Genomic DNA, 495,193 nt, shown 5'->3' on the forward strand with positions numbered 1-495,193 from the left:
TTGCCTCAGTAAAAAAGTTCAGAGCAATCTAGGAAGACATGGGACATCAATTTCTGGCCTCACATGCACATGTCCCAGCACATACATGTGCCTTCATGTGTCTCTCACACACACAAAGAATAGTTACCGATCAGTGGAATAGAATGCTTTAACTAACTGGGCAGTGTTGGTGCACGCCTTTAATCCCAGCACTCAGGAGCCAGAGGAGGGTGGATCTCTGAGTTTGAGGCCAGTCTGGTCTACAGAGTGAGTTCCAGGACAACCAGGGCTACACAGGGAAAGCCTGTCTCAAAAAACAAAACAAAAAACAAAAACAAAATAAGAAAAGAAAAAAGCCACATTTGTTGGTTTTTATGCTATGGTGCAATGTTATTCATTAAACGGCACTGTGAGAAAAGCCATGAGGCACAACAAAACCCACTATCAGAGTTTGTTAGGGAAGGACAGAAGAGAATGTGCTTAGGCCTATGGAAGTGGGAGGAGAAGAAAAAGAAGAAGAGGAGGAGTCTGTGACCCGCTTTTTATGGATTCCTCTGCACATGCACATATGGTCTTACGGAGCTACACCACGCATGTGCTTAGATTGTGTAATCATGCTGCACGCAAATTACACGACCATGAAGTTCACAGATTATGTAGGACGTAAAGCCCTGGAATGGCTAATCATTTTGCCAGTGCATGCATGGTCATGTAGCTGGGGGAGTGGCCAGGAATTCCAACAACACTGAAACTTGCAGTACTCAGAGATGGTAGACAACAAGGAGAGTGGCTTCGCTTGTTTCTAATCTCTGTGCTTCTCTACAGATTCTTGGTTTGTAGATTTTTCTAAGTAAAACCTTTGACATCTTTTATACCATGTTTTCAATACCTCTTTTTAAAAATCCCTCTTCTCAGTGTCTTAAAACTTTGAAAAAATGTTATAAAATTTCCTCTATGGTGGAACAAAATTTTTACTCACTCTGGAAACTGGGTCGTCTTTGTTTGAAGCCTCTTCCTCCTAAATCTGAGAACACATCCAAGGAATGAGGTAGAAAGTCTTCTGTGGTTCAGTGGGGAATTCTGCATTTAGGACAAAAGAACAAGTCTGCTGACAGGCTGGCCACATGGGTTTTATCAAGACCTAAACAGATATTTTCAATATTTAACAGTGTGGGTTAACACTTGGATCAACGGAGCAGAGACTCCTCTCAGTTCTGCTGGAGAACCATGCATGGTCCACTGACTTCCTCAGCTCTGGTTGTTTGTCAGTTCCTTCCATCTATGCTCCTTCCTCTGTGGCATTTGGGTTTCTCTCACTCAGTCTGAGAAGGAAGGCCCATCTCCACGGTGGCAAATAGCAGAGGCGAAATGGTAGTGCCTGGCATTTCCCAAAGATTTCATGTAAACCACAGATAAGATTAGAAGAATCCAACAGCTGAGCCTAAAGAGAAGCAAAGGCATGCAGGAGAGAGGAAGCCAGAGCACCAGGACAGCAAAGCCTCCCTAGTGACAGAAATGGAGAGATGTCAGTCACACAGCCTGCTTTCTAGCCACACCCCTTTTACTGAAAATAGATTCTTTTCTCATACAATCTATCTTGATTATAGTTTCCTGTTCCTCTGCTCCTCCAGTTCCTCCCACCTCCCCTCTTCTGCGGATCCATCCCTTTCTGTCTCTCATTAGAAAAGAACAGGCTTCTAAGAGATAACAAACAAGCATGACAAATTAATATTCTAATTCTAGCCCATGACAATTCATCTCACTTAAGTAGCCATCTATCTTGCCTCATGAATAATTCCCTACAAGTTTTTGGTTTTGCTATTTGCTAAATAGAAAAAACATAATTAAATTTATTTCATCCACCTAATGTCCACTTCCATGCTCAGATTTAGTGTATCAAGCTGTTTTTAAAGCGTGCTGGGTGTGGAGGACCCACTGTAGTTCGGACCTTGGGAGGCTGAAGTTGGAGAGAGTTGAAGACTGACCTGGTGGGGGGGGTGGCATCCAGATGGTTGTGTGGGTAAAGGAGAAAATGCCAAGCCTGATGCCCTCTTCAGTTCCTGGGAGCCATTGGGGGAAGGTGAGCACTGACTCCCCCAAACTGTCATCTGACTTTCATACATAGGCATACCCTACCTCCATCAATCACATAAAACTGAGAACAAAGGGCTGGAGAGATGGATCAGCGGTGAAGAGCACTTCCTGCTCTTCCAGAGGACCCAGGTTTGGTTGCCAGGCCACATGGCAGCTCCCAACCATCAGTGACTCCAGTTCCTGCTATCTGATGCCCCCTCTGGCCACCAAGGGCACTGCACACACATGGTGCACAAACAGATACACAGCCAAATACTCATCCACATAAAAACAAATCTTTGAGAAAAAAAATTTCCTTAGATATTACTATGGAGAGAAAAATAAATTATAGCTATTTAAGCATGGTTTTATTAATAATATTAAAATTTACTTATAGTAAATTTTCTTAGAGATAATGTAAAAAACAATCTAGATTTTTAAAAATAAGAAGACAGCAGAAAACGTCTATTATTTCACCATCCCAAAATAGGTATTGAAAACATTTTGGTGTCTGTTTACAGTCCTTTTACCTTCTTATATAATACATATCATCTCAGCAAAATGTAGCTCATAATACATATGTTTTGCATGACCTGATCTTTTCATTTAAATACCTGTTGAAAACAAATGTATATTTTGTCCCTAAAATTAAATGTGATCTTGATAATTTAGCAGCCATTTTATTTGTTGCACACTTGGCTTGTCTTTAATGTCAGATATGTCACTACATATGTTACTGATCTCAATGGCGGGAAAAAGACTGGTGATGTCTTCTGGGGGACTGATGGGAATCTCTGATCATGGGTGTGTGAATCAGGATTAGACTTAGATGAAATGTCGTTTTAGGGAGTCCACAGTACTCACTACCTGACCTCTATTATCTAATCACGTTAGAAGCAGGAAGTCATTTAGCCCTCTTGGTAACAATGGCGTTACAAGCCGTCTGCTGGTGTTGCTTGTACAGTGCTTCTCAGGTGAAGCGACAGAAACAGTCTGGCATCTGGGCTCCCATTCTTGGCCATTTCTGGGTCATCTGAGAAGTAATGCTTGTGTTCTTGGCTGGGCACATGAGACGTCTCAGGCAGATAATTTGACAGGCACTGGGGAAGCAGCCTAGACCGTCTCCACAGATAGGAACTAAACACCGGGCTTTTTTTTTTTTTTGGACTCAAAATAGAAAACTCCATGTGAGGAAATTGGGAACATCCTCTACTCAGATCTATGTGAGTTTAAAATGTAGTTTTCCAAAATATAATTATTCTACAGAGCATGACATTTTCCTTTCATCATTTTCCTGTGAAATAAACACAGTTAATTATTCATTTAGTGAGAAAAGACTTCAAACTGACAGTGGTACAGACTCTGAGATGTTTGCCCGAAGTCTGCTGTGTAATTAATCCTAAGAATTCAAGACAATGCCGCTGTTCTCTATCAAAGTTAATGAATCCAGAGATGAATTCAATAGCAACCTGTCCTCAGGACAACAGTTTCATCTCGGAGACCTGCCCACTGTCGCTGTGAGAGGCCCGCCCGCAGGAAGACAGGTGCCCCAGTCCACTGGGGTCACGTGATATACATCTGTAACCAGAGGGATTAGTTGTTCTGAAGAAGAACAAAGGCCCTTTCTCACTCTCTGAGGAGGTCCTGTAGGGACTTCACCGTGGCTCCTTATTAACTGTTCAGGTTTGGGGACCTAGTTCTCAATGCTGCTGAAGACTGTCCGCACAGTGTGTGCACTCTAATTCTGCCAAGCAGCGTGACAAGCCCAGTTCCACATTACCTTGCACTAGTGAGCTGGAGACTGACAACACTCCAACCACACACACAAGGTTGTGAATGTACCCAGCTTTACTCCAAGGAGCATGAGACCCAGGGAGACAGAGACAAGTGCAGGCTGGCAGACACACAAGAAGCAGCTGCTCCTGCTTATGGGACACCTCAGCAGAGACAAGGTTTTATTAATTTTTGTTTTTAAAACATTTATTTTTATTTTATTTGTATGAATGTTTTGCCTGCATGTATATGACATTTGGTTCCCAGCACCCAAGCCAGGTGACTCACAAGGCCCCTGCACCTGCACACATGTGACTTACACACACACACACACACACACACAAACACACACACACACACAGGGGTGCACACACACAGGCGCACACACATATCACACATATATACACACACGAGAAATAAAACTGAATCTTAAAAAATGAACTTTCTCTTTTCCTTTTTTTCTTTTGTATTTGTTATTTTGGATTTGATTGGGGCTTTTTTGTATTTGATTTTTAAAATATTATGTATTTATCTCATTTTGTGTGTGTGTGTGTGTGTGAGAGAGAGAGAGAGAGAGGGAGAGAGAGAGAGAGAGAGAGTTCAAATGTGCACATGCCAGGCATGCATGTAGAGGTCAGAGGAAAACGCTGTAGAATAATCCTTCTGTACACTGTGAATATGTATTACTCTCATTGGTTAATAAAGAACTAACTGGCCAATAGCTGGGCAGGAAGAGTTGGGGTGGGAGAGCCAGATGAGGAGAATGCTGGAAAGGAGGCCAGAGTCTGGAGTAGCAAGCAGACACAGAGAGAAGCAAGATGAGCATGTTATACTGAGAAAAGGTACTTAGCCATATGGCAAAGCATAGATGAGAAATATGGGTTAATTTAAAATGTAAGGGTTAGCTAGTAACAAGCCTGAGTTATTGGCTGAGCATTTGAAATTAATACAAGCCTCAGTGTGTTTATTTGAGAGCTGCTGGCAGGACAGAAACTTCTGTCTACAGAGAGTCTCCTGTCTGCTTCCCATCTCACTGTAGGGGTGCCAGGACTACAGTGCACATGGCTGTATTCTGCTTTATGTGGGCTCTGGGGGATCTCAACTCAAGTCCTTATGTTTGCATGCTAAGAGCTTTATTCTGAGCCTTGTCCCTGGCTCCCTGATGAGCTAATCTTGCTGTGGGATGTTCTGTATGGCAAATGTGTTGCTGATTAATCAATAAAACACTGATTGGCCGTTGGCTAGGCAGGAAGTATAGGCGGGACAAGGAGGAGAATAAAGCTGGGAAGTGGAAGGCTGAGTCAGAGAGACACTGCCAGCCGCCACGATGACAAACAGCATGTGAAGATGCCGGTAAGCCACGAGCCATGTGGCAAGGTATAGATTAATGGAAATTGATTAATTTAAGCTGTAAGAACAGTTAGCAAGAAGCCTGCCACAGCCATACAGTTTGTAAGCAATATAAGTCTCTGTGTTTACTTGGTTGGGTCTGAGGCTGTGGGACTGGCAGGTGAGAGAGATTTGTCCTGACTGTGGGCCAGGCAGGGAAACTCTAGCTACATAATCTCAATGTCACTTAAACCCCCTTCTCTGCCTCAGCAACATACAGCTGCAATCCTAGCACTTTGGAGGCTGAGGCAGAAGAGTTGCCATGATCTTAAGGCTAGCCTTGGATACAGGGGTTCCATGCCAGCCTTCCTACAATGTGAGATCCTGTCTCAAAAGAATAAGCAAACAAACAAAAAACAAAACAAAAGGGTGTGGCTTAACGGTGTGTGAGGCCCGGGTTTAGTCCCCAGGACTAAAAAGATGGCTTCAGGAATGCAGCAGAACATTATCCAGAAAAACTAGAAGCTTGTCTTTCTGATGTCTTGAGTGGGAGCTTTCCACTGGACAGTCCTGATAGAGGCCACTATTGAAGGCGACCTTCCTGGCAGGTGACAGACCAAGAGTTGTACTCATCCAGCTGCCATAGCCAGACCTGCTCCATCAGGTTTGAGCTGAACCAGGCATATTTTCAAGTAACCATTTATTTTACTGAACAAAATTAAAACCTATAGGCATCCATTATAACATATTTCCAGGCTCTGTTTAATCTAGGAGAAGAAATTTACTAAATGACACCCTTGTGTTTTAGAAAAACTGACTTGACTTAACCAAGTGAGCTGTTTGTCCAAAGAGCATCTTGATGATTGTGTATGGAAGTTGCCTGCCCTGGGAGGCAACTGGGGATAAGACATCACGGACCACCTCCTGCATCCAGTTTAGTGATGTATACAGATGGAAGAGAGCTTTGACACAAAAGCATAAATATGGCCCAAGATACAGTGATCTATGATAAGCACCCCCCCCATACACACACACACACACACACACACACACACACACACACACACACACTTTAGGTAGCAAAACAACTGATTGTATGTCTGCTTTTTGAAAAATAAGCTTGTCTCAATGTGAAAAATGCTTACTGAGGACACAGCGACATGCAATGCCATGGGTTGGGTGGCCAGGATGGAAACAGACAGTGAAGTGGCTGTTCTCCAGAACTCACTATGTAAGGGAACAACAGGTGCAAAGCTGGGAGTGATAAAACATGGGAATGATTACACTAGTCAAATAGAAGATAAAAATGTGGAAACAGTGAGGAAGCTACAGATCCTACCAGGGAGCCCAGGCAGCCAGCAGCAAGGTGCTAGGGAAAGCACAGCAGGGGAAATGCTTGAGTTGGATCATACAGGATCTATAAGACGTTTGTAGACGGCAGAGAGCTAAGAGATAAAGAGGCACATGAAAGGGGGCAGCAATGCTTCTTGGTGAGAGATGAGTACAAAGGACTTGCTAAGACCAAGTAACAAAGCATCATTGAGCAGTCTTCCAGGATGCTGGAATGACATGGAAAGCTCTTGGCTGGGGCAGAGACCTGGTCTGAGGGCTGGTGTGTTGTTCTTGTTGCTGTACTGGAGAAAAATCCCTGACAAAAGCGAGCTGAGGAAGGAAGGGTTTGTTGTGGCTCACAGTTTGTGAGTGCAGCCATCAGGAGAGGAGGGCATGAGGGCAAGAGGTCCTTGGTGGCAGGCCTGTGCAGCTGAGACTCGTTGGTGCCTCATGTCCTGGAGGAATGGGAAGCACAGAATGCACATGAGGCCAGATGATGGGCTTACCCTCCAGGCTTGTCCACCATGACCCACTTTCTCCAGCTAAGCTCCACCCCCTAAAGGTTCCACAACCTAAACAATGCCACCAGCTCGGGACCAAGTGTTCACACACTAAACAGGCAGTGTGCAATGAGCAAAATGTGGAGACACTGGGAGATGTGCTGCCCAGCTGGGCTTATAGGTGGAACAGAAGGTTGAAATGTAACTACACAGAACACGGAAGGGTACTTCTGGAAGAAAATCAAGAAAAAGCCTCCTAAGAAGTGATCTTCAGAACCCGAGGACGCGGGAGACAAGCACAGGCTGATGGGAGGGGAGCTGGTCAGCAGCCCTAACAGCTGCACATAGTTCCAGAAGAACAAACCAGAAGCCTACTGATTGAGTGGCTGAACCACTTTTAGTGGCTCCTTTGAGATCAGTTCCAGAAGAACAAACCAGAAGCCTACTGATTGAGTGGCTGAACCACTTTCAGTGGCTCCTTTGAGATCAGTTCCAGAAGAACAAACCAGAAGCCTACTGATTGAGTGGCTGAACCACTTTTAGTGGCTCCTTTGAGATCAGTTCCAGGAGAACAAACAGGGTGGGAACCAGTTTCCATGTCAGACATGGAAAAATGTTTGTAACATGCAGGAAATTTGAAGAGAAGCAGGAGCTGATGTAGCCTCTCTCAAGGAGAGCAGTGTTCAGGGAAACTCATGGAAAACCTGAGAAATAGGAACTGAAAATGTCTAGTCTCCCAAACCAGACAGACAAGAAACATTTGCAGAGTGATGTCATTCTGCCTCCTTCGATGATATCATTTTGCCCCTCAGAGGGTAATCCAGACTGCATGAGTCGACATCTATATTTGGACATAAAGAGAACTACCTTCTGTGCTGTGTGCCAGTTCAGAAGTCTGTCTATGCTAGTCTGGTTTAGCCCTGCCTAATTATTTTAGGCTATGATTTCACCAACAACCCCTGGTAGTTAGTCTGTTTAATATCACACGGTTTGAATCCCAGCACATTCAAGCTCACATGCATCATTGTGATTGGTCTGTTCCCTTATGTGTTTGGAAGAGCCTAGCATTATATTCACAAGGACGTTCATAGCATATTTTTAAAAGGCAAAGTGGAAATATCAGAAGTGATCACATGTCCGGGAGCTTATGCACATGCTAGGTATGACCACACAAGTGTCATGCAGTAGACTCTAGGAACTAAGAGCTCAGGGTTGGCCAGACAGTTTTCATAGAAAATTGCTATTTTTGAATATAGCTCCCAAATCTAGTCAAGGTTACTAGCTGAAAGGGTAAAGCAATTTGCCCCGTGTTCCTTCTGGCAGGAAGTGGTAGTATTTCAGCCTTGTGTTCATCTCTTCAAAGTCTTACGGTGCTCATTACTACAAAAGAGAAGTGAACCAAGGGACTAAGGAGATGGCTCAGTTGGTAAAATTCTCCCTGCAAAAGCATGAGGGCCCGAGTTCAAGTCTTAGCACTCACAAAACTACAAAGTAAGACCTCGTCTCAGAAAAAAAAAAAAAAGAAAAGAAAAGCTGGGCATGGTTATGCACACTTGTATCCTGGGCTCACTGGCTAGTCAGATTAACTAAATTTGTGACTCCCAATGAGAGACCTTGTCTCAAAAAACAAAGTGGATAGCCTGGGTGGTGGCACATGCCTTTAACCCCAGCACTTGGGAGGCAGAGGCAGACCAATCTCTGAGTTCAAGGCCAGCCTGGCCTACAGAGTGAAGATGCACACACACCTGCTTGCACCCACACCACCACGTACTCACCCCCGTGACAAACTCACACACACACACACACACACCCCACATACTGTGGGGTCTCCTTTTTCCTCATGGTCCACTGGCCACCAGTCCATGAAGACAAAGGGGCAGAAGGATGACAGAGAGCTTTGGACGGCCTGTGAACACGGCAAATAGCCTTCCAGGATACAGCTTCAGTGAGACAGCTCAACTTCACCCAGAGTGAGGGGAATATAAAGGATGGGGACAGTGCTGGGGCATCACCTAATTCGCATTAAACAGCACGCTCCTATCAGGAAGCTCCTATCATATGTGGAAGCATGGTCCTATCGTAAAGCACAATGTTCAATTACCACGTGGGCAGCAGGGAAAAGCTTCTGCAGGGAACTGCGTCAAGGGTCACTAGAGGTCAGTCAGGCATCTGGGCCTAGAGACAGTCTCCAAATAAGGTCAGATAGAGAGAGGGAAGCCCCACTCCGGGGTGGGGGGGTCCTCCATGTTTCCGAGCTCAGAGAGAGCTGCCAGGCCATAGCAGACTGCAACCTCTGACCAGCAAAGCCTCCCAACAACACACATGTACCTCCATGCACCTGTGTATACACAAGCACACATATGTACACATATAGAAAAGGGAGCCAAGTCATGTCACTATGTTCACACTCATCTGTAGCGCTCTTAGTGGGTGTATCTTAGCCATCTAATTTTTATTTGGAGGTAAATGTTACCAAATGCACGTTGTTGGTGAAACTGATCAGTGAATGACTTCAACTTCTACTAGAGAGCAGAAAAACACAAGAGGAAAGGAAGCCCACCCTAAACAGTTAGTCCTGGGGGGAAAGCCCAGGTTTCAGAAAACATCAATTCTTGTAAGGTCTTAACTCTTTTGAACTTTGATGGTCCTTTCTTTGTTTAAACTCTAATAAGGACACTTGGAGTTTTACTGCTAGACTCCCCACAATGGCCACCTACAGTGGCAAGCACCTGTCCCTACACTGTAGGTGACAGATGGTGAGTAAAGATGAAGGAATTGGTGCTGCTCTCTCAAGCCGTTGTGCTGGCACTGTATGTGTGGTTTTACAAGGACAATCAGAAGGCTTAGAAAAGAAATGAAGCCACAGACGTAACCATGGACAGAGCCAAGTGTTCGACATGATTAGAGTAGTGATAGCTTCCATGAGTTAAGTACTGGTGTCTGCCAGCCGGTCTTCATAGAAAGCATGTTATATAGTGGCATGGGGTCTTAAGTTGAAGCTGAAGAGGGATGATGAAGTAAAATTGGGGCATCTGGGGGTGGAACACTGAGCAGTGAAGGGTATGGTGCTTGAGACTGTCATGGGGCCATTTCCCCAAGAACCCCCCCAGCATAAGGAATTATTTTGGAAAGGTCACAAACATCAGATTGCTAATGTTCTGAAGTGTGTAAATAGTTCTTGAAGCACTAATTTAGAAGGTAGAGGAGGATGGGGGTACTGCTTCTGGAGTCGTGTGTGGGGCATAAAGGAGGTTAGCAACACTTACTCATCATTAACTCTTGAGGTCCCATTTTCCTCTATTACTATCAGCAGCTGCACCACAGAGTCTCACCTTGCTTGGCTGACAGTGACATGCTCAAGAACAAGTGGCATTTGATTCCCAGCACTAATACGCCAGCAGGCCCATGGAAGGTGCTAGATAAAGGTTTGTTGGATCAGCGAATGAAGCACAGAGCACTCTATGTTCTGTGTCTGAGCACTTCTGAGCACATGGGGCAGTCCTGCTTTCTACCTCAGGTCGCATTGCAGACAACCTTTCTGTGCAGCCAATGTTATTGTCCTGGGCTGCTGTGATCTCATCCAGCTTCACCAGACCCTGCGCCAACGATTCCCTCCATCTCTGGCAGGAGGCTTCAGTGACTTACAAGATTTGGCTTGGCTCTTGAAGGCAACAAAATGATATCCGTGTAAGCAAATGTCATGACTCTTTGAATCTAGAGCCTGTGACCAAGGAGATCTCCAGTTTGCCTTTCTCTTTGACCCCAAGATGACACCAAGTTGCTAAGGTGCATTTTTTCCCCACTAATAAGAGTTCTAGTTGAGCATCTTTATTGTGGGTTGAACAGTGCCCTAAAATCTCATGTCTACATAGAACATATGATTATGGCATTGTTTAAGGTAGGGTCTTTGTGGATATAAGCAAGCTAAGATAGGCCATATTGTGAAAAGGTGGCAATAAATCCAGTGACTGGTATCCATATTAAAAGAGGGAAAGTTTGGAGATAAAACTCACTGGAATAGCATTTGGTTAGCATGGTGAGGCTCTAGGTTTGATCCCAGCACATCTAAGAAGGAAAGAAAGAAGGAAGGAAGGAAGGAAGGAAGGAAGGAAGGAAGGAAGGAAGGAAGGAAGGAAGAGAATGAAAGAAGGAAGGGAGGAAGGAACGAAGGAAGGAAGGAAGGAAGGAAGGAACGAACGAACGAACGAACAAACGAACGCAGGAAAAATAGAGAAGAGAATTTGGATGAAGAGAAGGCCGTGAAGACACATACCATAACTGAGGAAGAAATTAAGAAGAGATTATGTGTCCACAAACCAAGGAACACTAGGATTTTTGATAATCACTAGAAGATTTGGAGACATAAAAAGGAATCCTTTGTGTAGCTCTGAAGAGAGTATGGCCCTGCCAACACCTTGATTTTACACTCCTGACCTTCAGAGTGTGAGAGAATGTGTTTCTGTTGTCATAAGCCACACGTTATGGTTATTGTTATCACAGCCCTTAAACACACCTTCCTGCTTCTTGGGCAACTCTGTGGCATCCTTTCAGGAAAAATAGGAGAGAGGGAGAGATCTGTTCACACTGAAGCAACTTCCTAGGATTGCTTCACATGCAGCCAGCACTCAAGAAAGCTCTAGCGGATTTCATTATGAGGCTCTGCTTTTCTTCTTAATCTAGCCTGTCAAGTTGGAGTGAGAGAAGCAGCCCCTCTGCAGACCCACTGCTTCTAGAACTTTCCTTCATACCAAAGCTGAAACAGTCTCCCAGCCACTCGCTAGCTTGTAATGGGCTGTAGTTCTTTATTGGCACTTCCTGAACCATTTTGTTTACTCTTCTTTTTTAAAGATTTATTTTTATTATTTATTTACGTGTGTGTGTGTGTGTGTGTGTGTGTGTGTGTGTGTGTGTGTGTGCACGTGCCTGCAGAGGTCAGAAAAGGGCATCCACTCCCTTGGACCTGTAAGTTACTGATGGTTTAAACTGATTGATTAATTTGGGTTATGGGAACTGAACTCAGTCTTCTGGAAGAGCAGTAAGTGCTCTTAACCACTGGGCCATCTCTCCAGTCCCTTTATACATTTCTTTACCTGCTGGGTCAACCTACACAATCTCAGATCCATGATGATGGACTTTGTCTCTGGGTAGACCTCTGAAACACCAACAGTGGTGTCTGAGACACAGGAAGTGCTAGAAGGAAAGAAAGAAAGAAAGAAAGAAAGAAAGAAAGAAAGAAAGAAAGAAAGAGTAAGAGACAGAAGGAGGGAGGAAGGAAGAAAGAAAGGATAGAAGAGAAAGAAAGGAAGGAAGGAAGGCTGACTGAGCCATTGTCAAAGGCATGCTAATGTGAATTTCATCTTAAAGTGGGAATCTTTACACACAAAAAAATAAATTTTGCATCTTTCCAAAAGTGAAGAAGAGTGTGGGAGTGATGGGTGTTTATGTTAACAGACTACAGAAAGAAGGCTCAGAACACTGATATGTAAGAAGAAATCCCTACTCCTTCCTGATTCTGAGCTGCTAAAGCCCCCGGAAGTTCCCTAGTAATAGGGAGATGGGAATACTGTTATTATTCATGCAAGTCCCTTCCAGCCATAGCTGAGTTGGTTGACTCTTGGTGGGCCCCAAGAGAGTGTGCCGGAGGAAACAGCCATGTGAATGAATATGTGGTTGGAACTTAGAGCCACACAACCTCCAGGGAGTTAAGAACTAAAGGTGAATTTAGTCGCCAACAATCAATGATATAATCTATCAAGTCTATGTGACACAGCCTCCATCAAAACCTGAAACAAGGTTATCTGGAGAACTTGCAGGTTGGAGATCATAGGGGCTGGCAGATTGGTGTGCTCCGAGAGGGAGCAGGAAGGCTTCCCAGGACCTTACCCTGTATAGCCCTTCCTTTTGACAAAAAGCGTTTCCTGAGTTCTGTGAGCAAATTACCACTCCTGAGGAGGAGCCTCCACCCATTCACCTCACACATACATTCCATAGTTGGTTGGTCACAGGACTAGGTGTTAGTGTGTAAAGGGACTGAGTCCTCAGCCTGTGGAGTCTACTAACTCTGAGCAGCTGACAGAACTGAGCTGAACGCAGGGCATGCAGGTGGAATCCCAAGTTAAAGAATTAATGCCACCGGGTGATGGTGGCGTAGGCCTTTAATCCAGACACTCGGGAGGCAGAGGCAGGAGGATCTCTGAGTTTGAGGCCAGCCTGGCCTATAGAGTGAGTTCCAGGACAGCTAGAGCTATTACACAGGCAAACTCTGTCTCAAAAACACAACAACAAAAAACAAAACAAACAAACAAACAAAAGGAATTAATGCCTATGAGGGAGAAGATTTGTGTTCAGAAGTGTCAGAAGTGTTGGGAATAAAATCAGTTTGCAGACAGCTGAGTGCAAACCTGAACAGAGATGATGCTGAAGATTCTCTTTTCTCATTGTGAAGAGCATATGGGCTCTGATGGGCCATTGGTGTCCCTGCTCATTGCTCCTGAGGACAGCCTGCTTTGTTTCTGGACAAGTCTTTGAAAGACAGGCTCTGTTCGGTTTGGTTTCAGAGCTGAGATGGAACCCAGGTCTTTGTGCATGCTAAGTTCTCTACCACTGACCCATGTTCCCGGGCCTGGTTTCATGTTTGTTTGCTTGTTTTTCTCACTGTGTAACCAAGTTGACCTTGAACTCACAGAGATATGCCTGCTTCTGCCTCCCAAGTACTGTGATCAAAGATGTGTGCCACCCTACCTGTTTTCCCCCCACCCCCAAGACAGTGTCTCACTCCATAGCCCAGCCTGGCTTGGAACTTACTATGAGTCCATTGTGGCAATCCTCCTGCCTTGGCTGCCACAGTGCTCAGATTACAGCCACTAGGCCTGTCGGAAAGGAACGCACATCTCCTAGACAGGCATGGAAGTGCACATCTGTAATTTCAACAAGACAAGAGGAGAATTTCAAGTTTAAGTCTGCCACACAGTGAGTTCCAGGCCAGACTGCAAAACAGGGTGATGTAGTTGGTTTTTTTTCTTCACTCTTTGCTCTGTGGGCCGCCACCCAGCTTCCAAACAAATACATGGAGACTTAATTCTTATTTATGAATGCCTGGCCTTATCTTGGCTTATTTATAGCCAGCTTTTCTTAACTTAAATTATCCCATCTACTTTTTGCCTCTGGGCTTTTCCATCTTTCTTCCCTTCGTATTCCGTGTCTGGCTGTGTTGCTGGGTGGTTGGCCCCTGGTCTCCTCCTCTTTTCTCGCTCATCCTTCTTGCTCTTCTCCTCCTATTTATTCTCTCTATCCACCAGGCCTGCCTATTTCTCTCTCCTGCCTAGCTATTGGCTGTTCAACTCTTTATTAGACCAACCAGGTGTTTTAGACAGGCAAAGTAGCACACCTTTGCAGGGTTAAACAAATGCAACATAAAAGAATGCAACACATTTTTTAATCATTAAGCTAATATTCCACAGCATAAACAAATGTAACGCATCTTAAAATAATATTCCACAAAAGGGTGAGCTCTGTCATAAAATAATCAACAAAAAGGTCCATCTTTTTAAGAAAAATAGTTATTATATTTCTGGAAGTTGTGAAACTATAAAAAATAAAACATGTACTTTTCCTAGGGTATTTTGTAACATTAGAAGGGCCTCCTCACAAGTCACTAGGGATGTTGTTGGCAACTGAGCAAGGAAATGAGATGGAAGGACCCAGGGTAAGAGAGGAAGAAAGTGGCCGTGACCAGAAAACCCTTCAATTCAGCCAGCAGGACTATCCCACTGTTTTCTCTAATGCTACAAACAAGCCATTTTTAAGCCTTAAACCATGACACCTTTATTTGCAGTATGGCCAGGGCTTGCTAGGCACAGTCCAGCTCCATTCTGTTTGTGTCATGGGGCAGCTCAATTGCTCCTGAGGATGGAGGAGCCACCTTCAGAATAACCAAGTCACATGCTATGGAGTTGGTACTGACGTGGGCTGATGTTGGCAACAGGGGCTGACCAAGCTGATGGTTCTCCCAGGAGGATGTTCCATGGCTGTGTGGGATTTGCAGAGCATAGCTACTCAGTTCCAAGAGGAAGAAGTTAGTGTTGCCAGGAGTCTCAAAGACTTGGCCCAAAATTAGCACTCAGTCATTTGTTCTGTCCTCTAATGGTCATAACAGTGTCATGCCAATCCAGATTTAATGGACAGTGAAGTAACAGAATTGGTGCCCATCTTTAATCCAGGCATTCATTTATCTAATCACTCCCTTTTTAGTGCATTTTAAATTGTGTCAAACTTTATGTGAGGATCCATTCAATTCCCATTCCATCCATTCCCATTCATGGGAATCCATTCAAAGTTGAGTAAAAACTTTTTTTTTCTCTTCTGGGAGTTGATAACTTAGTGGGGGAAGCAATTGCAGAAAGACAATGGGATGGTGCCACATGAGGGACCTTGGGGTTTAGAGGGAGCACAGAGAACAAATGCCTTAACCACCTTAGCCAGGAATCCGGGTCAGCAGAGTTCCTATCGCTGTGTATCAAATGATAGAGTTACCCAGAAGAGAGAACAGGTGGCAGATGGGGGCACTCCATGGAAGACAGTCCTTAGCAAAAGCACAGATTCCAGAAATAGCACAGTACAGGAGGGGGCAAGGCTGCTTGGGGAGAGACTGACAGGAGAAAACAAAGGTGGAGGGAAGAAAAAAAAGAAAGGAAGAGAAGAGAGCTGGAGTCTGATTTGTGTTTTCTTTAATTATAAAAAAGCATGGAATAAAAGGTGGACGCTTCCTTCTTTCATCTATGATAGATGTTGATCCTTCTCAGCACAGATGACATTTCACCTCACAAGTGCTGCATACACTGCAGAAAAGGGGAAATTCTCAGAGCTTGTGTAGATGTGGAGGGCACTGGGCAAGCAGGAAGGAAGGTTTTGAACAGCACATGTTCCAGAGCTTCTGTACTAACCTAGGGGAGAGAATGAGAGACTGAACCCAAACACAGGAGTGCCAGAGAGGAATGGACAGATGCTAGGGTGATCTAGAATGCTTTTTAAGCTGTTTCACTTATAAATCTTTTCTGCCTGAGAATTTTTTACACCATCCTAAGTAAATAGGTATATAAATTAGGTATGTAAACCCAACATTTAGTAATAATAAACAATAAAGAAGTTAATTTAAAAACAATTCTTTGTTATAAGTATACTTTTACCATTTACTAAAGACAAAAGAAATTTACATTTAATTAGAAAGATTTTTTTTAAATAAAGAATTAAATACTGGCTAAATATTTGATCTGAAGGACATAGGGTATCTTCAGTGTTCTTCAAAGTTGATCAATATTTGATTTCATAATCAAGAATGGTACTTCACATAAATACATAGTAGAAAATGGCAGGAATATGTTTAGGGAAACTCCAGAAGTTGTTGGACATCCTGTTCTAATTCTAAGCCAAAAAATTAATGCAATAATTTTTTTGAGATAGTTTCTCAAGTACCCCAGGCTGACCTGGAACTCTATATGTAGCTGAGGACGGCCTTGAGCTCCTGAGTACAGGGACTGTAGGCATGCACCACCATACTTGGCTCACTAGAAGGTCTTAAGGGGGACCAAGTGCATGGATCCCTCATTCCTGCTGCTCTGAGCCCTAGCCTCTCTCTGAAACCCTATTTCCTGCGGAATGTACCCTGGTGAATGCTCCATTTGTATCTTAGTGGACTCTGCTGGGGGCCCACCTGGTGAATGCTCCATTTGTATCTTAGATGACTCTGCTGGGGGCCCACCTGGTGAATGCTCCACCTGTATTTTAGTGGACTCTGCTAGGGGCCACCTGGTGAATGCTCCACCTGTATCTTAGTGGACTCTGCTGGGGGCCACTTGGTGAATACTCCACCTGTATCTTAGTGGACTCTGCTGGGGCCCACCTGGTGAATGCTCTATTTGTATCTTAGTGGACTCTGCTGGGGCCCACCTGGTGAAAGCTTCATCTGTATCTTGGTGGACTCTGCTGGGGGCCCCACCTGTTTGCTTTCCATCTGGATTCTAAGGTGCAGCTGACCTCACCAGACCAAGGTGTTTAAAGAAAAAGTGAAAAATTTCCCTTCTGAGAGACAAACACATCAGGGGACATGACCATTCAACTCTTTCCATGTCACCACAGACCATCTTTCCAGAAGTCACTCTGCTAGTTCTAAGTATTTGCTTGGTCTGTTGCTTGGGTTTTCCCTCCCCATTTTTAGGTTACACTTAAAATCCCTTATTTTTATCTGTTGTGAGAAATGAGGCAAAGAATTTGACATTCTAGATAGGTTCCCACCACTTCTCACAACTATTTTATGAATTTGTTTTTGCTTTTTCCCAAAACATCAAGTTCCTTTAGAGGTGATGATGTCACTCATTGGCCTATCTACAAACAATTTGTGTTCTTTGCTATTTCTTAGAACCATTTACAGGTTCCCATTGAGTAAGGTTTGGTCCTGTTTAACATTCTATTTGTGGAGTTCTTGCTATTCATTTACACACACACACACACACACACACACACACACACACACACACACTGTTCTTGTTTGGTGCTTGAATGTAAGTGAGGACAGGACTGCTCCTAGGTATAGTCGAGGAGAAAGATTTTATTGTAGGTATGAGTGAGAGCATAGCCAGAGTCATCTGGAAAAGTTCAGACTGAACCCAGCTTTGAGAGGAGAGAAGGGGGAGGAGAGCAAGAAAGAGGAAGAGAAGAGAGATGCGAGAGGAGCCAAGAGGACTGAGAGAGCTCATGGGACCCAAGAGGGTGGGTAGCCAAAATGGCTGAGTTATATAGGAATCAGAATCTGGGGGAGGGGAAGTGAACTCCAGTCCCTGCGCAGAAGAGCTTTAGGGTTGGGGGCAGGGTGAGAAGTGCTGGAAGTAGCCACAGGTACTGAGTGAGACTTAGGGGGGCGGTTGTCTTTGGGACCTGGCAGTGCTCATGATGGTGGGGTTGGGTGCAGGGAGTCTGAGGGGATTAGCTTCTGCAGCAGGCACACTGAAGAAGTCAGGTCAGAACAAAGATGGCATGAGGTGGGTGGTCTCTCTGTCCTGGAATGTTCTCTGAGGCAGTGCTTGAAAGAGCAGAGGTAAGTCAGGAGTGGTCAGAGTATGGCAGTAACTGAGAGTAACCAACCCAAACCCAGTCCTGGCCCAATTGGTAAGAAGTCTTAAGCATTTCTTCCTCCCCTTTCTTCTCCCTTCTGTTTGTTCTTCTGTAGAGACCCACAGAGGTTTCCTAGTGAGAACTTACTCAGGCTGGAAGAATCTGAGCTTGCTTTACCCAGTAGGGCTGCATAAGGGGATAATTTGACCATACATGTGGTTACCAGGTGTTTGGAAGGGTCTACACTTGGCTGTGCAGCGTGCTTTGATCTAACAAGGGAGAGGTCTTTTGCTTCTCCCCTTGGAATGTTATAAAAAAGCCTTTTGAATAAATCTTCGAGGTCATTGGATTTTGATACAGGTCCTCCTGAAGTTATCCTGTGTTTCTGTCTTTCTCCTCTTCACTATCTTTCTACCTAATATTTTCTTATCCCTTTCTTCTCCTCATAGGAACCCTGGAAAAAGTGGGAGCTGGCCTTTCACAGATGGCACCTGAACAGGGACTTGGATACAGAGGAAATAGTAAGAATGAGAAGTGGGCACTGTGGAGGCAGTTGGACATGTCCAGTTATGATTAAGGATTAGACGGTGGCTTTCTATTCTTTGGGAGTAAAACTGTATATAGATAAAGCAGAATAGCTAAAAGTTAAGCCGAAGCAAGTAGTAAAAGTTAGGCTGCAGTAAGTATCTGTCTCTGTCTCTGTCTCTCTGTTTTCTCTCTCTCTCTCAATTTCTCTTCACTAAATTAGGTAAAAATATAAGGTTTAGGTATAGGGATATTATGTAGGCTTAATAGGAAGAAATTTAGGGTAGGAGTAGAATTTCCCTAGTGCCAGACCTGGTGCACAGAAAGAAGTGTCTAGGACTGAGCAGTCACTGCATGCAGACTTAGCAGTCTGAGAAATAGAAGCCGATATGGGGCAGGGAAATAGTAGGTAGATGTTTGAATATTCACTTGTAGAGAGTTTAAAAAATAGGGAGTTAAGGTAGAGCAGCAACAAGTACAGAGGTTCTTAGCATTTGTAGAGGAGCTGTGTCCTTGGTTTTCTGACTATGGAACCCTGAATGCAGACTCATGGGGGAGAATTGGAGTTGAAATTCAACATTATGAGGAGCAAGGGCCAGAAAAGATCCCAGTGGAAGCTTTTGGCTTGTGGGCACTTATTTGGGGCAGTTTGGATCCAAGTCCTAAGTGGCAGGGGGGAATTTTCCCTGAGGTAGACATGAGCACAATAAAACCCTCCAATCCACTGGAGCTGCCACTAGATGGGGACACTTTTACAAAATCATTCAATCAAGGTCAATTCCCTCTTGGCCATGAAGCCAACTTTAAGGAACAGAAGGCTTGGGATGAGACAAGGGAAGAACTGAAGGGCTTGAGAGACTTAGAAATTTCTCTTTCTCAAAAATTGGAGACTCTTCAGGTCTCTTCTCAGAAGGGTACTCACCTTCCTTCTGTAGTGGCAGGATTAGAGTCATCTGGGAGGTCATCTATCAGAATGGAAAACTTGCCCATAATTGCCCTGGCACAAAAGCCTCTTGGAGTATGGCAAACCCTTGCTGCTAGTCCTGTGTCTCCCCTTCAAGCCAGTATTAGAGAAGCAGCTAGCAGAGGGAAGGAGGTGCAAGGATTTCAAATGCTCCCAGTAATTGAACAGCTAGACACCCAGGGTAATATAGTGTGATTGCATGTAAATGGAGCCTGGAGCTACACTGCTTCTGGTTGCAGTGGCAAACCAATGTGTGGTTCCTTTAAGAGATGGTTTCCTGATTCTTACTAGCTGAGCAGAAAGCTTTTCAAAGAGTTTTCCAGCAGCTCAGTACAGTAATTCCACCTTTAACCTAGGGCAGCTTTCCTAGAGAAGGCTACCAGAAAATGCAGAGACTTGTTTGGACTGGGTTGCTGCACTGCAACAAGTTTTGGTAATGGGACCACTATACAAAGACTCCAGAGCTGCTGATGAGTTAGGCTCTGATTTCAAACTTTCAGGGGAACTTTAAAACTGGTCTCAGAACTGACTTTGAACTTCAAACTTCAGAAATGAAACAGTTTTGATTTCACCTACAATTTTAACTATGGTGACTCACAATTTATGTACCCTCTGTCTTGTTAGAAGAAAATGTAAATAGTTCTGTTAAGAGATCACTTTTGGATGTTTGCTGAAGTTTGTAAAGTGTAAATAGTCCTATTGAGAGCTTACTTTTGGATGTAAGTTTGTAAGAATTGTAAATATGTATAGTAATATTCATGCTAGAATTATGTTGACCTATTGATATTAATGAACCATGGTTTGGTGAAGCCAAGGGAGTCTACAGATTTGATGCAGTTGCATCAGGAGTTTAATGATTTATTTAATGCTGTTACATCAAGAGTTTATTGATTTAAAAAAAGGGCTTGGTGCAGCTAAGACTGCTATAGACATCTTAGACCCATTCAAAAAGGACATTCCATCTTGGTCATCCTCTATTCCTTTACTGGGACTTGTGGCAGCCCTAGGAAGCAGGAATATTGCTGTGGTTGTTCCAGCTACTTGCAAGTTCTTAGGGACCAGAGTCAGAGCTGCATACGGTTAAGCTCTGTACTTTCCCCTGCCAGAGGCTGGTAGTCAGAGACAGGTAAGTCCTTCTTGCTAGCTGCCAACCTAAAACAGAGTACACTTGATGGAAAGTGTATCTCCGTGACAGGTAAGGCTGACTAGAGACGAAGAAGATGACCTAAGACAGACACAGTCTATCTGAGGGGTCTGAGGGACTCTTTAAAATATTAAGAAGTGGGAGTTACAGAGACCTACAGAGGTTTCCTAGTGAGAACTTACTCAGGGTTCAAGAACCTGAGCTTGCTTTACCCAGAAGGGCTGCATAATGGGATGATTTGACCACAAGCATGGTTACCATGTGTTTGGAAGGGTCTACACTTGGCTGTGCCGTGTGATTTGACCTAACAAGGGGGAGGTCTTTTGCCCTGCCCCTTGGCATTGTTATAAAAAGCCCTTTTGAATAAACAGAAAAAGCCATTGGGTATTGACCCAGGTCCTCCCAGAGCTAGCCTGTGTTTCTGTCATTCTCCTCTTCACTATTTTTCTACCTAATATTTTCTTACCCCTCTCTCCTTCTCATAAGAACCCCTGAAAAGGTGGGAGCTGGCCTCCCACACTCTTCCGTTTCTGAACCTCATACTGTCCTATCAGTGCTCTTCTTTGACAGAAAATACTGATGGGAAAACACCATGTGTGGGAGCACATGGAGGAAGAGGCAGAAAGATCAGCTGTTCAAGCAAAGATCAATCTGGGCTACATGAGACCCTACCCTACATGCTCTTCCACAGGGAGGCCCTAGTTCTTTTCTGAATTCAGACTATATCTCTATGATGTGCCAAGTCTTGGTGCTAGAGACATACTGTTAGTCAATGTAGTTAATTAAAATAAAAAAAAAATAGTCCTGCCATCACACATCAGCAAGAAAACGAAAGCCACTGTGTAGCTAGAGTTTTCCTGCCTGGCCCACAGTCAGGACAAATCTCTCTCACCTGCCAGTCCCACAGCCACTCAGACCCAACCAAGTAAACACAGAGACTTATATTGGTTACAAACTGTATGGCCGTGGCAGGCTTCTTTCTAACTGTTCCTACAGCTCAAATTAATCCATCTCTATAAATCTATACCTTGCCACGTGGCTCGTGGCTTACTGGCATCTTCACATGCTGTTTGTCATCGTGGCGGCTGGCAGTGTCTCTCTGACTCAGCCTTCCACTTCCCAGCTTTATTCTCCTCCTTGTCCTGCCTACACTTCCTGCCTAGCCAATGGCCAATCAGTGTTTTATTTATTGACTAATCAGCAACACATTTGCCATACAGAACATCCCACAGCACCACTGGAATAATTGGATGAACTATAAGTCTACCCAGAGGCATGAAAGTTACCATGTGTGAAAGTTAATCTCTACTGCCAACTTGAAGGCATTTAGAATCACCATAGAAACACACTTTTCCATGTGTTTGTGGGGGTGTTTTCTGAGACATCCACCCTGAATGTAGACAGCACCGTCCCATAGACTGGGGTCTTGGACTGGATAAAAAGCATAAGTCAGCAGTGAACCAGTGCTCAGTCTCCCCTTCCTGCCTCTGGACACAAGTGACCAGCTGCCTCACACCCTGCTACCAACTGCAGCTGCTCTCATTCTTTCCACCATGGCCACTCTGAGGGACTGGACCTTCGTGAGCTGGAACAGACTGGTTCTCCTGAAGTTGCTTTGGTCAGGGGTTTCATCACAGCTATGAGAAAGTGCCATATGTGGAGGGGAAACCCTTCACACACTATCAGCCCTTCCCCAGTTGGTGACCCTTGGAATCAGACGCACCAACCGTGACCTGGAAAGCCTGGGGCATCCACACAGACCCATCAAACACAGCTTCCCCAAGCTACTGTTCATGCATTCTCGGCAAGTCTGGGCTTTGGTCTGAGTTCTATGGGACCACACTCTAGCTCTTGGCTGGCATTGGAACCCACCCACCCTGCTTAGTTCTTGTCAAGTTGCTTTTGTCAGGAGGAGATCAAATCCTCCTTGTTCTCCTTCCAGCTGATGGCGTTCTTCTAGGCTGGGCTGCTCTCCCTCAGCCTAGCTCTGATTCTAGCCAACCACAGGACTCTGGTGTTGCACATTGCCTTCCAGAGCAGACCAACGGCCCAAGCCAAGCCCAAGTTAGCCCAAGACCATGAAAGGTTTCAGAATTCCTTGGGTTGGCCCACAGTCCCTGCTTTTCTTACTCCTGTTTTCCCCCTCCCTCCATTTCATTTTGCAGTGGGATCCCACCGTCTGTGACTAAGTCTGAGTTGTGCCGTTGTTACCCAGAGTGCCCTCGGCTTATTGGCAATTGAACACATATTTATCTGTTCTTTTTTTTTTGCTCATGGTCTGAGTATTGTCTGTTCATGCAACAAAAGTTTCCCAAGAGCCCAATATGTGCCAGACACTATTATGAGTGTCAAGGAAACACTAGTTGACTAAACAAGGAGCTTGAGCTAAGCCCTTCCCCTCTGTATGGGCTCTCTGAAGCACTGAACCTCACCATCAAGCCCACTGTGATGCAGACCAGTGGGCCTCTGCCAAGTGGACATAAAACTGCTTCCAATCTCCACGTTTTCAGGGCAAAGGCACCCAGGTATCACCTCCCATCCATGCCGCTCACCTCCTCCAGTGAAAAGGAATCCCCTTGTGGACTGTTTCCAAGCTATCCTGCTGACAGCATGACATCACCCCACAATGACTGTACACAGTTTCCAAACCGCAGCTGATAAGTGAGTTTCAGCTTGGAGATGGAATCATTGCTCCTCCATGTCAGAGATTCAACACTGCCACAGAGAGTCTGAGCTGGTGTTCCTCTTTTCAGAGACTTTAACCAGGTTATTTAAGGAAACACAAAAATGGCTTCTGCTCTGATTAGAACTTATAACAACACGGATCCCTGCTGGTCAAACACTCCTTTATTTTTTCTTCCAACAGTTTATTGTATTTTGCTTATGACACACACACACACACACACACACACACACACACACACACACACACGTGGGGTCTATACCCCTGAACATATGTGTAATGATCTATGCAGTTTCTTCGGCTGTTTTTCATTTTTCTATTACTCATCCTTTCCTTTTTTTCCTTTCATTTCCTTCTCTCTCCCTGCTCTCCTCTTTTGAGAAAGGGTCTCACTAGATAGCCCTCAAACTTGCAGGGATCCTCCTGCCTCTGCTTCTTGGGTACTAAGATTACAGGCATGCACCACCACCCCTGCAGTGACAGCTGTTGTCCTCCATCTCACTCCGTCTCAAGAGTTCCCCCTCTTGACTCTGACAGTAACTAAGCAAACCAGTGTTGACTGTCAAAAGCAATTACTAGCCAGGTGTGGCAGTGCGTGGCCGTGAGCTACATACAGGCTGTGAGGTGCATGGCTGTGATCCCAACACTGGATCACAGTATGAAGGAGGGAATCACAAGTTTGATGCCAGCCAGGGCTATGCAGCAAGATCCTGTCTCAAAACAAAACAAAGAATAACAGCAAGCAAGGAAATTAATGTTAAGCAGCAACTAGCCAGGAGCCGGGGCTGAGCAGTTTCCTCTGGCCTTCAGATAGATAGATACTGTCCCACAGGTCAGCTGAGAACCTGAAAGGCTGAGGTCAGGAAAATGCCCTGGTGCACACAGGAATGTGCCAGTGATGTAAGACAGACTAAGCTCTGTGTCAGACAGGCGGGGAGGTAACTGGCCATGTGGCATGATCGGACATATTCCCAAAAAAGGAACTGGATGGAAAAGGTTCCTCCTGCTACAGACAGGGCTGTGGTTATTGTGACTGTGTGAGGTCAGCGTCACACTCCTACTGCTGGCCTGCATCTGGTATCACAGACAGGACACAAATCAAGGGAGGAGCCCAGGGATGAGAGAGAAGCTATCCTGGATTCCAGGTTAAATCCAAGTTCTTTTTTTCCATCCTTGTTTTCCCCAAACATTAGGGGTGCCTTCTAAGAGCGGGGCACTGTGTTCAACACGGACATGCCAGAGCTAAGTAACACACACTTTCCTCCTCTCAGGATCTGATAGAAATAAAAATTCAAAACATATGCAAATGAAGGAACCAGCAAGATTGCTCAGTGGGTAAAGGGGGTTGCTGCCAAGCCTGATAAAAGTTCAATTCCTGGAACCCACAGGGTGGAAAGAGAGAACCTACTTCTACAAGTTGTCCTCTGATTTCTACATGCACACCACAGAACACACAAATGTGTAAGTGTGCGCATATACACAAAATAACAAATGTAATTTTTAGATATGGAAATGAGGGGATTGTGGTCATAGCAGAATAGTCTTTCTCTCTCTCTTGCACAGGTTGGCCTAGAACTTGAGGCAATTCTCCTGCCTCAGCTCCTGAGTGCTGGGAATATAGGCAGAAGCAACCATGCAGGCTTCAGTTCTGTGTCTTCAGAGCAGAGGCAGTCTTGTGGATCTGTGTGAACAGGCAGCAGAACAGGTGTGTCAATGTCAACTTCCTGGTTTTGAGGTTACTGCAGCTCTGTAAAATGTGACCATCAGGAGAAACGGGATGAGAAGTACAGGGACCATTGTGTATAACTTTGTAAGTTTCTGGACTCAGTGATTATTTACAGTAAAACTGTATTTTAAGCAGATGGAATCAGTAGTTGCTCTCATTTCCCAAGAACATAGGTGAAGTGAAGTTTCATGACTTGATCAAAGTGTCAGAATTGAGTTGTAAGTTAAACAAAAGCATTTGAGTCTGGAGTTCTGGGGCAAAATCGGGAATGTTTCTGCAGGCCTTGACTGTTGTTGGGGATTTTTGCTCTTTTTTGGGAGGCCCTCCAGCCAGCTCCCAAATAAATCACACACAGAGGCTTAGTTTTAATTATGAGTGCCCGGCCTTAGCGTGGCTTAGTTTCTAGCCAGCTTTCCTTAAATCATTCCCTCTATCTTTTGCCTCTGGGTTTTTCCTTTTCTATTCCTGTATACCTTTCTTTGTTTCTTACTCTGTGGCTTGCTGTGTAGCTGGGTGGCTGGCCCCTGGAGTCCTCCTTCCTTCTCCATCTCTTTTCTTCTTCTTTCTCCCACATTTCTCATTCTATATATTCTCCCCGCCTGCCAGCCCCACCTATGTAGCTGGAGTTTTCCTGCCTGGCCCACAGTCAGGGCAAATCTCTTTCACCTGCCAGTCCCACAGCCTCTCAGACCCGACCAAGTAAACACAGAGACTTATGTTGCTTACAAACTGTATGGCCGTGGCAGGCTTCTTGCTAACTGTTCTTATAGCTTAAATTAATCCATTTCCTTTAATCTGTACCTTGCCACATGGCTCGTGGCTTACCGGCATCTTCACAAGCTGTTTCTCATCGTGGCGGCTGGCAGTGTCTCTCTGACTCAGCCTTCCACTTCCCAGCTTTATTCTCCTCCTTGCCCCGCCTATACTTCCTGCCTAGCCAACGGCCAATCAGTGTTTTATTGATTAATTAGCAACACATTTGCCATACATCCCACAGCACTTCCCCCCCCCCTTTTTTTTTTTCAAAAAGGAAGGTTTTAACCTTAACAAAGTAAAATTACATATAATTTGGGAATTTGGGCGTAGCTTCTCTTACTACTTCCTGCTGGAAGGGGGCGCTGTATCTTATGGGGAAACAAAGAAAATTTTAGAATTATGGAATAGTCCATGAGGCTGTATCGTCTGAGCCAGATGCCTTCAAACCATTCTGGATGTTGGATCATCTGGGCCATGGTGTCATTGGAGACCTTCAGGGGGTCTTGGCTGGTCAAACCTGATGTATCTTAATCTGGAACAAATCCATAGCCTTTGGCTTTCTGTAGGAACAAAAGAAACTCTTTTCCAAAGCAACATATCCTTATATCCAAATTTTGAAGTTAAGGTATCTTTAAAGTATACATATTGGTTTAACTCAGCTTCCTTTGCAATCAAATATCTCTCTGCAGTTAAGAATCCCAAAGACAACACAATCCAGATTCTCTGTGTAATATTCATCTTTACGTGGCTTATTTTCTATATTAATTTTACTGTCTCTTTAAAGACTTTATTTTTTAAAACTATGTATTTGTTTCTATAACTCTATATATCACCTTTTTTGTCTTTTTCAAGCCTACGTATCTTTTACACACATTGTAAACTATTACATCTGAATCTGTCTTATTGTGAATCTACTGCTTTAAACTGCAGCAGCTGTGGCTGCTGGCTCCGCCCACCTCAGCTTCCCAACATGGCTACGTTTACCACCAGCTCTGGGAGCTATCGTGGGTCTATGCTTTTATCCAAGCAGCGTGTAGTCCAAAAACCTCTTTTTTTGTTTTGTACTGTCAAAGTCTAAATCCACCATGCAGCTTAATGTGCCACTTGCAGAGGCCTCATTTCCGCCCTACTGCAGATCAAGCACACGCGCTAGGAACCCGCCAATAGCTCAAACCAGCAGCTGCCACTCATTTGAGAGAGACAATTAGGAAGCTGTTTTTAGCTCCGTTTTAGAATCTTTTTTCAGGTTTTAGGTGGAAACTCTTGCCACCACGTTGGACACCATTTGTAGCTTAAGTTTTCCTGCCTGGCCCACAGTCAGGGCAAATCTCTTTCACCTGCCAGTCCCACAGCCTCTCAGACCCGACCAAGTAAACACAGAGACTTATGTTGCTTACAAACTGTATGGCCGTGGCAGGCTTCTTGCTAACTGTTCTTATAGCTTAAATTAATCCATTTCCTTTAATCTGTACCTTGCCACATGGCTCGTGGCTTACCGGCATCTTCACAAGCTGTTTCTCATCGTGGCGGCTGGCAGTGTCTCTCTGACTCAGCCTTCCACTTCCCAGCTTTATTCTCCTCCTTGCCCCGCCTATACTTCCTGCCTAGCCAACGGCCAATCAGTGTTTTATTGATTAATTAGCAACACATTTGCCATACATCCCACAGCACACCTATCCTTTCTCCTGCCTTGCCATTGGCTGTTTAGATCTTTATTAGACCATCTGGTGTTTTAGACAGGCACAGTAACACAGCTTCACAGAGTTAAACAAATGCAACATGAACAAAAGTAACACACTTAAAATAGTATTCTCCAACACTTGACTCTTGGTGGGGAATGGCGGGGAACTACAAACAGCGTCAGTGACAGCATGAGGAGAGATGGATGAGGTGTGGCCAGGGAGAAAGGAGGAAAGCCAAAGGAGCTGGCGTGTGAGCACAGGGGAGAGACGAACTTAGGGAACACATGGCTGCTGCCCCTTGACCCCTGCTCCCCTGTCACCCGTGTCCACACCTGCCCCGGGAACTCCTTAGTGACCTCGAGGACAGACGTTGACCCTCATACAAGAGGAGAGAGTGTGGGATAAGAGTCACACAGATACGAGTCGTCCGGTAAATCCGGTGTGTTCAGGAGAGGGACCAGTGTCGGTCAGCAGGATGGGAGACAGGCAATAGGAAGGGGTCTGGATGCTCTAAGATAGGAGCAAGGAGGCCAGAGAGACAGTTTCTAGACATAAAATGTGAAGCCATCAACCAAGCAGAGTCATCAAGCAGATGGAAGGACAAGATGCTGGACAGGCAGTTTAGCCTGAGGGAGGGAGGGTCAGACACTGACACTACAGTGAGGAGAAAGTGTGATGATGGATGTGGAGTTTCTTTCTGAGACTTTTAGTGTTTCCACGTGAATGGGGAGACCAGGCCATTGGCGAATGTGAGAGAACAGCAAAGAGCAGCAGAGGCTGGGGGGTCACCGGAGAGACAGCAGGAGACAAAGAAGCTGCCGGGACAGAGCATGCTGGGGCTTATGCACCAGGCATCCTGGAATGAACCCCTTATCACTGCTGAGAGCAGTCCTAGGCCAAGGGCTGAGGTCTACAGGGGTGGGGTATTCACAGCTGGGCTCCATGCAGCCTCTCAGGTCCCCTCTGCAGTGGAACCAAGTTCCAGCTGCTCAAATGATCAGTAAGCAACTCGCCCCTTGAGAACAGTGTCTCAGGCCCATCCTGCTCCCTCTCCCTCTCCCTTTTCATCATTTCCTCATCTCTCTCATCTGTTTACTCCTATACTTGAGGAGATTCAAACCCTTGCCTCCTGCTCTGCTTTTGTGGGAATTGAACCCAAGACAAGATCTGAGTTGAAATTGGTGACTATCAAGTGCTAGTGTACCTGTCTGCCGAAGTATGATCCTCTAATGCTGTGTGTTAACTTGGAGGTGAAAGGGGAGCAGGGGGCCGGCACAGGAGACTCTGTAGCCCCTGCCACGAGAACAGCAGGGCCAAGCGTTCACAATATCGGCAAGAGGATATATTCAGCTGGTGACCATGAAGTCTAAGATGAGCAGAGGTGGATTGCAGAAAGGAGGTGCTGAGTGCATGAGAGAATGTGGAGTGAACTCGCTGACCGCACCATTGTGGAGATGGGGCTTTGCACACAGTGTGGCTGTGTGTGGAGATAGGGCCTTGCACACAGTGTGTCACTCTACTGTGTTTCACTGAAAATAAGGAATTTTTAAAGATCTGTGGTGCCAGGTGCTGGGAATGCAGCTTAGTTGGCACAGTGATTACCAAGTGTGTAGAAAGCCCTGGGTTCAGTCCCCAGCGACATAAACCAGTTGTGGCAGCACAAACCTACAGTCCCAGAATGTGGGAGATAGAGGCAGGAGAATCAAGAGTTCTAGGCCAGCTTCAGCTCCAAAATGAGTTCAAGACCAGCTTGGGATACTGGGATAGGTGAGATACTATATCAGAAAAGAAAGATAGAAGACATGTGCTGGCTTAGTTTTACATGTCAACTTGACACAAGGTAGAGTCATTGGAGAAGAGGGGAGACTCACTTGAGAAAATGCCTTAAAAAGAGCAAGCTGTAGGCAAACCTGTAAGGTGTTTTCTTAATTAGTGATTGATGTGGGAGGGCCCAGCCCACGGAGCTGGCTGAGCAAGCTATGTGGAGCAAGCCAGTAAGTAGCACTCCTCCAAGGCCTCTGCATTAGCTCCTGCCTCCAGGTTCCTGCCCTGCTTGAGTTCCTGTCCTGATTTCCTTCAGTGATGGACTAGGAAGTGTACGTCAAACACACCCTGTTCTCCACCAGTTGTTTTTGGTTATGGTGTTTATCAAAGAAATAGTAACCCTGACTAAGATAAGAAGAAAGAAAGGAGAGAGGAAAGAAGGAAGGAAAGAAGGAAGGAAGAAAAGAAAGAAGGAAGGAAGGAAGGCGAGGGAGGAAAGGAAGGAAGAAAAAAATAAAAGGGAAAGTCCTGAGGCTGGAATAGACTGGTGTGTCATAATCTGCCACCTTGGATGGTGATAATGTGGATGACAACGAGCCAGGTGTCAAAGTCTATCATTAAGAGGGGTAGAGTTACATCGACTCTGCTGACAAACCGTGATACAGCCAATGGAACTCCACGACTCAGTCACTGAAGCCATGTGTGCTGACATAGTCTGAAGCTGCTGACTTTTAGGTTGCATAGTATTTTATAAATGCCGGTTCCACCCTTAACCTGGCCAGCTCTACTGAGGGGCATTTGGGTGTTACAAAGTGTAAGTGCCTTTTCTCCAAAGTGTTTTATCTCCTTGGAATCAAGTCCTACCAGTAGAGGGCCGTTGCACTGAAGAGCGTAGATGCCATATTTTGATATTTCTTCTCAAGTGGCTTTTGGGAGAGAAGGGCAACATTTCACACTTACACAGAGAAAACACTGGCTTCAGACTTCTCCAGCCTCGTCAATTCAGTCAGCGAAAACCTTTATTGTTTTAAACCACCTTCCTGAGTATTAGTGGATTAATCCACTAATTAGTCTTTCCCAGATGTTTACAGATGATTTGTATTTTTCATTACTAATTTGTGACTTTTGACCATTTTTTCTATTATTTATATAAGCTCTTTGGCTTGTTGTTCTACGTTTTTGCCATGCTGGAGACTAAACCCAGCACCTTGCACTTGCATGATAGACAAGTGCACTGTAAGCAAACCACATCTTTTATTGTGGTGGCCTTTAATTCTTAGCCTTGCATAGTATTGTTAATTTTCTTTTCCCCTCAGGGGACTGGAGAGATGGTTCAGCAGTTAAGAGTGAGTATTGATCTTGCAAAGAGCCTAAATTCAGTTCCTAGCATTCATGTCCACAGCTCACAACTGCCTCTAGTTCCAGGGGATGTGATGCCCCCTCTGGCCATCTAGGGCACCTGCACTCACACTCACATACCCACACACAGACACATCTCTCCAGTTTGCTCAGCTGCCTTGCTGTGGCTGGCAGCAGCCCTGGGACTTGGGGAAACTCCCGAGTCCACCAAGGTTTTAGCCTTCTGCAGTAGGAAGGGGTCAAGCCTTGTGGTCTTTACCCAAAGGGTTTGTTTCCAGTGTGACATGTTCAGGCCCCTCTGTTGCATTTCTCCCGATGTCCGTAGTGAAGCCTGTTGTCACTGAGCTTCAAGAGAATGTGAATGTCTTGTCCTTGTCTGGAGCTAAGAAGCTGTTAGGAAAACCACTCTCTAAGACTCAGTCACTCTCTTTTGCTTTCTCAGGAGCTTAGGAATTTCTAGGTAAGACAGCCCATATCCCCAACAGAGGCAGGGCACATCTGTGCAGCCATCTACCCCATGCTCTTCCAGCCACCCTCCCCCAGGATTCGATCTCCTTTACCCTTGGTCTCTCCCTCTTACCCCAATGACTGGGTCAGGAGCCATTGAGTTCATGCATGACTATATCTCCTCTGCAGTTTGATCTTATTGGACCTCCAGTTTTTTGCCTAAGATTTTCTAAACAATGGAGGTGTAAGATTTTAGAAAAGAAAACTGTTGTGTGTCATCAGGATTCCTTCCTGGAACAGAAGGTAGATTTACAGTGAATGTGAGGTAACAGCTGGAGAGAAGCAGAGATCCCAAGCGCCGAGAGGGCCTGGCAGACTTCCAGGCCCTGGTTTCCACTGTTTTCTGTGGCCCAACAGTTAAGGGGAAGAAGGGCTAATTTTGACTGATGGACTGAAAGTCCATTATGGTGAGGAAGGCGTGGTGGAGGTCATGGTGGCAGGAGGGCGGCTGTGCTTGTTACGCCTTGGACGTAGCTGGCACTAGGAGCATAGGCAGCTTTGAGCCCTCAACTTCCTTTCCTCTGGCCCTAATCTGCCAACCAGCCCCATCTCTTAAAGGTCCCATAGCCCCCTTAGCAGCACCTGCAGATGGAGGCCAAGTGTTCAAACACTTGAGCCTGTGGGGGACATTTCACTTTTAACCAGTGACAACTTCCTCCTTGGATTTTGTAAGTGGGCAACCTCCACCCCGGCTCTGCTTTTCAGGCTAATTCTGTTTTTGTTACTTTACCATCAACAGCTCTGCTAGAATGGGTGAAGACCTCCAGGGTGCTTTCTATTTCTGGCTGGACTCCATGGAAGCTCACTGTGAATATCATTCCACATAGGTGAAAAATCAGAGGTGTGTGGTCGCCTGTTGTTTAGAGTGTTGAAGAGGATTTCTGACCTGTTAGTGGTTTACAGGAAGTGAACGCTAGGAAACAAGTCCACTCACAGCACTGTTGACCTCCTGAGAGAACCGCTTGACTCCTGAGAAGTTTTCTTTTTTTAAGGGAATTGTTTTGTTTTTTTGAGCAGCAGAGTTCTATTGTATAGTGTAGAATTCTTGAGACAACTTCCTTTCTGTACACATATATGAGCAACTTAAACAGTGATATAAGCCAGATGAGCAGTTAAGAAAGAGGTGTATGCATAGAGCCGGAGTCTCTGCTGCGGCTTGGTCCCCCATTTCACATGACCAATGTCATTAGAAATCTTTTCATTCAGTCACCAAGGAGCAATGCTTACTGAGAAACACTTTGTGGAAGCAGCAGGTTAGACAAAAGGGTTCCTTACAAAGTGTACATAACCCTGAAAAAGATTAATATGGGACAATTAAAACACATGTGTCCATCAAGGGAATGAGGTATCCTGGGAGTGTGAAGGGACCAGAGACTAGCACTAGAAGGGGTGGAACCCATGACTGTCCATATAGATAACCAAGCTCAGGTCACCATTTTTAATGACAGCCTCTGTACATGAGTATATCATAGGACCATTAACCCATATCTGACCCTTCCAAATTGAGGTTCTGTTTGTGATAATAGTCTCATGTATCCCAGGCTGGCCTTGATCTTGCTATGTAGCTGAGGATGACTATGATAGATGGGTGTTTTGAGAGTGGCCCCATAGGTTCATATATTTGAATGCTTAGTCACTTGTTAGTGGAGCTGTTTGGGAAGTGTTTAGGAGGCATGACCTTGTTGGAGGAAATGTGACATTGGGAGTATTCTTTGAGATTTCAAAAACCCACACCAGGCCTGTGGTTTGAATTTAATTAGCCCCCATAATCTCATTGGGAATGGCACTATTAGGAGGTATGGCTTTGTTGGAGTGGGTATGGCCTTGTTGGAGGAAGTGTGTCACTGTGGGGGTGAGCTTTGAGGTTTACTATGCTCAAGATACCACTGAGTGAGTCAGTTGACTTCCTATTGCCTACAAGCCAAGATGTAGCCAGCACCACATCTGCTTGCATGCCGCCATGCTCCCTACCATGACAATAATGGACTAAACTGTTGTTGTTTGTTTTTGCTCTTTTGGGGGGGCCCACCATCCAGCTCCCAAATAAATCACACATGGAAGCTTATTCTTAATTAGAAATGCCCGGTCTTAGCTTGGCTTGTTTCTTGCCAGCTTTTTCTTAACTTTAAATTAACCCATCTGTCTTTGGCCTCTGGGCTTTTACCTTTCTCTATTTCTATGTATCTTTCTTTCTTACTCCATTGCTGGTTGTGTAGCTGAGTGGCTGGCCCCTGATGTCTTTCTCTTTCTCTTGCTCCTAGATCTCTCTCTCTCCTTTTATATATTCTCTCTGCCTGCCAGCCCTGCCTATCCTTTCTCCTGCCTTGCTATTGGCTGTTCAGTTCTTTATTAGACCATCAGGTGTTTTAGACAGGCACAGTAACACAGCTTCACAGAGTTTAACAAATGCGGCATAAACAAAAGTAACACACCTTAAAATAATATTCCATAACACTAAGTCTCTGAAACTATAAACCAGCCCAATTAAATGTCTTCTTTATAAGAGTTGTTGTGGTCATGGTGTCTCTTCACAGCAAAGAAACCCTGACTACGGCAAGACCCTATCCCCCCCCCCCCTCATCTGCCTCTGGATCAGGATGCAAAGCTGGCAGCTTGTTGTGATGATAATGGACCAACACTCTAAAACTGCAAGGAAGACCCCAATTAAATGCTTTCTTGTATTAGTTGCCTTGGTCATAGTGTATCTTCACAGAAATAAAACAGTGACTAGGACAATTAGGAAATGGATTTATGATATTTCACAAAATACAGTTATAATGCCTATACATTCCATAACAGGAAAGGTGATAGAGCAGGCTTGGTGGCGCATGTCTATAACCTCAGCACCTGGCAGAGGCAAGAACTTCAGTGGTTCAGAGCCAACCTCAGTTACATAGAGAGTTTCAGACCAACCTGGGCTGTATAAGAACAAGTTTAAAACAAGAAGGAGAGAAAGTAAAAAAGAAAGGAAGAAAGGAAAGAAAGAAGGAAGGAAAGAAAGAAAGAGAGAGGGAGAGAAAGAAAGGGGAGAGAGAGAGAGAGAGAGAGAGAGAGAGAGAGAGAGAGAGAGAGAGAGAGAGAAAGAGGAAGAAAGTAAGTAGAGAAAAGAAGCAAAGACGACCATGAGATGGCTCAGCTGGTAATGGTGCTTGCTGACGAGCTAATGACCTGAGCTCTATCCCAGGTCCCACGTGGTAGAAAAGAGAGAACTGACTTTTGCAAATTGTCCTCTGACCTCCACACATGTGCTGTAGTGTCAGTACACATGCACACAAATGAACAAATAATTTTTTTTAATTTAAAAAGAAAGACAGTAAATATTTTGATTGGTAAGTTCATATGACAAACTTCTATGCCCACTAAAAGTGATAAGGGTAGACAAGCCTTTGGAAAGTCCTGATCATATCTTCAGCTTTGCAGATCTCACCGAGCAAAGGCGGCCAGGGGCAGTACATAAAAAAAACAGTGCAATCGCTCCAATAAAAACAGAAAGAAAGCTGGAGGGATGCTCAGTGGCTAAGAGTGTGTGCAGGGGACCCATGTCAGGTGGCTCACAGCTACCTGTAACTCCAGCTCCCGGGGATCTGATGCCTGCTTCTGACTTCTGTAGGCACACATGTACACAGAAAAACTACAAATAAACATTTTAAATTTTTATTTGAATTTTTAAAAAGTGCCGAGGGGGAAAAGTGCACAAAATTGCATAATGAATTCAATATGGATTTCTGAGAGCAGTGGATCCTCTCTCAGCTTAGGTGGAGCTCAACCCGGTGGGGGTGGAGCAGTCAATGGTCGTGAGTCAGCCTGAGTCAGTGGCTCTGAAGTTTATTGTCTTGTGTTGATTGTGAATAAAGACTCAGACAAAGGAGTGAAAAGTTGGTTTATTGAGAAGTGAGAAAGGTGCTCAAGAATGCTAGGGGTACCAAGAAAGAAAAGCCATCGGTCTCCTAGGGAATTTTTATAGGAATTATAGCAGAAAGTGGACAAGAACTAAGGTCATTTCTATTGACATTGGTTAATTTCAGGGCATATAACAGACCAAGCTAATGGGGGCTCACACGCCCTGTGCATGTCCCCCAGACCTAGCTGGGGAGATGGTCATGCACTACCCACCCAACCAGGACAGTGATCAGGAATCGGTTACCCCTGTTCATTCTTTTTTGACCTTGGCTGATACTATTTTGTATTAATTACACATGCTGTCTTTTGTTTCATGTTTGTGTACCCATAGCTCACATGACCCTGTCTTTCTGAATACAGGAAGCTAACTCCTACTACAACTACCAAGACGCAGCTGTAGCTTTCCTCAGTTACCTCATAGCTGGCTTCTTGCCCATGGTGTGGTATGGGGTGGTCTCCTTCCTAGAAGAGGAGGAGGCTGTTTATAATCTGTTCTTACCCACAAGTCAGTCTGCCATGATTAGATATAAGGGCCTATGAAGGGCACCTGTGCTTGGCATAAGTTCCTGGGTTGGGGGGCTTTATGAGAGCCAGCTGGAACCTGTGGAGACTGGCCTCATGTTTCCTCTTGCTTGATGAGTGCAAGCTCTCATGTTTACTGTTTGCACTGTTCCTGATCTCATTGTTTTAAGCCTAATGTTCCCTTGAACACTAACTTTTTTTACTGTAACAAATTGATTTTAGTAATTTTTATAGTATGTCTATTGTGAGATTTTTTTGGGGGGGGGAGTTGTTTGTTTTTTTGGACAGGATCTCATACAGCCCAGGCTGGTTTGAACTCATGTCCCTCTACCTCTTACTTTGGAGAATTGGGGTTATATATATAAAGCACTACACACAGCTATACATCTTTTTATAAGATACTTCATTTATTTTTAAAAGACTAGACAGAGACTCTCTTCCACTAAAGATGAGAAAACAAAGTATAGTTGGTTCAGGCTGAGGCATGAAATGTGACGAAAGAGTGGCACATGCTTTAATTTCAGCACTCAGGAGGCAGAGGCAGGTGGATCTCTGTGAGTTCAAGGCCAGCCTGGTCTACATAGTGAGTAAATATACCAAAATAAATAAATAATCAAAATACAATAAAGTATATGCTGATATGCAAAGCTATTCATGACATATCTATTAAATGAAAAGGCTACACAGTAAGATACAGAGTAGGTATTCATTCACATTCTTAAAGATTTATATTTATGTGTACAAATGTTTTGCCTGCATGCATGTTTATATATCACGTGTGTGCCTGGGGCCCATGGAGGTCAGAAAAGGGATCAGATCCCCTGGACCTGGAGCTACAGGTAGTTATAAACTGTGAAGTGGGTGCTAAGAGCTGCACTCAGATCCTCTGGAAGAGCAGCAAGTGTTCTTAACTGTTAGCTATCTCTCCAGCCTTGCATTCACACTCTTAGAAGTTTATATGTGCCTTAAAACATCTTTCCAAGTAACTCTTACCTGACAATGGTAGCCACATCTTAAAGACTGGGAGTGCTATTAGTTATCTGATGTCACATAAGGACACCCTTAAAATGTGTCCTTAGAGCAATAATGATCATTTACAAATTTCCTTGTTTAGTTCTTTCAGGAATTTTGGGGTAGCTCAGTTGGGCTGTACTGACTCAAGCAATGGTGGGCTCACCTGTGGCTGGGCCTGAAGGAGTCTCAGCACATGTTAATTTACATATCTGGCCCTGGCCTGTGGTGGTCTGAGCAGCTGGGGTCCTATGTGACTCTCCTTGTTGCTGTGAAGAAATAATTTTGGCTCACAGTTTCAGAGGATGCAGTCCACCCACAGTGTGAGGGCATGGTTGTGGGGGGGGGGGTCTGCTGTGTCAGCAGGAGTGTGAGACTGCTCAACATGGAAACCAGACAGGAAGTGGGGTCAGATTACAGAATCTCAAAGTTCAACCCCAGTGACCTACTTCCTCCAGGGAGGCTCCACCTTGTAAAGGTCTCACAGCCTCCAACTTGCGGCTGGAGACCAAGCATTCAAACACACAAGCCTGTGAGGAATTTTTCACATCCCAACCATGACAGTCCTCCATTTGTTTCCCCAGTGTGGAGGCTGCATAGTCACTGGACTTCTTAAATGGCATCTGGGGTTCCAGAGAGTTGGAGTAACAGGTCCAGAGAGACAACCAGGCTGCAGCCTGCTTGCCTTTAATGATCTAGCTGTGGAAGTAACAACTGGCACAGTAGTTAGAAAGGTCTGCTCTGGTGGAAGTTGGGAACACAGGTTTCCTGAACCTTCCCTGGTGCAGCATCAGAATTCCCATTATTGGATAGTGTGTGTAAGAGGGAATACAATAACAGAAACTTTCTGGCAAAATATTATCTACTACAGCATATATTATATAATTTTGTATTGTTTCAACTTTAACGATGAACATCTTATTTCATCACCAGTGTAAAATTACTTCAATTTAAAATTCTACAAAATAAAAAGAAACGAAGTATTTCTTCTATCCTGCTAACACAAAGAAACAAAACATATATTACCTCCTGTCCACATTGTATTACAGTGTTTTCAGTAGGAAGCAATTCTACCGAAAGGAGAGGCGATTACACACCCTATAATTATCACAGAGTGATCTATTTTAACAGAGTCCCGCAAAGCAGCATCACATGGCTTGTTTTAAAATAAAACAGGCTTTGCATTAGTGGCGTGTCCATTTTGCCCAGAACCATTTGGAGCTATTTAAATTTTTTTAAAAACATTTTAAAAATTTGAAGTCAAGTAACATTGGAGAAATGATCTCCGGTCTTAGAATTAAGAGTTAGAGTTCTAATACATGATTCCTAATTTGTATATGAACCTACTGCTTCCTACCAAAAAGTCTGCCATCCCAGAGACTCTAAATAACCAAGACCCCAAACCAACGGGGTAGGAAAAGGGAAAACTGAAGGGGATGTGGGAAGGAGAAGGAAAGTCCCATTCCAGAGTCTGTTTGAAGCCTGTTGGTAAGAATCAAGAATTCCAGGACAGCTAGCATGTACTTTGGAAGCTGTCTATGTAGAGATGCTATGCCTTTTATAGAGAGATGTTTCTAAATAAGCATCTAAAAACCAGAGTGAACCATGCTTAAGGCCCAAGTGACATGACCCTGGAGTGTATGTGGCCTTACTCCTTTCCCAAATGTGAAACTGCAATTCTGTGGGACTCTCACAAACAGTAGATAAACTTTGGTCCAGTGAAAACACCTCATCTTTCTGTGTACCACACCAGGCTAGGGTTCCACCTTGTCAGCTTTTGCTCTATCCAAGGCCCCTCAGGAACCATCTATGATCTCATTCAAGTCCCATTGAGATGTCAGAAACTACCAAAATACACACAAAATTGTAAAGATACTTAAACACAACTCTCATATTTATTTGTGTGTGTGTGTGTGCCATAGCACATGTGTGGAGCTTAGAGAACAGCTTGTGGGAGTAAGCTCTCCCTTTTCATGTGGGTCCCAGGGATCATACTTAGACCATCAATCTTGGAAGCAAGCACACTTACCTTCTGAGCCATCTCTCTAGCCCATAATTCTCTCAATTTCATGCTTAAAAAAGTTATTTATGTATTTATCTGTCGGTTTGTTTGTTTGTGGAGGGATGCACGCTTGTGCAGGTGTGGGGTTCAGAGGACAACTTGTAGTGACTGGCTTTCTCCTTCCACCATGTAGGCTCCAGGACTGAACTCGGGTCTCTAGACTCTAAGACAAGCACTTTTCCCCACTGAGTCATCACTCTGCCCCCCACCCCCAGGACTCCCTTGAGAAGCCAGACCCATGCCCATGCTCACACCCACACTTGGTTGTGCCTTATCCTCTCCCTGTACTTTGCCGTTAGCTGGTACTTCTTCCTAACTGGGGCTGGGGATGGCTCAGCAGATAAGACTATGTACTGCTCTTGCAGAGGGCCTGAGTGTGGTTGTTGGGACCCATGCCAGGTGGTTCACAACCACCTGTAACTCCAGCTCCAGGGGATCATCTGAAACACTTTCCCAGCCTCTGTGGGCACCTTCACTCACACGTGTGCACACACGCACACACACACACACACACACACACACACACACACACACACACACACCCTCTTCCTAACTGCCTGTAGCCTTGCTTCCCACTGGCTCATTGGAAATTCTCTGTGGTCAAGTAAGAACCCTGGTGTCACCAAGTGAGATCTCTGGAATTCCTCAATTTCCTCAGGCGACTGTGGTGCTGAGTCTTCATCCCATTCCCACTGCTGCCGACGCTGTGACCTTAAATTTTCCACTTAACTTCAAAAGGATTTTTTTTTTCATGACAAAAGCATCACTTTCAGCTTCACTCGGGGCTTTACGTCTAATCCTGAGTATGAAGATTCCGAGCCACAGGGATACCCCTTACCTACTTTATTGATGATTAAGGTCCACTCTGTTGGTCATAATGACTAATCATTTTGCTTTCTTGCTAAATCACCCTGCTTATTATTCCAAGAAGGAAATTCCCACGCCTTGTCAACAGTCTCCTCCTTTCCATTTTCAGAGGAAGAAATGAATCACAGGATTTAAAAAACTTTAAATAGCTCAAATGTTCAACTATTGGTGATTTGTTGGTGTTAGATGTGGTATATTGACTCCCTTACAATGGATGATAAAGTATCTGACTTTCCCACATCTTCTCTCATTTCCTCCCTTTCTTACAGTGACATCACCATTTGAGGCCCATGTTTGTTTCCTTAAAATTAACTACAAAACCACAGCGCTCAGTGCTGCAAGGGAGTAGGATCGAAACCAGAGGACGAGGATCAGAGATTTAGACAATGTTATGATTCCATTGGCATTGTTATCTGCTTTGAGTTAAATGCTTCTCTCTGAAATTGTCCCTCAAGGGAAACTTCAAATACACAATGCTTTCTACTGTGCTCCCAACTTGAAAGTGTGTAATATTATAATGAGGCCATGTGGAAGGAAAGGTTGCTCTAATGAAAAGAAAAACTTGCTAATTAGGGATAGGGGGAAAGAATTAGACAAGGGGCTGAAGAGACGGCCCAGCATTTAGAGCTCTCACTGCATTCTGCCGGGTGCTCTTGCAAAGGACCCAGGTTTGGGTCCCAGCACCCACTGGTGGCTCATGACTAACTGTAACTCCAATTTAGGGGATCTGAAGCCCTCTTCTGGCCCTTTCAGTGGACATACAGACAAACAGACACACACATACACATGCACATACTTTTTTAAAAAGCACTAAAAGGAATAAAAATAAATATATTTTTTAAGTGGTAGACAAAGAAATACACATGGAAGCCAGCCTGAGTGAGTTAGCAAAACCCTGTCTCAAAAACAAAACAACAACAGAAAACCCAACAACAAAAGGGCCTGGAGAGATGATTCAGTTAAAAATCTCCCCACTCTACCAGGGACCAGATTTGGTTCCTAGCTTCTACTTAAAGCAGCTCACAATCATCTGTAACTCCAGCTCCAGGACATCCTATGCCCTCTTCTGGCCTTTAACGGGATATTCACCCACATGCCATATACCCACCAGACATACACATATACATAAATAAAACTAATAAAAAAACAAAAGAATTAAATAATGATAAATAAAAAGCAAAACCCAATAAAAAGCAATAGCAAAACAAAATAAAAACAAAAACAAAAACAAACAAACAAAAAAAGCCCAAAGCCCTAAAGGCAGTGACTGCTAACCCTCTGCTCAGCTGTGAATGAGATCTTCCATATTGTTGGTTGTAGAAGTATATCTAGTCAGAAGAAAGTGTTATAGCTGTGTGCTTAACAAACAAAAATGCTAGGCTCTCCACTAAATAGGCATGCCAAATAAACAACGAATGCTTCCAGTATCAGCATACCCTATGTAGTATGCTATCTGGCATCCCTGAAAAATATATTTACCATTCTCCCTTGTAGCTAGGGATAATCAAGGATGTGGTGGTTTGAATGAAAATATTCCCTAGCCACCAGCTGAAAAACTTTGAAAGGATTAGGAGGTGTGGCCTTGTTAGAGGAGATGTGCCACCTGGAGGTGGGCTTTGAGGTTTCAAAAGCCCACACCAGTCCCAGGATCACTTTTTCTGTCTCCCACCTATGGATCAGGATGTAAATCTCTCAGCTACTGTTCAACTACCATGCTTGTCTGGTTCCTGCCATGATGATCATGGACTAACCCTCTGAAACTGTAAATAAGCTCCCAATTAAATGCTTCCTTTTATATGAGTTGCCTTGGTCATAGTGTCTCTTCACCACAATGGAACAGTGACTGTTGTGTAACAAACTCTACATATATGTCTACTCATCCCAGATATGGAGTCCACAACAATCTCAAGTACATATATTACCAAAGTCCAACTTGGTGAATTATTAGGGTTCTCGAGAAGTCCCACAAAAGACCACCATCCACATATGCAATCAACAAGAGCATTTATTGTCTCGAGAGTTCCAGCATGCTGGGGCCACACATCTGACACAAAGGCAAAATGGCAACCACGAGAGAAGCTTGCCGGCTCCTTTATACACAGCTAAAGGAGCACAGGCAGTGAGGTCATCCTATCTGGGATTGGCTTACACCAGTGGCAATCATATAAGTATGTTTCTGATTAGTTAGGGATAGTAGGGGTTGGCTAAGGCTACAGTTTTTCCATTTGGGGGCAAGTCTGAACAAGTCCCAGACTCTGTCCCTGATTGGTTATTACCTTGAGATACTGTGGGGACTATCTCAGGCCTTGCACGTGCAGTTCCCCTCATCCTTGCTGTTGGGCTTGGCGGGGAGCTGTTGGTGATGGATTGACCTTTGTTTATGGCTTCCTCAGAAACTGCCCAGTTTCAAGAGGTAGGAACTGAAGCCTAGTTCTTAACTGAGTTATTAGGAGCCTGTCATGGTATTTGACTGGCCTTCTTAGAACCAATGAATTTTATTTACAATGGAGTTACTTACAGAATATGGGTGAGGGGTTGCCTACAGGACCAGAAATGACTCAGGACAGCCGCATCACCAAAGCCTCCCACAGCACAGGTGACAGCTCACAAAAGCTGGGAACCGGGACACACTGCCCAGCCCGAAGGCAGGTCAGCAGGTTGGAGAGTGTCCTTTCCAGGTGACTCAGTTGGTCTAAACCTCATCCAGGTAGCCTGGCTGGTTTCTGCTTCTTCCAGGTAGCTCGTCTGTCTTCCGAGTCTTCTTTGCAGCTTGGCTTGTCTGAGTTTTCTTTATAGCTTTCCTGTCTGAAAGTGACACTTAGCAGCTTTATTGCTGACTTTGGGAAGGTGGGGCCTAATGAATCTGATCAGTTTCAGGGACTTTCTGAAGCTATTTTGAGTTGTTTACTTTCTGCTTAAGGAGCTTCCCTGTAGGATGGAATGTTTCAACCTCAAAGGAAACTCTTTCATGACAGTGACTAAGACAGTAGAGCCTTCTAGAATTGTCTTAGGAAATTGTCTCCCCAGATACATCCGCTGCCATCTTCATTCAAATGGTGTAGGACAAGTGTGATGACTATTCCTGTCAACTTGACTGTGTCTGGAATTAACTAAAACCCAAGTGGCTAGGCACACTTGTAAGGGATTTTTCTCTTAATTAAGTCCTTTGAAGTAGGAAGACCCACATTTAATCCGGATCTTCTAAGATGGAACAATACACCTATAATCCATATCTTTTGAGGTGGAAACATCCACCTTTAATCTGGGCCACACCTTCTGCTGGCCACCTGTATAAAGCAGATGAAAGATGGAAGCTCTCCCCCTGACTGCTTGCTCTTGCCAGCAAGTCCCTTTCCTCAACTGGCATCAGAAACCTACTTTTTAGGGATTCCAGCATATACTGAAGAGCAGCTCAGACATTCAGGCTTGTGGACTGAACAACTACTGCATTCTTGGACCTTCTGTTGATAGAGAGCCTTTTTTGGGCTAACTGGGCCCAAGGTACACACACACACACACACACACACACACACACACATTTTTTTTTCTACAGGAAGTAAGATGGGTACTGATCAAGCTTGAGTAACCTGCTTGAATCTGCTGTCCATACATGGGACCACCCTGACTTAAGAAACAGGCGTATATGTTCCTACCCCTGAACTGTGTTGCCTAGTTGCTAACAGCTGGTCACAAACTTGGATTGCACTGGGACAAAATTTTCATATCTACAGTGAAATGAGACAAGAGACTAGTCTAGACGACTCCAGGATTTAGTCAAGGTGTTCGCTACTTTTCTTTTCATCAGCATCAGGATTTGGCAGGGAACAGCTTGAGGGTGGTCGTATTTATTTTGGCTTGTGTTTGGAGGGGATACAGTCCATCACAGGGAGGGTGTGGTGGTCTGTGGTTCTGCAGCAGCAAGAGTATGGGGCACCTGGTCACTGCACTGGCAGCCAGGAACAGGACAAGCTGGAACGCCCAGGGTCTGTTTCCCAGTGGCCACTTGCGCTAGCAAAGCTTCCTTGCCTAAAGGTCTCGTACTCAACCGAAACAGCATCAGCAGCTGGGAATACTGTCTCACACATGAGCCTGCAGGGGACATTTCACAGATAAATCAGAGCCACTGTGGGTACCGAACTTGAAGTGAGACATTTGCCACTGAGCCAAAAGTGAGGTTAAATGAGCTAGTGCCCAGTGGGGCTAAATGTTTTCTGGCAGGTCTTAAGGCTGTTTTCTTTCTTTTTCCTCTTCTTTCTTCTTCTTCCTCCACATCTGTTCCATTTCAATTCCCAAAGACACATCTTTTTTTGTTTGTTTTGTTTTGAGACAGCATTTCTCTGTGTAGCCCTTGGCTGTCCTAGAACTCACTCTGTAGACCAGACTGGCCTTGAACCCTGAGATCTGCCTGCCTCTACCCCCCAAGTGCTGAGATTAAAGGCGTGTGCCACCATCACCTGGTCCAAGACACATCTTAACGTCCCACAGGATCCATCCATTGCTTTATTGGTGGCAACTCTTCAGTCCCCTCCACCCCAGACTTTCCATAATCTATTCTCTCCCCACAGTTCTTAGTTCAGAAAAACCAACACTGGATGTTATCCTGCTCCCCACCTCCCCCAAACTGCTCTCTTTTCACACTCACTTTTCTCTAGAAGACTCCACAGCGGTTCTTGGCTTTTGTTACTCTGCTTTCCACTAACCTACTCAGTGGAATTGTCAGTCAGCAACTCCAGCATAAACCAGACATGAAACATGCCTGGAAACCCCACCAGGAACATGGTGTGGATAAGCCTAGACTTGCCACAGGAGGTTCATTGTCTATGTGGGGAGATTGAAATTAGCCCGTCTCATTTTAGCATCTGTAACTATTTTGAATCCTAGTTAGAGGATCAGCTTGGGGACACTGGGCATAAGTAGTTGCTGTGCAAGTTTGGAAGCAGAGGCTGAGGCTGAGTTGGTGTTTGGTATCAAGAGAGGAGGTGTCGCCTGACCTTTCCAAGGGAGCCAGGGCAATGGCTGAACAAACCAGTATATTTAATTGGAGTTATTTACAGGAACATGGGCAACTGATAGGCAGCTATCCCATCCAGGAAACCCCTTCCTCCCCAACAGCTATTGACTGGTTGGGGATCAAAGTGGTCTCATGCATCTGTCTGCCTTCTAGGAGAGACTGTCAATAGACAGTGCCAGGATCTCTTTTCAAATTATTTATTATTTATGATGTGTGCTTATGCCCAGAGGACAACTTTCAGGAGTCAGTTGTCACCTTCCACCTTGTTGAGGTGCAGTTTCTTGGGTCTACCCTGTGCTGGCTGAGTACTCCAGGCTACTCCTATTCCTTGAGTACCCCATGCTTCCCCTACCTCTTGAGCTTCTGGATGACTCTCCTGTCTCCATCTCCCAGCTCAGGGTAGGCGTGCCCCTACATCTGGCTTTTACCTGATTCTGGGGATCGAATTCAAGAGTCAGGCCCAAGAAGCTATCACCCCAACCTGCTGAGTCATATCCTTAGCCCTTGTGAGGATCTCTTGTAGGCGATCACATCGGCTCTGTTTTTGAGATGACAATGGCTAGAAGATAACAGCATGATTAGTCTTGAGAAGGCTTTATGCTGACCGGGAAGATGGTTTTAAGGTGACTATGGCGTTGACGTGATTCAGTGCCAGCCAACTGAAAAAGAAATGGGACTGGAGGATGGGGTAACAGTAGAAATAAACAAATGATGAGTTGAAGTTTTGGTTTTTTTCCCTGAAGATTGCATTTCTCTAGAAGTCCCTGGCATCATTAAGGTTTCCTCTGTCTTACATGCTGAAGGCTCCTGTAGTGCAGTATCACCAGTGTGCTAGAGAAAAGCTCCCTCCTCTTAACAGGGAAATCCACTCAGTCTCTGTAGACTAGTCAGAAGCAGTGAAGACCACAGCTGATAGGCTGGTTGTCCCTGTTAGCGCAGGGAGAGGTGCCTGGCTGCTGGCTGCATCTCTGGCCTGTGCTCAGAACATGGTGCTGACTAGTTAATTCTAAGTCAGTTGAGAACATAAAAATGGAGTCTAAAAATGGGAAATGTCACCTAATGGAGAATACATTTGGGTATTAACTAATTGAAGAAAACCAATGAATAAGACGTTATCCTAATTGGTTTATTTAAGTCTAACCAATGTTTATTACTTTTATTTAAAGTCAATGTTTGTGCTTTACTTGTAATTAAGACTTCCCACCTCAGCTTCACTCTCACAAAGAGAAGAAACTTGATTTAGAACTGACAATGAGGAATTTTATTAACCTTTTCCAATGATGTTTTTAACTTTTAAATTTTCATTTGTTATGTGCATGAGTGGTTTGTGCACCGTGTCCTTGGAGGCCAAAGATTTCCTGGAACTTGATCACGAGCCACCCTGTGGGTGCTGGGAATTGAACCTAGGTCCTCTGGAAGAGCAGCCTGTGTTCTAATCACTGAGCCATCTCTGTAGAAAGTAAAGAAAAGGATAAGAATGAATTAAGTAAGCATTAGAAGGGTATCCCTTTAAATGTTTTGTAGCCAGACTGGCCTCTTGGACTCACACCAATCCCCCTGCCTCAGCGTCTTGAACACAGTGATTTCAGTTTTGAGACATTATGTCTGGTTCTTAATATTTTATAATAGTCACATGTTGCGTTTTATGTACATAAAACACAGATAATGAATAAAACATGTACAAAAAGGTTATGTGTATATACATAAATAATGGGGCCATGTTCCACACACTGTTATTATGCCCAAGATACCCTGAATCGGTGGGGCATGGTGGTGTACATCTTTAACCACAGTACCCAGGAGGCAGAGGCAGGGGGATTTCTTTGAGCTCAAGGCCTGTCTGGTCTATATAGCCAATTCCAACCAGCCAGGACCATACAGTCTTAATTCGATAATGACACTGAGATAAAAACAGCTCTTTCTTTCTAACATTCTGACATTTGAGGTCTCATGTAGCCCAGGCTGGTCTCAAACTTGTCATATAGTAGAGCAGTGGTTCCCAACCTTCCTGACGCTTCGACCCTTTAATACAGCTCCTCATGTGTGGTGACCCTCAACCATAAAATTATTCTCATTGCTGCTTCATAATTGTAATTTTGCTATTGTTATGAACTGTAATGCAAATATGCAGGATATCTGATATACAACCCCTGTGAAAGGGTCAGTTAGCTCCCAAAGGTGGAGAACCATGGTAGCAGAGGATGACCTTGAACCTCTGACCTTCCTGCCTCCACCTCCTGACTACTGCACTCTCACCTGCTAAGACATCTCACTCACATCAGCCACAAGCTGATATTTTTAGATATGCTAATGATATTTTAGCTAAATATCTTCTATATAAATGGTTTTTTCAAGTAATAAATGTCTTACGATACATTCCATAGTCTATCTTCAATTACCATTATTCTACTTTTCAAAAGCATTATCTGGCTCTCATCCTTTAGGCTTCTCTTTGCATAGATTTTATTTGTACATTCAGTGACACTGTTCCTGGGGAGGCAAGAACATATATAATGTCTCCTGTCTCCAGATGGGGAATTAATAAGAGGCCAAAGTAAGCATATCACTAAAGTCTAACGGGTGAATGAATGCATTTACTGGGTTTACTTGCTTTCAGAAGTGACTCAAGGAAAGCTGCATCACCAAAGTCCTCTCCAGCACGGGAGGTGGCTCACAAAAACCAGAATCCTGGAGCTCACTGTATGACTTGAAGGTAGCTCTACAAGTTGGAGATTGTCTTCTAGGAAGCTTCGTTTGTCTGCACTTCTCTCAGGCACCTTGGTGGGTCTCTGTCTCCTCAGCAGTCCTTTTGCTTACATAATCTTGGAAATGGAGATGGTCCTTGTACATCTGTTCAGTTTCAGGAACTTCCTAAGACTCTTGAGTTGTTAACTTCCTATGCTGGTTAGTTTTATGTCAACTTGATACAAGCTAGAGTAATTGGAGAGGAAGGAGCCTCAGTTGAGAAAATGCCTCCAAAAGATCTAGCTACAGATAAACCTGTAGTGCATTTTTTAAAATTAGTGATTGATGGAGGAGGGCTCAGCCCATTGTGGGTGGTACTGCCCCTGGACTGGTGGTCCTGGGTTCTGTAAGAAAGCAGGCTGAATACGCAGCACCCTTCCATGGCCTCTGCATCAGCTCTGGCCTCCAGATTCCTGTCCTGTTTGAGTTTCTTTCCTGACTTCCTTCTGTGATGAACAGTGATGTAGAGTGGTAAACCAAACCCTTTCCTCCATAAGTTGCTTTTGTATATGGTGTTTCATCACAGCAATATTAATCTGGTCTAGGCTACTTCTCAAGTCTTAAAGAGTGAGCCTGCCTTTTAATTTCCTAAATATTAATGAGTTTTGGAGAAACTGCTATATAACACTAACACACAAAGTGAAAGCAGCCACTAGGAAAGGCCACACCTGTATGATTCTGACTATAGGAGAAAGCAGGGAAGGAAAAGTGGTGGTAACAGCAAAGAGGTCAGTGAGTGCCCGGGAAGGGACAATCAGGCAACGCACAGAGGACTTTTGGGGGGGTGGGACTGCTTTGTATGCTGCTACAGTGGTGCAAACACAAGTCATTAGGCCCTTTCCAAACCCACTGGAGGCACCCCACCAACACTGAATCCCAGTGGAGGCTGGGCTTTGACTCCTCAGTTGGAGTAGTCCAGGTTGTCATTTGTAACACATGTCACTGCAGGACTAGATGTGGATAACGGGGTGGGGGTCCAAGGGTAGGTGGGACTCCTCTGTACTTTCCACTCAGCTTTGCTGAGAACCTAAACCTGCTCTAAAAAAATCAAGTCTATTTAAAAAAAAAAAAAACTTGCACGCCTTTAATCCTGGCACCCGGGAGGCAGAGGCAGGTAGATCTCTGAGTTTGAGTCCAGCTTAGTCTACAGAGGGAGTTCCAGGACAGTCAGAACTACACAGAGAAACCCTGTCTCAAAAAAACAAAACAACAACAAAAAAGTATTAACTTAAAAACAGATCTCAGAGTCAGCGAGCTGGGGCTAAGTACTGAACGGCAGAGCTAGACTTCAGCTGTGTTGCCCTATTAAGTAAAGTTAGCTTTCTCCCCTGACATTGTCCTTTCCCACCCCACCCTCTTCACGCTCCTGTAAGCATTTAGTTGCTTGTTTCTCTCTAGACTTAACTTCTGATCTCATCTTAGTACTTCCATGTTTGGGGAAGACACACTTACAGCCTAGACCGTGGCAGCCACTGCCAGGGTGGGGTCATCAGAGCATCACTGATGGGCCACCCATGTGTGCTTCCTGTCTCTCTGTTGTCATCCTTCCTGTCCCTTCCCCTCTCTCCTTGTTGTCCCCAGCCCTCGGGGGCTCTGGCTCTAGAACTCTTGGGCCCACAGACAGACAGACATCCAGGCTAAATAGAAATTACCACCACTCCCAGCCTCTGAGTTTCCTCTGCCTTCTTCCAGTCCCAAAAACTCAAGCCTGGCCTTTGGGTATGACTGGAGGTACAGAGGAGACCCCCAGACCTCCTCTTCCCTCTCCAGTTAGGGTCCACTTCAGAGGGTATATTCATATTTTTCCTATTGCTATGATAAAATACCCCAACAGAAGCACCAAAGGGAAGGTTTATTTTGGCACACGGCTTTAGGGTACAGCCCATCATGGCTGGGAAGTCATGGTACATTAGGAGCAGTTGGCCACATTGCTTCCACAGGAAGGAGAGAGGGATAAACTGTGTTCACCTCACCTCCTTTCTTTCTCTTCAGTCCAGGATCCCAGCTCACAAGAGTATTGCTGTCTATACTTAGGTTGAATTTGTCCTTATTTAACCTAACCAAGATAATCCCACGTGATTCCAGACCCCGATGTTGACACCCCAATGGTAGCCACCACAGAGGGCTTTTATCTGGGAGGGGTGCAGGGCTGATGCATCCAGTGCCTGGCAGTGGCAGGAAGACACTTACCACTGAGTCACACCCTCTCCTTTACAGTTGGTAAAAAGGGCTTTACCAACTGTCGACTGGTTTCCGCAGCTTTCTCATGCTGGCCCCGTCTTAAATACAAACACACATGATAAGTGCAACCTGAATGCCCCAAGAGGCTTCCTCTTAAAGACCACACTTCCCATTCACCCCACCCAAGACAGACTGTCCATGGATCAGAAACCCTCTTGCAGTGGGGCGAGTCCCAACTGGAACACACATTCTTTCCGCTCCAATGCCAAGGCTGCCCTATGAGACCAGGGGAAGAAGCCAGGCAGCCATGGGCCCATGGGGTGATGGGAGGTCTCCTAGGGCAACCACTCCCCCCAAAAGCCATCGACCCTGCCCCCTCCATGAGCCATTTCCTGCCTATGCAAGCAGCCCCTCCCAATCCCTGAATCTATCTTAGTTCAGAAGCATCCTTTGGGATTCGAGGTCGCTGTGTGGCCAGAAGGTCTTGAACAAAAATATATGGTCCCTGGGGTGTGACTCCATGGCAGCTCCAGAAAGAGCATGGGTTATTTTAATCTTGTAATAAATAGTCCAGGCCTGTGCCAAACGTGAAACAGTCTCTTATCTATCTTGTTTAAATGTGTGAGCAAACGCACAGAAATCCTACGGTGGTGGGGACCTTAACGGCTGGGTTCTCGGCCAGGTTGGCAGTGTGCCTGTTTGAGTTCCCTATTTGAACTGCCCTCTCACCTCCCTGGAAGCTTTCTCCTCCCCTGGCAAGCCAGCCCCACCCATCTCAGCTCCCCAAATTTCATCTGCAGACCACAATCAAGTCTGGAAAAGATTTGATTAATTCGAACAGGTTTGGAACAAATGAGAATTGAAGTCATGCTGGGAAAGATGACGAGAAAAAGTGTGGAATAGAAATGTTTATAAAACTAGAACAGAAATAAAAAATTTGGAAAAGAAACCATGCTGCTAAGGAAGAGAGTCACACTAGGTGAGCTCTCAGAGGCAATAGACCCCTGAAATCCGCAGGCGGTTGATGGTGGGTAGGTACGGAGTAGAGGGAGATTCCTCAGCTTGGTAGCTGCGCTAGATGAACAGAATCTGTCTTTGGTCTGTTGTTGGTGTCCTGTCTGTTTGCCTCCCCAGGAGACATTTACACAATGCATGCATATCTGAAAATAAGGCTTTTCCTAATTGATAGCAAACCTGGACGTAGAATTCTAAGCTGAAATCCACTTTCCCTTGAATGTTGACACTGATGAGGACTCTGGAGCACCTTTGATGGTGACACACATGCTCATGCAGCATGTTTGTTTGTACACAACTGTATGTGTGCATGTGTAGGTGTGTATCTACATGTGTGTGTATGTGTGTGTACACTTTGTGTGTGCGTAGTGTACACTTTGTATCCAGAAGCTTTTTATATGCCTATTTGTGTCTCCAGATTATATTACTGCTCATGGCGACTCTGAGCATGGTGTTGATCTGTTGATGTGGGCTTCTGTTCTAAATAAATTTAAATAAAATAAAAAAGAACACGAAAACAAAAAAAAGTTTTGTTTTTTTGGTGCTAGGAATTGAAGTCAGAGCTTTATGTCCAGCGAGGCTACTGATATGGGTTTATTTATTTTGGTGTATGTGTGCATAGTATAGGTGTGTGTGCATGCACATACTGTTGTATGGAGGCCAGAGGTCAATGCTAAATGTCTTCTTGTTGTGGGATATTATTTTAACTGGGCAAAGATGTGTTACATTTGTTTATGCTTTGGAATAATACTTCAACTGTGTAAAGGTGTGTTACTTTTGTTTGTAATGCATTTGTTTAATTATGTAAAGATATGTTGCATTTGTTTCACCTTGCCTGCCTAAGGAACATGAGTGGTCTAATAAAGAGCTGAACGGCCAATAGCTTGCCAGTAGAGGGATAGGCGGGGCTGGTGGGCAGAGAGAATAAATAGGAGGAAAAATCTGGGTTCAAAAAGAATGAGAGGAGGAGAGAATGAGGGACATGCCTGGACAAGAAGCCAGGCAGACAGACACGAGAAGCAGTGAAAGTAAGATATACAAAAGGAAAGAAAAGTAAAAAGCCCCGAGGCAAAAGGTAGATAAAGAGAAACAGATTAATTTAAGTTAAAAGAGCTATCCAGAAATGAGCCTAAGCTAGTCTGAGCATTCATAACTAATAATAAGTCTCCATGTCATGATTTGGGAGCTGCTTAGTGGCTCAAAAGAAAAAGACTTCTTCTATTGTTCTCCACTTTTTTTGAGACAGGATCTCTTAAACCCAAAGCTCACTGATGTTTGGGCTAGCTAGCCAGCAAGCTCCAGGGATGTAGATGCCTTTGATCCCAACACTGGGGAGGAAGAGACAGGCAGATATTTGTGAGTTTCAGGCCATCCTCATCTACATATAGTCCCAGAACACATGGGGCTACATAGTGAGAATCTGTCTTAAAAACAAAACAAAACAAAAGCTAGAGAGTTGGCTCTTCAGTTAAGAGCACCGGCTGTTCTAGAGAGCCCAGGTTAGAGTCCCAGCTCCCAGTTGCCAGCACACAGCGTGTAGAGTTAATGTTCCAAGGAACTCGATCTCTTTGGTCCCCATAGGAACCAGGCATGCATGTGGTGCACAGACATACATGCATGTGAAACACCCATACGCATATTTTTTTTAAGGTGCTTTGTGTCTGAGGAATGACAATGAGGGCTGTCCTCTGTCACACACATGTGTAAACACAATTGCTTTGGGATCTTCGGATGAAAGTACTGTTTGTAAAGGTTCTTAATAGCATTCTTCGGTCAGCTGCAACAAGATTCAAAACACTTTTCTGATTGAGCACAGGGAGCTCTCCTTATGATTATGTAGGTAATGATAAAGTTTACCAACAGTGCTTATGGAATATGGAAGCAGTTTGTAACAAATTATTCATTTTTATCTTATTTATTACTGTTGCTGTGTATGGGCTTGTACGTGCCATGGCATGTATACACAAATCAGAAGACAATCTTGTGAAATTGGTTCTCTCCTTCAATCATTAGCGGGTTCTGGGGGTCAAAGTCAGATCATCAATTTGCAGGGCAAGAGCCTTTCCTGCTAAGCCACCTTATTGTTCCAACAAATTTTTCTTCTCAGAGGCTAAAGATGGCTCAGTGGCTAAGAGAGTTGGGCTCTCTCATACCTATATTCTCTTTTTCTTTTTGCTTTCTAGGGGTGAAGATATCTTTAAGGAATCTTGAAAAGAAAATTTTTGAGTTACTTGTCAAGTCCTGTATCATTTGTCCAGTCACTGATAGTAGGAAAGTTCAGGGCTTGTTACAAGTCCTTGCTCGAGTAGTCTGTCAGGCTAGATCTCAGCTAGTCATCTCAAAATTGTCCTTAACAGTTTGTAGTCCAAAGCCGATCTTTCCGTGGTGTTAATCAGCCTAACGGCTTTACCATAGTCCATGTAGAATCATCATTGTGGAGTCCTGTCGTCTTTTTGAAGATTTCAAAGTCACTGTTAGGTGTGGTCATGGTTCCCTGCAGACTTTTTTTTTTTTTTTTTTTTTTTTTTTTTGTGCCTCCTCTGTGGTTTGGAGCAAACACAGTCTGATAAATGACTGTCTCTCGGAACCATGAACATTCTTCTCTAGAACAGAAAATCTTCACAGCAATTTCTCCCCACCATTTGTCTTGCCAAACTTTTCCAAACTGACCTTTGCCAATGCTTTCTTGTAACACAATGGTCCTGGCAATTCTTCTATGAACAAGCAGCAATAAACCCTTTGTCCCAAGTAGCAGCATCACTGCAGTCACCAACACAATGAGAAGTAGTCAGCAACGTGAGCAGCAGCTGCTTGCCTCCATGGTCCCACTGCCACTATTTGTGGCCAGGTCCCGGCGAGAAACTTCTCCTTAGCAAGCCTCCTAGGCCAGCCTCAAACTCGAAATTCTCCTGCCTCTTCAGTAAATCCTACCGGCGTGCGCCACCACAACCGGCCGAGTGTAGCTCAGGTCTTTTCAAGAATTTGTACCACTAACGTTGGGCGCCAGATGTAGCAGGAATCTTAAAAGTTCTTATTAATAAAATCAAACCCGAGGCCAGTTATCGGGGTCAATGCTGGTAGATCAGAGAAACAGAACAAGCCACAGCTATCTCACCTTGCCAATTCCTCAGCTGGTCTTGTTTCCTCAGACTGAAAGCTTCTGTGTCCTCATCCCAATGGCTCTCAGCTGAACTGCTGCTAGAAGCCTGAATGCTTAACCAGCCAAATGCTTAACCAGGCAAATGCTCAACCAGCCAAATGCTGCTAGTTTCTGGTCCTCAACGCCTTATAAACCTTTCTGCCTTCTACCATCACTCCCTGGGATTAAAGGCTGCTTTCTGGGATTAAAGGCGTGAGTCACCATGCCTGGCTGTTTCCAATGTGGCCTTGAACTCACAGAGATCCAGAGGGATTTCTACCTCTGAAATGCTAGGATTAAAGGTGTGTGCTACCACTGCCTAACCTCTATGTTTAATATTGTGGCTTTTCTGTTCTCTGACCCCAGATAAGTTTATTAGGATACACAATATTTTGGGGAACACAATACCACTACAATTTAGCATAAATTTAGAGAAGAGGAAAAAAGTAGAAGAACATAAAATCTATATTAAACCACCAGAAAATAAGGTTAGCAATGGCTACAGCATATATCTCTCACCTGGCGTTATTAACTGAGATAGATAGATAGATAGATAGATAGATAGATAGATAGATAGATAGGCAGATAGAAAGAAAGAATTTTAGGAGTCCCACAAATTAACTATTATTTAAAAGAAGGATTTTAAAAAAGATTTATTTTTAATTATGTGTGTGTGGGGGGGAATATGAACATGTGAGTGCAGGTGCCTATGGAGGCCAGAAGAGGGCGCTGGATCACTTGGAGCTGGTGTCAGATAGTTGTAAGCCTCCCAATATGGGATGCTGGTGCTTGAGTGTGGATCTTCTGCGAGTCATACATGCTCCTAACTGCTCTGAACAGTCCCTTCAGCTCCAAGAATTTTCTTGAGAATAAATTTTTATGGAATAAAATATGTGTATAGTTCTAATCAACATGTGCACACTTATATTTCTTTCACTAAATACTAACCGAAAATGATCATTTATTTTCATCCTAATGGGATACAGGAAATCACAGTAATATTAGTGATATCTGTGACTTTATTCCCAGTAGAAGTGCTACTGCACATTGTCTACCACATTAAAGTCACTTCAAGTGTCTCAAAATATTGCTGATATGTATCACTACTACAAAATTCCTGTCAGTCTTGATATTGTTTAACACATTTGTAGTGGGTAGCCATTCCAGCTTTGTTCTGGAAGTTCCAACCCCCATTGAGACTTCGGCAACTGTCACGCCTACAAGGCGGGGCCAAGGGAGGCGCCTGGGGACCCGAGATCCGGATCGGCGAACGCTCTCTTGGTTCCAGGACGCTGGATGGTGGAGGTAGACAGAGGAGAGCTCCAGAGAACACCGCTGGACTGCAATACACCTTCCCCAGACCCCGCGACCTACCTATCCCTTAATTTGTAAGTTACGCCATTAAATAAATCTCCTTTTAACTACGTGGAGTGGCCTAAATAATTTCACCAACATCTGGCGCCCAACGTGGGGCAAATCCCAAAAGCCTGGGTGGCTCCTGCCCTCAGCCTCCTCCCCGGCTAGCGGGTACCTAAACCCGCCTGCAAAGTTCCATATAACCAGGGAACACCTACACGGTTCCATTCCCGAAAAAGGGAGCAGCTAGTCCGGTCTCAGCTCCCTAGCTTAGCTCTGAGACCAGCGAAAGAGGCACTCCTCCGCTTCCTGAGTGCACGCACGCCAGCTGCGGCTCGGCTCCGCCATCTTGACTCCAGCGAGCTGCAGTCAGCCAAGATCACCAGCAGGCCCTGCTTTGGAGCTGTACCATCGCCACCTGCTGGCTGAAAAATGCTACTACACCCCCCAAAACCACGAAAGGTAAGTAAAAGTACCTGATAATTTTACACCTTAAAATTGACTGACAAATTTTGAGTAATTCTGGTAATATGGCTGACAACATTACCTCACAAGAATTTAAAAACCTTTTTGCCTGTATGATGAATAACATCTTCCTGGAAATATACGACCTTCCTAAGGCATATCTGGCCTGTACCATTTTGGCATTCATCGTAATAATTCACACAGTGTTCAAACACTGGTTTAAAAACAAGAACAAAGATGAGTTATTATTGGGACTGATACAGGCTTTAAGTGAGAGCAATGACGGCTTACAGAAAAAGATTCTATCTCTGGAATCTGCTTTAATGGATAGCAATGAGACCTTAGAGAAAAAGATTCTCTCTCTGGAATCTGCTAACCAGGATTTACAGGCTTTCAAAACTAACAATGATGGCTTGCAGAAAAAGATTCTATCTCTGGAATCTGCTTTAATGGATAGCAATGAGACCTTAGAGAAAAAGATTCTTTCTCTGGAATCTGCTAATCAGGATTTACAAAACAGGCTTGTACCAAAAATTGATCTTATTGATAATAAATGTGAATATTTAATGGACAGAACACTAACTCTCCAGACACTATATAAGTTACCAAATGTTTTAAATGTGGTACACCAGGTCATATAAGTAAAAACTGTACATGGGGTACTCCTAGGAGTAATACTCCTTTTAGGAATAGCCTAAACAGGAGACCCCAACCACCTCCCGGATTATGTAGAAGGTGTGGCAAAGGCCGACATTGGACCAGTGAGTGCAGATCAAAAATAGATATACGAGGTAACCCTTTACTGGCGGGAAACGCCTCAGGGGGCCTCTTGCAGGCCCCCAAATCAAATGTAGTACGAACATTCCCAGCCACTGTGAAAGAAATTCCTCTCCAGGACAACTGAATAAACCACTGCCTAATGTAAAAACCGATACTGCAATGGATGATAAAACAGCTCTGATGGATGGATCACAGTTTACAAAGAACACTATAAAACAAATATTTTGGCAGACTTCCATAAATGGTCAAAGACCAAAGCTTAGAATTCGAATTAATGGCCTGGTTATGGAGGGACTGGTAGACACAGGTGCAGATGTGACTATAATTACACCAAAATCATGGCATCCGAATTGGCCTCTTCAAGAGGTAGATGTCCAACTTTTAGGGATTGGCACCCTATCTCAGATAAAACAGAGTTCGAGATGGGTTGAATGCATAGGGCCAGAAGGACAGAGAGGAAGACTGAAGCCATATGTAGCAAATGTAGCAGTAAATCTTTGGGGCCGAGATCTGTTACAACAGTGGAATACCCAGATTAAAATTCCTACACTTTCAGAAAAAAAATACAGACCAATGCATGTTTCTAGGAATAATATCATCGCATGCTATAAAAATCAGGCACCAACCATTCAGGCTGTTCACAAACAGAGCACAACTGCTGTTGAACTCTCAGAAGTACCAACTGCCTTACCTTTAAAATGGCTAACTAATAAACCTGTCTGGGTTGGACAATGGCCTTTGACAAAAGAGAAGCTACAAGCTTTAGAACAGCTGGTTCAAGAGCAGTTAAATGCTCAACACATTGAAGAATCTACCAGCCCTTGGAATTCTCCTGTATTTGTTATTAAAAAAAAGTCTGGTAATTGGAGAATGCTGACAGATCTGAGAGCTATTAATAAAGTAATTCAGCCAATGGGCTCCCTACAGACTGGGATGCCCTTGCCCTCTCTGCTACCTAAAGAATGGCCTATAATAGTTATTGACTTAAAAGACTGTTTCTTTACCATACCCTTACAAGAAAATGATAGAGAAAAATTTGCCTTCACAGTACCTAATTATAACAATTCTCAGCCAGTCAAGAGATATCAATGGAAGGTCCTCCCACAGGGAATGTTAAACAGCCCTACTTTGTGCCAATACTTTGTGCAGAAACCATTGGAGATAATTCGTGTAAAGTTTCCACAATCCATAATTTATCACTATATGGATGATATCCTATTAGCTGATCCAAAGTTAGATACATTAGAAAGCATGTTTGAAGAAGTAAAAAAAGTTTTGCCTCACTGGGGACTGCAACTTGCTCCTGAAAAAATACAAAGAGGAGATTCTATTAACTACTTAGGATATAAGATAGAGCTACAAAAAATTAGACCCCAAAAGGTACAGCTAAGGAGAGATCGATTGAAGACTCTTAATGATTTTCAAAAGTTATTAGGAAGCATTTCCAACTTACTGGGTATCATGGGAATACCCAAAGATGGACTACAAAATTTGGCTAATACTCTAGAAGGGGACAAAGAATTAAATAGTCCAAGAGAATTATCAGCCGAAGCTGAGAAGGAATTGGCTCTAGTAAAAAAGACAATTCGAAAAGCACATGTGGATCGTGTGGATCCAGAACTTAAATGCATTCTTGTCATATTCCCCTCCAGACATTCCCCAACAGGTATTTTGATACAGAGGGAAGATATTATATTGGAATGGATATTCCTACCACGTAAACCAAATAAGAAATTAAAGACTTATATAGAAAAGATCTCTGATTTGATTCAAAAAGGTAAACTAAGACTTCGCCAGTTGACAGGAATGGACCCAACAGAAATTGTAGTACCTTTAACTAATGAAGAAATTTCATCACTATGGAAAGATAATAAATACTGGCAGAGAGCCTGCAGTAACTTTTTGGGAGAGATTAACAACCACTATCCCAAAAGCAAGAGAATAGAATTTATAAAGAAAACCGAATGGGTCCTTCCTCACATTGTACGACAAAAGCCAATTTCTGGAGTCCTCACATTCTATACTGATGCAAATAAATCAGGGAAAGCAGGATATAAATCAGGAGACTTAAGTAAAGTGGTACAAAGTCCATACAGCTCTGTACAAAAGGCAGAACTGTATGCCATTCTTATGGTACTGATGGACTTCACAGAACCCCTCAATATAGTCACTGACTCTCAATATGCAGAGAGAGTTGTTTTACATATTGAAACTGCTAAATTTATTCCTGATAATACAGAATTAACTTCATTATTCATACAATTGCAGGAAATCATCAGAAAAAGGGAACATCCTATATATATAACACATATCAGATCCCATACAGGTCTGCCAGGACCTCTAGCACAAGGTAATGATGAGATTGATCAGTTACTAATAGGTAATGTGCTAGAAGCTTCAGAATTTCATAAGAAATACCACACAAATAGCAAAGGTTTGAAGAAGGATTTCTCCATCACTTGGCAACAGGCTAAGGATATTGTGAAAAAATGTCCTACTTGTTCCATCTATAACCAACTTCCATTACCTGCAGGGAGCAATCCAAAAGGTATAAAAAGAAATGAAATTTGGCAGATGGATGTGTTTCATTTTGCAGAATTTGGAAGATTAAAGTATGTACATCATACCATTGACACCTATTCAGGATTTCAATGGGCAACTCCTATGAGTTCTGAAAAGGCTGATTCTGTGATTACACACCTATTAGAAGTTATGGCCATCATGGGGATACCTGTACAAATTAAGACAGACAATGCTCCAGCATATGTCTCCAATAAAATGAGACAATTCTTTGCTTATTACAATATAAAGCATGTTACAGGTATACCACACAATCCCACAGGCCAAGCAGTCATAGAAAGATCCAATCGAACTTTAAAGGATATGCTAAATAAACAGCAACAGGTAACAATGACTCCTAGAAATAGATTGCATAGTGCTTTATTAACCTTGAATTTTCTCAATGCTGATGAGAAAGGAACAACAGCTACAGAGAGACATTGGACGACAGACAAAACTCCCGAGCTAAACCAACCGGTTTATTTCAAGGATGTGCTGACCTCAGAATGGAAACCTGGATATGTTCTACGTTGGGTAAGGGGTTTTGCCTTTGTTTCTGCAGGAGAAGAAAAGCTATGGATACCAACAAAATTAATAAAAATTCGATTTGAACAGGAAAAACCCCTTGATGAGGTGAAGTAAAAGATCATCCACCAATGTGACATCTCTACAAGTTGTAAGAAAAATTTAACAATCAAGGTTGGGGTAGGGTTCTGTTTTTGTCTTTCCAGGATAATGGAAATACCCATCTTCCAAAAATCATAAGGCCTTGGATATCCGGATGTTTACAGCAGAAAGAAAGAATCTATTGGTACCAATCTACACACGGTAAAATCTCACTGTCTAACATCTATCTCTCTATTAATATAGAAAAGTTGTGGTCCCAATTCAATTATAAGCCAAGCTGGCTTTGGAGATGGAATTGGCTCACTCCTTCTCTAAACCCAAGCACATTGCTAAAAGAGAAGTTTGAGAGATTCTTCAGTACCATATCAGAAGAGCCCTCTGGTGTGGGACAGAAGGAAACCAATAAAAAGGGACCATTGTCTTCTAGATTCTAATTCTCTCCATGCTTACTCTTAATTTCTCAGAATCCTTTCTTACATGCTATGTCCTCTTTAAATCCAAATCTTCCATTTTGATAACAAATAAGTTTTTCTAATAGCAATCTCAGAAGTCTCCAGAAGGAAGATGGGGCCCCAACAACAACTCTACCCAATCCAGAATGATGCCATGGTAATCATCATCATACTACACTTCTTACCAGAATTTCAGACAATCTTACCCATTACTCTAAGACTTGCTGCAGAACCTACAGTTAGTCTAACTGAAATTTAACTATCTGCGCTTTCTCACAGTACCCAACAGAGATAACATCACCCCCTAAACAGCAGGAAGCAATTCTAAGAAAACGACGCCCCTTCTCCCTTAGGTTTCATAATTCTCAGGGTTATGGATGATGGTTACAGGGTTGGGGGTGGAAGGAAATATTAAACTCAGTACTCCCAAAAAAAAAAAAAAAAAAAAAAAAAAAAAAAAAAAAGGAAAAGAAGAAATGGAATGGATACGTATAAGACATTATGGTAGATTATTGTGTATACTAGTAAACAAATTTAGTAAAATAGCAGCCTTAAATAATTTGCACTGTAATTTGCACTGTTATGGATTCTTATATGCTGATACAAATGTAAACTATTTTTATATTCCTGTTTAAGATAATTTGTATATTGATACAAATACAGAACTATACTTGGTATAATGTACATATATTTCTACTCTTATTTGAAATGTTTGTATATTGATACAAATGTAAATTTATATCTGTCATACTTTATGTATGTTCTACTTCTGTTTAGGATATTCGGTATATTGATATATATTTAAGATTATTGTCATATTGCATATCCCACTACATACTCCTACCTCTGTTATAAATATTGATATATATTTAAGATTATTGTCATATTGTATATCACACTATACACTCCTACCTCTGTTATAACATCTTGTGTATTGTCACAACTTTGAAGTCATCGTTCTTTACCATACACTTGCTTATAGACTGTCTACCTTGTTTACGTGAAGCCTTAGTCCTTAGGTTATTTCAGTAGATAAGACTTGTAGATTTATAGTCACCTATGCTTGTCATCTCTATAGTTACGTTAGTCAGGTTATACAGATTTACAGATACATAGGTCAGATGGACAGGTAATCTTCAAACACTTCATAGACCTAGAGAATATGGCATTTAAATAACTTAGAATTCTGTTGATGCGAGACACAATTGCTCCTGGCTGCACCAATTTGATCCCGAGAGAATGTTGGGCTTCTAGACAGTTCCATTTGGAAGTTTGTCTTCTTGGCACAAAATGGCCTACTGGGCAAAGAACTGCCCTTGCCTCGACAGCGGACAGTACAAATGCAATGCTATCCTTTCTGGACAAGCGGGACACAAGGAAAGCGACCACTGTACTCTGCCAAGACAGGGTAAGATGGTCTTTCAGAATTCCTGCTTCTGAAAATGGTCTGTCAGATACTTTAGGCCTGTAGCCAATTTAAATGCACCAACAATGCTGAGAAACATTAGGTGATTGTCCAGGCTGCCAGCTGTCTCGGTCTACTCTCGCAAGATTCCCGAAAGTTGCTTGCATCCATCTACCATTTCTCAGGTACCATTATATTCCTTCTCAGGTCTTTGATGGGATTGAAGACTAGCAGTTATAGTTACAACTTAGTAGATAGAACATATTAAGTATTAGATTCAGGTTCTTTAGGGTAGGACACCTTTTGGAATGATCTTTGTAACATGCCATTTATCTATGCTCTATACTTCTCTGGATTTTAATATGTGTTTCTTGCTTGATATTGTTTGCATTGGTTGTAGTTCCATCTTATCTAGGTCATTATCCCTCATTATTCCTGGACAATATTTGATAACCATTCCTTTGTATATAGTCTTGTATTAGGTTAGAACCTTCTTATTTAGACAAAAAGGGGGAGATGTAGTGGGTAGCCATTCCAGCTTTGTTCTGGAAGTTCCAACCCCCATTGAGACTTCGGCAACTGTCACGCCTACAAGGCGGGGCCAAGGGAGGCGCCTGGGGACCCGAGATCCGGATCGGCGAACGCTCTCTTGGTTCCAGGACGCTGGATGGTGGAGGTAGACAGAGGAGAGCTCCAGAGAACACCGCTGGACTGCAATACACCTTCCCCAGACCCCGCGACCTACCTATCCCTTAATTTGTAAGTTACGCCATTAAATAAATCTCCTTTTAACTACGTGGAGTGGCCTAAATAATTTCACCAACACACATTAATAAAGAACACTGTAGAAAACTGTTTAGTTTTATCTATAGCTGTGTGACAAATTACCCCCAAACTTTTTAATTTAAAACAATTTATTGTCTTGTGGAGTAGCTCACAATTTTAATCCCAGCACTTGGGAGGCAGAGGCAGGCGGATCTCTGTATTTAAGGCCTGGTCTGCAGAGTGAGTTCCAGCACTGCCCAGGCTTCACAGAGAGACTCTGTCTTGAAAAAACAAAAACAAAAGGATTTATTACTTTCAGTTGTATAGGCTAGGACCTGTCATGCTCAGCTGGGTCTGATGCTGCAGTAATAGACACCAGGTGTTTAAAGGAGCTGCAATACAAAGTTCTGCCTCTAAACTTACCTGTAAGATTATAGGCAGGACTCCATTCCTCAGGAACTATTAGGTTGAGAGTTTCAACTTTTCGGTGGCTTTTTTGTTTTGTTTTGAGACAGGGTCTCTGTGTACCCCTAACTTACCTGGAACTATGTAGACGAGGATGACCTCCAACTCACAGAGATCTGTCTGCCTCAGCCTCCCAAGTGCTGGGACTAAAGGTGTGGCCACTGACTGGGTCATCTCTCTCAGTTCTTGGGGCTGTGACCCTCACTATAATGTAGGTCACAGTAGAGCATCGAGTGTCTACCAAAGTGAGTGACAAGAGAGGATGAGTGGAATGAGGCCAGAGTCCTTTGTTACCCAGTCTTGGAAATAACACACCATCACTTTCACTACACTGTTTTACAACCATATGACAAGGTCCAGCCCACACTCAAGAGAGAAAATTATACAAGGCAACAAAAATCATAAGGATATTTGGGCATCATCTTAAGAGCTACCTACCATATAGCAATATCACAAATTTGCTTTTTTAGCATTTTGATAAGTGTATATTGGTATATTAATTTCCCTTGTACATACTTTCCTTTTTTGTTTTTGTTTTTTGTTTGTTTGTTTGCTTGTTTTTCAAGACAGGTTCCTAGCTGTCCTGGAACTCACTCTGTAGACGAGGCTGGCTTTGAACTCACAGAGATCCACCTGCCACTGCCTCCCAAGTGCTGAGATTAAAGGCATGCACCACCACTCCCTGGCTTAGACACTTTTCTGAATATTACTTTGAATATTATTATATTATATTATATTATATTATATTATATTATATTATATTATATTATATTATATTATTATCTAAAGTAATATTATTCAGAATATTACTTTGAAAGGTAATCCATAGAATTCACCAAACTTTCAAAAGGTACATAGCTCTAAAATGTTTCAGTTTGGATAACATCAATGACTTCCTAAGGGAAGTTGTTTAGAATGATCTCAAGCTACCTAGAGGCCAAACTTATGCTCAAGTCAAACATTCTAGATTAGTTCACATTATCGCAGTGTTGAGAAAAAGCATACATATTTGGAAACTAACATTTGCTATCAAACAAACCATAAAATATTCTTGATCCTACACAGTTGAGTTGGTATGCATATGTATATACTATAAGTAGTGGAGTGTAAAGGCCTCTGCCAAGCTTGTTTGATCACAGTTAAACCCACTGTTTGCATATGACAGCTGTCATTTGCAACTATATGACTATGCAAGTGGAACCAAGTTCCTCACAAATACACTGAACACCAAACTGTTTCTTTTCTTAAGCTGTGTATGGAAAAGCACAGAACATGAGAGAGAGAGAGAGAGAGAGAGAAAGAGAGAGAGAGAGAGAGAGAGAGAGAGAAATAATGCTATAATTCTTTCCTTAAGGCTTTGCATATGTCACCAGCTCTTGGCAAACTTAGAAATATTAGTGTTTGTGTGTATCTATCTGTGTGGTTTTTCTATGTGTGCACATGTAGTTGCAGGTATACATTCGTGTGCAGAGGCAACTTCCTCATTAACTCTCCACCTTCTTATAAAAACAGATTTATTATATGTGTGGTGTGTGGCTATGTTCATGTGAATGCAGTTGCCTGTGGGAACAGGAAGGGAGCATTAGATACCCTGGAGCCTGAGTTACAGGTGGTTGTGAGATACACAGAGTACTGGGAATGAACTTCCCTCTGATCACCCTTAACCACTAACCTACAGGGAAGTCTGTTTTGTTTTGTTCCTGATACAGAGGACTGAACTCAAGGCCTTACTCATGCTAGGCTATACCCTTTACAGACGGAACCATCTCTTCAGTCCTCAATTCTATATATTTTAAAGTTTAGGTATTTTTATTTGCTTATGTATACGCGTGTCTCTGTGTGTGTGCACATGCGCATGTGTGTAGGTGCCCACAGTGGCTGAAAAGGCTTACAATTACAGTGTGAGCCATCTGCTGCGGATGCTGGGAACCTAACTCTGCTCTTCTGCAAGAGCAGCAAAAGTTCTTAATTTCTGAGCCATCTCTCTAGCTCTTGTGTGAAAATTTTTCTGCTGCATGTACTGTTTTGTTTTCTCAAGACAATTTCTCTGGGAAGCATGTTCCTAATTAGTCTTATCAATAAAAACCAGGAGTCAAATATCAGGGTAAAAAAGCTGGAAGATCAGAGAAGCAGAACTGCAGCCACCAGAGACTTCTTATCTCTCTGAATCCTCAGACCAAAACGGCAGAGATCCTGTCTCTGCCTAGCTTTATCACTTCCCGTCTCCTGTCTGTACAGACCTCCAGACCTCTATGGTTAACTGGTGGCTAGCTCCACCCTCTGATATCTGAGCAAGCTTTATTTGTGAGAACACAAACAAAACATCACACAACACTGCCCTGGCTGTCCTGGATCTCACTCTGTAGACCAGGCTGGCCTTGAACTTACAGAGATCTGCCTGCCTCTGCCTCCTGAGTGCTGGGACTAAAGGTGTGAGCCACCACCGCCTGGCCATATGCTGTTTTAATAGTGTAAAAACTTAGAGTATTTCATAAAACTCCAGTGTTTACATTAGAGGACACATTTGTCAACAGTGATTGTGAATGATTCTATTTGTCCTATTCAAAGGGCAGTTTTATCCTAAAAAACACACTTTCACAAAACACTCCCCTGTGTCATCCTGTAGGAAAGTGGTTTTTCCAAATACAACAGCCTCTTCTCTGGTAATCTACAGACTCACTTTCCCACAGTCAACCATATTCTAAAAATATGAAGTAGAAAACCCCAGAAATAAATGATTCATAAGTTTTAAACTGAGTGCCATTCTGAGTAGTCCAATGAAGTTTTTCAGCACCCCCACTGTGTTACACCCAGGAGGGAGTAGTTCTCCTGGCTGGAGTGTCACTGCAGTGGATGTTAAGCTCCTGGCCAGCTATCAGAGCAGGGTGCTTGTGTTCTAGTTACCCTTATTTCATCATAGACCCAAGTGCGAGAGCAGCAGGCAGTCTGGATATGCCAAAGACAAGCTGTAGCCTGCTTTTTTTGTTGTTAAGACTCGGTCTCATTCTGTAGCCCCAGCTGGGCTCGAACTCACTATATAGCCCAGGCTGGTCTCAAACTTGCTGCAGCTCCTGCCCAGCCTCCGGAGTTGTGGAATTACATGCATGAGCCACTGTACCTGGCTTTAGAGTATGTCTTTCCAACGTTGTTGGTTTAAATGTGAGGCGGACCAGATGAGGTTGCTGAAATCAGTGTTTATTGTTACTCTCTTACTATGCAGGATGTATACGTTAACCACGGGTGTATGTAGGACACACAGTGTATAGTGTTTGTCTCTGTGCTCACTTTCAGGCACTCCCTGGGTCCTGAAGCTGTCTGTCTTTGATAAGGAGGGAAGGGAAGACAATGATGGCAATTTTCCGACCTAATGTTGTATGTTATATTGCCAGCTGTCCTAGCATCTTAGAGGTAAGTCAGCAAATTTTTCATGTATGCTGGCAGGTCTCTTGTGTTTTCCTAAATCCTAACTCCTTCTAGGCCTTCGGGTCCAGTCCTGGAGACATGGAGGTCACAGAACTGCAAAACGTGTGACCTCTTAACGCTAGCCACCTTCGCATTACCCTGAGGAGTGCCGAGGGCGGGTGAGTACCTCTGCATCACACCAGGCCCCTCTCAGGGTAAGGCAGATCCAGTTCTAACCAGAAAGGGCCAAGAAGCAAGGATCCCAGACAGCCCAGTAGTGACAGGACCAAACTGAGGCGCCTGGACCAGCCAGGACTTCCGCCAGAGAAGGTGGGAGGGGCGGGATTGGCGTTGACGCCAGAAGACTACTTCCGCCCGGGTGCGTATGACGTCAGGGCCGACCCTTTAAAACCCTGGAGTCAAGCCTCGCGAGATTCCGGAGCGGTCGCTTTGGCCCCGCCTCACGGGGCGGGGCGGGGCGGGGCTTGGCGCGGTGGACGCGCGCCGCGGGCTGCGGTGGCTGAGGAGGCTGAGCGGCCGCTGGCGACCCGGGCAGGTGAGAGCGGGCGCGGGGCGGGCGCGGGGCAGGGCCGCGGGGCTGCGGCTGCGCTCGCGGCGGGGAGGCACGGCGGGCTCGGGGCGGCACGGCTCGCGGCGCCCGGCCCTGGCGTCCCCGGCGGAGCGGAGAACCGCGGCGGTGCGCGGCGTCCCCGGGCTGCAGGCGGGGCCGCGCCCCCAACGCCTGTCAGTCACCGGGGCCTCGGCTGAGGCGGGTGCGGCATCCTGCGCACCGGAGCGGAGCCGCCAGCCCCGCGCCCGCCCCTGCTCCTGGCGCACCTTCCCGTCCGCTCCCGACGCAGAGGGCGCGGGCGGCCGGCACAAAGTTGCCGGTGCACGGTGACAGCAAACTGTTCGCAAGCCGCTGGCCTGCGGGTCACCGATGCTACTTTTTACGGTACGGGGTCGCTGTTCGGATCCCGAAGTTTGGAGAAACGCTGTGAAGAGATGCGAGGTGTGGCTGAGCAGCGGCTGCTGCAGAAGCGCGCTGCTGCCGCCCCTCGGGACTCGGGGCAGCGCCGACGCGCTCTCCGCCTCCTAAGTGCAACTTGGGATGCGTTTTGCTAGAAGCCACTTATGGAAATGGCCCTGGTATTAGCCCCACGACTGCCAGGAAGCCAGGCGAACAAAGTTAAGTGGTTTTGAGGTGGTGATTGACGAGGGAGATCTTGCCCTTGTTTGGCAGTGGTGGCTTAAATCGGTCAGTTCTCCCTTCAAGTCAAGATCTGCTGTTCTTAAGCCTTGCTATTTGGATACCAAGTTGTCTGTCTGCTCTCTCACTCTCTGACAGACACACACACACACACACACACACACACACACACACAGTGTTTCTTTTATGCCTCAGGATATATAAAACAATTAAGTTTATTATACTCTCTCCCCAGTGACCAGGAGGCATTGTATCTGAGTTAGCTGCTCCGCTCCTGTGTCTTATTTGGGGAGAGAAATTAGTTCAAGATATGGTGAATTATGATATGGTAAATTGTATAAGTTCATAAAAGTACTTTTATTTGGAAAATCCTGACCCCAAAAGAAGTACAATGGATAAAAGTTTGGGATATGACCTCACTCTGCTCAGTGTTTTTCTCTGAGTTAGAGGACTGATTAGGTTTCTCGTTCGCTGGGATGTGCTTAGAATGAGAAGCACACTGGGTGTAGTTTGTGTGCTCTTTTGAAAGGCCTTGCTGTTAAGGAATGAAACAAATCAGACTCAGAAAAGCCACATTAAGTTTATACAACACTGCAAGTCCCAGCATTTATTTTTGGAGTTTGCTTAAAAATAAGTCAAAGAATAGAAATACGATTGTGCAAATAAAGTGTTCTCTGTGGGGTTTTTATTATTTAAAACATTTTTTTTCTTTTTTTAAATATATTTTATTTTTATGTGCATTTGTGTTTTTGCCATGGGTGTCAGGGTCCCCTGAAACTGGAGTTACAGACAGGTGTGAGCTGCCATGGGGGTGCTGGGAATTGAACTCCGGCCCTCTGGAAGAAGAGTCAGCGCTCTTAACCCCTGAGCCATCTCTCCAGCCCCAAAACAATTTTTAAGTTTAAATATATTTTGATCATATTCTTCCCCTCTCCCAAGCCCTTCAAGATCCTCTCCTTCCTACTCACTGGACTTTTAAGTTTTCTCAAAAAACAAACAAACAAACAAAAACCCCTGCAGTTTTTTTAATACTAGATTTTAATTTCGGAAGGTGGAACATTAAGAACAGAGGAAAAATGTATTTTACAGAAAATGAGAAAGCGTTACTCTCAGTTTGTCCGTTTTTCTTTAGAAAAGTTCTGCTCCCTCAAATAACAGAGGCATCATGTTGGTAGGATTGGTAGGTAACATGCCTTAGCCTTCTCAAGGCTGGGAAAAGTTGGAGGCACCAAAGCCAGGAGGATTTGCATCTCACTGCAATGTTAAAAGACTTTATTTTACATAAGTAAATGCAGGGCCAGTTAAGCAGCATATTGCTGCTTGAGAATCCTAGCATTACAGTCAAATCAACAGATGGGCAAGTTATGACTGGGTTAGATTTGACATATGCAGAAAACTTGCCCCTGAATTTTTGTGAAATGCACCATAGGCTGTTTCAGTGAGATGATGAAAACAAGCTTAAGGTAAAAGGATTTTGTTTAAACCAAAACAGCAACAACAACAAACCACAAACAAACAGAATAAGCATACATCTCCTTTCTTTCTTCCTTGTTCCTCCAACAGTTTTTGTTTGAGTCTCAAGAGAATACTTAGTGAGGCATGAGCGGTGCTTCATGTACTGGCTACATGGGACTCTGTCTCCAGGTCAAAGTTTTGCTGATTGGGAGGAGGATATTATTGTTTACAAGCATTGGAAGGGGATGAAGGAAGAGTTGGTTGCCTGCTATACACAGATGTTGTGGTCTGTCCTGAGGCAGGTGGAGCCTTGGAGAGAAATATGACCCTGCCTCCAGTAACTAGAATATAAAATTCATGCTGAAGCTAAGGAAGGAGAGATTCAATCTTACCAAACAACAGAAGGGTTTCAGGAGGAAAAGGCATTTGTGAAGATGATTTGGGTGACCTGATTGGATGGGAAGAAAGAAAGAGAACACTTTATACAGGGCCACTTGCTGCCAAACCCTTGTTTACCTTCAAGAGTGTTTCTATTACTCCCACCTTGCTGATGGAATAAATGAGGTGCCAAGGTCAGGTAGACAGGAAGTAACAGAGTCACCTTGGCCTGGATACCTGAGTTTACCCAATGTCCCTGTTTCCTGCCATTCAGGAAGGTCTGTAGTTGCAAAGAGTGGATTTTGGAAAATGCATCTAAATTTTGAAATTGGCTTTCTGAAAAACTCCCAAGGTAACGAAAACCTAGGGAAATGAATTGTGGTTTTTGTTTTTGAGACAGGGTCTCACTGTGTAGCTGTGTAGTTCCAGGCTACCCTGTATCTCACTGTTTAGACCAGGCTGGTTCTAACTCACAGAGATACACCTTCCTCTGTCTCCCAGTGCTAGGATTAAAGGTGTGTGCCACCACACTCAGCAAGTGAGTTATTTTTGGCATGTAAAATATTTTAGTCCACTTTTGGAAGTTGCTTTTAGTGTTAGTTGGTTGTAACCATTGAGTAAGACTTTTGATAATTTTGAATTACTGCCTGTCAGCACCCATGTGGATTCAGAATGAGAAATTAGAAGCACACTCACCCTTACCCCACTGCAACATTTCAACTGTTGTGTATTTTATCTTGTATTTTTAAAGGTTACTTGGCATTAAATATTGTTTGGATTGACTTATGAAGCTGGAATTGAGTTGATGATGTCAGTCTCATCCCTTTCAGTTTTTATTTCCATAAATAGCTGTTTTGAGTACAGTTTTGTACATGTGTAAAATGAGAGGCGTTCAGTCATGGATACTAAATATTTGGGTATTGTCTAAGGTCTCTGGGACTGTGAAGTCACAGGTGTGCTTCATACAGGTATGCTAGGTAAATGGGTACTGAAAAAATAGTGTCTGATTTTATTTATGAATTTTCAGGCTTAATGTTTGTTGCTGGTTAACTGGAAATGGAGTCACAGTAAATTCAGCTAAACTTAAATGGTGTATATGAGTGATCTGTGGTGGGTCCTGCCTGCATTACTCAAACGTCCAGTGAGACCCGGGCTCTTCACCTTCACCCTTGCTCAGATTGTCTGTGCTTATTGCAGAAGGTTCAGGGACCAGTCCATGAGCCAGCGTAGAAAGTGTTGTTCTCTTGGCTGAATGGGATAGATTCTAAGATTGAGATTCTCCAAACCAGTAATTTACAGTTTATGAACTTAAGTGGGAGAACAGAGCAGAGCTGTCAGGTAGATCACGTGTGTGCAGGTAGATGGTGTGTGCAGGTAGATGACGTGTGTGCAGGTAGCATTCATTGTCTTGCCCTTTTCAGTTATTTGTACCTTTGACAGCATCTTCCAAATCTTCAGCCCAAAATTTCATAGAGATGCTTTTAAGTCCACTTCAATAGTTTAAAAGGTTTACAGGGATTTTTGGGCACAGGTTTGGTTTTGAAAGGTTCTTGGGATAAAGGGGCATCAGTTCTTCTATCAAAGGGAAAGCAAGCACCTTCTAGGGGGACATCTTTTCCCACTTGAAAAGCACTGAGGCATGATGCCTCCCTCCTAGACGATCTCTGCCAGATCTTAGGGAAGACCTTGACAATGACAGGCCGTGTGGTGTTCTGACCATACACATTCCTGTTGTGTGAATCCCAACAGAACTCAAGCCTTGCTGGTTGCCTGGGGGAACTTGAACTTGTTTGAAGCTTAGTTTAAATTTTTTATGTATATTGTGACATTTCATAATACGTATAATGTATTTTGACCACATTGACCCTCCTATTGCCCTGCCGTCCCTCCTCTCACTTTTAAATTCTTGAACTAGCACCTTGCCTTCCCTGGAGTAATTCATTCTTCCTCCCTTCCTCAGTTATTTGGTACCTTAGACTCAGGAAGGGAATTTATTTCCTCCTTTCCTGGTTTCTGGAGCACCTTCATCGTGGTTCCTGAGCAGGGTGAAGTTAGTAATGCTAGCCCTCCAGATCCACTGCAAATACAACACTTCCAGTGAGAAACAAGAAGGCAGCACCCAGGTGATTGCATGATTGCTGATGCCATCTATCTTTGGCATGCCAAATCACAGCCTTTGCTGTGGGTCCAGCTTTTGTTGTATCTATGAAAGTTTAGAAAGTTGAGTCTGGGCCAGAGAAGCACCTATAGACATTAACATGCCCCTTTTGGTATAGTTTCATGCCTGTGGTACATGTGCAGGAGCCGATGTGGCTAGTGCTTTTGTGACTTGGGATTTTGACTGTGTTTCTCTCTGCAGCCCTCAGCCTGTGGTACATGTGCAGGAGCCGATGTGGCTAGTGCTTTTGTGACTTGGGATTTTGACTGTGTTTCTCTCTGCAGCCCTCAGCGGTCTGGTCAAAACTGTCTCCCAGTGTGATTTATAGATTTGATCCAGAGCTGTATTCTCTTCCTCTTACACAGGTGTCATCTGTTTTCACCAGGTATATGTCTAATTTCTCAATAGCTGTTTAACTTATTACTTGGTATGTATTGGCACCGTACTCAGTAACATGAATACAGTGTGTATAGACAGTCTAACTGGATACATACAGGACCCTAACAGATCATTATCTGAGGAAGTTGGAGCTTAGAAAGATGAGGTGACTTGGCCAGGAATATGGGGGAGATAGAGGTAGAGTTTGATAGTCACCACTAAGGCTTGTTCTCTCTCCTGTTACTTTATTACCAAAGCTTTTCCTTGGCTGTTTGCTTATCCCCTCTCCCAGTCTTGCCCGACTTTTCTTTTTTCCCTTAGGAGCTATTTACAGTTTGCATGCCAAACATAAACTTTCCTGGGAAATACCTACAACTGTGCTCAGATATATAGTGAGAGGCTTGCTCCTGAAGAAAGCTTATCTCGAGATTTGCACCTTGTATTGTGTTTCATGGTTCTGTGAAGCACTTTTATATATGTTCTTGCTCATTTGTGGATGTGTAGGGAGGATAGGACTGTTACATCCATTTACAGGGGAGAGAGAACTCAGATTTGAGTAACTTATCTGAGATCTTAACAGAGAGAGCCAACACCTAAACTTGAATCTAACATGAAAACGTGCATGCTAGTTGTCTTAATAGATGAGAAGCCATTGTAAGCAGTGTGCTTGCTGAGAACTCTACAAAATTAGTTGATGAGACATGGTTCTTGGCCTCAACAATTAAGCCAAAATAAGCAATACTATCAGCCATCTGACTTAATTAAAACCAATTAGGGTTGACTAAATATTACAGCACAGCATTTTCTTTAACAGTGGCATAGTTTTGAGCCTTGAACATTGTTTTTGATTTTTATCAAATTGTGAGGCTGGATTCTATTTTTCCATTTGTAATCATGAAATGCTCAGTCTTCGGTTCTTAGTTAAGTTGCTCTCTGCTCGTCCTGAGCTCAAAGGCTTGCCTCCTAACTAGAATAATCATGCTGAAGGAGTGGATGAGGCAGAACAGATAGAAACCGAAATAAAAACCGAGGGTTGGAGCTAGGCTTGGTGAGGAAGGGCAGTCTCACCTTTTTAGTATGTGTGCGTGTATGTATGTATGTGTATGCAAGCAAGTAATTTTAGGTAGGGTTTCACTATGTAGCCCTGGCTGGCCTGGAACTTGAAATGTGGACCAGCTGGCCTCAAACTTTAAGAGGTCTGCTTGTGTCTGCCTCCTGAGTGCAGTGATTAAATATATGCACGACTAGGCTTGGCAATGAGCTATCTTACAGTGGCCCTGTTGTAGGAAATTCAGTATGCATTTTATAGCATGGGAAGATGGGCTTTTTGAGAGATCAGAGAACCTCATTAGTGATCCATTTATGGAAATACTATCTTGTACCAGTATCTTGTTCCATACAATTTAATTTTTAGAAGTCATGAGCATTTTTTACTTAAACATTGACGTACTGCCAGACCCCCATTATGGAAACACCATGCAGTATTTGCCCTGCAGGCTCTTTTGTATTTGTCTGCAGGGGCTGGTTGCCTGGTTTATAGCACTACGGAGTTGCCCTTGGCTGCATTTTTTGCAGTTGAGATCCATTTCATTGCTTGTTCATACCTTTCACATCTGGTGAGGAGATTCTCCCCATATGCCCGCCATTATCAAACCAAACAGAAAATTTTTTTCCTATTTCTGTGCCTGGTGTGGAAAAATTTCAGTACTGAATTGCATGCATTGCCCTATTGGTATTCTTAATATGGGTTAGCACTCAAGGAGACTCCTGATGCTTCTAATCAGGTTAATTGTAATTCGGCTTCTTGTCCAGCACTGTGAGGTACCTGGCAAAACAGACAGTGTGATGTATTACCCTTCCTCGTAGATGGATTCTGTCTTGTAAGTGGTGTGGTGAATAGGTACAAATAACTACAGTTCAAACACAATGGGACATCTAGAATACAGAGGAAGCAAAGATTGCTACAGAGTGGGCAGATTAGGAAAGTGTCTTTTGTGGACTCAACTGTGAATTGACCATTTAAGAGTAAAGGACATGCCAGGCAGAGGGATTAGCATAATTTAGGTGTGTCCTGATAACACCTGATAAGTTATGTGCTAATTATGTAATTTTTTTGTTCAGTTGGATTTGAGGCCATTGAGCTTGGAGAAAGGTGATTTTCAGCATCTCAGCCTTTTCTTCAACAGCCACACAGCTTGGTACATTTAATTAAAGTTGTGCGTCAGTAATATTACAGTGATAGGAGTACATAGGGAGTGAGCCAAGAGAAGGGAGACCAGAAATGGGAAGACCACTGAAGGGACTAAACACCTTAGGCTGTCATGATGGAAGAGACTGGAGTGGTGGGCATTGTCCTTGTATTCAGGCCTAGGGTGTTCCTTCGTGCTGAGGTACCTGCCTGTGCTGCAGGTGGGTTACAGAGTTTTGGTGCTCTCTCACTGGACAAGCAGCCAGCCAGCCAGAGTAATGGTGTCATAGGTGTGACGCTTTAGCAGGGCACAGTGAGACGATACAGAAAAGAAGCCCCTGTTTAGGAACCGTGATTTAGGCTTTCCCAGGAAGGGGTAGTGTTTGAGCTGCCATTTGATGGATAAGTAGGCGTTTTTAAGGTCAACTAGTCACAGGAAGACATAATAATACGATGTAAGACACTGAAACATACTGGAACATTCGGGGCGCCATGGGCCCTGGGTTTTTTAGTGTTGGGACATGAGCCTGGGCAAGACAAATGAGCCTTTTATTTGCAGTGCTTTTTGGTGTTATTTTGTCTGGCTTGAACACCCTGACCTTTTGTAAGTGTTTTGTTGCCTCATATAGGCCTGATGGAAGCACCCTTGCTGAGTGTCCTCCCTCCTGCATTTGGAGTTTCAGCAAGAAACTGCCTTTTGCTTCTGTTTTGGGAAATTAGAGAAAGTGACAGCACCATCAGCTAGAGAGAGGAAAAAAAAACAACAATTTACTAAATGCCTTTAATGAATGCACAGACCTACTCTGGTTCTTGTACAAAGAGACTGTTGCAGCAAAGCACAGCTTCAAGACCAGTTGTCCTGGGCGTTGTAGGAGGGAAGCATTGTTTGTCTTATGGAACACTGAATTTCTGTGGGATACCTTCAAGTGATGGCAGGCATTCTCTCCCCCACCCTGCTGCTGGTCATAATGAGTTCTGATGCCCATTCCACTGTTGCAGCTAGAAGCTCATCAGTGTACTTTCTGCAGTGCCATTCTGTTCTGTGGACTAAGCCCAGGAAACAATACATTTAAACAGTTCTCTGCAGACAACCGAAAAGTTAATAGCAGCCTGCAAGTAGGAAATGCCCATTGTGTTTCCAGGCCATGGGTCCGCAGCTGTGTTAGCTTTATTACCATAACTGGCTATAATAAATATTTACGAGCAATAGGCATGGCTGGGGGAAGTGAAAGACAGAAAAGCAGAAGGAGAAGTCCTACAGAGCAGTGGGGGAGGCCCTGGGTGGAGAAGTGAAGTTCATGTGTTAGAAAAGACCAGGTGCTTCTAACACCTTCCCAGGTGAGAGTTGAGGTCAGGTTAACTCACAGTTGCCTCACAGTGCCCTGTGGGGATCGTTAGGGCAAATAGTGGCAACGTGTTTTAACCCAGTATTTATAGATTCAATTTAAAATGTGTTCAATAGAGACTCTCTAGACTTGGGCAGAATGGGAAACAAAAACCAACACTTTAAATAGTCGTGAACATTATAGCCACAGTTCTGAAATGTAGAAAATAAATTAGGATATGAATCCATAGGTGTTTGACATTAGGCCATAAGCAGGTTTTCTGATATGCCTTTGCCCACACTTTGTGGGTAATTCCCATGTTTTCTTCTTTCCTTCTGCATGTAGCCCCAGTCAGGTGGAGGTGGAGGCAAGAGGTAGGAATGTTTGTATGAGATAGCATTTTTTAAAGATTTATTTGTATTTTATGTGTATGAGTATTTGCCTGTATGTCTGTGCACCATGTGTGTGCAGTGCCCTTGGATGCCAGAAGAAGGCATTGGATACCCAGAAACTAGAGTTACAGATGGTTGTTAGTCTCCACATGGGTGCTGGGACCTGATCCCAGGTCCTCTGACAGAGAAGCTAGTGCTCTTTTGTTTTGTTTTATTTGTTTTGTTTTGTTTTTGAGACAGGGTTTCTCTGTGTAGTTTTGGTGCCTGTCCTGGGTCTTGCTCTGTAGACCAGGCTGGCCTCGAACTCACAGAGATCCACCTGGCCTTGGCCTCCCGAGTGCTGGGATTAAAGGCGTGTGCCACCAGTGCCCAGCCGAAGCCAGTGCTCTTAACTGCTGTGCCATCTACAGCCCTGTGTTAGAGTTTTTACTAGTAGAAAATTGCATTTTCTAGCTGATGTATAGTATAACTGGTTCTAGGAGGGAAATGGATGAGAGTCATCTGGAGCTTGTGTTGTCCTGTCCACAGAAGCCCTGCCACATACCTGCCCCTGAAAAACAGCCCCAGGGCTGGCAGAGCACTCATCACCAGACTGACAAAGAAGTCAGATCCCAGGCTTTAGTTTTTCCATGATGACAGTAAGTTATTTCACTTCCCTGTGGAAAGGCACTCTGCAGTTCATATCTAGTCAGTTCCAATAGGAAGTCTCTCTTTGTCACTGCCACCAACTGGCTTCTGATTTCTGTCTAAATATTTAAGCTCCTTCAGCTCTTACGGCAACTGGTTTTCATACTTTTAAATGGTTGCTATTCTCCAGCCTTCTACCTCCACTTGTCCTACTCCATATGCTCTGGGGTTGGTGATCTCATGTGGTCTGATATCTTTAATGGGCACTGTGCAATGATGACTTTCAAACTTACATATCTTTTTAAAAACCTTTTTAATGATATGCCTGGGAGTGGGGAGTATGTGCATATGAGTATGGTTGCCCAAAGGAACCCAAAGCATCAGATTTCCTGGAGCTGGAGATACAGGCAGTTGTGAGCGACCTGGTGTGGGAGCTGGGACCCAAACTCAGATCCTGTGCAAAAGCAGTACCTGTTCTTAACCCCTACATCTCACTAGCCTGGTGTGTTCTGTGGATAACTTGGATTCCATTTGCCTCACTTTATCTTCTGTCCTAGCTCTTGCTCATTTCAGTATGTGATGTTATTCTATTAATGTACCACATTGTCCTTGTATTTTGAGATGAGATTCCATATCTGTCTGCCTCAGCCTTCCAAGGTAATCTGACCCATAACCCTGGGAATTATCCTTGGCCGCTCCTTATTGGTCACTGTGGCCTGTAATTTATGAAGCACACCTTGCTACCTGCCCCTTTATTCTTGTCTTTGCTTCATTCTTAGTGCCGCTCTCTTGACGTCAGGCATTTCCCATTGCTCTGTCTTTCCCTCTTCCAATCCTTTGGCTGTCATAGAATTCTAATTATGTAACTCTCACACTTAAGAGTCATAGGCAGGAGAGAACTCACTTCCACAAATTGTCCTGATTTCTACATGAGGTCAGTACCCTCTCAATAAAAAACATAAATTAAAAAATTTAATATTTCCAGTGATTCCCTATAGCCCCCCTGCAGACATTCTTCTCAGTTTTGGTTCAGTTTGGGAACCTCTAGGTCATCACATCCATGGATTACTAAAGTTAGTGGCTAATTTCTCTCCATTTAATTCATTCTAGTGTCATTTCTACAGTATGACTGAATCTCAGATTTTGAGGGCTTTCTTTGAAAATAACTACAGGGCATGACCAATGTTGAAACTTCTCCAAGTTTTATCACGTTTTGTCTCTACTCTAGCCACACTAAACCTGGAGCTTTTCTTACATTGGGCCACATACACAGTTTCCTATAGCCTTTCCAGCCTTTGTGGTTAACCCTGTGTTCTCTGCTTAGGTGTCCCCTCTGTAAAGGACATCTTCCTTTCTCCTCTTTCTGGCAGTTGGCTGTGTGCCTCACCTCCCCAAACCTTGGCTTTTCTAAGTGTTTTATACATGTGTCTACAATGGTGTTTTACATCTTAAAGCAATGGTAAATAACATGCTGGTCCTTTATTTAGTATTCATCAGGCTTGGAACAGTGTTAACTGGAATTTTCTCCTGTGTAATTTGGCCTGTTCTTACCACTGAATTAGGTAATTTCTGGGGAGAACAAAGTAGTATTTGAAGATGACCATCTTACACTTCTGTTTATAGCTAAGCATCTTTATTTCCCGTATTCAAATATGGGTTCTGCACATTTCACCATCCTGGCCACTCCTCTCTGTCTTTGTTTTGTCAGTGTTTGATTGGCATTGTCATAAGGAAGGCAGGATGCCCCAGATGTTTAGAACCTGGATTTGGATTCCACGTGTAAGGCCTGATGCTCACCTTTCTAGATCTGTTCCTGTGAAGGTTTTGTTTTGGGTCTAGAAGTCATCAGGATTTGGGGAATTTGTTTAACTTACCAAGTGATTGAGAGCCTGATGTATAAACAGGATTGCTAATTAGCAGCTTTGTTCATATGAGTAGAATGAAACTGGGGTCAGCATACTGCCCCCTACAGGGGAGCCACAATCTAATCAAGTGGTTAATCCCGGTAGGAGTCACTGAGCCAGGATAACCTGATGTTGCCTCTTTGTAAAGACACTTGGCTTGTCTCACTCTGAGTGTGTGCAGTGCACGTGTTCTTCAGACAAACTGTAGGGTACAAAGCAAAACCTTCCTTGTTAACTCTTGCTTCCTTATCCCAGACTGACAAGTTTCCTCTGTTGTCTTAATCTCTGTTCTATGGCTGTGATAAAATACCATGACCAAGGCAACTTACAAAAGAGTGTACTTGGACTTAGGGTTTCCAGAGGGTTAGTTTGTGATGGCAGAGCAAAGGTATGGTGGCAGGCAGCTGAGAGTGCACATCCCAGTCTGCAAGTGGGAGGCAGAGAAAACACACTGGGGATGATGGAGGCTTTTGAAACCTTGCCCACACCCAGTGACACACCTCCTTCAACAGGGCCACACCTCCTAATCCTTCTCATACAGTTCCACCAGCTAGGGACTAAGCATTCAAGTGCCCAAGACTTACAGGAGCTTCTCATTCAAACCACTGCATTTATTAACACAATCTTTTCTTCAGCAAGGTTCTTGTTTTCACATTCCAGAGTCTGCATCCTTCTCACTGCTCTTGGACTTGGGATGCTCCAGGTTTTGCAACTGCATCTTGGAATTACTTGATGTTGGTGACTGGTTTCAGTCACTCCTTGTGGTTCATGCTGGTGTTAACTAAATTTTCAAGTCATGGGGACACTTACTCTGCCTATGTGTGCCTGACTATGGAGCCTGGCCTAGTGTTGGAATACTTCCTCTGGTGTAAATTGACCTACTACTACATGGTTCTCCGGTGTGAACTTTGTAGATGTAGTGTGGAAAGGTTGGACACACCTAATAGGTATGACACTCACTTTCCTTGTTTCTGAACCATCTCAGCCTGAAGTTTAAGAATATGAAAATTTGTGTGGCAGGGTGGCCATCTCATTCTTCTTAGTAAAAATAGTGCATGTAACAGTTTATCTCTTAGTGTTTGCTTTCTTGTGTGTGTGTGTGTGTTTACAAGTGTCTGTGCAGGTGAGTGTATGTGTGAGAACAGGTAGGTGTTTGCACAGGTTTGTGCAGGTGAGTATGTGTGTGTGAGAGAACAGGTGTTTGCACAGGTTTGTGCAGGTGAGTGTGTGTGTGTGTGTGTGTGTGTGTGTGTGTGAGAACAGGTGTTTGCACAGGTTTGTGCAGGTGAGTGTGTGTGAGAACAGGTGTTTGCACAGGTTTGTGCAGGTGAGTATGTGTGTGTGAGAGAACAGGTGTTTGCACAGGTTTGTGCAGGTGAGTGTGTGTGTGTGTGTGTGTGTGTGAACAGGTGTTTGCACAGGTTTGTGCAGGTGAGTGTGTGTGAGAACAGGTGTTTGCACAGGTTTGTGCAGGTGAGTGTGTGTGTGTGAGAGAGAGAAAACAGGTGTTTGCACAGGTTTGTGCAGGTGAGTGTGTGTGTGAGAGAGAACAGGTATTTGCACAGGTTTGTGCAGGTGAGTGTGTGTGTGTGAGAGAGAAAACAGGTGTTTGCACAGGTTTGTGCAGGTGAGTGTGTGAGAGAACAGGTGTTTGCACAGGTTTGTGCAGGTGAGTGTGTGTGAGAACAGGTGTTTGCACAGGTTTGTGCAGGTGCGTGTGTGAGAGAGAGAAAACAGGTGTTTGCACAGGTTTGTACAGGTGAGTGTGTGTGTGTGTGTGTGTGTGTGAGAACAGGTGTTTGCACAGGTTTGTGCAGGTGAGTGTGTGTGAGAGAGAAAACAGGTGTTTGCACAGGTTTGTGCACGTGAATGTGTGTGTGGAACCCCAAGGATGATGTTGGGTGTCTTTCTATGTTCTCTCATTAAACCTGTAGCTTACCAGTTCAGTTGTCCTGGATTGTCAGTGAGCTCTAGGAATCTGTCTGTCTCCTGAGCAGTAGGACTACATATGTGCGCTACTGTGCTCAGCTTAGGTGGAAAGTCGGGATCCAAACTCAGGTCCTTATACTTATTCAGCAGCCACTTTATAGACTGAACCATCTTCCCAGTCCCACATTTGATTTAAAAAATTTAAGTCAAATATAATTTACATTTTATGTATTTAATTTATTCTTCTGTTAAAGTGCTTCAAATTTGGACTCTAGTATGCTATTTTGGATTATTCTTCCCAGATTTAGGTAGGTAACTCTACAGTCAGTATTGACTAAGTCATATGAGTCTTGTAGAACTTATGGACATTCGTAGGTTTGTTTGCATTGTTTTTTGTGACAGGGTCTCAGTATGCAGCCTAAGTTGGCTTTGAACTGGCCTTCCTCTTGTCTTGGCTTCTTGAGTACCAGGATGATGACAGGTTTTTGCTCGCATCCACCTTGCATTCTGAGTCATGTTTAATCATTCGCCAAATACTTCTAATTCTTATACACACACACACACACACACACACACACACACACACACACACTCTGCCCACCCAATAGAGTGTAGTTTGTGAAGTCCATTCAGACAACTCACAGAGGTTTGTCCCAAAGCTTTGCTGACAAGAGAAATAGCAGCATGGGTAGTACCCTCCTCTCCCAGAATTCTAATTCACCCTTTTCCACCTCTTGTAAACTTCCATAATGAAATCTTCCTTGATGCCCATTTTTAAAATTTTAATGTGTCTCTGAGCCCCTATGCTTTGCATACCCCTGCCCTACTAGACCATAAGGGTATTTTGCATCAGTCACCTGTATTCCAAGAGCAGTGCCTGGCACACAGTGATGCCTGGTGTTTGTTGAGCTAATTAATCAAAGCCATTTCACTAGAATTCTATTCTTGAGAGCTTCCTAAAACATGACTCACACTTTCCTTTAGCATCTGAAGCAGGATTTGCTTTTCTTTGTTCTGAACATTTTGTAATTTGTGTTCCCTGATTGTGTCCCACATTCCCATTTCCAGCTAGCATAGCAAGCTTCAGAATTCTGTGCTTAATTGCCCTCCATTCAGTCAGCTCACTTCCTCCCAGTGGTCACGTTGATGCCTAGAATATTTCTTTCACTATATGAGACATAATGGCCTATTTTAGCAAGGCACTCCTATGTGTCTTCATTTTAGCTGTGGGAGAATTCTAGCAGATATCCTCAAAGTTGAGGTCCTCGTCACCACAGCTCATTTCTGCATCAGCTTCTGTCTCTAGAATATCAGTGCCTCTGACACCTCTGCTCTCCTGCCATTGCTGCATCCAGTCCAGAGCCCTGCCCCATCCTCTTCTCTGTGATGCTCAGTGGTGCCATGTTGACTTGCTGGTGAAGGGTCAAGTGCTTTCTTTGTTGAATACCCAGCTTCTAGTCATGGTCTCCTGGGCTTGCTTGGTTTTTGAGGGAGGGGGATCCAAGTCACATTGTTGGTAATACCCTTCCCATTTGTTTCATTCAACACGTAAAAATAACAGATGCCTTCTTTGAAGTCATGTTCTTCCTTAGGAATTAAGTGACAGGCAGGTGTTATACAGGGTATACTGCTTGCCATCATTTGTTAAGTAATGGATGTATTCAGTCTGAATGGTATACGGTGCTCATGGTCCTTAGTATCAGTAGCAGAAGCCATTCTCTGGGTAAGCACGTTCTTCTTCCTCTCAGTAAGATAGTCTCACCAGCAAGGTCCCTCCCTCCCTGTATGCTGAAGTACAGACAGGTCAGGCTCCATTTCTCTCTTCTCTATGTCACCCAGTTGGTAGAAGACTCACAGTAGTGAGTTTCTTAAAAAATGTGTCTGCTAGGGTTGGAGTCCAGATGATAGTGAAGACTTTATTGAGAACTCAGTCATTGCACATTGAAATTAAATTCAAATACATCTTTAAATTTAAAGTATCAATTTTATAAAATAGAAATGTCAACTAAGGCCATCTCTCAGTTGTGCAGTTTTTGCTTAATGTGTTTAAAGGTCTTGATTTGAGCCCCAAACTGCAAAATAAGTCAATTTTTTTGTAGTTTACATTTGGTAAGTTCCATGTATTTTAATTGATTCAATATAAAATAGACAAATTAAAATATTTCCTTAGGAACAGAGAAAGCACTGCAAAAACTCTTGCTAGGTATTGGTAAGTTAAATATTCTAAAACATTACATTTTGAAAATTTTGTTATTAATTTGTTTATTGAGACAGGCTGGTCCGGAACAGTTCTCCTGTCTCAGCCTCCCAAGTGGGATGACAGACATGTACCACCAGTCAGCATTTTTTCTTGTGAAAATGAGTATAACTGTTGAGTATTTACTTTCTGAAGGGGCTCTTGGTTGTAGAATAATATGAAGAGTTCTGTGTTTAGTATACTCAGAATGAAACAAGTATTTGCTCTATGGGAGGTTTTAATAGGGTACTTCATGTCCTTCTCATCCTATGTTTAGGAAAGGTCAGTCAGTGAAAGGTAACACACACAGGAAGCCCCAGGAGTAAAAAGCATAGGACGAGTGCAGGTTAGTGTTACTGTGTGTGTGAAAACTGCTTCTTCCCAAGCAGCCTGCAGCATGGCTGGCCCAAAAGAGTCTTGGTTTAGGTGTAGCAGCATCTCTCAAGCAGTATCTTTTAGGGCAGTTCTGACTTTGTCTCCAGTCTAAGCACCCTTTAAAAACCTCATGCCTTTTCTCTGGAGATGGGAAGTATTTGAGATTTTCAATTACTATCTCTTTGGAAGATGCCTAGAGAAACCCAGTTGTCATTCCCAAGAACTCTCGTGTGTAGGACTTAGCGTCCCTGCTGTTACTGTTGTGACACTTGAAAGGCCTCCTACAGAACAGTGCATCTCAGCAATCTTCTGTTACACCCTTAGGACAGCACTTGACCTGCCCAAGTTGCGTGCATGTGTTACAGAGAGGCTGGGCTGAAGCTGATTTTTTTTTTTTTTTTTTGGCTACACATTTGAGTACTTCTGTACATTTAGTGTTATCCTGATTATCATGAGGAGTGGGTTTGGGATGGCTCTTGATATCAAGGAATTTGGACCTTCATGGTTATAGCATATATGACTATAAGTCTGTCTGCTTGAGCTTATGATTTGACACCTCATTGTGAGATTGGTAATAAGTGCCACACAAGTTCTGAAACAAAAAATCAAGTTGGAGAAATGAAAATCTAGCAAAAGAGGGAAAACTCATTATTTTCTGTAAATATAATAGAAGGAAAAAGAAGGAACATTTTTGTTTTTGTATTTGTATGTATGTATGTGCTTGTAGAGGCCAGGGGTCAACCTTGGTTATTATTCCTCAGAGTTGCTGTCTACTGTGTGCTAGGGTAGAGTTTTAAAAATATTTTTATATCTATATGTATGGGTCTGTGTGTAGGAGTGTGCTTATGTAAGTGTCGAGGCCTTTGGAGTCCAGAAGAGGGTGTTGGGTCCTCTGGAGCTGGAATTATAGACAGTTGCTAGCCACCTGATATGGATGCTAGGAACTAGACTCCAGTCCTCTGGAAGAGCAGCAAGCACTCTTAACTAATGAGCCATCTCTTCAGGCCCTGTGTCTGGATTTTTACATGAGTTCTCAGGATGGAACTCAGGTCCTCATGATTGTATGCACATACTTTATGGGCTGAGCTAATTCCCTGCCACAGTTTTTATTTATTTGCTGATGGTACAAGAGATTGGCTCTGTACTTACTAAGCGCATACTCCTCCCCCGAGCTATTCCTTCAAGTCCTGAGGAAGGACCATTTAAAATTTATAACTTATGCACGCAACTTGGGCAGGTCAAGGCTTCATGGTAAGATTCATTGTAGCATGCCAGTAGGTTGTTGAGGGAGGGGACTAATGAATGGTAGAAAATAAAGTTACATATTTAGGGTGGGTCACATTACAGGATTTAATAAAAACCAAGCTTAGAAGTTTAAGTTGGAATGACTTCTGTGGCATCATCCCAGTTTTAAATTAAGACAGCGGCTTAGAGATGAGAGGCTGGCATCTGTAAGCCTGCCTCATGCTGCTTCAGCAGACGGGTCCTGCAGCATGGTCGGGGATGGAGGTGAGAATGAAGAGGATGGTGGATGGTGGGATGTAGTGAGTAAAGGAGAGACTAAGACAGACTGCTTCCCAGGCTCCTTGCCTGAGTGGGAGTGGAAACACCACCATGGGCAGGTAAGGCACAGCTTGACTCCCTGGAGAAGTCAGGCATTTACCTTGGGTGTAATTAAATAGATGTGAGTTAACTCTTAGATGTTTTAGCTAAAATGTAGTAGAGAGTAGAGGCATGAGATTGGGTGAAAAGATGGATCCAGAAAATTTAGGGGAGTTCCTCAGCTTTGTTGAGGGTTGCTTAGCCTAGGGAAGGGATCCTCTCGCAAGAGTCAGAGACATAGACCAAGGGCACTGTCACAGTCACGTCTAGTAAAAGTCTGAAGAGCTCTTCCTACACATGCTGACTGAAGTTACTTTGTAATTTCTCCCAGGAATGTGGCATACAATGCTCTTTAGGAAATTAGAAAATGTCAAAGGTATGAAGGAGAAAAGATGATTGGGGCACCTAATGCAGCTTCTCTCGTGACCTTTTTCTTAGAAGAGGATAGCAAATCCATGTGTGCATGTGTGTGTATGTGCAAGGTCATGCAGTATATACCTCTTCATTTTTGTTGAGACAAGGTTTCCCTATGTAGGCTGGCTTGAAACCTCATGAGCTTCCTACCTCAGCTTTCCAAGGCCTGGGACTCACTATGAACACCAGGCTGGCCTTGAACTCAAACTCATAGAGATCCACCTGCCTCTGCTTCCCAAGTGCTGGGATTAAAGGTGTGCACTGTCACACCCAGCCTAATAAATTGTGTTTTTAAACACAGTGCTTTTAGTCACCTCACATATTGAAGAATTATTGTGTCTTTCCATAAAATACCACACATGCCTACATTCCTTTTAATTTTTAAAATTTGACTGAATGAGGGGTAAGAGAGATGGCTCACTGGTTAAGAGCACTTACTGTTCCTGCAGAGGACCCAACACGTACATTGGATACCTCACAACCACTTGTAACTCCAGTTCCAGAGGATCCAACACCCTATTCTGGCCTCCATATGCACTACATACATGTGGTGCATATACAGATAAGTAGGCATATACCCCCTGACACACAAAAATATTTTTAATTATTGAATAAAAGAATGTTAAATGTCCCTTTCTGGTAATTTCCTTCATTCCGACCCCTGCATGTCCAACCCATTTCTGGCTGTAATGTGGCAGGCTGTATAGCTGTAAGGGAAGCCATGCCATGTCTGGTCATGGAGAGGCACTTCTGTTATGCTTATGATATTAATAAACTTGTATGCTGCTTTCTACTGAAGCTAAGTTAATTTTATTTCCTCCTAAAAGATGGAACTGCCCTATTGATGTTGTTAAAATCATCTTTCTGAGTCAGTAAGGCTGAAGATGGAGCCTGGGTGTGATAAATGGCCAAGCTAACAAATGCATTGTTAAGAACCTCTGAAAAAGTTAGTCACTGGCCTCCACCATGTGAGAACACAGAAGACAGTTAACTCTTAAGAGTCCATACATTTTAACTTTTGAGGCAACAAAAGCAATGTCTTTAAAAACATACTTTATTAGGCTGAGTGGTGATGCACACCTTTAATTCCAGTGCTTGGGAGGCAGAGACAGGGGGCTCTCTGGAAGTTGGAGTTTGAAGCCAGCTTGTTCTACATAGGGAATTCCAGGCCAGCTAAAGATATGGAGTTGGATCCTGTCTTTAAATAAAATTGTTGCCTCTAAGGGTCTCCTAGAGGAGTGGGTCTCTTGCAGAAGTGACGAAGACGATCTAGAGAATGTGCTGCTTTCCTGAGTGTACTGTGAAGTTTTCAGGTGAAACTCACTTCACCAAAGAAAATTTTTGGTTTAAAAAGCAAACAAACAAACCACTGAAAATTCTTCTCTTAGTTTTATTAGTGAAAAAGTACTAGTTTTTGAAAAAAAACTTTTAATTCAGATGTTTGATTTGAAATAGAAATTTTGTACTGAAAGCTTCTATGAAGCTCTGCCTATATCAAATGTGACCCTTTGTCTCAGTCTGCCATAATCTTGAAATTTTCTTATGTTACACGTAGAATTTTTCTCACTTTCTACATACTTTTTCTTTCTTTTTTCAGCCCCCAGTAGAATCACAAAGGGAAAAGAAAAGAAAAAATAGAAGTGTCCATGTTGGCCGGGCAGTGGTGGCGCACGCCTTTAATCCCAGCACTCGGGAGGCAGAGCCAGGCGGATCTCTGTGAGTTCGAGGCCAGCCTGGGCTACCAAGTGAGTTCCAGGAGAGGCGCAAAGCTACACAGAGAAACCCTGTCTCGAAAAACCAAAAAAAAAAAAAAAAAAAAGAAGTGTCCATGTTTATACAATACAAAGTAGCCATTTAGTTCCTAAGAATTGTGGGTGGTTCTGAGGTTTCATGCCACTGGGCCAGTGATGAGGCTGCACAGTCATCCCTAGGACCAGTGTCTGGGCCTCTGTAGCAAGCTTTCTTGTCACACAATCTTTGGGTCACCAGCCCCCAAATAACAACATGGAGACTTACTATTAATTATGAAAGTTTGGCCTTAGCTTAGGTTTTTTTTTTTCCAACTAGCTCTTATAACTTATATTAACCTGTTCCTGTTAATCTACATTCTGCCACGTGGCTCAGTTACCTCTGTTCTGTCCATTGTCCAACTTCTGCAGAGTCTCTGGCTAAATCCATGTACTTAGATTGCTCTTCCTCTTCCTCCCCATCTCTCCCCAGAAGTCCTGCCCATCCTCTCCTGCCCAGCTATTGGCCATTCAGCTCTTTATTAAACTAATCAGGAGGTGCCTTAGGTAGAGACACATCTCTACAATGTACGCAAATATTCTGCAACATTTCCCCCTTTCTGTCTAAATAAAAAGGAAAGGGTTTAACTCTAACACATTAAAACTATATTAAATAAGAACAGTTATCAGGTTAGAATTGCATTCACAGTGTCCAGTCCATTTGTATTTGGTAATTTTGGAGAAAATACTCTGTTATCTATCCTATCTTGATGAGTCTAAAGTTTTATACCTAAATCATTTTCTATCATAACTTGTATTACCATCCTAAAAATATCTTTTTAGACCTCAAAACATTTTCTTAGATAAACAGTTTAAGCTTTTATGTCTTTCAACCTTTATAAACTTAGCATCTCTTTTTTAAGTTTTTTTTTTTAATTTGGTAGCAGAGAAAATGGTGTAACTATCTAGTTTTCAACCTCCATCAGAGACCCAAGAAGGATAAACTATTACCTGAGTAAATAGGAAGTGCAGAGCAAATAACTTCTAAAACTATAGGAATGACAAAGACAGCTGGCTGCCTGGACAGTCACACAAGGTTCCTCTGTAATGTAGGGGCATCCATCTTTGGCCAACAAGCCTAGATTATCTGACAGACTTTTCTGAGAAGCAGGAATTTTGAAGGACTGTCCTACTTTGTCTTGGTAAAGTTTGGCATTTGCCTTCTTTTGTATTTTCCCTGTCTAATTTGGGCAGCATATTGTCAGCAGTTGAGGCAAGGGCAGTTTCTTGTCCAAATGGCCAGTTTTGCCACATAGAAAGCAAGCTCCATATGGAGGTTCTTCCATGCCCATCATCCTTTTTTGAAGTAAATTGGTGCTGCCAATCACAGATGTGTCTCACTGTCATGAAAAGCCTTGTGTTATTAAAACATCTTAAATGATATTTTCTGTAGATTTCTGAAGTGTTTGAAGATCATCTACCTATCTAAACTGTATCTCTGTTTGACCTTGAAAACATACCTAACATGGCCACAAATTTGATTGTTACAGCTGGCTTAACTACTAACCTGTATTTCTTATTTTCCTAAATAGCTTTCAAGGACTAGAAAGTTACATTTTTAAATGAGCTGCATAGGTACAATACCTTAAACAAGAGTAGAAACATATATACAATATACTATAACAAAAATAACCTTAAATTTGTATCAATATACAAAAACCTATATCAGTGTAAAAACATTTGAGACTAGTGTAGCTAGAGATCTCTCCAGTCCCGCCGGGGCCCGCAGCCACTCAGACCCAAGTAAACACACAGAGACTTATATTACTTATAAGCTGTATGGCTGTAGCAGGCTTCTTGCTATCTACTTCTTATATCTTAAATTAACCCATTTCTATTAATCTATAAGTTGCCACGTGGCTTGTGGCTTACCGATACTTTACATCGTACTTCTCATGGCGGCGGTGGCTGGCAGCGTCTCCTGACTCAGCCTTCCACCTCCCAGAATTCTCCTCTCTGCTTATCCCGCCTATACTATACTTCCTGCCTGGCTACTGGCCAATCAGCATTTTATTTATCAGTCAATCAGAGCAACACATTTACAGCATACATTCCCAACAGACTAGTTGTTTTTTAGTCTAAAAGTAGATTCAATAATCTACCCTTCTTTCCTATAATTCCCATAACCCTCCCTGTTTTGTTTTGTTTTTTTCAGAAAGAGATCCTTGAATCCAACCTCCCTTGCTTAATTTCCTCCCTTACCATAACCAGTAACAATTCGCAACCAAGCCTCCTAAATGATGACAAACATCTATAATCTACCAAGTGATTATAAACTACCCATCCTAACCTCTTGGGAATGTGGGCCTTGTGTACTTAAAATTACTTCCTATTGTCTGGGGGGTGACAGTGTCTTTAGGGAACCCTGAGAAAATTGAGGTAATGGTCAGGTCCTGGGAAAACTAGTGTAATATTTGTTGTCCAGTCTCTGTTGTGATAGGAAAGTGCAGGTCTTATCTGAAGTTCTGGCTGGAGTCATCTGTGAGGCTGGACCATCTCAGCTAGCAGCTTTAAAGTTGTTTTGAGGAAACTGCAACAGAGGCATTCTGAGAGGCTGGATCACCTGGGCTGCTTGTCTTCATTGGTGTCTGGTCTTTTTTTTTTTTTTCTTCTGAAAACACACAAACTTTTAAAGGTAACATATCTGTATTCACACAAGTATGGAATGTGCAATGTGCACAAGTCAGCTAAAGATGATTTTTTTTGTTTTATGTTTGAGCAGGTAAAAGGCATTTGTTAACTTTATAAGTCTGTTTGGATTGAATAACCAAACCAAACATGAAAGGATAGCATGTAATAATAAGTCATGAGGACTCTATAGCCAGCAAGTTTTATCATGTCTCATCTAGTCTCAGAGCTGTTCCCATAGTAAAGGAATCAGCTTACATATCACCTGTCTTGTAGTTTTATATTTTTTTCCCTGTATCTATAGCTAAGATTTTAGGAGGTCTCCCCTAATCAAATATGGTCTTTATTAATTTTGAAGAAATCTATAGCTTTTTCTTTCCTATGGGAACAAAAGCACAACCTCTCCCCTCAACACAACACATTTTCTGACTTCCATTCAGAAGTTAAAACATTTTAAAATATATATGTTGGTTTAATTGAACAGTTTCCATAATCCAGTGTCTCTCAGCAGCTATTGTTTTTTGTTCATTAGTATTTTAAAAATTCAAAGTCAACAAAGCACCATACAGGATCCTGACACCTTGTGTATTTCCCATCCTTACATGGCTTATTTTTTTTTTTATATTTAATCCCTCTTTAAAGACTTCACTTTGTTATTTTTAAACTATTTGTTTTCCTTTGACTGTCTACATGCATTTTCTTTTCTTTCTTTAGCACCTAAGCACGTTTTCTGGGTCTGGACCTGACCTTTTTTTTTGTTTGTTTGTTTTTGTTTTTTTTTTTTGTTGTTGTTGTTTTTGGGTTTTTGGTTTTTTTTTTGGTTTTTTGAGACAGGGTTTCTCTGTGTAGCTTTGCGCCTTTTCCTGGAACTCACTTGGTAGCCCAAGCTGGCCTCGAACTCACAGAGATCCACCTGGCTCTGCCTCCCGAGTGCTGGGATTAAAGGCATGTGCCACCACCGCCCGGCCTGGACCTGACTTTATAAGTGCCTGCAACAGTACATTTTTTAGCGTTCTCTGACTGTGTGAACCAAACCTGAAACTGCTAAGCACTGGCCAGGCCCTCCACCACGAGGCTCCACTTAGCACATGGTCTGGCGGCTGGTTTTGCCCTGTTTGGGTCAATGAGTGCAGAGTTTTATGCCTGCAGGCCCTGGCCTAGAACAGGTCTATCTGCCCTAGCTCTGGGAAGTTTCTGGGTCCACACTGCAATAGGTATTTCTATCTAGTCTCCTGAAACCAAATTGTGAGCCTGCTGCTCATAAACCTATTCAAGTGCTCAGTAGCAAGGCCTCATAAAAGAGCTGCGCCTCTGAACACCACAAGCACTGAACCTACTCGGAACTTTTTCTTTCAGCTTTTTCAGGCCTTATGTGGATGTACATGCCAGACATTGGGCACCAATTGTAGCAAGCTTTCTTGTTAGACTGTCTTTGGATTACCAGGCCCCAAATAATGACATGGAGACTTATTAATTATGAAAGCTTGGCCTTAGCTTAGGCTTTTTTCCAACTCATAACTTAAATTAGCCTGTCTCTATTAATCTACATTCTGCCATGTGGCTCGTTATGTCCTTTACCATATGTCCGACTTTGTCAGAGTCTCATTGGCTTCTCCCTGGCTTTAGATGACTAAGGTGATTCCCTGTTTCTGATCTGCTGAACAGAAAACATGCTGCTACTTTCCACTGGGTCCATTTGGGTGGCTCTAGTTTAAAATGCTTCCCAAATTATATTTGATGAAGCACAAGCCCTAGAAGAATCTCTGTGTAAATCCTCATGTTAATGTTTCCCAGGGACTGGAAAGGTGGCTCAGTACTTAGACCAGTGCCTGAAGTAGAGAGCTACCAAAGAATAGTCTTAATATTACTGCCATGCTTGGTCCTTCCTTCTGTGGGACACAGAGCTTCTGCTCATTTATGTGATCTTTATTGTATGACATTTTAAAGACTTCTATTACATGGAAATTAAACCTTTTACACATCTGTGGCAATGAGCTATTCTTGGTGCATATATTTTATTACCCATAATTGTCAGCTTTTGGTATCATTGTTTGCTATGACTTCCTTCCTCCCCTAGAGAAAAAAATCCATATAATTGACTGTTTAGATCACCTTGTTCTAGTTAGGGTCACCATTGCTGTGATGAAACACCATGATCAAAGCAACATGGGGAGGAAAGGGCTTACTTCCCTGTAGCTGGAGTTATCTCCAGTCCCACCAGGGCTGCAGCTGCTCAGACCCAAATAAACACAAAGACTTATATTACTTATAAACTGTATGGCTGTGGCAAGCTTCTTGTTATCTAGTTCTTATATCTTAAATTAACCCATTTCTATTAACCTATAAGTTGCCACGTGGCTCGTGGCTTACCCGTACCTTACATCCTGCTTCTCATGGCGGTGGCAGCTGGCAGCATCTCCCAACTCAGCCTTCCACCTCCCAGAATTCTCCTCTCTGCTTCTCCCGCCTACTCTATACTTCCTGCCTGGCTACTGGCCAATCAGCGTTTTATTTATCAACCATTCAGAACAATACATTCACAGCATCCCCAGCACTTCCCGTGTAACAATCCGTCACTGAGGGAAGTCAGGACAAGGCAGAAACCTAGAGGCAGGAGCTGATGTGGAGGCCATGGAGGAGTGATGCTTATTGGCTTGCTCTTCATGGCTTGCTCAGCCTGCTTTCTTATAGAAACCAGAACTACCAGCCCAGGGATGGCACCACCCACAGTGGGCTGGACCCTTCCACATTAATCACTAATTAATAAAATGTCCTATAGGCTTGCCTACAGCCAGATCTTATGGAGGCATTTTTTGTTGTCTGTCTGTCTATCAATCATCTGTTTGTCTGTCTGTCTGTCTATCTATCATTTTGACATTCTAAGGTTTCCCCTCCCTCTTCTTCCAGTCTCTCTGTCCATCCATTCTTCCTCCTCTTTTTTTCTCTCCAGAAAAGGGCAGGCCTCCCCAGCATATATGCATATCAACCAGGCGTGGTATATCAAGTTGCACTGAGACTAGGCACCTCCTTTTTTATTGCCTGGATGATGCAATCTAGTAGGAGGAATGGGTCCCAAAAGCAGGCAACAGAATCAGACAGCCCCTGTTCCCACTGTTAGGAGTTCCACAAGAAGACCAAGCTATACAACTGTCACATATATGCAGAGGGCCTAGGTTAGTCTCATGCAGGCTCCCTGATTGTCAGTTCAGTCTCTGTAAGCCCTTAAGCCCAAGTTAGTTGCTTCTGTGGGTTTTCTTGTGGTGCCCTTGACCCTACAGTCTCCTACAATCCTTCCTCTCTCTCTTCCACTGGATTCTCTGAGCTCTAACTAATGTTTGGCTGTGGGTCTGCATCTGTTTCCATCAGTTGTTGGGTGAAGCCTCTCTGATGACAGTTGGACTAGGCACCAATCTATGAGTGTAGCAGAGTATCATTAGGAATCATTTCATTGCCTTTTTTTTAATGGAGGCATTTTCTTAACTGAGGCTCCTTCTGCTCCAACAACTCTAGCTTGTGTCAAGTTGACATAAAACTAGCACATTGTTGTTTTATTCCCGTGTGTAACTGAGTTGAAGACCTCCTTGTCTTACCAGATGTGACTTGGGGATCGGTAGTAGTAGCCCAGGGAGATCAAATGTATCTTGTTTGTTGTTTTTTTTTTTTTTTGAAATAGGGTCTCCAGTTAACTCAGACTGTCCATAAACTCCTATGTATGAGGATGAGCATGAACTTCTTTTCTTCCTGCTTCAGCTGAAAGTGCTGGGAAGATGACCAACTAAGATGAGACTTAAACTGATATTCTGCTTGGGTCTTATGGTGTAAAGCCATAGACTGAAATTCCTTGGTGTCTTCAGGGTTTACTATTGCTGTGAAGAGACACCATGACCATGGCAACTCTTAAAAAGAAAGCATTTAATTGAGGTGTCTCACTTACGGTTTCTGAGGTTAATCATCATGAAGGGGAGCATGGCAGCATGCAGGCAATGTGGAGCTAGAGCTGAGAGTGCTACATCTTGCAGGCAACAGGAAGTCGACTGCTTGTCACACTGAGGGAAGCTTGAGAAAAAGAGACCTCAAAGCCCACCCCCACAGTGACACACTTCTCCAACAAGGCCACACCTCCAAATAGTGCCTCCCTTTGGGGGCCATTTTCTTTCAAACTACCTAACTTGGTGTATGTGACTTGTTGGCCTGTCCATATGTTACTTCCTTTAGCTTATAGCTCAGAGATCCTGATTATCTTCTGCAGGACTTTCTTCTTATTAGAAGATGTTGATGGGGTCTTAACAGTGTAACCACACAGCAGGGATGATGCCCTGGCAGTGACAGTGGCCGTGTCTTCAGATTGACCATTACCTGTGTCCAGTGTCCCACAGGCATCCTTTCTGTCCTTGAGAACGCCAAGACCTAGACAGGTGTAGTCACTTGTCTAAGATCATACAGCAATAAGAACGGGGTGGGACTCGAACTCAGCAGTGGCCTTGCGGCATCTTAGAAACAAGACACCTTTTCAACTTGAGCTCTGAAGAAATATTCATTTATGGTTTTAAGAGACTTTAACTAAAGATGTCATAGCCAGATAGTGGGAAAACACACTACAGTGTGGTGCTTAGGGCCACACACTGTCAGGACAAGAGCAAAGCTTGGAGCTAGTTGCTGGAGGGTTCCACGTGAGTAGTTGTTGGTTTTAGTGAGTTGACAGTAATCTGAAAGATTTCAGATGCCCACACCTTTAACTCAATCCTCCATAGGCTATGTGCCCTGGAGAGTCAGTGAGGGATGGTAGACAACACTGCAGAGGGCTTCCTGAGAGACAGAGACAAACACAGACTCTCCCCCTGCCACCTCTCCCCTGCTCTGTGTGTGTGTGTGTGTGTGTGTGTGTGTGTGTATTTCTCTGAAACACCATCCTGAACAAGAGATAAAAGCTTTCACTGTCCTTGAGCACCTTAAGTAGCCCAGGCTGACCCCATGCATCTACCTGTCTCCATCCACCAAATGTGGTGGGACTACAAGCCCAGGCCATGCTGTGGGCCCTCTGGGGATGGACTAATGTCCTCATGCTTTCCTGACTGAGCTGTCTTCCCAGCCCCTGCAACATAGGGACTCTAACATAACTGTGTGGAAGTCACTAAACACATCTGAAAGTGTCTGCTTTCCTTGGCTTTGGGTTACAAATATTTTCCTCTTCACCTTAGTTTTGGATTTAAAGCATCTCATTGGCTTATGAGTTTTCTTTAAGCTGATGCTACTGTGACAATTGGCTGTTTCCAGGTACAATTTTTACCGGCTGTGGTTTATTTAATAGTTCATCTGTAGATAGACTCCATGAGTAAAAGTCAGTACTTAGTAAAGATTATGGGATGTTAGCAGAGGCATGCTCTGGTTTCTCATCCCTTCATTTTAAAAATGGGCAGAGCTGGAAGGACCATGGCTAATGTGGGAGCCCATTTTCAGGTTTCTTAGTGGCTTTACCCAGCAGTTCTGCATAGAGAGGATGATTGGACCACGGGCCTGAGTGCAGATGTCTGAGATGGTTTGCACTTGGCTGTGCTGGGGGTGGGGGATGTCTTTTACTCCACCCCTTGGCATTTCTATAAATACCCTAGGGCAGAGACAGTTGGGGCCCGATGGAATAGGTTCCAGGTCCCCTCAAGGCTATCCTGTATTTTGTATCTGTTTTTCCCCCCCCTCTAAATCCTTCTATCTAATATTTCCCGCTGCTCCTACTCAAGAGCACTCTGGGGGAAATTTGAGGGTGGTGGGTAGCCCCCCCCCCCAGGCTAGGAAGGCCAGAACTGAGGTGGCTTACTGAGGGCTTAGGCACATGACTCAGCTGGGTGTTCACATTAATGGAAAAGTTTTTAAATTGTACCATCAACTTTAAATATTACATTTTTCCTCTCTTGCCTCCTCAAGGAAGGAGAGGAAAAGTCTCCCCTTTCCCGCCTTTGTGTAGTCAAATAAGGACTAAAAATGAACTCGCTGTGTGGAAGGCATCACACTGATTGAATTCCATATTTGTCTTGGAAGGAAATCCAGACTTCTGTATATGATGACTGGACTGTGCTTCTGTGTATTCTAGGGTAGGTTCTCTTAACACTCTCCTTGAGATACAAAGTCACCCCTAATTGTTTTGTTTTTGTTTTCTCTTAGCCCACAGTCACTGTGTGTACAGTGTATCAGAGCTGTTGAATCTGTTTGCTCTGGAAGGACTTAATTGTAGACATTCTCAGAGCCCAATATGATAAAAACTTGGACAGTTAATGTGGGTGATGAAATGAATACTAGGAAAACAGAAACCTGACTGCAGATGAGAAGGCTGGGAGTCATGACTGGGAAGCTGAGTCTGGAGCTGGGCATGGTGGTGCACACTGTGAGCCCACTTGCCTGTCAGTCAGGTGTTTAGAATCGCAAGCTGACCTCAAACTCACTCTGGAGCTGAGGCCTTGAAAGCTTGATCTTCCCGTCTCTACCTCTCAAGTGCCAGGATTACAGGTGCACACCACAAAGTCTGGCCACAAATAATATTTTTGAGGAAAAAAGTGCTGTTTTATTGTAAAAGTCGAAGCAAAAATCCATGTAGTTTGTCATCTATACCGATTGCTTCTTTCTGATGTGCCTTTTTATGAGGCCGCGATATAAGACAGCTGTAAGGAAAAAGCCTATTGTGTCAACACACGGAGAGTGTTCTGCATAGTTATGTGGTAAATACAGAAGCGTATTGAGTCATCAGAAATGATGTATATACGCTGTCACATCATTAAGATCTGCTAGTCAGCAAGGAGTTGCCACCTGTACCATGTGGCAGGGACCAGACAGAACAAGCTATTCTTTTTGTGTGCTTAACATCTGTCACTTTCAAAACACAGTCCCTGTTAATTAGGTACCTACTGTGTGCAAGATGTTGTCCTAGAAACTGTATCCCATTTGATGAGCTGTGAACTCTAAGGCTATGTCCTTTTCCTGAAAGTTTCTATGTATCTTGAAAGATTCAGAGTAGTATAGCTACACATTTCTAAAGTCTTTTCTACTGTGGAGAAAGAGCAATTACCTTTATTGCACATAAATTATTCCTTACACTTTTAACTCACTGTGTTCTCTTTTCTTCCCTCTAAAACCAAAGAAGCACTTTAATGAGGTCTCAGAACTCTCTGCTGATGCTGCTGTGGCCCCCAGCCTGCTGGACTGTCCTCACTGTCTCCTAACTACCACGAAAGCCTCCCTTCCTTCCATTCTTCCTTTCTCTGTCCTTCCCAAATCCTTTTTAACCACCAAATGCACTTGCTTGCACTGTGAACTGGAGCACCCCTCTCCTCCTGAAGTCTCTAGCATGGCTTCCTTGTTAATTTCCATAGTGGTACCAGGGCTCCTTGGCTTCACATTCACAGTCCTTCCCTGTCTGGTCCCTGCTGTCCTATTCAGTCCTGTCTGGCCACTGTCTGCTGTCTTTCCAGTCTCCCAGGTTTAGCCTCAGATTTATACTGTATTGGTGGTGTCTGCATCGTGCTGACTGCATTCTGTCCATATCATACAGCACATGGGATGCATTCTCTAAATGTCTGTGAAATAAATGAGGGTACTCCATGTGGTCATGGTATAAATTAGTGACACTTGAGAGTTTAACTGTTTTATAAATCTTATTATTATTTTGTAGCAGAAAGTGAACTGAAATATCTTACTAACCCTTTCACTTTCTCAGCAGGTAAACTGAAAGCCAGAAACCAAGTTACTACTGACTAGTGGCCACATGAGGATTAATCTGCCTGCCCCTTGCTGTGACTGACCAAAAATTTGAAATATGGCAAAACATTTACTGTGATAAAAGTTACATCATTTTTTTAGGCCTTTGGGATTTTTCTGTTTGTTTTCATTTTGAGACAGGATCTTGCTATGTGGTCCAGGCCACCTTGATGTCACCATCTTCCCGACTCAGCCTTGCTGGGATTATAGGCATGTGCCACCACCCGTGTTGTATTACTGTCATTGTGACAAAATACCCAATTAAGATAATTTAAGGAAGGGAGGTTTTATTTTGACCCACTGATTGAGGGTACAGTCCACTGTGGCGGGGACAGCATGGAGCAGGAGCCTGAGGCAGCTGGCCATATTGCACCTGCAGTCAAGAAGGAGGGAGGGGTGAAGGCTGGCGTTCAGTTTGCTTTCTCCTTTTTATTCAGGCTGGGACTTGAGTATGTGGGATGGTGCTGCCCACATCCAGGGTGTCTCCCACCTCAACCTAATCCAGAAACCTTCTCATAAACATTTGTCTCCTAGGTGATTGTAAATTCTCTCAAGTTGACATCAATATTAAATCTAGGATTTCCCTCCTAATTTTTTTACAGGGAAAAAAAATTAAAAACACGAAAATCAGGAACATGGTGTTTTTGCATGTACCCATTACTAGCTTAAACAGTGTGAAGCTGTGGTAGGTCTTGATTCATCTACACTGTGTCGACTTCTGTTTTCTCTTTTCTCCCTCCTGGTTTTTAGGACAGGGTCTCACTATCACCTAGGGTGGCCTGGAGCAACCTGCCTTTCTTCTACTGCTGTGGTTTGGATATGGATTGTTTCCGTATAAAAAGCCCCATGTGTTGAAAGTTTGTTCACCAGCTACTGAATCCAACTCTCACTGAGAGGTGATTGCATCATGAAGATGTTAACTTGATCAGTAGATCGATCCAGTCCACTAATGGAATCATGATTTGATGGCATTATTTTAGGGACATGGAACTTTGGGAGATAAGGGTCATTGGGACAGTGTTCTTGATGGCTGACTTGACCTGGGCCCTTCTCTGTCTTGCTACTTCTTAGCCTCCATGTACCAGAGAGCTCTGCCTCACCGCAGGCCCACACTGTCACAGCAGTGTAACGTTCACTAACATACTTAACCTCTGAGAGAGACAGAGACATACTCCATTCACCCTACTTTGCAATAAAATACAACTGCCTTCTCCAAGCATTTCAGAACGTAGTCATTCCTCTTTGACCTCAACCACTCTTGAAGTATGTAGGGAACTATATGCTGTTGTTGTTTTTACTTTTTAAAATGTATGCTGCAAAGCTCTTGGGTGTGCAGTGTAGTGTTGTGTAACCTCCCTGTGTGTCTCAGTGGAAAGCATCTGAGACCTTGTATGAGCCCTGCACATCCTGCTGTGCGTGCTGTGTTTACACACATTTAAAGCACCAGCAATGTTTAAAATTGTAAATGAAGTAACAACAGGAAGGAAGCTCAAAGGGTTAAGTAGGCATACTTATTTTAGTGAAGTTGACTTAGAAAACTCACCGTTAAGTTGATTTTTATTTGCAAAGAAAGTACCTAAAGAAGGCCATATTGTGTTCCCTGCCTGAGTGATGTTCCTGAGAACAAATGGGTAGAGAAGCATGATTGCTTAGGCTTTAAAAGTCAGACAGCCATCTTGATCAGAGCACCACATGGTGTGTATCCAGTATTGCATGGCACCCTATAAATAGGCATACTTTTTATGTCTATTAAATGAATAAACTTTAAAAAGGTAAAATAACTGTAGAGTTTGCATGTAATTGAATAATTTTTTGTAATTTTTTTTAAAGCAAGTTCTGCCCCAGTCCCTCTGGAATAATTTCCCAGCTGTGTATAGCTTTAGATTTTGCTTCTTGGAAGGAGACAGAATGTCCGTTCTGTTTACATAACTAAAAATTACCCCCTCCTTTTTTTTTTTTTTTTTAAACCAAACCTAGTGCTGGTAAAAATTTCTGACTCAGTAATTTTGGAAAGAACTACTTCTTTCCAGAAATAGACAAGCTCACACACTGGGTCTTCTGTACTAGTAACTTTCCATCATGTCAGGAAACTAGGTGGATGCAGGACTCATGAAGAGGGACTTGTCAGGATCAGGCTGTGGTAAGAACTTCCCTACCTAGTCTAAAGGGGCCGGTTCTGGCCAGTGGGAGACCATTCCTTTTGGGTCACTGCCCGGTGACTACGAGTGTCCTTCTAGTAACCCCAGCATGTCCACCTGGCATTTAGTTAGACTAAAGCAGAGCTACCTGCTCTATTTGTATCTGGTGTTGTAGCTTACATGCACCTGTCCCTATTCTGAAGCCCTGCTTTATCACAGAGTCCCACCCAGGCATTTGTTTTTGCACCCAGTGTTTATATGGGTTAGTCTTACTATACTTCTGTGGTATTGCACATTCAACAACACTGCTAGTGCCTAGTACACTGTCTTTATGGTGTGATCTTTGTGTCCCTCTTACCTGCTTTATTTTACTACTGTTGCCCTGGAAACCCACATGGCATGCACACACTAATAGGATTGTTTGTTTGTTATCTAGCTGTGTGGCCCAGGCTGGCTTCAGACACGTTGCCCTCCTGGAGTACTGGCATTGCAGGAGTCACCATCTCTCCTGTTAACTAGTGGATTTTTAAATACCTTATTGTGCCACCTATAATGTTAACAGATACTGTCAGTTTGTATGTAACTTAGAAAGGGGCTTTAGAAAACCATCATCTTTTATTTGGATCCTTGTGTCTGGTAGCAGAAATACCTTGGCAAAGGAATCAGAATCAGCTTGAGGCTAAGGCTGGATGGTGAGCCATACTTTCTCCAAGTAAAGGCCCCAGAAGGCAGGCTCACATTTTGAGGGAAGGTGCAGCTGAGGGCAGGGAGATGAGAGGGTTCCTAACCAGGTACATCATATAGCTGTGAAAATGAAAGTTTAGTTTCATGTGGTAACAGTGAAGAAGGGTATGTATCTAGGTCAGTCAGCCGTGTTCTGCGGGTGCTCTAGTCTTATGTTATGCATTTTTCCCTTCCTTCCTTCCTTCCTTCCTTCCTTCCTTCCTTCCTTCCTTCCTTCCTTCCTTCCTTCCTTCCTTCCTTTCTTTCTTTCTTTCTTTCTTTCTTTCTTTCTGTCTCACTTATGTAGCCCTGGCAGACCTTGAACTTACCAGCTTCCCAAGTGCGGAGATTAAAGGCATGTGCCACCATACTGGGCTCCTCGCCTAGTTTTTAAGATTACATTATTTTTTTAAAAAAATTTTTAGATTTGTTCATTTTATTTTATGTGTATGAATAGTTTTCCTGTGTGTATGTATGTATACATGTCTGCCTGGTGCTCTTGGAGGTTGGGGGAGGGTATCAGATACCTTGGATTGGGAGTTGTGGATGGTTGTGAGCCACCCCATAGGTACTGAGAGCTGAACTCAGGTCCCCTGCAAGAGCAGCCAGTGCTCTTAACTACTAAGCCATTTCTCCAACCCCTTGGGTTAACATTCTTAAGCGGTTTTAGTTTGAAAGCTTGGATTTGTTGCTTTTCCATAAGTTTTAAAATGGAAGTCAGATAAATAAATTGGTTATAAAGAACTTGGTGTTAAGAGCAGATTCTCTGTTCTGTGAGAGAGGCGTGCTGGGGCTGGGTAGAGCACAGTGCAAGATTGCCTGTTTTGCATGCCCAAGGCCCCGGTTAGTTCCCAGCACCACAAGGCTCGCTAAAGTGCAAGTGCAAGTGCTGCTAACACTTGCATTCAGAGCAGGGCTCTGGTGCACTTCCTGGTTCTGTGACTGCTGAAGTAACTCAGCCTGTCTCTTCACCCCTGAATGCCCTGAAAGGCACCTACTTCACACACAGCAAAGATAAAAGGACACTGAACACTGCACATTAAGCTCTGTGCCTGAGAAGGCCAACTAACAGTTGTTGTCACTCGTTTATCATAAGACCTGCCAGTGCTGGGGAGTGCTCCTTTTAAATTCTCAAGTAGCAGTTTTAGATAGATGCACATTTCGAAGGTTGGTATTATTTACACATTGGTTTCTTGAGTAACGTATCAGTTCTTTCCTTAGCAAAAATGGATGAAAGTTTAAGAACTTATTGGTTGTGCAGTGAAAGAGAATCAAAACCAGTACAGACTCCAGTTATCCCCCCCTCCCCCCAGCATTTGAGTGAAGGTTTTCATTTTATGGAAAACAAGAGAAAAGCGAGTTTGAGTTTGAGTGGAAGAGAATTAGGTTAGCTGTAAGAAGAACTTTCTGACCACAGGCTGCCAAACAGATAAGAGGAGCTACTTTCTCAGTTCTGGGAGACAGCATCTCCCAGAATGTTCCTTTTGGGCCCCTGAGACTACTAGGCTCACAGGAATCCGTCTAAAGGTAGCTCAGTCCTGAACTTCCCCTAGTTCCCTGGCAGGGCATCTTTGCCAGGGTTCTATCTCCCTTCCAGTGGTGAGTAAGCTTCCTGCCCAGACAGCGAAGCATTTGGAAACCCGAGCATAGGCAGTATCTATTTTAAAACTCTGAAATAGTTCCAGGGATTATGACATGAGAGTCCATTAAAAAGATGGGCTGTGAGCATGCTGAGCACAACCTGCAGCCCCCAGGAGGATAACAGTGACAAGGAGGCTGCTGGGGTGATGGCCAGCAAAGCATTTTCCAAATTGGGATGTTGTCATTATTTTAATAACGGAAGGGGCTGTCGAGATGACTCTGGGTGAAGCTCCTGCCATGCAGGTATGAGGACCTGAATGAGACCCACAGTACCCATGGAAAGCCAGACATCTGTGATCCTAGGTCTCCTACAGTGAGGTGGGACATAGAGACAGGAGAATTCGCTAGCTAGCTTGGCATATGCAGAGGTGAACAACAAGGAGAGCTTGCCTCAAAGTGGAAGGGGAGGACTGACCTCACACCTACCCACACTCACACACATGATAACTTATGTATGTTGGCTCAAATAAGTGAATAATAAACTTTTAATATCTGGGTGCCCAAATCTTAATTTATAATGATTTTTACTTAATCTCTTAAGTCTTTGAATTATGTTTAGTAGTTTTGATGTGAGCCTGTGGATTTATAAGAATATAAATCTCCTGAAATATAAATCTCCATTCTTCTGAAATAACCAAGTTCTTTTGTGAGCTAAAACATTGTCCCTTTTCATTCTGGGAACATTGAAGTTACTTAACAACTGTTAGCATTATGGTGTGGTTTCAGCTACTTAAAGTGGGATGTGATAGTTAGAGAGTCCAGATGAGCTTTTCCACAGAAAACTGGAATAAAAGACTTAAGTCAGGGAGGTAGGCTTTGTGGTACAAACCTTTAATCTCAACACTCTGGAAACAAAGCAGACAGATTTCTGTGAGTTAGAAGTCAGCCTGGTCTACAAGAAGAGTTCTAGGCCAGACAGATCATAGTGAGACCCTATCTTGAAGAGGAGGAGAAAGAATTATTTACAAATCATAGAAAGATACTTAATTCACTGTAATCAAAGAAACACATAAACAAAACCAAAATTCTCTGTAGTGGGGATCAGTGTGGCTTTCAATAAACCCCATGGTTAATTTTGCTTCTTTGACCATCTGGACAAAGTAGGCAGAAGTTAGTTTTTTGATCCACAGATTATAAGGTAAGAGGGGAAGCAATAACTCGGATTAGATTGGGATCTTGTGTTAGAGCAGATAAGGACCACAGAGTCCATGGGCTGGTCCCCACGTCAGTACTGACATTGAGCTGCTCTGCAGGATAGTGTAGTGTCCTGGGATTGCCACTGCCCTGTGCCCTTACCAGCCTCAGTAGAAGCTTCACTATAGGCTACCACATAGCCTATTGTACCACCCTTGTCTGTGGGCCACATGGCCTGTTCTCCCATACCACATGTGTGTGGGGGCCACATAGCTTGTTTTCCCACATGTCTGTGGGCTTCACTTCTGGAAAGTGAGGGGGATGGAGGGGTGGCTCTGTCTCTTAACAGATAAGATAGTCTTTACATCAGTTAAAATGACAGTTTTCTATAAGCAAAATTGGCTTTTTAAGGTACGCAGCTGTATTTTTCATAGTAGAACCTGCACTAGAGTCTAGAAAACTCTGGAGAGACTTGAACTCAGACACTGCTTCATGGAGGGTTTCATGAGTCCTTAAGTTGAATTAAAGGGTGTCCTTGATGACAGCTTGCTGCAGTTTATTTTTATTCCATTCTAGGTGGTTTTTCTACACACACACACACGCACACGCACACGCACACGCACACGCACACGCACACAGAATTCCCCCCACATAATCCAGTTTGTGCTTCAGTGTTGTTCAGGGCTCAGTGGTTAATTGATTGGATGGTCATTAGCACTTACTTTGTTTAAGTCTTAGAGACTTTTGTACTCTGATGTGTTAACAGGACAGAGCCTTCTGGATCTTGTCGGGTTGGCTGAAGTTGAGTGGTCTGTGTGCTTAGCACAGTGTCAGTCACAAGTCACATGTGTCTGTTTTTAGCTAGGAGCAGTTTCTTTGGTCACTTGTGATAGCCAAACAAGTCTCTTGGGAGAGTTTAAATGACTCAAAATTAATAAAACTCACTGGTGGCTACTTAGGTTTTAAGCTATACACTTGAATTTTAGTCCTAATTTCTTGCTCCCATAAAGGACCACTTGTAGTTCAGAATTATTCATTTAGTCTGATCTCCTTTGATTTCAGTTGAAAGGACTAACACACACACACAAATTCACACCCTCTTTCTTAGTGTGAATGACTGTGTGCTTGTATGTGAGTGTGTATGTGTGTGTATGTATATGAGTGTGTATGTTCGTGTGTGTTCATGTGTATGTATGTGATTGTGTGTGTGTGTGTGTGTGTGTGTGTGTGTGTGTGTGTGTGCGTGTGTGGTGTGCATTCCTATTAGAAGTTCACTTTTAGGAAAGTGAACAGTGTCCCCAGATGCCCAAGCTTTACATACAGCCTGGTTGAGTCACTGGTTCAGGCTGCTTCCCCAGCTGGCCCCTCCCCTAACCAGGATGTCACACCACCTCTCCCCACTCATCCCCTTTCCTTGCCTGTCCATTCATTGGTTGTTCTCTCTTCACACCAGGCCCTCACCTTCTGGCACAGCGCCTGCATCTGATGTCAGGCAGAGCTTCCTTGGAGTACAGGACACAAAGAGGGCAGGCTTCTCCTCAGATCCAGAGCTTTTCTGTTTCTCTTTTCTCCATGTTTGAACTCCCCTTGCCTTATACTGCTGGAAGGTAGTTGAGCTCAGGTTTGTGCTGCCCTGGTTTGTGGCTTTAATGTAAGCCTTAGAGTCATTGGCAGGGAAGACTTGTGAAAAGACTGGTAATTTGAGCCCCGTAAATAAGGCAGTTTTGAGAGTTCCTGTAAAAAACTGCTTGCCTAAAAGGAGTCTGAGATGTAACTGAAAAACTCACTTCAAGATTTTCCTCACTAGTCATCCTCTTTGTTTTTAGTGCTCCCGTGACATCAACTCCTGTCATAATCCTTTGGTTCCTAGGACAAAACCCAGGTCCGCTGTGGTACAGGTGCTGGCTCTGTGCCATGATGCAGGTTGATTCCTACTCTTGGCCCCACTGCCGACACCTTTAGGAGCACGCTTCTTCACCTCAAAGAGCACCTTGTAGCCTGTTAGGTTCTCTGTGCTTTCATTGGTTTGTAATGTTGAACACTTCCATTTTATGCTCTTTTTATTTATTGTCTTTATTAAGGTCTTTGTTTACAGACTTAGTGTTAAAAAGCAGTATATGACATCTACATACATGATATATTTTGGACTTTTTAATATATACTTAATGTTGATTTTGAACCGACTGAATTTCTGCCTTTCTCATCTACTCCTGGGCAAAAGACTGTGGCTGGCTGCTCCTTCCTCGGGGACCTAGCATCGGACGGCTGCAGCTTCAGGTATCAGTACCACAAGTCAGGGTGGATTAGGAGACCTCACACTGCTGGGCATTCCAGTAGCGTTAAAGATACTGAGGTGGAATTCAGGGTCAGGTGAAGTCACTGCTTTCTGCCTTTGCAGTTTGCTGGTAATGGAGACACACTTCTGTTTATAGATGTGTGTGCGTGTCTCCCGCCTACTAAACTAAGGAGTGGTGGACTTCACTGTTGGTAGTATTTCCCTGATGAATTGGGGTCACTTGTTTAAGTGAACAGGAAGTTGAAGGGCTCTAGTGTATGTTTCTCAATCTGGGAATTCTAGGCTTACAAGTTGTAGCTTGTCTTTTTTTTCTGGCTAAGGGTTTTAATAAAAGACTGTTAAGTCTGTTAAAGGTGTGGGTTTACAGCGTAACAACTGCTGGTCTAAATTATTCTTTGAAAAGTTTGAGTATTTCTTAGTTTTTTTGTATAATTAAAAAATTTAAAGACTGCTTGTGTCTGGTTAGAACAAAAGAATTCTTCCTTGTAAAAGCTAATCTCACCAAGGACTGCACACCCATCTCAAAAGGAAAACTTCCTTCTGAAGGTAAACACAGCACCAGGTGGTTTTGTAGCTTTGAACCCTAATGAAATTAATGTAGATGGGACATATGTGTGGGCTGAACTTCATTAAATTCAAATAGATTGTTCCTGTGGCACTCAGCACACCTACCCAGTGCTGCTGGCATTGATAACAGAGGTGATGGACAGCGTTTTCAATCAAGTCATGTGGACTTCCACATGTGTCTAACAAGAATGGAAAGAATGTGCTAATAACAATTATAAAGTACCTAAAAATAATATTTCATTGACATCTGTTTTGGGTTTTGGAGTAAAGTTCATTACATCATCTTCTGGGGAGGAAAGAGGCCTCATCCACTTATTCTTTATAAAGATCCAGATTGACAGATATGTGTCTGAGGGCCTCATTTGTTCTCTCTATATTTTTAATGCAGGCACTCTCTGGGACTTGGGAATTGTTTTATTTTCTGTCACACGTTTATGTGTTACATAAAACTGTTTTCCAAGATTTTACTCAGCTATCTTTCTTTCTCCTGTGGCCCACAGACCTGCTCCTAAAGGGAAGTTTGGTCAGCTGTGGCAGTTAGTGTTATTGTCTCCTCCAGCACTTGGCCATGACTGGAGGCTCCAGGGAGACAGGGATTGGTTCTTTAGCCATGCTCCCCACAGCATCCTGAAGTCGCTGAATGTTTACATTGAGTGACTGTTCCTCTGGACACTAACCTGGTTTCCTGGCAACAGCACCATCCTAATTCAGACTTCTTTTTTTTCTGGTCTGCAACAATGGAGTGCTTTGTAACAACATGCAGATCCTGCTCCTCCTAGTCCACCTCTTACTGTGTAAATCAGTCCACTGCTTTTCTGTTTGTGTGCCAATCTTTTGTAAGTTTGGCTATGATATAATGGCTTCCAGATTTTGATTGACCACTAGATCTTGGCCAGCTGAGTAGGGAGTATATTCTGCACCTCCCTGCTGCAGCCAGTCTGCTTGCTCCAAGGGTGTCTCGCCTCCACCCTCGTTTCCTGACTTAAGCAAGCATTACTTACAAGTCATGTAACTCCATGATCAGTGTCACTTTGCATTTTTAAAAGAGGTTTTAAGAAAAGCTTGATTCTTCCTTAGCTTTGTGAAAGGATTTTGTTGTCCTGGAGTAGTACAGTTGGCTCTTGCCTGGTTTTTGCTTCTGGGAACTGGTACCATACCTTTTGGGTGTTGTCTTCTCAGCTGGACATTGCCCTATTCATGACCACTTGTTGCCAAAGGAAAGGCACATAAAGCATCCTGAAGTCCTTGGGAACTGCACTTGGTTGGAGCTCTTGAGGACCCTTGCCCCCAAAAGGTGTTTGTTGAGAAAAGTAGCTGACACTTGCTTCCTTAAGCTCTGAAGATCTGTGAGCTTGGGCTTCATGTGCCTTGAGGACGCTCTCCAGGGCACTGCCTGCACCCTTGGGTGCACCCATGCTGACATAAGACAGCTGGAAAGTTTTGCCTGAGCATCCTAACTGTGATCTAGGTTTCTTAAGTTTACTGGAAAGCTTTGATTCTTTGGTCCATTCCCCCCCCACACACACACACAATCCTGACAGCAGACATGATTTGGGAGATGTTAGCTGTGTGACAGCTGTTTCTCTTTCCCTACTTTCGCCTTTTCCACATCTGATCTCGAAACAGAACTTGAGCCCTGGGATTCTGAGGTTTTTAAAAAAAAAAATGCTTTGCTTAGGGTTCAGTTAAAGCAGTGGAGTCCTTAGCAGATCTTGTGACTGGGACAATTCTTGGGGTACTTTCTATTACTATTAATTTTAAAGAAATACTGTTATTATATCATGCAGCAGTATTTTTAAATGAAGCTGCATGCAGTGCTTACAGAGACACCCTGACTTTTCTGTGGGTTTCCTGGGCATTACCCTCACATGGCCTCAGGCCTGTGAAGTCAGCAGAGCACAGGTTGCAGTCCCCTCTTGGGAAAGGTGACTGGGGTCAGACCTTACGATCTGGATGGATTAGAACTGTTTTTCTGACCCTAATGTCAGAGAACCTTGCTTTTTTTCCAGCTCTTTCATCCCTTCCTACCGTTCTTATTTATGAGGTGGTCTCTGTCATTCATTACTTTCTGCTCTGTGTCAGATAGGATGTGGTGGTGAATGTTCAAAGAGGAACTGGGGAGATAGTGCCTGGAGAAGTTCTAGTTAGAGCAGTGGGTAAGTGATTGGCAGTGACGTACACTGGTGCCTGAGGTGCGGATTCAGAGACCACCCACCAAAGAATGAACAGTGTCTTCTCATAGAGAAGGTTAGAGACACAGTAGAGGCACAGACCATCAGCAGGTGCCCACACATCTGAGTGGTTTAAGAGAGGTCATGTGCAGGACTGTAGGCATGAGGGAAGGATCAGGTAACACTCCAAAGCAAGTTGGAATTGACTACTGACTCCACAGCCCATTGCTGTGTGAGCTTCCCAAGCCCCAGGTCCCTGTCCTAAGGATGCCGTGAGGGCTGCTGTCCTAAGGCCTCAGTCAATGAATAAAATACAGTTGTCCTAAGACACCCATCCCTGGTGTCTGCCAGCTATGCGTTGTAAGCTAATTTGACGTGGTGTGTGCAGAAGAAATGGTGTGTGCAGAAGAAGCCGTGAAAGTTTTAACCAAGGGCTGGGTCAGCTTCTCATAACCAGAGAGTTAACCGGTCTGCAGAACAGCTTTGTAGTGAGTTTGAGGCGCTCACATAGTAGTACACTGTCTGCTAAAGTCCATGAGACAGCAATGAAATGAGAGTTCTCCATGGTTAAACTACATACTTCCAATCTGTGCCCGATGAACAGGAGTTCTTTGTTTCTTCTCTACCCCTAGCTTCCAGCTCTGCTCAGGTCTGCAGAGCCCCATGTCTTCATGTCTTTGTGGGGAATGCTGGTCAGCTGAGTGGAACTTGGGATGCTCACCTGGCAAGCCATCTCTTGTCCAGAATGGTCTGTTAGGACCTTCTTCTAGGTACCAAGAATCTTTTATGTATGAGCTGCTCTTGTCTTTGTGGCTTATCAAAGCCTGTGGTAAGCAAATGTTGCAGAAGTGCTACCACCGTGGCCTGTAGAGTTGTCTTTCTGTGAAAGGGCTGTTTTACCAAATTCCTTGCCTTCCTAAGGGTTGAGATGACCTTCATACAGTGGTTCGTCAAAGTTGGCACTTGGATGCCTCTGAGTAGACGTATACCATTCAGAGCTGATTAATTTATATTTACTGTCTGGTTTTCAAAGGCATTTGAGCTTTATTTGAAAATGAAACGTACCTCATAGTCTGGGGGAAAAAAAAGCTACATCTTGTGCCATCTCAGAAACAGAATTTGGAATGGAAAGAGCATTTGTGACCCCATCCCTAAAACATATATCTGCATAGAGTGCTGGTGCCTGCATGCATGTTTGATAGGACATGCCAAATTTCAGAGGATTTATGAAGCTGTGCTTGCCATTGAAACCATATTCTATCTTAAGAGATTATATTTATTGGGAATGTAACTATTGGCAAAATTTTACAAAGTTTGACAAGTGGTCAATAAATCAGCAAAATGGACTGGTGCTTCCTTGTTTTGAACACTGCCACGTACGGCCTTTTGTGAGCTAGTGCACCTGTGAATGTGTGGACTGCCACCAGTGCCTCTTTCTAATTAACTTCTGGTTTTTCCAGGACAGAATTAATTTTTCTGGCTCTGAGACCCGTGGTTGGTCTTTGGGGGTGGTTGGTGCTGTGATTACAGGTATGAGCCACCATACCTGGCTTGCATCTGTTTTTTATTATTAGCTTTGTGTGGGAGGCCAGTGCCCACCTTTTAAAGGGTTCCTATGAGGAGGAGAGAGGAATAAGGAATTTGTAGAAAGATAGTGGAGATGAGACAGACAGAAACACAGGATAGCTTCAGAAAGACCTGGATCAATACACAACAGCCCCTTTTCTCTCTTCAAAAGGGCTTTTTATAATGCCAAGGGGCAGGGCAAAAGACCTTTCCCTTGCTAGATCAAAGCACACCGCATAGCCTAGTGCAGACTCTTCTAAACACCTGGTAACCACATACATGGTCAAGCCATCCCCTTATGTAGCCCTGCTTGGGTAAAGCAAGCTCACTAGGAAACTTCTGTGGGCTCCCACAGTTTTGTAGTATTTTAATTAAGAAACCTGGGTTGTTAACTAATAGTAGTAGAATTATTCTTAGTAGAAATCAAACATTTTTAGAGTTTGATAAAAGAAATGGGAAAGTTTTTTTTTGTTTTGTGTTGTTTATGTTTTTAAATTGCTGAAGAATTTGCTTTCATATGTCATTTCAGTTCCAGTTACTATGGCAATGACAGCAGGGGCAACAACCACCTTTCCTATGAGCAACCATACCCGGGAAAGAGTGACTGTGGCCAAGCTCACACTGGAGAATTTTTACAGCAACCTAATTTTGCAGCATGAAGAGAGAGAAACCAGGTACAGTAGAGGCTAAAGTTTCTTAGTGCTCTATGGCTGGATGGACCCGCCTGCTGTTAAGTTTCCTGCACCGACAGAACACCTGGTTGCTTGTTTCATTTCCTGGATTCCCAGAGTCTTGTGCACATATGCTTGTATCGCATATTAGTTGTGTTTAGCACAGATCTTTCCAGCATTGTGTTACGCCTTTGTGCTTTCCTTTAGAGAGATGGCTTTAGAAATTACTCACTAATGTAGGACATTAGTGGTGCTGTGTTTTATTAGTGGGAATAGAGAAAAAAGAATGGCATGTCCTTTTGCTTCAGTGAAACTTGGAGTGTAGTAAAAGAGCTGGTGTGCACAGATGCCCTGTGAGAGAGTGGGGAGTGGCAGTAGGGGGACCAGAAAGGACACGTGCTTTGACAGTGACATTTGACCAGGAAGAGCATTCTTCACACATAATAAGAGGAAGTGGAGGAGGTAGAGCAGGATGTACCAGGTCTCAGCATCCTAGGCTGTGGCTGCTCTGATACATGGCAGTGTTGCAGGCCAGGCTGGCCTCTGGAGTGCTGGGATAGGTCGCCAGGCTGGCCTTTATCATTCTGGCAGTCCTTCTGCCTCAGTCCACTGAGTGCTGGGATTGCAGTTGAATACCAACATGCCCAGCAGGAAAGTCTTACTTTTAAAAGTCGTTCCAGGGATCTTCGTGTTCAGACATGATAGAAATGGATGGATATAAGTTTTGCAGATTCAGGCATGATTTCCTGAAGTATTGCTCTTGTGGAGACTGAGGAAGGGGTGCAGTAGATTTGACAGGCAGGAAGTCTTTCTCTATTGATAGTCCCTCCTGGAGGGTCCTCCTGCTCCTGCTCATTCTGCATAAAAAAACTGGAACTCACCCACCATGCAGCCCTGAAGACCCTTTGGTGGTAGCAGGCACAGAGGCTGGTACTGAGTGTAAGTCTCACTCTGAGGGCTGGGCCTGGGGAATAGTACATCAGTGAAATCCAGCAGCAGGCACTCAGCCTGAGATCAGCACTGAGAGCTAGTCCCTGGTTTCATCACCATCACTGGGCTGCCGAGTCTCTAACAGGGTTCAGATACAGTGGTAATGGATTTTCCCTGGGGAGAAAGGGAGTGATCTTAGTACTGATTTAAAAAGGAGCTTATCTTTGGTGTGTTCTCATGAGTAGCAGATATAAAGAGTGTGGTAGTTGATCCTCAGTCCTCGACCCATTTCGGTAAATTCAGGAGTGTTGGTCCAACTCTGTTGTTTAATCCAAAGCTAACTTAGGATGAGTTGTCCAGATACACGATTAAGAAAAAAACCAACATTGTAGACGTGAAATACTATTCACTTAAGAATGAGTGGCAAAACGTGTTCCACAGCCCTTGTTACCATCTGCAACCCCATCTGAAATACTTGGCTTAACTAACCACGTTTTAAAAAAGAAAAGGCTGGGTAGCCACACTTGCTTGTACCTAGGAAAGCAAAAGTTCTGCTCAGTGGTTATTATCCTATACATATATGACTTTTCAATCTCCAAAGAATTTTAATAAAATATGTGCATTTGCCATCAGAGTCCTGAGTTGGAAAAGTCATTTTTTTATTGGGAGATAAAACAATAAAGCTTTGGTCAGTATGAAAATGCTAAATCTAAGTATCTCAAGAAAGAATCCTGATCGTAGTGAATAGTTGAATCTTGGTTCAGTTTGAAAGATTTTCTTAGCATAACATACTCAATGATTGGCTTGATTAAATAACTGTAGTTCTTAAATGGAAATAGGAACATATTTAGAAAGTCTAATTGTTTTTTCTTTGGAAAAGGCAGAAGAAATTAGAAGTGGCCATGGAAGAGGAAGGATTGGCAGATGAGGAGGTAAAGTAACCATTTATACTAAACCATGTCAGCTGACTGTGTGGCTTGGCTATGGTAGGTTTGTTTTTCCATCTGAATATGGCTTCTTACTGTGTTGTGTTGCCATTGTGGGTACCTTAGGAGGAGATGGCCTTTGCCTCCAGGAACATCACATTTTCTGAACACCATCCACAATATTCTGTGTTTGAGACAAGGGTAGGCTCTGGACATCATCTATCCATGGTGCTCTGTATGTGGGGGACAGGGTTAGATGCTGGACACCATCCATCCACCATGTTCTGGGTGTGGGGGACATGGTTAGGTGCTGGACACCATCCATCCACCCTCTCCTGTGTATGTGGGACAGGATTAGGTGCTGGACACTGTCCATCCATTATGTTCTCTGTGTGTGAGACAGGGTTAGGTGCTGGACACTGTCCATCCACCCTCTCCTGTGTATGTGGGACAGGATTAGGTGCTGGACACTGTCATCCACTATGCTCTCTGTGTGTGAGACAGGGTTAGGTGCTGGACACCATCTGTCCACCCTCTCCTGTGTGTGGGGGACAGGGTTAGGTGCTGGACACCATCCATCCACCTTCTCCTGTGTGTGGGGCACAGGGTTAGGTGCTGGACACCATCCATCCACCCTCTCCTGTGTGTGGGGGACAGGGTTAGGTGCTGGACACTGTCCATCCACCCTCTCCTGTGTGTGGGGGACAGGGGCAGGCTCTGGACCTGTCCGTTCATTCCTTCTTCTCACATTTTTTTTCTGAATATTTTTTAAATAGTTTACTCCCTGATTTAGGCTCCCTTGCATCTCGCTGATTAATGTCTTAAAATGGTCTCTTCCTCCTGTCCCCAGTTTTTCTGCACTCTGAAAACAAGTCTGGCTAACTGTCCTTCTTGCCTGTGATGGCTTCAGTGAGACGTCATGCCCTCCTGCGCCCTCCCCCCTGCGCCCCACCCCCCTATACGCTCCCCCCAGCCTCTGTTTGTGTGCTTGGTTCCCAGTTGGTGGTGCCTTTTGGGGAGGTTCAGGAGATGTGGCCTTGCTGGAGGAATGTGTCCCTGGAGGCTGGCTTTGAGAGTTCCAAGACTTAGTGTTTCAAGTTTGCTCTCTCTGCTCCTTGCTTGTGGTTGAAGATGTCCTTCTGCTTCCTGCTTCTGCTGCCATGCCTTTGCTCCACATCATGGACTTTAACCCTCTAGAACTGTGAGCACAAAGTCTCTCGTGAGACTTGGTTGTGGTGTTTTATCACAATAGAAGGGTAGTCAGTATGATGCAATGCAGCTTCTTTACTAGTAACCTGTTTCTCTGCAGCCTTAGCTCTTAGCACCCCATCCAGCCTTGACCAATACCGGATTGCTCTGATTTTCCCTGCTTGTCTGTGGCCCCTTTCATGCGCTATTTCTGCCTCTTGAAGCACTTTCTCCTCCCCAACATCTCGCTTCACTGGGAAATCCTCCCTAATCACTCAGCTACTTGTCCTACATTCTACACTGACACTGTTTCTGTCCTTGTGATAGCCTGAAAACACTGTCTTCCCAGAGAGTAGAGAGTGCATCCTATCTTGCTTAGCATCACATCCAGAGCAGGAAGAGGGCCAGAGTGAATACTTTGGTAGTGAATGAACAGTGGGCCTCCTTGCCTTCAAGGACTCTGAGAGTTGGAAGGAGAGATTATTATGTGCTTTGGAAGGAAGTGGGGATCACACATGCATGAAAACCTGTATACATTATAGGGGCTGCTAGTATAGTTCAGGGCATAGTGCTTGCAAAGCCCCCTTCCAACAAGTAAAAAATAGGTATGCATTATGGAGTATAGCAAACTTTAAAGGTACACAGACTGTGGACAGAAGTTTCTCTGTCTCACCTACCCCTGCAGTCCAGACAAATCTCTCCCACCCGAGCTCTCCCATATGCTTATAAAATAATCATTCAGAGGCTTATATTAATTACAAACTGTTTGGTCCATGGCTCAGGCTCATTACTAACTAGCTCTTAGAACTTAACTCAACCCACTCCTATTAATCTATGTTTAGCCATGCGGCTTCATGGCATTGCCTGTTCTCTCCCATCTTGCTTCTCTGGCGGCAGCTTGCAGCTTCTGCCATGACTCCACCCTTCTTCATCTCCATCTTCAGTTTGAGTGTACCACCTAGCCTTATTCTGCCTCGCCATTGGCCAGACAGCTTTATTTATCAACCAATGAGAGCAAAACATATTCCAGCACACAGAAAGACATCCCACAGCAACAGACACCCCCCCCCCCCAATACAAGGGGTCAGAAAAGGTTTTATGGAGAATGTAGCAATTTGAATCTTAACTGATGGATAGAATTTACTTCGCAAGTTAGCACTATATACAGAAATAGTGACTGTGCATGCAGAATAACAAGTCTGTTTTAAAGTGGGCAATAGGAAAGGCAAGGGAAATTGAAGGCGTGGAAAGCTAGTTTTAGGGCAGCTTAAAAAAAAAAAAAAAAAAAAAAAAAGCTTTATTTTCCGGATGAGAATGAGTTATAGCCTAGGCTGACAGACCGTTTAGTAGTCAGAAAGGAGCTTGAAATGAAACCGCTGACCACCAAGTGAGACCTGAAACCAAGTGAGCTACTGCATTCCACAGCTTCCTTCGCTATGTGCCTGTCCTTTTAGCTGACATCTTATGGAGGCTAGGAAAGGTTGAAGTTATTTACATAAAATTAATAAGCATCTTAAAACCCTATTTTATCTTGTTAAATTTTAGTGAGAGGAGTAATTTAAGGCCTGCATCCTAGTCCATAGAGAAAGGTGAGCACATCTTCCCTTAGTTTTTCACATTAATATTATAACTTTCTTATACTTAGTAATGATTGTGCTGACAAATCTTTTTTGTTTTGCTTTGTTTTTATTTTTTATTTTATTTATTTATTTTTTTGAGACATGGTTTCTCTGTGTAGTCCTGGCTGTCCTGGCTGTCCGTGAACTCAGAGATCTGCTTGCCTCTGCCTCCCAAGTGCTGGGATAAAAGGTGAGAGCCACCACTGCCTGGCCAATACAGAAATCTTAAACACAGGATCTTAAAGTCAAGGGAGAGGTTACCAGACTAGAAGCCCCCAGCTGAGCACAGTGGAGACAATACATTGAAGGACAGCCTGCACTATACAGCAGGACCCCGTCTCAGGGAAAAAGGGAAAAAAGAAAGGAAAGGAAAAGGAGGAGAAAGATAGTTGTTTTTGTAATACGTTTGTTCCTCACACTTAATGTTAATGAAGACCTGCCACTTGTCAGATACTAAGAGCTCAGGATCTACCATGTCAGATGACAAATTACAAAACAGTTGCCCCTCTGTTAGCCCAGTGTGGACAGGTTCCTGTTGTACAAGATCTGGAAGTCTGGACTTTTGCATAATTTTTTTTAAGCTGCTTAAAAAAATATTGCCAAGTGATGAGAGAATTTAAAAACCAACTTGGAGTCCAGAACTGCCTGGGAATGCCTGTTTGTAGCGGCCCTTGGCGCCCCCTGGTGGGCACTAGTGATTTTTTTCTTAATTCTTGTAAATAGCTTGTAGAAAATGTCAAATCATTTTGCTTCTAAAAGTCAGTGGCTTATAATATGTTTTTAAACATCCCACTTATTTTCTGAAAAGTATTTTAAAATTCCTGTGTTTATTTCTAGGCTCTGTGCTTGGTTTTGATTATGTTGTATATAAAACAAAACAAATTCTCTCAATCTTAATGTTGGAACTGTCATTATAAGGAGTTAGAATTTCTTGTTTCTTCAAATAAATAAATAAATTAACAAACAAACAAATTTTCTTGTGGCTGTGGGGTGCATGTGAGGCCGGAGGACAACTTGAGGTGTTCTCTGCAGTGCTGCCTACTTCCTTGTTGACCCGGAGCTCACAAGTAGGCTAGGCTGCTTGGCCAACTGGCCTCAGAAGTCCACCTGTTCCTGCCTCCCCAGTGCTGTGATTATAGGTGTACGCCACCACACCTGGCATTTTGCATAAATTATGGGGATTAAACTCAAGTCCTTATGTCTGCAAGATAAGCCTTTTATCAACTGAGCTACCTTCAAGTGCAGTTTTTCGATGAAAATTAATACCCTTAATTCATTCTGTAATAGAAAGTGGTCTGGAAATGGTTCATGAGTGAGCTGTGAGATGGTTAAACTGTGCACAACAGTGGCTGACGTGAAGTTGTTAGCTGAACCCTTAGAAATATCCTGACTGCTTTATAGATGCCTGGGCATCCTGTAGATTGAACAGGAATGGAGTCTCTAATCCCAGCACTGGGGAGGGAGAGGCAAGAGAATTGCCAGCTACAAAATGAGATTGTCTCAAAACACAGGGGGAAGATATATGTTAATCAACACGAGTCATAAACGATGGATGTTTACTAATGGGAAAACCAAAATAAGTGATTACAGCTGCAGAAGAAAACCATGAAGCAGTCGTCTGCCCACATCCTTTTCTTAGGAGAGGAAAGGATGTGTTAGCACAGGGATCTTGTTTCAGTACACACTCTGAGCAGGTACAGTAAATGCTTTTCATGGCCTTTAAAAATGTGATGTTGCTCCAGCTACCACTGGACTGCAGTACTGACTGAAGGGCTGAAGTCACTGACTAGGCTTTCCTGGGGCCAGTGCTCTGTTGGGAATGATGTGATGCACACTGTGGGTCCCCTTTTGCTGTTGAAGGGTTGTGTTCTGGCAGACATGAGCACCTATCAGATACTCAGTGACTGTAATTTTTTTGGTGTTACTGTTATTGTTTTGGGGTGTTTGTTGCTGTTGGTTTTTGTTTTTTTTTGTTTTTGTTTTTTTTTTTTTGCAAACTCTTGTCTGTAGATCATAAGCGCATTTTATGAAGCTGCACAGTCAGGTTTCTTCCTTCAGATGAGACATGTTTCTGTAGCCGAATGCTACTGTGCTATTTTATAACCATGAAAAGGAAAAATTCAGAATCATCTTCCGCATTCTTGTGTCCATTTATTATGTGTAATTAGAAATTAAAACAAGCCCTTTTGTTGCCATGGGGGACACAATGCTATAGTGTCACCAAGTGGCTTTTAAAAGAGAACTCTATTCTGGAACTTAAAACAAGCAAAGTCTCAGAGCTGTAGGTGGTAGGTTCTTGTAAGAGAAGAAAGCATGGGGCACTGTGCTGTGAAGTCTATCTTTGCTTTGTAATGATACAGATGAAGTTGGTTGTTTTTTGTTCTTTGCTCTGTGGGGGCCCACCACTCAGCTCCCAAATAAATACACAGAGACTTATTCTTACTTATGAATGCCTGACCTTAGCTTGGCTTGTTTCTATCCAGCTTTTCTTAATTATCCCGTCTACCTTTTGCCTCTGGGCTTTTACCTTTCTTTATTCTATGCACCTCTTCTTCCTTCTTACTCTGTGGCTGGCTGTTGCTGGGTGGCTGGTCCCTGGTGTCCTCCTCTCCTTTTTCACTCCTCCCTCTTCTCTTTTTTTTCCCTCTTGTATTTATTCTCTCTGCATGCCAGCCCTGCCTATCCTTTCTCTCTTGCCTAACTATTGGCTGGTCAGCTCTTTATTAGACCAGTCAGATGTTTTAAACAGGCATAGTAACATAGCTTCAGAGTTAAACAAATGCAATGTAAAAGAATGCAACACATCTTTGTATCATTAAACAAATATTCCACAGCATAAACAAATGTAACACATCTTCAACTAATATTCCACAACGTTTCCCCCTTTTGTCTAAATAAAAATGAAAGGTTTTAACTTTGACATAGTAAAACTATATACAACAAAAACAGTTATCAAGTAAGAATCACATTTACAATATTCAGTCCATTTGTATTTAGCAAATTCAGAGAAAATATTCCATTATCTATCTTTTCTTAGTGAGTCCAAAGTTTTACACCTAACTTGCTTTCTATCATAACTAAGGAAAATTATAACTCTAACTATTTAGTCTTTAACTCCATCAAAGACCCCAGAAGGATGTAATATTACCTAACAACAGAGACACCTAGCTGCCTGGACAGTCACCCAAAGTTCTTCTGCAATGTTGGGATATCCATCTTCAGCCTACAGGCCTAGAATATCTTGCAGATTCTTCTGTGAAGCAGGAATCTTGAAGGACTGTCCTGCTTTGTCTTGGCAAAGTTCAACAGTCTTTTTCCTGTGTCCTTGCCACATTGAAAGCAAACTCCATATGGAGTTTCTTCTATGCCCATCATCCTTTTATGAAGAAATTGGTGCTGCCAGGAGCAGATGTGTCTCATTGTCATGAAAAACAATAGATTATTAAACATTTTATATGCCATATTCTGTAGGTCTTTGAAGTGTTTGAAAATCATCTGTCTAAAATATACCTGTTTAACCTTGAAAACATAGCTAATGTGACTACAAGTTTGATTATTATAGATCAACTACTAACCTCATTTCTTAATTATACATTGCAATTTTTTTTTATTTTTTTATTTATTTATTTTTTTTTTTTTGGTTTTTCGAGACAGGGTTTCTCTGTGTAGCTTTTGCGCCTTTCCTGGAACTCACTTGGTAGCCCAGGCTGGCCTCGAACTCACAGAGATCCGCCTGCCTCTGCCTCCCGAGTGCTGGGATTAAAGGCGTGCGCCACCACCGCCCGGCTATACATTGCATTTTTAAATGAGCTTCATAAGCACAATACCCCAAACAAGAGTAGAAACATATATACAGTGTAACGAAAATAACTTTAGATTTGTATAAATATACCAAAATCCATGCCAATGCAAAATATCTGAGATTAATAGTTGTCTCTTTATCCTGTATTCCCCTAAATGATAACAAACATCCATAATCCACCAAATAACCAGCAAACACTCATTAACCCAACTCTTGGGAATGTGAGCAGCATTTTCTTTAGATTAGACTGCTTCCTGTTGTCTGTGGGCAAAGGCATCTTTAGGGGTCCCTGAGAAAATTCATATAATAGCCAAGTCCTAGGAAGACCAGCTGTAACCTTTGTTGATATATATCACCTGTCAAGATTCAGGAGGTCTTCCCCATCAAACCTGAATCATATCAACCCTGAAGGAATCCAGAGCCTCTCATTTCCTATGGAAACAAAAGCAAAACCTGGGGGCTGGAGAGATGGCTCAGAGGTTAAGAGCAGTAACTGTTCTTCCAGAGGTCCTGAGTTCAATTCCTAGCAACCACATGGTGGCTCACAACCATCTATAATGACATCTGGTGCCCTCTTCTGGTGTGAAGGCATACATGCAGGCAGGACACTGTATAGATAATAAATAAATCTTCAAAAAAAAAAAAAAAAAAGCAAAACCTCTTCTCTAAAGCAATGCATTTTTTGAGTTCCATTTTGAAGTTAAGGCATTCTTAAAATATCTAGACTGGATTATTTCAGCAGTCCTTTCAACCCCATGCCTCTCAGCAGCTGATGTTTGCTTATCAGTAATCAAAATATTCAAAATCAATACAGTAACATACAGGATCCAGACTTCCAGTGTATTTTCCATCTCTATGTGGCTTATTATTTTTTATATTACTTTACTTCTCTCTTTAAAAACTTTATTATTTTTAAACTATTTACTTCTTTTTATGACTGTCTATATCCTTTTTCTTTTCTTAAGCCTATGTACATTGTTAAACACACTGGAACCTGTTTAGAGGTTTTTTCCATCTGGACCTCTTTTACTGTGTATCTCTAGTCTTTTTTAAACTACATGAACCTTTAAACTGCTAAGGGGTGACCTTTGCCAGCTTTAGCAGCTGGCTCTGCTGGCTTCTTGGGTGTGTGACTGCCAAGCCTAAAGCTTGAGGCCTGGTCAGAGGTGCAGGACTGGGAACTGCATTCAACCCCCCAGAACTCTAGAATGCTGATGCGTGAGCTGTGGCATTTTTTGCTTAACTCCCTCCTCCCACCCACCCCCCCACACACACACACATTAATGGACTGGCTGCTCGAGGGCTTGCTGTAAGGATCCCTGTCCATTTTTTTTTTTTAAAGCTTTCTCGGGCCCTATGGAAATTCAAACTTCATGTTGGTACATCAAAATGTAGTTGGTTATTTTTTACTTAGCCTGGCTTGTTTCTAGCCAACTTTTCTTAACTTAAACTGTCCCATCTACCTTTCACCTCTGGGCTTTTACCTTTCTCTGTCCTATGTTCCTTTCTTTCCTTCCTTCTCTGTGGCTGGTTGTGCAGCTAAGTGGCTGGCCCCTGGTGTCCTCCTCTCCTCCTTTTCTCATTCCTCCTCTTCACTCTTCTATTTATTCTCTCTGCCTGGCAGCCCAGTCTATCCTTTATCTCCTGTCTTGATATTAACCATTCTGCTCTTTATTTGACCAATCAAGTGTTTTAGACAGACAAAGTAACACAGCTTCACAGAGTTAAACAAATGCAACATAAAAGAATACAACACATCTTTGCAGCATTAAACAAATATTCCACAGCATAAACAAATGTAACACATCTTAAACTAATATTCCACAACATATAGATGTGATTTTTAGCTGCATTAGACTATTTAAAGGATTAAAGTTTTCCAAACTCCAAGATAAGTGCAGTCTATTTTTTTAAAGTAAACATATAAAACAGAATTTACTATATTTTCATTTCCTTATTGCTGGTTCCTACCCAAAGATGCGCGTGCGTGCGTGCGTGCGTGCGTGCGTGCACACATAACACACACACACACACACACACACACACACACACACACACACACAAATCAAATTGGGGACTGGAGAGAAGGCTCAGCAATTAAAAGCACTGGCTGCTCTTGCAGAGGGCCCAGATTCAATTAATAGCACTTACATGTCAGCTCACAACTATTTGTAACTCGAGTTCCAGGGGATCTGATACCCTCTTCTGACCTGTGTACACGAGGCATGCACATAGTGCACAGACATACATTCAAGCAAAGTATCCTTATGTACAAAATAAAACAAATTTAAAGTAAAAAATTAATGCAGCTTCAATGAACTGTGTGAACTGAAGACATTTCTTGCTTCCCTCCTACTTCTGCTACAAGTATTAGAATTCTGTTTTGATGATACACAGACTTCTAATTAGACACCTAACTATCTACAGCAGACAAATGGGCGCAGGACAGGTGAGTGGCTCTGCTTAGAGCTGCATTTGGGGGCAGTATGTCTGAGCTGATGGGTTGTTAGGACTTGCGTACCTGAACTCAACCTATGAAAGGTTGATGGGAGTCATTCAAACATGAGTAGGAGTTGAATACCTTCAGTGGTTTTATATCCCACTGTGTGCTGCCTCTGCTGGGAACTATCCCTGTCATGAACCTGAGTTTTATTAGATTAGGAGTCAATGAGGTTAGAAGAAGAAAATGAATGATTTCCAAGGCAGCTTTTGGGTATTTTAAAATGTTGCTTATTAATAGTTCCTATTTTGTTATCTTTTCGGAATCAGATTATTCCTGTGATATTATTGACTTAGATGGTTTTTGGTTGGTTGGTTGGTTGATTGGTTGGTTTTGTTTTGTTTGTGAGACAGGGTCTCTATATAGTCTTGGCTGACCTAGAACTCACAGATACCCACCTGCCTCTGCTTCCTGAGTGCTGGAATTGAAGGTGTATGCCACCATCCCTAGCTAACTTGGATATTTTAATGATACTTTGTGATTTTTATTTTGCAATTTCATGTCATTAAAAAGTTGTGTGAAGTTTCACACAGTTTGCTGAAATTTATGCAAGAATCAGTTTTACTCTAAGAAATCCCCATGGAAACACTGATGTTGTGTGACTTTTGCTGGTCACAGGTTTCACTAGTTATAACAGCACTTAGGAACGTAAAGAACTGCAGCAGATTTCCTGACAAAGTGAAAATAAATGTCAGGAAGCAGAGCCCAGTGACAGATGCCTTTAACCTCAGCACACAGGAGGACTCACATGAGTTCCAGTCAAGCCTGGGCTACTCAGTGAGATCTGGTCTCAAAAATAAGTAAATAAACTCATATCAGAATACTCTGGGCATTTGCATTATCTAAGTTTTATTTTTGTGAGTTAAGTTACCACTCAGAAGGCAGCGACTTACACATATAATAAACTGGTTAAGATGACGTAGTCCATAAAGTCTCCTTTCAAGGGTACAGACTTAACAATTGTTTTAGATATGTTTTCTTAATACTGTTTAATTCTCCCCTTACTTAATAAATAATTGATGTTGGCAACTAGGTTATAGACAAGCATATAATAATTAAGATACCATACCTCTATCCATTCATTTATTTAAAATTTTATGTGTGTGAGTGAGTGTGGATTTGTGCATGAGAGTGCAATTCCTGAGGAGGCCAGAGTCACCCGATGCCCCTGGAGCTGAGTGTGGATGCTGGAAGCTGAGCTTCTGTCTGTGCAAGAACGTCTCAGGTCTTAACTGCTGAGCCATCTCTCCAGTCACTATGCCTTTGTTTCTTGTTGTTTGTTATGCTTTGTTTTGTTTTTGTAAGACAAGCTTTCTCTGTGTAACAGCCCTGGCTGTCCTGGAACTCACTCTGTAGACCAGGCTGGCCCTGAACTCCACAGAGAGCCACCTGCCTCTGCCTCCTGAGTGCTAGGATTAAAGAAATGTGCCGCCACCACCTGTCCTTGTTTTTATATATATCATCTTTTAACATTATGCATGCCTTTGAAACAGCCTTACTTTAAAATCATCTTTTTAAATTCTATTTTTAATAGAAAAAGTTACGCCGATCACAACATGCTCGTAAAGAAACAGAGTTCTTACGGCTCAAGAGGACCAGACTTGGCCTGGATGACTTTGAGTCTCTGAAGGTTATAGGGAGAGGAGCTTTCGGAGAGGTGAGCTGCTTTGTTCACGTCACCACTGTTGAAAGTAGATGCAGTAAATGTTTAAATATAGTTCCTAAGCTCTGAGGTCATATGTCAGTTGGTAAGAGTGCTTGCCTAGTATCCACAAAGAGCCCTGCATTTGACTCAGTATCATAGATACCAGGTATGCCTTGGAGGAGGTGGGGATGGGGGGTGCATTGTGGGAGGAGGGAGGACGGGGGAATCCGTGGCTGATATGTGAAATTAAGTTAATTATAAAATAAAAATATTAAATAAATAAAATTTAAAAAAAAGAAACCAAGTGTAATGGCACACCTCTGTATCTTAGCACTTGGGAGATAGAGGCAGGAGGATCAGAAGTTCAAGATCATCCACAGCTACATAATAAAAAGTTCAAGGCCAGCCTGGGCTACACTAGACCCCTGCTCCCATCAGTGTGGGGAGGGTGTAATTTTTTTGATATCGTTGGTAGTAAATTCTAAGGTTCAGTGAAGGAAGCATTTACGTTTGTGCTCTAGGTGCGGCTGGTCCAGAAGAAGGACACGGGGCACATCTATGCCATGAAGATCCTGAGGAAAGCTGACATGCTAGAAAAGGAGCAGGTGAGTCTCACACACGTACAGTGCCAAAGGCCTCTCCTGAGAGGACTCAGAGGAGTGTTGATGTTGAAAATTATAAGAAGAAATCTAGCGCACTAGATATTACTAAATTTATAGTCTATTGTTTTCAGTTTACAGGTTCAAATTTCTGCTTCTCCAACTTTATAATGTCTGTGTTAGTTTGCTCAGTTGCTATTAGAAAGAGACACAGGCTGGACCATAAACAACAGAAGCCATTGCTTTTTCGTGGTTCTGTTCAAGGTCAAAAAGTTCAGTAGCTTTTAGTGTCTGATGGAGCAGACACAGGATCCCATGAGCACTGCTGCTGTCTCCTCCTGTAAGAGCACTGGTCCCATCACAGCACACCAGAGTCTGCTGACTGCAGAGAGGCTTAAGGAGACAAGCTGAAGTACACTGCTTCCTTGGGTCTGCATATTTAATGAGAGGATCAACGTCTGTGTTTCAGTACTTTGTAAAACTGCAGACTTCCTGCATGACTTAGGGATGGATGATTGGAACAGGTCAGTTATCTTTTCAAAACATGCTCATCCAGGTGGCTCATATCCGAGCAGAAAGAGACATTTTGGTGGAAGCGGACGGTGCCTGGGTAGTGAAGATGTTCTACAGTTTTCAGGACAAGCGGAATCTCTACCTGATCATGGAGTTTCTTCCTGGAGGTAAATAGCAGAGGCAGACAGACCAGAGCTCATCTGCTTATGGAATAATTTTATCTGCCTATGCAGTAAGAATGTCAGCTAGTTTTACTACTGAATTTTATTGCATTTATACATAGCCATCGTTTTTCAGTATTTCCTTCCAGAACAGTGGAAGATGATTTGGCCACAGACCATGTAGTTTTGAAGGACTATTAGGATGACATCTTATATAATGCCGTTCTGTGTTCACTGCAGCCCAGGGTAGAGCTAAGGGACGTAAGTCTGTATCCAGAAAGACAGAATTCTGGTTTCCAGGTGTGCTTGTTCAGGCTTGGTGCTTCTTAACTCTGCTCTGCCCCTGGTAACTTCACATGCACCCCACTGACACCATTGCGTGCACTTTGCAAGGTGGTTTGAGGTACTGGGCAAATCATGAAACTGCAGAACTGACATAGTCTGCACGTATGAAGGGAGTCTGAAGAGAGTCCCTTTAACTAGGTATGTTCTACCACACACCCGTAATACCAGCACTAGGGTTCCAGACAGTTACTAACATTCATGAAAAGTGGACCTGTGTCTGAGGCTTTGGGTCTGTCATCTCACACCAGCAAAGACTAAAGCTGTTGACCCCTGTGGGGGAGCAAAGCAGGAGGAGGATATCAGAAAAGTGAGAAATTGGGGTGGATACAGGAAGCTGAGGTGAATCACCTCAGTTTGCAGTACCTTGGTACTTGGCTTTCCTTACGCAGGTGACATGATGACGTTGCTGATGAAGAAGGACACCTTGACGGAAGAGGAGACACAGTTCTACATCTCAGAGACGGTCTTGGCGATCGACGCAATCCACCAGCTGGGCTTCATCCACCGGGACATCAAGCCAGACAACCTTTTACTGGATGCCAAGGCATGTGAGGGGCGAGAGAATCCTTAGGCTTCTTGTCATGAAGAACTACCGTTTTCCTGGCTACAGATAGCAACCATGGTTTAGGTTGTTTTGGATTAACTAAGTTTTTTCATAGAAGGCATATATAAGTGACTGTTCTGAAATAACATCACGGGAAATGGCTTTTTTTAAAAAACTCACTCTGTTTTCCATTAAAATGGAAAATCATCAAATATGCATAATCTTAACATTTTCAGCTATATATGTTGTAGGTTAAGAATTTTTTATAATAATTGCATTAAAGGAGTTTATAATAAGGCTTTTTTGTTTTCAGAGTTAACATAATTTGACCTGACTATAATTTGTTGCTCTAGGGGCATGTAAAATTGTCTGATTTTGGTTTGTGCACGGGGTTAAAGAAAGCGCACAGGACTGAGTTCTACAGAAACCTCTCGCACAACCCACCAAGTGACTTCTGTAAGTTTGCACTTTCCCGTTGGCTGAAATCGTATGGTTTAGAAACTTTAGTTCTGTGAGGCAGGGAGGCTCTGTCCTCCTGAGTTGCCCACGTTTCAGATGTAGGTGTGAGATTCCTGTTTTGTCAGTTGGCCCCTCTGATTGCAGTTGTGTCTTGTTGAAATTAGCGTTTCAGAACATGAACTCGAAGCGGAAAGCGGAGACCTGGAAGAAGAACAGGAGACAGCTGGTGAGTTCTGAGGAATGCTGTGCCCTGGACCTAGAGTCACCAGAGGGCGCCTGGGACAGTGGTTCTAGAGCTCACTGTCTCCTGCCAGTGAAGATTAAAGACTCAGACACTTGTGGGAGTGAACAGAGCAGCAGCCTGTTTTGTTAAGGAGATTTCAGAACAGAGAACTGAGGAAAAGTGAGAGAAGCCCAGTAGAGTAGGGGAGTTCCTGAGAGGGGAGCGGCTGTTGAGATTCCTCTGGTAGGGCTGTGGTCATGGGCTGAGTCTGTGGAGTTCTCCACATGCTGCCCACCACTTAGTTGTGGTTGAAGCCCGCTCTCCGTCTCGGACTGCAGCTTTACTAGGTCCTGCCCGTGACTGCCGGTCACGGTTGAGCACTCAACCAGCCTGCTGCCCTCCACTTGCAGTGATTACACTAAGATGTCTGTTCCCACAGCCACGAAAAGAAGCCACAGTTGTGCTTGGTTAGCTGTCAGTGGGTTGGTCTGGGGTGTCCCACCTTCCTGAGGTAGGTGGGGTTTGCTGGAAGCTATCTCTACCTCAGCTGTGAGTTAGAAGCAAGCAGATGTAAAGAGCTGTAGAACCCAGCATACACTCCTGAAGGAGAGGGTCTCCCGGAGCCGCAGCGGCCACCAACACTGGCCTTTCTTTCAGATCCTAAGTCTCTTTTAACACAGGTGTCCTTGGCTGTGTCCAAACCAGCTGCAAGCTCTGTGTTTCTCATCCTGGTGTTTGACTCGGCTGTTTTAACCCACACCTTCCTTTGAACTCCTGTTTTCACCATGGCCTTGTTCCCTTACTGCCTACAGCACTGCAGAGGAGACCTCTCTTCTGTAGCCAGTGTTCTCATTGCCCCAGGGTGGTGTAGCTTGGGGTGTCCACAGTGGTGCAGCCCCTGATATGGGGTGTCTGTCACTCACGCTGTTGTTTCCCTGTGGTTTTAGTGGATATAAGAATTGCTTCCTTCCTCTCCTCTTCGCATTTATGGAATTAACTATGTAATTATATGTAATTAACTGAGGTGTGAACATTTGCAGTTAGGAATGCGGCTTTGACTTTGTTTTCCTGGTTTCTTGTACAGTGCCCAGCTCGTGCAGACACCTTGTCAGTTTAATAAGCAATGACAAAGCTGCTGACTCCCCGTTCCCTGAGGACGTGCTAGAGTCAGGTGACAACAGCCTGGCGCCTCCAACACAGTCAAATGACCTTGGCATATTTCAGTTCATTTGTTCATTGGCCTAGGTAGCAGCAAACTTCATAGTCTAGTAAACTTCTCAGAGTTTTTTTGTTTGTTTGTTTAAGATTTATTTATTATGTATACAATTTTCTGTCTGCATGTATACCTGCAGGCCAGAAGAGGGCACCAGATCCCATTACAGATGGTTGTGAGCCACCATGTGGTTGCTGGGAATTGAACTCAGGACCTTTGGATGAGCAGTCAGTGCTCCTAACCACTGAGCCATCTCTCCAGCCCACTTTTCAGAGTTTTAAAAGTGTGCTTAGCTGTGCATTAATGAAGAAAACTTCATTCTGTTTTTGATTCTGCCATTTTAAATCAGATGTTATATTTGAGAAACAATTACAGTCTTCCTGTTCTTAAAGGGGAAGAAGTGAATACTGCTTAAAAGTTTGTCTGAGGGGCGAGCGTGCATGCTCACCCGTGACCCACTGCTTAACAGGCTGCAACAGGGGCATTCTGAGTTCTGAGTCCAGCCTGGCTTCACAGTGAGACCCTGTCTTAAAAAATACATAAAAACATGGCAGAGGATTTCTGTATTTCCTACTGAGAGTCATCGTAGGTCAGTGGCTTCCCAGAGATCGATGTCTGGGCCAGGAGATCCCTTCAGCCCACCAACTGCTATTCTCGTCTCCTGGTCCTTGAAGTGACGTCTGCGGTCACATTTTCAGTGATTTCTACAGTAATGTCCCTGTTGAGAGCTGCTGACTTTCAGAATCATTTTGTAGGGTTTGATGTGGACTAAAGAGGAACATGCACACAGCTCATGGTATGACACACTGGAATTACGTTCTAAGGAAGGTAGCTTGCAGAGCATGTTCCTTTTCTTGTTTTACCTCCGATCAAGCTGTTGGATCTTTGGGGAGCAGAAGCCAAGGTTCAGAGAGTGGCTCACATGAGCAGTAAGCAGGGAAGTCGCTCACTTTTCCTTCCTTTTGAAGTGGACAAAGGGCCTCTCCTCGGCCCAGAACCCTGTGTTCTGTACACAGTGCCTGACTCAGCATCTGTCAGCCAGCTTTACATGTAACACACAAAGTCACCAATAAGTGAGAACTTGTCCTGTGTCTAGTGTTTCCTCCTATAGTAATCCACACTCATGATCTTTAGGAGGTTCAGATGCCAGTTTGACAAGCTGTTCCTTTGTAGGCATACTCCACAGTCGGAACGCCAGACTACATTGCTCCAGAGGTCTTCATGCAAACTGGCTACAGCACACTGTGTGACTGGTGGTCCTTGGGGGTGATCATGTATGAAATGCTAATAGGTAGGTTCTGTGTATGTGCGTGATATGGATCTCTTCCGGTGCCATTGTTTGAACACACCATGTTACAGCTATTAAAGACAGAAATAGCAGAGCCGTTTTGAATCTATTTCTCACATTCTTCAATGTTAAATGCATATTGTTAAGTCCCCAATAAACTGCCCAGGGACCCTACAGCAGGAAGATAGTTATTTAGCTTGGCTTCCTTTATCAAATTCTGTATGTAGGGTTCAGATAAGATGAGGTGGGGCTTTAAATCCTTACAGACTTCGTTAGTAATTCTATAGTAAATTGATGCATGCTAGTGTTACTTCAGAGCACTCTGTGTGGTTTTGTTTCCCATGGCACAATACTTGTAGGTCTGGTTGAACTGATGACAAAAGCTGATGAATTTTTGTTGTTTCCCTGACACCCAGGCTTCCCACCTTTCTGCTCTGAGACCCCTCAGGAGACATACAGAAAAGTTATGAGCTGGAAGGAGACACTGGCATTTCCTCCAGAAGTGCCTGTCTCTGAGAAAGCCAAGGACTTGATTCTCAGGTTAGTGACTCTTAAAACTTCCCAGTGCAAAAATGATCTATTTCTCTGAGGCAGGGCAGGTGTTTGCAGGGAGAATGCCACTGATCTGGTCAGTTTAAAAAAAAGGATTTACAAAATTCAAACTTTAAAAAAAAATTGTTTATTTTTATGTGTAAGTGTTTGGGTACCACTTGCTGACAGAGGCTACAAGATCTATCCCTTGGAACTGGACTTGTAGGCAGTTGTGAGCCACCTAGTGTGGGTGCTAGGAATTGAACCCAGGTCCTCTGCAAGAGCAGCAAATGCTCTTAACTACCTATTTCTCCTTCCCTACAAAATGCAAATACTTGAAGTTTGTGGAACATTGAGGTTCAGAAGAGAGATCTTGTTGGACATACTGGTAATATTATCAGAGTGTTACTTCTCTTAGACTTCAAGGAGTGAGTGTGTCAGAAACGAATGGAGATGAAATGTATTAGAAGCAGAAGCTCCTGCCATGACAGCACACAGGAACCTAAGCAGAAGACTGCTCGGAGGAGGTGTCTCTGCACTGCTGTGAGGGGAAGAAGGGATGTTGTAATACGTCTTTCTCTGTCCCTCCAACCAGCTCCCAAATAATGACATGGAGACTTCTTATTAATGAAAGCTTGACCCATAGCTTAGGCTTGTTCCTAACTAGTTCTTACAACTTAGATTAGTCCGTTTATATTAATCTGTGCCGTGGTGTTACCTCTCTTCTTGTACCTCCTGTTTCTTTTCCATATCTCCTGGCTTCTCCTGCGTTCCTAGATTTCTCCCCCTCTTCTTTTTGTTTTTCCTGGAAGTCCTGCCTATATCTCCTGCCTAGCTATTGGCCGTTCAGCTTTTTATTATGCCAATCACAGCAATATATCTTCACACAGTGTACAAATATCCCACAACAGGATATGAACTGTGACAACCCTTGTGAGTGGCCAGCTGGCAGCATATTGTATAAAATTGTTAAACTGTATGTGACCTTTGACCAGCAGTTTTATTTCTAGGAATTTAATAGAGCATATAACCATGTAGGGGCAAAGAGTTAGGCATGTTTCTTGTGTTATTTTAGTTGTGAAAAATTGGAACTCATGTAAGTCTTCAGCAGCAGCGATGGATGTAACACTCTGATGTCTCCATACACAGGTCTCAAAAAATTACCTCACAGGAAAATACTGAACAGCATTGGGAAATTTTCTTGGTGTATTAAGTGAAAAAAAAAGTCTTTAATCATTATTGTGTCAGCAGTGTTTTTAATATTATTACAAGAGGTGAAAAGAAATGGCTTCAGAATGTTTCCTGGGTGTCTGATTGGTAGGCTTGTAGGGGATTTATATTCCCCGTGTTCCCACAGTAAACTCAGCAACTAAATTAAAATACTTCCTGAAAATATCTGAAGTAATACGTTAGAGTGTTTTAAGTGAAAAATGTGACTAACACTTGGTTTCGCTTTCTAGATTTTGTACTGATTCTGAGAACAGAATTGGGAATGGTGGTGTAGAAGAGATCAAAGGTCACCCCTTCTTTGAGGGTGTAGACTGGGGGCATATCAGGTATGTTCTGAAGCCTGGGCTGAGCAGTGAGCTTCTGAATCAGTGGTGAGTGTGCCTCTGATTCTTCCAGACCAGTGGTTCTCAACCTGTGGGTCAGGACTCTTTCACAGGGTTGCCTAAGACCATCAGAAAACACATATTTATATAATGAATCATAACAGCAGCAAATTTACAGTTATGAAGTAGCAACGGAAAGTTTTATGGTTGAAGTCTCTCCAGCACTAGGAACTGTATTACAGGGATGCAATGTCAGAAAGGTTGAGAACCACTGTAACACTGAACAAGAGGCAGCTGCCTCAGCTGAGACGTACATCACCTGTTGTCACAGAGCTGAGGCAGCTGCCTAAACTCACAGCATCGTAGGGACAGGGAAGGTTGGGTCACACAGGCCCCTCTTTCAACTCAGTTGAGTCTTAATGAGGCTTCCGTAGTCATCAGGCCTGGGTCTAGAAGGTCTAGGTAGGACACCATGGACAAGATTAGCAGTTCTTCAGGGTAAGATGGAAAAATGTATAGTCTGTACTCGTGTAAGTACTGGGCACACACAGTAGGACTTCCAGGGAAGGCACATAAGTTAATTATTCTTTAAGTTAAGAATAATTCTTATACAGACATGGACAGTACCTGCTCTCATAATTTGGTAGGCTTAACACCTAGTAGATCCTTTAAACATTTTGTTGGAAAAAATAAATAAAAGCTGATAAGGGGCTGTTGAAGTGACTCAGCAGGAGAAGCCTGAAGATCTGAGTTCAGTCCCCGGTCCTGCGTGGTAGGAGGAGAGAGCCAACCCCTGAATGCTGTCCTCTGACTCTACACTTGCAGGTGTGTGTGTGTGTGTGTGTGTGTGTGTGTGTGTGTGTGTGTTGTCCCCTGACCTCTACACTTGCGGTGTGCATGTGTGTGTGCATTGAACGCTGTCCTCTTGACTATACTCTTGCAGTGTGTGTGTACACGCACATGTGTGTTGTATACATGAACGTTGTCCTCTGACCTCTACACTTGTGATGTATGCAAGTGCAAGTGTGCATAGTAAGTAAATAGATAAATAGAACTTAAAGTTTTTTTTAACTAACCTCTCTGGTTCTCTTAAAATTTATACGACTGACAAGTTACTGCATTCAGATTTTATCACAAATATATGTGTATCCCCTCTTTTGCAGATAGATGTCTGTGTTCAGTAATCTTCACTAGATTGTAGCCCTGACTCACTTAGATAGATCTCACTGCTTCCCACATACTCAATACCACTATTAAAATCTCAGTAAAATGCCTTCTCTTAGTGGGGGTAGTGGCATACACCAGCTCTTAGGAGGCAGAGGCAGCCAGATCTCTTTGAGTTCAAGGATAGCCTGGCCAAAGAGTGAATTCCAGGATAGCCAAGGTTACACAGAGAAAAACCTGTCTCAAAAAAACAAACAAAAACCCCAAGTTCCTTCTCTTCTACTTTTCATTTCACTGGGTCTTGTTTTTTCACCTGAACAAAAAATAGCATAAAGGGTTGAGACTGTTTTAGTGGTAGAGTATTTATTTGCCTAGCTGTTGTTCAGTCTCCAGTACTACAGGGGGAAAAAGCATGAGAAAGTCTTCATGCAAAAGTGTAAAACTTGCAAGTAATACAGTCAGCTATCTTGACATCCACTTAACTGTTCATATCCATAGCAGACACCCTTGGGTTTCCTGTCCCATGCAGTGGTGGCAGGAGTTCAAGAAAATTTACCATGGATGATGAATTGCCTTTTTCAGGGAAAGGCCGGCAGCCATCCCTATAGAAATCAAGAGCATTGACGACACCTCAAACTTTGATGACTTCCCCGAGTCTGATATCTTACAGCCGGGTAAGACAGGCTCCCAGCATGTCCTACGCTGCAGTCACCTGTGAGGTGACAGGTGACAGGTATCACTAATGAAATCTCTTTGCCCTTAGTTAACTTTTCTCTCCTTCTAGTGCCGAACACCACAGAGCCCGACTACAAATCCAAAGACTGGGTTTTTCTCAATTACACCTATAAAAGGTTTGAAGGGCTGACTCAGCGCGGCTCCATCCCCACGTACATGAAAGCTGGGAAATCATGAAGGATGGTCACAGTCACCCACAGCCAGAACTCAGGTAGCTGCATCTCCAGGCTGGCTTGGCATCAACACCAGACACTCCCAGGATGCTGGTGCTCACCAGCCTGAGGAACTTCAACAGGCTTGGATTCTGAGGCGACTACAGGAATCGCTAGGCTTTTTTTTTTTTTTTTAAATATTATTTGTATTAACTTTATTATACAAAGGTACTGGAACAAAAGGAACGGATATTCCCTCCTAACTGCACTGCCTATGTGCATGTTGAGGTCCATTCTGCTCGTTGTTCTGCGCTTCCAACTGCAACACTAATCCAGCCAGAACTGCGTAGCACTGAGCGCCATGGCAGCCTGCGGTTGGTCACTCTTGGTGTCCCTGCTTCTCTGCAAAGCTCGTGGGTCTTGAATCAGTAAAAGCATCTGTAGCTGCTGTAGAACATTCGCCGTGTTGGTTTGGATGCTGTGGGCTCTACGTGAAGACAGTTTCTGTAACGGTCCTAAGGAGAAGGACACTGACGTCAACATGAGAATTTCCCGTCAGGCTCTCACACAGACCCTGGGGTAGGAAAGGTGATCTTCTGTCAGGGTGAGGACATGTCTCACCTTCACTCCAGCATCCTCCCAGGCTGACTGCTCTGAGTAGTGACGACTGTTTTGCACACGTAAGGAGATGTACTACTGTACTTGAGCAAATGTCAGTTACTTTTCTTGTGATACAAGGACTTCTTTTTTAACAAGAGGACAGGCATTATTTTAACTGGGTGATGGTGAGTTGAGTTTCATAAATGACCATGAAAGCTGCTTGTAGACATAGTGTATTTTTATTAAACTATTTTTTTAAATGTCAAACTTCTGATCCTGTCAATGGACACATGGAGAACAAGAGTGTGACTCACTTTGGCTTTCTGCAAAGTCAGTGTGTGTCATTGCTGGTAACCTTTGTTTCCTTTGGTAGCTTTAGTGCCATTGTTTTCCAATGAACCAAAGATCCTGAACAGTGGCAGTCAGTGGTGAGTAGAATTCCACTTTCCAGGGGGTGCTACACTCCATGTGACAGACTTTTAACAGGCCAGCCCTGTTCATGGTTAGTTCATCACTGTGGTTGGTTGAAGTCCACAATGGAGTAAAGGGAGCGGGTACAGGCCGGGGAGGGGCGGGGGTGACTGGAGATTGGGCAGAAAACGTCAGCATCAGATTCCTCGGGTATTTATCTGATGATTGCATCACCTTTTCTTGCTCAGCATTTTGACTCTAAAACAACGTGCTAAGTTGTAGTTGAGAAATAACTTCTCAGCAAATGGCTAATGTTTATCATCTGTGATGGAGATGGAATGAGGATTTATTAGGAGGAATGTCTCATGGGGGGACTGAGCAATGCCTTGTGCGAATTTCCAAAAGCTTTTATAACACTGCTGCTGGATGACCCCTTTTTCATCAAGGCTATCAGCTCTTGAAGTATTTTGGTGAATTGCTGGGTCTGGTGAGTACTCTCCACCTGTTAGTCTACTGGCTTAACTATAGCCTGATCCTGTGACTGAGTGTTTGGAGAAAGCAGACTGGACATAGTGGATATCTCATCTCACTGATGACTTTAATTAACTGCCTTAATTTATATCGGATGTATGAGCTTCTCCAACTCACCTGTTTCAGAGGTATTTAGCAGCAGAGACTCCAGCTATAGAATGGGTTTTTACTAGTGTGGGGGTGACTAGGTTGGATACAGAGCACTGCGTTCTCTAGCTCAGGTGTGATTAACTACCTGGCTTCCACAGGGTGACAGTGTTGTCAAGTCCTGGTAACAGGGTAGGTTGAGACTAGTGTAAGGAAGAACTACCCAGCTTACGTTTCTGTGATGTAGGGACAGCACTTTGACCTCCCTGTTGTGACCAGGAGGAACAGGTTTCCTGGTGGTGGAGGGCGTTTGAGAAGTTTGCTTTGCTAGAGTTAACACGAGTCAGTCTTCAGGGATTAGTCATGAAAGCCTTTCTTAAGCTACTATCTAAAGGCAATGAAAGACTGTGCCTGCCCCTTGGAAGCTAAAAATATGAGTCAGGGTTCAGATGAAGCAAATAATTTGCAAAGATCCCCTGTGACTGACTTTTCCATTGTATAACCCCCGTATCTCAGGTGAATCATGTAATTTAAGTGACAAAAGTCTGTCTAATCACTGGGCATAGTGACATTTTCTCTAGTCTCTATTTTGAATCAAAGAAGTTTTACTATGTGGTTTGGGCTTTTCTAAGGATATAGAAAGTGTGTATAATCCAGATTTATTGGTTTCCTGTTTTAATACAGACATTTACTTTTTCATTAAAACCTTTGTGTTAAAGCAGTTGTTAACAGCTAAGTCTGCAGGTGTGTAAAACCCTAGGCTGTCCAGAAGAAGCAGTGACCACTTAGCCATAGGTGACTGATCAGCTGTTAGTTTAGTGCAAATGCCAGCTGTGGGCTATTAAAAAAGATTCTTCGGTTGCTAAGGCTTAAGATGGGGCTCATTTATTCCCATAACAGCACAGCTTTCTAACACATGCATAACTTTGCACAAGGTGTACATTTTTAAATATTTTGAAGCATATTTATGTTTGATGTTTTGCTGTAGAACACCTTTAGACAGTCTATACTGTCAAGAGTAATGGCTACCTGTCTTTTGGCGATCTACAAGTAAGTTACTTGACGATCAGAAAAGAGTCCCTGGCTACCTGACACACTCTGTCTTTGAGTTGTTAAAATTCAGAAAATTCAAAAGCAACTGTTTTGCTGTGATCACAATTATTTCTCATTTTATTTCAAATTAATTTTCTCTGTAGAAGTGCACTTATTTCTGAAAATCTTATGAAGCCAACACTTAATAAATATAAGACACTTGGGACTACTAGAAATATTTTAGATTTTTATTACAAAATGTTAGCAAATAATGCTGCTTTAAAAGGAATAAAGAAATAAAAGTGTATTGTAGTTATTTTTTAAAAACAATATAATTCAGCAGTTGTCCAGAACCATCGAGCTTCAGAGTCCAGTGTTTCGAAGACTTGGGCAGCAAGAAAGCACAGCGAGAATAAAAACCATGTTTCTGAAAGTTCTGCTGTTGGATTTCTTTTTTTGTTTTGTTGTTTGCAGATTTGTGTTATCCAAAACTTAAGAAATACTATTTTCTGAATGAAATTACCAAATAGCTATTGTACCTGAAGAGCATCATGAAAAGGTTTAAGTATTTGGAGTTTGAATCGTATTATATTTAAACAATCAAAACAGTTGAACAAGTCTGTGTGGGAGTCTGCCAGAGTCCAGCTCCGACCTGTCGAAGGGGTCTTAGGAAGGAGAGAGAGGAATGAGGAAATGATAGATAGAAAGAGACAATAAGAAAGACAGAGACTCAGGATAGCTTTGGGAGGGCCCTGGGTCAATACCCAGTCTTCTCGAGGTTTATTACAAAGGGCTTTTTATGCAATGCCATGAGACAAAAGACCTCCCCACTTTCAAGATCAAAGCACAACGTACCACCAAGTGTAGACCCTTCAGAACACCTGGTAACCACGCCCCTGGCAAAATCATTCCATTATGCAGCCCTTCTGGGTAAAGCAAGCTCAGGCTCAGACTCAAGAAGGTCTTACTAGGAAGCCTCTGTGGGCCTCCACAAGTCTGGGTTTAAAATTGTTCAGATTCATAGCTGGAAACATAGACCTTTGTAAGTTGTCATTTTAAGGACTTACGGGGCATAGATCTTATATGCAGCTTCTCCAGTAAGTCAGAACCTGAGTACATCAGTAAACTGAAAATACTCAGAATTCAGAGATAAAATCTACTCAGCCACTATCCACTGTGTCCCTTCCTATGGAAGTCACAACTCCAGAATTGCCACTGAGCCCAGAAAGAACCAGGCAGAATCCCCCGGGCCTAGGCAACACCACTCCAGCCTCCTGTGCTCCACAGTACCGAGCGTGCACCATTTCAATGATGTAAGACTGTGAGAACACTGGAGGTCAGAGTTTGAGAACAAACTTGTAAACTCTTAAGTCCAACTCTCAAAAGTGTCTAGTGAGACAACTTACCATTTATAATCGCACTTTGGTTTACATGATGCACTGTTTAAAACTATTCTGTAAAGAAATGGAATCACCAGGACACGAGACACCCAGAGCTCTGCGCCAGTACTTTTTGCTTCCAAAGCACACACACAGCATGCTCTGTTGGTAGATCAGCACCCTATGCTTTTAAAACCTCAGAGGAAACAGGGGTGAGATGACAGTACTTGGGAACAGGAATGACCACAGGTGGCACAAGGCAGGTAAGTGGTTTCACTGGTAAGGAAATGTTCTCATATCACACAAGGTCACAAGTTCTCTTCCAGGATAGTTCATTGAAAAAAACGCAAACTATATGAACCCCTTCCATTTTATTACTTTTGTCATGTTGCTTTGTCCTTGGTCAGAGAGAGCTAGATGGCTCAAAGAATTAAGTGTCAGTCCTTATACAGCTTGAAGGCTCAAGTTTTTAAGAGAGCCTGGAGGTGCTGAGAGATGGCTGAGCATTCAAGAGTGAGTACTGCCCTCGCAGAGAACCTGAATTTGGGTCCCAGTACGCATGCCAGGTGGCTCACAGTCACTTATAAACTCCAGGGGATCAGATGACTGGCATCTGCAGGCACACATGCACATAATTAGGCATAATAAGAATGCTTTGCTGAGCCGGGCGGTGGTGGCACACACCTTTAATCCCAGCACTCAGGAGGCAGGCGGATCTTTGTGAGTTCAAGGCCAGCCTGGTCTACAGAGCGAGATCCAGGAAAGGCGCAAAGCTACACAGAGAAACCCTGTCTCGAAAAACAAAACAACAACAACAAAAACTTTGCTGGACATGCCCCCATGTGTTACTAGCTGTGATTGTATCAACTGTCTGTTAATTAACTGGTGCCTGGACTGGTGGTTGACTTACAATTCATGTTCTGGTACCAGGGTGGGCTTCACTACACATCCATGGGTTCCTGAAACCAAATTAGGGTTCTTCTAAGAATCTTAAAACATGTGCTCTGCAAGCCTGAACTGGGTTACACAGACCCTGTCCTGAAGGAGAAGGAAGATGGGAGGAGAAAACAACCATGGTCTTTAGTCTACAGCACTGCACTTCTGTCTGTCATGGTCAGTGAGTTGCAGGCCGGCTCCTTGTCCCTCCTGACCCACCTGTGAGACTAGGCGCTCAGATCCCAGGTTCCTGTGCTCTGGGGAGTCCCCGGAGTCTCATATTTCCTCTTGTGCTCCTGTCTTCCTAGCTGCTGTTCTCCAAGGCTCATTCCCTCTAAAGTGGTTATAAACAAATACAGAGTTCCTCAACCCAGTCAGGGGTGGGTGGTCTAACTGTTGACTCAGGTGCTGTGTCTAAATTAGGAAGGAAGGTGTTCACTAATCTTTTCATTGAAATATCTGGTCAAAGATGGCTGTTAAGTCCTTTCCCTAGGGCGAAACTAACAGAAAGGGAGACTGCTGTTAGGCCTAGCTTTGCCTGTACTTGGTCTTGCTGGTAAAATATTGTCTTAAGCAAAACTGACCTTTTGTACAGTTCTACCTTAGGGGGAACCTGGACACCATGGCTGCTTTCAGAGTTTTCAAACCCTGGAAAAGTATTACTGTATTCAGGTGCACATGTGCGCGCGCTCTCTCTCTCTCTCTCTCTCTCTCTCTCTCTCTCTCTCTCTCTCTCTCTCTCTCTCTCTCTCTCTCTCTGTTGCACACACACACACCCCTTCTTGATGATTTCCTCATTCTATTAAAAGAAAAACTTAAAACTGGATATGTAGGTTTGTACGTAAGAGTGCAGTGCCCTCAGAGACCAGAAGAAGGCGTCAGGCCTCCTGGTGTTCGCAGGTGGTTATGAACTGCCTAGGGTGGCTGCTGAGAACCTAACTTCTGTCCTCAGGAAGAGCCAGAGTTGCTCTTAACCACTAAGCCATGTCACCAGCCAGACTGTATCATTTTTGTCCCATCTGTACCTGACTACAGTTTTCTCAGGATTTTATTGTTCTCTTGCTTGGAGAAATCTCTCCTTCCTCTACCCACAACCTAGCTGTAGGGAATTTCAATTTTTAACGAAGTACTGCATCCTGGAGTAGAGTACTCTGCAGCTGGGGCTTATTTGAAAGAACTTGGAGTGTGTCTCACCCTCAGACCAGAACCTGTAGGGCAGAGCTGAGACCAGACTCTCATCATTGGATTTGGGGCTACTGAGTTGTAGAAAGGCCACTGGTAAACTGCAGAGTTTGTGATACGTTCCTAGTTGGTTATTGTGTGAACAACCATATAAAGGAACAGGTGGGGTGCAGTAGGTGAAGGCCAAAGCACCACAGAGCCCAGCACATGGTGAGCGCTGGGCGGCCCTCCTTTGTAATGACCAGTTCCAAAATGTTTTGACTTTTAATAAAAACAACTCCAAAAACATTGAAGCTTCGCTGAAGTTGTTTAGGTTAGCAAGCAATACAGGGTTCGAACTAACTAGCTCTTACATAGTAAGTTACCGCATATTATTTGCGCTCTGCCACGGGGTGGTACCTTCATTGCATGGCACTTCATCTCCTGCTCCCTCAGCATCTGGCTGGTGATTCCTGACTGCCCTTCTTCATCCCATCATTCTTAGTTTGGTCACCCCGCCTATACTTCCTGCCTGGCTACTGACCAGTCAGCTGTCTATTATACCAATTTGAGTGACAAATCTTTACAGTGTACCAGAGGATTACCCCACATCAGTCTTCCATACCTCCCTGTCATAGGCCAAACCCAAGCCCATCTTTTTACCCCAGAAGCCCACAATGTGTCTGTCAGTGTAGACAGACTGAAGACCAGTGCTTCCAGCTCTCCACACTGTCCTCTCAACTCTGCACAAGCCCAGGAGTCTCAGAGACTCCTTCCTGGACCACCGCTGGAAGCAGAAGGAAAAGGCCATCTAAGATTATTAGTATGGTTGTTTCTCTTCAACCTCTTAAGAGCTCAAAAATGGATATTTGTTGTTTTTATGAACCTTGGAAAATACCTTAGGTTTAGTTTACTATGCTGCTGTTTGACCCCAGTTGTTGGAAAGGCCCCATTCATGGTTGTAAAGCCGGCTCTTCCCAGGTGGGCAAAAGAATACTGGCTGTGCCTTGCAAGCTGATCTTACAGGATCTTTAGCAGTGAAACAAAATGATTGCCCACTTGGGGTGAGCAAGGGTTCCGGCTCTAGGGGGAACCAGAACACCATGGCTGCTTTCAGAGCTCCAAACCTGAAAAAGTATTATTTCAGGTGCACACATGCTCTCTCTCCCTCCCCCCACTCCCCCCCCTCTCTCTCTCTCACACACACACACACCACTGTGCACACGCACACACACACAGCCTTTTTTGGGCTCTGAGCTGGGGACCAACTGATGTTGATGAGAAAGAACTAGCCAGGATTCTATAAATTTGGTTTCAAATCTACTCAGAAATTTCCCAAGGAGAAAGTAAGGGCTACTACTGGCTAGAAGTGAGAAAGTACCTTCTATCTTTAAGACAGGATCTCATGCAGCCCTGGCCAGCCTTGAACTCACTGTATGGCCGAGGGTGACCTTGAGCTCCCCATCATCCAGCTTTCAACTCTCAGGCACTGGGATTGCATATGTGCACTGCCATGATGGTTTCACGGGGTTCTGAAGATTAAACAACATCCCCAGCCCTCCCCACACCCCACACCCCACACCCCACACCTTCTGGGGCTTATTTGAGACAATTCCAACCCAAGCTGGCCTCCAAATGGACTTGACCCAAAGATAACCTTGACCACCACTCAATCTTCGACCCCTACCTCCCAAGTGCTAGGATTCCAAGGTGGCCTTTGCTATGCCTCTCTCTCCTCCTCTTCCTCTAGGAAAATAAGGGAGGTTAGTAGACAGAAACAAATAACATTTACACAGACAATCCAAGAACCGGAACATCAGCACTGAGACGACGGCCTCATTCACAGCCAGCAAGCCCCTCTTGCAGTATGCAAGCCCCATCTGGCAGGAGCTACCTGTTTATCTCAGTTCAGTCGGGGAGTGGGGGTGGGGGACCCAGTTCCCTCTATTGTGGCTCACATATCCTTCCAGTGGGCTAGGCAAAGGTATAGTGGAGAAGAAGGGAACTGTCCCATAGCGTCCGTCACAGTCAAGTCAACAATGAGAACAATTAACACATTACACACAAGACCAAGGGCACACGAAAAAACTTTGCCCCAACGAGACAACCAACAAAGCTCCAAGAACAATGACAGCCTGATGTGCTCTGGGGGGAGGGGGGAAGGTAACCCTCCAGGCTCAATAACACCAAAAACAATCCAGACTCAAGGATCTCTGTCCTTGATCATACAGACATTAGGGGGCTTCCACATCCCTGTCAGTCAGACATGCACCCTTTTTTTTTTCTTGGAAGAGAAGGAGAGAGTAAAGTAACAATGATCACAACAAAACATACAAAAAAAAAAAGAAAAAAGAAAAAAACAACCCCACAAAATGGCTCTGACAAATCCCCGGGACAAAATACAAAGTGGCACTTCCTCCCACCGTGGGGGAAGATACCCAAAGATGCTCCTAAACCAAATGGTCACCTCTGAGGTGGCCTTAGGGCTCTGGGACGTCTCCCTTCACCACCAGGTTCACTGTCCGGACACGTCTGCCCCAGTGAGAGCCTGCAAAGTACAAATTGATTGACCGGTACAAAACAAAAGTAATGACAGAGAGACACAGACAAGACAGAGAGCGCTCTTACCAGTAGATGTCAATAAACCTCTGGACCCTTGGGTGTCAGGCAGGGGGAGTTTGAGAGAAAATCCTCTGTAAGGGCTAGTAAATGTGAAACACGCCCATCTCCCTCTGCTTCCTTTAGAACATCTCTAATCACACCATAAAAACTAAAAAAGGCATCGGGGACGTTTTCCCCATCTCGGAGCATCTTATTAATATCTTTTCCTACTTTATTCCAAGTCAGAGGGTGAATGCCCAGGCCGTTAATAACCAGCCAGGGACATTTCTCCTCCACAAAACAAAAACATTTTATTAAATCTTTCTTTTTTACTCTTATTCCCCTCTCCCTGAGACTATCCTGCATCTATTTTATGAAGAGAGCTTCTTCAGTCAAAATTTTGCCCATGGCTTATAGGACAACAAGTCTTACCTCAAGGTAGCCCGCGTCGCACGAGTGATGCTGTCCGGGCGCCTCTACCAAAATATGTATGTCCGGCCGGACCTTCTTTCATCTGTTGTCTGATGGGGTCGCCGTGCCTCGGGCCCCGCGTTCGGGCGCCACTTGACCCGTCCAGCAGGTCAGGTTATTCGAGGGTCTCGAGGAGGGAACCACCTGAAAGCCAATGGGGCCGAGAGAAGGAGACCAGGCGCATAAAGAAAGACAGAGTCAGTCTGAGTCGCGTCAAGGTCTCGTTTATTGGCAGGGTGTTGCAGCTTATAAGCAGGATTTCAGGCAGGGAGGGGGAGCAGGGAGAGTGGAAAAATTTTCTTGAGAAGAAGTCAGGGTGGTCAGGGTAGAGTGTTTCTTTGGTCCCAGGCTTCTGCAGCTGGCTGATTACAGTTTATGCCAAGTGGTTTATCTATATGTACATTTGGTGGTTAGGCCAAGGACGCCCTGTTTTTGCAAGACTCTACTAAGCAGAAAAACTTAAGACATAACAGTCCTGGGTCAAACAGTCCTGGGTCAGACTCCAACAGTACCCCAGCTATCATTTTTAAGAAGTAAAAAACAAACCCCTTGTCTAGAAAGAAAGCAAAGCTTCCAGACATAAAGAAACAGGAATAAGATGTAAACCCGATAGTGGGGTGGAAGACACTAGACACAGGGCAGTCGCCCCAGGAACCTGGCCTGGCCTGGGCCCACAGCTTCCTGCTGTCTTGGGGGAGTGGCTGCAGTCTTCCCTTTGTTTTCAGGCTCTGGGAGAAATGAATCATCATTTCAGGGAAGTGAGGCCTGTGGTGATTCATGGGCAAGCTCACTGGCTGCCATGTAGGAGATAAACTCTTGGGGAGACCTGACTTACAATCTCCTCTCTGTTATCTATGAAGGACCTTGCCAAAATACTCTCTCTCTCTTTTTTTTTTTAATAGAGTATATTCATTGCACATAGCGCTGGGTTCCTAGGACGCTGTCATCCAAGTACACAGATTACTCCGATTACCTTCTCCTGACTGCTCTAGCCTCTGCCTCAGTCCCCTTTGTCCTGTAGACAGTCTTACTGTCTACGTACACGTCATGAAATCTAGATTCACGATATTTTTCTAAGCCTGGTTTCATTCATTCAGTACCATTATCTCCACTTGTGTCTGTTTTCCTGAAAACAATGTAATTTGTTTGCTGTGGTTGAATAGAGTTCCACTGTGTGTGTGTACCACATTTACCCATTCACCTGATGACAGACACAGGTTGGTTGCAGAGCTTAGCTATAGGAGGGCTACAGTAAACGTGGATGCTCCAGTGGCTCCGTGATGTGTTCACTTGGCGGTAGCCGGGTCATCTAGATGCCCTACTTTAGTTTTAAGGCATCTCTATGATGAGTTCCATAGTGGCTGGATTAGTTAGGTTCCCACCAGAAGCATATTGGGGGTCCCTTTGTCCACACCCTTCTGAGGGTCAGTCCTCACTTGTTTTCTTAATGTTTGTTGTTCTAATGGTGCTGGAATCTCAGCATAGTTTGAATTTGCATTTCTGAACACTTTTTCATGTTTCTTGGACATTTGCACCTCATCTTTTGAAAACTGACTGTTCATGAGCCCACTTATTGATTGGGCTTTTAAAAAAAGATTCTTTATGTGTTTGTTTTGTCTGCATGATATTTATGTGTACTACAGGATGCTGTGGCGGTCAGAAGAGGGTGACAGCTCTCCCTGAAACTGGCGCTCTGGTTGTAAACCTCCGTGTGGGTGCTGGGAACCGAACCTGAGTCCTCTGCAAGAGCCCAAGTGCCCTTAACCACTGAGCCGTTTCTCTAACCCCTTAATTAGGTTTTTTGATTTCTTGGCATTTTATCTTTTGGATTCCTTATGTGATATACATACTAATCTTGTCAGGTGTTTGGTTAGTACAGATTTCCTCCCATTGGACGGTGCTCATGCATGAGCCTCTCCCACTGAGAAGACAGTAATGAATGGATGCTCACTCAGCTACAGCAGCACCGAGGGAGTGGCTGGGTGGCAGAGGTAAAAACGGCTGTTGGCATTTGGAACTTTGAGAGAAGTTTTGATGAGGCGGTGTCTGTGTGTGGCAGGAGCGGCAGTTTGGGCACCGACTTGCACGCTATGGTAACTAGGAAGGGCCACACCCTCTACCTTCTGGACGCAACAAGAAGAGTCTGCCACTGAGTCCTTGGAGATCCAGGTGACTCCTGCCAAACCTTGGCGTTTTCACTGCTGTTGTTTACCTAGGCAAACTGTAACCCAGGAACCCACCTCGCGACCAGTGGAGCCAGTGTGTTCTGGAGGTACCGCAGTAGGAGGAAGGGAGGTCCAGAGCTCCGAGGAGCCTTGGTGACATACTGCCTAACTGTTAGAGGGGTCCCTGAGACGGCTGTTGACACCCACACCCGAACGTCCGCAGCTAGGCGCTTCTTGCTCCACGCAGGGGTCTCCCCAGTCTTCCCAGGCGCCCCACCGCCTCCCAGGGCGTGCCGGCTGCGGCTCGTTGGCTCGGGGCTGTCGGCTGAGGCTCCGCCTGTGCGGGAGCCTGGTCCCGCCCCGGGCCGACAAGGGCTGCCGGGGCCGCGGTGAGCCCGCGCCCCGCTGCGGGTGCGCCCGGGTCCTATGGGGAGTCGCGGGGCTGCGGGGCGCGCGATGGCGGCAGCCAGGGCTGAGGTGCCGGGTGAGTGGCTTGCGGAGACCTCGTCATCGCCGGGGGTCCCCGATGGCGAGTCAGGACCCCCACTCCATGCTAGGAGTCCCCGGATGGCAAAGCCAGGACCCCCCTCCCATGCTGGGGGTTCCTGCACGGCTACGCCAGGGTCTTTCTCATCTGATGGCAATGGGTCAAGGCGGTGGGTCCCCGCAGCCCCAGCGCAGGTGCACCGCCTTGGGGACTGAGTCTCGGGTGTGGGGTCGGGTCCCGGCGGCGCCCTACAGAGGGTGAGCTGTGTGCACAGTCTCACGGCGTGCTCTGCCACTAGCGGCTCCTCTCTGGAAGAAGCAGCGGGTTCCAGGGTGCTGCCGGAGGCCAAGTCCCTCCTGGGAAGTGTGGGGACAGGGGGTACCCTCGCAATCTCATCACAGCCTCGGTAGCAAAGCGAGCAGTGGGGTGGGGATGGGGGAACAGTCCCCTTATCTTCCCCGCCAGGGATCGAACCCCAGGACTCCAGGCCAGCGCTGTAACCTCAGCTTGCTCCTTTTCGTTTTTGCGGGTCTTGTTGGGAGTTTTGTCTCATTTGTCCTCTCTTGCTCTCAGTGACAAGACTTGGAGGAGTCTTCCCTGGGAGACTGTGGCCATTACTTCACAGAGGATAATCGTAAAAAGCTGTTATTTAAGGCAGGTGGTAGGCAGGAGGGGGGGGGGAAGAAAAAAAAAAAACAGTAAGTAAAAACAGGCACAAAAGTCAGGCCGCAGTTATTTTGGTCGACTGGCTGACTAACGGATTGATTTCTTGCGGTGTAGCCCTTGGCTGGCCTGGAAGTTACTGTAAGACCATCTCGACCCGGACTTGCGTCCCAAGTGCTGGCTTTAAGCTTGTCCCAACTCAATGGGTGTAATTTTAACAAACGGTGGGGATTTCTGTCTGTGGCCTCTCAAAGGCTTGTGTGCCCTTTCTACACGGTGCTCAAAGCCGTTTGGTTGATAAGAGGATCCCTCCTCACTCTGAGCTCTGCTTCCCTCTCTTCTGGGCACCTCAGCTTCCTCCCTGTAAAATGGAGTAGTAACTACCTCAGCCTCTACAGTTCGCTGCTGTGAAGATTAACAAGCTACAAAGGCATTTGGCATGCTTTGTCTAGGTCTCAGGAGTCTCCATGAACATCAACTAAACACACCCTTTAGTTTAAGGACACTTGTCCACCCTACTACGCAAGAATCATCTAAGTGTTGTGACAGTTTGGCTACACTGAGGTGATGTATTGTGTACCCTAATAAAGCTTGCCTGAGGATCAGAGGACACAGCCAGCCACTAGATAGACATAGAGGCCAGACAGTGATGGCACACACCCTTAATCCTTTCACTCTGGAGGCAGAGATCTGTGTGGAGCTCTGTGAGTTCAAGGCCACACTGAAAACAGAGCCAGGCAGTGCTGGCACACGCCTTTAATCCCAGTACTGGGAAGCACACAAGCCATTAATCCCAGGAAGTGACATGACTGGGCAGAGAAAGGTATATAAGGTGTGAGGAAACAGGAAAAAGGCAGTTCAGCTGAGACCCTCAGGGGTGAGGACTCAGAGGCTTTCAGTCTGAGGATTCGTGGAAATAGGATCAGCTGAGGAGTTGGCCAGGTGAGGGTGGCTGTGGCTTGTTCTGCTTCTCTGATCTTTCAGCTTTCACCCCAATATCTGGCTCAGTTTTTTGGTTTTTTTTATTATAAGACCATTTAAGATTTGAACAACACTACACTGTGGATAGTTGGGCTTGTCTGGTTACAAGAAAGTGAAAATTGATAACGAAAACCCAAAACAAAACAGGTCTTTATATCAGACTCCAGGGTCATGCTATTTTTACCTGCACGTCCTTCCATTTGGAGCTGGGTGCTCATGGGAAAACAAAAATCTAAAAAATACTGCTGCTGGTGACAGTGGGACAGCCCACAGTTGGGCTTACATTGTGTGAAAAACAAAAAACTTAACTACAGGGCTGTTTTGAAGGTGTCCACAAAAAGTAAGGTGGAGTCAAACATAATTGCTTGCTCACTTACCTTTTTATGAGACAGCTTGTGGGGTAAATGCTGAGATTAAGCCTGCTGCCCAGTGGCTGTTCATCATCCTGGAAGATGGTTCCAGAACCTTTGGAGCTAGGGAAAGGGCCCGCAACTGTACTGGCTTAAATTCATGTTCATGACTCAGAAACCCAACTGGTGTCCCATTCTGCTTTGCATAAGCTGTTGTTCCTGGCCTGTGTTCTTGGTAGTTTCTTCCAGGAATGCCTCACACAAGCTAATCCAGGATGGGCTTGGTGCTCTCAGCATGGCGAAAGCTTGAGTTTCTCCTGTGCGTGGGATCTAGGTCATTAGTCAGCCCCTGAACCCGCTCAGCATTACCAGGGACTCAGTGTTAGCCTGCATGGCTGGGGGAGCTGAGTACCTGCCTGCCTGCCCTGTAAGGTTCTTCCTGCCCTAGTGTCTGCCGATCTGTCCCCTGCTCCTCCCCGGTTTCAGCATCTAGCACCTCCTCTGTAAGATGGGGACAATGGGAACTTCTGCTTGATTAGGATTAGGTGAGATTGAGGTGCATGGTAAGGGGCTAGAGAGAAGGCTCCGTGGTTAGAGCACTAGCTGTTCCTGCAGAGGGCCTGAGTTCGGTTCTCAGCACCCACATGGTAGCTCACAACCATCTGTAACTCCAGATCCAGGCAGTTGGATGCCCTCTGCTGGCCTCTGTGGTCACAGAGGGCACACATGTGGTACATATACATCCATACAGGCAAAACATTCATACACAAAACACACACAGTTTTGGAGAACCTGTTGGGTATTTTTTTCAGAGTAGGTGGTGTGTGTGTGTTTGGTGGTGCTGCGGATCAAACCCAGGACCTTGTGCCTGTCAAGCTCATGTCCCACCAGGAGATCCATTCCCAAGGCCTATGGAATCTTATCAGACTTGAATCCTGGGCCACAAGCATCATTTCTTTCCTCTTTGTTTATGGTGGAGATCTGTTTAGGAGAATCATTGTTTACCACCTGTGTGATCTGGGCCAAATTATTTAGTTTCTCTGAGCTCCAGCTTCCTTATTTATAAAATTGGCCTAAAAAATCCCTGACAGCAGGTGGTGGCAGTTAATGGAGGTGATGATGACAAAGTGTGGAGCAGTCTGACTTCCACACATACTTATTTCCCTTTTTCCTCGTGACCTTTTCCCAGGACATTGTCTCTATCACAAAAGCCCTCCCTAATTCCCATTTTCACACTGCAGTGTTTTGTCTCTGGGAGCATTCCTGTCTGTTTGTCCGGTTGTTTGTGTTGGTCTCAAGGCTCTGCCCTCAGCCTGCTGGTCCTGGGAAAGCAGAGCTGGTCCTTACCTGCCCTTTCCATCTCTGATTCCTTCTCCTATTAAGTGCCTAGTAGAGACTGTAGCTCTTAAATGAGACTTTGCTTAAGGTGTGCGCAGGGCTGACTCATTCATACAGGACCCACCGAGTGCTCACTGTTGACTAGACCAACAGATGGTGGAAACAGGAGTTCTGGTGAGGTCAGCAGTGGCTTAGTGGGTGAGAGGTTTCGTGCCTGACTTTTCTCCTTATGAATGTGTCATAGAAGTGACTCAGAAGCAGGTTTCTGCTGGCTCTCAGTTCAAGGGGATACAGCCCTCCACAGTGGAGAAGACATGGCAACAGCAGAGTGAGGCTACTGGTCACCTGTGTCCACAGAAGCAGAGAGCAGACAGGAAGGCCCTCCCACAGTGAACCGCTTCCCAGGGAGGCTCCACCTCCCAAGGTTCCGCAATCTTCTAAACAGCGCCACCCCCTGGGGACTAAGTGTTCAAGCACATGAGCCAGTGGGAGACGGTTCACACTCAAATCCCAACAGAAACAGGCTGCAAAATTGCATTGTGTTAACAAACAAAAAAAAAACCAGGCTGACCACTGAGAATGAGGCCCCCCTCAAAACTGGGGGACGTTGTCTCGTCTATGAAGAGGGAGCACTTTAGTATTCGTGGGTGAGTGTCTCAGAAGCAGTGGTACGTCTTTCAGGGGACAGAATAGAAACAAAAGGAGAATGGCAGGTGACCGGAGGATGTGACACTTGGATTCTTTGATTGGCAGGTGACTGGAGGATGTGACACTTGGATTCTTTGATTGGCAGGTGACTGGAGGATGTGACACTTGGATTCTTTGATTGGCAGGTGACCGGAGGATGTGACACTTGGATTCTTTGATTGGCAGGTGACCGGAGGATGTGACACTTGGATTCTTTGATTTGAGCAGAATCTGGAAAAGGAAGGCCAGCTTTGCTGAGGTTGCCTCAATGTGTGGTGTTAGCTCCCCTGGCCATGTGGACAGTTCACCAGAAAGTCCATTTGAGGGGCAGAGGTTTTTCCAGAATGAAGACACATGCATCTTTTATTTTGTGGTTCCTGGTTGGCAGCAGCATATATTCATCACCATGGAAGAAGAGTGAGCCGAACCTGGGGCTGAGGGAGAAGGCGGGAAAGCAGAGGTGTGCCTCTCGCCGAGGGAGGGCCGGGTGTCCTTCTCCCGTTCTCTTTGGTTTTCTGAGGAAGCAGCTCCTTGCGACTTTCAAGCTACCTCACACTCGGTCTTTCAAAAGCATTCTCAGAATTACTTAGTTTGCCCCTCCCTGTCTATCCACATCACACTGGCTCACTGTGGCCATTACTTCTGCCTTCCTTGTGTGGTTCTAGGGTCTGAGCACACGCCAGGAAAAACGGAAAAAAACAAACACATGGTGCTCAAAGACCCTTCCCGTGGCACTCTGTAGACAGAGCTGAGGCCCTCAGCCTTGACGTCTAATATAATGAAGGCTTATAACAAGGAGCCCGGACCTTCAGGGTGTGCTCCTGATGTGGCAGAAGCACACGGGGAAACCCCCATCTGTGATATCAGATGTTCCTGCATCAGTTTCGGGCCAGAGGCTGTTTGGCTGACAGGTTACTTCAGAGCAGGGGAGCTCAATTACATCTGCAATCTTAGCATTCAAGAAGCAGGGGCATTACTACAAGTTTGAGCCTAAGCTAGGTTACATGGTGAGTTCAGATGCTGCTCTGGGCTATTGAGAGATATCTTTTCTCAAACAGGAAACAAACCAGAAAGCCCTAAGTATTTATGAACAAAATCACCATAAGCATCACAACTCATCTTCATCTAGATTTTGTAGTAGAAGGCTGTTAGGGACCCTGTACTGCTGTGCTCAGAGAGATGTCCGAGCTATGGGTGTCTTTCATAGGAATACAGATCTGGGGACAGGGGAGTGGCTCAGTCAATGCTTGCAAGTGTGAAGACTTTGATCGCAGAACTCATGGGGGAAAGCCAGGCCTGATGGAAGGTGCTGAGGATGCAGAACCAGGACACTCCCAAGGGCTCAGTCAACCAGCCTAGCGAACTTGGCGAGTTCCAGACTAGAGACACTGTCTCAAGAAGAGGTGATGTCGCCTGAGGACACCTGAGGTTGTCCTCTGGCCTCCAAACACAAATGCACCTGAACACATATATACACAATAGGCACCAGTTCCCTACCCCATCCCCTCATTTCTTCTTACTCAAAAGGATCTCACTAGATTTCTTGGACTGTCCTGGAACTCATAATGTAACCCAGCTTGGCCTTGAACTCCAGATCCTCCTGACCCCGCCCCCCAAATATTGTGATTACAGGCGTTCACCACCACATCTGGCGGGTCAGGTGTTTGAAGCTAGTATGCAGTAAATGCAGTTGACGTTGAGTACTTTGTAGACATCTAAAGGTACAGAAGATGGTTGGGGCCCTAGGGGTGGTCTGATGAAATATTCCACCTAAGACCCCTGCCCCCGGGTCAGCTTTCACTCTCTGGATGTGTACCAGCTCCTTGGTTGGAGAATTAGACTTCCTGTTTGAGTTACATTTGTATTGCCATGGAGACAAAGAGGACTGGGCTACCACTGCTTTACAGGTCTCCCAGGCAACCACACTGACTTAGAGAAGAGACCAGACCCAGCTTCTTTGTGTCATGGTGCTTCAGGGTTCCCTAAATGTTAGCACTTAACATTCCCTTAAAGCATTAGCACTTCTTTTTCAAAATTTTAATTAGTGTATTTATTTATTTTGTGTGTGCATGTGCGCACACACACACACACACACACATATGCCATGGCACACTTGTAGGGGTCAGAGGATAACTTTCAAGAGTTGATTCTTCACTGATGGTTCCAGGGATCAAAGTCACGTCTCAGGCTGCTGCAGCAGGTGCTTTTACCCACTGCGCCCTCTGTCTGGTCCTTATTACTTCGTTTACCCAGTTACCACAGTTACCTCTAGGCCATGTGACAGGAAGAAAAGGGGCTGGTGGAAAGGGGGCAACAAATCTACACCTCAGAATTTAAAATGCTTTGAGGGCAAGCTATTTAGAGAAAGATTTAGAAATGATTTGTTATTGATTTCTCTAGGAGCTGACAATAATTTTAGATTCGGGGCATTACTGTTACTATGGTAACAGCGGTATTAAGAATGTAAACGATAAGGTTATTTCATTGCTTTTAAAGTGTTTATTATGCTGGGTTTGGTGACTCAGACCCGCAAGCACACACCGGCGGGCGCAGAACTCAGCAGGCTGAGGCAAGAGGATTTCAAGTTCATGGTCAAGGTCAAGTTTTGCTGTACACAAGATCCTATCTGAAAACAAAACAAACACAAAAAGATTCCCACTGTTCAGATGGTGGGGGTTTCATTTTCTTCTCTTCAGGCTCCTTCATATTTTGATAGTAACTGATTATTTTTGAAAAGTCATGCAATTGTTTTTATGAGCACTGAGCAGTCCCTCTCCTGCCTCTGAAGTTTAATGGCATGGTAGAGCAATCCTTCATGGGTTCTGAACCCGGCGTGGCCACTGGGGCCCGATTCACTAACATTAATTATCCCAGTGGCCTGCAGTGGCCTCTGTTCACTCAGAACCTGAGGGAACTTGATTTGTGGGTTTCTCCTGTGAAGCAGCCGCTCGGGGAAACCCTGCTGAGGTGCCCTGCCATGCCTCCGTTCTTCAGTGTGGGGCTCACCAGGTCTGGGACAGGTTGGAGTGCTTCTCTGAGGTTCTGAGGACCTGCTTTGTCCTGCTCTCATCTGTCCTGGGGTTAGGTGGAATGCTTTCTCTAAAATTCATCATCGGAGAGATAGTCTTTGGGCTTGTGTTACTCTGACTATATTCTGAGTCACAGTTGAGTGGTTTCTTGTGACTCAGTTCCCTCAGTCATCACCGGTGTTGGCACCTGCATTTCCCCTTTGCGAACACTCAGGCTGTGCTTTCGTGGGAAGTTCTAAACACCTCCCATGCTCTACTCACGGGCTCCACAGTAGCTGTGTAGACAGTGCAGTTTTATTCTGTGCTCCAGATGCACGGGCTGAGAATTTAGGCTTATTGCCTGAGGGGAAGGCTGCTGAACCAGAGCTTGAACCCAGGCCATCTGGCCTCCAGACCATGTAACCTTTTTGCCTGGCCTTGGATTGCATTTCTTCAGTACCTGCAGTCCTTCCAATGGTGCCATTTCTGTGACATGCTGATGTTTAAAATGGAACCTGTCTGTTGGCAGGGGGAATGGAGTGCCAGCCTCCATGACTTTGAGGGATTCTGAACAATTCACCTGACAATTAAGTGATGTTGGGCAGGTGTGAGTATCAGGGCACAGCCGGAGGAGCAGAGGTGTGCGAGCCTTCTTAAACTGGTCAGCAGGGAATTGGCATGCAAAGTGGTGCAGCTACGGAGGCCAGTCTGTTACCTGCAGGGCGGACTGTCCACAGGCTGGCCGAGCGGCTCTGCTGTCCACTGGTGGTTTGTTCTCCAGGGAAGCCTCAGGTGTGTCTCAGGCCCTTGGACAGATTAAATCAGGCCCTTCCAGTCTACCTGGGAGCATTTCTTTGCTGATAAACGCACCCGTGATGAGAATTAGTGACTTCTACAAAGGCTGTTTGCTTGTGTTGCTGAGAACTATGGTCAACAAGCAAACCCAGCAAAACAAACAAGAGAAACGCAGTCACTGTGAGCTTCTCCACTTCTCTGCCTGTTTCCCATGTGTCAGAGGCAGTGAGTGCCCGGGGCTTGATTGGGGAGAGACCGAGAGTAATAAAGTGATGTTACCCAGGATCTACGAAGCCTGCTTCGGGAAGATTGAGTAACAAAAGCAGAATTAGCTAAAGGTGTGCTTGAGGCAGAGGGGTACACTGAGCAAGTTTAAGATTGCTGAGGAAGGAATTCTGTGAAGACTGTTCGTCAACATGCCACCAATTAGCCCCCTTCCCATAACAAACAATTAGGCATGGCTACAGGCCACTGGACAGGACAGTAGGCTTGGCCTCTTTTGAAGTACTTGACCAAATCCAGTGTGTATGACGCGCCCTGGTGTGTTTCTGACCGGACTGGCTCCTAAGCGGCTTGCACACCACACTGTTGGTGTGGCATGGGAGGGAAGGCCCAAGTCAGTGAGAAATGAGATCAGTGAAGCAGACTCCGGTGCAGTCCTGGACACATCTTTTGCCCCCATGACGCTCAGCATAAAGACATCGAGTGAGGGTCTGTCCTCACTTCCTCCCACTGCCCAGGATGTGACAGCCCCACTTGGCTCACACACGTTGCCTAATTTTGACTTTTCCTTTGGTCCTGTGGCTTCTCCAAGGATGTAGAGGATCTGGTCCCAAAGTTGATTGTCAGATGGGATTTCCTGTAGCCCAGGCTGGCCTCAAACTTGTGACCTCCCTGGTGCTGTCTTCTGAGAGCTGGGGTTAGAGGTGTTTGAGTCACACTCAACCATGGTTGAAAGATTTTGATGAATTTGTAGGAGGAAAGTCTTTGTGTATCTCTGATGTTTCAGGGTCAGTCAAAGGGATGGATGCTGGCTCGGGGATGTGCCATGGCCCTCCATACGGTGTTCCAGATTGCCTTCTAAACATTTACAACAATTTTTACTTCTACCAGAGTCATGGGAAATGATAGGACTACCTCCTTTTCTCCCCCTTGCCCTCTTTAAGGCACCTTGGTCTGTATTTTTCAGTATTAATTGATTGGTGGATATTACCACAATATAAAACCTGTCTATTTTCATGGTTGGGTTTTGTGGTACTGAGGGTGGAACCCGTGGCCCCATGCATTGCTAGGCAGGTGCTGTCAGTCAGCCCTCAGTTGGCACAGCCAATCACAGCCATGTATTTCAGAGCTAGGAAGCAAGGCTGCCATTTCTCTGACCTTGTTGCCGTTTCCCGGTGTCCCCTAGCTCCCTCCGTTCTGGCTGCCTCTGGGCTTCATGCCCTCCATACACTTGTTTTACCATCTTTTACAGTCAGACGAGGACAATAAACTCTCAAAGATGGATGAACACACATATTTCAAACTAATATTTGAATTCTCTAAATAATCTCTCCTCCTGTCATGTTTTTCTAAGCTGAGTTTTTAGATACCAAGACAGAACTACTTTTTAATTGTGATGTGATAATGCATTAGATGAAAGTGTCTTTCTGTGCTTTCTCATTCACAGGTAGAGGGCTGATAGAGAGCCAGAGCCTTGCCCTTACGGTTTCTAGTCACATGAGCCCAGGGACAAAACTCACAGCTCCTGGACCTGTCAACTCACTTATAATGGAGTTTCCAAGGAAACGCAAAGGAAGTGATTCAGAGCCGGCCCAGTAAGTGTGTGTTCTTCTAACTCCATGAAATCTGTCAGTCAGCAAAAGGAGACCATGCTTATATCTTTATTTCTATGTCTGTGGCAGCAAAGCAGCTGGTCACTGCCTACCTCTACCTGTCACTGACCTTGCCTTCCAGGGCTGGTGATGATGGATGTTCAGGAGGCTCAGCTAGAATCTGAAGGAGATGTTGGTGCACAATCAGTATCAGTACGTAATGCTCATGGTCACAGCTCCCCTCCTTCCTCACCAACATACTCCATCAAGAGCAAAACATTCATGCATGTTTGGCCTCTGGTCACTTCACTGAACACCCAACTTACCAGTTAAAGAATAACCAGGCCTTGGTGATCTGTGGTCAGTTTAATCACATGAAGCTCTTGTTTCCATAGTTACTAAGCCAGGTAGATAACGAGATGATACCCTTATTACTTGCTTGTTTGTTTTTGTGTTGCTGGGAATAAACCCAGGACCCTAAGTGTGCTAGGCAAGATTTGCATTTCTGAGCCACACCCCAGATCCTCACTGGAGGATTCTAGGCAGGAGCTCCACCACTGAGCCACACTTCAGCCTGTCTCCCGCCCCCCCCCCATGCATCCTGTAGCCTGAGATTCTTTTATTACTCCCCCAAAGCTAGGATTATACATTAAATTGTTTGGGACAGATCTTAGGATGGCACTGTATGTGAGTGGGACAGCTGGGGACAGTTCCCACCATACCTGAAAGTTCTGAGTGTGGTGGGACTGTGTTCCCCAAAATATTGTGCACCCTAATAAACTCATCTGGGGTCAGAGACAGAACAGCCACAATATTAAACATAGAAGTTAGGCAGTGGTAGCACATGCCTTTAATCCTAGCATTCCAGAGGCAGAAATCCATGTGTTCAAGGATACAGACAGGCATGGTGACTCACGCCTTCAATCCCATAAAGTGAGCCTTTAATCCAAGGGAGTGATGGTAGAAAGGAAAGATATATAAGGTGTGAAGACCAGAAACTAGAAGCATTTGGCTAGTTAAGCTTCAGGCTTTCGAGCAGCAGTTCAGCTGAGAACCACTGGGATGAGGACACAGAAGCTTCCAGTCTGAGGAAACAAGACCAGCTGAGAAGTTGGCCAGGTAAAGTTAGCCGTGGCTTGTTCTGTCTCTCTGATCTTCCAGTGTTCACCCCAACACTTGGCTCCGGGTTTGATTTTATTAATAAGAACTTTTAAGATTCCTGCTACATTCTGAGTTAGAGAGGAGAATACAAATAAGCCTTCTAGATCTTTTTAAGTCAGTTCTCACAAAGATCCTTCATCTTTTAGCTTTGATCCCCAGGACAATGGTGCTGGTGTGATTTGTGATTCAACCATAAGCCTCAAAGTACTTCCCAGGCCAATTGCACATGCCTGGGAGGTTTCCTCCTGATCTGGCTGCCTGTACCCCCGTTTCTCTCCTCATTAACAAGATGTACGGTAGGAGAGCAGCTGCCAAGGACGGTCACCTCCATCTTGAGTTATTAGTTGGTAACAAATGATAGTTCCTACTATGTTTATTTTTTTTGTGGAGGGTGGTGGTCTTTTTTTGCTTTTTAAGACATAATTTCTGTATGTAACACTACCTAGGCTGGAACTCATTCTGTAGGACTTGTAGCTCAGGCTGGCTTTAAACTCCATAATTCAGGGAGGGTTTTTGTTCCCCTGTTAAGCCCCTAGGAGTAGTCTCATAGACATACCTGAAGGTGTGTCTCCTAGGTAATTCCAAATCCTATCGGGTGACGATGAGCTTTACTATTGCAGGGATGACCCAAGGCCTCCTTCCTTCCAGGTCAGAGTTCATGACAGAAACAATGGGGAAACCTTCCCCAGAGCCCCTTTACCCATCTATTTCAACAAGAATAGAAGTAGCAGCGCCCAGTGGCAGCAGGCAAGGTAATCCGCCTGGTCTCCCTGCTCCATGAAGAGGGTGCAGTATGTGAAGGAAGTAGGCTTTGCTCATTGTGCTCCTCAGAGGTTTGCCCTAGCCTGGTTCTCCTTTGCTCCTACCATTTTCCATGATTTTTCAAAGTGTAGTTCTTGCTAAGTGCTGGGTATGTGCAATAGCTCACTTAGGGTGACATGTGAGCAGTTTTGTTCCCACAGCCCCAGATTGTTTAACACTTGTAAAGACCCCGTGAGAACTGTCACTTCCTTATGGCACTGTTGGCTTTGGGTGGATAGTTGATTCTCTCAAAGGAACTGTGGCCAAGATCCTGTGCTATGTAATCATTCAACATTTATTAAGAACCTACTGTATGGGGCTAAAGAGATGTCTCAGCATTTAAGAACACTTGTTGCTCTTTCAGAGGACCTGAGTTTGAATCCCAGCACCCACAAGTGTCTCATAACTGCTTGTAATTCCAGCTCCAAGGAATCTGATACACTTTTCTGGCCTCCATGGGCACCCCCTCTAACACACACACACACACACACACACACACACACACACACACACACGGGGGGGGGGGGGGAGAAACAAATAATAAAATCTTTTAAAAAAGATGTACGTATACACACACACACACACACACACACACACACGTATGTATGTGCACCACATGTGTGCAGTTCCCTCAGAGGCCAGAAGAGGGTGTCAGATCCCCTGGAACTGGAGTTGCAGGCAGTTATGAGTCACCTGTGGATGCTAGAAACTAAACTCAAATCCTCTACAAGAACAGCAATGCTCTTAACCACTGAGTCATTTCTCTAGCCCTCAAAAACAAAACAAAAACCAAAAACCCTACTATGTGACATCTGGAGAGTAAGAGGCTGAGAAAGTGATGAGACACACTGTGTTTTGAATGGAGAGCAATATCAGTGGGTGAGGATTGCTGAATGGTAATTGTGGAAGTGTGTAGCATAGACCAGCTGAGGAAACATTAGAAGGAAGCTTGGTTTAAAAGGCTTTGGGAGCAGTGGAGGGCCCCAGAGTGAGGCTGATGGTGGCTGAAGAGGAGGAGGCATGATTGTGGAATATTATAAAAACTAGACTCTACTGAGCCTCATGGCTGTTTGACCCTTTGAGGAAAAGAACAGGTTGAGAATGAATCTCCGTGTGTGCCGCCAGCCAAGGCCCACCACATGGAGGGAAGAGCACGCAGGAGTGGGGGAAGGAGACTGAAGGAGGCAGATGTGGGGATGCATTGGCTTGGAATTTCTTTAGTTGCATTGGGGAGCATTCAGGGACAAGTCTGCTTCCAAAGGCTGGAGTGGGGAGGGATGAGAAACATTTTTACAGTTCATAGTCAGGGAGCCGTGCAGAGCCTCGGGAAGGGGGGCGTTCTCCTAGGGTGCTCTGCACTGGGGAGACAGGCACTGAGCCGGGGATCTGATGACACCAATCTTTAAGGAGAAGGGAAGCTGAGTAAATTGTCTATGTGCTGAGCTGGGCATGGAGAACCAAGGAGGACGAGGAGCAGGAGGGAATACAGAAGCCACGGGTGAAGGAAGACCTCCAAGCTAGTGGGATGCTCAGGGGGTGGAGACCTCACGAGCCTGGCAACCTACCTGAGATCCACCTCAGAACCCATGAAAAGTGGGAAGTGACCCGACTCCATAGAGGTGTCGCCTGAACTCCGTCTGTGTGCTGTGGCATGCACCATGATAGTGGTGACAATGATGATAGTGGTGGTGATGATGATAGTGGTGATAGTGGTGATGATGGTGGTGGTGATGGTGATAATGGTGATGATGATGATGATAGTGGTGATAGTGGTGATGATGGTGGTGGTGATGGTGATAATGGTGATAGTGGTGATAGTGGTGATGATGGTGTAGTGGTTATGGTGGTGATGGTGATGATGGTGATGGTGATGATGATAGTGGTGATGGTGGTGGTGGTGGTGATGGTGATGATGATGGTGGTGATGGTGATGATGATAGTGATGATGGTGATAGTGGTAATGGCGATGATGGTGATGATGGTGGTGATGGTGATGATGGTGGTGATGGTGACAGTGGTGATGGTGATAATGGTGATGATGATGATAATGATGGCGATGGTGATGATGATAGTGGTGATGATGATGGTGGTGATACTGGTGATAGTGGTGATGATGATGATAGTGGTGATGGTGGTGGTGGTGATGGTGATGATGATGGTGATGATGGTGATGATGATGGTGATGATGGTGATGATGATGGTGGTGATGGTGACGGTGGTGATGGTGATAATGGTGGTGATGGTGATGATGGTGGTGATGGTGACGGTGGTGATGGTGATGATAAATAGTAGTAATTGAAATAGAAATTATAAAACCCTTCCTAGGATAGTGGGTAGAAGCATGGGCTTGTCCTTGGTTTGTGCTTTGAAGACAGGGTCTGGATGCATAGACCTTGAACTTGCAGTTGTTTTCCTGCACCAGTCTCCAAAATGTGGGGATTACAGGCTTGGGCCACCATGATTTTAAACATGGAGAAACTTCAGTGGAAACCGTGGGCTTTCGGAGGACCAGGTGGAAACGGAAGACTGAGTCAGCGACAGTACTAGAATTCACAGCGGTGTCTTCCGAGCAGGGCTCTAGCACTTTCTAGACGTAGTCAGGAGCTGGGTGGGAATGAGGATGACAGCTATGCAAATGTCAGGTCTGTTCCACAGGAGGGAGGGAGAAAGGAGACCACAGCCCTCAGACCACAGATGTCCTAGCGTAGGAAGTGCATGGTCAAAGCCGTTGGGCGTGGTGGAGGTAAGATGCTTTTACAAGCACTTTTCCCAGAAGCTCTGGTGTCTCGCGTAATGCAGCCTTGAGGAAGAGCATCCTGAGTGTGGAGGGCTCCACACCCTCAAGTGCCTCTGGGCGACAGGGTGAGCATTAGCCAAGGAGGTTCTTCCTCCCTCCCAGGGAAGCGCACAGTCAGATGGAAAAGCGTCGGAGGGACAAGATGAACCATCTGATCCAGGAGCTGTCATCTGTGATCCCTCCACTCAGCCCTGCAACCCCCAAACTGGACAAGCTCAGTGTTCTGAGGAGGGCGGTGCAGTACTTGAGGTCCCTGAGAGGTAAGACCCACGCAGAATTATACCCCTTGTCTTCATGTGAGCAGATAGGCTGACAGACACCAAAAACCTCAGATGGAAGTGGAGACAGGCAGATTAGGAGCTCAAGGCCATCCTTGGTAACATAGGGAATTCAAGGCCAGCCTGTGCTACCTGAGACCTTGTCTCAAAGCAAACAAAGTATAAAATGGATGCACACTGCCGCCTTGTGGTTCCTGTTTATATCTCCACCTGTAAAGCCAAGCACAGAGCAAGGATTTCAGAGATCAGGGACCACAGAGCAACTTTACCAGGCAGTGGTTGCTGGAGAGAGCAGAGCTGGGACTTCTTTTCTGTGCTTGGAGATCTGGGTTCTATCAGTCTGTTGAGAAATGAAAGTCTCTTTTACCCACTCCTGAGGCTTGCGTAAGTTACCTGGAATTCTCTTGAGTCTTTAGCAACAAAAACTTTTAGATTCCACCGAGGTCATTTGATTCCATCCCAGAGATTACCCAAGCACCTTCACATTAGCGAAGCCATGAGAAACCATGAGTCAGTCAGCTAATTCAACACACATGAATTGAACACTAGTTATAAACTTATTCTGTACTGGGGAAAGGAGAGAGAGAGAGAGGAGAGAGAGAGAGAGAGAGAGAGAAGTGAGGTCATTGTCACCTGGGTGTGGGGACAGTGAGATGGCTCAGCAGGTAAAGATGCTTGTCAACAAGCATGACAACCTGAGTTTGGTCCCCGGGACCCACATGGTAGGAGGAGGGAACCGACCCGTCCATACACACACAAATAAATAAATGTTTTAATATGTAACAAAAAAGCTTCTAGTGTGGGATGTGTCCCGGCAGAGGTGTGTATGTGCTGAAATGAACTATGGGAACTCAGCAGGGGAGACATTCTCTAAATCCATAGCCATTCCTGGAGCAGAAGTATATGATGTCATGGCCGTTCTCAGCCACCATGTGGCTGGCTACTTGTCCACACAGCCTGACCAAGCCTGAGTCAATCAACACATTAGTGACATCGCTTAAGACACTTGGGTCTGTGCTCCAGGGTGCTTCTCCCAGCACAGCCAAACTTATTCTGCAAAACCTTAGATATTGACCCTCAGAGGGTGGCCTGTGAATTGTGTTATAGACACACAGTCAGAGGGCAGCCTGTGGATTGTGTTATAGACACACAGTCAGAGGGCAGCCTGTGGATTGTGTTATAGACACACAGTCAGAGGGCAGCCTGTGGATTGTGTTATAGACACACAGTCAGAGGGTGGCCTGTGAATTGTGTTATAGACACACAGTCAGAGGGAGGCCTGTGGATTGTGTTATAGACACAGTCAGAGGGAGGCCTGTGGATTGTGTTATAGACACACAGTCAGAGGGAGGCCTGTGAATTGTGTTATAGACACACAGTCAGAGGGCAGCCTGTGGATTGTGTTATAGACACACAGTCAGAGGGAGGCCTGTGGATTGTGTTATAGACACAGTCAGAGGGAGGCCTGTGGATTGTGTTATAGACACACAGTCAGAGGGAGGCCTGTGAATTGTGTTATAGACACACAGTCAGAGGGAGGCCTGTGAATTGTGTTATAGACACACAGTAGGAGGGAGGTTTGTGGACTGTGTTATTTGGGTCCCAGGTGAATTACTGTAAGGGCTGATGAGATGTTTTTGCCCCTACTGCTCAGCAGTTATTTTCAAACTAAGGAAGCCAAGAACAAATGTCCCCCTGTCCCGTACCTCCACTCAGTGCCTGGTAAAATACACCCGATTACTGAAAAATTAATCAAGGGCTTGGATGGCATGAAAATGGTTGCATTGCCACAAATGTTTCAAACACTTCTTAGTTCATTTGTTTTTTGTTTTTTGTTTTAATTTATTGATATATTATGTATACAGAGTTCTGCCTGTATATATCCCTGCACGCCAGAAGAGGGCACCAGATCTCATTATAAATGACTGTGTGCCACCATGTGGTTGCTGGGAATTGAACTCAGGACCTCTGGAAGAGCACTCAGTGCTTTTAACCTCTGAGCCATCTCTCCAGCCCTAATTTGTTTTTGTGTTATTGCAACAGGCTTTCATTTGGACCTTGAATTCAATATGTAGCAAGGCTGGTTTTGAACTTCCACCTCTCCTATCTCTGTGTCCTGGGTGCTAAGATTATATGCATGCACCTGATAGACAGCTCTAATAGCTTATTGTTATCAGTATTACTATTACTGTTATTTGGCTTTTCAGTACACTGTTTCCTGGAACTTGCTCTGTAGACCAGGCTGGCCTTGAACTCAGGGATCCACCTGCCTCTGCCTCACAAGTACTGGGATTAAAGGCATGCACCACCACACCTGCTTAAAAAAAACAAACAAACAAAAAAATTTTAATTAAAAAAAATGTGTGTGTGTGTGTGTGTGTGTGTGTGTAAAATGCGAGCAGAGACCAAAAGAGAGGGTTGGACCCCTTGGTGCTAGAGCTCTAGGCAGCTGTGAGCCTCCCAATGTAGTTGCTAGGGACCAAACTTGGGTCCTTTGCGAGAGCAGTCCATACTCTTAACCACTGAGCCATCTCTCCAGCCTCTAAGAGCATGTTCTTAAGTCCCTAGTGTCCCCATATGTGGCCGGTTTCCCCACAGCCTCAGGCCTGCCTGCCTAGACAGCCCTGTTCTGTCTCTACGATACCCTCGCTTACTTTCCTGGTTCGGAGCTCCCCTGTCTGGGTTTTGTAACTCACTTTTGAGGTGTGTTCCATTGACGTGTGTCACTGGCCAAGGCCTGTCGTCCCCAGACTGCATCCTTATCCCTCCCCAGGTCCTGGCTTCAGCCCCAGGGCTGGATGTTTTGAGGATATGGCTTCTGTCCTTTTCTGGTCACAGGCCAAACATGACCCAAGCTTTGCCCTAATGAACTCCTTAGCTTTTTGCCAATTTTCTAGTTGTTTCTTTTTAATGTAATGAGCTCTGAACTAAGGTCTCAAATGATACTTCAGACACATTTTGTATAGTTTCACATATTATCAGAAGTTCCTATATAGTCTTTAGAGGGATTTCTTTTTTCTGAGACAGGATTTCTCTGTGTAGCCCTAGCTGTCCTGGAACTCGATTTGTAGACCAGGCTGGCCTTGAACTCACAGAGATCTGCCTGCCTCTGCCTCCCAAGTGCTGGGATTAAAGGCATGCACCACCACCGCCCGGCTTGGGTTTTTTTTTTTTTCTATTAATCCATAATGTTTGTTAAGAGTTCCAAAATTTTCCCCTCAGAGTAATTCACTTGAGCTTTAATAAACTAAGAAATCATCAAATATAGGTGTGGTTGCATTTTTTCTCTCAAGCTCTTACTCTCCATGTGTTTGAATATTAAAAATACCTAGGTTTAGTGGTTCACACCTCAGCATTCTGTAGTCTGAAGCAGGAGGATTGTTATGAGTTCAAGGCCAGCCTGGGCTGTAGAGACAGACTCTGGGGATATAGCTCTGTTGGTAGAGTTGGTAGAGTATTGGTAGAGCTTGCTAAGAATGTATGAAGCTCTGGTTGGATTCTCAGCACCACATAAACTGGGCATGATGGCACACACCTGTAATCCTAGCTCTCGGGAAATGGAGGCAGGAAGATCAAGAGTTCAAGGTCATCCTGGCCTATTTAGTGAATTCAAGGCCAGCCTAGAATATATGAGACCCTGTTTAACAAAAAGAGGAAGAGGAAGAGGAAGAAGGAAGGGGAAGAGAGAAGGGTCACCACTGCACCGTCATTGTAATGGCAGCAGCTCCTGGACAGTGTTCGCTGAGCAATCACTAAATTCCTTCCTCTATATTTTCAATCACTTTGGCCTATTTGTTTTTAGGCATGACAGAGTCTTTCTTGGAAGAAAATTCTAGACCCTCATTTATTCATGATAAGGAGCTCAGTCACTTAATCCTCAAGGTAAGTAGCTGGACATGGATTTGGATGGGGTTGGGAGGGGATTGAGTTTACCTCTGTTGTAGACATCAGAGAGCCTGTGTCTACATGTCCTTACCTTAGACACTGAAGGTAAGGACATAGCCTGATGAACTAATACCTCATTAGTTAGGAGGATGGACACTTCCCAAAGGAAGAGCAGTGGACGTGTCCACTGTGGATCCCTCACACCCGAGACACCCCCTCATACCCGAGACACCCCCTCACACCCGAGACACCCCCCACACCCGAGACACCCCCCCACACCCGAGACACCCCCTCACACCCGAGACACCCCCTCACACCCGAGACACCCCCTCACACCCGAGACACCCCACACACCTGAGACCACCCCTTCATACCCGAGACACCCCCTCACACCCGAGACACCCCACACACCCGAGACACCCCCTCACACCCGAGACACCCCCTCACACCCAAGACACCCCCCACATCCGAGACACCCCCTCACACCCGAGACACCCCCCACACCTGAGACACCCCCTCACATCCGAGACACCCCCTCACACCTGAGACCACTCCCCCTTATACCCGAGACACCCCCTCACACCTGAGACAGCCCCTCACACCCGAGACACCCCCCACACCTGAGACATCCCCTCACTCCTGAGACAGCTCCCTCATAACTGAGACACCCCCTCACACCTGAGACACCCCCTCATACCTGAGACACCCCCCACACCTGAGACACCCCCCACACCTGAGACACCCCCACACCTGAGACACCCCCTCACTCCTGAGACAGCCCCCTCATACCTGAGACACCCCCTCACACCTGAGACAGCCCCTCACACCTGAGACACCCCCTCATACCTGAGACACCCCCCACACCTGAGACACCCCCCACACCTGAGACACCCCCTCACTCCTGAGACACCCCCCACACCTGAGACACCCCCCACACCTGAGACACCCCCCACACCTGAGACACCCCCTCACTCCTGAGACACCCCCTCACTCCTGAGACAGCCCCCTCATACCTGAGACACCCCCTCACACCTGAGACATCCCCTCACACCTGAGACACCCCCTCACACCTGAGACACCCCCTCATACCTGAGACACCCCCCACACCTGAGACACCCCCCACACCTGAGACAGCCCCCTCACTCCTGAGATAGCCCCTCACTCCTGAGATACCCCCTCACACCTGAGACACCCCACACACCTGAGACAGCCCCCTCACTCCTGAGACACCCCCTCACACCTGAGACACCCCCTCACACCTGAGACACCCCCCCACACCTGAGACATCCCCTCACACCAAGGACCAGCCATGGTCACCACCTCCTCAGAGCCACCCCCCTGGAGTCCAGCTCCTGCGGATCTGTCATCTGAAGCTTAGGGAAAGAGTCATTCAGAACTCTGTTGTCATGACCTCATTTTCTCACAGGCGGGGCTTTCAGACTCCACAGCAGAAAATTTGGTGTCTTGCCATGTGCTATGACATAGGTTCATGTATAATTTTGTTCATTTTTCTTTAACTTTGAAAAAAAGTTACTATTTTATTTTAACTTAATCTTTAAGGTTTACTTTTTATTTATGCATATGTGTTTGTGTCTGCGTGTGTACATGTGGGAGGGGGTGCCCCCAGAGGACAGAAGATCTCTTGGAGCACAGGTTATAGGCAGTTTGAATCACCTGATGTGGGTGCTGGAAACTAAACTCTGGTCCTCTGAAAGAACAGCAAGTGCTTTTAACTGTTGAATTGTATCTCCAGTTCCTGGACTGTAGGCAGACTTTTCTGTCCCACCAACCAGTTCCCAAATAACCACACAGAGACTTAACATTAATTATAAATGCTCGGCCAATAGCTTAGACTTGCTTTTAACTAGCTGCTATAACTTAAATTAACCCATTTCTATTCATCTATGTGCTGCTCTGAGGCTCATTTACCTCACCTCTGAACTTCCCATGTTCCTTCTTGTAACCCTGGATCAAGACTCCTCAGACTTTTTCCAGTATTCTCTCTGCTCCAAAAATCTTGCCTAGCTATCCTTCAATCAGCTTTTTATTAAGAATGAGAGCAACACATTTTCACACTGTACAGAAGGATTATTCCATAGCATGGGACAGTTAATTTAAAACATTTTATTATACTGATTTGTGGAGGGAGGGAGAATTCATGTCATGGCATGTGCACGTGTGTGTAGATCAGAGAACAGCTGGAGGGAGCTGGTTCTCTCTTTCCATCCTGTGGGTCTCAGGATTCAAATCCAGGTCATCAGCCTTGGCAGCCACTGTCTTTTCCCACTGAGCCGTCTTGCTGGCCATGAACAATGAATTTTGTGGATACAGAACAGTCTTTAAGTTGTATAATCATACAGAGTGCTTTGGAAGCACCAGTCATGGAGGGTTTTTCTCACTCATTACTTCCTATTCCGGCAGCTCTCCCCCAGCACGTGTCTACCTAACTCTTCTATTTGTTGCTGTCAGAGCACAGGGAAGGTAACTCAGTTGGCAGAGTTCCTCCCTAGCATGCACAAAATCCTTGATTCGCGCCCCCAGCTCTGCGCAAACCAGGTGTGGTGGTGAATGCTTGGAATCCTAGCACTTGGGCGGTGAAAGCAGGAGACTGGGAATTCAAAGTTGTCCTAGACTACATAGCAAGTTTGAATCCAGCCTGAACCACACGAGACTGTTTCCAAAGAGAACGTGCTACCCTGTGGAATACCACACTTGTGCCCCTGTCCATCTCTCCCCTTTTCTGGGCAGGTGGCTTACCCGAGGGATTTGCTGGCTGAGCAGAACAGAATTAGAGGATATATTAGAATATTTAAAATTTATTTTTAACATGTGGCACCATAATTAAAAAAGAATAACAAGGGTTCCTATCAAGAAGGTCCAGCCTAGAGAAATGGCTTAGAGGTTAAAAGCACTGGCTGCTCTTCCAGAGGATCCAGGTTCAATTCCCAGCACTAACTTGGTGGCTTACAACCATCTGTGACTCCAGTTCCAGGGGATCTGATGCCCTCTTCTCCCTTCATGGATACCAGGCACACATGGTGCACAGACTTACATGTAGACAACTCCACACACGCGTGCGCACGCACACACACATACACACACACACACACGCACACACAGACACGTGCACACACACGCACACACAGACACACACACAGACACACTCAGACACACGCACACACAGACACACGCACACACATGCACACACAGACACACACACAGACACACACACGCACACACGCACACACACACTCAGACACACACAGACACACGCACACACACACACAGACACACACACACACTCAGACACACACAGACACACGCACACACAGACACACGCACACACACATGCACACACACACACAGACACACACACACGCACACACACACACTCAGACACACACAGACACACGCACACACAGACACACGTGCACACACACATACATACACACTCAGACACACACACAGACACACGCACACACAGACACGCACACACAGACACGTGCACACACACACATACACACACATACACACACAGACACACACACGCACACACACACACACAGAGACACATACACACACACAGACACACACAGACACACACACACACAGACACACACACAGACATACACACGCACACACACACACAGACACACACACAGACACACACACATACACACACATACACACACACTCAGACACACACACAGACACACGCACACACAGACACGTGCACACACACATACACACACATACACACACACTCAGACACACACACACACGCACACACAGACACACACAGACACACACATGCACACACACACACAGACACACACACAGACACACACACAGAGACACACACACACACATACACACACACACAGACACACACACTCAGACACACACACAGACACACGCGTGCGCGTGCGCACACACACACACACACATACACACACACATACACACACACTCAGACACACACACAGACACACGCACACACAGACACGTGCACACACACACGCACACACAGACACACACACAGACACACACACGCACACAGACACACACACAGACACACACACAGACACACGCACACACACACACAGACACACACAGACACACACACAGAGACACACACACACAGACACACACACACACACAGACACACACACACACGGCCCCTCCTCTCCCAATTTGCACAGTAGCGCTGCTGCAAATGATATATTTTGAGATCTTTACAGGGTTTCTCTGCGTACCTGAGTGGAATTTGGCAAGGGCAATTTTATTTTAAAATGTTATCATATGAAGTAATGGATTTTACTGTAACGTTTTCACATATATATGTTTATACTTTGTTCATTTAGCCTTTCCCACCCCAAATGGTCCCCACTTCTGTCTTCATGTCACGTGTATTCCATTACCTTCTCTTTCTCTCCCTTTACCCTGTAATGTCTCCGCTTCCCTCTCATGGTCCGTGTGCCGTGACCCTGCACACACATAGTTTGATAATGAGATACCAATCAAATATTCTATAGCTAAACTTTTCATGTCAAAAATTTTAGAACTGAATTTGACATTCTCTATACATCATATAAAAAATTTAGGCTGAGACTTGCCAGCTCTCTTAATAGCTCTGTGAGTTTTAGTGATAGTGATTTCCTCAAAAGCTGAGGGAGTATAAGAGAAATGACTCGATTTTGGTTTTGTTTTAATCCTAGACAGCAGAAGGCTTCCTGTTTGTGGTTGGATGTGAACGAGGGAGAATTCTCTTCGTATCTAAGTCCATCTCCAAAACGCTGCAGTATGACCAGGTATCAAACCACCGTGTTTTCCACATGGTCCGGATTCTTTTTAACAAATCCTAATTTGAAGCTGTGTGTGACTCCTCCCTTCCCTTGGCGCTAAGTTAGAGCTTAGAGCGAGTTGGAAGACAGTGGGAAGGGTGAATTCTGATGACCATCATTGGTGTCTTCTTCAGACACCGAGAGGTGATGTCACTTTCTGAACCTTAGCTTTGTCCGTGTCAGAGCGGTACCTGCGGTCAGGATGAAGTGACTGAACAAGATGTCATATTGGAGTCTCTGCAGAGTGTTGGTCACCCTTCCTGGTCCCCTCCAACAGTCACATTATTGCTCATTACTAGTTCTAGGCATTGAATACGAGCTTTGATTCGGCTGCTGACAACACACTCAAGTCATGTTCATCTAACAGCCTGCTACTCATCTCCTCCAAGTTACACTCCGCTTGCTTTAGGTAGCTACTCGGGAGCTGTCCCCAAAGCAGGCCTGCAGAGCACGTGTGTGGCTGTAGAACCCGGGCGAGCACGGCTTTGACGGGAAATGCCTCCTTCTGGCTTCTGCTGCTTTCAATTTTAGCTTAGCAGGTAATGAGACAAATGGCAGAAGGCGAAGTCTGAGCCTCTGTGTGGGAGGCTTGAGACTAAAGAACCCCAAGCTGGAGACAGCTGGGAACATAATGATGTAAGAACAGATAATCCATCTTCTAACTGGAGCTAATTGGAAAATAACATACATACACACATATACATGTGTATGTATACACACATATACATACATGCACATTTGTACACATAAATGCTTACACACACATGTGCACACAAATGCACAGATCCATAGGTAACTAACAGTTCAAGACAACCTTAAATTCCAGATTAGTGACATGGGTTGATGTCCACTGGGACTGACTGTGTGTCTGCAGCCATTGAAGACTCTCCCTGTCTGCTCAGGAGAATGTCGGGTCTAGTTCTTGGCTTTTCAGAATCAGAAACCTGGCACTACTGAGTGAGTTCTCAACATGGACTCGTATTAACCAAGCATACGATAGACTGATTCAAAAGCGGATCACTGGGTCTTTAGTATGAGCTCTCTAACCGGCTGGTCCACTGGTTTTGTCTCCCGCAGAACATCCACTGGGGAACTTGTGAGAGGATGGGCTTCTCATCAAAGTGGGGTGTAGGGGGTCTTTAGGGTGAAAACAGGACAGGAATCTCAGGCTGTGAGTCAAGCGTCTAGAGTCCAAGAAGCAGTTGGCTGAGCATCCATAGCCATGGAATTTAGCTTAGAGAGGATGGGTGAGAGGCACATGCCCAAGAGCCCCGTCAGTGCTCAGAGGCTGAGGCAGGAGGAGCCTGAGTTTGAGGTCAACCTGGGTTAATAGTTAGAGGCAAAGAAAAATACCACTAAAAAGAAAAGAAATGGAGGGAGGGAGGAGGGAGGGAGGGAAAGAGAAGGGAGGGAGGAGGGGAGGGAGCAAGGGAGGGAAGGAAGGAAGGAAGGAAGGAAGGAAGGAAGGAAGGAAGGAAGGAAGGAAGGAAGGAAAAACACACCTTGGACTGAGTTTAGAAAGGACAATGAATTTTACAGGAGACATGCCTTTATGTTGGGAGTTGTCGAGTGGGAAGTGGGCTGAATGTTGAGTTTGCATTTTCTTCACGTGTTGAGTCATGATATGGCAGATGTTCTGGGCTTCATTTTCTATACATACACACACACACACACACACACACACACACACAGAGGAATGGATAGACACACACACAGACACATACATATGCAGAAAATGAACTTTAAATCCCAATGCCTTAGAAACAACCCTGAATTGAGAGATATTAAGTAGGGTTTACACAATAACAGGATTTAAGGGAAAATCAGAAGTCAGTATTTGTATGTGGTTTATATGTATCTTTCCTGATACAGTTTCAAATGCATTTTTAAAAAATTTTATTTTACGTATGAGTGTTTTGCCTGCTTGCCTGTCTGTGCACCACATGCATGCATGTGTACCACAGAAGCCAGAGGAGGGTGTCAGATCCTCTGGGACTAGAATACAGATAGCTGTGAGCTGCCCTGTGAGTCTCGAGTCTTCTGGAAGAGCAGCACGTGCTTCCTAACAACTGAGCCATTTCCCCAGCCCCTCAGATGCATGTATATTTAAGCTTAAGGAAAACCTACCTTTGGGGGCTGGAGATGTAGCTCACTGGTAGAGGACTCTCCTGGCACGCACAAGGCCCTGGGTTTGATCCCCAGCACTGGGGGGAAAATCAACCTCTAACAAGGAAAGGGTATTTATCTTATGTGTGTGTGAAGAAATGTCTAAAAATGTCATAACTGATGTTAAGTGTGTGTCCACTTTTTTTAACAGGGCAGCTTGATGGGACAGAACTTGTTTGACTTTTTACACCCAAAAGATGTTGCCAAAGTAAAGGAACAACTTTCTTGTGATGTTTTCCCAAGAGAGAAACCTCTAGACACCAAAAGTGAGTTCTCCCTTCAGGGTGCTCACGTCTGTCATACTGATAAATTTTCTGTCACTGTGGTAAATTACCATGACCAAAAGCAACCTAAGAATAAAGGGCTATTTTTTTTTAAAGTTGACTCTTTCAAAAGAATAGAATCTGTCATGTTGGGAAAGACATGTCGTGGAGGCAGGGACAGGAAACAGGTCGATTACAGGGGATGGGGAGAGAGAGAGAGAGAGAGAGAGAGAGAGAGAGAGAGAGAGAGAGAGAGAGAGGAGAGAGACAGAGAGACAGAGAGACAGAGAGACAGAGAGACAGAGAGACAGAGAGACAGAGAGAGAGAGAGAATTCCTTTACAGACATATACAATAAATGTATTCATATGAACGTGATGTGTGGAAATATATGATCACTTATAGTTTTCAATCTAAATGAAACTTTCATAAGACAATATTTGAGGTTAAAAAGTTGCTGGAGTTTTCTTCTCTTTTGTATATGGCCCAGATTTTTCTGGTATAAAAGATCTTGTACAACTGGGCTTGGGAAGTATATTTATTCATTATCCAAAGATACTTGACTTGTGAAAATGCTTAGTGCCAAACAATTATTTATGATGTAGAAACAGTGATTTAGGGGCAGAGAGGTGACTCAGCGGTTAAAAGCACTTACAACTCTTGAAGAGGACCCAGGTTCTGTTCCCAGCATGAACAGTGCCACTCACACCTGCCTGCAACTCCAGCTCCAGAGGGTCTGATACCCTCTCTTGGCCTCCATGGCGTGCACATGGTACACATATATCCACTCAGGTAAACACACATACATAAAATAAAAATGAATTTTTTTAAAAAATTAAGGGAAGAAAATTATCTAGTCAGCTATTAATTTTTTTAAATTTTTGGTTATTTATTTGTTTGCTTGCTTGTTTGTTTGAGACAGAGTTTCACTATGTAGCTTTTGATGGTCTGGAGCTCCCTAGGTAGACCAGGCTAGCCTTGAACTCTCAGAGATCCTCCTGCCTCTGCCCCCCAAATGCCGGGTTTAAAGATTATTTTCTTTTTTAAGAGAAGGAAAGAAGAGAGGATGGGAGGAGGTGGGTTTTAAGCATGTCTGTGACTCTTCTGTTCTTGTTCCTGCTGCTATGGAAGCCCCTCTGCAGGTTTACGGTCACGGCCACACTGGGCGACCACACATGCATTCTGGCTCCAGACGATCTTTCTTCTTTAGAATGAAGAGCTGTAAAATCCCTGTCAAAGAACAGCTTCGATGCTCACCCTGCTCAAAGAAGAAAGGTGGGACTCCTGGGAGAGCCGGTGATTCAGAGCCTGGTGTGAAACACAAGGTCCTAATTAGTTTCTATACAAGAAAAAGTACATTTCACAGTCAAGGCAAGAGATAGGGTGCAAACATCTGGGTGAGATCGTTTTAAACCAAGATTGGCTCACCACAAGGCACACATTCTCCTGCCCAGGATTTCCGTGGTGCCATTGAACTTGTAGTAGGAAGAGCCTAAGTTCGATTTGGGCCCAGATCTGGTGGCCTTGAACTTCAGCACTCAGGAAAAAGGGGCAAGTGGATCTCTATGAGTTCAAGGCCAGTCAGGGCTACATAGCAAGACCCTGTCTTAAAAATAAAATAAAATAAAAACTCATGTGGTGATATATTGTGCACCCTAATAAACTTGCCTGAGGATCAGAGGACAGAGTCAGTCACTAGATTAGACATAGAGGTCAGGCAGTGGTGCCACACACTTTTAATCCCAGCACTTGAGATCTCATGCCTTTGCTTGGGAAGTACACACGCCTTTAATCCCAGGAAGCAATGTAGCAGGGCAGAGAAAGGTATATAAGGAGTGAGGAAACAGGCTGAGGATTTCGTAGAGGTAAGAACTAGTGGCTGGCTGTTCTGCTTCTCTGATCTTTCAGCTTTCACCCTGATATCTGGCTCTGGGTTTTTGTTTTTGTTTTTTATTAATAAGACCATCTAAGATTCAAACAACAAACTCAAATGACAATGAAGTTTGATCTCTTTTTTAACATTTTTTGTGGTTTTTGTTTGTTTGTGTTTTGTTTTTTGTTTTTTTGAGACAAGGTCTCACTTTGTAGCCCTGGCCAGGAACTCACTCACTATGTTGACCAGGCAGGCCTCAAACTCACAGAGATCCACCTACCTCTGCCTTCTGAAGCACTGAGATTAAAGGTGCATGCTACTGTGCCCAGCTCTCAAGTAGTTTTTAATCTTGTGTGTGTGTGTGTGTGTGTGTGTGTGTGTGTGTGTGTGTGTACAGTGCCCACAGAGTCCACTTTGTTTCCTGCAGCTGGAATTTTACTCAGCTGTGAGCTACCTGATGTGGATGCTGGGAACTGAACTTGGGTCCTTTGAAAGAGCAGCAAGCACTGTTGACTACTGAACTCTCTCTCCAGGCCCTGGCTTGTTGCTTTTTGAGAGAGAGTCTAACTATGTAGTTCAGGCTGGTCTAGAGCTTCCGGCCTTCATCCTCCTGCCTCAGCCTCCCTAGCACTGAGATTTCAGGTGTGGACCACCTCACTGGCTAAAAAGTGGTCTTTATATAGGACTACATGATTCTATGTATTTATAAATTTTGGTCCAAATCTTTTTTATAGCCACACATGAAGGAAATCACACATGTTAACATATTAAGCATTTACTCTGTTCATGATACTGTGCTGAGCATTTTTAATTCTCATGAAAGTATTCTGATGTCTATCTTAGAATCAAGGAGGAGACACTTGAGAGGCTTAATAAACACCCAGTCACCTCCTTCTTACCAGGGCTCTGTGGGTACAGCGCCTAAGGCAGGGGCTGTCCCTAGTAATTGTTTTTTTTAACTACAGGGAGAGCAGTTATTTCTTGTTTTCATGCTGAGAGTGAATACATGTTGCTTGTCTTTTTGAATTCACAGAACATAGTGTTTTCTGCTTTCTTTCATTTTGCTGCAAATAATGGGATTCCATTTTCCTCTGTGTGCGCACATCACTCCATTGTTTATATACTGTGTCCCCTCTGGACCTGTTTGTCGATGGGTTCCTAGGCTGGTTCCTATCTTAACTAGTGTGACCATGTGCTTTAAACATGAGCATTTTGGGGCTTTCTTTGTACCCTGACTTTGTTTCTCTAGATATACACCCAGAAGTGGGGTAGCTGGATCTCATGATGCTGTAGCTTCCTGAAGAATTTCCATACTGTTTTCCACAGAAGCTACTAGCGATGATTCCCAATGACTGTGTGGCTCTCTCTTTCTCCACAGCCTCCCTAGAATTTTGTTATTTGTCCTTTTGATTACAGCTGTTCTAACCGGGGTGACCTTTGAGTTTGCATTTCCCTGGTGGCTAAGGATACTGATCACTGTGTTATATATTTCTTGGCCATTTGTATTTCTTCTTTTGGATGGTGTCTTAGTTAGGGTTACTATTGCCATGACGAAACACCACGACCAAAAAGTAACTTGGGGAGGAAAGGGCACATTTGGCTTACACTTCCTCATTGCAGTCCATCATTGAAGGAAGTCAAGCAGGGCAGGATGCTGGAGGCAGGAGCTGACGCAGAGGCCATGCGTGGGGGTGTGGGGGGTGCTGGAGGGGTGCTGCTTACTGGCTTGCTCCCCATGGCTTGCTCAACCTGCTTTCTTATAGAACCCAGGATCACCAGCCCAGGGAGGACACCATCCACAAGGAGCTGGGCTCTCCCCAATCAATCACCAGTTTTTTAAAAAATGCCTTACAGACCTGCCTACAGCCCAATCTTATGGAAGCATTGTCTTAATTGAGGTTCCTGCCTCTCAGATGACTTTAGCTTGTGTCAAGCTGACACAAGACTATCCAGCACATGTGGAGACTCTTGGACTGATTTGTATTTTGTTAAATTTGTACTCTCTTCACATATGCCAGGTATGAACCCTTTGTCAGACGAGTCACCAACAACAGTCTCTTAGCTTCTGTGTTGTTTTCTTTTGTTGACTGTTCCCTGTGCTGTGGACTAGACTTTGAGCCCAGAGATCCCATCTGGGAAAAGATTGCCTGTTCCCATCTGAGGCACCTGCTCTGTCTCCTGTTAGTAGCTGTGGAAGTCCTACACTGAGGTCTTCACACATGTGTCCGTTGACTTCTGTGCCGGGTGAGAGACAGGGCTTGAGTTTCAGTGCTGCATGTCGATGTCCGGTTTCCCCAGCACTGTTGATGATGCTGTTGTTTCCACACCAGCGTTGAGAATCAGCTGGCTGCAGACATGTGGGTTTTCTTCTGGCTCCTCGTTCTGTTCTGTGGGCCCGTGTGTGCATTCTTGTGCCATTACCATGCTGTTTGGGCTCAGTGCTAGCTATATTTTGAAGTTAGACTCTCCAGCTTTGCTCTTCGGCCCCTTTGTGCTTCCATGAGAATTTTAGTTATTTTTTTCAGCTCTGTTGAAGGTGTCATTTGTATTCTGATGGGGGGACTGCCTCAGATCTGTAGACTGCATTGAGTTGAGCCAAAGGAACAAAGCTGGAGCTATTCTGATTTGGGGTTTGTTTTGTTCTTGCTTTTCTAAGATGAATCATTAGGTTTTGTATTTGAATTCTGTCTTCTTGACCTTTTATTTTTATGTAAGCACTCATTGCTATAAACTTTATTCTTAGTACTTTTTGCTCTATGCCAAAGAGTTTGGCCCATTGTAATTTTTTTAATTTTTAAAGAATTCTTAACGTAGAGGTACCGGGTGTCATTGTGGCATTTTTTTCTGTGTATGCATTATACGTTGGTTGTTCCCATTTGCTCCTCTCCTCCTCATGCTCCTCCCCATCCTAGGTACCTTCCTTCTCCTGTCAGTCCTCTTCTGCTCCCTTACCACAGGTATTGCCATTTCTGTCTGTTTCAAGAACGTCTTAAATCCCCCTTGGAATGAAAGCGCACTATCCTGCCTCGATGCTGATACAGTTTTTAGTTCTTATTGGCTCATCCCATTGTGATCAGCAAAGATACGGGATATGATTTAATTCTGCACGAATTTGTTAAGACTCATTTTGTGGCCCAACACACAGTCTGTTTGAGAGACAATTCCACGTGTACTGAAGAGATGAAAAGAATGTGAACAGCACAGAGGCTCAGAGGATGAGCTCTGGAGCCAGCCTGTCGACACTTGGTCCTCAGCTCCACCCTGAACATGCTGTGACTGTAGCCCTTGCCTGTTTCCAAAGACAAATGGAGACGATTGGAGCACCTCACAAAACTATTAAGGATGTTAGACGGCTTATACATTCACAGCCGTAAGATCGTCTGGCATGTGGCTCGCCCTCTTCATCTCTACCCTGCTGTAACTGTACCCCTTCAGACAACCCACAGCATTTTCTGTTAAAAGAAAAACAAACTTTTTTTTTAAGGTTTATTGTTGGGGACGAACAAGATGTTGTGATGGGTGAAGGCATTTGTGGCACAAGCCCAGTGACCTGAGTTTCATCCCACATAAAGGTGGAGAGAGAATCAGCTTCTCAAAGCTGTCCTCTGAGCTCCACAGGCAGGCTACTGCACATGTGCCCACACACATGTCACACACACGGTAATAGGAATGATGAAATCTATTGTCCTGTCAGTCTTCCTGAATACTGCAATTGAAAACAATGGCTGTCTGGCCTTCTGCAACACAACAGAATGTTTTACAGAATTCGTATTATGTTTTCTCTGCTTTTTAACATTTAAGTCACTTTTTCTAGGCATGTGCGATGTGTGTGTACCACCCATCTCTGAGCCCGTGTGATAATTCATTGTTTTCCTAAACTTTTCCCATATTTGAGCATATGATTTCTGTCTCATTTTTCATTTTGATGGGCTGGTTTGACAAGCTGTTTCATGGGAATTAATGGCTCACAATTTTCTGAAAAGTCAAAGTTTTGAGTCTTTTTTTTTAAACTTTTATTGTGTTTCCAAATGCTCATCAAGTATTTCAGTGGTCCTACTATGACAATATATGTCTATTAGTCATCACCACAACCAACAATAAGAAATTTTCTTCATAATAGACAGACATGGTCGTGCAGGTCTGTAACTACTTAGGAGGCTGGGGCAATAGTATTCAGGAGTTAAGGGATAGCCTGATAGACATAGGGAGCTAGGGGCTAGCCTGGGCTACAGGATGAATTTGTCTCAAAAAAAAAAAAGAGGAAGAGGGAAAGAGGAAATGGTGATGGTAACATTGGCGTTCATGTTCTAAGTGTATTTCTATGGTTTTTCATTAGACCACAGAAAATTCTACACTGTCCATTGCACTGGATACTTGAGTAGCTGGCCTCCAAATGTTGTTGGCATGCAGAAAGAGAGGGATGATGAGAAAGATAGTGGCCCTCTTACCTGCCTTGTAGCCATGGGACGGTTACATCCGTATGCTGTCCCTCAGAAGAGCAGCAAGATCAGATTGAGGCCAACTGAGTTCGTAACCCGCTTTGCAATGAACGGAAAATTTGTCTACGTTGATCAAAGGTAAGCTGACATGCGGTGGTTGTTAGAAGCCACTGAGGCAGTTGAGGTTGTTCAAGGTGTGGCTCGGTAGCTCTACTGGATTTTTCTTCTAATTAGGGCTTGGGAATAGGAAGTATGATTTAAGTGACCTAAGGATATGGTTGTGTTGGTGATTTTGGTCAAGCCGGACAAACTTGGAAAAGTGTTGCTTAGCAGTGGTGCTGAGTCCAGACATGCTTCGTGGCCAGTGCTGGTGGCCTTTGCAAGGGCATCAGCTGGACTTCATGGGCCTCACCTGGGTGGCCTGTTTGCAGCTCTGGCCTGTGGCTGGGGAGCCCATAGGAGCCCAGTGGCCCACGTGACCAGTGGTCCACGTGCCCAGTGGCCCACATGACCAGTGGCCCACGTGACCAGTGGCCCACGTGACCAGCTGTTGCCCTGAAGTCCCACCTGCACTGGATTTGGAACCGTCACCTTCAGCAAGTGACGTGTTCATTTTCTGTTTCAAAACCAGGGCAACAGCAATTTTAGGGTACCTGCCTCAGGAACTTTTGGGAACTTCGTGTTATGAATATTTTCATCAAGATGACCACAGTAATTTGATGGACAAGCACAAAGCAGGTGGGTAATTCATTGAGTGAGGTGCTCTGAGGGTAACTTAAAATGACAACTTCAGCCAGGTGTGATGGGTCATTGCTGTGGGATGGCCTGTATGTCAAATGCATTGCTCTGATTTGTCAATAAATAAAACACTGATTGGCCAGTGGCCAGGCAGGAAGTATAGGCGGGACTAACAGAGAGGAGAATTGAGAGAACAAGAAGGCAGAGGGAGACACTGCCAGCCGCTGCCATGACAAGAAGCATGTGAAGATGCTGGTAAGCCACGAGCCACGTGACAAGGTATAGATTTATAGAAATGGATTAATTTAAGATGTAAGAACTAGATAGCTAGAAGCCTGAGCCATTAGGCCAAACAGTTTAAATAATATAAGCGTCTGTGTGTTTATTTTGTAAGTGGGCTGTCAGACTGCCGAGGCTTGATGGGACCCGGAGAGAAAACTCCAGCTACAGGTCATTTTTCAAAATCTCAGTACTTGGGAGATAGAAATAGAAGGAGCAGGAGTTCCAGGATAGCCTGGGCAACATAGCAAAACCCTGACTAAATAAATAATTAAATTATTGTAGCATCAACTCTCAATTTCTTGTTCCTTATTAAATCCCAAACTCAAATTGATTCTCAAGGTGCTGGTTTTGGGTTTGGTGTTTGCTTCTGGTCTGGGATTCAATATGGGCCCCTGGCTGGCCTGAAACCAGCAGCTACCCTCTCCTCAGCCTCCTGAGTGCTGGGATTCCAGGCAGGGGCCACCACACCCAGCTTGAAGGCTTTTGATTTTAAAGGCCACTCTGTTGATCTCGTCTTTTCTTGTAAAGTTCTGCAGAGTAAAGAGAAAATACTTACAGACTCGTACAAATTCAGAGTGAAGGATGGCTCCTTTGTAACCCTGAGAAGCCAGTGGTTCAGTTTCACTAACCCTTGGACCAAAGAGCTGGAGTACATCGTGTCTGTCAACACACTGGTCTTGTGAGTAGTGCTCTGTCTTCTTAAAACCTTTGGACTAATTTCAGATGAGTATCTCTGCTTTTCCTAAGAAGTCATTAAAACTGCATGGTCCTCTGGCCATATGGATGCTCAGTCTGGGGATGGATGCCAGGATCCAGCACAGGTGCCAGAATCCTTGCGGGCTTCTCCCATGTCCGTCCCCAGAGCATCATTAGTTACAACCCATGGGACAATGGAAAGTCATGTAAACGGTAGTTGTACCAGACCATTTAGGAATAATGATAAGAAAAAAGCCTCTGTGTGTTTGGGAAAGATACAAGTTTTTCCCCTCAAATGTTTTTAGTCCACAGTTGGTGACTCCACAAAACAAAACCCAAGTCTGTGGTGGCCAGTGGTGTCTGAGAATTTCCTTTACTCTTTATTGATGTTAGCTGCTCAAGTTAAGCTGAAAATTTGTGCCACGGACTGGCCCATCGGGGGTACCATGACCGTAGGGGGACCAGAGCTTGGGTAGTCAGGAAGGCAAGGATTTGGCGAATGACAGACAGACAACACACTCAGAAGTGGTTTGAATCTGCTGCAATTTTACTTCTGTAAATCAGTAGCTTATATACAGAAAAGAAAACTATCAAGTCATACAAGGAACAACAAGAGCTTGGCAATAATTCAATTACATCATCTTTAAAAAAAACAGCAAGCACACAATTATTAGTCGGCGCTAGACATATCCCTTCACCCACAAGAACTTTATGACCCAAAGAGCAGTCTGTGTGTTTTAAACTTAGTACAGTCCCTAGACTTGTGAAGGCTTCTTTGCGGTTGTGGCTGTGTCCTTCATCTTTATCTCAGCCGCTCGATAGTTTATCATTCATTTTTACTTTTCTGGTTCTCATGACCCACTTAGTCAATTTGGATGCTGCAGATCCTCCCTAACAACCCAGAGCCCAAGGAGCTCATGATCCGTGAAGCACGTCTCCTTCGAGAAGGAGGCATAACACGGGCACTCTGCCAGGGACCTCCAGGGAGCTTAGTCCCGTGGGACACGTATCTCCCGTCCGCTATTATTGACATAATTGTTCATGTCACACGGATGACACTGGAGTTGGTGTGGCGAATTTGCCCTTTGTAGTGTAATGTGATGTAACCCTTTGTGCTTGGTATAATGTCTGGTGATGAAGGTAGGTGTGGTTTGCACACCTATGATCCTGGCTCTGGAGGTGGAGTCAGGAGGATGAGAAACTCCAAGTCATTCTCGGCTATGTAGGGAGTTTGAGGCCAGTCTAGACTAGTTGAGACCTTGTCTCAAAACGACAACAAAGAAGAGGAGAAGAAGCAGCAGCACTACTAATTTTAGGTTGGGGTACAGCTCAATGGTAGAGTACTTGACTAACATGTACACAACCCTCGGTTCAGTCTCCCCAACATTGGTGGGGAGTGCGGGGGAGTGGGGGAAGCTGGGCATACACGTTTAATTCCAGTACTAAGGAAGCAGTGGCAGGCAGATCTCTGAGTTTGAGGTCAACCTGGTCTACATAGCTTGAACAGGAAAGCCAGGACCTCATAGACCCTGTCTTGAAACAAAAACAAAACAAAAAAGAGGGATGTATCTTCTATACCTGTGTGCCATATAGAACTGTGGCCTGTACAACCACAGAGTGAGCAGAAATCTGGCCTGTGTCTTTGAGGGAAGCGCCTACCTCTAGTCAGCTCAGCCTGGCCTGAGCTTTGTTGCTTTGTTAGTATATAAGTGGGTGTAAGGTTCCGTCACTGTGCTGGGATATTTTGTCACACTCTGACTCTCCCAAGACTGCCAATAAAGTTTACTTTGAATCGGAGGGTGGAGCTAGCTACTAGCTGACCAGAATCAGCCATAGAGGTTTTGGAGGACCAAGGACAGACAGATACAGGAAGTAGCAGGGAGGGGCTGGGAGAAAGGCTTGGCCCTTTTGGATGAGGAGAGGAGAGAGAAGAGGTCGCTTCTCCGCTGTTTCTCTGATCAGTCAGGTTCTCACCTCGACATTTGACTCCCAAGTTTTTATTGATGAGGAATAATTATATAAATGCTTCACATCACACCAGTTCCGTTTGCTGGTCTGTAACGTTAGTTTAAGCAGCACCAGGAGGCGCGTGTGCCTGTGTTCCCTGTCAGCATCCCGACACAGCTGTGGACCTTAGCACTGGACGGGAACCGAGCACGTCACTGTGAGAACGAGACCCGCCAGGGCAGCATCTGGCACAGGTCCTAGTCTTATCTGATGATGTGAACAATAAGATACAAATGAGTGGGAACGGTCAGGTCATATGTGTGGAGCCAGGGCAGATGCAGTCACAGGTGTGATCACATGCATGGAGCCAGGGCAGATGCAGTCACAGGTGTGATCACACACCTGGAGCCAGGGCAGATGCAGTCACAGGTGTGATCACACACATGGAGCCTGGGCAGATGCAGTCACAGGTATGATCACACACATGGAGCCTGGGCAGATGCAGTCACAGGTGTGATCACACACATGGAGCCAGGGCAGATGCAGTCACAGGTATGATCACACACATGGAGCCTGGGCAGATGCAGTCACAGGTGTGATCACACATGGAGCCTGGGCAGATGCAGTCACAGGTGTGATCACACACCTGGAGCCAGGGCAGATGCAGTCACTGGTGTGATCACACACATGGAGCTGGTGCAGATGCAGTCACAGGTGTGATCACATGCATGGAGCCAGGGCAGATGCACAGGTTCCCCTCACCTCAGGGATGTCATATGTGCTGTCTCTGACTTCCAGGGGGCGCAGCGAGACCGGGGCCCCATCCATACTTCACTGCAGCAGCCAGTCCTCGGAAGGTAAGCTGGAGTTTCATCACCCGGTATGAATCCTGTGAAGATACATACATGGTCTTCCGTCTAAGAGAGAAGACTTCCGGGGAGGTTAGACGACATTTCGACTGGACAGACATCACGTGTTTGGTTACAGAAGAAGGAGGCCAAGGCAGGAGAGGTGACTCACGAGTCCAGGCACTTGTCACGCACAGACAGTGACCTGAGTTCAACCCTGAAAACACACATAAAGGTGGAGAAGAGGACAGATACCACGGTGCTGTCCTCTGAACTCCACCACCACATGCATGCATCATACATGTACGTATCATATACACATACATACGCACATATACACCATCATACACGTCAAATGCACATACATTATACGCATGTACACACATCATACACATTATACATATATACACACACATCATATACACATTATACATTTGTACACACATATACACATCATACATACATATAAACATACATACACATACACACATACATATATACACATGTACATACACACACATATATATATACACATTATAAACACATATACACATGTCATACACGTACATGCATACACACATACACACACAAAAAAAACAAGGGTCTGTGAGATGGCAGATAAAGGTTCTTGCCTCCAAATGTGACAACCTGAGTTCAATTTCCAGGACCAACAAGGTAGACAAGAACAGACTTCCATACGTGGTCCTCTGACCTCCAAGTGTATGCTGTAGCATGTGTGCAGCAACATATATCATTTTTACACACAATAATAAGAGACTGTGTTCAGAGGGCACATAGGTCCCATAAGAACTCTCAGGAACCTCCATCATTCCCTTGAGGTGTCCCACACCGGCTCATATCTCCGCTGTAGTGTAACATGGCACCACACGTAAGTAGTCGCTCCGGGGTTTTCACGTGGTCCCCTGAAGCCAGTATTCCTCCTTGTCCACTGTGTTCATTACAACCACCAGGCAAACGAGAGACAACATGAAGGGTGTGTTATGCATCTCTCTCTCTCTCTCTCTCTCTCTCTCTCTCTCTCTCTCTCTCTCTCTCTCAACCACAGATATTCAAGTATCTGAATATGGTGCTGACACATGCATGTAATGGCAGCCCTTGGGAGGCAGGGTCAGGAAGATCAGGAGCTACTTGAGACCCTATTTTTAAAAAATCAAAAAAACAAACAAACAAACAAACAAAAAAAAAACCCCACCAGGAACCAGAGGTAGGTGGATCTGAGTTCAAGAACAGTCTGGTCCACAGAATGAGTTCCAGGACAGCCAGGGCTACACAGAGAAATCATTTTTCAAAACGAAAAGTAAAAACAAACAAACCAAGCATCTGGGCTAGGGCAATGGCTCGATGGCTAAGAGCATGGCTGCGGCTGTAGAGGACCTGAGTTTGGTTCTCAGCTCCTACACGGTGGCTCACAACTGCCTAACTCCTGCCCCATAGGCACTGGAGGCATTTGATGTACCTACATTCATGCAAGCAAACACTCATACACATAAAATAAAATAAAACAACAACACAAAAGGAACTATAAGCTATAAAGTGGCCTGGCCTGGCTCTGCTATAAAGGTCAAAGGGAAAAGACCATGCTGGGGGTCATGGGTGGTGGCTGTGCCTTTGGTGCTATTCACAGTGTCTCTAGCGTTGGGAATTATGTGATGAAAGGTTAGATATTTTTTGGTGTTTTAAGATATCGCTCATCCATTTCTTTTCAGGAGAAACTAGGAAGTTATTTAAATAGAAAGAAAGCCCCAGCTGGGCTGTGTGCTCTTTAACACCCCGACTGAGTTTTCTCCTGTGCTGTTGCCTAGACTCATTCAGACAGCCCTGCGTCAGTGTGCCTGGCATGACCACGGGGACCTTACTTGGTGCTGGGAGTATTGGAACAGAGATTGCAAATGAGGTTCTGAACTTACAGAGGTAAAGTTTTATCACTGCAAATATTCTCAGATAAACGCCTGTCTTAGTTACAAACCAGTACATAGATCAGTTGTTCTCCTGTGTGTGTGTGTGTGTGTGTGTGTGTGTGTGTGTATGTGTGTGTGTGTGTATGTGTGTGTGTGTGTGTGTGTGTGTGTATGTAAGCATTCAGGGTGGGGCAGGGGGAGGGTGGGTATGTGCATATGAGTGCCATACCTACAGGGACAGAGGCATCAGATCCTCTGCAACCGGAGTTACAAGCAGTTGGGAGCCACCCAGATAAGGACTTTTATAATCTTAATTTGCCAAATTATTTTTAAACATTACACCAAATACAGAATTCAGGAAGAAAGAATTGATAAATTTAATTGCATGAAAGTTCAAAATTAAAGTATAAACTATACCATTACAATAAAGTTAAAAACCATAAACTGGAAAATGAGTGTATTTTATATAATAAAACAGATTATCTTTAACTTATAAAGAATTTTATACCATAAATATATTAAAATATATAAATTTTATATAGTTATATGTTAAACTTCATGTATAGCATCAAGAAGAATTATTTAATAATTTTGTAAGTGGCTTGAGAGATGACTCAGCAGTTAAGGGTACTTATTGCTCTTGTAGGAAAACTCATGTTCAGTTCCCAGCACCCACATAATGGCTCACAATGGTCTGTAACTCCAATTCTAGGAGATCCAGCTCCCTCTTCTGGCTGCTGAGGGCACTGCACACATGTGGTACACATAAATGCATGCAGGCCAACACTTATAACCATAAAATTAAAATAAATAAAATAAAACAATTTCTAGAATAGCCATATTGTATTGAGACTAAATAGTGGAAATGAAGAGAAAAATGTAAGGGAAATAGCCAAGAAACTTTAAAATTGTTCGTTTCCACTCATATTTAAATATATGCACATATAATTAAGCAATGGGTTATGTACTTTTTCACTTAGCTTATCAAATATTTGAAAGTTTGATGATCTTCTATATTGTGGAGAGTGTGAAAAAGAAACAGATCCCCAATTTTTTATAAAATATAAATTAAGCTGGGTGGTAGTGGTGCACGCCTTTAATCCCAGTGCTTGGGAGGCAGAGCCAGGCGAATCTCTATGAGTTCAAGGTCAGCCTGGTCTACAGAGCGAGATCCAGGACAGGCACCAAAACTACACAGAGAAACCCTGTCTCCAAAAACCGAACAAAAGAAAAGAAAAAGAAAATATAAATTAGTGAAATAACTTTGGATGGATATTAGACAAGATGCGTCAGAAATATAAGGGTAAATTAGGCCTGGTTGTGCTCTCAGGCCAGATGATCCTTCCAGGTTCCAGGCCAGCCTGTGCTGCATTCAGAGACCTTATCTTTAAAACAAAATGTATTTAGGTGGGGCATAGTGGTGCAAGCCTTTAATCCTAGCACTTGAGAAATAGAGGCAAGAGGAGCTCTGTGAGTTTAAAGACAGCCTGGTCTACATAGTGAGTTCTAGGCTAGCCAGTGCTACAGAGTGAGACCTCGTCTCAAAAAGAAAAGTCTATTTAATATGAGGCTCATTCTAAGCTGTCTTGGCCAACTGTGGAAGACTGAGACTGTTGACGGCTGCGCTGCTGAAGCAGGGCCTCACACAGCTAGGTCGTTCCCTCTGATGCGTCCATACAGTAGGGTGCTCTCAGTGTATGGTAGGGGCAGGGGTGATGGCTCAGCAGTTGACAGGGCCCAAGTTCAGTTCCCAGCACTCACATGGCAGCTTACAGCCATTTATACCTCCAGTTCTGGGGTATCTGATGCTCTCTTCTGGGCTTCAAAAGCACCAGGCATGCACATGGTGCACAGATGTACATACAGGGAATCACTCATACATATTAATGTATATGGTATACCGGAAAAGGGACAGAAATGGAGAAATAGGAAGAAAAGATAGCATGTGTGAGTCCACACCTTGCCTGTTTGGCATCTTAGCCTCAATTACGAGTTCTTTTTTTCCTTCCATTGAAGGTTTGCAACCAGGGGTCTAGGTAATAGTGGATCTGCTTATGTGTTTTACTTTTAAAAGAATTACATCTTGTTTACTTGTTTTGTGCATGTGCATGTGTGTGGGTGAGTGCATGCCACAGCATGTGTCAGGGTCAGATGATTACTTGTGGAAGTCAGTTCTCCTGTGGGTGCCAGGGATCAAACTCAGGTCATCAGGCTTGATGACAGGAGCCCTTATCCCCTTAGCCATCTCACTTGCCTGCATTTCACTTTTTAAGCATAATAAAATGTGCATAACAGCATTGGCTATCTAAAATATGCAGGGGCTGGAAACGTGGCTGGGTGGTTAAGAATACTTGGTGGTTATCTGGAGGACCAGAATTTAGTTCTCACCACCCACCCCAGGCAGGTCACAGTCATCTGTAACTCCAGCTCCAGGAAATCTGATGCCCTCTTCTGGCCTCTGCAGGCACTTGCACACACATGTGCACACACACACACACATGTGCACACACACACACACATATATATACATAGAAACAAAATCTTAAAATGCACAGCTCAGCAGCACTCAGTGCATTGTGGTGCAACCATCACCACGTACTCCCGAGGCTTCTTCATTTAACCTTTCCACTCCCCTGCCTGCTCCCCCACAGCCACGGCCACCGCCACGGCCACAGTCACAGCCACCTCCTATTTCCTATTTGCTTGCCTGTCTTCAGCACTCCAGAGTCAAAAACAAGCCTGGCACCTAACAAGTCAGCCTGGTTGTAAAGACTTAGGTGTCTGGTCTGGAGTTCCTTGCTGTAGTTTGTCAGTCACTTGTGATGCATTCAGAGGAGAAAAATTCCTTCTAAAATCCTGCCAGAGGGATAAACATCTCTTGTCTCCCTTCTTAGGTTAAACTCTTCATCCCCAGAGGATTCAAATCCTTCAGAAATCTTGAGAGACAGCCATGGTATAAACTGCAGGAATGCTAGCGTGCCTGTGAGTGAAGTAAATGTCCATTGTTCATGACTTCCTTTGAGAAAGAGGCTGTTCTATAAAAATAAACGAACCTTTCTGCTGACTTGGTGGCCTGGAGGGGCAGTGCAGGTCAGTGGTTACAGGAGCCGTGGAGAGAAGAACACGGAAGGGCTCCAGATTGTGACTTCGATGCCCGGTCTTTGTAATGTTGGGTTCAAAATCTGAACTCTGCCTCAGGTCCCTGACTTGTGAGGCAGGTATGATAATAACATCCCCTGGATGAATATGAGAATTAAGTGATGGAATATAAACCAAAAACATGCTTTGAGACAGGGTCCCATATAGCCTGGACTGACTCACGGTATAGCTGAGGTTGACCTTGAACTCCTGATTTTCCTGCCTCCACCTCCCAAGTACTGGGATTTCAGGCATATACCACCATACCAGATAAAACCAAAAACTCTTCAAATGGTGGTTGTCACACCGACTACGGGCTCAGTGGGTGTTAGCTGTTATGATTGTCACAGATTCTAACTTGGTGACTTAAGAACACTCAAGTAGATTGAAAGAGCTTTAAGTAAGATAACCCATGAAATAAGTCCTGGAGGCTCCATGGTCACACCGACATACTCCAGCCAACGGGAATGCATGTTGCACCTGTAACAATCACAGCATGGGCTGGCGGTGCACACCTGTCAGCCAGCAACTTGAGAGTGACCCCAACACTAGCTTAGGCAACTTAGTGAGACCCTGTCTCAAAATAAAAAGTTTTAAAAATTAAATAAAATAAAGGAATGGAAATACAGCTTAGTGGTGGAGCTCTTGCCTAGCACATGGAAAGACCTGGGTGTAGATGTAACCAACCTTCTTATTAAATAAGAAACACAGAACCAATGCAAAGAAGAAAGCCAAGAGGTCAGAGCTAAGAGCTAAAACCTTACCCTTCCTCCTGCGATGGTCCTAACTCTCCAAACCAGAGCTACTTTCTGTGTTAAAGTCCTTATATAGATTTTCTGTTCTGCCTTCTCATTGGTTGTAAACCCAACCACATGACCACCTCGTCACGGCCTGTCTGTATAGGCCTCCAGGTTTTCTATGATTGGTATTGAGATTAAAGGCATGTGTATCCAATACTGGCTGTATCCCTGAACACATAGAGACTTACCCAGCTCTGCCTACCAAGTGCTGGGATTACAAGCGTATGCCACCACTGCCCTGCTTTCCTATGGCTTGCTAATAGCTCTGACCTCCGGGCAACTTTATTTATTAACATACAAATAACATTTTAATACAAATAAAATATCACCATACCTGGGTTTGATTCCTGTAACTGGGGACACTAAACCTCATGCTATCTGGGAGTCTGAAATGCTTTATAATCCTAGTGTGGTGTAGACCAAACACCATGAGGTGGGGGTCAGCTCTGTGCTCTGATAATATAGCAGGAGGAGGACGATGTGTAACCAGGGGGAGCAGGGGTCCAAAAGTACAAACATCACATGATACTCGAATGAAAATATAACTGGTCTTCCTATTTATTTATTTAGTCATTTATTCACACATTTAGCAAATGAAGCAATCTCATAGAAATGGTCATATAAGCCATTGTAATGAAATCTTCCAGCCTCTGCATGTGCATAGCTGTGCATACCTGCACACACAGACATGCACACACACACACACACACACACACACACACACACATCACATAAAAGGATCTCAGCTTTGCAGTAGATGCCTTGGTTTGGAATCTGGTGGTGATAGAGAACAGCTCTTCGCTCTTTAAGCTTCAGATGTGGAAGATGCACGTGGTGCAGGATGTGCAGCATGGGGTGGGTTCTCATGAACTGCTGATGGAGGTTCTGGTGCTGGCCCACACTGAAATTACCCAGTGGTTCCCCTGTGCTCAAGGCTTGCTTACCGCTCCTGTCCTGCCATTCTAGGTGTCCACAAAGGAGTGCTTTTCACCGAGTCCTGAAACGGGGAGCCTGGAGGCTGCCAGGCAACACGGGAGCATTGGAGCTGCTCACAGTCACGGGCCCCTCCTCAGTAAGTTATCCTTGTCACTGGCCACCACGTGAACTTTCTGAAATTCCCCTTTTCATCACTGTATTCTTATGCACAGGAGATGTTTGAAGAAGGAAATGGTTTTTAAAAAGGTATTTTTTTTTCCACCAGGCATGGTGGCACTTACCTATAATCCCAAAAAACAGGAGGTTGAGGCAGAGAATTACTAAGAATTCAAGGCCATCTTGGGTTACATAGTGAATAGTAGGCCAGCCAGGGCTTCAGAGAAAGAAAGCCACCAACCCCTTGAGATAGCCCCAAGATTCCCCCACTCAGAATCCTGATACAATAATCAGCAGGTATTATTTTTTAAGATTTATTTATTTTTATTTTATGTGTATGTGTTTTGCCTTGCGTGCATGTCTGTGCCCCACAGGCATTCAGTCCCCTCAGAAAGTGTGTCGTCTCCCCTAGACTGGAGTTACAGATGGTTGTGAGCTGCCATGTGGGTGCTGGGAATCAAACCTGGGTCCTCTGGGAGAGCAGCTGGTGCTCTTAACCACTGAGCCATCACTACAGCTCCAATCGGCTATTCTTGATATTAAGATGTATGTCGTTCACTGAGCCTATCATGAAGGATTCAGTCATCAGTTGAGCCAATTTTGGCCTTTGCTGAATACATATAATTCAAATAAAAACTTAAAAGTATTTCCATCTAGGAAAAAAAAGACCATTTTCAAGAATTATCAAGAAATTTAAAGACTTGTGCTAAAAAATGCAGTAGCTCAGGTTCACACCTCCTGATGTTACTGCTGTCCCAAATGTAGTAGCTCCGGTTCACACCTCCTGAGGACACTGCTGTCCCAAATGTAGTAGCTCCGGTTCACACCTCCTGAGGACACTGCTGTCCCAAATGCAGTAGCTCAGGTTCATACCTCCTGATGTTACTGCTGTCCCAAATTCAGTAGCTCAGGTTCACACCTCCTGAGGGCACTGCTGTCCCAAATGCAGTAGCTCAGGTTCACACCTCCTGAGGACACTGCTGTCCCAAATTCAGTAGCTCAGGTTCATACCTCCTGAAGGCACTGCTGTCCCAAATGCAGTAGCTCAGGTTCACACCTCCTGAGGACACTGCTGTCCCAAATGCAGTAGCTCGGGTTCACACCTCCTGAGGGCACTGCTGTCCCAAATGCAGTAGCTCGGGTTCATACCTCCTGAGGGCACTGCTGTCCCAAATGTAGTAGCTCGGGTTCACACCTCCTGAGGGCACTGCTGTCCCAAATGTAGTAGCTCGGGTTCACACCTCCTGAGGGCACTGCTGTCCCAAACGCAGTAGCTCAGGTTCACACCTCCTGAGGGCACTGCTGTCCCAAATGCAGTAGCTCAGGTTCATACCTCCTGAGGGCACTGCTGTCCCAAATGCAGTAGCTCAGGTTCACACCTCCTGAAGGCACTGCTGTCCCAAATGCAGTAGCTCAGGTTCACACCTCCTGAAGGCACTGCTGTCCCAAATGCAGTAGCTCAGGTTCACACCTCCTGAGGGCACTGCTGTCCCAAATGCAGTAGCTCAGGTTCGCACCTCCTGAGGGCACTGCTGTCCCAAATGCAGTAGCTCAGGTTCGCACCTCCTGAGGGCACTGCTGTCCCAAATGCAGTAGCTCAGGTTCATACCTCCTGAGGACACTGCTGTCCCAAATGCAGTAGCTCAGGTTCATACCTCCTGAGGACACTGCTGTCCCAAATGCAGTAGCTCAGGTTCACACCTCCTGAGGGCACTGCTGTCCCAAATGCAGTAGCTCAGGTTCGCACCTCCTGAGGGCACTGCTGTCCCAAATGCAGTAGCTCAGGTTCATACCTCCTGAGGACACTGCTGTCCCAAATGCAGTAGCTCAGGTTCACACCTTCTGATGTCACTGCTGTCCCAAATGCAGTAGCTCAGGTTCACACCTTCTGATGTCACTGCTGTCCCAAATGCAGTAGCTCAGGTTCACACCTTCTGATGTCACTGCTGTCCCAAATGCAGTAGCTCAGGTTCACACCTTCTGATGTCACTGCTGTCCCAAATGCAGTAGCTCAGGTTCACACCTCCTGAAGGCACGCTTCACACTCATCTCAGGTTCTGCTGACTTTGAAAACACTCAGAAAACTTGTATTACTTCTTACTGTATTTTAATCTTTGTTGTCCAGAACCTGTTGTATCTCAAATTTAAATCTCACCTCCAGCTGCATCCTCATCCTTTTTCAATCCCTGGTTTCTCACATGAAAATTTCAGCATTTTGGAATCTGATGCTTTCTCCAGCTTCACATTTTAGCATTAAACAAGTAGAACCTTGCTCATGGTATAGATGAATCAAATAACTATTGGGCTCCCAGCAGCCTGGGAGTCTGTGCCCTTCGTCCATCAGTGCCATTTCCTACTATGAAATGCACAATGCTCATTTAGAAATATGTCAGGGCACTGGAGAGGCGGCTCAGTGGTCAAGAGCACTGGCTGCTCTTGCAGAGGACCCAAGTTCAATTCCCAGCAACCACATGGCCGCTCCTCTGGTACTACATGTACATGATGCATGGACATACGTGTGGGCAAAACACTTATATATGTAAAATAAAATAATATAAAAATACATCCAGTTTTGCAATTTAAGACGTGTATTTCACCTTCCTGAATTGCACCATGTGGCCTCTGCCTGGCTTTATCTTTTTTTTTTTTTTTTTAAGATAGATGTTTTAATTTCCTTCCTGTCACAGTGATATGATACCCTGACAAGAATTGGCTTAGGGCAAAAGGGTTTATTTTGGCTCACAGTTCCAGGTCACAGTCCATCACTGAGGGGACATCCAGGCAAGAACGTGAAGCTTAGTCCAATCCACTGTCAAGAGCAGAGAGAAATAGTTGCATGCTTACTTGCTCAGCTTGCTTTTTTATGCTGACACAATTTAGGGCTCTGTCCATGGAAGGGTCTCACCCGCAGTCAGGGTGGCTCCTTAAAAACATTCCTCACAGGCCTTCCCACAGGTCCAGACACTCCCTCATCGAGACTCTTCCCAGGTCATGGATTGTAGCAAGTTGACAAATGAAGCTAAGTGTCTCCAGGACCTCTTGTATCACAGGTTGGGCTCAAATATGTATGTAACTAAGGTTCACCTTGAACTTCTGGTCCTCCTGCCTCGTGTTGGGATTACAGGTGTGCACCTCCACACCTGACTTATACAGTGCCAGGCATCATACTCAGGGCTTCGCGAATGCTAGACGCACTTCCGAACCAGACCCAGCCCTGCCATTGGTTTGCTGTTCTTTTTTTTTTTTTAATTTTTTTTTTAAAGATTTATTTATTTATTATGTATACAGTATTCTGCGTGCATGTGTCCCTGCAGGCCAGAAGAGGGCACCAGATATCATTACAAATGGTTGTGAGCCACCATGTGGTTGCTGGGAATTGAACTCAGGACCTTTGGAAGAGCAGTCAATGCTCTTAACCACTGAGCCATCTCTCCAGCCCCAAATATTTATTTTTATGCGCATTGGTGTTTTACCTGCACGTATGTCTGTGTGAGGGTACCATATACTCTGGAACCAAAGTTACAAGACAGTTGTGAGCTGCCATGTGGGGGCTGGGAATCGAACCCAGGTCCTCTGGAAGAGCAGGCGGTGCTCTTAACCACTGAGCCATCTCTCCAGCACTGGTTTGCTGTTCTTAACTACAGCTATGTTTTATATTTATGTGTACGAGAGACTTGCCTGCATGTATGTCAGTGCACGTGCGTGTTTTGTGCCCACTGAAACCAGAAGAGTTTACCGGATCCCCCGAGTTACAATTGTTTGTAAGCCGCCATGTGGAGGCTCTGGAAGGGCGGCCCATGCTCTTAACCTCTGAGTCTGCTCTCTAGACTCTGCCCACAGTTATTTTAACACTTCCGTCAAGGCCTCCCTGTACGTACTCATATAGGCCTGTGTTCTCACTTACAGGTGGTGGTGCCCAGCTGGATTTCGATGCCCTGTGTGACAATGATGACGCAGCCATGGCTGCGTTCATGAATTACCTCGAAGCAGAGGCGGGCCTGGGCGACCCTGGGGACTTCAGCGACATCCAGTGGACACTCTAGCATTTGAACTAAACGAGAATCAGTTCAGAGTGTCCCATTTGCGAAACACTATTCTTCTACACTGTATCGATACTTTCTATCTTTTGTTAATAGTCTACCGATTTTTATACATCTGCACCTTGCTCTCACAGGGCTGTGGGAGTGAGATGTTTTCCTCCACAGTGAAACAGTCAAGTTCATCAAATGCTCTTTACTCAGTGAGCTAGCCTGGGGTCAGGCTGCCATATTTTTGCTAAAATGTTCTGACCAAAAAATGCTGCCAACCATATTGTTTGGGTTTTGGTTCTGTTTTTTGTATAATTTTGTTTTTTGAGTTTGGGAATTTTAATATACTGACATTTTCCTTGTCTGTGACCTATGAGACTGATAATGTGGGCTTGTATGCTGAGACATATTCCCACATCTCGAGCCTATCCTTAATTGATGAATGAGCTTGGTGCTTCTGGGATGTGGTGAGCACTTGAACATTTAAAGGGGTAGCACAGCTTATGGTCATCCTGACGACGGGCACTGTACATTCAGCCTTTGTAGAACTTGGCAAGGATTGCTGGGATGTTGAGGCTCCCTTGAGCACTTCACAATGGACTCCAAGGGAGAGGACTTCTTAAAACACAGAAAAGGCCAAAGTTCTAGCTTTGTTTACAGAAGAGGGTGGACCCTGAGCCCTTGATCTTGGCAGTGAACCTTTGCAAGAAGATACTTAACAACTAAGGACTTTCACTGTAACTAGAACTGCCTTGCGGGTTTCTACCGTTGAAGCTGCTTAGTGATAGATTTGGCCTGGAGGATAAAACAGGCCCAGGCAGATGAAATGCCCTGTGGAAGGTCCCATCTTAAATTCATTATATACATTAAACATTAAGTTGTTGATGTTTATGTATATAAGCCAGTTGCATTTGTGAAGGCAGTGGACTCTAGTTACCTAGTGACCGAGCTGACCTGGGAGAAGCCGTAGCCTGCTAGATAATTGGCGGCTAGTCATTGCCTGCAGCCGGGCCATGAAACAGATGGTAAATGTAGCTAGTTGCTGTTCTGTTGTATGGGCTTCGTTTTTGTTCGTTTGTTTGTTTGTTTTTTGAGACAGGATCTATGTAACCCAGGCTGGTCTGGAACTTACTATGTAGACTAGGCTGGCCCTATATAGATATCATAGAGATCTACCTGTTGCTGCCTTCCAGATGTTGGGATTAAAGCCAAATATCACAATTCCTGGCCTAATACAGTTCTTTAAATCACGAGGCAATGAAAAATTGCTTAAAAGCTAATTTTCTAGTAATAATTAAAATTTTAGAAGACATTTTAAAACAGTAATTAGCCCAGAGATGGTTCAAAAGGATGTAAGAATTAAGATGGTTTAAAATTCTGGCCTAGGAATGCAGGTCAGTTGGTAGAATGCTTGCCTAGCATGTAGAAGCCTGGGTTCAGCTCCTACCATTGTAAACCAGGTGTGGTGGTGCCCACCTGTATTCCTAGCATTCAAGAGGTAAAGACAGGAGCATCAGAAGGTCAAGGCCAGCCTGCGATCCATGAAACCTTGTCTTTAAAAATAAATAAAATAAAAAGATTATTTAAAATTCTATTTGCCTTCCTGAAGAACCATACTTTATTTTATTCTATGTGTATGAGTGTATGACCCTGTACCACTTGCATGCCTGTGCCTGTGAAGGCCAGAAGAGGGCATCAGATCCCCTGGAACTGGAATTGCAGACAGTTGTGGGCTGCCCTGTGGATCCCCGGGAAGAGAAGCCGATGCTCTTAACCACTGAGCCATCTCAGACTGGGAAGGATCAGGGAAGTCCTCGAACTCTAATGCAGGTTCAGATCCACATCTTTCTTTTCTGCGGTGCTACATCTTCCCAGCGAACAGCACTCTGAGCCCCTCACCCTAGTGTCCTTTTGGAACTCTGTGTGCCAGTCATTCAGGCTATTGATGATCAAGCAGAACTTCGTCAGGTCTGTGAGTGACAAGTGTCACCAGCTTGCCAGGTGCCTGGTGTTCGGTTTTGCAGTGACTGGGTACATGAGGATGTGTTAGCACACTGTCCACTGGAGCTGACACTGTGTCCTTGATGTTGAGGGCCAGCACCCTACAGGCTCCACTTGAGAGACATCCAGGTTCAGCATAAGCTATAGAAACCCTGTCCAATGTGTGTGTGGTTGTTGTTGGTGGGGAGTGGTGGCCAGAGCCTCGGCCTTGAAGAAGCATGAAGGATGCCACTTGAGGAGTCCGTCAGGGAGAAGGTCTGCCAGCACTTCCTTAGGGGACAGCACCGTGGTCCGGCAGTTTTCCAGTGTTAGAGGATAAGTTGTCATGGTGATGTGTCCTCAAGAGCAGGTGGACCTGGTGTTGCACATCTGTAATCCCCGCACCAGGAGGCTGAGGGAGGAGGAAGGCTGAGGTAAGGAGGAAGGTTTGAGGTCTGCCTGGGCTAAGTAGAGAGTTCTAGATCATCTTGGGCTACAGTTACAAGTCCCTGTCTCAAAACAAAGGCAGGTGGAACAAGCCCTCATGGTCTGAGAGGCAAGCTTTAGGGGCCATGACCTCCTCTCACAATGGCGGTTTTCCCTCTCAGCCAGAGGACAGGCCATTCCCGAGACTTCGTGGGCAGATGGCTGTGTTCATGCTCTGTGGATATCTTGACCCTTTTTCAGCCTAGTGAAATCTTTTTCTACAAATTCCACTGTCCTGAGCCCAGAGTCCACCCTCCCCAGCTCCAGCCCGTGCTTTGTGATACTCCGTCATCATCATCCTGTGTTTAGTGTTTCTTCTCCAATGCATCCCATTTGTGTTTGGTTGATTCCATTGTATTTGAGCAGCAGATTTTTTTTTGTTTGGTTGGTTTGGATTTTTTGTTTGTTTGTTTTTGTTTTTTGAGACAGGATTTCTCTGTGTAGCCCTGGCTGTCCTGGAACTCACTCTGTAGACCAAGCTGGCTTCAAACTCAGAGATTCTCCTGCCTCTGGTTCCCAAGTGCTGGGATTAAAGGTATGTGCCACCACTTCATGGAAGAGTAGCAAAACTTTCATGGCTTACACAATATCACTTTTTTTCTCCCATGATTTGTTAAAATTTTAGTAAGAAATAATTGTCTAAAAATTACATCAAAGTATCATTAAGACAGCACTGTAGTTTTGGTGTGCACATATGGTTTCTGGGACAGCTTCTTACTATGTACCCCAGTCTAACCTTGGACTCATCCTGTATTCCAGGCTGCCCTTAAACTTTGTGCAATCCTCCTGCCTTGGCTATCAGTTCAATGATTACACCACTGTGCATTGGCTCAGGTCAGGGCTTTTCAACCCTAAGAATTACAACTATAATAATGTAGCAGTGTTGGGGAAGAGCTTGGGAGCAGAAAACCCTATCAGCCTGAATTAGACCTATGACCTGGAGCTAATTTGAGAGTCCCTGTGCCTGTTTCCTCAGGGTAAGAGGTTAGGTGGCTGGTCCTGGCTCTGAGCCTGTGCCTCTGACACACAGCACAGGGCCCACAGTGGACAGGGCTGTGCATCTATTCCTGCCACCATCTGCCACGTGGTCCTGGGTCCCTGTGCCTATGGCTGACACTGGTGCTCAAACACGGTATCACAAAGGGACGTGGACTGTTGCACTAACAAGTCTGCATTCACTGTTCCAATGCTATTGGAACATACAGGGTTAAGGCAAAAATTAAAATGAATTATAGTTGTATCTTTTAACTTTTATGTTATTTTTGGCTGAAACTTTGGTGATATTTGTAATCTAAGAAATAAAGCTTCCCTGAAGATCAGAGGACAGAACCAGTCACAGAGTTAAACATAGAGGCCAGGCAGTAGTGGCACACACTTTTAATCCTAGCACTCGGGAGGCAGAGATCCGTCTGGATCTCTGTGAGTTCAAGGCCACACTGGGCTACGTGAGATTGACTCAGTCTAGGAGAGAAACAGCCAGGCAGTGGTGGCACATGCCTTTAATCCCAGTATTTGGGAAGCATACACGCCAACACTAGGAGGGTTGAGATAGGAAGTGAAATGGCTGGGCAGAGAAAGGCATGTAAGGCATGAGGAGACAGGAACTAGAGAGCCTTTCAGCTGAGGACTCAGAGACATTCCATCAGAGGATTCGTGGAGTTGGTGAGGTGAGATGTGGCTGTGGCTTGTTCCTTTGTCTCTCTGATCTTTCAGCATTCACCCCAATATCTGGCCCTGAGTTTTTATTATAAGACCATTTAGGATTCATGCAATATGAAACTCACAGTGCCAGCTTGGTCTCTCAAGTATTGGGATTGCACCCAGTTACCCTGCTGTTTTTATCTTTTTAATGTTGCTAGCATATCTTTCTACTAGACAGCACCACACTAGGACATTTTGTTAGATGGATATTATGAAAATGGACCACAGGTTGAGGGATGAGGTCACTCTTGTAACCCCAGTCCTTAGAGGTCAAGTCAAGAAAAATCTCTGAGAATTCTGGGCCAGCCTGGGCTAGAGTGAGATTTCGAAGTTGCCATGTATTTTATTATGTGATGATAGCCTGAAGTTAAATAAAACTTGAGTTCAATATTGACACCATATAGTCAATAAATACATAAATTTATTAAGAAACAAAGACACCAGGAAATGTAGAAGAAACAGGAACTGGCAGAATGAGGAGGAAGGGCTTGTTTGTAGTGTCCCTCTAAAAAAAGCCATACCTGCACTCCCAGTATTCATGAAGTTGAGGCAGGAGGATCACTGTTAGTTTGAGGCTAGTCTGAGCCACATAATGAGTCTGTGCCTCATTGAAATCAGAATAAATAATAAACTGGCATCCTAGTCAGTGTGCAGGATCTCTGCAGTAAGGTGTGAAGCCTCCTGTGTCCCTGGGGCCATGTCAGGCCCCACGGAGAGCTGACTGCCTCTTGGTTTGCCCAGCTGTAGAACAGGCTTGACAGCTAGAACTCTCCAGAGGCCGAGAAAGAGCAGAGCAGCTGCTAGGCGCCTCTCTCCCTTCTCAGAGGGGCATTCTTTGAATTAATCCCCTCCCCCCACCCCGGGGGCCTGGGAGAGGCATTCCAAGCTCCCTGCCTGGAATGCAGTGACCCTTTAGCTGTTGAGTGAGAGATGTTTGCCAGAGGAGTCTTGAAGGTTCTTCTCAAGCCGTAGAGAGAACTTCCCAGATGTGCCTGTCGGTGCAAACCTCAGAGAGCCTGGCTGGCTGGGGTGCCCTCTGACCTCTGGGGAGCTGTCATCACCCAACTTCTTGAAGGATGATTTGTATCTCATGTCCAGCTGTTTCTAACTCTCATGTTCTTGTCTGTATATAATACTATTTTTTAAAGTCTGAGGTAGATAATGAAAAGTGTGAAATTAAATTATATTTTATATGAATAACTAGTTTGTGGGCTTTTTAATTTAATAAACTTTCTCCCCTTGATGTTGTAAACTAGTTTCTAATGGAGAAACGCAGATTAAGGAAAGTGTTGGCAATAGAATCTCTGGGTGGAACAGTGCACAGTTGCTGTCCACATTCACGTGCCTGAACATTTAGTTTAGAATTTAATGCTGGAATTCCCACTGGGCCACAGTAATTCCTTTTTTCCTATCTCTTCTTTCATGACAGTTTTTTAAAATTTATAATGTTTTGTATTTATTTATAAAACATAAAAACAAGAAGTAGTGGTAAGTGGTTTGAAAGAAAATGGCCCCCAAAGGGAGTGGCACTGTTAGAAGGTGTGGTCTTGTTGGAGGAAGTGTGTCATCGTGGAGGCGGGCTCTGAGGTCTTACATATACTCAAGCCACTCCCAGTGTTTCAGACCACTTCCTGTTGCCTGCATATCAAGATGTAGGACTCTCAGCTCCAGCACCACGTCTGCCTACATGCCATCATGTTGCACCAGGATGATAATGGACTAAACCTCTGAAAATATAAGCCACCCCAATTAAATGTTTTCCTTTGTAAGAGTTGCCATGGTCATGGTGTCTCTTCATAGCAATAGAAACCCTAAGACAGTGGCCTTTCCTCATTTCATTTCCTTTTAAAGTTACATACATATGTGTATACACATATGGCAAATTAACCACACTGGGTTGCACTTAGGGTTCAGTGTTTTTAGCATCCTGCCTGTATTAATTAGGCTTCTCTAGAGTAACAGAACTTACAGAATGAATCTCTCTATATACAGAGAAAGGGGATTTATTAGAATGATTTACAGGCTGTGGTCCAGCTAGTCCAACAATGGCTGGCTATGAATGGAAAGTTCAAGAATCTAGTAGTTGCTCAGCCCACGAGACATCAGCTGGATGTCTCAGCTGGTCTTCAGCCTATACTGGACTCCCAAAGAAGGAGGCTCTAATGCCCTGAAGGAATGGACTTGCTAGTGAGGGGAGAACAAGCCGGAAAAGAGCAAAGGCTTCCTCCTTTACAGCAGAGGGCACGGCCCAGATCTGTATTAAAGGTGTGTCTTCCTACCTCAAAGTGGGGAGAAGTGGATCTTCCCACTTCAAATTAAGCAGAAACCCCTCAAAGGTGTGCCCTTCATTTTTAAGTTTTAGTTAATTCCAGATGTAGTCAAGTTGAAAACCAAGAATAGCCATTGCACTGCCCAAATATCTAGAATTTGTACAAACCCACTTCCAGCATGATTGTGCTTGGAATATCCTACCCAATGCTACAGTCATGTTCTCTTGTGTTGAGCTGGCAGTGGTGGCAAAGCATCATGCGGAAGGGGTGTGTGTGCTGGGGGAGAGGGGAGAAAGACCTGACCCATTGAGTCTGACCGTCACACTGAGTTAGTCTCTGCCATGAGAAGGTTCCTGGCCTCCCTCCCTATGACTTATCTCCTTACTGGATCACTTTCTTCCCTAGAGTAGGAGACTCATAACCTCAGACGCCAGCCCAGTAGAAAAAGAAGTAAAGACGTTGATCCTGAGGAGCCAGTGGACAGGGCTGAGAGTGACCAGGGTAGCAGAGGTCTCAAGGGTGGTGGGGGTAGGGGTGGGGGGCATGGGGTGGGGGAGGTACTGTGCCCCCCTTTCCCACACCTTCCTTGTTCCACAAAGAAAGTAAAACCTTCACAGCAGTGGTCCTCAGTTTGTGGGTGGGTAGTACTTTTGCACCTGTCCCCCCAGGGTTGTGGCAATGTATTGAGACATTTTTGGTCACCACACTGAGTTGCTAGTGGCATCTAGTGGCCAACATCTCTAGCGTGTTGTATTTGGAAAGATGTCTATATTCTGATTCTAAAATTGTTGGGAATCTTATTGTTTTTAAAATTATTTGTCTATTTATGCCAGGTGGTGGTAACATATACCTTTAATCTCAGCACTTGGGAGGCAGAGCCAGGTGGATCTCTATGAGTTCAAGGCCAGCCTGGGCTACAGAGTGAGTTCCAGGACAGCCAAGGCTACACAGAGAAACCTTCTCTCGAAAAAAAACAAACAAACAAAAAATTGTCTATTTATTTATTTACTGAGACCAGGCCATATTACTTGCTATGTAGCTCAGGCTGACCTTAAACTCACGAGCCTCCTGTCACTACACCCCAGGCATGAGAGGATTACAGGTATGCGTCCCCTCCCACGTCCCTCTAGAGTCATTCCCAAGTCATGCAGAAGGAGGGTCCTGGAAGGTGAGCTGGAGGAGCTATACCAATCTCATCACAGATGTTTCTATGGCCTGGGGAGGGAGTGTTGCTGGGCCCTCGACTCTTCTTGTCAACGGGTGGAAGAGTCCTATGTGCTCCTGCAGCAATCCCATCAGACATGGATGGCACAGTCCCGAGAACACTGTAGATGTTACATCTCCCCCTCCTGGCAGGTTGGCTTCAAATTCATGATCCTCCTGCCTCAGTTTCTGAAGTATAGACATACCTACACTTGGCTTTACATTTTTTTTTTTGATGAATTCTGTTTCACTGTTAAATTGTTTATGATGGCTCTTGTGTTTCAGCAGCACACAGCACATGCTATAAGGAACAGCCAGCCAGGCATGATGAGTCAGGCCTGTATACCAACACCCGGAGATAAAGGCAGGAAGATCAGCAGCTCAAGGTCATTCTCAGTAACAGACTGAGCTAAAGGCCATCCTGAGCTACATGGTGAAAGGCCATCCTGGGCTACACGGGGAAAAAACAAATCAGTCAAAAAAGGCACAGTTAGCCGGGCGGTGGTGGCGCACGCCTTTAATCCCAGCACTTGGGAGGCAGAGGCAGGTGGATCTTTGTGAGTTCAAGGCCAGCCTGGTCTACAGAGCGAGATCCAGGAAAGGCGCAAAGCTACAGAGAAACCCTGTCTCGAAAAACCAAAAAAAAAAAAAAAAAAAAGGCACAGTAACTTTTTAATTGGCATTTCTGTGAATGTCAGTGAATGAAAACCCTAAGTCTGAAGATGTTTCCCTGCCTTGCTTGGTCACAGTAACTACTGTTGTCATTTTTAATGTTTTGTTGTCCCCGATTGCTTAAAAAGAACCACAGCTGTGTGGACACAGAGACATCAAGAACTAAAAGGATCAGCAGGCTTTGATGGCAGATGCCTGTGCTCCCAGAGCTCAAAAATTTTAAAATAAAAAGAGGGGCTGGAGAAATGACTCAGCAATTAAGAGTACTGGCTGCTTTTCCAGAGAACTCAGGTTTGATCCCAGCACCTACATGGCAGCTCACAATGGTCTATAACCCTAGTTCCAGATGAAGTGATGCTCCCTTGTGGCTTCCTTGGGCACCAGGTATGCATGTAGTACACAGACACACGCAGGCAAAATACTCATATACATAAAATATAAATAAAAATTTAGAAACACAATGAACTCAAAATGTGGTCAGAGGACCTGAATACACGTTTCCCCAAAGACTAAATACAAATAACAACAAGCATACAAAAGATGCTCGTTAGATTTGCACAGATCGAAAGCACAATGAAGAATTACCAAAGGCCCATCGGGACGAACACTGGTCAGAAAAGAAGCCAACTACTCGAGTTGGCAAGACTGCGAAGAACTAGCAACCTTATGTGCTATTGGTCAGAATACACAATAGTGAAACTATGGAAAGTAGAGTGGAAGTGTTTCAAAACGTTTATAATAGAATCCCGCTTCACCCCTCTCTTTCTCTGTCTCTATACATAGATAGATGGTTAGAAAATACAGATAGGTAGGTAGGTAAGTAGGTAGGTAGGTAGATGGATAGATACATACATACGTACATACATACATAGAAGACAGATGTTAGATAGAAGATAGATAGAGATATGGATAGAGGTAGATGATAGGTAGATAGAGATATGCACATACTAAAAGCAGTATCTTGAAGAGATATCTACACATCCACTTTGATCACATTCACTATAGCTAAGATAGAAAAGCCCCAAATATCCAACTCTCCATCAATGGATGACTAGGTAGTGGAGTATGTGCATACAGCAGAATTACACAGTCTCAAAAAAGAAGAAAGCCTAGTCATCTGGTACAAGAAGAATAAACCTTGAGGATAGTATAGTAAGTGAAATGAGCCACTCTAAAGAGACAACTACTTCACAATGTCTAAACATAGCCTGACTCATAGAAACAAAGTAGGGGCTGCCAGTCCCTGGTGATAGGGACTCATTCAGAGCATGCAGATGAGATCCCTAGAGATCACGGGACAGTGTGGCTATTGCTCAAAATGGAAGTGTACCTGTAATGGCAGGATAGTACCTTTTTATGTCTTTTACAATTAGAAAACATATTTTAAAATACTGTAAGTGGTCAGATATAGCAACATAGGCTCACAGTGCCACAGGAGTGTGAAGTCAGCTTGGGACAGACAGTGAGACCTCATCCTACACAAACAAAACAACTGTGTATTGAATTAAGTGTAGGGAAAGGGTAGGAAGGGTGTCTTACCAAGTCAGCCAGCATAGCACACACTTAAGAGCACCCGTCTGGCAGCTGGAGAGCTGACTCATCGGTTACGAGTGTGTACTACTCTTGCAGAGGACCCAGGTTCTGCTCTCAGCACAAAAGTGGGGGGTAACATTCACAACTGCCTAAACTCCAGTTCCAGGGGGATCTGACACTCTCTTCTGACCTCCTCAGGAATCTTCAATCAATTGTGCATGCATGTCTAGACTGCTTGGGTCTGCGTCTCCAATCCAGCATCTGAATTGGGTAACTCTGTCAAGTTATCTGAGCTCCAGTTTCCTCTTGTGTAAAGCAGGGTGATGCCAGTATGCATCTTCAGTGGGGTTAGGTTCTGAGCCTGAAGCAAGAAAAATCAAGTACAGGTTAGATTTAGGTCTCATTCCACAGAATATCAGCAACTCAAGAGAATTTATCTATCTATCTATCTATCTATCTATCTATCTATCTATCTATCTATCTATCTATCTACTTATTTTTCGAGAGAGGGTTTCTCTGTGTAGCCTTGGCTGTCCTGGAACTCACTCTGTAGCCCAGGCTGGCCTTGAACTCACAGAGATCCACCTGGCTCTGCCTCCCAAGTGCTGAGATTAAAGGTATATGTTACCACCACCTGGCATAAATAGACAAATAATTTTAAAAACAATAAGATTCCCAACAATTTTAGAATCAGAATATAGACATCTTTCCAAATACAACACGCTAGAGATGTTGGCCACTAGATGCCACTAGCAACTCAGTGTGGTGACCAAAAATGTCTCTATACGTTGCCACAACCCTGGGGGGACAGGTGCAAAAGTACTACCCACCCACAAACTGAGGACCACTGCTGTGAAGGTTTTACTTTCTTTGTGGAACAAGGAAGGTGTGGGAAAGGGGGGCACAGTACCTCCCCCACCCCATGCCCCCCACCCCTACCCCCACCACCCTTGAGACCTCTGCTACCCTGGTCACTCTCAGCCCTGTCCACTGGCTCCTCAGGATCAACGTCTTTACTTCTTTTTCTACTGGGCTGGCGTCTGAGGTTATGAGTCTCCTACTCTAGGGAAGAAAGTGATCCGGTAAGGAGATAAGTCATAGGGAGGGAGGCCAGGAACCTTCTCATGGCAGAGACTAACTCAGTGTGACGGTCAGACTCAATGGGTCAGGTCTTTCTCCCCTCTCCCCCAGCACACACACCCCTTCCGCATGATGGTCAGCTTTGCCAATTTGACACAGCCTACTACTGCCTGGGAAGAAAGGCTCAATGAAGAATTATCTTGGTTGGCCTATGGGTGTGCCTCTGAGGTATTTTCTTAGTTAACTGAGGAGGAGGGCCCATCCTGCATGTGGGAGCATCATCCCCTAAGCAGGGAGTTGTGAACTGTATGAGTAGAGGAATCCATCCTGAGCACGAGCAACCATGCACACATTCCTCTCTCTCTGCTCTTGACTGTGGATGTGATGTGACGTGTGAAGTTGCTGCTCTACTTCCTCACTATGATGGATTGTCACCTGTTCAACATAGTGAGTTCTGAGCCACCCAGGGCTACATAGCAAGACACTGTCTCAGAAAAAACAGTCCATTGACAAACACAGCCAGCTGTCACCACTGTGACACTTCACCTGAACTGTTTCACTTGAACACTGTGACACCTGAACACTGTGTCACCTGAACACTGTGTCACCTGAACACTGTGTCACCTGATCACTGTGACACTTGAACACTGTGACACCAGAACACTGTGACACCTGAACACTGTGACACCTGAACACTGTGACACTGAACACTGTGTCACCTGAACACTGTGTCACCTGAACACTGTGACACTGAACACTGTGTCACCTGAACACTGTGACACTGAACACTGTGACACCTGAACACTGTGACACTGAACACTGTGACACCTGAACACTGTGACACTGAACACTGTGACACTGAACACTGTGACACCTGAACAATGTGTTACTTCTCCTGCAGGAGCTGAGGGAAGCAAGGCTGTAGCTGTCAACTTACCCCTGAGAAGTCATAACCAGGGGCAATTCTGTGAGATTTTCCCAGCTCCTATTCTATCTCTCTCCCTGAGGACACTACAGCTAAGAGCTGGGGTGAGAAAGTCCTGGCCACGGTGCCGAAGTCCCTGAGGTCCTGTTCCTAGGTAGTCACCGCCCCAACCTCTTTGAAGTTCCTATCAGCGTTACCTCTCCTGACCAGTGTCAGCATGGCCTCCTGGGAGCCCCACAGTGAGTGCCATGGTCCCACCCACCCTGTCTCTGGGAAGCACCTGAGCCTGTACACCGGTCACAGAACAAAGAACTTAAGGCCCCCCATCACTGCTGCTGCAACCAGGGCCAGACCCCACAACAAGAGGGCCAACATCGGTCACTCCACACCCCACAACAAGAGGGCCACCATCAGCCACGCCACACCCCACAACAAGAGGGCCACCATCAGCCACACCTGACCCAACTCTCATCACCGAGCAGGGAGCAACAGACTCACTAATAAACAGGGTGCACCCCACACTCTGCTGTCTGCATGAGTGTCTCCACTTGAGAGTCCTACAGGGACAGTGAGTCTCTTGAACCCCAACATGTGGCTTGCATGGTGCTCAAACTCACTGTGTGAGGATTACTGAGGTAATGGTAGGAACCAAGAACACGCTCAAGCAGGTGTACAGTACCTGTGAGGGTCCTCCCCCACGGGTCTCCCAAGCAGGGAGACTTCATGGACTTCCGCCAATGCTGCTTGTGAGTTATGGCCGTGATGAGTCCATTGCCATCGCCACCCTGCTTTCCTCTTGTTGCAGGAAAGTAAAAACAAAGAAAAATGAAGAGTGGAACTTAATGTTTTTCTTTGTGTCAGAATAACAAGACGCTTGAGCTCCAGACGTGCTCTTTTAAGGGCGTGTTTGCCAGCTGTTAGGCCCTGGGCCTCTGGAATTAATATTTTTTAAAATAATTTTTAAATTTATTTATTTTTATTTTATGAACATTGGTGTTTTATCTGAGTATATGTCTGTGTAAGGGTGTTGAACCCTCTGGAACTGGAGTTACAGACAGGTGTGAGCTGCCACATGGGTGCTGGGAATTGAATCTTCTCCCCAGCCTTTGTATGATGTGGATTGGCAAACAAACGAATTATTTATTCATTTATCTGTTTTCATTTATGTAGCCTGGGATGGCCTTGAACTGGCTACATAGCCAAGGATGACCGTAGACTTCTGATCTCTCTTCTTTCCTCCACCTCCCAGGTGCTCACCGCCACGTCCGGGTTATGAGGTGATGGAGTTGGAGCCCAGGGCTTCATGCTTGCTAGGCAAACACCGCACAGACATAGCTACAGCCCCAGGCCGACAGGTGAGCTTTGGACAGAAGCGTCTGCTTAGCATAGCCAGCTGCGGCTAAAGTTTGCATCCAGGAAGGCTTTCTTCGCCTTGAAGCCCTAAGATTGTCCCAGGTCGCAGCTGCCCTGCAAGCTATGGGCAGTCAGCTGCATCACTCCATCTGAAGTCACGTTCTCCTCAAGCATCATGTTAATCTGCAGGCTTTTGTTATAATCCGTGTCCCTCCACTCAGAAGCGGAGGTTGCTGCTACTGGATGAGCCCTGACGGTCGTAAAGATATTTCTTGTAATTTCAGTCAAAGCAGACGCTTTGCTTGGGTCTCTGAATAAACATTTGGATAAGCAGGCGTTCTGTGCTCTGGGCTTCCAGAAGCAAAGCAAGGAACGTCTTAGCCAGTTCTCAATTACAAGGAACGTCCCAGCCAGCGGTAAGTCATGGAATCAATTGTACTCAAGACAGTGGATGCTGGCGGGGCGGTGGTGACGCACGTCTTTAATCCCAGCACTTGGGAGGCAGAGGCAGGCAGATCTCTGTGAGTTCAAGGCCAACCTGGTCTACATAGAGAGTTCCAGAACAGGCTCCAAAGCTACAGAGAAACCCTGTCTCAAAAAAGACAGCGGATGCTGGCGGAAGGTTCTAGTCAACACAGTGACACAATGTGCAAAGGCCTTTTCTGTCCTCCTCTCTCTCTGCTTCCTTATGGGAATTTTTCCTGCTCAGAGAAAACTTACCTTAAAAGCGCTTTTGTCTTAGATGGAATTACATCTTGTGTCTGAGGAGTTACTTAAAGAATGGAGGGAGTTAAAATATCTGATAGTAAAGCCACTGAGCAGTCAGGCATGGTGGTGCACACCTGTGAGCCCAGCACTTAGGAGGCTGAGGCAGGAGGATTGCTATGACTGTCAGGCCACCTGGCCTACATAGTGAGACCCTGTCTTAATTAATAAATAAAATGCAAGTTCTGTGCATGGTGAAGCTCTCCTATATTCCCAGCATTCTGGAAGTGGAAGCAGGAAGGTCAGGAGTTCAAAGTCATCCTTGACTACATAGTGAGTTTGAGGCCAGCTTGAGCTACATAAGACCCTGTGTCAAATAAATAAACTATAATATAAATCAATCGAGTAATCCATTGGTAACACAAAACCTGTCACTCCTGACTTTATTCATTGTCACTCTGGTTCTCTGGCCTGGATCCTCACTGCTCCCATAATGGAACCATGAGAGCTTATGAAGCCAGCATGTCCCCCTGGAGAACCAAGAGAAGGAGGTTCTCCATGATGAACCAATTTCTTGGGCTTCAGTGACTGGCTACCTGTGTCTAAAATTTCTAGCCAAAGCTGGGCGTGGTGATGCATGCCTTAGGAGGCCAAGGCAGGAGATCTCAAATTAAAGGCCAGTCTGGGATATTCAACGAGACCCCATTAAAACCAAAACCTCTCTAGCCACACCACGCCTGAGAGATTTCAGAGCTCAGGGCAGGGCCCTCGCCAGCCTTTCCCTCTCACTTGTCTTTCAGTTCGTTGGCCAGTTTTAGGTCACAGTCATGACCTCCTCCAGGACAGCTTCCTCTCAGTTGATTTTACCGAATGTGCTGCTGTTACCTCTAGGAGCCAGGAGGAGGAACATGGGGTTAAGCCGGGTCTCACAGGTCCGTGGAGGTCATTGTCCTGGAAGTCAGCCTGTTTGTCCTGCGCTGAGGCCATTACTGGTGTCCTGCTCTGCTTCCAGAATTCCTACACTGCCCTTTGGTTTGAGGCAAGCACTACATTTTCTCAGTAACCCACGCTTCTTAAGCCTGGGCTGGCTGAGGGGCAGCACGTGACCTGGCCTTCTGATGTGTGATGGGCACCCCACTTGTGAACTTGTCCCCTGGGACTTTATAAACTAACAGAGGCAATGATGCTGTGTGAACAAACTTTCATCCCTCATCCCAAGTCTTCTTGGGAATCACTGTTCAGAAGCAGTAAATTACCATGAGCCAAAGTTCTCAGAGAAAGCTCTGCAAGGCACAGCCCAGTCACAGGCAGGGATCCCCTAGTTAGCTGGGTGCTGTTAGAGATAATCTCACCAGGCTGATGAGATGACTCAGTGGATAAGCCAGACAACCTGAGTTTGATTCCCTGGGACCCACATGGTGGGAGGGGAACACACCCCCTGCGGCTGTCTTCCATATGTGTGAGGTGTTCAGTTAGAACCTCCAGCTCGCTCCTGCAGCTCCTGTAGGATCAGGAAAGCTCCATTCCTGTTTTTCCAAACCCTGCCCACTCAGAAGCTCCAAACAAAGGGAAGGCACCAAGATGCCCAGTTTGGCATTCTTGGATGCTACGGCAGCTCCTCTCCTGAAGCTGCCAGCAGCCCAAGTCCCAGCCTAAAGAATTCAACTTTGACCATTCTTGGGCACAAACCCAGCTTGTGGCAGACACATCATCACCCCTCACCTACAAGCTGTATAATCTCCCTACTTTAGTTCGAGCATGTGGCTTCTCTAGCCTCTATCTCTGGGACTGGGGGACCCACCCAGGAGTTGCTTTGCTCAAATGAACCTGTTGTTATACTTTTTCAGTTTGGCTTGATCTGGCTTACTGTGTCGGTGGAGAAACCTTTTATCAGGGGACAGAAAACCCATTATAATGTTGTATGACAATGTTTCCCTCCATATTGATAAATGCAATACAAATATCTGTGAGAGAAGCATGGCTATAGAGAAGCTGAATTTCAAGCACATGAACGTGTCATATAAAAGTGAGGAAATGGGAGAAAGTTAAGGAACTGTGAGTCTTTGTAGGTGGAACAGCTTTCCTGGCTTTGTGTGTTCAATGCCACAAAAGTGTGTCCTTAAATGGCATTACCCCCATGGAGACATTTTCTAGGAGAAGAGGATGAGGAGTTTCAGGATTTTCCTGAGACATTGCTCTGTCTGAGGGGTCCTTGATTTTGGTAAACTCCAAATTGCCAAGCCAGTCCTCAGTCATCTTTTCTCCTAAGGATAACAGAGGCACAAACATGTCTGCCTTTTGCTTCATTACCCCTGTGGATTCTCCTCCCAGACATTCAGATAGCAGTTGGTTTTCACTGTCTGTTCTTTCCACCTCCAAAAAGGTTGGTCCCTGGGGAGCTGCAGGGTCAGGGCCCTGTGTGTCTCTGCTCACATTGTTATCCACCAATCAACCCATAGCCTTGGTTTATGTGTACTCCTATGTAAAAACATATTTAGTATATATGCATCCAGGGCTGGCCTTGAACTCATTACATAGCCTAGAACGACTTTGAATTTCTGACCATCCTGTTTCTATTTCCCAAATGCTGGGATCACAGGCCAGCAACACCACACCCAGCTTAACACATTGTTGATTCATTGGCCTTGAACTCAGCTGCCAGCAATGCTGAGTGAAGTTTTTCTCTGCCTTTTCACCCCGAGGGACGTTAGCCAGCAGCCCAGTGCTGAGCTTCCGGACACAAAGCTACAAAAAACAAGGAATGCACAGCACTGACCAGACCTGGAAGAGAAACGTGTTCGCAGCAGGAGAGCTGAAGGAAGAAAACCGAGCATGTCACCGGGCTCCAAGCAGCCAGGGGTCCAGTATTTGCTTCTTAAAGCACCCAGGGTCTTTCTTTTGAGAGTCAGTTTGTAGATACAGAATCTGAACAGTGGGGATTGATGAGGAACAGAGAGCTACCCTTGTCCTTCCACCCAGCCATGCTCTGCCAAATGCTCCCATTCTTGGCCTTCTCTTCTAGAACCTTCCTGGGCCTGTCTTCCTGAGCTGGTGTGTTCTTAATGGGAGCCTCTCCCTCCCCACTGTTAGCTAGTCCTCTCCACGGCGAGTATTTGTGAGCCAAGAGAAGTCCTCGCCAGTGTGTTTATAAGAAACGCTTCGGTTTAACAGAAGGACTATAGCAGGGCGGGGAGGCCCTCAGGAATAAACTTATTCCTCACATCCTGTTGTAGAAGGAACTGGCTAGTTTGAGAATTTGAAATTTTCTTCCTAGGTCTGTGGTTGTAAACTGGGTCCTGGAGTTTGATGTCAGTGGCCTCAGAGTCCACTCTCCCTGGGCATTTCAAGGTGATACCGCAATGTCCCAGGAGAGGCACCTCGAGTCTGGCCTGTGTACTAGAGCAGGTGAGATTCTGGAGCTGAACCTCTAGCGTGTTATAGACCATCCCTGGCCTCAGAGCATGGTTTCTAGGGACTGACTGCATGGGAGGTATGTCCCATGATATTTTTCTACGTGGCCAGGATTCTGTAGCATGGTTATTCATTATTGTAGGTTGTTGTTTGGCTCTTTTGGGGTGGCCCGCCACCCAGCTTCCAAATAAATCACACACGGAGGCTTATTCTTAATTATGAATGCCCAGCCTTAGCTTGGCTTAGTTTCTAGACTTCTTTCCTTAACTTACCCTGTCTACCTTTTACCTCTGGGCTTTTCCTTTTCTCTTACTTCTGTAAATCTTACTCTTACTCTGTGGTTTGTTGTGTAGCTAGGTGGCTGGTCCCTGGAGTCCCCCTCTTTCTCTGGCTCCTAGATCTAAGCTACCTTTTCCCAGATTTCTCCCTCTATGTATTCTCTCTGCCTGTCAGCCCTGCCTATCCTTTCTCCTGCCTTGGCATTGGCCATTCAGTTCTTTATTAGACCATCAGGTGTTTTAGACAGGCACAGTAACATGGCTTTACAGAGTTAAACAAATGCTACATAAACAAAATAACACACCTTAAAATAATATTCTACTATAATCCACTGTTCATAGGCTTATCATTCTGAAAATCGAGTTCTACGCAGACTCTGCCCAGATAAAAGCTGTTTTTCCTCTGGACTTCTGTGGCTGTGTGCAAGCTCTGAAAAATCTTCACATTAGATTAAAGCCCAGCTAGAGAATGGAACTCGCTCACACATATCCCCTAAAGAAGTCACAGATATTCAAACATCAAATAACAGAAACCTGACTCCAGTAGTGTCCCCCCCCCCCCCCGAATTTAAAAACTGCCTGCGGCTTCATGGAAATGAACTGTCTGTGGAGCAGAAAGAGTGAGAGGAAACGGTGCAGACTGGCTGCACATCCTCCCTTCCGCAGAAGCCCTGTGCGTCTGCCATGCCTCTGGGCTCCCTCTGCCTCCCTCCCCAGGGAGACACAGCCGAGCAAGGATGGAACTGTCGTAAGAAACCATAAAAAGCTGGCCTCTTCTCATTTAATGTTCATTTTAGTTTGTTTTCAGCATCTGTTTCCCCCCATTACAGCACTTGTTAAGCTCATCAAGAAGACCCCCAACCTTCTGAGAGGCGCATTGGCTGGCTCAAAAGACACAGTGCCTGTGCGAGGCCTTTAGTAAAACAGACAACATAATTTATGCTTTTATCAAGATTATAATAATCATTTTACCATTAACTTTTGAGTGTTATGTGAGTGGGTTAAAAAGGTTTTATTTTTATGTGTGTGTGTGTCTACATAATATGTGCCAGTGTCCTTGGAGGCCGTGAGGGAACACCAGAGCTCCTTGAGCAGGATGCCTGTGAGCTGCCCAACACAGATACGGGAGACAGAACTTGGGTCCTTTGGAGGAGCTTATCGATAAGCACTCTTAATTGCTGATCCACCTCCGCGGCACTCCCGCATCTTTTTGTTTTCAAGTTTTAATTTACATGTATTTACTTTGTATGGGTGAGTGTGTGTGAGCATACATGTCACAGCATTCGTGTGGAGGTCAGAGGACAATTTGTGGGCGTGGTTCTCGTCTTCCATCATGTGGATACAGGAAACTGGATTTGAGTCATCAAGCTTGGCAGCAAGTGCCTTAACTAGCTGAGCCATCTGGCTGGCCAGGGGTACGGTTTTTCTTTTCTTTTTAAGGCATGGTTTTGCCATGTGATCCAGGGTGACCTCAAGCTCACTGTATAGCCCAGGCTGGACTCCCTTTTAGTCTCCCTGCTCCCTGAGTGCTGGGAGGTCAGGCCCGTGCTCCCACGCTCAGCCAGGGTAAGTGCGTGTGGCCAGTTCCTCTTAAACAATCTACTGTGGGTTATTTTGTTCCAGTGGTCAGAACCAAGGCTGGAGTTGCCCCAAAAGAAGACACAGGGTCGGGCGTTCCTGCAGGAAAACGTTTGGAAGCTTCTGGAGACAGGCAGGGCTGGATGGAGAAATATCAGGTGAGAGCTCAGGGCCTTCATGAAGGGAATAAGAAGAGCCCTGAAACATGTCTTAGCCTCAGACACACACGAGGGCACCCTTCTTGGAGGACTGTGGGGCAGCAGTGGCCTCTGAGCAAGTCAGGGACACCTGGTCCTGGGTGGTTCAGCCCAACATGAGATTCCTCCACCCAGGAGTCTTTGTTCTGTCTGTCAGCATCACGGTCCAGTGGCTCCTGGTACCCTAGCCAGGCTCTTCTCCTTTGGCAGGTGGCACTTCCCAGCAGACCTCCCCCTGTCGTAATTCTGTCTCCAGTCTGCTCCCTGAGGATGTGCTGAGAAATTTATGTTGTGTTCTGTTTTGAGAAAGAGCCAAGCTGTATAGTTCAGACTCCCAAGTGCTGGGATTCTAGACATGAGCCACCACACCTAGATAAGACATTTCTTGGGGCTGGAGAGATGTCTCAGTGGTTAAGAGCACTGGCTGCTCTTCCAGAGGACTCAGGTTCAATTCCCAGCACCCACATGGCAGCTCATAACTGTCTGTAACTCCAGTTCCAGGGGATACTGCCACAGCTATGTCTGATGGAAATGGCAGAAGTCATAAGGCCAGCACAGCTGCTTGACAAAGACCCAGCAAAGCTGACCCACATGATGGCTGCCATGCCACCTTTGGTTTTCATCTCCACCTGCTGCATACTTGGGAGACTTTTAATATTTGTACAATTTGGGGACGTTGGGTTGATGGAAAATTTCTTATGAATCATTTATGCCTTCTCTCAGGGATATTACTGTAAGCTTCCCCAGGAAAGTCCTGAACATACTACCCCTCCTACTCTTAGGGAGATATCCTTATCTACTTAAAGGTCTTCCTTATGCCTTGGAGGTTGTGACACATAAAGAAGCCACAGGTTATCATATGCCTCTAGATTCTTAAAAATTGAGTTATGGTGTAATGAGTAAAAATGATAACTCTGTTTATCAACAATGTCAAAACTTGAGGGGAAATGATTGGAAAAGATAACTCTGTTCTGTCATAGTTTATTAATGATGACTAAAAGAGGAACAAGAGGAAGTGAAACACATGTCCAAAAACAAAAATGATATGATCTATATTTTGGAACATCATGAATGTATCCCTGCTCACTGAATTCTGTATAAATAAAGAAGCACTCTGGCTGCTAGTCACTCAGGCTGCAAGATTCTCCCAACCACCATGGCCTGGCTCATCCTTCCCCCACTGACTCTTTACATCCTCTGCTGGGACCTGTCCTACTGAGGATGGCTCCCGTCAGAGTAGGACAAGTCATACCGAGAAGCGTTTCCTCTCTGTTCATCTCTCTTGAAACTAAGAAGTGTCCCGTGTCTGATTCCTCCCATTGCTGCTCTTGCATCCACCCACCTTCAGACCCTTCCCTCATCCGGAGCTGGACTCTGGCAAGATCTGACACCCTCACACAGATATACATGCAGGTAAAACACCAATGCACATAAAATAAAAATAAATTTAAAAAGACATTTCTTATCCATCTGTCATATATCTGTGTGTCTGTCTACTGTCTGTCTGCCATCTGCCTACTGTCTGTCTGCCATCTGCTTACACTTATTGAATTTGCTGATTACTGCTGTGATCAAATTCCTGAGAAGAGACAACTTACTGGGGCCAGCACTTATGATGAAGTCGTGGCAGGATTGTGAGGCCGCTGGTCACATTGCATCTTTATTTAGGAATCAGTAAGAGATGAGTGGTACTCAGCTTGCTTCTTTTTATTCGGTCCTTACCCCATAGGACAGTGCCACCAACACACAGGATGGGCTTTCTTCAGCTAAGCCTTTCTGGAAGTACCCTCAGAGACACACACAGACATTTGTTTCCATGGTGATTCTAAGCCTCATCAAGTGGCAATGAAGAGAAATAGCCATCATACTATCTATCCATCTATCTGTGGATCCAGACAGTAGATGTGTGGACAGGTCTGGGTCTTAGAAACAGGAGCCTTCACAGTATGAGGCAAATGAGAAAGAAAGAGACAGGAGACCACATGGTATTTGCTGTGTGACTTTTCCCAGGGAAATCTAGATACCCATGTCTACTCATGCCAGATAAAGAGGGCACCAGCAGACCAAGAGAATTCCATCCAAGTATGTCTTGGTGAACCAGTGAACGCATGCATGTTACTTTAGGAGCATGGACAGCTGTACCACCAAGAAGTCTTGTACCCCACACATGCAGCTCACCTAAAGCTGTACCTTTACAAAGAGCCAAACCAAAACCAGCTGCCCGTCTTTTATATAACCTCAGGGAGAATCTCACAAGGGCCTGTGATCCTCCTCTCCCTCTGCAAAGGAAAGTTTAAAGGCTCCATCTCCTGAAGGTCCCATTTGCTTACAGCTGCTTTGATACAAGAGGACAATAGTTGTGTCCAGCCTTGATGAAACAGCTATACTACAGTATTTCAGGGACAACACTGTAATAGTATGAACTTTTAAAAGTTGAGTCACAGCAGGCCACACCAGTCAGAAGAATAGGTGTGTGGCCTGCCTGACAGGTGAACTGCTCCACCCCCAGATCAGGTCTCAAAGACCCAGCCCACTGCCCCTCCCCATGTCCTACCATCTCCCCCTCCTGCTGCTCTGCCCCCGGCCCCAACTCTGGTGGACTTCTGCTGTCCAGGAGCAGGCCACGCCAGTCAGAAATACAGACAGGTAAACTTAGGGACAAGAGATGGACAAGAGATCATGCCTGCCACCAGAACCACAGAGGCAATCCACCAGCAGACTGCCTCCAGTCACTCAGTGCCCACAATATCCTTCCTCATTTGTAAGTCAGTTATCACTTTAACTTAAATAGCAATGGAAGTCATGGGGGAACTTCAGGTGAGGTTTCATTCCTAAATATGTGATGCTGTAGGCACTATTTGCCCTGATTTTTCTCCTATGTGCTAGAAATTTCTATAGACCCTGGAGTGGCTCTTCTCAGAGTTGAATGTATAAGGAAACTTCCACATCTTGGCTCTCTCCTAACATTCAGGATGGGACAGTCTCCCCGTTCTCCATTATACCTTTCTCTGAACGCAGTTTTCTTAAAAACAGTGACCTTGTTTACTAAAGGGATGAAAGCAGGGGCTCCCCATATGTGGAGGGAGAACCCATTCTTTCCGGTGGTCAGGCTCTCACTTCTAAGGGCCCCTCTGGCACTTCTCAGAGCCATGGTGGTCCACAGTCCACCCACATCCATTCAGTAGGATGCCAGAGCAGAATTTCTAATGTTGAGATATAATTATTAAAGCACCAGAATCCCCCAAATTTAGGGTTTGTCTAAAGGCGTCCTTGTGTGAGAGTGTGGACTGTTCCTCCTCTGAGGTGGAAAGGACGTGGGAAAGGAAGAGGGGAAACACTCGTGTTTTGAGTGGAGGAAAGCCTCAAAGGTGTTGTTTGGTAGTAGAGAGTCATCAGCTGGCCTTGATCAGTGTCATAGCCTACCAGTGGATCACAGAGGGAGCCAGCAGCATCTTGGAGCCAGGCCCAGCAGGACAGAAACCAGCTGCTGGGGGTCACATGCTTGGCAGTCAACAAGAGATGCCAAAAAAGTTTGTAAAGCTTTCAAAAGCTGAATAACAGTGAGAAACTGAGTGCGGTGGCTCATGCCTGCAATTCAATGCTTAAGAGGTTGAGGCAGGAGGATTGCCATGAGTTCAAGGTCATTCTGAGCTATAAAGCAGGACTCTTACTCAGAAAAACAGAACAAAAATAAGGAAATTATATTTGCTGGTTGTGGTGCTGCATATCTGTAATAATAGCCTTGAAAGACAGAGGCAGGAGGCTCAGGGATTCAGAGCCAGCCTTGGCTAAATATTGAATTTGAGGCCAGCCTGGGCTGTGTGAGAACCTGTTTCCAAAAAGTCTAAGTCACCATCACCACCACCACCATCATCATGAGATCTCAGTATGAAGAGTGGCCACAGTACAGCGGTGCTTAAGGGCATGGTCCTTGAGGCCACACTGTCTGGGTGTGGATATGAGTCACAGATCCTTCCCTGTTAGTTGTTTTAAAAATTAGCTTATATATGTAAAATGCATACAAGAATATCTGGCATACTGTGAACATTCAAAAAGTATTCACTATTATGGTGATGATTGAATTTCTTTTCCTGGGACCACAAGGGCATAGTTGTGAAACGAGTAGGAACCTAAAGACTGGAGTGTTGTAAAATACTATTTTAAAGTGTGTTATTTTGCTTACGTTGCATTTGTTTAACTCTGTGAAGCCGTGCTATTGTGCCTGTCTAAAACACCTGATGGTCTAATAAAGATCTGAATGGCCAACAGCCGTTCCAGCAACTGCCCAGCTCCCAGTGCCTTCCCAACATCACTTTACCTCTCTTAATGTGTCAGTTAGGTAGCCATTACCAAACCCTGCTTCCAGACAATTAACTCTGGCCCCAAACAAAACAGCAGACGTGTGGCAAAACCAGGCTTCAAACATGGGTGTGAACCCAAAGGTAAGGCGTACAAACCATTCCACCTTCATCTCCGTCCGCTAGACGATTCGGGTAGGTGAGGAGAAAAGGCTTAGGCGTTGAGAGGTGTAAAGGCAGGGGTCAGTACTCGGCGTCCCGTAAATGATGGCCGGAAGTGACAGGGAAGTGTAAACTTGGCACTGAAGTCCTGGGGAAGGGAAGTGTGTTTTCCAAGTGTGTAGCAAGAGGAAGTGTGGGCTTGCAGCCATGGCTTGCGTGGTCCACCATTCTGCTGAGCTGTAGCTTGGTTGTCCAGGCGGAAGGTTTGGGCTCCTGTGAGGAAGTCAGAGGCTCCACAGGAAAAGGACAGTGGGAGATGAGACTAGAGTTGAAGGGTGCGGTGGAAGAAGCTGAGGTCAGAGAGCATCCCAGGTCACTGTGTGTCGGAGGCCAGTTGATGGCAGGATGGGAGACGGCTCTAGCCCTAGAAGAGAAACCGGGAGGCTGAGGCAAGCTGGCGGTGCGGGTCAGGGACAGGCTGGACACTGCTGTCTTTGCTCTCAGGAGAGGGAGTTAGGAGTTTTTCATGCTGGGTTCCAAGTGGAATGTCGAGGGAGCAGGCCCAACTGCAAGCTTTCCCGCCCAGGTGTGGACCACACTGCAAGGCCTCTGCCTTGGGTGTTGGGGAACTCAGGCTCTACCAAACAGCCCGGGAAGCAAAGTGCTGCCTCCCAGGACTCTGAGGTACACATGATGGCAAGATTGGGAGGGACAAGAGTATGGCCACTCTGTGCACTGTTTCATAGCTGGGCTGTTTCATCGGATCCCTGATTATTCAAGTCATGCTTGGTGAATTTCTGAGATGCCAAATTATCCAGCAAGTGGGCTCTGAAGAGGGTAATTTGGGTTGGGGGGTGGGCCAGTGAAGCAATTCCCCACGAGTCAACTGTCTTCTAAAGTTGTTGATTAGTTCCTTTTGACTAAAACCCATTTTTTTTCCAAAGTCATAATTCTAAAATTTTTTGTGGGATGTGGAGAAGGGAAGAAGGGTTCACACTCATTGATTAATTCCAAACAGCCCTGGAAGTCAACGGTAAAAACAAAGAATGGGGTACAGGGAGAAGAGGGAGTGCTTTCAATAAGAATGAGTGCTTCCAAACTTTCCTGTGTCTGGGAACCACCAGGGTCTTGCTGAAATGAAGAGCCTGGTCCAGTGAGGCTGGGGAGGGCGGAGGTTTGGTGTGTTCAGCAAGCACGGAGCTCATGAGCTGCTGTTGTGGACCATGCTCAGGGTGCTGAGTTTCTTCCCACCGTATGGAGACTTAGAAGTTAGCTTCAGAAGATGGGCTGCCTCGGGGGTCAGCAGGCTGATGTCAAACCTATGAAAGCAGAATGGACATCAGGCTTATGTTCACAGACATTTGTGAAGCGGTGAAATTGAAAGTTTAAATCTTGCTTCTACTACATCTTAGCAATGAAACTTTGGGCAAATCATGGGTCATTGCTGATTCTCAGTTTCCTGATTTAAAAAGTAGAGATAGTTAAGACCTGCCTTGCTGACTGCCCACAGGATGGTTGTAAGGATTGAATAAAATAATGTAATGAACATGCCTAACTAACCAAAAGCACTTCAGGTGTGTAATCAGTATTACTATCACTACTACTGTGTTATGTGAAGTTAAAGAAACCTCCCCTTTTCTCTGTGTGTACAATGTGGGTGTGCAGATGTGTATTTGTTACCCACTTTGTTTTTAGTTCTTTAAAAATCAATCAATTAATATTTATGCATATGTACATTTTCTCTGGTGTGCATGTGGAGGGCAAAGGATCACTTGTAGGAATCAGTTCTCTCCTTCAACCATGTGGGTTCTGGGGATTGACTCAGGTCATCAGGCTGGGCGGCAAGTCCCTTTATCTGTGGAGCCCTCTTGATGGCTGTGGTGGTTTGAAAGAAAATGGCCCACAAAGGGAGTGGCACTATTAGGAGGTGTGGCCTTGTAGGAGTAGGTCTAGTCTTGTTGGAGGAAGTGTGCCACTGTGGAGATGGGCTTTGAGATCTCATATATGCCCAAGCCATGCCCAGTAAGACAGACCACTTCCTGTTGCTTGCAAGCCAAGATGTAGGACACTCAGCTACTTCTCCAGCACCATGTCTGCCTGCACACCACCATGCTACACCATGATGATAATGGACTAAACCTCTGAAAATGTAAGCCACCCCAATTAAACGTTTTCCTTTATAAGTGTTGCTGTGGTCATGGTGTCTTTTCACAGCAATTGAAACCCTAACTAAGACAATGGTCCCCACATTTTTTTTTTTTTTGAGACAGAGTTTCTCACTGATCTGGAGCTCTGGATTCAGTAGGCTAGGTTGTGTGGCCAGCAAGACCCAGAGATCTCCCTGTCTCTGTACCAACAGAGCCATCTCCACATCACCTCCTTGTAGCTTTTCACATGTATTTCTGTCTCACCCTTCTCTACCTGTTTGTTTTGTGGATCATTGGTTGTTTATTTTGAGACAAGATCTCATGTTGTAGCCCTGGCTGGCCTGGAACTCACTATGTAGCCTGAGCTGGCCTCTAACTGATGGTAATCCCCCTGTCATAGTCTCCCAAGTGTTGGGACTCTAGGTATGAACCACCTGCACCTTTTTTGCATTTCTTTTCCCCTTTGTTATTGTCACTGCTAAAGTACTTGAACCCTCCCCCTCCCATGATTCTCTGATCTCCAGTGAGCTCACCTGGCTGGAGTGAAGGGCTGGGCTCACACACAGCTGCCGGTGGTATATGTTGGTCCAGCCTTTAGAAGTTCAGTCTGGGGATTGGAGAGATGGCTCAGAGGATAAGAACACTGACTGCTCTTCCAGAGGTCCTGAGTTTAATTCCCAGCAACCACATGGTGGTTCACAACCATCGATAATGAGATCTGGTGCCCTCTTCTGGTGTGCAGGCATACATGCAGACAGAACACTGTATACATAATAAATAAATAAATTTTTTTAAAAAAGAAGAAGAAGTTCAGTCTGGGAGTAGGAACTGGAGAAATGGCTGGGCTGTTAGCACCTGCTGCTCTTATGAAGGTGTAGTGGAAGTTATCCTGTTCCTGCCCGGCTCCTGTGGCCCTCAGACCCAAGTAAACACACAGATGCTTATATTATTTATAAACTGTATGGCCGTGTGGCTCAGGCTTCTTGCTATCTAGTTTTTATATCTTAAATTAACCCATTTCTATAAATCTATACCTTGCCATGTGGCTTACCAGTACTTTATATCCTGCTCCTCATGGCAGCGGCTGGCAGCATCTCCTGACTCAGCTTCCCACTTCCCAGACTTCTTCTCTCTCTTTGTCCCACCTATACTTCCTGCCTGGCTACTGGCCAATCTGCACTTTATTTATTAACCAATCAGAGTAACACATTCAGAGTATACAGAACATCCCACAGCATGAAGGATTCGGGTTCTGCTCACAGCCTTCCATACAAACATTTTCTGTTTTAAAGTTCAATTTAGAAATATTTCTCTAAATCCTGAAGACTCTGTATGATACTAACTTTGATCTAATGATCCCAGTTCTAGGAAAGTGGCCTGAGTAGCTAGGGGTGCACTGGCCATGCTTGATGAGGATGCTCATTACTACATCATGCTAGTGAGGAACTGGAAACGACACAGTCGTCAACGTTGGGAAACACCAAACAAATACCAGGTCTAGCGACAGAAAGTGATAGGCCGAAATTGCCTTAGTGGTCAAGTCTCTGGAGGAGACCGTCTCTGGTTATTTGGACCTGAAATACTAGTGATTTTATATTCTCTTTTCTAGTTTTTGCAATGTGTGTATTACATAATCGGAAATAACTTACAAGCATAGAGTTCTGCCCCGATAACGGTGGTTATGCGTGTCTCTGTGATGCCCCTATTCTAGGGTGATCTGCAGACTTTGACATGAGTGGCACCCTTGGGAACAGTCCTTCCTCTGTACACTTGAAAAGGGACTCTCGGGAGCTTGCTTTGGGGTCTCATAGAATGGACAGCCAGCGTGGCAGGGTGGGAAACAGAATTAGCCACATGTGAGAGGACACTGCTGCTCTTGTTGACAGCACTCCTGTCACTGTCCTTGTAGCGCTGAAGTAATGGCTGTCACACCCGCAGCCCTCAGTAATGAGATGTCCCTGCAGATGAGGACAGTTGCCAAGGAACAACTGACTGAGAAGAACAGTGACTTTCTCCAAAACGTCAGTGTGACTAAAGGTGTGAAGTAAGTCAGGGCTGAGCTCACAGGAGCCACTTCTGGGGACCTGCCTAGAGACTTCCTGAGGCCAGCAGGAGGCAGATAATGAGAGATTTCAAGTTCAGAGTCAGGGTGGATGTTTTCTTCTCCAATTCATCTAATTTTAACTCATAAATATCTACCAAAGTAATCAGGCAGAACTGGCAAGACTTGATTTCCATTTGGGAAGTTGGTTGTTTCATGTTGATTACTTCATGGCTGCCTTATCGATAGTTGCAGCCATTTAGAATGCATATTAACAGTACATTAGTTACATAATCATGCGTTTACCAGTGAGGATGGAATTGGGCCCTTAACTAGGCCAATGGGTAGCTCTTGTTGCTGTTGATTATATTTGAGATAGTGTCTCACTGTGCAGCCCTGGCTGGTCTGGAACTTAAGTAGGCCAAGCTGGCTTTGGATTCAGAGAGATCTGCTTGCCTTTGCCTCCCAATTGCTAGGATTAAGGATAATTTCCATAAGTGTATGGATGCCAGGGTCCTTTCCTAAGTCTGAGTATTCGTTACTCTTCTCTCTGTGACAAAGCACCATGACCAAGGCCGTTTATAGAAGAAGGAGTTTATTGGGCTCACAGTTCCAGAGGGTGAGTCCCCGGTGTGGAGCAGGGGCAGCAGGCGGCAGACGCATCTTGGACTGCCAGCACACAGTGGGGACAACAACCTGGAAAGCCCACTCCAGCTACACACTTCCTCCAATGAGGCCACACTCCCAAATCCCCCAAGCAGCACCATCAGTTAGGGACCAAGTTGTCAAATGTCTGAGACTATGGGGACATCTCCTTCAATCCACCAGCACAGAGTAGGTGTGAAGTGTCCCCAGCCCATTTCTGGGCTCAGGGTCCACAGACATGGAATTACCTACTAAAGACGTGCATTGTAAGGTTGTTGTGATTCGTTTTTTTTAAATGTGTATATGTGTCATATATATGCAGTTTAGTAAAATATTAACAGCTTAATAGGAGATGGGCAAAGGGCTCTAAGACTGTCGCTACACAGGAGAGAAGGACTGGGCTGTGAACACACAGGGAGGAACTGCCTGTCCCTGGGGAAACACACAGAAACTGCCTGTCCCTGTGCTCACACACACACACACACAGACACAGGAATTGCCTGTCCTTGTGCACACACACACACACACACACACACACAGACACAGGAACTGCCTGTCCCTGTGCAAACACACACACACAGAGACACAGGAATTGCCTGTCCTTGTGCGCACACACACACAGAGGAACTGCCTGTCCCTGTGCACACACACACATACACACACACACATACACACACACACACACACACAGGAACTACCTGTCCCTGTGCACACACACACACATACACACAGGAATTGCCTGTCCCTGTGCACACACACACACACACAGACAGGAAGACGTCCATTATAGCACTGCTTGTAACATTATTTCCCTGGGGTGCTATTGGGACTGTTCAGTTGGTAAAGTGCTTGTCACACAAGCACGAAGAGCCATATAGAGTGTGACAGCGCTTACCTCTAACCCAGTGCTGGGAGACAGAGACTGGGGGAACCCAGGAGTTTGCCTCGCCTGCCAGCGAAGTCAAAACAGTGAGTTCCAGGTTCAGCGAGAGACCCTGACTCAAACAATAAGATGAGTAATAGAGGAAGACATCCATGTTGATCTTTTTGGCCTTTGCACACACACATGTACACAACATGGACACACACACACACACACACACCAGATAAAAAATGATCATACTACCCCAACACAGAGTCCTGCATATAAAGCAGTCCTTATGTACTAATATGAAGTGGACTTCACATAGGTTATTACAAAGGAACTTCAGAAGGAAGTATATACATGTACTTTTGTATAGACCTGTAGAAAGTTGCATGCTTGTCATACCCTCTATGGAAGAATAAAGAGTAAAGAATTAAGAACATTGTAGGTGTACTAAATATTTAAAACTGTTTAAAGGTGGCTTCGTGTGTTTGAACACTTGGTCCCAACATTTGGTGCTGTTTTGGAAGGCTGTGGGATCTCTGTGAGACCCAGCTGGAGGAAGTGGGTTGCTGGGGAGTGAGCTTTAGAGGCTGGAGCTGGGTCCTTTTCCTGCTGATCTCTGCTTCCTTATTGCCAACTGGATGTGAGCAGGCATAAGCTACCTCCCCCGTATCCTCTTCACCATGGTGGACTGTTCCCTTTACTGTTCCTTCTCAGGAATTGGTCACAGTGATGAGAAAGGCAACCAGTATGTCTTAGTTTCTTTTCCCGTTGCTGTAGTTAAATAACAACAACAACAAAAGCAATCCATGGCAGAGAGGGTTTATCTTGGCTCACAATTCAAGGCACAGTCTGTATCGATGGATAAATCAAGGCAATGGTCTCTCTGCCTACCCACCCTCTGGAACCTGTGTTTTTGAGGCTTCACTCCTTGCTGTTTCTTTACTGTTTATCTTTCCCACACATGTAAATGCAAATAGCAGCAATTTGGAATTTGGAATCTCATTGATAAAAATATATGGATTCAGCCAACAAATACTAATGCAGCTCTATTTCTCTTCTGCAAAATGCACTATATATGACATTATTCACCAGGACAAAGTCAGTACGAGGGTAGCAGATGTTCCCTGGGGCTGGGGAGTGTCTCGTGGGTCTCCATTAAAAGTGTGTAGAACAGAGGACCAGGCCAGACTCCCATGGTGCAGTAACAACCTCTATCTGCTTTGTGTCGTCTGCAATTGCTAAGGGAAATAGTCAAAATGGAGCACACCTCGGACAGACCAGAGGAAAAAGACAATTTTTCGAAAAACCTACAGACTGATTTCCTTCACATGATGGACACTAAAATATGGGTAAGCTAAGCTGGGCCTGATGGTATATGCTTGTAATCCCAGTCTTTGGGCGGTGAACATAGGAGAATGATGAGTTCAAGGTCAGCCTTGGGTACAATAGACCCAAATACAAGCAGACCAAAAAGAAAAAGGAGTCAGAGAGACATAAATGTCATAGCAGGTAAAGAAATGACCTCACCTGTGTCTCAAAGCAGGAAGAACATGCCAAGGCTTTCCTCTTCATAGGTCTAACACTGCAACCGAGAGAGGCAGGCATGACACTGTTTCCCGGACACTGCTGTCTACACACAGGGTCTTCTTAACTTTCCCACGGACCCCTGTGCCTTAAGTCATTTGTGTCTGTGAAGATCCGTTATCACTGGCATAGGCCACCTTAGAGCAGATGTTATGTGTAAAATCATCCCCTGCCTGAATGTCTTCCAACAGAATTCATTCATTCGGCCTTGATTCCATCTCCAGGGGGAATCCCTCCTCTTCCTGCTTTCTGGTGTGTCTAGGCTTTCACTGGCTGCGCCTGCTCGCTGCTGTCTCTGTCTCCATCTCCCTGCACCTGTCCCACAGCTATGCCTTCTCCTCTGTCTCACATGAGGGCCTTCTCGCTGGATTTGAGAGCTGCCCAGATAATCTATGATGACCTGATTGCAAGCTCTTTTAACTCAGTGACAAAGTTTACAAAGACTTTTGTCCAAATAAGGTGGCATGTACTGTGTTGAGACACGGGCGTGTGTTCCTGGTGCCAGCAGTTAATCCGCTGTGTTACATGAATGTTGGTGAGCCATCTGCATGAAGGCTGAGAGCATTTCCAACCTGCCTGTGCCCCCTCAGGTCTACTTGAGGGTACAGACTGCTTTCTGAAGAGCGCTGAGGTGTGTGCAGTGGCCTTGGCTGGGGTTTACGCGGGTATCTTGGTGAGGAACACCTCTGTTCTGCCTACCCCAAGCTTTTCTCTTTCCAGTTTAAAACTTGTTTTTATTAAAGCACAGTTTTGCTTAAAACTTCCTCAAAGAACTATTTTATGGTAAAGTTAAAAAAAAAAAAGAGGTGCTCTAAGGTAAGTTGCTGTCATTTTTCAGTCATTTTTGCATGTGTAGTGTTGAAATGCCAAAGAATGACTTTAGAATAATGTGGTGATATTGTGTCCCCCAATGTATTGTGCACCCTAATAAACTTATCTGGAGTCAGAGAACAGAACAGCCACTAGATAGACATAGAAGCCAGAAAATGGTGGCACACACGCCTTTAATCCTAGCATTCTGCATGCAGAGATACCTCTGGATCCCTGTGAGTTCAAGGCCACACTGGAAACAGCCAGGCATGGTGGCACACACCTTTAATCCCAGCACTTAAGATCTCAGGTCTTGCTTGGGAAAGACACATGCCTTTAATCCCAGGAATTGATAGCAGGAAACAGAAAGTTATATAAGGCTGAGGACCAGGAACCAGAGGCTTTTTAAGCTTTTAGCTTTTAGCAGCAGTTCAGCTGAGATCCATTTGGATGAGGACTCAGAGGCCTCCAGTTTAAGGAAACAGAATCAGCTGAGAAATTATTGAGGCGAGGTGAGGTTAGCTGTGACTTGTTCTGTCTCTCTGGTCTTCCAGCGTTCACCCCAATACCTGGCTCTGGGTTTGTTTTTATTAATAAGACCTTTTAAGATTTGTGTTACAGAATTAAAAAAAAAAACAAAGGAAGAGAGCGGGGGAGAGATAGATAGAGAGAGAGAGAGAGAGGGAGAAGGGACAGAGAGAGGGAGAGAGAGAGAGAGAGAGGGAGAGAGAGAGAGAGAGAGAGAGAGAGGGAGAGAGAGAAGGGACAGAGAGAGAGAGAGAGAGAGAGAGAGAGAGAGAGAGAGAGAGAGAGACAGGAAGAGAGGAATTCTATGGACTAAATACAACAGAGCAGTCTATTTCTCTCAAACCCTTTGCCATAAGATAAATAACAAGAGATCACAGAAGCACAGAACAACGGTCAGTCATGTTCTTACAGCTGCACCTTAAAATTGTTAGCATTCACAGCATTCACTTTATCTTTGTGTGTATAAATAGATGCACTTTACTGAGCCACTTAAAAGTAGGACAAACATAACAACTTGTCCCTGTTGCCTTCAGAAAGCAGCTCTAAAAATAAAGATTTTCTTCTATGTATCCAAAATACTGTCAGCACATCTAAAGAAATCAACAGTTTGACACATAGAGGAGTCTAATCTTCTCATTCTCTCAATATTCCAGTGTCCTCAATTATGCCTCAAATGTTTTTAGAGCTATGTCATTTTTAAAGATTCATTTGTGTATTTTATGTGTATAAATGTTTTCTCTACATGTATGTCTGTGCATCATGTGCATTCCTGGTGCCCTCAGAGGCCAATAGAGGGCGTCAGATTCCCTGGAACTGGAGTCACAGGTGATTGTGAGCTGAGAACTGAACCTAGGTCCTAGAGCTGTACTTTTCTTTTTTAACTAACATTGGAACAAGATCTATGCTGTGCACTTAGTATTCATAGCTCAGTAGATTGGCTGAGTACGAAACACTTGTATTTGGCCTTTTGTGATATTGAGGGCTCCCACCCTTGTTTTGTTGTGGCCTTGTTATGCAGCCCAGGCTGGCCTATAACTCACTATGTGGCCTAGGCTGGCCCAGACTCACTGTGTCAGCCAAACAGGCCTCATACTCATGGCAGTCTCCTACACCAGCCTCCTGAGGGCCAGGGGTACAGATGTGCACTCCTGACTGTCTGGTGTTGAGTTTTTGAAGAGACTAGAAGAGCTGTGTCATTTGAGTCAAGTTTTGGAGTCCATGATTGGGTGCATTTCTACTGTTCACCCTAAAAACAACTCTTCCTAGGAGGCTGGTGCTGGGAAGCCTACCCCAGCCTGCTGCACGGCAGAGGCCTTGTCTCCCTATCTCATCCATGCACTAGAAGGCAGGGGGCCTCGACAGGCTGTGTCAGGTAGGGCTGAAGGAGCCAGGATCTCTCAGGATTACCCATTTGTTCTACTTTTCTTCCATCATCGGCTCATGCAGGATACGTTGGAGCAGGAATCTAAGCACAGCCAGGACCCACCGAGCAATCCGGATGAGCAAGAAGTAACTCTTGTTTGTGAAGACCCTCAAGTATCACTGTCACAGTTTTCAGAGAAGAGCACCCCTGAACCGTAAGCTTTGACATGACCGGTGGGGAGCACTGAGTGATGTGGGGGAGAAGCTTATTAAGAAATTCAGAGAAAGCCTGTTGAGCCATGCAGCATCCATGTGCACAGGGACGGGCCCACCCTGCCCAGCGAGACTGAAGAGTCAGCCAGTCCTGAGCCGAAGACACTGGCAGAGCCGCCAGGCCTTTTGAGTGTCCTTGGATTTGGAGCTGAGAACTGATGCACATCTTAGAAGTCTCAGATAACTGCCTCCATGTGAAAATCATCCCAAGAACCATTAAAAGCCTGCCGCGAAGCCCTGTGTGTCACCTCCCATTGTACACCTCTCCTCCCCTGTCACTATCCTGACCTAACATTCATTACACAGAGGGGGGTTTCAAAAGTGTCTATTTTAGGGCTGGGGCAATAGCTCAGGAGTAGAGTACTTGCTTAGTGTGTGTGAGGCCCTGGGTTCGATCCTTAGCATTGAGAAAAATACGTATTTTTTAAAAAGTATGTGTATGAATGTTTTGCCTGCATCATGTATATATGTACACTGCGTGTGTCCCTGAAAAAGTCAGAAGAGGTTATCAGCTCCTCTGTCCCTGGAATTATGGATGGTTATGAACTATCCCATGGGTGCTGGGAATCAAACCCAGGTTCTGTGCAAGAGCAACAAGTGCTTGAAACCAATTGAGCCAATTCTCTAGCCCCATGTAAAACTTTTAAGAGCTGGACATGTAGCTCTGTGGTAGGGTGCTTACTTGGTGTGAGGTCCTGGGTTTGAATCTCAGTAACACACATACATATTTTGCAGGATTATTTGCTTTATCTAGGCTTTTAAAGACCTGTTTATACAGATAAATAAATGGCCACCTGGCCCATTTTGATGCTGGGAAACACATACATAGATCAGCTTGTCAGTCAAAGGAAGAGCGTTTAGAGCTGTGTGAAGTGTTTTCCACTTCCTACCTTCCAATGATCAGATTCTGTTTCTGCAGGACCCCAGAGAGCGCAATCCTCAAGCTGAGCTCCTGGAATGCAAAGATGGGTCTACAAATGAAAGAACTTGGAGCTGACCACGTTGACTGGTTGGAGAAGATCAACGGCATTATACAAAAGATAAACAATACAGAAAGCACAGTGAAGAGGTAAATACTCGATACTGGGGTTGGCAGGAAAACAGTGGGATGCCTCATAGCTTTAAAGCTCAGAACATTGTGGGCGCATCAGTGAAGTCTCAGGGCAAGAAGCAGAGACCCAGGGCTGGAAGTCAACATCCCAGGCTTACATCAGAGCTCTATGAGTCTCTCCCTCTCAATGATTTCTCCCATACACTCTTTATTTAAAACTGAGTTATTTATCAAAGAGATGCACACAGGTACCCAGTGGGTGTGCATACTTTCTCTCTCTCTCTCTCTCTCTCTCTCTCTTTCTCTCTCTCTCTCTCTCTCTCTCTCAACTTATTTTTATCATTTTTACCTATGTGTGTATTATGCATGTGGGTACATGCATGTAAGCACAGGTGCCCAGGAGGCCAGAAGCATCAGATCCTCTGGAGCTTGAGTCACAGGTGTTTGTGAGCCTCCATATGGATCCTGAGAAAGCAGCATGGCCTTTAACTGCTAGCCATCTCTCCTGGGCCCTGCAGGGTCTCATGTAGCCCAGGCTAACCCCAAGCTCTGTGTATCTGAGCAGAATTTTGAGCTACTACTCCTGCCTCCACTTCCCAATTATGGAATGTCCTACCACAGCCTGTATTACGCTGGGATTTGAACTCAGGTCTTGATGAATGCTAGGCAAGCACTCCACTGAACTACACCTGCATTAGAGAGACTGAGTTTGAATCCTGATGCCCGTTTATTGGGTGAATCAATCAACCTTTCTAAGGACTTGCCTTTCCTCATATATAAAAAGTTACGGGCTGGAGATGGCTCAGAGGTTAAGAGCACCGACTGCTCTTCCAGAGGTCCTGAGTTCAATTCCCAGCAACCACATGGTGGCTCACAACCATCTGTAATGAGATCTGACACCCTCTTCTGTATACATAATAAATAAATAAAATAATCTTTAAAAAAAAAAGTTACTAATGGTACCCTCGTCACTGGCTTATTTTGAGGCTGGTACACAGTCAGTAATGAACAAACAGAAGCTCTTACTGAAGATCAGTGTCTGAAGACTTGAATTTCCGTACCACGTTCCACCCTCTTTGCTAGCACAAAGGCACTGCATTCCTAGCTGTTTACCTGTCACAAAGTGTCTGTTCATACACACCCCATCCAGGTGGACCTTCCTGTCCTCCAAAGCATTAAAAAGGATCCAAATCCCACACAAATGTATTTTCTCTTTTTAAATTAAAGTATAATTATATTACATGACAATTGTGTTTTTTAATGTAAGGTCCTGTGAGTTTCACAAATGCATATAGTTATGAAAGCAGCACCGTGAGGACACACCTTGATCCATCACAAAATCCATTATTTCCTTCTTTCCTTGTGTTTGTTTTAAGACTGTGTCTCATGTAGCCCAAGCTAGCTTGGCACTCCTGATCCTCCTGCCTCCATCTCCTCAGTGGGATTAGGTGTGCACCACCATACCCAACATGTTGCTGAGTTGAAGGTTCGTGATACAGTCTGGATGAAAGTCCAGATACTCAAAATTTGGATTTTCAAACGTCACTGTCCAGGCTGTGGCTACAGCTCAGTGCCTCTCTGCACAAGTCCCTAGGTCCAATCCCAGGACTGGAGAAACAGCTCTTTCCCAGCTTGTACTTTTTCTTTCCACACCTTCAACAGCCTCTCTCGAGAAGCTGACACTCACATCCCCTTTGTGCCCTTCTATGTAGAACAGCACTTCATTTCTGAAAGATCGGAAATCTCTCCCATGTTGGATAATTGTTTTCTCAGCTCACAGGACTTAGTTCATTTCTTATCTGTTTGTAGCCTGTTAACTGAGGTGATATCCCTGGAAAACCAGTCTGAATATTTGGAGGACCCTGATCAGGAAACAAACATTGAGGTAAGCTGGGTTCAGACTTCAGCCTCCACCTCCCTCCAAACAGATCAAAGCTAGAGGGAAAACATGCTTCCATCACAGACTGCCAGGCCCCTTCCTCCAGGGGACACCGATTCCCCTGTTTGATGATCAGAATCCTGAATTCCACTCGGCTTCCCTCCTCATAGTCTTGATGCGCTCTTCATGAGGACACAGGCCTTAAGGAGACCTGTCTGCCCAAATCTCAGAATCTCAGCCCTGCTAGTTCAGAGAAAACATCTAGGAAATGGGAATTTGTTAACTGTGTCCTTAGAAATCAAGAGCTGACTATGTGGCCTTGGATGACTTCTTGATATGTTCTTGTGTTGTTTCCAAATTTCCAAAGCATCTTATTTCTTTATCTCTTTATGTTCTTAGAGATACTTCTCAGAGAAAGTTTTTTTCCTTTAATGTTTATTTTTAATTTTTTATTGTAGTTATGTATTTATTGTGTTCTCTGTGTGTGCATGCATTGAGCATATATGTATTTGTGCATGTGTGTATGCGTGCATGTGTGGATGTGTGCATGTGTGGATGCATGCAAGTATGTGTGTGTGTGTGTGTGTATGTGTGTGTGTGTGTGTGTGTGTGTCTGTGCATAAATGGAGGTCAGAGACAACTTGCCAGGTTTTCTCTTTCTACCTTGTGGGGCCCAGGGATGTAAGTCAGGTTGGTACTTTTACCTGCTGAGCCATCTCCCTGATCTAGCTGTAAGTTGTTTTTGTTTTGTTTTGAGACAAGACTCTTCTCTTAAACATAGGTTGATCTGGGACTCATTATGTAGACTAACCTGTAGGCAGAGTTTTCCTGTCTCAACTACTAGCTCCAAAATAAACACACAGAGACTTAATATTAATGATAAATGCTTGGTCTGTAGCTTAGGCTTGTTACTAGCTAACTCTTACATTTTAAATTAACCGGTTTCTATTAATCTACATTCTGCTACCTGGCTTTACCTCTCTTTCATCTTGTAGCTCCTGTTTCTTCTCCATATCTGGATGGTGACTCCTCTGACTCCCTCTTCTTCTTCCCAGTGTCCTTAGTCTGATTTTCCTGCCTAATCTTATTCTGTGCAGCTATTGGCCAGTCAGCTTCTTTACTAAACCAATCACAATGACATATATTCACACAGTATAAAGGAATATTCCACACTAACCTTGTTAGTTTGTGCTGACCTTGAACTCTCAGCAAGGCAGCTGCATCAGTCTCCCCGGTGCTGTGAGCCACCACACTCAGGGAGACTTGTGTCTGAAGTGGGGACTTGAGATCACTGGAAAGGAGAAGGTGTCACACATTTGTATGAAACTGTGCTGGAGCTATGCAATTTTGTGTACATGCTAAAAGCAAAGCATAACAAATGCCACACATGAGCTTAAGAACCAGAAGCAGTCCTCCAATCGATAGACTGATAAGCCATATCTTGTGTGCACAAGGGAATACCATCCTGAAATAAAAAGGACTGAATATCTGATTCTCCCAGCCGCATGAGTGATCTCAGACACAGCTATTTGAAAGATGCCAGCTCAGATGGCTTCAGACTTCATGATCCAGTCATGTAACAAAAAGGCAAAACCATGGGAACAGAGGAATGGCGGGCAGTTGCTGGAGCTGAAGAGGGAAGGAAGGAGGCAGTTAAAAAATGACCCTGGAAGTCTGTCCTCCCAGCACCTGGGAGGTGGAGGCAGAGGATTGGGAGTCCATGCTCACCCTCCTGATAGTACAACTCCTTATTAAACCGAGTGATTTGGTGACTGGTGATGAGTTAATGTGGTACTAAATGAGGGTGAATATATAACCCCATATGTGACCACATGCCACTGATGGTTGCTGGCTGCTCAGGATGACCAGTGCTCCTGTTACTTGTATTGGACAAGCCCAATGCCTAGCTTGGGGTTCACTTGCATAGGGTGTGGCCAATCATACCTTTAAAAAAAGTTTTGTGTGTATGTGTCTGCTTGTCTGTATGTGTCCCATTCATGTAGTGTTCACAGAGGCCCAAAGAGGGCATCAGATCCCCTGGAACAGCAGTTACAGATGTTGTGAGCCACCATGTAGGTGCTGGGGATCACATCTGGATCCTCTACAAGAGCAGCCAGTGTTTGAACCACTGGGCCATTTCTCCTGCGCCACCAACTGTATCTTACTGACATAATTTGATGTTGGCTGTTATAAATCAACATATTATAAGGGGGGAAAATAACTATGAAATCTGACATTGGTGGACCATGCATGTGTTTCTCCTAAAAATTGTTTCTATCCTTATGTTATAGGAGAAGATCATAGGAATTAGAAAGCAATTAAAAGAAATGAACATCAAATTGGCCCAGGTAATGAGGCATCTTTATAAACCAGGAGGAAAAACAGCCCTTGAAAGCATAGACCTTAAAAGTCAAAGGAAGGGTACTCAGAAGTTAGCATTTGGAGGGAACTCATTGTTACTATGCTCGTTTTCAGAAGAACAATCCTGTGATTTCAAGAAGTGGCTCAGTAGTAGAGCTTTTGTGAGACATGTTTGAGGGATCTAGGTGCAATCTATAGCTACATACAGACACACAGACACACAGACACACACAGACACACAGACACACACACACACACACACAGACACACACACACACACACACACACACCCCAAAGTGACTCACTCTTAATTCCAGATAAAAAGAGCCGCTCTCAGGCCAGCGAGAGGACTCGGGGTGAAGCAGCTTGCCACCAAACCTGACGACTTGAGATTGAACTCTGGAATCCACACCATGAAAGGAGAGAACAGACTCCTGCGTATTGTCCTCTGACCCCAGCACATGTTCCATGGCATGAGTGCTGCCAGCTACAAATAAACAAATGGGATAAAAAGTGAAGAAAACATAAAAATCCACTTCTGCTCTTCCCTTCTCATTTATATTAATATCACATGGAGTATCACAGATGTACCATTTTTTTTCTTCTAACAAGTAACACATACTTATTTTGGAAATTAAAACAATATGAAAGTAAGTCACATAAAAATGGAAAACAGCTGGTTATGGTGCCACACACTTTTAATTCTGGCACTTGGCGGGGCAGAGGCAGGCAGATCTTTGTGAGGCCAGCCTGGTCTACAGAGCTAGTTTCAGGACAGCCAGGGCTATGTGAAGAGACCTTGTCTCCAACAAACAAACAAAATCAAAAAGAAGGACCTAGACCCTTCAAAGATAAGCACAGTGAACACTTTTGTGTGTTTATGTTCTTCTAAACACCACATTGATTTCCACACTGAATAATGTTGTCGTCAGATGCACCTGTCTTGAGCTTGCCTTTTCCCAGGCCACTTTTCCTCAGAATTTCCAGTGCCAGGGAGATGTCATCTTTGGTCACTGCTGTACAACTTGAGACTGATGTTGAAGTTTATTAGCCTTGTTTTCTTGGGCAGTTGGGATTTTGTATATGAGTATTTACCCCATGAGAAACTGAGCCTCCAGAAGTCCAGTCCTGGGGTGACGGCCGTGGCTCAGTGACTGTCACACACAGGGCCCAGGGTTTGACCACCAGCTCCTGATAAACCAGGCTTGGTGGCACACAAGTGTAATCCCAGCTCTTGGGAGGCAAAGGCAGGAGGATCTGAATTCAAGTTCATGCTTGGCTGCACAGAAAATTGGAGGCCAGCCTGGAAGACGTGAGAGCCTTTCTCAAAAAAAAAAAAAGAAAAAAAAAAAGAAAAAAAAAAAAGAACAAAAAGCCTCCGCCTGCTGCTGTCAGTGCGCCTTTAATAATCAAAACAAGACTATGCATTCTCTCCTAGACAGTCTGCTGGAGATTCGGGAAGCAAATGGGAGAGGGCTTATCCCACAAGTCACTCCTGCCTGCTGAGCCAGAGCCCGGATATTCAAGCTGATGTGATGAGATCTTACATTGATACCTTAGAATTTTTTTTTTTACCTATTTAAAAAAATACTTTATTTTCTCATAAACCTACTCTTTCATCAGCTTCTATCTTGATGGAAGACTTTTGTTTTTAATAGTATGTGAATGGATGGTTTTACCAGCATGTATGTCTGTGTACCACATACATGCAATGCTCATGGAAGCCAGAAGAGTGTGCTAGATTTCCTGGAATTGGAGTTACAGGTGGTTGTGAGCCACCATGAGGGTGCTGAGAACTGAGCCCACATCCTCTGCAAGAGCAGCCAGTGTCCTTAACTGCTGAGCCATCTCTCTAGCCCTAGATTTTTTTTTTTAGATTTATTTATTTATTATGTATACAGAAGAGGGCACCAGATCTCATTACAAATGGTTGTGAGCCACCATGTGGGTGCTGGGAATTGAACTCAGGACCTCTGGAAGAGCAGTCAGTGCTCTTAACCTCTGAGCCATCTCTCCAGCCCTAGCCCTAGATTTTTAAGGAGCATAAAAGGTGTAACAAACAGAAAGAATGGCTTACTAGAGGCTGTTGTATAAACTTATACTTTTATCTTATTTATACGTATATGTGTGTACTATGCATGAGTGTGTGCATACATATTTGCATGGGCACAGGTGTGTGTGCTGGTGCCTGTGCGTGTGTGTGCAAGTGCATGAGGCCTGAAGTTAATGTCAGGCATTTTTCTCAATTGCTCTCCACTTTATTTTGAGGCAGGGTCTCTCACTCATCCAGAGGGCTCTAGTCTGGCTAGTCTAACCAGTTGGCTCTGAGATGCTCCTGTCTGCCTCTCAGGCAGCTCCCATGCCTGTCCTGCTCCTATGTGGGGTCCGGGCATCTGAAATTTTACCCTCATACTTGCAAGGAAAATGCTTCATCGACTGAGCCAACTTCTCAGCCCCTAAATTTATTGATTCATTTATGTATTTATTCATTTTTGAAACAGAATCTCACTCACAGCCCTGGCTGGCCTTGAACTTGCAGAGATTCGCTTGCCTCTCCCTCTGTGTGCTGGGATTAAAGGCAAGCACCCCTCTACTGGGGGATTTATACTTACAAAGGACTGAAAATAACCCGTGTTGATCTTGGCTCTTCCTCTTGTAATATGCAGTTCATGACCTGATCCGTAAACAGTTTGCCTCACGTTTGCTCCATCACTGTTTTCATTCATTTGCTTTTGTGGTGCGGAGCACGGAGCGCAGAGTCCTGTATGTGGCAGGCTAGCGTTGCACCACTGTGCTGCAGCCTCAGACGCAGAAATCCACTGTCACGGAAGCTGCCACTGAGTAAACGTGCCACTGAGTAAACAGCCACTTTGTATGTGGTGCAAAAATGAGAGATTTTATTATATATAAACCAGAAAGACGTGCTTGTCAGTGTACCCAGACCTGTGGATGTCTTTTCAGGTCGACGCTTGCAATGAAGCCCGTGAATTAAAGGAGAAGCTCATTGAACAGATAGAGGTGAGATGCCCCAAGTTCACCTCTCCAAACAGGTCAGTTGGGTTCCAGCTAAACCTGGCAGTTCTTTCACAAAACTAAATTACACCTCATTCTGGTCTCTGGCTGGTCACATGTCTTCTTTTCCATCCCTCAGGCCTTGGGCCAAAAGAACCCTGATGGTTTCTGGTGTGTCTCACTTTACTCCTCTGCCTCTCACCTCTTAGTCATCTGTCCTCTGTGTCTACATGTTCTGAATTCTGCAAGGTTCAGTGCAAATGACATCTCTTTCCCAGACCTCTCTTGTCTCTCTTACCCAGAGAAATAAGTTCATCTCTGAGTTTCTTCCCTGACACCTTAGATGTGGGGGGAAATGTGAATGTGTGGCTGAAACAATTAACAGATGGGTTACTACCCTGCTATTCAGAGGTGCTGGCTCATCAGTGTCCCTGGGTAGGTGGTCCTCACCCCACCAAGCCTCAGCCACACTCCTTAGCATGCCTCTCGCTCTAATGTACATGGATGTTTAGTTGTGTGTTGTTAAATTTTCTCCCCAGAGCTTTTATAAGGAAATGAATGTACTGAACACTAAGCTGGAGATGTACCACACGCAAGGAAGGGAGACAGACTCCCACAGCTCTGAAGACTCAGATGCAGAGCAAACAGAGCCCCTGCTTCCCGAGGCTTCGCCAACCCCTTCAGGGTCACACACTCCTCCCTACTTACTCCCTGTGTGGTAAGTAAGGAAAAGGGGCTGGCATGGGCTGGACAGACTTATCCAGTGTGATCAGGAGTGGCGGCACGCACCTTTAATCACAGCACTCCAGATCAGGAGTGGTGACATGCACCTTTAATCACAGCACTCCAGGGGCAGAGGCAGTGGATCTCTGAGTTCTAGGCCAAATTGGTCTACATAGTGAGATCATGTGCATGCATATGTGCATGTGTACCTGTACATGTATGTGTGTGTGTGTGTGTGTGTCTAGCTTCACAACACAGAAACTATTTTAAGACTCATTGGATATCTTTAGGTATAGACTAAAATGTTTTTTGTAAATTTTGTCTGTTAATTGAAGTCACAGGATTTTTCTTATTTTAACTATACATCTATTGTATCAGGAAGTCTATAGGCATAAATAGCTTTCTAATTACTTTAGATAAATCTGCCTATATGTAATACTTCTATTTTACCTGTATACAATATCTTTCTAAATCATTTTGAGATGTGTGCAATGTAGGGGACTGAACACAGGACCTCACATATGCTAGGCAGGTGTTCTATCACCAAGAAACATCCACAGTACCTATATAACTACATCCTTTTTAAAAATTTAAAGTTTTTAGATTTATTTACTTTATTTTGTGTGTATGGGTGTTTGCTTGCATGTATGTATGTACACCCTATGCATGCCCGGTACCTAGGGAGGTCAGAATGGGTGCTGGGTCCCTAGAACTGGCGTTATAGATGTTGTGAACTGTCACATGGATGCTGGGGACTGAACTTTGCTTCGCTGAACCATCTCTCCCGCTCCTCCATCTACCAGTTAAAGAATGGAATTTACAGACTCTGGTTACCACCTCCACAACAGGAAACCACTGATCAAGCAGATCTGACAACTTTTGTTTGTTTAACAAGATTACTCCCTCACTCTCCTTTAAAAGAAAAAATCACTTTGCTGTTAAGAACTCGCAAATAAAACACAGCCAGATTAAGGCAGCCATTCAAACAAACACCTGCCTAGTCCCAGACCCTGTGCATGTCAGCGAGCCCCTGTCCAGCTGGAAGACACTCAGAAGCTGTGGGGCTTAGGGGTTTACCCCTCACTATTATATTTTTATTGACTTACTAATCACAAAAAAAGGAAAAAACTATGACAGAATCAAAGCTAGAGAGACAATTAACTTTATATCCTCTTTCATGACTCATGGCTTTTTTTTTTCTTGCTTTTCAGGACAGGGTTTCTCTGTGTAGCTTTTGGAGCCTGTCCTGGAACTCATTCTGTAGACCAGGCTGGCCTCGAACTCACAGAGATCTGCCTGGCTCTGCCTCCTGAGTACTGGGATTAAAGGTGTGCGCCCAGCATGTCCAGTGACTCATGTCTTTTACTTGCCATTAATCCTTCCTTGTCACCCAACATTACCCTTTTTTAGGGTCCTTTCTAAATTCCATACAGTACCACATTTACAGACGTTTACATATAAACATGGATACATTACAGATGAGAGAACATTTTTTTCTTTGTGAGATTGCTTGACTCTGCTTAATAGTGTACCTCCTCAGTTCATCCACTTTCCTGCCAAGTTCATAATTTCAGTTTTCTTTACAGCTGAACAGTATTCCATAGTGTAGATGTACTGTTTTCCTTACCCATTTATCTGTTGGTGGACATCTAGGTTGTTTCTATTTTTTTGCTACTGTAAATAGTGCAGCAATAAACATGAATATGCAAATGCCCTGTGGTAGGATATGGAGTTTTCTGGGTGTTCATTGGGGAACCTCTACCTTATACAATATTGGAGACATACTGATGAAAATTTCGAATCTTCTCTTTTGAGACATGGTCTCCTTATGAAGCTCAGGATGGCCTTGGCAGGATCCTCCTGTGTGAGGCTAGGGCTCAGTGCTGGGATTTCGGTGTGTATCACCATCCCTGGCTTAGTTTCTTAGTCCTTGGATCCCCTTATAGAGCTGACACACCATCTTGAAGAAATAGTCCCTTCTCCGAGAAAAGACCTCCCACTCTTCCTTTCCAGCCACCAACTCAGATAGAATCCTCAGCAACCTGTTTTCTGGAGCATTTCCAGTTGTTGTTTTTGAAGGAGACCGCTGCACAGTGGGAGCTCCCTCCCAGACCCCAGATTAGGCACAAACCACACCCAAACACCTCTCTTCACAGAGATCCTTTATTAAACCGGGAAGAAAAATTAAAGTGGCTGCAGAAAACAGCAGCAGATGACCTGCAGGTGTCATTTTTAAGAGGAGAAAAGGGGAGGTCTGTGTTAGAATGGACTAGGACACAGTGGTAAAGGAGACAGGGGATGAGGGAGAAGGGGGAGGGGACAAGGGAAGGGTGATTTGTTCCAGAGGGACAAAGGGCTGCCTGTGGATAGAGGGGAGACAGATGTGACTCACAGGCAAAAGGCGGTTTATAAAGGCCTAAGGGGAAACCCGTATTAGGACGAGGTGTTTAATTTTAATTGGGCATGTTAATTAGGTGAACCAAAGGGGGCTTTTGTTGGCTGTACTTTGGTAGTCAGCCCCAGGAGGAGAAAGTGGCCAAATAAGGGGATAGACTTTGGTGGGTGGCTTTGGGAATATGATCTAGTGGTTTTTGGCAAGGCGGAGGGAATGGGGGAGACGGGCAAGGCTGCCAGAGCCACACACTCTAGCGGGCTGGTGTCCCTTCAGTCTTTAACTGTCTTTTTGTTACCTGCACCTTGTGTCCCTGCACCTTGCACATTATCCTGCCATGGAGCCCACATCATATTGCAGTTCAATTGTTTCAATTCTTAAGACTATGAACTATGACACTGGGATCTTGTCTTTATCATCTTGGGACATACACCACCATGCACAGGAAATGTCAGATAAGCAGTGACACTAGTGAAAATGGTAATGACCTCAGAATATTCTTCTCCATAGCATCAATAGGTAGAGAAATTGTCAAGAATCAGGGCCAGAGAGAAGGATGTGTAAAAGTGCTTGCCACTGAGCATGAGGACCTGAACTTGATTCTCAGAACCCACATAACAAGCCAGTTCAGTGGCATGCACCTGCAACCAGCATCCCCACCACAAGATGGGAGTTGAGGATAGGAGAATGTCCCTGAAGCTCATGATCACCTCCCCTGGAGTAATCAGCTCTGAAGAATGTCTTGTAACAGTTTCCTCCAAGATTGAAGCATTCTGTCCTGCAGGGAAGCTCCTTAAGCAAGAAGGTCAACAACTCAACTAGCCTTAGGAAGTCCCTGAAACTGACCAGATTCAGCAGGCCCCTCCTTGCCAGAGTAAACAATAAAAACTGAGAGTCGCACCCCTCATCTCAGATGGAAGGAAATTGGGCTAAAAAGACTCAGACAAGAACAGCGGCCTGGAGGAAGCAGAAGGCCCCCAGGCTGCCAGGAAGGGGTTTAGACTGTCTGCGCACCTACACACCACCCGAGGCTGCCAGGAAGGGGTTTAGACTGTCTGCGCACCTACACACCACCCGAGGCTGCCAGGAAGGGGTTTAGACTGTCTGAGCACCTACACACCACCCGAGGCTGCCAGGAAGGGGTTTAGACTGTCTGAGCACCTACACACCACCCGAGGCTGCCAGGAAGGGGTTTAGACTGTCTGAGCACCTACACACCACCCGAGGCTGCCAGGAAGGGGTTTAGACTGTCTGCGCACCTACACACCACCCGAGGCTGCCAGGAAGGGGTTTAGACTGTCTGAGCACCTACACACCACCCCAGGCTGCCAGGAAGGGGTTTAGACTGTCTGAGCACCTACACACCACCCGAGGCTGCCAGGAAGGGGTTTAGACTGTCTGCGCACCTACACACCACCCGAGGCTGCCAGGAAGGGGTTTAGACTGTCTGAGCACCTACACACCACCCGAGGCTGCCAGGAAGGGGTTTAGACTGTCTGCGCACCTACACACCACCCGAGGCTGCCAGGAAGGGGTTTAGACTGTCTGCGCACCTACACACCACCCCAGGCTGCCAGGAAGGGGTTTAGACTGTCTGAGCACCTACACACCACCCGAGGCTGCCAGGAAGGGGTTTAGACTGTCTGCGCACCTACACACCACCCGAGGCTGCCAGGAAGGGGTTTAGACTGTCTGCGCACCTACACACCACCCGAGGCTGCCAGGAAGGGGTTTAGACTGTCTGCGCACCTACACACCACCCGAGGCTGCCAGGAAGGGGTTTAGACTGTCTGCGGCACCTACACACCACCCGAGGCTGCCAGGAAGGGGTTTAGACTGTCTGCGCACCTACACACCACCCGAGGCTGCCAGGAAGGGGTTTAGACTGTCTGCGCACCTACACACCACCCGAGGCTGCCAGGAAGGGGTTTAGACTGTCTGCGCACCTACACACCACCCGAGGCTGCCAGGAAGGGGTTTAGACTGTCTGCGGCACCTACACACCACCCGAGGCTGCCAGGAAGGGGTTTAGACTGTCTGCGCACCTACACACCACCCGAGGCTGCCAGGAAGGGGTTTAGACTGTCTGCGCACCTACACACCACCCGAGGCTGCCAGGAAGGGGTTTAGACTGTCTGCGCACCTACACACCACCCCAGGCTGCCAGGAAGGGGTTTAGACTGTCTGCGCACCTACACACCACCCCAGGCTGCCAGGAAGGGGTTTAGACTGTCTGCGCACCTACACACCACCCCAGGCTGCCAGGAAGGGGTTTAGACTGTCTGCGCACCTGCACACCACCCCAGGCTGCCAGGAAGGGGGTTAGACTGTCTGCGCACCTACACACCACCCCAGGCTGCCAGGAAGGGGTTTAGACTGTCTGCGCACCTACACACCACCCCAGGCTGCCAGGAAGGGGGTTAGACTGTCTGCGCACCTACACACCACCCCAGGCTGCCAGGAAGGGGTTTAGACTGTCTGCGGCACCTACACACCACCCGAGGCTGCCAGGAAGGGGTTTAGACTGTCTGCGCACCTACACACCACCCGAGGCTGCCAGGAAGGGGTTTAGACTGTCTGAGCACCTACACACCACCCGAGGCTGCCAGGAAGGGGTTTAGACTGTCTGCGCACCTACACACCACCCGAGGCGCCTGTGGAGCTGCCTGTGCAGTGCGCTTCAAGTTCCCAGTTTTGTAAGCTGTCACCTGTGCTGTCTTGAGTCACTTCTGTTCCTGTAGGTAACCCCAATAAAACACACTAGTTCACCAAGTTGGACTTCGGTGGTATCCACATTTTCGGCTGTTGTGGTTTCCCTATCTGGAGGTTATAGACGTGTGTGATACCTCTCCCCAGGAAATGTTTTGTCTCTCGACACAGAAACAAGGGAGGTCTTATCTCAGCAAGGTGGAAGGAGAGACCTGGCCCCCCAAAGTTGTCCTCTGACCAGCCCCACCCGCCATGTGCAGCACGGTACATGTGCATCAGTTCTCACATACTCATGCACATTCACACACAATAATGTTTTAATTGTTGTAATATATATATATATATATATATATATGTATATATAACTTTTCCAGAATTTTGAAAATTAAGGACTTAGTATCCATAATGTATAAAGAACTTTTAAAATGCCAGGAAGAAGTACAGCCCAGATTTTAAAACGGGTAAAGGACTTGGACATTTCATCAGAGAATGTACACAGGTGGTCAGCCGCCATATGAAGAACTATCGATGGAACTGTCCGCTAGTGGAATACAAATCGGGACACAATGTGCGCAATAAGAAGCTGCTTTATACCCACTCTAGCTGCAGTATAGAATAATTTTATATGCCACTGCGTATGTCATCATGTGTTTGGTGACTGTGTACCATTTAAAATAAATATTACAGCAATACTTTGATTCACTTGATAGAAAATTAATGCATCTTTAAAAGTCGGTCAAAATCAGTGATTCTATAGTATCAAACAAAGGGGGCCCCAACTATACCTTAGAAAGCATGCAAGAACAAAGAGACGAACGCGGCCAAACGAGCGGGTGCGGGCGCATGCGCTGCTTCCCCCTTTTACGGACGGGACCGCGGTCATATGTCAGAGATCCCCCCACCCCACACACCTCAGGGTGGAGCTGTGGGGATGGAGGGGCCGCACCGTCCATGAGGCTCTGTTCCAGGACTAAACACACGTGTCTTCTTTGCTGTAGGAAGCACGCACTGAAGCTCTTCCTCATGGTCTATGTGATCACCATCACTGGCCTGTCGTGTTACACACTCTTTGTGGACGCCACGTTTCTCTTCGAAAGAGTGCTGCCCAGCGTGCTGGGGCGCCGCACCATGTGGGAGCTTCGGGAGATGATGGCGCCTTTCCTGAATTTGGAAGCAGAAGATTTGCTACCATCCTAAAGATCCAAATGCTACTGATACCCGACTCTCTTCTTCGCCAATAAATTTTACATGTTCCTATATTATAGCTGTTGGCTTGTTTTTCAAAAGATACCACTCAGTATTTTATAAAGGATACTGTTCTTATGTAAAGTTTAGGTGATCACAGAAAAAGTGAAAAGGATTTCATTAGTTAAACGCAGGACCTTGCTCTGTAGAGGAGGCTAGTCTCGAACTCATGATGGGAGGCCACAGCCCTCCAAGTGCTGGGACCATACGTGTGTGCTGGGAGGCCGAGTTCTCACAGTGGCCGCCTTTACCACTTCCAGGCCCGGCTCTTCTCCCATCCTGAGTACTTCGGGACAATCATGTGTTAGCCCTCCATTGCTCCTACTCTCCCTGTTTGGACTTCTGAGGCTTAGAGAAGGAAGAACTCCTTTCTTCTGTGGACTAAGGCTGGAGAGCAGTAGTGGGCATTTCTTGATTTTTCTCAATGTTCGTTTTTCCTATTGACAACCTTTGAAAGAAACATCTTTCCTTAGCAAAGACAGCTACAAGGGGCCCTTCCGATGATGTTCCTGTCTTTCTGTGACTAAGAGGCAGCATGCACAGGCCTGTACACTCATGAACATAATCACGAACATGTACATACATGCTTGCATGCAGGCATGCTCAGGTACACACACACTCACACACACACACTCACACACACACACACACACTCATACACACACTCACACACACACTCACACACACACACTCACACACACACTCACTCACACACACACTCACACACTCACACACACTCACACACACACACTCACACACACACACTCACACACTCACACACACTCACACACACTCACACACACACTCACACACTCACACACACTCACACACACTCACACTCACACACACTCACACACACTCACACTCACACACACTCACACACACACTCACACACACACACACACGAGGTGCAGTGTGTTGTGTCAGATGTTCTCTGAGAATTTTAAGAATACGTATGCAAAGAATTGAGGTGTTTGGATTTTGTGTGTGTGTGTGTGAGTGGGTCCATTCTGTTTTTCTGCTTAAACCAGTCAGATCTAGTTCTGTAGCTTACAATCTAAAGAATTCTGAGTAATGTAGGGAAGTTTGATGTTTCATCCCTAATCACAGGTGATGAGGAACTATGTTTTTAAAATGAGAAGTAGTTCTAACTGAGCTGTGCAAGACTGGTAGAATTATAACCAGAGTGGGTAGGCAGATGGCGTGTAAGACATTGGTTAGGGGGTAGGGATCGGCTCAGCTGGTGAAGTGTTACTCAGCGTGCATGAAGCCCTGGCTTTAGTCCTTAGCACCGTGTGAAACCAGGTGTGCTGGTGCATGTCTATAATCCCAGCACTTAGGAGGAGGCACAGGAGGACCCGAAGTTCATAATCATTCTCAACTTCATACAAAGTCAGAGGAACCTGGGACCCTGTCTCCAAAAGCAAACAGCCCATTGGGGGTCTGGTGGGCTAAAGAGGCAGTGTGGGGAACGAAAAGGAAGTGATGGAGAGATAAACACGGTGGGGCAGACTCTACAGTGTGTGGTTGTGTAACAGATGAAGAGGAATGGGCAGAGAGGGTTGTGAATGTGGTCCCAGCCCTTACAGCTGAGTTGAACCATGGATATTTTTATGACAGAGAAGAGGAAATCCTCCCAGAAGAAAGAAACGTAGTTAAAGTTGGAAGTTGTTTTTCTGGTTTGTTTGTTTGAGGTTATTTGTTTGTTGTTGTATTTTGAAACAGGATCTCACTATGCAGCCCTGGATAGCCTTGATGTGCAGACCAGGCTGGTGTCAAACTTGTGGCAATCCTCCTGCCTCTGTGCTTCCTGCATGGGGATTACAGATATGTACTACCATGATTGGTTTATATCTTTCAGATAACTTGCAATTCCATCATTAAATTTCTGATTTCACATTCCATCAATTGCTGGGTCATACAACTTTTCCAAACTGAGCTACTGTCCTTTGCATTCATGTTGCCACCATTCAAATACACTGAATACACATGGATCCCTGCTGCAAAACCCAGTCCGTTTCTACTTGCACAGACTGACAATATGCACACAGCCTTGGAAAACTGCAAATGTTACCATAAACAATTTGTGTGTGTGTGTGTGTGTGTGTGTGTGTGTGTGTGTGAGAGAGAGAGAGAGGGTGTGAATGTATATATGCAAGTGTGTTTTTTATGTATATATGAGTGTATGTGTGTGTTTGTGTGTGAGTTTGTGCATGTGTATATGTGTATGAGTGTATGTATGAGTGTATGAGAGTGTGTTTGTGTGTGTGCATGTGCGAGTATGTTTATGTGTATATGTGAGTGTGTGTGCATGCATGTTAATGTGAGCGTGTGCACCTGTGAGCATGCATGTGAAGGTCAGAGGACGGCTTTGGGAGTTGTTTCTCCTCCACCTTGTTGATGCAGTATCTCTCATTGTCTCTGCTGCTGTGTGTACTGAAAACTAGCTGGTAGCCGGCCAGAAGCCTCGGGCCATTCCCGTCTCTGTTGCCCACCTTGATGAAGGAGTGCTGGCATTACAGGTGTGCTCCTCTCATCCAGGGTTTTGTGGTTCTGGGGATCACATCCATGTTCTCGGGCATATAGTGTGGCAGGTGCTTTACCCCTTGAAGCGTCTCAAAGCCCCAAATATCTTTTATGCTGGTATTCTATAGCCACAAAACCTTATTGGTTGTTGGAAATGTAGTTGGTTTGTGAGCAGCTGGACTACCTATCCACAGAATTCCAGATAGAAGCATTTGGTTACACGTTTATTTAGCTCTACCTCCAGAAGTCCTGATCCTTCAAAGTCCCTATTTTAACAGATCCCCCAGACAATTCTTATGATCCAGGGCTCAAATTGCTACCATGCTGTTCCAGACAAAAAGCTAACTGGATTACAGATTAGTCATGAGGCACACAACACTAATCGGGAGCTGACTGACTTCTTAGTGGGGCGGCAGGGTCTGGTGGGAATGAGAGGGAATTCCCAGGACACACACAAAAAGTCCAGGCTCAGGAACAGGGAACACTCACAGGGTTTCGCAGTGTATTTTTTTTAAAGTCATGGATACAGACTTGTTTACTGATAAAGGGCCTGTGCAGACCAGATTGCGGACAGGACTTGGTGTATGTATTTCGTAATTCTCAGGTTAATTCTCACTACTCGATAGGATACCAGAGGATTCATTTGTGAACCCTAAAAGGAAGTTTTGAGGTTAAGTAGCTCACATAAAGCTCAAACTCTTGTGATAATCATATAGCACAAATAACAAAGCATTGTTTTAAGAAGATTATCTTAAAGGATAAGTTAGTATTTCAGTGACTTCTATGATTAGTTTTCCTTGGGATTTTGACAAAGCTGAGAATTTTGTTCCTAGGGGAAGATTATCCTTGAGATGCAAGTGGTATTTTTTTTTTCCTTCAGTTTGTCAGCCTCTCACCCTGGACAGCTGGAGGTAGAAAATTCAGTTCTATGGAGGGAGAGAAACTGTGGAGTCTTGTAACATGGAGACTGACTGGGGGTGTGGGGCAGTGCAGCTGGCTGGTCTTGGTTGATTGGCTCTGGTCTTGCTTCAGAACTTTTAATGCCACGGTCTGCTGAGCCCAGCATTGTTCTACACTGTTAGCTAAAAATGTCTGAGTCACTGTATGAATACGTGCTCAGTTTGGGACTGTGAGGAGAGTGTTCACCGCCTCTGCATGTCGTGCTTTCTGAGCGACGCAAGTGTGCTGTAGTGATAAGAGCTTTGAACTTGGATTCAAAGTTAGGTTAGAGTCACGCTTTGCCTCCAGTTGTGTGTGTGCCGGGGTCCTCTAATCTCCCTGTGGAAGGAGGTCTCTGGTTGCCAAGAGTGTTGGATGCAGAGAGGTCGGGTCCTCTCTCACCCGCTCTTGGTCAAGGAGCTGCCTCACCCTGGGTCCCTCTGAGATTGATCTTCAGTGTCGACATGACTTAGGAGCGCACCTCCGGGTGTGTACGTGGGAGTGTTTGAGAGAGGAAAAGACCCACCACAAATGTAGGCGGCACCATCCAATGGGCTGGGAACGTAACTAGAAGTGGGCGGGGAAGTGAGCTGAGGACTAGCATTCATCTCCTTCTGTTTCCTGGCTGCAGAGGCCATGTGACCAACTGCTTCCTGTTCCAGCTGCCACGCCTTCCCAACCTTGATGGACTGTATCCCCCCCAAACTGTCAGCTAAAACAAATCTTTCCTCCCTATCGTCTTAGGTATTTGGTTACAGTCCCCTTCTGTGGGACTTGTCTGCAGGACCAATACAGGGCACATTTCTCTGGAGGGTCACCCAGGCGCCAGCACTAACTGTGGGATCACCTGACGCCTGTACTGTGATTGCCATCATACTGTGAGTTCTCCGTCTTCTCAACCCCATTCCCAACATGCTCTTTATGGTTCCACTTTGAGCACCGCCCAAAACACTCATATGGAAGTCCCATTTCCCAGGTACTCTAAGACCCCTGGAAAAATACATGAAGGCCAGTTATGTCAAGAGAGTCAGTCATTAGCATTTTTTTTTTCAGAGACACAAAGAGGGGCAGAGAATTGGGAAGTTTTACAGTAGTCCCACACAGCGCGACGACAACTGATTTCTTTTTCTTCATCAGAAAATTGTATACAATGAGACGTGTTATTTCTTAAAGCCTTTCATCTTAAGGGGTTAGGAGACAGCTTAGCGATTAGGAGCAAGAGCACTTGCTTGATTCTCATTACCCACATCAGGCAGCTCACGTCCATCTGGAACTCCAGCTCCAGGGAAGTCTGATGCTCTCTTCTGGTCTCTGAAGGCACTGCACTCACATGCACATACCTCTCCCCTCCCCCCATTTTAAATCAATATCAAACAGAAAATTTGCAAAAAATAAAATGAAGAATTCACATATTTATTCAGATCCACAAAATAACCTTCTGCCACATTTTATCTCTTAATTTGTGTTTCTCAATAGATTTTTTTGTATTCATTTGAAACTGCATATGCCACACCTTTCTTCCCATTATATTTAGCAGGTGTATAGCCTAAGAACAAAGATGTTTTATACAGATCAACAGTATAATTATGAAACAGGGGAAGCTTGATATCAACACATTTCTCTACCATCCATGTTATTTTATCAATTGTCTTAAAACTGTCCTGTATAGATTTTTCTTCCATATAGGATCTAGTTCAGTATCACATTTACATGCGCTGTAGTCTTGTCCTGTCTTTTAAGTTTTTTCAGTCCACACAGACTGATCATAGCTGCTATGCCCTTTTCATCTGTGCATGTGAGTATAACGTCCTCAGTCCTTGCTGAGCATGCCCCTGACATTTTAAGAGTGATCTGGTTATTTACAGAATGCCTCTCCATTGAACTTCCATGATGGTTCCAAATGATTGGACTCAGATTGTGTATTTTTAGCTATTCTATTAGCTAAATAATATAGAAATCTTTTCAGGGTATTATCTCTTGAGTTGGGCAAAACACACCTGCTCCTCATTGGTGATGTTTATCGATCAGTCATAGAAGATGCAGTCTGGTTTCCCCTACTAAAGCATGAGATATATATATATATATATATATATATATATATATATATATATATGAATCTTTAAAAATTATGTGTGTGTGTGTGTGTGTGTGTGTGTGTGTGTGTGTGTGCCTCATGCACACAGTACCCATAGAGGCCAGAAGAGGACACCAGATTCACAGAACCAGAGTAACAGGTGTTGTGTGAGCCTCCATGTGGGTCCTGGGAACTTAACCCAGGTCTCCTGAAAGAGCAGTATGTACTTTGAAATGCTGAGCAAACCTTCTAGCCACCAGGAAAAAATTTTACAATAGAAAATTATAATCACATTACAATAATTAAGATCACATTACAGTAATTAAGAATGAAGCATAAATGAAAATTCTATGCCATGTCTTTGTGTATAAAGAACATTTATTCTCATCACTGATCCTGAACTGAGTGGTTGAGTAGAACCAGGAAGCATCGGGGTGCTAAAAAGACACGGAGGTCTGCAGAGCTGAAGGAATTTGCCCCAAATGGCAAAACCAGGTAGGCCAGTGTGTTCTGTATCTCCCTGTCACCTGCTTGCTCCCCTGTGGTGTGAGGAAAGCAGAGAAAATGCCTTCTCTGCTCACTTGTCACTCAAGAACACTTCCAAAGAAGAACCCATGTCCTCCCCTCCTTGCCTCTCGGCACAGGATCATCCCAGAGCATCAGTCCAGACTTCAGCTCTCTCCACATTGAAACACTGTCCACGTCCAGACTGAGCATTCATTTCCTGTCGTATCGTTTCAAAGAGCTGCCGTAATCCCTGGCTGTCTCGGCCGACTCCCTGCTCCCTGCTTGCAGCTTGGAGCCAGCTGAGCCTGAGATAGACTGGACCACAGCTTGTGGTTCAGTCCACAGAGGTGTCCTTGTGTAGCTTGTGAGTAAAAATGTAATAGTGTCACCCCCGACCCCGACCCCAACTCAAATCAGAATCACCTGCACTGTTTTGATATCTTCCAAAAGCAGACAACCCAAGAACCTGTAATTGTAGAGGGACATCTCTCTGGCAGTCATGTCTGTAGGATGCTGCAGATGCCCAGAGCAGGTTCAGCCCTGAGGTTCCCATCACTGCATGGGTAGACTCAAGCTTTGCTCATATCTTGTATCAAGACAGCAAGAGCAGATCTCTCTGTGCCTTCATTTCTACTCTGGTGATAAAAGCTCCGTCCTCACACTGGGTTTATTGCGAACAAACACAGGGACATTTCTCGAGGCTCCCTGCTTACTGGCTGCTATGGGCTGCCCTAGAAACCCTGACCATAGTATCTGGAATGTGACTGTATTTGGAGATGGGGGACTTTGAAGGGGTAATTAAAGAGGACATTATTGTGGATCCAATCCCTAAGAATATGTAAAGACACAAGAAAGGGCGGCCAGGTCAATCAGGGAGGTGTCAGGAGACATCAGATCTCCTTGGCCTTGGGCTTCAAGTCTCCAGAAAGGTGAGAAACGGATTCTGTTGTGTAACATCCACTCAGTGAAGTTTCCTGGGGTCTGGCAAAATAAGTGATTGAGTGACCTGGGGAAAGTTACCTAACCCTTGTAGGCAGGACAAGTGACATGGCTTGCAGGCTCAGAACCAAGTGTGAAGCTTCTTGTTAAAAGACAATTAGGAATTTCAAGACAAGCAGGTAGGGTGGCCTATAACCATAATCCCAGGATTGCAGAGCTCTAAGCAGAAGAACTGCTTAGAATTTGAGGCCAACTTGGGCTATACAGTAAGTTCCAGGCCAGCACGTGAGTGTTAGACGGTATTGCAGAGTATTACCCCATATGGGATGCTCTCTAAGCTGTTGGGTGGGGGTGTCCCTGGATGGCTGCACACACCGCCTGCCCACAAAGCTGGTTCTACTCAGTTTCATCATCCTGAAAGTGGTGGTAATGATGCCACTTACTTTAGAGTTGATTAAATAAAGTGGTAGATAAGCTATCAGAGAACATGAAAGGGTGACCACAAAGATTGTTCAAAGTTTCTCATGAATTGTCTTGCCCAGGTCCCAGGATTCCAAGAAAGAATGGTCAGGGAGCTGTTAGAAGGATGCAGGAGGGTGCATGAGATAGGGTCTGAGAGCAGGGAATGGTGGAGCGGAGTGATTCTGCTGGAGTGACTAGAGCCCATGCTTACTGCCTTGTTTACTTCTAGTCTGGGGGTCTCTGCGCAGGGAAAGCAGCGATTTTTCCTTCTCTTCTCTGGCTTTTGCCTACTACACAGGAAGTATGCTCCACTTCAAGTGGGCTTTGGATCCCGGCACTTTCTGACAAAGGTGTTATTATTTCCACACATATGACTCCTTTATTCTATAAATAAATAAAGCTTTAGAAGAGAAGCAAACACAGCCCTGGGCCTTAAAATAGAGCAGGACAAATAAAGCTGAGCTCAGAAAATGAATACTCCTAAGGACGTGAAGACAGTCAGGGGATTTTGAGTGGCATTTTGGACAAGGAAAATTAATTTCATATTTATTGTTTTCTAAAATTACTTAGAAGCCAGTGGGTTGGATATTAGAATGAAATGGCCAACAAAAATTCTTTTAGAGGATACTATTCCATGGAAATAGTTTTTAGTATAAGACATAAAGGTTTAACTAACCTCCCCAGGCATTTTAACAGCTTTCATGGTGGTTCTTGGCAACTTACTTGCAATTCAGACTCTCTCAGGAAGGGCTAAGCTACGTCCAAGTCTTTTCCTACCTCACAGGAGAATGAACGTACCTCCTTTGATTGACAGGCGAGCTCAGAAAATTACAAATAACTTTATAAGAAAGCAGTGTTTTCTTTGTCTCCATGGTGCTTTCTCACAAATTTACTTCATAAAAGCAAAGCAAGGTTGTTGGAGAGATTTTTTTCTTTTTAGTGAAATAAGATAGTAGTAAGATATGCCCTGACTTTGTTCTCACTCCAATTAGAACACTGTAATCTTAACTCCTTCAAGACCCTCAGTGACCTGGCTGCTGATGTGGGAGATTATGGGAAGACAAAATGACATCCAGGCTCCTTTTCTCTTGGTCTTTGTTCACTGGGCTGTAATTACAGCTGCTTCACTCCAGTTGCTGATGGAAAGAATGAGGTGGAGCAGGGCCATGTAATTAATATAATGACATTTAATTAATATGCAATGATAATTACTCGTTGTAGTCATATTCTGAACTACTGTAGTGTCCAACAAAATAGACCCCAAGACAGAATAAGGCTGACCCAAAACAAAGTCACCAGGAAGTAAGATTAGAAACAAAAGGTCTTGGTCACCAGGTTGTGTCTTAAGAATTTTCTCATCGCTTCAGGATAGAAATATTTGGCTCTGTCCAGTCTGTGGCTCTTGGGAAATGTGAAACACTCCCACATATACACCTCGTTAGAGCCATAGGTTAAAGCTCTTTCAAGGGTTTCAGATCATGCCAGCTGATAGACAAGGGTGTGAGACCATCTGAATGGTGAGAGAACGGGAGGAAGCCACTGAGCCCCCGAGCCTCAGGGGACTGGACCATGGCACACGCTTCCCAGCCCCTCTGCTATGTCACAGCCTACCTTTTTGCAGGCTCTAGTGCCAAACTAGATGAAATAAGGTTATTTCATAGTTTTGTGACCTCAGAAAAGTACTTAAGCTCGGTTTACCCATTTAGGAAATAAGACAGGCATTAAAGAATTCATGTTAATACATGAAAAAGACTTAAAATTGGCGTGCATTGACTTTGACTACTATCGTTTTGGTTATTGTTGTTATACTTGCAGCTGCACCTGCAGCAGCTATTATCAGTCCCATGGCATCTGCTGCTTCGTGACTTCTGACCACCCTGTAGTCTATGTGGGATCGTAGACCCTCCTCCAGTCACTAACCACTTTATTTTGATCTCTTTTTCTGTAACCATACACTCTTGCCTACTTGTGGGTCAGTACATTGCTTGTCTTTGTGTCTTTGCCTCAGCTACTCTACTTCTCTCGTGTCTGGTGTGTGGATCTCACACCCATTGTCTCTCGAGAAAACTTGATTGGGCCAATTCGTGACGATTCAGTGTGCACTCCTGAGATCCCATGTTTGTTCTCCTGATTTCACTCACACTTAACTGAGTCAAGTGAGAATCACACGTAGTCTGGCAGGATGGCTCAGTGGGTAAAGGCACTTGCTGCCAAGTTGGATGGCCCAGGTTTCATCTCCAGGACCTATGTGGTGGAAGGAGAGAACTGACTCCCACAGCTTGTTCTCTGATCTCCACACACAAATAAATAAATGTAAAAATATTTTTTTTAAAAGGTGGTAAGTTAAGGAAAACAGGGTGGAGGGCAGGTGTGGTAGTGCACAACTCCTATTCCAGAGGCAGGTAGAGCTCTTTGAGTTCAAGGTCAGCCTAGTCTACACACATCAGCTAGGGCTGCATAGTGAGACCCTATCTCTCTCTCAAAAAGAAAAAGTACTATCATCATTTTTACTGTTACTTTATTTTCCATTACATCTGTAGATATTGTCTGCATGCTACCTGAGGGATCCTATATAATGAACCATTTTAGACTGCTAGAAGGAAGCTGTGCGGTCACAGCTTCCAATATTTCACATGCTTTTGGCATACTCTGCCTTTCTCTCTCCTGACATCTCATTTACAGTTGGAGAAACTGAAACCCAAGGTTCTGAGTTATGTAGGCCTTACAGCTCAGGCTGCAGACTTGAATTTTACCAAAGGACAGGTGGTGACTCTTACACTTTTTTAAGATTTAGGAATGGGTGATAATTTTTTCCTGTCTCTCCAGAAATGGCAGCTTGTAATAGAAAAGGCATGTCTGTGGTAATTACATTATATCTTATTGTGAATTCAAGCAGCCAAGGGGGACATGGAAATGCTCTAAGGTGAAATAGAAGCATGGTGGTTTAAAGCCTTTAAAAGAGAGACACACTTAAGTAATAGCTGTGACACTCTCTCTTGGCTCCTTTAACCCGCTGGCTAGTTTAACAGACCACAACACTAATTACTCGGCAGTGGAGATGCTGTGGAGTCAGCGTCCTTCTGAGGAAAGGCTTTTCTGAAAGCAGTGTCTAGAGGAGACAGCGAAAGTGGCAGGAACCCTGAGTTACAGAACCTGAGAGATGAGCTCTCCAGCCTGAGATTCATTCATCAGGAACAGTCTCAACTTGTCAGGAAGATTTCATCCATGAAGGCAGTTTTTCAAACCAAAGGGTGCACCACTCATCTTACATCTGCTATTTGCAAAAACTCTTTCCCCTCAGTCTTCTTAGAAGTTTCTGGGTTGAAGGTCATTCAAAAAGGCAAATTCTGGCTTTGTAGATAAATTCTAGTAAAGACTTGGAGAGACTAAATAAGGGACAGTAAATCAATGATTGTCCAGAAGCAAAGGGGAGCATGGTGGGAATTAGAAATGGCACTGGGCCAGGAAATGAGGTGTCCCAGAGTGTCAGATGGGAGACATTTGAATTAGCAGTGAACCATGAAATACGGAGGCGAGCTTTACCTAACTCCGTGGTGAGTAAAAAGTCAAAGGACGGTCACCAGCCGTGAGCATGCTCTGTCACCGTTGGAGCATGCTTGTTGTCCCTGAGTGGAGGTCTCTGCATAGTGTGTGTTAACCAGACAGATGAGCGTGACCTCTGACTTCTACAAAGACCCAATTGGGAAAGGCTTGGCCTACTGGGGATGGATGCTATGCAGATCATTCGCACAGACTGGGGAACAGGAATGCACCCATGTATTGAAAAGCTGGACTCTATCCTGGGGGGGTCTCCTCAGAATAGCCCAGGTTAACCCATCTCATTCCCGTTGACCCTACCCCCAGACAGGGTCTTCTTGTGTTGCCCAAGTTGGCCTCGGGTTCCAGGATTTAAGCAATCCTCCTGCCTCAGTCTCTGGATTGTTTGAGATTATAGATGCACACTACTATCTAATATTTAAAAATAATTTAATTAACTAAGTTTGTAATAAGATTATTTAAGGGAATTTGCTGAATCTCATCATTAATCAAAGGCTGTGAAAGGAGCTGATTCTTATTTTTAATTAAGAATGTTTCCTTCAACTTATAAATGAATGAATAAAATGCTTAAATTGAATGTACCTGGGTTTTTAGATTTATCTGGTGGATGGATGACTAGAGAATAACCATAGGGTGCTAGGAAAAATAAAATAAGACTCACCTTGGGACAAAGTATTTGAGTATTACTGACCTGATTCTATGGGAAAGAGGGGCTGGATTGACAAGTGATGTTCCTAGTGAGAGCTGGCGTCTCAGTTGTCACCAAGCGCCATGCCGATGGTCAGGCAGAGCTGCAGCACTTCCCCTTTGAAGGAATTCTAAAACCACACTTGGTTTTGACTCATGTTTTCACTGTCTGTTTAGCGTACTGTGGGCTGGCCATGTGACTGAAAACAGCTGGGGACTCCAAAATCCTCTGGGGACAGTCTGGCCAGGTTGTTACTGAACCTCTAAAGACCTTGTCCACAGCAGGGTACAAAGGGGGGCATTTGCTCAGTGACTGTCTACAGTTCTAGGTGGCTGGAGAGATGGCTCAGTGGGGTTCTAGATTGGTCTGGGTGTTGTAGTAACCTACACTTTAGAATCCTGCTAAGCCTTTTCATTCTGTACGTTAGAACGACACTGAGGATCTAGGGCTCTGGGTAAGAGCACTTGCTACTCCTGCAGATGCCTGGCTTGGTTCCTAGCACCTACATGGTGACTCAATGATTGTCTGTCACTCCAGTCCAGGAGATCCGATGACCTCTTCCAGCATCTCAGGGGACTTTAATTTCAGCAGGTGCGTGTATACATAAAATAAATCTTTAAAAGACAACGCACTCATCTCATGGACAGTTCAGGATTACTGAAGGATACACGGGAGGGGCTTTTGGAGAGGGAAGTGTGAAAACCAGGCTGTGTCGCAGTGGGATGAAGATCCTCGTGGTGGTCACTTTCCTGGCTTCTGTGCGCCTCTTCCTGTGGGAAATGCTGTAGAAGGGCTTCTTTCAACAGGAAGTTGCATCATATGACATTTAGGGGTCCTGTAGGGTTCTACTTTACCCTTTCTTCTGCTTTCTAGTCCCTAATAGTCTCTTCTAGTCCCCACCCCTAACATAATGATAATACCTGGCAAAATTCCTGAGGCTCAACATCGGAGTAACTAGGCAGATAATAGTCATGTGACCTATGAGCTAGTGTGGATCCACAGGCGTCACTTCGGGACATCCCCGTAAGCCAGAGGTGATCTGGGATAGAGGTTGGTGCTGGGTCTTTGACCCTCACCATCCTGTTTTCTTCTGTGACAGTGTCCTGATTGGAGTTCCCCCAACATACACAGAGGCCTATGGCTTCAATGCTAACTAGCAGGCTGACTTTTTATTTTATGTGTATGGGGGTTTTGCCTGTATGTATGTCTGTGCACCATGTGTGTGCAGTGGCTGCAGAGGCTAGAAGATGGTGTTGGACCCTCTGACTGCAGTTACAGAAGGTTGTGGGTCCCCATGTGGTTCTGGGGATTGAACTCTGGTTCTCTGGAAGAGCATCCAATGCTCTTAACCACTGAGTTAAGCCGCTTCTCCAGCCCCTGAGGCTATCTTATAAAAATTCAGTGTTACAATAAAATCCAAGCGTAGAACAGATGAGAGCTGGGACTCCGGTAGAAAAGAGGGAGACAGAGGCTGAACGCTCCCCCACTGGCCCCTCCCCTACTCTCCGTGTAACCCCTGGTTTGAGCATGACTGCTCCAGATTTGGTCTGTTTTCAGCTTTCCTTTTGAGTCTTTTGTTTTCTGGACTTTGGTGGCAGCTGTTATCATTCCAGCTGTAGAGGGAATGGGAGGCAACTTCCTGTTATTCTATCCTGCCATCTCTACGGGGGTGGACATTCCCTCCCCCTCCTGTGGCTGGCTGTGGTTTTGGAAGAGCTGGAGTCTGGAGGCCGCCATCCCATTACTAGGGCTGGAGGAGTGGCTGGAAGCACTGATCAAGCAAAGAGGAGGCTGGGATGGCAGAGGGAGGTCAAGCGGTGAGTTTAGAAGATTCAGGAGGGCGTTAGGGGTTGGATGAGTGACTAGCAGGTGGAGGAGGGGGAGGGGAAGGGAAGGTTGCCACTAAAAGGGACAGGAAGGGATGGAGGGAGGGAGAGAGAGGCAGAAACCCACTAGGAGATGGTTGATGTTTTTGGCTAGAAATAATTTGTGAGTCGCCTGCATGTGAAGGGGGAAGAAGTGACATGATCCACTCTCCAGCCCTGTATAGTTGTTATATTTGCTGAACTCTTTCATTGAATTTGGCATAAGGAACACACAGAGGGATTGAGCATGAAGCTTGCTCTTCAGAAGTTTTAAATGCTGAGTATGTGATACAGGCCTACAATCCTGTCACTCTGGAGGCTGAGGCCAGCCTGGGCTGCATAGTGGGTTCCAGGCTAGCCTGGACTACATAATGAGATTGTTTCAAATATTCATTTTCTGGGTGTGGTGACATACGCCTTTAATTCCAGCATTCTGGAGGCAGAGGCATGTGGATCTCTGTAGATTCCTGGCCAGCCTGTTCCAAAGTACCCAGGTTACATAGTGAGACCCTGTCTCAAAACACATAACCCCACCCCCATCACGAAGTACAAATGTTAACAGAAGGCTAGGACTATCTCTAACTGGGTAAGCACAACCACATCCTACACACATGTAAAATACCCCGTATGATAACCTTGGATAGGTCTTGTCAGCCCCACTTAGGGTGGAAGTAACTTGTCCAGTGTGACACCAAGCAAGTGGCAGAGCCCTGCAAAGGGCCCCAGCCCTCCCCAGCCCTGCCCTGTTTCTTCACTGTAGCACCCAGTTGAGTCTTGACAAAGGACAAAAGCCTTAACTGGACTTGGCCAGAAGAATGGGCAATCCAGTTACACCAAAAGCTGACACCCAAGCATCGGTCTGTGAGTTTTTATCGTCGATGATGGATTTTCCCAGGACAGATGAGGGAGGTAAGGTTGGAGTCGGGGGTAAAACAGAAGCCAGATTAGGGATAGTTGAGGAGGCGGGCTGAGAACTTCAGGGGAGGGTGTTGATGACAAGAGCAAACATTATTTCGGAAGCTCATTTGGTTTGGTGTAGAGAATCATAGCTGGAGAAAGAAGAGCCAGGAATGCAGGTGAATGAAGACTTTGGAATAGAGTCAGTCAGACAAATACCATGTGACAACATAAAGTAGGCGTGAGCACAGTGGTTCAATCTAGATTACTTCTGTAGTGTTAGAACGTCTAAAGTTGTGTGGAGTATGAACAATCAATGCTCTTTTTTTTCTAAACGTATCAGACGCTCCCAGTTACCTGTGTGCATTGTGTGTGTAGTACCCCTGTAGGACTGAAGAGGGCGTCAGATCCCCTGTATCAGTTACAGGCTGCTGGGAACCTTGCTGAGGCTGGCTTCTTGTGTTAAAATCAATGTACCTCCCATGGACTGGGGGGCTGGGAAGATTACATGGGACGCAACGATGGACATTGTGAATCCATCCCACATTTTGGCAGAAGGGTGAATGTGTGACATCAATCAAAGAACAAACAATAAAGCCAACTGGAAAGTCACATGTTACACACCTTAACCCTAGCATTGGTGAAGAGGAGGCAGAAGGCTTCTGAGTTCGAGGCTAGTATTTGCTACATAGTAGCTCCAGATAGCCTCAGCTACCTAAGAATCTGCCTCAAAGAAAACTGAAATCAAATTAAATCACCAATCAACACACACACAAACCTGACATCTTCCATCCTCCAGAAAACCAAAGCCAACAAAAAGCTAACAGAAATTGTTCTTCTAGATGACGATGGCTATAGTTTGACACCTATATACATATTCTGTATACATAAAGCCACTTTTCATCATTCCATTCTGTCCTGGGTCTGATGGGGAAATTGAAAGAAGGGTGCCTGAGAGCCTTCCTGACTTAGCAGCCAAGAGGATTATGCCGCTGATATCCACCAGAGAGTAAATAGTAGTTAATTCTTAATTGTTAGCTCAGTCACTGCAATTGGTTCAACAGTAATTATTATCGTGTGGTTTGAACTCAGTCGTGAGGGTTCTCCCTCTTCAGTTGTGCATCAAAACAGCAGCCTATGGTGCTTAAAGTTTAGGGCAGGGGCTGAAGAGATGGCCAAACAGTTAAGCCCTTCTGCTCCTTTTGCAGAAACACCGAGTTCAGTTCCCAGCTCCTACCTCACAGCTGCCAGTAATTCCAAAGTCAGTAACTGCCAGTGAACCTAGTGCTTCTAGCCTCCATGGGCGCACACATACACAGAATGAAAAAATAATGAAATAGCCAGGCTTGGTGGCGCACATCTTTAACCCCGGCACTCAGGAGGCAGAGGCAGGCCGATCTCTGCTCCTGGTCTACAGAGTTTCAGGACAGCCAGGACTACACAGAGAAACCCTTCTCGAAAAAACAAACAAAAACCCAACAAAAGTAATAAAAACAAATCTTTAAAGAACAGGTTAGTGCTGGGTTTGGTAGTGTGGGCCTGCAATCTCAGCCACTAGGAAGGCCAGCCCAGAAGGATAACAATTTTAAAATCAGCCTTGGGATACAGTGAGATCCTGTCTCAAAACAAAAACAAAATGTAAATAGTAAAATTTCCGCTCCCTCAGCAGAGTCCATTTTATTTGCCTGAAAGCTTGCATGGTGTGTGGTTTTATTTATTTTTTTGTCACTGCATGCAAAAGCAACCACGTGGTTGAGCGCCAACAGTTGACCACGCAGCGCTAGGGTGACCGCGTCTGGGATGCCCTAGTCCTCCCAATCGCTGCAAGTCCTCAGTTTCCCCCGGGCCGGATCCCCGCGGCCCGCGCTGGCCTTCGGGGCCTTCGCTTTATCCGCAGGGCTCCCCGCCGGCCGTGTCCGCCCCGTCCGCGACACGGAGGCGGTTTTCCGGGTGAGCGCCGCTTCTGCTCCGGGAAGAGCGGCGACCCGAGCCCACGGCTCTCCGCCGCCCATTCTCTGTGCTCGGACCGCAGACGAGCCGGCCGCGCTTCCCACCGACGCCCACTTCCAGCTCCGCCGGGCTCCGCCAGGAATGTGGGAGCCCCGGCGGCGCCTCGGAGTGACCGCGCGCCGGGCCAATCAGCGGGCCGCAGGCGCGAGGCCCCGCCCCCTCCGCCCGGGGCTGGTTCCCGCCGGGGCGGGGCGGGCCGCGGAGCACCGAGGGGAGGCGGCACCTGGGCGGCGGTGATGTCAGCCCGGCCCCGTGCTCCGGCCCGGGCTCCTGTCGCCGTGTAGGGCGCGGGGCGACCGCCGCGGGAGCAGCGATCTGGCAGCCGCGCCGGCGCCGGGAGGCGGGACCGCAACTTGTGGAGCTCGGCGGCCCTCCGCCCCAGGTAAGCCCGCGGGCGGTTCCTCTTGCGAGCCGCGCTCGCGTCCCCCAGGACCCCCACTTCAGGAGTCGGGGGCAGCCTCGGGCTGACAGGAAGGGCTCGTCCCGGTCCGCGGCCCCTGCATCCCGACTCCCCCACAGCACAGAACTCCAGTCAGGGCAGGGTGCTCCGAGCTCACACCCCGGGACTCCTCACCACAGACTCCAGTCGGGAAAATGTGCTCACACCCGGTCTCCCCTCCACACCAGTCTCCAGTCAGGGCGCTGTGCTCCCAGCTCACACCCGGGACTCCCCTCCACACCACAGACTTCAGTCAGGGCAGTGTGCTCCCAGCTCACACCCAGACTCCCATCCACAGACTCCAGTCAGCGAACTGTGCTCCCAGCTCACACCCGGGACTCACATCCACAGTCTCCAGTCAGGGCAGTGTGCTCCCAGCTCACACCCGGGACTCCCCTTCACACCACAGACTGATTCAGTCTGGGCAGTGTGCTCCGAGCTCACATCCTGGGACTCCCCACCACAGACTCCAGTCACGGAAGTGTGCTCCCAGCTCTCACCCGGTCTACCCTCCACACCACAGACTCCAGTCAGAGACGTGTGCACAGTCTTACACCATGGGCTCCCTACCATGCCAGACTCAGCCAGGGAAGTGTGCGCCCATCTCACACTTGCCAGACTCTTCCCCACCACACCACAGACTCTGATGCCACACAACTCCAATCAGGGAAGTGTGCTGGGATCCCACACCCCACAATCTCCACCACAGCAGACTCCAGTCAGGGAACTGGAGTGGGACCCCGCACCCTGCACTCCCTCTAATGTACCACAGATTCCAGTCAGAACTGTAGCGGAACCCCGGATTCCCTGACCCCTATGTAGTATCACAGAACTCCAGTCTTGGAAAGTGTGCTCAGACCCTGAATCTCAGTTTCCCCGTATTATTAGAGAATGCCCACCAGGGATGTATGCTTGAACCCAGTCTTCTACACTATTACAGAACCAACAGGGAAGTGCATGTGCGTTTGGGGATAGGAGTGAAGAATATTTAAAAATGCCACAGATTTTTGTGAATCATCATCCCCAGAAAGTAAAGAGAAATCGTTATATTTTTTTCAGTTTCTTACACCCTACTATATATTGCTTAAGTGAAAGAATATCGACGTTATTCTTACATGTCAATGTAAGATATTCTTTTACATAGTCTAGTCAGGATCTGAGAAATTCACTTGAGATGTAGTCACCGTTTGTGGGAAAACTGGTTTCTTGGGATCACAATTCTAAAACTGTTGCCGTGTGTACACCAGAATGGTTAGGAAGGCTGCTGACAATGTGGATCTTGCCTGGGGCTTCTTGAGAAAAGGTTGAATGAAGGCAGTTAGGTGTGTTTTCAGAGTTCATTTTTAGAGAAAGGAGTTTAAATTTTATTTTATTACTTTTAAAACAGAGTTTCACTATAGCTCTGGCTGGCCTGAAACTCAACAGAAATCTGCCTGTCTCTGCTTCCTGAGTGCTGGGATTAAAAGCCTGTGCCACCACACCGGTTGGGAAAGGAGTTCTGACAGGGAAATGTAGTGGAAGGCTTAGTATACAAACTCTTAATAATGAGAATATGACTTTTTCCAACATGTGGGACAAAAACAAATCCTTGCTTCCAGTAAGAATTGAGAGCAGTGCAAAGGGAACTCAGAAAGTCTGTTAAATAGAGAAAGCAATTGTCTTTGGTAGGATTCTGATTTTTATTTCTTGTTTCAAACCTCTTTTCTTGCTGGGAGATTTTTCTGTGCACGGGTCACTGAGTGTGACTGGCTTTCTGGGGGAAAATTAACTCTGAACACACTGATTCTAACGCTGGCTCTATCAGTGTTTCAAGCTCTTAGAGCAAGAAAAAGAAAGCATGTAGCTGGGACTTGTGAGTGGAGCAAGTTTCCCCTCTCAGGGCAGCAGTTCCTCAGCGGAGAGGATTCTCGGTTGCCAAGTCTGGAGGAAGTAGGAGTGGACCTCATTGTTAGTCAAAAGCTGCATCCCCAACTCTGACCTAAAGGGCATTTCCAGGAGTTGGGCAAGAATCTAGTAAACCCAAGTCAGGAAGTGTGGGGATAGAGGACTTTAAAGATGGAGTTTAAAAGATATCTCTGTAGTCAAACCTGGAAAGGGCATTTGTGTTTTGTTTGCTTTGTTTTCAGAACACCTTGGTCAGTATTGTTCTCAGTTCCTGGAATAATGAAATAGCACAGGGTATTTGGAGAGCAAACTTTTTGACCAGGATCTCCCCACTCTCCTCTTTCTTCATTGAGACAGGCTCTCACCATGTAGCCGAGGCTGGCCCTGAACTTTTGATCTTCTTGCTCCCTCTGGCATTACGTGTGTGTACCAGCAAGAACAGACTTTTTGAAAAGGGAGTATGTGCTTTACAGGATCAGAACATTTTAATTTTGGCTGCGTTTTTGGACTAAACATAGAAATAACTAATGGCCCAGCAATAATATTGGACAAAATTTTGTGGTTTTTTTGTTCAATGAAACTATATAAAACATATTATATTTTCTAGTGTTTTTTTCTTTTATTAGGAAAGAGATATGGAGTTCCTATGAGTGTTAAGGTGAGCATTGTGTAGCCATGGTTGATAACAGTATTTAGACAACAGTATGCAGCTAAAAGAGGGAACCTCAAAAACCACACAAATTGAGCAAAAAATATCTTTAGGATGTATATATATTATATGTATATAATATATATTATTTCTTGACAAGTTTTAAAACAACTTTTTTTGAGTAATAACAGTTACTGTACACACTTAATTTGAAATAGTATTTCTTTTTTTCAGTCATGTTTATGAGAGCAGATAGGGTATAATAAAGCATGGTACTTCATTTCTTATTTCATGTGTATGAGCTTATTGCCTGCATGTATGTATGTGCACCCCATGCTGTGCAGTGCCCAAGGAGCCCCAAAGAGGGTGTCAGAACCCCTGGAACTTGAATTACAGACTATTGTTAAACCCCATGTGGGTGCTGGGGACAGGAACCAGGTTCTGGGCAAGAGGCAAGAGTGCTCTTAACCACTGAGCCATCTCTCCAGCCCCAACATGGTATTTTTTTTTTTTTTTTTTTTCGACCAACATGGTATTTTTAAAGGAGAGTTCTGGGGCCAATGAGAGAGCTCAGGGGGTAAAGGCACTTGCTGCCAGATCTAGTCTCTGGAACCTAGAATGGCAGAAGGAGAGAAATGAGTCTCCCAAATTGTCTTCCAGCCTTAGCTCCTTGTAACATATGTGGGACACACATGCTAAATAAATAAATATACAAGGAAAATTAAATGAGAGTTGTTAAAAAATATATAAGTTAATTGAGAAAGGTGAGATAAGGTTTTGTTTCAATTCCTTTTGACAAACAACTGTTACTGTTCTAATAGCTACATTAAAAATAAGAGGCAGTTGGCATCACTGGACAAGAAACTTGAAGTCTGGGCCGCAATCTAATTCCAACTGAATAATGCCCAACCTGTAAGCTCTCTTGGACTGTTCTTGAGAACAAGTTCATTGAGGCAGCACCAGTAATAGTTTATGCAGTCTTTCTGTCACTCATTGTACCAGCACAGGACAAATCAGAACAAGGCCATTTTCTCCTGTTGCTGACCAGCTGACTGACTTCTTTAAAAATCTCTTTTTTTAATGATTTATTTATTTTTATTTTATGTGCATTGGTGTTTTGCCTGCATATATGTCTGTGTGAGGGTGTCTAATCACTTGGAGCTGAATACAGATAGTTGTGAGCTGCCATGTTGTTGCTGGGAACCTCTGGAAGAGCAGCCAGTGCTCTTAACCACTGAGCCATCTCTCCAGCTCCTAAAAATCTTTTATATCCATGGATTGTTTTATAGTTAATTATGCTGACAAATTGTTATATTAAAGTTGAGTTTTTGAGGTTTTCATCTCCAATTTTTAAGGTACATATATTTTAAATAGCTTAATTTTCAAGCTTAAACTGAAGGAAAACCTTATTTAACACTCTCTTTTCAATGATGTTACATGTCTCTGTCCTGCTTTGAATTACCTTTGCAAAACAGTGAGTGAATGAGTTAATGACTGCATATCCATTCGTACTGGGTTTGTGTCTTGATTTCTTTTTCTTTTGTGTGTATGCGTGTGTTCACATTTTTATTTAATGTGAACAGATGTTTTGCCTGCACGTATGTCTATACACCACATGCACAATATCCTTGAAGGCCCAAAGAAGGCATTGGAGCACCTCGAACTGGAGTTACAGACATTTATGAGCTGTCATTTGGCTGCTAGAGATCAAGCTGAGCTATCTCTCATGCCCCATGATTCAAATTTTTAAAAACCACTGTCAAACAGTTGGGTTTAAATGAGAGATACAAAGTTATTAAGGTTAAAGCTCAGTTTTGGTGCTGGGTGGTGTTTAGAAATAAAGCAAAGTGTCCTCTGGCCAGCATTTTGGTGCAACCAAAAGTTCATAAAATTATAATTAAATCAGTTATCAAACTGTCCGAAAACTTCTGTGGGCTTGCATAATTCCCTCATCTGTTATATTACTTATTCCTCAGATTTATTGCAGTGCGTGTCAGAACCCATTGCCTACAAAACCCCCGCAGCTTTTGTCACATATATCACAGAGATTAATGCTTCATTAAATAAGGCTCATGGCTAAAAAAAAAAACCCAAAAAAACCAAAAAAAAAAAAAAACCCAAAAAAACCCTAAACTGAATTAATCCACCCTACAGAATTCAAAGACTTCTAATTTTTTTGCATTCTTTGATATGCAGTAATTATATTGTTGTTAGAAAGCAAAGTGGTGAGGGTTCCTTTTCTGTTTCATTTTCTACTTTGAAGGAACTGAAATACCAAACAGTTGGATTTTAGATTAAAAATTGGCCTCTCTGAAAAGATTTATGTTTACATGCTTGTTAAGTAGTTTCAGAATAAGAAGGGAGGATCTGAGTTAAATGCGGAGTAGTCTGTGCATTGGACAGTTTCTATTTCTGAAATGTGGGTTTGGACTCTTGAATGGGCCAGGTGGGTTTGTTGTCGCAGTTTGTGACTGCACTTGGCTTGTGTGTCTCACTGGAACGTGGTATGACTCACATTTTGATCAGCCCACACACATGTCTTTGTTTTTGTTGGCAAGTTTAAGGAGTTGAGAATAGACAGACCATTTAGTGCTTTCTGTACAGCGTGACACCTGAAAACGGCCATGAATGCAGGGATTGTATGAATTTAAGGTGCATAGAGGACCAGTCATTATGGCAAAGACTCATAGCTCAGGAATGGAGCATGTAGGGGGAAGATCAGACACTGTAATGTTTGGGGTTTGCTGTAAATTTCATGGGCACCCTATTAGCTTGAGTGTGAGTGGGGTAGTTTTACCTGATCTCTAATTAATCAAGCTTTTGATGTAAAGCACACATCTTCAGGAAAGCAGGTATGCTATTCATAGTGCATGTGTTTTTGATAACGGGGCAAACTTGATGACATGAAATGAGATTAAAGATGGTGCTTTCAGGGGGAAGGGCTCATGAGGCCTCACTCTTAGCTGAGGAACTATAGCCTGCAAGGGAAGCCAGAGTCCATTTCCTTTGGGGGTGTGGCCTCTGGTAGGTTGCTCCAATGGATGGCCCTATAGATGGGCTGCACACACACACACACACACAAGTGAGAGAGGGAGAGAGGGATGTGTATATATGGAGGGTATCCCAGAGAAGAAGGAAAGGGGAGTGGAGTAGTGGTGGATTTGACCAAGGTATATTGTATACATGTATGAAATTGTCAAGGTATAAAATAAAAATATTAAAAAAGATACTGTTCTCAGTGACCAGATTTTATGCATAGAGAAGCGATCAAATCCTTCAGGCAAACAGGATGCAATATAATAAGTTTTCTTATTATATTGTTTTTGCTGTCAGTCATATCTCTAGCTTTACAACTTTGTATAAATGTTATCTCATTACTACAGAGTTGCATGGGTTTTTTTAGTAGGGAAATTTTATTGAATTTACTTCATTTAGAACATGAAAACAGGAAGAACTTTAATGGCCTGTTTTTGTTTTTTGTTTTAATTTTATAATTTAATTTAATTTTACATATCAGCCACGGATTCCCTTGTTCTCCCCCGTTCCACCCAGCTCACCCCCCATTCCCATCTCCTCCAGGGCAAGGACTCCCCTGAGGACTGAGTTTTGTTGTTGTTTTTAATCATGTAATAACTTCGAAGCATAGGTGGAGTTGAACAAAGAACACCCCTGCAACCATTATCTTTTTCTAAGATGCTGACTCATTGAATTTTGTTTGAAGTAAAATTTGAACACACTCTACTTTCTCTTATGAACGATGGGAGAATCTGTGAGCCTGTGGGTTGTCCTGTAAGTTAGCTGTGGGCCAAGGTGGAGAGGGGGAAGGAAAGGGAAGTAGTGATGAATCAGAAAACTATCTGGTTGAACCTGTGAGTCTGCTGGGACACATGGGTGAAGTTACTTTGGTCTCACTGTTTCCTTCGGATCAGCTGCTTGGATGTTTTTGTCAAACTTTCACATTCTCCCATCCCCTACCTTCATCAGAGTGTAACTGCACAATGGAGAAAGTGTCGAAACACAGAATTAAGGTTCTTGATCGTTTTCTCTGCTTAGGGACTTTGGTTCTCTAGAATGACATACCCTTCACATTACCATGTAAGAGTTGGTGACTTGAAGCCGCTTGTGGTTTAACTGAGTTTGGATTAAAAACCAGCTTATTCTTTTAATAATTAAAAGAGATTGTTCTGTTTGAGGTCCACAGGCACTCAATTAGAAGTCTTGCCTTGTTGTTTATAGCAGATTAATATTGGCAAGTCACTAAGCTCTCCCAACTTTAGTTTTCCTATCTGTAAAGTGGTAGTATTGATGTTTGTGTTGCTATTTTTTTTTTGCAAGGATTAGAAATCATTAGAAATAAGGAATCAAAATAAAAATGGCACTGAAATAGAAAGCTTAAGAGTTTAGAAAGGCAGGTTGGGAAGTTAATTGGAGGCTGAGAAGTAAATGGTATTCTGGATCTGCTGTATTAGATTTCATCTGCCCATCTCTTGACTGCCACTGGCATATTTGGCATATAGATTTCTAAGAAAAGATGTTAGCTATAATGGAAGATGTTAGCTGTTTTGAAAGGAACATGTTGTAGGGACTCTAAAGAATGGGAGCTGAATAACTCAGTAGTTTTACTCCAAGTAGGTTCTCAGTTAACGTAGGTGGAGTGGTTGGGTGGTGTGTCAGCATCATAACTGCAGTTTCTTGTCTCTGTCTACTTATTGTTCCTGTAGCTCTCATCTCAGTTCCACTTCCTAAACCAGAACACCCAGAAGTCTGCTCGCCAACTCTGAGAAAGTAAAGGATATGCTTATGAAAATTTCATTAGCCACACCCTACAGGAATGAAGGGTGTGGGCTCTGGAGCCAGATGATTGTAGATTCAAATCCCTTGTCTTGACTAGCTATGTGATTTTGGTTAATTAAATTGCTTGTGAACTGGGAGTACTTGGGTGGTTATGAGGATTAAGTATGGTAATGTCTGTGAAACACTAATAGCTTTATTCTTGGCAAACAACCTGCCCTGGATTGATGACAGATATTGTTATTATTCCATTGAATATCTGACAAGCTACTCCCACTTGGGATTTTTTTTTTAAGGTGTGGAAGAGGGTGAATATAAAGAAGGGTTTGGAAATAGTATGCTGGGTATCACTAGGTGTATAAGTGAAAATGGGACCACAGAGAATAGATGACCCTTAACCAAGAAGAGCCATAAGGAAAAGTAGAATTTTAATGGGAAATATGATGAGTTAAGTTTCATCTTTTAGAATTCGAGATTGCACTATGATTCATACATTATCATCAACCTTTGTTTCTCACTGTATAAATTAATAACATAACCATCTCACTAGGTTTTTAGGTGAATAATATTATCAGTGAGAGTTGCTAATGCTTACCTAGCTCTTGCTATGCAGTAAACACTTGTAAACATCTTACATGCTTTAACTTAATCCCTGCATTTGCTCTAGGAGAAAGTATTGCTATTATGTGTACCTTACATACAAGGGCTCAGAGGCACTGAGAGAGAGTTTCGGCAACTTTGTCAAGGTCATGCAGATTGTATGAGCTGGGCTTGGGTGAGGATGGGGGACCACACTATAAATCAGACTGATGGTTAGTCACTAATGTCAGGTAGGTAGAGTTCGAGGCCATATTCCTGCCTCTGATTTGGCTCTGTAAATAGTATACTAAAGGCTTTTAAGCATTGTTAGGTGGGGGCTGGAGAAATGGCTCTGTGGTTAAGAGTGCTTGTTCTCAAACCACAAAGACTGGAATTTGCATACTAGCATCCACGTAACAGGCCAGGCATCTCTGCAGATGCCTGTAACCCCAGCTCTGAGAGAGGCTGAGACAGGATTGCTGTGGCTTTGTGGCTTCCAGTCCAGCCAAGAAATATGAGCCCCAGGTTCAGGGGAGACCCCTACCTCAAAGGGGTGTGGGTGGAGAGGTGGCAAGTGATAGAAGGTGTATTTGATGCCCCTTTCTGGTCTCTGCATGTGTACACACCTGCATAAACACATGTCCATATACTCACATAGACAGACATACGAACAAATAAATACATCTTTTAAAAAAGAATTGTGAGTTGATATTATCCACATGATTTTAAACAAAAATTAGAAATTTAAGTTTGCAGTGTGAGAAAATTCCTAGGTTGATAGCCATCTCCATAGAACTGTCATATAAAAGCTAAGAGTAGATGAACTTCCAAAGAAAAGTATTTAAAATAAAGAGAAGCAAGTACACAACATTCAGGGAACATGTGACATTTAGGAGTGGTCAGGCAAAAGAAAAGCTACCCAGGGAGGTAGAGCAGGAACCATAAAAAAAAAGGTGGCCAAAGAAAGAGGTGAACCCCGCGTTGGAATTCTTCATACCGTCTCAGGCAGCAGACTCACTGCAAGGGTAGACAGGGGAGCCTGCCAGGGCTTTTAACTCACAGAGAGCAGTTTGAGTAGCACAAGAGAGAAGGAATCCAGAGGGTAGAACATTGAGGATCATGGGAAGTGATGAGCTGCAGGTGATCATTTTGTCTGTTGCCTCAAGGAGTTGATGGGAGAGGCATGACATAGTAGCTGGGGTTGGAGAAAGTATGATCAAGGAGTGAGTGTGTACAAGGCATGGGGAGAAGGACAGGGAGAGAAACAAAATTGGGTGGAGGGTGGTGGGTTCATTTTGAATTCTAGAAAACTCTTGTTTAGGTGGGGTGGAAGAAAGCACTCAGAAATGGAAAAAAATATTATGGGAAGGGTTAAGTGTTGACTAAATTCTCTGCAGGCCGTCTTCAATAGAGTAGGAAGCAGTGAAAGGAAATTCATAGACAAGTTGCTCTGGCTCCAGAGGAACTGGCTCTAGGGATTATTGGTCAAGAGGAAAAAACTTGAAATAATGACAGCAGTCTCTCATCTAAACAATACAAAGTGACATATTTACCAGGATGTGTCTTGAGGCAGTCAGTTAATTTGTTGAAGTGGAAAGTAGTGGGGAGAAAAAAAAAAAGAACAAAAAAACCAGACAAAGGAAAACTTGGCTTGTTTGAAGAAGGACTTTTTAGACAACCAGACTTAATGGCTTAATGGTTCCCAGGCTAGCTTCTTGGAAACTTGAGCATCCTAAGGGGTGAGAAATAGCTGGTTTTAGTGCCACACTCAGTTCCTGGTTAAAGCTACCAATGCACCCGGAAATGCTCTACAGGGAGAGGCTGTGACGCAGAGGCCATTACATTAGATACTAGTTTTGATAAGGTTGCTGCTGATCTTCATTTTAACTAGTTACTTCCAGTCAGAGCTTTTGCTGGAAAGACAACGGGTTGTGGCATTTCAGATTTGTTGTGGTGATGATGTCAGGATGATGGAGCTGAAGACTAAAGCAGTCCAGTAATGAAGAGTGTGATGTCCTTTCATGATTGGAGCAGAAGACTAAAGAATCCAGTAATGAGGAGTGTGGCACAGTGATGTCCCTTCATGATTCGTTTTGTATTTTGCTGTATGGGTTATCAGCAGCCAGACATGGACCAGCTGTATTAAATCAAAGATTCCAGAAATAAACAGTTTTTAAGTTTCAAATCATGTGCCATTCTTAGTAGCATGATGAAATCTCACACTGTCTTCTGTTTGCCTGGGGTGGGAATCGTCCCTTGCCCAGAGTGTTCATGCTGCATCTGTTTCCTGTCTTTCTTGGCTCTGGCTTACATCAGGATTCTCATACAGGTAAACCTGAGGTAGAGATTGCATGGAGATAGGTATGATGTGGCCTGCACAGTCTTTAAGAAATTTTAGCCAGAATTTTTTTCCTAGGAACTTTTACTTACTGAAGTTAAGATTTAGAAAAAATCTGGCTCCTGTGGACTTTCGCTTTGGTGAAAGATGAGCAGAAGAGCAAGGTGAATTGGACTCTGAGATAAAGAAGTTGGAGTATATCATTATGGCAGATTGACTTTACCTTTAGTTACACAGCTTTAAGCATTTGTGTTTCCGGTGAATTCTTGCCTAAAAGTCAGAATGCACATCTTTTATTCTGAGACATTCATTATGGAAGTTGAGGATGTGCTTTGTAGCAACCCTTGTTTTTTTTTTTAGGAAAAAATAATTCTTAGATTTTTGCCTGGCTGTTGTCTCACTGTGACACCGTGTCCCGTCACCTGATCTTGATCTCTTTCCGAGCTTGTCTTTCCTGCCCCTGTGCAGAAGGACTCACCTCTGGCGTGCTTGACAGGTACGAGCCCTCTTCCTTATTGCTTTTCTTGCTTAAATCCGTCTTCCCTTCAGAGCCCAGCCAAAGAACTCTACAAGGAATCAGGTAACCTAAGTTGTAGATTTTAAATGCGCAGCTGCTATGTAAGGGAGGAGTTTAGATTGTCCAGTGTAACTCATTTGATACTTTGAGTCTTCTAATGCTAGACTTGTTTATTGCTGTTCATTTGGTATGTAGTTGTTTCTTAAATTGTACTTTACAATAAAAACTTCAGTTGTGCTATCTCAGCTAATTGTGAGAGCCACATGTAAGCATTGCTTCTGTTTTATAGATGAGAGAAGAGTTTTCTTCAAGATAGACTCTCAAAACAGTTTATATCTGGGTGTGTCTTACTTTTTCAAGTAGATTATATGCTAGTTGAAGACCATGGGCATTTTTGCTAAGATTCTAGTAGGAAGTAAATAAATATGTGATGAGGATAAGGTTTCTTGGACCAGCATGTGCTAAAGTCCACTATTGGCTCCATGGGGGGTAGAAAGATGATTCAATAGGCAGGATATGTAAGAGAGGCATCCTACCTGGAGACACATGGAGTACAGAATTGGGGATCATCGCTTCACTTGCCCATTTGTCAAGTGAGGGCAGTAATGGTGTATGCTTCTGTAGCAATGGCTTGCAGTGGAGCTGATTCTGACTCAAAGGAGACATTTGATGATGCCAGGAGACATTTTCTATGTCACAACCTGGGGATGGGAGGGAGTGCCACTGAATCTTGTGGTAGGGTCCAGAGATGTGTGTGCCTAGGAATCCCACAGAGGAAAGCCCTCCTGACAAAGCCTTTTCTGGCCCCAGATGTCTGTTGTAGGGTCATGAAGATGAAACAAGATATGGAGCACAAAGGGCTTGCTGTAGTTATCAGTTGCTATGAGAAAACCATCTCAGAGACCTCAAGACCAACCTTTGAGAGGGTGAACCTCTTAAGAGTTAATTTTATAACTGTTGCCAAGGCAAAGCCATGTGCTCTGAGCTTCACACTGTCCTGTTCAGAAGCAGACAGACTCACTGGAGATGGTTTGTTTATGTTACATTGTGTACCAACATGAGCTGGCTGTGTTATTCAGAGCTGTAAAAACAATTATTAGTTTTTAGGGTGTTCCTAGTAAACTTCCTGCCCAACTAGTTTGTTTTGTAGAGATAATTTTGGTGTGTTGGCATAAGTCCCCTGGTAGAAAAAGGTTTCAGTTTATGAATTTCCAAAGTATGTTTTGATATGTGGGACATGCAGCTTTTGTTCCGACACCAAGAAGCCTAATGTTGTGCTAGGCCCAGTTTAGTACAGAGTGGCTGTCTTCCTGATGTGGCCTTAACTGTAACTTACTTGCTACCTGCAGAAATGTGAGAGCCTTCGGCTTTCCATCTATTGTTCATTATGTAGTTATACTTGAAATTGTTATTTACTTACTTTTTTTGTAATCGCAGAAGTAATGAATGTACCTTATAGATTTGAGTAGTATAGAAAAAAATATAATGAAGACCCATTTTTCAAAATGTCATCAGGAGCTGGAGAGATGGGTTAAGAGCACTTGCTGTTCTTTCAGAGGATCTCAGTTTGGTTTCTAGTGCCCACATTGGGTAGTTCATAAATGCCTATAATTCCAGTTCCAGGGGATCTGGTACCCTCTTCTGGCCTCTGGGCCCTGTGCTGCACATATGTGGCACATATACTTACATTAAATGCACCCCCCATGTGTATCCAAAATTAAAATATAATCCTGAACAAATCCAAGAAAGAAAATTAAGAACAAGACTAAAAGCCAGAGTCACCTGTAGACCTGCCGCATAGAGTGTGCTTCTTTGGTGTGCTTGTATGTTTCTTTTCATTTTTTCTATTATATTCTGAGTACATAATTTTACTTCTCTTTTAAAAATTTAACATTGTTGGGTGGTGGTGGTACATGACTTTAATCTCAGCACTTGGGAGGCAAAGGCAGGTGGATCTCTGTGAGTTCGAGGCCAGCAAAGCAAGTTCCAGTACAGCCAGGGCGACACAGAGAAACCCTATCTTAAACAGCAACAACAACAACAACAGAAACAAACAGCCAAAAAAAGAAAAATTAACATTGTTTTACTTGCATTTCTGAAGTATCTGTAAACACAGTTCTCAGGACTGTATGATGTTCTAGTTATTGTGGACATGTTGCTTGTTTTCAGCTTTGATGAACATTTGTGCTGTCAGCATTTTCTGAGTTTCATATCTGTTCCATCTTCATGGGATGGAAGCTGCATTGAAGGGTTTGGATGTGTGCAAGTCCTGAGTAACGTTGCTGTAATTAGCCCGAATTAGCTATTTTTGTTCCCATTAGCAGAGCGATTGTCTCACTTTGATAATATTTGGGGCATTTTAAAAGAGAAAAGATACTTTTTCTTTTCTATGTGTTTGCTATTACTGAGATCAAATGTGCATATATGACTAAAGGCATCATGCTCTTCACCCATTTTGTCTATTGGGAATTAGCATTTTTCTTATTTTTCATAAACTCCAACTCTTTATTTTTATTTATTTGCCCTCTATCAATTGTTGCAATATTTTACTTAGTTTTCTTGTCTAATTTTTAATTTTAATTTTTAAATGATTTTATTTATATTTTATTTATGTATGTATGTGTGTGGTTTTCAGGCACATGCAAGCATGCAGTTGCCAGAGGAGGCTAAAAATGGAATGTTGGGGCCCCCGGAGCTGGAGTTACAGGTGCCTGTGAGGTGCTGGAAACTGAACTCTGGTCCTCTACAAGAGCAGTATGTGCTCTTAACTGCTAAGTCATCTCTCCAGTCCTTAATTTATTGATTATTTGCTACCTCAGATCTTCAGTTTGCCTCTGTCAATGTTAAAATGAACTCTTTTTGCTCTGCAAGTTACCATTCGATATAACCAGTGTTTAAAATTATATCTTAAAGTAGATGACTACTGTTTTCTAAGGAGAATTGACCTCAGGTGTCTGTGTGACAACTGTGTCCTGGGGTAAAAGCCTTCATGTACATATGGGAAATACAAAAGGGAACGTTGGCAAGAGAAGGTGAGGCTCTTACTGTTTCAAGGTTTGCTTGATTGCTTTTGATGCTGATTTCCCTTGCCTCTGGGTGGAAGTGAGTTTACTGAAGGCAGGAAGACTTTACTCAAGGCTGATTAACTATGATCAGCAGCAGCCTTTGGCCTCCTCTGGTTTAGAGTTGGCCCACAATCAATTTTTATGTTTTTTTTGTTTATGGGAAGATAGACAGAATGGGGGCTGTGACAGGTCTCATCCATGCCTGAGCCCTTATCCCTTCAGGCTCTGTTGTCTAGTCTTAACCAGGCCTTGGACCTGCATTCATTTGCTTGTTAGCTGTACCAACCCAAACTTGTAGAGGAAGGTAACGCTTATGGAACACTCGGCTGTTTTGGCAAGGCCTTTCACTGCGGCTTTTATAGTTGCTTCTCACCTCAACGTTATGAGGTTAAATATCATTTTCATCTCCATTAATTTGGGAGGAAACCACCACTCAATGGAGGCATCATAACAGAGAGCTTCTGACTCCAGGGCTGATCTGTTCCATTTAGGAACAATCCCATCATTGTAATTTGGGCTTGGAAGTTCTTGGTGGAGCTAGTAGGAAGAGTGTAGCATCAAATATTTTAGGTTTTGGAATCAGATGTACTTTGGATAGAATCCCAGCATACTCTTGTCTTAGGATTATGGCTCTGTTTCTTATTCACCCTGAGCTCTGGCTTCTCATCAGTAGGATGAAATATCTTTACCTCATAGGACTGTTGGGTTAAATTGAAATGCCTAGCATAATATCCAGCGCATTTACTGTAGGAGTTGAGTAATGATTATGTCCTAGTTTGAAACCAGATATACAACTTTTATTTTTTTTGTTCAAAAGTTTTAGAATAACTGGTAAACCTACTTTGAATTTTTTGAAGTTGAAAAAATATAAATATTACTTGTATTTCGATGTGAGAAAATTTCCTCATTCAGTATGTTTTCTTTTCTGTTTTGAGTAAGTCACCTGCTTCTCTCAGGTCTTTCTGCTTAAAGAATTTCATGATGAATCACCAGCTGAGGACTGTGCTCACAGCCAAAGCAAAGCATGTTTTGTCTGTTCATGTGAAGAACACAACTCTTGTGAAGGGCAATAGCTCAATCATTCCTTTGCACATAACACAGATTTTTGGCATTCTTTAAAGAGTTGTTACTTGTCCATGTTTTACAAACAGAATAATGAGAAAAGACAAAGTTGGTAAATATTTCACAAGAGAACAGTAAACTTAAGTTTTTATGCCATTTAAAAGTCAAATTGGTTTGGTACTTTGCCCTTGTGACATGATGAGACCATCACTATAGGAAGTCATTTCTGCCTGACAAATTCAGCGTGAGGTTATCTTGCCATTTAACTTCTACTGTCAGTTCAGGCTTTGACATTTTAATAAATTAAGCCAAATAGTTAAATGCTTTCAGACTTCTAATCCAATATAGTCTTTATTCTCCAGAGTTAAAGAAAGACATTCATTGGGAATCTTCTTAAAAAAATGTTTTCTAACTTCATGTTTTATTTTATTTATTTTTGGTCCCTGAAGCCATGGTTGTATTTAATTTTTTAAAAGATTTATTGTTGGGGGCTGGAGAGATGGCTTAGAGGTTAAGAGCGCTGTCTGCTCTTCCAGAGGTCCTGAGTTCAATTCCCAGCAACCACATGGTGGCTCACAACCATCTATAATGAGATCTGATGCCCTCTTCTGGCGTACGGCAAACTTGCACAAAGAACACTGTTTACATAATAAAGAAAATAAATCTTTAAAAAAAAAAGATTTATTGTTTTATGTGTATGGATGTTTTGCCTGCATGCATGTCTGTGCACTACATGCATCTTGGTGTTCAAAGAGTCCAGACAGAAGAGGGCATTGGATCCCCTGAAACTGGAGTTACAGACAGTTGTGAGCTGCCATGTGTATGCTGGGAATCAAACCTGGGTCCTCTGAAAGAACAACCTCTCCAGCCTTGTGGCTGCACTTGAACAGTAAATCAGCTTAGTATTGTAATAGTAGATGGGTTGTATTTATGAGGAAAGTGCTTCCTGGGTTGATGACTGGCATCTGAGATTTTTGTTCTGGGAACTTGGATCTGTTCCTACAGTGTTCCACCTCCTTTCTTGCATCTTTGTAAGAATGGAGAGAAGATGGGAAATTTTCCTTTATATTACTTATATAAATTCATAAATTAGAATTTTAACATAATTTAGGATGTGCATATTCCTTATGTAAGACATGGGTACAGTAAGCATCAGTGATTATGTAAATTGATGTGATTTCTATGTTCCCTTACATGTCTAGTGTTCTGCAGACTGAGTCTAGGACATTGTAAAGCTGTGTTCAACTTTAATGATCAATAGGAATTGTTTCTCTAAAATTCCAGGCTTGCTGTCTGATTTCTTGATTGGAAGTCAATGGGGACGGAGGTGGAGGTAACGGAATGGCCGAGTGAAACTGATGCTGATTTGACTGTCAATTGATGGGCTCAAAGGACTGGAGAGAGCGTTTCATGATCCTGAGATAGAAACCCAGCAGGCGCTCTGTGCTGGTCACTTGAAGTCATTTTGGCTCCAGCCCTTTGAAACAAGGCAGAGGTGGTACCTGCAGGAACACAGGGAGTTTTACCAGGTGTCTTGTGTCTTGTTGGCTGGTTGGCTGATGGAGTAAATGGAGTGATTAGCTTTCATTAGTGTTTGCCTGAGCTGTGTGATATACCTACTCGAGGCTGAAAGATCCTCTGACTCTCTGTTGATAGCATGAAGATTCCTGTCTGACTTCTTCTGCCCCAGCATCTTTCATTGCAGAAACAGAATGCCAACTTGGCATGAATAAAATCCTGCAAGTGCCTCAAATAACAGCAGGCAGCATCTAATGACCAGGGACAGTCTTTTCTAAGAACAATTACTATGGCTAAGAAGTCTGTGAGCTATGTAAAGCTCTTTTTCTACTTCCTTCTACATATATGCATTTGACAAGAAGTGAATTAGTGAGTGAAGTTCAATGCTGGTGAATTTGACCCTTTCAACCTCTGTCAGCTGTACTTTTGAAGTTGTGGTTTGTATCAACAACAGAAAGTCTAGATTATTTAGAGTCAGACAGAGACAGAGACAGAGAGAGGGACACACACACACACACAGAGAGAGAGAGAGAGAGAGAGAGAGAGAGAGAGAGAGAGAGAGAGAGAGAGAGAGAGAGAGAGAGAGAGAGAAAGGATTGGGATTCCTTTGGTGATGTGGGCGCTGCCCCAGGATTTTGTGCCATTAATAGTCTTTTTTCTTATGAACTATTGGTCTGTATCATGAAGGTGGGAGGTAGGGAAGTAGGAAGGAACCAAGCTTTCAGGGACTTTTATACAAGTTTGAAGAAATACATAGACAAATTGGAAATGGGCAGAGTTTTATAATAATAACCCTGAATCTTCAGAGGGAGGAAAGGAAAGGGGAAGTGATGTAGTTATATTATAATATCAACAACAACAATAATAAGATAATTATCTGATAGTTTGACCCCAATGTTGGTAAGTTGTGTGGTCTTGGACAGTCACACTGCCAGTTGTAGAGTAAGTATAATAATACCAGGACAGGTGGAAGGCTGTCAGGCTCAAAAATGAGATCAGATGTGAGATACAGAAAACCATTAGGCAGAAATGTAAGGTAAGGCCAAGTTTTCATAGGAAGTCTACTTCTCCTTGAAACCTCCTGACTCCAATCCTCTGGTAGTTAGAATAGACACTGCTTTCCCTTCAACTGGTTCTGACAAGTCTCCTTTCGTCCCATATCCTTAACTGGACTGGAGCCTGTATGGATTCCAGGCAGTCTTTTGGGGTTTTCTGAAAGAAGATGCAGCTTCCTGTATAAGGCAGTACAGTCCCTCCTCTGTCTGCTCTTTTGGGGTTACAAAAATTATTAGCATGTCGTCAATATCAGCCCCAAGCATTGTGCTTGTTAGTAAAGGTTGTAATGATGTTCAAAGCTCAGTGTATACTTAAGATAGAGCTGTTCTTGTTAGGTAGCTTAGCAGGGGGAGTCTACTGGGGTTTGAGGGTGAACTACGTGGTGCCAGCTTTGGCACCCCTTGGAGTAGTAGCAGTTCATGGTGCACATTGTTAGTTGTGTTAGGTCTTGCTGTACTGACGTGTGACTGTGCTGTACTCCTGTGCATCACTTACCTCTTGTGGTTGTTGACCAGCTTGGATTGGTGTTCAGAAAGGGATCTGAGCTGACTGTCAAACATTTGTAGTTTTCAATTGAATGGCCACCTGACAAGTAATTTTCAAATTTCAGCCTTCATAAGACTTTTGAGGGAGCCTGTGGTGTCCTCAGCACAACTCTTTAAACCTAGATTGCCAGCATATATCCTAGATTGGGTTCACTAGAAGCCCTAAAGTGGGTGTTGAATGGAGCAATGCTGTGTCCATTAGATTGTCCCAAGGAGTCTATCCAATTGGAAAGGAAACAAACATAAATGTAGTATGTGGCAAGACACTTTATTTGCAAGGTCAGAAAGTTTGGACCCTGTAGCTGAATGGAGGGAGAGATCATAACCCTTTTGTTAATTATTAAACAGCAAGTCTATAGCTTCTTGGAAGTTCACATGTTACTTTGTGATATTTTTGGCTGATTGTGGTGTAGTAAGGCCTAGCTTCTGTATGTATGAAGTGGCTGACCCCAAATTGAGTAATTTTCCCAAGCTTGAATTACTGCATGATCAGAATATTAATCCTGTATGTATGTAAATACAATATTTTCTGAAACACTTAATTTATGTTACACTTACAGACTGGTAGGTCATCATCACAAAAGGCAGACAAGCAGGAAAATCTCAACTCAGAACCTTCTAAGAAACGAGAGTGGAGGGTAAATGGAGGAGATTTTGTCTCCTACTGACATTCAACCCCTGCTACGATACTTTAGTCATGGCTGAGGCTGGGATTTATGAGTCTGTTCTGGTTACTTTTCTTGTCACTGTGACAAACACCCAGCAGAAGCCATTTAAGGGAAGAGATTTGTTGTGGTCCATGGTTTCTGAGCATTCAGTCCTTCATGGCAGGGAGGCTCCGTGGCTGTGGGAGTGTGGTCAAGCTCCTCACATGGCGGCCAGGAAGTAGAGAGCTAGACTAGACTCAGGCAGATAGAACCTTCCAAGGCTTACTCCGAGTTGCCCACATCCCTAGAGTTCTACAGTGTCCCCCAAAACAGTCAAACCAGCAGAGGACCAAGTCTTTAAAGCATGAGCCTGTTGGGGACATTCCAGATTCAAACCATAACAGAGCTCCCTTGCCAAAAGATAAAGTCAGCTCTACTTCCTGGCATTTCCAGAAGCTAGTTGTATTCAGCAAATTTCTGAAACGTTCTGTCATGGTTTGTGGTATGAGTGAGCAAGGCCAAAGTCACACACACATAGATCATTGTGTACAAGCTCCTTCCTGAGCCCAGAGTGAGTCGTATCTGCAGAAGTGAGCACAGATCTGCTTTTCTGTCTTTTGGTAAGTTAAAGAGTTGTAGGTTCTGTTCACCTAATGTATCAATAGATTGGGTGTCCTGTAGAGATAGGAAAGCCTGATGATTTGACCTTGGCACACAGTCAAAGTGGTGATATGCTGGTATGTGCTGGGGTGTGTGTGTGTGTGTGTGTGTGTGTGTGTGTGTGTGTGTGTGTATGCGTGTGCATATGCTGGCTTCCCAGGAAGCCTCCCTCAACTCCTGGGCAGGTTTTGTAATCTTTGCTTTGATCTATATTATCAGGCTGGAGCACTCTATTGCCAGGTGGAGGAAGATGCTACCAACCTGTTTCCATGATGTTTGTAGTGGAAAGATAACTAGTTCACTGTTCTCTGTTCAGAAACTGAGCAGACTCAAATTGCCATGGTGACAGGTTTTGTATAAAAACACTCATCTTTGAACCTCTGTTGGCAGTTTGATGGTTGAGATGTGATGTGACTGACCTGCCAGTTGGCTTACTGTATTGACTAGAAACAAGAGACAGTATATAATTAGAAGCTCAAGTGTCCTCAAATGAGAAGGAAATTTGCAGCACTCTGATTGTACTGTGGCAGAAAGTCTGAAGATGCCTCTCTGGTGTGTGTGTGCTGCCCAAGAAAACTTGCATGATCTTCTCCTGTGTGAACCCTAGAGCCTTTGGAGTTCTCACTTGGTCTTTTGAACATGCCTGCACACATGCACCCACTCGCCTGCTTGAGTTATACAGTTCAAGTGAGGAATCTCCAGCTGTGCCTTTTCATTGTGACTCATGTCTGCAGAGGATGAAAGAAGAGTTTCCTGGCAGGGAGGGTGGTGCTGTGCAGAGAGAAATGACTATTGTTAGGAGAGAAACTTTGGGAGAACTAGAATTTTAAAAAGTTTATTAAGAAGAGCTGGACCAGAAGTGATCTGCAGAGTGTTTCATAGACATCTGGGAAATAAATCAGGACAAGAAATGGAAAAAGGTCAAATGAAAAACCTTGTCACTTAGGACTGGCTGCAGACTTAGGAAAGAGGCAGAGCCAGCTGGGCTTAGAAACCATTGGAAACTCTCACTCATGCCGTACCATACCACACCACCCTCTTACCCCACCTTGGCCTCATTCTCTTGCAGTAGGAAGGTCTGACACATTCCCCAGGGAAGATGCTCTTGGCTGTTTGGAGGGTAGGACCTTGAAGTGTGGGAGAGATTTGCTTCCTTTAAGCTGATATATTGCATAATGTCCCCAGGAGGTAGGACATGGTACTTAAGGGCAAGCTTAAAACCAGGCTGACTTAGACATTTCGGCCTTAGGAAAATAGGTTATTATGAAAGAGTTAGCTGATCATAATGAATAAACACTCAAGATTTTTATTGTTAACACACTAAGCATTGTAGCTGAATTTGTAAAAAGCACTTTCATATCTTCCCAGGTCCCAGTGTATAGACTTTGAGCCAGAGTTCAGCCATTGCCAAGAACTGGGATCTTAAGGGCCCCACATGTGGGCTGGTTAGTAACCTTAGGCTTTGGGTGGTGTTTAAATCAGGTGCAGGTCCTCACAAAGGTTGTGGGGTATGAGCATATTGTTCTATTAGAGGGTTTCTGTATTTAGCTATTTAGCACCTGATATTTGAAAAAAATGAGTCCAGCCAGGATTTTGTATACTCAAACATGTTAGCCAAACATTTCCACGGCTAATGGGTTATTCTGTAAAATATATGAAAATACTTATCCAGCTCAGGAGATGCTGGATGTGTAATGCTGTTAGTCATTTGTATGGTTATTTGTGCTTTGTTACACCAAGTGTTTGCTAGGGGTTATGGTTATTTTTTCCCATAACTCTAAGAAATGTGGGCAATATTAATTTTATAATTAGTTCTATAATTTTATAGAGATTAAGTAGCTTGGCTAAGATGAACAGTGAATAGAAGGCACCACTGATAAGATACTTTCCAATTTGTCAGAGAGTAAAATGTGGAAGGATATCTTTTAAATTAATGAAATTGTAAGTAGCAGAGCTTTGATTCTATTCTACCGCAACTATACCTGCCTGATTTCAAATCTTGTGGGTTCCCCCACCCCCATAACACACAAGTACTTTACTACCTCTAATTTGTAAAGGCAAATTAAAATAAGCACAGGTAATAGACAACTGCCATGTGTAAGTCTTAAAAGACTGGCAATAATAATAACAGTTGGCATTTATTGGCTATTGTGGCAAAGCTTTCCTTCACTTAGATTCTTAGGAACATTTGTGATCTTTATAACTGAGATGGACCTTATTTTCCCTCTCAGCAAGTGGAGCTAGGTACTCTCTCCCTTTTTTGAAAGATTTATTTTATTTTAAATTATGTATATGCATGTATATCTCTCTGTGTCTGGGTTTATGTGCACAAGAGTGCAGATGCCTGTGGAGGCCAGAAAAATCCCTTGGATCTGGAATTAATATGGTGTTATGTGATGTGGGTGCTGGGAAACAAACTTGGGTCCTCAGGAAAAGCGGCAAGCATTCTTAACTGCTGAGTCATGCCCCTAGATGGGTACTTATTCCCATTTTCACATGAGAAACAGACACACAGACTACCAAGGTAATCTTGGGACAAGGTCACATAGCTAGTACTAAATGTAAATCCTGTACCATGATAGTCAGGATTATTTTTCATCATGACAGAACCTGGTTTGGGTTCCAGAAGTGTATGTTATGGTGAGGGATCATCAGAGTTCCCTCTGGACTCTGATGTAGACTTATGTAGGGTTCAGGCGGGATGCCCTAAGGGTGGTGGTGGTGCTTTAACTGAGATGGGAATGTTTGTTCATCCTAGTAACTGTGCAGCCAAAAATAGTTGCACTCGTCCTACATTACAGACTTCCTCTAGTCTTAGGTCTCTTACAATGGCTTAACATGAAGGAACTGGCTTTATTTATAATTTAGATCTTTCCACTTCCTAGAGCAATTAAGGAATTGCACAGATGTATCTAGGAGAAGGTTCAGGAGCCTCGCTAAAAGTTGATCAAGCAGAGAGTCTTCGCCACTCAATTGATTTGAATACAACTGACCTTAACTGCACTGCTGTTCTAATCCTTGCCTGTGGTGGAGAAAGTGGTGGATTGAAAATGCAGATAAACACAGTTTGGGCATGGTAAGGAGGACAGTGGAAAGACTAGGCTGGTCCTTCCTGCTGGCCCTCAACGGTGCTGCTTCTATTATTGCTCACCCAGGCTGGCACAGTGCACTTGCATCCTGGTGATGCTACTTTGGGGCAGGCTCTGTTGGTTCTGCCACAACCTTTTCTGGTTTACTGGCTGCTGCTGTCTAGCAGCCTGGAGCCTGAAGGCCATTAGCTACTGGGCTGGATAACCTGTGTATGCCATATACAGTGACTTCATGAATGTCCTGTGCAGAGTTCTCTGTGGGTGGGATTACTGTGCTCCTTGACATGTGTCAGAAAAGTCACTAGAACTTGAGTTCTTCAGCAACCCCCATATTTTGAGGCGACCCTCCAGGAATGATGGCTTTCCTATGAATTGGTGACCTAGGAGTTACAGAGAAAGTAATTCTGGTCTGCAAATTTTACCTCCAGTTACAGGAAAAGGCCACTAAGAAAGGGCACTGATTACGATTACATAAAACCTTATTCTTAGGGACTCAGGACACATAATGACAGGGAGGCACCACTCATATCATCTAATCTGATCGTCTCAGTAGTTCTTCATACATTTGAGTACATTTTCAGTGAACCTCTTTGTGAATAGGTAGATGTGATTTCTTGGACTTTTTTTCTGCCCCTCTAGGCCTTCCAGATTGAATGACTAAATGCTTTAAGAACGAATTACACATTATTTAAAACCTGTTTAAAGAAGCAATGGATCAGTAATTCTTGCTGAGTATTTTGGGTTCCACTGTCTCATAGAACTAAGCGGGGCAGAAAAAGCATCTTGCAGGAGTGCCAGTGTTTCCACACAATTTCATTTGGGACCGAGCACTGCTTAATGGCATCCATCTGGTTTGCCCAGGGTGCATGGATGGGGCAGTAGCTTTGAACTGGGAGCTCATCAACATGGACTGGCAGTCCTGCTAAGATCCCCGAGTCCTGCAGATAATGCACAGCATAATCCAGAAAAGTGGAGTGGAGACAGAGAGGGTGGCAAGAGTAGCCATGTTTTAACCAGTAATGTCTTCTTCCTTACAACTGCTTTCCCCAGATTTCTTGTCCTAGTGAAATAGTTCACTCCATTTCAAGCAAGTTGCTTTCTGAAGTTTTGTAAATTTTTTTTGTAGAAAGATGTACATTTAAAGATAATTTGGAACTCAGTAGCACTCAGCACAAGGTTCTTAGCATTTTTATCAGTAACTGGTTGGAAGCTGGTTGAAACATATCTGGGAGAGACAACTGGTGGTAGTCAAAATCAGAAAACAGCCTGGAAGCTGATAAAACTTTAACAGCTACATCGTATAAATCTACACTTTAAAAACCATCTAAAATGGGGATGCTTAAAACTTGACGAGGTTTATGGTTCAGCACAAGCCAAATGTGCAGTGTCGCTGCTAATTGGAAGTTAACCCAATGCAAGTTAGTGTCTGGGTTTGTAGTTATTGCCCTTTGGGCTCCTGGTTGGAGATTCCACATCTGGAGTCTTTGCCCTCTTTTCTGTTTAAAGAGGAATGTTGCCCAGTTGGTGTGTTTCCAGTGCTGGAGTGTTGACATGACACTCACCAGAAGCCTGCAAGTTGTGCTCTTATAGGTGTGGTTTGAAGAGCTGGAGCTCTGGAGTCCCTGGAGTAACGTTAAGGGGAATCAGAGCTGTTGGTATCAAACACCTGTCTGTGTGCCAAGCAGAAGGAATAGGCTTATCATCTCTGATCCTGAGAACAGTCCTTACAAGAGCATGGAGCTGGAGTGAGGCCTGAGTCCAGGAAATACCTTGGTCAAGGCTGGTGAGTGGAGCAGGCCTTTGGCATGTGTTCCTATCAGCACTCAGGAGGTGGAGATGGGAGGGTCATGAGTTCAGGGCCAGTCTGTAGAAGTAAGACCCTATCTGAAGTACAAATCCAACCATCCTGGGAAATATTTGGATCTTGATGCTAGCCACTGGCTCTGGTCTCCTTCGGCGACCAGGTTCTGTGGTTTTGTAACTATCCCTGCTCCACTGTCCTTGTCGAACATCATTTAAATTTGGAGGAGTGGCCCAAAGGCTCTTATTTGTGTTTCATATGCCATAGGAAAAAAGTACAGCTGCTTGTGTCTGAGGACTGCTGAGGAGGCTCTGGAAACTTTTCCGAAGGTGGTTTGTCTTACTCCTGCCAGGACGTGGAGTCTTTATGCCTGTGTTTGCTTTGGTTTTACTTGAGTGGATTAAATAGCAGTGATTATTATATGCAAAAAGTATTGCTACAGTTTTTTTCCTGATGTGAAAGCTGAGCCTTGCTTGGCAGATATTGTGCTTTTTTGTGGAGGAAAGTGTAAATCAGGAGTGAAGGTAAAAGATGCTTAGACCCAACTCTTTCTTCTTTCTCTGCAGAGGAGCAATTGCTTGCCTCTGAAACAGTGTAGGGATTGATAATCCAAAATTAAACTTTCTGTTAGTGAGCTTGAATTTCCATGGACTCAAAGTCTTTTAAGAAGTATTTTGGGGGAGTAAGAGCTCCCACTTTATGCTCATTTGGCTGATCAAAAAAGATGGCAAGTGTATTTTTGTTTTAAGGCTACCCTTTACATAAAACTGTAGCTCACTTTTTATATTAGGTGTTGTATTTTATGTTTATGTAAATGTATGTATGTAGGTATATTCTTATGTAGTTTAACATAAAATTACAGGCATGGTTGAAACTACTGTAGAAAAAGCAATTACTTGTCAGGGTTAAACTTAGACAGTGTTTGGAGCTTAATTGTGAAGCTTAAGTTGAATTATGAATAATGAATACAGAATATTTTGGAATTAGCAACTTGCTTAGTGACTCAAGCTGCTTCCTGAAGACATCTGTTGCTATTGGGATAAAGCATTTTCTTGGCATAATATGCTGGTTTTGAGTAATCTTTTTGTGGTTGATAGGCTAATTTTAAGATCTTCTGGAGAAACAAACTTTCAGTGTAGGCTTTTAATTTCTCACAACCTAACTTTAAATTAATTTCTGACACACATGTAAATGGCTAATAATATTTTCTCCAGCCTCCCAGAGTAACAAAGATCCATTTCTGTATGTTAATGAAACATGTAAATATTTTACAAAACAAATATTGTCTAGCTTGGTGCTTTGAGCATTGTCTCTGTTCTCTGCCAGTGGTAATATTTGCTGTTATAGGATGGAAAACTGGTTTTTCAGTGTCACCAGACAGCCACTGTAAGAGCCAGAGAGGGGTGAAGACCAGGTTACCACTGCGTAGATTTTGTTGTAGAGCCTTGATGGGTTTGGTTATGGGAACTGGAAATTCTAAACGAAGTTTTAGTCTCGATTTTATTGTTTCTTGTTCTGTAGGGCATTGCCCTTTCTTACTGAGGGCAGGAAATCCAATGTAGCACTGACTTCTAATCCTTGACCAGGAGAGTACGTTGGAAGGACTGACAGAAGGACCTAACGAACCACCTCACCTTTATGCTTTAGTTTTCAGACAACACTTCTTAGTATGGTTTGGAGCTAATACATTTGCTAGGGCATCGATATTTGAAGGGAGAGGGAAGGACTGGGAATCTTAAGAACTCAGTGAAGACTGCTTTACCCAACCCAACCCATGTCCTCTAATGGTGCTTACAATATGCCTCAATGGCTTAGATTTTATTTCTTCAGTTTCAGAATCTGAAATTGTATTGAGTCCTCCTGTGTGAAAATCCCTCATGACATACTGGCTTCATATGTGCTTTAGGAAAAATGAATCTCTTCATTGTTTGATTATTTATTTTGGTTTTTTGAACAAGGCTCTTCTGTGTAGCCCTGGCTGTCCTGGAACTTGCTCTGTAGACCAGGCTGACCTCAAACGCAGAGATCCACCTGCCTTTTTCTCCCAAGTGCTGGGATTAAAGGCATGCACCACTACACCCAGTATTTGATTTATTTTTAAATTAATGAGTGATAAACTTCTTTTCTCCCATAGACCTTCTTTTTCTGTATCAAACTGAAAGTTTTGGGAGTAACATTATATTAACAGTATTTTACTTTTACACAAAGAAAGGAAGTAATCAGAAAAGTTAAAAGTAGGTTTAACAGAGACCCAGGACTGTAAAGGTTTACCGGATACATCTACTGGTTTTTTTTTTTTTTTTTTTTTTTTTTTGGTTTTTCGAGACAGGGTTTCTCTGTGTAGCTTTGCGCCTCTCCTGGAACTCACTTGGTAGCCCAGGCTGGCCTCGAACTCACAGAGATCCGCCTGGCTCTGCCTCCCGAGTGCTGGGATTAAAGGCGTGCGCCACCACCGCCCGGCGTACATCTACTGTTTTAAAACTCTGCCTTTGTATACGAGTGTCTATATCAGTGCTATTTTTACTTTTCAGACAGATTGGAAAGTGTCCAGCCTTGTAGGCATGATACATTTTGTCTATTTAAGTGCTAAACGATTCCCTGGAGATTTTGTGCTAGAAATGAGTGATTCAGATTTATTAGGGGCAAACATACAATTATTGGAACATGAACTACCTTCTGTGATTCCATTTCCTCAGGAGAATTCTCACTGTTTGAGAGTTCTAAATGAAGTCTCTGATTGGGTTTGAGTGTAAACTGGCCGAATTGCTTTGGCACTGTATCATTTGTAAACTCTTTGTTAACATGTCCGTGTATGCTGTTGCTCCCACCTTGAACTTTTCCTACGATCTGGACTTTTTCTGAAAGTATTTGATTCTTGGAATATGTAACTCACTTTTAAACAAACAAGGCTACTTGGAGTCAGAGCATATAATAAAAAGTGGAAAGAGCTACTCTTCATCTTCCCTCTTCCCAGGGGAGCAGCAATCCAGGAAACTAGAGCTATATGTGATTGTGTCTTAATGTGCTTGTGTGGGTAATGTCAGACAATATTCTATACAGGTTAAGAAATACCTTACTCATATGGAGGTATAGGTTAGGAAAAATAATTTTAATAAGCATTTCCCTCCCCCTCACTGCCCCAACACAAAAATGCTGTTTATATTGAGTAAGTTATAAATTGTATCATTTTTCTTCTGCAAGGCAGAAGCATAAATGAGCAAGTGCAAAGTATACTGTGCAGTTCATTAGGAGTGTGCCTACAGCCTCATTAGCATCCCCAAGGTGATAAGTTCAAATTTATTTAACCTGAATTTGGTATATAGCCTAAAAATGATCTTATTGTGATTATTTATTAATTTGCCTACTTGCCAACATAGGGATGTAACCCAGAACTTCCAGTGTTCTACCACTGAGACACACCTCCAGTTTATTATGACTCGTGTGTGTGTGTGTGTGTGTGTGTATGTGTGTGTGTGTATGTGTGTGTGAGTATGTGTGTGTGTGTGCACGTGTGTTTATATATGTGTGTGTGTGAGTGAGTGTGTGTGTGCACGTGTGTTTGTGTGTGTGTGAGTGTGTGTGTGCACGTGTGTTTATATATGTGTGTGTGAGTGTGTGTGAGTGAGTGTGTGTGCACGTGTGTTTGTGTGTGTGTGAGTGTATGTGTGTGCACGTGTGTTTATATGTGTGTGTGAGTGTGTGAGTGTGTGTGTGTGTGTGTGTGAACACTTATGTATGTGAGGCTGGAGGTTGATATTGGGTGTCTTCCTCAGTCACGATCCTCCTTATTTTTTTGTTACGGGGTTTCTCACTGAACCTGAGACTCATCAATTGGCTAGACTGGCTGGCCAGCAAGTGCCAGGGCTCCTCCTTTCTGCTCTTTCTGGGGCTGAGATGCAGGTGCTCACTGCTGTCCTGGGTTTTTATGTAGGTGCAGGGGTCTGAACTCAGGTCCTTACGCCGACACAGTGAGCACTTTCAGCCATCTCTTCAGCTCTGCTCATAATGGTTTAAAGTGTTACCAAATATATACCAAAATCTCATCAATGGCAAATTCTGATGACAATTATAATAGCTTAACTTCCTTATTAAACAAGCACCTTTTAGCCAAGATTTCCACGTTTCCTGAGGCCTGAGGGGTGTGATAGCCGAGGAGAGAGAAAAGTTCACTGAGTAACACAGTACCAGATCCCTCTGCTATTTCACAATTGGATCATAGGGATACCTATGGTATTAGAAGACCTAATTATAGTTATGCTCATGGCATAATTATAAGTTTTTCTTTCCAGACATGAAAATTAAATAGTGAAGTTTCTATGCACATACGTAGCACCAATGCGAACAAACCCTGCTATTTCCGAACATGAAAAATAAGTGTAAGTGGGCTAAGTTGACATTCTCCAGCAAGGACACACAGACTGGGAGATGGTGAAGTTGTTTATTCTTCCTCCTTAAAACCTAGAACACTGTACATCATTTAAACCAGAACCCCACATGCCAGTGGACAAGGCTTCCCTTAAGGACAGAGCAAAGTCTGTGCTGTGTTCTTACTTTGTGCAGAGATGTGCTGATAGGAAACTTCACACACTTGAATGCTTTATAATTGGCTTTTGGAACTTTGTCCTCCTGTGAAATATATTACGTTTCTATCAAAACCAAGATTTTTTTTCTTTATTTTCAAATAGCAGTCAATAATCTTTTATTTTAGAGTCAAATGATTGCCAGATATGGTAGCTTTGATCTGTGCTCAGGAGGTAGAGGCCAGAGGACCAGGAGTTCTAGGGTCATTCTCACTTATATTGTGAATTTAAAGCTAGCCTCAGCTACCTGAGTCAAGGCCCTGCCTCAAAGAACCAAATTAAAAATAAATAAATAAGTAAATAAAACGAAAGAGGAAAAAGTGATTGGCTAGCTTGTGAGGACCTACCTGCCTGGAGCCTTGAAGGAGGATTTGCCTGAGGAAAGATGAGTCTACCCTGAAATGGAGAATAAAATAGGCCTGTTGGTTTTATTTTGATGCTTTCGGGACTTCTGTCAATTTCGTTTTTGTTTCTTTTGAGTCAAGGTCTTTTGATGATTCATCCATAGCTGGGCTGGAGCTCCTGGCAGTCCTCCTGCTTCAGCCTCCCCAGTCCTGGGAGGACAGATGTTAACTACCATGTCCTGAAGGGACTTGTCTTTTCTTTGAGGCAGACTTGCAGAGCACAGATAGAGGGACAAGGGGTGTGGTTTGAGTCTCATACATGCTGCCAGTGTCCAACACATATAGTCAGTCCTTAAAGAAGGACTGGCTGTGGGGGCCTTTGTGATGGATGCCTTGGTGTGGTCGGCCTGGGAGCTCTCTGTCACAAAATGGCCAGTTAAGGTGGCTCTTAGCCTTCTATTTTAAGATGAGTAAATTAAGGTGGTGAGGCACTGGTGACTTGAAAGGGTGGAGCTGGGATCTAAATCTGGCCTGGACGATCCTCCAGATTCTGCCCACTGTACTTCTCTGTGCCTGAGACCTACTGCTGTCCTGTGCATTGTACCTTTTAAACAATCCATGAGTAAACCTGGACGGGGTGGAGGTGTTTCCGAATCACTCTGCCGCCAGGAAGAGAGAATTGTTGGAACATTCAGGGAAGATTTCCTTTTCGGTTAACTTTCAGTTTCAAGGCCTGTGAACTAAAAAAAAAAAAAAAAACCTAAAAAACTAAAGATAGATTAACAAACAGAGGGAGTGTATGTTTGTGCAAGTAGCTGGTGACATGGTTAGTTTATGTACTAATCTAGTAGGGAATAGGGGAGGGAAGGAGAGGAGTCTGGGAAGAGAACCCACATTTCTCTAGGAATGGCAAAAGGGGTTTCTAGAGAAAACAAAGCTGGAGATATTTTTCTAGCCGCGGAGTTTGGCCTTCTACTTGCCTTGAAGTCTTTTTTATTTTTTAAGTAGGATTTTTATTCTTTGCCTATTCCCACTTCCTCCACCCCACCCCCTCTCCGCTTCATTCATTATCTGTTTTTTAACCTGTGGGATTGGGTCAACGCTGTCTGTTGGAGCTGACGGCTCTTGTTGTCTTGACCCTGTGCAGTAACCACAGTTGCTGTGCGTCCATGAGTGTGACAGCCATGCCGTGTGAGCACCCCGCACTCCCTCCATCTTCCCTCTCCTCTGCTGTGTGTCCCATTAAGCTCGACACTCCTGCCTCATGGTCTTCAAACTCCATGGAGTCTCCCTAACGTTTTATGTTATGCTTATCTTTGGTCTGCTTTCTGGAAGTAAAAGTCACTGAAGGAATTTAAAAAATACATGTGTTTATTAATTCTTGGAGAATTTCATACATGTATGTAATGTAGTTTGATCATATTAACCCCTTACTCTTCCTCCTAAGTACTGCTGGATCACTCCCCAGCTTTGCCTCCCAACTTTTTTTTTTTTTTTTAAGTATTATGTTACTTTAAGTCATGTGTATGTGTCTGTATCTTTGTGAGTCCATGCTATATGTGTGTTGGTACCTCTGAAGGCTAAAGGCATTGGATCCCCAGAAGCCAGAGTTACAGGTGGTTGTGAGCCTCCTTATGGGAGTGCTGGGAATCAAATCCAGGTCCTCTGGAAGAGCAATATACTCCCTGAATTGCTAAGCCACCTCTCTGGTCTCCCCCTCTCCCCCACTTCCTCCTTCTTTTATAACCATTGAATTCAGTATGTGATGCCCACATACTCAGGTGTGGGGCCGTGCACTGGAGTGTGAGTAATATACTGGGGGCCCTCACTCTTAGAGAAAACTGACTCCGCTTCCAGAAACCACAGACTGTCAATAGCTCCTCAGCTAGGGGTCAGGATTCAGAAGTCCTTCCCATTTCCATGATGGGATGTGGACTGCCTTGATCTTGTGTGGCAGCCACAGTTCTGTGGGTTCCTGAGAAGCAGTTGTCTTGTCATGCCCAGAAGACACTGTCTCTCTCATCTTCCCGGATCTCTGCCTCTTAAAATCCTTCTTCTCGCCGATGGGCAAGTGGTCTCACACACCTTTAATCCTAGCACTCTGAAGGCAGAGGCAGGCAGATCTCCAGGTTTGAGGCCAGCCTGGTCTACAGAGTGAGTTCCAATACAGCCAGGACTAATAGAGAAACTCGGCCTCAAAACAAAACAAAATAAATCTTTCTTCCCTCTCTTTCAAAATGGTTCCTGAGTCTTAGGGTAGGAGGTATGATATAGATGTCTCATTTGTGGCTGGTTGTTCCATAATGTGTTCTCTGTACTTTGATCTGTTGTGAATTTCTGTGTTAAGCATCATTCATTGTACAAAGAAACTTCCCTGATGAGGTCTGAGAGCAGTACTAATGTATGTATATAGAGACACAGCTTTGCAGGTAGTTTTGTATTATATCTACTTAGCAAACTAATAATAGTATATTTACCTCTAGGGCCTAGGACATCCCTAACCATGGATTTTTGGCCAGCTTTACAGTACTAGGGATGCATTTCCTTCTTAAATCCAACCAGAAAGCAAGCAGTTGGTTACCCTCATAATATTCATCCTACTATTGCACCCATGGGCGTATCTTGCCATGCTGGTCATTATTGTAGTTCACAAGGTTCATAGCTGGGCAAGACTGTTTTACACACACACACACACACACACACACACACACACACACACACACACACACACTGCAGCTTGCATAGCACCTTCTGGTTAATCAAGAAGCAATGGCAGTATCCCCATATTGTTTGATGAGTCTTTGGGATGTCTGTGACCAACTGGAGGGGAGGTATCCCACACCTGGGGCTTTTATTTGGCAACCTATGGGTTATGGTAGGAACATTACCTGCCATGTAGGGTAGCTCCAATTAAACTCTTTTATGTGAAGTGTGTGTGTGTGTGTGTGTGTGTGTGTGTGTGTGTGTGTGTTATAAAATAGGTTTCCATGTGGCTTTTCCAAACATTTTTAATGTTTGTTTTCCCTCCCATCTACCTCCTCCTCTGCCTGTCCTCACATCCCTCTCCCCACTTAAACCCTCACCACTGTTCCCCCTTTCCTTTTCATATTGTCTGTGTTCTATCTCCCCCCACCCCACACACTTTGTGATCTATCTTCCCTCTTCACATCAGTGGTCCCTTTATAGTTTCCTAGATTCAACAGGTACTTCAAATTAAGCACACAAATCTGAAGAGTCAACACTAAGTAAGAGCCACACATGAGAAGAACATGTAACATCTTTCTGGGTCTGGGTTATTTCACTTTCCAGTTCTATCCATTTACCTGCAAATTTCATTTTTCCTCACAGCTGAATAGAATTCCATTGTGTGTAGGCACCACATTTTCATTGTTCATTCATCAATAGATGGACATCTAGGCTGCTGTGGGATGTTCTGTATGGCAAATGTGTTGCTAATTAGTCAATAAATAAAACACTGATTGGCCATTGGCTAGGCAGGAAGTGTAGGCAGGACAAGGAGGAGAATAAAGCTGGGAAGTAGAAGGCTGAGTCAGAGAGACACTGCCAGCTGCCACGATGAGAAACAGCATGTGAAGATGCCGGTAAGCCACGAGCCATGTGGCAAGGTATAGATTAATAGAAATGGATTAATTTAAGCTGTAAGAACAGTTAGCAAGAAGCCTGCCATGGCCATACAGTTTGTAAGCAATATAAGTCTCTGTGTTTACTTGGTCGGGTCTGAGTGGCTGTGGGACTGGCGGGTGACAGAGATTTGCCCTGACTGTGGGCCAGGCAGGAAAACTCTAGCTACACTAGGCTGCTTCTATGTTGTGGCTATTGTGAATAGAGCAGCAAATAACATAGATGACCACATATCTCTATATTAGGATATAGAGTATTTTGGGTATATGCCCAGGAGTGGTATAGTTGGGTCATATGGTAGATCTATTTCTAGTTTTTTGAGGAACCAACCACATTTATTTCCATGGTGACCTCACCAGTTTGCACTCCTCGCAGTTCATGAGGGTTCCTGTTCCCCACATCCTCACCAGCCTTTGTTGTCTTTTGTTTTCTTAACCTTAACTATTCTATGGGTAAGATGAAATCTGTAAGTAGTTTTAATGTGTATTTTCCTGATGGCTAAGTTTGGCGAACACTTTTAGAGAGTATTTCCTAGCCAATGTATTTCTTCTTTTGAGAACTCTTGTTAAGTGCCATAGCTGTTTCATTGGGTTGTTGTTTTCTTGGTGTTTAGTTCTTTTGAATTCTGCCCCTCCTCTTAACCCGTTCCCTTTTCTAGTAGAATGAACACAAGTTGCACATTAGTTCTGTGCTTTCACAGGCATACAGTGTTCATATCTATGCATATCTGGATGTTTTTGTTGTTTTATAAAAGTACTGTCATATAGTTACTTTAACAGATTTCTTTCTGCAACTCCCAATGTGTGAAGAATGCCTTTCTGTAATTTATATGCAGCTCAGTTTTTAAAAAGATTTATTTGTTTTTATATTATGTGCACTAGTGTTTTGCCTGCGTGTATGTCTGTGTACAGGTGCCGGATTCCCTGGAACTGTAATTACAGACAGTTGTGAGCTGCCATGTGGGTGCTGGGAATTGAAGGCAGGTCCTCTGGAGGAGCAGCCTTAACCACTGAGCCATCTCTCCAGCCCCTCAGCTCAGTTTTTAAATGACTCTACCATGCTCTACTGGGCTAGACTCTGTTCTTTGTTGTTAGATCGTCCCTAGTTACTCACCGAGTCACTTGGTACACAGCTCATTTTTATGGATTCCTGTAATCGGTGTTTGGAGGTCACAGCTTTCATCCATTTTAAATGTTGCCACATGCTTCTGTATTGCCCTTCAGTGAAGTCCGTTGATTTATGTTGTACCAATGGTTTGATATACTCTGGAAGGACACCCAGGAAATTCTTAACAGGTAATTGATCTAAGAATAGGATCAGGTTTGTGAGAATCAAACAAAATGAGGAGATTTAAGTATCATAACCCCCTTTGCACCTTCTCCTTGGCCATGAAGTAAGATTGCTGATAACTTCTTTTTTTCCTGAACATTTCCAAATGGGTGTTCCAGGAGGAGAATCTCTTGTTAAAATGCTGGGTCAGATGTCTTTAAGATTTTTGGAATATTTGTGTAGAATTTTGTACTGAGCCTCAAAAATGCTCAAACTTCTTCAGAGTATTTAGATTTGGGCTAGGCTGTTCAGTTCATACCACAGTTTTTAGTAGTGAAAAAAGTCTCATGTTAACTTATATTTCTTAGATTGTTAAAATTATTGCTTTAGTCTCATTAAAAAAACACACACACAATTTGGGAGTTTTCTTTTTTTTTTTTTAAAGTACATTAAAAATTTAGTGTGTATATGCACATGTATGTGTGTGTACATGCGCACACATTTGTATCATAGTACATGTGTGGAGGTCAGAGTATAGCTTGAAGAAGTTGATTTTCTTCTTCCTCCATGTAGGTTCTTGGGACTGAACTCAGATCATGAGCTTGGTGACAAGCACCTTTACCCACAGAGCCATCTCTAAAGGCCCCCATTTTTAAAAAGCTTAATTTGAAGATAAAAAAACAGATTCTGGGTGCATTCTCATTATTACAGCAAATAGCAGATCCTCTCAGGGCCTGCCATTGTAGCACTCAGTAGTGTCACATTCATTCTTGTCTCTGCTCATAGCTGCCAGACGCCTGCTGGTATAACTTTGGAGAAGTCTCTATGTTTAATTGATCATTTTTGGGTCATTAGTGGACTTATGGGATATGTAGACCTCAAGGGTTCAGACCCTGGGTGAGCCAGTTGTAAATACCGGTCCCTTCTAATTCTACATGCATATGATATGTCTGAGATGCTGAGAGCTTGGCAAGCTTGGAACTTGGGCATCTTTTCTCAGCTGGAAGTGGTATGTATTCTGCATATAAGAAGAATTAATATACGGTTTATGAATATTTGAGAGTAAATCAATAGTGTGGGTTAAAAACAGTCTTCTTGTGGCTGGAGAGATGGCGTAGGAATTAAGAGCACTGGCTGTTCTTCCAGAGGACCCATGTTCAATTCTTAGCACCCACATGGTGGTTCACATTGTGATTCACCTCCATGTGATTTGACATCCTCACACAGACATACGTGCAGGTAAAACACCGATGCACATACAATTTTTAAAAAGTAAAAATAAAAACAAAACAGTCTTCTTAAGCATTGGCCTTGGGGCCGGTAGGTGTGGCACAGTGGTGTGGTACATTTGTAATGTGCAAGACCAGGGGCTTAATCCCTGGCATCAAAGCAGACAGAACAGAACACACCCATTTGGTTCATTTCACAAGTACAGTTCTGTGAATTTACTTCAGAACAATTTACCAAGCTCATCTTGTTTTTACTTTTTTAAAATAAGAAAAAAAATCAAATGTAGTTGATTTCTAGAAGTTGAATATTAGAAAAATGAAAGGTGAATTTGCATGATCAACTTTTCCTTTTGTGATATCCTTCAAAGACCTCCACCTCATCTTCTCCATAGCCTTTAATGTGTCTGTCATCCAGTAGGTTTGCACAGATACTGTTTCCAAGCTGTTGCCAGAATACCTCCTGAGGGAGTCTTCCTGCTTGCGAGGTCCCTCTTTCTTCCTTCTTATCTTTGCTTTCGTGGAGTTCCTTCTTCCTTCTCTCAGGCCACCAGCCCTGTCAACGTCTTCTCTAGGTGTCAGCAATGGCTTTTGTCCTCACCAAGGTCCTGAATAGGTCCTAGACCCTTTTGTCTTTTTTAATATCATGACTACCCTTTGACCTCTGCTTCCAGGCCAAGTGACGATTCATTGTTATCTCTTTGGCAGAGGAACAGACAGCCGTCTTGATTTTTCATCTGTTGACTTACTGCCCACTTTCTTGAAGCTGCTATGATTTCTTCCCCATAATTTTCAAGTCTTTTTCTACAGTCCCCACTTACTCTCTGGGGATGATGTCATTTCCTTTATTTATCGAAAAGATCCAGGCCAGGGGTCACCAATTCAAATGTCAGCAGGAGGTGTTGAGATGGTTATAATGCAGCATGTAAGTGGGGCCTGTCTAAGCCAGGGAGGGTATGGTGACCTTTGCTCCATGGGAGCTTGGGCCTAGTGTTGCTCCTTCTTCTGTTTTTTTTCTAGAAAATTCAAGGGTCTGTTTTTCTGTGTGAAATCTGATCATGTTGAAATCATACAGATAGTCACCTAATGCCAGAGCTTTCCTTTCTTTTGTCACTTTAGCACGTTTCTCTCATTTGTCACCCAGTCTTTGTCTTCAGAGTGTTCTGTGTTTTCTTTCCTCTCCAGGGGTCTAATTTTTTGCCCATGACTTTTTTTTTCTGCATAAAAACCCTTAAGCTGTCTCCTTTACTCCTTAACTTTCTTGACGTACTTTGTACTTTTTCTATTGGTCCTGGTGGCCCAACTCAGCTTGTTGGAATGGGAGTCATTCCATCACCCCTTTCCCAGGCCCCCAGCTGCTTACCTGTGTCCTCAGGACCCCATTTTTTCTTTATCATGGCCAACTGAATTTAGAGGGTTTGCATTGGATGGCTGATTGATTGATTGAGACAGGGTCTCATGTAGCCAGACAGGTTTTGAATGCCTATATAGCTGAGGCTACCCTTGAACTCCTGATCCTCTGTCTCTGGCCTTTGAAGCACTGTGACTACAGGCATTTTCCACCATACCCAGCCATTGCCTTTACTTCTTTACATTTTTTACATATATTAATTGTGCAAACCAGTATGTTTCATTGTGAATTTCCATCAACACCTATAACATTCTTGGATTGTATTTATCCTGTTTACCTCTCTTAATCCCACACCCTACCTTTTCCTTATTCCCTTTACAGCCCAGGATCTACTTACTTCTTTAACCCTTACTCTAAGTCAAGCTGTTATCTTCAGACTCATTCTTGAGGTTCTGAGATTGTACTAACTTGAATATTTGTCTTTGAACATAACTTTACTGCCCGTTTTTACTTGTTCACATTGCCATCTCCCAAATACTTTATCTCAAAGATTTTTATCACTTTTCATTATACTTCTGCTGTTGCCCCTGGCCCAATTCCACCTCTTGGAATGGGGCTCACTCCATCTCCCTCTCACCCATCCAGCTCCTCAATGATTCGTCCACTATTTCAGAGTGACATTTTTCCTTCTGAAACTTCCTTTGAAGGCTTTCACTTAGGAATTAGCATATAGGTGGTTCTACTTGTTTTCCTCTACTTTCTCATATGTCCATATCACCTTATGGAAAGCCCAGCTCTGGCCAGGCTACCCCAAGAGCCGTGAATTAGCAACGGTGCCTTGCTTGCCACCATTGTCACGTATTCCTCTAGACACTTCTCACTGCCCTTCCAGATGCTCTAAGCTCCAGACCACTGGAACCATGGCTATTGCTGGACACTCTGCTTTAGCCCTGTGCTTCTTGGCTGATTTTCTTTTTGCTTCTTCCAACCCCTCTTAGCTACATGAAATTCTATATTATTTACATTCCATCTACCCATCATCCCTTCTTTAGTAGCCCTTTAACTACCTTTTGTTGTGAGCTGCTGTTCCATTTTGGCTTTCTCAGCTTTTCATCTGTGCATCTTCTATGACATGTATCATTATAATGCATTAGTTTATTTTGCAGAACATTTATAAACCTCCTTTCTAAGTCTCTTCCTTAGAAAGATTCTGTGCTTTTAAAATTTTATACCCAGTACAGAGTATAATGAAGTGGTAGGTACTGAATATAAGTTTTAATTGAAAATTCATGTTACTAATAATTAAAACATTAGACCATTGAATTTTTTTTGTCTCCTTTTAACTCAGTAGACTAGAATTCATGAAGTTTTTTTCTTCTTCTGAATGCCATACTTGGCACATGACAAGCACTTGGTCAAAGAAAAAAACTTTCTTGTTCCCAACTTGAATTTATCAAAGATCAGCTCCATAACTGTATCCAGGGACAGCTGTTTGCAAACCATGGAAGATACGTTGCTGTGGAGTATCTCTCTATATGCTGTGAATATGTGTTGCTCTGATTGGCTGATAAATAAAGCTTCATTGGCCTATGGCAGGGCAGGATGGAGCCAGGCAGGAAAATCCAAGGGAGATAGTGAAAAAAGAAAGGAGAGGCAGGGGAGACGCCATCCCGCTGTCCAAGGAGCTGTATGTAATGGCACACAGGTAAAGCCATGGAACATGTGGCAACATATAGATTAATAGAAATGGGCTAAGTTTAGTTGTAAGAGCTAACTAGCAAGAAGCTTGAGCCGTAGGCCATGGCCATGCAATTCTTAATTAATATAAGCCTCTGTGTGTTTATTTGGGTCTGAGTGGCTGCAGGACCGGGTGGGACACAGGAAAACTTCTGACTACAGTAAGTTATCCTACAGCAGGGCTGGTTTTGTTCAAAAGTGTCATGTAGGACAGAAACTGGATTCTGTAATAGTAAAAAAAAATAATGTCTTCAGCTTTTAATATTTTTCACTTTGCTTTTTCTGTCAGTTGATAACAGTTTTAGTGAGAATAATACAACTGTGTGTGCTTTCTTGTTTTTAGAATTCTATTTCCACCTTTTTATCTTTTTCTATTTTCATGTATACTTGTATATGTGTGCATGTTTGCATGTGTGGTGTGCATGCTTGCATGTATGTATGGGTACACATATATATGTGTGCATACTTGCATGTGTGCATGGTACACATTATATCTGTGTGTGTGTGTGTGTGTGTGTGTGTGTGTGTGTGTGTGTGTACATGGGCCTGAAGTTGATATCAGAAATCGTTCTCCATTACTCTTCCACCTTATTCACTGAGGCAGGACCTCTCAATCAAACCCAGAGGTCACCAATTGGCTAGTCATCCTAAATAGCTTACTCTGTGGATCCCGTCTCTTGCCTTTCAAGGCTAGGATTACAAGCAGCCACCACTTTTGCCTGACATTTTCTATGGGTTCTGGAGGTCTGGACTCTGATCCTCATGGCCTTCTCCCCAGTCCTATTTTCACATTATAATAGAGTAATCTTTAAAAAAGTTCAGTTTATTTATGTACTTGTTTTTGGAGTTGCTCATCACTGAGGAAGTTAATTTATATTGTTTTATTATTATTCTCATGTATGTGTGCATGAGGTGTGGCAGTCACAATTTTGTGATGTCAGTTTCTTATGATCAAATGTGCTTCTGATCCTGGTTCCTTTAAGTCATGTTTCTGCTTTGTGGAGTCAGTCTGGTGGAATTACAGCAATAACAGCTTGTGTACTCCTACACCTGGACACATAACTGGCTCAAGGCCAGCTGGGAGGGTGACTGCTCTGTGGAAAGTAGAAGAGAAGGCCTGTTGGAGGAAATAGATTCCAGGAAGTGTGTCCTTTGGACTACTTATCCTGCCCTGAGGGCTCCTTCCTGGCCACCATGAAATGAGCTGTATTCCTTCCCTGACATGATGGACTGGCACCCGAAACTGTGAGACAAAGCACATGATTCCTCCCTTGTTTATATGACAAGAAGAGGTGCGTAACTCATTTACCTTCCGTATCCTGAACTGTTGATAACTCACCTGGACCTGTCTTACCTAATCTCCTAAGAGGTGGCCCACAAGTGAGGCCTAGGATTTATATCCATAATCCCAGCACTTGGGAGGCTGAAGAGGAAAGATCAAGAGTTCAAGGCCAACTACCAATACATAGTGAGTTTGAGGCTAGCCTGGCCTATGTGAGACCTTTTGTAAAAAAAAAAACAAACCAAAATTAATGGATAGATTTGACATATAAATTCTTTCCATCTTTTCATATAAATAACATCATTGTGAAAAATATATACACCCATCTTCATCATTTGTCCAACTTTAAGCTTTATGTGGAAACTGAGTCAAGGTTATTACATATTTAAGACTTTTGGTAACCTTTGCCAGTTTTCAATTTACCGTACTGTACAAGCATTTAATAATTTGTCTTGTGCTAAAATGAAGAGATAGAGTGATGGAGAAGGTGAGAAAAGCTTTGGTGTTGGCCTTGATTGGTATGGTTTCAAAAAGTGGGCTAGCCATTTTTGGTGGTAAAGGCTTTCATGTTAGAGGTGGCTTGCAACTTGTCCCCTGTATTTTGTTATTTCCTTAATTAGTAATTGGGGCACTTGGGTAGGAAATGTTTTAGCTTATATCCTCCTTAGAATTGTGATGGAGTCTCTTGAGGTTTGCAAAATTACATGCTTTCATGGAAGCAGGATTTAAGGGAGGAGTCTGGACTGTTTGTTGGGTCAGCAGCAATGACATTCAGAACAGGCTGCCCCTTTCCAGATCTGTGGAACCTCATTGGGATTGGTCTGCTGGTTTGTGGAGTTCTCCTGACAAGGTGAGTGTTATATAGTAGTGAGCTGAGGTCACTGACTTTACTAATGCATTAGCTATGTGAACGTCATAGTGCCTAAGGACCTGAGTGTTTTAACTTCATGTTTTGTGAGTCATGTTTGCAGAAGCAAGTTAACTAATGATTTGGTGAAAGAGTGTAGCTGGAAGTGTGGTCTAGATGAATCTCTCTCACCCGAGGTCCTGCAGCTGCTTATAAAATAATCACTCAGAGGCTTATATCAATTACAAACTGTATGATCTATGGCTTCAGCTTCTTGCTAGCTAGTTCTTTCATCTTAAATTAATCCATTCCTATTAATCTATGTGTTGTCATGTGGCCGTGGCATTACTGGTCTGCTGACATCTTGTTGGTCCTTTGGCTGCGGCGGCTTGCATCTCTCTTGATTCTGCCCTTCTCTCAGGACCTCTGCTTGGATTTCCTGCCTGGCTGTAAGCTTTCTTGCCATAGGCCAAAGCATCTTTATTTATTATCCAATGGGGGCCACACATATTCACAGCATACAGAAAGATATCCCACAGCATAAGAGCTTACTCTACAGAATGTCTTGGGTGTAGGTGGCAGTGTCTTGGAAAGTCTTCTCCCCACAAACATAAATGATTACAAAGCAGCATGATGATTTGAAAACATGTCGGCTCTTTTTTATGTACTCAGGGCAAATGCAAACACTCTGGAATCTTTGGGAAACTATAGGGACCATAGGGGCTGTTATTTTAGCAGGAGAAGTGGGTTGACTGAGGACCTCAGATATTATTTATTCTCCTGTATGTATGTATGTATATATGTATGTATGTATGTATGTATGTATGTATGTATCTGTCTGTCTGTCTGTCTGTCTATATGAGACAGGGTTTCTCTATGTAGCTCTGGCTGTCCTGGAACTCTCTAGGTAGACCTCACAGAGATCTGCTTGCCTTCGCCTTCTAGTGCTAGGATTAAAGGTTTGAGCCACCATGCCCAGCACTATTCCCCTGGTTTTAAAGCTCAGTGGTTGTACTATAGTGACATACAAGAACCTGTACACTGAGCCCCATAAAAGCCAGAGGGAAGAATCCAAGCTCTTTATCTAGCTTCAGACTTAAACATGTACTATAACATCTGAACATCTGATTTCCTCCTCTCTTCAGTGTTGCGGTTTTTAAATTTATTTATTTTATGTGTATGGCTGTTTGCTTTTATGTGTCTGTGCACTACTTGTGTGCAGTATTCACTGAGGCCAGAAGAGGGCATTACAGAGAGTTGCAAGCTGCCATATAGGTGCTGAGAATTGAACCCAGGTCCTCTGGAAGATCAGCCAAAGTTCTTAACTGCTGAGCTCTCTCTAGTTCAACTGTTTTTGTTTTTTGTTTGTTTTTGAAGCTAGGGACCATGATTTTCTTGTACTACTCCACTTGATCTTCAGTTTCATTGCTGGCTTTGGCTATTGGTTTTCTGATGTTCTATGAAGAAATAGTTTTTAAGTCTGCTCTTAAAAGTTACTAGATAGGCAGGAAACAAAGCTATGTTGGAATACAGAGATGTTATATTGTTACTTGGGAGAGATGTGCATGTAACTAGCCACATAGCCCCATTGCTTGGGAGGGGTCCCCATGTAGCTAGTCACACAGCCCCATTGCTTGGGAGGGGTCCCCATGTAACTAGCCAAACAGCTTCATTGGTTGGGAGGGGTCCCCATGTAACTAGTCACACAGCCCTATTGCTTGGGAGGGGTCCCCATGTAACTAGCCAAACAGCTCCATTGCTTGGGAGGGGTCCCCATGTAACTAGTCACACAGCCCTATTGCTTGGGAGGGGTCCCCATGTAACTAGCCAAACAGCTCCATTGCTTGGGAGGGGTCCCCATGTAACTAGTCACACAGCCCCATTGCTTGGGAGGGGTCCCCATGTAACTAGCCACACAGTGCCAGTTTGTGACTGAAATTTGCTTTGCAGCTCAGCTTAGCACTGCTTGCCGAGGACCCTGAACCAAAAGTTTGAAAATGCCAAGTGGTCTTTATGAGAAAATCTATAGCCTGCTAAGAAAATCTTACTGAGAATCATATAGACTATGGGAATATTTAGAGCGCGAAGTCAGTGTGTGATTAAATCTCCTAGAGAGTGGATGGGAGAAAGAATTAATGCCATTTGCACTGAGAGCAGATGCAAGGTGTTGTGATTTACACAAGACTTAAGAACCCACTCCCAGTGTGGTTTGAATTGGGTTAGACACCAACCTAGTATATTTGATCTGAATTCCTATACACACTGTTAGAGCCGCAGGTTTCTAGGATTTTGGACTCAGGGCTGTCTTGCTCTAGAATCTGTGACATAAACCTTTATCCTGTGTGTTACTCTTCCACCTTTAGAAACAATCATTCAGCCTCCACCCCCTTTCTTTAAGCTTCAGTCTAGGTAACTCTCTCTCAGTTTGCTAGTCAGTAGCCTGTGAAATCTTGAACCTCTCATGTATAGCTTTGATTTAGTCTGTTATCCACTTCCTCCTCTGTTGTAAGGATCTTCAGGGAAAGAAACACTCGTTAACACTACATAGGCTTGAGTGCAGACATTGTGCTTAGTGTGAGGTGAGAAAATGGTATCCAGTGAAGGCTGCAGAATGAGCCTCGCCTCAGAGGAAGGAACAGATGTGACAGGCTAAAGGAAAAGCAGGGCATTGTAGGTGTGTGAGAGACCAGGTGTGTGAGAGACCAGAAACAAAGAGGTGAGGTCCAAAAGCAGGGACTGGGTTCAAACTCTACACCTTGGGCTTCATTCTATGGCACTTAAAACCATCTGGAAGGAGACACGGAACAACTCTGCCTGCATAGGGACCAGGGGTGTGTGGGTGGAGGGAGGGGAGGAGCTTCTCAAATTCCCTCCAGTTATTTGGAGTCTCCCCAACCTCTTTTTAGGACAAAAGGTCACTAGGTCACATGGAGGTGACACATTTCCTCCAGAAATCCCAGAGAAGGAAGGAAGTGTGGGGATGATTCAGTAAGAGGGCTTCTTCCTGTGCACGGATGGGTGACTGGCTGCATAGAGCCCTTCTTGCTAGGTCATGAGGAACAGTTTTTGATGATTTCTGTCAGTGTTTGCTCCACCTCTCCCAGGTGGAAGCTTCATGGGAATGATATGGCCAGATGGGTACAAATCGGGAAAATGTCTAGGTTTCCTGGAGAGTGCTCGCATGCTAAGATCCATGTTGGTCAATTAGCTTGATTCTTTGACTACTTGTGACAGTAAAGAATATGGTAGCTTTTATGTTCCTAATACCTAAAGATTAGGTCTAACCATAGCATCATAAAGGACTTAAACCTGCAGGGAAGTCCCATTTATATTATTTTAAATATCCAATTAAGAGAGACACTTTATTGTATTGATGTAACACTTAGAACTAATAAGCCTTTTGAGATTTGGTTGTATTTTATATGGCTTGTCGAATATTAGATTAATGTCATATAGCATAGAGATTAAGAATATGAGCTGTGCAGCTGGGTTACCTGGGTTCTGATCCTGACTTGTTTACCACTCAATCTTGGGCAGGTTACTTAATCCTTCTGCCCCAGTTCTTGATCTAATTTACCTCCCACATGAAGTTTTTATCTAATTGACTATTTTTTTTGTTTATTTACTAAAGATAAAGCTCTCAGTATCTGGCATCTACTTTCCCAGTAAATATTAGTAATTAGTGTATCATAAATGATGTCGATAAAGCAGCCAAAGGTTAAACGGGTTAGGAAGATATCAGGCAGTGCCACTGAGCTAGGATTGGTGTTTCTTATTCAAGGAGGGGCAAAGCTTTTCTTAAAGGGCCAGATATTAAACAGCTTATACTCTGGGGATCTTACAGTCTCTGTTGGTATCATTCAGTTCTGGCATTTCATCTTGCAGGCAGCAGCTATGGACAGTATGTAGACTCATGGACGTAATTGTATTCCAAGCAAAATTTTATTTACCAAAATAGGTGTCAAGCCATGTTTGGTTATGAATACACCCTTGCCCTGGACACTTTAGTCATGTCTGATCCATCCACCCTGGAGCTTGAAATACGGTTACAATAGTAGCTTCACTTAGCATGTGGCTCTCATGATGGCCAGACTTTGGAGCAGTCATGAATGTGTCCTTTTGAGGGTGACACGGAAGTCATTTATTTAAGGGCTGGGAGCATTTTATTCGAATTTGAACCTGAGATTGTAGAAAGGATCAGGGTTTGTTTTATTCGATGGACACAAATACAGACTGTTTTCTTTTATAATCTCTATATAGAAAGCGTTTGTGAGGCAAATAAAAAGCTGTTTGTATTTGTGCTTGTTGGCACACTGAGGGTTTTTCTTCTAGGCATGCTGTTTATATGGGTTTGGATCTTTTATTTCTTATTTTTCAGTTTAATAGTGAGCTCTTGTTTTTAAATTAAAGTTGCCAGTGGGCCTTTCTGTGAGTGGCTGACTGTGTTGCTGAGTTTGTATTTATAGTCTGGGTCTGTTTCTGAGGAAGTGACTAAAGTCCACTGCATTCCATTAAGACTACATAACAAAGACCATCTTTGACTCAGGGAAACAGGGCCTATGATGAAGACTCAAAAACCTAATGATTAGTGTTTATCAGTGTTTTTATGTATTCAGTCCTACTTGGGCGAGATAATCAGAGCTTTGTGCTGAGGGCCAGATTGGATATTCACTGTTTCTAGTAATCCAGAGAGTTCTCTGGAGCAGGTTCAGGCTTGTGGCCCCGTTTACATTTTAGATGGTTTAAAGTGGGTGTTATAGAACATGAGTATCTATTTCTTGTCTTCAAAGAACTCTATCAGAACCCTTGCCTTATGTCTAGCAGAGAGGTCACTGGTGTGGTGGTGGGACCCAGGAAGTGACTGACTTAGGGAACTCATTATGTCTTATTCTTTGTCACAGCCCCCTGGTTTTCCCATCATGCATTTTTGTGGTATTGTAATAAAATACTTGAGACTGAGTAAGTTATAAAGGAAAAAGTTTTTCCCCCCCTCAGTTTTGGAGGCCTTCTGCTTGTTCTTGTAGCCAGCAATGATAGGCTGAGTAGGAAGAGTGAGCCGGTCTAGCCCTGGGCTGTCTGGGGTCCAGGCTGGAACTCATACTTTCCCGGAAAGGATCCCTTAGAGATGGTGGTTGGGGCTGAGGCTGTAGCTCAGTGTAGAGTGTTTGCCTGGTATGAGCTGGGGCCCTGCATTCATTCCCCAGTACCATTCTTTTAAAAAGGAGAGAGTGGACTGGAGGAGATTAGATTTTGTGTTTCAGTCCTCTGTGTGTGTTGGCTCATTGGGTTTTCCATACTGGTTGAAATGGTCATTATTGTTTGCTTTTATTGCTTCTTCCCTTTAAAGGGGTTTCTGCACTTAGCAGTTATTGTAATTATAAGTCATGAAACCTTCCATGTCCAAGAAAGTGCACGACCCTCCTCCTCAATTCTTCTCTGGTCATGTACCCAGAGAAGACCACGCCCATAAGGGCTAGTCACCCCAAAACCATTGGCTAAACAGATCAATTTTCTACAACAGTTTACATTGATTTTTTTCAGTCTTCTCATAAGCCACTCAATAAGTCACTTTTAACTAAGTTGTGGAAGGAGTTTAAGTATAACTATAACTAACTCTATATATATGAAGGTAAAATTGTTCTGCGCACTGTTACACAGCTGCTGGCGCCTGCCTCTTCTCAGAAGCACCTATCAGCTGGGCACCCTAGAAGGTCACTCTGAAAGTGATTTATTGGGGCTGAGACGTTTCAGTGGGTAAGAGTTCAAACCACTGTTGCAGAGGACTCCTTAGGTTCCTACAACCTACCTCAAGCAGTTCACAACCTCCTAGAACTCTAGCTCCAGGGGATCTGACATCATCTTCTGGCCTACACACACACACACACACACACACACACACACACACACACACACACACACACTAAAATAAAATATAAACATTTTAAAAAGAGAAAAATGGTTATCAGTTAAACTTCAGTTTTGGAGTGCAGCTTAATCTGAAAGTGAGGCTTATCTTTATGAACACCACTAATTGTCTATTTGTGTCTGTAAAGTGTGTCTATGAAGCTAACTTTTGGAAAAGCAAAACAGACAGATGCTTTCCTGATGTGACTTCATGGGGTGTGAGAAATTCCCTAAAGACCATCTACACCTCCATTCATGCCTAACATGTCCGTGCCAGCGAAGCATTCTGTTTCAGTGTTAAATACCTATTCCTTTGGAGCTCTTATGAAGAAGAGGAGTGGAGGAAAAGAGTACGTAGATAAATACCTCCAGCTGGAGCTGATTTTGGCTTCCCTACTGAATTTGGACCCTGAGGCTACTGTGTCAGCGTGTGTCTTGTGGGGGTGTGTTGTTCCCATACACACTAATGGGAGTGATTTGTTTTCCTTATGTGTGCAGTATTTAAAAGAGTATTCGAAGTACAAGTCTTAAGACTTGCATGTTGTCATGTGTTGTCCACGCTGTTCTTCTTGGAAAGGAAGCCTTCACTTGCAGGCATCTCTTGGTTCTTTTTACCTTGACACCTACGTACATCTGACTCCATATCTGTAGGACTCAACCAAGTGGATTCAGCAGGATTGGATAGAACATATTTGAGGCGATTACATCTGTCGCCAACCTGTATGAATTTCCCTCCTTGCCATTACTCCCTAAATCATGGCTTCTTAAACTTCCCACGTATCACCTATTTCCACCTGAGAAAGTTTTACATGACCTGGGATATAGGTGCATAAAGTAGGTATACAAGTCAAGTATCTACTGTTGAGGAATCAAAAAACGAATCAAAAAATTCGTTTCAAGGAGATTCTTTGTATATATTAATGATTAAAAATGGATGGCTCAATATTTGACATTGTAGGACATTGAGCATCTTAACATTTTCAGTTAATTAGTATTTTATTTTCAGAGATGATCTCACTCATCCCAGGATGCCTGAACCTTGTGAAGTAGCACAGGCTGGCATTGAACTTGTGACCCTTCTGCTTCTGCTTCTCGAGAACATTATGACTTTATAATCTTCAGAGCTGAGAATGCTACTTTGCATAAATGTATGAAATAAAACAGTGGAAGTATGTTTAGGGCTAGTTAAGAAAAACTTGAAAATTGTGTTCTAATTCTATCAAAATTTATTTTAACAGTTAAAAAAATGAAAAGCAAGCAATTCAAACAGAAATTAAAAAAAAAAACCAAACATTCTAGCACAATACAATCTAAAGATAATAATTTGCTACTTCTGTGTGAGGAATGGTGGTAAAAAAATATTAAGGTCTTTGTTTTCATAACTAAGCCATTATGCTCTACAAGAACAGAAAGCAATATGGCAAAATCTCATTGGTTCATAATATACAATAGTCTTTTTAAACTTTAATCTTTTTTTTTCTAGACAGGGTTTCTCTGTGTAGCTTTGGAGCCTGTCCTGGAACTCACTCTGTAGACCAGGCTGGCCTAAAACTCACAGAGATCTGCCTGGCTTCTATCTCCCAAGTGCTGGGATTAAAGGCGTGCGCTACCACTGACCGGCAACTTTAATCTTTTAAAGGAAACTTTTTATTGTGAAAGACTGTTGAACTACATCAACAAAACATACACAGAGGAAGACAGAAAAGTGAATTACACCAAGGTGCTTGTGTTTCCAAACTGCTTTCTTGACCTAAAATTTATTCTTAATTGTATTAAGTAAATAAGCGTGTAATTAACAGTGAAAGTATGAAACCCTAAACTCCATGGCTTTGGACTGGCCGTTCTAACTCTGTAGAAGTTCACTGAGATGCATAGAGTTTGAAGGTGGGCATGTGCTTGAGTGGCTTCCTTAAACCAGCCATGGGTTTGTGTGTATGTTAATTAGAATAAATTGATTTTATTAAAAAAATCCTGAATCTGAGCTGAGGTGTCTCAATCCATGCTTACAGCTATGCCATAGTGTGAGGGCATGTTTGGCTCAAAGAGTGAGCTGTGCATTCATTGTTGAGGTCACACAGCATGCATGAACTGCCAGAAACACTTAAATTTGTTACGTTTGAATTTGAATTGGCTTTTGATCATTGTGCATTATGAAACCTTGCTGCCACATTTTTCATGACTCTACATTCAGTTATGTGATCCTATATGGTTTCAGAGGCTGCGTTCTAAACAGTACAACAGCTTACATAATGTTTACACAGTAAACATTATAGATAACCTAGATTATAGATAACCTAGACATGATTTGACATATACAGAACGGTGAGCTTAGACCATACACAAATTCTGGACCCATTTATATAAGGGACTTGAGCATCCTGAGATTCTGGTATCTAGCAGGGGGTCCTGGAACCAATAGCTGGGCAGATAAAGACTAACAAATGTATTATAACTAACATAGTGCTGAATACTTTGGTTATAAAAATGAATTGGTGATGGTTTCTGCAGAAAATCTGTCTTTAGGGAATATTTGAGGCTGTCTATAGCAGCAGCAAGGAGCCACAGGGACAGAGAAGGAGATGCTGGATGTACAAAAGGAGTAAAGTGGAAGGCAGTCTTCATACAGATTTTCTTGTTGTTTTTTTGATAGCTCCTGTGATATTAGCTTGATGTGCTTTGTTTATATAACGGTTTACCATCTAAGCCCTTTTTTCCTGCTGTGCTATGATTTGAAATTTGTTTTAACATGGTTTTTATTTCTTTTCAGTACAGAACCTCTATGGATCAGTTTGCTAAGGACATGCGAGATTAGAAGAGCTTAGAAAAATCAGCGTTGAATCTGTTTTTTAAAGTGAGTAGGCTTACCCCATAGATGTTCATTTCTGACATCCTTATAACTGTAGTTAGCAGTCTACACATCACATCCGAGAACTCACAGCACACCCCCTCCTTATAGGCTTCTAAACTCTAAGAGCAGCATGACAAAAATGGGCTGTGCAGGCCTAGGCATGTCTCCCTGCTGTCAGCGAGCCAGTCTTCATCTGGTATCCAGCAGGAAAACACAGGCCTGGTAGCATATCAAAGGCACCACCTTCTTTCTTCTCTGGTGCTTTGTTGCCCTTTGCCTTCATGCCCTGTGTTGACTTGTCCATAGGAGTGAGGCTTGTTGACCCTTCGGTGACCCCGCAGGCTGAGGAAGCATTTTCATGTGGCTTACTGGCCTCCTTTCTCCCCATTCCTCTTGCCAAGTGGTAATACTGTTGCTGAACTTCCGCTAGGTGGTAAGCATTGGATTGACTTGTTCAGACTTACTTTGTAAGTTCTTCTCCTATATTTTTACCTTATGCCAAACACTTCTCTGTCTCTGTTACCTCATCACCAGGTAGTTAGTGACTAGTAAGTAGTAGATATTTCAGTGCCTAAGAGAAGGGAGGGTGCTGAGGGTCAGAATGTACTGTCAGTTATCTGGATGGTGAATGTGGACATAGCACTATCATCTGTCTTTGACTTCCATATGCTCAGTAGTGATAGAGTGCCATTCCTGTCATGGTGGTGGCAGGACACTGGCATCTTCTGGGTTGTGATCTTAATAGAAATGTGATTCTGCTCCTTCTAAACCCTGACAGGAAGGAAGAGAGGGAGGGAGGGAGGAAGGAAAGAGAAACATTATTCCGTGTTAGAGTTAAGAGGTGACTGTCCCTGGATCTCTGTGGCCTTGAGAAGCTGACCTCCCGAGGGCTCGAAGTTTCACACATACACAGAGACCAAGCACATGTCCTCACGATGTCATAGGTGAACCCATTTGAGTAAGCAGCATCTCCATTAACAATCACTGGTGCTGCAGGTCTCTTGCCTTTGCATTCCCAAGAGTAACTGTGTCCTGACTTCTGGTGTCTTTGGGTAGTTTTACTTGCCTTTAAAATCTGTGACTAGAATCCTGTAGTGTATGTTCCTATGTGTGTGGCTCACTTGGCTCAGTATGTATGTGAAATTCTCCTGTTATTAAATGTGGTTTACCTTCTTGATTTCTTGCTCTGGTGGTATCTAATTGTGTAGTTGCAGGGCACTTAGGTTGTATTCAGTTTGTTTTTAATGCTGTATATACATATGACTTTTTAAAAAGATTTTATTTTTTGTGTATGTGTGTTTTGCCTGCATGTATGTCTGTCCACAATTTGAGATCCTGGTGTCTGGGGAGGCCAGAAGAGAGTATTGGATCCCTGGACCTGGGCTTATAGATAGTTGTAAACCAACATGTGGGTTCTGGGAATCAAACCTGGTCCTCTGGAAAAGCACTCAGTGCTCTTAACTGCTGAGCCATCTCTCCAGCTCCTTATTTTTCATTTTCATTTTGTGTATATCTATGGGCAAGGAGAAGTATGTGCATGTGTGTACAGTGCCTATGGTGGTTGGAAGAGGGTGTTGGATTCCCTAGAGTTAGAGATATGAGCTGTTGTGAGCCTTCTAATATGGGTACTGGGTACCCAACTCAGGTCCTCTGCAAGAGCAGTATGTACTCTTAACTGCTAAGCTATTTGTGAGGATGTGTGCTCTTCTTTCCTCTGTGTGTGAAACTTCAAACGCCATGAGGTTAGCTATCTCAAGGCTACAGAGATCCATGGACACAGTCTTCCCTTAATTCTCTGTAACATGGTCTTTCAAGGCCCAATATTCAGTTTTGACCTTTTAATTATTTCTGTGCCTATCTTTTGACATAGGTTGTCATTCAGGGATCACTCAGCAATGTAGGTTCTGTGGAGTGGTGTGAAACTAGACATCTTTGGAAGCAGAGGTGTTGACTTTTGGTGGCCAAGTGATATACCTACTTCTCTGTTATGCTCTGACATCATATTCAGCAGGAACAGATGTTTTCATTGGTCTTCTGGGGCATAGCCAGGTAGAAGTCTTCTCTGGTGTGTATGTGCTGGTCCCTTGGCACAGACACATTTTGTTTGTATGGCATAGAAAGGGATTGCAGAGGAAAAAGAGATTCTAGAGAGAGATGTATCAGGACTGCCCTAGAAACTGTCACAATACTCTGCGCACCAGATCAAGAGTCTGGGAAAGTGACATCCCAGAGGGGGACTTGGTTTGTAAGACCCGATGAGGGAGGTGAGTAAATGAAAATGGATCTGACACAGCTGGCTAGAGCTCAGAAAGAGCTTTGAAAGTACATTCTGAACCAGCTCACAAGGTCTGTTTTTTGTCTTTAGAAAGCTTTGAAACACAGTCTCTAAAGTATGAATCTTCAGCCAGGAAGTAACTGAATAAAATTACTGAACTAGGGAATGTAGTTTTCATAACCAATGTGAGCTATAGAGCTTTGTTTTGAGGGGGTTCTGCTTTCAGATCTCAGCTCCACTTTTTCTCGTCCCATGACCCCTTGGTTGGCCTCCTCAACAGTGAAGTGGGGATATTATCATGCTCCATAAATTTACTGTTCCAGTTTAGTGCAGAAGTGTTACCAGTGTGCACACTGCCACCATAGTCATTATCCTTGGTGCACTCTCACTCTTGCTACTAATGTCAACTATCTGACTATCTAATACAACATAGTCATTTTCATCTTTTAAAAAAATTTTGAGACTAAGCATGTGGAAAGCTAGCCAAAACCTTAAGCTGCAGAGGAAAGATGTTGGGAAACACTTTCCCTGTGTCCTTAGTGTATCACTCAACAGGGTCCACCATTGAAGACTTTACTTGTTTGTAGTGGTATTTGCTCTGCCCATGACCTTGAGCTCTATGGCCCAAAGGAGGCGGTGCTTCCTGCCATTGTATGTGACCTCTTATAAGGAGTTGGAGAGGGGTCACATGCCACTTCTCTCTGCTCCTGCTTGCGAGGTGGATTTACTCCTGGTCAGATCAGAGGACAACTTCAATGTCTACTCCATTCTGTATTCGTGAGTGTATTTTCTCAATTCATATCTTAATAAATTCTGTTCCCCATTTAATAGACTCACGTGGTTTGATCGTAATAAGTGGCCCCCAATGTGGGGCTCAGATCCATGTGGTTGGGACTGAGTGGCTCTAATAGTGAAGTTAATTCTGTATTATCAGGAATACATTCACTTGTTTACTTGTATTAGCTCAAGAGACCATTGGAGCTGAATTCAGAGGGGGAAGCAGGATCATTTTGCACATTGTCATTTAAGGCATCACACTCTTAACTCTTGCTGGACATTTTGTAGTGTCTTGATGGGTCAGGGTTTTGGTGAGGGTCTCAGAGAGTGACTGACTCTGCAGACCATAGCCAGTCTGAGGTGTCTTTTCAGCCAGCCATAGTCAGGGGTGTCCACCTCTGTTAGAGCTGTGGCACATGTGAAGTATGATTGTTCCCCCATGAGTTCATGATCTAACAAACTATTCTAGTATGAGAAGGGAACTTGTCGAGGTGCTTGAGTCAGAAGGAGCAATGACTGTGAGCCTCCAACTCCAGCTCTCACTTCTCTACTGTGTGGCCTCCATTTCTTCCCATGTAGAAACCAGGGATTTGGTTTAGATTGAGAGGTGGAGTATGTGACCCCACTAGATGTAACACTGAGTGGTGTGTACACTTGCTTTTCTTGATGTTAGCTTCTCTCTCATGCCTGTCCAGGATCAGAAGTTCTTGTGACTGTAAGGGAGAGGGGGTCTTATGTTGCAACTTGTATTCGCCAACAGACTGTAAGTGATGCATGGCTCTATGAGTGTGTATAAGTCCGTTTCACACTGATATTACTTTAGCCAGCTCCAACACATGTGCTTTGTTCATTAAAGGGTGTGTATATTTTTGTCTGAATTAAATAATGGATATAAAAGTCATTGCATATTCATGTATGGTGTGGTTGGATTATGGAAGCTACACTTAGGTTTATGTACTTTGTACTTATTTATTTAATGTCCAGAATGTGTTTATTGGGGTGGTTGCTTTTAGTATGTGTTCTCCTGAAGGAACATCTTTCTGTAGGCTGACAGAAGACAGTAGAACAGTTAGCATATAGGTCTACCATTTGTGCAGGGCTAATGATCATGGTGATTTTATTGCATCTTAGGATTTCACATCCATGAAGTAGGAATCAGGGTTCTGCAGAGGCTCTTCTTGTGTTTCCTTTCCTCCTGTGCTGAGGGATGAAGGAGGTCCTTTGTGAGAGGCATGTTTTTTGGGGGATTGTCATGGCTGTAAGGCTTATGTCTGTCTTTAAATGTTCAGTTCCCACATTGTAGTCACACAGAATGTTCCCTATAAGTGTTGGGTTTGTTTTGTTGTTTAAATATTGAAGACGTAAGTGGTTTTGTTGTTGTTTTTTGTTTTTCGAGACAGGGTTTCTCTGTGAAGTAGTTCTGGCTATCCTAGAACTTACTCTGTAGACCAGGCTGGCCTTGAACTCACAGAGATCCACCTGTCTCTGCCTCTCAAGGAATTAAAGGCAGGTGCGACCACTGCCCAGCTAGAAGCAAGTGTTTAAGAGCATTATTTAAAATACCAGCATTGCCTGGTGTAGTGATGCATGTCCCAATCCTAGCACTTGGGAGGCAGAGGCAGGTGAATCTCTGTGAGTTACTTAGCCTAGTCTACATGGCAAGTTCCAGAATAGCCAGAGCTTCATAGAGCCACCCTGTCTCAGACAACAATAACAACAACAAATCCCCAAAATAAAATTAAGTATTAGCATTAAGGGGAAGGTGTAGCATGTTCGGCATCCTAGCACTTGGGAGGTTGAGACAGGAGGATTCTGTTTTTGAGGCTATATATATTGGACTACATAACTTGTCCCCATCTCCAGAAAAAAATTAAATTGAAATATTAGATTACATGGAATTAAAAAATATACAAATAAGTATTAGATTGTGTTTTCACGTAACCACACGGCTGTCTGAGCCTGAGAGCAGGAGCAGCACAGGGAAGCACTGAAACCCTGTAGCATTTGTCCATTTGGCCTGGGAGGCATTCTTGCAGCTTGGATATTGATGCAGTATTGTTTATTTGCCTAAGAGCATAATTAATGCCTTAGTCTCTCCTCCATGACACTGGTTCTTGCTTTCTCGAGGACAATTGTGGCCTGTTGTACCTGGGTATACTTTTGGGAATGGCTGGAACCATGTGTAAGAATGAGGTAGGCCCTGTCTACCTATACCATCTCTTCATTGGTTTAAGGAAGGTTCTAGGATTGGATGGTCTCCACCCACACAGACCTGCCTGTGTCTCTATGTAGAACTTTGCTGTAAACAGGCAGTGTGTAGCCTCTGAAATGTGTCACTCCCCCAAGGAAAGCACACCCATGACTCTGTTCTTTGTGTCCTTTTCTTCATAGTCCTTGCAGAAGTTCCTATCTCCTAACTGCTTTGTGTAGACCAAGCATAGCTAATTTAAGTGCATTTTACCAAACCACCAACAACAAAAACTAAAATAAACAAACAAGCAACAACAACAGCAAAAAACAGAAGTAAAGATTGAACATCCTTAATCTGAAATCTCAAGTGTTCCAATACCTAAAACTTCTTGAGAGTGGCTAAATTTTGGATTTTGGAGCATTTGTGATTATAGATTTTTGGATTGGGGATAATCCATTGGTAAAGTCCTCACAGGTATTCTAGAATCTGAAAAGAAAATCCTAAAACCAGAGCCAGTTGAGGGCCCATACAAGGAGATGTCACCTGTGCTGTTGGGATGGCAGCGCCACCTGAACATTGGTCACAGTGTTCTGCCTGGTGTTTTCCTGGTCAGAATGAGAAACTTCTCATGGTGTAACTCAGAAGATTTTCCGTACCTAAGATCTTGCCTACCAGACACCTAGGCTCCTCTTTATAATCAAATGGAAATTTAGTTGGTCTTTTTACCTCTTCAAGTATACACTTGTGGGTGTGGCTAGAGTTTGAGAAATTCAAGTGCTATATGCTTATCTTGCCAAAGCTGTAGGAGTCTTTTCTAGATCTTCAGTTTCTTAGGACATTTCAACAGTGATTAGGAATTCCTTTTTTGTCTGTATGAGACAAGTGTGCTAGAGTATTACTGTAGACAGAGAAAAAAACAGCTTGCATGTTTAACAAACTGAGAGTTGGGGAGAGAGAGAAAGAGAGAAGGAGGGAGAGAGAACTTTCCTCTCAGGTCTTCATGCATTTATTTATTTAATTAGAAGACCATACTTTCTATGTAATGGCTGCTAGTTGTGAATTTCCTTTTCACTCTCCCCCTCTCTTCTTCCTTCCTTCCTTTCTTCCTTCCTTTAAGGGCAAGTGTTTCCCACACCAGGGTTTCAGTGAGCCAGGGTGTTCCATTGCTTCAGGAGTAGAAAACTGGGAGGTAGATGTAAGGGGTTTAGCAGCAGTTCAAGGGTCTGTGCATCGTGATCAAAGGATGGAGACTCTCTCCCCTGGGTCTTCACTGTTCTTTTCGTGCCCATGAGCCTTTCCTGATAAAACCCCAGAGCTTCAGTGTTGAGTAGTTGTGGTAGTTCAGAACCACTATCACAGCAGCACCAGGAGGCTCTAAGCAGCAAGTCGTAGGCGGTATCTCTGTAGAAATTATGGCAGCTTTGAGGTGGTGGTGTATAATTCCTGGCTAACTATAGAACAATAATGTCCTCCTCGTTTACACTTGTACCAAAATGCAAATTGTCAGATTTGCTTGTTTATGTGGTTTTTACTTTACTCCTCCCTGTGGTAGTAATTCTGGCTCAGCCTTAGATAGTCAGGGCTTTTGACACTGTGATATTTAGATTTTAGAGAAAAGGTCATCAGCTGTCTTTCTGGGCTATTCTGGGCATTTTGTACTATATTTACTTTGGACCTAACTTTTTTTACTCTTGTTCTTTGATTAGCTGTTCCTTCTCTTTGCCTTGGCCTGTCAGCTTGCTTGGAAGCTTTTCAACAGTTCTGCATGTGGATGCCGGTTTTGTTCAACAAATAAGCATTAGATTTTGAGAAGAGCTAGGACATGGGGCAGAACCCTCCACTCATGCCTCTGTTTCTGATCATGGGATTCCTGAAGCAAGGAAGCCAGCTTCCTGTGCCTTGGCATTTAAGTTGTTTCCTACTAGAGGAGGTTAGCTCTGACCTAGGGTCATGTGGCTTCTGAGGCATTCTTGAAGGTCTTTGATAACTTGGTGGAACTTGAATTGCCTTATTATTCATAAGTTTTGGAAAATTGTATAATGTATTGTTTGCTCAGACAGGTGAGACTTTGAATTGTCCTAGGAAAATCCCTTGTGTCAGAACTGGCTACCAAAGACAGAAGGTGCCAAGGGATTTAACAAAGACTCAGATCCAGGACTGTGTAAAAATGCAGTTATCAGTGACTCAGGGATGGAAGGATGCCTTGAGCTACAAGACAGGTAGATCCTCATACTCTGAGACAGAAGGAAGTTTATAGGATGAGCCAGGTAAACGTAGCCATGGGCAACTGGAATGCATCTGGACTTTCTCAACAAGCAAAAAATAGTAGTAGAGGATCCAGGCATGGTAGTACACACCTGTAATCAATACTTGGAAGGCTGAGGCAGGAGGATAGTGAGTATGGGGCCAGACTGGCTTATATAATAAGACACTGTCTCAAAATGACAACATCACCCTGTTACTGGGCTGTGTGTGCAGCCCAGATGTAGAAAGTTTACCTCTTATGCACAAGGCCATCAGTTTGGTCCCCAGCAGCAAAGGAAAAAATTATATATTAAAAATTATATCCATAAGTAATGAAACTATTAGTATAATAATATCATCTAAGAAGTAGCATATGTGTCAATGACTGGCACAAAAACCTCAGCTGAGGTCTTTTATTTTTTGGGTTTTGAGACAGAGACTCACTGTGTCACGCAGGCTGGCCTCAAACTCACAAATTTCCACCCTCAGCTTCCTTCTTTGCTGGGATTACAAGCTTGTACCATGTTGCCTGCTTGGCCAATTATCTTTTTAAATTTTTTTTTTAAAGATTTATTTTTATTTCATGTGTATGTGTGTTTTGCCTGTGTGTATATAAGTATGCATACCACATATGTGCCTGGTACCCATGTAGGTCAGATGAAGGTTTTGGATACCCTGGAACTGGAGTTACAGATGGTTGTGGGCTACCCTGTAGATGCTAGGAACTGAACCTGAGTCCTCTTTAGCTCCTTGGTCAATTATATTAATGACTATGTTTATTCTGTGGAGTGTGGGATACATGCCAGCATCTCCTGGCAAGCAGAATGGCAGATACTGCTAGGATGGTGCATTTGTGACAAGCTGGGTCCTTACCATGTTCTGTATTGGTTTTATCAGTGGCCTTTCGCTCACATTGGGCCTCCCTGAGGTTGGGAAAAGTTGACACCAGAGCACCAAGCAGGAAATGATAAGAGTGGCAGGCCTCCAATCATGAGCCTTCTCACAAGAGAAAACAGCACACCCCCAGCCCACAGCACCCTTGGCCATATGGCCTGGAAAACAGCAAGCTCTCTTTTGAAGGCTGTGAGTGAGGGCTGGGTGTTGTTTCTCAGTCTGTGGCCTGGCCTAATCTCAGGAGGTGAGGTTCTGCTCTCCAGACCTGATGTAATTAGTGGTTCTTGTCTTTTGTCACCTAAGGAAGTTATTCTCTGTAAGGCTGGCATGAACGAGAACTAACTTGGTATTTTTCTTAGAGGAACTACAGAGTTAATTTCCTGCCAGCCTCTGGTCACAGCATTTTTGTCAACCAGTTAGTACTTAACCTTTTTTTATGTGTTTCTGTTTAGACACTATTTAATAGTTGAATCATTAACATTGAGTACATGGCCAAGTGCATTCTGACACAAGCCTGCACAAAGCCTGGCTAAAACGCATATTGTTTGTCCCCTTGGTTTCTCAACTTTCTTGACTTAGGGATATCAGGCAGCCTTTCAGCACCAAACTTGGTGCCTTGAAATAGTAAAATCTTCATTGAAAAGCACACCAGTGTGAACAACTTCAGGATACACCCTGGGAAGGGAATTTCACAGCATGAGGGCAAAGCTGAACCAAAAGGCAGAGCCTCCATAGCCTGGATATACATGTGGGCAATCAGTGATGCCCATATGCCCCACCTCCCCCAACCTAGAGTAGTAGATTTGGGTTGCAAAATGTTAGTAAGACGTGTGAGTAAAGTGACCCCAGTTGTTGGGCATGAATCACCCTCCCCTAATAGTCCAGCTATACAGGTCATGTGGCTGAGGCACAGATGCAATGCCCCCTAGAAGCTAGCTAAAGGTTGTGAAAGGAAATGACATTCCATCCCAGATCTTATCTTACTTAAATTGTTTCCTGCAGATTAACCATTCATTTCACCAAAGGTTTATCATGGAGCCTCTGTATGAGAAACTGGGTCAGGGGCTTTGGAGCATGCAGAGATAAGCAGAACACAGAGCCTTTGTCTGCTGGAGAGAAAGACATGGACATGTGTTTCTGTTCTGATTTCTACAAGAAAGGGTAAAATGTGCATTGACAAAAACAAATGCTTTAAAGATATAAGGGAGGTGGGATTGTGCCCCAAACCTGCTCTGTTCTGTAGCATAACTTGAGTTTAGCCTGAGCCTTGAAGGATACGTTTGGAGAACAGAGAAGCAAAGTGGACTGAAGATGAGGCAAAGTTCAGGGCAGTTCCTGACAGAGGAAGTAGCATGAGCCAAGGCTCTGAGGCAGGAGCTCGTAGAAACACATGCTGCAAGGCTCTGGCCACAGGTCTGAGACCATAATAACAAGGTGTACTGGGAGAGACTGGAGAAACAAGGTGCCATTTTACTTGAATTTTCTTCTCTGGCCACCAGCAGATGTGACAGATTTCTTAGAATAAGGGTGTTATGTGACAGCAGTTAGCAGCTTCTAAACTCTGTAAATATATGTGCCATTAGTACTTAGACTAAGTACTCATTACAGCTTCTTTTTTTAAGGTCGGTGTTTTTAGTGTTACAGCTTATAGATGAAGAAACAAAGCACAGAGATGTCAAGTAACTTCCTCAGAATTCACAGCAAGTGAAGAGGAAGTCTTAATAACTCTATTCACTCTATTCTCTAACTTGGGGTTAGTTTCTGGGTGTTCTAAGCTGCTTGCAGAGTATTCTATATATGCTGGTGTGTACATTTGTTTAAGATAGGCCCTAAGCTTTAGCTGTGCAGTCCCCAGTGTGCACGGTTCCCCATCTAAGGACTTGGCCTCTGCTTTTGATGTTGTACTTCCCAGAAAAAAAGGAAACATCCAAACAATCTATGGGAACTCTTAGACCTGAACACCAGTCTGTTCCTGGTGAGGGACAGATATACATACAGTGAATACTTTCCAAGGTAGACCAGATGGCAAGTCCTTGAAATTTGAAGTTATTGAAAAGGCAGGGAACTTGCCTCTAATTAGCAAAAATTATTCTTCTAATCTCAACAAAGCTAAGTAAGCTAAGATCTTGTTTTAGGAGAATGCTTTGATGATCTTCTGCTCTCAACTAGACCAGCTTGTATGTTACAATTACAAATTCCCTAACTTGCATGAGACTGGAAATTCCTTGGAGCCAAGGAATCTAAGACAGGTCCCAGGATGAATGAGGGAGTCTAAAAAGCTGCCCCATTTATATAGCCTCAGCAAGTTAATATCTTGTTCCAGCACTTTAAATATTAATTTTAAATGTCTATGTGGCTAAGATATTGTGTCATGAAAATGTTATGTTAGAAGGAAAAAGCTGGATTCCCTACTTCTTAGAGTTTATTTTTCTTTATGTTTTCCTGGTCCTTGCTTTCTTATTTTCTTATTTTTAAAGAATCAAAGGTATTCTCTTATGTAGCCTTAATGTTACTATACAATGAAAATTCAATCATGTCATCTGTTGATAACTACTATGATGACCTATTTTGGTTGTCAACTTGACTACACCTGGAATTGACTAAAACTCATGCAGTTCAGTACACCTGTGAGGGATTATTTTCTTAATTAAATCATCTGAAGTGGGAAGACTCACTTTTAATCTGAATCTTTTGAGGTAGGAAGATCCACCTTTAATCCAGATCTTTGTGAGGTGGGGCATGGAAGAAGGAAGCTTGCTCTTTGCTGCTTCTCTCGCTCTTGCTGGCAAGTCCATTCCTTCACCAGCATTAGAGCCTACTTCTTTAGGATTGCAGTATATACTGAAGACCAGCTGAGATATCCAGCCTTGTGGGCTGACCAACTACCGGATTCTTGGACCTTCCATTGGTAGAAAGCCTTTGTTGGATTAGGTGGACCACAGCCTGTAAGCCATTCATTATATATATCAGAAAATAAATACAATTCACCCTATAAGTTCTGTTCCTCTAGAGAACCCTGATTAATACAACTACTCAATCATATTATATACTGTCCACATTTAGGTTTTTGCTAGATGTTATGAAAACACCCTCTACCTAAGTTTTGTTTAGCTTTGTGGATTTGATCAAGGATTCAGTCAGAGATCACGAATAGCAGTTGGCCTTCATGTCTCTGTAGTCTCCATTATGACCTGTCATGTCTCTCTGCCTTTTTAAATTAAAAATTAAACACACACACACACACACACACACACACACATATATTATGTTTTGTGATGCTAACATGTTTACTTCCCAAAGTTGTCTAGTAGAACTTTCTATAACCTAAGATTCATTTGACTGTTGCCATTCTTGTGGTGAGATTCAGGTTTAACATTGCTGGCCAGTCTACACTGCTTCTCTTGAAGGTGTATGATGTTGGCTAGGTGGTTTTCCACTTGAGGGTGACTCTTGGACCACTCGTGTATACTCTTCCCTGACAGCCCTTTGCCCAGTGACTTTAGTGTCTCTTTCTGATTCTTATGTGAATGAAATTGGTATGTTGCAATATGATACAAATGGAAGTTCTGATGCCTCTTTACTGATAAAAAGTGTTTCTCATCCCATACCCTATTTGGGGAAACTAAGACCCCAAAGACTAAGCAGATGGAACTAAGCACTGGGACACCTGCATGCTATCTCTTCTTCTGTGAGAGTAGGCTTATGGGAAAGTTTTATAGGGGTGTGTGTGTGTGTGTGTGTGTCTGCTGTTTTTATTTTAGAAGAGTTTTTTTTAAAGCTTAAAATGTGGATATTGAGGTAGACAAGAATGCAAGTTGATTACCATTCTAATTCCCTGAACAGAGAATGTTAATGAGATTAGTTTTCTTTCCAAAGCCCCAAAACTGGAGAAATGTCCTAAGTGTCTCGGAAGTAGTTTCTTTATCAAATGTATTATACTGAAATAAAATGACATTAAATTCACAAGGTTGGTTTGAAAGATAGGATAAGACGGAAATTGTTTAGCAAGGGGACTTCTTGATTTAGGCTAATCATCTTCTAGGGAATTTATCCAAGGGCTTTTGCACCCATTGGCTGAAGATGGGCTCGTTCATTCAGCAGTGTTATCTGATGGGGATTTTGTTTCTTCTGAAAGCTGACCATTGTTCTGTTTGCTGGGGACTTAGTGGGGTAGCAGGAAAAGACTCATGGCAAGCAGTGCAACATAAAACCCACCTGTCATCCTGGAATTAGATACATGTGCTGTGTAAATTCTTCACTTGCAGTTCACAATGAAACAGTGTGCTTTTGAACAAATTGATTATCCTTCCTAACAATATCCATTTTTAATATTGAAGCTAGAGCTTTAGCATTCTCTAGGTATTCAGTTAGCATTGGCTTCATTTTTATTCTTATATCTTTTGGGGGAGTTTGAAACATAGTTTCTCTATGTAACTGGCTATCCTGGAACTGGATGTGTAGACCAGGTTGGCCTCAAATTCACAGAGATCTGCCTGCCTCTGCCTCCCAAGTGCTGGAACTAAAGGTGTCTGCCAGCATGCCTGGAAGATGTTCTTGTGTCTAAATAGCTTTGAACTCATGCCTGCTTTTGAACCATGAATTTGCATTCTATTCTTAAAGTCTTGAAAAAAAGATTTTACCCTTGTTTATTGACAGATCACCCCACACATCTTACTGGGTTCTTTTCATAGGTGATTACTGTAATATAGTCACATTAACATGGCATGCTTGTGTTTGCAGAGAGTTGAATAACTTTTAAGTTTGATCAATTTTCATGCTATATTCAAGATTATTACAGTATTGTGAATTCTAGAATATGATTGCATAAGTTATACCCCTCTAATTTGAGCAGCTGAGCCTTCATTTCAAGGTTGAGACACACTCAAAGGAATGGTTTTAGTTTTCAGTTATAAGGTAATAGATCTTAAAATCTATTGATTAATGAGATTAGCATGTTCCTGAAAATTATAGTGACTCTACAGGAGACTTGAGGGTTCAGCCAAACTCTTTTTTTCCCAGTGACCACTTGCAGTTCATGCTTACTCTTTTTGTTACTTGCAGTGGCCAGACCCACCCCTTCCCCACATATTTGGCACTGAGGACCTGCTTTAGTTGGACTTACAGCATACTGGACTAAAATGGATGAGGAATGCTAAAATATTTCCTATTGCTGAATTCATTGTCTTATTTCTGGTATATGACATGCCACATAATTCCAGAGGTTAGAAGGAGTACAAGGAAACCAGAAATCTTACTAAAGAAGTGGTCTTGTTCTTCTGTATAGGTGAGGCGTACACCTAGTGAAAATAGTAGCTCCTGCCCAGTAATCCCCAGTTGTTTGTTTTGTTTTGTTTTTTCCCCTCAATAATCATGGAGCTCTGTTATCTGTGTCTTATCCCAGCAAATTACTTTGACTTGAGCTGAAAATATACTTGTTGAATTCAGAAGGCTGAATTCATTCTTAGAAAACTTAGGTAGTATTTGCTTCCTAACTAGCATCCATTCCCGCTTCTTTTTGCTGTATTTTGCTCCATTTTGTCTATTTTATATGTGTTTTACTCATTCTTCATTAACTCATCCCCTCATTTCCAGAAGGCAGTATATATCCCACTAGCCTCCCACCATGGCAGGATGGTTTGGGCTGTGCTTCCAGCAGGTATTGAGCAGGTTTGGAGCTACCACTCGTGATCATGGTTCCAACATGGAGACAGCAGTTCTGATGATCCGTGGTACCAGACTGCTTCAGGCACACTTGTTCTCAGGTGCCCCAGCATGCTGCTTGTAAGTGGCTGGTTCAGAAGGAATGTGAAGATTGGAAACTCCACCTATGTGCTCCTAGTCTTGATGTCCTCATTTGTGAGGCAGAGGAGAGAACAACACACACCACCTCTTAGGGATTGTCAAACAAGGGGCTTCAAAAAGTTTAAAAATCTGGGGATGTCAGGTGAACTCATTCTTGAGTCATTCTTGAGGTTGGATTCTGTTGCCTCTAAGAGAATGTATCTTCCTTGCTGCCTTCTGGTGCCAGCTTGTGGTGGCCTGGCTAGGGTGTTCTCTCCTTAATCGGGAGAAGACTTGTGTCCTCAGCCAGTTGAAGATCCACCGAAAGTTCAGACAGAATACACTATATGAGTGAGAAGCATCCTCCTGCTGAGTGGATGGCACCGGGGAGGTCTCCAAGGAGCTTTGAGCTATCTGGCTTATCTCCTGTTGAGAAAACAAAAATGAGTTAGATGCATGTAGTGTCAACAGTAGTGGGCTTGCTGTCTACTCTCTTGTAGGACCCAAGCCCATTTGCCCAAAAATAGCCCAACTACAGCAGAGCTTCTAGACCCATTGTCTTGGACACATATACAACCATATTTACATGGTTGTTGGTTCTATTTGCTATTCCTACCCTCATCCCTCCCTCCATGGTCCTTGGTGTCTTGTCCTATAGCTCCACCCTCTCTCCTTTCCTAGCTATCATCTTCCTCCCTTGTCCTAGTCTCCTGGAGCTCACGTTGCCTCAGAGCAGATAGTGAGGCTCCACTGTCCAACCCTCTCTTCCCCAGTCCTTCCCCTTGCTCTCCTGGGAGGCTTCTCTGTGCTCACCACAACTTCATCTTTCTGTAGCCTTGGAGGATTCTCTAGGATCTGACAGATATCTTCATTTTCTGGTGTTTTGTGCTTGGGCAAGTCTTGACAAATGTCAAGGAGTGGAGGGGGAGTACTGGTCAGGTGGACGTCTTTGTTCTGAGTAGATTCAGGGAGTGCATGACCATCATGTTGGCTACCTTTTTCTTTTTCTAGAAATGTCTCGAGTTTCTGTACTAGGTTATCCAGTTTGCAGAGAGTCAGTTTTGTCCTGTCTTCTGGCCACTTATCCATCCACTGGTGGTGGCCATTTAAATCCAGATTAGCTAGAGAGTCTGCATGGTCAGACCCCACATCAGTATCCCAGGCCAGCGTGATGCTTAGCTTGCAGAACTGCTCTGGGTCACCCTTCATCTGATCTCGTTTCCGGAAGAGTCTCCTTACACTCTCTGTCCCCCAGGTACCTTGGATAGGAGGGAGGAAGTGGATGGAAGAATCCATGGAGGCTGCCTCCTCACAGGAGAACATCTCCTCATAGGAAAACGTGTTCTCAGGGGGGTAGTGGCCAATCGAGAGGCTCTGGTAAGATTGGCATTCGGAAGCAGAGTCCTCTGTGCTACTGTAGTCACTGCTAGAGGGTGAAGCTGTCATGGTGCTGAGTCTCCAATCTCATGTCTTCCTTGACTCAGGGAACTTCAGAAGGAAAAAATTAATACATGATATTGGAGAGGGAAGAGAGTCATGTGAGCCATCCCTTTTCTATGGAACTATCCCACTCCATATAGTACATCTGTTTGTACTTTCTGCCTCTGTAAAAACATTTCACAGTGTGACAACAACCCTCTGGGCATCTCTTCTTGGTACCTCTCATTCACTTGACAGTATTTGAGAGAACGTGTATCATAAAAGAAAAGGGAAAATTGAAAATGACAGGAAAGTGTGCATGGAGTTCAGTATGCTTTTGGTCCACAACCCTGAGGTCAAGGAGACCAATTTCTTGATAAATACATGTATCTGTGCACATATGTACATACATACACATATCCAAATACATGTGGTTCTCACATCAACAGAAATTTACTATTAAATTTATAATAATATATGGCTACTCTGTATTCTTAACTATTTTCTTATTAAATAGCCTATTAGTATTAATATTTAATTTTAATTACGTAGCCAATTTCTTACTAAATAGCTTATTAATAATCCTTGGCTTAGATGACTAATGACTGTTAGATTACTTAAGTCCATTAAGTGGTACACGGGGTGAGTGGACCAGAGATCACAAATATATAGTCTTATAATAGTTGATACCAGACTGCTTTCTGGAAAGGTGACTGCCATTCAAGCACCCATCCTCCCACTGTATGTTTATTCTGCATTTTCCATGATCCCCCTGTAAATAGAGCTGGAGAACCACACACACACACTCACACATGCCCATGCCTCTGTCATTCCCTGATGAGGGCTGCCCACATGAGACAGGCGCTTCCAGCTCCCGAGACATAAGTGGGGGTGTCAGAAACCCTTCAGGGCCCACATCTTAGTGATATAAAGCCCAACTGCTTCTGGGAAGTTTGTGTTCCAAGACCGTTGGTTACCATGGCAACAAAGGAACCGAGTTTATGGTCAGAAATGTGTAAAGGGACAGGACCTTTCCCTTCAATTCCAGAGTATTCTGTGCACATATCATAGCAGGCTGAACTCTACTCATTAGAATCAATCAGTTCCATGAGATTTCCCCCAAATGTTTTCCTCTCCTAAGATTGCAGTTAAGGTTCGCCACGTGTCACACTTAGGTTTTTACCACTGGACTGGCTTCCATTTCTAGGTTCTTTTAAATTAGATTGCTGTAGGTGTTGATGGCATGATACAAGACACAGGCCTAGCTGCAGGCAGGAGAAGCTCTTTCCTCCGCTGTCCAGAAGATACAACTTAGCAAGGCTCTCAGACTGCCCCAACTTTACCAGCCACTGGGGACCACTTAGCTATGTGCTGGGTCTTGTGATAAGCCCTTTACCCAGTTCTGAGTTATCCTGGAACATGGGCTGTAACGATTACTGTTTTTCTGAAGAGTCAATGTGGGAGTGATTCTGTGCGTGTACCTTCCCAGACCATATCCTCAAGAACCTGAATTCAGACAGGCTATGCTTCAGGCTCTAGTCTCTAGCCTCTGCACATCCTGTCTCTGGGGAGGTTCTCCATGCACCTCCTCCTTCATCTGGGTAAAGTGATTCAGTCCACAAGCAAAACCATGTCCTGGTTCCTCAGGGAACCGCATGCTCCACGAGACATGTTAGTGCTGCAAGTGCTCTACACAAGGACCACATACGGTACAAGGAAGGTTAAAAATAAGCCTCCAGTTCTTCCGTGGTTTCATGTGGGCTAGCTTCCTCTGCTTTGACTTTTGCATTCCAGAACACTAGGTACTCCTCAGGAGGCTTTCCTTTTATGCACCTGAAGAGGGGATAAGGCAAAACTGTGCTGCTCTGCCTCCCATGAACATAGGGCACTGTGAACCAAATATGAGCAGTGGCGAGGAGAACGTGGTCCTGCAAACAGGAGAGCTTCAGAGAGAGCCCAGAGAAATCTGGAGTTTTCATTTTTAACCCTCCCTTGCTCTCTTGTGTCCCACCTCTCTCCCACTCTCCCTTCTTCTTTCCTCCCCTCTGGAACTCCACTCTTGCTTCTCTCTCTCCACACATGTACACACATATATACACACACGTTTTTCCTCATTTTAAATGTACAGTTCAGGTTGTGAAAGTCCCTGAAACTGACCTTATTTCCAGCCTCCAAGAAAAAAAAAAGCCATGGCTAATATTTTTATTTATATATATAATTTATTCAGAGTCTTAAAAAGCCATCATAAAATGGCAGTGACTCATATCCCCCTTAGAATGCCCTTCTGTCAGTTCTACATGACACCCAAGCTTTTGTCTCTGGTCAGGCAGGGGTTTGGGGTCTTCAGCAACAATCCCTATTGTGTTAGTTTCTTTTTTGTTTGTTTGTTTGTTTTTCCAGAGAGGGTTTCTTTCTTTCTTTTTTTTTTTTTTAAGATTTATTTATTTATTGTATATAGTATTCTGCCTGCATGTTTGCCTGAAGGCCAGAAGAGGGCACCAGATTTCATTACGGATGGTTGTGAGCCACCATGTGGTTGCTGGGAATTGAACTCAGAACCTCTGGAAGAACAGCTAGTGCTCTTAACCTCTGAGCCATCTCTCCAGCCCCAGACAGGGTTTCTTAGTGCAGCAGCCCTGGCTGTCCTGGAACTCACTCTATAGACCAGGCTGACCTCGAGCTCACAGAAATCTGTCTGCTTCTGCCTCCCGAGTGCTGGGATTAAAGGCGGGCATGCGCCACCACTGCCTGACTCTTGTGTTAGTTTCTTAATTGCACTTGCTGGCCTGGCTTATTTTGTACTGTCTAAGACAGTGTGACCTGACTTTCTTTTGAAGCAAGACCACCCATCATCAAATTTGAGATTTTTAACAGTGATAGTGTGCTATGAACTTAAAGTAGTTTGGGCCACAAGCCAGCAATAATAGTGACTGAGAACTGGAACACTTCCTAAAATCCATTGACTTGATAAGACTTGAAACCTAAATTTGTAGAGAAGGAAGCTTCTGATTTAATGGTTATAATTTTTGTGTCAATTTGACTGGGCCATGGGGTTTCTAGATTTGTGGTTAATATTTTTCTGGGTGTCTGGATGAGTTTAGCATTGGATCTGGTGGGCTGAATAAAGCAGGATGCTCTCCCCTGTGGGGCCTGACTAGGACAGAAGACTGTAAAGTAAAGTTTGAGCTGCTCAGCTGTCCAGGAGTGGGACGTCAGTTTCCCTTTCCTTGTGTTTGGATGGGGTGTAAACACTTTCCACTCTCCTGCTTCTCAGGTTTCCAGACTCAAACTACAGCTTTACTGGTCACCATCTTGGGTCTCTAAATTACAGATGGCAGATCTCGGACCTTCTTAGCAATTCCTTGTAACAAGTCTCTTTTTATGTATTAAGATCTCCTATTGTTTCTGTGTCTCTAAAGAAAGCAGGCTATCCACTTATTTTGCTGTTTTTGAAATTAATGTAGTATTTTAGCTGGCCATGTAGTACATACCTGCCCTTGGGAGATGAAGGCAGGAAGAATGTGTGTAGCTCAGGCTGACCTTGAAGTTGTGATCCTCTTGCCTGATCTTATATGGGATTTATATATATAAAACCTGACAGTTGAGTGCCTATCAAATTCTAGACCCTATGTCCTGCCACTTGTAGCAGCAATGTTTATTTATTAAACTAATTTATTTGATGTATGTGTGTACACCACATAGATGCCAGAGGGTCTTGGTCTTGTAACTAGTATTATAGATGGCTGTGGGCCTCCTGATGTGGATCTTCGAACTTAACAGGAGTCCTCAGCAAGAACAGTCAGTGTTTTTACCTGCTGAGCCATCTCTCCATCCCTGTTCTTAACATGATTTTATTCATCTGTAAAACAGAGATAATGCTATCTTCCTTGGCGAGATTTTGAGGTGATTGGAGATTGTATGTAGGATGTTCGATACAATGCCTTGCATTGGCAGTGACACCCTCCTCTGGAAGAAAAGGATTTATTTTATCCTAGTATTTCAGATATACATACCCCTGGTTATGTATCAAAATCATGTGCATTTATTAACTATAATTCTGTTTATGTGATGATTGCCTCTGAAAAAGCACGGTGGATGAATGTTCAAGTTAGTGTCTGCTCCTGCCAGCATGGCACCAGACAGCAAAAGCCTGAGACTACGGGGGTCACAGTAAAGGAATTCCCAGAGTTAGTGTCCTTACCCAGTCTACTGCCAGCATGGGAGCTGCTGTGGAAACTTCATTTTTGAGTGTATTGTGCCATTGAGAGGAAAGAACCAGAAGGAATCTTTTGGGTAAGAGGGAGAAAAGAGTGTTACCTACTCTGGACACTCGGGCAGTGGTCATGGCTGACAGTTCTACCTTTGGCAACATTCTAATTTGGATGCAGTGTTTCTACCAAAACCAAAAAAGGTTAAAGGGAAAGACTGGGAGGATGTAGGCTCCCCAGGAAACAAGAAACCAAAGAGTGGAATTTCCTTAAGAGACTAGCAGCAAAATGCTTAAAATGCAGAAGATCTTCATTCTGTCTAGTCCTCAGGGCACTGTGAGGGTAAGGGCGGAGATAGGTTTGAAGTGAAGGGAGGGCAGAAATGTCTAAGGTTGACTGTTAAGAGGAACCTAATTAGAGGCAGAGGCACTGGCACCCAGTTCCCAAGTTAACCTAGTAGAAAGTGGGGCTCAGGACTGGGGATGTAACTCCCAGCCTATGTGAGACCCTCTATTCAGTCTTCCACACCACAAAAATACAGCGTCAGGAAGGAGATAACCTACCTACAATGTTTCTTGGATTTTGGAAAGTCAGACATATGGTAAAAAGTATCTGAAGAGTAAGTGAAAATGACTATGAACAGTAGCAGGCAGCATGAACGCCTGTTATAAATAATAATTATTTTCAGTTTAGTTATAAGGGATCCAGAGCAAAGCAGAGAGGGAGCAGACAAGGCTGGGGTGAGTGAGGCAGGATGCAGTTGGCTGGCTCTGCCTGTCTCTGGGTGTTATCACTGAGTACCACAAAGTCCTCCCTCAAAGGCCTGCTCCAGCCAGAACACCCTTCTCCTGCTTCCCTCCCACAGCTGCTAGCTCAGTGCTGTGCATTTCTGCCCAGCCTGTTAGCACAAATAAAGCCTTTTCTACATACACTTCCTGAGGCTAAGAAAAGTCAAGCTCTGGGAGGTTCCCTACCTTTGCCTCAGATCTCCCACAGCATCTGTGAATAGATGCTGTTGTGTGTGTGCACAATGGCCTCCGTTCATTTGAGGATCACCATGCACATCCCTTGGAAGACAGTTTACTGCCCCAAGTGCATCTGAGGCTGGTTAATGAAATGATACTGATTAACAAATATTATAGATGAGTCTTTTAAAAATCTTGCAAACTTAAAAATGAATGCTAAATTATGTTTTAAAAGCCTCCACAAAATGCTTAAGAAAAATTGGAGACTACAGGATAAGTATTTTAAGGGAAGTATTTTAAATCCTCTTAAAAACAAATCTTTCAGGGATACAAGGTAATTAGTAGTTGCCTGGAGCTGGCGCCGGGTGTGGTATTCCCTGCAAATAGGCAAGGTGAAAAACCATCTGTCAGCAAAAGACAATTTGAGGCACAAGTGTGATCATTAACTTTTAATTTTCTAATAGGTGCATAAAAAGAGGGAAGACAGGTAAAATTATTTTTGCTGTACTTCAGGTAATTCATATACAATATTGTAATTTCACATAAAATAAATATAAAAGTGTTAAGCTCCTTTGCATTTTTCTCAACCAAATCTTTGATGTCTGTTATGTTTTTTACATTTAAATCATACCTGATTTGGGACCTGCACAGCCCTCAGCCCCCATGCTCATACACATGGTGCCTTCATTGAGCAACAAGGCTCAACAGCTTTGGTAGCAGTTACATGGCTGCAAACATGGTCAGGGTTCATTGGACTGTACACCTTAAAAGGACAACTTTTGCTGTATGTGGATTATATTTCAATTAAAAATGTTCTTCCAAAAAAATATTCTTGCAAGCCTACGGTAGCCAATGTATGTTTCTTCCACGAATATGTATTAAAGCTGTTTTCTTAAAATGGGCCCTGGAAATGGGATTTGACAAGTCTGTTGTCAAATTCAAAAGAGGAAAAGTTAGCCACAAGCTAGTAGTTTTCATAAACTTCGGGAATATGTGTGGGCGAGTGAGAATGTGTATGTTCGTTTTCTCATGTGTTTCTATCACCCATAGTTTATGTGCATCTTAGTTTAGAAAGGACGAGTGGAAATTTAATTAAAAGGGATTGGCATGTGTTTGGCAAGATAAAGACAGGCACAAGTTGCTTCAAGAAGACCCAGTGATAATTTTTGTAAAGAGCTTGTCGTTTTTTTCTTTCTGTTTTACAGCCATTTCTTTTTTTCCAGTTAAAAGTCATTTGTCTCTGACTTTTTTCTGCATCGATTATATACGTTTTGGGTCGATTATTTTGACTGGCTGCCTGCAGGTACAGGGAGTGGAGAAAGGTGGAGCTCATGGGCATGGAACAGTTGGTTACGAACAAGTTTAACCTTCATGGCTAAGGCTGGGATAGTTTTGGGGTGGACATGCTACACTACTTATAAGTAACATTGCCTGCAATTTGGTAGTTTTCTGGATGTCTTCCCTCATATCTTGAAATTCCATGTTTCCATTTTGCTGAAGCTTGTAGAAACTCTGACAATTTACAAATGACTAAAATCAAGGTAAGTAGACCAGAAAATACCTTCAAGATGGTCTTATAATACCTGGGCTGAAGATAAAGCTCAGTAACCTTGAAATTTAATTCTGTAAATTTGAACCAGGGAAAACTATGTGATAAGAAAATGAGCCCACAGTTTTCACAGATAAATCTTGAGTGAACACATGACATGGTGGTTGTTTTAAGCTTCACAACCACAGAGTGCATTTGAGAAGTGGGCCACATGCTAGGTTACCCTTTCATTTAGTTTAGAGTCTATCCCAGTGTTCTCTTAAACCCAGAGGCAGTTGATCCAAGGTTAATTATCAAGATGAGTTTCATCCACAGCTGTAAAAATTAAATTCCAATGTGTCTTGAAAGTATGGATTCTCATACCCTATTCCTAGGACTTTCTGGTTAAATAGATGAAGAACAGGACCTTCCAGGTAATTATGTGTTGACACAGGGTCTTACTCTGTAGCCCAGGCTGGCCTGGGATTCATGATCCTCCCTTTTGGCCTCCCAAGTATACTATACTTAGCTTCCAGGTGATTTTTCTGCTTGTTGATATCACCTTGAGAAACAACTGGCCTAGAATAACCAGATGTTGTGATGAACTCCAGTAAAAGGCAGGATCTCTGTTGTGTGTGTGGAATCAAGGCTATGTACTCAGAGTGGTACAGCATAGTAGGAACCAAAGAAGCTCGGATCAGGGTGGCAGTGCCACCAGACTTGACTCAGGGCATGGGTAAGATTCGAGTTTGAGATCTCACAGGAAAGATGGCATTTTTGGAGGAGGTGTATGTAGATATTGAATGCAGCTTTTAAGTGCCAAGGAGCTCTTAGTGGAGAGTAAAGTACAGCAAATGGATAGAAGCAGACATGAAGGAGACCTGACTGGTCATTGTCAGTGGTTCTGAACTTCAGTGCATTTCCTTGTCATCCCATGGACTTGTTATGACACAGTTTTCCAGCCCCACCCTCAAACTTTCTAGTTCAGTAGGTCTGGGTGGAGTCTGAGAATCTTTGGTCTTAATGGATTGGGTGTTTTATGAAAAGTTCAGATTATAGAAGGGAACAAATTATAGTAGCAAAACAGGGAAGGATGATGATTAGTCTGTCACATGATCTTGACTACCTACCCTTTTTCTGGTGAGACTTCCTTACTCTCAGAGCAACTGGTCTCACCAAAAATATTCTGGGGGTGGGACAGGAATGTGGCCATGGAGAATAGTTTGAAGGCTTTCAGTTTTAGAAGCAGCTTGTAGGCTCAGTGCTTCTGAAACTCTAATCATGATTGCATTTTCCAGTTTTATTTTTGAAACTGTAAATCTAGCGTGTTATATTTTGGTACCAACATATGCCGAAGAGCATTTTAGCATTTCGCTCTACAGAAATCTCAACTCTAATACTGAATTCATGACCCTCACCATCAAACTTGTCCTTCTGACCAGTGTTCTTCATAAACAGCCACTGTATCTGCCAGTTCCTTCATGCCTCAGGCTGGACATTGTCTTGGTGACACCCCTCCCTCATGCTTCTGTTACTGCACTGTCTCTCAAGAAGCCCTGCAGATTCTGCCTCCCACAGTGCCCTAAATGTCACTTCCACACTTCTTTGCTTTGCCCCGTCTAGTTCTCAGATGGACTTTTTTCTCTGGGTTCCTCTAGGAAAGCCAAGAGAGTTTTTAGACACACAAGTCATATCAAGTCACCTCTGTGCTGAAGGCTCCTTACTGACATCCCTGTTTTTTAAGGTAGACTTTAAATTTTCAAAGTGACCCTGCATGGCATGGTCCTCAGCACTGCCTGTTTCATTTGGAGCTATTCCTAGTCCATTTCTTTATACTCCAGTTGTGTTGATTATTTCATCTCCTGAACCAAATGTATTTCAAACCTTTACAGTGGTAATCTTAGGTCATTAACACAGGGTATTCATCTCAATAATATTCATGGGGGTGGTGGTGGAGTGAATGTGACACTCTGAAATGACATTTTTATTCAGATTGAAGCTGAAAAATGATACTGAGAAAATGTTACCACTAGTCCATAGAGAGCCCATGCATAACCTGCTGAGTTTCAGCATCTGTTGGCCAAGGACGAGGGAGCTGCTTCAGGGAGTGTCAGTCAGGACAGTGGCTGACTGCAGTGTTAGTTTACCTCCAATTAAGATAAGTCTGCTTGACCTAGCTCATAGTGGAAGAACGTGGAGTAATGTCTAGGAAGCCCAGTGATGTGGTAATAGTAATAATTGAGAAAGGCTTTTGCCACAGGTGGTAGAATGGTTCTCCCTGTGACCGATGCATCATCGTAACTATCTTGTAAGTCAGTGTGGTTGGGATTTTGCTTCTCGCTAACAGCTGTGGGTTGTAGTTGAAGATCAGGTGTGCTTTACAGTCTGGAAGGCCCCTAGCTACTGGCACTGTCGGTCCTCAGCCTGCTGTGACTTTACCACATGGAGGGCCTCCAACATGCCAGGAACAGCATTCTTTAATCTGGCGTGTTTGCTCTTGTGGAAATGGCTGAAAGTATTTGAGACCTGGCAGCAGGAGAAGTGGGAGGAGGCCCAATTCTCTCTAGTCGTGAGTCATCCCAGGAACATGTAAAGTGGATATTTTCTTCATCGGTTTCAATGTTGTTAGAGTGCTGTGTGTTGGTCTTTATGTGAGCCTTGATCTAGTTAGCCTTACAGGGACAGCTGGACTTGATTTGGAGTCTTCCCTAAACCAGAAAAACAATTATAAGTTGATTGAATTTTGCTCCCTTTCTAGACCCCACAGAATGTCATGGTACTGTTTCTAGTTAGCACCACTCTTGGTCTGTGTTTGGTGAAATGTCTAACACAGTCTAAGCTCTGAGGGCTTAGAGTGGAGCTTGTCACACACAGTCTTGCTTTGCCGCTTGTTGTACTTGACACCTTGTTTTGGCCCCACCTTTCTTAGATATTCCCATCATCCACAGGAGCCTCTTTTGGATGTGCACTTTTGACATTTTCAGCTTTCCAGTGCTTTGGATGGACTGTTTATCCCAAGAGATAACAGCTGCATTTTCTGGCAGGTCATTCAGCTGTTTGGATGCTGTCCGGTGACTCCGTCAGAGATGTGGGTTGTCCTCTGTTTCTCCTCTGCACTCTTCCTTGTCTCTGGATGTTCAGGGTATCTGCCAAGTCTCTCTCTCTGCAGCTCTTGGCTTCTGCCACACTCTATACCTCAGTTAAATCTTTAAATGCACCTCATTCTTCATTGCTAAGTGTGTGGTGTGTTGGTGTCACCAGTACATGCCATCTCAGTCCTGGGCACCAAAATAATAGCCATGTTTTGTTTGTCCATGCAGAGACCAGGAAAAATTAAAACTTTTCTCTCCTCTGTTACGTTAGTCATGTTTTGTTTTCCCTGACAAATATTCTAAAATACCATTGTCTTCTAATAAAACCGCCATGCCTGCCAGAAGTTGGTTTTGGAGGAGTGGATAACATTCCCCCCTGTTAACATCACTTGTCATCCAGGCCACACTAGGCCTGTGGCGGTGAGGAGGGAAAGGGAGCCAAGAGTCCTTTCTGCGTGTATAAAAGGCTGCAGTGACCATTACTGTTAAGGTGAAGTAGAGTATTGAAACCTTTCTATGAAGCTGGGAGTACATGCATTTCCCCAGACAGAGGTCACTTCTCAGTTGCTTTGTTTGACAGTCACTCACTTTGTACCCCTATTGAATACTTTCTAAACTAGTTATTCTCCACAGTTGACGATCTTAGGTTAACTTGGATTCCCACTCTGCTTCTCTCGGTCCCCTAGGAGAAAGTTGCTTCTTGGGGAATTCTCTCCTGGAACGGGAGTCAGCATGCATGTACTTTCCTCTGCTACTAAAATGAAATTTAATGGATGACAGTCATTTTCTCTACCACTTTCAAAAGGGGCAGGTTACTTGGTTAAAATGAGCTAGCCAACCCCAAAGAGGCAAGCCATGTATTGTAACAAAACTGATATGCAAGATGCTTAGCCGTCACGGATGGCCTTTAAATGCAGGTTCCCTCCCTTGTGTTGTGCCTCCTATCAGAGCTTAGATGAGAGGACATCTTTAAAATTCTACCCGGAGCTGGGCGGTGGTGGCACACGCCTTTAATCCCTGCACTCGGGAGGCAGAGGCAGGCGGATCTCTGTGAGTTTGAGGCCATCCTGGACTACAGAGTGAGTTCTAGGAAAGGCACAAAGCTACACAGAAAAACCCTGTCTCGAAAAACCAAAAAAAAAAAAAAAAAAAAAAAAAAAAAAAATCTACCCGGAAGTTGAAGTATCAGGCCTAGTATAATCTTTGGCTATTTGCATTAGTCCCTGGTTTTTCAGAACGTGTAGTGTAGCATGAACCTTAAAAGATCTTACTAATAAAAATAAACCTGAAGCTAGGTATTGGGGTGAACACTGGAAGATCAGAGAAACAGAACAAGCCACAGCTTCCTCACCTCGCCAATTCCTCAGCTGATCCTGTTTCCTCAGACTGGAAGCCTCTGAGTCCTCATCCAGAATGAATCTTAGCTGAACTGTGCTGCTCGAAAGCCTGAAAGCTTAACCAGACCAAAAGCTTCTAGTTTCTGGTCTTCACACCTTATATACCTTTCTGCTTTCTGCCGTCTTTTCCTGGGATTAAAGGTGTGAGTCACCATGCCTGGCTGTTTCCAGTGTGGCTTTAAACTCACAGAGATCTGAATGGATCTCTGCCTCCCAAGTGATAGGATTAAAGGTATGAGTGCCACCATTTTCTGGCCTCTATGTCTAGTGGCTGTTCTGTTCTCTGAACCCAGATAAGTTTATTAGGGTGCACAATATTTTGGGGAACACAGTATCACCACAGTGTAGGCTGTTCTCTGGCATGGTCCTGCCTGCCTCTGACTATTTCTTTTATTGGAATATAAGATAAACAGCTGACACCCAGCTCCTTCCTGCAGGCTGACATCTCCCTTGCCTTCCCCACACCTTTCATACAGCTTTATATTTATTTTATAAAGTTAATTTTTTTAAAGATTTATTTATTTATTATGTATACAGTGTTCTGTCTGCACATATCCTTGCAGGCCAGAAGAGGGCACCAGATCTCATTACAGATGGTTGTGAGCCACCATGTGGTTGCTGGGAATTGAACTCAGGACCTCTGGAAGAAAAGCCAATGCTCTTAACCGCTGAGCCATCTCTCCAGCCCCTCATACAGCTTTATTCTTTGCACCAGTGCCCGAGGTATTAGCCTTTGAGGTGGCTGCTCTAGGTCTAGGCTTCCTTCCTGTCGTCTGGGAAGACTGTCTCAGCACAGATTTGTATTCTTAGCCTTGGACTTCCCTAACTCTGTACATCAGGAAATGTGAATAGCTGGACAGGAATTCCAGGCTTGGCTGTCTCCCTGCAGATGAGAATCTGGGGTACTTCATGGTTCTAAGCCACTCCTGGGTTATAACCAGACCCATTTGCTTGTCCAGATGGTACAGTTGTCACAGGTGGGTGAAAGCAAGACGCTGCCTTCAGACTTTTCTGTTCATTCTCAACCAGGTAATAACTTCAAACCAGTAGGAAAGTTCAGCCTGATATTTCCCTAGGGGAAATTAAAGATCTTTCCCTAGGGGAAATTAAAGATCTTTCCCTAGGGGAAATTAAAACAACAACAACAAACAACTTTGACTGCTTTCACTTAAACAAACAATAACTATGTGACCCGATTCATAAATATTTTTACATTTAATTCGAAGTAGCAGCTTTGAAGATTTATATTCAGTGATCCAAAAATGATTATTTAATTTACTTGAGAAAAAAAAAAACCCGAAACATCCATGTACTGATTTGGTGGAGGAATTGGTTAATGGAGAGACTTTAAAAAAATTTTAAAGATTTATTCTTATTTTTAAATTATGTGTGTATGTGCCTTTGTGTGGGTGTGTGCACATCTGAGTGCAGGTGCCTGTAGAGTCCAGAAGAGACCCTTGAATACCCCATGGCTGGAGCTACAGGGAATTATAAGCTGCTTGATTTGGGGGCTGGAAACTCAACTTTGGTCCTTTTCAAGAAAAATACATTAACCACTGAACCACCTGTCTAACCCCAAGTTAAAGGACAGATTTTAAAAATGATTTTGTGTAAGTTAGCTATCTAATACATCCATGTTGATATGATTTATAAACTCAAGGAATGAATCTTGACTAGGAGAACCAATTAGAGAAAGTAGTTCCTGGAAAGGAGCCTGAGGGCATGATGCCCTCCTCTCATTCAGACTACTCATCACTTCTTCCCATTCTTTTGACCTCTGAAGAGTCCATTGTTCAACTCATTTTCCCAAACCCAGGAAGTTAAGCAAGTTATTTTAAAAATTCTTAGAATGATATGCTTAGAGAAAGATCTTGAGAGTGGAAAATGACACTCTGATGTAGCTGAAGTTTTCCTGTGTCCCATGTGGCTCATGGTCAGGGCAAATTTCTCTCACCCGCCAGTCCTGCAGCCTCTTGGACCCAAGTAAACACATAGAGGCTTATATTAATTAAAACTGCTCGGCCATTAGCTCAGGCCTACCACTGACTAGCTCTTACATTTATACTAACCCATAATTCTTGTTTATGTTCAGCTGTGTGGCTTGGTACTTTTTCTCAGTTCTGCCTTGTCATCTTGCTTCCTCTGTGTCTGGCTGGTGACTCCTGACTCAGCCTTCCTCTTCCCAGAATTCTCCTATCTGCTTGTCTCGCCTATACTTCCTGCCTGGCTACTGGCCAATCAGCATTTTATTTATTAACCAATAGGAGCAACACATTCACATTCTGATTTTGTGTTTTGTTGCCTTTGGAAGAGCAAAGACAGGATAACATTAAAAAGGCCATAATCATGCCTGCAGTGGGCATGTCCACACCCAGCAGAGGGGTGGGGTAGAACTTGACCAGTTGTGTTAGATTTCAGAAAAGAAAGAAAAAGAATAAGTAGATATGTCTATCTCCTCAAGGAAAGAATTTATAGTATTTAATATTACAGAGCTATTGTCTTAAAAGTCTAGTCAACCATTGTCATTTTTGTGTATTGATAATGACAGGTGATGGCTTGTTCAGCTCCAACTTTAAATAACAGTCAGGTACAGATATGAAGAAATATTAAATTTATTTGGCTTAATCTCATTTTGCAAAGTAGGAAAAGAAGGTCTGGAAAATAAGCCTGAGCAGTGTGTTCTGTCATGTCTCACATTGCCTAGCTATGTTGTCTTCCACAAGGGGGAAGAAAACAAGTGTCCACCTCTCAGGGTTAGAGATCATCCACATTCTAGTTTATGCCGGTGACTACCCCAGACAGCCCAGTGGCTTCTGCTGAGACCTAGGCGCTTTCCCATTGCTGTGGCTGGAGAGATGGCTCAGTGGTTATGAGTATTGGCTGCTTTTCCAGAGGGTCTGGGTTCAGTTCCAGCACCTACATGGAGGCTCACAAATATCTATAACTCTAGTTCCAGGGTATCTGATGTCCTCTTCTGGCCTGTATACATGGGTACTGTATACATATGGTGCACAGGCATATACACACACATAAAGTAAAAATAAATATTTTTTTAAAAAATGTGTCCCAGAATAACTCAAGTGTTCACAGTCATTTTATGGGAGAAATCCAAGTTTTCATGAAAGAAAAGTTCAGGGTTTGGGAAGATGTCTCGGAGGGTAAAAGCACTTTGCTGTGCAGGCTTGATGACCTGAGTTCAATCCCCAGAACCCATAGTGGAGGGAGAGAACCAACTTCCAAGAGTTGTCTTCTGACTTCCACACACATGCCATAGCATATAAATTCCTGCATTCATGAGTGTAGTGCGCGTGCATACACATACAGTAAAGAGATAAAAAAGAAACAATTCTCAGAAGACATCTGAACTTTTTCACACCCCACTTTTCTTTCCTATAAAAGGGATATTAAAAGTTGGGGTTCTGTAAATCACTTGGATACTTAGCACTTGAGAAATGCTACTTTCTTTCTTCCTTTCTCCTTTTGTTCTTCTACCCCCCTTCCCTTTTCTATACCCTTACTGCCATTATTGTAGTCATAGTCTATGGAGTGGGAACTGCCCTTTACACTAACATCTTGCAGATGAAAACTACGTGTCCTGAATGCCTAGGGGCCATTAGTCAATTCTGCCCCATTTCTACACTGTAGTTGTTGTACAGTTGCCTTGAGAAGAGGTGAGTCACTGTCAGGTGCACCACTTACCCCAGGTCCATCGTCTCTACTAAACTGAGTTTTTCTTTAAAAAAAAATAAAAATAAATAAATAAAGATTCTGTTTTACGTGTGTGAGTGTTTGCATGTATCTATCTCTGCACCATGTGTATGCCTGGTGTCCTTGGAGGCCAAAGAAGGCGTTGGATGTTCAGGAACTAGAGTTCCAAGTGGTTGTGATCTACTATGTAAGTGCTGAGAACCCAGTGCCGGTCCTCTACAACAGCAGTGCAGGCTCTCAACCACTGAACCCTCTCTCTAGCCTCTGGACTTAGCTTTTTATAGATTGTGGTGTTGCTTTCAAGATTCTACACCAAGCTTACTCTAGTGGCCTCTAAAGGAGATGAGTAAGTAAGAGCTGCTTATATCTATCAACACAAAATTAGTTGCCACCAAATACTCCTAGGAATACTAGCTAGGTGTGGTGGCTCATACCTGTAATCCAGCACTTGGGAGGCTGAGACAAGAACATTGAAAGTTCAAGGCCAGCCTGAGCTATGAAGTGTGTACTGAAGTCCCCAGAACAACCCCACTCTCCCCCCCTCCCCAAATGTTAAAGAACAACTTTATGGTTATAGACAGTTGGAATGTTGCAGACCCACAACCATAATCCTAGACTGCCTTTAGTTCCCTTTTACTTCTTTGTCTGACCTGTCATCCTCATGACTGTCAGGTAAAACTTGCTAACTTAGTAGACCACTAACCTAGAAGCTAAGAGTCATCAGACATCATCTGGAACCCTAGAATTTCTCCTGCTCCTGTCTTCTACCTGCTGTCACCATGAATATAAGTGAACTGGCATCAGACCTGTCTTTTGTTCTGCTGTAAAGGCTCACGAGTCTCCTCCAGGGCATTCCAGTTATTTGGAGCAATGTAAACTCTATGTTCCAAAGCCGTGGCCTCTCAGATTTGACCAGAATAGACTTAGCTCTTGCTCACTTGGAGGTGACAGCTGTCTTTTGCATCAACAATAATGAGACTCTGTCTCACAACAGCAAATGCAAATCCAAATCTAGTTATACCTGTGCTTCCTTTAGCTCCTCACAGCTCAGCTTCACAATTCATATTGAAAACCCCACCAACGAATAAAGGCCTGGATTTGTTCCCCAGAACCCTGCCTTTCACACACAAAAGTCAAAGAACAGTCCAGTAAGTAAGTACTCGCAGGAACATTAGACAGACAAGACTCTCCCTAGGTAGATGTGGTATCTTCTCAGGGGTAGATATGGAAGTCATGTGCTGAGATGAAGAGTGGGCAGGAACAGGCTGGAGGAGGTTTACTAGGGATTGTTAAAGACAGTGGAATGTTGTAGGGAGGGACCTGGGGTCAGTAATGATTCCTGCTTATCATCCAGCGCAGGTCAAGGTGACAAAGCTAGGAGCTTCGCAGGAGGAATCAGTATTCACACTGCTACTCTTTAATGGAAGACTGAACCCAGGTGTTCTGAGATGAAGATAATTCCAAGGTGTTTGGTAACACAGCCGAAACTAAATTCCACTGTATCATTTCCTGACCTTATTTTTTTAGAAAACTCTTGAGAATGCCTCATTAAGTAGAACATCTTCTCTGATAACTCAGAGTGCCCAAGCTTGGGGATGCCACTTAAAAAAATACATACTTAGCTAGAGCAGAGGACTGTCTGTGTAAACTGTGCTCTGTGAGGTAGACTTGACTGGAAGACACCCAGTGAAGTGAAAGCTCTCAGAGTTTGGATCTGATTCTGGCACACAGGAACTCAGTGGGAAATATCATTGAATCCAATATGTACGTGTGTGAGGAAATGTACAGAGTCATCCAGGCTGGATTGCAGCACTGGTCCTATCAGATGCTACACAATATAGAAAAGCCTGATGGCCATGGCTAGCTCTGCCAAAGCCATTCAGTACACACCTACAGTGAAAGCAAATTTTAAAACTCCCATCAGGGCATTTCAGAATGTTCATTCTTTTCTTTCTTTCTTTTTTTCCTGCTTCTTCCTCTCCCCACCTGGTTTCTTCTCTCTAAAATGCTGTTGCCAGAACCTTTACTGACATAAAAACAAAATCTAGGTCAATGATTTAAGACATAAAAGGAGCCAAGTCCAGTAATGTACCATCCTTTCATGTATATTACTTCTGACTATATGGTGACTAATGAGTAGCTGTATGTTGATGAATAGACAGCTCTTACTAATTTATCCTTGTTAGAGATTGACACAGTAATCCTGGTACAAACTATATTGAGAGTGATGTCAGAGTTCCTAAGAAGCTCACTGTAGTAAATACTGGACCTGGTGAGCAAGCCCAGCTTCCAGTGATTTACCCTTCCCAGGGTCACTGTAAAATAGTTAGGGTTTGTGTGGGTGGTGTATGCTTGTTGCTGGGAGGACTGGTGGGAAGATTCATCAGTGGATTCCTGGGTGAGATTCTGCCATGGCATGCAGTTTTCTTCAGGCTTTAGGACCACAGGTGATATCTCACCCTAGTGAAACTTTGGCTTCCCTTTCGTGCTTGGGGTCAGGAGTAGGCAGTTAATCAATTCAATGAAACTCATCTTTGTGTAGAATAGGCTACACTCTTGAGCTTGTGGTGTATTGTATGTAATCTAGAGATGATTTAAAGCATATGGTAAAATTGCATAGGTTATATACAAATACCACATCATCTCACACAGGGGACTCATGCAGCTGGGAGGTTTGCTATTTGGAGTCCTGTAGCCAGTACCTGCAGATACCAAAGGACTACTGTGTGTGTCCCACGACACAGAGCCTGGTCCAGGCAGGGAGAAAACAGTATGTGGGACAGCACAAAGATAAGATAAAAGGGCAGGATGTGTTCAGAGGGCAGGTTGCACAGCTGTGTGGTGAAAGGCAGGGTGGTGCCCCATGCATACTGTATAGTTTGGGTGGAACTCAAGGTTGGTTGCCCTAGTCTGTTGTTCAACTCTTAGATGGTCTTTTAATTTAAAAAAAAATAAAACAAACAAACAAACAAACAAAAAACCCCAGAGCCAGGTGTCAGGGTGAAAGCTGAAAGATCAGAGAAGCAGAACAGCCAGCCACTAGTTCTTACCTCTACGAAATCCTCAGCCTAAAGAGTTCCTGTTTCCTCACTCCTTATATGCCTTTCTCTGCCTTGCCATATTACTTCCTTGGATTAAAGGCATGTGTCACCACTGCCTGACCTCCATGTCTAATCTAGTGGCTGGCTCTGCCCTCTGATCCTCAGGCAAGTTTTTTAGGGTACACAATATATCACCACACTAGTCAAGGCATAGCAGTTTGACAAATTCTTGTTCCATCAGTGAGATACATACCTGAATTGAGATCAGGAGAAATGAAGCATTCTTACCCCAGGTTCACCATTTATCACATTTATTCCACATCTACTTTTCAGTAACAGCAGAGTCCTTTTATTCAGGAAGAAAAAGAGCTTGACTTATTGTGTGGATCTTTCCATTAGTTCCATTCTGGCTGTCATTCTTAAATATTAATAGCAGAGAGCCAACGGCCTCACTTCATTTTCCATTGGCCCATTTCCCCTCGCTGCTTCTGTCATCCTAGTGCTTCCCCATCGTCATCCACACCGTCCTTTGCGGCATGTCATTTAGCCATCAGAGGAAGTAATGCATATTAACGTCCCATTGTTAGTGCTCCTTGACACCCACGTCAGAGTTCTCTATCTGCAGGAGGCTGTTCTATTTTCAAAGCGTACCTGTCTGTGATAGTGTTTATATGGGTAGCTAAAATTACAATTATTTCATTATTTGGCTTGTAAATATTTGGGGAGCTCTGAGTATGCTTGTGTTCATGAGAAAAACAACCGATTTAAGACAATATGTCGTGGCTGAAGGTGTGTGAAAATCCTGGAGCTTGAAGGTCTGGGTAAAAATGAAATACTTTTGTTATAGAAATCTCCAGTATACAAACATGTAGCTAGAACAGAAGGACGTGCTTATCACTTCTCAATAACTATAGTCATTCCTGGCTTTGTTTCATGTATATTACCCTCATCCCCATCTGCTTTAATGTAGGCATTTCAGATGTCATATCATTTCACCCATGAATATTTTGAAGCTCATTTCTGAGAAATTAGGATTCAGAAATGAACTGAAGTAGCATTATTGATAACTTTCTAATAATTCTTTAATGCAAATGTAGTTTTCAAACCTCTAAGGTCAGCAATATCATACGTTTTGCAGTTTGACCGATTTTAAACCCATGATATTAAATATTATCCCTGCCATGAAGACCCCAACCTTTCTGTTTTCACCTCTGCTATTCCCAACAGCCTTCCACCCCCACAGCTCCCATTCCACTCTGTTACACTATTCAAGGACTTTTTACTTTATCTAGGTACAGTAAAAACATATTGGAGATGAAAAGTGTTTGAGTTGATGGAGTATAGAGAAAATCTGTGGTGGCAGGTACATTACAGAGAATCAGGAAATAAATTGCGAGCCTGATATGGTAGCATTTGTCTGCAATCCCAGCACTTGGGAGGCTGAGGCAGGAGGATTATGAGTTTAAGGCTGCCTTGTGCTATGTTCCAGGACAGCCTAACCAGATCCTGTCTCAAAAAAAAAGTGGAGGGGGCAGTTAAGTGTTTTAAACATGAAGACTTAGGGAGAAAATTTTCAAGTTGAAACTTTTTCTTCTTTAGAACTGTTATTTTTGGATTGGAAGTTAGTAGGGAGGTGAGAAGGGGAATTCTGCTCTATTTACCCTGGTAGCCAGTTCCCACCTTGTCCCTCCTTTCCCAGAGGGAAAGGCCTGCTAGTACCACTTCTGCAGTTGTCTCAGAAGCTTGGACTGCCCCTGGCTTCTGCTCCTGTAAAGGAGGATTTGCATTTCTAAGAAGCTTCCAGCTGCTGCTGCCCTCAAACCACAGACCTGGCAAGCGTTGCTACTTTCCCTTGGTCCTTCTGTTTTGAAGATGGCTTATCTTTGCTGAGCTTGTATTGCTGCAGACTCCTGAGCTGAGCTCAGCCTGGCATTGGTCATCCTCCATTGGTAGCATCCTGAGAGGAACATCTGTTAAGAAGTGTGTGGTAGTTGATGTAAAAAATATGTTCTGTTTTCATAATGATTGCATTCTGTGATTCTCTCTTTCCTTCAGGGGATTTTTTTTCTCTTTTAAATCGTGATCTCCTCGAGTTGTGTCTGTCTTAGGCAAGAATTCCAAGTTCACTTTCAGATGCAGATGTTTTGGATAAAGCAGGCTGAGATTGCTAGGGCAAATGCTGTCTGTTTTCACCAAAGCTCAACGAAGACTTGGTAATTTTCATAAGTCTTTCTTTTCTTCTTTATGTAAAGACTGGGACACTTGGCCTGACCCAAAACATCAGCCAGTCAGCAGCTCTGCAAAAAAAAAAAAAAAAAAAAAGTGATTTCCTGCCAACCCTCGAGCCGCCACACCCATTGCCAGACCTTTCCCTGATACTTTATCCTGTTCAGATCTGCCCTAAATGTGTCCCTGTCCAGGTCTGAAATTAGACTTCTAAAAAAAAATGTATTTCTATTGAGTTTCTTTTGTGTGTGTGTGGTGGTGGTGGGAGGTTTCATGCTATAATGTGAATATTGTTTTTAGAAATTACTTTTAAGATTTTTCTAAATTCATATTATTAATATAGATCCATTGTGATAGGAAACCACTACCTTTTGGACCTGTGAATAGTCTTGCACTGCATCTTACATTGCCCAGCATGGAAGGAGCTTCTCCCTATGAACTGTAACTTTGAACCTAAACACTTCTTTGCTGTGGTAATTGTGTTCCCTGGTGCCTTTTCCTCCAGCAAGTGCTTAAAGAAGCATAAGGTAGCTTCAACTTGTAGCTTAGAAGTAACTTTGCTGCCTTGGGAGGGCTATGCTGGCAAAGTTTGAATTTTCTAAGTGGGTTTGTCAGCTCAGAAGAAAAAACTATCAGCAAGTGATGCAAGTGCTTGTAATCCCAGCCTGGGGAAACGGAGGCAGGAGAATTGAAATTCTGAGGCCCATCTGGGCTGCAGAGTGAGACCTAACTTTGCAGATAAGCAAAGAATGAGCCCAAAGGGACCTGGGTACCATGAGCCCAAAGGGACCTGGGTATCATGACCTTTCACTCTGGGCCTCAGGTGCATAGGGTTAGATGATTCTGGAGTGTTATTATGGGTTCAGGGAGGTGCTACTTTTATCCATCTATTTATCTATTTAGTTCATTTAAAAATGTGATTTTAGCTGGACAGTGGTGGCTCATGCCTTTAATCCCAGCACTTGGGAGGCAGACACAGGTGGATCTCTGAGTTTGAGGCCAGCCTGGTATACAAAGTGAGTTCCAGGACAGCCAAGGCTACACAGAAAAACCTTGTTCCACTCCCCCCCACAGAGTGATTTTATTTCTAATCTCTAGTGATCATTTTCATTTTGAATTTTTATTTTTGGATGTATATTTTATGTGGGGGCATGTGCACCTGTGAGTACAGGTACCCTTGGAGACCAGAAGAGGGTGACAGATCTCCTGGTGCTGGAGTACAGGTGGTTGTGAGTCACCTGACATGGGTACTGGAATCTAACCTGGTCCTCTGCAAGAGCAATATGTGCTTTTAATTGCTCAACTGTCTCTCCAACTCCCAGATCTTTAAAATTAGAGTGAAATTTGCATACAGTAAAAGTGTATCATAGGGTACAAATTATGTGTGTGTGTGTGTATGTGCGCGCGCGTGTGTGTGCGCATGTGTGTGCGCGTGTGTGTGTGTTTTCCCACCTCCAAAGTAGGACACTTATTTAGAAAGTTATCCTAGGAAAGATTGCTGGAGGCATGGGAGGTCAGAGGAATTGGGAAGCCTACAAGTTATGCTTTATCAAACCAGTGACCACTCTGAGTGGCACTGAAGCCCTTGGTAATTCTGGGTGCCAAGGTAGATGACATGAATAGGAGGCAGTAGAAAGTTTAAAGTTGGTGACTATTCCCTGGGGGTATTGATAACCCTAGCACTTCTGGCAACCCCCAAGTTCGATGGCAGAGGGGAAGGTTCCCTGAAGTCTTGGTTAATTATAATTTGGGCTACATGTGTGGAAATGTGGATGAGCACTAATAACATTGGCCTTAGTAACTGAACAGTACTTAACTAATACATGCCTTTTAAAGAAATTTCTTACTAAGCAAGCTTTGAACAAATTTTATTCTTTCAACATTAGCCATCAACCAATAGGTCTCTCTTAGTTAAAACAAATAACTTAGATAGCATTGATACTGGGATCCTTTTCAGGAGTAGGGTGGGAAGAAAAGATTTATTTCAGCTTACACTTCCCAGTGTTAGTCCACTGTTAAGGAAATTTGGGGTAGGAACTTGAAGCAGATACCAAGGAGGAAAGTTGCTTGTTGGCTTACTCACTGGCTCATGCTCAACCCAGGTCCAGTAGTAGCATTCTTAATACCTAATAAATTATGAATCTGTTGCCTACTTTGATGAGTATGAAGTTGTAAAACTTTGTGTAACCAACCAAGATATGGATCAGAGAGTTCCCCAGTTCTTCAACTATCCATTTGCTAAGGTAGTTATTCCACTTTCTATAAGACACGGCTTGCTCACAGACTTCATTTTAAGGGCTCGTGCTGGTCATGGTCATTTATGTCTACTTTCTTTCACTAGAATGTTGCACAGTATCACTTGTTCAGTCAGGTTTACATTGTAATTTCCATTGTGTTAGAATAATATTCCATTATATTAATTAGTTAGTGGAGGGAGCTTGGGAAATCTTCCTTTAAGAATTTTTTTGAGGACATAAAATATTTTTCAGAGCATTGAGCTTTCTAAAATATTTTTATTTAGCATTTCCATTTTTAAAAATTCTTCAGCTGAGCCATGAAAATCAACATAGCTTTATCAACACATGCTCTCTAAACTGGGCTGCATCTTAAATAGCTCATCCATGGGCAAGGCAACATTTTAATAAATGTACTTTATAGCATCTAGTTGTCCTTTCGGGGCTTTGCATCTGTGCTTTTATGTTGGCTCCTTGGTTTAGGGGTGTGATTCTTGTTTAGGGTGTGAGAGATCCTCGACTCAAATCCCAGATGAGCCCTACTCTATAGACCCGAGGTTTTTGTTAATAGGTAAGTAGATGCACAAAATATGTTAGAGTACTGCATCTGTGCCTTAGGGTGGTGAATGTAGCATGCAGACTTGAGAAGAATGTGTGTTCTGCATTTGGGCATTTTGTTCTATAACTTGAATTAGTCCACGGTAACTGATGGAATTGCTCAAACCTTCTGTATTAGGGTCTGTCTACCCTTGTCTGACACCCCAACAGAAAGGAAGAACAAATGAGTCCTGGGATGAATAAAAATTGAATATTTATATTTAATCCTATCAATAATCACATTACATATAAATGAGCTAAATTTGTGTAATTCTTCCTTAATTTTGCCAGGTTTTGCTTTGTGTATTTTGAAGCTTTCATATTAAGTTGTAAAAATATCTCTACTCATTATGACTTCTTGGCAAATTAACTCTTACCACTGTCAACTATACCTGGCAGGTATAATGGCTTATATCTGTAGTCCCAGCTACTCTGGAGGCAAAGTCAAGAGGACCAGCTTGAGGCCAACCTGCCCCCTCTCACCCCTTACCTCCACCCCTGCCTCTGCATGCCTGTCTTTCTGTCCCCCCCACCCTCCTTCCCCACTGAGCTACATTTCGAGACCCACACTGTTCTTACTGCAGTTGAGGGTGGTGGGTTGAGTATGGCTGGGTATGCCCACAGGGAGTTTAGGAATCTTACCTGTGGTAGGAGTTCCCTTTCCTCCAGCCTTGCCTACTTTTAATCTCTCTTCACTTTCTTTCTTCAAAGCTGTATATTTCATTCAGCATCCAATTTGCTTAATATAATCATTCTGCCAATGACCAGAACTGGAATTCCCAGTTGTTATTTTTAGTAATATAATAGTCATTTTAATATTCAGTACTTAACTTGAAAACTTCTCAGTAACCTTAGCCCCCTTTTCCCTTTTGCATAAATTGACCATGTATTTATTTCTAATATATATATATATATATATATAATTGATACATATTTACAATATACATATTAGTTATCACACACATACACACACAATTAAGTAGGTCTGTTTAATTGCCTTAAACATTGTAAAATATTTTGCTGAGATTTGGGGGAGCCTTTGTATGTACTTGTCTACTGTACAGACTACACTGCTGTTCACAACCACATGTCCCACAATCCTGTTTGTATGTACTAGTTTATCCCTCCTTGTATTGAGGAGTGCTAGGTTGTTTCCATAGTTTTGTTCTGTAAAGACTCCCTCTGTGAACATTTCTACATTGCTCTTGGTTACGTGTTTTGAAGGAAATACTACTGTATTGAAAACTAATGTAACCATTTAAAGTGGCAGTGCCAAACTATTTCTCAGTTTGGTAAATTCATGTGAAGTCCCAGCACCATTCTGCAAGAGAGTCATAGCCTTCACAGCTCCTCGTAGTCTTTTTTTTTTTGGTTTTTCGAGACAGGGTTTCTCTGTGTAGCTTTGCGCCTCGCCTGGAACTCACTTGGTAGTCCAGGCTGGCCTCAAACTCACAGAGATCCGCCTGGCTCTGCCTCCCGAGTGCTGGGATTAAAGGCGTGCGCCACCACCGCCCGGCTTTTTTTTTTTTTTTTTTTTTTTTGGTCCTTGTAGTCTTAAAAACGTTTGTTTGCTAATTGACTGGGTCTAAAATAATATCACACTGGTTTAAATTTTTCTATTCTTAATGATGTTAAGCACCTCTTCATATTTCTATGGGTGAAAAGACATCCTTGACGTGTCTTCACCCCTTCTGCTCTTTCATTGACTTGTAGGAATTTTGTGCTCAGGTGTCCTCTGAGCTCTAGACACCTGCTTTACCCACTTCTAGCTCATGACAGACATCTTTGGCTTTGAATCTGTCACCGTGCCCTCTCCCCTCCAAACTCTGTGCTCCTTTATCCTGGTCCACCTTCTCCAACTCAGTGTCTATATTCTTCACCACGTTATAGACACATTTATTACTTAGGCCCTCTTTCTTCCCTCAGGTTATGTGGAGGTGCCGTGTGATACAGAGATGGAGAGTAAGCACGGATCAACTTGTATAGACATTTAATACTGCTGCATTTTATTATCCCAAAGAAAGGATTGGTTCAGTGAACTGGAAACTTGTAAAAAGCTGACTCTTCACCATCTTGACAACTGTGTTCAAGGTGGTCTCAGCCCTCCAAGTCATAGCACTCGACAGGCTCCTGACCAGGATGCAGGCCGTATGCACTTGCCTACCACACTTGGAGAGTGCTGGGCCGTTGCTGTTGTTTAGCTTTGATCTTGCACAGCTGCCAGTCAAAGTCAGGGCCTCATGCTTGTTAGACAACACTCTACCACTGAGCTGCATTCCCAATCCAAAAAGCTGCTATGTTGTACACAAATATAACTACTCTCAAAGATGAATGTCTGTGTTTCTGATTCAGTGAAGCAGTGAGCATCTTTTTCTTTTTCTCTTCTTTATTTTTTGATTGATTTTGGTGAACATGTTTTTCTGATGTGGGTGTTATTTTGTTGTATTGATAGTCCCACATTTATAGTTGAGCCTCATGTGTGTTTTTGTTTTGTATGTGCACATTCATGAGTATGAGTGTGTGTGTGTGTGTGTGTGTGTGTGTGTGTGTGTGTGTGTGTGTGTGTAGATGGGGTAGAATAAAGGGGTTCAGAGTTTGGAGGGGCTTTCAATTTAAAAGATGGCCAGTTGTATGTGTATGCATATGCTTTTATTTTTAAAATGAAAAAGGAATGGAGCCCACTTAATTATAAAACTCAGGGCTTGCATACACCCTTCTGCTTAGTCTTTTATGCTCTTAGTTTTAACATTTTAAGTTTTCTAGCTTATATCATTGTTAAACTTGTATACCACCTCTACGGAGTATGCCCACCCAAGGCTATGAGTAAATTTTTATTAATTTATTTATTTTGAGACAGGGTTTCCAGGCTGGCCTTGATCTCAGAGATTGCCTGCCTCTGCCTCTGGAGTGCTGGGATTAAAGGAATATACCACAACACCTGGCCATATGAGTAGATTCTTAAAACCCCTTGGTTTGTAATATAGCTTATTTATGCCTTGGTATGTACTTGGGTATTATTGTGATAATTATTTTCACATAAAATGATAGTGAAGTTTTATATCTTCTGAAGTGAGTAAAATTCTAGGGTTCGTAGATAAACTTATGAATCTGAATATGGTATATCAGAATTTTGAAGTATTTTACCTATCAAATACTTGTTCTTATATTAAGTTAGCAATAAAATAAAACAAAAAGTATTATTTCATAATTGTATGGAATTTTGTTAGAAAAAGTAGATAGTGGAGAACTAATTCCTAAAGCTGATAGCAGACCTATAAATACATTTATGAAGACAGAGTGGTGTGTGAGGTCTGGGTGCTTGGAGACAGAGGGCAAAGGTTTCTCTTGAGCAGCATGCCCTTTACTTCTTAGATGTTTACTATACTACAGTATCTTCAGCATGACACCAGCTTTATCTAGGCCTTCTGGGAGAATCTGTGTGGGTGCTGGCACTAAATATGCATTAAAGAATGAAAATCGCATGTATTGACTATTCTGTTGCTGACCAGTGCTTTGATAAGTGCAATTTCACTTGATCTTTTAGCCAGTAAATCCATGCATGTGCCTTTAATCCCAGCACTCGGGAGGCAGAGGTAGGAGGATCTCTAGGAGTTAGAGGCCAAGCTAGTCTCCATAGCCAGTTCCAGGCCAGGTAGGGCTACACAGTGAGACCCTGACTCAGTAAAGAAACGGACCAGTAAGACTGTGGTAGGTGGTGATGCCACTTCAGAGTAAATTCCTGCTGAGGTGGGACCAGATAAACAGAAAAGCAGCATGCAATGGATACCACACAGACTTTTGTTAAGAACTTCTGTATTTGTTTTCTTTTGTTTTCCAAAGAAATATCAAACGTTGTCAGTCCTAATTTATAAAATGGAGAGGCCAACTCATTTTACTGAGTGGTTGTCCTGATTAAAAATTACGGCTAATGGGGTTGTAGCTCAGTCAAAGAGTGTTTGCCTAGCGCACACAGTCCTGGGTTTGAGCCCTAGTACTGTGAAACAGAAGCAAAATCCAAGGCTTGTGGATGATTTATGTACCCAGTTAGGGCTGCTACAACCACTCAGTACATGGTACCTATTGGCATGTTATAAAGTGTGTGTGTGTGTGTGTGTGTGTGTGTGTGTGTGTGTGTGTGTGTTACGTTCAACTAACTGCAGGTCAGAAGTGTTTGGAAAAGACACATTCCTACTGATTATGTGCAGACTTGTTTTCTTATTTGTCCCTCAAAGAATGCAATGTATCATCTAGTTACAAGGCACTTTTATTGAGTTAAATACTGTTAAGTAATCTTGAGATACTTCAAAGTGCTCTGTGCAAATACTGTGTAGTTTTATATAAGGAACTTGTATACCCATGGGAGTACTAAAGCCAATATCTTGTGGATAGCAGGAGACAATTGTCTGTTTGTTAATGAATACTTTCCTTATATAAACTTTATGGTAAACTGATATATGAACCTAAAAAAATGGAAAATGAAGGGGAAAGTGATTAGATGAGGCTGATATAGAAAAAAAGCTCATCTGCACCCTCCTGACCCCTGTGTCCTTCAGTCTGTCTGTACCCTCCTGGCCTCTTGGGAGGATTCCACAGTATCATTATGCCCTTCAGCATGTCTGCACCCTCCTGCCCCTCAGAAGGCTTCCATAATACTCCCGTGTACTTCACAGAGACCTAGATCTCTGAAGAATGGTAAGGATAATATCCCACCAGACTGTTTTGCGGTTTGCAGGACTGAACCCAAAGCCTCACAATGAGGCAAACACTTTGTCACCAAGGTTTGCCCCCACTTCTCTGCTGGACTTTGGACAACCTTGAGTGCAAGATCTAATTCTTCTCTTATTAACTGGTAGAGACATAGGTGCTGGTGTGCTGTTATCTCTCAGCAGGTGATTAAAGGGTCCAGTTAATTTAGCTCCATGCTGCTTCTGACATTCTCTGGTTGCTAAGTGGAGTTATAATCTGAAGTAGAATTAATAAAGCCAGCATGCGTCACTTAAAGTGTGCAGTGATAACATCGTAGTCTTCTGTTCCTTCCCCAGATTAAAGCTGGAATTTGCCCCTGACAAATAGAAAGATGATGAGTGATGCCAGTGACATGTTGGCAGCGGCGCTGGAGCAGATGGATGGGATCATAGCAGGTAACCCACATCGTGCAGCCTGACCTTCACTCGCCGTCTCTTGTTCCCTCTCTGCTCTTACTATAATTTATCAGCTCTCTCCAGTGCTCTTAGGACCCCCGGTTTTTACCTTTGTTCTGGTTCTCCAGTTCTGTCAGTTATTCTGACATTTTGCAGCAAAATGTCAAAAATTCCACTTCTACCCCCAGGCTTCTCATCAAGCTACAGGGTCCAAGTGCCAGGTTGTCAGATATAGGTAACCCATGGACCACACTATGTGGTGTGGTCTGTCCTGTTTTTGTGAATGGTCTGTTCCTAAAAGTCAACATTCAGGCCATAAGTGACTTGGCTCCTCACTAAGGCTCAGGTCTCTACCTCTGCCAACAAGATCTTTCCTGTGATATGCCCAGTAGGTACATCAGTGTCACATTGAGCTGAAGGACAAACTAAAACATCAGTTGAGCACATTATCTTTCCTTTGGAAGCACTTCTAGTGGCCTTTATCTGGGTTTATTTCTTCTTCTTCTTCCATCCACAATTTCCTAAACCTAGAAGAAGTCACCCTTCCATGTTCAGTGACTTCCATCCTGCCAGCGCTCCCCCTCCAGGTTTTACGTTTTCCTTTCATCTTGTGGAGAGGCCTTCCTGACTTGCTGCTCATATCTTGCTTTGACCTAATAACCCTTCCACCCTGTCACTGAGGTGGAGCGTCCTACTCTAGTTCCCCATCCCTGGATCCCAGAACCTTCTCTCCAAACACAGATCTCAGCATGTGCTCCCCTTCCTTGGAACCTTCAGTAGCTCTTCGTGGTGGAAACAGAGCCTGGACCCTGACTTCTCACCAGCAGAGCAGCTGATCTGAAAACAACCTCTGTGCTGCACTGTGGTGGCCACACAAGTCCTCATGTCATATTACAGTGTTGTGTCTCAAGAGAAGACTTGTGTGTGCTGCAGGCCTGTGACAGTAATGATAGGGTGGACAGTCACAGCTGTTGTTGTGACAGGTATATACAGGAGACGGCTATATATATGTATATGTGTGTGTGTGTGTGTGTGTGTGTGTGTGTGTGTGTGTGTGTGTATCTCCATCCATCTTACTAGCTCCAGCTCTTCTCTTCTGACCATCAGTTTTACTGACTATTTGGGGCCCTGAGACCTGGAGGTGGTTTTCTGTTCAGAGACTTTCTCTGCTGAGGGAGGTGGCCTACCTGCTCATTGTCCTTGTATGCCCTGGAGATGCAGCTTCACTTTACCACCTCAGTTTGGAGTGTTCTACTCATTTCTTGGAATATCTTTTTCAAGAAGTATTTGTAAGTGAACCTCTGTAGAGGGATGAACTTGATAGTGACGAGTTCAATAACCAAATCTAACAAAGAACCAGTTAACTTTAATCTAGAAAAGTATTGTCTTGTTCTTGGGATGATACATGCTGTCAAACAGCTTGGCATCTACAGACGAGGTCAGGCTCATTCTGCTATGGTTTCAGAAAGCAAAGCTAAGCTCTTACCAGGCACTAACCTCATACTCGTATATATTGGAGGAACAATACATCTGGAATAGCATTTGGGGCTGTACATGTTATACATTCTACTAGATTAGGGTGTTAGCTTCTTAATCCCCATAGGACTTCAGGACCCGAGTTAGAATCACTAAGAAAAAGGGCCAGCAAGATGGCTCAGTAGGTAAGGGTTACTGCCACCAAGCCTGATGATGTGAGTTCAGTCCCTGGGACACACATGGTGGGAGGAGAGAACCGACTCTTCAGTTTGTCCTCTGACCTCCATACATGCTCTGTGACACGTGTACATACTCAGTGACATGTGTGCATATTCATGAGGAAACAGCACACAAATATAATAACAATTAATTAAAATGTGAAAAAAATGAAGGACTAGAAAGGTGGTTCAGTAGTAAAGAGCACTTACTGTTTTTGTACAGGATCTGGGTTACATTCTCAGCACCCACATTGGTCAAATTACAGATGCCTATAATTCCAGTTCTAAAGTAATCAGGTGCCCTCCTCTTGCCTCCACAGGAACTACATGCACATGGCACTCATAAATTCACATAGGAGGAACATGTGTGGTCACACATACACAGAGACAAATAAATAAATGTTTATAAAACTTTTGTAGAAAATAATAAAATAAAAAGACTATCCAGGATCCATACCAAACTAAGTCAGATGTTTTGTGGGTAAGTAGGACCTGGGCTTATTCTAGTTAGCAACAATGATTCTCCAACTGAATTAGAAGGGAGAGGAGGAGAAATGACTATAGATGCTTAAGGTTTTGTTTTGTTTTTTTGTCTATGCTCACTCTGTTCTGTAACAAGATATAGTGGAGTAGAAGGTTATCATGGGACTAATATCAGGTGATCTTAATGCTTGTAAGTGCTGGAACAGAGAGCTTCAGTCTTCAGGATTGTGTGTGTGTGTGTGTGTGTGTGTGTGTGATATGCATGTTTTCATGACTGGGGAGTGTGTGGAGGACTGAAGTTGATGTGGGGTGTCTTCCTTGACCTTGATTCTTTGAAGTAAAGACTCTTGCTGAATCCCACGCACCAATTCTGGCTACTTTTTTGTCTCAGGAATCTTGTCTCTGCTTCCCAAATACTGGAATTACAGACCATTGTACTTTTTTTCTGAGACAGGGTCTTACTATGTAGTCTGGCTGACCTGGAACTTGCTATGTAGACCAAGGTGGCCTCAAAACCACAGTGCCTCTGCCTCCCAAGTCCTGCAGTTAAAGGAGTGCACCACCACATTTGGTTTAGAACACCAATTTTTAAAACTAATGTTAACTAGGAATTTGGTGCTAAGGCTATGAACAGAATGGCAAAGGAAATGCTTATACACATATGCTCACATAGGTATGCATGTAAGTCACTGAACATTATCACTTAAGTACATAACTCATTTTCAGGGAATTCATGATCTCTAAAATTCATGTTTTCTGGGGGTCATGGCTCCACCTGAACCAGTCATCCACTTTGTGCCGATCTCTTCCTGACCTACCGTACCCCTTTTGCTTCTGTCCCCCACAGCTGACCTTTTTGTTAGACATCCCACCATTCATATTTACCATCAGTGACATTTAAAATTATATAAGATTTGGAGAGATTTACATGATTGAATTATTTTGTCCTTCCCCTGTTCTTTGTGATCATTGCTGGTGACTAGATGGGTTATCTTTTTCAGGTGTGGTATTTTACGTAACACAAATCCTATTGCTCACTCTGATGTTTTTGAAACCAGGTTCTAAAGCCTTGGAATATTCCAATGGGATTTTTGATTGCCAGTCTCCCACCTCCCCGTTCATGGGAAGCTTGCGAGCTCTGCACCTTGTGGAAGACCTGCGTGGACTGTTGGAGATGATGGAAACGGACGAGAAAGAAGGACTGAGATGCCAGATCCCAGACTCAACAGCAGAGATGCTTATTGATTGGCTGCAAAGTCAGATGGTAGGCTTCTGAGTATTCCTTCTCTGTGCTTTCAATCTTTGTTGTTTGTTCCAGAACTGCATGCACAGATTAGGAGATCAAACAAGAGAAAAAACCTGCAAGGCAGAGCATGAGATCCAAGTTCCTCTCATCTCTAAAGATAACTTAAAAATTTCCCTACTTCATTTTATGGGCAGGGATATTTTGCCTTCATATATGTCTGTGTACCAAGTACATGCAGATGCCTGTAAGCCCAGAAGGTGTCAGATCGTGTGTGTGTGTGTGTGTGTGCGCGCGCGTGAGCGCACACCTGTCTTACAACAGATAGTTGTGAGCCACCATGTGAGTGCTGAAAACTGAACCATCCTCTGAAAAGGACAGATATTGTAACTTTGAACCTCCCCATCTCTCCAGCCCCTAAGGATGATTTTTGAAAAGACACGGTATTGGGTAGGTGCCAATAAGTTGTCCAATTCTACCTCTGAAAATGGACTGGCTTTTAGGTTATGTAAATGACCTGGTATGTCTTAAAGCAGACGTTGCTGTGAGGAAAGAACCTTTCACGTAACAGGTGCTCTCTCAGTAGCAGTAGGGTGGGGCCACCTATGAAGGACTAAATGGTTATTCTAGACAGGAAGTACAGTGAGTGAGCTCTTGAGAAAGCAGTAAAGTTTGTAGCTGGGTTTGAGGAAAAGTGCCACCTAGTGGTGTGTGACAGTCATGTCGCTCCCACTCTGTTAGGGCTTACACTGGCTTGAAATGGCATTCCTCTGTGAAAGGTGACATCCTTCCCCACGCTGCTGATGTGGACACAGCGGTAAATATCATGTCTGATACGTGTTGAACAGCACGAAACAGATGCCAATGAGAAGACAAGGAGGCGACACAAGGATTAAGATGCACGCATGTGCTTATGACTTGGTTGGTTTATATAAAAACTAATGAGGACTGCATGGAAAGGACGAAGGTCTGTGTGGCAAACGGGAGGGATGAGAGCTGCCTGCTTGGAGAGTCTGAGTGCACCTGTTGCCGAAACATTCCATGGAGTGTTGCACAAATTCTGGAGCCCTAGCCGGTCCAAACCTGGGCCTGGTGTTCTTGGTTCTACCCAATTTGTACCAGCACAAACCATCTTTCAGTGGTGGCGCCGCTAGCTAGACAGGGTTGGAGGAGTTAGAGACAGTTCACTTTTAGAAACAGGTGATGCCTGCGTATGACGCTTGCCCTGGGAGAGAGCTTTCAGGGATTGAAGAGTTCAAGTTTGCTGGTTTCTTTGGCAGTAGCTTAGTGTTCTGAAACTCACTGTTCCCTGTTCCTACTTCCTGTGTCTTTATGTTCAGCACACAGTGAGAAAGGAATTTGTTACTGGCAAAAGGATTTTCTCCTCACTCACACCCAGAGGCTGTCAGTGGTAGCCATGGCTCAAGAGGACTTGTAGATAATTGACTCATGCTCAAAGCACTTCCATTAACATGTGCCTATTGGTTTGTTGAGTGTTTCTGAGGGTGAGGGGGCAGAGGGGTGTCCGCAGTGGTATCGTTAAGACCTGCCTGGAGTGCAGTGAAGGTTCTCCTCTCACCTGCCACAGTGAAGGTTCTCCTCTGCACTGGCCACCCCCACTTGAGAACTCTGCTGACTTGGTTAGTGTGATTGTGGACACTGATTGTGGAGCTTTCCCAGAAGCCCCAGGACAGTTGCTTTAATGTCAGCTGGGGTGTCTCAGTGTGCTGCTGTGTAACACAGATGACTAAGATCACTTAGAGGACCTTGTTTGCCAAGGCCTGGGAAAACATCGCGGAGGCGCACATGAAAGGAAGGGCCTTGCAGAGAGCTGCAGAGCAGCATTGCGGGAGGCTGGAGAAAAGGCCCTGGGTTGAGCAGCTGGAAGTCTGCAACAGAGCAAGACTAGCCAGAGGCCTGGAGAGTGCGTATCTCACAGCTGAACTCTAAATTATACACATTTGCATTTTTACCCTTTAAAAAATGTGACTTAGGATTGAAATATTTTTATTTTTGAAATGTAGAAATAAGACAGCCTATATGATGATTATTTAACAGGTCAGAAGCTGGCCAGTAATACTTCATTTCTGTGCTCTACCTCACAGGTTAGCAGCCTTGATTTGCAGACATTAAATTAGTATTTCACTCATTTCATTAAAAATGGAATTTTTGTAACTTCTACTGACTGTGAGACTGCCTCATAACTTAAACTGCAAAAATGTGAGACTCATCTGCCATTCTACCTTGTTTTACGGTTGACCTCCTTGCTGTTGCAGCTCTGGGTCCTGATCATCACAGTCTTGGATTAGAAAAAGCATTGTGACACTATTCAAGTTACACCTAAGATAGACAGAAACTGTGTGTTTGGCTCAGATACGTTCTTTTATTTGCTGCCTTAAATCTAGGGCTTGGCTGGGCAGTGGTGGCACATACCCTTAATCCCAGCACTAAGGAGACAGAGGCAGGTGGATCTCTGAGTTTGCGGCCAGCTTGGTCTACAGATCAAGTTCTAGGACAGCCTGGGCTACCCAGAGAAACCTTGTCTTGGAGGAAAAAAAATCTAGGGCTTGATAGACACATTAGTCATGTCTGTGTAACACTGTAACGTTTCATGTTACAATGGAATTCTGTTCTGCTCAGTAACTGAGCAAGTTTCCTATTGGATAGATTTTTTTTCCATCCACAGGAGCTGAATCATAAATGTCATCATTCTTTAGAAGCATAGAATTATAGAAATACCATTAAGACAGATTCATGCGTACACACTGTGTCCCTTCCCGTGATAAGCTACTACCGCATGCCTTATTTTGTCCAGCTACCTTTGTTTGTGTGTTTGAGACGTGGGATCCTAGACAGGCCTAGAGTTCTCATTCCACCTCCTGAGAACTGGCACTACAGGCAGGTGTCCAGCTGCCAATTACATGAAATAATTAAGGAGGTGGCAGCAATTAGTAAAGAAGTAACCTGCATTTGGGGAGCCAGGGGTGCTCCAGACCTGGCAAGAGTGATAATTACAGATGCAGATGTCCAGTGCACTAAAGAGAAGGTGAGAACCTCTTAGAGGACGTGGTCTCTCAAGCTGGCCACCATTAGACGGGAATGAAGACTTTAATTGCTTAGTTGGAAGCATTAACAAGTGACTGTAAGTATCCTGGGAGCATCTTTGCAGTCTCAGAAGCATCTGCTCGCCACCAGAAGCGAAATGCTGCGATGGTCTGTAATGATGTAATGATGATCCCTTATGGTGGGGCCAGTATCCTTTCCCTCTGTGGAAAGGTATCCTGTTAGGTTCTCCATCTGTAAGATCTACTGCTGCCTGTCAGGCTCAGGGAGGACTGCCCAGCACGTGTTCCCTTTACTAAAGAGGAAGTGGAGACACGGAGCTTAAGAGAGCCATCTATGAGGTAAGCCCACCTTAGAATTCCAGTTTGTCGTCTTGCCGTCCACTGCCTTCCCCCAGTTACCAAACGGTCACTGGGACCGTTTCTCATGTGCAGTGGGGGAATGTGCTAGGATTCTGTGTGTCTCAGGCACTTTTCTTGCTGTAATAAAGTGCCTGACGACAGCAACTTCAAGAAGGAAGGGTTTATTTTGGCTCAGGATTTAAGAAGGAATTCAGTGCACCGCGGTGTGAAACATGTGGCAATGGGAGTGTGAGGCGGCTGGTCACATTGTCAGCAGTTAGGAAGCAGAGGGCTGACAGGAAGTGGGGCTGGCCTACAAAACTCAAGACCCTCCTCCAGTGTTCCACGTCTCCCAGTGAGGTTCCATGCCTAAAAAATTCCTCAACCGTCTCAATAGCAACTCCAGCTGGGAGCCAAGTGTTTAAACCCGTGAGCCTAGAGGAGGGGACACTTTAAACTGACACCTTGTGTTCCTTCAACTCTGATGGCATTGACTTTTATCTCAAGGGTTTTATTTTTAGTTCTAGAATTACCATTTTAACTGTTGAAGTGTACAGTGCAGAAGTGCTAAGCACAACCTCACTGGTGCATACCTCACCATCCTCTACCAGAACAAGCCTTTTCACCTTGAAAACTCATGTCTGCTGTGAGATGCCATCCCTGCTTTTGACACTGTTGTCTTTCTGTATCTGTGGGTTAACAGTTCTAGATACCCTCGTAATAAAGAGTGAAAGGGAAGAATGGATCCCAGCTGAACTATGTATGTATGTACACCCCCATTTTAATATATTGACATACATCCTGATTCTGAAACACTTAATGGAGAAGTCATGAAATTGTAAGTGTCAGACCCTTGTCCTGTTGGAGTCTCAGCACCGGCCCAGGTGCACTGTGATAGGCTGGTGGTGGCTCCTTCATACTCCTGACTCTTCTTCCCACACCCACCTCTGCTCTCCTCTTCAGGCCTTGTCCTGTACCATCTTTCTCTCCTCCTGCTCCTGCTCCTGCTCCCCCTCCTTCCCCTCCTTATTCTTTCTTCTTCCTCTTCCCTTCTCTGTGTGCCTGAGAGAAAACATTTACTTTGGTTTGTAAGGTTTGGGATGGAGAAAAGGAATAGACACAGTGAGTTAGGCCTGAATAAGTTGAAGATGAAAACTCTAACCTCTCCAGATCCATGGGTATTTTGTTACTGTTGGAATGTTATTGTTGTAATGGGATCTTTGTTGGTTCTGAAAAGTATTTGTCCTTTTCTGGATTCTTCAGCTTAAAATGTCAGATATGAAGACAGAATACAACCTGAAATAAAAACTGACCAGCGGTCATCACCCAGCAGTGCACTCTGAGCCATTTCCTGTCTTATAAATGCACATAACACTTGGTCAGTCATAGAGCAACTCCCATTACAGTTACCAAGTGCCTGCTGCACTTGAGACACTGCTGTAGACATGGAGAACACAGTGGGTTTGTTTGTTGTTTGAAAACAAATTTCTCTGACTCATGATGCAGACATGCTGTTGGGAAGACTGGAAACAAATGATATAAACATGGTAAATGTATAGTAAATAAGAATTTGGTGAGTGTTGAGAAAAGCTCCAGCAGGGAGAAAGAATGAATCCATGTAACTTCAGACGAGGTGGCGAAAGCATCTCTCAGAATGCAGCTTCTGGATAAGCACCAGAATGTGAAGAGACTGAGAGAGATGGTGGCCAGAGAAAGAGTTTTCCAGATTGTGTGAGCAGCCAGTACACACCTAACCAGCGGGCTTGGTGGTCAATGACTCCGCCACTGGCAGTTTCCAAAAAAGTCATACTCTAGCTTGTCACCTAAATTTAGGCATCTCCATTATCACTATTAAATTTATCATTGTGCTAAAAATATTCTGTGTGTGTGTGTATATGTATGTTCATGTGTGTGCAGAAACCCGAGTATGGGCTTGCACGTGTTTGCATGTATATACGTATGAAGGCCTGAGTTTGATATTCAGTGTCTGCCTTGATCACTTTTTGCCTGATACATTGAGTCAGGGTCTCACACTTGAACCCAGAGCTTACCAATTCAGCTAGTCTTGCTAGCCAGCTTGCTCTGGGGATCCTCTATCTCAGATCCCACCTTCCCTACCCTGAAATTACAGGCATGCTGGTGTGCCTACCCAGCTTTTATGTTGGGGTTGGGGATCTAACTGCCAACCTCATGCTTATGTGGCAAGCACTTTACCTGCTGAGCCATCTCTCTAGCCACCAGAACTTTGTTTGTATTTCTAGGGATGGAGTCCAGAGCCATGTACACTGGGCAAGTTCTCTATCACTGAGGGTGTACCTCATTCTTCAGAAATATTTTAATAGACTAGATTAAGCACATGTTAAAGAAAGTGTTCTGGGCACATGTCAATTATCTACAGGTCCTCTTGAGCCATGGCTGCCACTGGTGGCCTTTTGTGTGAGTGAGGAGAAAATCCTCTTGCCAGTAATAAATTCCTTTCTCAGTGTGTGCTGAATGTAAAGACACAGGAAGTAGGAATAGGCTGAGAAATGTTTCAGGGAACAGTGAATTTCAGAGCACTGAGATACCCACAAAACCCCCCAGCAAACCTGGACCTTTAAGTCTCTGAGGGAGACACTCCTAGAACAAATGTCAAGTCTTACAAACAGGCACCATCTGTTTCCAAAGGCAAAGCATCTCAAATTGCTTGAGTTGTCTTATTAGCCGCACCGCCACTCAAAGGTGAATCATACTGTCTGCACTCAAAAGTCCAAGTGCCCTGCAAGGCTCAGGACATTTTGGAAGAGGGTGGAAGAAAAAGTAAGCGCTGGAGAAAGGGGTGGAGTGCTGTAGAATGTGTCTTCAGGGCTGGCTTGGCCACTGCACTCTTGAACTCAGCAGCTGTGATTACCTGTCAGCATTCCCTCACGAGAGGGGAGGGGTGCCTGCAGTTCTGCCTCTTCAGAGGAGCTGGAGGCAGTTAGTGGTTGCTCGGGGAGGGAGAGGCATTTTTTTCAGTGTGTAGCCTCTGAAGTTGCCCATGCTCCTGTAAGTAACTAGTTAAACTCATTCAAAAGACAAAAGAGGAGATGAAAGTAAAACTGGGGGTACTTGAGCAGAAGGAGCTCAGATAGTAAAGGTAAATATACTCCAAGTATGTCACGTGGGCAGAGCCGATTATTATGTGTAATTGTATGCTAATAAAGTACTTAAAATCAATGTAAATTGGTTGGTAACAAATGAGCATTGGCTCAGGACTGGACTGGTCGGGTTCTAGAATTTGTGATGGCAGGTGTGTGCCACCGTTCCTAGCTGATCTGGGAATTAGACAGAGTTCAGAGAACAGAGCAAGGTGGAGGTGGGAGATAATGACGATGACTGTAGATGAATAGAACCAGGAGATTGAAGGGGAAACACAACCACAAAACAGGCAAAGGCTGTCCTTCTGGTGAGCTGAGAACTGTGGAGACTGAACTGCATATAGAGGTAGCTGTTCCCTCTAACTCTTGTGTGTGTCTTAAATGACCTGTAACAAAGGCCATGGTGAAGCAGTCATGTGACAGGATGCCAGCAGTTCCTACATGTTAGTCCTGCTGTGCTGGTAACACTTGGCACAGACATGAAAGCAGGGTGGGCCATGCCCTCATCTGTGTGTACCTGCACTGTGCTCAGAAAAGCCACATTCCCAGGTCAGATTATTGGCTAGCTCCAGGACTCTATAACTGTGAAGGGACAGTGCTTTTCTCCTGATTGTGCCAGGAAGACCTGACCAACACCATAAGTTCCTTAAGTGAATATAGTGTCCGTGTGGCTGCGGAGCATACCGTGCCTCCTGTTGTTGACTTATGCAGCTGGATTGAATGTTGTCAGTGAGACTTGTAACACACTGAAGTATCAAGGGCTGACCTGAATGCCTTTCAGAGGAGTTAAATATAGTAACTCGGGGTGGTCTTTAATGCCTTGGACATAGGAATCTGTAAAGAACTTGTAGTGAATACAGTTTTTGATGATGTGTATCATATTTTATAATCCTAGAAGAATGAAAAGAAATATAGGAGGGTTTTACACTAAGAAACTGTTAGGAAGAATAAATGGCTGTTCTAATTTACATATTGGTGTTATATAAATAGCAACTTTGGAAGGAAAGAGTTTATTTGGTTTGTACTTCCAAGTCACAATCTACCAAGGAAATCAGGTCAGGAACCCTGGAGGACAGTTGCTTAGCATCTTACTCTCTGACTCACATTCAGCTACATTTTTTATGCTGTCCAAGCCTCCCCTGCCTAGGGGTGGTCACACCCACAGTGGGCTGGGCCTTCTTACACCAAAAAGCAGTAAAGAAAATGCCTCTTAGACAGGCCCACAGGCCAGTTCTATGTAGGCAGTTCATTGGTTGGGGTACTTTCTTCCCAAATGTGTGAAGTTGACACCAAGGTTAGCCGTGACAGTGATCAGTTCACATAAACTTGGTGATTGGCCATCAGTGGCAGAATGTGGTAAAAAGCTGTTTTGTGAAGTTGAGGGCAAGACATGAAAAGGGGGCCATTAGATGAGGAGAAGAGAATGACACACAGTATCAGAAGGAAGAAGTAGAGCTGGTTATGAACGTTGGGTTAACCTAGGCAAGGGGATCAGGAGGTGGGCAGAAGTAGGCACAAAGCCTTTGGGTCAGTGTTGAGAGAAACTGAAGAAATCTTACTACATGAAGAAGTTAAAAATAAGAGGCGACAATTACAGGTCTGTGGGACACAGGAGACCAAGGCTCCAGGGGAAGACAGGAAAGAGGGATGATGAGGGGTCTTCCTGAAAGAGGATGTGAACTAATGCAGCACACCACCATGAAGTACTGAATTTAAAAGAAATGTGACTGGAGCAAGGCCAGCTACTCATCTTAAACTCAACCCATGGGTATTAAACACTGTTCCTTCTTTCAGTTAAGCACTCCTATCAGACTAAAAGAACCGCTCACAGTGCAGCGTCTCTGTTGGGGCAGGGGTGGTCCACTGAGCACGGTGCTTCGGAGCTTGTCCAGTGCTGTTAGTAGTTTATGAATGAACCGTTCATTTAAGGAAGACTTTATAGACCCAAGTGTAGGTAGATAGGGAAGGTTTAAGAAAAGAATAAAAAAGGAAAAGAGAGGTGAAATGCATGTGTGAACTCAGAGAGCATGGTACTGGGTGGAAGGCCTTGAGTCACGTGGGAGGTGGATCATTGTTGAAGGAAGGACAGAGGTGACAGGTACCTCATAGGCTTAGCTCCAACATTCTTAAGCAGAAGTAGCAGGAAGAAAGAGGTCATGTGGACATAGCTCTTTATCTACTTAAATACTTTACCACTCTATATAGCAATTTCTAAGACTTTTTTGCTTGTGATTCCTGTGGAGACTACTAATGCTTCAGAAATGCTAGGTGATTTTGAGTATTATAAGTACTTGCAAATATCAGGACATTTCTGATTCATTTGCTCATTTTGAATCAGTTCTCAGCATTTCACTTTGGAGAACTGATTTTGAAACATCTCATGCCTGTATAATATTTGGCCTGAAAGAAAATGCTGCCAATCTGGCGAGAGTTTCTTGCACTCAAAATAAAGGAACAGGGTATAGTTCAGAGTGGATCCTGTGAGTGCTTCTGTGTGATGATTGCGTCCATGTAAGGCCCTGGGTTCAAACATCATCCAGAACCATGGGAGGAAAAATGAGTGGATACTTTTGTTTTGACTCAGTGGCACATGACTATTGTTAGAGCTAATCAGAATGCTGAGGCAGGAGATTTATTTGAGTCCAGATATTTGAGGCCAGCCTGATCAACATATGGAGCCCTACCCTGTCTCTTAGAGACAAAAGAGAAAGTTCTACCTCTTACACTCACTGAACATAAAGTATGTTTTTTACCTAATGAAATGTGTTTATAAAACATTACTTGCATAGGATTTTAGAAACAGATGCCTCATAATGTACATAGTCAGAATGAGGAATTGAAAGCTGTCCAGGGTCTGCCTCTGCACTCTCGTAGATTAAGAACATACGTCGAGTGTTCTGGCTGTTCTCCAGAAGCCAGTCCTCAAGGAGTTATGAACATTTCATTTTCATGGTCCCCGGGGCCTGTAAGTCATTCCGACTACTCCACCAGACTCTTGTAAGTTAATTCTGGGCCCTTTAGTTAACAATGTGAACAGGGTTGTGCAGTGGTAATGATGCAGGTATGTGGCTGAACAGCTGATACTAACACTACACACACTCTAAACATGCATTGCACACTTGCTGAATTAGCTTTTGAATTTTTTTGTGGCATCTTGGGAAACATAATCTAACATGTTCAGAAGGAATGCCCTCAGTTTAATCTTTTCTTCTCTCTTCCCCTCCCATACTTCTTCCTCCCCCTTTCCTTCCTTCCTCCTTCCCCTCCCCATCTTCTTCCCTTTCTTCTTCCTCCTCCTCCCCATTCTTCCTACCCTTCTTCCTCTTCCTTCTCCCATTTTGTTTTGTTTTCAACACATGACATCTGTCGCTCCCAGAACTGAACTAGGAAACTGGAGAGGTAGAATAGATGCAGGTTAATTCTGCATCTGGAGAATTCTGGAGAAATAATAAATGTCCCATCAAATGTGCCTGGGGAAGAAGAGTGCACAGTTTGTGGGGTTTTTTTTTTTTCTGATTCTAACTCTGAAGGGATAGACTTTTCAGTTGAATTCTGGATGTCTATTTTGGATTCCTTTTGGCTTTTATCTCTGTTGTATTTAGAGGAATATTTAGGGAATCCTCTGGATAAAATATATAATGTGGCTATAAGCTATTTAAATGAATTTATAAGGAACACATCATGAGCTGGGCATAGTGGCTCATGTCCGTGATCCCAGGAGGCTAAAGCAGGGGGATATTTCTGGACTACAGAGTGGCATCCTGGAGAGGGAAGGACAATGGAAGAAGGAAGGAGAGTGGGGGGTGGTGTCTCACATACTCTGTCTTAGGGTTTCTGTTGCTGTGGAGAGATACCATGGCCACAGCAACTCTTACAAAGAAAACATTTAATTGGGAGACTTAACAGTTTCAGGGGTTTAGCCCATTGTCATCATGGAGGGACATGGAGGTGTGCAGGCAGACATGGTGCTGGAGAAGGAGCTGAGAGTGGAAAAGGAGCTACATCTTGATCCCACAGGCAACAGGAAGTGGTCTGAGACACCCAGTGTATCGTATCTTGAGCATATATGAGACCTCAAAGCCCACCCCGACAGTGACATGCTTCCCCAACAAGGCCACACCTCCTAATAGTGCCACTCCCTATGAGCTTATGGGGGCCAGTTACATTCAAACCACCACACTACTACTGTGTTTCAGAGTGACAATTTTATGGGTCTTGTTCTTTCATGACTTGGATATGAAAAAAATGGAAGAAAAAGTAAGTCGCAGTGGCACACACCTTTAATCGCAGCATTCAGGAGGCAGAGGCAGGTGAAGCTCCATGAGCTTGAGGTCAGCCTGATCTACATAGTGAATTCTAGGACAGCCAGGGCTGCATAGGAAAATGGTGTCTCAAAAATTAAATATATAAAAAGAAAATCTGTAGAAAAAAATGTCTGTACTTCCTTAGAAAGTTATACTGTGCATAATATACCAAGTGGGATTAAAAAAAAAAAAGGCAAGAAGGAGAAGAGTGAGAAGGTGAGCGTGGGAGAGCATTGAGAAGAGTGAGAAGGTGAGCGTGGGAGAGCATTGAGCCAGATGCCGGGAAGGTACAAGCTGATGCCCGGGTTTTGCCTAGTAGCTGATCATAGTGTTGTTTGAACAAATAAACACGTAAGACGTTAGTTTAGCCAAGATAGAAAATGATTACAAAGCTGGTAGCCTAGCTAGTCAGTGCCATCAGGGAGAATCACTTTAGACTGGGTGTTTAATCTTGTGTGTGTGGGCGGGGGCAGGGGCTTCTGAAGGCTTTCTAGGCAAGAACCTTCATGTTGTGACTGGAGAGCTGAGTGAGCAGGAAGAGTCCTGGCAGACATTGCCCCCTGTCTGCTCCATCAGCAGGCACTAACAGTCCTGTGTAGAGCCTGGGGATGGAGTGGTAGGAACGGGAGGACATCATAAGTCATAACCACCCAAAATTAGTGACAGGAGTCATTCAGGGACAAATGGAGTATTGTCTTCTACCGCTACTCAGAACTTTGCATGCCCCCTGCCTGTGGCCACTGGAGCATTCCAGCGACTGCTGCTTCTTAGTCTGTGCTGGTTACCTAAAGTCATTTGAGAGAGAAATCTCAACTGAGAAAAAGTCTCCATTATCATATTGGCTTATAGACAGGTCTATAGTGCATATTCCTAATTAATGATTGATGTGGAAGGTCCAGTGCACTGAGGGTGAGGGCATTCCTGGGCAGGTGGTCTTGGGTTGTGTAAGAAAGGCTTATATGGCTTATAAGCTCCTCAGGCTTTGTGGGCCATGAGGAGCAAGCCAGTAAGCAACGTTCCTCCAAGGCCTCTGCTTCCGTTCTTGCCCTGACTTCCAGTATGGTGGACTATAAGGTAAAATAAATCCTTTCCTCCCCAGGTTGTTTTTAGTCAGTGTTTTATATAGCAGTATATTTAAAACTAAGAAAGGGAAATTGTGTTCTGTTTGCTCAGAAATGGTGTAGGTCAGTCAGTTGTGTCTAGATGCTCAGTTGTATATAAGTGTTCACTGTGCCTGTCATACTCATTTTGAAGTCAGTTAACTCATATTTTCCACCCATGGCAGTGACAACTGTGCTGAATTTAATTCAGGCCTTTTGAATTTAAAATATATTCACTTTACTGATTCATAACGTGTCTATCCTAAAGGAGAGTTGACCTTATCTATGTTATTTTCTTGTTCAGACAAATGGACACCTACCTGGGAATGGAGACGTCTATCAAGAAAGGCTAGCACGTCTAGAAAATGACAAAGAATCCCTCGTTCTTCAGGCAAGTGGTACTCCAGGCTCTTCCTTTCTCAGGACATGCAGGGTCCTTGCAACTGTGGATCACGTATATGTGGACACAGAGTACCTGTAGTGAACGTGCCAACAGATCTGACTTTACATACATGTGAACTAGAAATTCACATTTGGACATACCTGTAGTGGATTGCAATATAACAACTGTTCATGTGCATTCACATTGTACTGGGGAACCTCATAATGACTCGGAGCATAAGGAAGATGTGTGGACTGTAGTGAACACCCTGCTGTTCTGTGAAGGGACTTGAGCACGCAGACTTTGTCATCTGCAGGGATTCTTGAGCCAGCCCCACTCAGATACCAAGGGAAGACTATACCTCCAAAGACTACTGAAAATGAAAAACTCAATTCACATTCGTACAACAACCCAACTCGCTACTGACAGAAATAATACGGTAGAGCAGAAGGTTGTTGTGGTGTCAGTGTTTGTAATCCCAGCACTTAGGAGGCGGAGGCAGAAGAATTGCTGTGAGTTTGAGGCCACTTTGGGCTATAGTATAAGATCCTATCTCACAAACAAGCAGTGGTATGCTAGGCTAGCCGTCCATACAGGGAGTGTAGTGAGCTGGATGTGGAGGGCCAAGGGTATGTCACCCAGTCCACAGGAGCCGGTCCTTGACTCAGCCCCTCCAGTCAGACTCAGTGCCACCTGAGATGACTTTCTGTGTTACCATCAGATCTAATTTTATATACATTTGAGCCAGAAATTCAGATCTGTGAATACCTGTAGTGTAAAAATCTCAGCCTGAATGTACATTAACCTTCCAGCTTTGAAAATGATACATGAATTACACAAAGCATCCTGAGTGGAGCCTGCTGCTGGAAACTGCTGTGGGGTGTTTGTTTACTTCCTTGTGGTGTTTCTAAGTACAGAGCACATGGCTTTACTTTCATGTTTTGAACTGACCGGATCAAAGAATATTTACTCAGCTGCCTGAGGAGAGACTGTAAATCTGCATGGGACCCTGAGGACGACAGAGGAACCCCACTGTTTCTTGGGACATTTGAGTGTGTTGTGGTGCATTCTGGCTTTTTCTTTTTTTTTTTTTTTTGTGGTTCTGGGAACTGAACTCAGAGTCCTATACATGTTGGAAACAGTGTACCACTCTTCGCCACACCCTGGCTTTGAACAAATTTGGGACCATGTTGATCTTGAACGAGCCGTAGAATTTGAGTTCTTTATTCATGTTTGCTTCTTTTATTATTGATGTATGAGATCTGAGTGGTCCTTAACGTCTGTTTCAAATTTGGACCGAGTTTCCTCCATTGCCCTACTAGTTCTTCACCACTGCCTTAGAAATCAAATTTTCTCTATATACTCTATAACTGAAATGATTTTAATATGGAAAGTATTGCTTATCTTGGATCAGAACTAAGTTCCTCCTAAATTGAATAAGAATCCTTAAGTCACAAGGCAACATAGGGCTGCAGATGTTGCTCAGTGGTACAGTGCCTACCTAGCATGCCCAAGGCCCTGGGTTTGATCCACACGAAACAAATATAAATAACAGAGGGCAGGATCACTGTCATCTTGTTAAGTCTGGGATGTTTTAAGCTACCCTGAATGATGGGTGGTCTGTCTTTGTTCCAGTTAGAATGAAGCATGCTGTGGGACCCAAAGCCTTTCGAACTCACTGCGGTCTTTTGCTTTAAATTGATAGGTGAGTGTGTTGACAGACCAAGTGGAGGCTCAGGGAGAGAAGATTCGAGATCTGGAGTTTTGTCTTGAAGAGCACAGAGAGAAGCTGAACGCCACTGAGGAAATGCTGCAGCAGGTATGGGCCAAAGCTAGTGAGGGAGGGGCCTGCTGAACTGTTTTAGTTGAGGTGCAACATTCCTGTCTGGTGTCTGCAGCAGTAAATTCCAGAATCCCACAGACTGGTGCATTTAAAGTCTAGTAGCAGAGTCTAAACACACAGAGACATACAAAGTTATACAATTAGAGTAGAATACAGTGTTACAGGAACTGTAAATTCATCTTTTGCATTCATATTATTTCCAGCTCTCAACCATGAGATGATAAAACACTACATGGGATTTGTTTTTAGGCAAAGAAAAAAAACCCCACACACATGCATTCATGTGTGCACACAGGGTTTATAGATGAGAAGCCTTGTGATACAGTGGACAGAGTTATACATGGATCACATGGAAACAAAACTGCTTCTGTTGAATGTCTGTCTGCTGCCCTTGCCTGCCTGCATTACTCCACAGGCTTGTGACCTCTCTGTCCCTCGGTTTCCAGGTCCCTAGAAACCCTGATCAATGTGGCTGATAAGCTTTTTTACCTCCTAAGGTTGTTGCCGGGACTGAACCACTTATGAGTGTGTTCCTCGTCCCAGCACATAGCACGCACTGTGTACAGCCATGTTGTCATCAGGCTTGAGAGTGTAAGGAAAGATGCATCTTTTGACAACGTGATGATGTATTTAATCCTGTTCAGAAGAGGGTCACTAGAGCGTGTGGTCCTCAGCAGTGTGGTGTGTGGCTGTTATGTGGCCGTTATTTTCACCCACAGACCACACTTAACCATTGCTGCTTTGCAGTCACGGCATAAATTTATAATAAAACGACTTGTGAATATTGATCTGAAATTCTAACAGGAGCTTCTGAGTAGGACCTCCTTAGAAACACAGAAGCTGGAGCTCATGGCAGAGGTCTCTAACTTGAAGTTGAAACTGACAGCTGTTGAGAAAGACAGACTGGATTATGAAGACAGGTTCAGAGACACAGAGGTGAGTAATATGCATAATCTCCTCCTCCTTCCCTTCTTAGCCTGTGTGCACACATACCCAAGACAAAGCTGAAATTCCTGGAGGTGTGAAGGGAGGGTAGCTAGTTATAATATGCTCTCATCCTGCTTCCTTTTAAGAAATTTTAGGTTTGGGAGTGTAGCCCAATGATAGATGTCATGATCAGGGCTCACTAGACCCTGGGTTTTATCCTCAGCACCACTCCAAAAAACAGAATAAGCCAGCCCTGGTGGCATGGGCCTGTAATCCCAGCACTTGAGAGATGGAAGCAGAAGATCAGGGGTTCAGAGCCAGCCTCCATGACATAGTCAGAGAGTAGACTGGACACCATGAAACCCTTGTCTCAAAAGAATAAAGACAATAAATAAAAAAAGAACTTGGAATAAACCTTAACCACATTGTAATTTCTTCACTAAATGCTAGTTGCAGTTTTTTTGTTTAAGAGATTTTGTTTGAAATGTTCTGTAGAACTAGTTTTGACTACAAGGTATTCGTGGCGACCTGGACTGACAGGACCACACTGGTTTTCTTCCTCTGAAATAATGTATCTAATCCATGGTTTCACCGGTTGTCCTTGACTGTGTCCTACGGGATTTGTTCATGTATAGAAACCTTGTGCTATCCATTCACAGAGTCTCAGCAGTTGGAGACTGCTTTATTTGGCTCTTAACTTTTAGTATGTTCCACATACAAGTCACTCCAATTAACTAACATTCTCTGTACTTTTATGAAATTTAGGGTGAATTCAACACTGAGAAGTACTTGTGGGGGAGTGGTACAGCAGCTCCGCAGTTAAGAGCACTTGTTGTTCTTGCAGAGGTTCCCAGCACCCACAACAGGTGGCTCAAAATCACTGTAGACACACACACACACACACACACACACACACACACACACACACACACACGAAATCAGTCTTTAAAGTACTTGTGGCTAAAGACACTTCACTGTTTCTTCTCTCATCTAACTGTTAATCTGGGTGTTCTAATTTGGGGAGAGGCGGAGGGCATCTGTCCCTTTCAGATCTTCATTTAGGATGAAGCATAGGGCTGAGTATGTAGCCGAGGGCAAGATCCTTTTCCGGCGTGTGCAAGGCCCTGTGTTCTGTCCCCGACACCACAAATGAAGTGAAGTGGAATGAAAAGTGAATCTAGCTGCAGAAATCCCTTCTTAGGGATCACCGCCCTCTGCCTCTTTTGTTTTGTTTCTTGATTAAGGGTATGGGGCAGCGTCCTGGGTCAGAAAATAAGTACCAGGAAGGAGAGAGAGGAGGGTTGTTTACTTTTCTCTCCCTTCAAAAATGTCAAATATTTGCACATTGACCCAGTGTTTTCAATACCATGTGACGTCAGGCTCAAGATGATGTAACTTATGCCACTGTGATTTCCAAAATAAAGTTCCCCATCCAAAATCTAATTACAATGGAAAGCCTTGGTTGTTTACTTCCTTTGTGGCAAAAAGAAATAACCATCTTGATTCATGTTCTAACCTTAAAATTGCTTGTCAGCCACTTTGAAGAGCACATTCCACCTTAATCAAGACTGAGCATCTTAAGTCAGGATCATGACCCAGTCTCTTAAAAGTCTTATTTTAATGCTTTTTGCTGCTGTTGTTTCGTTTTCCTTTTCAAGACAATGTTTCTCTATGTAGACCGGGCTGGCCTTGAATTCAGAGAGCCGCCTGTCTTGCCTCCCGAGTGCTGGGATTAAAGGCGTGCTCCACCACTGCCTGGCTTTACTTCAGTGCTTTCTATAAGAATCTGTTAACCTCATCCTGTCATCACAGTCACTGCTGAACTTAAGTAGTGGCTGGACTGCAGATGGATTGTTCCATGGTAGAGCTAGGAGGCTGGAGGGAAGGTAGGAGGGGAGCTGAGGAGGCTGTCTACACCGTGTAGGCAAAGGTTAGGTGAAGTCTTACCTTATGCACTGTGCTTAGTTTAATCTGGGTGTGAGGTTAAGCAGTCAGGGGAACTAAACTGCAGCAGGTTGTAACACGAATTCCTAAACTGTCTTAACAAAAAACCCAGAGTCAGATATTGGGGTAAATGCTGAAAGATCAGAGAGAGACAAAGGAACAAACCTCTGGGACTCCTCAGCTTAAAAAGCCTCAGGCGATAGGCCCCTAACGGAATGAGCTTCCTCCGCTGAAAAGGCTTCAGCCGGAAAAAGCCTCTAGCTGAAAGGATGCTTCTGCCAATAGGCCTCTGGTTCCTGTCTCCTCATGCCTTATATACCTTTCTCCGCCCAGCCATCACTTCCTGGGCATGTGTGCTTCCCAGTACTGGGATTAAAGGCATGTGCCACCACTGCCTGCCTCTGTTTCTCTCCTAGACTGAGTCAATCTCATGTAGTCCAGGGTGGCTTTGAACTCACAGAGATCCAGACAGATCTCTGCCTCCTGATTGCTAGGATTAAAGGTATGTGCCACCACTGCCTGGACTCTATGTTTGATCTAGTGGCTTGTTCTGTTCTCTGATCTTCAGGCAAAGTTTATTAGGGTACACAATATATCACCACAGCAGGTGTTTTTGACCTTTTTGGTAGGATCTCAGAACAGCACCTACATCGTGTTTTGTATCGTACCTGGTTTCTCCCCGTTTCCATTCTTTTCACATGTTCTCATTCAGATTCCAAGTGACACCATGAACACACTTCTAAGAAACACAATCCCTGATCATTTTCTATGAAATAATCTACACTATTGATAATAATACAATATGTGATATGGAGTACACATATTCACAGGGCAGATTACAGAGTGTTTGATAATTATGATTTTATATAAAAATAGTCTTCAAAGGTTGAAATAGAATGGAATATGTACATGTTCTCACTTAATGTTTCCTTAAAAATAAAACGTTTACCTAGTTATTTCTGCAATCCCAAATCTCTTAACACTATTTGAGAATTTTAGAGAGTTTGGATATTAGTTTCTAAGAAAATGTTGAAGTAAGGAACACTTATATGCATTTCCAAAAAATAGTGCATTCAAGTCGTTAAACCTTGAAGATTTAGGGCTTGCCTGCCCTGGAACTTGTTAGTGGGAGATGGTTGGCTCATTCAGCGCCCCCTGCTGGTATTAGCACAGATGGCCGAAATGTAGAGCTCTGAAAGGAACCTGAATTTATAAGCTAATTGAATAATGTGTATATGTACACACACACACACACACACACACACACACACACACACACACACGGACACGGACACGGACACGGACACGGACACGGACACGGACACAGACACAGACACAGACACACAGACACACATACATATATAACCTTAAGGATATAGTGCCATATTTTCCAGCCGGACTTGTCATGGGCATATCTAACTCCTCCCATGTTGGAATTTTAGATTCATATTTAATGTATTACCACTGAAAACAATTGGACGGTTTTTCTTTTTCTTTTTCTTTTTCTTTTTCTTTTTCTTTCTTTTTTTTTTTTTTTTTTTTTTTTTTTCCGAGACAGGGTTTCTCTGTAGTCCTGGCTGTCCTGGAACTTGCTCTGTAGACTAGGCTGGCCTCTGCTTCCTGAGTGCTAGAATTAAAGGCGTGTTCCACCACTGCCTAGCTTGGATAGTTTTTCTTAGAAAAAAAAAGAAAAGGAAATGACCCCAGGATATAGTTCAGTGTTCTGTGGTTATTTCTTCGTCTTTGCGGTCACCACTAAAGGAAGTGGCAGCAGTGCTGCTGGGAGTTCAAAGATGCCTGTCAACAGTAACAAAGTCTAAAAGACCAAGGGAAGGGGACTGCTCCTGATTCTGTGCAGGGAACATGAACAAATGAGGGAGACTGACTCTTTAAATTTGAATTCAGAACATTTGGGCCAATTTTAAAAGCATATTTTAAAGTGACAGTAGAAATGGTGTTAAATTATATTATATTGTTATGAATCATTTGGATTTTTTAAATTTTGCACATATAAAATAACATTATTGTATTGTATTGGATATATGAATATGTGAAAATACATACACACACATAGAAGGCCTTCATCTACCTTCAGGTTGAGATTCTTAGTATAAATTTGAGTCTGTATTTTTGTAGACTGGGCAAATAATTATAGAAATCTTCAACTAACTACTGATGTGTCACAGAAAAGGGTCTTAAGGTAAATGACTACACCAGAGAAAATCTCAGGTGTGTGTGATGGAGGTGGGGGCCATAGATGGTTTGAATATGTAATGGGCGCTAAGTGGCTTTGAGTTGGGTGTTAAACTGCCTTTGTGAGTTAGTCCTCGTGAGCACTGACTGTCAACTTGACACAGCCTAGAATCACTAGTCAACAGTCCAGTTGAGTCATTTGTCTCTGTCCGGTTGGTCTGTGGACATGTCTGTGAGGAATCGTCTTGCTTGTCTTAATTGATGTAGACAGGCCCAGCCCACTGTGGGGGCCTCCATCTCCTGGGCTGTATAAGAAAGCTAAGTGTGCATGATCCAGGTGAGTGAGCCAGTGAAGGAGCCAGCAGGTAGCATTCATCTGGTTCCTGCCTCCAGGTCCCAGACTTGACTTCCCACCCTGTTTCCCTCAGTGATAGACTGTGATCTGGAAGTGTAAGCCCAATAAACCCTTTTCTTCCCTGAAGCTGCTTTTGGTCAGAGCATTTTATCACAGCAACAGAAAGGAAACAAGACACACCACTGGGACAGACAGATATCCAAGATGGCTTATAAGGAGATGGTTGAAGATCTTAGTCCATCATCAGTGGGCAGATACCCAAGATGGCTTCGAAGGAGGTGGTTGGAGATCTTAGTTCATCACCACTGGACAGATACCCAAGATGGCTTATAAAGAGACAGTTGAAGATTTTAGTCCATGATCAGTGGGCTCCATTGCCTTTGAGCCAGCTTTATCATGAAGTGCATGGCAGAGAAAAACTACTTACCTCAGGACAGAAAACAGAAAAGAAGGGAAGGCGCCAGGGTCCCACAATCCCCTCTGGGACATGCGTCTAATGGGTAAAGGTTCACCCTGCAGGCCCAACCTCTTCAAGGTCCCACAACCTTCTAGCATTATGATGGGCACTTGGTCCAAGGATTCCATGAGCAGCATTTTCCTGGTCAGAGTCAGGGCTACATTTGTTTTCATAAGCCCGGCACTTGGGGCCGAGGTCCTGGAAACTTAAGTTAGTGTTTTAGTGGAAATGTGCTTTGACTGTTAGGAATAAATTTCACTGAATCTCCCTTTGTTAGGACTGGTTCTCACAACTCATATCTGAGGAGCTGTTGCTGGCTTAGGGCTTCCTGGCTACTCCTTTGATAACTGTGCTTATATACCCTTTTCTAATTTTTTTTTTGACAGGGGCTAATACAAGAGATTAATGATTTGAGGTTAAAAGTCAGTGAAATGGACAGTGAAAGACTTCAGTATGAGAAAAAACTTAAGTCAACTAAAGTAAGTTTCTTTCTGAAAAAAATTTTTTTAAACATGGTCTGCCATTCTGTGAGCAATATTATAAAAAAAAAATGTTTTCTAACTAGTACATGATAACAAACATATCTTACAAGTGAACTGTGTTTCCCTGAAGCTGGAGACACTGAGCTTACATGCTAGAGTTCTCAATAAAACCCAAGGCTTGATTAATTTGACGGGACACAGCCTGCTCTTCTGAATTAGCTAACCTTTATGAAGTGATACTGTTTTCTTGGTTATTTAGCTTGTCTTTTTCTGCCTCGTTTTCTCTCACTCCTCTGTCTTTCTACCAGTCTTTAATGGCCAAACTTTCTAGCATGAAAATCAAGGTGGGTCAGATGCAGTATGAAAAGCAACGGACGGAGCAAAAATGGGAGTCACTGAAGGTGTAGTAGACTTGGTGGGGGCCCCGTGGCTGCTGCCTTCTGGCCTGTGTCGTTTTGCTGTGATGGTGTTTTAGTAGCATGTGCATTCATTGTGTGTGTGTGTCACCTGTTTATTAAGAATACATACACCCTGATTTATAGGACAAGGAGGTCTCTAGTGTAAGTAATGAACAGGTAAAATATAAAAGTATTGGCTTATAAGCTTATTTCTTAGACCGTCTGACCCCTAAGTATAATAAAATAGTTGTTTTAAGCTCACCTGTGGAAGAATTCCACGTCAGTAACTACAGCGTGCTCTCCTCTTTCAAGGTTTTCTGGAAGGTCAGTGTGTATGAGTTCATCATTATGGCAGGGAAGAGAAGCCGCTGCTTAGAAGCCCTGCAGGGAGAGGGGCCAGCACCTCTTGCAGGGCTACTGAAGGTTTCTGAACTTGACTCCACCCTTACCACAAGTCAGGAATACAGGGCCAACTTATCCTCCTGGGTGGATTTTCCATCATTGCATGTACAGATAGCTGCAAAATATAAATTTGCTACAGCTAGCACTCTCTGAGTCAAACTGGAATTTAAAATGTTAGCAGTTGCGTCAGTGGCCTGAGCAGCTTTCACAGGCGTGCCGTTTCCAAAGGAAGACTGTAAGTCCTCTTCCTCTAGACTCCTCCTCCTCGCTGCTGCAGGAGTCTGCCTTATTCAGTGATGAGGGTGAGTTCTCTAGTCCACGATCTGGTCAGTCTCCCCTGAATTGTCTCCCTGTGCCTACTGAGTCATGAGTGTCACCTTGAAATGCTGAGGAAGTCAAGCAAACCTTTTTGAATTTGTGTTTTATTTTTGCTTTTATGACAAGTATCTAATTTTGACCATCTTCCTTGACTAACTTGGTGAGACATTTTGATTTAATGTAGGTGGAACTTTAGAGAATACCCTGTCCTGGTTAGTCTTCCTTTTCCTCTTACATTTACTTACAATCTTGAAACAATTACACTGTAATTATTACAAATTACTCATATTAGTAGTACTTACCATTGCCTCTGTCTAATTTGTGTTTGTGTGTAAGTTTTTGCAGATTTTTGTCTCATTCCCATAGTCTAAATATTGACTCAAAGGGCCAATATGCTCTGTAAATATTGCTCTTCGGCCATAGTCTACTGTTTTAAAATGGGTTTGTAATTTTGTAGGATGAATTGGCATCTTTAAAAGAGCAACTGGAAGAGAAGGAATGTGAAGTAAAAAGGCTGCAGGAGAGGCTGGTTTGCAAGACGAAAGGAGAAGGGGTCGAAATCCTTGATCGAGGTAAGACTGACTGACTAGCACTTGCTCTGTTCAAATCCTGTGAAATACAGGAGAGGAGCTGATATTGGACGATAGGAAAACAACTCCAGTGACATGTGTTTTTAGAAACTTAGGTTTGGGTCCGATGGAGTGGCACGTAGGTGCCGTCCCAGCTCGTGGATGCTGAAGTAGAAGGATCATAGTTGGAAACCAGCCTAGATGACACAGGGAGACCCTGATTATTTTTTCAAAAATCTTGAAATATAATATGTATAATATCTGGAATACTATATCAGATTTTACCTTCCTTTGTGATATATGTATGCATGTTTGCATAAATATGTCCAATGGCAACCACGATGCTGGACACTGGAGCAATTTCTAACTCATTTGGACAGCCAGATTCCATTTGTGGAGCTTTGTCATGCCATGTCTTATATGGAAACAAGTAGCATTATATACCCATTTCCTTATCCATCAGAAAACTCAATTTGTCAAGCTTTAGAGAAGTAGGTATATCTTCCTGTGACATAAGTAAAATAATGTTATAGGACATTCAGAAATCGGCCATAATTTTAGGATTGAATCTGCTAATCACATGCTGTGCCACTGAACCATAATGGCAGTCCCACTTTAAAGAGTTTAATAATAAGCTGGGCGGTGGTGGTGCACACCTTTAATCCCAGCACTCAGGAGGCAGAGCCAGGCAGAGCTCTGTGAGTTCAAGGCCAGCCTGGTCTACACAGTGAGATCCAGGACAAGCTCCAAATCTACACAGAGAAACCCTGTCTTGAAAAACAACAACAACAACAACAACAACAACAACAAAATATTTAAGAATAGAATGGACACTAAGTGAGTAGTGGCTAGAGATGTATTTGGGGAGTGCTGCCCACACCCAATTGGGGATTGGAACCAGTCTGAACTGCTCATTGTCACTGCAAGACCAGCGTAGTTCAGGGTCTAAACACAGGGTGTAGAACCCTCGTGCAGTCTGATCCTGATACTGACTATGTCATCAGTGGACTTGTCTTCTTGAACGGGGACAGACCTTTTCAGTGATGTTGCACTTGAGTGCGCAGGTGGATGTGGCATGTAGTCAGGAGGACCAGGTGTCAAACTGACACTTGGAAAATGCTGCCAGAGCGGCACTGGCCAATCCACATCATGGTTGGTTGAGGTTCAGAGAGCTTAGGTTCGGAGGTCGCCATCAGCTGAGTGCGCAGTGGTTCCTCGCCAGGCTCAGCACTGCACTGACCGCGCTGCCGTCCCAAAGCCATGTGGTAGTGGTTCATAGTCGGGGTTGTTTTTGAGATTAGAGTTCTAGCATTTAGAAAAGGGAACCAAACACTGGGACTTTGAAGATAGCATTTTTGTTGTAATGTATCCTAACTTCCAATCCGATGGGTTTTCCTGTGCAGATGAGAATGTTAAAAAGAAGCTCAAGGAGAAAAGTAAGGTTTTCGTGTTTCCATCAGCTTCTCATCCGCCAGCCACACCACTTGGTTCTTTGCATGTCTAAACATTCCTGTCCCTCAGCGTGTGCTGCGGCTCCATCACTAAGCCCTCCATTTCTCCATGGTGCACACACACACAGAGGCTCATCACTAAGCCCTCCATTCCTCCACGGTGTACACACACACACACACACACACACACACACACACACACACACAGGCTCATCACTAAGCCCTCCATTCCTCCACGGTGTACACACACACACACACACACACACACACACACACACACAGGCTCATCACTAAGCCCTCCATTTCTCCACCGTGCACAGAGGCTCATCGCTAAGCCCTCCATTCCTCCACGGTGCACACAGAGGCTCATCACTAAGCCCTCCATTCCTCCACGGTGTACACACACACACACAGGCTCATCACTAAGCTCTCCATTCCTCCACGGTGCACACAGAGGCTCATCACTAAGCCCTCCATTTCTCCACGGTGTACACACACACACACACACACACACACACACACACACACACAGGCTCATCACTAAGCCCTCCTCCATTTCTCCACGGTGTACACACACACACACACAGGCTCATCACTAAGCCCTCCATTTCTCCACGGTGTACACACACACACAGGCTCATCACTAAGCCCTCCTCCATTTCTCCACGGTGTACACATACACACAGGCTCATCACTAAGCCCTCCATTCCTCCACGGTGTACACACACACACACATACACACACAGGCTCATCACTAAGCCCTCCATTCCTCCACGGTGTACACACACACACACAGGCTCATCACTAAGCCCTGCATTGCTTCACGGTGTACACACACAGGCTGCACAGACAGACCATAAAGTAAGGAGGAAAAGATCATTTTACAGGTTTTCCCACAGCCTGTTCACTCCCCATAGTGCAACAGGTCACACAGAGAAGTGAGCTCAGCAAGTGTGCTCTCTGGTGTGGGTGACACGGGAGCAGAAGGCAAGACACCATGCACATCTGTGGAGTCACAGCCAGGCCTTTGCCGGCTTTGAAACTTGTCACTTTTCAAGTAACACTTGTGTTTGGTTATCAGATTCTAAGGAAAGTCACATTCTGCACCCCATGGCTGTTGTGTCTTGATTTCTGTTTTAGAGCAGTGTTAGAAATGAGGCTTACGGATGAAGCAAGTTACTCTTCCTTCTGTAGAACTGCAGCTGGCTTCTGGGCATGACTACTCACGTAAACACCACCGCTCAGGCTCTTTCCATGGCATCTCCAGCTTGGTTATGACTGAGCACCATCCCTCTGCCTTGGTCATTGTGAATACCGTCCGTTGCTCTCACTCAATGCCCATGGCTTCCTTTTTAGAAGACTTGGTGCTGCCATTGCTGCTGCGCCCACATTTCATCCTCAATGTCTAAAGGGAGATCTTGTTCTTTCTCTGAGAGAGGGTGGCTTGCTTTCCCCTACCCACATCACTGTCTGTTTGGGGTGACAGCTGCGTGGGTGAGGTAGAACATTCTCACCTTTTAGTGTCCGTAAAAGAGAGTCATTGCCATGTTTACCTTGAACCTTTTCGGACAGAAGAGCATGTGGTTTCTCTCACAGGTTAGCTGAAGCACCTCCTAATGATGTTCATCATTTTCAGACATTGAAGTACAGAAAATGAAAAAGGCTGTGGAGTCCCTGATGGCAGCAAATGAAGAAAAGGTACCAAGTGAGACTAAGATGTCACTGTTGGTTTATGATCTGTGGGTACCGAGTGAGACCAAGATGTCACTGTGTGTTTATGATCTGCGGCACCATTTTGACTGTTGCATACAATTCCTTAGCCACTTCAGCCACACAGGGACATACACAAGATTCCACTGACTGTCTCTCCTGCCCCAGCATGCACTGTTTCAGTGATGTCACTTGTGACTGTGTCTGTATGTACACAGTAGAGAGAGGGCAGCAGCCCGGTTCCAAGGAAATCCTGAGGCCCCCTTTCCCCACTTGAATTTAGAAAATATCGAGAGCATCAGAGTTCTTTATATGCAGACGAGAGGAGAAAGTACATTCCATAATGTGTCTGGAAATTCCGGGCTGACATGACCTCTGCAGGGTGGAGTTCCAACTTCACAGATGTGCCCACAGCCACGGAGAGAGAAGACATTAGCACTGCCATGAAACTGAGTTACTTTCATCACATTCCTGAGCTCTGTCACACCTGGCATTGCCTCAGCTTTCCTGAGGGGTCAAATAACAGAGAACAGACATGGGCCAGGCCCATGGGTCATCCCTGGTCCCTGCCTTTGCACTAGGGGTCTTGGCTGTGGTCTGTTTTCCTCACCCACATTTGGCTTTCAGTGCCTTCCTCAACACCAACCTGACCTCACAGATCTTGGTTGCCTAACGACCACTGGATTTAGCTTATGACACCAGGACCACTCTCTACTGTGTCCCTTAGTGAATAGAAAAAGGGACATTTCCCAGAAAAGACTAATTCCAAGGAGTACAAAACTACAAAATGCCCGAGACAGTTTTTCTTTCTTATTACGACTTTCTCCAATGCTCGCATCTTTTCTGTTTTCTCTTCTCTTCATTCTGTGTGTGTGCATGCACGCGCTCGTGCATGCGCTCGTGCATGTGCACGCACATGAAAACCAAAAGTCAAGGTCAGGTTGACTTTAGGTGTCTTCTTATTCTCTCTGTATCTTATTTTTTAGAGACAGAGTCAGTGACCCAGGAGCTTGCTGATTGAGCTAGACTAGCTGACCAGCAGGCTCAGGGAATCCTGTTCTATCTTTCTTCCCCACTCCCCAAAGTGTTGAGGTTACAGTTGCCATATCTGGCTTTTATGTGGTTGCTGGGGATCTGAACTCTGGAATTTTATCCACTGGGATCAAATATAAGTCATCAGGCTTAATGTTGGGTCTCCCCACCCACTGAACTATCTCACTGGCTCTTGATTTTTTTTGTTATTGTTGTTAAATGCTGTTGTATCAGTTTTATTTTTAAAGATGGCAAGTTAAAGAATCTATAAGATCAGATTCTCTATGTCTCTGATACACATAGGAAAAATACAGATATTGCCACTTTTACTAAAGTTTAGAAATATTTTTCAAGCCTGGCAGTGGTGGCACACGCCTTTAATCCCAGCACTCGGGAGGCAGAGACAGGCGGATCTCTGTGAGTTTGAGGCCAACCTGGGCTACAGAGTGAGTTCCAGGAAAGGCACAAAGCGACGCAGAGAAACCCTGTCTCGAAAAACAAAACAAACAAACAAACAAAAAATATTTTTCAAATAATGTAAACAATGCACAGTACTTACCTTTACCATTTGAAAACTATAGTAGTGGTGATGATTTATGTTATTTACAGGATCGCAAAATAGAAGATCTCCGGCAGTGCCTAAACAGGTACAAGACAACGCAGGACCCCGCAGTTCTGGCCCAAGGTAATGAAGTAGAACGTATCTCTGCAAACCTTCCTACTCCACTTGAACTTAACCAGTCATGAACTTACATATTCAGACTCAATTTCTTACATAGTTCATATGCATTATCCCAGATTGGGAGACTAATCTGTTTATTGACAGTAGTGCTAAGCATCTGTCCTTTTGGGAAAGCACTCAGGCTGGTGAGTATGTTGTAGATCCATGTCAGCAAGAGTATCTCCATCAAAGCATTCTAGAGCAAAAACTACAGTATGTGCAAAGAGCTTCGGGTGTTTTAGGAAGAAAGACCAGTATGTCTGAAAGTTCTGTGTGGTGGGGAGGGTGTGGCATGATGACATGAGAGGAATCTCAGTAGGGCTGGGTTGGGCATCTGCTCTTAAACAAATGCAGAGAATCCAGTGAGGGTTGTTTTGTTTTAGTGGTCCGAGGGCTTGGATCTAGGGCCTTGCACATACTAGGCAAATGTTCTACCACTAAGCTACACTCCCAGCCTGGGTCAAGGGGCTGAATAACAAGTTTGCAACGTGACCTTTGCTAGAAAAGTGTTATGAGGAACACTAGTATCAGGAGCAGGGGAAGTCAATCAAAAGACTCTTGCAATTATTGTAACTACAGAGACCAGTGGATCTGAATTGACCAGATATATTAAGGTTATGATATGCTGAATTAGATGATAGGCATGAAGCAAAGGAAAATAAATTAGCAAAGGTAGACATTTGTGGCTAAAGTCACCAGGTAAGTGATGGTGCTATTAATCGAGGCCAAGGAATGTGAGTTCCTCTTTGAACATGAAGTTCTATTGCCTTACCTGCAGAGGACCGCTGTCAAATGTGGAAAGACAGAGGGTCATTTGAAACAAACAGAATGTTAGAGCGCTTGTTTACTATGAACATGTAGGTAGTTGTCATCCTGAAGATGATAAGCACTGAAATCATGTCTCTGGAGAGATATTTTAGTTAGGGTTTCTTTAGCTGTGCCAGAATACCATGTCCAAAAGCAGCTTGGGAAGGAAAGCCCTTCTTTCAGCTTACACTGCCACATCACAGTCCACTACAAAGAGAAGTCAGAGCAGGAACTCAGACAGGACAGGAACCTGGAGGCAGGAGCTGAAGCAGAGGCCATGGAGGAGTGCTGCTTACTGGCTTGCTCCTCATGACTTGCTCAGCTGCCTACTTATGTACCCTCAGGACCACCAGCCCAGAGGTGGCATCACTCACAATGGGCTGGGCCCTCCCCAATTAATCACTAGTCAGAAAATGCTGCACAGGCTTGCCCACAACCTAATCTGGGGGCATTTTCTCAGTTGAGATTTTCTCCTCCCAAACTATTCTAGCCAGTGTCAAGTTGACAGTAAAACTAGCCAGCATAAGAGATAGTTGTGAAATACTCAAGAATTTGAAATTTTATTTTTAAAATTAATTAATTTATTAGTGCTTGGAATCTGCCTCATACATGCTAGGTAAGTGTTCTACCACTAAGCTAAACTCTCAGAAATTTTAATTCTGATGAATTCATGAATCAAAGGAAAAAACTCTGCTTTGAACCAGAACCTTCAAAATAAACAAACAAATCAATAGAAGTGGATATCATTACTTTTTTTTTCATAAGAACTAATAAAGCTGTCCACTTTCTGTGAGGAAAACCAAGGATAACTTGTGAGAGCAGGTTTTCTCCTTCTACCATGAGGATTCTAGGCCCAGAACTCAGGTCCTCTGTCTTAGCAGCAAGTCCCATTTCCCACTGAACCATGTACTAGCCCCACCCTGAGACAGGGTTTCTTCGTGACACTGGAGTTCACAGACTGGCTAGATTGGCTGGTCAGTGAGCTCCAAGGATTGCCTATTTACCTCCCTACCTCTAAGGCTTTAGACCACCAGGCCTGACTTTTAAAGATTTATTTTTATTTTGTATGTGTGGATGGGTGGGTGGATGGGTGGATGCCTCATGTGTGCCAGTGCCTGAGGAGGCCAGGAGAAGGCATCAGATCCCTGGAGCTGGGGTTACTGGGGTTACAGGCTGCCTAGCTTAGGGGCTGGAAACCAAATCCAGGTCTTCTTCATGATTAGTATGTGTTCTTGACCTCCAGGCCACCTCTCCACTCCATGCCTAACTTTTGTGTGGGCACTGGAGATCTGAACTTGGGTCCTCATGCTTACATGGCAGCCACTTGACTGGCTGAACCTTTCCAGCCCCATGTAGTAGTTAGAAATCAGGACAGGTTTTCACAAGTCATAAAAATCATGCCCTGCTATGGTGAGAGTTACATAAAAAGTGATTTCTCCCTAAGACATAGTTATTTAGTTACTCCTGACAAAACGCTAACAACATTTAAAATCTAGTAAGTGAGGGTACAATTATAGTAAAACTCAATTTAAAAGCTATGGTTGGCTGGAGAGATTGCTCAGTGGTTAAGAGCATTTGCAGAGGACTGCACTTTGGCTCTTAGCACCCACTCTGGCAGCCCATAACCACCTGTAACTCCAGTTCCAAGGCATCCCACACCCTCTTCTGGCCTCTGTGGACATATGTACACACAGGGCATACAGACACACATACTCAAATAAAAATAAAATAAATCTTAAAAAAAAATTATAGTGTAGTTGGGCATGCCTGTAATCAAAGCATTTGAGAGGCTGAGTCAAGATGACCTTGAATTTGATGTCAGTCTGGGCTATGAGATAAGCAAAACAGTCTCTTTAAAAAAAAAAAAAAGAAGAAGAAGAAGAAGAAAAGAGGAGTTACAGCCTTGTTAAGATCTTTAGATGAGTATACAGCTTGCCATTTGGAATTAGAGATTAGAGTTTTTAATATCACTCTATTTTTAAGAAAATGACTGTCTACCATTGTGTTCTACAGTTAATCCTTTACATCTTGACTGATGTTAAAATTTTTCAAACTTGGGCTGGAGAGATGGCTCAGCGGTTAAGAGCACTGACTGCTCTTCCAGAGGTCCTGAGTTCAATTCCCAGCAACCACATGGTGGCTCACAACCATCCACAATGAGATCTGGTGCCCTCTTCTGGCCTGCAGGGACACATGCAGGCAGAATACTGTATACATAATAAATAAATAAATCTTTAAAAAAAAAATTTCAAACTTAGTGCTTTGATGGATATGTGGTTTCTTTTTTCTGTTAGGCTCTTCCTGCTTAAAATGGCATAAAAGGATCCTTTTGAAGGATCAGCTGTCATTTTTCTTTTTCTTTTATCCTTTTTCTTTTTGTGTATTTTCCAAAGCACAGCAGTGATGAGAAATAATGTGTTTAAATGGTGACTCTGTTGTCCAGAATTAGATGTTCATGCTAGAATAGATAGGAATGTAGGTAGATAGATGGGTAGTTAAATAGAGTAGATAGGTAAATAGGTCGGTAGGTACAAGCATACATACATACATACATACATACATACATACATAGATAAACTTTTTTGAGATAGGGTCTCATGTATGTAGCCCAGGCTGGCCTTGACCTTGTTATGTAGCCAAGGATGATCTTGAATTTCCGATTCTTCTGCTCCCACCTCCTGAGTGCCAGGATTAAGGGTATGAGTCACCAAAGCAGGCTAAACTATTATTTATAAAGCCTGGAAATTTTAAAACAAAATTTCAGTGGGTTCTTGGAATAAATTTAGGTTTGTTTGTTTTTTTAAACATCTTTTCTGTCAATACTGTATCCAACCTGACTCCTTCTGTTAACACCATTGGTGGGTACTTACTGCTTTGTCTTTTCCAGGCCAGAATGGTGAGTATGAGGGCCTGTTCCACTCCAGCTCCATCTCCACCTTGTTGGATGCACAGGGCTTTAGTGACCTGGAGAGAAGTACTTCTTCTACACCAGGAATGGGGTCTCCCATCAGGGACCCGTTCAACACGAGTGCTCCAGAAGAGGTACCTTCGATATTCTGACAGTTCGTTTGTGTTGAAGGGGCTGCGTCTTTCCTGTTGTGTACATTGCCGGTGCCATGTGATGTGGGTTCTTTTCCCAGTTCCATCATCCGTTGGTCTGTTCTGGCCGTTTTGTGCACTGCCAATCTCGTTCCCTTTTTAAATGTGTGCTTCCCCCTCTTTTTAATAAATACTCTGGGCAAAGTAAAAATTTCTTGTAAAACTCAATAAAAACAAGACAGGTACCTTGGCATGTACCTGTAGTTTCAGCTGTGTGAGAGGCTGAGGCAGAACATCCTTTGGATGGAAACTCAAGAGCAGCCTAGAAGGACCCGAGTCTCAAAAACAAAACTCTGAGCATCTTTGAGATAGATAGCCTAAGGTACGAGATTACAGTCTGTCTTTTTAAAGACCAAGTACAGAGTAAGTCAGGTGAGGTAAGTAGAGTATATAAACAAGTCTAGTTCTGTTGTGACTTGGAGAAAGCAGTTAGAGGACAGTAAAGTCTTTAATTCATCTACATTCATCAAGGTGGCAGGAACAACTGTTCATTACCTACTACACACTAAACTGTGGCTGGATTGTCATCTTTCTGAGGAGTCTGCAGAGTGGGCAGGGGTTGGCAGGACACCTCATGTCTATCTGCTCAGCTCCAGGAGTAGCAGGAAGGCTTCTCATTGCAATGTCTTATTGTGGAGGCAGCCTATTGGCTGGGACCTTCGCTCTGCCCTGGCTGCCTCACAGTCTGTGGTGAGAGCACCCTGAGAAGACTGGGTGGATTTGCGTCACCTGTAACTCAGAAGTCATGAGCTTCTTTGCTGCAGCCACAGCTCAACCAGATTCATAGTGAACGTAGACTTTACCTTTAGGTCCAAGTGACATCACAGTGTCAGAGCACATGGAATGAGATGTGGTGTAACCATTTTGGGAAACAGTCACCATTTCACCTCCTGGGTAAACCAGTTTACTCCTTCTCCCATATAAAACGAGGCCTTCCCTTCTCCACATGTCCTTCTCAGGAGTTGTCATCCATCAGGTTGATGTGTGGGGAGGTCCCTTAGGGAGTTCCTAGAGTGTCATTCCAAACAACTTACCGAGTTGGGACCTAACAAAACAAGGCATCTGTCACCACACACCCAGCATGCGTGTTGAGTCCCTGGTCCATAACAGTTCCAAACCCAGCTGGACAGGTGTTGCTGTTTCTGCATTGGAGGCCAGCTTCTGAGGTCATCTTTCTTCTGTCCGAGTCCACTTTCTTTCCCCCTCTAAATATTTTCAAATCAATATTGTCTCAGCTTTGTCCAAAGCCACTTTTTATTTTCTGCTGTGCTTGTCCAGTTGAGCCTGATTTGGTGCATTACTTTAACAATCAGAATCTCCTTGGAGTCCTCCAGTCCACTGCATTAGATACGAGCTTGTCTGAGCATTCCTTACTGCCTGTCAGGGCTGCTGGACATGCTGCTTTTCTGTAGATTCTGATAGCAGGCAGCACCTGTCCCAGGATTCCCCGAGTGCAGGGTGACCTTTGCCCTGAGGTCACGCCACACCTTAATTTTAGTATAATTGCTGTCTGGAGAGACCAGGAACTGGGAACATCTCAGGCCACACTACAGTCTTACTGTGTTCTACAGTTCCTTCCTTCCCTCATATCTGTTGTTGATAATCCCATAATGAAAAAATGGTGTTTAGTGAGGAATCTCTTTCTCTAGTCCCTTTTTCCCTCTTTGCAGTTCTGGGCATCAAACCTGAAGTCTTGTGCATGCTTAGCAAGTGCTCTGCGTTGAGCTACACCTCTAGTCCTGAGAAAGTAAAAATGAGATTGAATGAAAATTAATTCAAAGAGAAAACAACTAACATTGGACACTTAAATGTTAGAGAGTATTTTAACAGTTCATCAATCAAGATTTTAGTTGTGAAATAAGATACAGGGAGAAGTTCCCTGCTTGTTAAATGTGGTTACATTGAGATGGAAAAAAAACCTTTGTTTTATTTTGAGACAGGCTCACTTTGTCGCCCAGGTCAGCATAGAACTAGTGATCCTCCTGCCTCAGCCTTCCAAAAAAACCTTTTGATAGCCAATAAGTGTGCTGTTTTTAGAGAGAGATTGCTTGCGTATGTGGCATAGACCAGATTATTCTAGAGTATTTGCTACATGCGTGTAGCTAGAGTTTTCCTGCCTGGCCCACAGTCAGGACAAATCTCTCTCACCTGCCAGTCCCACAGCCACTCAGACCCGACCAAGTAAACACAGAGACTTACAAACTGTGTGGCCGTGGCAGGCTTCTTGCTAACTGTTCTTACAGCTTAAATTAATCCATTTCCATTAATCTATACCTTGCCACGTGGCTTGTGGCTTACCGGTACTTTACATCTTCCTTGTCCTGACGGCGGCTGGCAGTGTCTCTCTCACCCAGCTTCCTGTTCTCTCAATTCTCCTCTCTGTTAGTTCCGCCTATACTTCCTGCCTGGCCACTGACCAATCAGTGATTTATTTATTGACCAATCAGCAACACATTTGACATACAGACCATCCCACAGCACTTCCCCTTTTCTTTTCTTAAAAAGGAAGGTTTTAACTTTTGCACATCTCCAAAGTCAGCTTGGTATATTTGGGAATTTGGGCGTAGCTTCTCTTACTACTTCCTGCTGGAGGGGGGCGCTGTATCTTATGGGGACACAAAGAATATTTTAGGTTATGGAGTAGTCCATGAGGATGTATCATCTGAGCCAGTTGCCTTGAAATGGTTCTGGATATTGGATCATCTGGGCCATGGTGTCATCGGAGACCTTTCAGGTGGTCTTGGCTGGTCAAACCTGATGTATCTTAATCTGGAACAAATCCATAGCCTCTGGCTTTCTGTGGAAACAAAAGCAGAGCCTCCTTTCCAAAGCAACATATCCTTACATCCAAATTTTGAAGTCAAGGTACCTTTAAAATATACATTTTGGCATAACTCAACAGCTCTTATGATCAAATGTTTTCTGCAGTTAAAAATCCCAAAGACAACACAATCCAGATTCTCTGTGTAATATCCATTTTTACGTGGCTTATTTTTTATACTACCTTTACTGTCTCTTTAAAGACTTTATTTTTAAAAACTATTTATTTCTTTATATAACTGTATATATTCCTTTTTCTCTCTCTTTCAAGCCTACGTACATTTTTACACACATTGTAAACTATTACATCTGAATCTGTCTTATTGTGAATTTATTGCTTTAAACTGCAGCAGCTGTGGCTGCTGGCTCTGCCCACCTCAGCTTCCCAACATGGCGGTGGTAGTTTACCACCAGCTCTGGGAGCTGTCGTGGGTCTATGCTTTTATCCAAGCAGCGTGTAGCCCCAAAACCTCTTTTTTTTGTTTTGCACTAGCAAAGGCTAAATCCACCATGCAGCTTAATGTGCCACTTGCAGAGGCCTCATTCCCGACATACTGCAGGTCGAGCATGCACGCCAGGAACCCGCCATAGTAGCTCAAACACGCAGGCTGCCGCTAGCTTGAAAGAGACAACTAGGAGCTGTTTTTAGCTCCGTTTTAGAATCTTTTTACTCAGGTTTTAAGTGGAAACTCTTGCCAACACGTTGGGCACCATTTGTAGCTAGAGTTTTCCTGTCTGGCCCACAGTCAGGACAAATCTCTCTCACCTGCCAGTCCCACAGCCACTCAGACCCGACCAAGTAAATACAGAGACTTATATTGGTTACAAACTGTATGGCCATGGCAGGCTTCTTGCTAACTGTTCTTACAGCTTAAATTAATCCATTTCTATAAATCTATACCTTGCCACGTGGCTTGTGGCTTACCGGTACTTTACATCTTCCTTGTCCTGACGGCGGCTGGCAGTGTCTCTCTCACCCAGCTTCCTGTTCTCTCAATTCTCCTCTCTGTTAGTCCCGCCTATACTTCCTGCCTGGCCACTGACCAATCAGTGATTTATTTATTGACCAATCAACAACACATTTGACATATAGACCATCCCACAGCACATGCACCTCGTCTTAAAGGTTTGTTTCTATTTATATGTGAGTGTTCTGCTTGAATACCTGTATGCACACTGCATGCATGCAGTTCCTAAAATGATCAGAAGAGGGCACCAGACCCCTGGAACTGGCGTTAACAGGCATTGGGACCCACCATGCTAGGAATTGAACCCAGGTTCCCTGGGAAAGCGTGCTCTTAACTATTGAATTACATGAATTACAGTTTAATGATGTTTAGTTTGTCATAAATGTCATAAATGATTGCTCCAAACTGAACAAAAATGGTGTGATGAGAATTGATAGAGTTCAACCCTATTTTTAAAGAAGAGCCAGGAGGAAAAATTAAAGTTGGAACTGAAACCTTAAAGTTTGAAAAAGAAATCAAGGAAACAGGCCAGTGTGATAGTGTATTTTTCTCATAATTAGGAGTCCAGGAAAATAGTTGAACTTCAGGAAACACGGGTAAGTGCTAAAGAGATTACCCAGCATTGATTATAAAGATTCAAACCAAAACCAAACCAGGAAAAGAAAAGAAAATAAAAAATAAAAAGAACCCTATTTTGCAGTAATATGACGTGATGTTTTATGAGCTTTCATGGTCCCATCACTCAGTAACAGGCAGCACTCACAAAGCTGAGTTCATTGCTTCATGAGGCTGAGCTTTGCTGGTGAAGTACACCCAAGTCCATCCTACTCAACGGGGCCTTGGGTTCTGGAAGCTCAGAGGCAGGCATGGCTCCCTGTTTGTGGAGTGTGTGGCTGAGAGGAAACCATTGCTGAGTAGTCGGTGTAGATGTGTGTCCGCTGTGTGTCTTTACCTGGTGCACTGAGGAGGTAGCAGCCAAGCCGGTGCGGCTGTGCCGGTGCACACCTGTCATTTCATAGGAGGCTGAGCTCGTGGCCAGCCTGGGCTACACAGAAGAGCCTGATCAAAAAGAGAGTTAGAAAAAGAGGTCATGGATTTGAGAGAGAGAGAGAGAGAGAGAGAGAGAGAGAGAGAGAGAGAGAGAGAGAGAGAGAGAGAGAGAGTGGGGGCAGAGAGAATAAAGGAAGGTACATGGGGTTGGTAGGAAAGGGGTGGCGGAAATATTATGATTATATTTTTAAGTGTTTTCTCTGGGAACTCTTGATGCCAACCACACTCCATTCTCCAGTTCTGACACATCACTGAGGACTTCAGCCCTGAGACCCAGAGATATTTGAGAAAATGGGGTCCACATTTCATTGTTTCCACAGCATTGCCATTATTACACCAAGCATTTTAATTGGAAACATATTCTAGCTGATTTTAATGCATTTTTCATCAGTTACAATAGTTGGACTTAGCTTGTTCACACATAAAAGAAAAATTAACCAACATGATGTATGTTATGTGTTAGACTACTAGTAGAAATAAAAATGAAAATAGTGCTTTGTTTACAGTGTGTTTGTGCTGAAGAGAACAGTCAGTACCTTGCGCTGGCATTCCATGGGCTTTTAACGTGATCAGAACTTGGTGTTTTTTGTGGTTTAAGGTACTTTCTTATTCAGGATATTTGCTGTCTTAGAACCAGACTAAGCCCCCTTTCTCCACAGTGTTTCCTCCCGTTAACCTCATTTATATAGACGTTTGTATTCTGAAAGGATTTCATAAATATAAGGCTAGAGTTCTAAGCACAGGCATGTAAGATTTGGATAGACTAATTCTGTTATGTTTTGTTACTCTGTGGCTTGTGTTTGCTTGTTTGATTGATTTTATTTTCTTTTTACTTATGATTTTTTACAGTTTCACACCAGCATCTTGCAAGCTTCAATCCCTTCCCTATTGCCACCATCTATGGGTGTGGAAACCTCTGAAAAGTCCAAGTTGCCTACTAAGCCTGAGGCTTCATTTGAAGAGAAGTATGTTATGTATGGGCTAACACTGCGGCGATATAAATGTTCAGAGCATTAGAGTAGCCCACAATAAGAGCATAACCCATTTTTACAGACACCGATTCCATCATCAGTTTTGTAATATTAAAATAAAATGCATGAATCAGGAAGTGATGGAGAGGAGCCTGGGGAAATGAGGGCATGACGTTAGAGGGGCCTTTAAGGAACTTGGGTTTTACTTTCTAGGTCATCGGTGACTGTCAGAGGTGGCAGGCAGGATAGCTATAGTTGGTGTCTCGAGGCCCTGTGAAGGGTGGCTGTGGAGTCCACACAACAGGTCATTTCTCAGTTGGCAAGTAGATATTTTGCCAGAAAATTTTCAAACTAATTGCCTAAATTTGAATTAGGCCTAAGAAAATGTTTAAAAATTAGAAATAGCTTTCTTTGCACTATTTTTTAACCATTTCTATTCACTTAGAATATGCACAGACAGGCCCACCTATGGTGGCTTGCCTCGTGATTTTCGTTTTCGACTTCCAGTGTTGCTGTGTTTCATTTTTGCTGTAGTTTTTGATAGGTACAAGATAGTCAGCACACCCTTCTAAAGTTGGCTTTGTTAGAGAAAGAGATTTTGCTCAGCCATAGGCTAGTGGGCTGCTGTATGACCAAAGTAGGACAGGCTAAGCTGTGTTTTGGTAGAGTAAACAAAAGGCACTTTTGACTTGACAATGATTTGAGCCTCCGATGGGCTCTGTCACCGTTGTAAGCCCAGGAATGTCTGTGTGGTGTTGGATTCATGACATTAACAAATGCCTTTTAAAAATATATATTGTAGTGATGGAAAAGCAGTCCTGGGTGCTGCCGCTGAAGCCTCGCTGTGTGACGGTCTCTCGTAAGTTGTGTGTTGTTGAGTGTGAAGTATGAGCAGGGCTTGAAAAAGCGGGAATCGGTTATGCTCACATACCCATTACTAGCAGTGATCCATCAAGGCTGCGTGTGTCCTGACAGCTGGGCTGGAGGGCTGGTGTTATAAAGAGACACTCCTTTCTCGGCATCTCATGCCTGGCATTTGCAGATCTTTAGTCTTCCCTCATCAATTTTCATTTGAAGGTCAGAACTTTTCATTCATTTTGCGCTGATTCATATTTTTTACTCCACTAGTAAAGAATCCCAGAGAAAGTGACAGCTGGCAGAGCTGCTCTGCACTTAGAGTTTAATAAACTGGCCCGATGGGAATGTTCATCCAAGTTATAGTCTGGATCAGATTAGGAAAGCCCAAAACAACCTGGAAAGCCTATTTTCAGAGCAGAGCTCGGATGGGATGTTTCTATTTCTCTGTTATCTTTCACATTTTTTGGCAGTCAGTACTGCTGACAACTCACATAAAAGCAGAAATGCCTTTAAAAGTTCGGTTGCTTTGTTGTTCTAGTTGTTGGAGTAAATACATTCCTTCTTCAGTCTCTTCTCTGCTTTGTCTTCCTTTTTTATCTTGTGTTGCCAGGGATCAGGCCTCAGGCCTCTCCCGTGCCAAGCACACTCTGGCACTGTAGTATACTCCCAGTCCCTCGTTTTTTTGAAACTGGCCTCATATTTGTGCTTTTTGATTTTGAGTAATACCATCTCCAGCTGTCTCTACTGAACACTAATTATGTAAAAGTCTCTGTGACTTACAGACCCTTCTGCCTTCCTAGGCTAGCAAATGAATTATTATGGGCAATAACAAGGATTCCTCTAGTGCAGTGGTTCTCAACCTGTGGGTTGTGACCCCTTTGGGGTGTGTGTGGAGTGACTCTTTCACAGGGGTCACCTAAGACTGTCGGGAAAACACAGAGATTTACGTTAGGATTCATGACAGTTACAAAATTACAGTTCTGAAGTAACAATGAAAATAATGTTATGGTTGGGGTCACCACAGCATGAGGAACTGTACTAAAGGGTCCAGCATCAGGAAGGTTGAGAACCACCACTCTAGTGCATTTTTCTTTCCTTCCTTCTCCCTCCCCTTCTCTTCCTCTCTTTATTTTTTCCTCCCCTCCTTCTTTCTTTCTCATTTTTGGTGGCAGGCTGTCTTGATAGCCCAGGCTGTTGTCACGCATTCAGCAATCCTTCGGCCCTAGCCTCTTGAGTACTGGAATTACAGGCGTGTCCCACAAAACCTGGCTTATTCTGCTTTTCCAGACTCAGAAAAGTTAGTCCTCTTTGAAAGAAAAGTAGACTTTCATTCTTCAAGTAGAAGGATTAGGTCTAACAGTGCACAAGCTTCTAAGAAGTTCCTAGTGTGAATGTGTAAGCGCCACTAGTCCATGGAAAACACTGACATTGCCAGGGCAGTCTTAAGTGGTTTTCCAGCTTCTGTGACATGTGTGGGACAGTTTGTGTTATTGGCGAGACAGTTAACCACCCTGCTTTTAAAAGAACTAAATGCTGCAATTTACTTAAGCACTTAAGTGTTTGCTTGGATCCAGATTTTCTTTTATTACCAAGATTCAACCCCCAGACAGTTTTTAGTTTCCTTCTAAGATGATCTGCTTAGACACAGGCACCAGAGTCAACTTACTGCTAATTCTATTTATCATTGTCTCTGTTGTTAGAGCTTCGAGTCTGCAAAAATCCAGCAGCCTGGGCAACCTGAAGAAAGGAACATCAGATGGCATGGTAGTTTTGTTCTTTTTTCCTCCCTCCCCCCTTTTCCTTGTTACCCTGAGAAGAAAGGACTGAGGGATGGATCTTTATTTGCACAGGGGAAAAAATCATTTTAGGAAGAGCTTGTGGTTTCTCTGATGGGAAATTACTACCATAGTACAGTTAATGACAGATATTAAGAATGAATATAGAAGACCGAAAGCACATAAATGAAAGGCTGAGACAAATAAAACATTGTAGGAAATAAATACAACTAAGATTTTGTGGTTTAGAAGTGATCTAAATGGCTTCCTATTTATGGAAGTATATATGACAACTGAATGTATAAAGGATTTTACAGTAGCTTTCCTTAAATGTCATTGTTTTGAACAGGAAAAGGAGTCTATCCAGAAGCCTTCAGAGGTAATTTTTATATCTGAATCAAAGTATAAAAGTCTTTTGAATTTTATGACTTGTAAGTTGAGTAAATGTCCCCAGTCCAGGAGACCAAGGCTGTCAGAGCCTCCAAAGCATTATGCTAGGTGCAGAAAGCCAGCTGGGAAGGTCATGTGCACACCCCTGTGTCTCAGGGAGGTGTGTGGCATGAGTGTGTCTACAGAGAAGGCTGCAGAGAGGTGGAGTGTGCAGCGTGAGTATGTACAGAGAAGGCTGCAGAGAGGTGGAGTGTGCGGCGTGAGTGTGTGCAGAGAAGGCTGCAGAGAGGTGGAGTGTGCGGCGTGAGTGTGTGCAGAGAAGGCTGCAGAGAGGTGGAGTGTGTGGCGTGAGTGTGTGCAGAGAAGGCTGCAGAGAGGTGGAGTGTGCGGCGTGAGTGTGTGCAGAGAAGACCGCAGAGAGGTGGCTGTGGGGAAAGAGTGGAATAAGGAGAGGCCGAGGGGCTTTGGCTGTAGGATGGTGGCAGTGTTTTTGAACTAGATGGGCTGGGTATGATTCAGAGAAGTGCTAAATGCCACTGAGTTACTTACTGTAAAAAGTTAATTTTAGTCAGGAGGTGGTGGTGTAAGCCTTTAATCTCAGCACTAGAGAGGCAGAGGCAGAAGGACCTCTGAGTTTGAGTTCCAGGACAGCCAGGGCTACACAGAGAAACCATGTCTCGAAAAACAAACAACAACAGCAATAACAAAAAAGTTAATTTTGAGGGCTGGAGAGATGGCTCAGTGGTTAAGAGCACTGACTGCTTCTCCAGAGGACCTGAGTTCAGTTCACAGCACCCACATGGCTGTTTACAACCCTCTATAATTGTAGTCCCGTGGATTTCAGTGCCCTCTTCTGGTGTGCAGATGTACATGCAGACAAAACACCCATATACATAACATAAATACATAAATAAATCTTTCTTTTTTTAAGTTAATTTTGAGTTAGACATGGTGACACATACTTATATTCCAAGCACTTGGGAGGCAGAGGCAGGTGGATCTCTGTGAGTTCTAGGCCAGCCTGGTCTACAGAGCAAGACTCTGTCCGAAAAAAGTTGATTTTGAGATCTGAACTCAGCACCCAGCTCACAAACTGCAAGGGACCCAACCCCCTTTTCTATTACACACACACACACACACACACACACACACACACACACACACACACCAACCACAGAAAGTCAACCAAGCCCATGTCCATACTCTGCAGCACACTGGTCACTTCTCCTCCCTGTGGTGTGGCATATGATCCACTGTCCGCTTTCTCCTGATTCCCATCCAAGCCAGGGCTCCACACCAGTGGGCTTCCAACTCGGTGGTTGAAAGAGTCCACTCCTGGCCTTAGAGGGTGGGACAGTCATGTAGAAATACGGAAGGGATGTAATGTATGAGAGGAGAATAAAAGTTAAAAAAAAATACAAAGAGCCAGATGGTGGTGGTGCACACCTTTAATCCCAGCACTCAGGAGGCAGAGCCAGGTGGATCTCTGTGAGTTCGAGGCCAGCCTGGTCTACAGAGCAAGATCTGGAACAGGCACCAAAACTACACAGAAAAACCCTGTCTCGGAAAACTTGAAAAAAAAAAAAAACCAGAACCACAAACTTAACAGAACTTCTAAGAAATAGGGGTGGGGCATTGCTTGAGAACATGGTACTGGAGGGGCTTCAGGTGACTGTGAAACTTGGGTTATTCTGGGGGCGGAGAGACAGCTCGGTGGTGGAGTGCAGATGAGCGTGAGGACCCGACCTCAGATTCCAGTAACTACCTAAGGTGCCTGTCCTCCGCTGCTAGGAGATCTCGGGGCCGGAGTCTAGTCAGTCAGTGGGCTCCAGGTTCCGTGAGAGACTGTCTCAAAAAATACAGTGAAGAGAAATAGAAGACGCCCAACCTTGAGCCTCCATATGCACACATGAACACGTGTACCTGACATGCATACATTATTATTTACATATGGATGTGCAAAGCCTACATATAGAGCAAGTGCAGGCCACTATGCTATGGTCTCAGACTAGTTCCTAGGCTGCCCCTGACTAGGGTGTAAGTATTGGTAGTCATAAAACAAACGTTTCAGTAAAAAAAAAGAAAAAGTTAATTTTGGGCCATTGAGATGGTTCCAGGGGTGAAGGCATTTGCCGTCAAGCCCAATAGCTTAGCTTAAACCCCCAGGGTATTCAGGTAGAAGGTGAGAATAACTCCCACAAGTCATGTACTGACCTCTACACACGTGTTGTGGCACACGCACCCCCACACATGCACATAGGCACACATATACATAAGTAAATAAATAAAATTTTTTAAAAGTTCACCTCCATCTGTTATTAGAAAACCAATCTGTCATGTTAGAGCCATGTGCTGTGGTCATCTTTGTGACCACAGCTGCCTTCCCCAGGCCCTGCAAAAAGCCTTTCGGTCACCAGCTGGCCAGTTCCAGTCCTGACTGTCGGCTCTGAGTGCCTGAGTCCTTAGAGATGGAACTGGCCAAAAACAGTCAGTGGACACAGCTGTCACTCAGGTCCTTTTCCACCCTTTGTTCAGTAAATGATGGATTTGTCAGTGTTAAGAGACAAGTGTTAGTTATCTGCAGATAGTGACTGTATTGTGCGTGTAGACTTTGAGTTAGTGTAGTCAGCCATCCTTTGACCTTTCAGCAGCTCTGTAAAACAAAAGCAGAAAGCAGGTGTTAGAAAAGAAATGCGACCTCTCTCAGTGATACTGAGAAATGTTCTTTATGAGCTTAGTGGCTGACGCAAAGTTGGAATGAGAAGAATGTAAGATAACTGAGTAGGATCTCCTCATTGTGTTTGAAAGCATGGGCACTGGCTGCTTCATGGGCTGGCCTAGGCTTCTGCTGCTGTAGTGGTGATTTAGGGATGTAAACCCACTTATAGCTCTGCGTCACACTTGCATCCTGGGTGTGGATGTCTTCACTGCATGTCTTGAAGGAATGAGGCGGATGGAATTTAATTGTTTTTAAAGCTGTCTTAAATATTTAAAGTGACAAATGTATTGATTGTAGATGGAGTTAGATGTGTTCACTGTGTTGCTCTTTATTGCTTAGGCTTTCTTAATGTGTCACTTGATGTTGGTCTTAGTGTGTTCCTTCAGTGGTCTGTCCAGTGATGTGGCATTGAGTTGAGCCCAGCCTCCTGTCCTAAGGATTATGCATCCTAACACTCAGTTACCTCCTCATCACCCCTCAGGATAAAGCTCCACACGACAGCCGCACCTTTGGGACCCTGCCTCCCAAGGTTCCTGGACATGATGCCTCCATGGATGACAACCCCTTTGGCACTCGAAAAGCCAGGTCCTCCTTTGGCCGAGGCTTTTTTAAAATTAAAAGTAACAAGAGGACAGCAAGTGCACCAAACCTTGGTATGTGTGGCAAGGATACCCCGGTCCTGACCTTCCGGACAGAGGGGAATGCTTGGTTCCACCCATCTTTTGTTCATCTGTGGATACAATTCTCTTTCTCAGAAAGGAAGGTGAATGCCTTGGGGGCGGGGGATGTTAGCAAAAATGCTTCCATGGATTTAATTTTCAGTGTGAAGTCAGCTCTTACCCCATTCTGTCCAGTGATATAAATAGCAAAATGAAATCATCCTACCCCTGTGGTAGTCTGTGACTTTGTGTAGACAGTCTCCCCTCTGTGGTGGTGGGATGAATGAGTCCCCATGGATGACCCTGTACAGTTTGTATAGTCTTAGTGCATGCATGCATTCCTCCTATGGGCATTGCCTTGGAGGGAGGAGTCTGATCTGTTTCATTTTGTCATCCCTGTGTTCTCTCCCTTGGGCTGCGTGTGTTGTGTGCGTTGTTGGGATACCTGAAGATCGTAAACGAAGTGCCAGTGCACCCACCTTAGGTACCGTACCCCTGCATGCCAGCTTTCACCAGTGCTGCATTCCAAGCCATCTAATCCCCACTCTTGGCCTCTGTGGTCTCTACCAAGCAAGCTGGCTGCAATCAGAAAATGTAGTCTGTTCCAGAATATTCCTTCATCTTTGGCTAAAACAGACTCCACGGAGACTTTGCTTCTGAGCCTACATGCTGTTTTAACCAGTGCTATTGATACTTTTTAAGTAGCTCTGAGAGGCCCTAGAAATGCCCAGCAGCCTGCAGGGTGCAGGGCTGGAATGAACTGGTGTCATACATCCCAGCTCCCCGCACCCGTGACTGAACCGTCACCCACCAACTCTCCTTCCTCCTCCATGTGTTCATTTTCCCAACCTCCCCCCAAAACATCTGCTGCCAGGCAGGAGCTGACTTACTGCTCTTGGAGGAACATTCCGGAGATTTTATTACTTTGGTGTTGGGGATATTTAGTGATGACAGAGGTGACTTCACATGGTATCTGAGGAGTCTCCATCAGAGTGCTTTTAAGAGAAGTTCATTCTGTCTCCCTGTGGGAAATAGTGTGAAGAAAGTCTCCAAAAAAATAAATAAATAAATAAATAAAAGAAGTATGATGCTTTTTAAATGAGTTGGGCTAGGAACATTTTCAGGGTACCCATACCACTGTGGCTGTGGAGTGAGAGTGGATAGAGCCCCCTGGGTTCCCCTGAGGCTGTCACCTTGTATACATACCCAGTTGTTGACACACGTGTCCTTGCAGAGTGAGGTCATTCTCTTTGGAGCCTGAAGTGTTTGCAATGAGCGCTGGCTATACAGACTAAGCTCTTCTAGCTGGACAGCTACATTCAGCTACTCCTGTGTCTCTCTAGGGCAGTAGCCAATGCTTGTAGGCCAGTGCTGCTTATTGTAACCTGTAGTCACAGCTCTGCTTCACAGAAAATTCAACTTCTGCAACCTCTGCAAACCCTTCTGAGACATTTTCCTCGTTTGTTTGAACAAGTGTTATCTTCCTTTATAAATGTGAAGTTGACATTTTGGACCACAGCAGCCCTGTCTTGGCTTGTGGCTGTCCTTCAGGAATGGACAGTTGGTAGAGCTCACATCATGCATGTGTGGGTCTGCAGTGGCAAGTGTGGTGCGGCTCTTTCAAAGCCAAGTCAAGAAAGACTGATTTTACATCCAAGGAACACCTCACATTGTTCTCTCAGCAGCCAATATGTGATAGGCTAGGAGTTTTGCCCCCTTGAGACAGGGTCTCAGCTACAGCCTGGTCTGGCCTTGGACTCCTGGATTTAATGGGTGTGCACCACCATATTGGTGATTGCTCGTCCTCTGTAACTGATGTGATCTAAATGGCAAAGGAGAAGGAGTGTTAAGAAGAAAATGACATAGAATTTGAATTCAGTAGCAAATAAAATTTGAGAGAAGACTTTCAGGGAAACTAGAGGGTTTGATAAATCCCCTGTGTCCTTGGCACATTAAATTGGGACTCTGCATAGTCTGCGGGTATGGGGCTGGTGAGTGAGGTTGGGCTCAGAGGTTTGGGTGCCATCTGTCTATGAAAATCAAGCCATCCTTCAGTGCTGAACTTAGAACAGGGGAGCTCACTGCAAGCCTGAAGAGGCAACTAAGCAGAGTCTTGGTGTAAAATGCAGGAAGGATAGAAGATGGCAGGAAAGGGGGGTGGTGACCTTTGAGACTGTAGAGGCTAGCTGGACCAACACTAGGTTAGGCATAAGCTCATCATGAACTCATATCAGGAATGTAACAGTTCTGAGACATTTTATTTTAAAGAGTCCCACATTGTAGCCCACATTTATCTCACAATCAGTTCTCTTGTGTCAGCCTTCAGGTGGTGGATTTACATGTGTGCACTGCCACACTGACTCTGCCACACATTTTTAATCTCAAAGGGGTGACTGTAAGCTGATTAACTTTATGCAGGAGAGTAGGCTGTAGAGAGCATACACTTACATGCGTTTTTCATACTTAAGGGCACTCTTTGTAAATCACTGGTTTATAGACCCAAAGAATAGTTCTTAAGGGGCTAAAACCAAGAAGGTTAATATTTAGTTATATTCATATGGTCTTTATTCTATCCTTGGGACAGCTGAGACAGAAAAGGAGATAGCTGAGCACCTAGATTTGGCTGGCACATCTCGGCCAAAAGGTTCACAGGGGACCAGTCCTTTCCAGATGTCTCCGCCATCTCCAGATTCCAAAAAGAAGTCCAGAGGCATCATGAGACTCTTTGGGAAGTAAGTGGAAGGAAGGGCAGGTGGAGTACCTGACTCCTGTGTTGCTCAGTGCAGGGGATAATGGGAGGATTGACTGGCAATGGGCACTGAATCCTAAGGCTTCATGGAAAGAAGACTGATTTGGGATTCATTAACTCATTGGGCCTTGGCTAACATTTAAATTCAAATACCTGGGCTAATGACATACAAAACAAACAACAAAAAACCGCTATGATTAACCATCAAAGCAGAGGCCTCCTCAGGTCTAACATGACTGTGTGTGTTTTGTCTTCAGACTCAGGAGAAGCCAGTCGACAACGTTCAACCCAGATGACATGTCCCAACCCGAATTCAAAAGAGGAGGGACAAGGGCAACTGCAGGCCCCAGGCTTGGTTGGTCTCGAGATTTAGGGCAGTCCAACAGGTAAGAACACCTGTGGGGTCACTACTGTGGGTGTCCTGGCTTACTGCTGTGTCTGGTAGGAGTGGTCCTGTTCGTCAGTGGCTGATGACAACTGTGTTGGTGAGGGCTGTGTGAGCATGTGAGGTTTTGGGAACATGGACACTTCAGTGGTCCTTGGGCTTAATGTTTAATGTGGGGAGCCCCTGGAAGCATAGTCTTCTAAAGATGGGGCAGCCTAGTGGTTAGGACTGGGCCTAAGGGCTGGGCTTGTGGCTTAGTAGCAGAGACCTTGTCAGCATACATGGGGTCCTGGGTTCCAACATCAGAACTAAGAGGTGGGAGCAGGGTGGGGGTGGGGGTGGGGCGATAAAAATTGTGTTCTAGAGTCCAACCTCTCAGACTTGCTCTTTGGCCTCATTGGCCGCCAGCCAAGTGACCTTGATCTGTGGCTTCCACATTCTGCACCTACCCCAAAGGTGAGGATTGAGTTGATATGGGTCAAGTATCTGTCAAATAACAGCTGATCAATAAACATTAGCCTTTGGTGCAGTCTTTGAAAGTACTTAAAGACACATTCTATCAGAATTCCTAGGCTTATCAAGACCATACGTTGTTCTACCAAATAAGAAAATAAATGCCTCATTACACTGGATGGGGGAAAAGGCTGTACAATGTTTCATCATTAGGACTCCAAGAGCTTTCCTTGTGCTTTGTTGATGGCAGAACCAGTTTGGAGCCAACTATACTGACCTCCTGAGCATAAGAGGGTGGGGTTGGCAAACACCAAGGTGTTGATGCTGAGCCTTTTAAAAGAATAATCAGCTGGAAACAGACGCTCCCACACAGGTGGAGCCCTGGACACAGGTTTCATCAAGAAGTTCCCTTTGGCCTTCAGATAACAGATGTTCTCACTTGCCATATGTTCTCAAGCACAATAAAGAACTCCCTTGTGCTATTAAAAAAAAAAAAAAAAGTTTTGTCATGTGCACACTGGCGTCTGTGCATTCTCTCTCTCTCTCTCTCTCTCTCTCTCTCTCTCTCTCTCTCTCTCTCTCTCATACACACACACACACTATGAATTTTTTTTTAATTTAGCTATGTCACCCTTATATTTTTTTCTTTCAAGCTACAAAACTGTGTAAGTGAAAGAAAATACAAACTTTATTTGGAGAGTCCCTTCCTGTACTTAGCAGGAGTATATTATATTATCTTCTTGGTGATCTCTGCCAGAGAGAAACCATAATTCTGCCAGAGTGAATTCATATTAGACTTGAATTTCTCTCTGCCAAGTTGAGTGTTTCCTTTGGGAGTGTGCTCTTTGGATAGCATCGTTTGAATCTGACTTATATGGCTCATCTTGGTGTTATAGAGTGAGTTCTTTGTAGCTCCCATTGATCCTTTTACAGTTTCCTTTGAATTGAAAACAGGGATTTTAGAAGGTAATTTATCAATCTTGTACAGAAAATTAGGTTTTTCTTGGTTAAATGTGTGTCACCATGGAAATTCCATATAGATTGTACACACAGTTGCTCAGTATGGGCTGTTCAGCGTCAAGACTGGCTTAGGGTTGTTGTGTATTTTCCCACAGTGACCTGGATATGCCATTTGCCAAATGGACCAAGGAGCAAGTGTGCAGTTGGCTAGCAGAGCAAGGCTTGGGGTCCTACCTGAGTTCTGGCAAGCACTGGATTGTATCTGGCCAGACACTTTTGCAGGCTTCTCAACAAGACCTCGAGAAGGTAGCTACCTCTGTTTTGTTTGTGCATATGAAGAAGGGAATGTGGGTGTAGTTGGGGATCTAACTCCATGGTACAGCACTTGTCAGGCATGTGTGAGACCCAAGGTCCAATCCCCAGCAACACTCACCCCCAGCCCCTGCCAGAGTATGAGTCCTTAACTATTCTAAAACAAAGCAGTGTGAGTGGAACCCGTATTACTACTCTTGAAAAAGTATTAGCTTATGTAATTATATAGCTGTTATATATAATGAATAGACCTCATATCATGAATAGAGCTCATATGTCTCAGTCATTTTATAGACTACATTGACTTATGTTTTCAATGTAATATATGCAACTCAATTTTACTTCACAAAAGAATATTCTGTATTTTATGTTGTAATTATTAAACATTTGTATACAAAATAGGCGTAAAATCCCCATTACACACACATTCAACATTTTCTTTTTTACAAATAAAATAAATTCCTAGGCAATATCTAACATTCTACTCAGCCCATTGTGGTAGACTTGGGTTTTTTCTTCAGCAATGTTGTATTGGCCCCAAGTTCATACTATAATTTAATGTAGAATGGATTTATTAGCCTGAGGTAGTATTTTAACTTAATACAGAGCTGTTCTTGAAGTGCAGCTTCATTGTGGAGGATTCTGCATTCTTTGCTGGTGGGTCCAGCACTGATGAGTAGAATTCTAAGGTTCTGTTTATTATTCAGGAGCTTGGCATCAAGCATTCACTGCATCGCAAGAAGCTCCAGCTGGCCCTGCAGGCCCTGGGATCTGAAGAAGAGACCAACTATGGAAAGCTGGACTTCAACTGGGTCACTAGTAAGAGGCTCTTATGGGTGAAGAAGAATAAATATTGTCGAATTTTCTCCTTGATCAAGAAATAGGCATTTTGTAGATGGTAATGACACTGGCTTTTCTCCTTTAGGATGGCTGGATGATATTGGCCTCCCTCAGTACAAGACCCAGTTTGATGAAGGGCGGGTGGATGGTCGGATGCTGCATTACATGACTGTGGTAAGTGGCTCTCTATTTTAGGTGTTTCCTGAGAAGTTGATGTTGTAGGATTTGGCAATTGGCACAGCTTTGAGATAATTTGAAACCCAATTTCAGCCAGCAAAACTAAATTTAGCCTAAGCTGTCTACAGATTTGATATAGTCAATAAATTCTGAAGTGCACATTGTGAATGTTTGCGTTTTGTGATATGTGAATTACTTCTCTTAGAGAGGAGTGAAGCCCTGGTCATTTCTGCATTACCCTTTGTCCTGGCATTCACAAGGCCTGGCCGCCTCCTTTGCCTTTCTTTACATAACTTCCCTGAAACGCTTCTCACTTCAGATCAGTCCCATGAGGCGAGAGTTACTGGGGTGAAGGAGAGGAGGGGAGGCCTGGGCACAATTTCCTTCTCATTGAATATTTCTAGTCTTCCAGCCAGTGTATAGAAAGACCATTCCCTACTTAGAGCAGCGGGGAGATGGATTCCAGAACCTTGTTCTAGATTCCATAGCAGGATCAATGTTTCACATGAGATACTTTTATTTGAAGAGCATTTTGTAAACTAGGCAGCCCCACAGGTATTATCTTTGTTAAATAAGTGGAAATTAACCTGGTAAGTCCATAAAGATTTCTCACTGAAATTTGGGCTCAGCTCATAGGGTTTGTGTTCTTTTATCATTGAACCAAAGTACTTTCAAGCTTGGTTGCATGAACAGCCCTAATGAGTTTGGCACGTTTTATAGTCACTGTCTTTTTTTTTAAGCACGTATTCCTGGATGCTCAATTCTCAGATCACCCTTTAAGTTAGTATTATTATCATCTCCATCCTTAAGATGAGGAAACAAGGAATTGAGAGGTTCCCATAGTTACTAAGTGGTAGGGTGTCAGAGAGAATTTAAACACAGGCTGGTTCAGGGTCCTTCTCTTAATAGCTCACTGTTCCACCTGTGAGAGATAGAGTGACATTTGACTTGCCTCTGTCCATGCCCATGGGGTGTGATGGGTCAGATGTTCCATGGGAATTTGAGCAACTTCATACTTAAAAACCACAGAAAGCATGTGCAAGATCTTCATGCCTGAACGACACTGAGTCACTCAGGAAGGTGTGATCTGTGAGTCCCAAGTCAAAAGTCCCTCTTAGAATGTAGTCCCCTGCATTGGCTCCAGGAACAGAAAAAGGATCTGGCTGGGAAACTGGCAAAAACCAGGAAGTAACATGCCAATCTGGGAGCCAGTGAGATGGCTGGGCAGGTCACAGTGCTTGCTGTTTTAGCCGGATGACCCGAGTCCTGTCCCTGTGACCCATGGAAACCCTGTGACCCATGGCAAGGTGGACGGTGAGAACTGGCTCTGCAACGCTGTCCTCTAGTCTCCACGTGTGTGCTTGAGTCCCTCCATACACGCCGTACACATGCACTAGTGATAATAACAAATAAGCCCTAAAGTTAGCAAAAGCTGAATGAAACCTGTACTTTGTTTTATCTTTAATTAGTTAGTTTCTTAATTTTGATGTGTGCCACACTTTCATAAAATGTGACTATCAGGAGAAACTATAAAATGTACATAGAACTCTACACTATCTAGAAATCATTGTTTAAGTCTAAAATTATTTTAAAATATTTATTTATTTGCTTTTTCTATTTTTTATTTTTTTGGAATGGGATCTCACTGTGTAGCTTCTGGCTGTCTTGGAACTCACAGAGATCTGCCTGCCTCTGTCTTCTGAGTGCTGGGATTACAGGCATGCACTACAATGCCCAGACTTAAAAGGCTTTTTTGTTGTTGTTGTTTTCTTTTGTTTTGTTTTACAAGATTTTATTTATTATGTATACAGTGTTCTGTGTGTATGCTTGCACACCAGAAGAGGGCACAAGATCTCATTACAGATGGTTGTGAGCCACCATGTGGTTGCTGGAAATTGAACTCAGAACCTCTGAAAGAGCAGGCAGTGCTCTTAACCTTTGAGCCATCTCTCCAGCCCTTTAAAAAGGGTTTTAAATGAAAGCAATCCTTGTAAAAATTCTTCAGATATATTTTCAGAAGTATACATTTAGATGTTTCCTAATTTGATAGACTTTAGTTAAATGAAAGTAGCCTATACTTGAAATGTTTGGAATGAGTATCGCAATTTTAGATTAATATATGTTAAATGCTTTTTCTAATTTATCGTAAGATACTAATTTTAATAAATTAATCCTACAAAAATTTAGGAAATAATTTTTGCTCAGTAGCCTCAAGGATAAACCACTAACTTTTTTTTTTTTTTTTTTTTTTTTTTTTTTTTTTTTTTTTTTGGTTTTTCGAGACAGGGTTTCTCTGTGTAGCTTTGCGCCTTTCCTGGAACTCACTTGGTAGTCCAGGCTGGCCTCGAACTCACAGAGATCCGCCTGGCTCTGCCTCCCGAGTGCTGGGATTAAAGGCGTGCGCCACCACCGCCCGGCTAAACCACTAACTTTTTATTTTCACTCTTAAAAACATTTTTATAGTAAGTTAATTTCTTTGACTTTTTTTTTTTTTTTCACAAGAAATGTGTTATCAGTAAGATATGCTGTGTGCCTACATGGGCAGCCCTCTGCTTATTCTCTGGGTGTGTTTAGAAGATTTATCTCAGCACTGCCCTGAAATCACCTACTGCTGAAATAATTTGTTTAGGTGTGTTGGGCATGTTTGAAATTGCTCTTTAGGGCCTCAGACTGCCCAAAGAGTTTCCTTGAAGAAGTTGATTGGTAATATGTTGAAACTTAAAAGTCTTAATTTCTTTTCTCTTTTACTATTACCCACACCTTGCACTGAGGGATATGATTTTTCCAACAGTCACCATGTCTGCTAGGTGAAGCAAATAACTCAGACCAGGAACTTAGCAGGCCAGGAAGCTTGGTCCTAAGTGAACATTCTGGCTTAGTGGTCTGCTGAGAGAAAGGGAGGGCTATGTGGCTGCTGACCTTCAGGCGTTTGAGTGTCTACTTTGCTTGCAGAGCGAGTTCTGGGGACTAAGGAGGAAAGAGGAATTCCTTGAGGCCCAGCACCACAGCACTCAATCTCAGCTGCTCCTGAGGTGGAGGCAGGGGGACCTTGAGTTGAGGCTAGCCTGGTTGCAAAGAGACTGTCCCTCCCTGCCCCCCAATAAATGGCAGGTTGTCTTTTGTAGTGACCAGTGGGTGCTTTTCAGAGCCCTGGTATGACGCTGTCCTACCAGAGCGTCAGCAAGAGTGAGAAAGAGGTTTGGGGGAAAATAGGAATTTGAGGTTCTAGGGAGGGTTGTGGAGAACTGCTGTGGGCCAGCACAGTGAGCTCCTCACTTCTCCTGCAGGGTGACCTGCTGTCCCTGAAGGTTGTGAGTGTGCTGCACCACCTCAGCATCAAAAGGGCCATCCAAGTCCTGAGGATCAACAACTTCGAGCCAAACTGCCTGCGGAGGCGGCCATCTGACGAGGTAGCGTTTCAGACAGAAAGTTTGCACACATGAACTTGACAGTCTGTGTGTGAAAACTCTTTCTCTTGGAAGCTGCAGGGAGAGCTGGTTTCCTTAGCCTCGTTCCCGACTCACTGACTTCGTGGGCTTTGCTTTCTTGTGTCCCTCCCTGTTATTCCCATGAAGATTCCACTGAGTCACTGAGGCCACAGGTTGTTTCTCTGCGTCCTCCTGTTCATGGCTGTACTTTTTACTGCCACCTCAGGCCACAGAGTAAAATGTCACTGTAGATATTTCCTTTACCCTTTCTTACTACTGCATAAAAAAGCTTGAATCTGTGGTATAAGTTCTCTCAAAGAGCAGTCAAATTAGCAAACACTTGTTTTGCCTTTTCTTTGAATAGTTCATGGGACACCAGACAGTATGCTTTCCAGGCCAGACCTGTTAGACTGCATGTGTAGGTTTAGTATCTCAGTCCTGCCATCAGCATCTGAAGTATAATGTGTGTTTGTTTTCACAGAATGGCATCACCCCATCTGAGGTTCAGCAGTGGACCAATCATCGTGTGATGGAGTGGCTACGCTCCGTGGACTTGGCAGAATATGCCCCCAATCTCAGAGGCAGTGGTGTCCATGGAGGGCTCATGGTAAAGCTCTCTTCAGTTTGAAATTGACTGCTTGCTTGGTTTCCTTTAGTCCAAAGGGTGAACAGTCTTGATCTGAAATCTGCATTGCCTTAAAACCTGTGACTTTGGTGTTTCCACGTCACAAGTGGAAAATTCTACGTGGTAGACCAGGTCTTGTGTACTAGAAGAGTGGTATCAAGTTGTCATGAGGCTGTGCGTATACAAAGCATAAGTAAATCTGCGTTGCCACTTGGTGGCATTACTGGTGAAATCATTACTTCATGCTGATATTCCAGAATCTAAACGCTGGTTCCAGCGTTGTGGGAAGGGACACTCATCTTGCAGCAGTTGTTTTTAGTGATCCTGAGGTGCCTGGTCCCAGCCCTCCTGTGTTTACGCTAGATCTCTCTTGGATACTACATCGTTAGTGTCTTTCTCTAAACTAGGTTTATGCCCGTTTCTTTTCACTGCTCTTTAGTATTGAATGACATGCAGCAGCCATCTCTCATACGATCGTGGTTTTTAAACTCCTGTGCAGACACAGGCCCTATTTCTGCACATCAGTGTTCCATGGTGGCTTCAGAGGCGGCAGCAGCGTTCCAGACAGACAGACTGCTGCACTGCATTCCCTGAAGCCTGGCTTACACCACCAGTTTGCCCACTGACTCAGGCACGGTGATGAGTCCAGGTTGGAGAGGCAGCTCAGAGCACTGGCTACTCTTGCAGAGGACCTGGGTTCAGTTCCCAGCACCAACATGGTAGCCAGTGACCATCTGTGACTCCTGTTCCAGAGGATCTGACACCTTCTTCTAGCCTCTGGGCACTGTACACATGTATTCATACATACATGTAGGCAAATGCTTTTCCACATAATAAATAAATAAATCTAAAAAAAAAAAATCAAAGTCCTTGCCCTCAGCTGTACTTTTCCAAACACTAAAGTACTTCCACTACAACTATATATGACCTATGGTACCTTTTACCAATACCAATTTTTCTTACAGGTTCTTGAGCCTCGTTTTAATGTGGAAACTATGGCTCAGTTATTGAACATTCCACCAAATAAAACCTTGTTGCGTAGACATTTGGCCACCCATTTCAACCTTCTGATTGGTGCTGAGGCCCAGCACCAGAAGCGAGATGCCATGGAGTTACCAGATTATGTACTGCTAACAGCTACTGCCAAAGTGAAGGTTGGTTCAAGTTTGTGGTATTTAATCATTGCGTGATGTTTGCAAAGGCTCCATTATTCCATTTTTTAAGATTTTCTCATTTTTATTAATGAGTTTAAAAGTCTATACACACACATATTTATGAATTTCAAGAGCGATTAAGGGACTGCATGTTTGAAATTTTCTGCTGAAGTTGTTTATATTATTAGAGTTAAAGATCACGTTGGCTTCTGTCGTCAGTGTATTGCCAAACCTCAGGTCTATGACGTGGGCCCAATTTACCATTGCAATGTTTTCGCTTTCCTGTTGGTAAATAGGTATAAGAGGGGGACTTAGGGTGGGAATAACTGAGTGGTGAACACATGCCTGGTAGGTATGAGGCCTGGGGTTGGTCTCCAGTGCTGCTAATATGTAAATGACCAATAGAAAGTTTTCTCCTTGCATGTATTAGGAAGGTTTCTCCTTGTACATATTAGGGCAGTTTCTCTTTGCACATATTAGGATGGCTTCTCCTTGCACATATTAGGATAGTTTCTCCATGTACATATTAGGAAGGTTTCTCCTTACACATATTAGGACGGTTTTTCCTTGCATGTGTTAGGAGGTTTCTCCATGCACATATTAGGACAGTTTCTCCATGCACATATTGGGAAGATTTCTCCTTGCACATATTAGGACAGTTTCTCCATGCACATATTAGGACAGTTTCTCCTTGCACATATTAGGATGGTTTCTTCTTGCATGTGTTAGGAGGTTTCTTCTTGCATGTATTAGGTTTTTCCATGCACATATTAGGACGGTTTCTCCTTGCACATAGTAGAAAGTTTTCTCCTTGCACATATTAGGAAGGTTTCTTCTCAATGTACATATTAAGAAGGTTTCTCCTTACATATATTAGGAGGCTTTTTCCTTATACATATTCAGCTTGTTTGGTTTATAAGTCAGAAAAATCTTAAGGAGAGAGTCAAAACCAGAGGTTGTTATACCTGCCTGTCATCCCAGCATACAAGAGGCTGAGGCAGGAGGATTACAAATCCAGGGTTGGTCTGAGCTATGCATTAAGACCCTGGGGTGCTTTTTACTTACCAGAGTGTGTGGGTTGTAGAAGATTACTTTTTCTTCTTTTGAGTTAGTCCTACATTAACTTGTCTGTATGTGTTATTTCTACATCCTTGATGTGAAGACAACTTATGGGTTCTCCCAGAAACATATGCCAAGCTCTCGTTGTTTGTTTTTACCCTGTCTGCTTTTGGATTCCTTTCTCCTTGGGGTCTGTGCAGTGACTAAGATGAAGTTTCTCTCCAAGAGTGTGAATTCCTTTACCACTCACCAGTCTTACTACGAAGCAGAACAGGCAAACAAAATAGTCACAGCTTTATTATTATCTGCCATCCCTTCCTCCCTCTTCCTTCCCTCTTCTCCATCCAACTTCGGATTAAACCTAGGGTCTTAATCATATTGGGCAAGTGCTCTACCATGACCTACACACCCCAGTCTGCCCCCTCCTTTTAATTTTTTTTTTAAATTTTGAGTCAGGCTCTTATTAAGTTGCCCAGGCAGGCATGAAGCCTGTGATTCTCCTGCCTCAGCTCCCAAGTAGCTGTGACTGCCGGCAGGCCTGTGCTGCTAGACCAGTTAGGGCCACTGGCCTTTACTGATCTTAGATTAAATAGCCTTGCAAAATTTGACTCATCCCTGAGAGGCAGTCTATTGTGTGAAGTCCTGTCTAATCCAAACAAAGGATTTTGACATGTCCAGCCTGTGGCATAACAGTGAGATGCACCTTTTGAGAGTTATACCAAGATCATTTATGCATTGCTTGTGTGTCCAGGATACTTCTGGTCTTCTTGAGATCATTTGATCATCCAAGTTGTTTCCTTTGTGAGATGAAGTGAATAATTAACTTATACATGTTATTAGTCCTTTGTCATAGGAGTTTTATCAAATTTCTGGGTGTCTTTTTGTTTGCTTTTAAAGCCAAAGAAACTGACCTTTAGCAACTTTGGGAATCTGAGGAAGAAGAAGCATGAAGATGGAGAGGAATATGTTTGTCCAATGGACCTGGGCCAGGCATCGGGGAGTAGCTCCCAGAAGGGGCTGAGAGCTGGCTTGGACATGCGCCTGTATGAAGAGGATGATTTAGATCGGTTAGAGCAGGTAAGCCCTCAGACGTGCCACGAAAGCTTTGGACACTGTCCCTCATGGAGTTTGCTGTCTTCACATGCCTGAAAATAAAAATAGTGAAGTATTCTGAATACCTACAGCTTGCTGCTACTTCCTGGTACTGTCCTAAGCACTTGGCATGCTTTCTTATTGGTTCTGACTTAAGACTTTGAAAGTGTTTTCAGGGGAAGCTGAGGCACAGAAGCCCTGCTGCCCCTGCTGCTCCTGCTGCATTCGGTGTCTCTTACGTACTTTGTACTTTCATTCATTCGTCTGCAATTTTGGAATTGTACAAATGATTTTGTCACATTATGGCTTGTTCTTGACAGATGGAAGATTCAGAAGGGACAGTGAGACAGATAGGTGCATTTTCTGAAGGCATCAACAATCTCACAGTAAGTTGAAAATGTTAGTCTAAAAGTATCCTGTTGGCAGGTGTGTGGTGCCGAGCTCGGGACTCAGTGTGTAACTTGCTGCTCTTGTTTTCTAGCACATGTTAAAGGAAGACGACATGTTTAAAGATTTTGCTGCCCGCTCCCCCAGTGCCAGCATCACAGATGAAGACTCCAACGTTTGACAGAGCGCCTGAGCGAGTACCAGGAGCATGGGTGTCATTTTCCAGTTGTTTTCCAAATAGCATGTACAACAGGTGACAGGTTGTGCATTGTTTATTGTTCCGACTTCTGCTCACTCAGAAGTGGAACTGTAGTGCAGGGGAACAGTGCCAATTCTGAAGATGCTGAGAAAAATGAGACACTGGTGAAGGAAGTATGCTTGCTCTGCCTCTATTTAATGTAAAGTCTGTGATATATTCTATTTAAAGTGTCGTATTCAAGGTTGGGTATTTTACCAGAGTGCTACATTCACAACCAGGATGGAGGGTTTGGCCACATCAGTGTTCACGGCAGCCGTCTAAGCTGAGCACGCTGCTCTCCAGATCCAAGTGCTCACCACATTTGGTGCCGCTAAATGCCAGCTGCACCTCCACTTGCCTCTGGCTGTCTTATTTTTATATATTTTTCTAAATATGTGTATATATACAGTATATAGAAAACAGAACTTTTATTTTGTGACACAAGAATCAAAAGGTCATATTAAAAACAAAGAAACCCAGTGTTCTCAATTTTTATATACCAGCTGATTCCTGAAGATATCAGAGTCCTCTTTTTCCCTCCATTGATAAATTTTAAGTCATTCAGACTTTTGCTTCTTTGATTCCCACAAAATTGCAGAGTAGCTTAGAAGCTTCAGCTTGAATTTTGACTCCATTGGCTTTATAATGGATCCTTTGGATGCACTCATATTCCCCTCAGAAAAGTTTTTGTTAGAATGACTTTGGAAAAACCAAAACAGAACCTTTACATGTTAAGTTTCTTATTTTCTTCTTTGCTAAATGCACCATTACATTGAACTGAGGAGTCTGCCTAGCCATGCCGAGTGTCGACTGATGGGGCTTCATGTAATTTCAATCAGGATCCAAACACTCTGAAGCTGCAGAATGCTTTTTAATGGTTTTTCTGTCCAATAGCATATTGCTCATGTTTTCTGTAATACAAAGCCCAAAAGCCCTTTGTAAAGAACATAGAAAGCTGAAAGCAGCTGTTCCTGTGGCATGTGTATATGTGTGTTTTTAGCAGTGTTGGAGACAATCTGTTTTTCATTCAGGGCTGCACACACTGTCTACAGACAGGAGCTCACACACTGGGGTACAGGTGGGCAGTTCAGTCTATGGTAATAGACTTGGTGATAACCATTTCTAAATGTCAGCTGTATTCCTTTTATATGCTCAGCAGGTTATGAAGCTGTTCATTGTGAAGCTTGTAACGCTGCTCTTTCTTTCTTTTTTTGGTTTTTCGAGACAGGGTTTCTCTGTGTAGCTTTGGAGCCTGTCCTGGAACTCCCTCTATAGACCAGGCTGGCCTTGAACTCAGAGAGATCCACCTGCCTCTGCCTCCCGAGTGCTGGGATTAAAGGTATGCGTCACCACCACCTGGCTACTGTTCTTTATTTCTAACTAAAATTATCTGATGCTAACAGTGAGTTCCTTTGAATGCTCCCATTCATGATTTGATGACTATATTGGCTTCTTCCTGTATTGGGTTTTAGTTAAATATGAATAAATATCACCATTTGGAAAGCTCAATTTGATATTAGAATCTGCTTGAAAATATAAGCAGACTGTTAACAGATGCCAAATATTTTTTATTAAGGACAATTAACAACTGATGATATGTGATAAAGTTAAAAACTTTTGATTATATATTTTATTTACAAAAGTATTATACACTGTTGGCATTACCTTATGAAAGGAAATAAAGTCAATTGATAATTGCCTTGTGTTTTAAATTGTCATTATTTAATATTACTTTGTTCAGAATAACAAAGCCTTGGCTTCTGGTAGAAAAACGGGCTCTTGTATGTAGACTTGCATATGTTTGTTTGAGTTGAGTTCACAGCATGAATCACAAACAAATTGAGATCTCTCCTTAAGTATCTATAAAAGGAAACATGAGAAACATACTTGGGGAATGAAGGGTCAGGCAGAAGTGGCGTGCAAACTTGGAGATATTGTGTGGAGTAAAAGGCTGTACGACTCTAACCTGTACACTCACATACTGGTTTTCATTTGACTATTTTTTGGACAAAGGAACCACATCTAGGAAGAGTTTATCAAAGATCAGAAGTAGCTTGTCCATAATGTGGAGAGGAACAGGTGTTCTGTGTGAAGTTGTCATCTGTCACTTGACAGGCAGCAGGAATCTGTTTGAGCACCACACACCCAGTTGACAAACAGGAAGCCCTCCCTCACATGCTTGTCCAGCCAGGTCTGTATGGCTAGCCACACCAAAGAAGCTGTGACATTAGGAAGCTGGTGACCGTCTTAACAGACTTGGCTTCGATGAAGGAGATCTCCTCTGAAAAAGAAGCAATTCCCGGTGACAGTCACATGTCTGGTAGCTAAGGGGAGCATCTGCTGGTGCAGGGGGACCATGGGGCAAAAGGTCTCACAGCAGATGGCTCCAGAGGCCAGCCAGGAGGTTCTCCCCATGTGTGAGGTGGTAAGCGCAGCTGTTGCCCATGCAGCACAGAAGGTGAAGGAGTACCTGGGGTTTGAGTACCCTCTGAGCAGACTCGGCCTTGCAGCAAGTACACTGAGTGAAATCTTCCTCGTCCACTTCATCGCTTTCTGCCAGGAAAGGGGGGCTGATGAGTGGCTCACCACCACCAAGATGACCAAGCATCAGGCCTTGCTGTTTGGAGCAGACTGGATTTGGACCTTCTGGGGACCTGAGAAGCAAATACGGCTTCAGGTGGCTGTGCAGACCTTGAGGATGGCTTCTCCTCTTCCTCTGAGGGACCCAAAGTCCTGTGAGTCAAGGAGAGAGGAGTCTTGGAAAAAAGGCAGATTTGATAAGCTGGCAGAGTTCTGTAACTTGGTGGGAGAGGACTGTTTGGGCCTGTTTATCGTCTTCAGTGTGCCTGGAAAGACTAAAGCCATCAGAGGTGTTGTTCTGGAGAGTGTCACAAATGAGATGGTGGAGAGCCATCTGTCAGGACGCAAGGCTGTGGAACAGTTTGTGCTGGAGACGGAAGATTGTGTCTCCATCAAGGAGCTGCTGAGAAACTGTCTGAGTAAAAGAGATGGGCTGAGTGACATGGGCAAGGTTTATATTAGCATTCTCTAAACTGGACATATTGCTGTGACTGGTATGTAAGATAAAACAGAAAAACAAAATCTGCAGGATGGGGTTAGCCCCCCACATTGACTGAAAGTGATTACTTGGGTCAAAACTTGTTAGTGTCACAATTATGGAAAGGAAAAAACCCTCTAGCGGGGGTTTGGGGAAACTTAGTCTTTGTTTATTCAAAAATAAAAAATTGGGGGAGAAAATGATAAAGTTATACATAAATTTTGATTTGCAAAACAGAAGTTGTCTTTGAACTAGTCTTATAGTCACAAGCATAAAATGTTATTGCTATTGTTGGGAGAGCAACTACTGAGCAGGTGTAAGGACATTTGGGGTGCGCCAGTCTTCCCACGGCTAGTCCTCTGAGCCTCACCTCCACTCACGCTTCTTCCCAGCAACTCTGCACGTAAAGGACTTTCAAAGGATTTAACTTAGGATCCGACTGAGTGTTAGCTTCACCCATGATTTACTATGTCATCTGTGAAAGAATTCCTTGTTACAATATCTGTAATTACAATAAGGAATGTGTTTTCAAACAGAACAGTCATTTTTGCTTAAAAGTCTATCTAGGCTTAACATTACAAGGAATAATGGCCACTATTTATTGAACCTCATGTTGGGCCCACTGATTTGATTATATTTTCATAATTTGTGCATAAGGCTCTAATAAGAAGTAGATATTTGTTTCTATTTGTCAAATCAAAGATGTATGTAATTCCCAAGGCATGAGCTGTTAATCTGTGAGCTGGATTTTCTCAAGTTGCATGTTTCTCCCTCAGACTTCAGCCCTTTCCACCCTATTCTGGGACTCGGGCATCCAGTTATAAATACCCAGTGGGTTGCCAACAGTGCCTATCGAATCGGCCTTCCTCTGACTCCAACCTTCTCAACAGGCCAGTGTCACTTCCCAGGGTGCTTTGGTGATCCTTTCTGCTTTGTCCCGTTCCTGCCTCCACCCCACTGTATAAATGTCTTTTCTTCTGTTAAACTTCTGAGATGTGCCATTTGATTTCTTCTAGAATCCTAATGCCTTCTGGTTTTTCCATTCAAAGGTTAAGGATGAAAGGAGTGGAAAGGATGTGACCCATACCTGTACTGGGGAGGTTGAGGTGGGAAAATTCCCACAAATTCATAGCAAAATAAAGATGGGGCTGGGCGGTAGTGGTGCACACCTTTAATCCCAGCACTCAGGAGGCAGAGGCAGGCGGATCTCTGTGAGTTCGAAGCCAGTCTGGTCTACAAAGCGAGTTCCAGGACAGGCTCCAAAGCTACACTGAGAAACCCTTTGTTGAAAAAAAACCAAACCAAACAAAAAACCCAAAGATGACAACTCCTTATTTTGTAATGCTGTATTGATGATCTGAAATCCAGAGTCTTTGGTGTTTAGCACTAATCTAGTCCCACTGAGTCTCTCTCCTGCCTAGCACACAGGATGTGCAGAGAACACAGACAGATGTTACTTCAGTATGGGCAAAGCCTACAGAGCCCACTCTTGTTTTCTATCCTCTGAGCCTTGTGTTCAAATGTGAATACACCTTGCAAGTTTAAGAAACAGTGGCCCCTAAGCCCTCCCTATTAGGAGTGGTCACTCAGACAAGTCCTGGGGAAAGCCAGGGAAAAAGTTTTGTAATCCCTGTGGCACCTTTTTGCTTCAGGGAAGAAATGAGTACACAGCCTTTTCCACCTTTCTTTTCCATCCTTGAAACATGTATTCAGCTGAAGCCCTCTCCTTAAGGAAGTTAGAATGAGGAAGAACTAGAAGCCAGTCATATTCTGGAAATTGGAATGAGATGCCGTGTTTAATATTGCAGTAAACGAGTGGTAATACACACGATTACTTATCAATTTAACTTTAAACAAAGTAAGATAGGGCTGAGGATAAAGCTCAGTGGTAGATTGCTTGCCTAATGTACAAAAGGCCTTCATCTCCCAGCACTACAAAAAATGAACATTAAGGAATAGGGAATGCTGATAGCTTCATTTCTCCCTCTGGTGGCATGGTATTTGTGATGATGGTTAACCACAAATAGTTAACTTAGCTGGATTTAGAATTTCCAAGGAAATACACTTCTGGATGTGGGTGGGAGTTTGGAAGAACTATGGTGAACGTGGGCAGCACCATCCCATGGCCTGCGGGCCTTAGACTGAATAAAAAGGAGAAAGAGAGCTGAGCACCAGCATTCATGACTGCTTTCTGACTGGGGAGGCTGCTCATCAATAGCCTCAGAATCCTGTTGCCATGATGCACTCAGACAGTGAGCTAAAATACCCCCTTCTTCCTTAAGTCAAGCATTTTGTCACAGCATTGAGAAGAGAAGGTACTACCACTACCGTACCATACTCACACCATAGAATATACAACTGCTTTTGCCTTGTATCCAATGAGCATGTTCCTTTAAAAAGGGGGGGGGGTAGTATTAAATGGATAGGTTTATTCACAGATGTAGCCTAGTCTGGCTTTGAACTTGGAATCCTCCTGCCTCAAACTCTGAAATTCTGGGTCCCCTCCAAAAAAAACCCACCAGAAATAGGGCTGGCAAGATGAATCAGTGGTAAGGGGCCTTACTTCCAAGTCTGACCACCAGAGTTCAATACCTGGGACTCAAAAAGTGGAAGGAGAGAACTAATTCTGACCACATGAATGATGTGCACATGTGCGCACACACGAGCTTTTTAAATTAAAAACATACAAACAAACACAAATAGTGCTAAAAAGTAATGTTCAAAAGACACCTAGACTAATAGACAAACACAGAGTGAGGAGGCTAAGATATATTTTAAATCTCTTAAGGTAGTTTTAATGTTCAACCAAGATTGAGACCCATGTTTTCTTTTTTTCCCTTTTGAGACATGGTCTCACTGTGCATCACTGGCTGACTTAGAATTCACTCTGTAGACCAGGCTGGCCTCCAATATACAGAGATCCACCTGCCTCTGCCTTCTGAGTGCTGGGGTTAAAGGTGTGTGCCACGATGCCCAGTTGAGACCCACTTTTTCTTTTTAAGTTTATTTATTTGCTTATTTATTTGTTTTATATGCATGGGTGTTTTGCCTGCATGTGTGCATATGTACACCATGCATGCCTGGTGCCTGTGGAAACCAGTAGAGGGTGTTGTAATGAATTACAGATGGCTGTGAGCCACTATATGGATGCTGGGAATCAAAAGTATCCTCTGGAAGTGCAGTCACTGTTCTGAATTGCTAAGCCATCTCCCCCAGTCCCCCCATCACCATCCATGTTTTCTTTAGTAGCTCCCTCTATCACATGACATAACCAATGCTGTTCTGGTGGCTGAATAGGCTGCGTGGATATTTGCACTATACTTGGAAATGGATGTACTTTGTTCACATACTTTTTATAAAGAACTTAGTTTTTATTAAAAGTTATCTCTCATATCAACCTAGGCTTTAAAAGAAGTAAAAGACCATTTAAAAAGAAGGCCTGATCTCCAAAGTGAGTTCCAGGAAAGGCACAAAGCTACACAGAGAAACCCTGTCTTGAAAAAAAAAAAAAAAAACAAAAACAAAAAAAAAATGAAGGCTTAGTAGTTCAAGTTGTTCTACTCAGAATTACCTATGTAATCTGTAGGGATCAATGAAAACTGAAAATGTATAGCCCCTTTCAGAACTTGATATGAACTTTAAGTCAGTAGGAGAGGGGCATTAAACTAAGCACAGGACCCTCTAAATGCAAATCATGTGTCCCAAAGGCCTTTTCCTGGCCTTTGTATCATTTTAAATTATTTAGTTTAGAAGGTTGAGAAGGTATTTTTTATTGTGGATGAGGGATTGTACCTCCAAAATCCTTTCCAAGTAAAAAAATTACATAGAGTTTAGAAACTTCTACTGGCAAACCAATACATGCTTTACACTATAAAATATCTTTGCCTACTGATGTTATAAAGGGGTTACTTCTTGTAAAGATTATTTTTGATTGTGGTGTGTGTGTGTGTGTGTCCATGGAAGCCAGATCCCCTGAAGCTGGAGTTACCAGAGGTTGTGAGCCTTTCCACATCGGTGCTAGGAATCCAGCTCTGCAGGAATAATACATGAAAAGACAGGTCAAAATCTAAATTCAAACAATCTAGTTCAGAAGGCCATTTCTTTAAACTGCTGGGGGATGCAGCCATGCCCCTGCCCCTCCTGGCCAGGTGCTTGTTACTTATATGCTTGAAAACTTGCTGTCATTTAAGAAGTGTAAGGGCTGGTGAAATAATAAAGCGGTAAGCCTTACCACTAGAGTTGGGATCCCTGAACCTGGGTGGTGAAGAGAGAGAACCAAAGAACCAATTCCCTTAAACTGCTCTCTTACTAGTGTGGGTCTACACACACACACACACACACACACACACACACACACACACACGTAATTTAAAAATATATAAAATGTAAAGCTAGATGTTATGCCCCATACCTATAATGCCAGCACTTGGAAGACTGGGGCAGGATGATTGAAAAGAAAAAGGAAAAAGGAACGAACGAACGAAAGAATCAAAGAACGAAAGGAAGGAAGAAAGGAAGGAAATGGAAGAAAGAAAAAAATGGGGCTGAAGAGGTAGCCCATCGGTTAAGCAGAGGCTGCTCTTCCCGGTGACCAGGTTCAATTTCCAGCAACCACACAAAAAGCTCACAACTGCTCTAATTCCATGCCCTCTGCTGGCCGCTGTGGGCAATGCAGGCACATGGTGCTGAGCTATGCAGGCAAACGCCAATATACATAAAATGCATAAATAAAAAGGAAAGGAGGAAAATGTCTTAGAGCAGCCATTGTTTAAAAAGTCAAACAAACAGAGCAGTCGACGGAGACTGCGAGACTTGTGGGTCACAGACGCCACCCACACCACACCAGCCCTCTGGGAGCCATAGCTCCGCCAGCCCTTTGCCTAGCGCACTTCCGTTCCCACGTCACGCACTTCCGGTCCCCGCCCCATCCCGACGGCGTGTTTCCCCTCCGGCCCGCCGGTCTGCAGCCATGGCGGTCGCGGCGCTGCAGCTGAGGCAGATCCTGTGCCCGGGGGCGCGCGCCCTGCGCACCTTCGCCTCAGCGGCCAGGCCCGCGGACTCGGGAGCCGGCCCGCGTGAGTGTGGGTGCGCCGCCGCGGGCTGGGGAGAGGGGAGGGCGCGCGCCCCGTGACCTTCCTCCTGTCGTTCCTCAGCCCCGTGTGCACCGCGCGACCAACGGGCGAGCGTTCACTGAGGCCGGCCGCTGTGCCCGGACGGGGTGACCCCCAGGGCCCGGGCGGCGGGGAGCACTGCGGTGTGAGAGGCCATGCAGACGTGGGGCTAGAGTGAATGCAGCGACGGGAGCTGCGTGCACGAGTGGGTCACCGGAGAGGCTCACCCGGGAGCGGACACCTGCAGCCCCGGACCTCTTCCCCAGCTCCCTCTCCTGCAGGGCCTGCCCACGCCTTCATCCTTCCGCTCTTGCTCTCCTGAAGTCCCTTTCACAGCAAACCTTGTTGAAAATCTACCCACAGATGGTTTTTGGATAAGTTACAGATTCCTTAATACATCAATCATAGTGGCTCGTCATGGTCTTAAGATGTGTCCATCTCCAGATTTTCATTCTTTTATTTTCATAATTGGAAATGTGCTAGGCAGAGTTGCAGAGGCTGGTATACTAGTGAAGTTCACACTCAGCGTGTACACAAGTAAACAGTTACCATAAAATTTATTGTTATGAAGAATAAGAAAGCAGAATATTGAGACTGATGTGCTGTTGAAGAAGCGGCTCACCAGGTAGGATAAGGTGGTGAGGAGAGACCTCAGAGGAAAAGACATTTGAACAGTCAAGTGAAGGAAGAGGAGGAGGGCCCACCTGACCTGCCTTGTGAGCAAAGGGGCGAGTGGTAGTCCAAGAATTAGAGTGGTGGTCTGAATTTTCAGGGTTTGGAGGCATTTGGTTTTGATTTGGGCTTGGATTTTGTTAGAAGTGGAGGGTCACACTAGAACAGACATAAAACTTGTACTTGTAAGAGGTCACTGGCAGCTGTGTGGTGAACTCACTTCAGTAGGGTAGACTGCAAGACCAGTGTGGAGGCTGCTGGTATTCTAAATGAGAGGATGGTAATAATGCAGGGGGGTTGGTTTGTAGGATGTATTTTGAAGGGAAAGCCAGTAGGATTTATTGATGGATTTGATGTGAGCCTTGAGGGGTGTATCTCAAGGAAGCCGGGTCGATCCTTGCCTGAGCCATTGGATGAGTGTCAGTACCACCTACAGGGATTGAAAAGAAGAAGGAAGTCAAGGCCAAGCCTGCCTTGTCATTGCAGCACATTAGATAGCTTGGCTCTTCTTTTCAGTTGTCTGTTCCTTTTCCAGTGTCAGCCACACTGAGTTTGAGTTTACTTGTTTCCACATTCTGTGCATTCTCTTTCTAACAGGGAAGCTATTCTACAGCACCAGGTCAAATAAAAGGGGGCATTTGGTGCTGTGGACTAAATGCAGACGTGGCCAGGTGCTTAGCATTATTCCTGCTTCTCAGTAGTAAGTGTCTTGGGGTGTGAAGGACTCAGTGTGATGCTTCAGGTATTCCTAATCTGCATCAATGAAGAGGGAATGATGCTCATTGCTTTGTGGATTCAGTCTACATATGAGTAGTATCATAAAAGGGCCATGCAGTGTCTCCTCATAGCAGTGACTAAGCGTTACCGCTTCGAAGTTCGTGCTTTCTTAAATGTTTGTCCACAGCTCTTTACCTTCTGACCAAGGGGTATCTCTTCAGGATGTAGGAGTACTCCTAGTTCCATCATCGGAAGAGGAATTCTCTGAGAAATTCAAGCAAGCACACTTCAATGCCCCCAGTCCGCTGCAGGACCATGGGCTGTGCCTAGTGAGAGCTCAGGTACCAAGCATCTGGGGTTCCTAGAATTCTCTCATCACCCACTAGCTCAGAGTGGAATTCCTACCGTGACCTGATTTGGAGTTTTTCTGGATGAAAACATCCAAGCTATAGATTCTCAGCAAGGAGAATAAAATGTATAATCAGTGTTATATAGTCTAGTTGAGAGGCAAGTACTGCCTTAAAAGTTTATTTTTCTAAAACCCAAAGAATGAAATGTTACAAAGTTGTAAAAATATGGACTCCTTCCTGAATCCGATGTCATTCTTATGCAGGGCAATGCTAACCTCTGGGTTGATCCAGTTTTGCTTTATGGGCTGCTGAAGCATTCTCTGCTGTCTTCAGACATTTTCTCACCAGCCTGTTTTCATGGCTACTTCCCACTAGCCCTCAAGCTTTAGCTTAAAGTGTGTGTCCTCTGGAGATATTGCCCACCTTATCATTGGTGTTCTCCAGAAAGAACGAACCTGTGGACTGGATGGATGGGCATAGGGTATTGCAGTGACAGATTTGACCATATTTTAGGGAGGATTGTGGAAGGACTTTGGAACTTTGGGTTAGAAGAGCCATTGAGTATTGAGAGCTCAGTGGGCTGTTCTGTCAGAGCTTTGAAGATAAGAATGGTGAGAGCAGTGTAGAAGATGGAGCCTTGGCTTGTGAATTTTCAGAGGGAAGCAATGATTCTACTGGGCCATTTATATCAAGAATCTGTGGTATCCGGTCTGCTGGAGCTGACCAGAACGAGGGGCGGTGGTGGCCCACGCCTTTAATCCCAGGACTTGGGAGGCAGAGGCAGGTGGATCTCTGTGAGTGGGAGAGCCTGGTCTACAAAGCAGATGCCAGGACTCTTACACAGAGAAACCCTATCTCGAGAAACCACAAAAACAAACAAACAAAAAACCAAACCAAAACAAAAAACAACCACCAAGAGACCAGAACAACTGAAGTAAAGCCTTTGTTTTACTGAAACAATTGATGCTAATTAGCTGGCCCTGAGAAATTAGCAGTGGTTCAGAAGAGACTGGCATCATTGAGGTGAAATCTTCTGGGAGGTGTTTCCCAAGAGTCAGCACACAAAAGCTGTGTTCCAGAGGCAGCCAAGGTTGTACCTCCCTTGGCAGCCGAACTTGTAAGAGTCTCTCAGGTGCTACTGGTTTTGAAGGCATGGAGAGGTCATGAAAAGCAGCAGAGGCCTGGCACCATGACAGGCCAAGAGAGGCCATTGAAGGTACAGCTGGAGTAGCAATGGAAGCCCAGGATTGGAGGGGTCTTTGCTCCATGAAGAGAGCCCAGGAGAGGCTATGAGTAAAAGTGCGGCCTAACACTTTGAGATGCTGCTACCATGGGATGGCCACCAGAAGCAGCAGCCGGTATGGGGTGGGGCCGGCCTGAGCCTAGAAGACAGTCTGTCTGTGCTGCAGAGGGCGGAGCCAGAGAAGTGACCCCATCCACTGGAGGAGTCCAGAAGATCATGAGTGAATCACATATAACTGATCATTGAGTTGTTTATAATTTTGGAGTTTGGTTTTGCTTTGTTCAGGTTGTAACTCTGCCCTGGTTCTTCCCTCTTCAAGTAAGAAAGTACTTGCTTTTGATTTTACAGGAGCCCACAGCTGAGAGACTGAGATTTTAGGTTTTAAAAGAGACTTTGGATTTTCAAAGAGACTGAATTTTAAAGTGTTTTTTAATTTGTAAAGGCTGTGGGTTTTGGAAAGTTTGTATATTGTTTTGTATTGTGATTTTGATGTTAATATGTGGTTTTGGGAATGAACTAGAAAGGAAAAGTTATGACTTAACAGTGATATGTTTGTGTGTCAAGTTGACAAGGAGTGAATTGTCCTGGCTAGTTTTATATCAGCTTGATACAAGATAGAGTCATCTGAAAGGGAAGAACCTCATTTGGGAAAATGTCTCCATAAGATGCAGCTGTAGGACATTTTCTTAATTAGTGATTAATTGGGGAGGGCCTAGCCCATTGTGGGTGATGCCACCTCTGGACTGATGGTCCTGGGTTCTATAAGAAAGCAGGCTGAGCAAGCCATGAGGAGCAAGCCAGTAAGCAGCACCCCTCTGTGGCCTCTGCATCAGCTCCTGCCTCCAGAGGTACCTGCCTTGTTTGAGTTCCTGTCCTGGTTTCTTTCAATGATGAACTATGAAGTGGAAGTGTAAGCCAAATAAACTTTCTCCCCAAGTTGCTTTTTGGTCCTGGTGTTTGATTGCGGCAATAGAAACCCTAATTAGAATAAGTGTATAAACTGAAAAGGGATTCCATAGAAGACTTAACTCTTGCGGTGACAGAGATGGAGACATCCCATGACAGACCATTTGCAGGCCAGCAACACAGGTATCGGCAGTGGGGCCCAGACCATCCGCAGGCTAGCAACAATATTGAGAGCAAAAGCTGTATTGTATGCATTACTGTGTTCCTAGTTTGTGATAAATAGTAGCAATTAATTTTTGAAAGAATGAGCATTGTGGGATGAATAGACATATGTCCAATGAAGAAAAGAGGGAAAGGGAAGAGCCAGGATCATGGGAGGGAGGCGTGGTCCAAGTAGAGAACCGAGTTGAGAGATCAACTGAAAGGCCTGGGAAGCACATTGCAGCTGTGGAGCTCTCATAGGTGAGACCAGAGACAGTGGACCAGACCGTGAGGAATCTTATATGCTGTGCTGCAGTGACCTTCATTTCTTGTCCTTTGGTTTTCTTGAATATAAGTGGCCTCTAAGAGGACAAAAATGATATTTGTATTTGAAATAATAAGAAAGGCTAAATGAAGTGATAATGAGTAGTCTTGCGTAGACTGTACATGTAAAAGTACTTAGTAATGTAGCTATTTCTACAGCAAAGCATTCATTATGACATGCATAAAATAAGCTATGTTAAAAGTACTTTTGGTATGTGAGGAATCATCTACAGTCCTGTGACTTAAGTGTTCTGTTCATGAGTTTGTTATTAGTAATTTTTGTCATTGGACATTTCAAATCAGTTACCTTTAAAGATTCAAATACTAAGTACTAATACTGTGCTACAAACTTTAAAATTAGTGCAAGTATTTTGTTAGCTGAGTGTGGATATTGTACTTTTATAATCTCAGCTCTTGGGAGACTGAAGCAGAAGGAGTGCAACAAGTTAAGGACTAGCCTGGGCTGCAGTGTAAGACCCTCTCACATAAAGGGAAGGCGGTATTTCTCTCGATGAGTTCTCTGTATCATTGCCATGGAATTTCTTTGTTCCCACTTTCTGTTTTAAACTTGAATAAAATAGGTTATGGTTCCGTTTTCATGTTGGTAAATGCCTTAAGTTGTGTTAGAACTGCAGGCCAGTGATTTTGAACAATGCTACATTATATATTTTTGTCTTTTAGGTCCAGCCTCCAGAAGTGAAAGGCCAATGAGAAGAAAGGTACACATTACTTGTCTCTATCTTAATGATTTATGAAGTCCTAAATTGAGGCCGAGGGTACTGCCAGAGGAGGCTTCTCAAGGTCTCTGGGCAACTGTCATAGCCCTGTTAGTAGTTAGTCTAAGAACGTATCAGCTTTAGGAGGTAGACTCACTCATACATGCCCAGAAAGCAGGTGCAAAGCCTGAGTACAGACTGTCTGATGGTGCCTTCTGCAGTTAGCATTAATCTCACCAGTTATTCTCCTCTGAGCATCTTTGAGACTTAAGGCCAGTTGTTGTTGGTTGTTTTTTTTCTCTTTTGGGGGACCCGCTACCCAGCTCCCAAATAAATTCACACACAGAGGCTTATTATTACTTATGAACAACCAGCCTTAGCTTGGCTGGTTACTAGCCAGCTTTTCTTAACTTTAAATTATCCCTTCTACCTTTTGCCTCTGGACTTTCCCCATTCTCTTAATCTGTAAATCTTACTCTTACTCTGTGGCTTGCTGTGTACCTGGGTGGCTGACCCCTGATGTCCTCCCCTTCTCTGGCTCTGTTTTGATCCCCTCCATCTCTCTTTTTCTTCTATATATTCTCTCGGCCTGCCAGCCCCTCCTATCCTTTTTCCTGCCTTGCTATTGGCCATTCAGTTCTTTATTAGACCATCAGATGTTTTAGACAGGCACAGTATCACAGCTTCACACAGTTAAACAAATGCAACATAAACAAAAGTAACACACCTTAAAATAATATTTTACAAGAGCTAGTTGATAAGCATTGGTCATCTAGAGCAGGAATTTTCAGAGGAGCATTACTCACTCTGTACATGTACCACTCTGATGCTGATATTTTAATGGACATTACTAAATTTTGCTGGCCTAAACCCCACTTTAGAAAAATACTTATTTTTTATTTATGCATGTGTATTTGTGTGTGTGTGTGAGTTTATGTGCACCACGTGCATGTCTGGTGCTTGTGCAGGCCAGAAGAGGACATAAGCTCCCTGGAACTAGAGTTTTGGGTCATTGTGAGCCACCTGATGTTGGTGCTGGGGACAGAACTTGGATCCTTTGCATGAACAGCAAGTGCTCTCAGCCACTGAGCCCTGCCTTTAACCCCAAACCCTACTTTTTGTATGGAGGCCGTCCCCTTCTATGTAACACTTTAAAGTATACACGCGTGTGTTAATGTGATTTACTAAGCTTTCAAGTCATTTATCTCGGGCTTGGAGACATTTATATTTTTAAATCTGTTTAACTTTGATTAGTTTATCACAGAGTGCCTCTTCTATATTATTAAATTTTGAAATTGTGAATGTGTATGTATGTGTGAGTTGTGGTACCTGTATGAAGGTCAGAGGACTACTGGAGGCAGTTCTCTACTATGTGGGCCCTAGGGGTTGAACTCCAAGTAGTCAGGTTTGTGGCCAGCACCTTACTTGCTGAGCAGTCTCACTGGCCACTAAATATTTATACTCTCTTATCTCCCTTATTCCCAAGTTCCTTCCCACTTCCCCACCCCTACTGTTTCTTCCTACTTTTGAGGCAGGCTCTCCTGTAGCCCAGGATGGCCTTAAACTTGCTGTGTAAGAAGTATGCCCTAGAACTTTTTTTTTAATGTTTAAATATTTATTTACTTTATTTTATGTGTATGAGTGTTTAGTATGTATGTGTACCGTGTGTGCCTGGTATCCAAGGAGGCCTTAGAGGCTGTATGTGCCCGTAGCTGCTGAACCATCTCTCTAGTCCCTGGCCTTGAACTTCTGATCATCTCCTAGGTGCTGGTGTTACAGGTGTGTACCATCATACCTAGTGGCTGGGGTCCAATCCAGTGCTTTGTGCGTGCTAAGCAACACTCTGCCAACTGAGCCACATCCCCATCTCTGTCTCCAAGTTCTTACATTTCCTCATGTGTTGACTTACATCATTGAGGTTTTAAAAACTATTTTAAAATATACTTTTAAAATACTTTTTATAAACTTCATAAACGTATTTCATAAGCTTCATAAATTGTTTAATTCTTGTGAAGGAAATGTGATATTAATGGAGAGCTTGTCATAGTTTGAAGCATCTACGCAGAGATATTTATGCTGAGTTAATGTTTTTTACTTAAGCAACAAATTTGTTGGAAATGAGTCTTTTCCTTGTCATATGTGTATGTAGTGTACAGGCGTATGTGCCACAGATGGAGTGTGGAAGTCAGGACAACCCTGTTAACTTAGTTCTTTCCTTTTACCTTGTAGATTCTCAGGGTCAAATTTAGGTTGCCAGGTGTGCACAGTAAGCACTTTTCCCCATTTCTCACAGGCCTGGAAGTCAGTGTTTTGCAGCTTTTGTGTATCTTAGTTACAGCTTTTGCCTTAAAATTAAAGAATATGTTTATATTTAAAAATTTTAAGTATTTCATGTTTCTTAGGCACTACCTCCTAGGACAGAGAAGATGGATGTTGACCAGGACTGGCCCAGTGTTTACCCTGTTGCGATGCCATTTAAACCCTCTGCTGTTCCTCTGCCTGTTCGAATGGGGTATCCAGTAAAGAAGGGCGTGCCCATGGCAAAGGAGGGGAATCTAGAGCTTTTAAAGGTAAGTGGCTGGTTCAGGGCTCAGAAAGCTCCTTGGTGGGTGTAGGTGGACTTTTCTGTCCCACCAGCCCACTCCCAAATAACCACACAGAGACTTAATATTAATTATAAAGCTTCAGCCAATAGCTTAGGCTTGTTACTAACTAGCTCTTTCAACTTAAATTAACCCATATTTCTTCTATACACTCTATTACCACATGGTGGTACCTTTTTTCTGCACCGGCATGTTTATCTCCTGCTTCCTCTGCATCTGGCTGGTGACTCTGCCCTCCTTCTTCCCAGTGTTCTTTCAGTCTGGCGCTCCTGCCTAATCTCTTTCTGCCTAGTTATTGGACAGTTGGCTCTTTATTAAACCAATGAGAATAAAACATCTTCACACTGTATAAAAGGATTATTTCACAGCATTACCCCCTTTTTGTCTAATTAAAAATGAAGGTTTTAACTTTAACATAATAAAACTATATATAACGATATATATAAGTTATCTTATATATAGTTATATGATAACTATATATAAGTTATCAAGTAAGAATTACAGTTAGAATATTCAGTCCATTTGTATTTGGCAAATTTAGAGAAAATATTATCTTTGTGAGTATAAAGTTTGTACTTTACCTTTTATCATAACTAAAGAAAACTATTAAGATTTAGAGAAAATATTATCTTATCTTTGTGAGTCTAAAGTTTGTACTTTACCTTTTATCATAACTAAAGAAAAAAAACTATTAAGTCTGACTCTTTAGTCTTTAACTCTATCAAAGACCCCAGAAGGAAGTAATATATAACCTAAGGACTAGGACATCTGGCTGCCTGGACAGTAACCCAGAGTTCCTCTGCAACATTGGGATACTTATCTTTCTTTGGCTTATAGGCCTAGAATATCTGACAGACTTTCCTGTGAAGCAGGGAATTCTGAAGAACTGTCTTGGCAAAGTTCAGCAGTTGCTTTTCTTTGTGTCCTGCTGGTCCAGTTTGGACAGTATACTGTCAGCATTTGAGGCAAGGGCAGCTTTTGCTACAAAGAAAGTAAACTCCGCCGGGCGGTGGTGGCGCACGCCTTTAATCCTAGCACTCGGGAGGCAGAGCCAGGTGGATCTCTGTGAGTTCGAGGCCAGCCTGGCCTACCAAGTGAGTTCCAGGAAAGGTGCAAAGCTACACAGAGAAACCCTGTCTCAAAAAACCGGAAAAAAAAAAAAAAAAAAAAAAAGAAACTCCATGTGGAGTTTCTTTGATGCCCATAATCTTCTCTAAAGTAGATTGGTGCTGCCAGGAGCAGACATGTCTCACTGTCATGAAAAGCCTTAGGTTATTAGAACATTTTAAATGCCACATTCTGTAGGTCTTTGAAGTGTTTGAAGACCATCTCTTTATCTAGATAAATCTTTTTAACCTTGAAAATATACCTAACATGACTATAAGTTTGATTATTATAGATGACTAACTACTAACCTCATTTCTTAATTATACATTACATTTTTAAATGAGTTGCATAAGCACAATACCCTAAGCAAGAGTATAATAAACATATATACAATATAACAAAAAAAACTTCAAATTTGTATCAATAAACTAAAATCGATACCATGTAAAGTATTTTGAGATTAATAGTTGTTTTAGTTTGGGTTAAAGTAGATTGAATAATCTACCCTTTTTTTCAATCATTCCTATATCTCCTCCCCCACCTTTTTCTTCAGAAAGAGATCCTTGAATCTAACTCGTTTGTTTAGTGGGTTTTTTTGTTGTTGTTGTTTTGTTTTTTTCCTTTTTGGTCCATGATCAGTAACAACTTATAACCAATCTCCCCTAAATGATGACAAACATCCATAATCCATCTTTTGAGAATGTGGGCATAGTTTTCTCTAGACTACTTCCTACTGTTTGGGGGCACTGGCATCTTTAGGGGGTGCTGTGGGATGTTCTGTATGGCAAATGTGTTGCTGATTGGTCAAAAAATAAAACACTGATTGGCCATTGGCTAGGCAGGAAGTATAGGCGGGACAAGGAGGAGAATAAAGCTGGGAAGTGGAAGGCTGAGAGAGAGACACTGCCAGTCACCAAGATGACAAACAGCATGTGAAGATGCCGGTAAGCCACGAGCCACGTGACAAGCTATAGACTTATAGAAATGGATTAATTTAAGATATAAGAACAGTTAGCAAGAAGCCTGCCACGGCCATACAGTTTGTAACCAATGTAAGTCTCTGTGTTTACTTGGTTGGGTCTGAGTGGCTGTGGGACTGGTGGGTGACAGATTTGTCCTGACTGTGGGCCAAGCAAGAAAACTTTAGCTACAGGGGGGGAACCTTGAGAAAATAAAGACAATGGTTAGTCTTGGCTGGGTTAGTCTGTGAGGCCAGATCATCTCAGCCAGCAGCCTTGAAGCTGTTCTGGATGTGGAATTCTGAGGAAACTGTAGCAGAGGTGCTCTGAGATGTTGGATCACCTGGGCCACCCATTGTTATTGGTGTCTGGTCCCCTTGCTCTGAAAATACATAAACTTTTAAAGGTAACATAACATATCTGCATTAATACAAGTATAGACTGTGTGTTGTTCACAAGTTAGCCAAAGATATTATTTTTGTTTTATGTTTGAGTAGGTGAAATACATGTTACGTGTCTTCTAGTTTTTCTAGGTTTATTTCTTTATGTCTGTAGCCAGAATTTTCAGAAGGTCTTCCTCAGTCAAACCTGATCATCTTTAACCTGAACAAATCACAGCCTTTTATTTTATGGGGGAACAAAAACACCACCTCTTCCCCAGAGCAACACATCTTTTGACTTCCATTTTGAAGTCAAGACACTTTTAAAATACATAGGCTGGTTTAATCCAGCAACCTTCACAATCAGTGTCTCTCAGCAGCTGTAGTTTGTTCATCAGCAATTGAAGAATTCAAAGGCAACATGATAACATACAGGATCCAGACTCCTGTGTATTTTCCATCTTTATGTGTTTTTTTTCTTTTGTATTACTTTATTCCTTTTTTAAGGATTTTATTATTTTTAAACCATTCTTTTTTCTCTGTCTATATCCTTTCTCCTTTCCTTCTCAAGCCTGTGTACATTTTTAAATGCACTGTAACCTGTTTAGAGGTTTCTTTTGCCTGGATCTGTCTTTTGAGCATCTGTTGTGTTCTCTGATCACATGAGATGAATGTCAGCTGCTGGCGCAGCCCAGCTTAGTGTATGGCGCTATGGCCTAGCAGCTGGCTCCATCCCGCAGGCAGCTGCTGGGAGACTTGTTTCTGTACTGGGGCTGGCATAAGACTGTGAGACTAGGAAGCAATGTTTGGCCTCATTTTGTGTGTTTGGAACCTTTTCTTAAGCTTTCTCAGACTTTATGTGGATCTATGTTGCCAGACCTTAGGCACCATTTGTAGTGGACTTTCCTGTCCCACCAGCCACTCCCAAATAACCACACAGAGACTTATTATTATTATAAATTCTCAACTGATAGCTTAGGCTTGTTACTAACTAGCTCTTTCAATTTAAATTAACCCATATTTCTTATCTACGCTCTACCACATGGTGGTACCTTTTTCAGCACAGCATGTTCATCTCCTGCTTCCTCTGCATCTGGCTGGTGATTCCACCCTCCTTCTTCCCAGTATTTTTTCAGTCTGGCTCTCCCCCCAACTTCCTTCTGCCTAGCTATTGGCCAGTTAGCTCTTTATTAAACCAATGAGAGTAAAACATCTTCACAGTATGCAAAAGGATTATTTCACAACACGTGAGTGCTCGTCCCCCACCCCCACCCTTCCTTAATGTTAAGGGTCCAGTAGAGGGCAGCTTATTATGTTTTAGATCTTTTTTCAGGTAATAATGGATGCTGTTTGTGGTAAAGAAGACTCAAAGAGTCTTAGGCATTTAATAAAGATTGATCAACCCTGTGGCTTCTCTGTGGCCTTTTCTTTTGTATCCTTCAAGTAGAACTAAGGAGGGCAAAGTAAACTGCTACTGAGAATCAGAAAGTGCAGATCCCACACTGATTATTTGATTTTCGTTTTTGAGGCAAGTCATAGTCCAGAGTGGCCTCAACCTCACTGTGTATCTTCTGTTCCTATTTCCATGTGCCATGTGCTAGAGTTCTAAAAGTTTGTTGTGAGAGGAGGGACAGAACTGGACAGGGAGCTATACCCAGCAGTTCAGAGAGACTTGCCTAGGAGAGCATTTCCAGGCAGACATGGATAGAGACAGGTGTAGACGTAACGGTCTTATTAAATAAGAAACACAGAGCCAAATGCAGAGTTAAAAGAGGTCAGAGCAGTAGCTAAGAGCTGACACTAAAACTGCCTTCTTACCACCCGCTGCCGTCCTTCCCCTGAGAAAGAGGCCTACTTCCTGTGTGTCTGTCTTTATTGACTTTCTGGTCTGCCTTCTCATTGGTTGTAAACCCAACCATGTGACCTCGTCACTGCCTGTCTGTACAGACCTCCAGGTCTTCTATGGTTGGTATTGAGATTAAAGGCGTGTGTCTCCGTGCTGGTGGTGTCCTTGAATACACAGAGATCTGCCTGTCATGTGATTGGGATTAAGGGTATGTGCTACCACGGCCAGACTTCTGCTATGGCTTGCTATTAGCTCTGACCCCCAGGTTAACTTTATTTATTAACGTACAAATAAAATCACATTTCAGCACAAATAAAATATCACCATAGACAGGTCTTCAGATGAAGGGACTTAGTGCAGACAGAGGAGTGTCGTGTCACTGTAGGAGCTGGTGTCACTGAGCATGCTCACTGCCTGATCTGCATCAGCTATTCTTTTTTTCCTTTTGTGATCCTGAGAGTTACATTTTTATGTTTCAAAAACAAGAGAACAGCAACAAAATACCACCCATCCTAATCTTAGTGTTTAGGGTTTTTCCCCCCCCCCCTGGATTTTAAGTAAATATTTTCTTATCAACATTCAAGATCCTTGGCATAGTTTTTAGAGTATGCTTTTTAATTTTTCTTTCCAAATGAGTTTATTAAAGATAAATTGCTTTTTACATGCTTAATATTATTATAAAAATTATACTGGTAGGGGCTGGAGAGACGGCTCAGCACTTAAGAACATAGGCTGCTCTTCCAGAGGACCTGGTTTTGATTCCACATGGCAGCTCACAACCATCTGTAATTCCAGTCTCAAGGGATTCAATACCTTCTGACTTCCTCCAGCTCCAGACATGCGCAGTGCACATACACACACGCAGGCAAAGCACTCATACATAAAAAAGAAAATAAGTCTTTTTAAAAACACACTTATATTCACTTTAAGAAATTATGCTGGTAAACGTTACTGGTTTGAAAGTAATCAACTCTTTGACCTTTCCTAAATTTTGACTTTATGCTTCACTGTGTCAGCAAGAATGTATTCCTAATTTCATTAAACTGGTCAGTTAAGAGCTGAGTGTGGTGGAACATACTTGCAATACCAGCACTTGGGAGGCTGAGGCAGGAAGATCAGGAGTCCATCACAAGTTCCAGGCTAGTCTTGGCTACAGGAGACTGTTTCTCAAAAAATTAATTAATAAATACAATCAACTATCTAGTTGAGATTTGCTAGCTCTGTTCATTCAGTTTATAAAATGTTTGTTGTGTGCAAAGCAAAAGTAATATACCATGTTTCTTGGAGGATTGGGTGATTGACAGATTGGTATCCTTACATGCATTCAAAAATCATTATTATTATTGTTTTTTGAACTTTTGAGTCCAGAGTGACCTTGACTTCACAAACTTCCTGCCTCAATCTCCCTGGGTGCTAGAATTATAAGTGTAAGCTAACACACCCCGAATGCCTTATTTTTATAATGGAATTGCACATGAATACTGTAGATACATGACATAAAGAATGTATGAAAGTGTTTATTTTTTTTAACATGACTGCTGTCTTGTAAGACATAAAATGAAAGATGTGTGCCATCTGATTCTGATGTATCAGAACTGAATCATAAAGAATCTACTTCCTGACTGATGTCTGTGCTTGGAACCAATGCTGTAGAAGAGCTGCTGGACTTTACTTACATGATTTGTTGGGCCTGTGGTTTAGTTTATAAGAATATGATCCTATTCGTGTGTTGATGACAGAGCTGGCATGGTGGCCTGGCTGTAGTCCCAGCTCCCCAGGAGGCCGAAGCAGGAAGGTCACTTGAACCTATGAGTTTGAAAATATCTGGGAAATATATCGAGACTCTAGCTTACAAAAAAAGGGGGTAGGAGGGGGAGATTTGGCTGTAATGTATCCTTTTGAAACGTCTCTATTTTTAGATCCCGAATTTTCTGCATTTGACTCCTGTGGCGATTAAAAGGCACTGTGAAGCTCTCAAAGGTAGGTTTTCTTCTGGGAACTTGGGACTGATTTTAACATAAAACAAAGAATCTTAAGTCTAATGAGATACAACTTTATGTTCTGAGTCATTGTCTCCTTTACTCTTTATTTTGTTGAGAGGGTCTTGTTCTTCTTTGCTAGGTAGCCCAGGGTGCCTGAAATTTATGTTATGTGGTAGTGCTCCAGGAAGGCACTACCCTCCTGCCTCTCTCTCCATTAAACAAAGATTTGTGAGTAGTTTGAGATGTTAGGTGTGTAAGCAGTTTATGTTTGTTATTATTATCACTGTCTTGTATGTGGGTGTTTTGCATGCATGCATATTTGTGTACCATGTGCTTGCCTAGTGCCCAAGGAGGCCAGAAGAGGGTGTCAGATCCCCTGGAACTGGAGTTATATGTGGTTGTCAGCCACCATCAGGTACTGGGAATTAAACCTAGGTTCTTCTTCTCGAAGAGCAGCCAGTGTGCTTAACTGCAGAGCCACTTCTCAGCCTTTTTGTCAATAATTTTTTGCTGAGCACTGTAAACTCGTCAAAAATAAATAGAGGTTGAAACTAAGGTGTGGTTATGCACACTATAGTCCTGGCGGTCAGTAGACTGAGCCAGGAGGATGGTCAGTTTGAAGCTATCCTGTGTAGCATGAATCTTAGAGAGTCTTATTAATAAAATCAAACCCGGGCCCAGTTGTTGGGGTGAAATGCTGGATAGTCAGAGAGACAGAACAAGCCACAGCTGTCTCACCTCACCGGATCCTCAGCTGGTCTTGTTTTCTCAGACTAGAAGCTTCTATGTCCTCATCCCAATGGCTCTCAGCTGAACTGTGCTCAAAACCTAAAAGCTTAACCAGCCAAATGCTGCTAGTTTCTGGTCCTCACGCCTTATAAACCTTTCTGCTTTCTACTACCACTCCCTGGGATTAAAAGTGTGAGTCACCATGCCTGGCTGTTTCCAATGCGGCCTTGAACTCACAGAGATCCAGAGGGATTTCTGTCTCTGGAATGCTAGGATTAAAGGCATGTGCTAACATTTTCTAGCCTAAGTATCTTGTGGCTTTTCTGTTCTCTGACCCCAGATAAGTTTATTAAGGTACACAATATTTTGGGGAACACAATACCACCACAATCCTGGATAGTTTAACAGAATCTCAAAAAAACCAAACTAGCAAACAAGACAAAACAAAAACAAAAAACAAAGTGAAGCCATAATTTTTTTTTTTAACTCACAAGATGGTAGACTGTTTTACTCTAATTCCATTCTACATTTAAAAATAACACCATTGTGAATATTTAATACATTCAATGGCAGACGCAGATTGTAGACGGATTTTTCTTTGGGCTGCCAACTCGCAAATAACGACATGGAGACTTATTAATTATGAAAGCTTGGCTTTAGCTTAGACTTGTTCCTAACAACTTCTTATAACTTAAATTAGCCCTTATCTTTTAATCTATGTTCTTTTACGTGATTCGGTTACCTTTTCTTTGTGCTGCCCATCCTGCTTCCTCCTGGCTGGTGACTACCTTTCTTCTTCCCAGCAATCAGAAGGCCTGCCTATCTCTCCTGCCTAGCTATTGGCTGTTTGGCTTTTTATTAAAGCAATCACACCAATACATCTTTGTGTACAAATATCCCACATTTCCCCCTTTTTGTCTAAATAAAAAGGGAAAATTTTAGCTCTTAACACAGAACAATTACTAGGTAAGAATTACATTCACAATGTCCAGTCCATTTGCATTTGGCAAATTTAGAGAAAATACTCCATTATCTATCCTATCTTGGTGAGTCAAAGTTTTGTACCTAATTTACTTTCTATCCTGACTTATATTACCAATCCAAAACTTATCTTTTTAGACCTCAAAACATTTTCTTAGATAAACAACTTAAGCTTTTATGTCTCTCAAACTTATATACTTTACATCTCTTTTGTGAGTTTCCTTTCTGAATTTGGTAACAAGGAAAACTGTAACTATAACTATCTACTCTTTAACCTCATCAAAGACCTGAGAAGGATATAATACTACCTGAGTATACAGGAAGTGCAGAGCAAGCAACTTCCAAAACTATAGAAACAACAAGAGACACCTACCTGCCTGCCTGGACAGTGACCTAAGATTCTTCTGCAACGTTGGGGACTAGAATATCTGACAGACTTTTTTGTTAATCAGAAATTTTGAAGAACTATCCTACCTATCTTGGCAAAGTTTGACAATTACCTTCTTTTGTGTCCTGCTTGTCCAGTTTGGACAGCATATTGTCAGCAATTGAGGCAAGGGTAGTTTCTTTCCCAAATGGCTAGCTTTGCATCATAGAAAGCAAACTCCATGTAGAGGTTCTTTGATGTCCATCATCCTTTTTTGAAGTAAGTTGGTGCTGCCAGTGAAGATGTGTCTCATTGTCATGAAAAGCCTTATGTTAAAAAGACATTTTAAATGCCATATTCTGTAAGTCTTTGAAGTGTTTGAAGAACATCTGTCTATATAGAATATATCTCTCTTTGACCTTGAAAACATACCTAACATGACTATAAGTTTGATTATTATAGATGACTAACTACTCACTTGCATTTCTTAATTATCCTAAATAGTTAATAATAATAGCTTTCAAGGACTGGAAATTTACATTACATTGTTAAATGAGCTGCATAGATACAATACCTTAAACAAGAGTAGAAACATATAGTATAACAAAAATAACCTTGAATTTGTATCAGTATATAAAATTTCACACCAATGTAAAATAGTGGAGACTAGTAGTTGTTTTTTAGTTCAAAAGTTGACTCAGCAATCCTTCCTTTTATCCTATCATTTCTATACTGTATTCCCCTTTTTTCCCTTCCGAAAGAAATCCCTGAATCTTCTTTGCTCAGCTTTTTCCCTTCCGAAAGAAATCCCTGAATCTCCTTTGCTCAGCCTTTTCCCTGACCATGACCAACAACAACTTTCAACCAACCCCTTAAATGATGATAAACATCCATAATCCATGAACAATCAAAAAATCACATATTCCACCTCTTGGGAATGTGGGCATCATGTTTTCGAGACTGCTTTCTGTTGTCTGAGGACTATAGCATCTTTAGGAGACCCTGAAAAAAATGAGATAATGGTCAAGGCCTGGGAGAGCTAGTTGTATTATTTTTTGTTTAGTCTCTGTGTGATGGGAAAGTGTAGAGCTTATCTTGGCTGGAGTAGTTTGTGAGGCTGGACCATCTCAGCTAGCAGCTTTGAAGTTGTTCTGGATATAGATTTTTGTGGAAACTGCAACTGAGGCAGGCATTCTGAGAGGCTGGGCTACTTGTCTTCATTGGTGTTTGGTCCTTTTTTTTCCTGAAAGCACACAAACTTTTAAAGGTAACATATCTGCATTAACACAAGTATGGAATGTGGTGTGCACAAGTCAGCTAAAGTTGATTTTTTGTTTTATGTTTGAGCTGGTAAAAGTCATCTATTAACTTTATAAATTTGTTTGGACTGTATAACCAAACCTCTATCCATGCCATATCAAAGGATGGCATGTAATAGTAAGTCATGAAGACTCTGTAGCCAACAAGATTTATCATGTCTTGTCCAGTCTCAGAGCTGTTCCCATAGTAGAGGGATCAGCATATACATCACCTGTCCTGTAGTCTTTTTGGTTTCTTTTTTCATGTTTGTAGCCAAGATTTTCAAGAAGTCTTCCCCCAATCAAATCTGATCTTTATTAGTTTTGAAGAGAACCATAACTTTTTGTTCCCTGTGGAAACAAAGGCATAACCCCTACCTCAACGCAATATATTTTTTACTTCCGTTTTGAAGTTAAGATAGTCTTAAAATATAGAGGTGGGTTTAAATGATCAGTTTCCATAACCCACTGTCTCTCAGCAGCTAATGATTTTTGTACATTATCATTTAAAAAATTTAAAGTCAACAAAGCACCATACAGGATCCAGACACCCTGTGTATTTCCCATCTTTACATGACTTGTTCTTTTTATATTACTTTATTCTTTCTTTAAAGACTTATACTATTCATTTGTTTCTATGACTGTCTGTACCCTTTATTTTTTATTTTTTATTTTTTTAAGCATGTAAGCACATTTTCAAACATACTGTACCTTTAGAGGTTTTCTGTGTCTGGACCTGGCTTTACTAAGTACCTGCAGCGTTCTCTGACCATGTGAGACAAATCTTAAATTGCCATGTCAGCAGCTGTGTTGCTTAGCTTAGTTTTTAAACATTTATTTATTTATTCATTCACTCATTCACTCATTTGAGACAGGATCTTGCTGTGTAACCCAGGTTAATCGGAAACTTGCCCCATAGAACTGGCCTCCACCTTGCAGTGAGCTTCCTGCCTCTGCCTCCAGAGTGCACGATTACAGATTTGACCTGGTTAATTGTTTTAAAACATTGACAACTTAAAAGTGATACGTATATGTGGTTAATCAAATAGTAGAAGCCTCCTGCTATTTCATCCCTGCCTCATCCCAGAAAAATCTTTTAGTCATTCCTTAGTTCTTGTAATTACTTCCAGAGGACCGCGTTTATTTGTACCAGTTCCAGATCTGCTGACTTGGAGCAGCGGTTGTTGCTCCTTGGGCATTAGCGTATATGTCATCCACCTGCATGGTGGCTCTCTCCTTCCCTCACGGAATATTAGTATTTTCTCGTCACTATGCCAGAGTACCCTACTGAAGCATCTTACAGGAAGATTTGTTTGGGTTCACAATGTGAGGGGTTCTAATCTGTCATGGCAGAGAGGGCGTGGCTATGGGCTCCTGGCTGACACAGCTGGAGTGTAAAGTGTCTTACTGTCTGACAGATCAGGAAGCAGAGCGATAACCCCACACCCAATTTTCTCCAGATAGGCCCTACCTCCTAGAGATTCGACAGCCTCCCAAAGCAGTGCCACCTGCTCACACAAATGAGCCTGCAGAGGAATGCCACTCCCCACAGCAGCAATGACGTGAAGGCAAACATCTTCACGTAGTTGTGTGTGTATGTGTGCGCGCGTGCGCGAGAGCACTGATCCACAGCTGTTGGGGATTCTGTAGTTGAACAATTAGTACCTTTAGATAGGGCCATCAGCGAACACCAGGATGCTATCAGGCACTCTTCGGTGCGCAGAAAACTTGTTCTGACTTTTTAGGAAAAGAACAAAAGCTAGAACATTTCTAAAACTGACAACTTCCAAATTGATGTCCCACTTGACACAGATTGAATTCCATGTTTTTATCTTGTAAAAGCCAGTCCACAAATGCATTCCTATACACCATGGTAAATTACATTTTTCATCTTTTTAATTTTTAACAAAATAATTTTAAAATTAGATTTTATTTATTCTGTGTGTGCGTTGTTGCTTGTGTTAGAGCATGTGCTTGCCGTGGTGTGCATATGGAGGTCAGGGACAGCTGACGGGACTCAGTTCTCTCCCTCCACCGTGTGGGTCCCTGGGGTCAAGCATCGTTAACTAGCTGAGCCGTCTTGCTGACCCCATTTTTATTCTCTAAACATTTCTAAATGTGCTTGTATTCTAGCAACCGATTGTTTTGATAAAGGAGTTCTCTAATTCCTAAACTGAAATCAAGGCTTCTATAGAGCACGTTCAGGATGGCAGCACTGTTTCCTACAGAGCGTAAATGAGCATTTTCATATTTCCTTAATAACACTTCTGCCGTCTCTGGCTTGAGATTGCATCTTCCAAAAGACTCAAGGTTTTTCAACATTTCTTCTCAGTTTTCTTTTAAAGTAGGTCACTTGAGATTTTATATCTAACTTGCAAATGGAAAATGTGAAATGTAGGAGTTCAGTAATTTACCAAGTGGAGAAGTCAAGTAAAAGCCAAGACTTTTGAAAGTCAACCCACTGCTGCGCCTATCAGATGAGGCGCTAATGGGTCTATTATGTGCTTTCTCCTTGGCTGCGTTTTTATTTTTGGACACATAATTTAGGTAATTTAATGTAAAAACTATAATTATCATCTGGTGATTGAAATGACTTATTTGCAGTTTAAAAGAAAAAATATTCTGTGCAAAACCAACAATCTGTGTACTTAAGTAGACTGGTCTCTTACAAGTGCTTGGTGTCCTGCGTCATGGCGTAGAATGCTGAGTCCACAGTGGAAATGATGGTTAACCCTGCCTTGCTTTTCCCTTCTTCACATCAGAGTATTATCCATTTCAGTGATGTCTCCCTTCCCTCAACACAAGCTTTAGGGACTGTCATCTTGGGGCGGGGGGTGTTGTTTTTGTTTTGTTTGAGACAGGGTCTCGCAGGGTAGCTCAATCTGGCTGGCACTCCCCATGTAGCCCAGGGTGGCCTTGAATTCATGACCTCCTGCTGCCTCAGCACAAGTCACTGATGTCAGAGAATCTTTGTAACTCAGAGTGACATTTTACTGACTCTGACCAAGCCTAAAGGAAGATAAACAAAGTACTACTGTTGGGAAATTGGGGAAATGTCACAGGCAAAGGGCCTCTCAGTGTCCCCGATGTTATCTGTCCACAATGATGACCAGCTTCTCTCACAATGTGCTTTGCAAGAGGAAGCCTGGGTCTGTGAGGTCCGTCTATAACTGAGGAACTGATTGCTTTTCATAGAGTGGAGCTCTTCAAGGACTGAGAAGTGCCCCTAGTATGAGAAATCCTCATCCTCAGCTAAAAGCCCTGTCCACAGAGACTTGGCAGGAGTCGGGCAATGTGAAATCAGATACTAATAACTGTGGGAAGCTGGCAGCCACTCCCCATCAACAAATTGGGATCTGAGTTTATACCTCTGCTCGGGGAATGAGAGAGCCCTGTCCATAAGTGCTTGGGAAAGGACTGTGGTCTAGATCTCAGACCCAGACCGACCTTCTGTCTGGGGAATCTTCCCTTAAGATGAGGACAAGCTGTTTGTGTTTTCCATTTTACCACACTGGCTCATCAGGGTCACATGGAAGAGCAGGAATTGGTGTGGGGACCCTCTTACGATGATGTAAGTCGGTTTCAGGAAGAATGTTGGCAGGACTTAGCTCCTCCGGGGTCTCAGTTTCTGTCAGTTGATCTTGTCTAGTCATGTTGGTTTGGGAATGAATTAGCAGTGGACTCTGGGCACTGAGCTGTCTGCCTGGTGTTGGGAAAGAAGAGTTAAACAGCAGCTGCTCGCAGAGCCTGGCACGTCCATCAAGATAGTGTACTCAGTCCCAGTGTGGGGACTGGGCTGTGGGCATGGTAAGCGCCCCCAGCCATACCCCAGCATCCCTGCTCCCACCAAAGCTAACGTTCTCAGGTTAGGATGGACCACAGAAGAAAGGGGTGAGGAATAGCAGCATGCATGTCCAGTGCAGAGGAGAGCCTGTGCTTGCACTTCTGTGACTCCAGACTCTACCAATGACTGTCTTGTCTGCTGGCCCATGTTACAGTGGGCATCACTTACAGAGCTACAAATGAGATAACTTTTTATCATCTCAGATTTCTGCACTGAGTGGCCAGCTGCACTAGACAGTGATGAGAAGTGTGAAAAGCATTTTCCAATTGAGATTGACACAGCGGATTATGTGTCGTCAGGACCGTCTATTCGAAACCCCAAAGCACGAGTGGTAACATTAAGGGTAAGAGCATTTTGAACACTGTGACTGTCATTGGGTGTATTTTAAGTGCATTTTGTATCTGATTATAAAACAAATGCATTTTTACTGCTCATGCAGCCTATTGTGTTTAATAGGGTGGTATTGTGTGTGCTTTGTAATCTGATGATTGCATTTCATAGGAATAAACATCGTAACTGTTATTAAGCAATCGTTAGTTGTGTGTTGTGGAGTTGGTTCTCTCCTCCCACCTTTACATGAATTCTGGGTTAAACTAAAGAGTGTGGTGAAGGAGAAGGAGAACAAATCCTATAATGTAGTTGTTCTTGGCTTCCTATTAGAGACAAAGGACCTAACAGAAGCAGTTCAGAGCAGATCTGTCCTGCTAGCTGTTTCACAGTGGGGAAAGATGGCAGCGGGAGCCCCTGTCCAAGACAGCAGGAGCGTGGGGCTGCTTGCTCGTCTCTCTGGATCTGCAAGCAGAGAGCTTGGCCCGGAAGTGGAGCCAGGCCGTAACATGGGGGCTGTCCTCCCAGCTCCTCAATTCCTCCAGCCAGACTTCCCAAAGGTTCTTCGATGTCTCCAGACAGCACACCACCTGTGAACAAAGTATTCAGACACTCGAGCCTGTGGGGACGCTTCACATCCAAACCAATGAGTGTGTGTGTCATGTGAACATATATGTATGCCTGTTTTTCTGTGACTCTGGTGTGTGCATGTGCTTTCTGTGTGTGCGTATATGTACATGTGTGTTTGTGCATGTTTGTGTGTGTATGCTTGTTTTTGTGTGTGTTTACGTGTATGCTTGTTTCTGTGTATGTGTGCTTGTGTGTATGCTTGTTTGTGGGCTCGTGTATGTGTGAGTGCATGTCTATGTAAGTATGTTTGAAGGTCCTGTGCTCGAGTCAGGAATCATCTTGGGTTACCCTCCACCTTATTCATTAATTGAGGCAGGACCTCTCATTTAAACCCAGAGCTTACCAACCCAGTTAGTCCAGCTAGGCTGCCCACGCAGGAGCTCCCCCTCTCTGCCTGAGCTGGAGTTGCAGGCAGTCCGCTGATGGGTCTGAACGCAAGACCTTACACTTGTGCCGCTGCTTCAGCCTCCACAGCGTAAAACTGCAGAGTACGTGTTATGTTTTTCTCCATAGTCATAAACATTTAGAATCAGGGACTTTATGTTTGTGTAAGACTTGACTTTTAAAGTGCTTCCCTCTGTTAGTCTCGTATTCCTGCAGAAATCCCCTGAGTTACGTTGTCCTGAGAAACAAAGTTTTCTGAGATAAAGTGATTTGAAGTTACAGAGCAAGTGGCAAAACCAGAAGCCTGCTCAGTTCTAATATGTGGACCACAGTTCTGTCACATTGTGTTTGCAGATATGGGAGACATTCCTCAGTGTTGTGTAGTTCTTGTGATAATAGACAGGCATTTGAGGATAGTGCATCGCACTACAGCCTCCTGTGTCTGGCAGTGCAGCATTGTTTGGGGATAATGTTAACAGCACAAGACTGTGGAAACAGAGCTTGTAAAACATGGATTTGGGAAGAGGCTATGAATGGCACTTGGCCTGGAAGTCAGTGTTGGTCCAGCTCAAAGATGAGGATTTGCAGTGCCCTTCCGGGCTAGCAGGTGGCGTGAGTGTGCCACACAGCCACTTGTGAAGAGCTTCAGAGTGTCTGGCTGAAATCTTTTTATATAAGATATTAATGTGAATATGAATTTTAAAACAGTGATTGCAACAATAATCAACATTGCTGCCACTTTTTTTGAACATTGGCATAAAAATTGGAATTTAAAATGTTATTGTTTAATATTATGATTTCATAGGTGTTTAAAAAGAGAAATCACTGTATTCTCATTAGGGTATACCCAATATACCCTAATATAAAAGATGCTCATTTTACTGTATGTTGTCACTGCACATAGATGTATGTACATACATTTGCAGTTATAAAGTAGTGCATTTTGCTATTTTCATATAAATATTTCTCCATATTGTTATCAATCAGTTATCACAGAATGAGTTGCTATTTATCAAGCTAATAACCTGCTTGTTGGTGCATACTCTTTCCAGAAGACAGAGATGGTTCTCCTCACCTGCAGAGGGGAATGGTAGTGAATTGTTTTCTGAGACAGGGTCTCACTGTAACCCCACCTGTCTTGAGTTTGGGATCCTCTTAACTACTGGGGTGGTGGGCATGTGTCATGACTCAGTTCCTTTCTTTTTAAACTTTATATATTAACTTACCAAATACTTACCTACACTATTGCCAAGAACAAAATAGACATTGTTCTCACCCTCAGAGGTTCGTGATTGGCTGGGGAAATGGGTGGGTGAATAAGCTGCTGTGCTCTGGTGTCTGGAGAGAGGTGCAGGGTTATTAAAGTAAGAGATGAAGACAGGTAGAATCTCAGAATCCCGTTTAACATTTTTTTCTTCTTCGTGAGGTTTCAGTTCTTTCTTACTCCTGATGCTTTCCAGAGAATTAACTATGCTTGCTATGATGTGGTTATGGTTGCCACCTGCCCCTGAAGACTTGTGTTTTGGGAGCTTGGTGCTCAATGTGACAATGATGAACTAGGGCCTGTGGGAGTTCTTAAGTTGTGGAGTACCCCCTGGGAAAGGATTAAGAGAGTTCTTGGGAGACCTGGATTAGTTCTTTAGAGAGCAAACTGTGTGGGACAAGCTAAGCCTGAGCCGCTCTCTTGGCTTTTGAACCTAGACTCTTATCTCAACAAACAGAAAGACCCTGATTCAACTCAATTTGTCCTAAATATATCCAGTAGAAACAGAAATAGCATTTCTCTCTTTGCATCAGTGGGGACTGTACTCAAGATCTTGCATGTGTGCTGGACAAACACTCTACCACTGAGCTACAGAATCACCTTTAAAGAAAAGCTTCTGAGCTAGGAATGTAGCTAAGTGGCAGAGTACCTGCCATATGTGCCAGACTGTGGCTTAATCCCCAGTGCGGGCAAAAGGGGGTGAGGGGATTAGGGAGAAAAAACTTTTCTAGGAGGCCTCCACATCTTTTTTAAAAAATGTATTCATTCCTTTGTGTGTATGTGTGTGTGTGTGTCCGTGTGTCCATCCGTGTCCTTGTGTGGTGGTCAGAGAGTAACTTGTGGGAGTCTGTTTTCTCTTTATATCCTGTGGGGTCTGATGATTGAGCTCAGGTCCCCACGCTTGGCAGTCAGGGCTTTATGCCACTAAGCACTTTGCCAGCCTGGTAGACAAGTTCCTAACAGCCGGGGGGCCAGTATTAGCTCCTGAAGAATGTTAATTCTTCCCTGGTATGATGTTCCAGCCTCCTAGAGCCTATAGGTTGGGGTGCCATTTTCGTCCTGAACCAGTTGCAGGGATGCAGTAACATGGTCTCAGGGTGGAGTGGTCGGGAGTGCTTGGGTCTGTGCTGTTTCAGCAACCTCTTACTTCCGGTGTCCAGTTACTGACAGTGATTGGGTTTTTATGTTAGCGCTTCTCATAAGCTTTGTGTGGATCCCGCAGGAAAGCTGCATGCACCAGCACTTTGCAAGAGCTCCGAACTGTGTTTTCACTTTGCTTTTCCACTTTCCAAGAGTAAGGTTGGGCTGTGCACTTTGCTGACTGCTAACTGCATACAGAGAAGTTGGGGAAGTTTTGTTTTTTGAGTTTAATGTTGATTTAAATAGCAGCTCTGCTTTTCTTCATTAAACAAATTATACGATTTTTTTTTTACATATTTTTTCTTGTATTTTTAAGGTTAAACTTTCCAGTTTGAATTTAGACAACCATGCAAAGAAGAAACTTATTAAACTTGTAGGAGAGAGGTATTGCAAGACAACTGATGTGCTCACTATTACCACAGACAGGTGGGTGGAACTTTGCGGACTAGTGTTCTTCATTGTGTGTGTCTATCTCTCTGTGTGTCTGTGCCTTTGTTGTATGTGCCTCTGTGTGTGTCTGTGCCTCTGTGTGTGCAACTGTGTGTGCATGTGCACCATCTGATAATGCTGCTTTTTCTGTCGATGATAGTACCTATCATTTATCTAGTTATATGATTTATGCTGGCAACTATGTAGAGTTAAAAGACTTTTTAATAAGCCATGTGATGCTTTATTTTATACTTTAAAGTGATTAGAGCGTTTGTTACTTTTTCTATCTTATTCTAAAAGTATCACATGTCATTCTCATAGGAAGTTTCACTTAATATTGGGGTTTTAGTTCGATTTTAAAATAGCAGCAATAGACACATAGTACAGCTCATTTTTGAAAGAATCAGCATCTGCTCTTGCAAAAAAAAATTTATTTCTATTTTATGTATATGAATGTTTTGCCTGCGTGTATACCATGTACATAGAGGCCAGAAGAGGGTATCAGATCCCCTAGAACTGAAATTACAGATGGCTTTGTGAGCTGCCATGTGAATACTGGGACCTGAACCCAGGTCCTCTGCACCAGCAGCCAGTGCTCTTACCGTCTCAGCTGTCTCTCCAGACTTGTCTGTCTGTCCTGCTTTTTAAATGGACTAGTTAGATAAGCTTGTGCTGTCCACATGGCTTGAAGCACTGAAATGGTAAAGAGAACTTCTTGGACATATCGTATTCAAAGTCGCTTAACACTACTAAGCTCAAATAACTCCATTAATGATGAAAGCAGAGATAGAAATAACAGTATTTAATATCCTGAATATTCTCATTCTCTCTCTTTTCAAGACAGAGTCTCACTATGTTGTCCTGACTGGCCTAGAACTCACTGTGTAGACCAGGATGGCCTCAAACTCACAGAGATCCACCCACCTCTGCCTTCCACGTGTGCCGCCAAGTCTAGCTATCCTGAGTATTCGAAGCACAGAATTTTCCTAAGGCAGATAAAATTCAAAGAATGCTACCGGTTGTCTTAGAATGTCTTATGAATTATCTGTATGCTGAAACTTTGACCTGTTCTCTTCTTAAAGATGCCCTTTGAAGAGGCAGAACTATGACTATGCGCTGTATCTCCTCACAGTCCTGTACCACGAGTCATGGGTAAGTGTGTGTGTGTGTGTGTGTGTGTGTGTGTGTGTGTGTGTGTGTTAGGGTTGTACTGCAAGCGTGGATAAAATGTGTGTGAAGACCGTGAGGTGATTCATTTGGCCAGTCTCAGGACAGTGTTCCTGCCTTAGGCTCCTTTGTGCTGGCATTACAGGCCTGTGCCGCCATGCCCTGCTCTTAGATACGGCAGAGTGGAAGTAATGGGGGAAAAGCCACTAGTTCACTGAATGAGCTTTCTAATGGATTCATCCAGAGATATGGTGACTTCTCAGTGGGGCAGAGTTCCCTGTGTTGACCCTTAGTAGGGACCCAGGAGAGAAGCATCTCCCTGTGTGTTAGTGGCAGCCCTCAGGGATGATCGGTTAACACATGCAGCTGTTTTCAGACTGCTCATTACATTTTCATTGTTACTAACAATGATCAGGTTTAACACAGTGAGTAGCAAGTGGAAGGAAAACAAAGCTTTATTTCAAGATTAGTAACAAAACAGCCTCCGGCTCTCTTCTTCTGCAGGATTCTCTCCCATGATTCATCTGTGTTTTATATCCTGGCTTTGGGAATGTCATCATGGTAGCAGTTAATCTCTTTCCGGTCGATTGATTGAGAACTGCCGTTGGCTTGAGATAATTAAGTTCCCTTTGAACCAAGAACATGTTTGAATTAGCTACAGGTCCATAGCTGCTGTTGAAAGAGTTAATAACAAACAATAAAAACCAGCCAGTTTGGAGTCTCTTACATTGCCAGCTGCCTGTAAAGTGAATTCGCCAGAGGAAATGACAGGCATAAACAAATTCAGTGACAGTTGACTTCCCAGATTCTTCGTGTGATTCTGTGACACAGAATCCAGCAAGGCTGTACTCTGGAGTCACACCTTTCATCTTTCATACTAATTACTTTGATGCCAGAGTAAGTACCACACAACTGTCTTAAACGGCTGTAATTAGAGAATTCCTACATGAAAATTGGCCCCTGACCCTTCCTGAACAGACTGCATCAGTGAAGACACAGGTACCAATGAGCCACAAAGCTTTGCAGGGCTCTAGGATGGGGTTTTACTGAATTATTTCTCCTTCACCAGCTTGGAATTCGTACTCGAAACTGATGTTGCCACCTGGTGTTTGAGCCAGTGTTCAGAGCCCCTGCCCAGCCCACTGCTTTATTCTCAATGGGCTGGCCTCTGAACACGTAGTGTGCAGACATGAATGTCCTTTGGCTTTTTAGAGTTTCTATGGAGGCCACTTCTGGAAGAGTGTTCATCTAGACTTTAGTGTAAGAGTTTTTGCTGCGTAGCAGTCAAAGCAAGTTAACTATAGCAGTGTCAATTATCTTCAGTCAGTATAGACGTCACAAAGCATGGCTTTAGGACCCAAGGCCAGTGCTTCACATTCTTGAGTGCTGGCAGTGATGGGAGATGGATGTTTGCTAGACCAGTGTCCTCAGATATGCTAAACTTGTGTTAGTGTTTCAGTTTGATGAGCTGTGAGTCAGTCTTCAGCATGTGGAACCATGCAGACTTGGATGCTAGCCTTGGTTCTGTGACTTCCTACATGGGTCATCGTTCTAAGCATCAAAAGCCATGTGTAAGCTATCTAGGCTCTGATACTAGGTTTCCTTCTAAACAGAATTTTTTATAATATCTAGCAAATTATGAACTCTCAGGAACTGCAGTAATTAGTTAAAAATACTAAAGTGAAACTTTTTTTCTTAGAGTTTCAAGTACCATTATTGCAGATTCCTCTGAACAGCCTATATTGAACTTGACAGAGTTCTGTGTACTGAAGTCAGGCTAGAGCGTGCGATCTGCTCACAGTCTGACTGGCTGCAGAACCTGCTGTTCCCCTGAGCAGTGTGATGTGTGTTAGCTCTCCACAGGGAAGGAGGACTGGAGGACTTGCACAGAGGCAGGCGAGTGCCAGCACAGGGCCAGGGAGGCTTGGAGGCAGGGGGCTGGCACCAGAGGCCCTCAGGGGCTCTGATGCTGAACTGCTACAAAGGCTCCTTTTTAACAGTTAAACGTGGGTCTTGATTGGCGTTCACCTTTCTACTGTTGTGTGTCTTAATACTGGGCATTGAGCGTGGGGCTTCCTGAAAACTAGGCAAGGGTTCTCCTGCTAGGCTCTTTCCCTAGCCATCATGATGGTCTTATTGCAAAGGAAAAAAGCCTGACTTTAAAAATCACGGCGTCTCTAAGTTGATGTTTGCGTGAGGTGTTGGAGCAAGCACAGACTCTTCTGATAGCTGAACTACAACCTCAACCCAAAGTTAGATCTTTTTATACTTATCAAGAGAGTTCACTTTAAAGGGGACCTTACAGTAAATACTTCCAATAAAAATGAAGTCTTCGTTGAAATAGAGGCATGCAAACCAGAGGAGGTCTGCTGACAGGTGCAGTTGCTTGCTGACTCTTCTCTCACGTAGGGTCAGGGCTGGAGTCTCCCTACAGACCTGTTGATTAGTTTAGCCCAGCACAACCCTTGACTTGGAAAGAGAGTCCAATAAGTGGATCCTGTGGCAAAGACGCCAGCTGGCTGGGTGATGAAGCATCTGTTCTTCGGGATGCCTGCCTTTTCCCAGACTCCCAAGAGCAGAGCCAGGTCTAATGCTGGACCTGGTGCTCGGCTATGATTTCCTCTCCTAGGTGTTGGACTCACCGTCAGCAGTCAGCATCTTCCCAGTCAGTTCTGTTGTTGATTAGAAAAGGTGATATGTGATCTTAATACCGAAGCCCTCTCCCTCTTTCCCTCCCTTGCCCTTCCCATCATCAACCCCCACTGTCTCCAGTGAGCCCTTTGGGCTAACAAAGGAGTCAGCCAGGAAGTTTTGAAAGTGTTTCAAAGCAATCTTTTTTTTTTTTCTTTCCTGTTTTAGTGCAGAGCATTTAGTGTGGGTCACCCTTTTTACCCTGAAAATCAAGGATGGAAGGCTGTTTTATTACAATCTATTTTTTTTTTCTTTAAAAAATTTTTTCATTCATTTTACATACCAACCCCTGACCCCTTTCTCATCCCTCTTCCCACTCTCCCCCGCCCCGCCCCTGCCTCTCCCCTTACAATCTATTTTTTATGCTGTGAAATTTTGACCTATAGCAGAGGTGCCCAAGGTCACTGAGATTATCAGCAAAGGAGCACAGCCTGAACAGCTGCTGAGTTCCTTTTGTCACAGCTGTGTGTGCTTTAGTTTGTCCAGCTTTGACTTCCAGAATAGTCAACAATCAGAGCTGAAATAAAACCTGACCTGTGCTGTTCCTGTCTTCTCAGAGTCAGTAGCTGAGGAATCAAGAGTCACCTGGGTCCATGCCCACTGCTAGCCAGGCTTGTGTCCCCGCACCTGTGGAGTCCTGCAGCTTCAGGGTCCGTCTGTAGCACAGATCCAGAGGCTCTGCAGCACTTCTGATGAAGAGCCTGACTGTTAATTATCTCATAATTGTTAATAAGGAAACTAATTAGAAGGTTAGCCTCTCTGAAGACAGTTTTTGTGCCTGACAAGTGTGAGCAGAAGGATGGAGATGTTTGTCACACAGGAATTTGGACATCAGGTGGAAGCAGCAATGTTGGCTAGAGGCAAGACCTTTCCTCCACTGCTTGCTGAGCTAAGCCTTGCTTCCCTTTCCTCCCAAGGGCTGAAATAAAACATCTGAGAGTTATCCATTCTTTTCTTCCTGTATCTAGTACATTACCAGATCTTTCCTGTTCTGATGGAAATATCTGTTGAGCTGTTTCCCTCCTTCCTTCTGCTGCTGCCCCAGTGAGCATCTTCTTGTCCTTCACGCGAGTCACTGTCGCAGCCTCCTGACTGGTCCCGCCACTGCCTTCCATTTTGTCCTTGTCTCCTTCATAATACCCTGGGTTTCCCAGGCTTCATGTCGAGTCTGACTCTAGTGTGTCCTTCACAGAGTATGCCTCTTCATTCCTGGCCACTTGGAAATATGGGCTGTGTGCTCTAGTTAGCCGGGTGTGAAGCCACTGCAGTCCCCATGTGTTGTGACTTTGCATGTGTCCTTCTGCATTATTGGTCAGCCTTTCAGATGTATGTGAGACCTTTAATACAAGGATGACACCACTCCTGGATGTTCCCTGATACCTTCCTTCCTTCCTCAGTTGACATTCTTTCATGTTTAGTACCTGTGCACACATCTGCCTCATTGGGGGCTGTTGTGAAATAATCTTTACACTGTGTAAAGACATGTCACTGGGATTGGTTTAATAAAAAGCTAAACAGCCATTAGCTAGGCAGGAGGTATAGCAGGACAGCCAAGAGGATGCTGTGAAGAAGAAAAGCAGGGTCACCAAGTGACCCAGAGGGAGCAAGACATACTGGAGGACAGGTAAAGCCTCAAGCCATGTGGCAATATATAGATGAACAGAAATGGGTTGATTAAAGTTTAAGAGGTAGTTAGTAACAAGCCTAAGCTATGGCCAAGCTTTTATAATTCATAAGTCTCTGTGTCATTACTGAGGAGCTGGCGGTTCTGACCAAACGGTCCAACTACAGTGGACAAGGACAGTTTTTCACTCATCTGTTTCCCCAGTATCTAGTACAGTATCTGGCACACAGTACTCAGTGAAATGCTTTTAAAACTGGTCCAAACTGATTTGAACTCCTTGATGTATGCAGTTAAAATTTAGCCTTGACAGCTGAAATAATTGGCAGGATTTTTTATTTTATTTTATTTTTTTTTACTTCTTTTAAGAATTTTTTCAAATTCCCTGTTTTGTAGCTATATAAATTACAGTGTTTATTGTGTGTGTGTGTGTGTGTGTGTGTGTGTGTGTGTGTGTGTGTGTGAAGAGGGGTACACATATCATAGTGCCGTGTGAAAGTCGAAGGACAACCTGTGGGAGTCAGCTCTTCCTTCCACGTGGGTCCCAGCGACTGAACTGGGTCATCAGGCATGGCTTGGCAGCAAGTGCCTTCACCTACTGAGCCATCTTGCCAGCCTAGTTGTTTTAATGGTTAAACTGTTTTCCCTCCTTAGGACAACAGCGTCCTTGTCATCGTGAATAGTGGAATATTACTATGACTCATGTCCTTGTCAGAGAGCTGTGAATACAGTGGCAGGAGGTGGCAGATCTGTGTGTAGGAGGCAGTTACTTCTGTTGCTGCACAGGGTGCTGACTGTTGCATTAACTAGATAGCTTGTTCTTTGTATTAAATTTGTGCTTACAGAGGAGAAGGATATTAGGTTCAAATCAAGTTATCCTTTTGCCCTGAAATTCTTCTCACCAGGTCTCTGTGTTCCTTAGAACATGCTGTTCCACCACTGAGGCCCATTGTGGTTTTGGGCAAATTATTTAATTGCTCTGGGCTTGAGTTTGCTGGTCTGTAAAACAGATGATAATAGTTGTAACTCACAGGTTTATGTGAGAGGTCAGTGAGTTAATAAGGTTGGACTCTACAACAGTGCGTGGTGTGCAGTGAGTCTCCTGGTGGCCATCTGGCTGTGTCCGTGCTGCTTGGCCCTGCCTGGCCCTGATCTCTCCCTTGACTGCTGAGCTTGTGTTGGGACCTTTATGAGTCCCTATCCCTGCTGGGATTCTGCTCTGCAGCGGGCACCTGCTCAACCTCAGGCCTCTCATTGGGCTGAGGCTCCAGGAGGGCACAGTGCCTGGCGCAGCAGGTGGTTCATAGATTTATTGAATGAAGGAGTCAATGGATGATGGAGCCAACTGGGAAGGTGAATGGAAAGTTGCTGCTTCAGAGGTGTGGTCGGTCAGGGAGAGAGGAGTGTGAGTGTGAGTGAGTGTGTGTGTGCATGTAAGCATTCAGGGTGGGCCAGGGGGAGGGTGGGTATGTGCATATGAGTGCCATACCTACAGGGTCAGAGGCATCAGATCCCCTGGACTGAGCCAGGTGGATAGCTGTGAGTTTGAGGCCATCCAGTGAGTGTCCTATGGTTATTAACGACATTTTGTTTATATTTGCATCTTCGTTTAGTGCATGCTAAATATTGTCTTTTCTTTCATTTAAAAAAAAAAGATTTTATCTTCAGTTGTGTGTGGGTTGTCTGTGTGTACGGGTTCGTGCACATAAATGCAGGGCCCTCAGAGACCAGAGGACGGGGTCATGTTCCCTGGAGTTGCGTTTCAGGCACTTGTGAGCTCCCGTATGTGGGTACTGAGAACCAAACTCGGGTCCTCTAGAAGAGCTGTGTATGTCCTTAACCACTGAGCCACCTCTCCAACCCTTTCATTATTTTGAGATAAGATTTGTCCGTGAGCCCAAGCTGGCCTTGGCCTTTTACTCACAATTCATAGATTTCTGAGCAGGTAAGATCATAGGCTTGCCCTTTACTACTGCACCCTCCTCAAGTTGTGTTTCCCATAAGCCCATGGCAACTCCAGTTGATAGTGTCTATCAGAAAGGATTTCCTTATCTCCATGAGCAGGCAGCATCTCAGGCTTGTCATATTCATTCTGATTGAATTGGTCTTAGCTGGGATGCAGTTTTCATGATTTAATTTACCTCTGTTTGTCCCTTCTCTTCATCAGAGCATCCAGTCTTGGGTAAGTGCCTTCTCATGTGGGGAGGATGGCTGTTTGTTCCCTCAGAAGTTTGAGGTCTGGGTTGGTAAGCCCCTTACAGCTTCGTGATCCAGCAGCCTGGGAAGGGTGCTCTCATCTCAGAACTCTGTGTCCTCAGCACCTTGAGATTATAGGAGATCTCACTGTGCTTTTTAGAAGCCTGGCCTGACTTGCAGCTTCCTATAAGCAGCCCAGAACTAAAGCCAGTTCTTCATGTAGCTTCCCAAATTCTGGTCTGTCTTGCAAGCCCTGGCTCATACCTCAGTGTCAGAGTCCCTTTGAATAAAGCAAACTCCACTCTTAATGTGCAGAATCAGAAAATGTTCCAAGGAAGAAAGTGGCCAGTGATTGTTCAGAAGGACCTTTCTGTGTTCTTGCAGCCAGGAGTTCTTATTCATGTAGTCCTCGTGGATTCCATTATCTGCAGTGTCCCTACTGGGGCAGGGCTGTGTACCTGGTTTTCTTCACTTGCACTTGCTGTGACCTGCTACATCTTGTTTTAAAGTAGCAGCTGTAGCTAGATGGGACAGCACACACTCATATCCCAGCAGTTGGCCACCTAAGAATAGTTTGCAAATTCAAGGCCAGAGAGAAAAACTAAAGAAGGAAGAGACAATGAAATTTGCTTTAAAAAAAAAAAAAAAAAAAAAAAAAGCTTTTGTAAGATTTTGTATTTGTGCTTCTTAAACAGAGAATATTCCAAAGGGATGTGCTTCATTAAAAAAAGAAGTACTGCCTTTGTATCTTTGAGAAAGTCTGGAGAGTGTTGGAGTAGCTTCTGTTGTTATTTTTAGATGTGGTCTCACTGTGAGGCCTGGGCTGGCCTATCTCACCTCCCGAGTGTGGGGATTAAAGGTGGACACAACCACGCCTGGCCTGCTGTAGCTTCTTGGTGCCATTCATGAGCAGCCTTTCCAGTCGGCGTTGTTTGCATTGCAGGGTAACTTAGGTGACATGGCAACAAGGCACCAGAACTAATAATGCAAGAACAGAAGATAAAAATAACAGCAAAGCAAGTTTAGAGGATATGAAGCTATCATGACAAAAAGCAAAAGCTGTGTGTGCATCCGTATACATCCCCCCTTCAGGATTTCCTCTATCAAAGCAAAAGCTGTGTGTGCATCTGTATACATCCCCCCTTCAGGATTTCCTCTATCAAAGCAAAAGCTGTGTGTGCATCCGTATACATCCCCCCTTCAGGATTTCCTCTATCAAAGCAAAAGCTGTGTGTGCATCTGTATACATCCCCCCTTCATGATTTCCTCTGTCATCAAAACAAAAGCTGTGTGTGCATCTGTATACATCCCCCCTTCATGATTTCCTCTATCAAAGTAAAGCTATGTGTGCATCTGTATACATCCCCCCTTCAGGATTTCCTCTATCAAAGTAAAGCTGTGCCTCCAGATGTGTTCCTGATTTAATTATCATGGTGCTTTATCTTCCCTGTCATTCCCACATCTTAGAAAGATAATACTTCTATCAGTTCATTATTTTTAACATTAGAAATGTGAAATATCAGCGGGTGTGGCATCAAACATCTGTAATCCCTACTCCTGGGACGCAGAAGCAGGAAGATCAGAAGTTCAAGGCCATCCGCAGCTAGGAGAGTCTGAAGCCAGACTAGTCAACACAACACCTAGTCTAGTGTAAAATACTGATGTGCTGTGGGTTAGGCCCAGCAGGCCTGTCCCACTGCCTGCACTCCAGGACAGCAGCAGAGCCGAGGCTCGCGTAAGGGATACCGCTGGTAACCTGGGACTAGGCACCTGCAGGAGAGCTTTCTGTCTGATATGTGTGTGAGGCAGAGCAGTGCATATACGAAGCTAGAGCTGGTGTCCGTGGAAGAGTGCAGCCCTTAAGGCTGGCCATGGGCAGCAGTGCCATGCAGGACTCTCGGTTCACAGTACAGATGGGACCTTGAACATATTGTAACATTCTCTTTCCCCAGAACCAACAAACAAAGGAACTGTCTTTTGATAACATTTCCTGGAGTTCTGAACTTTTCTTTTCTTTCAGAAAACTGAAGAATGGGAAAAAAATAAGACTGAGGAAGACATGGAAGAGTATGTGTGGGAAAATAGCTCCTCAGAGAAAAATGTTCTTCAAACTCTGCTGCAGATGAGAGCCTCTGAGAGCAGTGTGGCTCCGAGCAGGGAAGAGCTGCTGGGGACCAAAGAGGTCGAAGATTACCAGAAGTGTGTTGTTCGACTCAAGAATGAGGGCGAGAACGAGGCGAGCCTCACACAGTACAAGGAGTCTGTGAAGAGACTGTTGAATCTGGCGTGAAGTCAGAACTAGAAGTCTGCTGTATCACTTTTATGATGTTTTTAGTCACCAATTTGATATAAATGGGAAAATATTTAAGAATATTGTCTGTTGTCAGTTAACATTGCCCCCTTCAGACTCCGAGCTCTGCAGTATGCTTTTGGGGCTTTCCGGTTTACCCGAGGGTGGTGACGCCTGCAGCAGGCTGTGCTTTCTCTAAAGTGTTCTCGCTTTAGCTCTACACGGCCGCTCTAGTCCTCTCTGCTTACATGAACATAACTGCCTCTCTGCTGTTGGTGTTTCCTGATTGCTTGTGATCAGTGTCTTTGGTTACTGAGGAAACCTGGCCCAGCACCTGACCAAGCGCTCAGTGCCCCTCAGTGGCCAGCCTCCAGGAGGGCTGCACTCTTCCACAGACAGCAGCTAGGCAACCGTGCTGCTCCTGACTGCTCCAGCTCTGTTCATGCACTGCTCTGCCGTGTAGACGTCACTTAATGGCAGACAGGAACCTTGCAGGTAGCTCTCCCTTTGTGATTGGCCTTTCCAGTTTGTGTTGCACAACCGCACACCCTCGGTGGACGCACCGCAACAAAACACCAGCACTGATGTAAATCGGGTTTTGTTATGAGAACAGAAAATAAAGTTAACAAAACAATCCTGAAGGCTGTGAAGCCATCATGGCAAAAACTGCGCATCCAGATTGTTGGCCGCTTCCTGATTTAGGCTTGTGTAAGTAGAGGATTGGAGGTTCTGTGTGGAAACAGTGACTGGCCATGTGACCCACCTGCAGCTGCCTGTCCTGCAGTCTGAAATTGGTCCAATTCCTTCCGGTGACCGTTTGGTGTTGCCTCAGCTCTGATCAGCATCTACTCTGCCTCTAGAGCTGGTTCCAAGCCCCGCTGGCAGGAAAGACACGTGGAGACCTGCCCACAGCCTTCCCTCGGCTCCTCCGGCCACCTGCCCCTGTAGTGCAGTAGCGCAGAAAAAGACAAGGGCAGGACAAGGAGTAGTGACAGGTTGACTGCCGGGCACTGCAGTTGAGTCTTGGGGTGGGTTGTTTTGTAGTGATTGGGCTTGAACCCAGGGCCTTACTCGTGCTCAGCTCACGTTGCCACTGAGCCTCATCCCCCAGACTCAGTCCAGTATTTTCAAGTGGATCTGGAAGTCACTAAACATTTGTGGAAAATGAAACTAGGCTTTGGAATTAGACCAAAAAGACAGATTGTAAAGAACAAAAATAGAGCTTTGAGCCTGAGAGGGGTGTGTGTGGCACTTGGGGGTGGGGGGTCATTTCATAGAGATGTGAATGAAAAGCCAGAGATATAAATGACCTTTTTTATTATGTGGAGAGCATATATTTGAAGGAGTCTATCTTTGGTGCTGGAGGGCCTACATCTGTGTTTCTAGTACTCAGAAAGCTAAGGAGGCAGGTGAGTTTTTATTTTTAACTGTATGTCTATGTATGTGACTGGTATGTGCATGTGAGTGCAGGTACCCAGGGAGACTAGAGACATCAGACCCCTAGACATAGGTCCTGGCACTGAACTCAGATCCTCTGCAAGAGCAGTATATGCTCTTAACCACTGAGTCATCTCTTTAGCCCCCTAATTTTTTTAAAGGCATATCACCACTTTTAAAGACTCATTTGGAGTGAAGGAAAGAAGGTATGGAGTATGGCTAAGGTAGGGCTGAGATGGACATGAGGGCGCTGGTGAGGTATAATTCCATAGGGCTGTCTGCTGGTGCAGTACTGATAAAAGTAGGGATATCCAGGCTGTGATGGAGAACTTGACTTTGTCTTTGGCCTTAGTGTGTGTTATCTTCATAGGAGAATCTTTGTCTAAGGCAGGAGCTAGCCTCAGAGGGTTTGAGGAGCCAGCACTGATTCAGGGTGGGCCTCTGGGTCATAGAGCTGGCAGCTGTGATTGGGTAACTGACGGCCTTCCTGTGGTAGAGGCACAGTAAGCACTTTGGATAGCCAGGTACGGTAGACTACAACTATAATCCTGGTGTGTGCAAAGTCAAGGTCAACATGGGCTACAGGAGACACTCTCAAGAAAAAAAAAGTCAACGACAAGACTCTTGGACATTGATGGGACTGTCCATGCAGCTGTCACACAGTGACGTTGGGAGAGTGGTGTGGCCTGACTGCAGAGAGAGGACCTGTGCTCAGCACTCTGAGCTTCGGGACTCAAGCACATCATCGTCCCTGGGCCATGTCAACCTATATCCTTTTCCTGAAGGATAACTGACTGAGCCCTGAGTTCTAAAGAATTTCAAAACCCAGGGGGTGGTTTTGTAAATACCAAAACCTTCATTTGGGTCAGAAGTGAGGACAGTCTTGGAGGCACTGCCTTAATTGTTCGGCCAGTTCAGGTTTACCTGAGGATTCAGGCTGCCATCATCAGTGTGGGATGGCAAGAGCCTACCTGTGTCTCTAGCCTACCATGTTTGCCTCTTGCCTGTCTATGGTCTGCATTGCCTCCCTCTCAAGTTATCAGAAGGAGCATTGGGTGTGTTTGTTTCCTTATAAAGGTAAATAGGGTTTTCTCAAATAATAGTCATTTCTGTGAGATTCTTCAAGGAATGAAGAAACATCTGTTGTGAGAAACCCCAGGAGAAACATCTCTTGTACCTCTACAGTGTTGGAAAATCCCTAAGCAATTCATATGAATTAAAAGTAAATTTGGAACTGGGCATGCTCACACATGCCTTAGTCTCAGCACTTGGTAGATCAGGAGTGCTGTGGCATGCTCTGTGTGTGTGCTGTGAATATGCTGCTCTGATTGGTTGATAAATAAAATGCTGATTGTTCAGTAGCCAGGCAGGAAGTATAGGCGGGATAAACAGACAAGGAGAATTCTGGGAAGTAGAAGACTGAGTCAGGAGATGCAAGCCCGCTGTCCAGGGACCGGCATGTAATGGCACAAGGTAAAGCCAAGGAACACGTGGCAACATGCAAATTAACAGAAATGGGCTAAGTTTAAATGAAGAGCTAGTCAGTGGTAGGCCTGAGCTAATAGCCAAGCAGTTTTGATTAATATAAGCCTCTGAGTGATTATTTTATAAATGGCTGTGGGGTCCGTGGGCCTGGGCAGGACTGGAGAAAACTTCAGCTACACAGAAGTCCAAAGTTACCCTCTGCTGCATATCAAGACCCTCTCAAAACAGCAAAAACTGGGGCTGGATGGTGGTGGCGCATACCTTTAATCCCAGTTCTCAGGAGGCAGAGGCAGGTAGATCTCTGAGTTCAAGGCCAGCCTGGTCTACAGAGGGAGTTCCAGGGCAGCCAGGGAAACCCTGTCTTAAAAATATATATAAATAAATTTTAAAAGACTATTCAAATAATCTGTAGACACAGTTTCTTTAAATACGATTTGAGGGGCCAAGAATCCCAGACATGCTACCACATATATGTTTGAATAAAACTTATGATAATTTAAATCTGGATATTCTTCCCACAAATGATATGGAACTTTATAATGTGTTAGGAAAGAAGTTAAGAGAATTTATGAAGTCTAATATTTTGGAATCATGAGCAAGTCAAGGTAAGTTAAGTTTTTAAATCAGATTTTTTTTTTGCTTGATACTGATAGATTTTTTTTATATTTGTGAATTAAATGTGTGTGCACACGCCTGTGTATGTGTGGGTGTATATGCATGTTTGTAGGGAGGGCTTGGTGGTGTCTGGGTGGAGGTAAGACAACAGCCTTTTGGGAGGTGGTGGTTCTACTGTGGGTCTCGGGTTGAAAGCCTGTGGTCAGGCAAACACTTTGACCTACTGAACCATCTCTCTGGCCCTTCTTTATATATTTAAAGAAATTGCTACTTTCTACCCAGTGTTGTGACCAGAGGCTTTCCTCTGTCCTGCCCCTTCCCGTAGCCGTTTCCAAATAATCACTCAGAGGCTTTTATAAATTATAAATGTTTGGTCAGTGGCTCAGGGTTATTACTGACTAGCTCTTACACTTAAATTAACCCATTTCTATTAATCTATACATCGCCACGTGGCCTGTGGCTTACCTGTTCTCTGACATCTTGCTCCTTGGTTGGCTGGATCGAATCTGCCCTGACTCTGCCCTTCTTCATCCCAGTCCTCAGCTTGATTTCTCACCCAGCCTTATCCTGCCTGGCTATTGGCCAAAACAGCTTTATTTACCAACCAGTGAGAGCAACACATATTCACAGCATACAGAAAGACATCCCACAGCACAGTGTCAACACTGGGGAAAGAGAGACATCCTTTAAGCCAGTGGACAGTTTGTTCTTAACATCTGAGGTAACAGTGTTCTTTTAGTCTTTTTTTCTTTAATTTTTCTTTCATCTTTTTAGTTTAAGTTTTTAGTCATGTGGTGGATATTGTTACATTTATTGGTGTATACGTGTGTGTGTGTGTGTGTGTGTGTGTGTGTGTGTGTGTGTGTGCACATGCATGCACACATGCCACCATAATCTCTGGAGTTTGTTCTTTCACCGGGTGGATCCCAGGGATTGAAACATTAATCAATTGACCTGAAAAGCAGGGAGTGTTTGCTTGCAGCTACGTTGATGCCTGAGCTCATTTTTCCAAACCTTGAGTCAGTTTTTATCACCATGTTACAGTCACTGAGAATTGGCTTTGAGCCAGGCTGCCTGTGTCCCTCTTTCCTCCGCTTCCCCTTTCCCATCCCATTTTCTTTTAAAAGATGGTCTCACACAGGCTAGGCTGGCCTTAAACTCACCCCTGATCCTGCCTCCATCTTTAGGGTGCTGGGATCACATTGCTGTCCCTTCCAACTGGTTCCCTCCTGTCCCTTCCCCTCTCCCCCTCCCCTCCTCCCCTCTCCTCCCTCTCAGTTCAGGAAATGGAAATCATCAGGAAAGTAGACAATTTTACCAAACCTTGGCCGTTTGGTAGGACTCCGGTTTCTGGCATAGCTTTATTTATTTATTTATTTTTTACCAAAATGTTTTCTTAGAGAAAGCTGACAACACAAAGCCCATAACCTGGCTCCAGCTTTCAGGAACTCTCCTCCAGTGTGTTATCCTGACCTCTGCAGTGCACAGCATCTGGATGCCCCGATGACCACACAGCAGCAGAGGCAGACCATGGCAGCGCCCAGGGTCACAGAAGCCAGCCAGGCCCCTGCGGTCACTGGTGCTCCGTCCTGAGGCACTTCATCCTCAGCTGTGTGACTTCCACTGTGGGACCCCTTTGTTTTGTTCAGTAATTGTTTGCTAATGTTGAGTCGGGATTGGCCAGGCACCTGAGAAACTTTTGTGTCTGTGGGTCCAAAGAAAGGAGAAATAGTCATGTTATCTGGACTGTGGGTGAAGTCTGTGCTTGGTGACTCCATGTTGACCTTGGTAGCAGGGGACACATTCACAGAAATGAATCTCATCCCCAGATCTGTGGTTGACTTCCTGGAATAACTGGTACCTGTGTTTGTACCCAGATCCTGATGTGTAGTAGACACAGCAGCCTCTGTGGACAGCCGCATGTGCTGCGTCCCATCTGTGTATAGTCCTTTATTACCTACATTCAGAGCTTTTAGAATTCGCAGTCTATCCCACCAATCAGACGAGGAGCGGGTGTTTGGGTATGTGGGAGATGGATGCTCAAAAACCAGCAAATCTGGATCTATGCCTGAAAGATAAATAAGATCATTTAATTTTTAAAAAATACTTTTTATTTTATTTGAAAAATTTCAGAAAAGTATATACATTGTATTAAGTTTAGTTTCAGTGAGACGGCTTTAGGCACAGCCTGTAAGTTCTGAGGCTTTGCCTCACTGGGTCCCTGAGCTGAGCCAAATTCAGTTCTAGATCCACAGACTCCCAAGGTTGGAGCAGGCTGGGTGCCGAGTTTCTCCAGTGTCCTGGGACACTCTCTGCTATGGACAAATATGGCTGTACGAGAAGAAGGCTTTGTGTACAAAGACGGCTTCGTGCCAGGGTTCTCGTGCTGCCAGCAGCCGTGGGGAACACTGTACGCCACTTTAAAATAAGCTGGCAAAACAGCCAGGGAAGGAGGCCCTTTGAAATTGGGAACAAAGCCAGAAGCCTCTCTGTTTTGGTTTTGCATCTTCTCCTTTTTCTGTTAGGAATGCCCAAACACTTGTTTTTAGGGGGAAAGAAAAAAGTCTGTATAGCTCTCCAGTCCCCTGCCAGGGAGTACTGTCTGCCTGTCTCCCTCCCTGCCCCTCCTTCCCAACTTTGGCCTCTGAGGTTTTATCCCTCATCATGGTGTAAAACATAAGCTTCTGAGGCAGTGACTTCTGACTTCCTGGTCATTGTCTCCTGTCAGTTGTCTTTAGCACCGTGGGACCCTCTTTTGAGTCTCCCTGGCAGTCCACCTGGACTGTCTGCCTCCCTTTAGACTTTGGCTGGTTTGTGGGCTCCATGGTCTCCATCTTCTTGGCTAGTTTTTGTTGTCAGCCAGAGCCTCCTGGGGAGAAGGGACTTCTCAGCAGTAGCTAATTCCACTGAGAAATTACCCTCCATCAAATTGGCACGTGGGCATGTCTGTGGGACGTTGTTTGATGGATGGTTGATGTAAGAGGGCTCAGCCACTGTGGGCCCAGGCTGTATAAAACCTAGCCTGGGAACAAGCAAGAGAGGAGGCTGGTAAGTGCTCCTGTCAAGTTCAGCCCTGACTTCCCTTGGTGATGGGTTGTGAGCTGGGAATCAAGATTGTAAAATGGTAGTGGTGGCACACACCTTAAATCCCAGCGCTCAGGAGGCAGAGGCAGGTGGACCTCTGTGAGTTCAAGGCCAGCCTAATCTACAGAGTGAGTTCCAGGACAGCCAGGGATACACATGAAGTAAGCCCACACATACACACCCATTAGTTGGCTTTCCTGTTGCTGTGATGAGACACCATGGCCAGGAGGCACAGTGGCCAGGAAATGGAGAGATCACATCTTCAAATGCAAGCACGAGACAGAGAGCAAACGAAAGGCAAGGCTGTCCAGTCTGAGAGCCTGACCCAGGGACATGCTTCCAGCACCTTCTCACTTTCCCAGAGCACCACCAACTGGGAACCAAGCTTTCAAGTACCCAAGCCTCTGCAGACGCTTACCACTCAAACACTGCACTCTACAAGCTGCTTTTAGTGTGGCGTTTATCACTGCAACAGAAAGCCAACTACAACACCATCCTCAGTCTTCAGTGAGTTTTCCCTTCACTGACCACACACAGAAATTCCACAGCTCCCCACCGTGCTGATGGCACTGCAGACATGTTTCCACGTCTTCCTCTTTCACGCACTGTTGTTTTCCCAGCGTTCTATGGGACACTTCACCTGGCATCATCTCCCAGGATGCCCAAAGCCAAACCCTGACCTCAGCTTCTTGCCTCCCCCACCCCCACCGCTCATCCTGCACTAGCTCAGCAGGGGTTGACTCTTCTCTCTTCACCATTTTCTTCATTTAAAGGGTAACTAAGGGTGGGGATGTGGCTCAGTGGGGAGCCCCGGGTTCGATCCCCAGCACCACAGACACTCCGAATAGATCTTTCTTTCCAGTGTTCAGATGCTTCCTTTGTGACAATTGCCACTACCTTGTGAGTTCCAATGCTTCCCTGACTAGGTGTCTAACCTGTATCCTGAATATTACCCACCTAGACCAAGGCAATTATATATAGCTCTTTAATCTCAGTGTCTTCTCATTCCATGCTTTTGTTGATTCCTTATTTTTTTGTTGAGACAGGACCTCACTATGTAGCCCAGGCTGGCCTTGAACTAGTGATGCTTCTCTCTTGGTCTTTAGCCAGAGTGCTGGGACCACAAGTGAGACCACCATACCCAGCTCCCTCCGTTTCTGATAAAGTTAACCTGAAGACACCACTCTGGCCTCCTGGAGCCATATTTCCACTGTGGCTCCTAATGTCCCCATCCCTCTGGCCAGGTCAGATTTCCCACTGTCCTGATGATGGTTCAGAGTTCCTTGCCTGCCTCTGCCTGGTCTCACACTGTCCTGATGATGGTTCAGAGTTCCTTGCCTGCCTCTGCCTGGTCTCACCTTCTACTGCTGTTTCCTCTTCTGGTCTTTGTGCTGAGGCAGTACCATGTGCATGTGTGCATGCATGTGTGTGAGTCTCTGGAAGTGTGTGTGTGAACACACGGATGTGTGCAGGAGCACATGTGGAAATGGGAGAGATGGGTTGCTGGAAAAGGACAGCCTGGGTTCTTCAGCCTGGTGTTGCCAGTTTCAAGGCTACAAGTGCTTCTAGGGTACCAGCACTCTCTTCCAAGGTCTTATGAGGCAGTCCTTACCTGCTGTTATGTTGTACAGAACGGCACTGGTCCCAGGCTCCAGGATGCAGCTCTCCAAAGTTGGGCAGTGGACATGGAGGCAGTTGACATTGTCGTGGATGGGATCATGGAAGAAGACAGCCACATTACAGGAAACTGTAAAGGCCAAGGGCATCTGCATAGGTTGCTGGCTTCCCTCAGTTGGTGTGTGTGTGTGAGGGAGTCAGCGTCTTGCTATATAGTGCGGGTGGGCCTCCAACCTGTCATCATCCTGCCTTAGCCTCCTAATGCTGGGGTCCAGGGACATAACCACCATGCCTGGCTTTGCTGCCAGTCACATGGGCTCTGAGTAGCTTCCATTTCTATCTGTAACACTGAATTAACCCAATCTCGTGCTGTGCTTAAAAACTACTGAAACTGGGCCACCTTTAAAATCCCAGCACTCAGAAGGCAGAGGCAGGTGGATCTCTTGAGTTCGAGGCCAGCCTGGTCTACAGAGTTCCAGGACAGGCAGGACTTTTACACAGAGAAGCTTGTCTTGAAAAACAAGCAAAATTGAAACTATATAATATACCTATTTGAAAGAAAATATTACTTTAAAGTACTCTCTGATATATTCCTTTCCACAGAGGATACCTGGAATTTTTGTTTATTTGTTTGTTTGGTTGGTTTTTTGAGACAGGGTTTCTCACAGAGATCTGCCTGCCTCTACCTCCTGAGTACTGGGATCACACCACCCAGCATTGGTTTTGGTCTTTTGAGACAAGATCTTGCTAAGTAGCTCTAGCTGGCCTCTCTGGAACTTGTTATGTAGACAGTCTGAACTCAGGCCTTGCAGCCTCTCACCTGAGTGCTACGACTGTAAATGTGAGCCACGTAATTAGCCTTAAATTGATGGGCTGATTATTTATAGACAGGGACTTACTGTGTAGCACTGGCTGGCCTTGAACTCACTATGTAGACCAAGCTGGCCTCAGAAAACTCAGAGATCTGCCTGCCTCTATCTGCCTCTACGTGCTAGGATTAAAGACACGTACCACCATACCTCACAGAATTATTATATTTTAGTCTTAGAATTTTTTGTGTATGCAAAACATCAGTTGTCTACACAAAGCTTTGGAAAGTACCTGTCTGGTTTCCAGGCACAATATGCTGTCTGAATGCTGAGGTCCTGGGGCCACAGAGGAAGAGGGACATAGAAAGAAAGCTGTGACCACTGACAAGGGAAGGACAGTGGTGGACAGGCTGGCTCACTGGAGAGCCAGGGGATCATGTGACACCTGAAGGTGTGGCCCTGGGAACAAACCTTACCCCAGGAGCCAAATCAGTGTCTTAGAAGGATGCTGACGTCTGGGATTATTAGCAGGGTGTATCATGTTGGCCTCCCTTTTCTAAAGCTGCTCCTTAAAATGTACTGTGTTGTTTCTGGAAACCCATAGTCAGTTATTGGGTACAAAACTTTGAGTGCACCCTCCCTAACATGCAGTGGGACTTCATTCCCATTGCAGAGCAGACACAGAACCACGAGATGCGTCAGCTGGCTCAGAGGTATCACACATTCTAATAATGTAGGATTACAGAGACACAGTATGCCAGGGCTCAAGGCTGAGGTTGGGGAGGGCACTGGGCTGTGAAGCCCTGATCTGCCTCTCAAGAGGGTTAGCCATGGGGAGCCACAGCTCCACTCTCATTTCTGGGACACCCTTGGGTCCCTGCATTCCTTATCTTTTCCAGAGAAGAAATAATAAGACAAAATTAATTACTAATGTTTCATTAATCTGGGTTGCAAAAACAGTCCCCAAGGATGGTTCTGGGAAGTTATAAGAGAGAGGAACTGAAAACATTCTTACTTAATATTTAGATTTGTGATAAGAAAGTCATTGATATGGTAGAGAACAATATTGTTTTGAGGTAAGATCTTACTGTATAGCCTAAGCTGGCCTTGAACTCAGACTTATTATGTATCCCAAGGTGACCACAATTCCAGGCAATCCCCCTACCTCAACCTCCCAAGTGCTGGGATTACAGGCATCAGCCACCACACCTGACTTATAGAGAGTGATTTTATTGGAGATAATTCTTTTTATGAAGGATTTGTTTTGACTCTTTTTGATTATGTGTTTGTATCTGTGAGGGGGAGGTAGCGACATCACTGTGAGAACCTGTGGAGAACAGAGACATCCGACCCCTGGGGCTGGAGTCACAGATGGTTGTGAGTCACCTAATGTGGGTGCTGGGAACTGAACCCAGGTCCTCTGCAAGAGTCATAGGACCTCTTAACCCCGAGACATCTCTCCAGCCCTTTAACATGGCCTCTATGGAACCAGCAATGTGTGCCCACCGACATAACAGCTTTCCGGAGGCCAAGGTGGAAGGATCAGGACTGAGTTAGGGTAGCCTGGGCTACTTCAAGGAAGGGAGAGGAGGGAAGAGAGGGAGATCAGGAAGGAGACCTTAGATTTCATAAGTCAGTTCTCCAGCTGTGGACAGGGAAGTGGCAAGCTTGGGCCCTGCCTTCCTGCCCTGACTCACAGGCTGCTGAGGTGTGTATGGATGACAGACAGCCCCGGACTGTTTTTTTCTATGTAATTCTGTGTGTGTGTGATATATATGTGAGGGAGTGTGTGTGGGTGTGAGTGTGTGTGGGTGTGAGTGTGCGTGGGTGTGAGTGTGCATGGGTCAAAGGACAACCTGGGGTGTCAGTCCTCTTCCACCTTGTTTGAAGCCCAGTGTGTGCTTCACCACTGCATACCTTAGACTGGCTGGCCCTTGAGCTATCCAGGACTCCCGGTCTTTGCATCCCATCTCCCACCTCCCTTTAGGGCCACTAGGGATTATAGATGCTCACATTCCTGTGCCCAGCTTTAAGTGGGTTCTGGGGATTCAAACTCGGGACCTCACACTTGTCTGGCAAGCACTTTAACCACTAGGCCATCTCCTGTGTTGTTTTTATTTCACCAGATCTCATGTATCCCAGGCTGGCCTCAAACTTGCTGCCTAGCTGAGGACACCCTTGAACTTCTCATCTCCCTGCTTTTTCCCCTGAGTGTTGAGATTACAGATGTGGGACACCACTCTGGGTGTAGGTGCTGGAGAGGGAACCCAAGGCCTCCAGCATGCCAGGCAAGCACCCTACAAACTGAATCGCAACCCCAGCCCTTGACCGTGCTGTGAAAAGGTCCTTTATCAAATTTGTTGCTCTTCGTGTCTCATTAGCTTTGAAGGTCGTGGCCTGTGACAAGTCTCTCGAACCATGATCCCTGAAAATCTGCTGCTCTCTCCAGAACACTTCAAATTTTATTTCAGAAATTTTCATATATAATTGGATAAGCGATATCTTTAATGAATAATCTGTATCAAATTATGGTTAAAAAGAAGGTGGGGATTGTTCCAACAAGACACTATTTTGCTCTTCTGTCCAGGTAGCTTTAAAATTAGGGAAAACTGAAAATGAAAGTGTCTTCAGGCAATTGTGACCTTGAAGGCTTTGATGTGGGTATACGAGAGATATTTACCTCTAAATCCCATCTACTATAGAGGAAAGCTGTCTGTTAGGGAAATTTGAAGATAGCATGATCCATACTCCAACCTCCTATCCATTATGCTCCACATTTCTTATGGATCCAAGAGACACATCTTATAAAATATGTATGACACTAAAACCACCAAAGTTATTTTAAGAAAAAAATATTAAACTAGGTGTGGTGGTGCATGCCTAGAATTTCAGCACTTGGGATTTGGAGATGAAGGACCAAGAGTTCAAGGCCAGCCTCCACTGAAAAGTGAGTTCAAAGTGGGCTGGATGAAAGCATGTCTCAAGCAAACCAACAGAAACACCTTGTGAACTCACAGCTGTACAAGATCAAGCCAGTCAGCATTCCACCGTGGAGTTGGAAGGAGTTTATGAGCCCCCACCCCTAACTGAGGAGCTATTGACAGTTGATGGTTCCATGGAGGGAGAGTCTGTGTCCTTTAAGGGATTGGCCCATGGTCACAGCATAAATTAGACTCCGTGGATTATTTTAAATAAAAGAGAATTTGAAGTTGAGTGGTGGTGGGGGATCTGGGAAAAGTTAGAGGAGGGAGTGGGGATGAATATGACCAAAATAATGAAATTCTCAAAGAATTAACAAAAAATATTTTAAAGGAAACTAGCAAATAATAGTTTAAAAGTAAATTGTTGTAAATCATTTTGTTTGTTTGTGTTTGTTTGAGACGATCTCAGCCCAGGCTGGTCTCAGCTCACAGTGTTGCTAAGCCTGGACTTGATCTCTTGATCTCCCTGCTTCCAGCTCCTAAGTGCTGGGATTATAGATTTAGGAGGCCACAGCACCCAGCTTATTGGAAACATTGGGCTTTGAAAAAAGAAAAAAAAAAAATCAAGTTAGTTAACCCTGGAAGGAATCTATATCCATTTAGCATTTTGACAAAGACAGCAGGATGCCCTGGGTTCTACAGAGTCACGAAGATCGAAGATCGTTCGAAACCACCTGCTCTGATTGCTTTCCCATCCGGGGGTCCTCCCAGGTCCTTGCTGGTCCTCCCCCTCTGCCTGGGCCTGTGCTCTGATCCCGGGGTCCTCGCTGGTCCTTCCCCTCGTGCGCTGACACCACCCCGATGGGCTAGCCAGCCTTAGCTCACCATCCTTCCGGAGACAGCAGCTCCGGCTGCACTTCTGGCCGGTGCTCTCCGAGTAGTACTTGAGGAACTGGGCCCCCAGCCTCTGAGATTCCTCTAGGTCCAGGAGCAGCCCTGGGAAGCGGCGGATCCAACAGTCTCTGTAGAACACTGAGGGCGAGCAGAGCCCGTGCACGGTGCAAGCCAGCCCCAGCAGCAGCAGCCCCGCCGCCTGCATCTCTGGGTGCCGAAGGGAGGCCGCTGGAGCTGACCATGGGCCGCGCCCAGGGCGTCCTTCCGCAGAGGCCTCCCTGCACCTTTGTTCCTGTGCCGCTGAGCCCCGGGAGAGCGCGGGCCCTGCGGCCTTGTCTCTGAACCCTCTCCAGCAGGTTTCGGTGTTCTGACCCTTCCCCTCTTAAGCCGAGGGATGCTCCCCTTGGCTTTTCTTCTTTCTCTGGGAGTGAAGAGTCACAGACACCTTTTCCTAGGCAGATAGGAAGGCCAGGAGAAACCCTAGCCCAGAGTCCTGCTGAGAAAAACAATTACCTAGTCTCTTGACATCAGATTAAGGGAGGCTCTGTTTCCAGAAACAACTCCTTGTTTTGTGAGGTGTTCAGTATAGGCCGAAGGGCTGGTGACTTCATTTTTTACACTTCTGTTGTTCAGGCTCCTGAGAAAACCAGTTCATGTACTTATTTGACTTTTAAAAACTTGAAAGAAAAAAAATAGAAAAAGGAATATATTTAAAATGTTTAATGTTTCGATAGCTGGAATCTGACTGTATACTTATTTTTATTCCTATTCTGGTTACTTCTTAGGGCCAGTAGTTTTCATGCAAACCAGTCATGAGCTTTCTTCCTAAAAGAGACGAAGGAGTCAGCCTGCCTACCTCACCACTGCACCCCAAATGCTCATAATGTAGGTGAAATACAGCAGCCATTCAGGGCATCTGTGGCTTCTCGGCCCTGGCAACCCGAGCTCCATTTCCAGTAACCCCTGTCAAGGTAGAATAGAGCGGACTCCACAGAGTTGTTCTCCAATCTGCACACACGTGCCTGCCTCCCCACTGCACATCACATGCGCACGAGCACACGCACACACTCACCATGCTCACATGTACACAGGCATGCACACACGCACATTCTCACACACCATAGTGCCCAGGCCAGAGATAACTCTCCAGAGCTCTCCTCCTACCACATGGTCCTGAGGATCAAACTCAGGCCATCAGACTTCCTCAGCAAGCACTTCGACCCACTGAGCCACCTCATCAGCCAGACTTCATAGTGATTTGTGATAGGATGCTTTCCTTATTCAGCGCTGGTGTGCAGCCCCAGGGTGTGCTGGGTAATATTCTACCGCTGAGCTGCGTGGCAGCCCTAGGATGTTCTGAGAGAGTTCAAAAGTGAGATGTGGATCTAGACAGGCCTCACCGCCCCAACTCCCATCCCAACAGCCTAATCCAGTAGAGCTGCTGTGGGGATAAGAATTTTTAGTTTACAAATGTCCCAGCTGACATCCTAAGAATTTTGGGAATGCTGGTCCTGAGAGACTTCTCGAGCTTTTCCACTTTCAACCCCCAAGATTTTGAGACAAGATCTCACCGTGCAAACCTGGCTAGCCTGGAACTTGTTATGTAGCCCAGGCTGGTCTTAAACTCAGATCTGCCTGCCTCTGCCTCCTAAATTCTGGAATTAAAGGTGTGCTGGAGAAATGTTTTTCTTAACCCCAAGTATATAGTACATAAAATAGATACACAATTCAAACATTACTGATAGTAAGCCATAAAGAATTTTATTTTAAATAATTTTTTGATATGCATATAATTTTACCATTTATTAAAACAGAAGTAAACTTGTATGCTAATGATATGGATGTGTTTGTTTATTTTGCATAAAACATTTTTAGAATTTATTTACTCTTTGACAATTTCATACATGTATATAATGCATCTTGAACATACTTTCCCCCAATTAATTCCTCCCCAAACACCTCCCAACACACATCCCCCTTCCAGTTTCAGGGTCCCCCCCTTTTCTGTAACCCACCAAATGCTGCCTGCTCGAATGTTGACTGCTTTTGTTGGCTTGAACGTGGCGGGGAACCGCAGCTTCGAAGTGTGAGCTCCTGAGTGCAATGCCCACATCACATTGAGAAGACAGCGTTTCATAGCACCCCTCCCCACACTCCCGCTCTTCAGTTCTTCCAGACTTCTTCCATGCTGTTCCCCAGCACGGTGGGAGGGTGCTATAGATGTCCAGTTTAGGGCTGAACCTTTGGTCACTCATTCTCAGCACTGACTAGCTGTCAGTCTCCGGCCTGCTGCCCACCGCAGAAAGACTTCTCTGGCCAATGCTGAGAGAGCAACACTGATCTGTGGATGTGAGCACAAGTACTGAGGAGGTAATTTGGCGACATATCCGTTTAGCAAAGCAGCGGTAGTGGGCTCTCTCCTAGGGCTGTGACTGCCACGCTGTGTGTAGGCCTTTGAGCAGGAGTTGTTGCTGTTTAATGATCAGCGACAGCACCATCTGGTCAATACGATAACATTAAGCAATATATTCACAAAGCCTTGAAATCATAGTTTAGCTAGTTTGTAACGAAGTAGTTTATATGTGTTTGTCTTTATGCCCAGCTTTCTAGAATACTCACTGTGTGGTTTACTAAAATTATTGGATTTTTAAAGATGCCCCCAGTTTCCAACAATGCCATTGTGTTGTCCAGGGCCAAAAACCTTGCTGGATCAGTGCCCGGTATTGCCAGGGAACACTTCAGATTCCAGTCCCAGCTGATCTCACTGTGGTAAAGTGACCGTGTTTGAATTGCCTCTCTAAAGAGAATCATTCTCAAAGGTTGCTTTTGGGTTTGTTTTTAAAAGGCAAGAGAATACCAGTTGAAGGCGTATCTATGATCTGGAAACAAAAGCTCCCATTGGTAAAGGTTCTAAAGAGCCAGAGACTAAGAGCCTGCCCTTCTGGTGACCCACTGAATCCTGCCTCGTTGCTAATGGAGGCACAGACAGATCCAGGTCCAGCCTCTTTGAAGTCATGCTTCCCAGCAGCCCCCAGCCTAATGTCTAATGGCAGAGGTGGCACTTTGCCTTCCCATAGTGATGGCTGAATCGAATCCTTGGCCCCTCACCTGCACCCTCCTCGTACCCCAAACACTGAGAGTGACAGATAAGTGGAAGCCATCCAGCAGTGCTTCAAGGCCTGTCCCTCATAGTGCAGTATCCCAAGTTTCTCAGAGAATCCAAGAAAGCAACGAAGTAAAACAAGTCCCAGGTCCATGTGTTTGTGCCCCCTTTCTCCTAGCAAGGCTGGACTCTGCTGGAATGTTTTCTGTACTTTCTAGCTCCTTATCCTTGCTTGTATCTGCAGAATACAGTGGTTGAAAGCCCCCTCTCTGTGAAGCAGCCGAATGACACAGTGATGCTGAGGAATGCAACCCAGAGCACCGTGCCTGCAAACACCACCCCTTCACCACAGCCAGCCCTTAGGAGTCAGCCTTCTAACCGAGCGTTAGGTTTTGGACTGTGACCCGCCCCCCCAGGGAAGATGGGAAAAGTGTCCTCTCCTAACAGCTACGGATGGGGTGATGAGGGTGGGTGGGTAGGTGGTGTGAGGGTGAGCAAGTGCTACCAGGGGTCAAACTTCTGCCCAGAGGTGACAATTCTAATGCATCCCAGTGTCCTTTCCATCCACCTGCCCCTTCTGGTGCTCTCTCCAGAGACCCTGCTCTGCCGTCCCTGGTGCTGGGATCTGAACTCTCCTTGGAGCCTTGACTGTTCCATTGCTTTCCTGTCTTTCTGTCTGTCCGTCCGTCTGTCCGCTCCATGGAGTTAATAACTCTTCTAAGTTAGCTCCAGTAAGCCTTCAGCGAGACTCTTGAACTACCAGGCGGGTCACAGTCCAAAACCTAACAGTACTGACTGGTCCCAGAAAACTCACACCGGGACAGCTAACCTGTGGCAGGAAATAAGTACAATGACTTGTCCGTAGAGGGAGGGCACCGCGAACCAGCGCGTTTGTTCCCTAACCAATTAACAAAAAGTTTAAAGACCCTGCTGGAGGAACGCACTGCTGCTGCGGAGGGCAGGGGTTCGGTTCCCGCGTAGGGCGGCTCACAACCGCCCATACCTGGCGCTGCAGGGTTATCTGCCGCCTTTGGCCTCCCGGCACCTGCGCTCACGCGCACGAACCCGCACAGACACATCGGTAAGAGACACAGAGAGGCCATTTACTCGGAGGGCGCATGACGTGCCGGAGGGGCCGAGCCCGGGGCCGCGGCGGCGGAAGGAAGCGCGGGCGCAGGCCAGGCTCGGCGGAGGGTGTGAGCCGGGGGGAGGAGCCTGCGCGGCCGGGCTGCGGGCGCAGCGGCCCAGCCATGTCCGCCGAGGAGGTGGTGCAGATCCGCCTGGAAGGCCGATGCTACCCGGTGAGCAAGAGCAAGCTGATCGAACAAAGCGACTACTTCCGCGCGCTCTACCGCTCCGGCATGCGTGAGGCCGTGCGGCCCGAGGCCGGCCCCGAGGTGCAGCAGCTGCGCGGCCTGAGCGCGCCGGGCCTGCGGCTGGTGCTGGACTTCATCAACGCGGGCGGCGCGCACGAGGGCTGGGGCCTGGGCGAGGACGAGCTGGCCGAGGCCAGCGTGCTGGCCGAGCTGGTGGAGGCCGCGTCCTTCCTGCAGGTCACGGCGCTGCTGCGCCTGCTGCTGTCGCATGTGCGTCTGGGCAACTGCTTGGAGCTGTACCGCCTGGCTCAGGTGTACGGGCTGCCCGACCTGCAGGACGCCTGCCTGCGCTTCATGGCCCTGCGCTTCCACCAGGTGCTGTGCCAGCCGCAGTTCCCGCTGCTGCTGTCGCCGCCGCAGGCCCCCGGGGACTGTAGCCTGAAGCAGAGGCTGCGGGAGGCCCGCATGCGCGGGACCCCGGTCCTGGTGGCCCTGGGGGACTTCCTCGGGGGACCCCTGGCCCCGCACCCGTATCAGGGGGAACCCCCGTCCATGCTTAGGTACGAGGAGACCACGGAACGCTGGTTCCCGCTGGCCAACAACCTGCCCCCCGACCTGGTGAACGTCAGGGGCTACGGCTCAGCCATCTTGGACAACTACCTCTTCATCGTGGGCGGGTACAGGATCACTAGCCAGGAGATCTCGGCCGCGCACTCCTACAACCCCACCACGAACGAGTGGCTGCAGGTGGCCTCCATGAACCAGAAGCGGTAAGTGCCAGCCGGACCTGAGCCCTTCATTCATTGCCCTGGTGTTCGCTGGCCAGAGGCGGTGGCATCTCGCTGAGTGCTGCTGGCCTCGCCGCCACTGGCGGAGTTCCCAGTGAGCCCAGGGCTTGCCAGGAAGAAGTCGGCTAGCCCAGTGGCCTCCTTACAGGTGCGGGCCATGGGTAACTGGCTTCTCTGTCTCCGATGTGTGCTTGCAGAGGGTATTGCAAAAGATAACTGCTGTTTTCCTTTCTCTCTTCTTTCCTGGTCAGCTCTGAATTGTGATGCGGCTTGGGCAGTAACTGACACTGGCTTCGGGAACGTTTGTTGTTGCGTCCTTCCGCACTGGGGTACGAGTCCGCTATCCCTAGGGTGATAGTAGTATGTGCCATATAGGGTTCCTCTTCTCTTTCCCTTTCATTCTCCCTCCTTCCGTTTATTTCCCCCCAGACAGCAATCATCTTTGACCCAAAACTTGAGCCCGGAGTGGTCAGCTGCAGAATGGCCATGCCCTTGTCTCCTACCAGGGATGCCTGAGCCCCTAGCGGCTGTACCATTGGCACAAAGCCTACCCACACCCTCCTGCATACATTCGGTGGTTTTCCTTTATCTTGGTGTGTTCCTCAGGCTGGTGTTGAACTCCTGGGCTGCCTAGGCTCCCGTGATCCTCCTGCCTTCAGAGTACTGGGGTTAAAGGTATGCACTACCACATCTGGCTTTCTACAATAATCTCTATGTTACTTATAACTTCAGATATAATGTATACCAGTGGTTGTCAGACTGTCATTTAGGGAATGACAAAAAACCAGCCTGTACATGTTCAGTATACACACTATATTCCCCTCTTACTGGTTGAATCTGTGAACCCGTGGATTCAAAGGGCCAGATGCATTCCTTTCCGCTCACTCATCTCTCCCTTCCTGCAGAGCCCTCTTCCCTTGACCTGAGGTGGCTGGGGAAGAAAAGGTGGAGCTGGGGGGCGGGGTGTGAGGAGGAGGAGTGAGGAGAAGCAAATGAAAAAGAGAAAGGGTGTGAAGACAGCAGGCCCCCGAGATGCCTCAGAAGTTGGGTCTCCTGTCCCGGGCCTGTCGCCCCAGCTGCTCAGAAGGCTGAAGCAGGCAGGTTCCAAGGCCTTTCTAGGTTACAGGTGAGTTCCAGGCCAGCCTGGATAATGCAGCAAAACAAGAAGAGAGGGGAGACGGACCTCAGTGTGAGAGGGCCTGCCTAGTCCTCATGAGGCCTCCATTCAATCACCAGCGTCCCAGAAGTGGAAAGAAGAGTAACCAGGAGAGGACAGGCACTCTGCTGCCGTCCAAGTCCCACTATGGTCTCTACCTGAAATGAATCAGGCTAGAAGGAAGAATTCTGAACTGGAACTGCGCGGTCCATCACAGGACAAGGGACCCTTAGGTCAGAGGTTATTTGCAGAAACATACCTTGTTCTGATGGCTCAGAGGTTAAGAGCACTTGCTGCTCTTGCATAAGACTGGTGTTCAGTTCCCAGCACCCACGCTGGGTGCTGTAACTGCAGCTCCAGGGCATCTGGAGCTACGGCACCCACATGCATGTGTATATACACACACAAGCACGCAAATTAAAAAATAAATCCTAAAAATTCTGGCAAGCTGGAGTGTAAGAAGTAGAGATGAGTGCGTCACTCCCTCTCCCTTCCAGAGGCACTAACTAGGGAGGGGTTGGTGGATTTTCCTCCAGCCACCTGTGATACGATATTTACATCGAGTAGCACCTCACCTGCCTGTAATTACAGGACTTAGGAGACTGAGGCAGGAAGATCTGTAGTCTAGCCTGAGCTATAGAGACTCTTTCTGAAAACAAACAAAAACAAAATAATAAAGTTTAGTATCAAAAGTGTTATTTTAAAATAAATTTTAAGAGCTTTAAAGTGCCCTGAGAGAGGGTGGAAGATCCTGTCTCCTTCTTCCCTGTGTGTCTCCAGCACATCCACTGGGACTGTGGTGACCTCCACAGTCCTGACCGCTCACCGTTCTCTGCCCGAGATCCTCAGTCTTTTTGCCTCAAAGTGTTCTTTCTGTGTGCTTTGAGGGAGACTGTAAAGTGAATGCGTCTGCCCTGAACACTGTGCCAGGCACCTGAAGCGGCTTCAGGAAGGGAGGGTTTGTTTTGACGCATGGTTGGAGAAGGCACAGGAGGCCTGAGGAAGCAGTCAGGAAGCAGCCAGTGATGGATGTCAGCATGCAGCTGGCTGTCTCCTAGCTGGTGCAAGAGTGCCACCCACTTTCAGGGTGGGTCTTCCCTTCTCGCTTAATCTAGTCTAGAACATTCTTCACAGACTGCCCAGAGCTTGTCTCTGTAGTTCTAGATCTCAGCAAGCTGACAATATTAACAATCACTGCCTGTGTCTTGATTATTTCATTGTGGTGGCTGGCTGAGACAACAGGGGAAAGCAGGTGTGTGGGGAGGGGGTGTTATTTGGGGTCAAGAATGATGGCCAAGAACATACCCCTCAGAGACAGAATCTCAGGGACCTGCTTCCTCCAAGGAGGCCCTACCTGCTAGTTTCCACCACAGTCCAGTCACAGTGTCACGTGATTTTACTCATGGGCTAATGCACTGATGAGGTCAGAGTCCTCCTGACTCAGCCCTCGCTAAATCTACTTGTAAACAATGCAAAGGAACCAACCCGTCAACACATGAAGGTACCCAAACCACAACAGTATCTATACATGCATGTTATAGTTAGGTATTATAAATGCACGGATGCTTATATAAATATAGGCATGGCCAACCATTATCATTCGGGAGCTGTGTGTGTATATTCCAGAGTGAGTGGGATATGTATCCGTGTGTTTTTACTCTAAAATTATTAGGTTACATAATGCTTCTTCTAATCAACGGTTGTTGTATATGAATTTTTGTAATAATTATCTAAATTATTCTATTAATAAAAACTCAGGAGTCAGATATGGGGTTAAAACCTGATTGATCAGAGAAGCAACTTGTGACCTCTCTCTCCCCTTCCTTGATCCAAACTGGCTGTGAGTCTTTCTAACCCCTCCATACTTCTTCCTGTCTCTCCATGTGTCCTGGGTCCTCCAAAACCTCTGTGGCTGATTGTGGTCAGCTAGTAGTTAGCTCTGCCCTCCGATTCAAGGTAAACTTTATTGTCAGTCTCAGGAGTGTCAGAGTGTGATCAAAATATGCCACAACAATTTTTGTGTGTGTGTGTTCACAGATGTATATCTATTGATATAATTTTGGGTTTGGTTTTCTTCGTTATTTTATTAATTTTTTGGGGACGGGGTCTCACGTATCCCAGCGATCCTTGAACTCTCTGTATATCTGAGGATGGCCTTGAATTTCTTAGCCTCCTGCCTCCACCTCATGAGTGTTGGGATTAGAGGCATACACCAGCACATTGGGTTGTTGTTTTAGTGTGATTCTAAAGATGTACACCACCGGTTCATTGTCTGAACACAGATTTGACTCTTGACATGTGAAAGCTTGTATGACCACAAAATCGCCTTCCTCCCCTCACACCTTAATTAGAGACAGCTTGCAGGGACCGGCCACCGACTGCAGCCATCCTTTGGAAATGTCTAAATTTCTAAGATCGTTTCTAGCATCTTCCTCAGCCCTGGCTTCTTCTCCGAAGGTAGAGCTGAGTGGGTCCTGTGTGTGTGTGAATGCAGCAAGGCCTCACCAACAGCTGTCTGCTGGCAGAGGAGCCTGCCTGGGGAGCCCTTGAGAGGTTTTGTCCTTGGGTGTGGAGCCCACACAGCTGGGCACCAGAGGAGGAGAGAAAATGCAGGCCTGTTAGCCTCCGCAGCTGAGTTCTGGCCAACAGCTGAAATTGCCTTTTGATTTTTGCTTTCTGAGTTTCCCACAGGTGGCTGGAGCCTCAATAAGCTTCTGTCTCCCAACTTCTTCCATCTCCACGCTGGTCCCCAGCAGAGGTCACTACAGCCGAGGAAGGGGAAGGAGTGATGAGGGACTGGATGGCCCTCACGCTGTCCAGGAGGAGTGTAGCATTTCACAGTGACAGGATTGTCTATAGCAAGCCATAATGATGTTTTTGTTTCGGGAACTGTCTCTCTGGGTCAGGTGTTTCTGGGTCACTTTGTCATCGGCCCCAGCAGCTCTGTGAGGCTGGTTTTATTATTGACCCCGTTTCCCCGTTGAATTTAGTTTGTTTCCACACAATCACAGGGCTAGACTCCACTCTCAGGTCATCACCCTCCTCCTTGTGGTTTTTGTGGCTGTTAGTAGGTGGCCAGGTGTTTTGCAAAGTTCTCCGCATTTGGTTTTAAGTGTGTATGTGAGTCAGGGTCTTGCTGTATAGCTCAGCTTGGCCTCTCACTATGTAGCCCAGGCTGGCTTTGAACTCTTAAGATCATCCTGTCTCGGCCCTTTTGGAATCACAGCCCTCCCCTCACCACCCTCCGCCCCTAGCCTCTGCTTTGGGAATTGAACCCAGGGCCTCAGGGATGCTAAGCCATGCTCTATCATCATCAGGCTATGGCTGCAGCCCTAGAGGGCTTTTTATTTCTTCTCAGTGAAATGGAAATTAAATTGAGGCCGTGTCCAATTTTCCTCACTTGCTTTTATTTATTGCAAGTGAATCATATACAGCTACACAATAAGGCTTATTTGGTATTACAATCATCTTTCTTCCTGAACATAGTGCGTCAGGGATCAATACGAAGGAAGAAAAGATAATTGTGAAGTAATCGATGGCTCAGATGCACAGTTCACGCTCCTGAGGTGATGAGTGTGAGCTGCTTTCAGAAGTTGGGAATGAGGTGTCAGGGATTTGTAGACGGGAACACGAACTGCAGAATCCTGGAGGCCATCTGTACTGTAACAGGAAACCAGCACTCCTGCAGCTATGAAACTGGGGCTCAGGGCTGGAGAGGGGGCGCAGTGGTTAGAGGCTGCTGCTGAGCCTGCCAACCCGAGTCCACCCCGGGATGCTGTGGTTGAAGGAGAGAACAGACTCCTGCAAGTTTCCTTCTGACCTCGATATGTACACTGTAGCATGCACGCCCCCACATGCAAGAAGATGCACATACATACGCACACAGAGAGACGAAGTTTAAAAACAACGAGGAGCCGGAGAGATGGTTTGGTGGTTAAGGGCACATACTGCTGTTCCGGAGGACCTGGCTCAGTTCTTAGCTCCAGCACCCACTTTGGGTGGCTCACAGTCACCGTGGGCACCTGCATTTGTCTGCACTCATACACACTCATACACACACTCCTCATATGTATGCAATTAAAAGTAAAAAAAATAAAAAAAAAAACAACTCAAGATTTAAGACATGAGGAACATCACCCTCTCCACCCCACACAGAGCAGACTGTGTACTTGGCTCTACTTCAGAGATGGGGTAACTGGGGCACAGATCTGCTAAGCTTCAGTCAATGTCCCAGGTCGCACAGCCGTTCTGCAGCGGAGTTTAGATTTCCGCGTGCAAGCCTGGAGTTGGAGCCCTCAGTGATTTGCCTCTAAATTTAGCAACTGGTTTGTTTTCAGGTGGCTGGCCCATCGGCAAGCAAACCCAACATTAATAAACGTTTCTCTTGACGAGAGCTTGCACGTACAGGGTTTGGAGGGATGGAGTTGTTTACTTAGCTGCTGTCTGATCGGTCTCAGAAAAAGACCTCTTACCTGTTTGCCTAAGACAGATGAGCATGCGGGATGAATCGCACACGGTGTTTGGATATTACAGTTTTACTATCTGTGTACCTGTGGGAAGTGAAACTAGCCTGAGCTGGTCAGGATTTAGTGCTGGTTTACAAACGTTACTTCCTCTGGTTCACCAGATCTGCACACACAGAGAGGGCGTCATGGCCAGGCGTTAAGGACCATTGGCAGTGGGGAAAGTGAGCAACATGAATCGGGGACCCCCCCAGTTGCTGCCACCAGGGCGAAGTCTATCTGCGTGGCTGGCTGGGTTTAATGGCTCTGAGGCTCTGCAGGAAGAATGCTGGGTTCACCCTCTCTTTTGGAAAACAAAATGAAAACAGTCCCTGTTCATCCAGACTCCTGTGCAGCGCCATTCTTCCTCCACACGCTTCCTGGCGTGTGCTCTACCTTGCTGCGTTTAACATCTAACCCCTCTTCCCTGCACACGGCCTCGCTCTTGCTTTGCCTTCGTAGCTTCTGCCTCCATCTCTCCTCGACGGTCGTTGTTCTTTCTGGAGTGGTCATTGTTGGAGCTAGACACAAGGGCCGTGTCCAGCACCTCGTGTCACACAGCAGAAAGCCTCGAGGTTGTGCCGAGACGATCTCCTGCTTGTGTGTTTAGCCACTGGGGTGAGATTCCCCCATGTTAGAGAGGAGGACCTGAAATGTATGGGCTGCCCAGTCTTTGTGTTGTAACTCACTGCTGGCTTGTGAATGTCTGTTGTGTGTCTCTGCAGAGGTGGGGACTCCCTCAGGACAAACTTTGTCTTGCTTAGCCAATGTTTGAAGCTGATGACAACACGTTTGTCCAGATATGTTTGTTAACATCTATAAATACTCTAAAATACTGGACCAGAGGATTGTAATTAGTTCAGCTTAGCCCTCCCCATTTATATATAGCAACGGAGTATATGAACTGCCTTCTGGTGAGTGGGTGGGTCCCTGCTGATGGCTAATGGGTCTCCTTGGCCACTCATTAATGCCTGTGTTGTACCTGGGTGGAATCTCCTCTCTGAGAAAAAATGAACTAGCAGTTCTGTGAGGAGAAAGCCTAGGGGTGAGTCTGTGTGCTCTCTCTCTCTTTTAAAGACTTATTTTATAAGTATATTTAAATGTATGTCTGTGAATGTATGCCACATGTGTGCCAGTACCTGAGGAGGCTGGAAGAGGGCATTAGATCCCTCAGAGTTGGAGTTACTGGAGGTTATGAGCTGCCATATGGGTGCTGGGAACAGAACCTGGGTCCTCTGCAAGAGCAGCCAGTGCTCTTTCCACTGAGTCCTCCCTTCATCGGGTACTTTCTCTCCTGCTTGCCCCCTGGAACATCATCTCTTAACATCTGTGGGTAGTGATCTTCGTTGCCCATCCCTGCTTCCTTCCTCCCTCTCCCACCTTCAGGCTGGTCTTGGGTATTTCTTCTCTGGCTGGTGATGCTGTTTGGTGAAGTTGTGGAATGTTTAGAACGTGAGTCTCAAGGGAAGATGGTCACAAAGGGTGGGACTTGAAGGCCACACCTAGCTGCTGCCTGGTTTCTCTCCTCTCTCTGCCTCCGGCTCCACTGTGGAGTGACAGCCTCAGGCTCCTGCTACTGTGAACTGTTCTCCACACTCTCCCTGCCATGATAGGATTCTGAAACCCTCAGAAACTGTGAGCCAAAAACCTGTGGGTTGTTTCTGTGGGCTGTGGGGATCACAGTGACATGAAGCCGTGAATGTGGCTGGGGAACTGGTTCCAGGTCTACATGTAAGGTGGTGTGGACTGCACGGCACTCAGACATCCTCCTGCCCTTGAATTTATCTCCGGACTTCCTGCACCGTCTCTTTAGGTAGTTGTTCCGCTGTATAATCTAAGGGGGAGATGTCTGTATGTGTCCAGTACAGATGCAATGTGTTGTTCACACACTTGGGTCTGCAGCTGCTAGATCCAGGCGAGACATCTCCAGATGAGGGAAACTGAGTTCAGTGTGCAGCAGGTGGCCTCAGGCCCACGAGCAAGATAGGTCCTTATCCCCAGTAGCCTCTTGTGTGCGGTTGCTGATGCCTGTGGATTTCCCATTTCTGCTCAGCAGATCATGGAGCCTTGGGTACCAGGGTCACATCCGAGAAGCGGCCTCTGCAGTCCTTAGGCAGAGTGGCTCCACCTTCTGCTAGAGGGCCTCCTCTCCCCACATCTTGACCAGAACTGACCTGTGGGCTTGTGTCTTTTTTTCAGCTCTAACTTCAAACTCGTGGCTGTCAGTTCAAAGCTCTACGCTATCGGTGGGCAGGCTGTGTCTAACGTGGAGTGCTACAATCCTGAGCAGGATGCATGGAATTTTGTGGCTCCACTGCCAAATCCTCTGGCTGAGTTTTCTGCATGCGAGTGCAAGGGGAAGATTTACGTCATCGGTGGCTATACCACCCGAGGTGAGTGAGCGGCAGCTGCCTTTGCATACGCTGCAGCGGCCTGGGCAGAGCAAGACTGGCCAGAAGAGGCTGGGTGTAGGCTGGGTGTCTGAGTGTGATCTTACGCACTAAATGCTATATACTCACCATTCTTAAGGAAGCGAGTCCAATGGCGGCGTGAGTTAGACAGCAAAGACCGTTGATGACCTTATGTGAACATGGACATCACTCAGATGGAAGAGAAGAATTATGAAGGATTATGAATGTTCTTTGTGCTTCTAGAAACCCAGCCTTGTGGTTGGCACCTGGGACCTGGCCAGGCTGGAGGTCTGGGTCACAGCTTTGCTTGTGGGAGACCATAAACTAAGTACCTTTGTCCCCTCAGAGTTGGGCCCACCCACCAGTGCCACACCAGAGCTGGGTCGAGCCTTTGCTTCAGCAGATAGAGACCCTGAAGCCAGCTATGGGGCCCTGTTCCTACGGGTGGAAGGATGTGAACACAAGAGAACTCTCTAGACCAGATGGTAGTGCCTGTGTGGCATGTTCTCAGTCCTTGTGAGCTCTTCTCTCTGTGGTGGGCGTTTTACAGGAGTAGCGTGGAAATAAGACCGTCCCCAGGTTTAGTGCTGCTGTGTGTAGTAGGGAGACCCCAGGCAGCAGGGTGGGGCATCTCGGCTGTGTGGGACGGAAGAGCTACTTCCCTCTCCCTCTTTGCCCTCCTTAGAGGCCGCTGCCAACAAGTGGTCTCTAGGTCATGGGGATTTACTTCTGTGCTGGGTGCGTCTGACGTGCAGAGCCCACAGCTGAAGGAGAGGAGTGGCTGGTGTCATGGTCGGGTCACAGAGTTGCTGGTGTGTTTGATGTGTAGTGGCAAGGGGACAGTTCTTCATGGTGTGATTAACAGACAGAGCTTTCTAGTCCTGGCTGATCACTGCGCGAAGGAGACTCTGGGGCTGCGAGTGGCCACATGTAACTTTGTAAATGACACCCAGTATAGTATGCAAAGAGGTGGCCCAGAACTAGGTGTGATGGTGCACTCCTGTAATCCTAGCACTGGCGAGGTGGAGGCAGGGGGATCAAGACTTTAAGGTGAATGTGGGAGATAGTAGACCACATTTCTAGGGGAAGAGAGAGACAGCTTTCAGCAGGGCTCTCCAGAGGCTCCATAGTCTCCCTCACCTCTTCAGCTCCCTGCCTGGGCTTCACCATGCATCTCTGCCTGTCTTCGTGTGGCTTCTCCTCTGGGTGTCTCTGCCTCTAATATGGATGCAAGCAGGTTGGGTTTGCAATCCAGAACCGTCTCTTTAATATCTTTACTTATAAGGTCTCACTGGTTGGTGCTGAGGTGGAGGAGGTGGACCTGCCTTTGGGGGTTCCCCTCGACTCCCTGCAGGTGGCCTGTGTGTTTGTGCATCTGGGAGGAGCAGCAGAGGGATGAGTGTGCCCGAAGCCGTGAGCTGTCTTCTTCAAATGCTGCCACTTCCCAGTGACCACCATGAAGATAAGAGGTCTATCAGCGTTTTCTTCGTGGAGGTTCAAGAAGATAATATTTGCTAAGAGGTCTTTCACTATGCACACTAGGGCTTAGGGTACAGGCATCAACTCATTTCACATGTTTAGACAGCCCCAGCCTTGGCCATGCCTAGATGTCACATCTCCATATCTGTTTTTCTAGTGAAGTAACTAGCTAAGTTGTTTACCTACAGGTGTTTCTCCTTTCTTTTAGGTGATGTGGTTTGTGTGTGTGTGTGTGTGTGTGTGTGTGTGTGTGTGTGTGTGTGTGTGTTTTCCGAGACAAGGTTTCTCTGTGTAGCTTTGGAGCCTGTCCTGGAACTCACTTTGTTAGACCAGGCTGGCCTTGAACTCACAGACATCCATCTGCCTCTGCCTCCCGAGTGCTGGGAGTAAGGCGTGCGCCACCACCGCCCATCGTGGTTTGTGTTTTGAGGCAAGGTCTTACCCTGGAGCACTTGATGGTATAGAACTCTGCAGCCCAATCCTCCTGCCTGAGCCTTGGGTGCTGGATTCCATGCATGGGCCTCTAACTCCCCCAGATGGAGTGAGACAGACTGAGTCTCTGCTGAGGGGACACCCATGTGTCTCAGCTTCTCCTCCACACAGGAGCTGCCAGGCCCCTGCCTGTGGCACTGTTCTTCTGGTAGATTTCCTGGCTTTTCCATGACCTTGGCTGAGCAAACAGGCTGTAGATTTGACCTGGAAAACCCTTCTGGTGTGTTTTGAGCTTACAAGCCACCACTAGTGTGTCTTCCTCGCTTGGGCCACCCAGGATGAGGTTGGTCCTGGAGTCCCTGTGCCAGGGACCATGATGGGCGGTCAGGCGGCGAGGCTGGATGGTGTTTGTGTGCTAAGCCGAGAGGGCTGGGCACTGTGCTTCTCTCTAGTCCTTCTCTGTCTGGCTTTTCCAGTACTTCCTGATGGTTCCCGTTTCCAACAGGTCTTCCTAATTGTTATGAAAAAGACAAAAAACAAAACAAACAAGACGAAATAGAAACCAGGACTTGAGTTGGAATCTCATTAAAAGAGACTTAAAATTCAGTAAATAATGGTTCATGGCTTTGTTTGTTTGTTTTTGAGACGGAGTTTCTCTATTATGTAGCCCCTGCTGCCCTGGAACTGCCTGTATAGTCCATGCTGGCCATGAACTCCTAAAGATCCACCTGCCTCTGCTGGGATTAAAGGTGTGCACCACCACACCTGACCGGTTCATGACTTTTATAATAGATTTTGATTATTTTGGTTCTTGGCAGGCAGTAGACAGATGGAGGTGCGAGGTGTGGAACCCCGTCTCTACCATCTTATCACCTGGGAGGCTGAAGCAGGGAGATTGCTACAACTTGGAGGCCAGGCTAGAGAGTGAGACCTCTTCTCAAAAAACAAACAACAAAAACAGCAGACAGAAATTCAGTCGGAAATCCTAGCAGCCCTAAAGGGCAGAGGAATCCATTTTAAATGTGAAGAGCAAAAGATGATCCCAAGTCAGACCACTTTGCAGTGGCCTGAGCCAGTGCTGAGTGGGGCCGGAGCTTACGGAAGATCCAGGAAGAGCTGCAGCCTCTTGGAATGAAGAGAAACTTCCTGGTGACCCATCCAGGTGTCCTTGGTAGATTCACCAAGCCTCCTGTCTGTCTCCTAGAGTGACCTTTATTACCTAGTCTGTAAGGAGATACGTGCAGACCTGTGTGAGGACCAGGAAGGCAGTTTCCTAGGGGCAGAAAGTTTGCCGGCATGGAGACCAGCATACACTAAGGACATGGTTTCTTCATGCCCTGCTAGCTTGGAATTTGGAGCTTGTCTGTCGGTCTATGACCCCCTCACCCTCTCTTTCTTTCTGAGACAAGGTCTTACTATGTAACCAAGGCAGGCCTCAAATTTGTAATCCTCCTGCCTCAGCCTCTGAGTGCTATGATTACAAATGTGCACCATTGCCAGGCCTGGCTGTGGAGCTCTTTTTATGTAGCTGCAGGTTGGGTGGGGGGCTAGGAGGGGGTTCCACTATTGCTCTAGGCAGGTCAGTTGCTATGGGTGGGCCCATTGCTGTGGAAGGGTCTGCTACTATGGGAGGGTCAGTCGCTGTTGTGGGTCCATTGCTAGGGGAGAGTCCATTGCTGGGATGGATCCAGTGCTGAGGGAGGGTCTGTTGCTATGGGTGGGTCTGTTGCTAGGGGAGAGTCCATTGCTGTGATGGAACCATTGCTGTGGGCGGGTCTGTTGCTATGGGTGGGTCTGTTGCTATGGGTGGGTCTGTTGCTAGGGGAGAGTCCATTGCTGTGATGGGTCCAGTGCTGTGGGAGGGTCTGTTGCTATGGGAGGATTCATTGATGTGAGTCTGTTGCTGTAGGAGGGTCCGTTGCTGTGGGTGTGTCCGTTGCTGTGGGCGGGTCCGTTGCTATGGGTGGGTCCGTTGCTGTGGGCGGGTCCGTTGTTGGGAGCCTGTGAGGACAGGCTGGCCCCCAACCTGAGCTGTTTTCTCCAGTGATAGTTTTGTTGTTTAATAATAGCCAACAGGAACTTCACTTTTTTTGGGATTGCTAATATTTTCCTTTTCTTGCTGAAGCTAAGACCATTCATGCTTTCCTAGAGAATAAAATATTTTAAAAATCAGTTTAAAAGAGAAAAGTGAAGCCCTGTGTTTTGACTCTCACAGGGTTGTTTTCTGTTTGTCTATTTGCAGTGTTGGGGATTCACCAGGGTTGGGAACCTCACTCACACTAGCAAGCACTCTATGTTCTTAGCCTTGTTTTTACATTTACTTCGAGGTGGAATCTCACTAAGTTGCCAAGGGTAGCCTTGAACTCACTTTGTAGCACAGGCTAGTCTTGAACTTGAAATCCTCTTCATCAGCCTCCCAAGTAGCTGGTATGACAGACAATTTTTTTCTTTCAAAAAGAGAAAAACTATAATTTTCCTCAAAGAAATTAGCTATTAGTTTGAAAACAATGACAGAGAGGGCTTTTGCCCTGGCTTTTAGCCATGTGACCATGAGCAGGCAAAAGGCGGGGCCTTTGATGGGTCTCCCCTGCTACAGTGGGGAGGCTGATCTGTGAGTCTGCCGCTGGAGAGTGGGAGCTGAGACTTTTCTGTGTTTCCGGAGAGGAAAACCTACTTTGCTAGCTTTGGAGTTTGGGCGTGGCTTTTAGAGTTTGTCAAGGACAGACCCCGATAGGGCTGGGCCTGCCTTTCGTTCCGAGGCTGTCCCTGAGAGTCAGGCTGTTGGGCTGTGTGCTGATCCATGTGGCTCAGCAGGTTGCCAGGAAGGGCAGGCTGCACAGGCCAGAGAGCAGGGCCCTATGAGGCATTCTAAGGGTTGTATAGCACTTTCTCCTGAGGCAGGTAGTACCATTTCACAGTGTTTATTCAGGCCTGACCAGGTAGGACCTGACCTTTCCAGGCTGCCTTCAAACTCATGGTCCTCCTGTCTCGGTTTTCCCTGTGCTGGGATTATAGGCATGAGCCACCATGCCTGGCTCCTGTCTTTGTGGTTCTCAGGGCCTCCTAAGAAAGGGGTGCCTGGGAGGAAGGCAGTAGAGGAGAATCCAGGCGGATAACCCCTTCCCCATCTGCTTGGAAAACCGTTCCCGGCCTTTCTGACTGAGCTTCACCCATGGCCACATGGTATGTGTGGAGGAAGATGCCTCCCCGCTGCCTGGGCAGCGCAAGACCCTGCTGCTTGTCATCGGCCTCTTTCTGTGTTTCAGATCGCAACATGAACATCCTGCAGTATTGCCCCTCTTCTGACCTCTGGACGCTGTTTGAGACCTGTGATGTCCATATCCGCAAGCAGCAGATGGTGTCTGTGGAGGAGACCATCTACATTGTGGGTGGCTGTCTCCATGAACTGGGTCCCAACCGCAGGAGCAGCCAGAGTGAGGACATGCTCACCGTGCAGTCCTACAACACGGTCACTCGGCAGTGGCTCTACCTGAAAGAGAACACGTCCAAATCGGGCCTGAACTTGACGTGTGCACTGCACAATGATGGCATCTACATCATGAGCAGGGACGTCACTCTGTCCACCAGCTTGGAGCACCGAGTGTTTCTCAAGTACAACATCTTTGCCGACAGCTGGGAAGCCTTCCGGCGGTTCCCAGCCTTCGGACATAACTTGTTGATTTCCTCTCTCTATCTACCCAATAAAGCAGAGACCTGAACAATTCAACAGTATTTAAAAGAAAGATCTGGTTCAAGAAAAAAAAAAAACCAACTCTTTGAAATACTGATCCCTGAGGGGACAAAGTAGACTACCGTAGGTCATGTACGTAGGAGGCTCAGCTGTAAATAAGCTTTCTTGAGCTAATTACTTGAAAACTTGGGGGAAAGAAACCAACATTATTCCTTATAGGTTGTTTTTTTACATCATGGGAACAAATGTCATGATAAGTATTCATCCAAACAGTCTTGGGCCAACAACTAAAAGCCAACATTAAAAAGTAGACTGCTGGGGTTGCTCCACCAGGGCCAAGGTCAATAGCTGACGTGATAGTAGTCATGGTTTTGTTCTGTGTTTTCCCCACTGCGGTAGAATCTAGGGCCTCACGCTAGTCCCATAAAGATTACTTTAAAATACTATTTCTTTAGGTCACCTGAGATGTCATTAGTAGGGGATGTTCAGTATTTCTGACAAGTGTTAGGAGCCACCTCCTCACTCCTCCAGCCTCCTGTCACCCCGTTTTTCTGGTCAAGCATTTTATTGTATATTTGCTTTCAGGAACCCTAACAGATGTGTCCAATCTTTTGACATTTAGACATTGCATTACCATTTATCAAGTTTGTGCACAACTGAGTTATCTTTAAAAAAAAAAACCCACAAAACTCTTATTAATGTTTTAAGTAAGGTCCTGATGTTGTGTTAGCTAGAGTTACAGCATCCTCAGGGGCCCATGAGCTATGGCACCATGCCTGATACAATGGTAGAACCAGACAGAGAATCCACACAACCAACTGGTCCGTCCAAAAACTTGGATAAGCACCTTCTCAGCCACTTGAGAATGCTATGTAAGCAGACTTGTCAACCTCGTACGTTTGTGTGGCGAATGCAGGTCTGCATGGGTCACAGACCCTGCATTGTGAGATCTTTGTTTTTAGAAGATTGCTATTAACGTTTTATAAATTGTGTCTTAAATGAGGGAGTACCGCATAAGGAAACATGCCTTTATGAGTTATTTTTATTGAATGTATTGACTTAGATCTTGTTTCAAGATTTAAAATAAAGAACAAAACAGAACAAACTTTTGCACATTTAGATGAGGAAGCTTCCTAACTTCGTCTCAGTTGTATAGTTACGTTCTGCCTTTCAAAGGCAAGGGTGGCTATAGCTCATTTATGCTGGAAAGCAGGGGTGAGGTTCTTTACAGATATGGAATGACCTCTGCTGGTGTGTCTGAACTGAGGGAGGTGCTGGCCTCATGGCTCTCATGCCAACAGCCGTGAACAGCTCTGGGGATTTCACCAAGTCTGTTCACAAGGAAAAAAGGGACCCTGCCAATCATGGGTCCGTGTTTCTTAAAAAATCCAAGGGCCCACTTAGAATGTACAAGAGCCCCAGGTTTAATCCAGCACTTACAGCAACAAGGCCCTCCCTTACAGGAGTTTTGATTGAAGACCATTTGCTATAACCAGCTGCTATCTTGTAGTGGGGTTAGCTAAACGAGCCGGACTCCATCTCTGCCCCAGCATCAGACAGTGGGCAGTGCCCTTTCAGTGATGGCCGCCTTGCATAGTTAGGAAAGCTCCATAGCAAAACAAAAACTACAGACAGATTCATTCCTCACAAAGCTGCTCTCCCAGTGGCTGCTCATGGGGGGAATGACTGCTCCCCCCCCCCCAGTAGGTCTTCAGTGTCATGAGGGAGTCACTTCAGGGTTTCTTTACAGCCATGCCTCTAATATACCCAGAGAGCCTCGTTATAAAAATCTTATTTGCCCAACTATTTGAAAGTTCTGTGTTCGAGGCCAGCCTGGTCTACAAAGTTCCAGGACAGCTAAGACTACACAAGGAAACCCTGTCTTGAAAAACCAAAAAAAAAAAAAAAAGGTTCCGTCAGTGTTTATTTGGGACTTCGGGACTTGGTGACAGATCTCAGTGTCTTGTCACTAGATCTACCAGTAGCTGTCAGTCAGTAACCTGCTTATGCTATTGGAAGCTTGCAGGCTGTTGCCTTATAGCCCAGGATAGCCCAAACTCGGGAGTCTCAGCCCCGCCCCCAGTGCTGGGATTGAAGGCCTCTTGCAACCGTGGCTTCCTTCCTTCCTTTATTATTTTTAAATTGTTTCACTAGGTTCTTTTAAAAAAACAAAAACTCTGAACTGAAATCTTCACCAACAATGGTATTTAAATAGATTTGATCTAATTCATTGAAGAATTGAGTTTGGGGGGTCTGTAATTTCATTTGTGCACTTTAAAATCTAATTTATGTTTGCCGCCGCCGTGGCTCTTCACTTTCTCACTTTACGCACCTAACCCTCATATTCAGAGGAGACGGGCGTTGAATTAGCGTTGGACGAAGATGGGCGATTATCTTGTGAGAAAATACATCTTAAAAGTACATTTTTGTGTGTCTGCCGGTCAACCAGTTCTCTTCCTAAGGGCCTTCTTTGGATGTATTTCCTAACACCAGCAACTAGACTCTTGGACCAAATGGACTTGTACTACTATCATCCACAAACTCTTAGCAACCGGGCTTGACATGTTGCCCTTGTACTGTCTGTGGATATGAGGATTTAGATGCCTAGACTCCCAACAGAACGTTGTTACCCTTGTGCTATCTGTGGATATGAGGATTTAGATGCCTAGACTCCCAACAGAATGTTGTTACTCTTGCTGCTTGGGGAAGGGAAGCATGTTGTAGGACTGGATGGTTTCTGTGACATCCGCCTGCCTGTGCCCTCAGCTGTGTGGGCACTTCTAGTTTGGCTGGTACCAGTTGGAGACTTCAGCCAGATGACAGTGTCCCTGAAACCCTTCCCTTCTTCAGGCAGCGTCTTGTGTGATATTTTTATTTGTTTTCTTCCTATTCTCTATTGCCTTATCCACCCCCAGATGCTTCTGAGGGGTTCAGACTGTGTCAGGGAGTGTCGGGAGGACACTCGGTGGGAGCTGCCTGCCAGAGCCTTTATTTCACAGGCTAGTGTCAATGGAAGAGTCTGGAGCAGGGTTGGCTGAAGATGTTTGCTCCCTGACCTCAGCACTCCTTCAGAGGCTTCTCCCCTTGGTACCCTGGAAAGGTTCTGGGATGTGTAAGAATCTGTAGTTTCTGCATTCTGCACTAAGATGTAGCATCAGAGTCTAGAAGGCTGGGGATGCTGGCAGGAGACAAAAGGCTTAAGACTAAGCACGAAACCAAAGAGACTTTGACCCTGATGTTTTCTGTTTTGTTTTATTTCTAAAGCCAAGAACCCGAGCAACTACAAATGCCTTAGGTTTTCATTCAAGCTGAGTGAGGGAGAGGGTGCTGCATCTCTGTACCCAGAATACAGAGGTAAACGTGTCCTTGTACTAATGTTTATAGTGCATTAGGGGTGTGGTCTTCAGATTTCCAGGTAAAGTTCAAGCCTGTTTGGCCAAAGACGTAAATAGGAGGTGCTCTGATGTCTTTGTCAAAGGGTGTTTAGTGAGCATGCTTAGCACTCACTAACCTGACCTGAGGGTCTGCTGAAGGCTGCCACTTGTCCTTAGACCACGAGTAGGGACTATGAGGTATGTGCCCCTCCCTCTCTGCCAGGGTTCAGTGACACCAGACATCCCTGCCAGCCTGCCAGAGTGAAGGAATACTAGTTCCCACTCCTGCTTCAGAGACAGTGGCCATGAAGGGAGCCGTGATCTCTAGAAGCAGTGAGCTGTGTCAACTCTGTTCCCCAGGTGACCAGAAACACCTGAGTGCCAGTGCAAGACAGTGCTGAGCCTGGAGACTCTGACCGAGTCTGGTCCCTGTGACAGTGCACTCTCACGTTAACCAGGGCGTCGTCAAAGATGCCGGCTGTAGTCGGGAACACTGCACTCGGTCTGGCCACCTCTTGCATCTTGGCCCAATCTTCCCAGTGCCTCATGATTTAGAAATAATCCTGGGAGCTGGTTTGTCCATAAGTCTGAACACCGCATCCCATGTTTCAGTTTTTTACTATATGCTTTTTGAAAAGTTAACTACTTTTTATAATCCTTGCACTTCATAGTTTGTGAAAACAAAAAAAAATGATGTGGAGTCTGTTTTATTTAGAATTCACTCAGCACTGTAGCCCCGCAGATGGTTCTAATGAGGGAGAAGGGCGCCACTTGGGTAAGGGTTTGGCGTGAGCAAGCTCAGCGCTGGTCCGTTTCAGCCTGTGCCTTTAAAGCATTCCAGTGGGAGAACTCAGCAATGCTCCCTCGGACACTGTCCACCGATTGGTTGAGTTTGCCTTGCTGGTGACTACGCTCCATGTACATGTTTGCTTTCCACTTTCTCTTGTTAGTCTGAGAACACAACAGGAAATACGTAGCAATGGCCAGCTTGACACAGCCATGGTCACCCATTCCTACAGGAAGCTCGTGAAATGTAAAAGAGGGTCCGTTCTGAAGAGCCCAGGGTGCTTCGTGTTTCCGTAGGTCTGGTTGGTGCTTCACATAGTCTGTCACTGGCAAAGCAAAGGGAAATGCGATTTGCATTCTCCGTCACTTCAGAGTGGGCACTGCACTGTCCTTCCAGCCTTCTCTTATCTAGTTGTCATTTTATGGAACAGAATAATCTTCAAGTTATGTTCTGTTATGACTGACACCTTCTTTGTTTGAAAGGTTGTATTGAGTCCATAGTTTGGAGTGTGGAATAAACACACATGTTAACATTGTCACATAACCACAACAATGATTGTGTCCGACACCTGTGAGCCACAGAGCTGTATTCATTTTGTTTCTTTGGACTATGGAAGGAAACGTCTTCAAATAAAATAGTTCTCGGTCAGTTTTTGATGTGTGGTGGGTTCTGTTGTCATCTGTGTGTGTACCCAGGGCCAGAGCTGGGAGGAGAGAGGGGTAGCAGGGAGCCCTGTGGAGCCCTGGATGGCGTGCTAGGCGGGGAGTGAGCCCTGCAGGAGGGAGAGCTGCTGTTCGTTTCTGCTCTTTGGGGGGCCCACCACCCAGCTCCCAAATAAATCACACTCGGAAGCTTATTCTTACTTATAACGTCCAACCTTAGCTTGGCTTGTTTCTTACCAGCTTTCCTTAACTTTAAATTATCCCATCTACCTTTTGCCTCTGGGCTTTTCCCATTCTCTTACTTCTGTAAATCTTACTCTTACTCCACGGCTTGCTGTGGATCTGGGTGGCTGGCCCCTGGGTCCTCCTTCTCTGGTTACTTCTTTTTTCTTCTAGATTTCTCCTTCTACATATTCTCTCTGCCTGCCAGCCCCACCTATTAGACAATCAGGTGTTTTAGATGGCACAGTAACTCAGCTTCACAGAGTTACACAAATCCAACATAAACAAAAGTAACACACCTTAAAATAATATTCTACTACAGAGAGCCACACTGGGCAGTGGGGGAACCAGAGGGGTGAGAGTTGTGCAACCAGGCCTGGCTTATTAGTAACTGTTTTTAGAAAAGATTTATTTTATTTTTAATTATGTGTATATGTGGGGAGGGGTGCTTGTGCCCACAGAAACCAGAAGAGGGCACCAGATCCCCTGGAGCTGGAGTTACAGGTGGACTCCCTGAGGTAGGTGCTGGGAACAGGACTTGGGGTCTCTGCAAGAGCAGCACATGCTCATAACCACTGAGCATCTTTCCACCTCTTTATTAGTAACCTCAGAGTGTTTCCATCAAGACACACGCTTCCAGCCCAGCTAGCACACATGAAGCCTGGGACAGCCGGCCCTCCCTTTGTATGTGATAGCCTGTGTTGGCTGTGTTCCTATGGCTGCCAGAGCTGTTCTGAGCACTTCACATGGACGGCTGCACATTTTTTCCCATGGTTCCATAAGCAAGCCGATATACTTGTGCCTGCTTCACAAATAAACTGAGGCCCAGAGAAAGTGGGTATCCCAACCCCCACTGCGTATCTGGGAATCGACAGTATGAGAAGGCCCCTGGGGCCAGGCTTGCTGGAGAAGTCAGTGCTCTGAACCCCACCTGCAGCCAGCAGCCAGCAAAGGGCCAGATGCAGTGGCCTTCAGAACTACGGGGGCCAAATTCTTGACCTTATCTGAACCTGAAGGGACAAAAACAGTCATGGAAACACAGTAGGTCTACCTCTTCTGAGGAAGCAAAGGCGTGAGACTTCCTTCCTCGAGGGCCTCGAGCCACATAGAGGCCATTGTTTCCACTACAGCAACACGCCCTCAGATGTGATCTGCCAAGAACATGGCTGTTTCAAGTTTCTCCAAAGCTGATGGACAGTCTAGTACCATTAAGCTGTGTATGTGTGTGTGTGTGTGTGTGTGTGGGAGGTGCAGTAGCCATGGCCACAGGAACAGGGCTGCCATGTGGGCACATGCCACTCAGTCACAGCCACAGGACATATTACTATAAATCGGAGCCATGGGTTGGTTCCTAGTCTGGCTGACTACTTTCCAGGAGGGGAAAAATTTTTATATTTATATTTACCTATAACATAGACAAGAACAAATGTCTATTCATCCCAGACAGGGCCCCAAAGACATAGCCGAGAAATGACTCCACCTAGATTTGGTGAAGCAGGGAGTTTACCGGAGTTGATTACAGGATCCTGGGTGATTCCATGACAGCTGCACCAAACAGCCCCCGACTAAGCCTGAGTGGTGACTCCCAAGAGCTGCTCAACTTGTAGGTAGCTCTTCTGAAGAATCTCCTCTCCCCCGTAACTGCTTACTGCCTTCTTCACCTCGAGAGGGGCCTCCAGAATCTTGTGCTTTTCGGGAAGATGAAATCAACTGATGGTTGAGAGTTCTCGGTGTAGAGGTAGGTTCTCAACTAGTGACATCTTTCTCTTCCACCATTGTGTTCTGGATGTGTAGGACATGGTTAATGATTCATTCATTCACAGATTGCCAGAGCCTAGTGGCCGTCTATGAGGAGCTGATATCCCTACGTCCCTGGGCCTGGGTGTCTATGAGCCATACACAGCCTTTGGACATAGTAACTGCTGCAGATGCTCCCCCCCACCCCGCACCCCGCACACACCGGGGAAGAAAGGTGGGCACGTCAAGTGTGCACTTTAAATATGCATGTAAGAAGGCTAAGTGTGCACACCCACGTTTTCCTGCACATGGAGCCACTAGAGGCTGCTCGGAAACGGACTGTGGAGTGGCATCTGGTGACAAACCCTGTTGTCTTCTACACCTTGTCCCAGCCTCATGGAACAGCACAAAGTCAACACAAAAGGAGCAGTTGTTGTAGCCATAAGTTTCTTCCGTCCTGCCCGGCCCTGCGGTCCCGAAGCCGCTTATAATCACTTAGAGGGTTAAATTAATTACCAACTGTATGGCCTATGGCAGGCTTCTTGCTAGCTAGCTTTTTCATCTTAAATTAACCCATTTCTGTTAATCTATGTGTCGCCATGTGTTCCGTGGCTTTACCTGCATCCCATTACATGTTGCTCCTTGGATGGCGGTCTGGCGTCTCCCCTTACTCTCCTTTCTCCTCTCACTATCTCTCTTGAATTTTCCCGCCTGGCTCCATCCTGCCCTGCCATAGGCCAGTGCAGCTTTATTTATCAACCAATCAGAGCAACATATATTCACAGCATACAGAAAAGCATCCCACAGCAAGTTGTGTGTTTCCACTTTCCTGGAGAGAAGGGAGAAGAATGTCAGAGTACAGAGAGGCACCATGATGGCGCAACATACTGGCCAGGCTGGCTCTCTGGTCAGGATTCCAGGGACTCATTCATCATCTATCTGCCTAGCTATCATCTATCTATCTATCTATCTATCTATCTATCTATCTATCTATCTGAAACAGAAGGCTGTAGGGGTTAGTCTATGTTTAGACAACATTGAACTGCTGTTCTGCATGTTTTAGTGTTCTATTGCTATACATAGACACCATGACCACAGCAACTCTTATAAAGGAAAACATTTAATTGGGGCTAGCTTACAGGTCAGAGATTTAGTCCCTTGTTGTCATGGTGGGAAGCACGGCAGTGCACAGGCAGACATAGTGCTATGGAAGGAGACAAGAGTTCTACTTCTGGGTCGGCAGGCTACAGGCAAAAGTCGGCTAAAACATGGCTTGCACTGGACATCCAGGGGAGCTATGAATCAGCACAAAATGGCTGACACTTTATATACAGGAACCCCAACAGCAAACAGTGATGTAATCTGTTATATAGGTGTTTTTGCAGAGAGCCACTTGTGTGGTTCTGTATAAATGTAGCCTTGAGGTCAGAGGCTTGAGCTTCTGCATCAGAGAGACAGCCCACTGTATGTGTGCCTGCCTGTGTGTGACCTGTGTGTGCCTGTGTGTGACCCATATGTAGAAGTAACCGACTTATTAAACAAGAAACACAGAGCCAATGCAAAGATGAAAGCCCAAGAGGTCAGAGATAAGAGCCTTACCTCCTGCAGCGATCCTCTTCAGCCAAGAGACCTACTTCCTGTGTGTTTGTCTTTATATAGACTTTCTGTTCTGCCTTCTCATTGGTTGTAAACCCAACCACATGACTTGTCATTGCCTGTCTGTACAGACCTCCAGGTCTTCTATGGTTGGTATTGAGATTAAAGGCGTGTGTCTCCAATGCTGGCTGTATCCTTGACCACACAGAGATCTACCTAGCTCTGCCTCCCAAGTGCTGGGATTAAAGGTGTGTACCACCAACGCCCAGCTTTTGCTATGGCTCTAATAGCTCTGACCCCTGGGCAACTTTATTTATTAACATACAAATCACATTTTAGTACAAATAAAATACCACCATACCCGCGTGTGCCTGTGCCTGCCTGTGTGTGACCTGTGTGTGCCTGTGTGTGACGACCTGCGTGTGCCTGTGCCTGCCTGTGTGTGGGTGAGTAAAGCATGTCTTGTCTGCCCATGGCTTCTGGAAAGCTCTTCAGCCTCCTGTGACTTTCGGCTGGCATCAGAGTATGGCCCTCACACAATCTATCTATTGCTGTTTGGCTGATTTTTAAT

At 44.3% G+C, this 495,193-nt stretch overlaps 10 protein-coding genes across 32 annotated transcripts; 7 read left to right on the forward strand and 3 right to left on the reverse strand.

The window, feature by feature from the left end:
* Nucleotides 1–66,335: 66,335 nt before the first annotated feature.
* Nucleotides 66,336–71,001, reverse strand: LOC131906569 (uncharacterized). Its single transcript, XM_059257180.1, has 2 exons — nt 70,945–71,001; nt 66,336–67,025 (listed from the first exon to the last, which is right to left on the reverse strand). The coding sequence occupies exons 1-2, from the start codon at nt 70,999–71,001 to the stop codon at nt 66,336–66,338; spliced, it is 747 nt and encodes a 248-aa protein (XP_059113163.1).
* Nucleotides 66,381–132,523, forward strand: Stk38l (serine/threonine kinase 38 like). 3 transcript variants are annotated; one of them, XM_059256373.1, is made up of 14 exons: nt 66,381–66,486; nt 109,425–109,569; nt 111,377–111,428; nt 122,066–122,188; nt 122,698–122,781; nt 123,332–123,455; nt 124,184–124,338; nt 124,692–124,794; nt 124,962–125,023; nt 127,407–127,524; nt 127,938–128,061; nt 129,513–129,608; nt 131,352–131,443; nt 131,533–132,523. In XM_059256373.1, the coding sequence occupies exons 2-14, from the start codon at nt 109,436–109,438 to the stop codon at nt 131,679–131,681; spliced, it is 1,416 nt and encodes a 471-aa protein (XP_059112356.1). In that variant the 5' UTR covers nt 66,381–66,486; nt 109,425–109,435; the 3' UTR covers nt 131,682–132,523. The 3 variants fall into 3 exon arrangements, with proteins under 3 accessions (XP_059112356.1, XP_059112357.1, XP_059112358.1); XM_059256374.1 differs by having other exon boundaries at nt 131,554–132,523; XM_059256375.1 differs by lacking the exon at nt 66,381–66,486 and having other exon boundaries at nt 109,458–109,569; nt 111,381–111,428.
* Nucleotides 132,524–153,052: 20,529 nt separating this feature from the next.
* Bmal2 (basic helix-loop-helix ARNT like 2) lies at nt 153,053–191,162 on the forward strand. 8 transcript variants are annotated; one of them, XM_059257002.1, is made up of 15 exons: nt 153,053–153,156; nt 154,963–155,066; nt 158,020–158,172; nt 161,993–162,072; nt 166,794–166,886; nt 169,237–169,351; nt 170,479–170,622; nt 175,557–175,797; nt 176,291–176,397; nt 177,208–177,358; nt 180,121–180,179; nt 181,994–182,102; nt 184,984–185,071; nt 186,994–187,099; nt 191,026–191,162. In XM_059257002.1, the coding sequence occupies exons 1-15, from the start codon at nt 153,059–153,061 to the stop codon at nt 191,160–191,162; spliced, it is 1,785 nt and encodes a 594-aa protein (XP_059112985.1). In that variant the 5' UTR covers nt 153,053–153,058. The 8 variants fall into 8 exon arrangements, with proteins under 8 accessions (XP_059112985.1, XP_059112986.1, XP_059112987.1 ...); XM_059257003.1 differs by having other exon boundaries at nt 184,984–185,059; XM_059256999.1 differs by having other exon boundaries at nt 153,110–153,156; nt 184,984–185,065.
* Nucleotides 191,163–214,845: 23,683 nt separating this feature from the next.
* On the forward strand, nt 214,846–240,626 carry Smco2 (single-pass membrane protein with coiled-coil domains 2). 3 transcript variants are annotated; one of them, XM_059256378.1, is made up of 10 exons: nt 214,846–214,961; nt 219,036–219,170; nt 221,927–222,032; nt 225,052–225,182; nt 226,160–226,309; nt 228,101–228,176; nt 230,462–230,518; nt 233,493–233,549; nt 234,083–234,261; nt 240,366–240,626. In XM_059256378.1, the coding sequence occupies exons 2-10, from the start codon at nt 219,046–219,048 to the stop codon at nt 240,562–240,564; spliced, it is 1,080 nt and encodes a 359-aa protein (XP_059112361.1). In that variant the 5' UTR covers nt 214,846–214,961; nt 219,036–219,045; the 3' UTR covers nt 240,565–240,626. The 3 variants fall into 3 exon arrangements, with proteins under 3 accessions (XP_059112361.1, XP_059112360.1, XP_059112359.1); XM_059256376.1 differs by lacking the exon at nt 214,846–214,961 and adding an exon at nt 215,522–215,663; XM_059256377.1 differs by lacking the exons at nt 214,846–214,961; nt 230,462–230,518 and adding an exon at nt 215,521–215,663.
* Nucleotides 240,627–257,306: 16,680 nt separating this feature from the next.
* Ppfibp1 (PPFIA binding protein 1) lies at nt 257,307–412,670 on the forward strand. 8 transcript variants are annotated; one of them, XM_059256379.1, is made up of 30 exons: nt 257,307–257,459; nt 268,118–268,253; nt 350,367–350,465; nt 353,701–353,906; nt 366,117–366,203; nt 367,900–368,013; nt 368,842–368,973; nt 374,300–374,392; nt 375,971–376,085; nt 377,486–377,518; nt 379,170–379,231; nt 380,885–380,960; nt 384,691–384,845; nt 390,590–390,705; nt 391,514–391,570; nt 393,270–393,333; nt 393,694–393,723; nt 396,935–397,106; nt 397,564–397,596; nt 399,697–399,844; nt 400,119–400,247; nt 401,815–401,965; nt 402,679–402,790; nt 402,897–402,985; nt 406,276–406,398; nt 406,898–407,023; nt 408,007–408,195; nt 410,152–410,331; nt 410,667–410,732; nt 410,828–412,670. In XM_059256379.1, the coding sequence occupies exons 3-30, from the start codon at nt 350,402–350,404 to the stop codon at nt 410,912–410,914; spliced, it is 3,009 nt and encodes a 1,002-aa protein (XP_059112362.1). In that variant the 5' UTR covers nt 257,307–257,459; nt 268,118–268,253; nt 350,367–350,401; the 3' UTR covers nt 410,915–412,670. The 8 variants fall into 8 exon arrangements, with proteins under 8 accessions (XP_059112362.1, XP_059112365.1, XP_059112364.1 ...); XM_059256382.1 differs by lacking the exon at nt 393,694–393,723; XM_059256381.1 differs by lacking the exon at nt 268,118–268,253.
* Nucleotides 320,378–323,285, reverse strand: C3H12orf71 (chromosome 3 C12orf71 homolog). Of its 3 annotated transcripts, none has more exons than XM_059256389.1 (3): nt 323,151–323,285; nt 321,723–322,397; nt 320,378–321,335 (listed from the first exon to the last, which is right to left on the reverse strand). In XM_059256389.1, the coding sequence occupies exons 2-3, from the start codon at nt 322,353–322,355 to the stop codon at nt 321,090–321,092; spliced, it is 879 nt and encodes a 292-aa protein (XP_059112372.1). In that variant the 5' UTR covers nt 322,356–322,397; nt 323,151–323,285; the 3' UTR covers nt 320,378–321,089. The 3 variants fall into 3 exon arrangements, with proteins under 3 accessions (XP_059112372.1, XP_059112371.1, XP_059112373.1); XM_059256388.1 differs by having other exon boundaries at nt 323,139–323,285; XM_059256390.1 differs by having other exon boundaries at nt 323,181–323,272.
* Nucleotides 412,671–412,760: 90 nt separating the features above from the next.
* Nucleotides 412,761–414,743, forward strand: Rep15 (RAB15 effector protein). The gene has a single exon (XM_059256391.1). It carries the CDS (start codon nt 413,328–413,330, stop codon nt 414,021–414,023), a length of 696 nt encoding a protein of 231 aa, XP_059112374.1. The 5' UTR covers nt 412,761–413,327; the 3' UTR covers nt 414,024–414,743.
* Nucleotides 414,744–418,955: 4,212 nt separating this feature from the next.
* Nucleotides 418,956–455,170, forward strand: Mrps35 (mitochondrial ribosomal protein S35). The gene is made up of 8 exons (XM_059256392.1): nt 418,956–419,104; nt 424,235–424,272; nt 426,672–426,839; nt 433,084–433,144; nt 440,569–440,708; nt 444,427–444,536; nt 445,622–445,691; nt 454,235–455,170. Exons 1-8 carry the CDS (start codon nt 418,999–419,001, stop codon nt 454,502–454,504), a joined length of 963 nt encoding a protein of 320 aa, XP_059112375.1. The 5' UTR covers nt 418,956–418,998; the 3' UTR covers nt 454,505–455,170.
* A 4,213-nt stretch (nt 455,171–459,383) lies between these two features.
* On the reverse strand, nt 459,384–467,856 carry Mansc4 (MANSC domain containing 4). 2 transcript variants are annotated; one of them, XM_059256393.1, is made up of 3 exons: nt 467,358–467,594; nt 462,738–462,872; nt 459,384–460,109 (listed from the first exon to the last, which is right to left on the reverse strand). In XM_059256393.1, the coding sequence occupies exons 1-3, from the start codon at nt 467,569–467,571 to the stop codon at nt 459,505–459,507; spliced, it is 954 nt and encodes a 317-aa protein (XP_059112376.1). In that variant the 5' UTR covers nt 467,572–467,594; the 3' UTR covers nt 459,384–459,504. The 2 variants fall into 2 exon arrangements, with proteins under 2 accessions (XP_059112376.1, XP_059112378.1); XM_059256395.1 differs by lacking the exon at nt 462,738–462,872 and having other exon boundaries at nt 467,358–467,856.
* A 3,808-nt stretch (nt 467,857–471,664) lies between these two features.
* Nucleotides 471,665–487,363, forward strand: Klhl42 (kelch like family member 42). Of its 2 annotated transcripts, XM_059256397.1 has the most exons (4): nt 471,704–471,770; nt 472,346–472,555; nt 480,431–480,624; nt 485,820–487,363. In XM_059256397.1, the coding sequence occupies exons 2-4, from the start codon at nt 472,542–472,544 to the stop codon at nt 486,269–486,271; spliced, it is 660 nt and encodes a 219-aa protein (XP_059112380.1). In that variant the 5' UTR covers nt 471,704–471,770; nt 472,346–472,541; the 3' UTR covers nt 486,272–487,363. The 2 variants fall into 2 exon arrangements, with proteins under 2 accessions (XP_059112379.1, XP_059112380.1); XM_059256396.1 differs by having other exon boundaries at nt 471,665–472,555.
* The last annotated feature ends 7,830 nt before the right edge of the window (nt 487,364–495,193 follow it).

This window comes from Peromyscus eremicus, chromosome 3 (assembly GCF_949786415.1).
Source record: "Peromyscus eremicus chromosome 3, PerEre_H2_v1, whole genome shotgun sequence".
Taxonomy (NCBI): Eukaryota; Metazoa; Chordata; class Mammalia; order Rodentia; family Cricetidae; genus Peromyscus; species Peromyscus eremicus.

Coding starts and splice junctions, on each gene's coding strand:
- Klhl42 (XM_059256396.1), top strand. CDS start 471,720: ATGTCCGCCGAGGAGGTGGTGCAGATCCGCCTGGAAGGCCGATGCTAC. Junction 472,556..480,430: donor GCCTCCATGAACCAGAAGCG/GTAAGTGCCAGC, acceptor TCTTTTTTTCAG/CTCTAACTTCAAACTCGTGG. Junction 480,625..485,819: donor CGGTGGCTATACCACCCGAG/GTGAGTGAGCGG, acceptor TCTGTGTTTCAG/ATCGCAACATGAACATCCTG.
- Smco2 (XM_059256378.1), top strand. CDS start 219,046: ATGGCTGTCACACCCGCAGCCCTCAGTAATGAGATGTCCCTGCAGATG. Junction 222,033..225,051: donor TGATGGACACTAAAATATGG/GTAAGCTAAGCT, acceptor CGGCTCATGCAG/GATACGTTGGAGCAGGAATC. Junction 233,550..234,082: donor AGCTCATTGAACAGATAGAG/GTGAGATGCCCC, acceptor TTTTCTCCCCAG/AGCTTTTATAAGGAAATGAA.
- Mansc4 (XM_059256393.1), bottom strand. CDS start 467,571: ATGCAGGCGGCGGGGCTGCTGCTGCTGGGGCTGGCTTGCACCGTGCAC. Junction 462,873..467,357: donor CTGCTGTCTCCGGAAGGATG/GTGAGCTAAGGC, acceptor TGGCCTTTACAG/TTTCCTGTAATGTGGCTGTC. Junction 460,110..462,737: donor TCTGTACAACATAACAGCAG/GTAAGGACTGCC, acceptor TTTATCTTTCAG/GCATAGATCCAGATTTGCTG.
- Stk38l (XM_059256373.1), top strand. CDS start 109,436: ATGGCAATGACAGCAGGGGCAACAACCACCTTTCCTATGAGCAACCAT. Junction 122,189..122,697: donor GGAGAGGAGCTTTCGGAGAG/GTGAGCTGCTTT, acceptor TTTGTGCTCTAG/GTGCGGCTGGTCCAGAAGAA. Junction 127,525..127,937: donor CATGTATGAAATGCTAATAG/GTAGGTTCTGTG, acceptor CCTGACACCCAG/GCTTCCCACCTTTCTGCTCT.
- Bmal2 (XM_059257002.1), top strand. CDS start 153,059: ATGAGCCCAGGGACAAAACTCACAGCTCCTGGACCTGTCAACTCACTT. Junction 170,623..175,556: donor ACCCTGCTCAAAGAAGAAAG/GTGGGACTCCTG, acceptor GTTTTTCATTAG/ACCACAGAAAATTCTACACT. Junction 176,398..177,207: donor GATGGACAAGCACAAAGCAG/GTGGGTAATTCA, acceptor TTTCTTGTAAAG/TTCTGCAGAGTAAAGAGAAA.
- Rep15 (XM_059256391.1), top strand. CDS start 413,328: ATGGGGCAAAAGGTCTCACAGCAGATGGCTCCAGAGGCCAGCCAGGAG.
- Mrps35 (XM_059256392.1), top strand. CDS start 418,999: ATGGCGGTCGCGGCGCTGCAGCTGAGGCAGATCCTGTGCCCGGGGGCG. Junction 433,145..440,568: donor GCACTGTGAAGCTCTCAAAG/GTAGGTTTTCTT, acceptor TTATCATCTCAG/ATTTCTGCACTGAGTGGCCA. Junction 440,709..444,426: donor CACGAGTGGTAACATTAAGG/GTAAGAGCATTT, acceptor TGTATTTTTAAG/GTTAAACTTTCCAGTTTGAA.
- Ppfibp1 (XM_059256379.1), top strand. CDS start 350,402: ATGATGAGTGATGCCAGTGACATGTTGGCAGCGGCGCTGGAGCAGATG. Junction 366,204..367,899: donor AAGAATCCCTCGTTCTTCAG/GCAAGTGGTACT, acceptor TTAAATTGATAG/GTGAGTGTGTTGACAGACCA. Junction 368,974..374,299: donor ACAGGTTCAGAGACACAGAG/GTGAGTAATATG, acceptor TTTTTTTGACAG/GGGCTAATACAAGAGATTAA.
- C3H12orf71 (XM_059256389.1), bottom strand. CDS start 322,355: ATGACAGCTTCACCCTCTAGCAGTGACTACAGTAGCACAGAGGACTCT. Junction 321,336..321,722: donor TACAGAAAGATGAAGTTGTG/GTGAGCACAGAG, acceptor TTTTCTCAACAG/GAGATAAGCCAGATAGCTCA.
- LOC131906569 (XM_059257180.1), bottom strand. CDS start 71,001: ATGAAGGTGCTCCAGAAACCAGGAAAGGAGGAAATAAATTCCCTTCCT. Junction 67,026..70,944: donor ATTCCCTTCCTGAGTCTAAG/GTACCAAATAAC, acceptor AGTTGCACTTAG/GAGGCGGAGAGCGCGTCGGC.